Below are 563,706 nucleotides of genomic sequence, written 5' to 3' on the forward strand. Positions count from 1 at the left end.
TGTACACTCAAAATTGTATGAAATCAAATAGACATAGTAGAGAAAGAAAGCTCATCATGAATACTGTGTGTGTGTGTGTGTATGTGTGTGTGTGTGTGCGTGTTTCTGAACAGTTTTCCTATGGGTTTCCAGTTGATTCTCATCCATTCACATCGACAGAACAATATAGACAGTAATACAGGTCATAAAATGGCCACTAACTAGCCAGAAGTACATATAATTATTTTTTTATAAATAGTTATATGGATGATCACACAAGCATGTGTTGTTTGTTGTAGGTGTTGTAGGTGTTTCTACAATCTACAATCTCATTTCTCTGAAAGAATATCTGATGAAGGCTTTCATTTCAGATAGATAGCACACACACACAACTGCTGATAACACTTTGAGACAGAGAGTACGTGAACACTTTCTTATCAGTTGTTTGTTATTTATTGTTTGTCTATAGTATATGGCTTTGGCTGTGTGGAGTAGTCATTATGTAATCTGTTGTTGTTTCTTGTTGTTGTCCGTATAGTCATACTCAGTAACAATTACCTCTTGGTGACAAATCAAATGTGTTGAATTGTTTTTCATTTTCAGGAGGCTGTTGCATACTGCTCACCATTGCAAAAATGTGTTATTAATGTGTAATAGTCAGATGTAGACAGAATTTGCAACTGGATCATTTCTAGAGTCCCATGAAATTACTGAACACATCAAACACAATACTGCTGCAGAACACGAACAGCTAGAATTACATTGATTACTGTAAAGCAATGCTGTGTAGGTGAGAAAGCCTATGCAGATTCTGTCTGCCCAAAACAATCTTTCAATATGTTTTGTAGATGCTTAAATCAAAACTATAAGATAGCGGCAAATGAAGAACTCACATTTTTCGGTCAATCTTAAAAAGTTGGACTGCATTGCTATTTTCCAATCTGTTTGAGGAGCTCCTCCAGTGTATTGAGTGTTCCACTAGAGGGCGAAGTGGAGAGAGGAGAGAGTAACTGTGGTAACAATAGCACAGAAAGATGATACAGTAACTCTGTAAGGACACTTTGATGTTAAATATGACAGGCAGGCAGCCCATTGACAATCACACAGCTTTTCTTTATGTTGTTCTACCACATATAGTAATTTCATGTGTGCAGCATATCCAGAATGGTCACGTAATTGCCTCACATAAATTACATCGTTCTATAGTGTTTACAGAAATTAATCTAGAATGTCATCTAGAGCATGGAGCGATACTGTAATAACACTTCAGTGGTTATCCATTCACAGAGAAGTGTGTGTGTGTGTGTGTGTGTGTGTGTGTGTGTGTGTGTGTGTGTGTGTGTGTGTGTGTGTGTGTGTGTGTGTGTGTGTGTGTGTGTGTGTGTGTGTGTGTGTGTGTGTGTGTGTGTGTGTGTGTGTGTGTGTGTTTGGGTGTGTACTGTATGTACTGTGTATGTGCCTGTGTGAGATAAGATCCCATCTCTGTAACAGGACAACACACATGTTCCCATCCAGGACTGGATCCTCTCTGAAAGTCACAGCATGTCGAGTCCATAGGGGCCTCCTTAGGAAAATATGTTTTCATTTCTACAACGTAACACACAGCAACCTGACACAAATGCCCTACAATTCCTTACAAATGTAACACATGCTTGCTTTGATCATTGAATACATACCACACATTAGTGCATATTTACAGCATGTAAGATTGAAAACATGCAGTTCTTTGCAAATGTAGAATATTTTTTGTTAACACACAAAACTTTTTTCCATTCTCTTTTTCCTATTTTATTCACTACAGAAAATAACAACCACAAATATTGTTATGTGCAAATGCCTAATAAATATGACCCTAGGTACAGCTGTTGCAACTAACTACTGACATCTGTGCCCTTTGTCAATGGGATCATACTATATGGTGCATAGCCCAACTGTCTCAATAGGCCATTTAAAATAGATTCTTTATTCAAAATCATGAATTAACATATATCAGCATCTAGTAACTTTGTGCTATCCAGTACTGCGGGTTTTAAATAAATAATTCCACACTCTCCAGGTTTTGCAAACACCCCTAGTGGAGTACTACATTTGATTGAAAGTCGGACTATCCAATCCATGGGGGCAAAGCGTCAGGTTTATGTTTGCTCCAGTTCATCTACCAATGAGGTTAGTTCTTTTACAATCACGACGACATATGGCACTTGGAAAAGGCCATCTTGGTGAGGTAAGTATCTCCTTTTATTTCAATGGCGCACTCATGCATAAACGGAATCACTATGCAGCACTTTTACATTTGTTTTCTGACAATGTGCAATCTTTTTTTCTTTTTTTCTATATCTTTATAGTCCTTGACTCCTTGGTGTAGTAGGCTATAGGTTAAACTCATTATGACCTCATTTTTTTCTTTGTGCCAAATGTCTGCACAGTGTGCATAAAGTATGTGCATAAAGTAGCATATTAATTAATTTCCTGACTGGTTGCTATTTCTAAACAACGGATCCTCCAACAAATATGCTCTAAACATCTTTCTGAAGTAAATCTTGGTGGCGTCGACCTTCACTCACACAAAAACACAATAATGTCTGCGCCGGGAAAGGGAAGCTTTTACCCGCGGAAAAGGGCGCATTTCGGTTTCCAGAGCGCGCGCGCGAGAGAGAGAGAGAGAAATAGAGAGAAGAGAGAGGGAGGGGCGTAGATAGAGAAGGGGAGGGGTGCGGAGAGAGAGAGAGAGAGGGGGGGGGGAGAAGAGAGAGGGAGGGGCGTAGATAGAGAAGAGGAGGGGTGCGGAGAGAGAGAGAGAGGGGGGGGGGGAGAGAGAGAGAGAAGAGAGAGGGAGGGGCGTAGATAGAGAAGGGGAGGGGTGCGGAGAGAGAGAGAGGGGGGGGGGGGGAGAGAAGAGAGAGGGAGGGGCGTAGATAGAGAAGAGGAGGGGTGCGGAGAGAGAGAGAGAGAGATTTCTTCATTACATTATTTAGGCTACATTTATTCATATACAGAATATAAAGATATGTATTTTAGCAAACTAGACGTCTATATCAGTCAAATGAAAGTGCAAGCAGGGTCAACCAGCAACACCTCATATAATAAACATTACATAACCTTTTTAAGTAATGATTGATGTGTTATTACATATAACAACTGCGGATGTGTGTGTTACATGTTGCCCAATGCAGTAGTTTAGAACTGCATCCATCTGTCCACTATTGGACATATCCTATGTGGGAGTTGCAATTGAATATTGGCATATATTACATACTGACCTGAGAATCGTTCACTTTGACAAATGCCTGTTCACACCGCTACCATCCAGATGGCGAGGTGCATCAAAGCTGGGACCGAGAGACTGAAAAACAGCTTCTATCTCAAGGCCATCAGACTGCTAAACAGCAATCACTAACTCAGAGAAGCTGCTGCCTACATTGAGACCCAATCACTGGCCACTTTAATAAATGGATCACTAGTCACTTTAAACAATGCCACTTTAAATAATGCAACTTTAATCATGTTTACATATCTTACATTACTCATATAAAATGTATTAACTGTATTTTATACCATCTATTGCACCTTGCCTATGCCGCTCCGCCATCCCTCATCCACATATTTACATGTACGTATTCTCATTCACCCTTTTAGATTTGTGTGTATTAGGTCGTTGTTGGGAAATTGTTAGATTACTTGTTAGATATTACTGCACTGTCAGAACTAGAAGCACAAGCATTTCGCTACACTCGCATTAACATCTGCTAACCATGTGTATTTGACCAATAAAATGTGATTTGATGTAATCTTGTGTTGACAGAGAGTAGCTTATGCTATGGGGGTCATCGATCCCAGCGCGGTGGGGCGGACAACTACTCGTGAAAGCAATGATTCGGAGAGACTGGTTAGGGGGCGTGAGCGCCTCTCTGAAAATACTGTCCATTGTTCCCCTCGGACCAATCCGGGCTAGAAATGTTCCTAATTATGGACCAATCATAACGCACTGGCCGTCCCCCGACTCCACCCAGAACTGTATATTAAAGGTTCCCCTATCGAGCCATATGCCACTGGCACTATCTTTTTTTCTTTTACAGTGGTCGGACTGAGTGGATTGTATCATTATTTATAAATATTTTTTATGATCTCAACATTTGTTACATTAGGCTAAGACAGAAACATGGCTGACGCAAAAGTCGAAACTAGTACGGAGATCTCTGCCAAGGTAAGTGGACGGCAATTTGTGACCTGAGTGATGAATAAATGACAACTTCTACACTTTCTTTCATTTAAATCTATTCCGGACTAAAGATTTTGAATGGAGAACAACTATCGGAAGCTGGAACAAGTGTTCAGCCGAGCTTCATTAAACCTAACTGGCTTTGGATGTGTCTTCTGTTGCGGATATTGGAATAGAAACCGTTTTATTGGAGATCTCTGTTATATTAGATAAAATGTAGGCAAACAATATTTATCGGAAGTTGCACTCACTCACTAGTCTATTGAAACATACACGCCAAGCGATGCCTTTTTTTGCCCGGAGTATAACAGTCTGCGCGCGGTTCTTTGTTTATGCTAACGTGTCCGTTCTCTCGAACACCGATTTTCTGCTCTTTTGAATAACTCAATCACACACGCACGTCTGGTTTACCATTTTGATTAATTACCTTTGTTTACATCTAATATCATAGCAGTTACCGGACGCAATCGCGGCTGCTACAGTGACTATTGATCCGTTCTCCGATTTTGTTCCACGCACCGGTCTGTCATAACTTGCTACTTGAATATATACCATTGTTTTTGGATGTGGTTTCATGGAGTATATGATATTGATATAGAAGTTTATGGGGAATGGCTCGGGCATAAAAGCATCGCGCCTTTTAGAATACAGAATGAGGTGAAATGGATTTAAACAGCGCGTAAATGTTTAACAACGTAACCAACATAAAACAATTATACCCGACCTAAGTACGAGATGATATAGAGAGGGAGGTTTAAGGTTTAAGACCGTAATTATTTTTGCATAACTGCAAACGGAGTAATGATAGCTGCTCCTGTATTAAAGCTCAGTGTTAATGTTGAGTGATTTACGGCTGTATTGACATGGATAAGCCACCCGATGTGTTCATTCCACCAGGCTTGTCTGCGCGCAATGTGACAGTGCCTCGATCGGAGCTCCGGAGCCTTCCGGTTTAAGAGCATCAGTTGAGTGTATATGTGGGCTTTGGTGGCGCCAATAACGATAGGAATAACCAGTGTCTGACGTGAGTGCGAGCGAAAAGTTGAACTGTGTCCATTACCTCTTTCTCTCGCTCTCTCTCTCTCTCTCTCTCTCTCTCTCTCTCTCTCTCTCTCTCACTCACACACACCAGCTCCTTTACAGCGTAACCCTATTTAGAGAGAGAGAGAGAGAGAGAGAGAGAGCGAGAGAGAGTGAGTGAGAGAGCGAGAGAGAGAGAGAGAGGGGGCGGGGGGCGTTCACGACAAAACCAACACTGCCTCTTGAAGGCATAGTATCTACCTGCTGAACCAATAGCGCGCTACTTCTTACATTTAACAATTTTAGTAATTTAGCAGACACTCTTATCCAGAACGAATAACAGTAGTGAGGTTTCGTACTTTCTTCCCGTACTGGTCCCCCGTAGGAATCGAACCCAAAACCATGGTCTACCAACTGAGTCACAAGGGACCATATGCTGCTCAAACGATCCCCGGTGATGATAAAACAAAGCTAGTATGTTGATGTCTCTCTGTTAGCCTATAGGATGAAAAGTATGCTTAGTTTCCTTCGCTGTTGGAGCGGCGGCGCCGCTGTGCGTAGTTGCCTATAGGTAGGCTACAATACAATATTGGCATGTAAATGTATTGTTGAAGGTGGAGGGTACAGGGAGATGTAGCTGCTTACCGGCGTATGGGCTCAGCATTACTCAGACGAAAGAATAAATGTCCTTATTGGAAGATGTTAAAACTAATGACCGTAAGAAAATCTTTATTTTATTTTGGGCACTAAAAAGGGCTATTGGAAAAAGTGCTTTTGTCCTTCAAGTGAAAGGCCTAAACATAGCCTGCAACACCCGATCAGATTGGTTTTTGATTGATTACAAACATAATTGTCTTCATTTGTAGAATGGAAAGTCCATCAAACGCATATCCCTTCTATGCGCTATTGTCTCACTTCCCTGGAGTTAATTTAGTCAGCCTCCTTCTGGTAGTGTTCGTTTGCACGCTCTTATTGGCTGTGTTAAAATAACCTACCAGGGTTCAACGGGAATTGTAGTCTTTTTCCGGGCGTGTCTTCATAGCGTCCCATTAGATGGGTCCTTGACTGAACTACAGTTATCGTTGAACTCAATTCCATCATGCTGTCAGGATGCAACACTTCTATTAGATCTCCAAAAGTTGTCGGGGAGTAGAGCAGAAAAGCAACCAATAGGTTTAGGATCAAAGTGTTGCATTTCAAATGAAAAACGAAAGCATTCACAGGTTTAGATGAGGTTGGAGGGAGAGAGGGGGTGTGTATGTGTGTGTGTGTGTGCGTGTGCATGTGACAACCTTCTCAACCTTCCGCTCATTTAGGTAGAAGTCATCAAAACCACAATCAACTCTAGAAATAAATCTGAAGGCGTGAAACCTTGATTGAACCTGTGATAGATATTTTATCCAACATGTGACAAACAACACGACTTAAACATAGTCTCTCATGTTCACTTTTCCCCAGGACCTAAAAGAGAAGAAGCTTGTTGAAGAGGCAGAAAATGGAAAAGAGACCCCAGCCAATGGAAAAGCTGTAAGACTTCACCTTTAAGACTTTACCTTTAATAGACCCTTTTCCACATTTTACTTTTAAGATGGAACTATCAGCTTCTTTACACCTGTTCTCACCTGTCTTCTTCATTATCCTTATGAAAAGGTATTTGTAGAAGTAAATCTGAGGCAACTCATGTTTTCTTTTGTTTTTATTACTAACAAGATATCATCTGGTTATTACTTTCACTTCGAAATAATAGTGTCATCCAACATTTATTCTTCCCTGGAGACAAACATATCGGATGCATTGTATTGTTGTTCCACAGGAGGCTGAGGAGAATGGTGATCAAGACAATGATCTAGAGGAGGATGATGATGATGTGGGAGAGGAGGAGGATGAGGAAGATGATGCTGAGGGTAAGTGATCTGGTCTTTCACAACGCTAGGAAGACAGAGTATCCATTACATGTTGACATATGCACCTAGTGGCAGTGATGTGTATTTGCCTGTACTAGTCTGAAGCAGTCTGCCTGAGAAATTGTTTTGTTGGAGCGCCCTCTATGTGTCATAAACTGTAACTGCAAGAATCTAAACCTGCCTTCCTCTCTGAAGTTGATGAAGAAGATGAGGACGATGAGGTCGAGGGTCGTGCAGGCAAGAGGGTGGCAGAAGATGACGATGATGACGAGGTAATGCAACAACTTGAATCTATCTATTGCATTTACATGTAGAAACTGAAATGACTGATCACATATTGACTTGTTCTTTGCAGGATGATGTTGGAACAAAGAAGCAGAAAACCGCCGATGATTAAGAGTTGTGTGTTCAACTCCCTGGAAGCTGCTGCAACCTCTCTCCTTAAGCGCCGAACGTTTTGGAGGGAAACTGTGGTCATCATCAAGTAGAGTTCAACGTCCGTGTACACACACACAAAACTGCAATTTTTTTTTAGAAAACCCAAGACTTCAAAGTTCTACCTTCTTAACAAGATACAGTACTTTAAAATGAGAATTTGTTTGTATTTTTATTTACATTTTATATTTTTGTACATATTGTTAGGAGGTCAGCCATTTTTCGACAGTGATCTCTGGTTACCAAACGGTGCTTTGAAGTTGATGCTTCTCTATGAAATAGACTTTATTTGTGGTTTGACCATGCCATGCTATCTCAACACAAACTTGTACACATTTCAGAAAATAATTATATTCAAAGCATTCCAGTAACTTTGTAATTGTACTTTAGTTGTACCATACAAAGTTGGTTTGTATGAGATGGCAAGGCCAAAGAAAATAGGTTTATTTTCTGTCTGTTAAATGGCTGTCTGTTATGGTCTGTGTAATGTATGTGTGAATTTCTTGTATGACAATAAACCTGAATTTTATTTTGTGAGTTCTTATTTTCTTCTGATTCGGTTTATTTTTTTTGTTTTGTATTTTTGACCCATCATAGATGGGGTTTCATAATGTTACAGTCAGCCACTTCAACTAGGAAAATCATCATGCAGCTTTTGGCTCTATAATCAATAATCTATAATCTATAAAAGTATCGTTTTCAGACATTCATCTGTTTTATTGGCCTGTTAGAACTGTATATCAATGTAAATGACTCATGCCTTGGCTTAAAGACTTCAAGATCTGGTCAATTATATTGCATTTAATAAATTTACCTGAGTGAATCCTTTTCCTTCCGATACACATTTCTTTGAACACCAAATATCACACATCAATACAAAAATACAGGAAGTGCTAATTGTCCAGTTCCACATGTATGCTCTTATGGGTTAATTTTGAGGAAATAACCAGGGAAATATTTTATGACCATTATTAGCCCAATGGACTGTATCTTTTCATTTGACATTAGAAGAGTAGATGTTGAAATCAAAAATAATCCTAACAGTATTAATCTGCTCAATGTATAAACTTCCATGTTATTACATCAATCAATTACCGTACTATGACATGATAATAACCAGACAAACACAAATATAATACAACTTCATTGTCCTCCCTCACAAGTTACATAATCACACACACATTATGTTAAAAGCTGTACTACAGCTCATTCCTTTGCCTGCCACGTGTCTAGAGTCACTGTGGTTGTGCTTTATGTGGTAACATGGTTTCAGGTGGGATATAAACAGACATAAAACCGCTTCCTGTCACATTGTGCAGTAGTCAGGTGTTTCTGAGAGCTGTGGAGAGTCAGAGTGGAAATTGCCAATGCAGCTGTTGGTTCTGTGATTTTCCTGTGGGGCTATTAAGAACTTAAGCACAGACACAAACTAACAACCTCACTCCTTGACGAAAGCCATGCCGAAACGAGTCAGAGTTTTAAAAGTTGTTCCACTGAACATGCCATAGCAATAAAGGAACTTTGAAGAGCGCTATGAAGAGTGCCTTGGTTCTCCTTTTTTTCTATTGCAGAGCGAGAGAAGCAGCTATGCAATGCTAATAATAAGAAGCCGTCAACCAGAGAGCAGAAAGAAACTGTTGCGGTTCCTCCTCCAATGCTGCTACTGCCTCAACAAGTGGAAAAACGAGATGTTTTCTATTTCAGGAAAACATCTCGCTAATGTTTTCTGTTTCCCTCTAGACGGCTGTGTTGACATAACTCATCTTTGATAAATAGCCTTGGAGGTTGTGGATTAATGAAGTATCTATCTATTCAGAATATCAACATAGGCCGAGATATCAAAATTGTAAGGTGTAAAGCAGACGGGAACAGTCTTTATAATGTATTGTGGAATGCATGCAATATTATTCAATGGGGGGTACTGCTACGGAAAATTGTTGTTCAAATTAGGCTACTACACATTCTGATCTAAATTATTTTAAATCAGAAACAGATTGCCGTGGATTAAACACTCATCTAACGAAGCATCATATACATATATATATATATATATATATATATATACCCTTTACCTTGATGACAGCTTTGCACACTATTGGCATTCTCTCAACCAGCTTCACCTGGAATGCTTTCCCAACAGTCTTGAAGGAGTTGCCACCAGTGTCATCAGACCAAAGGACTAATGTCCATTGCTCGTGTTACTTGGCCCAAGCAAGTCTCTTCTTCTTGTTGGTGTCCTTTAGTAGAGGTTTCTTTGCAGCAATTCGACCATGACGGGCCTGATTTACTCAGTCTCCTCTGAACAGTTGATGTTGAGATGTGTCTGTTACTTGAAGTCTGTGAAGCATTTATTTGGGCTGCAATTTCTGAGGCTGGTAACTTGAATGAACTCATCCTCTGCAGCAGAGGTAACTCTGGGTCTTCCTTCCCTGTGGTGGTCCTCATGAGAGCCAGTTTCATCATAATGCATCATGCTTTTTACGACTGCACTTTAAGAAACTTTCAAATTCTTGAAATCTTCCTGAATGACTGACCTTCATGTCTTAAAGTTATTTATTTTTTTATTTTTATATTTTTACCTTTATTTAACTAGGCAAGTCAGTTAAGAACAAATTCTTATTTTCAATGACGGCCTAGGAACAGTGGGTTAACTGCCTGTTCAGGGGCAGAAGGACAGATTTGTTCCTTGTCAGCTTGGGGATTTGAACTTGGAACCTTCCGGTTACTAGTCCAACGCCCTAACCACTAGGCTACCCTGCCACCCCAATGATGGACTATCGTTTCTCTTTGCTTATTTGAGCTGTTCTTGCCATAATATGGATTTTTACCAAATAGGGCTATCTTCTGTATACCAACCCTCCCTTGTCACAACACAACTGACTGGCTCAAACGCATTAAGAAGGAAAGAAACTCCACAAATGAAATTTGTGTTAGTCCAGTTAGTTACACATATGTGTGCGTGTGTGTATGCATATGTTTGTATGTTTGTGTGTCAGCTAGAGAGTGCTAAAAAAAGCAGTCAACTAGTCAGTGTGAGGCTGAAGGTTAGTGGCTCACTGGTTCACAGATTAACACTGCATTTCCTCATGCATGCCAAGACACTGTACCACACACACACACACACACACACACACACACACACACACACACACACACACACACACACACACACACACACACACACACACACACACACACACACACACACACACAAAATGCAATGCTATCCTGTTCTACATGTTTTGCTATGTCACAGTGATATTGTACCTAGAGTGAGTTTTTGTACTGATGAGTGCAAACATATTTCAATCCTGATCCCTCATTGCTTTCTCAATAAAAAAGACAATGAAAAGCAAATTACACTGCTACCCTCACCAAAATATGATTTGAAACACATCAATGTAGCTACACCAACATTTAGCTAACTCAAATTGCACACTCTAATAGTTCTCTAGCTCCATAACCCCAAATTACACACATAGTAGAATGTGCTCCATTTACCGTAATTCACCCAAATTACACAGACCATTTCAGTTACTCACAAATCAACAAGTTCTTCCCAGAGCTGTTTGTCCGGCTGGGTGGAAAAGCTGCACAGGGAAGAGAGTTGAATGCAGCCACTAAGTCACCAGTATTTTTGCTGCTGTGTTTAAGTATTGTTTCGAACCGGGCATCAGGCATGCACCAGGATCCAGAGCAGTGAACAAGTCCAAAAGGTTTGTTTGGCTCCTATGTTCTGTAACCATCTCTTCCTTTCAGTCTAGCGAACCCTACTGTGTCCTCTGATTGAACATAATGTTTGTGCTGCACATCCAAATGGAATGCCTTGATTCTAGAAATCTCTCAATATCTCACCTCTCTCTCTCTCTCTCTCTTCTGTCTGTCTGCCAGGGAACTAAAGCCTGGGTTCAGAACACACACACATTATACTGCTCCCTCTGCATACACAGAGAGAGCAGTATAATGTGTGTGTGTTCTGAACCCAGTATAATGTGTGTGTGTTCTGAACCCAGGCTTTAGTTCCCTGGCAGACAGACAGAAGAGAGAGAGAGAGAGAGAGAGAGAGAGAGAGAGAGAGAGAGAGAGAGAGAGAGAGAGAGAGAGAGAGAGAGAGAGGCAGAGAGAGAGAGAGAGAGAGAGAGAGGCAGAGAGAGAGAGAGAGAGAGAGAGAGAGAGAGAGAGAGAGAGAGAGAGAGAGAGAGAGAGAGAGAGAAACACTCTCCACAGCACCTCCCAGAGAGCCACAATGCATGGTACTGTATCTCATACCCCTCTACTGCCACCTGGTGCTAACTGGTACTGCTGCTCCATTTGACATTGCAGCCACCTTGGTAGAGCTGTCTTCTGTAGACTGCCTTATGAATAATAATCAACCAGCGCATCACCATAGCAAAAAATATATAAGATGCAATAGAAAATGGTAAGATTAGAGTATAAATGACTTTTTATTGCCTAAAGCCTTCCTCAAACCTTCTTTATCCCTCACTATGTTTGCCTTTTCTTATCTTATTGACAGCCAACGAGCCTACTGTTAGCCAGGTAGGAGAGAGTGGGTTATGTTGAGCCATTTTTTACTTTCAGAATCACTACATGAAGGGAAATATAGTATTATTTCTAACAAAGATATCTACATATCATTCAAGATGTTGTGAATCCCTGGAAATAATTAGAATTCACGTAAAAAACAAGTTTTGAAAAAATTGCTTGTCCAAAAAAAGGGGGTCTATTGGTACGACCTACCCCGGATATGAGGTAAGTTAAGCATAGGGACAAGGTAAGTTGATCAGCTTTGGGGTAAGTGGGTGGTGGTGTCCTGTGACAGTGGATGATGGTGCTGGTAGGTCAAAGTTTAATTCATGGAATGTGGGTGTGGTATATTGCATATCTTAAATGTATGTCTACATTCAGACATAGATCTGTCTGTTCAATATCACTTACCCATTTCTTGACCAGTTGTCTGGGACAGGGATGTTGTTTTGATGTGTCAATTCGTAGGAAAGTTCTCTGCATTTGAAGCTACTAAAGCCCATTAAACTGGTCCGCAAGAATCTTGATATGTTTAGCAAGCTCAGACTCCGTGTCATCAGATAAAACCTTGTGAGCCTCTGCTACTCTGTCATAGCCTCTCTTTCACACAGGTACATGTTTTTTTTGGCATATATTCAAATGGACTTCTTCCCTTCTCTCACTTCCTTGACTGCTCTCTCAAGAATCTCAGGGGGGTATAGACGCCTGCTTGTTTTATGTTTGTATACACGGGGCATGATGTCAACTTTCCCTGCTATGTGGACGACACAGCTGTACATTTCAATGAAACATGGTAAAGCCCCACAATTTACAATGATGGCCTACCCCGGTCAAACCCTAACAACGCTGGGCCAAATGTGCGATGCCCTATGGGACTCCCAATCACGGCCATTCCTGATACAGCCTGGAATCGATCCAGGGTCTGTAGTGACACCTCAAGCACTGAGATGCAGTGCCTTAGACCACTGCGCCACTCGGGAGCCCAAAAGTGGATTGCGGAAGTGGAAGTTGATAGAGTCAAATGTACTTATAAACTTGGACAAAACATAGATAATAGTTCTACGTCCCAAGAAACAAAGAGATCTGCTAGACCCTGATCTCTCTTTTGATGAACATATCAACAATATTAGAGGGCAACCTTTTTCCATCTTCATAACACTGCAAAAATGCAGAAAAGTGAATCCATGCTTTGGTCACTTCTAGATTAGACTAATGCAATGCTCTACTCTCCGGCTACCCGGATAAAACACACACAAAAATTAAGTTAGTGCTAAATACAGCTGCTAGAATCTTGACTAGAGCCCCAAAATTGTATCATATTACTCCAGTGCTAGCCTCACTTCACTGTACTGTCGTGGCCAAAGTTTTTGAGAACTTTATTCATTTCCAATAAGTTTGTTGCTTCAGTGTCTTTGGATATTTTTGTCAGATGTTACTATGGAATTCTGAAGTATAATTACAAGCATTTCATAACTGTCAAAGGCTTTTATTGACAATTACATGAAGTTGATGCAAATAATCAATATTTGCAGTGTTGACCCTTCTTTTCCAAGACCTCTAGCAATCCGCCCTGGCATGCTGTCAATTAACTTCTTGGCCACATCCTGACTGATGGCAGCCCATTCTTGCATAATCAATGCTTGGAGTTTGTCAGAATTTGTGGGTTTTTGTTTGTCCACCCGCCTCTTGAGGATTGACCACAAGTTCTCAATGGGATTAAGGTCTGGGGAGTTTCCTGGCCATGGACCCAAAATATCGATGTTTTGTTCCCCGAGCCACTTAGTTATTACTTTTGCCTTATAGCAACATGCTCCATCATGCTGGAAAAGGCATTGTTCGTCACCAAACTGTTCCTGGATAGTTGGGTTAAGTTGCTCTCGGGGATGTGTTGGTACCATTCTTTATTCAGGGCTGTGTTCTTGGGCAAAATTGTGAGTGAGCCCACTCCCTTGGCTGAGAAGCAACCTCACACATGAATGGTCTCAGGATGCTTTACTGTTGGCATGACACAGGACTGATGGTAGCGCTCACCTTGTCTTCTCCGGACAGGCTTTTTTCCGGATGCCCCAAAAAGGGGATTCATCAGAGAAAATGACTTTACACCAGTCCTCAGCACTCCCTGTACCCTTTGCAGAATATCAGTCTGTCCCTGATGTTTTTCCTAGAGAGAAGTGGCTTCTTTGCTGCACTTCTTGACACCAGGCCATCCTCCAAAAGTCTTTGCCTCACTGTGCGTGCAGATGCACTCACACCTGCCTGCTGCCATTCCTGAGCAAGCTCTGTACTGGTGGTGCCCTGATCCCACAGCTGAATCAACTTTAGGAGACAATTGACCAGCACTTGCTGGACTTTCTTGGGTGCCTTGTTCTTCACAACAATTGAACCACTCTCCTTGAGGTTCTTGATGATCCAATAAATGGTTGATTCAGGTGCAATCTTACTGGCAGCAATATCCCTGCCTGTGAAGCCCATTTTGTGCAAAGCAATGATGACGGCACGTGTTTCCTTGTAGGTAACCATGGTTGACAGAGGAAGAACAATGATACCAAGCACCACCCTCATTTTGAAGCTTCCAGTCTGTTATTCGAACTCAATCAGCATGACAGAGTGATCTCCAGCCTTGTCCTCGTCAACACTCACACCTGTGAGAGTGTGAGAGAATCACTGACATGATGTCACCTGGTCCTTTTGTGGCAGGGCTGAAATGCAGTGGAAATGTTTTTTGGGGATTCAGTTTTTTGGGGATTCAGATGTTTTTTGCAAATTCAGTTCATTTGCATGACAAAGAGCGACTTTGCAATTAATTGCAATTCATCTGATCACTCTTCATAACATCTGGAGTATATGCAAATTGCTATCATAGAAACTAAGGCAGCAGACTTTGTGAAAACTGTATATATAAAATGCTTTTTATTTGTATATTTGTTTACCTCTTGGGCCACCTACGGGCTTTGGCCCAGCCCCTGACTCACACAATTGACCAGTCACATTTATTTATTATGCAGTTTATTGAAAAATATCTATCTATCAGTTAACCAATCAAGGCAGGGCCCTCTAGTTACCCTTTGCCCAGTAAGATGTTGTTGTTATGATAATGTTATCTGGCTTAGGGCTGGCTAATGCTACCACTCTTTTTTCCCCCTTTTTTCTATTTTACTGATGATTTTGAACCCCTGCACAGATGAAACCTCTCTCTTGGATGAAACAATTCATCAGTCATCTCCCCCATCCTCACCTACAGGTCCTCCTGGCTGGCTGAGTTAGTACTGTATAGCTTATTTGAGCCAATGCAAACACAACACTATTTGGGATATCTAGTTTATTCTGTATACTCACTCGCCTTTGAAAGTGGTCCCACAAAGGATTCTGTTTATAGTATCTGTAGGCTATCCAGTCAGTGCCTAAAAACAACATCTAGACATATCTACTAGACATACACAAAATTGTATTTATTTCACTTCCATGCTATGCAAAGATAAGTAGTAGCATACATGTTTCTAAACTATTGCACCTGTTACTGAAATGGTTGTTCCAGTATAGATGTTAGGTAGTCTCATTTATTCATCTTTCTAACCCTGGCAGTCATTCTGTGGGTTTGCATCTATTTCAAGTTACAAAACATCCCCAGTCAAGCTGGATTCCAAACAGACATCACTTTGCAAGCCAGCATAATGTGACTTGATGCTGGTTTTGCGGGTGACCAGCATATAATGGTGACCAGCTTATGTGTCCAAAACACAACGAAGGCGTGTCTCCAGCAAAAACACAACAAAGGCTGGTCTTCAACGAAAACACAATGAAGGCGTGTCTCCAGCGAAAACACAATGAAGGCGTGTCTCCAGCGAAAACACAACAAAGGCTGGTCTCCAGCGAAAACACAACAAAGGCTGGTCTTCAACGAAAACACAACAAAGGCTGGTCTTCAACGAAAACACAACAAAGGCTGGTCTCCAGCGAAAACACAATGAAGGCAGGTCTCCAGCGAAAACACAATGAAGGCAGGTCTCCAGCGAAAACACAACAAAGGCTGGTCTTCAACGAAAACACAACAAAGGCTGGTCTCCAGCGAAAACACAATGAAGGCAGGTCTCCAGCGAAAACACAACAAAGGCTGGTCTTCAACGAAAACACAACAAAGGCTGGTCTTCAACGAAAACACAACAAAGGCTGGTCTTCAACGAAAACACAACAAAGGCTGGTCTTCAACGAAAACACAACAAAGGCTGGTCTCCAGCGAAAACACAACGAAGGCAGGTCTCCAGCGAAAACACAAGGCAGGTCTCCAGTGAAAACACAACAAAGGCTGGTCTTCAACGAAAACACAACAAAGGCTGGTCTCCAGCGAAAACACAATGAAGGCAGGTCTTCAGCGAAAACACAATGAAGGCTGGTCTCCAGCGAAAACACAATGAAGGCTGGTCTCCAGCGAAAACACAATGAAGGCAGGTCTTCAGCGAAAACACAATGAAGGCAGGTCTTCAGCGAAAACACAACGATGACTGGTCTCCAGACCATGCTGCTCTATGCTGTTTCTTTTCTGCAGGGACCCCTGACCTAGACACTAAGTCTACTGACATGACAACAATAGGTAGTCAACAACAGTGACATGACAGCCTGACAATCATAAAAGAGACATTAATATTGGAAATATGATCCTTTCCTTATGCAGTATGTTCTCGTGGGAAGAAGGGAGGATGTAATGGTTGCTTTTGTGGAAGAAAGGTAATATTAAAAAAATCGTCCTGTGTAGAAGTATTTTGCCCCAGAATCTGTGGTTTTTGGTGGTGTTTTGGATAACATTTGTAAAGAAGGCCCTCTATGGTAGGCATCCATCCATCCATTGTTGGATTGTCATGTCCTTCCTGAGAAGTATTAAGGGCCTGAAGTATTAAGGGCCTTGTGTAGACTTTGTAACAACAGCATAAAAACAAGAGATCCTAGATGACGCATCCCTTCCAGTGAGTGTATAATGTGTGAGAGCTGGAGGTGGAAGTGGTGCCGATATGATACACATGCAGCAACAGTAGTAGGCCTTTTAACCGTCACGCTGTGTAGGCCTAGGCTTTCTTCTCTGCACCATCTGACACGGGGAGGGAAACATGTCACAAAACCGCCCACGCAGCACAGCCCTTCACTTCCTGTTTGTCATCAGGGTTATTCTGAGATCAGTTAGCTCCTTTTGAAGAAAAAAGGTCCGTTTTGTTCTGTTAGCGGTGAGTGACACAGAAATGAACACATTGGCGTTTGGATACCATCCTCATAAAAACATGAAATAAAGTGACAGGGGTATGTATTTAAATAAAAATATGAGGATAGTGGACCCTACAGTCTTGTCAGGGGGGTGCGAAGCATCAGGAGTCAGGTGCAAAATTATGGTCTTTATTTACAGGTGCAGAAGGTGAATAAAGCTGGATCCAAAATATGTTGATGAACAACACTGAAATAGACTTTCAAAATAGTAACCAAATAAACTAAATGTCCAATTATGGCAAAGCAACTTTAAAATAGGCAGAGCACCTAGCCTATAACTTTTTACAGTGTCAATCATTCCTCATGCAGATGAGTCTAGGAGAGCACGAGGACAATATGTCACTCCTGCCTAAGTAAGCTCTCCTGAACATCCGCATAGACTAGAGCAGGGCTGTTCAATTCCGGTCCCGGAGGGCCGAAACGCTTCTGTTCTTTTTCTTCAAGCTGGTAGTTAATTGCACTCACTTGATGTCCCAGGTCAGAATTAGTACCTTATTAGAAGGAGAGGATGAAAACCAGAAATGTTTTGGCCCTCCAGGACCGACATTGAACAGCCCTGGACTAGAGCAACCTGAACTAAAAAAAGCCCAACCCCTAAAACTGTGATAATCCAAAATCCACTTAAACAGGTATTTCATCATAATATTCCACTCAATAATCAATCAATTTACTCATTTAAATATCAATGGCCAATACATAATACACTACATGGCCACAAGTATGTAAACACCTGCTCATCAAAAAAATCTCATTCCAAAATCAAATATGTAGTTGGTCCCCCGTTTGCTGCTTTAACATCCTCCACTCTTCCGGGAAGGCTTTCCACTAGATGTTGGAACATTGCTGTAGGGACTTGTTTCCATTCAGCCACAAGAGCATTAGTGAGGTCGGGCACTGATGTTGGGCGATTAGGCCTGGCTCGCAGTCGGCGTTCCAATTCATTCTAAAGGTGTTCGATGGGGTTGAGGTCAGGGCTCTATGCAGGCCAGTCAAGTTCTTCCACACCGATCACAACAAACCATTTCTGTATGGAACTTGCTTTGTGCAATGGGTTATTGTCATGCTGAAACAGGTAAGGGCCTTCCCCAAACTGTTGCCACAAAGTTGGAAGCACAGAATTGTCTATAATGTCATTGCATGCTGTAGCGTTCAGATTTACCTTCACTGGAGCTAAGGGGCCTTGCCCAAACCATGAAAAACAGCCACAGACCTCATCCACCAAACTTTACAGTTGGCACTATGCATTCGGGCAGGTAACATTCTCCTGGCATCCGCCAAACCCAGATTTATCCGTCGGACTGCCAGATGGTGAAGCGTGATTCAGAGAGCACGTTTACACTGCTCCAGAGTACAATTGCGACAAGCTTTACACCACTCCAGCCGACGCTTGGCATTGCGCGTGGTGATCTTAGGCATGTGTGCGGCTGCTCGGCCATGGAAACCCATTTCATGAAGCTCCTGACAAACAGTTATTGTGCTGATGGTGCTTCCAGAGGCAGTTTGGAACTCGGCAGTGAGTGTTGCAACCGAGGACAGATGCTTTTTACACGCTATGCGCTTCAACACTCGGCATACCCATTCAGGAAACATAAAGATATTAAGAAAACACAAATACCCCTCTTCAACATAGAAGATTTTCATTACTATGCTTACTAACCTGCTGGATGTCTATGGACATGACCGGCGCTCCCTTATCAGTCCACAAGCAATCCACTGCGGTGAGTACAGGTCGGCGACACAAAGTAACTTTCAACTATACACAATGTTACAATTTTGTATCGCCTGTGATCTTTTATGCAACAACTGTAATGCATGTTAAGGCTCTAACAACAGGATTATGCTTATACACACTAGCAAATGACTCACAGAAATGTTAGCAAACATTTTCAATATGTGTTTGGCACCAATGAGGGGTTAGCAAATGGAGTGAAATGTCCCACGTGACAAGCACTCTTCAGTCAAGTCTGACTGTTACAGTAATCATCATTAGGCCTGGGATTAAATACACCCACTCTCACTGATCAGAAGACTTTGATAGAGATGTTTTGTTGTTTCTTACTTAGAGTATGTCCATGTGTTCACTGCACACATGGAATGACCTGTCCTAGTGTAGAACATTTAAAAAAATACTATTGTAATGCTCATAACTGTTATTCAGATCCAGTCCTCTTTAGCAGTGTCATATAGCCCTGGTCCAATTGGCACATTCACTATGAGGAACACAAAATAAATGCTTGACATGAGAAAGGTGTGTGTGTGTGCACAACTGCATCTATGTGTTTGAGAGTGCGTGTTTGTGTGTCACATGGAAGGACATGAGAAAGGTAGAAAGGAGTGAATCATAATTGGACAGGTCCTTTGTGACTAGAGACTTGGCCTCTAGGTTGAAAAGAGAAAAGAGGAGGGTCGTCTAAGCTTTCCATTCAAAGACAGAGGCTGACATATGACTGGACTGAATAGTCTTGAGATTTCTGTATGCCTCTTAAGCGGTTGCAAAGGTATACAATACTGTGTCACATTGACTGGCAGCTCTCTCTCTGAAAGGTGTTGCGTGATGTGTTTCTGTCACCATGTGCAAACAACATGTAAACATGTTTTCAATATGGATCAGATGATGGGGATTGGAAGTGTTCACTATGCTTATATAGGTGGGTTTGTTGTGTTCTGTGGTGTTATGACTATGCTGTCATGGGTTATATTATGTCATGCATTTATATCAATGTTTGTGTGATGGCCTGCCCTGGATCCCTGCCAAGGGATATAGTGTTTAATTAACTCTAATAACTGAGCTCTGCATAGCTAAACTCAGGCTAGTTGTCTGGGAAAACCTTGGCTCTGTCCACAGTCTTGGCTCTGTCATATTGTTGGTTTTACTGGCATTTGTCTCCCTCTTGTGGTCAATAGTATGTTTCAGTGAAACTTATGATCAGTCACAGTCCATAAACTGTCTATTCAATCAGCTAATATACAGCTCTGACAGACATATGTATCTCACCAGGCATGCTACGCCTCTTCCCTTACTGACCTAAATAACTTGTAGATGTTGTGTATGTGTGTAGCTGGTGGGGACTGCTGGGTGTGAATGTGGTGTAGGGGAATGAAAATGGAAATCTAAGACAAGTTGATGAGGTAGAACCATTAAGTTTCAACCATTAAGTTGAAACTTTAGCGGGAGGAAACTCGACACGATTCAAGGTTGCTGCGTTCACGTTAGGGAATATAACGGGAGTGATAGACCTACTTCGGTGCAGCTCCATATGATTCAAGGCAAGGGTGAATTTGTGGTGTAGATATTGGGGGGGACGAACAGTAGACAGGGTAAATTTTGGGGGGACATTTTAAAATGCATTTCCTGCAATTCTACACAGTTTGACATGACTTATTATTCCTCTCTTAAGGGGTATTTTAAGGGGTACAGTTGAAGTCGGAAGTTTACATATTCTAAGGTAGGAGTCATTAAAACTTGTTTTTCAACCACTCTTGTTAACAAACTATAGTTTTGGCAAGTCAGTTAGGACATCTACTTCACAGACCAGCATCACTGACATGTTTTAGAAACCATTTCAACTGACTCTAGTTTGTGGATTTCTTAACCATTCGTGACATCCGGCTTACCGTGGCTCTCTTTGGCATGAAACGTACATTTTGTCATGAGTGGTTTTATACACTTTTGGGAGAAGAGGCGGTTCATGACGCTGAGGTAATGTCTGTGCTCACGTGGGCGTGGCCACTGATTTAGTTAAGGCTTCATATGAACACAATTTTCTCATTTAGAAGGTTAACATCACATTACATCTTTTCACAAATAGTTTCATATTTAATCATATACGTTTCACAAAATGTAGATGTAAGCACCATAATTGAGAAGTGTACACAACGAAAGACACAGTGATGCGTGTTTCCTGTCCTTCATGAGATCACCAAATGAAACAAACTCGACATGACTTAAATGTCCAAGGACCATTTCAACTGCTTGGTATACAGAAATATGTTCAATTATTCAACCTTTTAATGTCCAAGTGTCTCTCTGTGTTCCACAGTTACATTCTAATCTCAAACACTACAGAGCAAAGAGGCAGTGTATTTTATGACCACAATAAAGTGGCCCCCTCCCCCTCTCCCTCTGTGGGAGAGAGAGAGGGCGCTGTGGAGTGGACCCACTGCAACCCGATCCTTCCGATCTTCACAGGAGAGTTATGACAGTAGGGGTGCGGGTACAGCGGAGGTAAGCCCAGGCACTGAGTGATGATAAGAGAGGTTGTATCTCTGGATAAGCTGGTTATAATGGGTGAGGTCACAGCATGTGTGGGAGGTATCAGAGGTATAATGAGTGGAACTAGGGGCTCCATTGTAAACTTAAACAATGATAACTAACCTAAACAACAGTATACAAGGCATATTGACATATGAGAGAGACATACAGCGAGGCATAAAGTAATCCCAGGTGTTAATTTGGAGAGCTAGCTAAAACAACAATGGGTGAGACAACAAAACCTAATCAGCTAAAACAACAACAGGTAAAATGGAGATGAATGGGCAGAGAGGGTCGGTTAACTACACACAGGGTCTGAGTTTGTGGCTTGGGCCAACAGATAAACCGTGATTAATGGACAGTCCAGCAGGCATCAGCTATGTAGCCAAGTGATCATAGGGTAAAGGGGGCAGCAATAGATGGAACAGGGAAGCCGCGGAGTAGTCGCTACTATGATAGCACGCGGGCGACATGGCGTTTAAAGTTAGTAGCCCGGGGCTAGTAGAAGCGGATGCTCCGACAGAGGCCGGTTGAAGGCACAGCGGATGGAATATACAGATGTCTCTTACTATATGCTTCACATTCTCACCCTGGTCCTCGGGGACACCGTAAAGCCGTAGCCCCCACCTTCTCTGGTATCGCTCTGCTTCCAGATCACCCGCTAGCGGAACCCCAGTCCTAGACAGGTATTAAGCATTTTGAAGTTTGGTCATTTTTTTGTTGATACTATTAGAACTCTGTTAAAATGGTGGCACTAGCTGTATCAAACTCTGTCATGATTTGGAAAACGATTTAGAGTCATTAATGCGTATACAAAACAAAATGGCAAAAAATGTATTCCCTACATGTCTGTATTTGAATTGAAATAATATGGATTCAGGTTTTTTGGGGGGGGTGGGGGGGTTCTCCTCTTATTTCTTTGTGGAATCCCTCTGGCTGTCCTGTTTAATGTTTTGCATGTTATTGCTTCAGAAAAAATAAAAACAAATAATAACATCTGCTTGGCACCAAGCCTGCCCTATCTGCCACAAAGCTGTCCACTGTTGCTTTGGAAGTGTTAAAGGATGACATAAAGGAAGCAGTACAATTTTATTTTCCAGATGAGACTTGTTCAGATGGCAAACACACTTTACTGCAATGGTACCAACTCCTCGGTTGGAAAGATCCTAACTTACGTATCCACTGGAGGTCTACCAGACAGTGTTGAAATACTTCTAATGATTGTTGTTCATGGTGAATTTGCTTTTACTTCCAAGTGTCAGAATGCTTGGTATAATGAGCACCTTACAGGGTTTGAGCTGTAATCCACACAGAAGCTTAACTTCATTGAGCGAAAGGAATTGGCAGACATCTACCCACTAACAGCATACGCTGTAGGCCAAAAGCACATGGTAACCCTGACGCATCATATTTGCCTGCAATATTAGTTTTTTTTTTTTTTTTATCAAATCGTTTTAAATGTGGTGATGCTCCAAATACTCAACTAGTCTGAAGAAGGCCAGTTGTATTGCTTCTTTATTTAGCTCAACAGTTTTCAGCTGTGCTAACATAATTGCAAAAGGGTTTTCTAATGATCAATTAGCCTTTAAAACAGTTGTGCACTGGGGCCTTCCACTCATCTTCCTATTCTGGTTAGAGCCTGTTTGCGCTGTTCTGTGAAGGGAGTAGAACACAGCGTTGTACGAGATCTTCAGTTTCTTGGCAATTTCTCGCATGGAATAGCCTTCATTTCTCAGAACAAGAATAGACTCACAAGTTTCAGAAGAAGGTCCTTTGTTTCTGGCCATTTTGAGCCTGTAATTGAACCCACAAATGCTGATGCTCCAGATACTCAACTAGTCTAAAGAACGGCAGTTTTAATTTTTCTTTAAACAGCACAACAGTTTTCAGCTGTGCTAACATAATTGCAAAAGGGTTTTCTAATGATCAATTAGTCTTTTAAAACGATGAACTTGGATTAGCTAACACAACGTGCCATTGGAACACAGGAGTGATGGTTGCTGATAATGTGCCTCTATACGCCTATGTATATTTAAAAAAACTGCAGTTTCCAGCTACAAAAGTAATTTACAACATTAACAATGTCTACACTGTATTTGTGATCAATTGTCAATTCCTGTTTAAAAAACAGCTTTGTTTAAAATTTTACTCCATATACATTACTGGATATCTGAGGTTATTTGTCAGATGCAAGCTATCTGGATGTCACTTTACCTAAAGAGGCAAGGTGGAGTTATACCCAGAATGTTTATACCTGTCAAAATAATATGTCCATACGGGCTTCACTAGTGCATATGGAGTCAGGTTTAAGGGACAATTTGGCATATATTTTACAACAATATGTGCAATATATGTTTTGAAAATGTTTTTATTATTTTAAAACAGTTTGAATGAGGTTATATTTTGCAAGACAGTCTACAGAGGTGAGAGCTCTGGGTGTGTAGTGCCTGGAAAACAACCTCTCACTAAACGTCAACAAAACAAAGTAGATGATCGTGGACTTCAGGAAACAGCAAAAGGTGCACCCCCTATCTACATCGACGGAGTACAGTGGAGAAGGTGGAAAGCTTCAAGTTCCTTGGCGTACACATCACTGACAAACTGAAATGGACCACCCACACAGACAGTGTGGTGAAGAAGGTGCAACAGAGCCTGAAGAAGGCGCAACAGAGCCTCTTCAACCTCAGGAGGCTAAAGAAATGTGGCTTGTCACCTAAAACCCTCACAAACATTTACAGAGGCACAATTGAAAGCATCCTGTTGGGCTGTATCACCAACTGGTACGTTCAACTGCACCGCCCGCAACGGCAACTGCACCGCCCGCAACCGCAAGGCCCTCCAGAGGGTGGTGCGGTCTTCCCAACACATTACCGGGGGCAAGCTACCCGCCCTCCAGGACACCTACAGCACCCGATGTCACAGGAAGGCCAAAAAGATCATCAAGGACATCAACCAGCCGAGTCACTGCCTGTTCACCCCGCTATCATCCAGAAGGCGAGGTCAGTACAGGTGCATCAAAGCAGGGACCGAGAGACTGAAAAACAGCTTCTATCTCAAGGCCATCAGACTGTTAAACAGCCATCACTAGCACATTAGAGGCTGCTGCCTATAGGCATAGACTATAAATCACTCGCCACTTTAAGGAATGGAACACTAATCACTTTAATAATGTTTACATATCTTGCATTACTCATCTCATATGTACATACTGTATTCTATACTATTCTACGATATCTTAGTCCCTTAATGTTTACATATCTTGCATTACTCATCTGATATGTATATACTGTTTCCTATACTATTCCACTGTATCTTAGTCCGTTCCGCTCTGACATCGCTCGTCCATATGTATATAGTCTTAATTCATTCCTACTTAGATTTGTGTGTATTGGGTATATCTTGTATAACTTGTTAGAAATTACTTGTTATTACTGCACTGTCGGAGCTAGAAGCACAAGCATTCGCTACATCCGCAATAACATCTGCTTATCACGTGTATGTGATAGTTATAGTTAGTTTGTAGTTATACCCAGAATGCTTACAGACTACAAAATAATGAGCTCTCCACAAATGCATAAGGAGTAGGGTTTAAGGGGCAATTTTAGATTGAAGTTTGAAAAAATGATAAAATGCTAACATTTATTTTATTCAATATAAAGGTGTTGAAGTTTGAAGTTGAACACTGTTGTTTCTTTTTGTATATTCCCTTGTATAGAAACAATACTTTTTAGTAAAGTATCCCAAGTATATTGAGGTGACTATTTGCATCAGCTTTTTAAGTATAGTTGTGCGTATATATTTGAGTAGTAGGAACCCAATTTAAATACATTTTACTCACCTGAGTACCATAAGTAACCGAGCAAAAAACATTTGTAGATAAAACATAGAATATCAATTATGATACTGAGTAAATTCAGCAAATTAAACTTACAATATTAGTTCTGTAACTGATTACATTAAGTATATCAAACATATAACATTAGTTCTGGGACTTGAAGGACTTAAGCAGGTAAAAAGAAAAAGAAACTGTTCTGAACCTGATAAAATTAAGTTGAATGAAAGGAATTTTTGAGATCCAGTTAATTGTTTGCACTTATTATATTTGAGTTTGTAATGCACTCAAAGTTAAGTAAATTATACTTAAAAGATCCTCCTTGTTGGATTTACTTTGCTGATGCAAAAAGTTACCAAAATGCTTTTAAGTAGAAGGGGCACAATATTGTTGTGTGTGGTCTTGTACTGTACTTGTCTATTAATGTTATTTATTAAGTCATATTTGTGTGGACCCCAGGAAGAGTAGCTGCTGCTTTAGCAGTAGCTAATGGGGATCCTAATAAAAATACTAAGTACTAAATGAAGGCCTTAGTGTCTGTTGGTTCTCTTTTCTCTTCACGCAGGGCCGTTAGTGTCTTTTCATTTGCTGTAAATTATTCCATTAAGGTACAGGGTGTCACTAAGACCTGATAAGTGAGGGTGGGGGGAGGTAGTAGCTTGATCTGGAGTGAATCTCTTTGGATGGATTACATAAGGAAGTTGACGAGTGTTAATATTATGTCCCAAATTGCCTGACAATATCAGAATCTTATTCCCGGGGTACTTACCCTAGACCAGAATGCTACCACGCATTAGGTAGATGGGATAGCTCGCTGCCTTGTCCGCTTTCACTGGAAGTCTGCAAAGCCGCCCTCCTTCATGCAGTGTGTTAAGTAGGTGATGTCATTTCCACCTCTGGAGGAGGTTAGGTACACTGTGCATGGGTCCCGACAAAAGTTAGACTTAACCTTGTCCCCATTAATACAATACGTGGAGAGCCGGTCTTTTACTTAGTGTAACTTGCATGGTTTGGTAAGCAGTCATGTCTGTTCTAGTGGCCATTTCATCTAATAAGAATTTTTATTGAATTTTTATTTCCTTTGTTTTTGTTTCTATTACTGTTTGTTTCTGTTTTTCATTCCTATTTAACTTACTTTTATAGATTCTTTGGAGGTGGGTGGTTTGGGGGGAGGGAGGGAGGGGATGGACAGATGGATGGGAGAATGAGGGTTGGGGTTGTTCTGTTTTTGTTGTTATATCTGAAAATCTATAAGGTGAAAAAAATAAAAAATAATCATCTTTATCCCAAATACAGATAACTGCTAAAATAAAGGAAACACCATCATAAAGTGTCTTAATAGGGCGTTGGGCCACCACAAGCCGCCAGAACAACTTCAATGCACCCTGGCATAGATTCTACATTCAAATGTCTGGAACTCTATTGGAGGGATACGACACCACTCTACCACATGAAATTCCATAATTTGGTGTTTTGTTAATGATGGTGGAAAACGCTGTCCCAGACGCCGCCCCAGAATCTCTCATAAGTGTTGAATTGGGTTGAGATCTGGTGACTGACACACACACACACCCTTTAAACACCTTATGCTCTTATTACACCGGCCAAACCCTAACCCGGGTGACGCTGGGCCAATTGTGCGCCACCCTATGGGACTCCAAATCACGGCCGATTGTCATACAGCCTGGAAACAAACCAGGGTCTGTAGTTATCCCTCTGCATTGAGATGCAGTGCCAATCAAGTGTGTATTTGGGCATTTACCTGTAGATTGTGATTTGACTGTTTCACTACACTGCTTTCTGTAATGTGTACTATCTTCCAGTAGATGTCAGCACATTATTACTGTTAGCCAGTACACACAGCAAATGACAACTCAAGTTTGTGTGCATGTGTTCTACTCAGGGCCGGCTCTAACCTTATGGGGGTCCTAAGTGCGATTTGTTTGGTTGGGGGTGGGGGGGGGGGGGCTTTCCAAGAGGTGTTGAGTGTTCCAGAATGGTCCAATCTCCATCCTGATTTAAATCTGCAAAACAAAATCAAATGTTATCGCTTTTTAGATGTAATTTTAAGGAAGCAAAATGTGTAGACATTGTGTGTAGACATTCAATAGCACCTGTGTGTAGGTTACAGTATAATGTGTTGTGGGCTGTTGGGTCAGGAAGCTTACAGTGGCTGCTGATCTTAGATTCCCCCAAAGCACACTTCACTGTAAAGTAGCTCAGTGTCAAAGAGCACTGCCTGAGAGAGACCACTTTATCTGACATTCTATAGTGACACACATGTGTGTGTGCGCACGCACACACAAACACACACTAAAGGCTTTGGATTAGGTTACTTTATACAACTGTCTCATTGTAAATGCATGGGGAAGTTTGGAACTGTAGGATCATAGGTTAATCCTTTATTGTCTGTTCCCCAATACTATCACCTCTTGCTCTCTGCCATCTGATTACTCTAATAGCTCTATAATAAGCTCTAAATAAAGCTTTGTGATGGTGAATAATAGTGGTCTAATTCCCTTCACTATATGTATTTTCACTTCACCACATGGCTTTGTGTTTGTGCTTCTCTCAGAGGAAGCGGAGGTGTTGTAGTTGGCTGGTTCTCCTCTCTGCTCTGCTCTCTCAGTGGTTATAAGGCTGTGTTGTAAAGGCTGATATTGTTCTGACTAGAGGTCGACCGATTATGATTTTTCAAAGCCGATACCGATGCCGATTATTGGAGGGCCAGAAAAGCCGATACCGATTAACTTCTTAAGGTATAGGGGGCAGCATTTTCACTTTTGGATAAATAGCGTGTCCAATTTCAACTTCCTGCTACTCATGCCATCAATATAAGATATGCATATTATTAATAGATGTGGATAGAAAACACTCTGACGTTTCTAAAACTGTTTGAATCATGTCTGTGAGAATAACAGAACTTATGTAGCAGGCAAAACCCCGATGACTAACCGTTCAGAATTTGTATTTTTTTAGGTCTTTGTCTGTTCAATGAGGAGGTCTCATTGGGAAACGATATTTCTTAGGCACTTGTTTTCAGTTCCTACCGCTTGCACTGGATGTCACCAGTCTTTGGAATTTGGTTGAGGTTATTCCTCTGTGCAATGAAGAAGTACGGCCATCTTGGAAAAAGATAACGCTGTTGAGAGCAGGTCATTCACTAGGTCCCCCCGTGTGGTTCTGGGATTTTTGGAGTGGAGGACAGAGAAGCCTCTTAAAGAAGAAGTTACAGGTCTGTGAGAGCCAGAACTCTTGCTTGTTTGTAGGTGACCAAATACTTATTTTCCACCATAATTTGCAAATAAATTCATTAAAAATCCTATAATGTGATTTTCTGGATTTTTTTCCTCATTTTGTCTGTCATAGTTGAAGTGTACCTATGATGAAAATTACAGGCCTCTCTCATCTTTTTAAGTGGGAGAACTTGCACAATTGGTGGCTGACTAAATACTTTTTTGCCCCACTGTATATGGACGGAATTAATCGAACAAAAGGACCAATTGTGATGTTTATGGGACATATTGGAGTGCCAACAAAAGAAGCTCGTCAAAGGTAAGGCATGTTTTATTTCTGCGTATGGGGAACGCCTGATGGGTTGAAATATACTACTCTCTTTGTTTACTGTTGTGCTATCATCAGATAATAGCTTCTTATGGTTTCGCCAAAAATACTTTAAAAAAATCTGACATGTTGGCTGGATTCACAACCAGTGTAGCTTTAATTTAGTACATGTGTGATTTAATGAAAGTTAGATTTTAATATCATTTTATTTGAATTTGCCGCGCTGTATTTTCCCTGGCTTTTGGCCAAGTGGGACGCAAGCTTCCCCTATACCATAAGAAGTTAATCGGACGATTTAATTTTTTAAAATTTGTAATTGTAATGATTGCCATTGGGAGAAGGAGAAGAAGACCAAAGAGCAGCGTTGTACGTATTCATGATGATTTTAATAAAGATGAATACTGGAACAAAAACAACAAACTGACAAACAAACAGTTCTGCAAGGTGCAACAAAAACACTAAACAGAAAATAACTACCCACAAATCATAGTGGGAAAACAGGCTGCCTATGTATGGTTCTCAATCAGAGACAATGATAAACAGCTGCTTCTGATTGGGAACCATTCCAGGCCAAACACAGAAATACAAAAACATAGAACAGCACATAGATTGCCCACCCCAACTCACACCCTGAGACATAAAAAAGGAACTAAGGTCAGGACGTGACAGTAATAATGACAATTACAACAATACTGAATGAACACTTTTTTAAAGTTAATATAATACATAAATAAAATCAATTTAGCCTCAAATAAATAATGAAACATGTTCAATTTGGTTTAAATAATGCAAAAACAAAGTGTTGGAGAAGAAAGTAAAAGTGCAATATGTGCCATGTAAGAAAGCTAACGTTTAAGTTCCTTGCTCAGAACATGAGAACATATGAAAGCTGGTGGTTCCTTTTAACATGAGTCTTCAATATTCCCAGGTAAGAAGTTTTAGGTTGTAGTTATAGGAATTATAGGACTATTTCTCTCTATACGATTGTATATCATATACCTTTGACTATTGGATGTTCTTATAGGCACTTTAGTATTGCCAGTGTAATAGTATAGTTTCCATCCCCCTCCTCGCTCCTACCTGGGCTCGAACCAGGAACACATCGACAACAGCCACCCTCGAAGCAGCGGTACCCATGCAGAGCAAGGGGAACAACTACTCCAGAGCGAGTGACGTTTGAAACGTTATTAGCGCGCACCCGCTAACTAGCTAGCCATTTCACATCGGTTACACCAGCCTAATCTCGGGAGTTGATACTGTAAGCTTGAAGTCATAAACAGCACAATGCTTGAAGCATTGTAAAGAGCTGCTGGCAAAACGCACGAAAGTGCTGTTTCAAGCTGTTTTCAGATTTCAAAAAAGCTTTTCGGTGAAAGCATACCAAGCGTTTATGTAAGGACATCTCTCTCAGCAGACAAAACATTACAAACAGCTAGCAGCCAAGTAGATTGGTCACGAAAGTCAGAAAAGCAATAAAATGAATCGCTTACCTTTGAAGATCTTCGGATGTTTGCACTCACGAGACTCCCAGTTACACAATACATGTTCCTTTTGTTCCACAAAGATTATTTTTATATCCAAAATACCTCCATTTGGTTGGCGTGTTATGTTCAGAAATCCATAGGCTCGAGCGGTCACGACCGTGCAGACGAAAATTCCAAATAGTATCCGTAAAGTTCGTAGAAACACGTCAAACGTTTTTTTTTTTATAATCAATCCTCAGGTTGTTTTTAGAATATATAATCGATAATATTTCAACGGGACGATAGCTTCTTCAATAGGAGAGAGAGAAAATGTCTGCTCCACTCTGTTGGCGCATGCAAAACGCTGCTGGCACCCAGCCATCCAATGACGCAATGTGATCTTTCTCGCTCATTTTTCGAAATAAAAGCCTGAAACTATGTCTAAAGACTGTTCACAACATATGGAAGCCATAGGAAAAGGAATCTGGTTGATATCCCTTTAAATAGAGCGAAGGCAGGCAATGGAACAGAGAGCTTTCAGGAAAAACAGCATTCTGGGCCTGAGAAATAGGCAGTATCATTTGGGTACGTTTTTCATCCAAACATCAAAATACTGCCCCCTACACTCAACAGGTTAATATTGCCTGCCAACCTGAATTTCTTTTAGCTAAATATGCAAGTTTAAAAATATATACTTAAAAAAAAAATATTGTTTTATTTTTTAAGTTTACACCCTTTTTTCTCCCCAATTTCGTGGTATCCAATTGTTAGTAGTTACAATCTTGTCTCATCGCTACAACTCCCGTACCGGCTCGGGAGAGACGAAGGTCGAAAGCCATGCATCCTCCGAAACACAACCCAACCAAGCCGCACTGCTTCTTAACACAGTGCGCATCCAACCCTCCCTAACCTGGACGACGCTAGGCCGATTGTGCATCGCCCCATGGACCTCCCGGTCGCGGGCGGCTGGAACAGAACCTGGGCTCGAACCCAGAGTCTCTGGTGGCACAGCTAGCACTGCGATGCTGCGCCACCCGGGAGGCCCCCCCCAAAATAATATATACTTCTGTGTATTGATTTTAAGAAAGGCATTGATGTTTATGGTTAGGTACACTTTGGAGCAACGACAGTCCTTTTTCGCGAATGCGCACCGCATCGATTATATGCAGTGCAGGACACACTAGATAAACTAGTAATATCATCAACCATATGTAGTTATAACTTGTGATTATGATTGATTGATTGTTTTTTATAAGATAAGTTTAATGCTAGCTAGAAACTTACCTTGGCTTCTTACTGCATTCGCGTAACAGGCAGGCTCCTCGTGAGGCAGGTGGTTAGAGCATTGGACTAGTTAACCGTAAGGTTGCAAGATTGAATCCCTGAGCTGACAAGGTAAAAATCTGTCGTTCTGCCCCTGAACAAGGCAGTTAACCCACCGTTCCTAGGCCGTCATTGAAAATAAGAATGTGTTCTTAATTGACTTGCCAAGTTAAATATTTTTTGAAATCGGCGTCCAAAAATACTGATTTCTGATTGTTTTGAAAACTTGAAATCAGCCCTAATTGGCCATTCCGATTAATCGGTCGACCTCTAGTTCTGACTGTCAAGTAGCACCCACCAGCAACACTACTGTGCGTTTTAGACCCTGACTACAGTGTTAGTGTGTGTGTGCGCATGCATGCATGTGTGTGTGTGTGCTTGGAAATGAGTGTGTTCTTCCCCACCCTCTTGTAAGTCCAGCACTGTGGCCATAGAGTCCTCGGAGGGATTGAGTGCTGTGTTGTGTTGGTGTCTGTTGATTGGAGCCTTCTAGACTGTGCATTAGGGTGGGATGGGAACAAAAGACACAAGAGCAGATCAGAACAAGGTGGAGCCATTCACCAGGCTATTACCACATCATAAATTATTCATTTACATCATCATGTAAGTCAGTGATTCTCAACTGGGGGGTTGTGACGCCCATGGGGGTCTCGGGAGGATTTTATGGGGTCGCTGGACTTATTTTGAAAGGATACAGCTGCACTGCTTATTGTTGCTGACTTTACATGTGCAGTGCGTCCGCATTGGTGAAATTTCAGACTCCAAGGCTTTTCGCGCTTCACTCACTCACTGACCAATACAATATTCCCCCTTCACTGCCCATCATAGAATATCACAGGGTGGTAATGAGAGCAGGATTATATTTTAGAAAGCAGCGGAAGGTCTATAGTTCCTGAGAGGCTTGAATTTTGCTGTGGTCTCTGGGAGGTTAGAGAACCGTTGAAGATCCCATGATCCAGCTGGGAGTATGTTTGGAGAGCTGCTTCGTAGCTGTGAAGTCCTTGAAAAAACAAATGGAATGGTTGTCGTTAGTACCTAAGGATTTCTTATGTTTTGTATGGATTCTGTGAAGATATGAAAATATGATGAATTGTATGTGTGTATAATCAATTACTAGAGATTTGATAAAGTAATATTGGGAATATAATTACATACAATTTAAACCACCCATACGTAGCCATACGTAGGTTTTGAGTTGGTATCTTTAATGGAAAATTTTTATAAAGGTGAGGTTTAAGCAACCCTTCACTCATGCTGCCAAACATACCCTCGTAAAACTGACTATCCTAACGATTCTTGACTTCGGCGATGTCATTTATAAAATAGCCTCCAACACTCTACTTAGCAAATTGGATGTAGTCTATCACAGTGACATCCGTTTTGTCACCAGAGCCCCATATACTACCCACCATTGCGACCTGTATGCTCTCGTTGGCTGGCCTTCGCACATATTCGTCGCCAAACCCACTGGCTCCAGGTCATCTATAAGTCTTTGCTAGGTAAAGCGCCGCCTTATCTCAGCTCACTGATCCCCATAGCAACACCCACCCGTAGCACACACTCCAGCAGGTATATTTCACTGGTCATCCCCAAAGCCAACACCTCTTTTGCCGCCTTTCCTACCAGTTCTCAGCTGCCAATGACTGGAACGAATTGCAAAAATCGCTGAAGTTGGAGACATTCTTAACCTTGTTTGAAGTCAGTAGGTCACATGACCAAGGAGCTATTGACATTTTTAAGTTTGAAAAATTCATGTAAAAACGTGTGAGATGAAAATGGACAAACTAAAGGGTGTGCAATATAGATGGGTATTCAGTGGACATTCTGAACCTTGTTTGAAGTCAGTAGGTCACATGACCAATGAGCTATTGAAATGTTTAATTTTGAAAAATTAATGTAAAATTCAGTGAGATTAAAATGGACTAACTAAAGGATGTGCAATGTCTAGGCCCACTGAGTGGACATTCTGAAACGTGTTTGAAGTCAGTAGGTCACATGACCAATGAGCTATTGAAATGTTTAATTTTGAAAAATTTATGTAAAATTCAGTGACATTAAAATGGACTAACTAAAGGATGTGCAATGTCTAGGCCCACTGAGTGGACATTCTGAAACGTGTTTGAAGTCAGTAGGTCATATGACCAAAGAGCTTTCAAATTAAAAAATGTTAATAAATAGTTTAAAATAGTGTGAGATGTAAATCAACAAAAATAAATGTGTGCAATATGTGTCTATGCCATCGGGTTAGCCTCAACCAGTTTTGAAAGTTTTAGGAGTAATTGTTAAAGAGCAGGACAAGCCGAGCAGGACAACTTCCTGTGAAACTGGAGAGCGCGCAATTCAAATAAACAATCATAAAAATTATGGATATTAAACATTTAGGTACAAATACAGTATATCACAAAAGTGAGTACATCCCTCACATTTTTGTAAATATTTGAGTATATCTTTTCATGTGACAACACTGAAGAAAGGACACTTTGCTACAATATAAAGTAGTGAGTGTACAGCTTGTATAACAGTGTAAATTTGCTGTCCCCTCAATAACTCAACATACAGCCATTAATGTCTAAACCGCTGGCATTTACAGTAGCTATTAAAATGAAAACATGCCATGCGATTGTTTGAGGACGGCGCCCTGCATTATAATATTTTTCCACCAGCACAGGTTTTATAAATTCACAAATAGTGATTAAATATTACATTATTTCTTGCAAATCTAAAACTGATATTTCTTAATCATTTTGTTAGTTGCATGCCTGAAACCTTGAAAATAGACTGCTGACACCCTGTGGAAGCCATAGGAATTGCATGCTGGGAGCTAATTTTCAGTATGCCCTCATACTTGCCTTTGTAAGAGCATGGTCTCTCCAACAAAAAAAATCTGGTTGGTTTTTCTTTGGATTTTCTCCTACCATATCTATTGTGTTATATTCTCCTACATTTTAATTGTTTTCTTTCCAATGGCCAATGGTACCAATTACAGTGGGGCAAAAAAGTATTTAGTCAGCCACCAATTGTGCAAGTTCTCCCACTTAAAAAGATGAGAGAGGCCTGTAATTTTCATCATAGGTACACTTCAACTATGACAGACAAAATGAGAAAATAACCCAGAAAATCACATTGTAGGATTTTTTATGAATTTAACCCTTAGGAGCACGAGCCTCCTAAGCTTTGTATTGAAGTCAATGTAGTCAGAGGATGGGAAAATAGCTGTCCTCCCGCTATACCGTGGTGATACCCTAGAGGTGCTGTTGAGACTACTGTAGAACATTGCAAAACAGTGTGTTTTAATCAGGTTTTTGGTGATGTGAATATATTTTGTATAGTTTTATCTAAAAAGAATAACTTTTTAAATGTTTTTTTTTCTTCTTTTTTTTCTGAAATTCATTGAGTAGGATGGTCCTCCACTTCCTTCTCTGAGGCTTCCACTGACCAACCACACACAGACACCACACTCACTCACAGCAGTACATGGATAGGGGAGTGATCTAGAATGACTTCTCATTCACTCAGTCACTCGCCCACAGAGGGAGGGGAGATAAGAGGGAAAGGAAGTGGCAGGAGAGAAGAGAAGAAAAGGAGAGAAGAAAAGAGAGGGAATGAGAGGTCTTTGTTACACCCATTTCTCTTCCACTGGGTAATTCATAATTCAATGCTATGTAGGATAATACTGCATACTTTAAAATAATTATATATATTCAAGTCTTCACAATACAGCCATAGAAAGGCAATGATCAAAGTTCTGCTTGATGAACTTACATGCTAAATGTATGGAACTCTTGACTAATGTGTGGCTTTTTCACTAAACCATTTAGTACTCAACATTTTATAGATTTGTCAAAGTGAAGCATGTCCTCGATTATATGGAATTTTACAGCCAGGCATTACGCAACCTTGACAAACTTTCTGTCCATCCTATGCTTTCCTTCTGCATGTGGAAATAGACAAACTTCACAAGGGACACTTCTGCCGAGTAAGAAGATTATAAACCCTGTGAGGTACAGGAGAGGAAGTTGTGCTGAGATGGACTGAACTAACTCCTTCCTATTTTTCTGAGATGGTGGAAGATTTCTCTGAGATGTATCTCTTTGAGATGTTATTTCTCCTTCTCTCTCTCTAATTTTATATATCTTTCTCTCTATTTCTCTCTCTCTCTCCCTGGCTGTGTATCTGTGGTGGCATCAATGTGGCTCAGCACTCTGTGATCTAGATAGAAGCTGATTGGTTGACAGGCCCAGAGCAGTGATTGAGATCTCCCCATACCTGCTTCCTATCTTCTAGCACTGTCATCAGAAAGAGGAGGACTGTATACTGTGTATGTCTGTAATTTTTTTAAAGTGCTGAATACACACACACACACACACACACACACACACACACACACACACACACACACACACACACACACACACACACACACACACACACACACACACACACACACACACACACCTCTGAAGCTTTGCCTTGTAACTTTCATTTTCCCCTCACTCAATATCCAAACTTATACATACAAACAACAACTTACAGGATGCACACAAACAATGACTACAATGCATCTGCCTAGACCCGCATGCTCACACCCCCATCCCTAGTGCCAGCATTGTTGTTTTCCACTTTTTGCCCATGCTATTTCAGTAAGAAATCATTAGATTGTTCCATTGTGTTAATGATGCCTGATTCATTGATTTCCACGTTTTTAGTTTATGTTTTGTCATGACGTGGCCCTTTTTGGGTATAGCTAGTGGCTTCCCCCTCCCCCTCTCTCTCTCCTACACCCAGGTTCTGTTATCTCAGGTCATACATTCCTGGAGGAGACTCTCTCCCCCTGGCCATGCAGAAAGAGACACATAGAGAGAACAAAGGATTTCTAATTTGAACTCCAATATCACCAAAATAATTATTTGATACTCTATGTCCACTCATGAGAAGGTGGGAATGGTCTGTGGACACTTAAGGGACAGGGTATGATGAGTGTGTTTCCTTTGGTGACCTCAAAGGAAACAGGACAGGAAACACACATGACTATATCGCTGAATATGTACATTTCTCAATTAGGGGTTTGCATCTACATGTATAAAATGAATGAGTAAAGATAAAACTATTTGTGAAATGATGTTACATCATGGAAATGATCTGGCATCATGGAACAGCCCTTTTCTACTGTTACATATAAAAAACCCTCCTGAAGAAATCCTCTTCAGAACATGCTTACTTCGGTCAGCTAAGGGGGCAAAGGTTTGAGTAGAGACCAAAAAAACCTCAGTGTCTGCTAAGGTTACCATCGTTGTTGAATTCCTAACCATACCATGTGGAGCATTGGCTACACAGGTGGAAATGGTTAAACTCTGAGACTATCATTCCCGACAGAATAAGAGAAAATCTTTGATACTTATTACTAGTTTGCAGCTAGAAATTATGTCAACCTGGGATGTGAAGACCAACAACCACCGAAACAACTATTTTATGAGAACATTTCTGAATGATACTCTGGAGGATACATTCTAACCACCCAAGACTTCAGGGAAGCAGCGAGAGACACGCTCTGATGAACGGACTCTTCGCAGACTGCCGATTCCAACAGAGATCACGACGACACACTGGGCGTAAATATATATTGATTGTAGTTATTCCCGAATGAGTGAGCGTTCATGTGCAAAGGATTAGCATTTCAATGAATATAATGATCAACTGTGTAGTGACTCCTTTTGTCTTTCCCGCCCTTTTCAGTCCACACCCACTTCTCTTTTGTCCGCCAAGCCGTCATATTGGTTTAGCCCACTAGGTAACCTCCCCTATCATTTCCTTGTAATCATATCTACTGTGTTGTTTGTTTATGCATTTCTGTGATTATTTAGTTAGTTAGTAAATAAATGATTAAGACAAATGGTGTATGGATGATTCATAGTAAAGGCTGAGTTCGTGCAGTTAACCAACAATTTACGACGTTTGGAATAAGACTAACGTGAGGTAAAGAATAATTCATTCATTAGAAGACTAATTTATCAAATATTAAAATATCTGATGAGTTATATTAGGAAAATTATAACTTTGTAATCTGAAGATTTTCCTTGGTGCCCCGACTTCCTAGTTAATTACATTTACATGATTAGTTTAATCACATAATAATAATTACAGAGAATTTATTTGATAAAATAACAGTCTTCACTTTACTGATGCCAAAGACAGGACAGTTTTTTTCAAGATGAGTGATGAGAAGAGAATTGTCCAGCCCATTCGATATCACCCCCATATGGCTTGAAATATGCATTGAGATGGATTAAAAGTAAGTTTACATTATAATACTTCTAACAGCCAACGCTCTAGCTCCGCACACAACTTCTGGAGTTTATAGCATTCCCAGAAAGCGTGGATTATTGAGTCATTATTCGTTTTACAATAAAGACAAGACATACTGTTGTATTGTATGATTTGTGGATTTTTTTCTCTTGTATAATATATTCTATACATTAGTTTATCCTGGACTAAACATACATTTTTTTTACTGTAATTTCGTTAGTTATGCTCCAACTTTTCCTCCATCTTGTGCCAACCTTAGTCATTTTTAAGTATTTGTTCTAATAGTTAATATTTGTTTCTAAGAGATTGTGAGTTGGATATGCTCTCAACAAGGTTTTGTACAGTTGAAGTCGGAAGTTTACATACACTTAAGGTTGGAGTCATTAAAACTCGTTTTTCAACCACTCCACAAATTTCTTGTCAACAAACTATAGTTTTGGCAAGTCGGTTAGGACATCTACTTTGTGCATGACACAAGTCATTTTTCCAACAATTGTTTACAGACAGATTATTTCACTTACAATTCACTGTATCACAATTCCAGTGGGTCAGAAGTTTACATACACTAAGTTGACTGTGCCTTAAAACAGCTTGGAAAATTCCAGAAAATGAGGTCATGGCTTTAGAAACATCATGCTTTGGGGCTGTTTTTCTGCAAAGGGACCAGGACGACTGATCCATGTAAAGGAAAGTATGAATGGGGCCATGTATCGTGAGATTTTGAGTGAAAACCTCCTTCCATCAGCAAGGGCATTGAAGATGAAACGTGGCTGAGTCTTTCAGCATGACAATGATCCCAAACACACCGCCCGGGCAACGAAGGAGTGGCTTCGTAAGAAGCATTTCAAGGTGCTGGAGTGGCCTTGCCAGTCTCCAGATCTCAACCCCATACAAAATCTTTGGAGGGAGTTGAAAGTCGGTGTTGCCCAGCAACAGCCCCAAAACATCACTGCTCTGGAGGAGATCTGCATGGAGGAATGGGCCAAAATACCAGCAACAGTGTGTGGAAACCTTGTGAAGACTTACAGAAAACGTTTGACCTCTGTCATTGCCAACAAAGGGTATATAACAAAGTTTTGAGATAAACTTTTGTTATTGACCAAATACTTATTTTCCACCATAATTTGCAAATAAATTCATTAAAAAATCATTTTCTGGATTTTTTTTCTCATTTTGTCTGTCATAGTTGAAGTGTACCTATGATGAAAATTACAGGCCTCTCTCATCTTTTTGAGTGGGAGAACTTGCACAATTGGTGGCTGACTAAATACTTTTTTGCCCCACTGTACATGAAGCTAATCATTATACTAGATTTTGCACATGCTGACATTACATGTTTGGGTGCAAATCCCACCCTTGTAATCTAGGGGGTGAAATGTCTGAAAGCGGGAGATGGGATCCTAAGCTTAAACTTCTTTGGGACTTGGCGGCAGTATTGAGTAGCTTGGATGAATAAGGTGCCCAGGGTAAACTGCCTGCTACTCAGGCCCAGTTGCTAATATATGCATATTATAGATTTAGATAGAAAACACTCTGAAGTTTCTAAAACTGTTTGAATGATGTCTGTGAGTATAACAGAACTCATATGGCAGGCAAAAACCTGAGAAAAAAATCCAACCAGGAATTGGGAAATCTGAGGTTTGTAGTTTTCAAATCATTGCCTATCGAATATACAGTGTCTATGGGGTCATATTGCACTTCCTAAGGCTTCCACCAGATGTCAACAGTATTTAGAACGTTGTTTGAGGCTTCTACTGTGAAGTGGGGGCTAATGAGAGCTGAATGAGTCAGAGGTCTGGCAGAGTGGCATGAGGTGATCATGCGCGCTCACGTGAGAGTTAGCTGCATTCCATCCCATTTCTACAGACAAAGGAATTCTCCGGTTGAAACATTATTGAAGATTTATAATAAAAACATCCCAAAGATTGATTCTATACCTCATTTGACATGTTTCTATATACTGTAATATGACTTTTTGTCTGAACTTTCGCCTGGACTTGCCCACACGTTGTGAGTTTGGATTGTGTACTAAACACGCAAACAAAAAGGAGGTATTTGGACATAAATTATGGACTTTATCGAACAAATCCAACATTTATTTTCGAACTGGGATTCCTTGGAGTGCATTCTGATGAAGATCATCAAAGGTAAGTTAATATTTACAATGCTATTTCTGACCTCTGTTGACTCCACAACTTGGCGGGTATCTGTATGGCTTGTTTTTGTGTCCGAGCGCTGTACTCGGATTATTGTATGGTGTGCTTTTTCCGTAAAGTTTAAAAGAAAATCTGACACAGCGGTTGCAGGAGAAGTGGATCTAAAATTCCATGCATAACAGTTGTGTCTTTTATCAATGTTTATTTTGAGCATTTCTGTAAATTGATGTGGCTCTCTGCAAAATCACCGGATGTTTTGGATCTACTGAACATAACGGGCCAATGTAAACTTAGATTTTTGGATATAAATATGAACTTTATCGAACAAAACATACATGTATTGTGTAACATGAAGTCCTATGAGTGCCATCTGATGAAGATCCTCAAAGGTTAGTGATTCATTTTAACTCTATTTCTGCTTTTTATGACCCCTCTCTTTGGCTGGAAAAATGGCTGTGTTTTTCTGTGACAAGGTACTGACCTAACATAATCATATGGTGTGCTTTCGTCGTAAAACCTTTTTGAAATCGGACTGGAATTACAACAAGTTTATCTTTAAAATGGTGTAAAATACTTGTATGTTTGAGGAATTTTAATTATGGGATTTCTGTTGTTTTGAATTTGGCGCCCTGCAATATCCCAGAGAGATTAAAACATACTATTGCCAAGTTCAATGCCAGAAACCTTTCTCCAAGAGGGTCTGAGTGGCACTTGGAGGTGCCAATGTGAAAATGAAGAAGGTTTGCCTAAGACTGCCACAACAATTACATTGCCTATGCTAATTGTGTTTAAAATAGTTGGGCTATAAGAAATACGTTTTATTCAAATAGGGCTAGAGAAAGCAGAATGACAATATACTTCTCATTTCACCCATACAACAATATAGCTTATTTTTCAAGTACAGTATGTTTACAATATCGTAAACAATAGTCTTTACACGTTCCGAATGACATTTTATATATTCATACGGTTTAAGGGGGCACTTTTGTCATGATGACAAGGTGAAGATGCTCTACACAAATGGCATAACAGAATCGTTCAGATTGACCGAAGCACAGCATATAGCAACCATCTCATATAATTGAGGGATGGTCTCCATTCATATCTGGAAAAGGACAAAGTAGTAAAGGAGAAATGGATGCTGCTGCACCATTGCTTCTCTTCATAGTGGGAATCCAGTTGACATGAGTGTCTTGATAAGAGGTCAGCTGGTGAACCTACAGTAGTTCATAAACAAATGAAAAGCAAACCTGATGTTAGAATATCACTTCTTCAGGTCACCTATACCATCAGGGCTCTTAATTATTTGGTTCTGTTTAGTTCATTCAGGTGTCATATAAAGATTACATCTATTGCTGGTGTTGAACAACCAACACAGCAGGTTGTCATATGCCATCGAGACCTTTTTCCTATGCTGTAATGTCCATACATACATTTTCCCTGCTCTTATGAATAAAGTTATCATTTGGTTATCAATGATAATTAGTGTTTCCTGAAATGCACAAAACCTTATGAATATATGATAACCACTGGAGTTTTTGGGGAAAATACCTGGACATCACATTGTACCATTTGCGTCTCCCCTGCGTCTCCCCTTTCATGGTCATGGCTAGAAGCGATCCAGCTTTTGTCAAGTTAATGTCATATTTGACATTTCGTAGCAGATTAGGAGAATTTAGGCAGCAGGTTAGGATAATTAGGTTATGGTTAGGAAAATGGTTAGGGTTAGCTAAAATGCACAAAAATGACTTTTGACAATTTGACAAACGCTGGATACCTTTTAGCCAGGAATCCTTTTTCAAGGTCATTTTTATTGATCTGTTGTCAGTGTGAGTAGAGTAGGCCAAGGCTACCATCTTATTAAAAAGGATTCTGCTAATTTCTCCGGTCATATAAAGTGTAGGTAGAATTGCATGAAATGTTTATCTCACGCCACATTTTTCCAGTGCAAAGGAGACGTCCCTGATATAGCCTATAAACCTATGCCACCAAGCACTTACTAATAGCCTAAATTATCACTATCCAATCTACTCATAACATTAGGAATAGTATGATTACATTTGTCTGCAATTGTGATAGTAGAGGTGTGCAATCCTTTGTTATAAAGACTCATTTTGATGGTGAAATCATAGCTTCCCCAAAACTTTAAACTCACGCGACACATGCTAATTGCTAGACTACAAGCTATCTAGATAGGTAATTTTGGCTAACGTAGTGTTGTTATTAACACCTGGTTAACTTAAGAGCTAAACTAAACTCGAAATCGATCAGACTTGACTTACCAGTGATGAAATGATTGTCAAAATGATCACAAGAACAGTGAGCAAAAATCCCAGAACCGCACGGGGGGACCTAGTGAATGACCTGCAGAGAGCTGGGAACAAAGTAACAAAGCCTACCATCAGTAACACACTACGCCACACGGGACTCAAACCCTGCAGTGCCAGACCTGTCCCCCTTGTCACGACTCCGACCGAAGGACACTCCCCTTCCCGTTCGGGTGGCGCTCGGCGGTCGTCGACGCCGGCCTACTAGCTGCTACTGATTATTTCCTCCCCCTCCTTATGTGTTGATTGTGTGCACCTGTTTTGAGTTAGGTAGTAGATTGCTAGACTACAAGCTATCTAGATAGGTAATTTTGGCTAACGTAGTGTTGTTATTAACACCTGGTTAACTTAAGAGCTAAACTAAACTCGAAATCGATCAGACTTGACTTACCAGTGATGAAATGATCGTAGCAGACCCGTTACTGACAGCTGTCAGGGTTCAGGACTTGACAGGCAAAAAGGTTTATTCGCTTTTCTGACAGTTCTTATCTTGATGTCACCAATGATGTTTCATGATTGAGGGTAATCTGTACACATCTTGTTTTTCTGTTGTCTTTCCTGCCTTGTTAAAGCAGCCAAATACTCTACAGAAAATGACCGTGGTGATGAATCAACTAGTTTTAGGCACTGTTGTCATGCAGTTTGGGGTAGCCACTTGGTTGCTGTTGTCAGAAGAATTAATGTGGTGGTCTTCCAACATGGCCGCCAGGACACGTTGTACATCAACTGCAAGCCCTCGATTCCTCTTTGATTTAGAAGATACTGTTGCACAAACAACGTGAAGATTTAAGTCTACACCATCACTGGTATTACCAGGCTGTTAACCAGGTAACTAGCAATTAGCATTAGTGGCTAACCTAAATTTAGGCCAAACTTTCTAAGAAAAGAGAAACTAGCTGTTTGCAGGTGTAAGAGAAACACAAACGAATGGTGTAATTATAGAACACTAGGGGATTTATATTAAGAAGCAAAGTGAAAACAGCATCATTGTTATCAACATTGTTGCATGTGCTGCATTGACCATGGAGACTGGACTCAAGTGTCTCGTGGTTGAGGGACAACAATACCAGTATATCGTCAATACCAGTATATCGTAAAATACGGTATATCGCCCAGCCCCATGTAGAAATAAAAATGTTCAGCCTCTTAGGAGGCTCCTTAAGTCTTGTAACTTTCTGCAGGGTTTAACTCCAAGGTGCTCTGCTGGCATGTACTTGCACATTTCCGTAACTTGAGTTACTCTGGCTAAGGCTAGGTCTAGGTTTAGCTCCCTAGGGGTAGCTGAACATGTTTAACTACACCAAGGTTGTGTGCACAATTTGTTTGGGTCTACTATGTCTTTGCAGTCCTCTCCCTCTCCCTCTCCATCCTTCTCTTTCTCCTTTCTACTCTTCGGGCTTCCAGTGTGTGCTATAGGGAGAGGTTCATTTCACTATGAGTGTGCTGCTTTGATATGCTCTTGGGCAGCAGCGGGTTGTAGAGTGGATAGGTTTCCCTTGACTGCTGAGATCACATCTCCCTTTCCTGGGTAACTTTCTCCTCTCCTCTCTTGTTCAGTTTGTTTGTTTGGTCAGTCCTGTCCACTGGTCTGTGTAATGAGCCCCTTCCGCTCATCTACCCTCTCTCCTCTCCTCTCTGTTCCTCTCCTCTGTTGTTCAGTGTGTTTGTTTGGTCAGTCCTGTCCACTGGGCTGTGCAATAAGCCCCTCCCCCTCATATACAGTCTCTCTCTCTCTCTTTGCTTGCTGCCCATGTTTGTGTTTTTGTGTGTGTGTGTGTGTGTGTGTGTGTTTGTGTGTGTGTGTGTGTGTGAGTGCACAAGTCATGGCAGAGCCTCCACTGCAGCAGGTGGAGAGGTAGTGATGGAATGAGTGGAAACGCAGGATGAGCGAGAACACACACGGTCCCCCCCCACCTCCTTCCACATCCACCCTCCTGGCCCAGGGCTCTCTTTCGCTCTCCCTCTCTCCGCCACCATGGTTCTTCCCTCTCTCTCTCTCTCTGAGCTCATTGATCTGACTGCCTCAACGCAAAGCGCGAGTCAGCCGAGCAGAGAGCGAGGGAACGAGAGAGAAGTAGAGTGAGAGGCACAGACACAGCCTTTGATAGCTGAGCTGTGAGCTGGGCTCACAGAGAGAGAACTGGGACTGCTGTGCTGTGTACTAAGTAAGGAGAGAGACGGGGGAGACGGAAGGACAGAGACTGACGGAGGGAGGGAGAGGACGAGAGACTGCCTCTACCTTTGACTGCCTACAAGGATTATGAGGATGGTGGTTGTGATGAAGAAGAGACAGGGGGAGCAGGCTGGAGGCAGGAAGAGCCAGGACTGACAGACCAAAAGAGTGACAGACTGACAGTTGTACAGAGGGTTCCTGGCTCGGGGGTGGGGAGGGTGGGGGGTGGGGGTGTGCAGAGAGAGAGAGAGAGAGAGAGAGAGAGAAACCATGATGGAGGTGCCCAGGCACTGACAACACTATGACACCCAGCATCAAGCACTCGGATTGTTTTACACCAATGTTGTGCCACTGTAAAGTAGCATGCACCAACAGCACCATCTCGCTTATGTTCGGATGCAAGGTAGGAGACAAGCACACGCACACGCACACACACACACACACACACACACACACACACACACACACACACACACACACACACACACACACACACACACACACACACACACACACACACACACACGCACACTGTCTGAATACTCTCAGTAATGTAGGGAAGCATGGATGAATGGTGGTCAGTATTTGTTTAAATGTGTGTGTGAGTAAGAGGGAGTCTCTGTGTAATATACTGTAATAGTCAGCCAGATGGGATCTGTGTGTAATATTTGCCATGTGTGTAAAAGAGAAGAGAGAAAGAGATAATTGGAACGAGAGAAAGGGAAAGAGAGAGAGGGAGAAAAAGATGGTGTGACAGAGGGAGAAAGAGAAATGGAGGAAGAGTTGACCCAAACAGAGCTGTGTTAACCCAAACAGAGCTGACGCACATGCTCCAACAACTCTCGTTAGGCTGCTCAGTCTGTGAGCAGAAGGAATCACCGTGTGTGTGTGTGTGTCTGTGTGTGCATGTATGTGTGTGTGTGTTAAGACCCTCATAGCTTTTAAGATCACATCAAGCATAAATAATGTTTGTATTTCCTCTCTGTGCCTTCACACACGCACACACTAGTGATGTGCTCACTTTAAGAAGCTCAAATTGTTAATCTGGTTGGAGTTTAGTCATGTTTTTCTGGCCACGCTAGACTGAAGCTGAATCCTGACACACTGACATATGACAGCCTCTGTGTGTGTGTGTGTGTGTGTGTGTGTGATTAGCTGTTTTTGAGTCTGCTGCATCAAGTCAAGCAGACACAGAGAATGTATCACTCCCAATGTCCTCGCCAAACCAAGTACGCATGTACTGTAGGATGCTTGCTGCATCATAATTAACATGTCATAATATTGATGCACATAAAGCATGCTACCATGCCGTCAGTAGCGCCTCTTAAAATCATCCAAAACAATTATTCTCCATCTTATATGTTTTGCTGCCTTCCTATCGTTCTGTCTGTCTCCTATTTCTGTACATGTTTGTGGTTTTGTGTGTGTGTCCTCCCTGTGTTGTCATCCGCTTTAGAAAACTCACACAGTAAACCAAACAGCTACTTCAGCTGATTACGCAACAACCTCTCGCTCTGTTCCTCTCCTCTGGGGGGTTCCCTGCCTCCCCCATCCCTCCTCCTCACCCCTCTCACTGTCTTATGTCATAACACTCCAGCTAAAGCACTCTGGCTAAAGGCATCAGCATGGTTCAGTTCGGCTGGCGCCTAGTCGAACTTGGCTAGGCGAACCAAACGAGTGTGCTCACATACTCCCTTAAAAGACCTTTGCTTGAGAAATGAGAAAAAGCAGCAGTGGTACTGTTTGTCCATTTTGAGAAGCTGTTGCCTGTATACACTTCCTTAAAATAGTAGAAATAAGCAAAGATAACTCAAGAAATCGGTCATTAACCTGTTGAGTGTAGGGGGCAGTATTTTGATGTTTGGATGAAACACATACCCAAATGAAACTGCCTATTTCTCAGGCCCAGAATCTAGAATATGCATATAATTGTCAGATTAGGATAGAAAACACTCTAAAGTTTCCCAAACTGTCAAAATATTGTCTGTGAGTATAACAGAACTGATATTGCAGGCAAAAACCTGAGGAAAATCCAACCAGGAAGTGTCAAAGAGAAATGAATCTCCCTGTTCCATTGCATGCCTTCCCTCTATTTAAAGGGATATCAACCAGATTCCTTTCCCTATGGCTTCCACATGGTGTGAACAGTCTTTAGACATAGTTTCAGGCTTTTATTCTGAAAAATTTGCGAGAATGATCACATCGCGTCAGTGGATGGTTGGGTGCCAGCAGAGTTTTGCATGCGCAAAAGCTTGGAGCAGACATTTTCTCTCTCTCTCCTATTGAAAAAGCTACAGTCTGGTTGAAATATTATCAACCTGAGGATTGATTATTAAAAACGTTTGACATGTTTCTACGAACTTTACGGATACTATTTGGAATTTCCGTCTGCCCCGTCGTGACCGCTCGAGCATGTGGATTTCTGAACATAACGCGCCAACCAAATGGAGGTATTTTGGATATAAAAATAATCTTTATGGAACAAAAGGAACATTTATTGTGTAACTGAGAGTCTCGTGAGTGCAAACATCCGAAGATCATCATAGGTATTCGATTCATTTTATTGCTTTTCTGACTTTCGTGACCAATCTACTTTGCTGCTAGCTGTTTGTAATGTTTTGTCTACATAAACGCTTGGTATGCTTTTGCCGAAAAGCTTTTTTGAAATCTGACATGCCAGGTGGATTAACAACAAGCTAAACTGTGTTTTGCTATATTGCATTTGTGATTTCATGAAAACATTTTTTTTTTGTAATTTAATTTGAATTTGGCGCTCTGCAATTCAGCAGATGTTGACTAAAATGATCCCGCTAAAGGGATGGGTGTGCCAAGATGTTAATTTGGACTTTTTTGCCAAGGAGATCTTAGTTGCATAATTTTACATCCAACTAAGATTGTTGGTGCAGTATTTGTCATTGAAAAAAATTTCATGAAAACGAGTTGTCTCTCGTTGAACGACAACAAAGACTTTATTGACGAATCCCTACTATTGACCAATCACAGACGAAGAGGCACAGACCTTTGCTACTGACTTCAGCTTGTCTCAAATAAATGTGCCCGAACTATCGAAAAAACTCTTACTGAAGTCCAAAACAAACAAAAAACATCACAATGTGGTCATAATATATGCACAAACTCTTCTGAACTGTTTCTGCTGGGAAGCATGCGGATGCCTTAATTAACACACTCGCCTCGCTCTACACTGGAGAAAATGATCTCTCATAAGTATTAGTAGGAAGGCAGGCCAGTACAGTGGACTGGTGGTTTTATTTATGTGAGTCTAACTCTTTGTTTCCCAACTGTTTCAGTGAAGAAATGACCTCCCATAGCAGAGTGATTACCAGAGCTGTGTGGGTAGGATCAATTCAGTGTTAGGCTTGGTCTCTGAAATCTAACTGGTAGGGTAGAGCTGAGCAAGGCAGTGTAGTGCAGACCAGAGTACATGTTCATGTAATGCTCTGTACGTAATTGGCTGCTGGGTTGGCGTATGTATATGGGAAGGCTCAGGCTGGGTTGGTGTATAAGGGAAGGCTCAGGATGGGAGTTTGGCTTTTAGAGGAAACGTCAGCCATGGGAGAGGGAGAGACTGTTAGCGGCTGAGGTTCACCTGAATATGGAATTGCTGAAGACAAGTAACTTAATTAATAGATGAGCCGAGAGACTAAACTCTTCTGTCTGGGTGTCCTCTGTCTGCTGCTGGAGGTTTCTAAATAAATCACAATTATTCAGTGACTGCAGGTTTACTCTTCCCTCTTCCTCCTCCTCCCGTCTCATTGCTGTCAGTGTGTAGAGAGATTGGGAGGGGAGCTACTGCTCAGAGCGAACAGAGCTGGAGATGAAGAACAGCGCAGAGAGAAGAGACAGTTCGATCCATTGCCCATTTCTTCCGTTCCACCAACTCCTCCATGGCTTCAACTGTACAGCTCTACAGGAAACAAACTGAGGCCATTCACTGAAACCAACTTACTGAACTGGGGTGTATGCAGAAAAAAGCTGTGTGTGCCTGTGTCGGTGAAATGTGTGTGCGTACACATGTATCTACAGAACATGCATATGCATGTACAGTCGAAGTCTACATACACCTTAGCCAAATACACTTAAACTCAGTATTTCACAATTCCTGACATTTAATCCTAGTAAAAATGCACTGTCTTAGCGCTAGTTGGGATCACCACTTTATTTTAAGAATGTGAAATGTCAGAATAATAGTATAGAGAATTATTTATTTCAGCTTTTATTTCATCACATTCCCAGTGGGTCAGAATTTGACATACACTCAATTAGTATGTGGTAGCATTGCCTTTAAATTGTTTAATTTGGGTCAAACGTTTCGGTTAGCCTTCCACAAGCTTCCCACAATAAGTTGGTTGAATATTGGCCCATTCCTCCTGACAGAGCTGGTGTAACTGAGTCAGGTTTGTAGGCCTCCTTGCTCGCACATGCTTTTCCAGTTCTGCCCACACATTTTCTATAGGATTGAGGTCAGGGCCACTTAAGGATCGAACCCTTTTTTTCAATTTTCGCCTAAAATGACATACCCACATCTAACTGCCTGTAGCTCAGGACCTGAAGCAAGGATATGTATATTCTTGATACCATTTGAAAGGAAACACTTTGAAGTTTGTGGAAATGTGAAATTATTGTAGGAGAATATAATACATTATATCTGGTAAGAGATAATACAAAGAAAAAAACAACTGTTGCTTTTTTTGTTCCATCATCTTTGAAATGCAAGAGATAGGCAATTATCTGATTTAGGACTAGGCACAATTTAGATGTTGGCCACTAGGTGACAGCAGTGTATGGGCAAAGTTTTAGACTGATCCAATGAACCATTGTATTTCTGATCAAAATGTTGTATCAAGTCTTTTTTTCACCTTTATTTAACTAGGCAAGTCAGTTAAGAACAAATTCTTGTTTTCAATGACAGCCTAGGAACAGTGGGTTAACTGCCTGTTCAGGGGCAGAACGCGTTGTACCTTGTCAGCTTGGGGATGTGAACTTGCAACCTTTCATTTACTAGTCCAACGCTCTAACCACTAGGCTACCCTGCCACCCCAGTCTGCCCAAATATGCCTAATTAGTCAATATATACATGTTTCAAGTACATAAATGTGCACTCTCCTCAAACAATAGCATGGCATGTTTTCACTGTAATAGCTATTGTAAATTGGAGAGTGCAGTTAGATTAACAAAAATGTAAGCTTTCTGCCCATATAAGATATGTCTATGTCCTAGGAAATTTTCTTCTTACTTACAACGTCATGCTAATCATATTAGCACACATTAGCTCAATTGTCCTGAAGGTGGGACACCGATCAGTAGAGATCTTTAAGAGCTTGAGGCCATTCTACTGCCAATGTTTGTCTATGAAGATTGCATGGCTGTATGCTCGATTTTATACACCTGTCAGCAACGGGTGTGGCTGAAATAGCCGAATTTGAAGGAGTGTATAGTGTAGCTGCCATCTGATGGGCCTACCTACCGTACTGTACAGATCCCCCAGCATGCGTGTGCAATGGCAGAGTGGTACAACCTGCCATGTGGCATCCTGTCAAACAGCTAACCACCCACTCAGATGCTCTCAGGTTGTAGCTATAGCAAATCATGATACAAACTGAGCAGGCTACAAACAGACGTACCACTTCTATTCTGTCCTTTGTGAGTCTAGCTGGGCTTGTTATGCCAGCCTATGTGACTGTGTGTGAGAGGCAGGGGCAGAAATAGGCAGGGTTTGCACGTGTGTGTGTGTGTGTATATGAGAGAGAGAGAGAGATCTGAGGGGGGCGTCCCATAGCCAGAAGGGTACTGAAGGCCTCTCTCTCCTCTCCCTCAATCTCCAGTCACGCAGCCCAAACCAGCCCTGGCACAATGACTCAAAACCTCACACATCATGTCTGCTCCAGTCCTTACACTCTACTGCATGACACTAATTTACATAAGAGCCTGAGCCTCCCACTCAAACATAGGTATATATATATGGCTTGTTTCCCCGGTCCTCGAGGTACAGCACACATTACAAGTGAGTGAGTGAGGCAAATCCGGAGAGAGGAGTGAGAGGAGAGGAGGAAAAGTGAAAATGGATAGAGAAGGAGAAGATAAGAGAATGAGATGATTAGCAGCATCTGATGTGAGGCTCATTACGGAAGCCAAGAGACAAGGGTTTTTGCTTGCCTGAGATAGAGTATCTCATGATAAGCTGTAGATCACACTATTTACCAAGAGTTTTCATCTTTATTTTTCGTAACTGTCGACTTATATTACCACAAATGGATGCTGGCACTAAGACCGCACTCAATGAGCTTCATATGGCCATAAGCAAACAGGAAAATGCTCATGCAGAGTTTGGCGCTCCTAGTTGTCAGGGACTTTAATGCAGGGAAAATCAAATCTGTTTTACACATTTCTACCAGCATGTTAAATGTGCAATCAGAAGGAAAAACAACTCTAGACCACTTTTACTCCACACACAGAGACATGTACAAAGCTCTCCCTCGCCCTCCATTTGGCATATCTGACCATACAGTAGTTCTATATTCCTGATTCCTGCTTACAAAGAAAAACGAAAGCATGAAGCACCAGTGACTCGGTCAATAAGAAAGTGGTCAGATGAAGCAGATGCTAAGCTACAGGACTCTTTTGCTAGCACAGACTGGAATATGTTCTGGGAATTATTCGATGACATTGAGGAGTACATCGCATCACTCACTGGCTTCATCAATAATTGCATTGATGATGTCATCCCCACAGTCACTGTACGTACCCCAACCAGAAGCCATGGATTACAGACAACATCTGTCCTGAGCTAAAGGGTAGAGCTGTCGCTTTCAAGGATGTTGGACTCTAACCAAGTAGCTTATAAGAAATTCTGCTATGCCCTCTGACGAACCATTAAACAGGAAAAGGGTCAATACAGGACTAAGATCGAATAGTACTACACCGACTCCGAACGCTCATCGGATGTAGCAGGGCTTGCAAACTATTACAGACTACAAAGGGAGGCACAGCCGCGAGCTGCTCAGTGACACGAGCCTACCAGACGAGATAAACTACTTCTATGCTCGCTTCGAGGCATTTAAATCTGAAGCATGCATGAGAGCATCAGCAGTTATGGACGACTGTGTGATCACGCTCTCTGTAGACGATGTGAGTAAGAACTTTAAACAGGTCAACATTCACAAGGCTGCAGGGCCAGACGGATTACCAGGACGTGTACTCTGAGCAAGCGCTGACCAACCGGCATGTGTCTTCACTGATATTTTCAAACTGTCCCTAACTGAGTCTGTAATACCAACATGTTTCAAACAGACCACCATAGTCACAGTTGCCGATGACACAACAGCCTGATCACCAACAATGATGAGACAGACTATAGCAGGGGTGTGCAACTCCAGTCCTCGGGGGCCTGATTTTTTTCAAATTGCATTCTAAACTGAAGATAATGATTAGGTGATTATTGGAGTCAGGTGTGTGTTAGCTGGGGTTGGGGTAAAACTGTGAAACCAATCGGGCCCCAGAGGACTGGAATTGCCCACCCCTGGCCTATAAGGAGGAGGTCAGAGACCTGGCTGTGAGGTGCCAGGACAACAACCTCTCCCTCAACATGATCAAGACAAAGGAGATGATTGTGCAAAAGGAGATGATACAGGAAAAGGAGGACCGAGCGTCGACGGGGCAGCAGTGAAGCAGGTTGAGAACTTCAAGTTCCTTGGTGTCCACATCACCAACAAACTATCATGTCATGAAGAGTCGTGAAGAGGGCACGACAAAGCCTATTCCCCCCCCAGGAGACTTGGGGGAATTTGGCATGGGTCCTCAGATCCGCAAAAGGTTCTACAGCTGCACCATCGAGAGCATCCTGATGGGTTGTGTCACTGCCTGGTATGGCAACTGCTCGGCCTCCAACCACGAGGCACTACAGAGGGTAGTGCATATGGCCCAGTACATCACTGGGGACAAGCTTCCCGCCATCCAGGACCTCTATTCCAGGCAGTGTCAGAGGAAGGCCCTAAAAATTGTCAAAGACCCCAGCCGCCCTAGTCATAGACTGTTCTCTCTGCTATCGTACGGCAAGCGGTACCGGAGTGCCAAGTCTAGGCTTCTTAACAGCTTCCACCCCATACGACTCTTGAACTGCTAATCAAAAGGCTACCCAGACCACTCTTATATGCTGTTGCTACTCTCTGTTTATTATCTATGCATGGTCACTTTAACTCTACCTACATGTACATATTACCTCAATTACCTCGACTAACTGGTGCCCTCGCACATTGACTCTGTACTGGTACCCCCAATATCTAGCCTCTTATTTTGTTTTAACTTATCAATTTTTTACTTAACACGTTTTTCTTCTTAACTTCTTAGCATTGTTGGTTAAGGGCTTGTAAATAAGCATTTCACTGTATGGTGTTGTATGTGACAAATAACATTTGATTTGACAAATGACATTCTAGACGATTCTGTGCTCCCAACTTTGTGGCAATAGTTTGGGTATGGTCCTTTCCTGTTTCAGCATGACAATCGCCCCATGCAGAAAGCGAGGTCCATACCTAAATGGTTTGTCGAGATCGGTGACCTCACCCCAACGAACACCTTTGGGATGAATTGGAACGCCTACTGCGAGCCAGGTCTAATAGCCCAACATCAGTGCCCAAACGCACTAATGCTCTTATGGCTGAATGGAAGTCCCCACAGCAATGTTCCTACATCTAGTGGAAAGGTACAACACCAAACTGCAGTCAGGTCAAGACCCTGGTGAGGACAACGAGCATGCAGATGAGCTTCCCTGAGACGGTTTCTGACAGTTTGTGCAAAAGTTATTTGGTTGTGCAAACCCAGTTTCATCAACTGTCCAGGTGGCTGGTCTCAGACAATCCCCCAGGTGAAGAAGCCGGATGTGGAGGTCCTGGGCTGGCGTGGATACAAGTGGTCTGAGGTTTTGAAACTGAGTGGATTTCCCTAAATTCTCTAAAATGATGTTGGAGGAGACTTATGGAAGAGAAATTAACATTCAATTGTCTGGCAACAGCTCTGGTCGACATTCCTGCAGTCAGCATGCCAATTGCATGCTCCCTCATCTTGAGACATCTGTGGCATTGTGTTGTGTGACAAAACTGCACAATTCTGAGTGTCCTTTTATTGTCCCCAGCACAAGTTGCACCTTTTTAATGATCATTATTGTTTAATCAGCTTCTTGATATGCAACACCTGTCAGGTGGATGGATTATCTTTGCAAATGATAAATGCTCATTTAACATCTTGACGCACCTATCCCGACAAGCGGGATCATTTTCATCAACATCCGCTGAATTGCAGAGCTCCAAATTCAAATTGAATTACTAAAAATATTTAATTGTCATGAAATCACAAGTGCAATATAGCAAAACACAGCTTAGTCTGTTGTTAATCCACCGGGCGTGTCAGGTTTCAAAATAGCTTTTCGGCAAAAGCATACCAAGCGTTTATGTAAGGACATCTCTCTCAGCAGACAAAACATTGCAAACAGCTAGCAGCAAAGTAGATTGGTCACGAAATTCAGAAAAGCAATCAAATGAATTGCTTACCTTTGATGATCTTCAGATGTTTGCACTCACGAGACTCCCAGTTACACAATAAATGTTCCTTTTGTTCCATAAAGATTATTTTATATCCAATTGGTCCATTTGGTTGGCGCGTTATGTTCAGAAATCTACAGCTCGAGCGGTCACGACGGGGCAGACAAAAACTCCAAATAGTATCCGGAAAATTCGTAGAAACATGTCAAATGTTTTTTATAATCAATCCCCAGGTTGTTTTTACAATATATAATCGATAATATTTCAACCAGACTGTAGCTTCTTCAATAGGAGAGAGAGAGAAAATGTCTGCTCCACTCTGTTGGTGCATGCAAAACGCTGCTGGCACCCAGCCATCCAATGACGCAATGTGATTTTTCATTTTTCAGAATAAAAGCCTGAAACTATGTCTAAAGACTTCACACCATGAGGAAGCCATAGGTAAAGGAATCTGGTTGATATCCCTTTAAATGGAGGGAAAGCATGCAATGGAACAGAGAGCTTTCAGGAAAAATAGCACTTCCTGGTTGGATTTTCCTCAGGTTTTTGCCTGCAATATCAGTTCTGTTATACTCACAGACAATATTTTGACAGTTTTGGAAACATTAGAGTGTTTTCTATCCTAATCTGACAATTATATGCATATTCTAGATTATGGCCTGAGAAATAGGCAGTTTCATTTGGGTACGATTTTCATCAAAACATCAAAATACTGCCCCCTACACTCAACAAATAAACAAGGATTCAAGCAAATTTGCGCACAACATTTGAGATAAATAAGCTTTTGATGCATATGGAACATTTCTAGGATCTTTTATTTCAGCTCATGAAACATGGGACCAACACTTTACATGCTAAGTTTATAATTTGGTTCAGTATGTATATATATTTCTGAACGACTCTTCAGGTTTGTTTGAGTGCCTTGTCAATGAAGTCTCTCTTTTCTCTCTTGTTCTTCGAGCACATATTCATTAGGCCTAGTTGATAAGTGAGCATAGTTTGCGACCAATGTTTTATATTAATACACTAGATGACTAACAGGGGGTGCTGTTTTTAAACACCCATGCCTCCATCTTGGGACTCTCCCACCATTGTAAAGAATTATTTTGTAAGCTGTAGAAATGTATTTATTAAAGGAATACTTTGGGATTTTGGCAATTAAGCCCTTTATCTAATTCCATAGAGTCAATGAACTCATGGATACCATTTTTATGTCTGCATCCAGTATGAAGGATGATATAGGTAGTTTCGCAAGCCAATGCTAATTAGCATTCGCGCAATGACTGGAAGTCTATGGTATCTGCTAGCATGCTAGCAGTTACCATAGACTTCCAATCTTTGCACTAATGCTATATATGTATATAGAAAAACATTTTCTTTAAAGTATAATTTTTTTAAAGTTCTAACGTTACTGTCCCCACTACAACAACAAAATGTTTAAATACATGTCATTTTTATTTAATTGAAGTACTGTATAATTCCATTAAATCCTATGGAGGACTGCTCCTTCTGAGGAGTGCCAATACGTCCGACCAGTGGCTTCAAAGCCTCTCATTGGCAAATACATAGCATCAGCAAGCCAGGGTTCGTGTACATCATTGTTTGCAACTCATCAATTCATTCATTCATTCAGTCATGAGAATGCATGTTTAGGCCTATGCCAGGCAGTGTGATAGCTTTATAAATCAACTCCAGCACCCCTGATGAATAGAAGCGTGAGAACTTCCCATTCCATTCTCTCTCATCTAATCCTTAAGGCATTCGCATGCTTCCCATCTTCCCATCGGTCTTCGGCAGAGGGTTTTTCCGGCTGTTCGTGCACATCTTTTTTTCTTGAAGCAAGTCAAAGTTCGGTAGCTGGAGTCTTTGCCCATTTGTCGGTGATTGGTCAACTGTAGGAATTCTTCAATTAAGTGTTTATTGTCATTCAACGAGAGATCGTTTTCATGCACATTTTTCACTTGAGTAATACTGATGTAAAATTGCGCGACTAAGATCTCCTCTGCAAAAAAATCCAAAATTTATGACAGATTTCTTAAGTTATCTTTGACTAATTTGGACTATTTTGAGGAAGTGTATACCAGCTACGACGTCTGATGATGGACAAACAGCACTATTTTGTCTCATTTTTCAAAGTGAAGATATTTTAAGGAAGTATGTGAGCACACTTGATCGGTTCGGGCTAGGTGCCAGCCAAACTGAAGCATGCGGAAGGCTTTAGTCTGGGTAACACGTAATGCTCAGCTTCTGGCTCAGCTCCTGACTTCAGTCTGCAATGAGTCGGCACAATGCATCGATAATGAAGGGGGCTGTGCTTTTACTGTTTGGCTCTCCGATGTGATTCTCACTCAAACACGCACAGCAACATACAGCCCCTGAGCCCCACCCCTTTACATTACAACAAATCTAAAAATTACATTTTTTTTCAGCTAGGTTATGCACACACTCTTTCACACACAGATGTACAGTCTAACACAGTGGTATTTCCACTTTTTCAGCGGGGACACACCACCCCATATCTCTTCCACACAACCACACATTTCTACATCAACAAATAACCTTAAATTAATTACATTTTCATCTCTCTATTCAAAATGAAGAGAACCAATGAATACATTTACTCAATAGCATTTTATTTTTCAATGTTTTTTGATATTATACTTTTTTATGTGCAGAACCCACTGCAATTGCCAGCGACTCCAACTTTGAATGCAGCTGCTCTAACAATGGAATGAACATTATCTCACAAAGCTACAGTATCAGGAGCACCAGTCTGCTTGTGATAATGATGAAGCAGAATGTAAACAGCTCAACTGAGCATACACATTCACATTCAAACATTAAGTAATTTAGCAGTAGTACACATCCCAGACCTGATGTACTGTATCTTTGTGGGGTGTGTGAATATACCAGGGCATAGTACTGCTGTTTGGGCCCTCTGCTCTAAACCGGATTAGTACTGTGAGCTCACTGAGTCTTATTTTTAGGTGATTGACAGGGCTGGGAGGAGGGGAGAAGAGGAAACTGGAATGGGGTTGACCCAGGAAGCAAATACAATACATCTACTTACATCCTCTACCATTTGTATATGCTTTTCCTTAATGGCATGCTACATAAGTATATTTTTAAATGTTTTGGAATGGCCATGTTCCCGTTGCATTTTGAATGGTCTCACAATCAAATGGGAGCCAGCCAAAATGGTTCTGATTGGGTTGTTTCTTATTAGCTGGCACAGCTAATCTGCATAGTAAATTGCATGTCTCTTGTCCATCTAAGCACAAATGGTGTAGTCTTTGGTTAGAGTGCCTTCTATTGACCCCATGAAGCCAGAGTAGTCTTCTGAGGGGTCAGTTAGAGGTCAGACAGAGTGGATAAATTGCAGTATGGCTAGAGGAGAGGGATGGGATGGCACATACTCCCTGAGGCAGGCAGCTGAGTTGACACCGCAGCTGTAAACGGACTGCATTAAGAGTGTGTTTGAGTGTGTATGTTAGGGCATTTTAAATCATTTCACTATTTTAAATCATTTCCTAAGATGTTTTGGGATATCCGGATAGTTGATAGTGTTTTTTTTGTAACTTTGTTTATACTTGGACACTTGTTTGATGCGCAGCCTGCGCAACTCGAGAGAGACGGTGTGTGCTCCAGAATGGTGGGGGATGGGCAGGGGGCAGTGGTGTGTGTGACACTGGAGGGAGAGAGAGAAGAAGTAGCCACTGACTTCTGCTACAAACTTGTAAATGCAACAGGTTATCTCCACTACATGACCAAAAGTTTGTGTACACCTGCTTATCGAACATCTCATTCAAAAATCATGGGCATTCATTTCGAGTTGGTCCCCCGTTTTTTGCTATAACAGGCTCCACTCTTCTGGGAAGATTTTCCACTAGATGTTGGAACATTGCTGTGTGGGCTTGCTTTCATTCAGCCACCAGAGCACTGGTGAGGATGGGAACTGATGTTGGGCGATTAGGCCTGGATTGCAGTCGGCATTCCAATTCATCCCAAAGGTGTTCAACGGGGTTGAGGTCAGGGCTCTGTTCAAGCCATTCAAGTTATTCCACACTGATCTCGACAAACCATTTGTCTATGGACCTCACTTTGTGCCCACTGGTATTGTCAACCTGAAACAGGAACGGGCCTTCCCCAAACTGTTACTACAAGTTGGAAGCAGAGAATCGTCTAGAATGTCATTGTATGTTGTAGCATTAAGATTTCCCTTCACTGGAACTAAGGGGCCTACCACGAACCACGAAAAACAGCCCAAAACCATTATTCCTCCTTCACCAAACTTTACAGTTGGCACTGTTCATTAGGGCAGGTAGCGTTCTCCTAGCATCCAGCAAACCCAGATTAGTCTGTCGGACTGTCAGATGGGGAAGCGTGATTCATCACTCCAGAGACTGCGTTTCCACTGCTCCAGAGTCCAATGGCGGTGAGCTTTACACCACTCCAGCCGACACTTGGCATTTAGCATGGTGATTTTAGGCTTGTGTGTGGCTGATCGGCCATGGAAACCCATTTCATGAAGCTCCCAACGAACAGTTCTTGTGGTGACGTTGATTCCAGAGTCAGTTTGGAACTCGGTAGTGAGTGTTGCAAATTAAGAAAATACAATTTTGACGCTCTATGCACTTCAGCACTCAGCAGTCTCGTTCTGTGTGACGAACTGACTTGTTGGAAATTCTACTTGTTGCCATTCTATGACAGTGCCATGTTGAAAGATACTGAGCTCTTCTACTGACAATATTTGTCTATAGAGATTGTATGGCTTTAGGCTCAATTTTATACAAATAGCCAAATCCACTAATTTGAAGGAGGGTTAACATACAATACTTTTGTGTATATATAGTATATCCCACACACACACACACACACACACACACACACACACACACACACACACACACACACACACACACACACACACACACACACACACACACACACACACACACACACACACACACACACACACACACACCTCACACAGCGTGTATGCTCAGCGTGATGGAACAAAGTCTGTTTGATCTTCATACAGTTCTAGCTGAGTGACATTAAGCCCATTTAGAAGTGCTTAGTCCTCTTCCACTGTGACCTGAAAACTAACAGAAACCTGTCCCTCTCCCCTCTTTCCCCTTCACTTCTCTATTTTATCGTTGCCTCTCACTCCCTTTTTATCTCTTCCTTTCCTCTCACTATCCCATCTCTTGCCCTCTTCTCTCTGTCGCCCCCCTCTCTCTCCCCCCTTCATCTACCGCTCTGCAGAAGTACAGGATTCAGGATGAAGATAGTTCAACCCCCCATCAGGACCAAGGTCAGTCCCAGGCCTGTCCTCAGCACCCCTACCCTGGCTTGGAGGGCAGAGAGAGGGAGCTGCCGGGTAGCCACCACGGGACCCTTCGCAGCCACCATGGAACCCTGGACAGGCACCACCACAACAGGGGGGAGAGAGAAGGCACGGAGGGCAGGGGAGAGGGACTGCCAGAGCTGGCCCAGGTAGCAGAGAAGAAACTGTCCCGAATAGAGAACGTTAACGGAAACGTCTCCCATGCACACATCTCTCCTACGAAGGTAGGACACAGCTATGTACTGTACATGTGTGAATTGTTAACACAGAGAAACATGCAATACATTATTGCATGCAACATGAAAGTGAAACGTAGCATTTGTTGATGTACTGTATGACCCTGCTCCCCCTCCGTCCTCTTCTTCTTTCTCTTTATCTGGTCTTCACTTCCCTATTTACACACACTGTACCTTATCCCACACTCTTAGCACACACTCATACACAATATCATAATGGAATCCCCCTGCAGTGCTTGCATCAACACACAAAGCATAAGAGGAATGAGAAATTCTTCCATGACTGTTTAAACACATCTCAATGTTTGCATAGACTCCCCCCAGCAAACTGGGAACATTCCCAGAACATTAGCTAAGATTATAGTTAAGGTTTTATCAGATAATGGTTTTGACAAAAATATATATTTTTATGTTTTGATTTAAATATTCTCTTTTTTAGTTGTTGAATTTTACACCTTTTTCTCCCCAATTTCGTGGTATCCAATTGTTTTAGTAGCTACTATCTTGTCTCATCGCTACAACTTCCGTACAGGCTCGGGAGAGACAAAGGTTGAAAGTCATGTGTCCTCTGATACACAACCCAACCAAGCCGCACTGCTTCTTAACACAGCGTGCATCCAACCCGGAAGCCAGCCGCACCAATGTGTTGGAGGAAACACCGTGCACCTGGCAACCTTGGTTAGCACGCACGGCACCCGGCCCACCACAGGAGTCGCTGGTGCGCGATGAGACAAGGACATCCCTACCAGCCAAGCCCTCCCTAACCCGGACGACGCTAGGCCAATTGTGCATCGCCCCACGGACTTCCCGGTCGCGGCCGGTTATGACAGAGCCTGGGCGCGAACCCAGAGTCTCTGATGGCACAGCTGGCGCTGCAGTACCCTTAACCCTTAACCACTGCCCCACCCGGGAGGCCCCCTAATTTAAATATTCTCTATAACAACCACCACAGAATATTCAAAAAAAAAGTTAAATAGGTTTCCAGGTAATGTAATAGGTAATAGCACAATGTACCAGTAATGTTTTCCCAGCAAACCAAAATTGGTTCTGTGAAAGCTCCCACATTTTTGTCATATCACAAAACTGTCCAGTTGTGAAGAACAGCCTTTCAGAGTTCTTTAAATGTTCCCAGAACATGAATTAGGTTGTGGGAATAGTATGAGAGAGTGGTTCCCAAAACACAAAATATGCTCAGTTACATTCATACAATGTTTAAGTTAGCTTGCACAGGACATTCCATTAATGTTGCAATAATATTATTGGGATATTGAGACAGGTTGCACAAAACATTCCCACAATGTTGCATACTGTTCCACAATTTCCAAATAAGTACGTTTTTATGACATTCATATCATTTTTGTTTTAGGTTTAACATAATATTCCATTGATGTTCACGCTATATACATTTTACTTGTCGTGGAGGTCCTCCAAACATTTCTAGAACATTTAGAAAATGTTTTACCTAACATTCTTAGCATGCAAATGTGTAGCTCCTTTTAAAGCAGATTGGAATACATCCCCATTATGTTTCTCTCCAGATTGAATGGCAATTCACATTTGAGGACTGTATTGAAGTCCCACTAGAAGGTGTGAAAGATACACATGGCATTTTAATTTCATTCATATGATACTGAAAAGCATTTAATCATACAAACACAAGTTTTACCATTAATTTGTTGACAAACTGCACATTATTTCATTCATAGAACCTTTAATCATACACACACAACTGTGTTTTTTACACGTTATATGTTGACAATATGCACATGTTGGGTTTGAACCTGCACTGTTTGGTTCCCAAGACAGGTCTTTTGTCCTTTGCGCCACCTGGGAAGCTCTCTTATATTTACATTTTTCGGAATATGGCCATAGCAGTATGGACAATCAGGAACTCCATGCTTCTGTTTTAGTCTTCTTAGACATAATTAACCCATGGACATACTGGTAACTGGGTTATTCATCATCGCTTCACCCATCCTCTCTATACAGTATTCTACAGTGCCTTGCGAAAGTATTCGGAACTTGAACTTTGCGACCTTTTGCCACATTTCAGGCTTCAAACATAAAGATATAAAACTGTATTTTTTTGTGAAGAATCAACAACAAGTGGGACACAATCATGAAGTGGAACGACATTTATTGGATATTTCAATATTTTTTAACAAATCAAAAACTGAAAAATTGGCCGTGCTAAATTATTCAGCCCCTTTACTTTCAGTGCAGCAAACTCTCTCCAGAAGTTCAGTGAGGATCTCTGAATGATCCAATGTTGACCTAAATGACTAATGATGATAAATACAATCCACCTGTGTGTAATCAAGTATAAATGCACCTGCACTGTGATAGTCTCAGAGGTCCGTTAAAAGCGCAGAGAGCATCATGAAGAACAAGGAACACACCAGGCAGGTCCGAGATACTGTTGTGAAGAAGTTTAAAGGCGGATTTGGATACAAAAAGATTTCCCAAGCTTTAAACATCCCAAGGAGCACTGTGCAAGCAATAATATTGAAATGGAAGGAGTATCAGACCACTGCAAATCTACCAAGACTTGGCCGTCCCTCTAAACTTTCAGCTCATACAAGGAGAAGACTGATCAGAGATGCAGCCAAGAGGCCCATGATCACTCTGGATGAACTGCAGAGATCTACAGCTGAGGTGGGAGACTCTGTCCATAGGACAACAATCAGTCGTGTATTGCACAAATCTGGCCTTTATGGAAGAGTAGCAAGAAGAAAGGCATTTCTTAAAGATATCCATAAAAAGTGTCGTTTAAAGTTTGCCAGAAGCCACCTGGGAGACACACCAAACATGTGGAAGAAGGTGCTCTGGTCAGATGAAACCAAAATTGAACTTTTTGGCAACAATGCAAAACGTTATGTTTGGCGTAAAAGCAACACAGCTCATCATCCTGAACACACCATCCCCACTGTCAAACATGGTGGTGGCAGCATCATGGTTTGGGCCTGCTTTTCTTCAGCAGGGACAGGGAAGATGGTTAAAATTGATGGGAAGATGGATGGAGCCAAATACAGGACCATTCTGGAAGAAAACCTGATGGAGTCTGCAAAAGACCTGAGACTGGGACGGAGATTTGTCTTCCAACAAGACAATGATCCAAAACATAAAGCAAAATCTACAATGGAATGGTTCAAAAATAAACATATCCAGGTGTTAGAATGGCCAAGTCAAAGTCCAGAACTGAATCCAACCGAGAATCTGTGGAAAGAACTGAAAACCGCTGTTCACAAATGCTCTACATCCAACCTCACTGAGCTCGAGCTGTTTTGCGAGGAGGAATGGGAAAAAATGTCAGTCTCTCGGTGTGCAAAACTGATAGAGACATACCCCAAGTGACTTACAGCTGTAATCGCAGCAAAAGGTGGCGCTACAAAGTATTAACTTAAGGGGGCTGAATAATTTTGCACGCCCAATTTTTCAGTTTTTGATTTGTTAAAAAATATTGAAATATCCAATAAATGTCGTTCCACTTCATGATTGTGTCCCACTTGTTGTTGATTCTTCACGAAAAAATACAGTTTTATATCTTTATGTTTGAAGCCTGAAATGTGGCAAAAGGTCGCAAAGTTCAAGGGGGCCGAATACTTTCGCAAGGCACTGTACATATTTCTGGGCCCATATTTCCAAGGTATCTTGACTGAGTGCTGATCTAGGATAAGTTTTGCTTCTCAGATCGTGAAAAATAAAAGGCTTAGGAGCCAAACATTGCAGGCTAAAACCCACATGTGCAGATTCTCAAAATATGAAGGGTAAAAAATATGGTTGTGTCTGTATGATTAAAATGCTGTTCAAATGTCCTATGAATCAGTGACGTGTGGTGAAATCTGAGGTCAGAGGTCAGACGTGATGATGTGAAATAAATTGGTGCCAAAAAGTGAAAAACGTGACACCAGGGGAAATGTTAGTCTGGAGCCCTGCTACAAGGGGAATGTTTTAATACTGTAGTGGACAAAGATGAGAAGAATGTTTGTGTGGCCAAATGCAGGCTAATGTGCATTTCGCTATTCAGGTAGGAGGCAATTTTGGAACATTCATTTATAAATGTTTTCGTATTCATAATTTGTTTTATCATTATTATTATACTGTATATCATTGTTATTATTGTAGGCAAATTTATTAAAACGTAACTACCAAAAGGCGACAAATTACGTGTGATGTCCATAGGCAGGAGCGAGCTCTGCCTATCGTCCTGCCTATCTGATTACTTTTTTCACGCCAATACATATGCACATTTATTATTTGAGTGCAAGGTCAGCATCCCAGAGTCGCCTCTTCACTGTTGATGTTGATACTGGTGTTTTGAAGGTACTATTTAATGCAGCTGCCAGTTGAGGACTTGTGAGGCATCTGTTTCTCAAACTTGACACTCTGATGTACTTGTCCTCTTGCTCAGTTGTGCACCGGGCCTCCCACTCCTCTTTCTATTCTGGTTAGTGCCAGTTGGCGCTGTTCTGTGACGGGAGTAGTACACAGCTTTGTATGATATCTTCAGTTTCTTGGCAATTTCTCACATGGAATAGCCTTTATTTCTCTGAACAAGAATAGAGTGTCGAGTTTCAGAAGAAAGGTCTTTGTTTCTGGACATTTTGAGCCTGTAATCTGATGCTCCAGATACTCAACTATTCCAAAGAAGGACAGTTTTTTGCTTCTTTAATCTGCACAACCGTTTTCAGCTGTGCTAACATAATTGCAAAAAGGTTTTCTAATGATCAATTAGCCTTTTAAAATTATAAACTTGGAATAGCTAACACAACGTGCCATTGGAATACAGGAGTGATGGTTGCTGATAATGGGCCTCTGTACGCCTATATAGACATTCCAGAAAAAATCTGACATTTCCAGGTACAATAGTAATTTACAACATTAACAATGTCTACACTGTATTTCTGATCAATTTGATGTTATTTTAATGGAAAAATAAATAGCTTTTCTTTCAAAAACAAGGACATTTCTAAGTGACCCCAAACTTTTGAATGGTAGTGTACACAGCAAGGCTACCTTTCCCCTGGCCTCTTTGCAAATTTTTACCAGAAATTGGGGAGTAGTAGTTCACAAATCGATTTTATCATGCAGAAAAAACATGAAGATGACAAAATTAAAATTTAAAAAATGTGCAGATTGTCAACATATGTGTAAAAAATATGGTTGTGCTTGTGTGATAAAATGCTGTTCAAATGTCCTATGAATGCGAATTGCCATTAAATTTGGAGAGAAACATAATAGGGATGTATTCCAACCTGCTTTGCTATGCTTTTAAGGAGCTACAAATTTGCATGCTGAGAATGTTGTCGTAATATTTGGTAAAACGTATGTTCTTGCAATGTTCTGAGGACCTCCATGTCACGCCCTGGTCTTAGTATTTTGTGTTGTCTTTACTATTTTGGTCAGGCCAGGGTGTGACATGGGTATTTATGTGGTGTGTTTTGTCTAGGGGTTTTTTGTAGGTTATGAGATTGTGGTGTAGTATAGTAGTCTAGGAAAGTCTATGGTTGCCTGGAGTGGTTCTCAATCAGAGGCAGGTGTTTATCGTTGTCTCTGATTGGGAACCATATTTAGGCAGCCATATTCTTTGAGTGTGTCGTGGCTGATTGTTCCTGTCTCTGTGTTTGTTTGCACCAGATAGGGCTGTTTCGGTTTTTCACGTTACGTTTATTGTTTTTGTATTGTTCGTCATTATCTTTATTAAAGATGTATGAAGATAACCACGCTGCATTTTGGTCCTCCGATCCTTCTCACCTCTCCTCTTCAGATGAAGAGGAGGAAAACCCGAACACAAAGTAAAATGTATATTGCATGAACATCAATCAAATATGCTATGAACATCATAAAAACTGACTTATTTGGAAATTGTGCAACATTGTGGGAATGTTCTGTGCAATGATGTGAATGTCACAATAATATTCTTGCAACATCCCAGACAACTCCCATAACTTAATTAACCTTAACCTTTAAAGAACCTAGACCAGGTGTTATGTCAACATTCTTACAGCATTATAGGAATGTCCTGAGCAACATAACTTAAATTTTTTATGAACGTCATCACAACTGAGCATATTTTGTGTTTCGTGAACATATCTCTTGTAATATACCCACACTGTTCCCACAACCAAATTACATGATATGGGAACATTAAAAAAATTCAGTAAGGCTGTTCTGTCAACATTCTTGCAACATCAAAGGAATGTTTTGTGCAACCTGATACAAACATTATCTGAATGTCAGCACAACTGGACAGTTTTAGTGTTGTGGGAACCTATCTCTTGTCATATCCCAACAATGTTGACATATCCTAAAGAAACGTTCTGGGACCTGTTAAAGAACCGCCAAAATGTGTTCTGGGAATGTAACATCAGGTGAATGTTTTTTTACACCCTAAACGAAACATTGTAGAATCATCCGCACAACTGAAATGTTTTGTATTGGTATTTGTATTTATTAAAGATCCCCATTAGCTGCTGCCAAGGCAGTTATTTAAACAACTTATTATGGCTGCAATCCCGTTAACGGGATCGATATGACAACAGCCAGTGAAAGTGCAGGGCGTCTCATAATTAGAAATCTCATAATTAAAATTCCTCAAACATACATGTATTTTATACCGTTTTAAAGGTAATCTTGTTGTTAATCCCACCACAGTGTCCGATTTCAAATAGGCTTTACAGCGAAAGCACCACAAACGATTATGTTAGGTCACCACCAACTCACAGAAAAACACAGCCATTTTTCCAGCCAAAGAGAGGAGTCACAAAAAACACAAATAGAGAGAAAATGAATCACTAACCTTTAATGATCTTCATCAGATGACACTCATAGGACTTCATGTTACACAATACATGTATGTTTTGTTTGATAAAGTTCATATTTATATATTTTTTAATCTGAGTATACATTGGCGCTAATTCCAAAAACATCCAGTGATTTTGCATAGCCACATCAATTCAACAGAAATACTCATCATTAATGTTGACACACAAGTTTTACACATGGAATTTATGGAAAAAGCAAACCATGCAATAATCTGAGACTGCACTCTGAATTTTTTAAATTTTATTCGCCATGTTGGAGTCAACAGAAATCAGAAATAACATTATAAATATTCCCATACCTTTGATGATCTTCATCAGAATGCACTCCCAAGAATCCTAGCTCCAAAATAAATGCTTGATTTGTTCGATAATGTCCATTATTTATGTCCAAGTAGCTACTTTTGTCCGGACTTAGGTATACAAATCCAAACGCTCGTGCAGGTCGAGCATAATGTCGGACAAAAACTTTAAAAAGTTTTTGGGGGCTGGGTTGAAAGGGGCTGGGGCTGGGTTGAAAATCGACCAACCTCAGATTTCTCACTTCTTGTTTGAATTTCTTCTCAGGTTTTTGCCTGCTATATGAGTTCTGTTATACTCACAGACATCATTCAAACAGTTTTAGAAACTTCCGAGTGTTTTCTATCCAATACGAATAATAGTATAATAATATGCATATATTAGCAACTGGGACTGAGGAGCAGGCCGTTTACTCTGGGCACCTCTGGGCACCTTTCATCCAAGCTACTCAATACTGGCCCTGCAGCCATAAGAAGTAACATTTAAGGCAGTTATATACACTTAAAAATATTACATGACATTACATTTCATAACACTTTTCACAACACATAAAATGTGTTCACTACCACATATCTACAATGCAAAATCCATTTGTAAGTGTGTGTAGAGTGCATGTTTTATCATGTGTATGTGTACGCGTGTGTCTGTGCCTGTGTGTGTCTCTTTACAGTCCCCGCTTATCCATAAAGTGTATTTTTATCTGTTTAAAAAAAAATCTGATTCAACTGCTTGCATCAGTTATGAAGAGACCTCTAGTGGCATGTCTTGTGGGGTATACATGGGTGTCAGAGCCGTGTGCTAGTTGTTTAAACAGATACCTCGTGCATTCAGCATGTCAACATTTCTTATAAAAACAAGTTGTGTTGAAGTCAATCACTCCTCCACTTTGAGCCATGAGCGATTTGCAGGCATATGCACATTTAAGGGCCAGCCGTGCTGCCCTGTTCTGAGCCAATTTTACGAGGTCCCTCTTTGTGACTGAACAGTAGTCCAGGTGCAAGAAAACTAGGGCCTGTAGGACCTGCCTTGTTGATAGTGTTGTTATAAAGGCAGTGCAGCGCTTTATTCTAGACAGACTTCTCCCTATCTTAGCTACTATTGTATCTACATGTTTTGACCATGACAGTTTACAATCCAGGGCTACTCCAAGCAGTGTAATCACCTCAACTTGCTCAATTTCCACATTATTTATTACAATATTTAGTTGGGGTTTAGTGAATGATTTGTCACAAATAAAATGGTTTTAGTTCTGGAAACTAACTTATTACTTGTCACCCATTCTGAAACTAACTGCAGCTCTTTGTTAAGTGTTGCAGTGATTCCAGTTGCTGTAGTAGCTGATGTGTATAGTGTTGAATCATCTGCATACATAGACACACTGGCTTTACTCAAAGCCATTGGCATATCATTAGTGTTGATTGAAAAGAGTAAGGGGCCTAGACAGGTGCCCTGGGGAATTCCTGATTATACCTGTATTATGTTTGAGAGGCTTCCATTAAAGAACACCCTCTGTGTTCTGTTAGACAGGTAACTGTTTGTCCACAATATAGCCAGGGGTATAAAGCCATAACACATACTTTTTTTCCAGTAGCAGACTATGATCGATAATGTCAAAATCCACACTGAAGTCTAACAAAACAGCTCCCACAATCTTTTCATCATAAATTTCTCTGTCAATCATCAGTCATTTGTGTAAGTGCCGTGCTTTTTGAATGTCCAAATGTTCAAATCCAGGCTGTATCACAACCAGCTGTGATTGGGAGTCCCATAGGGCGGCCCACAATTGTCCCAGGTTTGGCCGGTGTAGGCTGTCATTGTAATATATATATATATATATAAGCATGCTGGAAGTCTGTTCTCAATTTATTTACTGTAAAATACCATTGTATCTGGTCACCAATGGTTTACTAAGGGTTGGTAACAGGCTGATTGGTCGGCTATTTGAGCCAATAAAGGGGCCTTTAAGCTGTCATTGTAAATAAGAATTTGTTCTTAAATGACTTGCCTAGTTAAATAAAGGTTCAATCAAAAAATACATGTTGATGATTTCATTCCTGTGCTGTAAGTACCCTGGTAGGATGACTGATAACCTGAACCAGGTTGCAGGCACAGTTTAAAGTTTTTTCATAAGTGGGCAGCTTGATTAAAGCCAGTCAATATTTAAAATCACCCAGAAAATAAACCTCTATGTTGATATCACATACATTATCAAGCATTTCACACGTTATCCAGATACGGACTGTTAGCACTTGGTGGTCTATAGCAGCTTCCCACAAGAACGGGCTTTAGGTGAGGCAGATGAACATGTAGCCATGTTACAACAGTATTTAACATTTTGTGATGTACCCACAATGTTCCCAACAGACCGTTCCCACAACCTAATGAAATATTCTGGGAACCTTTGAAAAACACATTAAATAATTTTCTAGGAACGTTCTTGCAACATCAGGTGAATGTTTTATACAAATATTATATAATCACAGCATGACTAGACAGTTTTTGTGTAAAGAGAACATTTGCCTTGACCTAACGAATGTTATGGGAACTATCAAAAATACAGTTTTGGTAAGCTGGGCAGGTATTACACATCGTAGAAAGCCATGATAAGAACCAAAGATAGAAACAAGCATTAGCGTATATGTATTCACTTGTTTGTGTGTTTACCATAGACTGTATTGTGTTTACATACTCTGTTGACTATGGTCTCTCTGGAAACATTTAGTCTTCAAGCCAAACCTTTTAGATTCCAGGTAGAACCCTTTCGGTTTCCATGTAGCTGGAACCAAAAAGGGTTCTTCAAAGGGTTCTCCTATGGGGACGGCCAGAGAACCTATTTAGGTTCTAGATAGCATCTTTCTTTCTAAGAGTGTAGTGTTGTGTGAGGTTCATTGTCAATAATGGATGCCTTCTCCCACCTAGTGGATCATTCCCATCACTGCAGCTGTGTGGACAATACTTAAATGCAAGTGAAATACTTTGCTCAATCCCATATCGACCACTAGCACCTTGGCACATGTAGTAGCTCAGTCAAGGTTGGATAGGTAAAAGAAATATAATCATAGCTGCACCTGGCCTTTGGAATTCTGGTTATATTTATTAAACTATTGACACAGACACTAAACATTGAAGTTCTGTACTAGATTTTAGCCATAAAGCTAATTTAGTAAACATACTGTCAGTGTTTTTATCAAGTAAGCTATTCAATGATGCCTTTGACTCTTTTTAAAGATTCATTGTGACTAGTGTTTTGTTCAGTCTGTGGTCTGTGTGTCTCTCTGTTGGGTTATTTTGGTGGGGCCGCAGCTGGTGTGTTTGTGTTTGTGTATCACAATATCATCACAGTGGTCTGCTTGGCTCTGTAGGCCCTAACAGATGGAGCAGCCATCTTGTTTCTCTCCAGGACTCTGGTACTGCAGGGCTCATGTACTGGCCAACACAACACACACACAGAGAAGCATAGGAACAACTCTGTCATTTGGGACACACATGTGAGTTCCAAATACACTACCATTCAAAAGTTTGGGGTCACTTAGAAATGTCCTTGCTTTTGAAAGAAAATAACGTTATTTGTCCTTTAATATATCATTAATAACATGGAATTGTTTGGTTAGATTACTCGTTGGTTATTACTGCATTGTCGGAACTAGAAGCACAAGCATTTCACTACACTCGCATTAACATCTGCTAACCATGTGTATGTGACAAATAACATTTGATTTGATAATAATACGTGTTATTTCTTACATTAGTACCCCAGGTCATCTTAGGTTTCATTACATACAGTCGAGAAGAACTACTGAATATAAGATCAGCATCAACTCACCATCAGTACGACCAAGAATATGATTTTCGCGAAGCGGATCCTGTGTTCTGCCTTTCAACCAGGACAACGGAATGGATCCCAGCCAGCGACCCAAAAAAACGACTCCGTAAAAGAGGTCAGACTCCGGAGACGGGCACATCGTGCACCACTCCCTAGCATTCTTCTCGCCAATGTCCAGTCTCTTGACAACAAGGTTGATGAAATCCGAGCAAGGGTAGCATTCTAGAGGGACATCAGAGACAGTAACGTTCTTTGCTTCACGGAAACATGGCTCACTGGAGAGACGCTATCGGGTTTCTCCATGCATCGCGCCGACAGAAACAAACATCTTTCTGGTAAGAAGAGGGGCAGGGGCGTATGCCTTATGGCTAACGAGACGTGGTGGGATCTCAGAAACATACAGGAACTCAAATCCTTCTGTTCACCTGATTTAGAATTCCTCACAATCAAATGTCGACCGCATTATCTACCAAGAGAATTCTCTTCGATTATAATCACAGCCGTATATATTCCCCCCCAAGCAGACACATCGATGGCTCTGAACGAACTTTATTTGACTCTTTGCAAACTGGAATCCATACATCCTGAGGCTGCATTCATTGTAGCTGGGGATTTTAACAAGGCTAATCTGAAAACAAGACTCCCTAAATTGTATCAGCATATCGATTGCGCAACCAGGGCGGGAAAAACCTTGGATCATTGTTATTCTAACTTCCGCGACGCATATAAGGCCCTGCTCCGCCCTCCTTTCGGAAAAGCTGACCACGACTCCATTTTGTTGATCCCTGCCTACAGACAGAAACTAAAACAAGAAGCTCCCACGCTGAGGTCTGTCCAACGCTGGTCCGACCATGCTGATTCCACACTCCAAGACTGCTTCCATCACGTGGACTGGGATATGTTTCGTATTGCGTCAGATAATAACATTGACGAATACGCTGATTCGGTGTGCGAGTTCATTAGAACGTGCGTTGAAGATGTCGTTCCCATAGCAACGATTAAAACATTCCCTAACCAGAAACCAGGATTGATGGCAGCATTCGCGTGAAACTGAAAGCGCGAACCACTGCTTTTAATCAGGGCAAGATGACTGGTAACATGACCGAATACAAACAGTGCAGCTATTCCCTCCGCAAGGCTATCAAACAAGCTAAGCGTCAGTATAGAGACAAAGTAGAATCTCAATTCAACGGCTCAGACACAAGAGGTCTGTGGCAGGGTCTACAGTCAATCACGGACTACAGGAAGAAAACTAGCCCAGTCACGGACCAGGATGTCTTGCTCCCAGGCAGACTAAATAACTTTTTTGCCCGCTTTGAGGACAATACAGTGCCACTGACACGGCCTGCAACGAAAACATGCGGACTCTCCTTCACTGCAGCCGAGGTGAGTAAAACATTTAAACGTGTTAACCCTCGCATGGCTGCAGGCCCAGACGGCATCCCCAGCCGCACCCTCAGAGCATGCGCAGACCAGCTGGCCGGTGTGTTTACGGACATATTCAATCAATCCCTATACCAGTCTGCTGTTCCCACATGCTTCAAGAGGGCCACCATTGTTCCTGTTCCCAAGAAAGCTAAGGTAACTGAGCTAAACGACTACCGCCCCGTAGCACTCACTTCCGTCATCATGAAGTGCTTTGAGAGACTAGTCAAAGACCATATCACCTCCACCCTACCTGACACCCTAGACCCACTCCAATTTGCTTACCGCCCAAATAGGTCCACAGACGATGCAATCTCAACCACACTGCACACTGCCCTAACCCATCTGGACAAGAGGAATACCTATGTGAGAATGCTGTTCATCGACTACAGCTCGGCATTCAACACCATAGTACCCTCCAAGCTCGTCATCAAGCTCCAGACCCTGGGTCTCGACCCCGCCCTGTGCAACTGGGTACTGGACTTCCTGACGGGCCACCCCCAGGTGGTGAGGGTAGGCAACAACATCTCCACCCCGCTGATCCTCAACACTGGGGCCCCACAAGGGTGTGTTCTGAGCCCTCTCATGTACACCCTGTTCACCCACGACTGCGTGGCCACGCACGCCTCCAACTCAATCATCAAGTTTGCGGACGACACAACAGTGGTAGGCTTGATTACCAACAACGACGAGACAGCCTACAGGGAGGAGGTGAGGGCCCTTGGAGTGTGGTGTCAGGAAAATAACCTCACACTCAACATCAACAAAACTAAGGAGATGATTGTGGACTTCAGGAAACAGCAGAGGGAACACCCCCCTATCCACATCGATGGAACAGTAGTGGAGAGGGTAGCAAGTTTTAAGTTCCTCGGCATACACATCACAGACAAACTGAATTGGTCCACTCACACAGACAGCATCGTGAAGAAGGCGCAGCAGCGCCTCTTCAACCTCAGGAGGCTGAAGAAATTCGGCTTGTCACCAAAAGCACTCACAAACTTCTACAGATGCACAATCGAGAGCATCCTGGCGGGCTGTATCACCGCCTGGTACGGCAACTGCTCCGCCCACAACTGTAAGGCTCTCCAGAGGGTAGTGAGGTCTGCACAACGCATCACCGGGGGCAAACTACCTGCCCTCCAGGACACCTACGCCACCCGATGTTACAGGAAGGCCATAAAGATCATCAAGGACAATAACCACCCGAGCCACTGCCTGTTCACCCCGCTGTCATCCAGAAGGCGAGGTCAGTACAGGTGCATCAAAGCTGGGACCGAGAGACTGAAAAACAGCTTCAATCTCAAGGCCATCAGACTGTTAAACAGCCACCACTAACATTGAGTGGCTGCTGCCAACACACTGACTCAACTCCAGCCACTTTAATAATGGGAATTGATGGGAAATGATGTAAAATATATCACTAGCCACTTTAAACAATGCTACCTAATATAATGTTTACATACCCTACATTATTCATCTCATATGTATACGTATATACTGTACTCTATATCATCTACTGCATCCTTATGTAATACATGTATCACTAGCCACTTTAACTATGCCACTTTGTTTACATACTCATCTCATATGTATATACTGTACTCGATACCATCTACTGTATCTTGCCTATGCTGCTCTGTACCATCACTCATTCATATATCTTTAAGTACATATTCTTTATCCCCTTACACTGTGTATAAGACAGTAGTTTTGGAATTGTTAGTTAGATTACTTGTTGGTTATTACTGCATTGTCGGAACTAGAAGCACAAGCATTTCGCTACACTCGCATTAACATCTGCTAACCATGTGTATGTGACAAATAACATTTGATTTGATTTGATTTATATTTGAGGCATGCTATGCTAATGTAAGGCGAGGATTAGCTAGATGAGCCAGACAAATGTCTCTCTTCGATGAGAGCCCAAGGTCAAGTAAGCAGACATTTGCGCATCTCCAGTCAGAACAGAACCTGGCCGAAGATTTTCCCTCTGGCATATTTTCCAGGTGGTGCCCACATTGCCTTCATTGTTGTTTTCCTTACTAATAATTACTTTAGACTTGTGTGCGTCCTATCAAAGTAAGCGCCTTATTACATTATAATATTAGTTTCTGTGTTGTCGTTTCTACTGTAGCACACGGTATGTATCTATTTATGGAGCACGATGTATTGTACACTCCTTTACAGTTTTACTGAAGGAACAAACAGCAAGAAAAGACATGCCTATATGTGGTTGTCTATTTTTATTGAATTAGTAATAGTGGTTGAGCAACAAAAACACGTTTTACTAGAGAATAGAAAACAGCAAGAAAAGACTGACAACTTATAAATAAACATAACCCATATTTCAATATGTAATGATTAAACAACAAAAACTAAATTCCCACCCCTTAAGGCATTTGCATCATGTCAGGTCAACTGTCAAGTCTGTCAGTCAGTAATTGCTGCAGATGTGCTCAATAGTGCTTAAGCATTTGGTACTCCCCAAAGCATGGTGAAACACACAAGGGTGTGTGTCATAAGCTAAACACCTGTACTTTGTCAACCTCCTCTGCTTCCTGGTGCTGGACAGGCAGACTTTGCAGTGCCTCCGTGTGTGATTGCTTTGAGCAGCAGTTTGAGGGACTTCTGAGGGAAAATGCTGTGCATTGAGATGTAGGGGATTGTCCGCAGCAGGACTGCCGCCAGTGGATGAACGCCGAGGGGTGTGGTGCTCCTCCAGCAGCTCTCTCATGAGCTTCTCTCTGTACTTTTGGTAAGTAATCACCTCACCTATGGGGGAGAGGGGAGGATGAGGGGGTGGTAAGGATGATGAGGGAGTGGTTTAGGTGGGTAAGATATTGTCAAAATAAATGCATAATGGTACTGTATGTGAACTGTATGTCCAATAAAAAAAATATATTGTTCAGTAATCATTTCACCTATTAGCTGGCAGTGGTGAACTATGTGGCCATTGAGGACAGCAGTGTCGATCACATGGGGAAAAAAATCTTATTCCAGTTGTGTGGGCGCATTCCACAAAACTGTTTATCATGTCCACCTTATTCACTGCCCCCATTTGGAGTTTATAGTCAAGCACAAAGTCCGGTTTGATCTTTCTCTCTCTTGTCAGGTGGTTCACCTTCCATGTGACCAACATGGTTGCTGTATGGACAGTGGAGAGGATATGGACATCTAGTTTGCCATGCCACTTTACTGCCAGCTGTTGACCGTTCTCCTTGAACTCCACATCCCCTCTCTGTATCTTCTTGCTTCCAAATTCTAGCATCCCATTCCTTTTTCGGCTAGACTGTGCCACAGGCCCCTATGCTGTTGGAGAGCAGATGCTGGAAAAGTGTGGGACTGCTGTACAAATTGTCCACATACAAAGTGTGTCCCTTCGCGAGATGAGGAGCTAGTAAGCTCATCACCAAGCCCCTCATAATGTTGGATGTCAGTGGTGGACCCTGTGTAGACTAGACTATAATGACCTGGACAGATCCTGTTTTCACAAGACACATACCAAATAACTAACAAACCTGTGCCTTTTGGAGGGAATGTCAAATCAAATCAAATCAAATCAAATGTATTTGTCACATACACATGGTTAGCAGATGTTAATGCGAGTGTAGCGAAATGCTTGTGCTTCTAGTTCCGACAATGCAGTAATAACGAACAAGTAATCTAACTAACAATTCCCCCCCCAAAAATACTGTCTTATACACAGTGTAAGGGGATAAAGAATATGTACATAAGGATATATGAATGAGTGATGGTACAGAGCAGCATAGGCAAGATACAGTAGATGATATCGAGTACAGTATATACATATGAGATGAGTATGTAAACCAAGTGGCATAGTTAAAGTGGCTAGTGATACATGTATTACATAAGGATGCAGTCGATGATATAGAGTACAGTATCTACGTATGCATATGAGATGAATAATGTAGGGTAAGTAACATTATATAAGGTAGCATTGTTTAAAGTGGCTAGTGATATATTTACATCATTTCCCATCAATTCCCATGATTAAAGTGGCTGGAGTAGAGTCAGTGTCATTGACAGTATGTTGGCAGTAGCCACTCAATGTTAGTGGTGGCTGTTTAACAGTCTGATGGCCTTGAGATAGAAGCTGTTTTTCAGTCTCACGGTCCCAGCTTTGATGCACCTGTACTGACCTCGCCTTCTGGATGACAGCGGGGTGAACAGGCAGTGGCTCGGGTGGTTGATGTCCTTGATGATCTTTATGGCCTTCCTGTAGCATCGGGTGGTGTAGGTGTCCTGGAGGGCAGGTAGTTTGCCCCCGGTGATGCGTTGTGCAGACCTCACTACCCTCTGGAGAGCCTTACGGTTGAGGGCGGTGCAGTTGCCATACCAGGCGGTGATACAGCCCGCCAGGATGCTCTCGATTGTGCACCTGTAGAAGTTTGTGAGTGCTTTTGGTGACAAGCCGAATTTCTTCAGCCTCCTGAGGTTGAGGAGGCGCTGCTGCGCCTTCCTCACGATGCTGTCTGTGTGAGTGGACCAATTCAGTTTGTCTGTGATGTGTATGCCGAGGAACTTAAAACTTGCTACCCTCTCCACTACTGTTCCATCGATGTGGATGGGGGGGTGTTCCCTCTGCTGTTTCCTGAAGAATGTATAGATGGAACTCCAGCAAACCCTTCCATAACACGAGGGACTTGTCAATGAATAGGTCCTTGCATACATAAAACAACAACACTCGCGTAACCTCTGACACTCACTCGGAGCCATTCAGTGTTGTTGTTCTATGTATGTAGCTAATGGGCTAAGCTGTATCATTGACTGCCGGCTAACGTGCTAATTGTATCAATAAATGATCAGAAATGGTTTGTGTGGTAATCATTTATTTATTTACTGTTTTATTCACATGTTTTCAAGTACTTGTGTTGACAAATAATGCATTCTGATTCTTGCACAGATTGTAATGGACACATACTGTATGATGTGTGTAAAACTTTTTTTTTAAGGTTGTACTGATTATGATGAGTTAATGCTAAGATAATTGCCAACTATGTGTGGAGCCATGTTTGTTGAGATTCTACAGATGTTGTAGCAAAACGAGGTGAAGGGAAGGTTCACTCGTCTTTTGAGTAAGAAGTGAATGATTCCACAAGTGAATGATTGTACACGACACACCCCCTTTAACATGCATACTGCAAACAGACCCAACTAATTTTGTCGCCTCTTCTTTGGTTGAAGCGAAAAAAAATAACAAGGCGGATTGCACAAACTCTGGGATTACTTTAGACTTTTATTATCTATAATAAAAGTCTATATTAATTATTTCGTTCACTGGTGAGCTCACCCGTAATGTGATGAATTGTAAATAGTAATTGCTATTAGCGAATTCATATTATGGTTTCTGTCAGTAGAGAGTTAGCTAACAATGACCGCTTGTGTTATCGCACTCTTTCCTCAGTTAGCACTTGGACTAATGTAGCCTGCATTTTCCGATTTGGATGAGAATTGTGTTAAGCTGGTCCAACTTCTGTGAATGTCTGAACATTGTATCCCAAAATAAACTGATCACATTGAGGACATAAAGTTGTAAGGACTGTGTTTGTGCAAATTGTTTCTGTGAAAATAAAGTGTGGCCAGCTCGAACGCTGACCGTTGCGTCAATCGTATTGAGTAAATTGTTCTAATCACACCGGTTTGAGCATATGGCGCAGTGACCACCTTAGAATGCTCAAACCCTGTGCTCATATCTGCCAAAGGGTTAAACAACCACTTTGTACTCTCTCTGCTACTGTATGATTAATTTCCTAGTATTTTTCTCACTTCCCCCATATCAGGTTGTTACTACTACTGCTGCTCTACATACCGTATGGTTTAAAACTTATACTATTTTCAACTTATAATACAGTTATTATACTGTAATAATAACTAGCAACATACACAGTGAAAAACAGTTGTGCGGGCCACAAAAAAAATCTGATCTGGGTACAGTACCCACATCCATAGGGCGTAGAGAAAATGTTGCAGTTATAAATCAAGTTTGCTGCAATTTCTACACATTTTGCCATGTGGTGGAGAGACACATGTGCAGTTTTACAGCTAATTTCCTGCAATTCTACACATTTTGCTATGGGTTGGAGTAAAATGTTTAATATGATATCTGAGTGAGAGTGACTAACAAAATCAATGGACCTGTTACGGCTTTCTTCCGTCGAAGGAGAGTCGGACCAAAATGCAGCGTGGTTAGTTCGATACATGTTTAATGAAAGATGAAAACGAACAATACAAAAACAACAAACGGAAATGTGAAAACCTATACAGCCTGTCTGGTGAAATACAAACACACTGAGACAGGAACAATCACCCACAAACACACAGTGAAACCCAGGCTACCTAAATATGGTTCCCAATCAGAGACAACGAGAATCACCTGACTCTGATTGAGAACCTCAGGCAGCCATAGACTATGCTAGACACCCCTACTCAGCCACAATCCCAATACCTACTAAAACCCCCAATACCACAACACAACACAAAATAACCCCATGTCACACCCTGGCCTGACCAAATAAATATATAAACACAAAATACTAAGACCAGGGCGTGACAGAACCCCCCCCCCCCCCCCCCAAGGTGCGGACTCCCGGCCGCACACTAAAACCCATAGGGGAGGGTCCGGGTGGGCGTCTGTCCATGGTGGCGGCTCCGGCTCGGGACGTGGACCCCACTCCAACCAAGTCTTAGTCCCCCTGTAACGCGTCCTTTGATTGGCGACCCTCGCCGCCGACCTAGGCCTAATAACCCTCACCAAGGACCCCACTGGATTGAGGGGCAGCTCGGGACTGAGGTAGAAGCTCGGGACTGAGGGGAAGCTCGGGACTGAGGGGAAGCTCGGGACTGAGGGGAAGCTCGGGACTGAGGGGAAGTTCGGGACTGAGGGGTAGCTCGGGACTGAGGGGCAGCTCGGGACTGAGGGGAAGCTCAGCACTGAGGGGCAGCTCGGGACTGAGGGGAAGCTCAGCACTGAGGGGAAGCCCAGCACTGAGGGAAAGCCCAGCACTGAGGGAAAGCCCAGCACTGAGGGAAAGCCCAGCACTGAGGGAAAGCCCAGCACTGAGGGAAAGCCCAGCACTGAGAGGAAGCTCAACACTGAGAGGAAGCTCAGCACTGAGAGGAAGCTCAGGCAGGTAGTTTGCTCCGGCAGATCCTGGCTGGCTGGCGGATCTGGAAGAGTCTGGTTGACTGGCAGATCTGGAAGAGTCTGGTTGACTGGCAGATCTGGAAGAGTCTGGTTGACTGGCAGATCTGGAAGAGTCTGGTTGACTGGCAGATCTGGAAGAGTCTGGTTGACTGGCAGATCTGGAAGAGTCTGACTGAGGGGAAGCTTGGGACTGGGGTAGCTCGGGACTGAGGGGCAGCTCGGGACTGAGGGGCAGCTCGGGACTGAAGGGAAGCTCAGCACTGAGGGGCAGCTCGGGACTGAGGGGAAGCTCAGCACTGAGGGGAAGCCCAGCACTGAGAGGAAGCTCAACACTGAGAGGAAGCTCAGCACTGAGAGGAAGCTCAGCACTGAGAGGAAGCTCAGGCAGGTAGTTTGCTCCGGCAGATCCTGGCTGGCTGGCGGATCTGGAAGAGTCTGGTTGACTGGCAGATCTGGAAGAGTCTGGTTGACTGGCAGATCTGGAAGAGTCTGGTTGACTGGCAGATCTGGAAGAGTCTGGTTGACTGGCAGATCTGGAAGAGTCTGGTTGACTGGCAGATCTGGAAGAGTCTGGTTGACTTGCAGATCTGGAAGAGTCTGGTTGACTGGCAGATCTGGAAGAGTCTGGCTGACTGGCAGATCTGGCTGCTCCATGCAGACTGGCGGCTCTGGCTGCTCCATGCAGACTGGCGGCTCTGGCTGCTCCATGCAGACTGGCGGCTCTGGCTGCTCCATGCAGACTGGCGGCTCTGGCTGCTCCATGCAGACTGGCGGCTCTGGCTGCTGCATGCAGACTGGCGGCTCTGGCTGCTCCATGCAGACTGGCGGCTCTGGCTGCTCCATGCAGACTGGTACTCTCTGGCTGCTCCATGCAGACTGGAGGCTCTGGCTGCTCCATGTAGACTGGCAGCTCTGGCTGCTCCATGCAGACTGGTAGCTCTGGCTGCTCCATGCAGACTGACAGCTCTGGCTGCTCCATGCAGACTGACAGCTCTGGCTGCTCCATGCAGACTGACATATCTGGCTGCTCCATGCAGACTGACAGCTCTGGCTGCTCCATGCAGACTGACAGCTCTGGCTGCTCCATGCAGACTGGCAGCTCTGGCTGCTCCATGCAGATTGGCAGCTCTGGCTGCGCTGAACAGGCAGGAGACTCCAGCAGCGCTGTAGAGGAGGAAGGCTCTGGCAGCGCTGAACATGCGGGAGACTCCGGCAGCGCAGGAGAGGAGGAAGGCTCTGGCTGCGCTAAACAGGCGGGAGACTCCAGCAGCGCTGTAGAGGAGGAAGGCTCTGGCAGCGCTGAACAGGCGGGAGGCTCAAGCAGCGCTAAACAGGTGGGAGACTCCGACAGCACTGGAGAGGAGGAAGGCTCTGATAGCGCTAAACAGGCGAGGCGCACTGAAGGCCTGGTGCGTGGTGCTGGAACTGAACCGAGGACACGCACAGGAAGCCTGGTGCGGGGAGCTGCTACCGGAGGACTGGTGTGTGAAGGTGGCACAGGATGGACCGGACCGTGAAGGTGTACTGGAGAGCCTGAGAGCAGGGCTGGCACAGGACGTGCAAGGTTAGGTAGGTACACAGGAGGCCTAGTGCGTGAGGCTGGCACAATTTTCACCAGCCGATTAACACGCACCTCAGGACGAGTATGGAGCGCTGACCCAGGTGCCATCAAATCCCCGACTCGCTCCGTCAGACGAATATCGTACCTAAAGCACCAAACTAGCAACTCCCTCATTACTCTCTCCTCCAATTTCCCCATTAACTCCTTCACAGTCTCTGCTTCGCTCACCTCTAACACCGGCTCTGGTTCTGGTCTCCTCCTTGGCTCCTCACTATAAACAGGGAGAGTTGGCTCAGGTCTGACTCCTGACTCTGCCACTCTCTCCCTGAGCCCCCCCCCCCAATACATTTTTGGGGCTGACTTTCGGGTTTCCCTCTGCGCCGCCGTGCTTTTCTCTTCAACTCCATTCTCCTATAGCCTGCTTCGCACTGCTCCAGCGAATCCCAGGCGGGCTCCGGCACTTTCTCTGGGTCGACAGCCCACCTGTCTATTTCCTCCCAAGTAGTGTAGTCCCGACATTGTTGCTCCTGCTGCCGCTGTTGCTTCTCCTCATACCAGCGCCTCTCGGCTCTCGCCGCCTCCAGTTCTTCTTTGGGGCGGCGATATTCTCCAGGCTGATCCCAGGGTCCTTCTCCGAACAATTCATCCTCCCATGTCCATTCCTCTTTTTTTGCTGTCACTGCCTGTCACCACGCTGCTTGGTCCAGTTTCGGTGGGTGATTCTGTTACGGCTTTCTTCCGTCGAATTTGTGCGGGCCACAAAAAAAATCTGATCTGGGTACAGTACCCACATCCATAGGGCGTAGAGAAAATGTTGCAGTTATAAATCAAGTTTGCTGCAATTTCTACACATTTTGCCATGTGGTGGAGAGACACATGTGCAGTTTTACAGCTAATTTCCTGCAATTCTACACATTTTGCTATGGGTTGGAGTAAAATGTTTAATATGATATCTGAGTGAGAGTGACTAACAAAATCAATGGACCTGTTACGGCTTTCTTCCGTCGAAGGAGAGTCGGACCAAAATGCAGCGTGGTTAGTTCGATACATGTTTAATGAAAGATGAAAACGAACAATACAAAAACAACAAACGGAAATGTGAAAACCTATACAGCCTGTCTGGTGAAATACAAACACACTGAGACAGGAACAATCACCCACAAACACACAGTGAAACCCAGGCTTACCTAAATATGGTTCCCAATCAGAGACAACGAGAATCACCTGACTCTGATTGAGAACCCCAGGCAGCCATAGACTATGCTAGACACCCCTACTCAGCCACAATCCCAATACCTACTAAAACCCCCAATACCACAACACAACACTAAATAATTATTATTATAATAATTTCTTTTCACCTTCATTTAACCAGGTAGGCTAGTTGAGAACAAGTTCTCATTTGCAACTGCAACCTGGCCAAGATAAAGCATAGCAGTGTGAGCAGACAACAAAGAGTTACACATGGAGTAAACAATTAACAAGTCAATAACACAGTAGAAAACAAAGGGGGAGTCTATATACAATGTGTGCAAAAGGCATGAGGAGGTAGGCAAATAATTAAAATTTTGCAGATTAACACTGGAGTGATGAATGATCAGATGGTCATGTACAGGTAGAGATATTGGTGTGCAAAAGAGCAGAAAAGTAAATAAATAAAAACAGTATGGGGATGAGGTAGGTGAAAAAGGGTGGGCTATTTACCAATAGACTATGTACAGCTGCAGCGATCGGTTAGCTGCTCAGATAGCTGATGTTTGAAGTTGGTGAGGGAGATAAAAGTCTCCAACTACAGCGATTTTTGCAATTCGTTCCAGTCACAGGCAGCAGAGTACTGGAACGAAAGGCGGCCAAATGAGGTGTTGGCTTTAGGGATGATCAGTGAGATACACCTGCTGGAGCGCGTGCTACGGATCGGTGTTGCCATCGTGACCAGTGAGCTGAGATAAGGCGGAGCTTTACCTAGCATGGACTTGTAGATGACCTGGAGCCAGTGGGTCTGGCGACGAATATGTAGCGAGGGCCAGCCGACTAGAGCATACAAGTCGCAGTGGTGGGTGGTATAAGGTGCTTTAGTGACAAAACGGATGGCACTGTGATAGACTGCATCCAGTTTGCTGAGTAGAGTGTTGGAAGCCATTTTGTAGATGACATCGCCGAAGTCGAGGATCGGTAGGATAGTCAGTTTTACTAGGGTAAGCTTGGCGGCGTGAGTGAAGGAGGCTTTGTTGCGGAATAGAAAGCCGACTCTTGATTTGATTTTCGATTGGAGATGTTTGATATGAGTCTGGAAGGAGAGTTTGCAGTCTAGCCAGAAACCTAGGTACTTATAGACGTCCACATATTCTAGGTCGGAACCATCCAGGGTGGTGATGCTAGTCGGGCATGCGGGTGCATGCAGCGACCGGTTGAAAAGCATGCATTTGGTTTTACTAGCGTTTAAGAGCAGTTGGAGGCCACGGAAGGAGTGTTGTATGGCATTGAAGCTTGTTTGGAGGTTAGATAGCACAGTGTCCAAAATAACCCCATGTCACACCCTGGCCTGACCAAATAAATATATAAACACCAAATACTAAGACCAGGGAGTGACAGGACCCCACCTCCCCCAAGAAATGTTATTTGAGAGTATTGAAGTCTATCTGCTAATTTCATAGCTGATATGTCTCTTAAAAAATATCTAAAATAAAATTCTAACATATTTGCAGGAAGTGGTTGTGTAAATTGTAAAGGCTGTGTGGATACTTTGAGTGCATTTCCATTGGGATGCATCGTGCACATACATATCACACATTCATATTCCTGGTGGCCCAATGCACATTTCTCATTCAACAAACGTTTCAGTTGGTTTAAAGCTCTCTCCATCTCAGGACTTGCACTCACTTTCATACCTGTTTGAGTGGCTACATGCTTTCGCTTTCATACCTATGGCCTGGAAATGCTTCTTCCATTCACCATCACATTGTCTCTGTTCATCTTGCACACTCGATTCAATCTAAGTGTGTGTTTTTTCATGGAGATCAGTCTGTGTGTGTGTGTGTGTGTGTGTGGAGTTCATATGGTCTCTTTGAGCTTGGTGTTCTACACAAGGGAGAAAATCTGGCTTCTCTCAGTGCTGTGTTCATAGTATTGTCTTCAGCAGGCCTGGGCAACGGCCGGCCCGGGGGCCGTAAGCGTCCCGTGACCTTATTCGATACGGGCCCGCGGAATCATGCTCCGATCACAAAGAATTTGCGATAGTAAAGTTTTGAAAAACATATTTGTCATTCAAATGAAAAGCCCAATGAATACCTGCCTTTGTGTAATGATTCAACACCCACTGCTTGTGGAACATTTATTTTGAATTCACGTATAAATAACAACTGCACAAGGACAGACAGTGACTGACAGGCTGACACACACATCACAGGTACAAATAGTAGCTAGCTAGAAATGGGCAAAAATCCGTTTTTCAAAGATTTCAAAGAAAAGGAAAGTAGACAATGAATGTAAGGTGTTCCAGCAAGAGTGGACATCCAAATATTTCTTTATTGAGGTATCAGGGAAAGCTGTGTGCTTAGTGTGCAAAGAGAGCATCGCTGTCTTGAAAGACTACAACTTGTCCTGACACTTCTAGACGAAGCATGCAAAGAAACATAGTAATATGTCTTCTGAGCAGAGGGCAAGTGCATTGAAAGAGTTGCTTTCTCAGTTGCAAAAGCAGCAAGGACTTTTCACAAAACTTCATTCAGCAAACGACAGAATTGCAGCAGCTAGCTATGCACTGTCCCACAAAATTGCTAAACATAGCAAGTCATTCGCTGAGGGTGAATCAGCAAACGACAGAATTGCAGCAGCTAGCTATGCACTGTCCCACAAAATTGCTAAACATAGCAAGTCATTCGCTGAGGGTGAATTCATTGAATTGTTTAATTGACTCTGTAGCAAAACTTTGCCCCGACAAGAAAGATCTGTTTGAAAACGTTTCCCTGTCAAGACGAACAGTGACACAGGGTGTTGAGGACATCGCAAAGAATATGGAACAACAGGATTTCACCTATTTCTCCTTGGCCCTGGATGAGAGCAGTGATGCACATGACACGGCGCAGTTGGTGATATTCTTATGAGGCATAACCCCAGACTTTGAAATTACAGAGGAGCTTGCATCAGTGCAGTCAGTGAAGAGCACAACCACAGGGAAATATTTATTGAAGGAGGTTAATAAGTGTGTGGCAAAGCTGGGACTGAGTTTTGAAAAGTTATCCAGTGTGACCACTGAAGAGTGCCCAAACGTGAAAGGAAAAAACATTGGTCTTTTAAAATGGATACAAGATCAAGTAGCTGAGTTGAACCCAGACATTTTTTTTCCTGCATTACATTATTCATCAGGAGGTGCTCTGTAAATGTGTTTTTGAAATGAGCCATGTTGTGGGTACGGTCACTAAAGTGGTAAACTTCATTAGAGCAGAATCGTTAACTTTTGGAAGAGTCGGGCTATGCATATCTCCTCTACCACACAAACGTGAGATGGCTGAATTTGGGGAAGGTGCTTAAAAGGGTGTGGGACCTCAAGTCGGAGATTGCAGAGTTTTTGCAAGTGAAAGGAAAATATGTGGATTACCCTCAACTGCAAGATAAACCATGGTTGGCTGATTTTGCCTTCACCGCGGACATCATCGCACTCCATGAATGAACTGAATTCCAAACTACAAAGGAAGGGCCTTTTTGCACATCAGATGTACAGCCTTGTCAAAGCCGTTAAGGGAAAATTACTCCTCCTGACCCGCCAAGTAGAAGCCAACAATCTCACCCACCTTCCGACACTACTAGTCTGTTCCCTATCAGATGACCAGCGGGAGAAGTATACATCGCTGCTGTGTGCTTTGAACGGTGAGTTCTCTCGTCATTTTGAGGATTTCAAAGTGTTGGAAAATGACATGCTGTTGGTTTCCTCTCCTTTCACCTTCAATGTGGATAACGCTCCCACTGACCTGTAACTTGAGCTTATCGATCTTCAGTCGGATGCAGTGATTGGAGAACTATTCAAAACAATGTCACTGATGAGGTTCTATGTATCTCTCGATGAACAAAACTGAGTCATGATCAGAAAATGTTTGTACTGTTTGGGTCAACCTATGTAAACTCAGAAAAAAAAGAAACGTCCTCTCACTTAAAACATGTGTAAGTATTTGTATAAACATAACAAGATTCAACAACTGAGACATAACTGAACAGGTTCCACAGACATGTGACTAACAGAAATTGAATAATATGTCCCTGAACAAAGGGGGAGGGTCAAAATCTAAAGTAACAGTCAATGCAGCTGGTGGCCACACCAGATACTAAGTACTGGCACCAGATTTGCCAGTTCTTGCTGTGAGATGTTACTCCACTCTTCCACCAAGGCACAGGCAAGTTCCTGGACATTTCTGGGGGGAATGGCCCTAGCCTTCACGCTCCGATCCAACAGGTCCCAGACGTGCTCAATAGGATTGAGATCTGGACTCTTCGCTGGCCATGGCAGAACACTGGACATTCCTGCCTTGCAGGAAATCATGCACAGAATGAGCAGAATGGCTCGTGGCATTGTCATGCAGGAGGGTCATGTCAGGATGAGCCTGCAGGAAGGGTACCACATGAGGGAGGAGGACGTCTTCCCTGTAACGCACAGCGTTGAGATTGGCTGCAATGACAACAAGCTCAGTCCGATGATGCTGTGACACACCGCCCCAGACCATGATGGACCATCCACTTCCAAATCGATCCCGCTCCAGAGTACAGGCCTCGGTGTAATGCTCATTACTTCGACGATAAACACGAATCCAACCATCACCCTTAGTGAGACAAAACCGCGACTCGTCGGTGAAGAGCACTTTTTGCCAGTCCTGTCTGGTCCAGCGACGGTGGGTTTGTGCCCATAGGCGACATTGTGCCGGTGATGTTGGGTGAGAACCTGCCTTACAACAGGCCTACAAGCCCTCAGTCCAGCCTCTCTCAGCCTATTGCGGACAGTCTGAGCACTGATGGAGGGATTGTGCATTCCTGGTGTAACTGAGGTAGTTGTTGTTGCCATCCTGTACCTGTCCACAGGTGTGATGTTCGGATGTACCGATGCTGTGCAGGTGTTGTTACAAGTGGTCTGCCACTGCGAGGATGATCAGCTGTCCATCCTGTCTCCCTGTAGTGTTGGCTGAGGCGTCTCACAGTGCGGACATTACAATTTATTGCCCTGGCCACATCTGCAGTCCTCATGCCTCCTTGCAGCATGCCTAAGGCACGTTCATGCAGATGCGCAGGGACCCTGGGCATCTTTCTTTCGGTGTTTTTCAGAGTCAGTAGAAAAGCCTCTTTAGTGTCCTAAGTTTTCATAACTGTGACCTTAATTGCCTACCGTATGTAAGCTGTTAGTGTCTTAATGAACATGCACCTGTGGAACGGTTATTAATTGTTTATGGTTCATTGAACAAGCGTGGGAAACAGTGTTTAAACGCTTTACAATGAAGATCTGTGAAATTATTTGGATTTTTCTTTTTTTGCTGATATTATGTGAACAGACATTTTCAGTGATGAAATATAACATGTCAAGGCACAGATCAAATCTTACTGACTCTCACCTCTCAGCAATCCTGCGCATAGCAACGTCAGGAACTATACCTGACTTCTCCGCTCTAGTCAATGCCCATCAGAGACTTCACTCCTCACACTGATTGAGTAGTTTTAAATGTAATATTGAACTCTCTCTTTCTTGTGTTTTTGTGCATACCTGTTAACAAGAGTTCTGTCCGTGGTGCTGAATGCACAGTGAACTTTTCCCTCCGTGTAGTTCATTGCATGTTTAATAATGAAAATACCTACCAAAAGGAGAACATGGATGTGGTTTATTTCTGTGCATGTTAAATAAGTAGCATATCTGGACGTGATTTGCAGTAGATATATCTGTCAACATAGTCATACACATGATGTATAATCCTGTAATATGATTCTGCCCCTTAATGGCAAAAATATACTCTTTAGTGGCCCTCAGTCCCTGTCCTCTGTACTGTAGGTAGTGTCGTTGGAGTGTGTCTTCTACGCTGGGTCACCTGTAGGCTATGAGGTGGTCCCTTTTCCTGACTTCTCTACACTACCAACCACGCCCTTCTACAGGTAACACCCACCGACCAACCACACTGTTAGTTCGCCCCGGAATGATAGCATCACTGTCAATTCTGCTTCTCCATTTTGCTTTGTTTTTCTATTCAGTTTGTTCTTTCATTCGTTAATGATGACATTTCTACTGTAGCTCTTCTATTCTCAGTATTCCTGAAAAATGTTGCTGTACCATTTTGAAAGCTCTAGGTGGCACGGTTGCCATAGAGAGTTTGCCAGCTTTCAGATAGATAGAGCAATGTTATTTCTGTTTACATGGATGTTCTGGCTTTGGATTGCTCATTTGTGTGGCTTTGTCATCATGTAGCTGGCTGTGCTGTCAGCTACATCCCGCCACAAGGAGTCACTAGAGCGCGATGAGCAAGTAAAGCCCCTCCCCCCCCGGCCAAACCTTCCGCTAACCCAGACGACGCTGGGCCAATGGTGTGCCGCCCTATGGTACTCCCAGTCAAGGCCAGTTGTGACACAGCCTGGGATCAAAACTCTGGCCTGTATTGATGCAGTGCTTTAGACTGCTGCCCCACTTGGGAGGCCTTCAACTTCATTTTCATCCAGGAAGTAGCCTAAGCTTTGTGTCATGAAAAATGTCCTCCTTGGAAATAGACCGATAAACTGTTTGGCTGATGGTTTCAGCGAACCGGTCATTTTTTGTACGATTTGTATTGCGTGTTCCCTTCCCCTACCCATCAGTAGCCATCTCCTGTCCAGTGAGCCTAGTATATGTAATAGTAGAGGAGTCAGAGCTGTGATAATAGGACGGATGGCTCGTTCAGGTCAATAAGTACATTAATTCTCTTCAACTGCTCCATGTAATGCAGACTGGTGGAGGACACATTTCAGCAGCGCACCACCCTGAATTCCAACTAATTGCTATTCAACAGCCCTCTCTCTCTCTTTTTGCCCTCTCTCTCTCTCTCTCTCTCTCTATCTCTCTCATTCTATGTTGTATTTTGCTGTGCTCTGGGTCTGAGCCTATTAGAAGATGGTCCTGATGGGCTGGGTGCTATGCAGAGTACAGAGAGAGCACTTAGTGATCCCAGCACCTCTCTCTGTGTCATTAAGCTAAGCTATTAGGAACGCCAAAAAGATGGGCCGGGGCCTAATCAAGACCATAAGGAGAACCAAGGGACTGCAGCGGACCGTACTGGTAGGTAGAGTGGGGATGTATCTGCTGTATTATTGGTAGGTCTGTGTCGTAGTGAGACTAACAGCTTGTCATTGACTGACACTCTTAGCTGATGAACTGTCCAGTGTTCACTGCCCACTTACTCTATATGCATGCAGTGAACACGTGGTTTCCAGGCCAGACCTCTTTGTTTTGTTTTTTTACCACTGTGAATGAGCAAACCACAGTGGTGTTTGTAGCTGGGTTTGTTGACTGCTGTATGGAGGTTTGTTGAGTGTTTATGTGCTAGAACTGCTTTTAAAAGTCTGTTTTCTGCTCTAAAAGACTACTTCTATGAAGCAGGCATGTTTGGTTTTGGAAACCACATTGTTATATTCTTATAGGAATGGTCATGCTTTTGCTAAATGTAAAGCAGATTTGTTTAGGCGTCATGACGATGCATTGGTTTAGCTCCCTGTCCTGCTCTCACAACATGAGAACGCTCTCTCTGCTTTTCTAACAACACACACCCACACTATACGCCAGGAGTACCACACACACACAAACACATCCCAATCCTTCCACAGTAACACAATGCTCCCATAGCACACAGACCTCAGCCCACTACCGTGGGTGTGATGCTGCTGCTGGACAGACCGAGACAGATAGACAGAGCTGTGCTGCAATGCTACGTGAGCTGAGCTGCAGTAAGTAAGTAGCCCTCTGAATGAATTCTAGAGAGCTAAATAAACCCAGTTCAGTGTGCCTATCTGTCTCTGAGGTATGCATGTTGATGGTGAAGAACCAGTAATAGCAGCAGGAAGTGAGGCTTGACTGGGTGATGGATACTGTTCCCGTGCTTCAGTGGCAATGACGTGATGCTTCAGCTAGTGATTGATTAGAAGCGAGAGAGAGAGAGAGAGAGATATAGATGTTATAGAGCCACTATTTTTTTACATGCTCAATTTACACTGAGTGTACAAAACTTTAGGAATACCTGCTCTTTCCATGACGTAGCGCAGGGGAATCCAGGTCAAAGCTATGTTCCCTTATTAATGTCACTTGTTAAATCCACTTCAATCTGTGTAGAAGAAAGGGAGGAGACAGGTTAAAGAAGGATTTTTTTAGAAGGATCTTGAGACATGGAATGTGTATGTGTGCCATTCAGATGGTGAATGGGCAAGACAAAAGATGTGTGCCTTTGAACGGGGTATGGTAGTAGGTGCCATGTGCACAGGTTTGTGTGTTAAGAGATGCAACGCTGCTGGGTTTTTCACACTCAATAGTTGTTTCCCGTGTGCATAAAGAATGGTCCACCACCCAAAGTATATTTACGGTATTATTGTTTTCACTCATCGAATTCCAACATTTTATTCACACTCCAAGTATTTGTATTCATTAAAATGTACTTGCTTCATTAAAATGAGAGCTTTGTCTTGAAGCGAAACCATTTCAGCTCCCTGCAATATTATCAGTGAATAAGTGCATGGTGCTACCCATAAAGTGCATAAATAAGTGCAACCCATAAATCCTTCCATGAACCCATAAATCATTATTAACACGGTAATCCCACCACCATAGCATGGACCCAATGCTTTTCCCAAGTCATCTAACTGAGCATCCACCTTTGATTTATATTCATGTTTGTGAGGTGAGAGACAAATGATTGGTGTGAACAAGAGCTCTGATGTTGACTGACATTAGCTAATAAGGTGACAACGATGTACGCTGGGTGTAGCGGAGTAGCGGTTATGATAAGGTTAGGCTTGGAAAGGTTTTTTCACCTGGTCAGACAGCTGTCGTGTACTGAAGTCCACAAGCGAAGGGAAAAGATGACGGGAGGAGACTGCGTAGATGCGAGAAGGAATTATACAACTAACAAAGTGATGATGCTGTTATGTGGCTGCTATGAAAGTGAACTGTGTGTGCGGGTGATCAGAGGTGTATTTATTCTGCTGATTCTTTTTCTTAAACATTTCTTAAATGATAGCAAACAGGGCTAAACCTACCTGAATCTGTTTAATAGAAATTCTTGTTACACGCTAGATGAGCTAGTTGTAAGTAAGAGTGTTCAAGGCAGTGTTGAATGTGTCACTGTCTGCCACCTTGATTACTCCAATTTGTCTCTCGACCTGAGCACCTACTTCATAAACTAGAATTCATAGACTAGGTTGTAGCAACCTCATGATGAGTAAAGGGAAAATGTTAGTATCATGTAGTATCCTAAACCTATCAATGTTACATTGAGCTGGGTGAATGGAATATAAGAGACAGTCACCCAATATGCTGTAAAAGAAACGAGGCCATGCTCATAAAAAAATAATTGTCCTCCCTAATCTTAAACAACCCCGACTGCCACTGCTCTCGAGGAAGGCTCACCTCCGGAGGTCGCGGTCGAGACGTAAGCAATGTGGACGTTTACATTACAGTGATGTCACTCGTGAATATCTTGTGAATCTCCTTAACACTCGTCAGTGTGAAAAGAGCCTAAGGCTGTAGACTGTTGAGCAGACCGTTCACCAGGCAGGCTGTATTGCGGTGTTGGGCTGGGTTACATGGAACAGGAGATTGGAAGGTTCAACCTTACTGTTGTACTGTACCGGAGTACACGTTTCTCTGTTGGGATCACCTTGGAAATCTGACCAATTCGTATGCTAAAGCAATGGGTTACAGTCAAAACATGTTCATTCAATTATGTTGCACCTCCTTGGTTGCACAGATACAATGTAGTTACACAGTTTACGTGGGGTACTTACACCGTGAACAAAATTTGTCCAGCTTCCTTATTATTGTGCTGTATCTGCAACATGGATCAACTCAAAAAACATTCTGGAAAATGTGCATGATGTAAGATCTAAATTTAAACCAGTTTGTTATGGTGGGGAAAAAAATCCTGCAGTACCAGGAAATATGAATTATTTGTGGATATTTTTGTAGCGGTTGATACAAAGTGGAAATTCCAAAAATCAGAAGCCTTTTTAACATGTACTAACACACAGGCGTGATCTTTCTACAGTAGCCCCTGCACCGTACGCTCAAACCGGTGTGAATAGAACGCTTATTTAGAACGTCCAGTTTCGATTGACGCAACATCCTTTCTCTTGCATCTCAAACATGGTACAAAAAAATACAAAAGAACGCTTTTTCTTTTTATATTATCTTTTACCAGTTCTAGTGTGTATATTCTACTAGATTCCTTTCACATGGTACCAAGAATATGCATATCCTTGCTTCAGTGCCTGAGCTACAGGCAGTTCGATTTGGATATGTCATTTTAGGCAAGAATTGAAAAAAGGGGCTAATCCTTAAGATGTTTTAATGTGAGCTTAGCTAAATGCCTGTGCTTCTAGTTCCTGACAGTGCAGTAATATCTAACAATTCCCCAACAACTACCTAATACACAAAAATCTATAGGGATGGAATAAGAATATGTACATAAATATATGGATGAGCGGAATAGGCAAGGTGCAATAGATGTATTAAGATATGAGATGAGAAAATGTAAGAGATGTTAACATTATTAAAGTGGCATTATGTAAAGTGACCATTTATTAAAAAGTGGCCAGTTATTTGAGTTTCTGTAGACAGAAGCTTCTCTGAGTTAGTGATTTGTGTTTAGCAGTCTGATGGCCTTGAGATAGCTGTTTTTCAGTCTCTCTGCCCCAGCTTTGATGCACCTCGCCTTCTGGATGGTGGAGGGGTGAAAAGGAAGTGGCTCGGGGGTTTGTTGTCCTTCATGATCTTACTCAAAAGATGAGTGAATCATCCCTCACCTCATTTTGTTATAACATCTTTGGTCTGACAGACATTTTCACTCAGAATGCATTGTATAATGTCAACCAACATGGCGCCACACATAGCTGGCAAATAGTTCAGCATTAGCTCATCATAATAAGTACATACAACCTTCCAAAAAGTATTTTACACAGATAATGTGTGTCCATTCCAATCAATGCAAGAATCAGAATGCATAATTTGTCGTGAATAAAACAATAAAATAAAAAAATACTGCATACATACGGTATGCTACAGGCACTTACTTTTGATTGGAACACACACACACACACACATGTCCAAAGTTGCCAGGGGGAAAATGTTTGTGCTAGACTGCGCAAATATCTGCATACTTGATCTGGGAAAACACTGGGGAGGTGCTTAGGCTCTCATCGAAGAGAGACGTTTGTATGGTTTAGTAAAGCCTCTAACATAAATTGTTTGCAACAGTGAAATGGGCTACTTCTATGTGAATTAATGAGGAGGCGCAATACACCTCAATTCAAACTGTTGTTAGAAAATAAAACTTCTTAGAAAATAATTTCAAAACGACAAGTTGAAATATAGCATAGATAATTAGCAGGGAGCGTTTTGGATTGAGGGCAGCATGGGTTAACTGTCCTGTTGAGTAACAATCACATTTTGGAACAATCACATTCTGTAACAGGGAGATACAATTTTACTTTGCATAGACACTGAGTATACCAAACAATAGGAACTCCTTCCTAATATTGAGTTGTAAATACCCCCATTTTGCCACAAGAACAACCTCAATTTGTCGTGACATGGACTCTACAAGGTGCCGAAAGCATTCGTCAGGGATGCTGGCCCATGTTGACTCCAATGCTTTCCACAGTTGTCAAGTTGGCTGGATGTCCTTTGGGTGATGGACCATTCTTGATACACACGGGAAACTGCTGAGCTTGAAAAACCCAGCAGCGTTGCAGTTCTTGACAGAAACCGGTGCGCCTGGCACCTACTACCATACTCCGTTCAAAGGCACTTACATTTTTTTGTCTTGCCCATTCACACTCTGAATGGCACACATACACAATCCATGTCTCAAGGCTTAACAATCATTCTTTAACCCGTCTCCTCCCCTTCATCTACACCTGATTGAAGTGGATTTAACAAGTGACATCAATAAGGGATCATAGCTTTCACCTGGTCAGTCTATGTCTTAATGTTTTGTATACTCAGTGTACAGTATATCTCTGTCAGTGCTTACAGTGGAGAGCTGAGCTGAGATAAATACTTTTTACTCAGTCGGAAACACTCAGCGGTCTACAGCATCACTCTCATCAAATAAACATGCCCTGTGTACTTATTTAATTGGCAACGCATTATTTAACGGCTCCAATGTTTATAAGGTCAAGTAAGGAGGATGCAGAGACAGACTGTGTGTCAGGGTTTTGACAGCTGCGATGTCTGCCTGAGTACAGTATGTAACTGATCATTTAGGTACAGGAAAGTGTAACGGCTTGTATGCCTGTGTGTCATTCACATGTATTGTGTACTGGGCACGGATGGTCATGCATACTGTGTGTAAAAGGTCTCAAGAAAAGCCTCCTGTATCATAGCGGGAAGGACTGGGAGGTAGACTCCAATGACACAACCTGTAGCTGTGGTTATCAATGTGCTAGTAACATTCTTCGAGAACACATTAATGTAGCAACATTTTACCTCATATCCATGTACTGTAGCAGTGTATGGGCCCAATCAGTGGCGATTTTAGCATGTCAATATGGATGGGGCAACCCCCCCCCCCCCCAAAAAAAAAGATGTGATGTACTAAACAATGCATTTGTAAAAGAAATACAAATACAAATACAAAAATAAAAATGTCAAACTGTTAGGGCCTACATAAACCTGTCCCAACACCTTACCACTGCTACACCTGGCCATCAGCTGAGCCTTGTCTGACAGCGAAACAGTTATTTCAGCATCATTTGCTGCCTTTGAAAAAATCATAGCTGATATGGCTGACTTGCTTAAACAAATGTGGTTTCTACTGACAATTGGGATGTACAAACTATGGCATAAGGGGAAGACGAGCTTTTGATTAAGACATTAATGAGCAAATTAGGACGGACGTAGTCAATATATCTATTTCATCAGCACATTTGAAATGTACAGCGACAGAATTCAGAGCATGGGTCATTCTCATGGTATTTTCCCTGTACACCCAAGTCAGAACCATAGTATAAAATAAAGCGGACATATACAGTGCATTCGGAAAGTATTCAAACCCCTGGACTTTTCCACATTTTGTTATGTTACAGTCTTGTTCTAATATGGATGAAATTATTATTTTTCCTCATCAATCTACACACAATACCCCATAATGACAAAGTTAAAAAATCATTTTTGCAAATGTATAATTATTATAATTTTTTTTAAATATAATGGATATATTGGAATTAGTGGAACAAGCTTAAATATCCTGACCAAGTGAGATATATACAGTGGGGCAAAAAGGTATTTCGTCAGCCACCAATTGTGCAAGTTCTCCCACTTAAAAAGGAGAGAGAGGCCTGTAATTTTCATCATAGGTACACTTCAACTATGACAGAAAAAAATGAGAAAAAAATCCGGAAAATCACATTGTAGAATTTTTAATGAATTTATTTGCAAATTATGGTCAACTTGCCCAGAATGACCAGTTAGCTGTGCAAACTGGTCAGGCCCCAGAACTACAACCAACAGTCTCCTCACCCTGTTAAGATACACTAATTTCCCGGTCACCTCAAATACTTATAATCAATATTGCACACTTAGTTTTAGTGTGAAGAAGAGGGCTGTACATACAGTATACACTCCTAGAGAAGCAGACTGTTGTATTACGGTTGCTTTCCTATAACTTGGTTACGCTACTGTGTGCTTGTGTTGTAAGAGGCCTGTTATTATATTTTGTGGAATTGCCCGTTGTTGATAAGTGTGTGAATGAGATTAAAACAACACACATTGAAAAGCTAGTTGGCTTAGGCAATTCAAACACAACAGAGGCATGGCAGTGCAACATCCTAGATATACCAAGAACCTTATGAAACCCTTTTAAATACAGAATAACACAATACAAAATGAACATGGGCTACTTATATGCAGGCAAAGGTGTTTGAGTGTAATCATGTTGGCCATATTGGATTCAGAATACAATTGATTTACGCTAAAAGTCTTTATAGGCATGAGTGTTTTACACAATTCATTTTTACAAGTGATTTAACCTCCATCAAATGTTATTATGGTAGCCGTATTGGATTTGAGACCGTATTGGATTTTAGGCTAAATATAAAGATAATTGGCCCCCTGACTTAATTGCAAGACTAGGGTCTAAATATACAAAATCATTTAAAGAACCTTGGACCACTAACATTTGTATTTCGATGCTGGAGCCCACTTTTTCTTAGAGTGTATTACAATAGCCACAACATTAAAAAACATGTAATTGTATGCATTTTTGTCAGGCAAAATGCATCAACAGCACTGAATGAGAGTTGTCTATTGAACAGTAACTCAAAACAAAAGTTAACATTCATTATAAATATTCATAGTTGATATTTAAGTCAATTGTATGTGTTTTACAAGTCTATATATTACAAAAAATGCAATATTAGATTTTAGCAATTCCAGAGCTTGCAATATTGGCTTCTATGAGTTTATGAAGGCTCTTACAATATTCAATGATTACATTTCTCTAACACAGGTTACAGGCTACAGTACATGCCTGCATCACCAAGGCAAAATTAAGAGTTGAAAATAGACCAAATTATTGAACACCGTTTGGGTCTTTGCGCGTCAAAAAAGATGCACGTCATATAACACTATTTGACGCGTTAAATAAGCTTTTAATTTGACATGTCAAAAACACAATTCTATTCTAGAATGTTGTGTGTTCTGAATTTGCACGTGCAAGCCAAGCACCAACGCTACTATCAGTAGCACTGTCTTGTGAAGGTGGCGTGGTGGTCCTTTGTGGGAAAATTTCGTCATCAAAGTCTGGCATTCTCTGGATTTATGGTGGGGACAAAAAAAACACACAGCCACTCCATTGAATAGCAGGCTAACGTTAGTGGTTGCTTTGCAATGATTTCAGTTAGCCACTGATTCCTTCCAAACGACTCATTTTTGAATTTGTTGTGTAATATTTATGTCAAATGGCCGATGAGCACCGATAAGTTTTATCTATAATTTATCTTTATTATTTATCTTCATATGGAAAGGATTAAAAAGGATTTACCAGTAGATTGTCGACTTGATTCATGATGACAGCTAGCTAGGACTTTGAAGTAAAATGTTGACATGATCAGTCCAATCAAAGCTACTGTACATATATCGTGTTTCTTGGCCCAAGCAAGTCTCTTCTTCTTATTGATGTACTTTAGTAGTCGTTTCTTTGCAGCAATTCGACCATGAAGGCCTGATTCACACAGTCTCTTCTGAACAGTTGATGTTGAGATGTGTCTGTTACTTGAACTCTGTGAAGCATTTATTTGGGCTGCAATTTCTGAGGCTTGTAACTCTAATGAACTTGTCCTCTGCAGCAGAGGTAACTCTGGGTCTACCATTCCTGTGGCAGTCCTCATGAGAGCCAGTTTCATTATAGCGCTTGATGTTTTTTGTGACTGCACTTGAAGAAACTTTAAAAGTTCTTGAAATGTTCCATATTGACTGACCTTCATGTCTTAAACTAATGATGGACTGTCATTTCTCTTTTCTTATTTTAGCTGTTCTTGAATCTCAAATAAAATATAAAATATATTTTGATTTGATTAACACTTTTTTGGTTAACCTGATTCCACATGTGTTATTTCACGATTTCACTACTGCATATGTGTTATGTCTTCACTATTATTCTACAATGTAGAAAATCGTAAAAATAAACAAAAACCCTTGAATGAGTAGGTGTTCTAAAACTTTTGACCGGTAGTGTATATATTTCAGTGTTCTGTAACTCATGGGGACAGTATGTACACGCCAAGTTTAAGTCCTTAGTAAGGGTAGAAATTCAAAATGTCAGCCCTTTGGCTTATGCTATAGAGTTATATTATAAGTGCCCTTCCAAGAAGGCTCAATAAATAAATAGATAAAATGACGTCAAATCACATTATACTGTAGCTTTGATTGGACTGATCATTATCCTTTTTGGGGGGGGCTAAAACTGTGGGGCTCAAAACAGGTGGGTCTCTGCCCCACCTGCCCTGAATGACGGGTCGCCACTGTGCTTTCTTCTACCTCGGGTAGGGGTATCTCAAAAGTTTGGGAGACTATCATAGAGACTACCACTATCATAAAGTAATTCCCATGCTGTCAAGATCTCCCCTGGAAATGTGATATTTTAGCCTTACAAATAGATAAACATGTCTTAGTTAGCTAGCTACATTGATAGGAAATGGCCCATTAAAGGCATTTGATCCCTGGTTAATTGAATGAGGGAAATATTTTAGAAAGACATAAGTATTTGGTTATTATTGTAATATTGCAGGGTGCCAACCTTCCTCTAGGAGAGCTACTTGGTGTACAGGCTTTTGCTCCATAGTATTTTTACTTTGGGGGGGGTTAAGTGCCTTGCTCAATGCCACAATGGCAGGAGATATAATACATGGGATCAGCAGCAGGTTTCCATTGTCAATACCAGTGATAATAATGCATTTTATTTTGAAGTGTTTCCTTGCAACACCATTTTCAGTAACTTTTTTGACTTATGGTGTTACAGACCATTGTTCATTTTTGGACAAGTGACTTGAGCTATGTCCTAAGTGGCTAAAAAAGTTAATGTCAAGCCCTGAGATGCATTTATTTCTCCTAGTTACAGTACAGCTACAGCGAGGCTGATCTGATAATCCAGACCTGACTGTAGGTGTCTGTACATGTGAATACAGACAGCACAGTGATATGTGGAAGAGGAGTCCTATTTATACTCTCTCCCCCTCTTTGCTGTGCTCTGGATAATATATTTAGAGCAGGAGGAGCAGGAAAGGAGGCAGGGAGGAGGCAGGAGCTTTGTTGGTGAGGTTGCGGCTCTATTTGATGTGAAAGCTGATTTGCCATGGAGCTGGTCCCCAGGGAGTAGGAGCACAAGCTGTGACAATAGCTCTTACCACATTTGACACCTGTGGCGCAGGCTCCGGCTCTGAATGGAGAAGCAGAAGGATGCTTCTACTAATTCAGTATGAGAAGAGTAAGAGGAGAAGAAGATAGGGAATCAACAGGCTTTCGCATAGACATGGATCGTGAGTGTGTCTCTCCTTTTTCTATCTCATATTGGCACAGACTGTTGTTTTTCCATTCTGGATCGACGGCAGCAGTGTGTGTGTGTGGGAGACCAGGGAGCCGCAGTGTCTGAAAACACCTAGACTCACCATCACGCAGGACCAAAAGTCAACGTTTACCACACTGGACTGGCTAACGGCTTATACTTCCTTCCTGAATGAAACACACTCACCTGGAACGTGTCTGCGGCATCTCACTGACTCTCTTCTTCTTATCTTCTCCATCTGTCTCCCCCTTCTGGACCTGCTAGCATGTTTAGAAAGAGGTGTTGGGTTTCAGCGTTATGCAATTGGTATGCTGGCAGGGGCGTCAACAGCTTCCGTAATCATGTCTGGTGAAGCGAGGCTTGGGTTCTACGCCTGGACAATGGACCTGGAGTGGGCCCAATCAATGACTGCTCTCTGTGAAAGCTTTCCTGTGGCCACAAAGGTTTCTGATGAGTTGCAATAGAGTTAAACTCTTCTGGGACTAAGTTAGGGGAAGGAGGGTGGTGAGTAGAGGAGGAAGAGGAGAGGAGTAGAAAACCCAGCCTTCAGATCAGAGCTCGGGATGGACCTCTCTGTCTCTCTCTCTCTTCCCTCCCTCTATCTATATTTAATGTAAGTGTGTAGGTTTAGAGGGGGGAGTTTCAGAGATGTTCTTCTGCTCCTAAGGAGGTGCTGTGATTGAGTCCTGGTCATTTGACTGCACTTTACTGGAGGTCCACTTACAACCATGAAGCAAGGGAGAGGGAAGGAAATAGAGTGAGAGGAAGAAATACAGAGAGAGCTACCTACTCTGTCTCCAAGACTTGTCAGGTAATCAAGCCTATTTCCTGACTTTTCGACCGGCCCACTCTCTTGTGCTGTCATTCTTGAAAGGGAAGAAGACTCTATTTCTGGGGAGTTTTTGGGGGGTGCGATCTGTCTTTTTCGGTCCAAACTGCCTTCCCAGCTATTGACAATGTACCGTCTGGTGTGTCCCCCTGTTTAGGGAAGGAAAGATGCCAACGGGGCTGTTTGTCTGTCTGTAGGTTGCAAACTAATGGATTACCCTTTGGACTTTTACTCTCTCTTATTGCTCAATAGGATGCAGTGAGTAATCTTATCCTTGCCTTCACAGCCCCCCACCTCCTCCTCCTCTTGTTCTTTCTCTCCTCTCCTCTGTGGCTGCCGGTTCAATCGCTCCATAGGCCAGCTGTTCTCTTGTTCCTGGCCCTGAGGGAAGAGAAGAAAAGAGGGGATTGTTATTCCTCTTCTTCCTTCCCTCCTCTGCTCGCTCACTCCAAAGATGAATTTCATCTTCGGTAACAACACGCAGTTCCCGCGGGGTGGGCGAAGCAGTGGGGGCGGGGGCCAGGGAGGGCCCAAGAAACAGAAGCAGGGGCCCAAGAGATGCTCCTCAGAAGAACTGCACTCAGGACACAATACGGGCTCACCTTCCTCCTCCTCCTTTTCCTCATCTCGCTGGCAGCAGCTCATCACCTTCATCTCAAAGGGAAACGCCTTCAGTGAATGCATCACGGCTGGAGGCACACAGGTAATACCAGCTCACATACCTGTACATGTACACCTGTAGTACCAACAGTGATACTGTAAATGTGATCGCAATGTGGAATCCCTGCTTTTATTGACTGGTAATACTCAGTGTTGTGGACAAGGCAAGGAACGATTCTGGTGTGTTCAATTGTTTGGGCTTGATATTTGCTGTGTAGACTGTGGTCTTTGCTACTTGTGTGGCAAACAATGTGTCTATTTCTATTCCTCAAAGTTACTATGGTAGCTACTGATGCTCTAAGAACTCTCAAAGCATGTAGACCAAAAATGCAGAACTTTTCCGAAAGCTGTAAACTGTAAGCTGTAAGCTGAAAGTGTAAAATAAGATATCTGTTTCCTCAGTCTTCGAGAGAGGGATGTAGTAGAGCTGTCAGTGCTGGGAGCAGTGGCGAGAGCCCCACCCTTGATTGTCCACAAGGGTTCCAACAAGTCTTCTACTGTTGTTCTCCTCTGCCATTGTTCGGTATCCGGTGACTTGTCATGCAGTCCTGAACAGAACTACAGAGTTGATTTTCCTTTCATTCATTCTGGAAGATGCCTCTTTGAAGATAGGCTAGCCAACCGTGTCGATGGTTCCCAGTTGTGTGATGAGAATAGCATAATACGATGGTTTGAGTAGAGTAGTAGAACGGCTAATCAGCCATACCAGTGATTGTCCGGGAGGTGAGTTTGTCTCTACCTCATGTTGAGAGTCAGAGGTCAGACCACTTTAAATGTATTTTCCGGTCTTATATGCTCATTGTTAACCCATCATTTGATACAGTTTGTTGAAAAGGGCGGTTCCGTCAGGCTAACACGCTCTCTTACCTCACTCAGGGGCGTGACTTGTCAGTGTGCAACGTTAATGTAAAACAATGATCTTTTATGGCTTTTAAAATCATGTCCCTCTATTAACAAAAACACTTGAATCATTTTTCATACTTCATGCACAACGCATGGGATGGACACTTCATACATGTCATTATACTTTCCAAGTTACAGTTGTCATGTCTCCAGTATAATTAAATTAGATGGCATTCTATTTTATCAAATTGATTACCTAACGTTTAATTGATTACACGATTGAATTAAACCATGCAACAACTAAACCATTAATAACCTGGGGCACCACAGAAGCATTAGTTTATATAGAGCAGCTATGTCCTGAATCCACTTTTAAAGATCTGAAGGTCTTTTATATCAATAGCAGTCAATCATGAATTATTATTTACCTTCTATCAGTCTCATCTCAATTTCATAAATTCTTGGTTATCTGCACGAAGCCTAGCATAAATTATGAATCAGCAATATAACAATTGGCTTAATTATTTATTTACTAACTAATCAAATCACAGAAATACATAACAAACAGTCGATATTATTACTAACAATGGTACAGTGCCCTGCAAAAGTATTCATCCCCCTTGGTATTTTTCCTATTTTGTTGCATTACAACCTGTAATTTAAATGGATTTTTAATTGGATTTCATGTAATGGACATTCACAAAAAAGTCAAAATTGGTGAAGTGAAAAAAAAAAAAAAATTGGTATGTGCATATGTATTCACCCCCTTTGCTATGAAGCCCCTAAATGATATCTGGTGCAACCAATTACCTTCAGAAGTCACAGAATTAGTTAAATAAAGTCCACCTGTGTGCAATCTAATTGTCACATGATCTGTCACATGATCTCAGTAAATATACACCTGTTCTGAAAGGCCCCAGAGTCTGCAACACCACAAAGCAAGGGGCACCATGAAGACCAAAGAGACCAAAGTACAGATCAGGGTGGGGTTATAAAAAAATATCCAAAACTTTGAACATCCCACAGAGCACCATTAAATCCATTATTAAAAAATGGAAAGAAGTTGGCATCACAACATACCTGCCCACCAAGAGAGGGCCGCCCACCAAAACTCATGGATCAGGCAAGGAGGGCATTAATCAGAGAGCCAACAAAGAGACCAAAGATAACCCCGAAGGAGCTGCAAAGCTCCACAGCAGAGATTGGAGAATCTGTCCATAATACCACTTTAAGCCATACACTCCACACAGCTGGGCTTTAAAGAAGAGTGACCAGAAAAAAAAGCCATTGCTTAAAGTAAAAAATAAGCAAACACATTTGGTGTTTGCCAAAAGGCATGTGGGAGACTCCCCAAACATATGGAAGAAGGTACTCTGGTCAGCTGAGATTAAAATGGACCTTTTTGGCCATCAAGGAAAATGCTATGTCTGGCGCAAACCCAACATCTCCCATCACCCAGAGAACACTGTCCCCACAGTGAAGCATGGTGGTGGCAGCATCATGCTGTGGGAATGTTTTTCATCGGCAGGGTGTGTGAAAAGGGACAGAATTGAAGGAATGATGGCGCTAAATACAGGGAAATTCTCAAGGCAGACCTGTTTCAGTCTTCCAGAGATTTGAGACTGGGACGGAGGTTCACCTTCCAGCAGGACAATGACCTTAAGCATACTGCTAAAGTAACACTTGAGTGGTTTAAGGGGAACATTTAAATGTGTTGGAATGGCTTAGTCTAAGCCCAGACCTCAATCCAATTGAGAATCTGTGGTGTGACTTAAAGAGTGCTGTACACCAGCTGAATCCATCCAACTTGAAGGAGCTGGAGCAGTTTTGCCTTGAAGAATGGGCAAAAATCCCAGTGGCTAGATGTGCCAAGCTTACAGAGACATTCCCCAAGAGACTTGTAGCTGTAATTGCTGCAAAAGGTGGCTCTACAAAGTATTGACTTTGTGGGGGTGAATAGTTATGAACGCTCAAGTTCAGTTTTTTTGTCTTGTTTCTTGTTTGTTTCACAATAAAACATATTTTTATCTTCAAAGTGGCATGTTGTGTAAATCAAATTAAACAACCCCCCCCAAAATCCATTTTAATTCCAAGGTTGTAAGGCAACAAAATAGGATAAATGCCAAGGGGGGTGAATACTTTCGCAAGCCACTGTATGTTAGAAATATTATTACAGTATTCGCTTTAGAATGTGTTCGAGTTTCTACAGGAAAAGCCTGTTGAAACAAGACATTCCTCTGGTGAGCATTGGAGAGGGAGAGCTGGATGTCAGTGCTTTCTGTGGTGGTGGTGGTGTAGGGGTTGGTAACGTTCTCTAGTTGCGCCATGATTGGCTCAGTGTTCTGTCACTCATGGGGACATTACATCACCGCAAAATCTACGGGGAGCGCTGATTGGACTGATCATGTCAACATCATACTTTCAAAATCTTTGCTAACAAGCTAGCAGTCAGCATCATGAATCAAGTCGACAATCTACTGGCAAATTCTTTTCAATCCTTGTCATATGAAGAGACATTTTTAAGAGAAATTATAGATCATACGTATCAGTTCTCATCAGCCATTGTTGGACATAAACATTACACAAGTTGGAAATCGCTAATTTAACAATTAGTTTGCACACCAGCAAAGCCACTACACAACACTAAACAATACATTAATTGAACTATAACGGCAACAAGCGGGGCCCACAAACTGTTTGGGCCAACATAAAGCTGTCCCAACAGCAGAGCTTTATTTCCAGCACAATGGAGTAAATCCTTACCACCGCTACACATAGCTATCAGCGGAGCATTGTCTTGCAGCCAAACCTTGTTTACTGCAAATTTTGCCATCAAATAAAAAGGTTTACAATTCCGAGTTGGATGATAATTTAAAACTTATTCTCCCAGTCTGACATCCCAGTTACAATGCATGCGGTTAGCCACTGCCACCAATTCCTTCCAAACAACTCATTGTTGAATTTGCGATTTCCAAATTGTTGTGTAATGTTCATGTCCAATGGCCGATGAGCACCGATACATTTTATCTATATTTTCTCTTCATTATTTCTCTTCATATGACAACGATTAAAAATGATTTGCTAGTAGATTTGATTCATGAATCATGATGATGACTGCTAGCTAAGATTGTGAAAGTAAGATTTTGACATGATCAGTCCAATCAAAGTTACTGTGCATATAACGTGATTTGTCATTTCTGTGGCCAATGAACTTGAGCCTTCTTGGAAGGGCACTTCTAATCTAAGTCTATGGCAGGACACAGGAGGCCTCCCATTCTTGATCTCTACCTTTACTAAAGGCGGGCGACATAGTCTCCCATGAGTGACAGAACACTGAGCCAAATCATGGTGCAATGCTTCTAATTACTGCTGGCCTGTCCCAAAACCACATAAAGCACTGAGCTAGGCTGAAACAAGTGCATTTTGGAGCTGCCTGTTGGTATGCAGCTTTATTAACTCAATGATATATATATATTTTTTTTACATTGTTTGCAAACTGATATGTGACACATATTAATGCCAAAATATGCAAGCCCCCCCTCGGAAGTTTACATGCACCTTAGCCGAAAGCATTTAAACTCAGTATTTCACAATTCCTGACATTTAATCATAGTAAAAATTCCCTGTCTTAGGTCAGTTAGGATCACCACTTTATTTTAAGAATGTGAAATGTCAGAATAATAGTTGAGAGAATGATTTATTTCAGCTTTCATTTCTTTCATCACATTCCCAGTGGGTCAGAAGTTTACATACACTCAATTAGTATTTGGTAGCATTGCCTTTAAATTGTTTAACTTGTGTCAAATGTTTCAGGTAACCTTCCACAAGCTTCCCACAATAAGTTGGGTGAATTTTGGCCCATTCCTACTGACAGAGCTGGTGTAATTCAGTCAGGATTGTAGGCCTCCTTGCTCGCAAACGCTTTTTCAGTTCTGCCCACACATTTTCTATGGGATTGAGGTCAGTGCTTTGTGATGGCCACTCCAATACCTTGACTTTATTGTCCTTAAGCCATTTTGCCACAACATTGCTTGGGGTCATTGTCCATTTGGAAGACCCATTTTCGACCAAGCTTTAACTTCCTGAGTGATGTCTTGAGATGTTGCTTCAATATATCCACATCATTTTCCAACCTCATGATGTCGTCTAATTTGTGAAGTGCTCCAGTCCCTCCTGCAGCAAAGCATCCCCACAACATGATGCTGCCACCCTGGTGCTTCATGGTTGGGATGATGTTCTTCGGCTTGCAAGTCTCCCCTTTTTTCCTCCAAACATAACGATTGCCATTATGGCCAAACAGTTCTATTTTTGTTTCATCAGACCAGATGGCTTTTTTATGGTGGTTTTGGAGCAGTCGCTTCTTCCTTACTGAGTGGCCTTTCAAGTTATGTCGATATAGGACTCATTTTACTGTGGATATAAATACTTTTGTACCCGTTTCCTCCAGCATCTTCACAAGGTCCTTTGCTGTTGTTCTGGGATTGATTTGCACTTTTCGCACCAAAGTACGTTCATCTCTAGGAGACAGAACGCGTCTCCTTCCTGAGCGGTATGACAGCTGTTTGGTCCCATGGTGTTTATGCTTGCATACTATTGTTTGTACAGATGAACGTGGTACCTTCAGGCATTTGGAAATTGCTCCCAAGGATGAACCAGACTTGTGGAGGTCTATCATTTTTTTCTGAGGGCTTGGCTGATTTCTTTTGAATTTCCCATGATGTCAAGCAAAAAGGCACTGTGTTTGAAGGTAGGCCTTGAAATTCATCCACAGGTGCACCTCCAATTGACTCAAATGATGTCAATTAGCCTATCAGAAGCTTCTGAAGCCATTTTCTGGAATTTTCTGCTGTTTAAAGGCACAGTCAATTTAGTGTATGTAAACTTCTGACCCATTGAATTGTGATACAGTGAATTATAAGTGAAATAATCTGTCTGTAATTGTTGGAAAAATTCCTTGTGTCATGCACAAAGTAGATGTCCTAACCGACTTGCCAAAACTATAGTTTGATAACAAGAAATTTGTGTAGTGTTTGAAAAACGATTTTTAATGACTCCAACTGTCACATCCTGACCTTAGTATTCTTTGTTGTCTTTATTATTTTGGTTAGGTCAGGGTGTGACATGGGTGATGTATGTGTTTTTGATCTTGTCTAGGGGTTTTGTTTGTCTATGGTTAGTTGCCTGTGTCAGCACTATTATTATATTCACGTTCGTTTTGTTGTTTTGTAAGTTTGTTAAGTTTCTTCGTTTCATTAAAGAAGATGTATTCACATCACGCTGTGCCTTGGTTTCATCCATTCAACGAACGTGACACCAACCTAGGTATAGGTAAACTTCAGACTTCAAATGTAAGTATGAAGATGTTAATCTCTTAAAATATCCCTTAAAAATAGGCATGTAAAAATATGCTGGGGATGAGCACGCACATCTTTAAGTTGTGCCCATATTGGATTTAACTATGTGTTGCAAATAAAAGTAGTGAGTTGATACAATTCCAAGCCTGAAAGGTAAAAACCACCCTCAGACTTAGGAAGATGTAAAACAATCCTTTTTATTCTATACATTTTATTTGCCCATATAAGTTCTGTTATGACCGAGTATACTTTTTTAAAGAATGTATTTGGTGGGGTAATTGGTTATACCAAAAATAAATACAAAACTTTGGTATGCATGAAGTATGTTTTTCCATTTGATTAGATCTGCTTTCATATTGCTGTGTAATGGACAAAAGTTGTTTTTATGTATTTGTTGTTTGTCACTTATTAAGCATTTAATGATTTAGTATTTTTTGTGGTCCACTGAAAGGTTTGCTGTAGATTGTGAGTTATTATTTTTTGTTTAATTATTGCTATCATAACTCAAGGCGAGACCCAAGTGCAGACACAGGAGGCAGATTGAGTCTTAGATATTTAATCATCCAAAAAGGAGTAGGCAAGAGAATGGTCGTGGACAGGCAAAAGGTCAAAACCAGATCAGAGTCCAGGAGGTTGTTGAAAGAATTCTAAATTCCTCTGTATTATTTCCCAATCAGAATTCATTACTCTGTCAATGCATTCGAAGGGCTTGTAAGACCCTATATTTTTATAAGAATGGACAGAGCCCCGGTCTTAAAAGTCAGGTAACAGCGTTTAATTCAAGAGAGTACTGGTGCATACACATTTTTCCACAGGTTATAAACTGAAAATGACGTCAGCGTTTTCTAAATGTTCTATCTCTTCATGACACTAGTAGAGAGGCCCTATAGTTCTCGAGCCTTCCCTCCTTGCCTGAAGCCAAGGTCAGTCATTGTAAATCAGCATTCTAGACAGTCTGGAGATAGTTCATTCATTTGTACAAAGGAACAGACTGTCATTGTTACTAAACTCCTGACTATATTATATACAATTGGGACTGGGAGCAAGAGAGAAAATTCATATATGTACAGTACATAATAGCATTTGGACTAGTCAGTCCTGATTGAAATGTATACATAATTAGTCATCATTGATATAAATTCCCTTAACAGAGGTACAGAGTGTCAGGCAGGCTCGAGGTCAAGGCAGGCAGAATGGTCAGGCAGGCGGGTACAGAGTCCAGAAACAGGCAAGGGTCAAAACCAAGAGGACTAGAAAATGAGAAATAGCAAAAGCAGGAGAACGAGGAAAAACACTGGTTGACTTGGACATACAAGATGAACTGGCACAGAGAGGCAGGAAACACAGGGATAAATACACTGGGGAAAACAAGAAACACCTGGAGGGGATGGAGACAATAACAAGGACAGGTGAAACAGATCAGTGTGTGACAATTGCCATTATTTTGGTTTTGATTTTATATCATGAGATTGTATAGTACTCTGAATTTTTTTTAGCCAAGGGGAGCATTGAGTTTTCAATATTGGTCAGGTATATCAGGAGATCTCAAATCAAATCAAATCAAATTTATTTATATAGCCCTTCGTACATCAGCTGATATCTCAAAGTGCTGTACAGAAACCCAGCCTAAAACCCCAAACAGCAAGCAATGCAGGTGTAGAAGCACGGTGGCTAGGAAAAACTCCCTAGAAAGGCCAATACCTAGGAAGAAACCTAGAGAGGAACCAGGCTATGTGGGGTGGCCAGTCCTCTTCTGGCTGTGCCGGGTGGAGATTATAACAGAACATGGCCAAGATGTTCAAATGTTCATAAATGACCAGCATGGTCGAATAATAATAAGGCAGAACAGTTGAAACTGGAGCAGCAGTTCTGCAAATAAGTTCAGTTTATATTCATGTTTACCATACATTTGGGTCCTGTCTACTTCTTTCTGCAAGCGGTTCAATTGCCAGTGCAAACAGGAGGGGAGAGAGTGGACACCCCTGTCTTGTGTCGCTGTCTAAAGCAATTTCATATTTCGATTACATTTATTATTTAGCTGGAAAGTTGAAAGCTTACATTTTTGAATAGAAAAAGCTATTCAAGACATTCATAAGGCTTTTCGGCATCAACAGCTATTATTGATAAATCTATATCTTGTTTTTTGTGTATTGTATTATACTGAAACATGTTCTTGTATTTATTTGTAAGCATCTTTTTTCATAAACCCAGTCTGGCAAGACTTTTTCTATTTCTTATAATTAAATTTGTCACATTTTATTAAACTTATGATTGGGTTTCTAATCAGCTGGGGACTCCAGATTTTTCTGGTTTTATTATAACTGAAATAATAGTTTGATACATGGAACTAGGAAGTACTGAATTGAGTGACGTGTGTTGTCATTTATGTAAATAGGGGGGCTACTTTGTCATGAAATAAAATATCCTAGAAATGTGTGACCCAATTCATGAAACTAGGCGTATGTCGCAGCAGAGCCGTTTGAATGTAAAACATTTGTTTTTATCAAAATGTGTTTTTTTTGCCTTCTCGAAAACGTGCACTTTCATGTGCTTTAATAACAAACTTGTATGCTATCTGTAAATAAAAATAAAGTTGTTAAATTACGAGTCCTGTTGGTTAAGCCACAGAAAAAGCGGGGAACCTTCCCACTAGCCATGATTGGCTGAGATAATGAGTGGGCTGGACATGCCGAGAGATGAGTTCGGATTGGTCTGCCATATAGAATTCAACTGGTTCAACATTATACATGTCAGCATAGCTAACCCATGACTGCAACCCTAAACAAAGAGCGGATGTCAGTTTTGGAATGGGTGGCTAGTGATAAACCAATCTTGAGCATATCTAAAACTAAAAGCATTGTATTTGGTACAAATCATTCTCTAAATTCTAGACCTCAGCTGAATCTGTTAAGGAATCATGTGGCTGTTGAGAAAGTTGAGGAGAATAAACTTCTTGGTGTCAACTTAGACTGTAAATTGACATGGTCAAGGCATATTGATTCAATTGTTGTAAAGATGGGGAGAGGTAAAAAGATGCTCAGAGCATTTTAAACATCACATTCGACCAAACAAATCCTGCAGGCTCTAGTTTTATTTCAAACTTGACTATTGCCCGGTGACATGGTCAAGTGCTGCAAAGAAGGTCCTAGAAAAGCTACGGCAGGCCCAGAACAGAGCAGCACATCTTGCCCTACAATGCAAATAGAGGGTTAATGTCAACAGTATGGATGTCATTCTCTTTGTGCAATGCAGAGTAGAAATTGACTGCATCAATTCTAGTTTTTGTGAAAAATATTATTCTAGAGGAAATTCGAAAATTGGCTGTACAATCAGCTTACATATAGGTCTGATGGACATATCCCACCAGACATGCCATCAGGGGTCTCTTTACAGTCCCAAAGTCTATAATGAATTCAAGGCAATATAAATAATTATATAGAACCATGATCACATGGAACTCCCATCTCAAATTAATCAAGTGAACAGCAACATTTGATTAAAAAAACAAGAAAACAACACAACGCCTCGTCCCTATATGGCCTAGTCAACCTAGTTAAGGCATATGTATACATACGTATGTATTAGGATCTTAATTTGAGCCAATTTGATACAGCAGGGAAATAATCCTGCAGCAACAGAAAATGTGATATGTGGATTACCGGGTTAAGGGCTACCGACGTTAAGGCTAATCTGAAGATGGTGCTGGCTAAAGCTAAAACTGGCGAGTGTAGAGAGTATAGAGATATTGTTATCCACGTTGGCACCAACGATGTTAGGATGAAACAGTCAGAGATCACCAAGCGCAACATAGCTTCTGCGTGTAAATGAGCTAGAAAGATGTGTCGGCATCGAGTAATTGTCTCTGGCCCCCTCCCAGTTAGGGGGAGTGATGAGCTCTACAGCAGAGTCTCACAACTCAATCGCTGGTTGAAAACTGTTTTCTGCCCCTCCCAAAAGATAGAATTTGTAGATAATTGGCCCTCTTTCTGGGACTCACCCACAAACAGGACCAAGCCTGACCTGCTGAGGAGTGACGGACTCCATCCTAGCTGGAGGGGTGCTCTCATCTTATCTACCAACATAGACAGGGCTCTAACTCCTCTAGCTCCACAATGAAATAGGGTGCAGGCCAGGCAGCAGGCTGTTAGCCAGCCTGCCAGCATAGCGGAGTCTGCCACTAGCATAGTCAGTGTAGTCAGCTCAGCTATCACCATTGAGACCGTGTCTGTGCCTCGACCTAGGTTGGGCAAAACTAAACATGGCGGTGTTCGCCTTAGCAATCTCACTAGGATAAAGACCACCTCCATTCCTGTCAGTATTGAAAGAGATCATGATACCTCACATCTCAAAATAGGGCTACTTAATGTTAGATCCCTTACTTCAAAGGCAATTATAGTCAATGAACTAATCACTGATCATAATCTTGATGTGATTGGCCTGACTGAAACATGGCTTAAGCCTGATGAATTTACTGTGTTAAATGAGGCCTCACCTCCTGGCTACACTAGTGACCATATCCCCCGTGCATCCCGCAAAGGCGGAGGTGTTGCTAACATTTACGATAGCAAATTTAAATTTACAAAAAAAAATGGCGTTTCCGTCTTTTGAGCTTCTAGTCATGAAATCTATGCAGCCTACTCAATCACTTTTTATAGCTACTGTTTACAGGCCTCCTGGGCCATATACAGCGTTCCTCACTGAATTCCCTGAATTCCTATCGGACCTTGTAGTCATAGCAGATAATATTCTAATCTTTGGTGACGTTAATATTCACATGGAAAAGTCCACAGACCCACTCCAAAAGGCTTTCGGAGCCATCATCGACTCAGTGGGTTTTGTCCAACATGTCTCTGGACCTACTCACTGTCACAGTCATACGCTGGACCTAGTTTTGTCCCATGGAATAAATGTTGTGGATCTTAATGTTTTTCCTCATAATCCTGGACTATCGGACCACCATTTTATTATGTTTGCAATTGCAACAAATAATCTGCTCAGACCCCAACCAAGGAACATCAAAGTCGTGCTATAAATTCACAGACAACACAAAGATTCCTTGATGTCCTTCCAGATTCCCTCTGTCTACCCAAGGACGCCAGAGGACAAAAATCAGTTAACCACCTAACTGAGGAACTCAATTTAACCTTGCGCAATACTCTAGATGCAGTTGCACCCCTAAAAACTAAAAACATTTCTCATAAGAAACTAGCTCCCTGGTACACAGAAAATACCCGAGCTCTGAAGCAAGCTTCCAGAAAATTGGAACGGAAATGGCGCCACACCAAACTGGAAGTCTTCCGACTAGCTTGGAAAGACAGTACCGTGCAGTACCGAAGAGCCCTTACTGCTGCTCGATCATCCTATTTTTCAAACTTAATTGAGGAAAATAAGAACATGAACTTCTTTGAGGAAAAGATTATGATTATTAGAAAGCAAATTACGGACTCCTCTTTAAATCTGCGTATTCCTTCAAAGCTCAGTTGTCCTGAGTCTGCACAACTCTCCCAGGACCTAGGATCAAGAGAGACACTCAAGTGTTTTAGTAATATATCTCTTGACACAATGATGAAAATAATCATGGCCTCTAAACCTTCAAGTTGCATACTGGACCCTATTCCAACTAAACTACTGAAAGAGCTGCTTCCTGTGCTTGGCCCTCCTATGTTGAACCTAATAAACGGCTCTCTATCCACCGGATGTGTACCAAACTCACTAAAAGTGGCAGTAAAAAAGCCAAACCTTGATCCAGAAAATATAAAAAACTATCGGCCTATATCGAATCTTCCATTCCTCTCAAAAATTTTAGAAAAGGCTGGTTTTAGAACCCATCATAGCACTGAGACGGCACTTGTGAAGGTGGTAAATGAAATTTTAATGGCATCAGACCGAGGCTCTGCATCTGTCCTCGTGCTCCTAGACATTAGTGCTGCTTTTGATACCATCGATCACCACATTCTTTTGGAGAGATTGGAAACCCAAATTGGTCTACACGGACAAGTTCTGGCCTGGTTTAGATCTTATCTGTCGGAAAGATATCAGTTTGTCTCTGTGAATGGTTTGTCCTCTGACAAATCAACTGTAAATTTCGGTGTTCCTCAAGGTTCCGTTTTAGGACCACTATTGTTTTCACTATATATTTTACCTCTTGGGGATGTTATTCGAAAACATAATGTTAACTTTCACTGCTATGTGGATGACACACAGCTGTACATTTCAATGAAACATGGTGAAGCCCCAAAATTGCCCTTGCTAGAAGCATGTGTTTCAGACATAAGGAAGTGGATGGCTGCAAACTTTCTACTTTTAAACTCGGACAAAACAGAGATGCTTGTTCTAGGTCCCAAGAAACAAAGAGATCTTCTGTTGAATCTGACAATTAATCTTAATGGTTGTACAGTCGTCTCAAATAAAACTGTGAAGGACCTCGGCATTACTCTGGACCCTGATCTCTCTTTTGAAGGACATATCAAGACCATTTCAAGGACAGCTTTTTTCCATCTACGTAACATTGCAAAAATCTGAAACTTTCTGTCCAAAAATGATGCAGAAAAATGTATCCATGCTTTTGTCACTTCTAGGTTAGACTACTGCAATGCTCTACTTTCCGGCTACCCGGATAAAGCACTAAATAAACTTCAGTTGGTGCTAAATACGGCTGCTAGAATCCTGACTAGAACCAAAAAATTTGATCATATTACTCCAGTGCTAGCCTCTCTACACTGGCTTCCTGTCAAAGCAAGGGCTGATTTCAAGGTTTTACTGCTAACCTACAAAGCATTACATGGGCTTGCTCCTACCTATCTCTCTGATTTGGTCCTGCCGTACATACCTACACGTACGCTGCGGTCACAAGACGCAGGCCTCCTAATTGTCCCTAGAATTTCTAAGCAAACAGCTGGAGGCAGGGCTTTCTCCTATAGGGCTCCATTTTTATGGAATGGTCTGCCTACCCATGTCAGAGACGCAAACTCGGTCTCAACCTTTAAGTCTTTCCTGAAGACTCATCTCTTCAGTGGGTCATATGATTGAGTGTAGTCTGGCCCAGGAGTGGGAAGGTGAACGGAAAGGCTCTGGAGAAACGAACCGCCCTTGCTGTCTCTGCCTGGCCGGTTCCCCTCTTTCCACTGGGATTCTCTGCCTCTAAACCTATTACAGGGGCTGAGTCACTGGCTTACTGGGGCCCTCTCATGCCGTCCCTGGAAGGGGTGCGTCACCTGAGTGGGTTGATTCACTGATGTGGTCATCCTGTCTGGGTTGGCGCCCCCCCCCTTGGGTTGTGCCATGGCGGAGATCTTTGTGGGCTATACTCGGCCCTGTCTCAGGATGGTAAGTTGGTGGTTGAAGATATCCCTCTAGTGGTGTGGGGGCTGTGCTTTGGCAAAGTGGGTGGGGTTATATCCTTCCTGTTTGGCCCTGTCCGGGGGTGTCCTCGGATGGGTCCACAGTGTCTCCTGACCCCTCCTGTCTCAGCCTCCAGTATTTATGCTGCAGTAGTTTATGTGTCAGGGGGCTAGGGTCAGTTTGTTATATCTGGAGTACTTCTCCTGTCCTATTCGGTGTCCTATGTGAATCTAAGTGTGCGTTCTCTAATTCTCTCCTTCTCTCTCTCGGAGGACCTGAGCCCTAGGACCATGCCCCAGGACTACCTGACATGATGACTCCTTGCTGTCCCCAGTCCATCTGACTGTGCTGCTGCTCCAGTTTCAACTGTTCTGCCTTATTATTATACGACCATGCTGGTAATTTATGAACATTTGAACATCTTGGCCATGTTCTGTTATAATCTCCACCCGGCACAGCCAGAAGAGGACTGGCCACCCCACATAGCCTGGTTCCTCTCTAGGTTTCTTCCTAGGTTTTGGCCTTTCTAGGGAGTTTTTCCTAGCCACCGTGCTTCTACACCTGCATTGCTTGCTGTTTGGGGTTTTAGGCTGGGTTTCTGTACAGCACTTTGAGATATCAGCTGATGTACGAAGGGCTATATAAATAAATTAGATTTGATTTGATTATAATTAATGGCATTTTTTGTATGGGTTGTATACATTTTTTGTTAGGGAAAATCAAGTCTGACATTTAGAAGCCTTTTTAAACCTTGAATATTTTTTAACATTAATAGACAAGAACAACTCAAGGACAGAATTACATATATATATTTTTAAAGGCACACGTAGCCTAAATGTCAATGCATACACACAAACTATCTAGGTCAAATAGGGGAGAAGCGTTGTGCCATGATGTGCTGCTTTATCTGGGGTTTTTTAAACCAGGTTTACTGTTTGTTTGAGCAATATGAGATGTATGGAGTTCCATGCAATAATGGCTCTATGTAAAACTGTAAATTTTCTTGAATTTGTTCTGGATTTGGGGACTGTGAAAATACCCCTGGTGTGGGGGGAAGCTTGTACTTCCCGCTGTGCAGGAAAATTCTCAGCAACAAAATTGTGATCAAATTAATATCCGACATCTGTATGTAGTAAGGTATGTATGTGTCTAAGTCTGTAATGTTTAGGGTAGTGTTTGTAAAATGTATGCAAAGTATTTTTGTCAGTAATGTATTTTTCATTATATGTTGGAGCCCAGAAGACTAGCTTTCGCCATTGCCGTCGCCTAACGGGGATCCCAATAAAATCTAAATTTTCTTCCATTACACACTGATGGACAGAGATTCTCTTCACACAGATAGCAGATGAATTGACTGAATGTTTGCGATGACTTTTCACCTGGACAGGACAAGACCAGGAGTAACTACAAGCTTGATTTGTCTTTTAATGTTTCGGCAAACACATTGTCATCAAGATCTGTTGAGCAAAATGTTGGTGTAAAGATGCTTGAGGGTGTTCAAGAATAGGCCTACTAGTGAGCTGAAGGGGCTGCTGCCTGTGTGCTGATGTACTGATACACAGGGCCTGCTGTCTGTATGCTGATTTCCTGATGCCATGGCCTGCTGTCTGTGCGTGTGGTAGTCAGTGCTAGCAGCACTCAGTGCTCTTTTATCCTCTGAGAAAAGCTGTAATCTTAATGGACTGGGCCTGGTGCTTCATCCCAAGGTGTTATACAGGGCACTTAGCATAAACATAAATTCATCCTCACAGTCTTTTACTGAGGGAGGAAAGATGGAGAGGGATGGATGGAGACTTTTGCGAGAGGGAAGGATGGAGAAGGGTACAGGGAAGAAGAGTTTACTGTAGTGCTCACGTGTGTGTGTGTGTGTGTGTGTGTGTGTGTGTGTGTGTGTGTGTGTGTGTGTGTGTGTGTGTGTGTGTGTGTGTGTGTGTGTGTGTGTGTGGAGGTTGGTGCATGCAGTGTGTGAGTGTGTGTGTGTCTGCATGGAGCATGCTCTATACTTCTAGATCTCCTGTAAATCAATTATTTGTACAGGACTACATAATGTACAGAGCTGTATGGTCATGCAGTATTGAATGATATGTCCATTGTGTAGAAAACTTGAAACTATAGTACTTTTTAATGTAATATTTAGTGCATCTCTTCTAGTGTGGTCGGGTGTTCGAAAGCTTTCTCAGTTAACGTGGACTGGTGTGTTGGAGCTTTATGTCTCTCTATAAGTGATGGACTGGAGTGGACTAATGGTAAATAGCAGAGAGGTAAATGGCTCTCTGTATCATGGTTGGGCACTGTAATAATGCGTGAGGGCATGAACATCTCTGGGGAGGAAACTACAGAGTGTTTCTTAACAGACTATCGTTTAAAACGGAGGGAAAACACAGGCGAATTGCTTTGGTGGATCCTTCCCCAAACATGGAAGCGTCTTGAATATTAGGGATATAGGGATCCTTTCATATGAACCTGGTGGAGAGAAAGTAGTTTATTCTAGTGAAAATCTCCTCTCTCTCTATCCGAGAAGGAATCCCCTTTACGCTCCTGTATCTGTCTCAGCCGATGGGTCTAGTGTGTAGCCTACCTGAGGGAATATATTACCTTCTGTGTGCACGTGTGCGCACGTGGGTGTGTTGGTGTTTGTGTATAAGCATTTGCATCCATAGCTACTTTTCATGACCATATCTCTCCACTGTCAGGGCTAGTGTATTTCCAGAGGCCCTGTGAATGGTGGCAGCTAATTTATAAGTCATTTGTAGTTTTAAAAGAGCAAAGGCTTAGCCTTTGTGAGCTCCTTTCAGCAACATGTCCATTATGTTCCAATGCATGCTCTAGTTACAACAGCTCTTTATCACTCTCTCACTCAGGTTCATATTCAAGGATCCAGTGGTTGGAACCGCTTCAGGGAACAGAAATGGAACCTGGAACGAAAGCAATCCATACTGTTCCGGAACAGAACCGTTATTTTAAAAGTATGGGAACTGCGTAATAACATTATTTTACGTTCCAGGCATTTTTCTAGTCCCACAAAAAAATGCAACAAAGCTCCTTTGCAAAGCCCTGACTCAGTCAAGTTAGCTAGAGAAAAATGGTTAAGCTTGTTCGCTATCTAGCTCAAAGGACATTAAATGTTTCTCCATAGAAGCCGCTCCTCCGAGGTATAATTCTGTGGATCTAATTCAGATATGCATGTCATAAAAAGATGCCCAGTGCTTTAAGCCTCCTCAACCCTCTCTATCTCTCTCCCCACTCGCAAAATGTCAGTCGCATCTTGCGCCATAGGCTACACTTGTCTGTCCATCACGCATGTAAAAACTAGCTTCCCTGCTCTATCTGCACTAATTTGTGAAGTAATTGAATGAGCAAAATGTGACTGTTGATTTCACAGGTTACAAAATGAACAGAAAGGAACCATATAAACCTGGAAATAATTGTGGTTCTGTTCAGAATTTTGGTTCTGTTCAGAATTTTGGTTCCAACCCATGTCCCTCACATACCTTCTTTCTCTCTCTTTCTTCCTCCTCTCTCAATTGGCCAATTTGTCTGTGTAATCAAATCAAATCAAATATATATAGCCCTTCGTACATCAGCTGATATCTCAAAGTGCTGTACAGAAACCCAGCCTAAAACCCCAAACAGCAAGCAATGCAGGTGTAGAAGCACGGTGGCTAGGAAAAACTCCATAGAAAGGCCAAAACCTAGGAAGAAACCTAGAGAGGAACGAGGATATGTGGGGTGGCCAGTCCTCTTCTGGCTGTGCCGGGTGGAGATTATAACAGAACATGGCCAAGATGTTCAAATGTTCATAAGTGACGAGCATGGTCAAATAATAATAATCACAGGCAGAACAGTTGAAACTGGAGCAGCAGCACGGCCAGGTGGACTGGGGACAGCAAAGAGTCATCATGCCAGGTAGTCCTGAGGCATGGTCCTAGGGCTCAGGTCCTCCGAGAGAAAGAAAGAGAGAATTAGAGAATTAGAGAGAGCCTACTTAAATTCACACAGGACACCGGATAGGACAGGAGAAGTACTCCAGATATAACAAACTGACCCTAGCCCCCCGACACATAAACTACTGCAGCATAAATATTGGAGGCTGAGACAGGAGGGGTCAGGAGACACTGTGGCCCCATCCGATGACACCCCCAGACAGGGCCAAACAGGAAGGATATCACCCCACCCACTTTGCCAAAGCACAGCCCCCACACCACTAGAGGGATATCTTCAACCACCAACTTACCATCCTGAGACAAGGCCGAGTACAGCTCACAAAGATCTCCGCCAAGGCACAACCCAAGGGGTGGCGCCAACCCAGACAGGAAGATCACATCAGTGACTCAACCCACTCAAGTGACGCACCCCTCCTAGGGACGGTATGAAAGAGCCCTAGTAAGCCAGTGACTCAGCCCCTGTAATAGGGTTAGAGGCAGAGAATCCCAGTGGAAAGAGGGGAACCGGCCAGGCAGAGACAGCAAGGGCGGTTCGTTGCTCCAGAGCCTTTCCATTCACCTTCACACTCCTGGGCCAGACTACACTCAATCATATGACCCACTGAAGAGATGAGTCTTCAGTAAAGACTTAAAGGTTGAGACCGAGTTTGCGTCTCTGACATGGGTAGGCAGACCATTCCATAAAAATGGAGCTCTATAGGAGAAAGCCCTGCCTCCAGCTGTTTGCTTAGAAATTCTAGGGACAATTAGGAAGCCTGCGTCTTGTGACCGTAGCGTACGTGTAGGTATGTACGGCATGACCAAATCAGAGAGATAGGTAGGAGCAAGCCAATGTAATGCTTTGTAGGTTAGCAGTAAAACCTTGAAATCAGCCCTTGCCTTGACAGCATGCCAGTGTAGGGAGGTTAGCACTGGAGTAATATGATCAAATGTTTTGGTTCTAGTCAGGATTCTAGCAGCCGTATTTAGCACTAACTGAAGTTTATTTAGTGCTTTATCCGGGTAGCCGGAAAGTAGAGCATTGCAGTAGTCTAACCTAGAAGTGACAAAAGCATGGATACATTTTTCTGCATAATTTTTGGACAGAACGTTTCTGATTTCAAATCAAAATCAAATCAAATCAAATGTTATTTGTCACATACACATGGTTAGCAGATGTTAATGCGAGTGTAGCGAAATGCTTGTGCTTCTAGTTCCGACAATGCAGTAATAACCAACAAGTAATCTAACTAACAATTCCAAAACTACTGTCTTATACACACAAGTGTAAGGGGATAAAGAATATGTACATAAAGATATATGAATGAGTGATGGTACAGAGCGGCATAGGCAAGATACAGTAGATGGTATCGAGTACAGTATATACATATGAGATGAGTATGTAAACAAAGTGGCATAGTTAAAGTGGCTAGTGATACATGTATTACATAAAGATGCAGTAGATGATATAGAGTACAGTATATGCGTATACATATGAGATGAATAATGTAGGGTATGTAAACATTATATTAGGTAGCATTGTTTAAAGTGGCTAGTGATATATTTTACATCATTTCCCATCAATTCCCATTATTAAAGTGGCTGGAGTTGAGTCAGTGTGTTGGCAGCAGCCACTCAATGTTAGTGGTGGCTGTTTAACAGTCTGAAGCTGTTTTTCAGTCGCTCTGTCCCAGCTTTGATGCACCTGTACTGACCTCGCCTTCTGGATGATAGCAGGGTGAACAGGCAGTGGCTCGGGTGGTTGTTGTCCTTGATGATCTTTATGGCCTTCCTGTAACATCGGGTGGTGTAGGTGTCCTGGAGGGCAGGTAGTTTGCCCCCGGTGATGCGTTGTGCAGACCTCACTACCCTCTGGAGAGCCTTACGGTTGTGGGCGGAGCAGTTGCCGTACCAGGCGGTGATACAGCCCGCCAGGATGCTCTCGATTGTGCATCTGTAGAAGTTTGTGAGTGCTTTTGGTGACAAGCCAAATTTCTTCAGCCTCCTGAGGTTGAAGAGGCGCTGCTGCGTCTTCTTCACGATGCTGTCTGTGTGGGTGGACCAATTCAGTTTGTCTGTGATGTGTATGCCGAGGAACTTAAAACTTGCTACCCTCTCCACTACTGTTCCATCGATGTGGATAGGGGGGTGTTCCCTCTGCTGTTTCCTGAAGTTCACAATCATCTCCTTAGATTTGTTGACGTTGAGTGTGAGGTTATTTTCCTGACACCACACTCCGAGGGCCTTCACCTCCTCCCTGTAGGCCGTCTCGTCGTTGTTGGTAATCAAGCCTACCACTGTTGTGTCGTCCGCAAACTTGATGATTGAGTTGGAGGCGTGCGTGGCCATGCAGTCGTGGGTGAACAGGGAGTACAGGAGAGGGCTCAGAACGCACCCTTGTGGGGCCCCAGTGTTGAGGATCAGCGGGGTGGAGATGTTGTTGCCTACCCTCACCACCTGGGGGCGGCCCGTCAGGAAGTCCAGTACCCAGTTGCACAGGGCGGGGTCGAGACCCAGGGTCTGGAGCTTGATGACGAGCTTGGAGGGTACTATGGTGTTAAATGCCAAGCTGTAGTCGATGAACAGCATTCTCACATAGGTATTCCTCTTGTCCAGATGGGTTAGGGCAGTGTGCAGTGTGGTTGAGATTGCATCGTCTGTGGACCTATTTGGGCGGTAAGCAAATTGGAGTGGGTCTAGGGTGTCAGGTAGGGTGGAGGTGATATGGTCCTTGACTAGTCTCTCAAAGCACTTCATGATGAAGGAAGTGAGTGCTACGGGGCGGTTTAGCTCAGTTACCTTAGCTTTCTTGGGAACAGGAACAATGGTGGCCCTCTTGAAGCATGTGGGAACAGCAGACTGGGATAGGGATTGATTGAATATGTCCGTAAACACACCAGCCAGCTGGTCTGCGCATGCTCTGAGGACGCGGCTGGGGATGCCGTCTGGGCCTGCAACCTTGCGAGGGTTAACACGTTTAAATGTTTTACTCACCTCGGCTGCAGTGAAGGAGAGGCCGCATGTTTTGGTTGCAGGCCGTGTCAGTGGCACTGTATTGTCCTCAAAGCGGGCAAAAACGTTATTTAGTCTGCCTGGGAGCAAGACATCCTGGTCCGTGACGGTGCTGGTTTTGTTTTTGTAATCCGTGATTGACTGATACCTCTTGTGTCTGAGCCGTTGAATTGAGATTCTACTTTGTCTCTACACTGACGCTTAGCTTGTTTGATTGCCTTGCGGAGGGAATAGCTACACTGTTTGTATTCGGTCATGTTACCGGTCACCTTGCCCTGATTAAAAGCAGTGGTTCGGGCTTTCAGTTTCACGCGAATGCTGCCATCAATCCACGGTTTCTGGTTTGGGAATGTTTTAATCGTTGCTATGGGAACGACATCTTCAACGCACGTTCTAATGAACTCGCACACCGAATCAGAGTATTCGTCAATGTTGTTGTCTGACGCAATACGAAACATATCCCAGTCCACGTGATGGAAGCAGTCTGGAGTGTGGAATCAGATTGGTCGGACCAGCTTTGAACAGACCTCAGCGTGGGAGCTTCTTGTTTTAGTTTCTGTCTGTAGGCAGGGATCAACAAAATGGAGTCGTGGTCAGCTTTTCCGAAAGGAGGGCGGTGCAGGGCCTTATATGCGTTGCGGAAGTTAGAATAGTAGTGATCCAAGGTTTTGCCAGCCCTGGTTGCGCAATCGATATGCTGATACAATTTAGGGAGTCTTGTTTTCAGATTAGCCTTGTTAAAATCCCCAGCTACAATGAATGCAGCCTCAGGATGTATGGATTCCAGTTTGCAAAGAGTCAAATAAATTTCGTTCAGAGCCATCGATGTGTCTGCTTGGGGGGAAATATATATGGCTGTGATTATAATCGAAGAGAATTCCCTTGGTAGATAATGCGGTCGACATTTGATTGTGAGGAATTCTAAATCAGGTGAACAGAAGGACTTGAGTTCTTGTATGCTTTTGTGACCACACCACGTCTCGTTAGCCATAAGGCATACGCCCCCGCCCCTCTTCTTACCAGAAAGATGTTTGTTTCTGTCGGCGCGATGCGTGGAGAAACCAGCTGGCTGCACCGACTCCGATAGCGTCTGAGCCATGTTTCCGTGAAGCAAAGAAAGTTACAGTCTCTGATGTCCCTCTGGAATGCTACCCTTGCGCGGATTTCATCAACCTTGTTGTCAAGAGACTGGACATTGGCGAGAAGTATACTGGGGAGTGGTGCACAATGTTGCGTAGATGGAAAAAAGCTGTCCTTGAAACAGTCTTGATATGTTCTTCAAAAGAGAGATCGGGGTCCAGAGTAACGCCAAGGCCCTTCACAGTTTTATTTGAGACGACTGTACAACCATTAAGATTAACTGTCAGATTCAACAGAAGATCTCTTTGTTTCTTGGGACCTAGAACAAGCATCTCTGTTTTGTCCGAGTTTAAAAGTAGAAAGTTTGCAGCCATCCACTTCCTTATGTCTGAAACACATGCTGAAACACTTATGTCTGAAACACATGCTTCTAGCAAGGGCAATTTTGGGGCTTCACCATGTTTCATTGAAATGTACAGCTGTGTGTCATCCACATAGCAGTGAAAGTTTTAGTTTGAGTTTGAGTTTATTTTTATTTTTACAGGGACAGTGCACATTAATCAACATTTCAGTAAAAGTGCCGGTTTTAGCCAACCGGCTAATTTTCAACCGCAGTCCCTGGGCAGGTTATTAAAAACAATTACAATATAGACAATAGCAACATAGAACAAGCAAGACATAGCATACAGACAGAGCAACATAGGACAAGCAAGACGTAGCATACAGACAGAGCAGCATAAAACAAAAAGCAGCAAGACAAAATTCATAAAAGCAACAAAGTGTCTCCACACCTCACAAGCTACAGACAACAGACAACATGGAGTGGCAACACACAGCTAGGGACCATGTTCACAAATCTGATTGACCTTTAGCCATGTCTTCAAGCATTTTGTGAAAGTGTGATATGTGGTGCAGTTATGTGTGTCTGATGGCAGTGTATTCCAGACATGGGAAGCTCTCACAGAGAATGCAGATTTACTAAAGGTGCTTTTCCTTAGGGGAACTATACAGTCACCTCTCATGGCAGACCTTGTGGATCTGCTGCCATATGTCTGGGTTTTCTGTTTAACAAAAACATTGAGTGGAGGGGGAGCCAGGCCATTGAGGATCTTGAATACAAGACATGCGTCGGTGTATTGCACAAGATTTTCCCAACTCAAGAGCTCATTCTAAGGATGTGACAATGATGATGGCTATTGGGCTTCCTATCAAGCACTTTGAGAGCCTGTTTGTAGACAGACTGAATAGGTTTTAATGTTGTACAGCAAGCTTGGGCCCAACTAGTCAAGCAGTATGTTAAGTGGGGGAGTTAACATTATGTTTTCGAATGACATTCCCAAGAGGTAAAATATATAGTGAAAACAATAGTGGTCCTAAAACGGAACATTGAGGAACAACAAAATTTACAGTTGATTTGTCAGAGGACAAACCATTCACAGAGACAAACTGATATCTTTCCGATAGATAAGATCTAAACCAGGCCAGAACTTGTCCGTGTAGACCAATTTGGGTTTCCAATCTCTCCAAATGAATGTGGTGATCGATGGTATCAAAAGCAGCACTAATGTCTAGGAGCACGAGGGCAGATGCAGAGCCTCGGTCTGATGCCATTTACCACCTTCACAAGTGCAGTCTCAGTGATATGATGGGGTCTAAAACCAGACTGAAGCATTTCGTATAAATTGTTTGTCTTCAGGAAGGCAGTGAGTTGCTGCGCAACAGCCTTTTCTAAAAATGTTGAGAGGAATGGAAGATTCAAGGTTTAGCTTTTTCAAGAGAGGCTTTATTACTGCCACTTTTAGTGAGTTTGGTACACATCCGGTGGATAGAGAGCCGTTTATTATGTGTCAACATAGGAGGGCCAAGCACAGGAAGCAGCTCTTTCAGTGGTTTAGTTGGAATAGGGTCCGGTATGCAGCTTGAAGGTTTAGAGGCCATGATTATTTTCGTCATTGTGTCAAGAGATATAGTACTAAAACACTTGAGTGTCTCTCTTGATCCTGGGTCCTGGCAGAGTTGTGCAGACTCAGGACAACTGAGCTTTGAAGGAATACGCAGATTTAAAGAGGAGTCCGTAATTTGCTTTCTAATAATCATAATATTTTCCTCAAAGAAGTTCATGAATTTATTACTGCTGAAGTGAAAGCCATCCTCTCTTGGGGAATGCTGCTTTTTAGTTAGCTTTGCGACAAAAAGGAATTTCGGATTGTTCTTATTTTCCTCAATTAAGTTGGAAAAATAGGATGATCGAGCAGCAGTAAGGGCTCTTCGATACTGCACGGTACTGTCTTTCCAAGCTAGTCGGAAGACTTCCAGTTTGGTGTGGCGCCATTTCCGTTCCAATTTTCAGGAAGCTTGCTTCAGAGCTCGGGTATTTTCTGTATACCAGGGAGCTAGTTTTTAGTTTTTAAGGGTGCAACTGCATCTAGGGTATTGCGCAAGGTTAAATTGAGTTCCTCAGTTAGGTGATTAACTGATTTTTGTCCTCTGGCATCCTTGGGTAGACAGAGGGAGTCTGGAAGGACATCAAGGAATCTTTGTGTTGTTTGTGAATTTAATAGCACGACTTTTGATGCTCCTTGGTTGGGGTCTGAGCAGATTATTTGTTGCGATTGCAAACAGAAGAAAATGGTGGTCTGATAGTCCAGGATTATGAGGAAAAACATTAAGATCCACAACATTTATTCCATGGGACAAAACTAGGTCCAGAGTATGACTGTGACAGTGAGTAGGTCCAGAGACATGTGGGACAAAACCTACTGAGTCGATGATGGAATATTTAAGTCACCAAAGATTAGAATATTATCTGCTATGACTACAAGGTCCGATAGGAATACAGGGAAATCAATGAGGAACTCTGTATATGGCCCAGGAGGCCTGTAAACAGTAGCTATAAAAAGTGATTGAGTAGGCTGCATAGATTTCATGACTAGAAGCTCAAAAGACGAAACGTCTTTTTTTTTGTGTAAATTGAAATGTGCTATCGTAAATGTTAGCAACACCTCCGCCTTTGTGGGATGCACGGGGGATATGGTCACTAGTGTAGCCAGGAAGCGAGGCCTAATTTAACACAGTAAATTCATCAGGCTTAAGCCATGTTTCAGTTTCAATCACATCAAGATTATGAGCAGTGATTAGTTCATTGACTATAATTGCCTTTGAAGTAAGGGATCTAACATTAATAAGTAGCCCTATTTTGAGATGTGAGGTATCATGATCTCTTTCAATAATGACAGGAATGGAGGAGGTCTTTATCCTAGTGAGATTGCTAAGGCGAACACCGCCATGTTTAGTTTTGCCCAACCTAGGTCGAGGCACAGACACGGTCTCAATGGGGATAGCTGAAATGACTACACTGACTGTGCTAGTGGAAGACTCCACTGTGCTGGCAGGCTGGCTAACAGCCTGCTGCCTGGCCTGCACCCTATTTCATTGTGGAGCTAGAGGAGTTAGAGCCCTGTCTATGTTGGTAGATAAGATGAGAGCACCCCTCCAGCTAGGATGTAGTCCGTCACTCCTCAGCAGGTCAGGTTTTCAACCAGCGATTGAGTTGTGAGACTCTGCTGTAGAGCTCATCACTCCCCCTAACTGGGAGGGAGCCAGAGACAATTACTCGATGCCGACATCTTTCTAGCTGATTTACACGCTGAAGCTATGTTGCACTTGGTGATCTCTGACTGTTTCATCTTAACATCGTTGGTGCAGACGTGGATAACAATGTCTCTACACTCGCCAGTTTTAGCTTTAGCCAGCACCATCTTCAGATTAGCCTTAACGTCGGTAGCCCTGCCCCCTGGTAAACAGTGTATGATCGCTGGATGATTCGTTTTAAGTCTAATACTGTGGGTAATGGAAAATATCAACAACAACTAAAAAGGGAGGAAGGGTCAGTGCAGAACGGACAGTTTGTGGTTGTATCACTGTGTCACTCTCACTGTGTGGGACGGAGACTCACTCTACCTCGCACATCAACTCTCTCACACGCACCACATACACATGCTCTCTCTCTTTCCCATATAATGTCCTTGAATTCTCAGTACCAAGTTATTTCCACCAAGGCATTGCCATACTCTCAGAGAACTACCTCATGCCCAAAGGAGAGTACCTTTGCCCTTACCTAGGCAGGCCTAGATACCGTTGCCTCCAGTTTACTGTACATTGGATATATTACATTTACTGTGCCAGCGCAATCCTACTCTGTGCAAACCTAGAACCCTGAGCAGAATTGAGTTACAGTTGGCTCTCGATAAAGTTACAATATCACTTCTCCCAGTCAATCAGGGCAATGGAACTGGAGTAAGTGATGTATATGAAAGCTCTTCAGATTATGTGGAGATTCTCCTGGATCTATCAAAGGCGGATAACGAAAGTCATCAGGTAGCAGAAGTGGCCTAGCCCTAGTTGATCGTCTTGACTCAGATGGTAATGTACCTGTAATGTAATATTGTAGTAATCTCATTCATTTCCATATACACTGAAACAGGCAGGGGGGAGAAAGAGGGGGGTGGCAGGTAGCCTAGTGGTTAGAGAGTTAGCCTGGTAACCGAAAGGTTGCTAGATTGAATCCCCAAGCTGACAAAGTAAAACATCTGTCGTTCTGCCCCTGAACAAGGCAGTTAACCCACTGTTCCTAGGCTGTCATTGTAAATAAGAATTTGTTCTTAACTGACCTTGTGGTTACTAGCCCACTGTTCAACCTTTTGGTTACTAGCCCAACGCTCTAACCACTAGGCTACCTGCCGCACGCACTGGGTAGAAGTTGCCTATAGGCATAGATCTCGGATTAGTTGAGCCTTTCTGAATCTTAATCTTAACCATTCGGCAAGGGAAGCACAAAACTGATCTTAGATCAGTGTCTCTGAGAAGCTTCATCCATATAGGCTAGTGTGAGTGCAGGTCCTTGTGGGACTGAAGAGCCCCCTGGTGTTTAGTCTTGGTATGCTTTCTCCAGTGACTGCTAATGGGAGAGCCATTACTACAGTGGTTCGTTCCCAAAGAGAGAGTCCCAGCACATTTATTTGTATTTTTTTAATTTCACCTTTATTTATCCGGGTAGGCTAGTTGAGAACAAGTTCTCATTTACAACTGCGAACTGGCCAAGATAAAGCATAGCAGTGTGAACAGACAACACAGAGTTACACATGGAGTAAACAATTAACATACAGCGTAATGCTACATTGTGGGCAGTAATATTTGATTGGTCACAAGACAATCTGAAAGGCCTCAGATGGTTCCCAGTGCATGGAAGTTTGAAACCCCTAAGCCATACAACCCCCTGTACATGACGTCACATAAAGTGCTACAGAAACCATCCAGCGAGGGTGGTTGGGTTGGGTTATCCCAATATTTTACAAGGTGCTTTGAGACCTTGGGTGAAAATGCTGTGTAAATGCAGTCCATGATTTGTTATTACCCATTCCTGTAGTAAAAGTATCTCTCCCTCGCTTGCCGTGCCTTTGTGTTAGGTTAATATTTACACATTTTACACAGATTCACATGAAGATGTTCTTTTCAGTCATTGTATTTGAAGGGTTCCTGTATAGTACTTCCAGTATATCTGATATCTGTCCATTTCTTTCTCTTACCCCCCCTCCCTTTCTTTTTAATGCAATTACTGGTCTTTCAGGGCTGTCCTTTGTCAGAGTGGTGTTTTTAGCGGTGAGATGCTAAGCTATTCTTCATAGCCACTTTAACTGGCAGAATAAAATAGCCTATAGGGTTAGTGCTTCACATACAGTAGAGACCTCTTGCTCTTCCCCTTCTCTCTCTCTCTTACCCTGATTTGCAGTCCTCCCCTTTGTCTCTCTGTTTCACTCACTCTCATCTCTCTTTCTCACTCAGTCTTATTCTTTCTTACTCTGGGTTACAGTCCTCATGTCTTTCTCAGTGCCCTCAGCACTAGTGTTAGCTCTTTATAAAGACTCATGTACTAGCCTGTCTATGTGTCTCTCTGTGCATTACAATGGAACAAGTGAACAGTTCAAATTGATCTGGTGAGGGCTAGCCATGATATACATTAATGCCACTTGCCTTGGAGTCCTATAGTGGCTTGCGAAAGTATTCACCCCATTGGAATTTTGTTGCCTTTACAACCTGGAAATAAAATAGATTTTTTTGGAGGGGTTGTATCATTTTACTTACACAACATGCCTACCACTTTGAAGATGCAAAATAGTTTTTATTGTGAAACAAACAAGACAAACAACCCTACCCCCCCCCCCAAAGTCAATACCTTGTAGAGACACCTTTTGCAGCAATTACAGCTACATGTCTCTTGGGGAATGTCTCCATAAGCTTGGCACATGTAGCCACTGGGATTTTTGCCCATTCTTCAAGGCAAAGCTGCTCCAACTCCTTCAAGTTGGATGGGTTCCGCTGGTGTACAGCAATCTTTTAAATGTTTCCCCTTAAACCACTCGAGTGTTGCTTTAGCAGTATGCTTAGGGTCATTGTCCTGCTGGAAGGTGAACCTCCATCCCAGTCTCAAATCTCTGGAAGACTGTGAAACAGGTTTCCCTCAAGAATTTTCCTGTATTTAGCACCATCCATCATTCCTTCAATTCTGACCAGTTTCCCACTCCCTGTCAATGAAAAACATCCCCACAGCATGATGCTGCCACCACCACGATGCTGCCACCACCATACTTCACTGTGGGGATGGTGTTCTATGGTTTGTGCCAGACATAGCGTTTTCCTTGATGGCCAAAAAAGTCAATTTTAGTCTCATCTGACCAGAGTACCTTCTTCCATATGCTTGGGAACTCTCCCACATTTGTCGAACAACAAACGTGTTTGCTTATTTTGTTCTTTAAGCAATGTCTTTTTTATGAACACTCTTCCATAAATCCCAGCTCTGTGGAGTGCACTGCTTAAAGTGGTCCTATGGACAGATACACAACTCTCCGCTGTGGAGCTTTGCAGCTCCTTCAGGGTCATCTTTGGTCTCTTTGATGCCTCTCTGATTAATGCCCTCCTTGCCTCGTCCGTGAGTTTTGGTGGGTGGCATTCTCTTGGCAGGTTTGTTGTGGTGCCATATTCTTTCAATTTTTTAATAATGGATTTATTAATGGTGCTAAGTGGTTTGTTCAAAGTTTCGGATGTTTTTTTATAACCCAGCCCTGATCTGTACTTCTCCATAACTTTGTCTCTGACCTGTTTGGAGAGCTGGGTGGTGTTGCAGACTCTGGGGCCTTTCAGAAAAGGTGTATATGTACTGAGATCATGTGACACTTAAATAAAGTCCACCTGTGTGCAATCTAACTAATTTTGTGACTTCTGATGGTAATTGGTTGCACCAGATCTTATGTAGGGGCTTCATAGCAAAGGGGTGAATATGCATGCATAACCTTTCAGTGTTTTATTTCTTTGGATTTTTTTTTAACACTTTTTTTTTCATTTCACTTCAACAATGTGGAATATTTTTGTGCATGTCCATTACATGAACTCCAAAGAAATAAAAAAATTACAGGTTGTAATGCAACAACAGAGGGGGATGAATACTTTTGCAAGGCACTGTAGAGTTTTAGTATAAGACTGCTAGAAGGGCACAGTGCTATATATCATTTTAATAAACATGAATACCAAGTCTTTGCTTTGGTCATATGACCCGAGGTATTGTTTGTCCCATAGATGCTTGGGATTTACAAATATTAAACGCACATTGAGGAAATGCACCACATCGTGTATCTAATGTTTCTCTATATCGAATGGTGTAACCTTTAGAGATATGTGACCCAATATATGCAGAATTAGGACAGAGTGTAGGTCAGGAATAACTTATGTACGGTACCACATCCATGATGACACACTTCTGTGCTCTTAGCGCCCACTGTAGCGTGTTGTCTCTGTGTCGTCATACAGGGTAGACCCACAGCTGGTCATGACTGGTCACCTGTTGCCTTCCCATCCTGTTAAACACTATTATATCTAGCTAAAAGCAAAATGCGCACACAAACACACACTGTTAAACTTCCCGTACTTAATAAGCGTTCACTGGTCCGCATTTTCTATTTTATTATATTTTGCATCGGGGGGGGGGGGGGGGGGGGGGGGGGGGGGAAATAGCGCAGTCTCCACTGCTTCAAAATGAATATAGGGGAAACACTGCTAATGGTTTCATGAAAAGATAAACAAAAGCCTGTGAATGTAGATGTGAGTTTGACAGGTAACTATCACACTCCTCCTCCCATTGTAGGGAGCATGGAGGGTCAGCCACTGTCCACCGACGAGTCCTGATCCCCATATCACAGTCCCGGCTCCACATTGATTATTCATGCCTGTGTGCTGTCATGTGCAGTGCCCACTGGATCTCATTAATTGGTGAGAGAGGGAGAGGGAAAGAGGGGTGAGAGGCAGGGAGATAGAGCAAGAGAGATGGAGAGGCAGAGATGCTGAGCGATCTGAGAGGGAAGCAGTGCAGAAGAGAAAGAGAGAGTGAGTGAGAGAGAGAGAGAGAGTGGAGAGAGGGGGCTGTAGCCAGAAGATAAGACTGTAGACTGGATATAGCTGTGCTGTAGCCAGAGGATAAGACTGGAGACTGGATATCTCTGCTGTGCTGCTGTGCTGTGGTCTCTCTCACCGGTAGCACGCTATACACCGCTAGCTAGCCTGCTACGTAAGACCGAAGAGGAAGATCAGGCTTTCACCTGTACCTACTCCTCATCTCCATCTCCAACTCTACCATTGCTACATCTTTTCTTGGACCTATCTTGGACCTTCGCCTATACCCCAGCCATGACCACCTACTATCATAATCACGAGTACTGCTGCGGAAGCCCTGAGGGTTGCAGTCCCAGCCCAGGAAAGGTGGTCTCTGGGCGGGGTAGGTCGCCTGGGAACCAGGCCCTGGGGAACCAGAACCAGCCCCGGGTCCAACACACCCAACAGAGGCTCCAGCAGACCCAGAGCCAGCTGGGTCTAATCCACAGACAGCAACAACACCTCCAACAACAGCAGATCCTGCTCCAACAGCAGCTCCAACAACCACAGATGCAGATTCAACACCTCCAACAGCTACAGCACCAACAACAGCCACAGATTCATCACCACCAGCAGCTCAAACAGCAGGCACTACAACACGACCAAAAACAACAACAGATGCACCACCATCAACTACAACAACAACAGCAGCAGCTACAGCATCAGCAGCATCATTATCAACACTACCACCATCATCCTCACCAGATGGAGCAGACGCCCAACAGCCCTCCGTTGAACCTCCACCCGCTGCTCTTGCAACCGCTCCCCCTACAGAGCCCCCAGAGAAACTATAGCTCCTGCACGCTGCCCGCCTCCATGTCTAAGAGCCGGGGCAAGTTCACCAACCTGAGGGACAGCGTAAGGAAGAGTACTACCAAGAGCACGGCCAAGGTCCGGGCCACACACAGGCAGAGTGGCTGGTGGTCCGATGACACCCCATGGGCCACACTGTCACTGGAGAAACCACCCCAGGTATGTGTGTGTGCACAGGGGACCAACGTGGGAGAAGCCCTGTAGGTACACTTACCGTTCAGAAGTTTGGGGTTACTTAGAAATGTCCTTGTTTTTAAAAGAAAAGCACATTTTTTGTCCATTATAATAACATCAAATTGGTCAGAAATACAGTGCAAATATTGTTAATGTTGAAAATGACTATCGTAGCTGGAAATGGCAGATTTTTTTATGGAATATCTACATAGGCGTACAGAGGCCCATTATCAGCAACCATCACTCCTGTATTCTAATGAAACGCTGTGTTAGCTAATCCAAGTTTATCACTTTAAAAGGCTAATTGATCATTGGAAAACCCTTTTGTCCTTCTTTAGACTAGTTGAGTATCTGGAGCATCAGCATTTGTGGGTTCGATTACAGGCTCAAAATGGCCAGAAACAAAGAACTTTCTTCTGCAGTCTATTCTTGTTCAGAGAAATTAAGGCTATTCTATGCGAGAAATTGCCAAGAAATGGAAGATCTCGTACAACGCTGTGTACTACTCCCTTCACAGAACAGCGCAAACGGGCTCTAACCAGAATAGGAAGAGGAGAGGGAGGTCCCGGTGCACAACTGAGCAAGATGACAAGTACATTAGTGTCTAGTTTGAGAAACAGAAGCCTCACAACTGGCAGCTTCATTAAATAGTACCTGCAAAACACCAGTGAAGAGGCGACTCCGGGATGCTGGCCTTCTAGGCAGAGTTGCAAAGAAATTGCCATATCTCAGACTGGCCAATAAAAATAAAATATTAAGATGGGCAAAATAACACAGACACTGGGCAGAGGAACGCTCCTCAGATCAGCCTCCATTTGCCGGGGCAAGGACTCCACAGGGATGATGGCCCACGTTGACTCCAATGCTTTCCACAATTGCATTCGTTGGTTGTCCTTTGGGTGGTGAACCATTCTTGATACACATGGGAAACTGTTGAGGGTGAAAAACCCAGCAGCGTTGCAGTTCTTGACACAAACCGGTGCGCATGGCACCTACTACTATACCCCGTTCATAGGCACTTATATTTTTTGTCTTGCCCATTCACCCTCTGAATGGCACACATACACAATCCATGTCTCAATTGTCTCAAGGCTTAAAAACCTTCTATAACCTGTCTCCTCCCCTTCATCTACACTGATGGAAATGGATTTACCAAGTGACATCAATAAGGGATCATAGCTTTCACCTAGAGTCACCTGGTTAGTCTATGTCAAATGTTTTGTATACTCAGCATTTGTGCTAGAAGTTTCCTTCAATTACAGATCTAGGGTGGGTGGAGGGCGGGGGGATATCCTACTGTGTCAGTATCATGGGCAACCTCTGTCTATCCCAGTTTAAGCATTACTGAAGGCCTTCCAGTCTGTAAACTAGATCTTGAATGGAAGTTAATAATGGAGATTAATCAAACATCAGCTAGGTTTGTGTTCTCGTCCAAGGCACTTAAATGTGAAGTTCAGTTCAACTTGTTTGGGATGTTGAGACAGTAGTAACTATTTCTGGACTGGGCTCCCTGATCAAAGATAACGATCCATGCTCATTTTTGTGCTGTCATTCCGGCTAGGCAATGTTGTAACAATACAGCTCCATAACTAAAGTGTTATGTAGCGACCTCACCGTGAGGCGTGTGTCAGGGGGCGTGTCAGGGGGGATCTAGGAGGGCTGACACAGTGGCCTCCAGCCACAGGAAGTTAAGTGTGGCCTCAACCTGGCTCAGCCCAGTCCAGCTCAACTTAGCTCAGCACAGCGTGTGTGTTTAAAGTGCCTCCACCCCTTTCTCTCAGGGGGCCCTGGGCTCTCAGCATTAGGAATCTGCTGAGCAATAGTAAAAGAATAATGCTGTGTGTGCACGTATGTGACGTGTGTGTGTGTACTGTACTGTATGTGTTTGTGTGTGTGTCTGTCTACAAATCAAATCAAATTTCATGTCACAACCACATAGTTAGCAGATGTTAATGCGAGTGTAGCGAAATGCTTGTGCTTCTAGTCCCGACCTTGCAGTAATATCTAACAAGTAATCTTACCATTTCACAACATCTACCTTATACACACAAGTGTAAAGGAATTAATACGAATATGTACATAAAAATAGATGGCTCAGCGATAGCCGAACGGCATAGGCAAGATGCAGTAGATGGTATAGAGTACAGTATATACATATGAGATGAGTAATGTAGGGTATGTAAACATTATATAAAGTGGCATTGTTTAAAGTGGCTGGTGATATATTTATTACAGCCAATTTTTAATTATTAAAGTGGCAAGAGATTTGAGTCAGTATGTTGGCAGCAGTCACTCAATGTTAGTGATGGCTGTTTAATTCTCCCGGATCCGGGAGAATTGTCATCAACTACACTAATTAGCATAGCGCAACAGTCAAAAAATATTACTAGAAAATATTCATATTCATGAAATCACAAGTGAAATATAGTGAAACACAGTTTAGCCTTTTGTTAATCACCCTGTCATCTCAGATTTTGAAATTATGCTTTACACTCAAGCGTTTGTGCAAGTCAAGCGTTTGTGCAAGTTTATCGATAGCCTAGCATAGCATTATGTCCAACTAGCAGCAGGTAACTTGGTCACGAAAATCCAAAAAGCAATCAAATGAATCGTTTACCTTTGATGATCTTCGGGTGTTTTCACTCACGAGACTCCCAGTTAGACAGCAAATGTTCCTTTTGTTCCATAAAGATGATTTCCATCAAAATTATATACATAATATCGACAGAAACATGGCAAAGTTTTTTATAATCAAGCCTCAAGGTGTTTTTCAAATATCTATTCAATAATATATCAACCGGGACAATTGGCTTTTCAGTAGGAGTGAGAGTAAAAATGACTACCTCTGTCTTCAACGCAAGAATCACTCTGAGAGCCCTCAGCTGGCCAATTCCGCAATGTAGTCGTTTACGCTCATTCTTCAACAGAAAGACGTGAAACTATGTCAAAATGCACTAGACACCTTAGGGAATATGTAGAAAAGGGAATCTGGTTGATATCCCTTTCAATGGCCAATAGGGGTGCATAGGAACACAACGGTTTCAAAATAAGAGGCACTTCCTGATTGGATTTACCTCAGGGTTTCGCCTGCAATATCAGTTCTGTTATACTCACAGACAATATTTTGACAGTTTTGGAAACTTTAGAGTGTTTTCTATCCAATACAAATAATAATATGCCTATATTAGCAACTGAGACTGAGGAGCTGGCCGTTTAGAATGGGTACCTTTTCATCCAAGCTACTCAATACTGCCCCTGCAGCCATAAGAAGTTAAGGATCTGACCTTTTTTAAATGTTTTGCCTAAAATGACATACCCAAATCTAACTGCCTGTAGCTCAGGACCTGAAGCAAGGATATGCATATGCTTGATACCAGACACAACAGGGGTTCAAACTGTATAACCCAGTTCTTCCATTTCAATATAAAAATGGATTTTATCAAACAAAACCATGCTACATTTTATCTCTGGGACCCTCAGGATGACAAATCAGAGCAAGATTACTGAATGTAAGTACATTATTTACCTTGCCATGAAAATTGTTTTGCTGTTGTACACTCTCCTCAAACATTAGCATTGTATTTTTTCACAGTAATAGCTATTGTAAATTGGACAGTTAGATTAACAATAATTTAAGTTTTCTGCCCATATAAGAAATGTCTCTGTCTTGTAAATGTTCTTGTTAGTTACAATGTCATGCTAATCACATTAGTGCATGTTAGCTCAACCGTCCTGATTTAAGATTTAAGATTTAAGTCCTGATCTGGAGATTCCAAATGGCTGTGGTCTAAACTAGCTAATTTAACAGACAATATTTGCTTAGAATTCCGTGGCATTATTTTATAGTATGAAGAATACAATTTAACAAACCTGAATAAAATAGTAACAATATTTTCTCCAAACGATTTGCGGCTATTCTGTGATAAGCGGTTAACAAAATAAATAGGCATTCCTATATGCTTAATTTAGAGTTATTAATGTAACTTCAGTTGTTCTACAAACGTTGGACTGTATGTTATATTTTCAATACATGGTAAGGATACATGATGTGACTCTGCTGATTTGAAAAACATTAGCTTGAAAGGCATGAACTCTGCTTAGTTTTTTGCGCAGGCTGTACATACTTTATTATTCTCTAATGCCTTGATAATGCCTTCAACTTCACAGCAGCATCCCCTTTTAGTGGCCGTAATGCACCCTAAAAAAATCCATGCCTTTTGTGGCCAGTGGCCATTGAGCCCTTGGCCCGGAGAGTTGCGTTGTGCCCTTCTCCCTGAGTGCACCACATGGCTCTCCATCACGTCTTTCTCACAGGCTACAAGTGAAGACTGAGACATGTCTGGTTAGACTGTAAACTCTTCTTCCAGACTCACATTAAGCATCTCCAATCCAAAATTAAATCTAGAATCGGCTTCCTATTTTCAAAGCCTCCTTCACTCATGCTGCCAAACATAACCTCATAAAAACAGACTGTCCTACCGATCCTTGACTTCGGCGATGTCATTTACAAAATAGCCCCCAACACTCTACTCAGCAAACTGGATGTAGTCTATCACAGTGCCATCCGTTTTGTCACAAAAGCCCCATACACTACCCACCACTGCAACCTGTATGCTCTCGTTGGCTGGCCCTTACTACATATCCGTCGCCAAACCCACTGGCTCCAGGTCATCTATAAGTCTTTGCTAGGTAAAGCCCCACCTTATCTCAGCTCACTGGTCACCATAGCAACACCCACCCATAGCACGCGCTCCAGCCGGTATATTGCATTGGTCATCCCCAAAGCCAACACTTCCTTTGGCCGCATTTCCTTCCAGTTCTCTGCTGCCAATGACTGGAACAAATTGCAAAAATCTCTGAAGCTGGAGACACATATCTCCCTCACTAACTTTAAGCATCAGCTGTCAGAGCAGCTTACCAATCACTGTACCTGTACAAAGACAATCTGTAAATAGCACACCCAACTACCTCATCGCCATATTATTACTTACCCTCTTGCTCTTTTGCACCCCAGTATCTCTACTTGCACATCATCATCTGCACAACTGTCACTCCAGTATTAATGCTGAATTGTAAATATTTCACCTCTATGGCATCTTTATTGCCTACCTCCCTACTCTTCTACATTTGCACACACTGTACATAGATTTTTCTATTTTTCTTTTCTATTGTGTTATTGACTGTATGTTTGTTTATGTAACTCTGTGTAGTTTTTGTTGTTTTTGTCGCACTGCTTAGCTTTATCTTGGCCAGGTCGTAGTGGTAAATGAGAACTTGTTTTCAACTGGCCTACCTGGTTAAATAAAGGTTAAATATTTTTTTTAAAGGCTATAAGCACAAATGTTCCATTAGCGGGAAAACACCATTATCAAAAGTGACTGCAAATGTGATTATGCATATAATGCTTAACTATAGAGGTGCATTTATATGGTGAAAATTAGTGGTGTAGAGCCTAACTTTGGATTAATGTGCTTAATTTTAAGAAGTTATTTCGCCACTTTAGTTGTGATACAAACCTTATCAAAACATATAGGCCTATCAGCTAGGCTACATGAGGTGTGCAACTATGATTTTTTTAAATTGCAAAAAGAAGGCATTGTTTCTTGCCTAATGCTGGGCATCATTCACAAGTGATAATATATCATTCAAGTGATAGGCTAATATCATCACCCATCAGACTATTCTTGATTTAATTTTGTCTTTATAAATACTAAATATTATATGTGTGACATTTATTTTGATTTAGAATGGAAAATGATCATGAACCTGTCTTAAAACAGGGGCAGCGGGAACAAATATATGTCATCTATGCACTTAAATAGCGAATGGATGAGTGCTGAGTACCAGGCAGTTAGCAAGTTTGGTAGGCTACCAATTACCATCAGCTGCATCAGAGCTTGCAGAAGCCTAATTACCTTGACTAAATGGTCACATAGAATTTGACTGCCTTCCTGACTTGTGACCACCGGTGTGGAGGTTTATATGGTCTATGCAACAGCTCTAGTCACGCCAAGGTTCTTTGCACTCTGGAAAAGGGGACACTGTGGAGTTTTCAACCGTTATGGAGAGGTCTTTGAGTGGGCAGGTCTTCCCAGGGATGAAAAGCAGCTCCGTTTTGTGGGAGTTGAGCTTGAGGTGGTGGGCCGACATCAAAGCTGAGATGTCTGACAGGCATGCAGAGATGAGTGTCGCCTCCTGACTTTCAGAAGGGAGGAAGGTGAAGAGTAATTAAGTGACATCCACATAGCAATGATAGAAGAGACCATGTGAGTATATGACGGAGTCGAGTGACTAGGTGTATAGAGAGAAGAGGTGAGAGACTGGTACTGAGCCCTGAGGGACACCAGTAGTGAGAGCATGTGGAGCAAACACAGAGCCTCCCAGATAGGATGCAATCCAAGAGTGTGCAGAGCTCAGACACCCAGCTCTGAGAGGGTGGGGGCAGGACCGGATGTTTCACGATGTCAAAGGCAGTGGATAGAACTAGGATTATGAGAACAGAGGAGAGAGAGTCAGCTTTGGTAGTGTGGAGAGCCTCCATGACACAGAGAAGAGCAGTCTCGGTTGGGGTCAAGAAAATCATTCTGAGAGAGATAACGAGAGAGTTTGTCAGAGACAGCATGATTGAGTGTTTCGGAAATACAATAAAGAAGGGATGCTGGTCTGTAGTTTTTGACATTAGAGTGGTCGAGTGTTAATCTGAAGAGAGGGGAGAAAGAGTTCAAGGCATAGGGTAGTTCTGTGTGAGTGGGACTAGTGGACCCAATAGGCATGAGGAGCGTCAATAGTGAATGAGGAGCGGATGTAGTTAGCCTTCTTCTCAAATTGGTTGACAAAGTTGTCCGCAGAGAGGGAGGGGGAGGGGTGGAGGAATAAGGCGGGAGGATCTTACTAGGGAAATGGAAATTAGTTTCCTAGGGTTACAGGCAGAAGCTTGAAATTTAGAGTGACACAAAGTGGCTTTTGCACTGGATACAGAGGAAGAGAAGGTAAGCTGCCCGCAGAGCCCTGTTCTGTAAGCTCGCAGAGAGTCATTCAGCCATGGAGCATGAGGGGAGGGTCGACCCGGCCGGGAGGAAAGGGGCGAGTGCGAGTCATGGGATACGGAAAGGGAGGAAAGTCATGTTGAAGACGCAGAATCAGGAGACAGGAGGGGGAATGATTCAGCAGAAGGGAGACATGATAGGATAGAAGAGGAGAGAGTAGTGGGGGAGAGAGAACAAAGATTGTGACAGCGCACATAACCATCTGGGTAGGGGCTGATTGGCTAGGGTTGGAGGAGAGGGAGACAGAAAAGGAAACAAAGTAGTGATCAGAGACCTGGAAGGGGGTTGCAGTGAGATTAGTAGGAGAACAGCCTCCAGCAAAGATGAGGTCAATTGTATTTCCTGCCTTGTGAGTGGGAGGAGACTGGGAAACGGTGAGGTCAGAAGAGGCAAGGATGTTCACATCGTTCTTAGTACTCGGTCAGTAACACAGTAGTAAATACTGACTGCATCCTCAGTCGCACAGAACAACATACCAAATCCCCAAACTCTTATCAATGGATGCCCTTTGACATCCTCTCTGATGCTAGGTGGTTCAGCCCATTCTTCTCTCTCCATTTTCTCCTCTCATCCCCCTCTCCATAATCCACGCACACATTTGAGCCCTCAGCAGCTGCCACTAGACAATCCAGACAATCCTCCCTCACTACCACATTATCATCACTCAGAACATTATCATATTTTCTCTCTTTCAACTTCTCTCACCTGTTTTCTCTCTCTCTCTCTCTCTCTCTCTCTCTCTCTCTCTCTCTCTCTCTCTCACAAACACCCTCTCTCTCTCTTCCTCCCTCCCTTCTTGTCCTTCATCATGTGATGTGTTGTGTGTAGTTGTGCATTGTGTGTATTCTGCCTGTGTGTCTATGTGTTGTACCCTGACACTCAACCTCCATTGCCATTGTTTAGTAGCCAGATGTGGTGGTCCCGCCCCCTGCCCCCCGTACCCATAATCCCTGTGATCCTTATACCAGCTGAGACCATTCCTGCCATCGCTCCACCCTTCTATCCACCCACACCCTGGTCACCCATGTCACAGGTCATACTCTCTTCTTTTTTGTTACAGTTTTTTTTTTACACCCCTCCCATTTGGATTCTGGTTTGGTGGGGGTGGTGGAGTTTGAAGGATGAGTGTTTCTGGAGAGATATTCAGCTTCGGGTGGTTGTTGTTACCTCCAGACCTGTAGGAGAGATCAGCCCAGTGAAGCGCCAGAAGGAGTTGTCTGTTATTAAGGCTGTAGTTGGGGGTGTTTGGGTCGACGCCATAGCTGTAGGCTTCAAGCTTCAGGAGTTCGGCACAACAGAACACCATGTCATGTCGCATATGGACCCATTCTGCCATGATAATCTCTAGCCGATGCTTTCAAAATGTTCTACCAAAACATGCGGAGAGTAAGTGATTATTTTGTCTCACAAATGTATTTATTTTTTGTTGTTGTGTGAAGCTTTTACAACATACTACCAGGGTAATCGCGAGGTGAAAGTATTTTCTCACTAAATATTTTGAAAACCAAAACTTAGATAATTTTGTTTTTCTGTTGCAGGCAAACCCACCTCCAGTGGTGGTGAACACAGACAGTTTGGACACCCCCCCATACGTAAGTCTACATTTCTTTACACATGCACAGAAAAACACTGAACTGAAATTAGCCACAAATAAATGTATGTAGTTCTATCCTTGAGCTGTTCTTGTCTATTGATGTTCTGTATTATGTCATTCTCTATTATGTTTTGTGTGGACCCCAGGAAGAGTAGCTGCTGCTTTTGCAACAGCTAATGGGGATCCTAATAAAATGCAAAACCAAATGGTTATTAGATAACTGTTATTCAATTACCATGTTACCATGTAATGTCGACGATGTAGGCTATGTACAAGGAAATAATGGACTACAAATAGAGTGTAACCATCCTGTCCTTTGTTTATGAACCACAAAGTAGTTGCTGTTAACCTCTAGCGACGAGCAATCCCGTTTCCGGGAGCGTAATCATAGCCTCAAGCGCATTACCATAACGCAACTTTTCCTATTCATGAAAATCGCAAATGAAATGAAATAAATATATTCAAACACAAGCTTAGCCTTTTGTTAACAACACTGTCATCTCAGATTTTCAAAATATGCGTTACAGCCAACGCTAGACAAGCATTTGTGTAAGTTTATCATGGCATAATGCTATGCTAGGCTCTGCTGGCAGCAGGCAACATTTTCACAAAAATAAGAAAAGCAACCAAATTAAATAATTTACCTTTGAAGAACTTCAGATGCTTTCACTCAGAAGACTCCCAGTTAGATAGCAAATGTTCCTTTTTTCCAAAAATAATATTTTTGTAGGCGAAAAACGTCCCGTTTGTTCATCGTGCTTGGCTGAGAAATCGACCGAAAAATACTATAACGCCAAACTTTTTTCAAAATTTGCTCCATAATATCGACAGAAACACGGCAAACGTTGTTTAGGATCCATCCTCAAGGTGTTTTTAACATATGTTTTCGATAATATATCCGTCGAGGCATATATCCGTTGTTGGTTTCCCATAGACGTCACAATGCTGTAGACACCTTGGGGAAAACGTGGAAAACGTAAGCTGACTCCTAGCTCCTTCACAGCCATATAAGGAGTCATTGGCATTAGGCGGTTTCAAAAAATGCGGCACTTCCTGATTGGATTTTTATCTGAGTTTCGCCTGTAACATCAGTTCTGTGGCACTCACAGACAATATCTTTGCAGTTTTGGAAACGTCAGAGTGTTTTCTTTCCAAAGCTGTCAATTATATGCATAGTCGAGCATCTTTTCGTGACAAAATATATCTTGTTTAAAACGGGAACGTTTTTCATCCAAAAATTAAAATAGCGCCTCCTATATCCAATTAAAGCGAAATACCATGTCAAAGTTATAGTCTATAATTGTTCCCAGCCAGAGCTAGAAATCAAAGATGCAAGCTACAAACGTAGACTATTATGTCTGGTTTATCTACTGGGTGATTTGAACCTCTCTTTGTACAGTATGCAGCAACAACATTGTACTGTACATTTTACATTATAATTACTTTCTGTTACATTTCAATTGCCAGGCAAACTGAGCCTCCCGAATGTTTAGAATAGTGTATTTATCTGGGCTGGGGAAATGCCTTCCATTGAGATTGTTTATTGAGATTACAAGCCAAATAAGGATGTGTGGTCTAGTCTCTGTGCATAATTCTACTGAGGGGAATATAGAATGTATACTCATCCCCTGTAAATCCGCTGCTAAATCTAATGGTCAATGAATAGCACGTATATTACAGTAACTGCAGTTCCCAATGGAAATTGCTGGTGATGTGACGATTGCATAAGAACAGGTCCTCGCCATAGCAGCATTATGAGTGTTGCATACTGAATATTAAAGAGAGGCCGTACTTTTGAGGGATACGGTTGAGGTGTGAATTACAATAACCAGGGTGCCAGTTTTACACAGAGAAGATCAATAAAGGTGTGTGTGTCTGTGCGTGCATGCGTGTGTGTGCGCGTGCATGTGTGCATTTCTGCCATATGACAAGATGCTTCTAAGACACCAGGGGAGTTACGGTAGCTATTGTTCTCTTCTGAGCAGGTATTAGAGAGAGAGAGAAGGCAACTTCACTCTACTGTAGTTCAGCCATCAAACTGGCCACTGGCTACTGATCGTTTTTCTAACCAAATGTTGAGTTTGCTGCCACCTCCTCACAGGGAAACAGTGGAGAGTGCAGACCAGCCTATGATAATAGATGTAAAACCCTTGGGTGTGTTGGATGCAATACATTGCATGTCGAACTGATTCTCTCTGGTGTTACTCCTACCTGCTGGAGAATAGTTCTTTGCTCTGAGGGTCTTACTATAGTCCTGTGCCCAGAGATTCCATTCTGTCTCAGTGCTTGGGTATATCCAGTGTTGAATGCTTGACTTCGTCTCAGCAGCCTAGAGAGTGACTGTTTGAGTTCAGTAGTGTTGCTTGCACTGACTGCCTTGTGCATCTGTTTCCCTAGGACTCTGATGACAGCATCAGAGGCCTCATTTAAAAACGTTGAGTACGTACAAAATATACCCCAAAACATGCCAGTGTTCATGCAAAAGTTGGCATTTATAAAAACTGAACTTGAACAGAGAATTTGCTGAGCTTCCCACAAACTTCAGACCATGCATACGCACGGTTTCTAGTGGTTCAAGTATTGCATTGCAAGCAGGTAAGTAGCCTAGTATTTTGTGCAAATAGACAGGAATGCATTTGGTATTTAAAGGCCTTAAAGTCACATCAGTGAGCTTAAAGCCTGGGTTACAGGATCATACCCAAACAGCCCAAATCATGGACAGAGCCTTGTGTAACACTGGCATGCTGGGGTTGGTTGGGAGATTAATTGTTGGGTGTTTATTTATTTTCCTTTTGCAACTTTAATTTAGGAACTCTAAACCTCTAATCCCTCCCCTGCACCGTCTGTGTGTATTATTTTATTCCTAACATTGTTATTCAACCAAACTGATTGAAAGAAAAAGTGGAAAAGGAAGTTTCTACTACACCAAATGTCTTTAATTGGTCCTAATTTGGAGCCTATATGGCTACCCTGGCAGAGAGAGAGGGAGCAAGAGAGTGAGAGAGAAAAACAGAGCGATGTTTCTGAGATTTACCCTAATTTGGGGCCTGTATGGCTACCCTGGGAGAGAGCGAGCGAGAGAGGAAGGCCTTAGAGAAGGGGGGATTGTAAAAGGGAAGGGGGTATCTAATCAGTTGTCCAACTGAATGTATTCAACTGAGATGTGTCTTCTGCTTTTAACCCAACCCCTCTGAATCAGCTGCCTTAATCGACATGCACATCTTCAGTGCCCTGGGACAGTGGTTTAACTGCCTTGCTCAGGGGAAGAACGACAGATTTTTACTTTGTCAGCTTGGGAGTTCGATCCAGCAACCTTCCGGTTCGTGGCCCAAAGCTCGAAAGACACTAAACATAAAGGTGCATCTGGGTCTATAAGGGCACAGGGCGAGACCCAGATGCAGACACGGGAGGCAGATGGTTCGAGTCTCTGATATTTATTATAATCCAAGGGGCAGGCAAGAGAATGGTCGTGGACAGGAAAGATCATAACAAGGTCAGAGTCCAGGAGGTACAGAGTGGCAGGCAGGCTCGAGGTCAGGGCAGGCAAGGGTCAAAACCGGGAGGACTAGCAAAAGAGAGATAAGAAAAAGCAGGCGCATGGAAAAGCACGCTGGTTGACAAGACAAGACGAACTGGCAACAAACAAACAGGGTTTCACCGGAATAAATACCCAGGGACTAATGGGGAAAACGGGTTATACCTGGAGGTGGGTGGAGACAATCACAAAGACAGGTGAAACAGATCAGGGCGTGACAGGATCATTCTCAAAAATTCTCAAGTGTAGTTTTTAATAAATTTCCTTTTGGATCACTGAGATTAGGATCTGTACTTATCTATTTCTAAATTATTTATGTTTTTTGATGAGATATTATGCATGTTAACACAATTTCTTCAACTACCCACTCAAAAATGATCGTTGCCGCATCAATTTTCAACAACATAATGAACAAATAAATGGTTGACATTGCACCCCTAATGAAGAGGCCTGAGTAAAAAATTTAAAAAAATTAAAATGTAAAATATTTATTTCAGAATTTATCTCATTACCATAACGCAACCTTTGTCACATTCACTTGTGTATACATCTTATCTATTTGATTTATCTATACATAAAGAACAAAGGTCACACTACCAGATTAAGCCCAAATGCGTTTTCTTTTAATATTTCTTAAATATTGGTGCATTACGGTAATGATAAACAGGTTTCGGAGATTAGACTGCATGTTTCGGTAATGAGTGTTGCATAGTTTGCCATTGAAAAACTGTACTGATCTCAGAGATTCAGTATCCCAACAAATCATCAAAGTGTGCAATTAATTCATCCCAAATGATTTGTGGCTTGAAGTAAGTTAAATGGGGTTTATAGACCCCATATTTCACTGTTTTACAAAAAATCTATACAATAGGTTTAAGAAATGTTCTTAGTAATTAAATAAAGTTACCAGCACAGCACACCCATTGACTATATATTAGAATTATCGTATTATCCTTGCCAAAATGAACGCTCTCATTACCGAAATTGACCCAAAAAGAACATAGTAATGAGAAATGTGTGTTTCAGTAATGAGAGGCCATTAGCTCAATCTGCAGACAGCCATTATACTCTAGGTGACCGCTTTAATACTCATCATTGCATCCTGTATCAAAAGGTTGGCTGGTCCTCATTAAAGCTTCCGACTTACCTAAGTTCATTGTTGAAGCCTAAAAACATAACTTACCAAACCCGTTCACAGGGTTGGTTATCTCTTGAGGTTCCTCGGGTCTCCACCGAATTATCTAAATCTGTTTTTAGTTTTAATGAGCCTCACTGCTGGAACAATTTGCAGAACTCATCACAATTAGATGTTGTGGTGCCGCTTAGGCAGTTTAGGGTGTTAATTAAGGACCTATAGTAGTAGCAGAGGACTATAACTGTTTTTTTAATGTTGTATTTTGTGTTGATTGCTGTTTAACATTGTGTTGGTTGTTGTATTGTTGTGATCAGGGCACCCTTGAGAATGGAACCATGGTATTAATGGGGTTTCCCCTGAAAAAATAAATAATAATATGAGTCAGCAAACAATTGACCACATCACTAAAGCCCATTCATGCCTCCATGTTATTGTTCTCTGACTTTTTTCCAAATTGAGCTTTTTAGACATTTTGTCTTTTTAGCCATTTTAGCCCTCAACACAAGGAGGTGTTGAGAATAAGAACCTCATTCTGAAGGCATATAAGCGAATACATTAACTGGTGGTCATCTAAGAACTACTATTCTAGATGATGCATTGCATGATGGGTGAATAAAACTCAATTTAATTACTGATTTTTAAGTAATACATGTAATACTTTAATGTAAACTTCAACTAGAATTAAAAAAAATATATGATTTATGGACAAACTGCAACAACATATTTATATATGTTTATATAAATATTTATATAAAATACAACATATATGTGTTTTTTACAAACAGGTTTTTCTAATTTATTAAAGTAAAATTGTATAACTTGACCAGAGAATTTAATCCGGACGCATTTCGGTAATGAGAATTTGGGGTAAAAATGTACAAGAATACTATTTCGCACATCAGATGGGAGCCCCCACCACCGAGAGGTCTAAAGTTTCCACGGTTATTTCTCTGCTGACTGGGCGGGCATTGGAATGGGAGAGGAGAGGAGGAGCTCGAGTCTTATGAGGGGTTCATGGATCTGTTTAAATGTATTTTCGATCATCCCGCGAAGGGAAGAGAGGGAGGTGAGCATCTGCTTCAGCTCTAGCACAGGAATCAGACACCTGCTGAGTATGTGCATACCTTCCGCACAGTAGCAGCTTCCAGTGGATGGAATGAGCCGGCGCTAAGCACGTTATTTAGAAGAGGTCTGGGCAAGGAGGGCCATCCATCTGGAAAACCTCCTCGGGGAGCGTCGGCATCTTCATCGCTTTTCTCCCTCCTTCGGCGAGTGTTCGGGATCAGAGGCTGAACCCATGGAGGTAGGGGTGACATAACTCCCCGCGGCGGAATGACGCAGACGGATACAGCTGGGTCTCTGTCTGTACTGTGGCCAGGGAAGGCACAAGCGCCAGCGGTGTCGCAGAGGGACGATCACGGGATGTTAGATCCCCTGGACCAGGAGTGAGTATTCCATCTACTGCTCTTCCTGTTAGACTCTTTGTAGTACCCATCACTTTGGCTGACTGTCCCTCATGCCCTGTGTCTAGGGCTCTAGTGGATTCAAGGTCTCTACTGTCGGCCTTTAGGATCTGGAACCAACACACACATCACCCAACCACTCACCCTCACGGTGGAGCCCAATCACCAGGAAAACATCCCCTTCTTCATCACCAGTGCACCAGTTCACAAGATCATCCTCGGAGTACCTTAGTTTCAGCGCCATAACCCTACCATCTCATGGTCGAGGATGAGAATCACCGACTGGTCACCTGAATACCGGAGGACCTGCCTCAGAATGGTTCCACGTCGGTGAGAGTCCTGTGGTTGCCCTCCAGCCCAACAATCCCAGAGGAATAGGAGAATCTAAGGGTGGTATTCTCAAGACCCGTGCTACCTGTTTCCCTCTTCATCGCCTCTGTGACTGTGCATTGACCTGTTTTTCATGCAGACGTATCTACCCTCTGTCGGTGGCTGTGACCCAGACGATGGAGAAGTACAGTTTAAGTATGAAGTTTACATACACCTTAGCCAAATACATTTAAACTCAGTTTTTCACAATTCCTGACTTTCAATCCTAGTAAAAATTCCCTGTGTTAGGTCAGTTAGGATCACCACTTTATTTTAAGAATGTGAAATGTCAGAAAAATAGTAGAGAGAATGATTTGTTTCAGCTTTTATTTCTTTCATCACATTCCCAGTGGATCAGTTTACATACACTCAATTAGCATTTGGTAGCATTGCCTTTAAATTGTTTAACTTGGGTCAAACGTTTAGGGTAGCCTTCCACAAGCTTCCCACAATAAGTTGGGTGAATTTTGCCCCATTCCTCCTGACAGAGCTGGTGTAACTGAGTCAGGTTTGTAGGCCTCCTTGCTTGTACACACTTTTTCAGTTCTGCCCACAAATGTTCTATAGGATTGAGGTCAGGGCTTTGTGATGGCCACTCCAACACCTTGACTTTGTTGTCCTTTTGCCATTTTGCCACAACTTTGGAAGTATGCTTGAGGTCCATTTGGAAGACCCATGTGCGACCAAGCTTTAACTGATGTCTTGAGATGTCTTCAATATATCCACCTAATTTTTGTTCCTCATGATGTCCTCTATTTTGTGAAGTGCACCAGTCCCTCCTGCAGCAAAGTTCCCCCCCACAACATGATGCTGCCAACCCCATGCTTCACGGTTGGGGTGGTGTTCTTCGGCTTGCAAGCCTCCCCCTTTTTCCTCCAAACATAACGATGGTCATTATGGCCAAACAGTTCTATTTTTGTTTCTTCTGGCCATTTTAGACATTTCTCCAAAAAGTATCGATCATTGTTCCCATGTGCAGTTGCAAACCGTAGTCTGGCTTTTTTATGGGAGTTATGGAGCAGTGGCTTCTTCCTTGCTGAGCGGCCTTTCAGGTTATGTCAATATAGGACCTGTTTTACTGTGGATATAGATACTTTTACTTGTGTCATGCACAAAGTAGATGTCTTTACCGACTTGCTGAAACTATAACTTGTTGACAAGAAATTTGTGGAGTGGTTGAAAAACAAGTTTTAATGACTACAACCTTAGTGTATGTAAACTTCCGACAACTTCAACAGGGTTTCATCCGCAGGTCCCCGTCCTCTGCGTTGGCTGGTTTCTTCTTCGTTGCCAAGGATTACGCCCTTGTATCGATTACCGTAGACTCAATGACATCACCACGAAGTAGCGGTACCCTCTCCCGCTGGTGCCGTCAGCCATTGAGCAGCTCCGCGGGGCCTGGTTGTTCACCAAATTGGACCTGTGGAATGCCTACAATCACATTCACTTCCGGGAGGGGGATGAGTGGAAGACGCCTTTTGACCTAGCAAATGTTCCGTCAGTGTTCCAGTCATTCGTCAACGAGGTGTTCAGGGACATGCTCGGACGTCAGGTGATTGTGTACATCGATGACATCCTGATCTTCCCGACCAACCTGGAAGATCACATCACTCACGTTTGAGCAGTCCACGAACGCCTCTTGGCTAACCACCTGATCGTCAAGGTGGAGAAGTGCCAATTCCACCAGAGGGCTGTCTCCTTCTTGGGCTACCAAATCAGCCCGCAGGGAGTGAGGATGGAGGACAAGAAGGTAGATGCGGTAAGGTCATGGCCAGTCCCAATCGCCATCAAGGTGTTACAATGGTTTTTGGGGTTTGCCAACTTTTACCGCCGCTTCATCAGGAACTTCAGTGCCCTCGCTGCCCCTCTCACCTCCCTCCTCAAGAGTGGGCCTCGTAGGTTGGTTTGGTCTCCAGCAGCCAATGAGGCCTTTTGTGAGAATTGTCCTTTCACGTGCATCTACATTCCCTCAGGGATAAGGGATTGGCTGCTGACCCGGGCACACACAGCTGTCGCTGGACATCGAGGTATTTCTCGCACCATCCATTCCCTCACTGAGAAATACTGGTGGCCCACCTTGGTGCAGGAAGTTACGCGGTATGTCAACTCTTGTTCCGTGTGTGCTCAAACTTAAGTCCCCCTGGAATGCTCAGCAGGGAAGCTCCTGCCGCTTCCCGTGCCTCAGCGACCTTGGTCCCATCTATCCATTGACTTTGTTACTGATCTTCCTCCTTCTGATGGTTTCACCACCATTCTGGTGGTAGTGATAGATTTTCCAAGTCATGTCGATTCATCCATTTTCCTGGTCTTCCCATTGATCTCCAGGTCGCTGAGGCACTCTTCCAGCAGGTCTTCCGGCATTATGGCCAGAATGTGTTCCATTCTGGGGATCATTGTCTCGGACAATGGCCCCCAATACACATATGACGGGCCTTCTTGGAGAAGCTTGGGGTCATGGTTAGTCTCACACCCAGGTATCGGCCTCAGTCTAACGGGCAGGAGGAGAGGATGAATCAGGAGCTAGGGAGGTACCTGAGGAGTCACTGTCAGGACCTGCAGGGTGAGTGGGCATGTTTCCTTCCTTGGGCCGAGTACATCCAGAATTCTCTACGTAACTCCTCCACTGGGTTGAACCCCTTCCAGTGTGTTTTGGGTTTACAGACGGCCCTGGCCCCATGGACACCAGGCCAGACCATGGCTCCTGTGGTAGATGAGTGGTGCCGGCGCGTGGAGGAGGTGTGGAACAATGTGCATGTGAGACTCCAGAGTGCCGTCAATCATCAGAAGGAACAGGCAGACCGTCACAGCAGTGAGACCCCTGTGTTCCATTCTGGGGATCATGTTTGGCTCCCACTCCGCCTGCCCTGCAAGAAACTGAGCCCCTGGTTTGTGGGGCCATTCAAGGTTTTCCGGAGGGTCAATGAGGTGACATACATACCCTCTTTTCATGTTTATTTTTATTTTACCTTATTTAACCAGGCAGGCCAGTTGAGAGCAAGTTCTCATTTACAACTGCGACCTGGCCAAGATAGAGCAAAGCAGTGCGACACAAACAACACAGTTACACATGGGATAAACAAACGTACAGTCAATAAAACAATAGAAAATACTATATACACAGTGTGGAAATGTAGTAAGATTAGGGAGGTATGGCAATAAATAGGCCATAGTTGTGAAATAATTATAATTTAGCATTAACACTGGAAGTGATAGATGTGCAGAAGATGAATGTGCAAGTAGAGACACAGGGGTGCACAGGAGCAAAAAAACAAATAACAATATGGGATGAGGTAGTTGGGTGGATTATTTACAGATGGGCTATGTACAGGTGCAATGATCTGTAAGCTGCTCTGACAGCTGATGCTTAAAGTTGGTGAGGGTGATATACATTTCCAGCTTCAGTTATTTTTGCAATTCGTTCCAGTCATTGGCAGCAGAGAACTGAAAGGAAAGGCGACCAAAGTAGGAGTTGGCTTTGGGGGTGACTAGTGCAATATACCTGCTTGAGCACGTGCTACGTGTGAGTGACCAGTGAGCTGAGATAATGCGGGGCTTTACCTAGCAAGGACTTATAGATGACCTGGAGTCAGTGGATTTGGCGACAAATATGAAGCGAGGGCCAGCCAACGAGAGCATACAGGTCACAGTGGTGGGTAGTATATGGGGCTTTGGTGACAAAACGGATGGGACTGTGATAGACTACATCCAATTTGCTGAGTAGAGTGTTGGAGGTTATTTTGTAAATGACATCGCCGAAGTCTAGGATCGGTAGGATGGTCAGCTTTACGAGGGTATGTTTGGCAGCATGAGTGAAGGATGCTTTGTTGCGAATAGGAAGCCGATTCTAGATTTAATTTTGGATTGCAGATGTGTAATGTGAGCATTGAAGAAGAGTTTACAGTCCAACCAGACACCTAGGTATTTGTAGTTGTCCACATATTCTAAGTCAGAACTGTCCAGAGTAGTGATGCTAGATGGGTGAGCAGGTGCGGGCAGCGATCGGTTGAAGAGCATGCATTTAGTTTGCTTGCATTTAAGAGTAGTTGGAGGCCACGAAAGGAGTGTTGTACGGCATTGAAGCTCATCTGGAGGGTTGTGTCCAGAGAAGGGCCAGAAGTATACCGAATGGTGTCGTCTGCGTAGAGGTGGATCAGAGAATCACCAATACAGAGAATCACCAATACGGCTACACAGTATTGTCTTTTATCAATGACGGTTATGATATCGTGTAGGCTTTTGAGCGTGGCTGAGGTGCACCCATGACCAGCTCGGGAAACCAGATTGCATAGCGGAGAAGGTACGGTGGGATTCGAAATTGTCTGTGATCTGTTTGTTAAAACCTCTTGTAACTACCCATCCAGGATTCAGGAGAATTGTCATCAACTGACACTAAGTAGCATAACGCAAAGTACAAAAAATCTTATTAGAAAATATTCATATTCATGAAATCACAAGTGAAATATATTCAAACACAGCTTAGCCTTTTGTTAATCACCCTGTCATTTCAGATTTTGAAAATATGCTTTACAGCCAAAGCAAGACAAGTATTTGTGTAAGTTTATCGATAGCCTAGCATAGCATTATGCCTAGCTAGCAGCAGTCTGGTCACGAAAATCAGAAAAGCAATGTTGTCGCTCAGGCTCATTTTTCAAAGTATGTCTTGTGATACTAGACACATTAAGGAAGCCATAGAAAAAGGAATTTCGTTGATATCCCATTCACTGCTCAATAGGGAAGCATAGGAAGGGACTCTTATTTAGAAACCGCTGTGTTCCTGATTTTTCTCATTCTTTTGCCTGCAATATCAGTTCTGTTATACTCACAAACAATATCTTTACAGTTTTAGAAACTTTTGAGTGTTTTCTATCCTAAGCTGTCAATTATATGCATATTCTATTTTCTGGTCCTGAAAAATAGCCTGTTTACGTTGGGAACGTTATCGTGGAAAGCATGGACAGCTGTAGAAAAATGCTTATTGAAATTCTTGATTATCGTAGATTTATTGGTGGTGACAGTGCAGTGGGCAGCTGGGAGGAGGTGCTCTTATTCTCCATGGACTATACAGTGTCCCAGACATTTTTGGAGTTTGTGCTACAGGATGCAAATTTCTGTTTGAAAATGCTAGCCTTTGTTTTCCTAACTGCATGTGTATATTTGTTCCTTTCTTCCCTGAAGAGTTGCATATTGCGGGGACTATTCGATGCTAATGCAGTACGCCACAGGATGTTTTTGTGCTGGTCAAGGGCAGTCAGGTCTGGAGTGAACCAAGGGCAATATATGTTCTTAGTTCATTTCTTTTTTTGAATGGGGCATGCTTATTTAATATGGTGAGGAAAGAACTTTGAAAGAATAACAAGGCATCCTCTACTGATGGAATGAGGTCAATATCCTTCCAGGATACCCGGGCCAGATTGAGAAAGGTCTGATCGCTGAAGTGTTTTAGGGAGTGTTTGGCAGTGATGAGGGGTGGTCGTTTGACCACGGACCCATTACAGATGCAGGCAATGAGGCAGTGATGGCTGAGATCCTGGTTGAAGACAGCAGAGGTGTATTTAGAGGGCAGGTTGGTCAGGATGATATCTATGAGGGTGCCCATGTTAACAGATTTAGGGTTGTACGTGGTAGGTTCCATGATAATTTGTGTGAAGATTGAGGGCATCTAGCTTAGATTGTAGGACGGCCGGGGTGTCCCAGTTTAGATCACCTAACAGTACAACCTCTGAAGATAAATGGGGGGCAATTAATTCACATATGGTGTCCAGGGCACAGCTGGGGGCTGAGGGGGGTACTATAACAAGCAGCAACAGTGAGAGACTTGTTTCTGGAAAGGTGGATTTTATAAAGTAGAAGCTTGAATTGTTTGGGCACAGACCTGGATAGCATGACAGAACTCTGCAAGCTATCTCTGCAGGAGATTGCAACTCCTCCCTCTTTGGCAGTTCTGTCTTGGCGGAAAATGTTGTAGTTGGGGATGGAAATTTCAGAATTGTTGGTGGCCTTCCTAAGCCAGGATTCAGACCCGGCTAGGACATCAGGGTTTGCGGAGTGTGCTAAAGCAGGGAATAAAACAAACTTAGGGAGGAGGCTTCTAATGTTAACATGCATGAAACCACAGCTTTTACGGTTAGAAGTCAGCAAATGATAGCTCCTGGGGAATAGAAGTGGAACTTGGGGCTACAGGGCCTGGGTTAACCTCTACATCCCTAGAGGAAGAGAGGAGGAGAAGGATGAGGGTACGGCTAAAGGCTATAAGAACTGGTAGTCTAGCGCGTTGGGGGGCAGTGAATAAAAGGAGCAGAATTTTGGGCGTGGTAGAAAAGATTCCAGGCTTAATGTACAGACAATGGTATGGTAGGATGTGAGTACAGTGGAGGTAAACCTAGGCGTTGAGTGACGATGAGAGAGGTTTCATCTCTGTAGGGACAAGTTAAGCCAGGTGATGTTTCTGCATTTCTGTGGGGTGGGACCAAAGAGCTATCTAAGGCATTTTGAGTGAGACAGTGAAATAAAACAGTAAAAACTAGCCAAGACAGCAGTAGACAAGCAATCACAGGTGTTGATCAGGAGAGCAAAGACAATAACGGGTAAATGGTGATGAATGGGCAGAGCGGGTCAGTTGGGTACATACAGGTAAACAGAATGAGGCACCGTGTTATTCAAACAGTCCAGTTATCCCCCCCCCCCCCTCCAGGGGGGCCGGGCGTATGCTGTCAGATCTCTATTGGATTCCCAACGTCGTGGGGTCAGTATCTGGTGGATTGGGAGGGGTATGGCCCAGAGGAGCGGTGTTGGGTTATGGTGGAGTACATTCTGGACCCCAACATCATCTGTGATTTCCACCATCGCCACCCGGACCGACTGGCTCCTCATCCTCAGGGTCGGCTGGAGCCACACGTCAGAGGGGGGGTACTGTCAGGTCTGCTCCTGCTCCTCCTCTCCGGCGTACGACGTCGCCAGAGTACTAACCACTGTAGTGGGATTCATCATTACGCACACCTGTTAATCACGATTCACACCTAGACTCCATTACCTACATAATCTCCTCCCCTTTATATGTCACTCTCCCATGTTCACTCACCAGTTGGTATTGTTCTTGTGTATCGGTGTCCTGCCTTATGTTAGTGGCATGTTTTATTAAAACATTGCACCTGCTTCCGACTCAACGCCCCATCATTACACATAAGGACAAATCCGACTCCGACTCCTCCTTGCAGGGGCGGTTCCTCCTGCAGGCAGAGGAGGGTCGTTAGTGATTGGAGTCACCTGGGATCAGAGTATTTAAACTGTCACTAATCACCTCCCTCTCTCTCTCCGCTCTCTGTTTTGCATAGTTTTCACTCAGTCATTCACACACACAGATTCACGCATCCATGCACTTTACATACACCTTACATTTATGATGCTTCCACACCTCATTCATTTTTCTTAGTTTAAAGTTAATAGTTTTGCTTACAATAAATAACATTTTTTAATTGGCCTCTACCTGTTGTTCCCGTCCCCTCATTTTTGCCACAGGCTATGAGCCGGCCTGTGACAGTATGCTATTCTTTTTTCTGAAATAGACTATATTTTTCCTATCATGCTTCTTTAGACCTGTCTAAAATAAATAATGGATTTATTGTGAAGCTGTAGGCTATATTACATGGATTTATTTTACGTTTTTGTGTTGAAGCCAGGAGATGATAAATGTTTTATGTTAATTAACGGTCAATTATCGTGAGACCTACAGTTAGTTGTTTGACAATCCCCGGCTGAAATGTCGTGACCGCAACAGCCCTAGTGGTGTATAGTTGGGTTAGGGCAAGGACAGAGGCAGAGCAGTCGTAGTGATGATGGTACTGTTAGGCAGAGACAAAGCAGCCCTTCTGTGATCCTCTCTTTCCCAAACATGGCTATCACCTCTAATCCCATGGAGATTACCCCCCCGTGCCACACAGGAAGACAGCATTAGTGCTGTGCACTGCTCAGAAAGCCCTGCCGCCTCCCTGCCTGCCTGCTACAGAACGCTGCAGTATTCCCCACTGAGCAGAAGGGATATCACATGGATAGCCAGCCGGCGCTGCCCTTTATTAAACTGCTACTGAAGGGTCAGCTCTGCTCTGCTCTTCTCTCACCCACCCGTTGTTTGTTATAGCTAAAGTACTGCTACATACAGTACCAGTCAAAAGTTTGGACATACTTACTCATTCATGTTTTTTTTGTTCAAATGTTTCTATTTTATTTTTTACTATTTTCTACATTGTAGAATAATAGTGAAGACATCAAAACTATGAAATAACACATATGGAATAATGTAGTAATCAAAAGACATTTTAGATTCTTCAAAGTAGCCACCCTTTGCCTTGATGACAGCTTTGCACACTCTTGGCAATCTCTCAACCAGCTTCATGAGGTAGTCACCTGGAGTGCATTTCAATTAACAGGTGTGCCTTGTTAAAAGTTAATTTGTGTTATTTATTGCCATCCAAATGAGTTTCAGCCAATTAGTTGTGTTGTGACAAGGTAGGGTTGGTATAGAGAAGATGGTCTTTTAACAAATAAAGCTAAGTCCATATTATGGCTAGAACAGCTCAAATAAGCAAAGCGAAACAACAGTCCATCAACACTTTAAGACATGGTCAGTCAATACCGAAAATTTCAAGTACTTTGAAAGTTTCATCAAGTGCAGCAGCAAAAAACTGGTTCTCATGAGGACCGCCACAGGTAAGGAAGACTCAGAGTTACAACTGCTGCAGAGGATAAGTTCATTAGAGTTACCAGCCTTAGAAATCGGCAATTAACCTCTCTGGGACAGGCGGGACGCAAATGTCCCTCTTGGCCAATTGGCAGGTAAAATGCCAAATTAAAATAAAATACTATCAAATTCAAACCTTCATTGAATCACACATGTAAGATACCAAATTAAAGCTACACTTGTTGTGAATCCAGCCAACATGTCAGATCTCAAAAAGGCTTTTCGGTGAAAGCATAAGAAGCTATTATCTGATGATAGGACAACAGTAAACAAAGAGAGAATAGCATATTTCAACCATGCAGGCACCACACAAAACGCAGAAATAAAATATAAATCATGCCTTACCTTTGACGAGCTTCTTTTGTTGGCACTCCAATATGTCCCATAAACATCACAAATGGTCCTTTTGTTCAATGCCAAAACATTTCAACCTACTTTTGTAATACAACTTTAGGTATTTTTAAACATTAATAATCAATCAAATTGAAGACGGGTCTATCTCTTTTCAATACAGGAGGATCACAAACTAATGCTACTTTTTTAGTCTTGCGCAACTCTCAAACAGTACACATAACGTTACCCTGATCCAAGATCGCAATACTTCTTCATTACACAAAGGAATAACCCCAACCATTTTCCAAAGACTGGTGACATCCAGTGGAAGCGGTAGGAACTGCAAACAAGTGCCTTAGAAATCTCGTTTCCCAATGAAAACTCATTCAATAGACAGTGACCTAAAACAAAACAAAATCTGTATGGTTAGTCCTTACTGCCTGCTACATACGTTCTGTTATACTCACAGACATGATTCAAACAGTTTTAGAATCTTCAGAGTATTTTCTATCCAAATCTACTAATAATATGCATATCTTATATTCTTGGAATAGTAGCGGGAAGTTGAAATTGGATACGCTATTTATCCAAAAGTGAAAATGCTCCCCCCTATCCCCCTATCCACCTCAGAGTGCAGCCCAAATAAATGATACACTGAATTCAAGCAACAGACACATCTCAACATCAACTGTTCAGAGGAGACTGCATGAATCAGGCCTTGTTGCAAAGAAACCACTACTAAAGGACACCACTAAGAAGAAGAGACTTGCTTGTGCCAAGAAACACGAACAAAGGACATTATATCGGTGACAATCTGTCCTTTGGTCTGATGAATCCAAATTTGAGATTTTTGGAGGAGGAGGTGTGATGGTGTGGGGCTGCTTTGCTGGTGACAGTCTGCTACTTTGAAGAAACAAACATCTTTCTGGTAAGAAGAGGGGCGGGGGCGTATGCCTTATGGCTAACGAGACATGGTGTGATGAAAGAAACATACAGGAACTCAAATCCTTCTGTTCACCTGATTTAGAATTCCTCACAATCAAATGTAGACCGCATTATCTACCAAGAGAATTGTCTTCGATTATAATCACAGCCGTATATACCCCCCCCCCCCCCCCCAAGCAGACACATCGATGGCTCTGAACAAACTTTATTTGACTCTTTGCAAACTGGAATCCATTTATCCGGAGGTTGCATTCATTGTAGCTGGGGATTTTAAAAAGGCTAATCTGAAAACAAGACTCCCTAAATTTTATCAGCATATCGATTGCGTAACCAGGGGTGGAAAAGCCTTGGATCATTGTTACTCTACCTTCCGCGACGCATATAAGGCCCTGCCCCGCCCCCCTTTCGGAAAAGCTGACCACGACTCCATTTTGTTGATCCCTGCCTACAGACAGAAACTAAAACAAGAGGCTCCCACGCTGAGGTCTGTCCAACGCTGCTCCGACCAAGCTGACTCCACACTCCAAGACTGCTTCCATCATGTGGACTGGGATATGTTTCGTTTTGCATCAGATAACAATATTGACGAATACGTTCGGTGTGCGAGTTCATTAGAACGTGCGTTGAAGATGTCGTTCCCATAGCAACGATTAAAACATTCCCTAACCAGAAACCGTGGATTGATGGCAGCATTCGGGTGAAACTGAAAGCGCGAACCACTGCTTTTAATCAGGGCAAGGTGACTGGTAACATGACCGAATACAAACAGTGCAGCTATTCCCTCCGCAAGGCTATCAAACAAGCTAAGCGTCAGTACAGAGACAAAGTAGAATCTCAATTCAATGGCTCAGACACAAGAGGCATGTGGCAGGGTCTACAGTCAATCACGGACTACAAGAAGAAATCCAGCCCAGTCACGGACCAGGATGTCTTGCTCCCAGGCAGACTAAATAACTTTTTTGCCCGCTTTGAGGACAATACAGTGCCACTGACACGGCCTGCAACGAAAACATGCGGACTCTCCTTCACTGCAGCCGAGGTGAGTAAGACATTTAAACGTGTTAACCCTCGCAAGGCTGCAGGCCCAGACGGCATCCCCAGCCGCGCCCTCAGAGCATGCGCAGACCAGCTGGCCGGTGTGTTTACGGACATATTCAATCAATCCCTATACCAGTCTCCTGTTCCCACATGCTTCAAGAGGGCCACCATTGTTCCTGTTCCCAAGAAAGCTAAGGTAACTGAGCTAAACGACTACCGCCCCGTAGCATTCACTTCCGTCATCATAAAGTGCTTTGAGAGACTAGTCAAGGACCATATCACCTCCACCCTACCTGACACCCTAGACCCACTCCAATTTGCTTACCGCCCAAATAGGTCCACAGACGATGCAATCTCAACCACACTGCACACTGCCCTAACCCATCTGGACAAGAGGAATACCTATGTGAGAATGCTGTTCATCGACTACAGCTCGGCATTCAACACCATAGTACCCTCCAAGCTCGTCATCAAGCTCGAGACCCTGGGTCTTGACCCCGCCCTGTGCAACTAGGTACTGGACTTCCTGACGGGCCGCCCCCAGGTGGCGAGGGTAGGCAACAACATCTCCTCCCCGCTGATCCTCAACACTGAGGCCCCACAAGGGTGCGTTCTGAGCCCTCTCCTGTACTCCCTGTTCACCCACGACTGCGTGGCCACGCACGCCTCCAACTCAATCATCAAGTTTGCGGACAACACAACAGTGGTAGGCTTGATTACCAACAACGACGAGACGGCCTACAGGGAGGAGGTGAGGGCCCTCGGAGTGTGGTGTCAGGAAAATAACCTCACACTCAACGTCAACAAAACTAAGGAGATGATTGTGGACTTCAGGAAACAGCAGAGGGAACACCCCCCTATCCACATCGATGGAACAGTAGTGGAGAGGGTAGCAAGTTTTAAGTTCCTCGGCATACACATCACAGACAAACTGAATTGGTCCACTCACACAGACAGCATCGTGAAGAAGGCGCAGCAGCGCCTCTTCAACCTCAGGAGGCTGAAGAAATTTGGCTTGTCACCAAAAGCACTCACAAACTTCTACAGATGCACAATCGAGAGCATCCTGGCGGGCTGTATCACCACCTGGTACGGCAACTGCTCCGCCCTCAACCGTAAGGCTCTCCAGAAGGTAGTGAGGTCTCCACAACGCATCACCGGGGGCAAACTACCTGCCCTCCAGGACACCTACACCACCCGATGTTACAGGAAGGCCATAAAGATCATCAAGGACATCAACCACCTGAGCCACTGCCTGTTCACCCCGCTATCATCCAGAAGGCGAGGTCAGTACAGGTGCATCAAAGCTGGGACCGAGAGACTGAAAAACAGCTTCTATCTCAGACTGTTAAACAGCCACCACTAACATTGAGTGGCTGCTGCCAACACACTGACTCAACTCCAGCCACTTTAATAATGGGAATTGATGGGAAATGATGTAAATATATCACCAGCCACTTTAAACAATGCTACCTTATATAATGTTACTTACCCTACATTATTCATCTCATATGCATACGTATATACTGTACTCTATATCATCGACTGCATCCTTATGTAATACATGTATCACTAGCCACTTTAACTATGCCACTTTGTTTACATACTCATCTCATATGTATATACTGTACTCAATACCATCTACTGTATCTTGCCTATGCTGCTCTGTACCATCACTCATTCATATATCCTTATGTACATATTCTTTATCCCCTTACACTGTGTATAAGACAGTAGTTTTGGAATTGTTAGTTAGATTACTTGTTGGTTATTACTGCATTGTCGGAACTAGAAGCACAAGCATTTCGCTACCCTCGCATTAACATCTGCTAACCATGTGTGTGTGACAAATAAAATTTGATTTGATTTATTTAGAATTCAACGCACACTTAACCAGCATGGCTACCACAGCATTCTGCAGCAATACGTCATCCCATCTGGTTTGCACTGTCCTGTTGAAAAACAAATGATAGTGAGACTATGACACAAAACACACCTCCAGGCTGTGTAAGGGCTATTTGACCTAGAAGGAGAGTGATGGAGCGCTGCATCAGATGACCTGGCCTCCACAATCACCGGACATCAACCCAATTGAGATGGTTTGGGATGAGTTGGACTGCAGAGTGAAGGAAAAGCAGCCAACAAGTGCTCAGTAATTGTGGGAACTCCTTCAAGACTGTTGGACAAGCATTCCAGGAGACTACCTCATGAAGCTGGTTGAGAGAATGCCAAGAGTGTGCAAAGCTGCCATCAAGGCAAAGGGTGGCTACTCCAGAATCTAAAATATATTTTGATTTGTTTAACACATTTTGGGTTACTACATGATTCCGTATGTGTTATTTCATTGTGTTGATGTCTTCACTATTATTCTACAATGTAGAAAATATTGAAAATTATAGGTAGGTAGTTGTGTCCAAACTTTTGACTGGTACTGTATATACAGCTGAAGTTGGAAGTTTACATACACGTAGGTTGCAGTTATTGAAACCTGTTTTTCAACCACTCCAAAACTATAGTTTTGGCAAGTCGGCTAGGACATCTACTTTGTGCATGACACAAGTAATTTTCACAACAATTGTTTACAGACTGATTATTTAACTTATATTTCAATGTATCTCAATTCCAGTAGGTCAGAAGTTTACATACACTAAGTTGACTTTGCCTTTAATAAACAGCTTGGAAAATTCCAGAAAATGATGTCATGGCTTTAGAAGCCTCTGATAGGCTAATTGACATAATTTGAGTCAATTGGAGGTGAACCTGTGGATGTATTTCAAGGCCTACCTTCAAACTCATTGCCTCTTTGCTCGACATCATGAGAAAATCAAAAGAAATCAGCCAAGACCCCAGAAATAAAATTGTAGACCTCCACAAGTCTGGTTCATTCTTGGGAGCAATTTCCAAATGCCTTAATTAAGGTACCACGTTCATCTGTACAAACAATAGTACGCAAGTATAAACACCATGGGACCACGCAGGAGACGCGTTCTGTCTCCTAGAGATTAATGTAGTTTGGTGCAAAAAGCACAAATCAATCCCAGAACAACAGCAAAGGACCTTGTGAAGATGCTGGAGGAAACAGATGCAAAAGATTCTATATCCACAGTAAAACGAGTCCTATATCGATGTAACCTAAAAAGCCGCTCAGCACGGAAGAAGCCACTGCTCCAAAACCTCCATAAAAAAAAAACAGACTACGGTTTGCAACTGCACATGGGGACAAAGATCGTACTTGTTGGAGAAATGTCGTCTGGTCTGATGAAACAAAAATAGAACTGTTTGGCCATAAAGGTCATCGTTATGTTTGGAGGAAAAAGGGAGAGGCTTGCAAGCCAAAGAACACCATCCCAACCGTGAAGCACGGGGGTGGCAGCATCATGTTGTGGGGGTGCTTTGCTGCAGGAGGGACTGGTTCTCTTCACAAAATACATGGCATCATGAGGAATGAAAATTATGTGGATATATTGAAGCAACATCTCAAGACATCAGTCAGGAAGTTAAAGCTTGGTCGCAATTTCTTCCAAATGGACAATGACCCTAAGCATACTTCCAAAGTTGTGGCAAAATGGCTTAAGGACAACAAAGTCAAGGTATTGGAGTGGCCATCACAAAGCCCTGACCTGAATCCCATAGAAAATTGGTGGGCAGAACTGAAAAAGCATGTGCGAGCAAGGAGGCCTACAAACTTTACTCAGTTACACCAGCTCTGTCAGGAGGAATGGGCCAACTTATTGTGGGAAGCTTGTGAAAGGCTACCCAAAACGTTTGACCCAAGTTAAACAATTTAAAGGCAATGCTACCAAATACTAATTGAGTGTATGTAAACTTCTGACCCACTGGGAATGTGATGAAAAAAATTAAAGCTGAAATAAATCATTCTCTCTACTATTATTCTGACATTTCACATTCTTAAAATAAAGTGGTGATCCTAACTGACCTAACACAGGGAATTGTTACTTAGTTTACATGTATTTGACTAAGGTGTATGTAACTTCTACCTAGTCCCTCACACCTCTTTCTTTAACACCTCCAGTTGGGGTTTTGAGGAATAGTGTGCCATCAAAATGAGACGTGCAGTGGGAAAGACGTTTGATCTTTCCATAGGCACCCTCTCCTGGGCCAATGGAGACAGCTCTCTTATGATCCCCACGATACTGATTGGCTGATGTCTTGTCTTTCAGGTGAATGGAACAGAAGCAGATTATGAGTATGAGGAGATCACCCTGGAACGGGTAAGTAGGAGGAACATCACATCGTAGTTGTTACTTTAAACTCATCATCCATGGCTAACGTTTTCATAAAATAGATGTCTCTTAAATTAAAGAGCCAATCAACAGTTGAAACAATAACAAAGTGAATTCCCTGCCACTGTTTTGGTAAAAAGCTGAGGGATGTGGCTGGAGAAATGTAGTCACTCTCAACTTCAAAGACAGAGCTAGGGATGACCATTCATGATATCACAATTATAGGTTTAACCATGTTTTAAGGCTATACATTGTATGTTTACATTTAATTTGTTTCCAAAGAAATCGAAATTGGCGTAAAACAAGCTTATGTTTTGGGTTCTGATGGGATATGACAAAGCTCATGAGGCATTTGTAAGTTATATTCTTTAAGAATCAATGTGTACATATCATTAATTTGTCCAAAAATGTCCAAAAATGGATGTAGCAACTGCTGATTGTCCCTTTAAGGTTTTAATGTAAATTAAAGGTTTAAAATAAATTGAGGGTCTATATTTAAATGTAAAGGTTTAAATTTGAATGAAAATTAATTTAAAAGGTAAGATATGCAATATATGTCATTTATATTTTCATAGTTTCCAGGGCTCTCAGTCTTAATATATCATGAAAATGCTGTGTGTCAGGGAGCAGGGAGAGGAGAGAGAGAGAAGGGAGAGGGGGGAGAGGAGCAGGGAGCTGTTTCTGTGTCTGCCTGTAAGGCTTCATGGCTCTCTTTTCTTTCTGCTGTGACCTGATTCAGTCACGATCTGCGCTTGCATCATTAACTCTACATCAACTTCACTGTTAAAGACGGTGAGACACACATCAGAGACGCGCACACCACTCCTAACCACAACCACACACTAAGCCTTAGTGTAGGCAATAGAGTCAGGCCCTATACTACTGCTCTTAAATGTCACCGACCTCCTTGATTCAGTCTTATGTAGAAACATTAGATTTTTTTAAAATTTTTACATTGGATAAAAGCAGAGACACAGAGCTATAAAATGGTATATCATATACTGCATTTGAGGAACAATTGGAAAGTAATTCTGCTTTGAAAGTTAATAAACTTGTAATTTCACTTTTGAGAAAATGGCCTTTGAATGTTTTGGTACCAACTGGAGAGCTCTTCTTCGTCTACACCCATTCAACATTGTTCACACCCTCTTAAGCTTTAGCCCCACCCATCTCAAGGGTTGATCTGAGCCTTCTGTACAAACAATAGCAGTCAAGCTCATAAGCTAACTGGCCAACTTTCTAGCTACTTCCAGACACATGAGAGAACAGCTCACTGAACATTACTCACCCTAGCAGAGCTGGTTAGGCTGTTTTTATGTTATACAGAGTGCTTGCTACTGCAACTGTGCTGTCAGATTGTCCGTCGTAAATTCAGAGCATTTCGCTTTCGGAACGTTCAGAGCTCTGGAAGAGGAGTAGGGTTGATCCGCGCATTCTGACCTCACAATGGCAGTCAAGCACCCAAGCAAACTGGGTAATATTGGCTAGCTCGCTAGCTACTTCTAGACACAAATGAGAGAACACCCCCCTCTGACCATTTTACTCACCCTAGCAGAGCTGGTTAGGCTTTTTTCATGTTATCCAGAGCGTTGGTGACTGTAACTGGGCTGCTGGCAACAATTTAATTATACTTTTCTGACACCGGCCATATTCAACGGGGGTTGAGCGTTCGTAAATTCATCAGTTATTCTCTGGCACACTCAAACGAGAGTGCTCTGAAATCGAAGTAGAGGGCCAGACTGAATTTACAATCACAATCAAAAAGGTTACTTGCATAGTGGAGTCTTTTGTTAAAACATGTAGCTAGCTAGGTAAACAATTAACTATAATCCCAACTCATGACATTACTACCCTGCATGAATCTGCAGGTAGCTAACCAACCAGGATCGATGTTAGCTAGCTAACATTAGGCTATAACTAGCCAAGCAAATGGCTCTGAGATATGAATAATAAGATCATCCATGTAACGTTAGCTAGCGGGCCAGCCAGCTAACGTTAGCTAGCTAGCTAAAATTACACTAACTTGGAATGAAAACAATTTTCTGTCAACATTAGAAATGTGTAATATCTGAAAATGTAGCTAGCTAGACTATCTTACCCTTATACATCATGGTTGGACGCTTCTCCCTGTCACGGATGCCATGCATGGTTGCCCTTAGTTTGAAGATGTAATCCGGAGACAGGTGTTTTCGCCATCTCCTTAGCTATCATACTCTAATTCCACTGATTTCAAAACTCTGTCCTCCAGAAAGTGGGAAGCAAGACTTATGGCGTTCCACTAAGCAATGAAAAAAAATGTAAAGCCACTTTAGACAGGATTACATATACATACTGACCAGCTCTAATAGACAGAAGCGTGCTATATGGCAGACCAATCTGAACTCATCTCTCGGCATGTCCAGCCCACTCATTATCTCAGCCAATCATGGCTAGCGGGAAGGTTGCCTGGCTTTTTCTGTTGCTAAACCAACTAGGCTCAGAATTTAACAATTTTATTTGTATTATAATGAAACAGCAGAGACCAGGTCTCGAACCCTCGACCTTCGAGCCCGAGGTCCGGCGCGCTATCGACTGTGCCGCAAAAGCATGCTCATGCGACAGAGTCGATTTCCGCGCTTATAAACCCAGGGTCGTTACGCTACTACCTCCTTTCAAAGAGCGCTTCCTCGCGCTAGCTTGCGACTTTACGTCTTACAGGAACGCGCTCACCAGCCAAGCACACGCACTGTTGTGGATGCTGTCATTTCTGACACCAATGTAATGAAACAGGCAGGGAGCAGGTCTCGAACCCTCGACCTTCTAGCCTGAGGTCTGGCGCGCTATCGGCTGTGCCGCAAAAGCATGCTTGTGCGGCAGGGTCGATTTCCACGCTTATAAACCCAGGGTCGTTACAGTATTTACAGATGGCATACAAGTTTGTTATAAAAGCACATGAAAGTTCAAATGTTCCAGAAGGCATTTCTGCCCAAAAAATGCATTTTGATAAAAACAAAAAAGCTGCTCTTGCTCTTGTGTGAAGTAGTGACCTTCGACATAGGCCTAGTTTCCTGAAACGTTCACAAATACACACTATACTACACTGCCACTTTGAAATCCACCCCACCATGCCCAATTATTCATTGTTGAGGAGGGTCCATCACATGTACTAATGGACAAAAAGATCTTTCTTGAATTTAATCGATATAATAAATTATCCGACTGATGGTTTCACCAACAAAATGTTTTTTGCCACTACATAAGTCAGGATGATATTTTTGTGTATTGATGACAATAAATCAAATGAATTTGATAAATAAATTATATTAATAGTTTCAATATCATGTTAAGATAATGAAATGCATTCTGGGATTCATTGTGCAAATACTCTCCAAAGAGTTGTTGTTTCTGTCATGTTTTAAGCGACAGTTGAGCTAGCTGTCAAGAGACAATGGCCGAGAAAAACAAAAAAAGAGAGAAAGTCGAGAATAGAAAATCACAGATTTAAAAAGCAACAATGTATCAACACAAAAGTGGAGGCCAAAAGAGGAAGGCCAAAAATTAGAAAGCTAAGGAGGTGTCAAAATGTGTTAAATTAGATTCATTTTTCAAACGCAGTTCAAGTGCAGCCATTGCTAGCACAAGCAATGTAGCGGGACCAGAATAGGATGTAGGTTTATCATCGCCAGCATCAGCTTTTAGCGGGTCAAGAGAGCCAAGGCCAAGCTGTTCCATCATGCCAGAAGAAGCAACTTTAATACAGGTTGTCAGGTATCAGAGGATATGACCCTGAGCACAAGCCAGGCCGGACAAGCTATCCCTGGGCCGGACCGGGAGGAAGAGGTGCGGGGCAAGGCTAGAATCGTGGCGTTTGAGGAAACAGTTGTAAGTGGGACAGACAGCCTTTTTACCTATCCAACTGACAGGGGGCATTATGCAACAAATATGGATGCAAAAGTTAAATGGCACATTATTGCATTAGGCTCATGTAAGCCTACTGGCCGATTCCCAAGAGATGACGAAAGGCGATGTTTTTCAGAGTTGTATTGCACCATTACAACCAAGGCTGGAATCAAATTACAATGTACTATGTTATTCGAACAAGCTAAATTGCGAGTAGTGTGAGCCTTGCTGGCTGTTCGGAGATAGGAGTGCCCCTTGTCTGATGCGTGGGTGAATGGGGTGAGAGATTGGCGCCATCTAACATCCAAAATAGCATGTCACGAGACATCCCAGATTCACATGGGTGTCTGTTTGGTATATGACCAATGGAAGCCCAATGGCACTATTGACGCACAGATGGAGAGAGGCGTGCGTACGCAGCAAATTTCTGGCGACAGGTGTTGGAGCGCATAGTTAACTCACACTTGCATCATGTAATTTGGCTTTCAGAGGGCACCGTGAAAGCTGGGGCAGTCCAACAGTGGGAATTTCCTCAGTGTAATTGACCTGCTGTCATTTTACGACACAGTTCTGATATAACTTTTAGAACACCCGCACGATCCTTTAACTATCTCAGTCCTCAAATCCAAAATGAGCTGATTGATATTTAAGCCGAGCGAGTGAAGTGTGACATTCAGGGAGAGATGCAGGAAGCCCCATTTTTAAATATGATTATGGACACCACATCAAATGTGTCCAAAGTAGACCAGTTAAGAACTCAAGTTTATCGCTATGTGAGAGTGATAAGGGATGCAAATAATGTCGCCACAGATCTGACCATCACAGAGTCGTTTTTGGGATTTCTGGAGACTGCTGACACATCAGCAGCTGAGCTTCAACATAAAATCCAGGGCAGCATAAAGGAAATTGGGCTGAATTTTTCAAAGTGCCGAGAGCAGGGGTATGATGGAGCTACTAACATGAGCAGGGTCTATTCGGGTGTGCAGGCCAGAATATCAGAACAAGAGCCGCTTGCTGTTTATGTGCATTGCGCAGCGCACAATCTTAACCTGGCTCTCAACGACACTGTCGAAAATGTGCCAGATATTAAACCGCTTTATGATACTTTTGAACTGTTACACACCTTCTTCTGGTATAGCATGAAGAGATGGTCAATGTTGAGTGGTACATTTTTATTTTGCATCAGAAAAAGAAAGTGTAACTCTAAAACGACTGTCCCACCCGCTGGTCATCTAGATATGATGACCGCCCTGAGATACAGATATGTGGACGTAACGAAGGCCCTCACCAAGATTGTGCTTTGACGTGACGAGAAGGACGAGAGGGATGATACAGCAGCACTGAAAAAGAAAAGGTTTTTAGACTTAATGTTTTAGAAAATGTGAACGTCGTCTCAGCCTACTCAAGGACATGATGGAGGTCCTGTCCGGATTCCGACAGGATTTCGAGAAGGCCAAAGTCACTGCAAAGACCCTAGCCGATAAAATGGGGAGCTCAGAACGCATTTGAAGACACACTGAGAAGGAAGGCGAGGCATCATTTTGATGAGCTATGCGAGGACGAGCGACTGTCTGATGGGAGAGAAGTTTTAGAGTCAACGTCTTTAATGCAAACCTTGACAGCGTTATCCACCAGCTGTCAAACAGATGTAAATGTCTGCGGGCAACATCAAGTCTGTTTGACTCCATGCACCCCACTACCCTGGCCAACGCAGATCATGATGAGCTCTGCGAGACAGCCAGTCGGCTGGCAGAACATTACAGCAAATATATAAAAATAGCAAAGCATACTACAGTGAGAGACCTGGCCAAGATGATCATTGTGGATTACAATTCAGTCCCTGCTACATTTGGGGAAGTAGTTACAGCGATGCTCCATTTTATGACTGCATGTAACGGTAGCCAGTGCCGAGCGCCCCTTTTCTAAACTGAAAATAATTCAATCATACCTGAGGAGCAGCATGGGACAGGAGAGACTGAGTGGGTTGGCCATTCTGTCCATTGAAAACACCAGGGCCAGGACCATGGATTTGAATGCCATAGTCAACGACTTTGCAGAGAGCAAGATCTGTCGAATGCCAATCAAATGAGTGAGTAAGCTTATATTTTTACAGGGCAGGCTACCCAGACAGTCTATATAAATCAATCTTTATTGAGATTAGTTTACATTACTTGTCAATCTACGACTATGCACGATCTGTCTTTGGAAACCATGTTCTGGTGCACGGCCGCTGAGCCATTTCAATGTCATCAAAGCCTATACGTTTAACTGGGCTATAAGAATAATAGTAAGCACATACGCATCACATACTGTTAAAATACATGCTGCCATTTAAGCAATCTGTTTGAATGCTCCACTTGATTGATTTGCTGGTATTTTTGCTATAGGCCTCTGTGGGAGGAAGACCATTTGAAATACAGTCAGTTTTGTCCGTTTTGCCGCCATGCATGACTTCAGCGAGCATGTACTGGGTCATTAGCTGTGTTTCCGTGTTTCTGTCAAGAGATTGATCTACATATGTATGTTTTATAATATAGGCTATTGCCTATTATTTGCAGATAAAATAGGATGTTTTTTGACCACTTTGTGCTCTCCGTGGTGCTGATCGATTTATACAGGTTTATTTCCATGGTGTGTTTGAGTTTGAGTTTATTTTTATTTTTACAGGGACAGTGCACATTAAAGTGCCGGTTTTAGCCAACCGGCAAATTTTCAACCGCAGTCCCTGGGCAGGTTATTAAAAACAATTACAATATAGACAATAGCAACATAGAACAAGCAAGACATAGCAACAAAGGACAAGCAAGACACAGCATACAGACAGAGCAACATAGGACAAGCAAGACGTAGCATACAGACAGAGCAGCATAAAACAAAAAGCAGCAAGACAAAATTCATAAAAGCAACAAAGTGTTTCCACACCTCACAAGCTACAGACAACAGACAACATGGAGTGGCAACACACAGCTAGGGACCATGTTCACAAATCTGATTGACCTTTAGACATGTCTTCAAGCATTTTGTGAAAGTGTGATATGTGGTGCAGTTATGTGTGTCTGATGGCAGTGTATTCCAGACATGGGAAGCTCTCACAGAGAATGCAGATTTACTAAAGGTGCTTTTCCTTAGGGGAACTATACAGTCACCTCTCATGGCAGACCTTGTGGATCTGCTGCCATATGTCTGGGTTTTCTGTTTAACAAAAATATTGAGTGGAGGGGGAGCCAGGCCATTGAGGATCTTGAATACAAGACATGCGTCGGTGTATTGCACAAGATTTTCCCAACTCAAGAGCTCATGCTTTCTAAGGATGTGACAATGATGATGGCTATTGGGCTTCCTATCAAGCACTTTGAGAGCCTGTTTGTAGACAGACTGAATAGGTTTTAATGTTGTACAGCAAGCTTGGGCCCAACTAGTCAAGCAGTATGTTAAGTGGGGGAGTATCATAGATTTGAAGTACAGTTTTGCTACCTCTGTAGTCAAACAATTTCGTATAAATCGGAAATTAGCTAGGTTGAATTTGGTTATTTGAATTACCTTTTTCACATGCTTTTTAAAAGAGAGGTTGGAATCAAGTATGATGCCAAGGTACTTAAAATCGGATACCACCTGGAGCTTCTCCCCTGACACATAGACATCTGGCTCAGTAGCATCTGTTGCCCTCTTTGTGAAGAACATGCAAACAGTTTTTTTCACATTGAGATGCAAACACGAGTCACTGAGCCACTTTGTAACCTGGACCATTACAGTAGTGAGTTCTTGTGCAGCTTGTTGTTTGCTCTTTGCATGCACATATATCACTGTATCATCTGCATACATTTGAACTTCAGACCCAGTACAGACAGAAGGCAGATCATTAATGTACAGGCTGAACAGGAGGGGCCCCAGTATTGACCCTTGGGGCACGCCCACATCATAGCTACGAGTGGGCGACAGCTCATTGCTCACTCTGACACACTGAGTTCTGCCTTCAAGGTATGATTTCATCCATCTCAAGGCATCAGGGGAAAAGTTGAACTTGGACAATTTTGTGATGAGAATCTCATGGCTAACAGTATCAAAAGCCTTCCTTAGGTCCAGAAACACAGCCCCAACAGCACCCCCTTTGTCCATCTTGGACTTCACATTTTCCAGAAGAAAGCCGTTGGCCGTTTCTGTGGAGTGTTTCGCTCTGAAGCCAAACTGCATGGAGTGTAATGTGAAGGGGCTGTTGTTGAGGTGGGCAATCAGTTGTTCTGCTACACACTTTTCAACAACCTTTGACACCACAGGTAATATACTAATGGGCCTGTAGTTACTCACGTTAGCAGGGTCTCCTGATTTAAAGATGGCCGTTATTATGGCCGACTTCCATACCCTTGGAAACACACCGAGACCAACAGATGTGTTGGTGACCTTAGTAATGGGGCCAATGAGTGACTCTTTGTAGTTTTTAAGAAAGGTAGAGTCCATCCCAAACACATCTTTGTGCTGAATGTATTGGCTATATTGCGGCCTCTCTGGTAACGGCTTCAAATGTGCCCTTAGATTAGGTTCTGCTCTGCTGTTACAATGCTTAGTAATATTAACAGACAGACTTACCAACACAATTATTTACATTTTAAGGGAAATATGGGGGGTGATAGGGGCCCGTATTTTTTTGGGGAACCTCTGGCCCATCATGATATTAAGCTACGCTACTGGTCCTAGCTATGGAGTTTAATATAATACCGTATAAGTAATATAGCCTGTATTTTTCCTTATTTGAAGTAGACGTGGATATACATGTATATACTTACAGTATATACAGTGCCTTGCGAAAGTATTCGGCCCCCTTGAACTTTGCGACCTTTTGCCACATTTCAGGCTTCAAACATAAAGATATAAAACTGTATTTTTTTGTGAAGAATCAACAACAAGTGGGACACAATCATGAAGTGGAACGACATTTATTGGATATTTCAAACTTTTTTAACAAATCAAAAACTGAAAAATTGGGCGTGCAAAATTATTCAGCCCCTTTACTTTCAGTGCAGCAAACTCTCTCCAGAAGTTCCATGAGGATCTCTGAATGATCCAATGTTGACCTAAATGACTAATGATGATAAATACAATCCACCTGTGTGTAATCAAGTGTCCGTATAAATGCACCTGCACTGTGATAGTCTCAGAGGTCCGTTAAAAGCGCAGAGAGCATCATGAAGAACAGGGAACACACCAGGCAGATACTGTTGTGAAGAAGTTTAAAGCCGGATTTGGATACAAAAAGATTTCCCAAGCTTTAAACATCCCAAGGAGCACTGTGCAAGCGATAATGTTGAAATGGAAGGAGTATCAGACCCTGCAAATCTACCAAGACCTGGCCGTCCCTCTAAACTTTCAGCTCATACAAGGAGAAGACTGATCAGAGATGCAGCCAAGAGGACAATGATCACTCTGGATGAACTGCAGAGATCTACAGCTGAGGTGGGAGACTCTGTCCATAGGATAACAATCAGTCGTATATTGCACAAATCTGGCCTTTATGGAAGAGTGGCAAGAAGAAAGCCATTTCTTAAAGATATCCATAAAAAGTGTCGTTTAAAGTTTGCCACAAGCCACCTGGGAGACACACCAAACATGTGGAAGAAGGTGCTCTGGTCAGATGAAACCAAAATTGAACTTTTTGGCAACAATGCAAAACATTATGTTTGGCGTAAAAGCAACACAGCTCATCACCCTGAACACACCATCCCCACTGTCAAACATGGTGGTGGCAGCATCATGGTTTGGGCCTGCTTTTCTTCAGCAGGGACAGGGAAGATGGTTAAAATTGATGGGAAGATGGATGGAGCCAAATACAGGACCATTCTGGAAGAAAACCTGATGGAGTCTGCAAAAGACCTGAGACTGGGACGGAGATTTGTCTTCCAACAAGACAATGATCCAAAACATAAAGCAAAATCTACAATGGAATGGTTCAAAAATAAACATATCCAGGTGTTAGAATGGCCAAGTCAAAGTCCAGACCTGAATCCAATCGAGAATCTGTGGAAAGAACTGAAAACTGCTGTTCACAAATGCTCTCCATCCAACCTCACTGAGCTCGAGCTGTTTTGCAAGGAGGAATGGGAAAAAATGTCAGTCTCTCGATGTGCAAAACTGATAGAGACATACCCAAGCAACTTACAGCTGTAATCGCAGCAAAAGGTGGCGCTACAAAGTATTAACTTAAGGGGGCTGAAAAATACAGTTTTATATCTTTGTTTGAAGCCTGAAATGTGGGAAAAGGTCGCAAAGTTCAAGGGGGCCGAATACTTTCGCAAGGCACTGAACCTCAGGTCAAATTATGAAATACAAATGATGGAATAGAAATGTTTTATAATTGTATTTTAAATTAACAGAACAGAATACTCAATGTTGTACTTGAATGACTTCATTATAACATTGCAGTGTTTGGGGTCACTTAGAAATGTCCATGTTTTTGAAAGAAGAAAAAAAAATGGTCCATTAAAATAACATCCAATTGATCAGAAATACAGTGTTGTAATTGACTATGGTAGCTAGAAACGGCTGACTACATAGACGTACAGATGCCCATTATCAGCAACCATCACTACTTTGTTCCAGTGGCACGTTGTGTTAGCTAATCCAAGTTTATAATTTTAAAAGGCTAATTGATCATTAGAAAACCCCTTTGCAATTGTTAGCACAGCTGAAAACTGTTGTCCTGATTAAAGAAGCAATAAAACTGGCCTTCTTTAGAGTAGTTGAGTATCTGGAGTATCAGCATTTGTGGGTTCGATTACAGGCTCAAAATGTCCAGAATTACAGGCTCAAAATGGCCAGAAACAAAGACTCTTCTTCTGAAACTCGTCAGTCTATTCTTGTTCTGAGAAGTCTATTCCATGCAAGTAAATGTTAAGAAACTGAAGATGTCGTACAACGTGTACTACTCCCTTCAGAGAACAGCGCAAACTGGCTCTAACCAGAATAGAAAGAGGAGTGGGAGGCCCCGGTGCACAACTGAGCAAGAGGACAAGTACATTAGAGTGTCTAGTTTGAGAAACAGATGCCTCACAAATCCTCAACTGGCAGCTTCATTAAATAGTACCCGCAAAACACCAGTCTCAACGTCAACAGTGAAGAGGCGACTCCGGAATGCTGGCCTTCTGGGCAGAGTTGCAAAGAAAAAGCCATATGCCAGACTGGCCAATTAAAAGAAAATATAAAAATTGGAAAAAGAACACAGACACTGGACAGAGGAACTCTGCCTATGACATGTAACAGTTGATTTGAACCCATTTCGCTCTTCTGCCCCTCTATGTAGGGTAACTCGGGGTTGGGCTTCAGTATTGCGGGGGGGACAGATAACCCCCACATTGGAGAAGACCCCAGTATCTTCATCACCAAGATCATCCCTGGAGGAGCTGCAGCTCAGGACGGATGCCTCAGGTTGGTAACACCACAGTATATGGTTACATGATCCCAATCGCATTTCAGCCTATGAACTGAATCACATTGCAGCTTATGGGTCCATGGTGTGAATCACATTAACTGACTCCTGTTGATTCTCCCTGTGGAGTAAATGACTAATATATTTGATTCTCCTGGGTAAAGAATGAATGACTGATGTATTTGACTAACCTGGCTGCAGAGTGAAAGATTTATTTATTTGACTCTTCCTGCAGAGTTAATGACTGATGTATCTGACCAAGGGTGAATGTAGAATTCATGTATTCCTTGTATGCGACCTCCTATGTGTGCATGCGGATGCACCCCAAAAATTTACTGGCATAACAGGCCCTGCCCTGGATGTTCTGCCGTCCATGCGAGACAAAACATTGCCACCCCCCTCCTATCCACTCTGAACTAGAAAAGTGTACAGAGGCAATTTAAAAAAAAATTCTAATAGTCGGAAGAATAGAACATAATAGCAGCCCAATTCATATTCCTATGCTACAAATTAAAACATTTTTAACACATCTGGTTAGTCAGCTATATAATCAGTTCAATGTCCGTAACATATTTTCACTGATTGCACTGATTAAATCACAAATGTCTCTATTAAATTAGTTTTTTATATTTCTTTGTGCGCTGAAGGTGGAAAAACTGCTTGCAATCAAGAGAAAAAGGCTCTCAGAAAAGTTTCACTAGAAAGGTGGATAATGAAAATAGAATTTTCAGGGAAGAATGGACTGAGAAATAGTCATACCAGAGTGTGTTGTTTGCAACAAAACGGTTGTTGTTTGCAAATAATTAAATATTATGAATTTAAACATGGCAACTTCAAAGGTTACCTTTTCACCCAATTGTAAGCTTCAACGGCTGGCTACTCGTCCGTTGCTTAACCCAACAACGGAAGTGCCCATTAACCTGCCCATTAACATTGACGGGGCTGCGGTGGAGTGAGTCGAGAGTTTCAAGTTCCTTGGTGTCCACATTACCAACAAACTATCATGGTCTAAAACACACAAAGATAGTCGAGAAGAGGGCACGGCAACCCCTTTTCCCCCTCAGGAGACTAAAACGATTTGGCATGGGTCCCCAGATCCTCAAAAAGTTCTACAGCGGCACCATCGAGCGCATTTTGACCAGTTGTTTCACCACCCGGCATGGAAACTACTCGGCATCCGACCGTAAGGCACTACAGAGGGTAGTGCTTACGGCCCAGTAAATAACTGGGGCCAAGCATCCTGCCATCCCGGACCTATAAACTAGGCGGTGTCAGAGAAAGGCCCAAAAAATTGTCAAAGACTCCAGTTACCCAAGTCAGACTGTTCTCTCTTCTACCGCACCACTGCGACCTGTATACTCTCGTTGGCTGGACCTCACTACATATTTGTTGCCAAACTCACTAGCTCCAGGTCATCTAAGTCTTTGCTAGGTAAAGCTCCGCCTTATCTCAGCTCACTGATCACCATAGCAACACCCACCCGAGCACACGCTCCAGCAGGTATATTTCACTGGTCATCCCCAAAGCCAACACCTACTTTGGCCCACTTTCCTTCCAGTTCTCTGCTGCCAATGACTGGAACAAATTGCAAAAATCTCTGAAGTTGGAGACTTACAGTATATCTCCCTCACTCACTTTAAGAGTCAGAGCAACTTACCAATCGCTGCAGCTGTACATAGCCCATCTGTAAATAGCCCATCCAACCAACTACCTACCTCATCCCCATATTTGTTTGAGTTTTTCTGTTCTTTTGCACACCAGTATTTCTACTTGCACATCCTCATCTGCACATATATCACTCCAGTGTATTTGCTGAATTGTAATTACTTTGCCACTTTTGGCCTATTTATTGCCTTACCTCCTTACTTCATTTTGCACACACTTTATACAGATTTTTCTATTGTGTTATTGATGTATGTTTGTTTATCCCATCTGTAACTCTGTGTTGTTTTTGTCGCACTGCTTTGCTTTATCTTGGCCAGGTCGCAGTTGTAAATGAGAACTTGTTCTCAACTGGCCTACCTGGTAAAATTAAGGTGAAAAAAAAAGTACAAATAAATAATAATAAAGTATTTTCTTGACTCTATTTGAACTGCATTGTTGGTTAAGGGCTTGTAAGTAAGCATTTCACGGTAATGTCTACACACCTGTTGTAGTTGGCGCATGTGACAAATACAATTTGATTTGATTTTGATTTGAATTGAATGCTTTATCCAGATACTTTTTATGTATTTCTAAATATAAAGCTAGCAATAAGTATCCTTTTTGCCCTTTTCTTTAACAAAAGGTATGGCATACCTTCACTCAATTTGAGCCCTGTTTTTAAACGAACACACCAAGTTCTTCCCAGACATGGAGGTATTTAAGGAGTGCATGGCGAAGGTATTGGAGGATTTGGCTATACCGACAAAATCTATGCATTGCATAATTGCGTCCATCAAACAGGTAAACCAACCTCTTATTTTTATAGGAAAGAGTAGGCTTCAACAAAGGCATCTTGTTGCTAGTGAAGTCGAATTAAAATAAAGACAGTTGTTGAAATGAATTACTTTCAGCACCATTTGCTGTCCACGTCTGTTTGATTATGCCTCAGCCACTCAAAAGCGGATGTCTTCTCCTGCACACTCTCTCCTCAATAATAAGTTAATGATTGAAAAAGTGTCTCATGAAATTGTAATACATTTGGTCTCCAGTCTATGGGCTTCAGAAAAACCACATAGGCTACTACTCTTTCTACCGTAGGCTATATCATTTTGTTAAATTAATTTGATGGAGCGTGGTGGAGCGCCTCAGCGCTGAGTCTCTCCAATGGCACGCTGGGCATGGATAAGCTAAATATTTTGCACCCCTGCCTTTGGCAAAGTGGGCTCTGCTTATAATAGGGCGGCATCAACACTCACCTACTGTAAATAGTCCTCATGCCACTGAGTGAGAGAAGTTATCATTGTTTTTGGGCAGAATAACACGCGGTGTTATGTGTTGTTGGAGGTCTTGGTCAGTTTAGCTCGGAAAATGCCTCCTTGGACTGCCTAATCCTGCCCAATGGGCAGGCAGCCCGTGGGGCCTAATCATGTAATTATATTTAGAATCCATATTAATTCAATAGCATTTCTGTGGGCCTAGTCATAAAGATGTGTCAACTTGTATTGTGGCATAAACACAATCAGTCATGACTGTCAAACAATCACTTTAAATGGCTCCTTTACTAGGCTACCCGCATACATTCATGGAAAGAGACATCTGTTACCCAAAACACCAAAAAGTGAAATGACATTTGGTGATTGTCATTAGGCCAGAATGAATGCCTCCACTGCTGTCCACATGCATTTCTGCCTTGGTAAATTTCAGTGTTCTCGTCTAACCACATCGCATTTTGGAGCATAGGATATACTCTAGGCCGACCACCTGTTTTCAAGTCCATTCACTCATATTAATGCTTCTGCCATATGGTAATAATAAATCATGTTGTAATAGCCTACAGTTTTCTTAACATTTTGTTTTCATTATTGTGATATGCTTTACCGGTACAGCATAACCCCACTATTTATTTTACCGTGATGCTGTACAGGACCATACCGCCTTACTTTCACCCCTGTATCTGACTCTTCTGGCTGCAAAGTTAATGACTGGTGTGTTTGACACTTCCCTCAGATTGAATGACTGCATCTTGAGAGTAAACGAGGCAGACGTGAGGGATGTGACCCACAGTAAGGCCGTGGAGGCCCTAAAAGTGGCCGGCTGCATCGTCAGGCTCTACGTCCGCAGGAGAAAAGTCCTCTCAGAGAAGATCATGGAGCTCAAACTAGTCAAAGGTCCTAAAGGTAAGAAAACCACGGAGCTCAAACTTGTCAAAGGTCCTGAAGGTAAGAAAACCATGGAGCTCAAACTTGCCAAAGGTCCTAAAGGTAAGAAAACCACGGAGCTCAAACTTGTCAAAGGTCCTGAAGGTAAGAAAACCATGGAGCTCAAACTAGTCAAAGGTCCTGAAGGTAAGAAAACCACGGAGCTCAAACTTGTCAAAGGTCCTGAAGGTAAGAAAACCATGGAGCTCAAACTTGCCAAAGGTCCTAAAGGTAAGAAAACCACAGAGCTCAAACTTGTCAAAGGTCCTGAAGGTAAGAAAACCATGGAGCTCAAACTTGCCAAAGGTCCTGAAGGTAAGAAAACCATGGAGCTCAAACTAGTCAAAGGTCCTAAAATTTAGAATACCATAGTGCTCAAATTAAAAGGACCAAAAGTTTAGAAAACCATAGTAATTAAAAGGTCCTAAAGGTAAGGGAGATTAAAGCTAGACACAGTGATATGATATCATCATACATCGCAGGGTGACTTCCTATACATAAGTCTACCTTAAAATGTATTGAACTGATGGATACCTTTATGATGCTTGTTGTTGACTCTCTGACTCTCTGTGCTCATAGTGATACCCTCTGAATGACACCCTGAGAGGATTAATATAGTTCCAATACGGTTTTATTGTTGTAATACACTCCCCTCCCTCCCCTTCTCTCTCTCCCCTTCTCTTTTCCCTTTCTCTCTCTTACTCTTTTCCTCCCTCCCCTTCTGTTTCCAGGGCTAGGGTTCAGTATTGCGGGGGGAGTATGGAACCAGCACATTCCAGGCGACAACAGCATCTATGTCACCAAGATCATTGAGGGAGGGGCTGCACACAAAGACGGGAGGTTGCAAATAGGAGACAAACTATTGGCTGTAAGGCCCTGTAACTTCATCTTCTCCTTACTGAAAGACAGTACCCACTGGGCACAGACGTCAGTTCAAAGTCTAGTTTTTCAGGGGAACTGCTTGGACTCTGACTGGCCGTAGAACTATCACCGGCTCTAACCTCTGCTACCCGGAATGGTACCGTAGTGTCGAACAACATACCAAAACCAACATACCATAACCCAAGATCCTCTTTCTTTACATGTTTAATGGTATTTCGTACCTTTATGCAATACAGCCCTTGCTCCGGATTACAGTCAAGAACCCTCACCTTTACTATACTCCATCTGTTTCCATATTGGGAGTGTGGATTTACATAGCCTTCTCTCTCTGGGAGCTATGACCTGATTCCATGAATTACACGGGGACCTGCACAGATATCTTCCATAAAGGCCCATAGTTCTAGACTGCCAAGGGGTCAGACACCCCATTTGGTCTACATAGAACTCAACTGAGACATCCTTCCCTAGCTCTACTCTCACTTCCTTTCCCAGACAAAAGTGACCTTTTGTACTTTGGTAATACAAAATCCTCATCTTCTACACTATGGGTCAAGTTACCACCTTCTGCCTTCTCAGGTGGATCATGGTGTATTAGGAATATGGCTCCCACAATCAGACAGCTCAGACCAACCAGCACTCCTGTAAAGCCCCACCCCTTTCCGGAGAACATATCACTGGCTAGAGGCCAAACCATACTTCCACTTCTATTGAACGCACACAGTGAGGATCGGGCGGGTTAGGGAATCTTCGTTAGAGAGGTGACCCCAAACCCTATTGGTATTCGGTTCTTCTCCTAACTCTGTGTTTGTTCGACAGTGTCAGTGTGTCTTACCCTCCCGCAGTGTGTAATATGGACACAGGTGGCTCTTTCCGCTATTTGTACTGCAAAGGCTGTCACCAGTAGCACCTGGTATGGTCCTTTCCACCGTGGCTGTTTCGTCTTTTTTCTTGAGGGATTGGACCCAGACCCAGTCTCCTGGTTGGATTGAGTGAATCACCTTCTCCTGTAATTCACCTGTTGGGCACGAAATCTTGGCCATACGGGTTTGGTTAACAAACAGTCTTCTCATGTGTGCTGCTAGTATATCTTAAACTTCTATGTCTACCTGTTCTGGTCTCTCTAACTCTGGCATTTCTTTATGGTCTACCTGATTAGCTGAAATGTAATCCATTGTTTAAAGAAATAGATCCTAGTAAACCAACTCTAGGGATAATATCTTGACCTAATTTGTTAGCTACCATAATCGTGTCCGCCAAGGAAGTTGGGAACGCTGCTACTCATTTACTATATTTATCTATTATTTTTTTTAAATTAAGTAGTTCGTTATCTCATAGGCCACAACGTCTTTCCTAACCTGCAGTGTTTCCTAACCTGCTCTACCATCCTTGCTCCCTGTTGACACTTGGCTCCGCCCATGTGTCAATATTGCCGCATATCTAAACAGTGACTTAGGTAGGCTGATACTGATCAATAGTAGCCAATTTGAAGTGCATATCTCTTCACCTCTCCTAGCTCTGCTAGCGCCCACCCTACCAGGTTCTGTTTGATGGTACGGCTTATCCTGGGACGCAACACAGGGGCCCCTCAGGTGTGTGTGTTTAGACCCTTCCTGTACTTCCTGTTCACCCACGACTGCGTGGCCCACGCACAACTCCAACACAGTGGCGGTAGGCTTGATCACCAATGGTGATGAGACAGCATAAAGGGAGGAGGTCAGATGTCAGTAAGACCAAGGGCTGTAGTGGAGCGGGTCAATAGCTTCAAGTTCCTTGGGGTCCACATCACTAAGGACTTAATATGGTCCACACACAACCACACAGTTGTGAAGAGGTCACAATAGGTCCTCTTCCACCCCAGGAGGCTGAAGAGACTTGGCATGGGCCCTCGGATCCACAAAAAGTTATACAACTGCACCATCGAGAACATGTTGACCTTCTGCACCACCGCTTGATATGGCAAATGCACTGCCCTCGATCGAAAACCGCTACAGAGAGTGGTCTGGACAGCCCAGTACATCACCTCTATATCAGCAGAAAGGCCCAAATAAGTTACCCTTCTGCTACCGTCCGGCAAACGGTATCGGAGCATCGGCTCTAGGACCGACAGGCTTCAAGACAACTTCTACCCCCAAGCCATAAGACTGATAAATAGTTAATTAAATGGTTACACAGACTATCTGCATTGACCCTAACCCTAACCTTATCTCAAATCAAATCACATTTTATTTGTCACATGCAGATGGTTAGCAGATGTTAATGTGAGTGTAGCGAAATGCTTGTGCTTCTAGTTCCGACAATGCAGTAATAACCAACGAGTAATCTAACCTAACAATTTCACAACAGCTACAAGTGTAAAGGGATGAAGAATATGTACATAAAGATATATGAATGAGTGATGGTACAGAACGGCATAGGCAAGATGCAGTAGGTGGTATAGAGTACAGTACATACATATGACATGAGTAATGTAGGGTATGTAAACATTATATTAAGTGGCATTGTTTAAAGTGGCTAGTGATACATTTTTTACATGTATGGCAGCAGCCACTCAGTGTTAGTGGTGGCTGTTTAACAGTCTGATGGCCTTGAGGTAGAAGCTGTTTTTCAGTCTCTCGGTCCCTGCTTTGATACACCTGTACTGACCTCGCCTTCTGGATGATAGCAGAGTGAACAAGCAATTTGTTTGTTGTCCTTGATGATCTTTATGGCCTTCCTGTGACATCGGGTGGTGTAGGTGTCCTGTGTGTGTGTGCCATTCAAAGGGTGAATAGGCAAGACAAAAGATTTAAGTGCCTTTGAAATGGATATGTTTCAGGTGCACCGGCTTGAGTCTGTGAAGCACTGCAACACTGCTTGGTTTTTCATGTTCAACAGTTTACCGTGTATGAAGAATGGTCCACCACCCACCACATCCATCCAACTATGAGTAGCTTTGGAGTCAACATGGGCCAGCATCCCTGTGGAACGATTTTGACATCTTGTAGAGTCCATGGCCCAATGAATTGAGGCTGGTCTGAGTGGAAAAAAGTGGTGCAACTCAATATTTGAAGGTGTTCCTAATGTTTTCTACACTCAGTGTATATACAGTTGAAAATGTATTGAAAATTAAATACAGAAATATCTAATTTATCACACCCCTGAGTAAATACAGTTGAAGTCAGAAGTTTACATACACCTTAGCCAAATACATTTAATCTACATTTTTCAAAATTCCTGACATTTTAATCCTAGTAAAAATTCCTTGTCTTAGGTCAGTTAGGATCACCACTTTATTTTAAGAATGTGAAATGTCAGAATAATAGTAGAGAGAATGATTTATTTCATTTTTTTTTTATTTCATCACATTCCCAGTGGGTCAGAAGTTTACATACACTCAATTAGTATTTGGTAGCATTGCCATTAAATTGTTTAACTTGGGTCAAACGTTTCGGGTAGCCTCCCACAAGCTTCTCACAATAAGTTGAGTGAATTTTGTCCCATTCCTCCTGACAGAGCTGGTCAGGTTTGTAGGCCTCCTTGCTCGCACACACTTTTTCAGTTCTGCACACACATTTTCTATAGGATTGAGGTCAGGGCTTTGTGATGGCCACTCCAATACCTTGACTTTGTTGTCCTTAAGCCATTTTGACACAACTTTGGAAGTATGCTTGGGGTCATTGTCCATTTGGATGACCCATTTGTGACCAAGCTTTAACTGATGTCTTGAGATGTTGCTTCAATATTTCCACATACTTTTCCTTCCTCATGACGCTGTCTATTTTGTGTAGTGCACCAGTCCCTCCTGCAGCAAAGCACCCCCACAACATGATGCTGCCACCACCGTGCTTCACGGTTGGGATGGTGTTCTTCGGCTTGCCAGCCTCCCCCTTTTTCCTCCAAACATAACGATGGTCATTACAGTTATATTTTTGTTTTGAACATGGCCAAGATGTTAAAATGTTCATAAATTACCAGCATGGTCAAATAATAATAATCACAGTAGTTGTCGAGGGTGCAGCAAGTCAGCACCTCAGGAGTAAATGTCAGTTGGCTTTTCATAGCCGATCATTAAGAGTATCTCAACCGCTCCTGCTGTCTCTAGAGAGTTGAAAACAGCAGGTCTGGGACAGGTAGCACGTCCGGTGAACAGGTCAGGGTTCCATAGCCGCAGGCAGAACAGTTGAAACTGGAGCAGCAGCACGGCCAGGTGGACTGGGGACAGTAAGGAGTCATCATGCCAGGTAGTCCTGAGGCATGGTCCTAGGGCTCAGGTCCTCCGAGAGAAAGAAAGAGAGAATTATTAGAGAGCATACTTAAATTCACACAGGACACCGGATAAGACAGGAGAAGTACTCCAGATATAACAAACTGACCCTTGCCCCCTGACACAAACTACTGCAGCATAAATACTGGAGGCTGAGACAGGAGGGGTCAGGAGACACTGTGGCCCCATCCGATGATACCCCACGGACAGGGCCAAACAGGAAGGATATAAGCAAGCATTTCCCTGTGAAGTCGATACCTGTTGTATTCGGTGCATGTGACAAATACAACTTGATTTGATTCTTTAAGGGACTTAGATTAAGTTTTGTTGTGGCTTGTTAAAAATGCCAGCCTATTTGCCTGCTATGTCAGCTACTGTATGTAACTACATGCTAAATCAACTGAAAAGCCAAATGACCACCTCTCTCTCCTTCCAGGTAAATAGCGCTTGTCTTGAGGAGGTGAGTCACGAGGTTGCCGTGGAGGCCTTGAAAAACACCCCCGATGTGGTTTACTTGAAAGTGGCGAAACCCACCAGTGTCTTCATGAACGACAGCTTCGCTCCGCCCGACATCACCAACTGTGAGTGCACACACATACATATATGCATACACACACACGCACACATGGTGATCACAATCCTTCCACTCATCTCAGGGCAGCTGTGACAGACAGCAGGTTATTTGAAAGGAGCCATGTGGTGTGGACCAAACCACATGGCTGGCTGCTGTTGCTCATAGCTACAGTAGTAATCCAGTAGTCACAGTGAGGGAATAGGCCTATATCTTGCTTGACCAATTACTGATCATCAGAATTGGGCTTACAGTGGTCGGTATAATGTGAGCCAATTTAATTATCGCAGAATATACTCCCATGGATGTCCCCCGGTCTGCACTGCACACTAAGAACTAAAATCAATCAATGACCAGTTGTGGTTTGATAGTAGCCTACATAGCAATATCAACCAACAAGGATGGCAGAGCAGAGCGTTGGTATTATTCACTTAAAACAATGCCTCCTGTCTCACAGTACTGGACTGATGAGGTTGTAGTTTGACTTTGACCAAACATAATGGGAAATATGACATTGGTGGAAAACATTGGTTTAATCACTGTTCAGGTCACATTCAAATAGGCTCTTTAAAACCTATAAACCTATAAACACCTTTATCATAGATATTGGTCACTTTTCTCACTTCAAGAAACTACAAGCATTGCTTTTAGTTAATATACCTATGCTTATATTAAAAGATCCTTTATTTTTTAGTAGCTCACTTCAGTTTTGCATTGTTGCCTAAGGCAACTCCCATATTGTAACTCCCATATTTTACCTGGACAACATTATTGAGAGTTCTGTTCTGGTGCTTATGCCATTATTGAAGATTGTGTTCATTTAAGGAGATTACCTACCCTTGCCAGCCATGTGTTTTATAGTTTCCTGATCTACCTCTCTGTCTACACCAGGGAAGGCTCAAGTAGAAAGTGAGTTATTAGCCTAGTGTAGCCTAGCTCCTCCCTCACTAAGCAGCATTTTATTACAGTTTATCATAGCATTAGCCGTTAATGCTAACTTGCTATCTACACACTGAGGCCTGTTGTGTGTGTATTTTTTCTTTAGCATATTCCCCTCACAAGGACAACCATATCAGCCCGTCCAACTACCATAGCCAGCCCCATACACCCGACACACCCGGACGCTACTCACCCATCCCCAAGAGCATATTGGGAGATGACGAGATCACAAGGTAAGCTGTGTGATAATGAACACACGCCATTTGACCACTTTTACAAAGGGTTTCAAATCAAATACTGTATGTACATGAAGGTAGAGTTATTAAAGTGACTATGGATAGATGATAACAACAGAGAGTAGCAGCAGTGTAAAAGGGGGGGGGGGGGGGGGCAATGCAAATAGTCTGGATAACCTTTTGATTAGGTGTTCAGGAGTCTTATGGCTTGGGGGGGTAGGAGCTGTTTAGAAGCCTCTTGCACCTAGACTTGGTGCTCTGGTACGAACAGTCTATGACTAGGGTGGCTAGAGTCTGACAATTTTAAGGGCCTTCCTCTGACCGCTTGGTATACAGGTCCTGGATGGCAGAAAGCTTGGCCCCAGTGATGTACTGGGCCGGTCGCACTACCCTCTGTAGTGCCTTGCGGTTGGAGACCGAGCAGTTGCCTTGATGGTGCAGCTGTAGAACCTTTTGAGGATCTGAGGACCCATGCCAAATATTTTCAGTCTCACGGCTTAGTTTTTGCTCTACAATGCACTGTCAACTGTGGGACCTTACATAGACAGGCGTGTGCCTTTCCAAATCATGTCCAATCAATTGAATTTACCACAGGTGGACTCCAAATAAGTTGTAAAAACATCTCAAGGATGATCAATGGAAACAAGATGCACCTGAGCTCAATTGCGAGTCTCATAGCAAAGGGTCTGAATACTTACGTAAATAAGGTACCTGTTTTTTTATATTTAATACATTTGCAAAAATGTGCAAAAATCTTGCTTTGATTATGGGGTATTGTGTGTAGATTGATGAGGGGAAACAAATAATTTAATACATTTTAGAAAAAGGGTGTAACGTAACAAAATGGGGAAAAAAGGAAGGGGTCTGAATACTTTCCAAATGCACTGTACATAGGGCAGCAGCCTCTAAGGTGCAGGGTTGAGTAACTGGGTGGTAGCCAGCTAATGACGGTGACTGAGTTCAGGTCAGGGTACTGGGTAGAGGCCGGCTAGTGATGGCTATTTAACAGTCTGATGGCCTTGAGATAGAAGCTGTTTTTCAGTCTTACGGTCCCAGCTTTGATGCAGCTGTACTGACCTCGCCTTCTGAATGATAGCGGGCCGTGGCTCAGGTGGTTGATGAGCTTTTTGACCATTCTGTGACATTGGGTACTGTAAATGTCCTTGAGTGCATTCAGGGTACCCTCTCGAGAGCCGTGCAGTTGCGGGCAGTGCAATGCCATACCAGGCGTTGATACAGCCCGACAGAATGCTCTCAATTTTGCATTTGTAAAAGTTTTTGAGGGTCTTAGGAGCCAAGCCAAATTTATTCATCCCTCTGAGGTTGAGGAGGCGCTGTTGCACCTTCTTCACCACACTGTCTGTGTGGAGTGGACCATTTCAGATTGTCAGTGATGTGAATGCGCTCTGGAATATTTTCGGGTCCCGCAGCCTTGCGGGTGTTGACCTGATTAAAGACCTTTTTCACGTCGGCCTCGGAGAGCAAGATCACCCAATCCTCTGGGTCGGTAACCGCCCTCACACCCCGCACAATGTTGTCAAAGCTTGCATAAAATGAATTGAGTTTGTCTGGTAGAGAGGCATTGTTGGGCAGATCACGGTTGGGTATGCTTGCTTGTGGGTAGAATAACAGTGGTCTAAGACTTTATCGCCCCTGGACTGGTGCACTTCACAAAGTAGATGGCATCATGAGGAACGCAAATTATGTGGATATATTGAAGCAACATCTCAAGACGTCAGTCAGGAAGTTAAAGCTTGGTTGCAAATGGGTCTTCCAAATGGACAATGACCTCAAGCATACTTCCAAAGTTGTGGCAAAATGGCTTAAGGACAACAAAGTTAAGGTATTGGAGTGGCCATCACAAAGCCCTGACCTCAATCCTACAGAACATTTGTGGGCTGAACTGAAAAAGCGTGTACGAGCATGGAGGCCTACAAACCTGACTCAGTTACACCAGCTCTGTGAAGAGGAATGGCCCAACATTCACCCAACTTATTGTGGGAAGCTAGTGGAAGGCTACTCGAAACATTTGACCCAAGTTAAACAATGCTACCAAATACTAATTGAGTGTATGTAAACTTCTGACCCACTGGGAATGTGATGAAAGAAATGAAAGCTGAAATAAATCATTCTCTCTACTATTATTCTGACATTTCACATTGTTAAAATAAAGTGGTGATCCTAACTGACTTAAGACAGGGAATTTTTACTAGGATTAAATGCCAGGAATTGTGAAAAACTGAGTAAATGTATTTGGCTAAGGTGTATGTAAACTTCTGACTTCAACTGTATTTACTCAGGGGTGTGGTAAATTAGATATTTCTGTATTTCATTTTCAATAAATTAGAAAAAATGTTTCAAAACATGTTTCACAATTGTCGCTATGGGATTGTGTGTGTAGTTGGGTGAAAAAAAATATTTCATCCATTTTGAATTCAGGCTGTAACAACAAAATGTAACATCAATCAAGGGGTATGAATACTTTCTGAAGGCACTGTATCTCCTCATCTTTTGATTACTCCTCCTCCAGCCATCCCTTTCTCTGTCAGTCTCCAGCTATCTACCCCTTCTTTCCCTCACTCTCACACTGTTGTTCTCTCTCTCTCTCTGTCTCTGCTAACTCTCTCCCTCTCTATGCCCCCTCTCTCCCTGTCTCTATCTCTGCCCTCTCCCTCTCTCCCCTATCTGTCTGTATCTCTCTGCCCTCTCTCTCTTGCTCTGTCTGCTGCTGGAATTGGCAGATAAAGTTATGAAAGATGAATGGCGTTGAAGCTAGTGGGAGGCCAGCTGTGTAACTCCTAGGGTGATACGTCTGGAGGGCAGGGAGGTGAGCCAGACAAGCTCTGGTCACCTTGGGCGGCTTTCTCCTGCCACAGCAGAGAGAGCAAGAGAGAGAGACATACAGTGCTGTCATAAGTAGGAACAGATTGCCAGGCCACAGCAGGGACCACAGCAGTCCATTTCTCAGTCTCTCAGCCTCAAACACATCCACTGGACCTTACAGACAGAGGCAGACACTAAATATGATTTATATATAGTCTACACACACACACACACACACACACACACACACACACATACAAAAACAGGCAGACAAACACACACACACTGAAGTGTGCTGCCAATTGTCTTGTCACTCTGCTTAGCTCCCTCTCCATGCTCGCTGTTGCCGTGAGCAATGAAATGAGAAAGAAAAAAAAGAGTGAGAGTGAGAGTGAGAGAGGCAGAATGTTTGCCCAAGTGAGAAAGAAAACAGAGAAAGAGTGGCAGAGAGAGAGGGAGAGAGAGCGTTAAGATCATAATGGTAGAGGTCATGTAAAAAAGCTTGTTCAGTAAAATTTTACAAATTTCTCCTTGTAATAATGCCTGGTTTTGCCCTATGAGTCCTAACATCTCTAATACAAACAATAGGCCAGTGATCACTAATATCCAGGGAGAAAACACCACTAGCCACACATTTCTCTGGAGTATTTGTAAACATAAGGTAAATTCTTGTTGATTTAGTATAATCCCTCAGATTTGGATGTGTGGGTTTAGTAATCAACTGAGTGAAGTTTAGGTTATTACAAAAAGCCTTTAAACAGTCTGTCTTGGGTTCCCCAGGACAGGTTAAAGTCACCTACGACCACCTCCCACCTATCCTAACCCATCTCAGAAGTAGAAAAGGAAGCTATTAAATCAGTTAACAAACATTTCTTAGTGGAGGAATGGCAGTAGACTTCCAGAACAGTTACTTTAGAATTATAACCTAGTTGAAGACTTAAAGCTATAAATTCAAATTGTTTAGGACTGGACAAAGCCTTTAAAAGAGACACAGAAAGGTTACTTTTTGTATAGATAGAATGGTGTGTTGTTGAAATCAGCCCTGAAAACCACCAATAGTAAACTCAGAATCCACAATTTTCTAAGATAACCATGTTTCTGATCAAAATTAAAATATCTGGATCTGCCTGAGAAGCCCAGATCTTGATGTAGTCCATTTTTGTCCAAAGGCTGCGAACATTTAGGTGCATGAATTTCAAACCTTGTCAGGCTTCAAAATGACCTGGTGTCAATAAAAGCCGGATCATTACCTACCAACCTATTATTGATACCAAAGGCTGCTTAGCAAGGGAAATTAAATTGTCAAAATTTACCCCAATCTGCCCTACATATTGTTTATCTATCACTGTTTTCTGGGGGAGTTGAGATTTAATAATAGTAGGGATTACCTGAGACAGTAGCGGCTTCACTTTACAATACAAATGAGTACAAATGCTAATGGGGTACCCCCCTTTCTAGCCATAGCAGGGCTAGTAAAAGAGCATAAGAGTCCATTTCTCAGAACTAACCTGGTAGTGATTAGATAGTGTCCACGCGCCAAAGTGATTTGGGTGAATTCCATCATCCCTGAAAAGTGTTTTCTGTTTACAAATTGTATCAAAATTGTTGATAAAAGTAATGCCTGCAGATCGACAGACTTTCAGCCAGTCATGGAGCGCTAGCGGTCTACTGAATCTACTACTGAATCTACTTTCATCTTGTGAACAAGGTCTATCAAATATTTTTAAGCTGCTCCGATCTGGCCAACTTAATGTCATCCAACCCCACATTAACTATGACGCACAGCTTCGTGAAGCAACCTGGTGATATATATATAAAGGTATCCATCGGACCTTTCCCCGTGACAACTACGAACATGTCGCAGATTACATTAGTTTTCATTGCTGAATGCCGACAGTCCAAGGAAACAAACATTTCCTGTTTCCGCCATCGTGAATCAATGAATGGGATGACGCTATAGCACAAAATATTTGTTGAAATATTTCAGTTTTGTTGAAATATATGACTTCTATCTCATTACTTCAGTGATGTGAGAAACTTTGTTGATTGACGAGGAGGTGTCCACATACAAAGGTATGCTTGTCAGCAAGGGAGGTTTTTAAAAATTAAATTTAACTGAATAGGCACAGGCAAAATCCTAGAGGAAATCCTGGTTCAGTCTGCTTTCCAATAGACACTGGGAGACAAATTCACCTTTCAGCAGGACAATAGCCTAAAACACAAGGCCAAATATACACTGGAGTTGCGTACTAAGACGACATTGAGTGTTCGTAATGTCAAATGGACTCGGGATAGTGAAGTAATGATGGTGAATATAAAGACGCAGCATAGCAGTGTCCTCTGCTGTCTTTGTCTATGCTGCCTTTCTGAGGAAATAATGGACCAGGGGTACTCATTTGAGAAGGTCCAGTCATACAACTTTCCTAGGTGGCAATGTACCGGATGTATATTGTCATGTATCGGTGTTGTTAGAAAATCCCAACCTCGCAACCCATGTGACCCCAGACTGAAATTGTTCACACACCTCTTGTTGGTAGTTGTAAAGATCATTTCCTGCAATTGTATACATTATGCCATGGAGCGAAAGGAAAATTTAGCCCGTTTTAAAACGAATTTCCTGAAATTCGACACATTTTCCATGTCTTGTGTGTGTTCATATGATACCAGGAGTCTAATTTCGACCAAAAAAGTGGGACCCGCAGTCCGTATTGACCACGTTCTGGGTCCGGATATTGGTCCGCCTTTTGAGAATGGCTGTTAACAGACCAGACATACATGTAATGTTCGCAATCACCACTAGAGGGAATGCTACATCCAAAAATAGGACTGGAGTAACTAAACTTCACCTTTTGGGTCTGGGCTTTGACTTTGTGTGTGTATCAGTTTGTACCATATGTGTGTACCATATGTAACATAGGTGTACCATATGTAACATAGGTGTGTGTGTTCTGATTTAATGGGTTGTACTACACTGTGGCTGTGTAGTACCAACCTCTAACAATGTGTGTGTAATGCTGTGTATACGGCAGGTAGCCTAGTGGTTAGAGCTTTGGGCCAGTAACTGAAAGGTTGCTTGATTAAATCCTAGAGCTGACAATGTAAAAATCTGTCATTCTGCCCCTGAGCAAGGCAGTTAACCCACTGTTCCTCGGGCGCCGTGGATGTTGATTATGGCAGCCCACTGTGACCCTCTCTGCTTCAGAGGGGTTGGGTTAAATGCAGAAGAAACATTTCAGTTGAAGGCATTCAGTTGTACAACTGACTAGGTATCCCCCTTTCCCTTATATTTGTGTGTGTGTTTCAGGGAGCGCAGGAAGGTGGTGTTACACCGTGGCTCTACAGGCCTGGGTTTTAACATAGTAGGAGGAGAGGATGGAGAGGGAATCTTTATTTCCTTTATCCTGGCTGGTGGACCTGCTGACCTCTGTGGAGAGCTCCGGAAAGGAGACCGCATCATCTCAGTAAGAACACACACACACGCGGAAATGTGATAGTCTCTTATTGATTTCTTGTGATGTATGAGTATTATTGACGAGGTTAAATTGACTGTAGATCTCCATTGACATGCCTTGTTCATTTTCTGTTCATTGATCAAACCGTGTGTGTGCAGGTAAACGGGGTTGAGCTCCACAGTGCAACCCATGAGCAGGCAGCTGCTGCTCTGAAGAACGCTGGACAGACGGTCAACATCGTAGCCCAGTACAGGCCAGAGGGTGAGAAATACTAATACTCCTACAGCACATTTTTTGCCTGAGATCAAACAAAGACAGAAATTGACAAGAGGAGATATTTGCAGATTGATTAAGAGAGAGATCGAATGACAAAATATAAGCGAAAGAGTGAGAGCCCACTCATGGAGCCTGATGTGAGTGTGATCTGTGATGTGCGTTTGCTGTCCCCCGTGGTAACTGCAGAGTAAAAAAGGTCACAGCTCTGGTAAACAGGTTACACACACTGATTGGGTTATCTACTCTGATGTCATGGCAACAGGACCCTCATGGCAACAGGACCCTGTTGGGGAAATGGGTGAGAGTGGGCCTCCCTGGCAGAAGTGAAAGCCATAACACACACACTCACCTCACTCAGTGTCATGAGGGTGTGTAATTCCAGGGTTTTTCTTTATTTTTACTATTTTCTACATTGTAGAATAATAGTGAAGACGTCAAAACTATGAAATAACACATGGAATCATGTAGTAGCCAAAATAGTATTAACTATTTAAAATATATTTTATATTTGAGATTGTTTAAAGTAGCCACCATTTGCCTTAATGACAGCTTTGCACACTCTTGGCATTCTCTCAACCAGCTTCATGGGGTAGTCACCTGGAATGCATTTCAATTAACAGGTGTGCCTTGTTAAAAGTTCATTTGTGGAATTTCTTTCCTTCTTAATGAGTTTGAGCAAATCAGTTGTGTTGTGACAAGGTAGGGGAGGTATACAGAAGATTGCCTTATTTGGTAAAAGACAAAGTCCAAGAACAGCTCAAATAAGCAAAGAGAAATGACAGTCCATCATTACTTTAAGACATGAAGATCAGTCAATATGGAAAATGTCAAGAACTTTGAACATTTCTTCGTGCAGTCGCAAAAACCATCAAGTGCTATAATGAAACTGGCTCTCATGAGGACCGCAACGAGAAAGGAAGACCCAGAGTTACCTCTGCTGCAGAGGATAAGTTTATTAGAGTTAATTAGAGCCTCAGAAATAGCAGCCTATATAAATGCTTCAGAGTTCACGTAACAGACACATCTCAACATCAATTGTTCAGAGGAGACTGCGTGAATCAGACCTTCATGGTCAAATTACTGCAAAGAAACCATTACTAAAGGACACCAATAAGAAGAGACTTGCTTGGGCCAAGAAACACGAGCAATGGACATCAGTCCAAATGTGAGATTTTTGGTTCCAACCTGCATGTCTTTGTGACATGCAGAGTAGGTGAACGGATGATCTCTGTGTAGTTCCCTACGTGACAAATGGAGGAGGGGGTGTGGGGGTGCTTTGCTGGTGACACTGTATGATTCATTTAGAATTCAAGGCACACTTAACCAGCATAGCTACCACAGCATTCTGCAGCAATACGCCATCACATCTGGTTTGCGCTTAGTGGGACTACCATTTGTTTTTCAACAGGACAATGATCCAACACACCTCCAGGCTGTGTAAGGGCTATTTGACCAAGAAGGAGAGTGATGGAGTGCTGCATCAGATGATCTGGCCTCAATCCTATTGAGCTGGTTTGGGATGAGTTGGACCACAGAGTGAAGGGAAAAAAAATATTAAAAAATCAGCCAACAAGTGCTTAGAATCTGTAGGAAAAACATTCCAGGTGAAGCTGCTTGATATTTTCTTTTTAAACTAGGCAAGTCAGGTAAGAACACATTATTTACAATGATAGCCTAGGAACAGCCTTGTTCATGGGCAGAATTACAGATTTTTTTTGTCAGCTCGGGGATTCGATATAGCAACCTTTCAGCTGCTAGCCCAATGCTCTAACCACTAGGCTACCTGCCACCCCATTGATACAATGCAAAGGGTTGCTAATTTGGACAATCTAAAATATATTTTGATTTGTTTAACACTTTTTTGCTTGGTACATGATTTCATGTGTGTTTTTTCAGGGGGGGGGGGGGGTTTCTCCAAAAAAAACTTGAATGAGTAGGTGTGTTCAAACTTTTGAGTGATACTGTACCTGAAAGTAAAGGCGTTTATCTCAGTCCAACTACAGGACTATCACATTTCAGGAGAAGACCCAGATGCAGATGGTGTCGAAGTCACAAAAGCGTTGGAGTAACAAAACAAAACGGCAGGCCGTCTCGGGGTCAGGGCAGGCAGAGATCAATAATCCAGAGTGGTGTGACAAGGTACAGAACGGCAGGCCGTCTCGGGGTCAGGGCAGGCAGAGATCAATAATCCAGAGTGGTGTGACAAGGTACAGAATGGCAGGCCGTCTCGGGGTCAGGGCAGGCAGAGATCAATCATCCAGAGTGGTGTGACAAGGTACAGAACGGCAGGCCGTCTCGGGGTCAGGGCAGGCAGAGATCAATAATCCAGAGTGGTGTGACAAGGTACAGAACGGCAGGCCGTCTCGGGGTCAGGGCAGGCAGAGATCAATAATCCAGAGTGGTGTGACAAGGTACAGAACGGCAGGCCGTCTCGGGGTCAGGGCAGGCAGAGATCAATAATCCAGAGTGGTGTGACAAGGTACAGAACGGCAGGCAGGCTCAGGGCCGGCAGAATGGTCAAAACCAGGAAAACAGAAACTAGAAAGCGACAGGCGCAAGGGGAAAATCCATTGGTAGGCTTGACAAACAAAACAAACTGGCAACAAACGAACAGAGAACACAGGTATAAATACACTGTGGAAGATGGGCGACCCCTGGAGGGGGGTGGAGACGAGCACAAAGACAGGTGAAACAGATCAGTGTGCGACAAGGACAACACTCCCCCTAACCAGGGCTTCTGTGCTACCTGCCACTGACATGAAAGTTCTTTCTCACTTCACTATGATTGGGTTACAGATTGGACACTGCAAGGCATGCTGATATTCCACTTGTCTACGGTACCTCAGCTCAGGTCATGTCTCTCACCTCTGTGGCTGTTCTGTTTGCTCTACATATCATTACCCTTTACTGTTTTTGGTCTGTCCACACTTGTTTCGGGCCCTTCAAAGGTAGAGGGGTTTTAGAGGGGTTCAGTGATTGTCAGATCTGGCCCTGACCAGAGGTTCAACCTTGACCAGGCCTCATTAAATCACAATTACCACTATTACCCTATTTACCACTACTCACTCTCTCTCTCTCTCTCTCTCTCTCTCTCTCTCTCTCTCTCTCTCTCTCTCTCTCTCTCTCTCTCTCTCTCTCTCTCTCTCTCTCTCTCTCTCTCTCTCTCTCTCTCAGTATGGCCCTTATCCTCATCGTGCACTGTTGAGGGGCTGTAGAGTATCCTGCTGGCTGCGTGGCTAGCTGTAGCCCCCCTTGCTGTAGGTTAAGGGTACTGAGGTGTAGTTAGTTAGTAAGTAGATAAGAGTAGATAAGAGGCTTTCAACTAAATACTTCAACAGTAAAGAGTGGAGGGAGCTTGGCATTATAATGTGTCAAAGTGTCTGGGACTGAATGGGGAGTTGTAAGTACAGCTTGATCCCGTTTCAGTTTCTAACGCCCATTTCTCGACAGCTGAAAACCACGAAGGCAGAAAAGCCACACGGTGAGTGAGAAAACCAACCAGACAACAGAGCAGAGCAGGGAGTGTGTTAGCAGTGATGTGATCTATGATGAATGGTGGAGATTGTTTGTTTGATCATGGCAAACCTAGACACAAATGTATGCATTTTGTGCATGGTGAGCTGCCATTTTGGAACTACACAGGAGTTAGGGGATTGTGTGTGTGTGTGTGTGTGTGTGTGTGTGTGTGTGTGTGTGTGTGTGTGTGTGTGTGTGTGTGTGTGTGGGTGTGTGTGTGTGTGTGTGTGTGTGTGTGTGTGTGTGTGTGGGTGTGTGTGTGTGGGTGTGTGTGTGTGTGTGTGTGTGTGTGTGTGTGTGTGTGTGTGTGTGTGTGTGTGTGTGTGTGTGTGTGTGTGTGTGTGTGTGTGTGTGTGGGTGTGTGTGTGGGTGTGTGTGTGTGTGTGTGTGTGTGTGTGTGTGTGTGTGTGTGTGTGTGTGTGTGTGTGTGTGTGTGTGTGTGTGTGTGTGTGTGTGTGTGTGAGACTAGGGTAAGAGATTGAGATCAGTAGAGTTCAGTAAAAAACTACTTTACATTACTATTTATATTTTTGACAACTTTTACTTTTACTTCTCTAAATTCTTAACGAAAATATTGTACTTTTAACTTCAAACATTTTCCCCGAATGCTTAGCAGGACAAGCACATATGAAGAGAACACATGGTCATCCCTACTGCCTCTGGCCTGGTGGACTCACTAAACACAAATGCATCTTTTGTAAATAATGAGTGTGGGAGTGTGCCCCTGGCTGTTCATACATTTAAAAAAACAAGAACATGGTACTGTCTGCTTTGCTTAATATAAGGAATGTTCAATTACATTTACTTTTGATACTTAAGTATATTTCATACCAAATACTGTACTTCTAGACTTTTATTCAAGTAGTATTTTACTGGCTTACTTTCAATTTTACTTGAGTAACTTTCTATTAAGTATGACTTTTGTGTACTTTTTCCACATCTGAGATCAGGACACGTGTGGGTTTATTTATGTTATATATTGTTTTATTTGGACCCCCAATAGATTTAGCAGAAGCAGCAGCTACTCTTCTTGGGTCCACAAAAAAACACAAAACATGACAATGAATTAAACATTGATCCACTGATAGACAAGGACAGTCACACAAAAATTTTAAAAACACAACGACATACAACAATTCCAAGAAATGATACGAACAGAAAAAAACAAAAAGATTGTGTTTTAGACTTGTCTGTGTGTTCATGTGTTTGTCCCCTCACAGTCCCTGCCATTCCATGAGTTGCTAGGTCCGTTTTTGAAAGGTAGTTTTGCTGTTTGCTTGAGTACTTGGAGATGGACAGGAGTTCATGCGGTTATGGCTCTGTGTAAAACTGTGTTGCTGTGAATTTGTTTTAGACTTGGGGACTGTGAAGAGGCCACTGGTGGTATGTCTTGTGGGGAATGTATGGGTGTCTGAGCTGAATGTTATTTTATTATGCAGACCATATGGATTTTTCATCACAGTAATATTTCTCATAAAAACTAGAAAGGAAGCAGTTAATCTCTCATCAACCCTCAACCAGGAAAGTCCGGCTTGCTTGTTAGTTCTGTAAGTGCAGTTAAGGGCAAGGCGTGCTGCTCTTTTGTAAGGCATCTGCAGCTTTACTAGGTTTTTCTTTGCTGCACTTGACCATATTACCCAAGATGGGACAAGACCAGAGCCTGAACAACTAGTACAGTTGATTTCTGTATCAAAAACAAAGAACATATTTTTTTTATAACAGATGCAACATCTTCACAACAACTTTGTCAATATGACTTACCCATGATAGTTTTACCATCCAATGTTATACCTGGGAGTTTAAGCTTCCTGAACTTGCTCAATGGTCACACCCTTTATGCACAACTCCAGTTGAGGTTTAGGTCTTGAAGAATATTTTGAACCAAAGACAATGCTTTTAGTTTTAGATGTATTTAAGACCCATTTGTTATTAATCACCTATTCTGATTCTGATTGTAACTCCTTATTCAGAATTTCAGTGAGCTCACCGCACTGTACATATCTGATGTTAGAGAAGAAGCGCTCATTGAAAACACTCTCTGGGTTCTATTGGATAAATAACTCTCCAACCATGTGATGGCAGGTGATGTAAAGCCATAGCAAGTGTGTTATTTCAATAACAATTTATGATCAATAGCCAGGGTTGGGTAGGTTACTTTGTAAATGTAATCCGTTACAGTTATGAGTTACCTGGCCAAAATTGTAATCAGTAACATAACTTTTGGATTACCCAAAACTCGGTAAAGTAATCTGATTACAAATGTAAGTTACCAACTGAATGACATATATTGCAGGATAAATCAATGTTAAAGTTTACACAGCTGGCCATATATGGATGTTACATTTTACTTTATGGGTTGGTTATGTAGATTTCTTCTAACCCATCGCTTTCTACTAAATATAATAATACAATTAAATTATATCTTTACCTTGAAAACCAAAGTCTAGCAGAATTCCAGTCATTCCAATAAATGTTACACCCCTTGATCATCAAGAATAGGACTTGGAAATATGAAAGTATTGTTTTACCTGAGCATGACCAAATTGTTTTACCTGAGCATGACCCCAAAACTAAGGACTTATTAGCCAGCCCTACTCTGTTGTTTATGGTTTTGTTGTCATGGAGGACTGATTATGCACATTGGTTCGAGTAGAAAAATAAATGCTGCGCTCATGGAATGGCATGCTTTGCCAAGAGTTTGCAGAGCTTTCATCAAGGCAAAGAGTGGCTACTTTGAAGGATCTAAAATATGTTTTGATTTGTTTAAACTTTTTTGTTACTCCATGATTCCTTATGTGTTATTTCATAGTTTTAATGTCATCACTATTATTCTACAATGTAGAAAATAGTACACATAAAGTAGGTGTGTCCAACATTTTGACTGGCACTGTATATATCATTTATAAATCCAAAAATAGATGTAGAAACTACAGATTACCCCTTTAAGTCTATCAAAAGTGTGCGAGTTTGAGCATGTGTCCATTAGGCCTATGGATTTATTTATTTGATCAGAATGAATTAGATTGAGCAATGAAAGCCCCACTTTTATTCCATAGGCTTGGATCCATTTGCAGCTGTTGCAAGAGCGCATTTTTCACTGGCTGTCCACTGCTTTTCAAAAACAATGATTGATAGGCAACTTAAAAACTTATTGAATTCAACCATTATTGGGTTCAAATACACATTTAAATTTGTGAACAGCCATCCACAACAACCAAAATCCGTAAGGTACAAACAACTAAATGAGAGAGCAGCAGTGTGATTCACATCAATGTAGATGTCAATAATAAGTTATATCCGTAGTATTGCCGTAGACTACACCACTACTGTCATCCTTTCCTCCAAGCGTTTATTCAAGTTGGATCATTTTGGATGCCGACAACAGTCACACCATTAGAAGACATAGCTTGGACTGTAGCCTACAAAAGCCTATTCCTGCTCTTTTCCCGCGATCCGTCAAACACATTTGGTGTGTCATCATAGTGGTCTCAGACTTGTGGTCAGACTCGCTCAGGTGGAACAAACTTAAACTTGCGCCTTTTTTCAATGCTGATTTGAATGTCATTGAGAAAACCGAGAAGTGTCAAAGATTTAAAGTGATCCTGGAAGTAATCATCTAGTTTTTCTGATTACAATATTTTAGCTGGTAGCGTAACCAATTACAGTTACCGTTTAAAAAACTAAATCCCTTACATGTAACAGATTACATGTAATCAATCTGTTACTCCCCAACTCTGTCAATAACATCAAAGGCTGCACTGAAATCTAACAATACAGCTCCAGCTATCATCTTATTATCCATTTATTTTAACCAATCGTCAGTCACCTGAGTCAGTGCAGTACAAGTTGAGTAAACATCAATCGATCATGTAATTTCAGATATGTGAGTTTAGCCCATCCATTTGGCTCAGTAATCCAGATAGGTGGGGCAAAGGTACAAGACGACAGGCAGGGTCAGGGTAGGTAGAAGTCAGTCATCCAGATAGGTGGGGTAAAGGTACAAGATGACAGGCAGGGTCAGGGTAGGTAGAAGTCAATAATCCAGATAGGTGGGGCAAAGGTACAGGACGACAGGCAGGGTCAGGGTAGGTAGAAGTCAGTAATCCAGATAGGTGGGGCAAAGGTACAGGACGACAGGCAGGATCTGGGTAGGTAGAGGTCAGTAATCCAGATAGGTGGGGCAAAGGTACAGGACGACAGGCAGGCTCAGGGTCAGGGTAGGCAGAGGTCAGTATTCCATATAGGTGGGGCAAAGGTACAGGACGACAGGCAGGGTCAGGGTAGGCAGAGGTCAGTATTCCAGATAGGTGGGGCAAAGGTACAGGATGACAGGCAGGTTCAGGGTCAGGGCAGGCAGAAAAGGTCAAAACCAGGAACAATCGAGAGACAGGAACAGAGGGAAAAACACTGGTAGGCTTAACCATACAAAACAAACTGGAAACAGGAGATAAAGGACTGTGAGACATGGGTTTAACTCTGCACACATGAAAGGTGGGGTGTATACGAAGGGTACAGGGCAACAGAAGACGAACAGCAGAGGGGCCAATAATTTTAGAAATGGGACGATAAACCTGGGGGGGAGTTCGCGAGATTCCACCCGGAGGGGGAGCATTCAGGACCTCAGACTGGGGTGAAGGTTCACCTTCCAACAGGAAAGCAACCCTAAGCACACTCCAAGAAGACTAGATGCTGTAATCACTGCCTAAGGTGCTTCAACCAAGTACTGAATAAAGGGTCTGAATACCTATGTAAATGTGATATTTCCGTTTTTTTATACATTTGCAAAAATGTTTGTTTTGCTTTGTTATTATGGGGTATTATGTATAGATTGAGGTCATAAAAAAAAAAAAGTATTTTAGAATAAGGCTGTAATGGGCTATTCTTAACCTTTTCCTTGGTAGTTTATAAGAAATATAATATGGAATATGATGCTTTAATTATACAACCACTTTCCTCACTGTGACGTAGAAGTCCGTCACTGGCCGCGGGCAGCATTTGGTTCTTTAACGCACACACATATTCATCACTCCTCCCTGCGCCATTATACCATAAGTTAACAATGTGGGTCGACACACAATTTAACTTCTGTCTTGGTGCATGCATTTCATACTTATCAATGCTGTGGATGGGGCAGCATTGTTGTTAAGCTGTCCCATAAGGTAGACGTTGATGGCAGTACTGTTGTTTTCTGTTCCGGAATCACTTGTAAATAAACACCTTTGCACAGAAGAACTTTTGCGGTTCCGCCATCTTTTTATTTTTATAGAGGTTAGGATATCCAGTTTAGCCATCTGGCCTACTCTACGTGACATATGGTGGCAGTGGTGGGATGGCGTACCGCAAATCAGTGAATTCCAACAAGAGAGGTAAAGGAATGCGTACAGGATTGCGTTCTCAGCAACAGCATCAACTGTCAGAAAAGGTACCTGAAGTTGAACCGGGGTGGAATACCATGGAATCGTCTGGTGAAGAAGAGGTCAAGTATGAGAAACTAGGAGCCCGACCGCGGGGCCAAAGACAACCAGAACTGGGTGAGCTGCTGACTGAAGGAGCAGTTGGGGGACCAGAACCACACCCAACCATGGTAACCCTTTTTCAGCAACTTTTCACCTGCCTTGAGAGGAGGGACGAAGACCTCAAGCAGGAGTTACGTGGCCTACGCCAATCTATCCTCACAGCTCCCCACCAGGCGGAACTCGTCAGTGAGAGCCCAAGATTGGGTCTTCCAACACCAGGACGACAAAGGCTCGATGCAGCAGGGACTTCAACTCCACAGCAGGCACCCCAAGCAGTAATGAGGCCAGCACCAGGAGACCAGTCCAGCACTGTTAACGTCCATCTTCCAGCATTCCTGAGGAAGGAGCCAAAGATGCCCTCATACCAGCAGGGGGAGGACATTGAAAACTACCTGCTGAGGTTTGAGCGCATGGCTAAGACGTGGCAGTGGCCTGAGGTAGAGTGGGCCTGCAGGCTTGTCCCATTGCTCACGGGCAAGGCCTTAGAGGCTTACACAGCAATGGATGAGGGGCTGGCCAATGTCTACAAGGGCTTGAAGGAAGCGCTGCTGGTGAAGTTTGACATCTCACCGGAAACCTACCGTCAACGCTTCAGAGCTGCATCAACGCCATCGGGTGAGTCGCCGACAGAGACGTACCACCGCCTCAAGGGTCTCTACCGACGATGGGTTCGACCGGGGGAGAAGACACAGGACGAAATCGGGGAGGTCATCATCCTCGAGCAACTTCTACAAGTTCTACCACACGACATTCGAACCTGGGTCCGAGAGCACGAGCCCAAGGACGGGCTTATGGCGGCCAAGCTTGCACTGCAGTATCTTAATGCACGTAAAGGGGGCCCACCACAACCTGCAGCACCCGCTCCAAGGAGTCTCAGAGACACAAGGGACATCAGAAACGCCAGAGATGGTGGAGGTAACTCTGGGGGTTATGTGTCTGGGAGGGAGGTAAGGGATCATGCAGTTCGCTCTGATGGGAGGGGTCTGACCTGTTTTTACTGCCGGCAGCAGGGGCACAAAGCTTCAATGTGTCCGCTACGTAAATCCAAGCTCTCAGGTTACTGTTATGTACCCAGAGAGGGGGATGGTGTTCAGAATAGACAGACTCGGGAAGGGTCATGCTTGGTACCTGTAAAAGTGAATGGTAAAAGTCTTACTGCAATGATTGACACCGGCAGTTCCCTGTCATTGATCAGAAAAGGTAATGTACCTGTTAATGACATTGATTATGGTCATCAGACACTGATCCAATGTGTCCATGGTGACCAGTCACAGCAGCCCACAGCTGAGCTCACAGTTGAGATTCAGGGTCAGAAATACCTCCTCAAAGTTGGGGTAATGGAGAAGCTACCTTTTGAGATGATTTTGGGGAGGGATGTGCCTGTACTCTCTGATCTGTTGGGAAGTGTGGGGGGTCAGCTATATGAGCAGTCAGTTTGCCAGTCTGATGTTCAGATGGCATGTTCAGTTGTCACTCGTGCCCAGGCCAAAGCTGGTTTACAACCTCTGCCTGACTTGTGTGATAGTCTGTGCGAGGGGGGAACCAAAGGGCCCAGAAAGTCACGCCGCCAGCGGCGTCTTGAGAAGTATGTGGGAACCCCTGTACCTGTTGCTGATGTGTCTGGGTTAGAGGTGCAATGGGATGTTCCACAAAATTTTGCTACACTGCAGAAGTCTGATGCAACCTTGAAATGTTTGTTTGACAAGGCCTTAGCTGGGGACAGTCAATCTTTATGTGGGGGGATTTACACAGTAGACAACCACATACTCTACCTTGGGTCAGAGGCAGATAGCAGGAAGTTGGTGGTGCCAACTACCTGTAGACCACTTGTTCTCAACCTTGCACATACAGTTCCATGGGCAGGCCATCTAGGGCAACATAAGACCTATCTTAGGCTAGGCTCCCGTTTCTTTTGGCCCTCCATGTATACTGATGTACAAAAATACTGCAAATCATGCCCCACGTGCCAGAAAACCAGTGCTGTCCGTAGGTCTGAACGGGCTCCTCTATGTTCACTGCCAGTTATCTCTACCCCATTCAAGAGAATTGCAATGGACATTGTTGGACCCTTGGAGAAGAGTAGTGCAGGTTACAAGTATATATTGGCCGATGGACAAGGTCCTCCAGGACTGTGACAATTACTGTGCTGCTTACTTGGACGACGTGGTGATCTACAGCCACTCCTGGGAGGAGCACATACAGCATCTTAGCAGCGTCCTGGGGAAGATCCATGAAGCAGGCCTCACGCTTAACCTCCTGAAGTGTGAGTGGGCGAAACAGGAGACAAAGTACCTGGGTTACCAGCTGGGTAAGGGTGAAGTTCGGCCTCAGGTGGAGAAAGTGGAGTCCATCAGGAATAGCCCTCAACCCAGAACCAAGACACAGGTGAAGTCCTTCCTAGGTCTGGCAGGGTGGTACCGGAGATTCATTCCACAGTTTTCGACCATCGCTGTCCCTCTGACCAACCTCACTTCGAAGGGGGCCAGCAACCCTGTGAAGTGGACTGAGGAGTGTGAGGAAGCCTTCATGACACTAAAAAAACGACTGTGCTCATTCCCTGTTCTCCAGACCCCTGATTTTAAGAAGAGATTTCTCGTGCAGGTGGACGCTTCGGCTGTAGGAATTGGAGCTGTACTGGCCCAAGGGGAGCCAAGAGAAGAGCTTCCTGTGCTGTACCTGAGTCGGAAGCTGTTGCCCAGGGAAACCAGGTATTCTACAATCGAAAAGGAGTGCCTGGCTATAAAGTGGGCCTTAGATAGCCTCCGTTACTACCTTCTTGGGAGGGAATTTGACCTGCACACGGACCACAGAGCACTGACCTGGATCCAGACCATGAAGGACCGGAATTCTCGTGTGACCAGGTGGTATCTGGAGCTCCAGCCCTTCAGGTTCTGTGTCCGTCACAAGGCAGGAAAAGAGAACGTTACTGCGGACTACCTATCAAGGCTCCCGAACATGGTCGCTTCAGGAGAGGAGGAAGGTAATGTGACGTAGAAGTCCGTCACTGGCCGCGGGCAGCATTTGGTTCTTTAACGCACACACATATTCATCACTCCTCCCTGCGCCATTATACCATAAGTTAACAATGTGGGTCGACACACAATTTAACTTCTGTCTTGGTGCATGCATTTCATACTTATCAATGCTGTGGATGGGGCAGCATTGTTGTTAAGCTGTCCCATAAGGTAGACGTTGATGGCAGTACTGTTGTTTTCTGTTCCGGAATCACTTGTAAATAAACACCTTTGCACAGAAGAACTTTTGCGGTTCCGCCATCTTTTTATTTTTATAGAGGTTAGGATATCCAGTTTAGCCATCTGGCCTACTCTACGTGACACTCACTTTCTTAGTCTACTTCTAGCATGTTTTCATCTGTCTGTTTTTCATCTTGCACTCCTCTTTTCGTTTATTCTGCATGCACAAGCAGGCCCACGTCATGTGGGACTGGAGATGCATCCCCAAGGCCTCATTTGGTTCAATTTTCACTCTGACACAAAATGTCACAGACACAAACCGTAGCTGGTAGTACAGATCTCCCACACAGCTCACAGGCAGCTCATTAAGGTAGTGTTTCCCAACTCCAGTCCTCGAGAAGCCCCAACAGCACACATTTTTGTTGTAGCCCCGAAAAGCATACCTGATTCAACTTGTCTACTAATCATCAAGCCCTAAATGAGTTGAATCGCCTGTGTGAGTCTTTTTTGCTCATTTTTATGAAGTGTGCCAATAATTTTTTACCTGACTGTACACATACCATAGTAGCACTATATAAGGGGACTAAGAAAGAGAGAGAGAGAACTTTGTTTTTAAACTGGGCCCCAGTCCCCAGGCCTCTGGGTGTTACTCACTGGTCTAACTGACATGGATGCTAAATTGCACAGTCCTCAATGAAAATGCAAATTAAAGATTTAATTCATTAACGAGCTGCAGACTGTTTTCCTGGGCAATTAAATGACATGCCGTCGGTGCAGCATTGCCATCACAGCCGATATAGAGCCATTTAACTGTAGTGAGTTATGTATGAACAGTTGTATGTGTATGATTGGTCTGCTGTTTGTCCTTATCATTAATGTGGCAATCAGCAGTTGAAACAATAACAATGCTTCTCCCTGCCCCTGTTCAGTAAAAAGCTGAGGGATGGAGCTGGCAAAATGTTCAAATTCATAGACAGAGCTATGGCTGCAAGGACTGACCACCCATGATATCAACATTATAGTTTAAACTATGTTTTGAGGCTATATGGCATTTGTTTACATTTGCATTATTTACAAACATTTAAATAAAACAAGCTTATATTCGGGGTTCTGATGGGGTAAGACAGTTCAACTAAGCTCAAGAGGCATATAAATTATATTCTTCAAGAATCAATGGGTGCATATCATTAATACAAATACAAAAAAATGTATGCCTTAACTGCATATTTTCCCCCTTTAACTACAGTGCATTCGGAAAGTATTCAGACCCCTTCCCTTTTTCTACATTTTGTAACATTAGTCTTATTCTAAAATGGATTCAATGAATTTTACACACAATACTCCATAACGACAAAGCGAAAACCGGTGTAGGGATATTTTAGCAAATGCATAAAATAAAAAAAATAGAACAGAAATACCTTATTTACCAAGAACCCAATGGTCACTCTGACAGAGCTCCAAAGGAGGAGAACCTTCGTGAAGGAAAACCATCTCTGCAAGCACTCCACCAATCAGGCCTTTACGGTAGAGTGGCCAGACGGAAGACACTCTTCAGTAAAAGGCACATGACAGCCCACTTGGAGTTTGCCAAAAGGCACCTAAAGGACTCTGACCATTAGAAACCAGATTATCTGGTCTGATAAAACCACGATTGAACTCTTTGGCCTGAATGCCAAGCGCCACGTCTGGAGGAAACCTGGCACCATCCCTACGGTGAAGCATGGTTGTGGCAGCATCATGCAGTAGGGATGTTTGTCAGTGGCAGGGCCTGGGAGACTAGTCAGGATCAAGGGAAAGATGAACTGAGCAAAGTACAGAGAGAACCTTGATGAAAACCTGCTCCAGAGTGCTCAGACTGGGGCGAAGGTTCACCTTCCAACAGGACAACGACCCTAAGCACCCAGCCAAGACAACACAGGAGTGGCTTCGGGACAAGTCTCTGAATGTCCTTGAGTGGCCCAGCCAGAGCCCAGACTTGAACCCGATCTAACATCTCTGGAGAGTCCTGAAAATAGCTGTGCAGTGACGCTCCCCATGCAACCTGACAGAGCTTGAGAGGATCTGCAGAGAAGAATGGGAGAAACTCCCCAAATACAGGTGTGCCAAACTTGTAGCGTCATACCCAAGAAGGCTTGAGGCTGTAATCTCTGCCAAAGGTGCTTCAACAAAGATCTGAGTAAAGAGTCTGAATACTTGTGTAAATGTCATATTTCAGTTTTTTTGTTTCAAAACATTTTGGGGTATTGTGTGTAGCTTGATTGAGGAAAAAAAAATATTTAATCCATTTTAGAATAAGGCCAAACAAAATGTTGAAAAATTCGGAATACTTTCCGAATGAACTGTATGTCTGCTGTTTACTTTTTTCCTCTCACCTCGACACCATCACTTTGAAAGTACAAGGACGTGTCCAAATCCATATCAAGAACCGACATAGATACAGCCTCTTTCACAGTGTAAAGTCATGGCCACTTCGGCTCCGTCATTTTAAGGGGATTAAGTGATTTTTTTTATTTTAAAAGTCAAATGACAGCATTCCCTGTTTCCGGTTTCTGGTTGATGACAACAGCTACACAAATACGACAACAGGTTGAGTTAATTTTACGATGTTGACATAGATATTATTTTGAGAAAAACAAGGCCGTTTGAGGCCGCTATAGTAATTAGAAAAAAGGCCATTGACGGCCGCTATTGGTTCTAAAGGGTTAAACCAGAATACACCATTTCCACATCCCCTATTATGTTTCAAGGCTGTGCCAGCCCAAATGATACAGGCTGGGATGGCTTGGGAATGGTAATGCGTTAGCAGACTAGAGAGTTCTCCAGCCCCACACCCGTCACTAGTCATACCCAGCCAAGTGATTTGGAAGTAAAATACCAGGCAGCCTGTGCATATGCTGTGGCTGTAATGCCTAATTCCCTGCATTTATTAGCAGTCAGATGTGAGGGAATAATGGGGACTTAATGCTGGGCTGTGTTTGGCTGAGGCGGTTGTACTCACTCTCTCCTTCCCTGGCGCTTAGCTAAAGGGCCCTACCTTTTGTCTGGGAGGGCTGTTGTGTGTGTTAAAGTGTGCGTGCTTGCGTACATGTGTAGGTTGAGGGTGTTTATAGATCATGCTGGTGTTTGGTCAGAGAGAGTGTCTCTTCATCTAGTTGACCAGAGGACCAGTGGGTTCCCAGTCCTGGTACAGTCTTGCTATAGTTACTTAGTCTGGTACACAGAGAACAGCACCGCACATGCCATGCCTGATGATCCACAGAGACTTGTTCTGTGGCCCAGCTGAAACAGCAGATGTGCTTAATGACTGTGTATGCAGGGGTGGGCAATTCCAGTGCTGAAGGGCCTGATTGGTGTCACAGTTTTGCCCCAGCCCCAGCTAACACACATGACTCCAATAATCACCTAATCATGATCTTCAGTTTAGAATGCAATTGGATTAAATCAGCTGTGTTTGCTAGGGACGGAGAAAAAGTGTGACACCAATCAGGCCCTCGAGGGCTGGAGTTGTCCACCCCTGGGTAATGGGTTACTGGGTTGGCTGCAATGTGTGTCTCTGACTGAGACTGCCGTGCTCAGTCAGGGGAACCAGGTATAGACTTCCTACACAGAGGCTGTGTCCCAATCCAAAGGCATCTGCCTTGTCGATTACCTCTCATTCTACCTTCCCTTCAGCCAAATTGAAATGAGATGAATCGACACAATGTTGGATAGTACTGTTTTGCTAAGTGCTCTTTCTAATTAAAGGACAACGATTTGACCTACAACTGGATCGTATTGTTGGAAGTTGGTTGTGTCAGTCAGACAGACAGTTAAATCACTGTGCCACTTACAGTTCCTGTTGATCCACTCCAAAACAGCACACTTTGATCAGCACGACTTAAGTGAGCTCAGGGATCTGTGCCTAATGGTTGGAGAGGTGTGTGTGTGTGTGTGTGTGTGTGTGTGTGTGTGTGTGTGTGTGTGTGTGTGTGTGTGTGTGTGTGTGTGTGTGTAAACACCCTAATGGGATGGCTGCGGTATTAGTCAGTGTTATGTACACTGCACTGGAAGAGCTTAAAAGCAGACAGACATACACAAAGACAGGCTGAGTGTTAGTCTTTCAGGAGCTGGGCTTAGGTGTTGCTGTAAGAGATTAAACATGAGATCTGCCTGCCTGCTCATGGTACAATAATCGCTAAACTCTTAGTTGATTTTGTCGCAAATCTGAGAGTGTTGATACTATACTCTCCTATATGGGGTTGCTTTCTCTCTCTCCTAGGCCGTTTGAACACAATGCTGCCTTTATTCTCTATTGTCCGATTTCTTTTCTCCCTAGAACATTACATGAAATGTAATTTCATTCAATTGTTATACTATACATCATTAAGCGGCAGCACTAATGGAGTCAATGGTCTGGATGTGAAACTGTATGATGATTGATGGTAAAAGAGGAAACTGGAGTCCTGAGAAACAATCAATGTTCCACAGATCCTTTTGCCCTCTATTGATGAGCACAGAAGGAGCACAGACAGTACTTAAAGGGATACAGCCAGGCTAGTATAAGCATTGATAACCCTAAAGCAATGGCACTCACCAATGTCACCAATGTCACTCACTTCACGCTGTCTAAATTGTAGGCCAAAATCATTAACTCATAATAACTTTGCCCATCGCTTTCGCTAAATATAAGACAGTGTTGTAAAAATACTTGAAAGTACTACTTCAGTACTTTACTATTTATATTTTTGGACAACTTTTACTTTTACTTCACTACATTCCTAAAGACAATAATTAACTAATTAACATTTTCCCTGAAAAGTACTCATTACATTTTGAATGCTTAGCAGGACAGGAAAATTGTTTAATTCACCCACTTATCAAGTGAACATCCCTGGTCATCCCTACTGCCTCTGATCTGGCGGACTTACTTAACAGGGTGAGTGTTGGAGCGTGCTCCTGCCTATCCATAAATAAAGTAAAATAGTGCCTTCTGGTTTGCTTTAATATAAGGAATTTGAAATGATTTATACTTTTACTATTACTTTTGATTATTAAGTATATTTTAGCAATTTTACTGGGTGATTTTCACTTTTACTTCTATTAAGGTACTTTTATTCAATTATGACAATTGGGTACTTTTTCCACCACTGGACTTTGATATTCTGTGTATCAGAAACCCATACTAAGCAGCGGGGGGAGAAATGCAGTGAAGACACTCTGAGATAGAACGTTTCAGCCATGTTAGGAACCAGGCCGTCTACCCATCAGAAGGCTTCAGCCGCAGCTGGCCCAGAATAGCTCAGTAGAGAATGGGTGTAAGACAACCAGAAGTGTTTATTAGCAATTACAGTTGATATCATCATTGTACCATGCTTGAGTTGGCATCAGTGTCGCTGCTGAGACATTTTAAGACAACCAGTTTGTGGCGTAAAAGCTTTCCCCCAGAGAGTAATATTGTTACTGCACGATCTTGTTTAAGACTGAGCTGCCCATTTATCCAAATGGGTGACACTTCCTTCACAAAAACAACAACATTGAACTGTGCAAAAAATACCATAAAACTCGGTATGCACTGCAGCATGATTTATGCAGTAGATTTTCTGTAACAATGTCCATGAGAGGGAGATTTTAGATTGTCTGTCAGTTTGTGGTGTTTGTAGACAAGGAGGGATTGGAACCAGATCATAGTATCTATAAAACCATTGATCCAAACTATTGTCAGCCTAACCTGGAAGACATTAAGTATGAGTTGTTTTGTCAGGATAGCCTTCCATCTTCCCTGTTAATGTGTGGTGGGGAAGGACTTTAAACACATACTATAGTACTATTCATTAGCTTCAACCTTCTATTCCTTCTCTCCTCTTCTCTCTTTCTCTCACTCACTTTGACTGTAATCTGAGTAAGATTAGATCTTCCTATCCCAACCTACTACAGAACAAAAACACACACACACACACACATTCAAGGTTGTAATTTAAAAAATCTTGAAGTATCACTTTAATGAAAATATATATTTTATTTTGTTTATTATACTACTGTCATCAACATTTTTATTAATTTTAACACTTTAAAATTGACATCAATAATTGCAAAACTCAAAATTCTTAGAATGGAAATTCTTCATACACCCATGACTTGTATTACTATTCTGAACCATGTTATGTGATAGTGATGACTGTAAATTGCAGCATTGGCATGTCAGTGTCAGATTGGAGAGAGAGAGAGCACCATCTGTGTATGTGAGATGGAGGCTGCCAGTGTGGGGCCAGTGTGCCAAGGCAGGGACCCAGACCCAAACTGGGGCAGGAGCACAGGGGGGCAGAGCTGGGCTCCGGAACAACCAATACCCTTCTACATAATTAACGGTGTGTGTGTGTCAAATCAAATTGTATTGGTCACATCCATGTGTTTAGCAGATGTTATCGCGGTTGTAGCAAAAATGCTTGTGCTTCTAGCTCTGACAGTGCAGTAATATCTAACAAGTAATATTTAACATTTTCACAACATATACCCAAAATGCACATAAATCTAAGTAAGAAATGGATTAAGAATATATATACATATATGTCAGAGCGGCATTGGACTAAAATACCGTAGAATAGTATAGAGTACAGTTTACACACATGAGATGAGTAATGCAAGATACGGAGACATTATTAAAGTGGCTAGTGTTTCATTTCCTTAAAGTGGCCAGTGATTCCTAATCTATAGGCAGCAGCCTCTGATGTGCTGGAGATGGCTGTTTTACAGTCAGTAGTGTAGTATAGAGTACAATACAGTATATAGTACATATGAAATGGGTGATGCAATATGTAAACACAATTTAAAAGTGACTAAGATACCTTAGATTGTGTGGAGTGCAGTTTATACATATGAGATGAGTAATGCAAGATACGGAGACATTATTCAAATGGCTAGTAGTCCATTTAAAAAAAATGGCCAGTGATTCCTAATCTAGGTCTATAGGCAGCCGCCTCTGATGTGTTAGTGATGGCTGTTCAGTAGTCTGATGGCCTTGAGATAGAAGCTGTTTTTCAGTCTTTCGATTCCAGCTTTGATGCACCTGTACTGACCTCGCCTTCTGGATGATAGCGAGGTGAACAGGCAGTGGCTCGGGTGGTTGATGTCCTTGACGATTTTTTGGGCCTTCCTATGGCATCGGGTGCTGTAGGTGTCCAGGAGGGCGGGATGTTTGCCCCCGGTAATGCGTTGGGCACACCGCTCCACCCTCTGGAGAGCTTTGCGGTTTTGGGTGGTGCATTTGCCATACCAGGCGGTGATAAGGCCTGACAGGATGCTCTCAATTGTTCATCTGTAAAAGTTTATGAGGGTTTTAGGTGTTAAGCCAAATTTCTTTAGCCTCTGGAGGTTGATGAATCGCTGTTGCGCCTTCTTCACCACACTGTCTGTGTGGGTGGACCATTTCAGTTTGTCTGTGATGTGTATGCCGAGGAACTTGAAGCTTTCCACCTTCTCCACTGCGGTCCCATCAATGAAGATAGGTGGGTGGTCCCTCTGCTGTTTCCTGAATTCCACGATCATATCCTTAGTTTTGCTGACGTTGTGAGAGGTTATTATCCTGGCACAATACTCCCAGAGCCCTCACCTCCTCCCTGTAGGCTGTCTCATCGTTGTTGGTAATCAAACCTACTACTGTTGTGTCGTCTGCAGACTTGATGATTGAGTTGGAGGCGTGCTTGGCCATGCAGTCATGGGTGAACAGGGAGTACAGGAGGGGGCTGAGCACGCACCCTTGTGGGGCCCCAGTGTTGAAGATCAGCGGAGGGGAGGTGTTGTTTCCTTACCTTCACCACCTGGGGGCGACCCGTCAGGAAGTCCAGGACCCAGTTGCACAGGGCGGGGTTCAGACCCAGGGCCTCAAGCTTGATGATGAGCTTGGAGGGTACTATGGTGTTGAATGCTGAGCTATAATCAGCATTCTTACATATAGGTAAGCCACTTGTCCAGATGGGACAGGGCAGTGTGCAGTGTGGTGGCGATTGCATCATCTGTGGATCTATTGGGGTGGTAAGCAAATTGAAATGGGTCTAGGGTGGCAGGTAAGGTGGAAGTGATATGATCCGTTTCTCTTTGTGTGTGTGCGCACGCAAGCATGTGTGTGTGCGCCAGTGTTAATTTGGTCAACAATAACTATGACAAAAAATGAATGATGATATCAAGACGAGACGCACCTCCCAAAAAATAAATAATTAAATATACTAAATAAATATATATATTATATATATACGCAGTACCAGTCAAAACTTTGGACACAGCTACTCATTCAAGGGGTTTTCTTTATAAAAAATTTCTACATTGTAGAATAATAGTGAAGACATCAAAACTATGACATAACACATATGGAGTCATGTAGTAAGCAAAAAAGTGTTAAAACAAATCAAAATCTATTTTAGATTCTTCAAAGTACCCACCCTGTACCTTGACGACAGCTTTGCACAATCTTGACATTCTCTCATCCAGCTTCACCTGGAATGCTTTTCCAACAGTCTTGAATGAGTTCCCACATGCTGAGCACTTGTTGACTGCTTTTCCTTCACTCTGTGGTCCAACTCATCCCAAACCATCTCAATTGGGTTGAGGTTGGATGATTGTGGAGGCCAGGTCATCTGATGCAGCACTCCATCACTCTCCTTCTTGGTCAAATAGCCCTTACACAGCCTGGAGGTGTGTTGGATCATTGTCCTGTTGAAAAACAAATGGTAGTCCCACTGAGCGCAAACCAGATGGGATGGCGTATTGCTGCAGAACGCTTTGGCAGCCATGCTGGTTAAGTGTGCCTTGAATTCTTAATAATTCAGACAGTGTCACCAACAAAGCACCATCACACCTCCTCCTCCATGCTTCACGGTGGGAAGCAAACATGCAGAGATCAACCGTTCACCTACTCTGCATCTCAGAAAGACACGGAGGTTGGAACCAAAAATCTCAAATTTGGACTCATCAGACCAAAGGACAGATTTCCAACGGTCTGTAATATCCATTGCTCATGTTTCTTGGCCCAAGCAAGTAATTTCTTCTTATTGGTAGTCGTTTATTTGCAGCAGATCGACCATGAAGCCCTGATTCACGCAGTCTCCTCTGAACAGTTGATGTTGAGATGTGTCTGTTACTTGAACTCTGAAGCTTTTATTTGGGATGCAATTTCTGAGGCTGGAACTCTAATGAACTTATCCTCTGCAGCAGAGGTAACTCTGGGTCTTCCTTTCCTGTGACAGTCCGTTGTGCTCTGGACAGCTAGCATTCAGGGGACGTTAGCTGCGAAGGTCGGAAGGTGAGAAGGTTCAGAGCTTGCGATAGGAATCCGGGGATATGGAGAGAAAAATAGGTCCGGTATGCTCTGGTTGAATCGTGTTGTACAAACTGGCGAGAGCTTTCCGAGCTAGAGGTCAGCTGGCAAGTTAGCTGGCTAGTTTATGTTGGAGAGATTCCAGTAAGAGGCAAAGAAAAATACGTTAGAGAAAAAGCAGGTCCACACCACATTGGGTGAGGCGTGTTGCAGGAGAGTATTTTGAAGTAAGGGTTTAGAAAAATATAAAAAGATATGCGAATAAAAATATATATACACATGGGACACGACAAGACAAAGGACAAATACGTCTGACTGCTACGCCATCTTGGATAGTGAAGAAGATGCTAAGCTCCAGGACTGTTTTGCTAGCACAGACTGGAATATGTTCCGGAATTCTTCTGCTGTCATTGAGGAGTATAACACATCAGTCACTGGCTACATCAATAAGTGCATTGATGACTTCGTCCCCACAGTGACTGTACGTACATACCCCAACCAGAAGCCATGAATTACAGGCAACATCCGCACTGCGCTAAAGGGAAAAAGCTGCTGCTTTTAAGGAGCCGGGACTATAACCCCCGAGCTTACAAGAAATCCCGCTATGCCCTCCAGCGAACTATCAAACAGGCTAAGCATCAATACAGGACTAAGGTCGAATCGTGCCACAGCGGCTCCAACTCTTTGGATGTGGCAGGGCTTGCAAACTATTACAGACTACAAAGGGAAGTACAGCCAAGAGCTGCCAAGTGACACAAGCCTACCAGACGAGCTAAATTACTTCTATGCTCGCTTCGAGGCAAGAAACACTGAAACATGCATGCGAGCATCAGCTGTTCTGGACGACTGTGTGATCACACTCTCCGTAGCCGATGTGAGTAAGAAATTTAAACGGGTCAACATTCACAAGGCTGCAGGACCAGACGGATAACCAGGACGTGTACTCAGAGCATGCACTGACCAACTGGCAAGTGTCTTCACTGACATTTTCAACCTCTCCCTGTCTGAGTCTGTAATACCAACATGTTTCAAGAACACTAACATAACCTGCCTAAATGACTACTGACCCGTAGCACTCAAGTCTGTAGCCATCAAATGCTTTGAAAGGCTGGTCATGGCTCACATCAATAACATTATCACAGAAACCCTAGACTCACTCCAATTTGCATATCACCCCAACAGATCCACAGATGATGTAATCTCTATTGCACTCCACACTGCCCATTCTCACCTGGACAAAAGGAACACCTAAAGTTGAAGTCAGAATTTTACATACACTTAGGTTGGGGTCCTTTGAACTTGTTTTTCAACCACTCCATACATTTCTAGTTAACAAACTATAGTTTTGGCATGTCCGTTATGACATCTACTTTGTAGATGACACAAGTAGTTTTTCCAACAATTGGACACTTATAATTCACTGTATCACAATTCCAGTGGGTCAGACGTTTACCTAAACTAAGTTGACTTTGCCTTTAAACAGCTTGGAAAGTTACAGAAAATGATGTCATAGCTTTAGAAGCATCTGATAGGCTAATTGACATCATTTGAATCAATTGGAGGTGTACCTATGGATATATTTCAAGGCCTACCTTCAAACTCAGTGCCTCTTTGCTTGACATCATGGGAAAATCAAAAGAAATCAGCCAAGACCTCAGAAAAAATTGTAGACCTCCGCAAGTCTGGTTCATCTTTGGGAGCAATTTCCAAATGCCTGAAGGTAACACATTCATCTGTACTAATAATAGTACGCAAGTATAAACACCATTGGACCACGCAGCCGTCATTCCACTCAGGAAGGAGACGCGTTCTGTCTCCAAGAGATGGACATACTTTGGTGCGAAAGTGCATATAAATCCCAGAACAACAGCCAATGACCTTGTGAAAATGCTGGAGGAAACAGATACAAACGCATCTATATCCACAGTAAAACGAGTCCAATATTGACGTAACCTGAAAGGCCGCTCAGCAAGGTAGAAGCCACTGCTCCAAAACCACCATAAAAAAGCCACACTACGGGTTGCAACTGCACATGGGGACAAAGATCGTACTTTTTGGAGAAATGTCCTCTGGTCTGATGAAACAAAAATAGAACTGTTCGGCCATAATGACCATCGTTATGTTTGGAGGAAAAAGGGGGATGCTTGCAAGCCGAAGAGCACCATCCCAACTGTGAAGCACGGGGGTGGCAACATCATGTTGTGAGGGTGCTTTGCTGCAGGAGGGACTGGTGCACTTCACAAAATAGATGGCGTCATGAGAAGGGACAATTATGTGGATATATTGAAGCAACATCTCAAGACATCAGTCAGGAAGATAAAGCTTGGTCGCAAATGGGTCTTCCAAATGGACAATGACCCCAAACATACTTTCAAAGTTGTGGCAAAATGGCTTAAGGACAACAAAGTCAAGGTATTGGAGTGGCCATCACAAAGCCCTGACCTCAGTCCTATAGAAAATGTGTGGGCAGAACTGGAAAGCATGTGCGAGCAAGGAGGCCTACAAACCTGACCAGCTCTGTGAGGAGGAATGGGCCAAAATTCCCCCAATTTATTGTGGGAAGCTTGTGGAAGCCTACCTGAAACATTTGACCCAAGTTAAACAATTTAAAGGCAATGCTACCAAATTATAATTGAGCGTGTAAACTTCTGACCCACTGGGAATGTGATGAAAGAAATAAAATATGAAATCATTCTCTCTACTATTATTCAGACATTTCACATTCTTAAAATAAAGTGGTGATTCTAACTGACCTAAGACAGGGAGTTTTTACGAGGATTAAATGTCAGGAATTTTGAACAACTGAGTTTAAATGTATTTGGCTAAGGTGTATGTAATCTTCCGACTTCAACTGTATGTGAGAATGCTATTCATTGACTACAGCTCTGTGTTCAACACCATAGTGCCGTCAAAGCTCATCACTAAGCTAAAACCCTGTGACTAAACACCTCCCTCTGAAACTGGATCCTGGACTTCCTGACAGGCTGCCCCCAGGTGGTAAGGGTAAGTAACAACACATCCACCATGCTGATCTTAAACACAGGGACCCCTCAGGCGTGCATGCTCAGTCCTCTCCTGAACTCCCTGTTCACTCATGACTGCATGGACAGGCATGACTTCAACACTGTCATTAAGTTTGCAGAAGACACAACAGTGTCAATGGCCTGATCACCGACAAGACATTCTGTAGGGAGGAGGTCAGAAACCTGGCCGTGTGGTGCCAGGAAAACAACCTCTTCCTCAACGTGATAAGGACAAAGGAGATGATTGTGGACTAGAGGAAAAGGAGGACCGAGCACGCCCCCGTTCTCATCGACAGGTTGAGAGTTTCAAGTTCCTTGGTGTCCACATCACCAACAAACTAACATGGTCCAATCACACCAAGACAGTTGTGAAGATGGCACGACAAAACCTATTCCCCCTCAGGAGACTGAAAAGATTTGGCATGGGTCCTCAGATCCTCAAAAGGTTCTACAGCTGCACCGTCGACTGGTTGCGTCACTGCCATGGCAACTTCTCGTCTTCCGTCCGCAAGGCACTGCAAAGGGTAGTGCGTACGTTCCAGTACATCACTGGGGCCAAGCTTCCTGCCATCCAGGACCTCTATACCAGGCGGTGTCAGAGGAAGGCCCTAAAAATTGTCAAAGACTCCAGCCACCCTAGGCATAGACTGTTCTCTCTGCTAACGCATGGCAAGCGGTACCGGAGCACCAAGTCTAGGTCCAAGAGGCTTCTAAACAGCTTCTACCCCCAAGCCATAAGACTCCTGAACATCTAATCAAATGGCTACCCAGACTATTTGCTTCCCCCCCCCCCTTTTACACTGCTGCTACTCTACTAACCGGTGTCCCCGCACATTGACTCTGTAACGGTACCCCCTGTACATAGCCTTTGCTATTGTTATTTTACTGCTGCTCTTTAATTATTTTTCTTAAATCTGCATTGTTGGTTAAGGGCTTGTAAGTAAGCATTTCACTGTAAGGTCTAGCTGTTGTATTCGGCGCATGTGACAAATACATTTTGATTTGGTTTGATATATATATATATATATATATATATATATCAAGTTTTTTATACATTTGCAAAACATTTCTAAAAACCTATTTTCGTTTTGTCATTATGGGTTATTGTGTGTAAATTGATGAGGAAAATAAACAATTTAATACATTTTAGAATAAGGCTGGAACGTAACAAAATGTGGAAACAGGGAAGGGGTCTGAATACTTTCCGAATGCACAGGGCAGAGGGCTGCTATGACTATGTCAGCCCTGAAGCAAGTTGCCTTGCACAAGGGGGAGGGGTGAGCGCAGGAGTGATAGGGGGATGGAGAGAGGGAGAAATGCAGTGGGAGAAAAAGAGGAGGTGGGAGAGTGTGTTAGCATCTGTTGGTTTTTAGTCCTGGCTGACAAAAGCTGGAAGACAGACAGAGCGTAGTATCTCTACACAGACACACACATGCACGGGAGCCAACGTGGAGCAGACGCAGAGAGAGCTCGTCTTCACTACCACACACTCACACGCCGGCACTGGAACACACACTCAGAGAGTAGCGACCAGGCGCTAATCCAGAGAGAAAAACAGTATTTTCACTCTTTCGCTCTCACCGGTGAGAAGCTATTCCTCAGCATGTAAGTACAGCCTTGTCTTTCAGAGATAAAACAATAGACATAGTACATTGGACAGCTTGATTCCTTCTGTGTGTGTGTGTGTGTGTGTGTGTGTGTGTGTGTGTGTGTGTGTGTGTGTGTGTGTGTGTGTGTGTGTGTGTGTGTGTGTGTGTGTGTGTGTGTGTGTGTGTGTGTGTGTGTGTGGAGCCCCAGTACGATTGGATTACTCAGCCTTAATTAGATTCTGTGTACAGTAATGGCTTGGGGATGGGTAGTACGATACGGTACACGGCTACGCACAGACAGCAAAGTGCTCTGCTCAGCTCCTTTCTGCTGCCTGCCGCTATGTCTGAGAAGAGAGAGGAGACAAACACACATGCTTTAGCACGCAACACAGCAGTTTTCTGTTTCGAAAAAGGCATTTTTAAGACTTGTTAGGAATTCACCAGAATTCTCCCTCTTCTGGTGTTTCTATGTGACTGTTGTTTCAAACTGGATTTGCCCCATAGGGTTTTAGGGGGGGTTGTGCTCGCCTTAGTTTCACCTTTTAACACAACTGCCTGTGTGTGTGTGTGTGTGTGTGTGTGTGTGTGTGTGTGTGTGTGTGTGTGTGTGTGTGTGTGTGTGTGTGTGTGTGTGTGTGTGTGTGTGTGTGTGTGTGTGTGTGTGTGTGTGTGTGTGAACCTTTTATATAATCTAGGAAGGATTTTTAGAGTAAGTGTTTTTCTGCCTCCTATGTTTTAATGTTTGTTGCTGTAATAATCCAGGGCGTTTCTCTTGACAGCTGTTTAAAATATTACTGCACTGAAGACGGCTAGGAAACAAGCCACGGTAATAGATTTGTAACCTTGGAAATTACGTCTGTGGGATTTCTAGGTCAGTGAGATGTGTTTCACACATATGTGGCCACAAAGAGGGCCGGACTGGGCAGAGCGATGCACCCTATGACAACTTCCAGTTTTTTTTTGGGGGGGGGGGGCTTAAAATAAATGGATATATTCCTGTTTTGTGGCATTTTGCAAAGCCTCTATGTTATACCGATCACACTATACCTTTTTGTTGTGTGTAGACGTGGTTGTTCTTGTTTGATAGAGTCATTGGACGTCTTTCAGCGATTTTCCTATCGGCAGATTCATTGCTAAATACAATGTGACACACTTTTTCCAGTTTCAGAAAGACTAAGATGGGCTTTTTTTGAAAGGGATGCAGACAAAACACACATTCCTCTGGTCAAAACTGAAAGAACTGACCAGACCACAATGGCTTCAAATGATTCCTCTCATCACCACAAGTTCGGTATACAGTGCCTTAGGAAAGTATTCAGACCCCTTGACTTTTTCCACATTTTGTTACTTTACAGTCTTATTCTAAAATGTATTTAAAAAAATATTTTCCTCCTATTTTCCTTCCATCAATCTACACACAATACCCCATAATGACAAAGCGAAAACCATTGTTTTTACATTTTTGCAAATGTATTACAAATGAAAAAACTAGTATTCAGACACTTTACTCAGTACTTTGTTGAAGCACCTTTGGCAGCGATTACAGCATCGAGTCTTCTTGGGTATGGCGCTACAAGCTTGGCACACCTGTATTTGTGCTTGGGGTCGTTGTCCTTTTGGAAGGTGAACCTTCACCCCAGTCTGAGGTTCTGAGCGCTCTTGAGTAGATTTTCATCAATGATCTCTTTGTACTTTGCTCCGTTCATCTTTGTCTGGATCATGACTAGTCTTCCAGTCCCTGTAGCTGGAAAAACAACCCCACAGCATGATGCTGCCACCACCATGCTTTGCTGTAGTGATGGTGCAAAGTTTCCTCCAGACGTGACACTTGGCATTCAGGTCAAAGGGTTCAATTTCAATTTCATCAGACCAGAGAATCTTGTTTCTCATGGTCTGAGAGTCTTGAGGTGCCTTTTGGCAAACTCCAACCGGGCTGTCATGTGCCTTTTACAGAGGAGTGGCCCGATTGGTGAAGTGCTGCAGAGATAGTTTTCCTTCTGGAAGTTTCCCCCATCTCCACAGAGGAACACTGGAACTCTGTCAGAGTGACCATCGGTTTCTTGGTCACTTCCCTGACCAAGCCCTTCTTCCCCGATTGCTCAGTTTGGCTGGGTGACCAACTCTTGGAAGAGCCTTGGTGTTTCCAAATTTCTTCAATTTAAGAATGATGGAGGCCACTGTGTTCTTAGGGACCTTCAGTGCTGTAAAAATGTTTTGGTACCCTTCCCCAGATCTGTGTCTCGACCCAATCCTATCTCGGAGCTCTACAGACAATTCCTTCAACCTCATGGCTTGGGTTTTGCTCTGACATGCACTGTCAACTGTGGGACCTTGTATAGACAGGTGTGTGCCTTTCCAAATCATGTTCAATCAATTGCATTTACCACAGGTTAACTCCAATCAAATTGTAGAAACTTGTTGATGATCAATGGAAACAGGACACACCTGTCTCATAGAAAAGGATCCTAATACTTACGTAAATAAATTATTTCGGTTTTTAATATTTATATATTTGCTAAAATGTAAAACAAACTGTTTTGCCTTGTCATTATAGGGTATTGTATGTAGATTGCTGAGTTTTTTATTTTATTTGATACATTTTAGAATTAGGGTGTAACGGAACAAAATGTAGTAAAAGTCAAGGGTCTGAATACTTTCCTTGGGCACTGTAAAGCCAAGAGGATTCAAATCAGCATTGGATTTAAAAAGAAGCTCATCTACAGCAAATGCCAGCACGAAGATGCAGGCAAATACAGTAGCTTGGTGAGTTATTTTTCATGCAAGCCACCTAGCTGGCTAGCTTTTAGTTTATCTACTGAAACCGATATTGTGGGGGGAAATATATACATTTTTATGTTTGCTACCTCAGGTAGCTAGCAAAAATGATTGGAGTCCTATCTTGCATGATGCCTAACAGTTGTGAATAACAATTATTGGCTATTCAGAAAACTAGCTTGCTAAGTTTACTAACAGTGAGGACAAACAATACAACAATTTACAGTTTTTACATTTCTAAAACTGATAAACTGGCTTTACTAGAAACATTTCTGGCTGTAGCTAGGTACTATCTGCCTACCTAGGTATATTTGTAGGGTTTGGTCATTGCAACGGTTGAGGGTTATGCCATATTTCGTTCTATTAAGCTATATGTTGTCCCAAATGTAATCTCTACCTGTGCACATGTAGTCACATTGTATAGTGATTGGAGACAGGCGCAGGAATACGTAATAGTTTTTTAAAATGTTCAACACCCAAACAAAAGAGCAACGTGTAAAACCTCTAAATAATACACGGGACGAAACACGTAAAACAAGTGCACAATAACACGTAGCATGAAAGCCGATACAATAGCACAGGTACTCACACGACCAACGGACATGATAACAATAACAATAACCGACAAGGAGAATGGGGAACAGAGGGCACTTACATATATTCATACTAATCAGGCGGAATGGGAAGCGTGCGTAATGAGACAAGACAGTCTGGGGTTGGTGGTAATGAATCCAGTTCGATGATGTAGACCTCCGGAGCTGGTTAACGGAATAGGAAGCAATACCTTGGGGATCCGTGACAGTACCTCCCCCCCGACGCGCTGCACCACCAGCGGGACACCTCGGGGACAAAGCTGAAAATCCCTGGTCAGCGAAGCGTCCAGGATGTTAACCGCAGAAACCCAGCACTGCTCCTCTGGGCTGTACCCCTCCCAGTCGATAAGGTACTGGAGACAACCCCGCTCGACACCTCAAATCCTGGACTTCATGGACCGAGTACGCTGGACCTCCCTTGATGTCCAGAGGAGGAGGCAGGGCAACACTGGGTCCAGCCTCAGCGAGGGGACCAGGCACCACTGGCCTGAGGAGAGACGCATGAAAAGTCGGGTTAATGCGGTAATCAGCAGAGAGTTGCAAATGGTACGTTATCTCATTAACTCTCCTCAGGACTTTAAACAACCCATAATAACCGCGGGCTCAGCGTCCGGCAGGGCAGGTGGAGGGTTAGGTTCCGGGTGAAGAGCCGACGCATGGCCCACTGGAGATGAGTGTGCACAGCATTCTAGGTCTCCTCTGTGCCGACGAAACCACTCGTCTACCGCAGGGGCCTCATCCGCCTCGGATGCCAAGGTGCCAGGGCACGAGGAAGGAGGCGACAAGCTTTGGAAAACTGGTCCACAACTACGAGAACGGTGGTGTTACCCTTGGAGGGAGGAAGGTCAGTGACAAAGTCCACCAAGTGGTGAGACCAGGGTCATTATGAAACCGGCAGGGGAAGGAGCTTTCCATAAGGGAGGTGTATGGGTGTTTTAGACTGGGCAAAGATGGAGCAGGAAGAGATGTAAACACGGATGTCCCTCGCCAAGTTTGGTCACCAGTACTTCTCTGTCAGGCAGGCGATGGTACGGCCTATCCCAGGATGACTCGACACAGGCGCCCAGGTGAGGAGGCGGTCCCGCACACCCATGGGCACGTAGGCGTGGTTCTCCGGACACTGTGCAGGTGCGGGTTCCATATGCAAAGCTTGCATGATGTCGGGGTCCACTTCCCACACCACTGGCGCGATGATACAGGACGTCATGGAGGTGAGACAGGGTGTCCGCCCTTGGCGAACCCCAGGAGTCGCTGGACTGCTTTCACAGAGTTGGGGATGGGCCATGACCTGACTGCACTGAAGCGTTGCTCCTCCATCTCCACTCCCTCCGTGGATATGAGGTAGCCCAAAAAGGACACGGACCGCTGGAAAAACAAACACTTCTCTTGTTTGACATACAGATCATGCTCCAACAGTCTTCCCAGCACAGACCTGACAAAGAAGACATGCTGGGCACAGTCAGCAGAATAGAGCAAAATGTTGTCTATATAAAACACTACGCCCCGTCCCAGCATGTCCCGAAACACTTCGTTAAAGGCCTGGAAGTCTGATGGCGCATTAGAAGGCCATTTTCAATTTGTCACCTGCACAGATGCGAACCAGATTGTAGGCGCTCCTCAAGTCCAGTTTCGTGAAGTACTGCGCCCGTGCATTTATTTGATAACTGTTGGGATGAGGGGTGAAGGATAGCTGAAATTAACGGTGGCTTTATTCAGAGTTCGATAATCAATAACAAAAAAGAAGCTTGAGGAGGCTGGTGACAAAAAGGGGAAGATAAAACCCTGTTGAAGGCTCTCCTGTGCGTAAGTCTCCATGGCCTCGATCTCCACATAGGAGAGGGGATAGACGTGTCCTCTTGGGAGGGCTGCGTCAGACCGCAGGTCAATGGCACAGTCCCAGGGGCGATGAGGAGTCAGGCGTGTAGCCTGGGTCTTAGAGAAAACCCAGTGCAGATCCTGGTATTTCTCCGGTAACTCCACTTGAGGGTGTTGACAGACACCACGAGACACCACCCCTGACACTCCTTCGACAACCCAGCTATCTCCCCTTTGACCAGGAAATAACAGGGTTGTGCCAACTCAACCAGGGGAGACCTAAAACAACAGGGTGCGTGGGGGTGTCTATAATCAAAAGGTGATCTATTCTAAATGAGTGTCATGGGTCAGCAGAGAAACAGGAACAGTGATGTGATGTACGAGCTCTGTCCCTATTGGATGATTATCCAGGACTCGTACCGGAATGGGTGACTGTAGGGGAACCAAAGGAATGTGTAATGCAGTGAACAGTGCGCTATCTAAAAGATTCCCGGCAGCTCCGGAATCAGAGCTAACGGAAGTGAGGGGCTAGGGTATTTAAATGGGAAAACACACTGGTTGAGTTGACAGAAAAAGGAGGGAAAATCTTGCATCCTACCTGGGTTGGAGCAGGATAATTCCCTGGCTTGTCACCTCCTCGCCTATTAGTGGATAGAGGGCAGGTCAAGGAGAAATGACCCCTTTCTCCACAATAGGAGCAGAGGCCCAGATTCCTCCTTTTCCTATGCTCTGCCTCAGGCAAACGTGCAGAGCCCACCTCCATCAGCTCTGGCCATGGAGCAGGTGTAGCCATGGGCTCCGGATTCCGCACAGGTCTTCGTCGGGACCGCATGAGGTTGTCCAAACGAATCGACATGCTGATGAGCTGGTCAAGTGACAGGTTGTCATCACGGCAGGCTAACTCCAGCTGTGCCTCTTCCCGCAGTCCGCTGCAGAACATGGTGGCCAGGGCCACCTCGTTCCATCCTGTGGAGACCACGATGGTCCGGAACTCCAGAGCGAACTCCAAGTCCTAGCTCTCTGGCGTAGTCGGAGTAGGCGCGCGGTCAGTCCTCTTGATGCTGGACTGTCTCTGCAATGTTTGACAGCTCAGTCTTTCCTGCTGTCTGCATTTAGTGGGTCCGGTATTCTGTCACATTGTATAATGATTGGAGACAGGCACAGGAATACGTAATAGGAGGTTTTATGTTCTCCACCCAAACAAAAGAGCGAGATGTAAACTTCTAAATAATACATGGGACGAGACCCGTAAAACAAGTGCACAATAAAAGTAATTTTTCCAACAATTGTTTACAGATAGATTATTCACTTAAAATTCAGTATATCACAATTCTAGTGGGTCAGAAGTTTACATAAACTAAGTTGACTGTGACTTTAAACAGCTTAGAAAATTCCAGAAAAAGTCATGGCTTTAGAAGCGTCTGATAGGCTAATTGACATCATTTGAGTTAATTGGAGGTGAACCTGCGGATGTATTTCAAAGCCTACCTTCCAGCTCTTTGCCTCTTTGCTTGACATCATGGGAAAATCAAAAGAAATCGCCCAAGACCTCAGATAATACAATTGTAGACCTCCGCAAGTCTGGTTCGTCCTTGGGAGCAATTTCCAAACGCCTGAAGGTACCAGGTTCATCTGTACTAACAATAGTACGCAAGTATAAACACCATGGGATCGCTCATCCGTCATACTGCTCAGGAAGGAGACGCGTTCTGTCTCCAAGAGACGCACGTACTTTGGTGCGAAAAGTGCAAATCAATCCCAGAACAACAGCAAAGGACCTTGTGAAGATGCTGGAGGAAACAGGTACAAGAGTTTTACTGTGGATATAAATACAAGTCCTATTATCGACAAAACCTGAAAGGCAGCTCAGCAAGGAAGAAGCCACTGCTCCAAAATCATCATAAAAAAAGCCAGACTATGGTTAACAACTGCACATGGGGACAAATATCGTACTTTTTGGAGAAATGTCTTCTAGTCTGATGAAACAAAAATATAACCGTTTGACCATAATGACGATCGTTATGTTTGGAGGAAAAAGAGGGATGCTTGCAAGCCGAAGAACACCATCCCAACTGTGAAGCACGGGGGCGGCGGCATCATGTTGTGGGGGTGCTTTGCTGCAGGATGGACTGGTGCACTTCACAAAGTAGATGGCATCATGAGGGAGGAGAAATTATGTGGATATATTGAAGAAACATCTCAAGACACCAGTCAGGAAGTTAAAGCTTGGTCGCAAATGGGTCTTGCAAATGGACAATGACCCCAAGCATACTTCCAAAGTTGTGGGAAAAGGGCTTAAGGACAATAAAGTCAAGGTATTGGAGTGGCCATCACAAAGCCCTGACCTCAATCCTATAGAAAATTTGTGGGCAGAACTGAAAAACGTGTGCAAGCAAGGAGGCCTACAAACCTGACTCAGTTACACCAGCTCTCTCAGTAAGAATGGGCCAAAATTCACCCAACTTTTTGTGGGAAGCTTGTGGAAGCCTACCTGAAACATTTGACCCAAGTTAAACAACTTAAAGGCAATGTTACCAAATACTAATTGAGTGTGTCAACTTTTGACCCACTGGGAATGTGATGAAAGAAAAGAATGCTAAAATAATTAATTTTCTACTATTATTCAGACATTTCACATTCTTAAAATAAAGTGGTGATCCTAACTGACCTAAAAGGGAATTTTTACGAGGATTAAATGTCAGGAATTGTGAAAATCCGAGTTTAAATGTATTTGGTGCATGTAAGTGTAGGTGCATGTAAACCTCCGACTTCAATTGTATATACACAACCATTTAAACGTTTGGGGTCACTTAGAAATGTCCTTGTTTTTGTCAATTAAAATTACATAAATTTAATCAGAAATAAAGTGTAGACATTGTTAATGTTGTAAATTACTATTGTAGCTGGAAGCAGCTGCTTTTTAATGTAATATGAACATAGGCGTACAGGTGCCCATTATCAGCAACCATCTCTCCTGTGTTCCAATGGCACGTTGTGCACGTTGTAATCCAAGTTTATCATTTTAAAAGGCTAATTGATCATTAGAAAACACTTTTGCAATAATGTTTGCACAGCTAAAAACTGTTGTCCACCTTAAAGAGGCAATAAAACTGGCCTTCTTTAGACTAGTTGGCTATCTGGAGCATCAGCATTTGTCGCTTCAATTACAGGCTTGAAATGGCCAGAAGCCAAGTCTATTCTTGTTCTGAGAAATGAAGGCTATTCCATGCGAGAAATTGCCAAGAAACTGAAGTTCTCGTACAACGCTGTGTACTACTCCCTTCACAGAACAGCGCAAACTGGCCCTAACCAGAATATAACGAGGTTTGGGAGACCCCGGTGCACAACTGGCAGTTTCATTAAATAGTACCCGCAAAACACGAGTCTCAACGTCAACAGTGAAAATACGACTCCGGGATGCCGTCCTTCTAGTCAGAGTTCCTCTGTCCAGTGTCTGTGTTATTTTGCCCATCTTAATATTTTAAGCGATATGGCTTTCTCTTTGCAACTCTGCCTTGGTTATAGACACAGCTGTGACTATAACCAAGGGAATTCTCTTTGGAGGTAATATGGTCGGATTTTTATTGTGAGGTATTCTTGGTCGGGTGAACAAAAGGACTTGGGTTTCTGTATGTTATCACAATCACACCATGAGTAGTCAATCATGAAACATATACCCCTGCCTTTGTTCTTCCCGGAGAGTTATTTATTCTTGTCTGCGCAATGTACTGAGAACCCAGCTGGCTGTATGGACGGGGACAGTATATCACAAGAGATCCATGTTTCCGTGAAACAGACCATGTTACAATCCCTGATTTCTCTCTGGAAGGAGATTCTCGCTCAGAGCTCATCTACTTTATTATCCAGAAACTGAACATTAGTGAGTATTATACTCGGAAGAGGTGGATGGTGTGCACGCCTCCTGAGTCGGACTAGAAGTCCACTCCGAATACCTCTTCTCCACCGGCGTTGTTTTGGAGCAGCCTCTGGAATAAGTTCAATTGCCCCGAACAAAGGATCCAAATCGGGAATGTCATATTCCTGGTCGTAATGCTGGTGAGTTACCGCCGATCTGATATCTTAAAGTTATTTCCGGCTGTGTGTAATAACACACAAAAAAATTGGGCTAATAATGTAAGAAATAACACACAAACAAAATACTGCAAAATTGCTTCGGAGCTAGAAGCCGAGCTTATGATGCTCTTAATTAACTATTATAGATGTGTTTTGATTTTGCTCAAGGCATTACAGAACTTCTACCAAGCCCTAAATTAGTTTATAACTCTCTCACCTAGACATGTCTGCATGGGATAACTGATTTCAGTCTGTTGGGGTAGGGGGCAGCATTGTCACTTTTTGATGAATTGCTTGCCCAAACTGAACTGCCTCCTACTCTGTCCCAGATGCTAATATATGCATATTATTATTAATTTCGGATAGAAAACACTAAAGTTTCTAAAACTGTTTGAATGATGTCTGTGAGTATAACAGAACTCATATGGCAAGCAAAAACCTGAGAAGAAATCCAAACAGGAAGTGAGAAGTCGAATTTCAAAACACTTGCCTATTCAAATCCCTGATAGTTATGGATATGCATGCACTTCCCAGGGCTTCCACTAGATGTCACCGTCTTTAGATCCTAGTTTTAAGATTATACTATAAAGGAGGGGCTCATGAGACCTATTTTAGTGAGTGGTCTAACAGAGTGCCTCGGTCTCATGAAGCACGCTCCCGAGAGAGTTAGCTCCCGTTCCAAAGCTTTTATTCAGACAATTAAGTTCTCCAGGTGGACCCTTATTGATGATATATGTTTAAAAACATCCTAAAGATTGATTGCAGCCATGTTTTGACTTGTTTCTACGACCTGTAACTGAACTTTTTGAGTTTTTGTCATGGAGGAAATGGTCGCTCCTCCATGAAGATGGATTACTGGGCTGGACACGCTAACAACAAATGGGTAAATGATGGGCTTTATGGAACAAATCAGTGATTTGTGGTCGAACTGGGATTCCTGGGACTGCCTTCTGATGAAGATCATCAAAGGTAAGTGAATATTTATAGTGTTTTTCTAACTAATGTTGACTCCAAGATGGCGGAATTGTCTAATTGTTTATAAGCAGGTACTGAGCGCCGTTCTCAGATTATGCTTTTTCCGTAAAGTGAAAAAAAAATAATCTGGCACAGCGGTTACATAGAGGATAACTCCATCTTTAATTCTGTGAATAACACTTGCATCTTTTATCAATGTTTTATCAATGTTTATTATGAGTATTTCTGGCATTAGACAGGCCAAAAGGCATTACAAGTTACCCGTAATGGCCCGTGGTTGTGGAAAAGGCCATTTTCAATTTGTCACCTGCACAGATGCGAACCAGATTGTAGGCGCTCCTCAAGTCCAGTTTCGTGAAGTACTGCGCCCGTGCATTTATTTGATAACTGTTGGGATGAGGGGTGAAGGATAGCTGAAATTAACGGTGGCTTTATTCAGAGTTCGATAATCAATAACAAAAAAGAAGCTTGAGGAGGCTGGTGACAAAAAGGGGAAGATAAAACCCTGTTGAAGGCTCTCCTGTGCGTAAGTCTCCATGGCCTCGATCTCCACATAGGAGAGGGGATAGACGTGTCCTCTTGGGAGGGCTGCGTCAGACCGCAGGTCAATGGCACAGTCCCAGGGGCGATGAGGAGTCAGGCGTGTAGCCTGGGTCTTAGAGAAAACCCAGTGCAGATCCTGGTATTTCTCCGGTAACTCCACTTGAGGGTGTTGACAGACACCACGAGACACCACCCCTGACACTCCTTCGACAACCCAGCTATCTCCCCTTTGACCAGGAAATAACAGGGTTGTGCCAACTCAACCAGGGGAGACCTAAAACAACAGGGTGCGTGGGGGTGTCTATAATCAAAAGGTGATCTATTCTAAATGAGTGTCATGGGTCAGCAGAGAAACAGGAACAGTGATGTGATGTACGAGCTCTGTCCCTATTGGATGATTATCCAGGACTCGTACCGGAATGGGTGACTGTAGGGGAACCAAAGGAATGTGTAATGCAGTGAACAGTGCGCTATCTAAAAGATTCCCGGCAGCTCCGGAATCAGAGCTAACGGAAGTGAGGGGCTAGGGTATTTAAATGGGAAAACACACTGGTTGAGTTGACAGAAAAAGGAGGGAAAATCTTGCATCCTACCTGGGTTGGAGCAGGATAATTCCCTGGCTTGTCACCTCCTCGCCTATTAGTGGATAGAGGGCAGGTCAAGGAGAAATGACCCCTTTCTCCACAATAGGAGCAGAGGCCCAGATTCCTCCTTTTCCTATGCTCTGCCTCAGGCAAACGTGCAGAGCCCACCTCCATCAGCTCTGGCCATGGAGCAGGTGTAGCCATGGGCTCCGGATTCCGCACAGGTCTTCGTCGGGACCGCATGAGGTTGTCCAAACGAATCGACATGCTGATGAGCTGGTCAAGTGACAGGTTGTCATCACGGCAGGCTAACTCCAGCTGTGCCTCTTCCCGCAGTCCGCTGCAGAACATGGTGGCCAGGGCCACCTTGTTCCATCCTGTGGAGACCACGATGGTCCGGAACTCCAGAGCGAACTCCAAGTCCTAGCTCTCTGGCGTAGTCGGAGTAGGCGCGCGGTCAGTCCTCTTGATGCTGGACTGTCTCTGCAATGTTTGACAGCTCAGTCTTTCCTGCTGGGGACAAATATCGTACTTTTTGGAGAAATGTCTTCTAGTCTGATGAAACAAAAATATAACCGTTTGACCATAATGACGATCGTTATGTTTGGAGGAAAAAGAGGGATGCTTGCAAGCCGAAGAACACCATCCCAACTGTGAAGCACGGGGGCGGCGGCATCATGTTGTGGGGGTGCTTTGCTGCAGGATGGACTGGTGCACTTCACAAAGTAGATGGCATCATGAGGGAGGAGAAATTATGTGGATATATTGAAGAAACATCTCAAGACACCAGTCAGGAAGTTAAAGCTTGGTCGCAAATGGGTCTTGCAAATGGACAATGACCCCAAGCATACTTCCAAAGTTGTGGGAAAAGGGCTTAAGGACAATAAAGTCAAGGTATTGGAGTGGCCATCACAAAGCCCTGACCTCAATCCTATAGAAAATTTGTGGGCAGAACTGAAAAACGTGTGCAAGCAAGGAGGCCTACAAACCTGACTCAGTTACACCAGCTCTCTCAGTAAGAATGGGCCAAAATTCACCCAACTTTTTGTGGGAAGCTTGTGGAAGCCTACCTGAAACATTTGACCCAAGTTAAACAACTTAAAGGCAATGTTACCAAATACTAATTGAGTGTGTCAACTTTTGACCCACTGGGAATGTGATGAAAGAAAAGAATGCTAAAATAATTAATTTTCTACTATTATTCAGACATTTCACATTCTTAAAATAAAGTGGTGATCCTAACTGACCTAAAAGGGAATTTTTACGAGGATTAAATGTCAGGAATTGTGAAAATCCGAGTTTAAATGTATTTGGTGCATGTAAGTGTAGGTGCATGTAAACCTCTGACTTCAATTGTATATACACAACCATTTAAACGTTTGGGGTCACTTAGAAATGTCCTTGTTTTTGTCAATTAAAATTACATAAATTTAATCAGAAATAAAGTGTAGACATTGTTAATGTTGTAAATTACTATTGTAGCTGGAAGCAGCTGCTTTTTAATGTAATATGAACATAGGCGTACAGGTGCCCATTATCAGCAACCATCTCTCCTGTGTTCCAATGGCACGTTGTGCACGTTGTAATCCAAGTTTATCATTTTAAAAGGCTAATTGATCATTAGAAAACACTTTTGCAATAATGTTTGCACAGCTAAAAACTGTTGTCCACCTTAAAGAGGCAATAAAACTGGCCTTCTTTAGACTAGTTGGCTATCTGGAGCATCAGCATTTGTCGCTTCAATTACAGGCTTGAAATGGCCAGAAGCCAAGTCTATTCTTGTTCTGAGAAATGAAGGCTATTCCATGCGAGAAATTGCCAAGAAACTGAAGTTCTCGTACAACGCTGTGTACTACTCCCTTCACAGAACAGCGCAAACTGGCCCTAACCAGAATATAACGAGGTTTGGGAGACCCCGGTGCACAACTGGCAGTTTCATTAAATAGTACCCGCAAAACACGAGTCTCAACGTCAACAGTGAAAATACGACTCCGGGATGCCGTCCTTCTAGTCAGAGTTCCTCTGTCCAGTGTCTGTGTTATTTTGCCCATCTTAATATTTTAAGCGATATGGCTTTCTCTTTGCAACTCTGCCTTGGTTATAGACACAGCTGTGACTATAACCAAGGGAATTCTCTTTGGAGGTAATATGGTCGGATTTTTATTGTGAGGTATTCTTGGTCGGGTGAACAAAAGGACTTGGGTTTCTGTATGTTATCACAATCACACCATGAGTAGTCAATCATGAAACATATACCCCTGCCTTTGTTCTTCCCGGAGAGTTATTTATTCTTGTCTGCGCAATGTACTGAGAACCCAGCTGGCTGTATGGACGGGGACAGTATATCACAAGAGATCCATGTTTCCGTGAAACAGACCATGTTACAATCCCTGATTTCTCTCTGGAAGGAGATTCTCGCTCAGAGCTCATCTACTTTATTATCCAGAAACTGAACATTAGTGAGTATTATACTCGGAAGAGGTGGATGGTGTGCACGCCTCCTGAGTCGGACTAGAAGTCCACTCCGAATACCTCTTCTCCACCGGCGTTGTTTTGGAGCAGCCTCTGGAATAAGTTCAATTGCCCCGAACAAAGGATCCAAATCGGGAATGTCATATTCCTGGTCGTAATGCTGGTGAGTTACCGCCGATCTGATATCTTAAAGTTATTTCCGGCTGTGTGTAATAACACACAAAAAAATTGGGCTAATAATGTAAGAAATAACACACAAACAAAATACTGCAAAATTGCTTCGGAGCTAGAAGCCGAGCTTATGATGCTCTTAATTAACTATTATAGATGTGTTTTGATTTTGCTCAAGGCATTACAGAACTTCTACCAAGCCCTAAATTAGTTTATAACTCTCTCACCTAGACATGTCTGCATGGGATAACTGATTTCAGTCTGTTGGGGTAGGGGGCAGCATTGTCACTTTTTGATGAATTGCTTGCCCAAACTGAACTGCCTCCTACTCTGTCCCAGATGCTAATATATGCATATTATTATTAATTTCGGATAGAAAACACTAAAGTTTCTAAAACTGTTTGAATGATGTCTGTGAGTATAACAGAACTCATATGGCAAGCAAAAACCTGAGAAGAAATCCAAACAGGAAGTGAGAAGTCGAATTTCAAAACACTTGCCTATTCAAATCCCTGATAGTTATGGATATGCATGCACTTCCCAGGGCTTCCACTAGATGTCACCGTCTTTAGATCCTAGTTTTAAGATTATACTATAAAGGAGGGGCTCATGAGACCTATTTTAGTGAGTGGTCTAACAGAGTGCCTCGGTCTCATGAAGCACGCTCCCGAGAGAGTTAGCTCCCGTTCCAAAGCTTTTATTCAGACAATTAAGTTCTCCAGGTGGACCCTTATTGATGATATATGTTTAAAAACATCCTAAAGATTGATTGCAGCCATGTTTTGACTTGTTTCTACGACCTGTAACTGAACTTTTTGAGTTTTTGTCATGGAGGAAATGGTCGCTCCTCCATGAAGATGGATTACTGGGCTGGACACGCTAACAACAAATGGGTAAATGATGGGCTTTATGGAACAAATCAGTGATTTGTGGTCGAACTGGGATTCCTGGGACTGCCTTCTGATGAAGATCATCAAAGGTAAGTGAATATTTATAGTGTTTTTCTAACTAATGTTGACTCCAAGATGGCGGAATTGTCTAATTGTTTATAAGCAGGTACTGAGCGCCGTTCTCAGATTATGCTTTTTCCGTAAAGTAAAAAAAAAAAATCTGGCACAGCGGTTACATAGAGGATAACTCCATCTTTAATTCTGTGAATAACACTTGCATCTTTTATCAATGTTTATTATGAGTATTTCTGGGAAATTCACAGGATGTTTCGGAATCAAAACATTACTGCACGTAACGCGCCAATGTAAACTGAGATTTTTGGATATAAATATGCACATTATCGAACAAAACATACATGTATTGTGTAACATGATGTCCTATGAGTGTCATCTTTTGAAGATCATCAAAGGTTAGTGATTCATTTTATCTATATTTCTGCTTTTTGTGACTGATATCTTTTACAGGGAAAATGGCTGTATGTTGTGCTTTCGCTGTAAATCATTTTTGAAATCAGACACCATTTACAAGATGTTTATCTTTCATTTGCTGTATTGGACTTGTTAATGTGTGAAAGTTACATATTTCAAAAAAATATTTCGCGGCTGCCTTTTCAGCGGAATGTTGAGGTGGAACGCCCGTCCTAGACAGGTTTTAACCAGAGTAAAAGCTACTGGTAGTCCTCTCCTATTCTCCTCTCCTGGTAGTCCTCTCCTATTCTCAGAATTCCTCTTATCTTCTCAGAAAAGATGAGAGATTTGGTCAGACGTTGCAGCCAGAGAGACATAACCCGTGGCCTTTCTCTCTCTCTCTCTCTCTCTCTCTCTCTCTCTCTCTCTCTCTCTCTCTCTCTCTCTTAGCCAGTCTCTCTGGAACACAGACTCAGCCACAGAACAGCAACTACACTAAAACCCTTTATATCTACTCTGCACAGCAGGCATGTTGACGCAAGGACGCTCTCTTGCTCTCTTCTGCATTCTCTCATATTTACAGTGGAATAGATCAACTAACGTGAAATAAACAAATCAGAAATTAACAGTAAACATTATACTCACAAAAATGTAATTTCTCTCTTCATCCCACTGTCTCTCTCTCCCTTTAACTCAGAGTACAGTAGTTACATCTCTCTGCCGTAATGCATTCATCACGAGAAAAGAATAAGATCTGCTGTATACCCAAAACAGTCATACACTATATATATATATATATATATATATATACACACAAAAGTATGTGAACAACCCTTTCAAATGAGTGGATTTGACTATTTCAGCCACACCCGTTTCTGACAGGTGTATAAAATTGATCTCACAGCCATGCAATCTCCATAGACAAACATTGGCAGTAAAATGGCCTTACTGAAGAGCTCAGTGACTTTCAATATGGCACCATCATAGGATACCTCCTTTCTAACAAGTCAGTTCATTACATTTCTGCCCTGCTAGAACTGCTCGGTTAACTGTAAGTGCTGTTATAAGTGGACAAGTCTAGTAGCAACAACAGCTGAGCCATGAGGTGATAGGCCACATAAGCTCACAGAACCGAGTGTTGAAGCGCATAGCGCGTAAAAATCGTCTTTCCGCGGACTACCGGGTTCCAAACTACCTCTGGAAGCTACGGCAGCACAAGAACTGTTCGTCGGGAGCTTCATGAAATGAAAGCTTAAGATAACCAAGTGCAATGCCAAGCGTCGACTGGAGTGAGTAGTGTAAAGTTCGTCGCCATTGGACTCAGGAGCAGTGGAAACACGTTTTCTGGAGTGATGAATGACTCTGCACCATCTGGCAATCCGACGGACGAATCTGGGTTTTGGCGGATACCAGGAGAACGCTACCTGCCCCAATGCATAGTGCCAACTGTAAGGTTTGGTGGATGAGGATTAATGGGCTGTGGCTATTTTTCATGGTTCAGGCTAGGCTCCTTAGTTCCAGTGAAGGGAAATCTTAATGCTACCCCATACAATGACATTCTAGACGATTCTGTGCTACCAACTTTGTGGCAAAAGTTTGGGGAAGGCCCTTCCGTGTTTCAACGGGCAAAGTCCATGTATAAATGGTTTGTCAAGATTTGTATGGGAGAACTTGACTGGCCTGAACAGAGCCATGACCTCAACCCCACCAAACACCTTTGGGATGAATTGGAGCGTCAACTGCGAGCCAGGCCAAATCGCCCAACATCAGTGCCCGACCTCACTAATGCTCTTGTAGCTGAATGGAAGCAAGTCCCCTCAGCAATGTTCCAATATCTAGTGGAAAGCCTTCCCAGAGGAGAGGAGGCTGTTATAGCAGCAAAGGAGGGACCAACTCCATATTCATGCCCATGATTTTGGAATGAGATGTTTGATGAGCAGGGGTCCAAATACCATTGGTTATTCATTGTAACTTTCCTCTGCAGAACAGAGTGGAATCAGTCTTCTTTCTGTACAACAGATTCACTTATTTTCCAGACTATTGCCAGTTTTCAAATGTTCATGTTGTTATTAATTTCCTCTTTTTCCCTGTTTTACAGAATACAGTCAGTTTGAAGCCAAAATTCATGATCTTCGGGAGCAGATGATGAACAGTAGAATCAGCTCAGGCTCTGGCTCTCTACGGCCCAGCCAGAAAAGAACGCTCTACGTCAGGTAATTACTACTCTATAAAACCTTTATAATTTCTTTGTCAGGTACAACTACTTGATAAACCCTTATGATCACATCTATGACTTCATCTGTTAATGTCCTTCTCTTCATCTGCACTGATCCAACAAGATGACGCTGCAGTGGAGAGCAGCGGTTTTACGGGCTCCTGACCAATTCTTCTTTTTTGCGTGTTTTTTTTATGCTGATCTTAACTTTTTTTGTACAAAATGTCTCCGCTATCATTTCCTATGACCGAAAGCCGCTTCTGGAAATCAGAACAGCCTCGATCACTAACCTCAATTTGGATGACAAGTTCTCCTTCAACGAGTCCGCAGCTCTGGACGTTCTGCATATTCCAGACCAGGCCCTAATCCCCAGGATTCGAAAGAGGAAGCGACGGCACAAAAGAGGCAGACGAGCCGGCATCCTGACGAGACTACGTTGGCGAGCAAATAAGCCGCCTCTTCCCTCCATTCTGTTAGTGAAAAAAAAAACTGGACGAGTTCCGTTCAACACTATCCTATCAGCAGGACCAAAGAACTGTAATATTCTCTGTTTAACGGCTGAACAAGGACATCGATAATATACATCTCACTGGCTTTTCGGCAGCTTGAGGGGGGAGGGGTGTGTCTCTTTGTTAACAACAGCTGGTGTGCGATTTCTAATGTTAATCTAATGTTAAGTAAGTCTCAAGTTTTTGCTTGCCTAAATTAGAATACCTCATGATAAGTTAAGGATCATACTATTTACAAAGAGTTTTTGTAAAAAAAAAATCATAGCTGTCTATTTACCACCTCAAACCGATGGTGGTACTAAGACTGCACAGGGCCAATTGTAAAATGACACCCCCAGAAGTGGCACTTTCGTGGCTGGTGATTTTAATGCAGTGAAACTGAAATCCGTTTTACAAACATTTTACCAGCATGTTACCTGCACAACTAGAGGCGACAAAATTGTAGATCACCTTTACTCCACACACAGAAACGCATGCAAGGCTCTCCCTTGCCCTCCCTTTGGAAAATCTGACCATAACTATATCCTCCTGATTCCTGCTTACAAGCAAAAACGAAGTAAGGAAGTGGTCCAACACAAGTTTGTTCATTTGCACAATTTCTCTCGTTCACTTTTGCTGGGGAAATGTCCACACTCACTGAAAATGACATTCGGTAGCTACTAGCTATGCTTGGATAACTTTATGAGCTGAATTTGCCTGTATTTGCAATTAGTTTGTTTTCGCTCATTAGCATTTAGCTAATAGTGTCTATGGGATAACCCTATTAGGTTGTGCTAATTATGTTAGCATTCTGGTCATAGAGGCCTAAGGGGGATTTTTGGTGCCCCCTTGTGTGCTATGCCGGTAATCCCGTACATCCCCAGATGAGAGAAGGATGGTACGATACTGCCCAAGCCTAATTAGAAGGCAATATCCTCACTGAGCTAAAGGCTTGAGCTGCTGCTTTCAAGGACCAGGACACTATTCTGGACACTTTAAAATTCCCCTACGACCTCCGCCAGCCATAAAACAGGCAAAGCATCAATACAGGACTAAAATCGAATCCTACTGCGCCGGCTCTGACACTCATCGCATGTGGCAAGGTTTGCAAACTATCACAGATTACAAAGGGAAACTCAGCCGTGAACTGCCCGAGCCTACCAGACAAGCTAAATTACTTTTATGCTCGCTTCAAGGTAAGCAACACTGAACCATGCAAGAGAGCACCAGCTGTTCCATATGACTGTGTGATCTCATTCTCCATAGGCGATGTGAGTAAGACCTTAAAACAGGTTAACATTCACAAGGCCGCGGTGCCAGAGGAATTACCAGACACGTACCCAGAGCATGCGCTGACCAGCTAGCAAGTGTCTTCACTGACATTTTTACCTCTCCCTGATCCAGTCTGTAATGTGTTTCAAGTAGACTGCCATAGTCCCTGTGCCCAAGAACGCCAAGGTAACCTGTCTAAATGACTATAACCCTGTAGCCCTTACATCTGTAGTCATGAAATGCTTTGAAAGGCTGGTCATGACTCAACACCATCATCCCACCACACTGGACCCACTCCAATTTGCATACCACCCCAACAGATCCACAGAAGACATAGTGCCCTCCAAGTTCATCACTAAGTAGGACCCTGGGACTAAACACCTCCCTCTGCAACTGGATCCTGGACTTCCAGACAAGCCGCCCCCAGGTGGTAGGCAACAACACATCCGCCATGCTGACACAACACGGGGGCTCGTCAGGGCTGCGAGCTTAGTCCCCCCCTGTATTCTCTGTTCACCCATGACTGCGCACAACTCCAAAACCATCATTAAGTTTGCTGATGACACGACGGTGGTAGGCCTGATCACCGACATAGATGAGACAGCCTATAAGGAGGAGGTCAGTAACGTGCCAAGACAACAACCTCTCCATCAACATCAGTAAGACAAAGGACCTGATCGTGGACTACAGGAAATTGAGGGCAGAGCACGCCTCCATCCACATTGACAGGGCAGTAGTGGAGCGGGTCGAGAGGTTCAAGTTCCTTTTTGTCTGCATCACTAAGGAATTAACACGGTCCACACACACACACAGTCGTGAAGAAGGCAGGACAATGCCTCTTCCCCCTCATGAGGCTGAAAAGATTTTGCATGGGCCCTCAGATCTTCAAAAAGTTATACAGCTGCACCATTGAGAGCATCTTGACTGGCTGCATCACCTCTTGGTATGGCAACTGCTTGGCATCCGACCGCAAGGCGCTACAGAGTGTAGTGTGAATGGCCCAGTACATCACTGGGGCCTAGCTCCCTGCCATCCAGGACCTATGTACCAGGCGGTGTCAGAGGAAGGCCCAAATGATTATCAAAGACTCCCGTCACCCAAATCATGGACTGTTCTCTCTACTACCACACAGCAAAAAATACCGATGCACTAAGCCTGGAACCAACAGGACCCTGAACAGCTTTTACCCCCAAGCCAAAAGACTGCTAAATGGCTAATAACTAAATAGCTGCCGGACTATCTGCATTGCCCCTTTTTGCACTCTTGACTCATCACATACGCTGCTGCTTATGTTTGTTATCTATCCTGTTGCCTAGTCACTTTACCCCTACCTGTATGTACATACTGTATCTACCTAAATGACATCGTACCCCTACACATCAACTTGGTACTGGTACCTTCATGTTGTTCATGGTGCAGTGCAATGTTTTAGTTGGTGATGTTGGTGATGTGGACACCAAGGAACTTGAAACTCTCGACCCGCTCCACTACAGCCTACCACTGTTGTGTCGACAGCAAACTTAATGGTGTTAGAGTCGTGTTTGGCCACACAGTCGTAGGTGAACAGGGAGTACAGGAGGGGACTAAGTATACACCCGAGGGTACCCAGTGTTGAGGATCAGCGTGCCAGACTATAACCCTTACTACCTGGGGGTGGCCCGTCAGGACTCCAGGATCCAGTTGCAGAGGGAGGTGTTTAGTCGCAGGGTCCTTAGCTTAGTGATGAGCTTCGTGGGCACTATGGTGTTGAACGCTGAGCTGTAGTCAATGAACAGAATTCTCACATAGGTATTCCTTTTGTCCAGGTGGAAAAGGGCAGTGTGGAGTGCGATTGAGATTGCGTCATCTGTGGATCAGCACTACAGCACCACACCTCTGCCCATGTATAAAGCTAAGTTATCGTTAGTCATTGTGTATTTATTTATCTTGTTATAATTGTTTCTATTATTTTTCTGTTTTTCTCTCTGCATTGTTGGGAAGGGCCCGTAAAGTAAGCATTTCACTGTTAGACTACACCTGTTGTTTACGAAGCATGTGACAAATAGCATTTGTTTTGATATGAAGGAACTTGACAGGTGAAAAAGCAGACCCCTGATAGACATGCACCATACTGCTTCCATCTGTCTCGTCAGATCAGCAAAGAGGAAGTTACAGAGATGAGCAACTTTAGATTATATGTGCTATATAGAATATATAAAATTGTCTGGAGGCTGTCGTCTATACTCTTTGGGTACTTCGACCACCTCATTTACCTGCATGACGCTATCAATGCACTTTACCACCACTGTGGCTTTCAGTCCGAGAAGGATAGAAAAAGGAAACATTTATTGTCCACAAAATGACATAGTCAATATTCAACCCATGTGGATGGAGCACAGGAGCACTGACCCTGAGATTGATTGAGTCTTCTCTGCAACTCTGTCTGTGTTGACGCAGGCACACGGACAACAATACACACGCACACACTCAGGCCTTTTCACCACCATCTGAAATGATCTGATCTGCTGCACTGTTGATTAATGGCAGAGAACCCATTGTCCTTTAAGTTGACTGGAACCCCGATATGGCTGGTCTTCCTCCATTATTATGCAGATAGCATGATAATACAGACTAGGTGTATCATGGCTAGTTTGACTGGGCCATTCAGGCCTTATCTGCATCTGCCCAGCCTGTCTCCTGTACACAGCAGGCCCAGGAGAAGGGAGAATGTCACTGTTACATGCCCTACCCTGGTCCACAGGGAGAACAGTGGTGTATAAGGACCAGAGATAGAGAATGACACCCAGATCTTTAACCTTGTGTCACAATAAGACATTAAATCAGCTGTCACAAGACCTTTATCGCACAGACTCAGGCAAAGCCGTGTGTCTCCAAACACTCATTTTATATGAGTAGTAATTTTGGACATGGAGTTAAAATATCATTGTGGAGTAAGCAGATCCAATCTGTTGTAACATTGTGTATTTCCGGTGTTATACAGTACATAATGCACAAAATTGTTTACTGCAAGAAGCCACACTGAATTTCTTCAACAGTATGTACACAGCATACCACATTTTGTACCCTACCCTGTCTTTGCCAGTGGGCTCTGATGCAGTCTTAAGTTATCTCTTGTGTGTTCAACAGTGCACACTTGAACAGTTTCATCCTCCCCTGGGTGCTAGCCAGTGCACACTGATGCACTCCTCCCGCACTCTTGACCTCTCTGGAGCACATGTGCAGTCTTATTATTGGCCCTGAGAGGGCTGGAGGTTGACTCATTGACCCAGACCGTACTGTAGTGAAGACTTCACAGTTTTCTCCCAACCTGAGGAGCTCCTGTCAATCAGACCCACATGACCTGCTCTACTGGAGGAGAGTTTAGGGGTTAGAGGTCAGGGACAATGAAGCGTCCTGGGACTACAGTATATACTGGTTAAAACAAACTGGCTCCAGACTAGAGAAACTCTGATGTGACAGCAGTCGTTATACCTGCAGTACAAACATACACTCTGGAAATGCATTTGATTTGATTATATACAGTTGAATTCACCAGATACAGTAATCATTATTCCTATTTGCCAAAGCGAATGCACATCTATGAATCAGAATGTTGACGGTGTATTGTCGAGAATCTTGGTTTGGCCGAGGTTTGTTTGAAAACAGAGCAGTGGTACCAAACAGGAGATCAGCAGACTGGGTGTGACATATTGGGGCTTAGTGAGGCCCCTGGGCAGTAGGCAGCAGGCTGAGAAGAACTGTGGAGAGGACAGATGAAGAGACTGGCCATGACATCAGCGCTGTGTTAGGCCACTATAACCTTTACAAAGAGGAAATGTCTTGTGCTTGCTGGAGCAGGGCATTGGAAGGGCAGTGTGTTGAGTGTTCAGTGTGTGTGAGTGTTGGGCTGCCCTTTGGGTTCAGAGCTGGCAGCACTTGATTTGAAGGTCTGCTTACAAAGACGATTGTGACATGGCTTTTCAGTGGTGTCAGTTTCACTCAATGCGATGGTTTTGGTACGCATGCACTCCATAAAAGGCCTCGCTCACAGTATGCCGGAGAAGGATATATAGAGGGATACGTGGAGAAGGATGTAGTCCCAGTGGTTTTGATTCCCAGTTTCCCGAACAGGATTAGTCTCTGCTGGTGGATCTTTAGGAGATTGAAACCGGAACCAGTCCCTAAAACCCTCCTCCTTACTTTTGTATTGATATATACTTCCAGAAACAGAATATCTACTGCATTATGGAAATCCAAGCTTTGCAGAATTATCTCCTTTACAGCCGTCTAGAACTGCATGCAGGAAGTCATAACACAGACGGACAACAGATGACATGCAGAGAATGGCTAGCATTCCACTGCTCAAACATCTACCCTGAGTTCTAAGTTATTGTGGGTTTTATTAACAACACCTCCCACTCCACATTAGAATAGCTCAATCAGTGATCCGTTTAGCTAGAACTATAGCTATAGTATCCCCTAGGGGCAGCCCTAAATTATACTCAAGGGGCTGTGGTTCCCACAGGGCTCTACAAAGGTCAGGATTAGCAAAAAATGACCGCAGGATGATTTTGGCCAATTTGCCATCAGGCAGCCCTGTGGATCTGGTGTATTGTAGCTTTTAGCATCCTCTCGAATTTGTGCTGCCTTCCATCTCATTACAGCAGAGGAGAATCCATTCTCTCTACTATTATCCGGACATTTCACATTCTTAAAATAAAGTGGTGATCCTAACTGACCTAAGACAGGGAATTTTTACTAGGATTAAATGTCAGGAATTGTGAAAAACTGAGTTTAAATGTATTTGGCTAAGGTGTATGTAAACTTCCGACTTCAACTTTACCTGTCTCAAGACATTTATTTTGCACAGAGTGCAAGTGTTTGCGCTCAGTACAAAGGAGTGACACACTTGAGAAATTCTTATTATCAGACTAAAACTTCTTCAGGCTAGGGTCTATTTTTCTCCACTTCCTGTCTGACTGACGTGCCCAAAGTAAACTGCCTGTTACTCGGGCCCAGAAGCCAGGATATGCATATAATTGGTACCATTGGATGGAAAACACTTGTTTTTAGAAAGTTTGTAGAAATATTAAAATAATGTATGAGACTATAACACAATAGATATGTTAGGAGAAAACCAGATTTTTTATTTTTTTTGAGAGCCCATGCTCTTACCAGAGTTTTTTTGAGAGAGAGAGCCCATGCTCTTACAATGGAAAGTATATAGGGGCATTCTAGCTCTCAGGATGCAATTCCTATGGCTTCCACTAGATGTCAACCGTCTTTGTTCAACGTTTCAGGCTTGTTTCTTCCCAAATGAGGAAGAATTTTGAGTTTTAGTACTGGGATACAGACTTGGAAATCAGTCTGTGCGTGCACAACGAAGAGGATGCACACCTGCTAATATTGTTTTCCTATTGAACATACTTCTTTCCGTATGAAATAATATAGTTTAATTACATTTTTTGGTACCTGAGGATTAGATAGAAACGTATTTTGACTTGCTTTAACAAAGTTTAGCGGTAGCTTTTTGGATTCCTTTCTCTGCATGTTGAATGAGTGAATTACTCAAATCGATGGCATCAACTAAAATGACTTTTTGGGATATAAAGTAGGATGTTATCTAACAAAACGACACAACATATTTTAGCTGGGACCCTTTGGATTGCAAATCAGAGAGATTTTCAAAAAGTGAATATTTAAATCTCTATTTGTGATTTTATGAAGCCTGTGCCGGTGGAAAAATATGTTGATGTGGAGCGCTGTCCTGAAACAATCGCATGGCATGCTATCGCTGTAAAGCCTATTATAAATCAGACAATGCAGTTAGATGAAGAAGAATTTAAGCTTTAAACCGATTTAAGACACTTGTATGTACCTAAATGTTTAATATCCATAATTTTTATGTTTATTTATTTGAATTGCGCGCCCTCCAATTTCACCGGAAGTTGTCGTCTAGCCCTAAGAAGTACATTAAAATTATGTAACATTGGCAGGCACATTACTGGTTATTGCTGCTCGTTGTTCTCAGTGCTCGATTATTTAATTTGTTTTTAACCTGCCATGCATATCTTTAATAAATACAAATATTATACCATAATTTAATTACGGCTGTTACTATAGGATTATTACACTAGAAAAACACTGTACATTACAGTAAGTGTGATTGCTTCTGTTTTTCCTACAGTACCTAGACTATGTGGACCTGTAGTAGACAACCTGTTTTTCCTCTTTTAGTATCCTAGTATTCCCATTTCTCAGTGCTGGAGTACAGCCCTGTTTTATTGATGGAGGAAAGGCATGGGGATGATGCAGCCTGGACACTAGGGGATGGCTGTTACTTCAGCTCCAGTTCCTAAGCAGGCAGGCAGACACACACACACACACACACACACACACACACACACACACACACACACACACGTTCGTGCCCTACTCAACATCCTGGATCTCTGTGGGCTGATTTGTCTCAGGAAAGCCACGGTTGCTTAGTCAGAACACACACAATGTAAAGGTTATGCGGTTGGAAAATCTCTCCTGAGCTGTCTATAGTGTGCTGCATATGTTTATTATTGCATCTATTCAGATATGGATCACATATTCCATGCACACCTGCTCAGTGCTCAGTCATTGATCTGTATCTGTATCTCTTTCCATCCATATTTATCATACTTCTTCCGTCTCTCGTAGACAAAAAATAGTAGCTACAGACTCTCTGACCAGGGCTTTTTGGACCTGTAAAACAATCACATTTTTGCTAACTTTAACAGCCGACTAATTAGCTTGCTGCCAGTTCTTAGCAAACTTATGGAAGTTATTGTGTTTGACCAGATACAATGCTATTTCTTTGTGAATAATTTAAGAACTGACTTTCAATCATGCTTATAGGGAAGGACACTCAGCATGTACTGCACTGACACAAATTACATAATTGGCTGAAAGAAATTGACAAGATTGTGGAAGCTGTATTGTTAAATTTAATTTAGTTACATTTAATTTAGTTACATTTCAGTGCAGCCTTTGATATTATTGACCATATTTGTTATTGAAAAAAAAAGTGTTGTGGCTTTATGTGGGAACTCCTTCAAGACTGTTGGTAAAGTGTGCAAAGCTGTCAAGGCAATTGGTGACTACTTTGACTACTTTGAAGAATCTCAAATATAACTTATTTTGATTTGTTTAGCACTTTTTTGGTTACTACATGATTCCATATGTGTTATTTCATAGTTTGGATGTCTTTGCTATTATTCTGCTGTGTAGAAAATAGTAAAAAATAAAGAAAACCCTGGAATGAGTAGGTGTGTCCAAACGTTTGACTGGTACTGTATATATACATGTATTTTACATTTAAGTTCAATAGAAATTCAAATGAAATTGTATTTCATCTTTTCAATAATTTGAATGATCTTCTGTTTTTATTTCTTCAGTTTTTGTACTGAAGAGAAAAAATATCCAATCATGATTTTTCTTTGGCGGTCTCTGGGTCTAAAAAAAAATGTAGTGAGCTCAGTCAACCATTGGCTAGGCCTTCAGAAGGTAGACAGGAGGCCTCTGCCATTCAACTGTATTAAAGTAGAATTTTGGAGTGACCAATCACATTTTTACTTGGAATAGGTGGAACCTAGCCTGGGTACCAGTCACTTTAGCTAATTTGTACTCCATGTCATATTCAAATATGAACATTATATCATTAATGAGCAAGGAGAACAGAGGATTTTATCCTGATTCGATCACCCTCACAGCTATCACAACAATTATGCAAATATTGGACTATCACTTTTTTTCTCCATAGAAGAGGTGTTTTATGTTTGTCCAGATGAAACCAGTCTTTCAAAAGTTGCGAGCTCATGTCTAAATTCTCAAACTAAATATATACTGCAATTCCAACCATAAAATGTCTAAGTCTCAAAATGTCTTAGCCTAAAAATACAACAACTTGCCTAGCTAAATAGTAATTCTATTTTCGAGGCTCCACGTGTTGTCGTGGAAAATATTAAGTTATTTCCAACAACCAATGAACAACTCCGCCCTAAATCCAGTGCATATTGAATGTTGAGATTGCCGAAAGTCCAGTCTCTCTGGCAATGACAAGGAGTGGCAAGGAGTGGAATATTAGCTAAAGAGACTGGTACTCAGAATAAGGCAGGGACCATAGCTTAGTGTGTGGCACCGTTCTTCTGGAAGGTCTAGATATGTCACAGACAAGCCTAGTTTTCCCATGCTTTTGTTGTAGTGTAGGGTTCCCCAACAATATTACCCCCCCCCCCCCAAGCCCCTCAAATTAATTAGGAATAATATTATAATATTATAATAAAAAATCAAGGACCCGAGATGCAAAAACTCACAAATGCAATGTCTCAAGAAGGATGTTACACTACCTAAATAACTTCATGAGGAGAGAGAATGCAGGAGACAGTCAACTAATAAAGCAAGTAGCGGACCATTTTGTGGTGCTGAAATGTAAAGCTGTAACTGCAGTGCAATCAATAGGAGGGGAACAGCGCCTGGTGCTGAAAATATAGCTAACTTGTTATGCAAGTCTTCCACAGCAACAGATGGAGAAAACCTACACCAGAGTAATTCATTTTAACAATAATCTTCATTTTAATTTGACTTTACAAAACAACAAGAGGGCTTAATTGGAGTCTATTTCTTCTGATCCTAGGCCTATATAAAATAACTTAACTGGCTGAGGTAGGCTGAGGCTTTACAGCATATTTCACAATAACAAAATATATGGCCTAATAGAAGTCAGATTTTTTTTATTAGGCCTGCTTACAGTTGCAACTGGCCAAAAATGTAGCATCCTACATAAAACAATCATTTAAAGAAAAAAAAGGTGATGTCTGTATCGGGATCGCCTGCTTCTTTAATGACAGAACAGAACAGCTTGAGACCTAAATATCCATAGATAAGCACTCACAATAATGTTAGTATTTACTAAATACAGTCACATAGGCCACTAAGTGACTTACTCAATGGGAAAAGTTTATTTTCTCCTCGGACACGATCTTGTGGATGTCGCATGAGATGGGTGTGATTTTGATGCGCAGGCTGTCCTCGATTGAAAGCCGGTTCCTGTCTTGAGTCTATTGTGTTCATAGAGGAAAATGAGTACTTACAGGTGTAAGTCGATCCTAACATTGTTAGCACATACTGTATAATGCAAGTTCCTTTATTGTGCTGTAGTCTTCTGAGAATTACACCCAAAACGCACACAAGGATTCGGCACTCCTGAGCTCATCCTTGATTTGGCTCGATGTCTGGAATTCAATCAGCTGAGATTGAATTGCAGTCTCATCCAGCGAGGGTATCATTTTCTTAGCAAGGGAGGAGAATTCTCCACCTGGGTGGACTGTGAGAGGTTCACGTACAAAAGCAATGATATCCTTGGGCATGTAGTAGTCTTCAGATCTGGTGGAGAAGTTGTGCCTCAGCTGCTTGATGAAATCTTCCATCAGCTCTGTGACAATGCTGCGGCCTGGTCCCTCTGCCTGTCATTTCTTCAGTTTGCTGAAGTGCAGTAGCCTTCCAGATGGCAAGTCCAAATCAAACAACTCAGGCTTCCTCGTAATGGCCTCAAATTTTTCCACCATGTCCACGACTGTTTTCACTCTTCCTTGTAACTGGAGATTTAACCCGTTTAAGTGACCGAATATGTCAGCCAAAAAAAGCAGTGTTTGTAGCTTGCAGTTAACTCTTCAATGATTTCTGCGTCGAGCCTGTCTGGGGCGGGAAGGCCACTTTGAAAGTTCCATGGTTAGATTTATAATGACGTCTGAGATTGAATCCCTTGCAAACGGCGACATTTTCATTGCAAATAAGACACACTGGCTTGGCATTGGGAATTGATGGTAAGATGAACGCATATTTCTCTGTACATTCTTCCCTGAAACATTAGAGTGTCTAGTTTGAGAAACAGACGCCTCACAAGTCTTCAACTGGCAGCTTCATTAAATAGTATGCGCAACACGCCAGTCTCAACGTCAACAGTGAAGAGGGGACTTCGGGATGCTGGCCTCCCAGCATACCCCAGTGTCCCGAGAACCCCGCAGGGAGACGGGAAAACATGCTGGTAAGACAAGACAAAATGGCAACAGACAGAGTACACAGGTTTAAATTCACTGGGGATAATGAGGAAGATGGGTGACACCTGGAGGGGGTGGAGACAAGCACAAAGACATGTGGAACAGATCAAGGTGTGACACTTTTTTAACATCACATGCAACCAAACAAGTCCTGCAAGCTCTGTTTTTGCCACATCTTGAGTATTGCCTAGTTGTATGGCCAGGTGTGGAAATAAAGACAGAGAAAAGCTGCAGCTGGCCCAGAACAGAGCAGCATGTCTGGGCCTCAAATGTACACAGTGGGACAATGTCAATAACATGCATGTCAGTCTCTACTGGTTCGGAATGGAGGAGAGATTGACAGCATCACTGCTGGTCTTTGTAAGAAGTATTAATGTGCTGAATTGTCTGTTCAACCAGTTAACCTTTTACTGCAGTGGGCTAAATTAGGGTCACACAGTGTGTGTTTCTTGGTAGTCTTAAACAAATCTACTTTGAAACAAAAGTGTACACCTCACTCACTGTTATGGGCTTAAAAAAGAAGACACATGTACCATGTCAGATATAGAGTTGAAATGTATTCAATGGAGTTTGCATTCCAATATACCCATCACAGAGACTGAAATCTAGCAAAACCGTTTGACATGGAAAAACCGGATTTTCAGCAGTTTTTTCGTAATGTTGATTAATTATTCAATTATGGAAAATATAACATTCCACCCATGAGGCTACTAGAAGGTGATTTGGTCATTTGACTGTAGGAAAGGGGTATCACACAGCTGAAAAGCCCATACATACCCCACAAGACAAACAATCAGGGGTCTTTTCACAGTCCCAAGTCCAGAAAAGAGGCTGGGAGACGCACAGAACTGTATAGAGCAATGACTACATGGAATTCTCTTCTACCTCAGATAATTCAGGTAAGCAATACATCAGTTTTAAAAACAGATAAAACACCACCTCAAAGAGCAACACGGACTGTGAAGACACACACACACACATTACTCTGAGTATTTTTCATTTGTTATTTTTCTTTATTTTAAATAGTCGTATTGTTCTTTAGTCGTAGTGTTCTTAGTTTACATTTGTGTTGCTGTTTCCTGTCCATTAGTGTTCTGTATTTCGTCATGTTCAATGTTTTGTTTGGATCCCAGGAAGAATAGCTGCTACTTCTTCAACAGCTAATGGGGACCCGAATAAAAATCATAAAATCATCACTCAACGTCGGGTGTAAAATCATGCTCACTCACTTTGACTTCCCTTCCCTGTGTGTTGTATATATATTTAAATATAAAAAATACCTACACTCACCTGATGCAGACAGTTTCTTATGAAGCTTCATGCAATCCTTGTCTTAAACACAAGGCTCCTCCTTGACTAATACAGTGCCTTGCAAAAGTATTCACCCCCTTGGTGTTTTTCGTATTTTGTTGTATTACAACCTGTAATTTAAACTTATTTTTATTTGGATTTTATGTAATGGACATACACAAAATAGTCCAAATTGGTGAAGTGAAATGAAAATGAAAAGTGCAAAGAAATATTTTACTGAAAAGTGGTGCGTGTATATGTATTCACCCCCTTTGCTATGAAGTCCCTAAATAAGATCTGGTGCAACCAATTACTTTCAGAATTCACATAATTGGTTAAATAAAGTCCACCTGTCTGCAATCTAATTGTCACATGATCTGTCACATGATCTCATCATATATACACCTGTTCTGAAAGGCCCTAGAGTATGTAACATCACTAAGCAAGGGGCACCACCAAGCAAGCGACACTATGAAGACCAAGGAGCTCGCCAAACAGGTCAGGGACAAAGTTATGGATAAGTACAGATCAGGGTTGGGTTATAAAAAAAATATCCAAAACTTTGAACATCCCAAGGAGCACCATTACATCCATTATTAAAAAATTGAAAGAATATGGCACCACAACAAACCTACCAAGAGTGGGCCGCCCACCAAAACTCACAGACCAGGCAAGGAGGGCATTAGTCAGAGAGGCAACAAAGCGACCAAAGATAACCCTGAAGGAACTGCAAAGCTCCACAGCAGAGAGGGAAGTATCTGTCCATAGAACCACTTTAAGCCATACACTCCACAGAGCACAGAAGTGTGGTCAGAAAAAAGCCATTGCTTAAAGAAAAAAATAAGCAAACACGTTTGTCATTCGCCAAAAGGCATGTGGTTGACTCCCAAAACATATGGAAGAAGGTATTCTGGTCAGGTGAGACTAAAATTGAGTTTAGCCATCAAGGAAAATGCTATGTCTGGCACAAACCCAACTCCTCTCATCACCCCGAGAACAACATCCCCAAAGTGAAGCATGGTGGTGGCAGCATCATTCTGTGGGGATGTATTTCATTGGCAGGGAGTGGGAAACTGGTCAGAATTGAAGGAATGATGGATGGTGCTAAATACAGGGAAGTTCTTGAGGGAAACCTGTTTCAGTCTTCCAGAGATTTGAGAGGGGATGGAGGTTCACCTCCCAGCAGGACAATGACCCTAAGCATACTGCTAAAGCATCACTTGAGTGGTTTAAGGGGACACATTTAAATGTCTTGGAATGGCCTAGTCAAAGCCCAGATCTTAATCCAATTGAGAATCTGTGGTATGACTTAGATTGCTGTACACCAGCGGAACCCATCCAACTTGAAGGAGCTGGAGCAGTTTTGCCTTGAAGAATGGGCAAAAATCCCAGTGGCCAGATGTGCCAAGCTTATGGAGAGATACCCCAAGAGACTTGCAGTTGTAATTGCTGCAAAATGTGGCATTGGCATTGGGGGGATGAATAGTTATGCACGCTCAAGTTCAGATTTTTTTTTGTCTTATTTCTTGTTTGTTTCACACAAAATATTTTGCATCTACAAAGTGGTAGGCATGATGTGTAAATGAAATGATACAAACCCCCCAAAAAATCTATTTTTATTCCAGCTTGTAAGGCAACAAAATAGGACAAATGCCAAAGGGGGTGAATACTTTCGCAAGCCACTGTAGCTCCCTAATAATGTGAAAAATGTATTTTATACAGTACTGTGATTTTTCTCTCTCTGCAGGGTCGATTTGACTATGCCAAGACAAACGAGACAGTTCCACCCTCATCTATTGTAGTTGTTTGTCTGCAGGGCGTTGTTTGATGTAATGTTGGTTCTCCTCCAGGGCCCTGTTTGACTATAACAGGACAAAGGACTCTGGGCTGCCCAGCCAGGGGCTTAACTTCCACTTTGGAGACATCCTTCACGTGGTGAACGCCTCCGATGACGAGTGGTGGCAGGCGAGGCACATGACCCACGAAGAAGAGGTAGATGAGGTCGGAGTCATCCCCAGCAGGAGGAGGTGAGGGGTCAGGGTTGCTCAGGTTAGAAGCTGCCGACAGGCACAGATCTAGGGATGGGTAACATGCCGGTCCCTGATCAACACTAGACTTCTCAAACTTAAATCTTATTTTAGTTTGAATTAGTAGGCATCTTGTCAGTTAGCATGGCATTACTTTAAATAAGCCCTCTTACTCACCAGACTCAGCCGTTTGGGGAATTCAGTTTTAAAACCCTATTGCATGTCCTGTGCTTGCTCAAAGTGCTCAGTGTATGCGTGTGCGTGTCAGCACAGCCCAGTGCTGGTCTTATCCCTGGACACAGCATGGTGCCACTGCAACTGGCAATGCACCGTAAAGCCATTATGGGGGCAGAGAGTATGTTAACATACAACCACTATTTTTTTTGTTTAGCCAAGAATTGTACTGGGGGGTTTTACAAGTCTTTCAATTAAAAATAAAAAAAAGGTCCAGAAACAAACACACCTATTAGCCTTACACTTCCTATGTTAAATCAGATGTTTCATTATAGACTTGAGTCTCTCTTTGTATTTCTCTCTTACTCTGTCACGCTTCACCTCTATTTCCTCCCTCTGTCGCTCTCACCTGGAAGTGAGGAGTGATGGACAGATAATTGACTTGTCACCTGACTCTGTTTCATCTGTCTCCTTGGAAGCTGGATATGATGAGATGGCAGCAGTTGCAGGGTGTTTTGTAGAAAGTTGAATATCATGAGAGTGGGAGTCTATGTCAAAGCATGAGTCATTGTGAGGATAGGCCAACAGGATTGTAGATTCATACGATACGGTTGCAGTGTGAGCCTATTTACCTTGAGCATGGCAATGTAAAACTGTTTCCGATACTTGCTATTGTAAAGGAAATTAAGATGAATATAACCTGTAAAAAAAAATATATATATAAAAGAAAAGAGAGCCCTAGCAGACATTGAACATCCGTGCTTTGGAGAGTAGCGTGTGGCAGCTGTTAACCCACGTGAAGGCTTAAAGGAAAGCTGTGCTACACTAGCTGTTGAGGGCAGAGCAGAAGACAGTTAGCTTTTCTTATCTAGAGCTCTGAGTTCTTTTACTCTTCTCCCTCCTGCTCTCCAAGGCGTTGACACATTCTCCGGTGATATCCTCGTTTAATAAAGGGAACTAGGAAGTAGGAGGGAAATTATTTACATTCTAAACTTAAGCTTTATAGAGCTCTGTAGAATTGCCTTGTAGGATGAAATAAACAAAGAAAAGGCCATGCAAAGAGTCTCATTGTTTTCTAAACGTCTTTAAGAACGATTTTGGATTCTGGAAATATTTCCTTCGGGTGTCTCATTTAAGTGAAATGAAAATGTAGCAGGGACTTAATTACTGGTGGATAAAGTCTCTTCGGGTGCTGTGTTGTAATGTTGCGTCCAAGGCTCACTTAGCGGGAAATAAAAAAGGTTGCCCTCATGGCAACTCTTTTTATTCTTCTGATTACTGAATCACCCCTTTCCTCTCTACTCATCAATCTCAGCAGGGTACTGTGAAAGTTACTATAGAGATGGAACCCGGGATTTGAGTCTTCACACACAAGCAATATCCCGTTTCAAGGCACGATTATGTTAAATGTTTCATCAGTGACCCCATGGGTGTAGCCCTCACTCCCTCGCTTCTCAGCCCCTCTCTCTCTCTTCTCTCCTGCAGGGTAGACAGAGCGCGGTTAAAGACTGTCAAATTCAATGCCAGGTCTCAAGACAAAGGGGTGAGTTGATCTCTGTTGCATTATCAGTGTTGTTATTGAAATATTGTTTACAATGTAGCAGACGGGGGGCCGGGCTGGCCCACAAGTGACGAAAGTGTGAAGTAGCACAAGCTTAGACCAAGATGGACCTTTCTCCAAGGAAACAACCCAGGACTTTTATTCAGGAAATGAAACAGAATGCTCCACAGAGCTGGGTAACAATAAAACCAAACCAAAAACCTAGCTCCTCTTTGAGCCAGGTTAAACAGCCACCTCCCAACCTCCAAGCTAATGATATTCAGGTGTGTGTAATTAAGCTCTTACCCTTCAGGGCCATCCTCTATTCTGGCAAGCAGATGTAGCCAACGAGCAGGAATATACCGGCCATCACACACCCGCACTCTCACTCCATCATAACAATAACATACTCTTCAAGATAGTTAGGTTTGGAAACATTTTTAAGTTAGTATAAGGTTTGTTAAAATCCATAAACACTTCAGTAAATATGGTCCTAAAACTAAATCTCACATCATTACAAACTTCATCCCATCTAATATTATCCCAGGTGTTGTTCAGAGCAGCATAATGATATCTCCATTCCTTCCCTATATAGATCTAATTAATATGTTACCTGCTCAGAAACCATAGTCTAGTCACAGTTCGGGGGAAAATCACTATCATCAGAAAGAACACTGCCCTCTCAAAACTGAACATGCAAGTATTCTTCTGACTTAATTTTGTATGTTTTTAATATGGGCAGAGTACTAAACTTGAGATACACACAGATTTCAAGTCAGCGTTCTATCCATCATTTTTGTATAATTTACATTTTATTTCACCTTTATTTAACCAGGTAGGCTAGTTGAGAACAAGTTCTCATTTGCAACTGCGACCTGGCCAAGATAAAGCATAGCAGTGTGAACAGACAACAACACAGAGTTACACATGGAGTAAACAATAAACAATAAACAAGTCAATAACATAGTAGAAAAAAAAGAATCTATATATATTGTGTGCAAAAGGCATGAGGAGGTAGGCAATAAATAGGCCATAGGAGTGAATAATTACAATTTAGCAGATTAACACTGGAGTGATAAATGATCAGATGAACATGTGCAGGTAGAGATACTGGTGTGCAAAAGAGCAGAAAAGTAAATCAAATTAAAACAGTATAGGGATGAGGTAGGTAAATTGGGTGGGCTATATACCGATGGACTATGTACAGCTGCAGCGATCGGTTAGCTGCTCAGATAGCAGATGTTTAAAGTTGGTGAGGGAGATAAAAGTCTCCAACTTCAGTGATTTTTGCCATTCGTTCCAGTTGCAGGCACCAGAGAACTGGAAGGAAAGGCGGCCAAATTAGGTTTTGGCTTTAGGGATGATCAGTGAGATACACCTGCTGGAGCGCGAGCTACGGGTGGGTGTTGCCATCGTGACCAGTGAACTGAGATAAGGCGGAGCATTACCTAACATAGACTTGTAGATGATCTGGAGCCAGTGGGTCTGGCGACGAACATGTAGCGAGGGCCAGCCGACTAGAGCATACAGGTCGCAGTGGTGGGTGGTATAAGGTGCTTTAGTAACAAAACGGATGGCGTGAGTGAAAGAGGCTTTGTTGCGAAATAGAAAGCCGACTCTAGATTTGATTTTGGAATGGATATGTTTGAAATGAGTCTGGAAGGAGAGTTTGCAGTCTAGCCAGACACCTAGGTACTTATAGATGTCCATATATTCTAGGTCGGAACCATCCAGGGTGGTGATGCTAGTCGGGCGTGCGGGTGCAGGCAGCGAACGGTTGAAAAGCATGCATTTGGTTTTACTAGTGTTTAAGAGCAGTTGGAGGCCACGGAAGGAGTGTTGTATGGCATTGAAGCTCGTTTGGAGGTTAGATAGCACAGTGTCCAAGGAAGGGCCAGAAGTATACAGAATGGTGTCGTCTGCGTAGAGGTGGATCAGGGAATCGCCCGCAGCAAGAGCAACATAATTGTTATATACACAGAAAAGAGTCGGCCCGAGAATTGAACCCTGTGGTACCCCCATAGAGACTGCCAGAGGAAGCTATTATTTTCTATCCATATAACCTAAATGAATGTACTAATATCTGACTGTCTGAGGCTGTCTGTGTAAGAGTCTGAGGCTGCATGTCTACCGTGATCACTGTTCAGTTCTCCTAGCCACAACACTTTTGTTATATTTCCCACCTGACTCAGTGAATCTCCCAGAGGAAAACTGTGCTGCATTGAAACAGTGGTGGGTTCCAGCACAAATTCTGTACAGCTCTAATCAGTGCCCAAATTCACAAAGCGTCTCAGAGTAGAATTGCTCATGAAGGATCAGATGTTTTTTCCTATTCATCGTGATCTAAAAAGCAAAACTGATCATAGATCAGCACTCCTACTCTGATTGCTCTAAATTCAGGTGGTGCAAGTGTCAATCGCAGGTAAATTGCACTTTCGCCATATAAAAACTTGGGCACTGGCATTTTCCACCCATTAGGCCAGGTTCGGCAATTTGCCTGTCTAATATCAGCTCGCTTCGCTCTGAGGTGGGAGGGGAGGAAATGTTTGCCCATACATAACCTCACCTCCACCATGGGGCTATCTGTTCACAACATTGACATCAGCAACTGCTCGCCCACACGACGCCATACATCTGCCATCTGCCCGGTACAGTTGAAAATGGGATTCATCCGTGAAAAGCACACTTCTCCAGCATGCCGGTGGTCATCGAAGGTGAGCATTTGCCCACTGAAGTCGGTTCCGATGTCGAACTGCAGTCAGGTCAAGACCCTGGTGAGGTCAACGAGCATGCAGATTTGCTTACCTGAGACGGTTTCTGACAGTTTGTGCAGAAATTCTTCGGTTGTGCAAACTCAGTTTCATCAGTTGTCCGGTGGCTGGTCTCAGACGATTCTGCAGGTGAAGAAGCCGTATGTGGAGGTCCTGGGCTGGCATGGTTATACTTGGTCTGCGGGTGTGAGGCCGGTTGGACGTACTGCCAAATTCTCTAAAATGACGGAGGCGGCTTATGGTAGAGAAATTAACATTCAGTTCTCTGGCAACAGCTCTGGTTGACATTCCTGCAGTCAGCATGCCAGTTGTATGCTCCCTCAACTTGAGACATTTGTGGCATTGTGTTGTGTGACAAAACTGCACATTTTACTGGCCTTTTATTGTCCCCATCACAAGGTGCACCTGTGTAATGATCATGTCGTTTAATTAGCTTCTTGATATGCCACACCTGTTAGATGGATGGATTATCTTGGAAAAGTAGAAATGATCACTAACAGGGATACTAAATTTGTTCTCCAAATTTGAGAGAAATACGCTTTGTGTGTATGGAACATTTCTGGGATCTTTTATTTCAGTTAATGAAACTTTACTTTTACATGTTGCGTTTTATATTTTTGTTCAGTGTACATCACCAATGTTTTATTAAAATATCACCAGCTGATAAACCGTCAACAGACATTCCCCTTTGTTTATATTGGACATTATTTTTATCCAGCTTCTGTGACCGGTTTGGACACATTATGTGCAATGCCCGTTGCATGAAAGGTGTAATTGACTGTAGGAAGCCTGTTTAGCAACATTAACTTTGTCTAGCAACATCATTTTGTCAAATACATCTTCCACTTCACTCTGTTGGACCCAACTGTCAAAATCGTGAGAATTCCGATATCTGTCTGTGGTGCTGAACAATGTTACTTCTAAGCTGATGGTGCCGCAGTAGCCCTGAGACTGTCCCGGGACAGCCGCACAGAACAAATATTAGCCAATTTCCCTTTTAACACTGTCAACATTTCCCTTTACTGTGGCAATTGTGATTGAATCAACGTAATATTAGCCGCTTTAAATGCAACATACCGAAACAAAACCAACTATGCAAGACTCAGTATGCCAAACTATGCAATAGTTTCTGCAACAAAATCGGAGTAGGATTCAAGACTCAGTAGGACTCAGCCCTTACTCTACACAGACCTGTGCAGCAAAACTAATCCGAGCTGCAGTAGGCCTATGTGCAACTAGACTATTGCTATATATGGATCTGTGCCCTTTTACTTTGAACTGGACTGTTAACAGCATGAGCGTTCGTGAGTAGATGTGCGTGATTCAGAGGGGTTGGGTTAAATGCAGAGTACACATTTCAGCCCTTCTGTTTTGAGATCTAAGGGGAGCTGCATGTAGCCACGTGCAAAGTGTGTTCTTATCCTTTGCTAGTTAGTGAGTTATTAGCCCAGTTATAGATTATTTGTAGTCAGCAATAGGGGAGTGATTGCTTCCTACAAGAGCACAATACGCCTACATTTCTAGGCAGCTTTGAAAAGCGAGTCAGGTAAAGAGCTTTCCTTTTGTCTTAAAGGGGCAGATTAGTGTTTTGAGACAGGCTTGAATAAGCTAAGTAGGCAGAGAGTAGCATCATTTGGCTGATTTACTGTAATAATGGTATGGGAATAAAAATGCAGTTTATTTTGTAAAGTGGGGTTTCAAACACAACATTTTCAGTCACTTCCTTGTCTAAAGGACATGTCAAGCATGTTTTTTTTTTAAGTACTATGGAATGTAGGCCTACATTGAACACCACATTGACTGCTACTGCAGGCTGAAAGATAAAACAGCTATTTCCATGTTAAAATGTTATGATGCATTTTCTCTTTTTTGTTGTTGATGGTAGGCCTACATTATGATCAAATAGCCACAGTAGCCTATTTGGACTTAGTTTTAAATAACTTAAAGCTGGTACAGGCTTAGTGTTCACAGTAAATGGAAGTTGCATAGAATTTAATTTGCGCTCAGCAGACCTGAAATTGGAGCGACTACTGTCTAAATCTAAACTAAATTATTTCATACTAAAAGATTTTGTTTACCAAGTAATATTTTTCTTTTCTCAGGTTGGGGGTCAAAATGATTGATACCCCTAAAAATGATCTACATTAATGTGGATGCTACCATGTGGATGATACAAATGATTACGGATAATCCTGAATGATTTGTGGAAGTTACGGAGGTCAAAGATCATACCCCCAAGACATGCTAACCTCCCCTGTTATTGGTAAGAGGTTAGCATGCCTTGGGGGTATGATCTTTGATCTTTGTAGCTAGCTAGGTAAACAATGAATCCCAACACATGATGTAACGTTAGTTAGCGAGTCAGCCAGCTAGCATTAACTAGCTAACAGTACACTTGAACTTGAAATGAAAATACTTTGTCAAAATTAGACGAGTCTTCTGTAAGACATGTAGCTAGCTAAACAATGGACCATAATCACAACTCATGACGTTACTACCCTGCATGAATCTGCAGGTAGCTAACCAACCAGGTTCTATGGCTATAACTAGTCAAGTAAATGTGTGATACGAAGAATAAGATCATACACATAACATTAGCTAGGGACCCAGCCAGCTAATGTTAGCTAGCTAACAGTACACTTGAAATGAAACCACTTTCTGTCAAACTGAAAGTAGCTAGCTAGACTATCTTACCAGTATACATCATAGTTGGATGCGTCTCCTGTCTGATGCCATGCATGGTTGCCCTTAGTTTGACGATGTACTTCAGACTGGTGTTTTCTCCATCTCCTTAGCTATTGTTAGGTTCTTATTTTTCAAATGACTCACAGACACTAGAGAAGCTTTAACCAAGTTTAAACATCCCCAAAGGTTCTGTACAGCTGTGATCAGACAACAAAAGATTTCAGACTTCACAGTTTATACGCATCCCACTTAAGACACTCCCCTTTCTCGCCAATCCTTACATTTTATGATTCTAGAGAAAGCTAATAAAGAGGGTAACAGGATTCCAAACATTTATTACTCTTAAGAGAATCTGTCCTCACCTCCTGACCTCAACCCCTCTTTCATCAAATACACAGATGTCCATCGATCTCCCCTGTATCAACACATCGCTCTCCTCTCCTCCATCAAACACATTCCAAAGCCTTCTTCTTTCTTCTGAGAACCATTAACTTCTAACATAACCCAGTCTCTTTCATTTCATATCATTCCTTTAATATCTCAATGTTCAAAGTTTAGCCGATTCCAACACTATCATACTCGAATTCCACAGATTTTTCAAAACTCGGTCCTCCAGAAATCGGAGAGCATACACAAAAGCTAGCTAACAGTACACTTTAACTTGACATTAGGTTTAAGCAGTTTTACTACGCAGTACATTTTCTTAAAAGCCGCATTCAACACGATTACCTAGACATACTGACCAGCTCAATAGACAGACCAATTCAAACTCATCTATCGGCATGTCCAGCCCAATCATTATCTCAGCCCATCATGGCTAGCGGGATGGTTGTTCACTTTTTCTGTGGCTTAACCAACAAGGCTCGTAATTTAACAATTGTATTTGTATTTACAGATGGCATACAAGTTTGATATAAAGCCACATGAAAGTTCACATGTTCAAGAAGGCATTTCTGCCCCCCCCCAATTTTTTGTAAACATTTTTAAAAATTTGAGTTCAAACGGCTCTCCTATGAAGTGTCATAGGCCTAGTTTCCCGAATCGGGTTACAAATGCATCCAACAAGTTTGTAGAGTCACAAGCTTGTTGCAGTCATTGCATGCTAGAAATATGGGACCAAATACTAAACTTTCGACTACTTTATTTATAAGAATCTTTAGGGCTGTCAAATCACCCCACTCCTCAGCACCCCACTCCTCTGCACACTCCACTCCTCAGCACCCCACTCCTCTGCACCCCACTCCTCTGCACACTCCACTGGCTTCCAGTCGAAGCTCGTATCAAGACCCTGGTGCTTGCCTACGGAGCAGCAAGGGAAACTACAACTTCTTACCTTCAAGCTTTGCTCAAAGCCTACATCCCAACCCGAGCACTCCGTTCTGTCACCTCTGGTCTCTTGGCCCTACCACCCCTACGGGAGGTCTGTGGACTGAGCCTGCGTCTCCAGTAGCTTTGCTCATTGGTTTATCAGTTAGTCAGTTTGACCATTTGGCTTCAGTGCAGCACTGCGGTTGTGCATGACGGTTGAACAGCATGATGTGTTCCAGTAATGAATATCTCTCTTGTGGTTGTGTCTCCTGTTGCTTTGCTCTCTGACGACTACTTCACAGGTCCCTGACAACAAAGCACTGAGTAAGTCACAAGGATTTCACTGTCACACAACCATCTGAAGCTTGTAATAAATTGTATAAATTGTCATTTAAGCCTTAGCTATGACATCCAATGCATTGTCATCAAAATCTCTCTCTGGCACCCAGCCTCTATTTTGACCATCGGCTTAGTTTGATTACATAAAAACATTTATACAAAACAGTGTGCTTTATTTCTATTCCGTTCAAAGCCCAAACAGTACCTCTAAACATACATTGCATCCACGTAACACGACCCAACACTCATATTTCTAACAGATCATCTTGACATCGACCACTGTACACTGATCAGCAATTACACTGTGGTTAGCAATACATTATGACCAGCACACTGAGTCAGTGTGATGTCACTAAATCAATGGTGACTCGTCGGTGGGTATTGTACTGCAGATCATGTATGCTGCTTTAGCATTGTTACAGCAGGCTCCTCAACACTATTGGTATTTGTTTCCCCTTACTCAGCATAGATAGGCCAGTTTAGAGACACATAGTCTGTCGAATAATGTACTGTAGGGGACATAATCGACAGTCCTAACTCCTGTGTAGTCCAGAAGTCTTAACTCTGATGATCCAAAGTTTTAATCTCAAAACTAATATATATATATTTTTTAAGAATATAATATCACAAAACTACAATAATGTGTGTTTGTTACAGAGGTGTCAGAATCACCTTTTTGTTGGGGATCTTTTCTGTTGAAAATATCCCTATTCTACCCCCTTGGCATTGTTAAGACCCTTCAGTATGGTTTCAACCGTAACTTAAAACACGTATTTTTAGTTCACCTTTATTTCTTCACGGTATAATCTTTTACAAGAGACCTGTTCCGAGATAGCCACAGTGTTGGAAGGAAAAACACACATTAGCATGGTGTATGAAGCTCTATGACCTTGACATGGCCATGACATGCACCTTGACGTGATTTGATAGGATGACCTGCTCTGATCAAATTTTAGGATGAAAGAGGAAGGTCTCACAGATTATACCGTCACGCTGCCCTTCACAAAACCTAACTTGAGAGGGTATCGTTTTTAGAAAGTACAATATTCACACCTCCATCTTCAAAACGTTCCTAGCACTGCCCTCTCCTGGAGATCCTGTGTGTCTTCATGTTGTGACCTTGTATTACATGAACTCAATAGACATCAGTGGGAGCCGGCATCTGTATCTACATGTTTCTGTGATGCTGACATTCCCTTTGTTATACTTTCAGAGCATGCAACCTCTAATGCCAGCGATAGTGAAAGTAATTACCATATGTCCTGGTGTCCCTCTCCTTCCCTCCCTCAATCCCTACCTCTGCCGACGGGCTGCCTGTATTCTTTCATTTGTTTTGCATGTCTCCATCGTCTGTTTTATGATCTCTTCTCTTTGTTTGGTCTGAGCAGCATACTCCGAGGATCACACATGTTAGAGTCCCCAAGCTACTTCAGGGATGCATTAGCAGTCGTATTAGGACAGTGGTTCTCAATAAGACTCATGAGACCATAGGCTTACTGGTAAAATTCCCATGCAGGGTTCTTCAGGGTACTCTGGACAGAGCTACTGTAAATGTATTTGGTGGTACAGCAACCAAAAAAGGTTGAGAACCACTGTATTAGGACAGTTACTGGATTGATATGAAAACAATGTAGAGCTTTACCCGTGTATTTGTGTGAGAGGAACAGAGTCTGCTGTTGTGACTATACAGCTCGTGTTCTGCTTTCTCTACTGCAATTAAATACTTTTAAGAAAAGCAAATCTGCTCATGCATATTCACAAGCTTTGTGGCATGCATGCACATTAGCTACTCTTTTAATGTTCTGTACAGATGGAGCGAATGGGGTCATTATGTTAACTCCATTTTGATAGGCACACAATGAGAATACTGACCCACACACACACACACACACACACAGCTTGCCAACAGCTGGTCTGACTCCTAACCATAATCACAGTATCTACTGCATCGCCACTATCTGTCTAAACATGGCCACCTGTTCTGTCCGTCCTATCAGGTGGCCAGGAGGAGTACGTCCTGTCCTACGAGCCGGTCACACAGCAGGAAGGTAAGACGCAGCTTACATTATCATCTCTGTCACACATCTGACAGCAGAAGTATCACAGGATAGCTCAGCTCTCACTGCCCCATTAGAGTTAGTTATCTCACTTGGTTATGGTATCTTAGTTGGTTTGTTATCATAGTTAGTTATCTTAGAATTAGTTACAGTGGCTTGCGAAAGTATTCACCCCCTTGGCATTTGTCCTATTTTGTTGCCTTACAAGCTGGAATTAAAATAGATTTTTGGGGGGTTTGTATCATTTCATTTACACAACATGCCTACCACATTGAAGATGCAAAATATTTTTGGGGTGAAACAAACAACAAATAAGACAAAAAATCAGAACTTGAGCGTGCATAACTAATTCATCCCCCCCAATGCCAATACTTTGTGGAGCCACTTTTTGCAGCAATTACAGCTGCAAGTCTCTTGGGGTATGTCTCTATGAGCTTGGCACATCTAGCCACTGGGATTTTTGCCCATTCTACAAGGCAAAACTGCTCCAGCTCCTTCAAGTTGGATGAGTTCCGCGGGTGTACAGCAATCTTTAAGTCATACCACAGATTCTCAGTTGGATTGAGGTCTGAGCTTTGACTAGGCCTTTCCAAAATATTTAAATGTTTCCCCTTAAACCACTCAAGTTTTGCTTTAGTAGTATGCTTAGGGTCATTGTCCTGCTGGAAGGTGAACCTCCAGAGATTTGAGACTGGGATGGAGGACTGAAACAGGTTTCCCTCAAGAATTTCCCTGTATTTAGCACCATCCATCATCCCTTCAATTCTGACCAGTATCCCACTCCCTGTCGATGGTTTTCTCAGGTTTGTGCCAGACATAGTGTTTTCCTTGATGGCCAAAAAGCAACATTTTTGTAATCTGACCAGAGTACCTTCCATATGTTTGGGGACTCTACTACATGCCTTTTGGCGAACACCAAACATGTTTGCTTTTTTTCTTTAAGCAATGGCTTTTTTCTGACCACTCTTCACCAAAGCCCAGCTGTGGAGTGTAAAGGCTTAATGTGGTCCTATGGACAGATACTCCAATCTCCGCTGTGGAGCTTTGCAGCTACTTCAGGGTTATCTTTGGTTGCTTTTTTGCCTCTGACTAACCCCCAATGTTGTGGGGGTGCTCTGCTGCATGAGGGACTGGTGCACTTTACAAAATAGATGGCATCATGAGGAGGGACAATTATGTGGATATATTGAAGCAACATCTCAAGACATCAGTTAAAGCTTAGTCGCAAATGGGTCTTCCAAATGGACAATGACCCCAAGCAAACTTCCAAAGTTGTGGCAAAATGGCTTAAGGACAACAAAGTCAAGGTATTGGAAAAGCCCTGACCTCAATCCTGTTGTGGGCAGATCTGAAAAAGCATGTGCGAGCATGGAGGCCTACAAACCTGACTCAGTTACACCAGCTCTGTCAGGAGGAATGGGCCAAAATTCCCCCAACTTATTGTGGGAAGCTTGTGGAAGGTTACCCAAAACGTTTGACCCAAGTTGAACAATTTAAAGGCAATACACTCGATTAGTATTTGGTAGCATGTAAACTTCTGACCCACTGGGAATGTGATGAAAGAAATAAAATCTGAAATAAATTATTCTCTACTATTATTCTGACATTTCACATTCTTAAATAAAGTGGTGATCCTAACTGACCTAAGACAGGGAATTTTTACTAGGGTTAAATGTCAGGAATTGTGAAACTGAATTTAAATATATTTGACTACGGTGTATGTAAACTTCCGACTTGTGTACTGAGACAATTAGATTGCACACAGATGTGGACTTTATGTAACTTCTTAAGGTAACTGGTTGCACCAGATCTTATTTAGGGGATTCATAGGAAATGGGGTGAATGCATATGCACCTACTACTTTTCAGTAAAAAAAAAATTGCACATTTGAAACAAGTTCTTTTTTTCACTTCACCAATTTGGACTATTTTGTATATGTCCGTTACATGAAATCCAAATAAAAATCAAATTAAATTACAGATTGTAATGCAAGGGGGTGAATACTTTTGCTTATTCAAGGGCAGTATTGATACAGTAGATCCGTCTTGTCTGTCAAGTGAACTACACACGACCCGTCATCATCCTGGGGCCAATGAAGGACCGTATCAACGATGACCTCATCTCAGAGTTCCCTGACAAATTTGGATCCTGTGTCCCACGTGAGAACCAACATTTTTGTTACATACACAATTGTATGTTTTTATTTACATTTTAGTCATTTATCAGACACTCGTATCCAGAGCAGGTTACAGGAGCAATTAAGGTTAAATACCTTGCTCAAGGGCATATTGACAGATTTTTCACCTCGTCGGCTCAGAGTTATGAACCAGCAACCTTTTGATTACTGGCCCAACGTTCTTAACCACTAGGCTACCTGACATCCTATGTTAACCCTTGTCTTGTACCTAGAGGTGTGATAACGAGTTTGCAAGAGTTGTCGATAATTAAATGTATCAAACAAAGATGACTACATTTCCATGAAACAATCTGTTGTGTTTTCCAGACACGACCAGACTAAAACGGGATTACGAGGTGGATGCCAGAGACTACCATTTTGTGGTGTCCAGGGAGCAGATGGAGAAAGACATCCAGGATCACAAGTTCATCGAGGCAGGCCAGTACAACAACCACCTGTATGGAACCAGCATCCAGTCTGTACGGGAGGTCGCTGAGAAGGTGAGGAGAGGAGGATGTGTCAGCATATGGCTGTTGTGATGTGATGAGTTGTCTTATCTATTGCTCTTTATGTCCAGGGGAAGCATTGCATCCTGGATGTTTCAGGCAACGCCATCAAACGACTACAGTCGACCATGCTCTACCCCATCGCTATTTTCGTCAAGCCCAAGTCTGTGGAGAATATCCTGTAAGTTGTTTTGATTCAACATGTCATTTTAATATTAAGAGGCCAAAGCAATGGCAATTAAGAGTTCAGACTCAGTGTTTTTTTATTCAGTCACCTATTAGCTGTACATAGGGCAATGTCTTAGTCATTCTTTCTCGCGCTCTCTCTCCTCCCTATAGAGAGATAAATAAGAGGCTAACAGAGGACCAGGGGAGGAAGATGTTTGACAGAGCCATAAAACTGGAGCAGGAGTTCACTGAGCACTTCACTGGTGAGTCCAGCCCCCCACACCAGTCCATTCTCAACCTGCTTCATACACTACATCTATTTCTGCACTTAGCATGATGACACGTGTCTGTAGCAGATCCCTGAATTAAATAATGGGCAAAATACGGGAAAGCCTGTCCTTCCTATAATATATACTGAGTATACAAAACATTAAGATCACCTCTTTCCATGACAGACTGATTCGATGAAGCTGTGATCCCTTATTGATGTCACTTGTTAAATCCACTTCAATCAGTGTAAATGAAGGAGGCAGGTTAAAGAAGGATTTTTAAGCATTGAGACATAGACATGGATTGTGTATTTGTGCCATTGAGATGGTGAATGGACACGACAAAAGTGCCTTTGAGCGGGATATGGTAGTAGGTGCCATGCGCACCGGTTTGTGTCAAGAACTGCAACACTGCTGGTTTTTTTTACGCTCCGCTGTTTCCTGTGTGTATCAAAGGTCTGTCACCCAAAGGGCATCCAGACAACTTGACACAACTGTGGGAAGCATTGGAGTCAACAACGGACAGCATTCCTGTGGAACGCTATCAACACTGTGTAGAGTCCATGCCCCGTGAATTGAATTTGTTCTTAGGGCATGATGGGGTGGTGCAACTCAATGTTAGGAAGTTGTTCCTAATGTTTTGTGTACTCAGTGTATGCATTTAGTATCTTTGAGATGTAGTAAGTAGCCTTGTTCGAGCCTTGGTTTGTGCGAGACGGAACGGCTCATACGATCAGGAGCCTATATCCTGTTTCTGTAGCATGAGGCAGCTTAATCCTAAATTCCTAGACCGAACGTTAGTCTATCACTGCGATGTAGTGATGTGTTTAATGTATATCCCCTCTGTGTCGCTGCAGCTATAGTCCAGGGGGACTCTCTGGAGGAGATCTACAACACGGTGAAAATCATCATCGAGGAGCAGTCAGGACCCTTCATCTGGGTGCCTGCCAAGGAGAAGTTGTGAAAGGAGTGAAAGGAGGACAGAAGAGAGTACCCTTATTTTCTTTAAGTGGTCTTCATGTCTTCTCTGATTTTACGTCTTTTTATTTTTACCAACCTGGCCTGTTGTGACCGCTGGCCCTCTTGCCCGGAGCTTAGCACCCCCTCCCCCCCTACACATACATGCATGCATACATATATACACACACGTCTCCATCTTTCTCTCACACACAAACACCACCCTGCTCCCCTCTGTCACACTGGCTAGAGAGCTGATCACGCGTTGGAGTTTGATGATCTATCTTTCTCTCTCTCTCACACACACGCACAAAATGATTTAATGCTGTCTTTCTCTCACACACAAACATACACTCTCTGGGGTTTTCTTGGGCTGTCTCTGACTGGTGTCTGGACCTTGTCTCTGTATGTTTTTCATGCTTATGGGGGGATTTGTTTTTGGTACAATTCCTTAATGTTTAAGGAACATGATTTTAGATGCAATATTAATTATATATTTTTTCCTTTTTTTCATGTATAGGTTCGTCAAAGGAAATGACATGAGGCAAAACTTTGCACGTTATAGCTTTAAAGAGCATGTTTCGGACATGTTTTCTTGTCACGTTTTTGTTCTTTATTTCTCATTTGGACTTGTATCTGAACTGCATTACTCATCGCCATTATTTTTCACATGTTGTATATCCATGCACATCAATGTACGTCTCTGCTCATCTGAAGCAGCCATGCATACCTGTTTTAGTCTTTTCGAACTGCGTCGAGGTAACTAGGTGAGTAGTTTCTATCATTAGCCGCCTTCGTTCACTACGATCCATGATGGTTTTAATCTATTCATGTCACTAAGCTTTTGGGGGGGTCTACTTCCCGACCAGAAATAGAGTGAATGAATGAATGGCTGTTTTTGAACTGACTCCAGGTGTCCATGTATTAATATTAGGAGCAAAACACTGATGCAAAATAATGAGTTGTACACTGAGATTTTAACTGATATTTAAACCTTCAGTCTGCTGCCTATTTTGTTATAATGAAATGTCTATATTGAGCTTTACTTAAACTCTTACAGATATGGGGAATTATTTTCTTTGTTGTTGAAGGTACTGTTTATGAATATTAATATATAACAGTACCAGTCAAAAGTTTGGACACCTACTCAATCCATGGTTTGTTTTATTTTTTATATTTTCTACATTGTAGAATAATAGTGAAGGCATCAAAACTATGAAATAACACATTGAATCATGCAGTAACATAAAGTGTTAAACAAATCTATATATATTTGAGATTCTTCAAAGTAGCCACCCTTTGCCGTGATGACAGCTTTGCACACTCTTGACATTCTCTCAACCAGCTTCATGAGGTAGTTACCTGGAATGCATTTCAATTAACAGGAGTGCCCAGTTAAAAGTTAATTTGTGGAATTTCTTTCCTCAATGCGTTTAAGTCAATCAGTTGTGTTGTAACAAGGTAGGGGTGGTATACAGAGGATAGTCTTTTACCAAATAAGGCTAAGTCCATATTATGGCAAGAACAGCTCAAATAAGCAAAGAGAAACAACAGTCCATTACTTTAAGGCATGAAGGTCAGTCAATCTGGAAAATTTCAAGAACTTTGAACATTTCTTCAAGCGCAGTCACAAAAACCATCACGTGCTATGATGAAATTGGCTCTCATGAGGACCGTCACAGGAATGGAAGACCCAGAGTTACCTCTGCTGCAGAGAATAAATTCATTAGAGTTACCAGCCTCAGATTACAGCCCAAATAAATGCTTCAGAGTTCAAGTAACCGACACATCTCAACATCAACTGTTCAGAAACGATTGTGTGAATCAGGCCTTCATGTTCAAATTGCTGCAAAGAAACCACTACTAAAGGACACCAATAATAAGAAGAGACTTGCTTGGGCCAAGAAACACAAGCAATGGACATTATTAGACCGGTGGAAATCTCTCCTTTGGTCTGATGAGTCCAAATTTGACATTTTTGGTTCCAACCGCTGTGTCTGTGAGACGCAGAGTAGGTGAACGGATGATCTCTGCATATGTGGTTCCCACCGTGAAGCATGGAGGAGGTGTGATGGTGTGGGGGTGCTTTGCTGGTGACACTGCCAATGATTTATTTAGAATTCAATGCACACCTAACCAGCATGGCTACCACAGCATTCTGCAGCAATACACCATCCCATCTGGATTCTGCTTAGTCCCACACCTCCAGGCAGTGTAAGTCCCATCTGACCAAGAAGTAGAGTGATGGAGTGCTACGTCAGATGACCTTGCCTCCACAATCACCCGACCTCAACCCAATTGAGATGGTTTGGGATGAATTGGACCGCAGAGTGAAGGAAAAGCAGCCAACACAAGTTCTCAGCATATGTGGGAACTCCTTCAAGACTGTTGGGAAAGCATTCCAGGTGAAGCTGGTTGAGAGAATGCCAAGCGTGTGCAAAGTTGTCATCAAGGCAAAGGGTGGCTACTTTGAAGAATCTCACTTTTGAAGAATCTCAAATATAAAATATAGGATAGGAATATGGGTTAAGTTTGGTAACCAGACACACAAACCCTGACTCTGAACTCCAGTGACTGGCTGAGGTGTAAACTGTGTGTTGGTGAAGCAGTGTAAACTAACCAATGTTGTGGCAGCTGGTTCTTTCCCCCTGTCCATTCCACTTCCCCGTTAGTTTTCTTTTTCATGTGATGTGCATGGTTTTTAAAAGCAATGGTCTTTATTAAATAAAAAGACAAGGGGGAAAAAAAACACAAAAAAAGGAGCCTGTTCACCAAGGATTGTGACAAGGTCATATCTTCAAGCTCTGCGTGGGGATCATCCAGACAAACACAGCAGAATTGTGTACACACACAGCAGTAGACAGTCCTCAAGTGTGTTCGTATCTGAATAGAAAAGAGCTGACAGCGCTCTCCAAAGCGCAATGCCTTTACATGTCCTCCGGATGGCGCCGTGCTGGAATCTTCCCTCCTGCTTCCACAAAGATGATTGTTTTCTATACAACTTCTTCTTCTTCATCAGATCACCACAGCTTTCTATGTCACTTTTGGATTCGAGTCTGTAAATAATCCCCTTCCTGATTCATTCCATTTGTTATGAAAAGAACTGCCAATAAACCCTTTCTCCTCATTTGCAGTGTTGTGTGACTACATTGCGGTGTGATGTGTCTCTCTCTGCCTCTACTGATACTCTTAAGCTAATGGTGTCCTGTTTTTTAATTGAGTTAACTCTACTCAGACAGAAACAATATTGTCAGTGTGATTCAGAGGTTCCAGGATACACAAAAGCATTAGCATACACCAAAAGTGACAAATTAAAAGCGATAATACTTTTTCCCAATACTTTGGGTCCTTTGTGGAGATAAAAATACTTGCTATCGTATGTGCTTAATATATTCTTGGAATTCATTCATCGCAGGCATTTTATCCACCGTTTCATAATCTCCTAGGGAAAATGTATAACGTGTAATCTATTTTTATTTTGTGGGTGTGTGACATGAACATGCCTGGTGTGTGTCTGCTGTTTTAAGAAATGTCTCAGTCTGCTAGTGTGATTGGCTACAAAATATAATCAATGAGAACTTGGCACACAGACTCTCTCAGGATGTTAACGGGTTCATGTCCTAACTGTAGGGTAAGCAACATTTATTTCCTGTTATGAACAGCTGAAGTTTGATGGGGCAATAAAGTACAGGAATCTGTAAGAGGTCAAAGCTTGTGCAAGGCTACTTACTTATCTGTAAGTGGATGTAGATGGATGGAAATAAGTCAGGTAGTTGATATGTAGTACCACCGGACAGGAGACATCTGATTATTTCATGATGTAGTCTGTTGTTGTCACGTTCTGACCTTTATTTCCTTTGTTTTGTCTTTATGGTCAGGGCGTGAGTTGGGGTGGGCAGTCTATTTGTGTTTCTATGTTTTTTCTATTTCTGTGTTTGGCCTGATATGGTTCTCAATCAGAGGCAGCTGTTTATCGTTGTCCCTGATTGAGAAGCATATTTAGGTAGCCTGGGTTTCACTGTTGGTTTGTGGGTGTTTGTTTCCTGTGTCAGTGTTTGTGCCATACGGGACTGTTTCGGTTCGTTTATATTCACTTTATTTTTTTTGTATTTCATAGTGTTCCGTCTTTTCTATTAAAACATGGACACTTACCACACTGCGTATTGGTCCGATCCTTGCTACACCTCTTCAGACGAAGAGGAAATCTGCCGTTACAGTTGAGTATACCATGTTCAGTCCCAACATTCAGACCAAGAGGATTATTGAACAAGACAAATAATAAAAAATAAAGTGTCATTTTAAAAGGTTCAGTAACTTTTTGTTCAGCTCACTGTGCAGAACATCTGGTGTTTCTCCTTGTTCCCTGAAGGGACTGCCGATCCCACTTTTGGAACACCAGCTCTGAACTGATCTATATGTCCCCAAAATACTGTGCCTTGCAAAAGTATTCAGACCCCTTGGATTTCTTCACATTTTATTGTGTTACAAGGTGGGATTAACATTTATTTAATTGTCAGTTTTGTCAACAATTTACACAATACTCAAAGTGAAATTATTTTTTATATATATTTTTTAGATTAATACAAATAAAATAGTAATTGCAAAATTATTCAGCTCCTTGAGTCCATATATGTTACAAACACCTTTGGCAGTAATAATAAGCTGTGAGTCTTCTTGGGTATGTCTCTAAGGATTGTGCAATATTTTCCTATTATTATTCTCAAAACTCTTCAAGCTCTGTCAAGATGTTAAGAATCATGGCTACTGTATTTTCAAGTCTTGCCATAGTATTTCAACGCTGTAACTTGTTATCTTGGTAAGCAACTCCAGTGTAGTGCAGTGCCTTGTGTTGTACAGTTGAAGTCCGAAGTTTACATAAACTTAGGTTGGAGTCATTAAAACTCATTTTTCAACCGCTCCTCAAATTTCTTGTTAACAAACTATAGTTTTGGCAAGTCGGTTAGGACATCTACTTTGTACATGACACACGTAATTTTTCCAACAATTGTTTACAGACAGATTATTTCACTTCGTTCACTGTATCACAATTCTAGTGGGTCAGAAGTTTACAATACACTAAGTTTACTGTGCCTTTAAACAGCTTGGAAAATTCAAGAAAATGATGTCATGGCTTTAGAAGCTTCTGATAGGCTAATTGTCATCATTTGAGTCAATTGGAGGTGTACCTGTGGATGTATTTCAAGGCCGACCTTCAAACTCAGTGTCTCTGCTTGACATCATGGGAAAATCTAAAGAAATCAGCCAAGACCTCAGAAATAAAATTGTAGACCTCCACAAGTCTGGTTCATCTTTGGGAGCAATTCCCAAACACCTGAAGGTACCACGTTCATCTGAACAAACAATCATACGCAAGTATAAACACCATGGGACCACGCAGCCGTCATACCGCTCAGGAAGGAGACGCGTTCTGTCTCCTAGAGATTAACGTAATTTAGTGCAAAAAGTGCAACTCAATCCCAGAACAACAGCAAAGGACCTTGTGAAGATGCTTGAGGAAACAGGTACAAAAGTATCTATATCCACAATAAAAAACGAGTCATATATCGACATAACCTGAAAGGCAGCTCAGCAAGGAAGAAGCCACTACTCCAAAACTGTCATAAAAAAGCCAGACTACTGTTTGCAATTGCACATGGGGACAAAGATCGTACTTTTTGGAGAAGTGTCCTCTGGTCTGATGAAACACAAATAGAACTGTTTGGCCATAATGACCATTGTTATGTTTGGAGGAAAAAGGGGGAGGCTTGCAAGCCGAAGAACACCATTCCAACCGTGAAGCACGGGGGTGGCAGCATCATGTTGTGTGGGTGCTTTGCTGCAGCAGAGACTGGTGCACTTTACAAAATAGATGGCATCATGAGGGAGAGAAATTATGTGGATATATTGAAGCAACATCTCAAGACATCAGTCAGCAAGTTAAAGCTTGGTTGCAAATGGATCTTCCAAATGGACAATGACCACAAGCATACTTGCAAAATGGCTTAAGGACAACAAAGTCAAGGTATTGGAGTGGCCATCACAAAGTCCTGACCTCAATCCTATAGAAAATCCATGGGCAGGACTGAAAAAGTGTGTGTGCGAGCGAGGAGGCCTACAAACCTGACTCAGTTAGGAGGAATGGTCCAAAATTCACCCAACTTATTGTGGGAAGCTTGTGGAAGGCTACCTAAAACGTTTGACCCTAGTTAAACAATTTAAAGGCAATGCTACCAAATACTAATTGAGTGTATGTAAACTTCTGACACTCTGGGAATGTGATGAGAGAAATAAAAGCTAAAATAAATAATTTTCTCTACTATTATTCTGACATTTCACATTCTTAAAATAAAGTGGTGATCCTAACTGAGCTAAAACAGGGATTTTTACTAGGATTAAATTACAGGAATTGTGAAAAACTGAGTTTAAATGTATTTGGCTAAGGTGTATGTAAACGTCCAACTTCAACTGTAGGTTACAGTCCTGTTGAAAGATGAATTCCTCTCCCAGTGTCCGGTGTAAAGCAGACTGAAGCAGGTTTTGCACTAGGATTTGCCTGTGTTTAGCTCTATACATTAATTTGTATCCTAAAAAACTCCCCAGTATTTTCTGATGCCAAGCATACCCATAACATGATGCAGCCACCACCATGCAAAAATAATGAGGCAGTTACTCAGTGGATTTCCCCCAACATGGGGCTTTGCATTTAGGCCAAATGGTGTATTCCTTTGTCATGTTTTTTCGCAGTTTTACTTTAGTGCCTTGCTGCATATAAGATGCATGTATTTCGTTAATTTGTGTTACCTTTTCACTTTGCCATTTAGGTCATTATTGTGGAGTCACTACAATATTATTGATCCATCCTCAGTTCTCTCCCATCACAGCCATTACACTGTGTAGCTGTTAATAAATCCTCCAACAGTTTGATTCCTGTCCTGCAGCTAATTCAGAAGGACGACTGTACCATTCAGGTGTCTGGGTGGTTTAATACATAATGATGTCTTCACTATTATTCTACAATGTAGAAAATAGTAAAAAATAAATGAGTAGGTGTATTGAAACTTTTGACTGGTACTGTGAAAATCTATCTCTTCTCTAGGTTACTCAGGTGAGTTGTGGGAAATTGACCTACAGTCTAAAGACTTCCAGCTCCTATGCCCCCAGAGCTCCAGGGTGGAGGTGACCCAGTATGGCCACTGTAACCTGGCCCGGGTCCCCTCCCACGTCGTCATGGTACGGCCGACACCAACATCTACACACTCTAGGGCCTGCTAGACAAAGCACATGTAAGACAGACTGGGCCATTGTTTGGTTGACTGACTGTACACATGTAGCTAAACATATAGAATGAAATAAATACCCCAACGCAGCTTTCCCCGTTTCTGGTGAATAAAATAATCAACTAAATCAGTGCTAAGAGGCTAGCAAGCACCTCATACAACACTGTTGCAAGGGGCATTCGCACCGGCATGTCATTATTATTTTTTTATTTTTTATTTAACCTTTATTTAACGGTGACGGCCTAGGAACAGTGGGTTGCCATGTTCGGGGGCAGAACGACAGATTTTTACCTTGTCAGCTCGTGGATTATGTTCGCTAATTGCCATGTCAGGGTGACATCCAGATGGTAACCAATACTACAAGTTACTTATCCTCGCCCATTGGAATAAACATTGTCGTGGGAATATTGGTTAAATAATATCTCTCAGGTACTGGAGCCTGTGAATTCAAATAGACTATATTACAAAGTAACAAGCCAAGTTGGTCCATGGAGCAACTCGGCTTGTTACTTTGTAATAAAGTCTATTTGAATTCACAGGCTCCGGAGCCAAATCAGAGCAAAATCAGAATATCACTGCACAATGCAGTATGACCCCAACCAAGACCATTTATTAGAACAACTTTGGATAATAAATGCCAATGGAAAATCAGTACCAATTGTCTCAGTACATAATTATAGGGAAACAGGGGGCACCAATGGGTGTAATGGACAGGGATGGTTCAGACTTTGGTGGACAGATTTGATAATATTTCTGATTCCGTTCCACACATTATTACATTGCTAGTAAATAAGGGAGCTATATCAAAGGATTTACATCCCATGATGAAACAAGCAAAAAAATAAGCAAGTGGAACAAAACAGACAATCTGTTATCACTCTAAAGATAAGGCTTTTATTCAAATACTGGCCACAACAGTAATGAATGGGGACCCAAATGAGGTAGAAGTTACAGCTAACCAGCAAGTACAATTAGGAGAAGGGATAGCACCAGACAACCAGCAAAGGCAGGAAATGGAAGAAAGTGTACCGAATGAGGCATGGTCACAACATGATACTGATGTTGAATTGGTCAAATCAGCAAGTCATGTCTGCATTAAAGTAAAACCAGACGCTAAACCCCCTGGAAAGCCCAATTCTATATGAAACCAGAAGAAGGTATAAGCATGACTATTGAAGGGCTAATAGAAGCAAGGGTATTAATAGAAACACAGAGCTGCTGTGATACACCTCTATTGCCAGTCCTTAAAGCAGATGGAAAGAAATGGAGACTGGTACATGACTTTAGAGCTGTAAATGACATAGCACAGGACTGGCTTGCGGAAGTTCCAACCCTCACACGCTGCTGACCAATGTTCCCCCAGGTGCCAAGTACCTTACAGTGATTGATTTATGTGGAACATTTTTTAGTGTGCCCCTGGCGGAGGAGTGCATATCTCTGTTTGCATTTACGTACTAAGGAACAGTAAACATATATACTGACTCAGAAAAGTGATGGAACACACAAATTGTAAAAATTAATGATGGCATTGATATATCCTAAAAGGTTAGTGATAATAAAATGCCAAGCACATAAAACATTTAATGACTTCATTGTTAAAGGAGATAACGCAGCAGATGAGGCAGCAAAAGCCCCAATGGTTATCATTGAATTTATACCTCAGCCAGATGACATAATTAGAATACAGGAACAATCTGGGCTCTGTGAGCAATCCATGTGGCACCAAAGGGGGAAAACCAAAGATGGCAAGGGACTATGGAGATCCCATGAAGGAATCAAAATAGCACCCACTATTTTGCTTAATTTGCTTATTACTGATGCACATGGTTTTGACCATTGCGCAAGGGGGGAAGTGATAGAAGAGATAAGAAAAAGAAAAAAAACAAGGATACTGGTCACCATATCTACAGGCAATGGTAGATGATGCACTAATGAGATGTGAAGTATGTGTGCAAAACAATGCACGAAAAGGGATAACAACACCCCTAGACACATACCGGGACCCAGAAGGACCATTCCGACATAGTCTATTACTCTATGTTGATATGATAAAGAAGGTAAATGGTAAAAGATACACGTTGGTTATAATAGATAGATTTCAGAAGATGGGTAGAAGTACCATCAGCAGATCAGGAACAGTGATACCATTTTTTACCAGAGAAGTAATACCCAGAATAAATGGAACCCTCAAGGCTAAACTGAATAAAAATCTGTGCTAGCGCAAAGCTTAATTGTGGATGCACTAACACTTGCTCTAATGAGTTACCGCACGCAAACTAACAGAAATACGCATCTAACCCAGCATGAAATGCTTACGGGTCGACCCATACCAGTGCCAGTTCTAAGAGGGCCCTATAAAGGTCCCTCATTAGAGTGATTAGAAATGGAGTTGAAAGCATATGTGAAACAACTTCTATACATGAAGTTATTTAGGAGGTTCCCGGTCCGATGATCCCAGGAGATCGGGTCTACAGCCGAGTGTTCCGGAGGAAGTGTAACGAGCCAAGGCGAGAGGGTCCCTACAAGGTGGTCCTAGCGACACCAACAGCCATCCAGGTGGAAGGAAGCACTACGTGGTACCATCTAAACCACTGCACCAGAATTCTGGAGGGAATCGGCAAACCAGCGAGCCATGAGGAAGCTAAGGATATTGATACACCAGGCAGAAGCCAGGAAGAATCAGAGGGAGAAGAGGACAGAGAGTCAACAGGCACACTTTCCTGAACACCCAGGGAATCAGAGGAGGGGGGAGAGTGACATGTGCACTGTTATTGATGGGACATCTACTCTGGCAGACTCCCCAAACACAGGCGATGATGGAGGAGAAGGAAAAACAACAGGAAATGGGTGGGATTTCCCCACCATCGACTTCTCTGCCCTCTCACGGTCCTCCTAACAGGGATCTGGTAAAAGAACAAATATGGAGGGAAGTAGAAGAAAACGACTGGTATGAATGGGCTCAATATACAGCATCTAAATTAAGACAGACAAATTGCTTACTGTGTGCGCCTTCTCCACTGAAAGAATAAGCGGTCGTACCTAATCCTTATTATTATAGGGACTGTGTTGACCTTAATCAAAACCTTTGCTATTTGAGAAGATCATAAAGGCGTCATTGTCCAGTTGAATGTGTGTCATATTTGGGTAATCCACACTATCAGAGATACGACAACCAAACAGGCTAGGGAAAATGTCAAGAATTGGATGTACAGGTGGAAGCACAGAAGTTAGAGACCCCACATGAATATTGAAAAGATTATAAACAACCTTATGAATGTTTTAACAGCACAGAAGGACAGCATGAGATGGGGAAGTTTAGAGGCACGTGGCACTTGACTAAATAACACCAATTGGAATGCAAACACAACAAAAAGGGCTACGTATCAAGCAGCCGGAAGTTGGGTGGGAAGAGTAATTACTCACGATAATTGTCAAAATCATACTCTAGCACGACCATTAATTGCACCATATGAAGAACAGACTGTGGTAGTGGCAAGATTTCTTCTGGGTATGCGGAGGGAAAATATGAAGGGCAACATTACCGAAGGGATGAACAGGCCTTTGTGCAAGGGTTAGGTTGATTCAACAGATAACTGTCACCGAATGGAATTCTAGTGATACTAAGCAACGAACTACAAAACAGAGTAAGGAGAGAATATAAGTCTAACCACAAGGTCTATTTAGATGCAATAGGACAACCTAGAAGAATCCCCAAGGAATACAAAGCAAGAAATGATTTTAAGTCAGGATTTGAATCAATATTTCTCTGGATAGCATCAAAGAAAATCTAGAATGGAATAATTATATTTACTATAACCAACAAAGATTCATTAATTATACCGACTCTGCATTGACAGCTTTGGGAGAACAAGTACAGGCCACAAGCAGAATGACATGGCAGAACAGGCAGGCAGGCCTTGAATTGGCTTTTAGCAGACAAAGGTGGAGTTTGTGTTATGTTTGGAGATGAATGCTGCAACTTCACCCCCAATAACACTGCCCCAGATGGTTAATTTACTAAGGCAATGACCAAGCTGAAAGGACTACGACAGGAAGTAAAGGACAATGATGGACATGATTCCTATGTTTGCGACTGGTTGGACTCAATCCTGGGAAAATGGGGAGCAATGTTTGCAAAAATGGCAATCATGATTGCCATAGTGGTAATGGAGAGTGGTATTCTGTTGTGTTTGACCTTTTCTGAAATCTCTCCTGATCCGAACCACAGTAAAACAGATGACTGTACAGACAGTCGTTACCAACCCACCTGTGGAGGTGTGGCCTGTCGCTGGAGCTCCAGGACAATACACCAACAAAAAGGGAAAACCATGTAATGCTAAAGGAGGACCATTGGACTGTCCATTTGGAAGTCCTGAATGCATATGGTGAGTAGCTCCAGGTGGAGGATGGGCTTGTCGTGTCTATCCGGAACAACAACAGTTGCTGGAAACTGACAGAGATGGTGATCTTCTGGACACGTACCTAGTACCCGAACTATATCAAAGATGATGAGGACCCTAACCCTGATTACAGGTTCTGACCAAATGTAGGAGTACATCTAGAGCATAAACCATGGCCAAAAAGAGGGTATTGTAAGTGGTGCTCAAAGGGATGCAAAGAAAGAGATTGACATCCTCATCCTCTTGAACCATTGGATTGTGCAATGTGTCAAAGGGGTGATTTCCCCATTGTGTTGTGATGAAGAGTGTGTTTAGTGAATATACATCTATTCAGTATATCAATTGTTGAATGATACTATAAATGATGTTAGACCTTCTGAGTATTTGCTTTGTCTAAACATGTATGTAAGATAGGCTTTTTCCGGCTACAAGAGTCCACGGACCATGCCCTTAATCCTCCGACAGGTTTAACACTTATGCTAAAATGGTTGTTGGAGAGAGGTTCGTGAGGGAGGGCCACATGTTTAGGTGTCATATTGAGAATGATATTATAAGGATTTGCGAGGTTGAGATGATTGTTTTTATTGTATTCTACATAAATGAGAAAACCTCTGGCAAAGCAATGCATGCACATGCTTATACACTGTATGATAAAGGACAATTGTCTGGAGGATGGATCTTTTACTTCTTTCTAGCTATATGTGAAAGGAGAGATTTGGTCCTGATTCCCCAGTATGGATGAGGAAGAGGAGCAACGGTTGATAAGGAGAAAGGGAGGCAGATTGTCTCCATAGCAATACATACAGAAGGTGCTTCTCCTTCTCACTTGTACTGGATCAACTTTAAAGGTTTTACTTAGTACGTCCCAAAGGGGAGGAACATATGGGTGTTTTCTGTTAAGAGAATGTGTTTCTTGTTAAAAGGCTGAACAGCAAAAAAGGGAGTAATCAAAGGCACTATGTGTAATCTGGGATTAGGTGTTTTATTGGTATAATTCTATAATGGCCTATAGTTATCTGTACTTAATCCTATAATGGGCCGAAGTAATATTATAGTCCGATAATGGCATGTAACAATCTTAGAATTGCCTATAGTAATCCGTACTTATTATTTGTTGGAAATAATGTATAGGCGCACCACCAATATAATTGATCCAAGGAACTGGAGGGGAGGGGAAACCCCGCCAAGAGAAACTTAGATTTGGAAACAATGGTGGAGTAAAGACGAGGGGAAATGGTTATTAGCATAAAGTGGAGGGACTATGAAACTTGAATAAAACATGAATCTGTATAAAAGGAGTGGACTGAGTCCGGCAGTTGCTCCATGGACCAACTCGACTTGTTACTTCGTAATAAAGTCGATTTGATTTCACAGGCTCCAGTATCGGAGAGATATTATTGTACCAATATTTCCACAACATCATCACTTTCTTTTACAAGTTAACTAGTGCAATGCTGATGTTGTTGCCAGCTAGTCACCATAAACTAGAGTGCCTTGCAAAAGCATTCATCCCCCTTGGCGTTGCATTACAACCTGTAATTTAAATGGTTTAGTTCAGTTCATTTCTAAACATGTCAAAGAGAGTAACAAAACATTAGGTAGATGTTTTTTTGTTTTTTTTATTGGCTCAAACTCCCCATCACACTGTCAACTTCATCACAGTGTCAAGGGATCAGGAAGTTAGACCTCTAACCCATCGGGAGAAATCCCAGTAATCCAGCAGACCCAATCTGGTGAGATTTCTAACGAAACAGAACAAAACAAGCAACACAACAGTACACTCCTACATGTATCACTCGATACACTCCTTCATATCACTATTCCCCCATTTTAGACACAAAACTCACAATGTGAGTAATGTGTTAAAATAACAAAACACCACTACTGGATAAAAATAAAACACTTTCAAATAACAAAATCGAATTAGAATCACTACCCATAATAACTCCATAAAGAAAATAAATGTGTACCCATACAGTCATAGAAAAATAGACTTAAGACAGCCTACCCTTATTCAAAGGCAATGCCCTCTCCTTCTTCCTGTTGATCTGAATCACAGATAGTTTATGGTTCATAGCCCTTCATCACAATTATTAGTATTACTAATGACCTTCGAATCAGTATTACAAATTACCTTAAAATTCATCGTCCTAATGGCTTTCCAGACAAACATTTCATACATTTTGTATCCCATGTTCACATTTATTTATTATAAAAATGTAAATGTGTTCAATTAAAACTCTGAAAATAAAAATCATCAAAACCACCAATAACTAATAACATATGTCCATTCAAATTATTAAAAGCCAATGTCTTCATTTCAGTCTACCCAAACACTATTACTCTATATTATTTATAACAATTTCTTTCACACTTATTAAACATCCATGACTTTGAAATTAACATGTAATGCCCAATTAAAATCCATCCGTCAATTCATAAAGGGAAAAAAAGACATCTAATAGTTCACAATGATAGAGCCTCCTTCTGTCCACAACATCAATCCATTGCTGTTGTAGCCTTGTTATCATGCAATAATTAATACCCATACTTAGTTATCAACTATGATCATTGTCACAGATCCATAGCAATTTCCCATTTGCTATTATTAAAATTAATTATATTTAGTAACTGTCCCTTCTGATTTGGCTACAGGTAATAAAACAAACACTTGTTAACAAACATATATTCAATGCATATCTATCATTATTATTTGATTCAGTGATTTAAATTACGACATCATTCCTCGGAGCCTATTATGTCAGGCGATTAAAGAGTCATTCAAAATCGAACTAAGCAAGCTGTAAAATTGTCCAGTTTATATCTTAAAACAAAACACTGGCTGCTATAACTTTCTAAAGAAAAAACACATCCATTAACTCAAAACCAGATCTTGCGCCTTCTAACAAAACCAAATGATATTTTCTCATTGCAACATATTTAAATAAATTTACTGCGTCACATTAGCTCTGCAAAGATAATTAGCTTAATGGAAATGACACGGTCTTCCTCCTCTTCATCTGAAGAGGCGAGAAGGATCGGAGGACCAAAATGCGGCGTGGTATATGTTCATGGTGAATATTTAATTAAAGAAAGTACTGAACACTGAATACAAAAACAATAAACCAATAACGACCGTGAAGCTATAAATGAGACCTGTGCTGACACAAGCAACTAGCATAGACAATCACCCACAAACAGTGCAACCCAGGCTACCTAAGTATGAGTCTCAATCAGAGACAACTAATGACACCTGCCTCTGATTGAGAACCATACTAGGCCGAAACATACAATTCCCCAAATCATAGAAAAACAAACATAGAATGCCCACCCCAACTCACGCCCTGACCATACTAAATACATACAAAACAAAGGAAATAAAGGTCAGAACGTGACAGGAAACCCTAATTTGGCGTTGTATGACCTATAAGTTACGTCAAGATTCCATCTTAATTCATGTAGCTGTAAGGGAAAAGCATCTATTCAATAAATATAGCAACTCATCTCTTACTGCAAAAAAATACATTTTCAGGCCTTAAGGGCAGTTGTCTCTAGTTGTATTATCCGGAAACAGTCATATAATGCTTTCATAAACTTATCTCTTATCAATCCATAAAGGGGACCAACCCAGAAAAAAGGTGTATTTACTATTTTCGCACCCGATGTACGTCTACATCTGGGGGAGCAAGTTAGTATATTATTCATAATGTTGTTCCATCATTCTTCATCAAATCTCTAGTAATCGATTATACACAAATATTTTTTTCAATATTTTTTTCTCGTATCTCCACAGAATCAATATATAACGTAGAAATCTTAGGTACTCACATTAATGAACCACTCCATGTGCATTTCCAATGACTCTCCATCCATACTACTCCCAGCAGAACCCAAAATGTTAGTTTCCCGGGACGCTGCCCTGCGGATCATAGGAATACTGCTCCACCTGTATCCTCAACGTTTCTCTAGACTTCCAGAAATTACAGACTTGTCGCTACTGTCTAAAATAACATGGCACGCTCAATACCACCCTGTGATATTCTATGATGGGCAGTAATGGACGGAACCACAAGATAACGGCATAAATCAAAACTTATTATTCACATTTAAATCAGTTTATTATACAAATTCCAATCTCTTAAAACGCAATTTTATATATGTTATTATCCAAACTTCAGATCAACATTTATTTCTACACTCACAAAACTCTCATATCACATTCACAACTCTCATATCACAAATCTGACGTGTTTCCACTAGTCACAAGGGATCGCACAGCCACAAATATAGTAAAAATTTATGAAAACAAAAATGTGCTTTTTGGTGTTAATTTAAGGTTATGGTTAGGCAGTGGTGTAAAAAGTACTCAATTGTCATACTTGAGTAAAAGTAAAGATACCTCAAGTAAAAGTGAAAGTTACCCAGTAAAATATTACTTGAGTAAAAATAATTTGGTTTTAAATATACTTAAGTATCCAAAGTAAATGGAATTGCTTAAATGTACTTAATTAATCTTGATACTACCTATCCCGGGTCTGGGAGCGTAATCATCAACTGCCACTAATTAGCATAACGCAAATATTCCTATTCATGAAATCAAAAGTGAAATATATTGAAACAAAGCTTAGCCTTTTGTTAATCACCCTGTCATCTCAGATTTTGAATATGCTTTACAGCCAAAGCAAGACAAGCATTTGTGTAAGTTTATCGATAGCCTAGCATAGCATTATGACTAGCTAGCAGCAGAAAACCTGGTCACGAAAATCAGAAAAGCAATGAAATTAAATTGTTTACCTTTGATGAGCTTCGGATGTTTTCACTCACGAGACTCCCAGTTAGATAGCAAATGTTCCTTTTTTCCAAAAATATTATTTTTTTAGGCAAAATAGCTCAGTTTGTTCTTCGTGTTTGGCTGAGAAATCGACCGGAAATTGCGGTCACTACAACTCCGAAAAAAATATTCCAAATTAGCTCTATAATATCGACAGAAACATGGAAAACGTTGTTTATAATCAATCCTCAAGGTGTTTTTCAAATATCTATTCGATAATATATCAACCGGGACTGGTGGCTTCTTAGTAGGATAGAGAGAAACAATGGCCGCATTTGTCCTTTACGCACAAAACACTCTGAGAGACTTCAGCTGACCACTGACGCAATGTTGACGTTCAGGCTCGTTTTTCAAAATAAAAGCCTGAAACTATGTATTGTGACACTAGACACATTAGGGAAGCCATAGAAAAAGGAATCTGGTTGATATCTCATTCACTGCTCAATAGGGATGCATAGGAATGCAGAGCTTTCTAAATAAGAGTCCCTTATACTTATACTCACAGACAATATTTTTGCAGTTTTGGAAACTTTAGAGTGTTTTCTATCCTAAACTGTCAATTATATGCATATTCTAGCATCTTGTCCTGACAAAATAGCCGTTTACTTTGGGGACGTTATTTTTCCAAAAATGAAAATAGTGCCCCCTAGATCAAAAGTAAAAGTACAAACCATTTCAAATTCCTTATATTAAGGAAGAATTTTATATTTTTATGTTTAATTGACAGATAGCCAGGGGGACACTCCAACACTCAGACATAATTTACAAACTAAGCATTTGTGTTTAGTGAGTCCACCAGATCAGAGGCAGTAGGGATGACCAGGGATGCTCTCTTGATGTGTGTGTGAACTGTCCAATTTTCCTGTCAAAATGTAGCAAATACTTTGGCAGTCAAGGAAAATGTATAGAGTAAAAAGTACATTATTTTCTTTCGGAATGTAGTGAAGTAAAAGTAAAAGTTGGCAAAAATATAAATAGTAAAGTACAGATACCACAAAAAACTATTTAAGTAGTACTTTAATGTATTTTTACTGAAGTACTTTACACCACTGTGGTTAGTAGGCATAAAGTTAGCAGTGTGGTTAAGGTTAGGTTTAAAATAAAATTTTAAGAAGAGAAATTGTAGAATTCAGTGGAGGCTTCTGAGGGGAATACGGCTCATAATAATGGCTGGAATGGAGTCAATGGAATGGTATCAACCACATGGAAATCACATGTTTGATACCATTCCAATGACTCTATTTGAGCCGTTATTATGAGCCGTCCTCCCCTGAGCGGCCACCACCGGTATAAATATGCAGGGTTAATTACTTTGTGGATGTGGTAACTAGTGACGATCCACTCCCCACTAAATTGGCAACACTGGCTGGCAGTAATGCACCATAACGTTGGATCTGGTTCTACCAAATATATTTATAAATAACCCAAGATTGTTCATCTGTGTGGTTTACAGTGGGAGAAAATGAAGCATAGTGGGCAGAAAAAGCTAAGAAGTGGGCAAAGCCAAGCACACACTAGCGAGATCTTATTGGCACGTTGTAGCATTCCTTGCATATTTCCGCTAGGGAACGCCTCTACTGTGAAGTCTGGGTGTGCACAAACTCAATTCGACGTTGCACTCCTACACAACGCACTTAAAAAAAACAAATACTTTGGCAAAGCATCAAGTCTATAAAACTTAGTGCACTGTGTTCGTCAATTTTTTAGTTTTGGGAATAGAAAAATGTATTACGATCAGATGTTTACTCGATGACAAAATTAGCAGAATGTCGGCCAAATTTCAACTAGTTCCATCTTCTCCCACTGGACTGGACTTCCTCTCACTAGCATATTTGGTGGTGAGAAAATGGATACTTCATCTTTATAGCCCTAGTGACGTGTCTGGGTTACCCCTTCTCTCTGTGGTTTTAATGTTGTTAGCATTGGAGCCATCATTGTTAGCAAGAACAGTTTACATTTCTCCATTTCATCTTTGAAACACGATGTCTATTAAATTAAATGCGTTAATCAGTGATGTAAGTCGCTACGTTGATGTAAGTCAATATAGACCAGCATTATAAGGTAAGAATGGTGAAATCAAGAATCGACTGTATACTTTTGCCAGTTAACTATCGTTTGTTAACTAGCTAACGTTAGCCCATGATCATGACTCTTAGTTCCATTACATTACACATAAAGTCATTGGACGAAGGCGTCTTCTGTACGTGGGTGTTTTGTTAGGGCTAGGCCCCTTTTTTCTCCACTTCCTGCCTGAATGACGTGCCCAAAGTAAACTGCCTGTAGCTCAGACCATAAAGCCAGGATATGCATAGAATTGGTTACATTGGAAAGAAAACACTTTGAAGGTTGTAGAAATGTTAAAATAATGTCGGAGAATATAACACAAGATATGGTAGGATAAAATCCAAAGAAAAACCAACCAGAATTTATTTGAAAGACCATCCTGTTAGAAAGGCAAGAGAAAGGTCATATTGAAAATTAGCTCCCCGGATGCAATTCCTATGCCTTCCACAGGGTGTCAGCAGTCTATGTTCAAGGTTTCAGGCTTGTAACTTCAAAAACGAATAAAAAATAAGTTTTAGAAGAGGGACACCGTCTTGACATTACGCACCTGCTAAAATCGGTTTCCTTATTGAACATGCTTCTTTCCTAAATAAATATTATAGTTTGATTACATTTTAGGTTATCTATCTATCCTCTGATCGTCAAGGCGAGAATGGAGTTGCCTGCGCGTGCAATTACAAACAAGGAATTGTGGTCCAACCCCAAACCAAATAAAATTTGATTTTATTTGATTTACTGGCGTTTACCTCAGCTCATTGGCTATCTACCCAGCTAGATTTCAAGAAGATCAGTGGTCATTGGGCAGAAATATAGTCAATCAATGAAGCTTCGCTATAATTATTGGTGTGTAAGGTAGTAATTTATCGTTGTCTTCAAATCAGCTCACTTCGGTCAATACTCCCTGCAAAAAAAACAATCACGTTTGGCTGTGTTGCAAACATCCAGAGGAACGCACTGAAACCCACCATGACTAGATAAATGATTGTTTACAGGGGCGAATCACGCCGAATGCTCCGTAAAAAAATTGATGGAGATGGAATTCACGGCACAAACCGTTTACAAAATGTTTAGATTTAGGCTATAAAAATTGATTTTATCAAATAAAACAGCACTTCATTTGATCAATGGGACACAGGGAGAGAAATAAGAGCAAGATATCAGAATGTAAGTCATAATTTTACCTTCAGATGTGAATGTGTAAAAACTCATGGCGGAAAATGTTTCTGTTCTTGATTGCTCTTCTCAAACAAAAGCATGGGATTTGTTCTCTGTAATAGCGTTTTTAAATTGGAAAACGTAGTTTGATTACCAATTTTCTAATCTTTTGAAGGGTGTAAGACACTTGCATTTTCAAGAATGTTTAATGTTACGAAGTTTTATTTTTAGTTGTCACTCTGAAATTTCCCCTGATGTTGGTCCCTGTACAGGGATCGCAGCCATAACAGGTTCTGTATTGACGCTTTGCTTGTTTGATGGTTGGTCTGAGGGCATAGCAGGATTTCTTATAAGCGTCTGGATTAGTCTCCCGCTCCTTGAATGCGGCAGTTCTAGCTTTTAGCTCCATGCGGATGTTGTCTGTAATCCATGGCTTCTGGTTGGGATATGTACATACGGTCACTGTGGGAATGACGTCGTTGATGCACTTATTGATGAAGCTGATGACTGAGGTGGTGTACTCCTCAACGCCATTGGATGAATCCCGAACATATTCCAGTCTGTGCTAGAAAAACAGTCATGTAGTCTAGCATCTGCGTCATCTGACCACTTCCTTATTGACCAAGTCACTGGTACTTCCTGCTTTAGTTTTTGCTTGTAAGCAGTAATCAGGAGGATATAATTATGGTCCAATTTGTCAAATGGAGGGCGGTGGAGAGCTTTGTATGCATCTCTGTGTGTGGAGTAAAGGTGGTCTAGGATTTGTTCTTCCTCTGGTTGTACATGTGACATGCTGGTAGAAATTAGGTAAAACTGATTGAAATTTTCCTGCATTAAAGTCCCCAGCCACTAAAGAGTGCCGCTTATGGCCTTATAGAGTTGGTTGAGAGCGAGTGCAAGCTTTGTTCTGTGGTGGTAAATAGACGGCTACAAATAATATAGATGAGAAGTCTCCTGGTAGATAGTGTGGTCTACAGCTTATCATAAGGTACTCTACATCAGGTGAGCAATACCTCGAGACTTCTTTAATATTAGACAACATGCTAGAAACATGATGTCATGTTGCTAGCTAAACGGTTAGCATAACAGGCTAATTAATTCCTACCTTGCTTGCCATGGCTTTAGCTAACCAAGCAAAACAGACGACAGGTTTGGTATGATGTAGCTAGCTAGCTAGCTTTCAATATGACCTGACCAGCTAAAATTCCTGCTAGCTATCTAGTTTAAACTCTGCTTAGCATTCGAGGGCTGACTGTTCTCATACAGGTTTGTGTAGTGCAAAAATGAATGAAGGATCCAACTATGGTGGTATGTAATTAATGTCATGTCTGACTACTGCAGTACTGCTTGTCCATGTGCTAGCTAATAGCAACAAACCCAGGCGGGCTGTCTAAATGTTGTGTCAACATCCAACAGAGATCAGCTTGGTGGTTGCATAGTAACGGCATCTCCAGCCATAATTCTAATCGAGCTGGCACCAGTTGTGAAACTGGGCTGCTCTGTCCCGGGTTTCCCTTGACCTAGCTCAAATTTGAGAATTCCATTTGAGCCAGCTTTAATTTGGGTCTAATTTTAAGTGCCAGTGGAAACTGAGCTTTATTGTCCCCAGCACAACGTACACCTGTGAAATGATCATGCTGTTTAATCAGCTTCTTGATATACCACACCTGTCAGGTGGATGGATTATCTTGGCAAAGGAGAAATGCTCACCAACAGGGATGTAAACAGATGTGAACAAAATCTGAAATATGCTTTTTGTGCATATGGAACATTTCGGGGATATTTTATTTCAGTTCCTGAAACATGGGACCAACACTTTACATGTTGTTTATTTTTGTTCAGTGTAATTAGCATAGGTGTCACATTCTGACCTTTATTTCCTTTGTTTTGTCATTATTTAGTATGGTCAGGGCGTGAGTTGGGGTGGGCAGTCTGTTTGTTTTTCTATGATTTTGGGATTTCTATGTTTCGGCCTAGTATGGTTCTCAATCAGAGGCAGGTGTCATTAGTTGTCTCTGGTTGAGAATCATACTTAGGTAGCCTGGGTTTCACTGTTTGTTTGTGGGTGATTGTCTATGTTAGTTGCTTGTGTCAGCACCGTTCTCATTATAGCATCACGGTCGTTATTCGTTTATTGTTTTGTATAGTTTGTATTCAGTGTTCAGTGCTTTCTTTAATTAAAAACTTCATCATGAACACATACCACTCTGCATTTTGGTCCGTTCCTTACGACGATCGTGACAGAATCACCCACCAACCAACTCCCCCTGTTTACCGTAAGGAGCCATGGATGTTATCGGAGTCTGAGAGGGTCGAGGAGTTATTGGACAGAATGGAGGAGAGTGAACGGATGGGAGATGAGGAGACACTCGAGGAGGTGTTAATAGAATTGGGGGAGTGTGAAGAGAGAGAGCAGTTGATTTGGCATAGTATGCAAGGCATTCACCCTGAGGTGCGTGTCCCCAGCCCGGTACCACCAGTGCCGGCACCCCGCACCAGGCTGTCTCTCCGTCCCATCAATACAGGTGCTCCCGCCTGTCCGGCGCTACCAGAGCTTCCGCCCCTCAGTCCAGAGGCGCCAGAGCCCCTCAGTCCAGAGGCGCCAGAGCTTCTCTGTCCAGCGCTGCCAGAGCCTTCCTCCTCTCCAGCGCAGCCGGAGTCTCCCGCCTGTCCGGCGCTGCCAGAACTTCCGTCCCTCAGTCCAGAGGCGCCAGAGCTTCTCTGTCCAGCGCTGCCAGAGCCTTCCTCCTCTCCGGCGCAGCCGGAGTCTCCCGCCTGTCCGGCACTGCCAGAGCTTCTGCACCTCAGTCCGAGGCGCCAGAGCCCCTCAGTCCGGCGCTGCCGGAGCCTGTCCGGCGGGATGGCAATTTAAATGCACAGAGATACCGTGGTGAGATCCTGAGGCCCATTGTCGTGCCATTCATCCGCCGTCATCACCTCATGTTTCAGCATGATAATGCACGGCCCCATGTCGCAAGGATCTGTACACAATTTCTGGAAGCTGAACATTTCTGCTTACTCACCAGACATGTCACCCATTGAGCATGGATGGGATTGCTGACAGGTGTATACAATCAAGCACACAGCCATACAATCTCCATAGACAAACATTGGCCTTTTCTGAAGAGCTCAGTGACTTTCAACATGGTACCGTAATAGGATAACACCTTTCCAACAAGTCAGTTTGTCAAATGTCTGTCCTGCTAGAGCTGCCCCGGTCAACAGTAAGTGCTGTTATTATGAAGTGGAAACTTGTAGGAGCAACAACGGCTCGAAGTGGTAGGGCACATAAGCTCACAGAATGGGGCAGCCGAGTGCTGAAGCGCGTAGCGCATTAAAATCCTTGGTCTTTGGTTGCAACATTCACTACAGTTCCAAACTGCCTCTGGAAGCAATGTCAGCACAAGAACTGTTCGTCTGGAGCTTCATGAAATAGGTTTTGTTGATGAATAGGTATATGAGAAACGAGACCAAGTCGAGACGCTGGACAAGGCGGATACGGTATAGTAAAGGCCGTTTATTCAAGAGTAATGATATCTGGCAATTACGTGCACGGCTCCGTTTCGTCAAGTTCTCAAGCGAACCATCGGTCACAATCGTACAGTTCATTTTATACATTGAAATGACGTAGGTAGATTCTGGTAGTCCTGGCTCCTGGTAGGTTGTTCGTAGATGATAGACAGTCTCCTCCAGCCTGGTGTCAGTATCCCATTGGTTCTCGACAGAGTTCTTTGTCTTTGGAGCCCATCCAGAAGGGGAGGGGCTGTGTGTGTGTAAGTGTGTGCGTTCCTGTCTTGGCAAGTCTGTGTGTCTTTTCAGTGAGTGTGTGTGTGAGAGATCTTCTGTCTGGGCCCTACCATGTTTTACTGTGAAAATACGTTGCTATGTGTTGTCTCAGTTATAGCAATGCAATAGCAGTAAGCTGGTCATTTGCATAGGAAATAGCACTTCATTACAGTTTCCATGGCTGAGCATCTGCACACAATCCTAAGATCACCAATGCCAAGTGCAATGCCAAGTGTCGGCTGGAGTGGTGTAAAGCTCACCACCATTGGACTCTGGAGCAGTGGAAATGCGTTTTCTGGAGTGATGAGACTTCACCACCTGTCAGTCTGACGGACGAATCTGGGTTCACCGGACGCCAGGAGAACGCTACCTGCCCGCCCCAATGCATAGTGACAACTGTCAAGTTTGGTGGAGGAGGAATAATGGTCTGGGGCTGTTATTCATGGTTCGGGCTAGGCCCCTTAGTTCCAATGAAGGGAAATCTTAATGCTACAGCAAACAATGACATTCTAGAGAATTCTGTGCTTACAACTTTGTAGTAACAGTTTGGGGGAAGGCCCTTTCCTCTTTCAGCATAACAATGCACCTGTTAGCAGTTGATGTTATTCTTTAATAACACAAAGCCCAAAGCAAATCAGGGGGAGGAAAATAGGTTTATTCAAAGAGGATAAATCATAGATGTTATGCTGAGAGGTAGATGGTCTTTCCTTCCCTGTCCTCAGTGATTCTCTCCACAGAACAAAGAACAGGATGTCCTTTATAACCCAGCCCTAGCCTGTGGTTGACCAATTACAATTCCTTGCAATAAAACTGGGCCAACGGCCTAAATAACAAGTATCTTGCCTGGTTAAATAAAGGTAAAAAAATAATAATAATAATAATTTTTGATTGGAGATGCCTAATGTGAGTTTGGAAGGAGAGTTTACAGTCTATCCAGACACCTAGGTATTTGTAGTTATCCATGTATTTTAAGTCAGAGCCGTCCAGAGTAGTGATGCTGGATGGGCGGGCAGGTGCGGGCAATGATCGGTTGAATAGCATGCATTTAGTTTTATTTGCGTTTAAGAGCAGTTGGAGGCCACGGAAGGAGAGTTGTATGGCATTGAAGCTCGTCTGAACGTTAGTTAACACAGTGTTCAAAGAAGGGCCAGAAGTATACAGAATGGTGTCATCTGCGTAGAGGTGGATCAGAGAATCACCAGCAGCAAGAGCGACATCATTGATGTCGAGAAGAGAGTCGGCCCGAGAATTGAACCCTGTGGCACCCCCATAGAGACTGCCAGAGGTCCGGACAACATGCCCTCTAATTTGACACACTGAGCTCTATCAGAGAAGTAGCTGGTGAACCAGGTGAGGCAATCATTTGAGAAACCAAGGCTGTTGAGTCTGCCAATAAGAATGTGGTGATTGACAGAGTCGAAAGCCTTGGCCAGGTCGATGAATAGAGCTGCACAATAATGTCTCTTATCGATGGCGGTTATGATATCGTTAAGGACCTTGAGCATGGCTGAGGTGCACCCATGACCAGCTCGGAAACCAGATTGCGTAGCAGAGAAGGTACGATGTGATTCAAAATGGTCAGTAATCTGTTTTTTAACTTGGCTTTCGAAGACCTTAAAGATGCAGGGTAGGATAGATACAGGTCTGTAGCAGTTTGGGTCTAGAGTGTCTCCCCCTTTGAAGAGGGGGATGACCGCAGCAGCTTTCCAATCTTTGGGAATCTCAGACGATACAAAAGAGAGGATGAACAGGCTAGTAATAGGGGTTGCAACAATTTTGGCAGATCATTTTAGAAAGAGAGGGAAAGCCCGGCTGATTTGTAGGGGTCCAGATTTTGCAGCTCTTTCAGAACATCAGCTATCTGGATATGGGTGAAGGAGAAATGGTGGGGGCTTGGGCGGTTTGCTGTGGAGTGTGCCGGGCAGTTGACCGGGGTAGGGGTAGCCAGGTGGAAAGCATGGCCAGCCGTAGAGAAATGCTTTTTGAAATTCTCAATTATAGTGGATTTGTCGGTTGTAACAGTGTTTCCTAAGTCAGAGCCGTCCAGAGCATCAGAGCAGTGGGTAGCTGGGAGGAGGTGCTCTTATTCTCCATGGATTTTACAGTGTCCCAGAACTTTGAGTTTGTACTGCAGGATGCACATTTCTGTTTAAAAAAGCTAGCCTTAGCTTTCCTAACTGCCTCATACTCTGCGTTGAGTATTAATCTTCAAAATATTCTTACCAGATTAAAAATAAATACATTAAGTATATTTTTAGAAAACAATAGAAAACATGAAAAAATAGACAGTATAAAAAACATTAGCAGTAAGCATAAAATCATTTACATTAAACACCTTGCATTTCTATAAAACACAAAGGGCATATTGTACTTCCTGTTACAATAAGAAATTGATTTTTAAAAACGTTAGAGAAAATAAATATTAACAGGTGTGATGATGATGTCCCTTACAATTCCTACCAAATCATGTATTAGGAGGAAACTCACAAAAAAATCTTTGTCTACTAGACAATAATATTCAATCATCCTATTGGCAAGGTCATCATTCACCAAGTCCTTTAAATGTGACCAGCTCTTCCACACTGTTATCAGTCCCACATAGATAACTATTAGAAATTATGTTCTGACAGTCTGCCGGTAGTGAGGAATTCTTCTTCTATTCTTGGGTCAAGGGATATTGCTTCAGCTTCAGACTGTAGATTCTCATAACCTGCAACAAAGAAAACAAAAAAGTGAAAGTAACATGGATGGAGAAATGGATATTTCACAAATATTTCCCTAAGTAAGCATGTCCAGATTTTCAGGAAAACTGACATTTCACCTAGATATCCCTAATATGATGACTGTGGTGTACAACATAGAAGCTTATCAGGTTCTGACCATCTTACTATGCTTCTTCACCCGAGACTGGCCTAATCAATCAGTTCTTTATTCTCCAGGCTCCGCTTTGTCATCAAAATGGACAACCTTGCAATGAGTGACATGTATCCATTATGATTTTCCCTGGACCTTTATTGCCGACCTCATTATGAGCAAAACTTTATAAGGACCTTCCCATTTTGGCCCGAATGTCTCTGTTAAAATATTTTTACCATCACCCACTGTCCTGGTACTACATCATGTCCCCCCTCGGGACTTATTCCCCACGCCTCTTTTACTGGTCTGTCTGCTTCCCCTACTGCATTAGAGAGTTGTATGCAATAGTTAAGCATTATGTCACTCATAAAGTGAATGTCTGCTTTTCTCAAATGTAACGTGTCTGTCACTATCACATTGTCCATTTTGCAGTAACTGCCCATTCCTGTTGCTCTCATCTTCTTGCCCGTGTACTGAGGGCAGATATGTTTTGCATAAGATATGGGCAATACAGTGACTTCAGCACCCATATTTCCAAAATAATAGTTGTTAACCATCATGTTCACATATATTCCATCCAATTTCATATGTACACCAGCTGAGATGGGACGTAAAGAGGAGTTCTATTACTTTCCCGCCACAGCATCCAGCAAACTCTGCTGCTGAGCCGGAGAGAACATTCTGCATCAGCATTGTATCGTTGGGGCTGGTCTCCTGTTTAAATTTTCCCTTAGACAGACCCTGCTTCTCCTGGCCATTCCTCATACGAACACGTTTTCTTATCCAACATTCTCATTGCCATTGACCAGAAATCCCGCAATAATGACATTCACCAGGTTTCTCTTGTGCTGAACGAACAATGTTGTGTTTCACTCGGAACCTGCGCAACTCTGATTACAGCCGGTTAATTATGTTGATTGATGTCTCTGTCCGGTCGTGACAACCTGTTGATGATGTCGCAGTAGTTTTGTCTCTCCCAGTCATTACTGGTGGAAACAAACGTTTTTCGCAAATGTAATGGATTGCATCAGCTGATGAGTGATTGCCACATTTTTGGAGGAATTGAGTGCATCTTCATCTTCCATGTCAGGTAACCCACCTCTGCTCTAAACCTTTCTTCAAATTCAACAAACAGTTATTTTGGTTTTTGAACACATTTGGTTCTCTCTCCCAGTTGGTGGTTGCATTGGTCAAACCCTTAAGGAAAACATGTATGGCTCTCCATTCATCAGCCACATCTTGCTGATGTGGCACATCTCAAGGAATTAGACCACCCACAAAGCTCTATAAACCTTTTCTTCAAGTACACCATGGTCACGGTTGTTCAAAACAAAGGCTATTAACTTTAACCCATCATAAGGATGAAGATTGTAGAGTTTCTTATAATGCTTCAAATGGTCCCATGTTATCATACTCACTTTTCGCGGATGTTTCACTGTTTTTGACTATTCATCCAACTGTTTTGGAGATGCCGATTTGTGCGTGATTACTGTCAGAAGAGGTTTGTCTTTACTACCTTTTACAGCCTGTGTTCTGGTTGGCCTAAGACATCGTTCGTCACCGCATTCAGTATCTGTTGACTCAAAGTCAGGCAATGCTGACCAGATGCTTGAAACCTGATCTGCCTTGCGCAACTCAGTGTGATGATAGATTGTTCCCTCAAAGGGTCTACTTGTTGGAGCCAAGTCTGTTTTTATGACCCTTGCCTGTAATTGTTGAATTTCTTCTTTCAAGGTTTTAATCTGTTCACCAAGAGCTTTCAAACTATCATTATCTCTCTGCAATGTCCTGTCATGATTCTTCAGAAATCATTTCTCATCTTACTTCAGATAAAACAGTTAAAGATCATTGTGTCTTTGTCAAGGAATTAGACATTCTGTATTTTTCTCCAAGCTTTTTGTACAGTAAAGGAATAACGTATTTGATCCCCTGCTGATTTTGTACGTTTTCCCACTGACAAAGAAATTATCAGTCTGTAATTTTAATGGTAGGATTATTTGAACAGTGAGCGACAGAATAACAACAAAAATATCCAGAAAAATGCATGTCAAAAATGTTATAAATTCATTTTCATTTTAAAGAGGGAAATAAGTATTTGACCCCCTGTCAATCAGAAAGATTTCTGGCTCCCAGGTGTCTTTTATACAGGTAACGAGCTGAGATTAAGAGCAGACTCTTAAGGGGAGTGCTCCTAATCTCAGTTTGTTACCTGTATAAACAACACCTGTCCACAGAAGCAATCAATCAGATTTCAAACTCTCCACCATGGCCAAGACCGAAGAGCTTTCCAAGGATGTCAGGGACAAGATTGTAGACCTACACAAGGCTGGAATGGGCTACAAGACCATCACCAAGCAGCTTGGTGAGAAGGTGACAACAGTTGGTGCGATTATTCGCAAATGGAAGAAACACAAAAGAACTGTCAAACTCCCTCGGCCTGGGGCTCCATGCAAGATCTCACCTCGTGGAGTTGCAATGATCATGAGAACGGTGAGGAATCAGCCCAGAACTACCCGGGAGGATCTTGTCAATGATCAAGGCAAACTGGGACCATAGTCACCAAGAAAACAATTGGTAACACACTACGCCGTGAAGGACTGAAATCCTGCAGCACCCGCAAGGTCCCCCTGCTCAAAAACGCACATATGCATGCCCGTCTGAAGTTTGCCAATGAACATATGAATGATTCAGAGGACAACTGGGTGAAAGTGTTGTGGTCAGATGAGACCAAAATGGAGCTCTTTGGCCTCAACTCGCTGTGTTTGGAGGAGGAGGAATGCTGCCTATGACCTCAAGAACACCATCCCCACCGTCAAACATGGAGGTGGAAACATTATGCTTTGGGCGTGTTTCTCTGCTAAGGGGACAGGACAACTTCACCACATCAAAGGGACGATGGACGGGGCCATGTACCGTCAAATCTTGGGTGAGAACCTCCTTCCCTCAGACAGGGCATTGAAAATGGGTCGTGGGTGGGTATTCCAGCATGACAATGACCCAAAACACAAGGCAAAGGCAACAAATGAGTGGCTCAAGAAGGAGCACATTAAGGTCCTGGAGTGGCCTAGCCAGTCTCCAGACCTTAATCCCATAGAAAATCTGTGGAGGGAGCTGAAGGTTCGAGTTGCCAAACGTCACCCTCGAAACCTTAATGACTTGGAGAAGATCTACAAAGAGGAGTGGGACAAAATTCCTCCTGAGATGTGTGCAAACCTGGTGGCCAACTACAAGAAACGTCTGACCTCTGTGATTGCCAACAAGGGTTTTGCCACCAAGTACTAAGTCATGTTTTGCAGAGGGGTCAAATACTTATTTCCCTCATTAAAATGCAAATTAAACATTTTTGGACATATGTTTTTCTGGATTTTTTTGTTGTTATTCTGTCTCTCACTGTTCGAATAAACCTACCATTAACATTATAGACGGATCATTGCTTTGTCAGTGGGCAAACGTACAAAATCAGCAGGGGATCAAATACTTTCCCCCCTCACTGTATATCCGACAGATTCCATCTTTGTCAACAATGACGGAATATTTCTTCATCTCTTGCCTACACTTCTCTACTTAGAAATGGTTCCTCATTTCACTAGACAATGAATTTAAAACCACCCTTTTCCAGAGTGGTTTTCTCACTTAAAAGTTGTATAATAGCTCTGTTTATATACTTATTTAACCACAAAATATATCCCCCTTTGAGGACTCAAACCTCTTCTAGAACACAAATCATTTCTGTAGAGCCTGGCTACCCATAAAACATGTTGAAGGCTGACATTAACCAAACGTGTAAAAATTGCTACTCACTTAGCATCTCACTTCTTTGCAACAAGATGGTTTCACAAAAAGAAAAACAGAGGCCTTAAAACCTTTTAATAGAGGTCTTGAACCCCTATAATAGAGATTTAACAAACCTGTAACAGAGGACTCAAACCTCTAACCGAGCAAACAAAGGACTAAACTCGGTAACAGAACAAAGGACTTGAACCCTTATACATAGCAGATACGTATCACTCATTGCATGCACTAATCTTAACCTGATCTGGTCTTTTAAAATGATATTGGTCTAGACTCACCCAGCAATTATGCCATCAGTCAGGAGATTAAGAGTTGACTCTCCCAAAGTGGGTTGCTCTCAGCCTTCTCTCTTTCTTCTGGATCAACACACAGTTGATAAGTTTTTCTTGTTGTTCAGACCAATTCATCCGGGTCACAGCACCAAATTTTAGCAGTTGATGTTATTCTTTAATAACACAGACCCCAAAACAAATCAGGGGGAGAAAAATAGGTTAATTCAAAGAGGATAAACCGGGGAGGTAGATGGTAATCTATACAGAAATGGTTTGTGGAGATCGGTGTGGAAGAACTTGGCCTGCACAGAGCCTTGACCTCAACCCCATCGAACACCTGTGGGAAGAATTGGATAGCCGACTGCGAGCCAGGCCTAATTGCCCAACATCAGTGCCCGACCTCACTAACGCTCATGGCTGAATGGAAGCAAGACCTCACAGCAATGTTCCAACATCTAGCGAAAAGCCTTCCCAGAAGAGTGTTGGCTGTTATAGCAGCAAAGAGGGGACCAACTCCATATTAATGCCCATGATTTTGGAATGAGGTGTCCACATACAGCCTGGATGACCAAAAGTATCACATCCGGCCGTGATTGGGAGTCCCATTGGGCAGCGCACAATTGGCCCAGCGTAGTCCGGATTTGGCCAGGGTAGGCAGTCATTGTAAATAAGAATTTTTCTTAACCGACTTGCCTAGTTAAAAAAAAGTTTTAATAAGAAATGTTGTGTATGTGACCAACAGATGCATATTGGTATTCCCAGTCATGTGAAATCCATAGATTAGGGCCTAATGAATGTATTTCAATTGACTGAAATTGTTGCATGTTGCCTTTATATATTTTTTGTTCAGTGTAGCTATCTCAGTCTCCGAACACCTTCGTGTAACGGAAGAAGGCCGCCACAAACGTGTTGTCACTGAAAAATACTGTCAGCTGCAACGGTTAAACAGTTTTAAACAGCGTATAGTAAGTGTGTATTTTGCATTTGCAAAATTATTTTGATGTGACATGAAAAAAGGGATTTATTTCTAGAACTGTACCGCAATTGAGAGTCGATTCATGTTTAGATGGAGTATTTGGCTTCCAGAGTCAATTCGACTTTTAAACATAACATGTTAGGTCATTGGATGATAGGTTCCTTAAGTCCAATATTGGGCCAGGTCTTTCTCCACACACTCTTTCACCTTGTCCAACCAAGATGGTGGTATTAAAGTTATAACTCTTACATCGGAATTATACCACCATCTTGTGGCCAGTTGGGTTATCTTTCACCCATTCATAGGAGGTAAAAATCCTTGAAATGCAATATTCTTGATTTGCAAGAAACAGGTTTACGTTTGACTGGGAAAAAGACAGCTTTTGCTTCATGCTAACGTTTGCTTAGGCCAAGATGTACTCTAAAAGGAGCCTAGCGTTACTCTTTATTTGTATAAACAGACTGCTATCATGTTGTAACCATGTTAACAGTCTGAAAGAAGTCTCTGTAAAAAAGACAAATAGTCTCTAGAAGCCAAAATGTTGAATACAGTGATATTTAAACATACTTTATCGGTTATCCATGCTGTTGGTCCTTTTGGCGGTAGGAAGTGGAGATAGGTTCACTGTCGAAAGTGTTGTTTACCTGACTTTTTGCAGAGCCTGTAGGTTCTGTTGCTTGTATTTTCCATCTCCTGACGCATTTCACGTGATGCACAAACAAAAGCCAAATGTAACATGACGTTGTCAACCAAAGCGCGTTCCCTCGCAATCAGCTGGAAGTACTTGTAAAATATGCCAGCTGATTGTGTGGGACAGCGTTTGATCTGAGCTTAAACTCAGACATTGTTGGCATATTTTGCATACAGAAGTCTTGAATTCTGTCAGTGTTGAAAATACAAACCAACATACAGACCAGCGTACTGAAATTCAGGTTAATTGCACTACTCTGTGGATATTTTGTCACAGATTACCTCCTACATAAGGACAACATCAGCAGACAGCAGGTAAAGTATGTTCAAATTAAGTTAAGTTTATTCAACAATCTTACTTGTGATGGGACTGTTCACAAAAAGTGACCCTACATGTTAGAGACGAGGAGTCATCCACACTCGTAGTGGCTAGGTTTGTAGAGGCTAGGATCTTGTTATTTTCAGAGGTAGAATGGCTCTGACAGCCAACAGCCAAATACTCCTTCAAGACGTGAATTCATTCTCAATTTGCAATACGGTTCTAGAAATATAAGCCCTTTACTTTCATGCCACATACATTTGTGAATTATTTTTAAGACAACACACAGTACATTTGTTTTAAAACTGCTTTACCACAGTTTCAGCCAACAGTATTTTTCAGTGACAACACATGACAGCCGTCTTCCTTTTCAAATGAAATAAATCAACACTGCAGAGCCTTCTCTGCATTTCTCCCTGTCCTCTGCCGTGCCTTGATTGTATTACTGTCGATGATATCTGGAAATGTGCATGTACACCCTGGCCCATCTACTTGTTGCTAGCCCCAATTCTGACTTGTGCTCCGATATCCGTTTCACTGATTTCTACTCTCGTAAAAGCCTGGGTTTTCTGCACATTAACACTAGAAGCTTATTACCTAAAATGGATCAATTGAAAGTGTGGGTTCACAGCTCCAATGCAGATGTGTTGGTCATTACTGAGACGTGGTTAAGAAAGAGTATTTTGAATACTGTTTTGAATACCTTTCTGGTTATAACCTTTTTCTTTAGGGAAAGACAGATCTTCCAAAAGCGGGGGAGTGGCAAACTGAGTCTGTCCCCCCCAAATTTGATTTGCTGGTTTTAAACTTTCAAATTGCTCTTCGTTGGGGGTACAGCACTAGCATGTACCCTACCTGCCCTAAGCTCTCCTGGCCCCTTACACTAAGTCTGAATTCGTCCTACAAGGTGACCTAAACTGGGACATGCTTGAACCACCTGACCAAGTTCTAAAGCAATGGGACTCCCTAAATCTCTCAGATTATTACCAATCCCACAAGATGACTCCAAACACAGAAAAGGCTACTCTCCTCGACATTTCTCACAAATAATCCTGATAGGTCATTACAGAAAACACGACTGATACCTTCGTGATCACTGTTTTACAGCCTGTGTTCCTAATGCCTGCTCAGTGAAACGACCGGTCCTGATTTGTCATAGACGCTTGCTAAAAGAAAACTTAATGAGCAAGCCTTCCTTCATGACCTGACCTCTTTAAATTGGTATAGAAACAGCTTGACCGCTCTGTCGAAGACGCTTGGTCCCTATTTTTTATTTTTCTCTTGCAGATACTCCACCTCAAGAATGGCATTTGGCGAAAGGCTCGACCCTCGCATACTCAGGCTGACTGGCTCTCGTTCAGGCAAATGAGAAATAAGTGCACTCGGGCTATCCGGAAGGCCAAAGTTTGTTACTTTAAGGAGCAGTTCTTAAAAGTTGTGGTTATTACTGACAAGAAGCACATGGCTGAGCTTTTCAATTAAGCCAGGATTTGTATTTCACTCAGTCAATCCTCCTTGCCTGTCCAACATATCCTCATCTCCCACTCCTTTTAATGCGACTAGCACCAATGCTCCTCCCTCTTTTTTCTCTGCCCCGCCCTGCAGGCGGTCACTGAGTCCGAAGTGCTAAAGGAGTTCCTTAAACTTGACCCTCAAAAAACATCTGGGTCAGATGGTTTAGACAATTTCTTCTTTAATGTTGCTGTCCCTATAAATGTCGTCAAGCCTCTCTCTGACCTTTTTAAATCGGTCTCTCCTCTCTGGGGAGGTTCCCATTGCTTGGAAAGCAGCCACAGTTCTTTGTTTATTTAAAAAGGGGGAGATCAAGCTGATCCTAACTGTTATAGGCCTATTTCTATTTTGCCCTGTTTATCAAAAGTGTTGGAAAAACTTGTCAATAATCAACTGACTGGCTTTCTTGACAATAGTATTCTCTCTGGTATGCAATCTGGTTTCCGCTCAGGTTATGGATGTGTCCCTTTCAACCTTAAAGGGCCTCAATGATGTCACCATTGCCCTTGATTGTAAGCAATGTTGTGCTGCTATTTTTATTGACTTGGCCAAAGCTTTTGATACAGTAGCCCATTCCATTCTTGTGGGCCGGCTAAGGAGTATTGGTGTCTCTGAGGGGTCTTTGCTCTGGTTTTCTAACTACCCCTCTCAAAGAGTGCAGTGTATAAAGTCAGAACATCTGCTGTCTCAGCCACTGCCGGTCACCAAGGGTGTACCCCAAGGCTTGATCCTAGGCCCCACACTCTCCTCAGCTTTCCATTACATATCAGGCTTTATCTGTACTACGACGGTGGATATTGCTCATCAGCCTGCCGCTAACTCTAGCAGACTTGTAACTGTGTGTGCAGGTCGCACATGACTAGTCGAACACCGAACTCTTCATTGAGACAATTCTGAAACATCAATCCATGGGCAAGTCAGTGAGTCAAGTGATCCTTGACTAGTCTCTCAAAGCACTTCATGATGACAAAAGTGAGTGCTAAGGGGCGATAGTCATTCCGTTCAGTTACCTTTGCCTTCTTGGGAACAGGAACAATGGTGGCCATCTTGAAGCATGTGGGGATAGGGAGAGGTTGAATATGTCTGTAAACACACCAGTCAGCTGATCTACGCATGCTCTGAGGACGTGGCTAGGGATGCCGTCTGGGCCGGCAACACATTTAAATGTATTATTCATGTTGACCACGGAGAAGGAGAGGGAGGGCCCGCTGCATTGGTGGCACCGTTTAATCCTCTAAGCGGGCAAAGGTGTCATTTAGTTTGTCTGGAAGCAAGATGTCGGTGTCTGTGACGTGACTGATTTTTGTCTGCAGAGCCCGTCACAATACAGTGGCTTGCAAAAGTATTCACCCCCTTGGCATTTGTCCTATTTTTTTTGCCTTACAACCTGGAATTAAAATAGATTTTGGGGGGGTTTGTATCATTTGATTTACACAACATGCCTCCCACTTTAAAGATGCAAAATATTGTGAAACAAAGAAATAAGGAAAAAAATACAGAAAGCTTGAATAACTATTCACACACCCCCCCCCCCAAAGTCAATACTTTGTTGAGCCACCTTTTGCAGCAATTACAGCTGCAAGTCTCTTGGGGTATGTCTCTATAAGCTTGGCATATCTATCCACTATTCAAGGCAAAACTGCCCCAGCTCCTTCAAGGTGAATGGGTTCCACTGGTGTACAGCAATCTTTAAGTCATACCACAGATTCTCAATTGGATTGAGGTCTGGGCTTTGACTAGGCCAATCCAAAATATTTAAATGTTCCCCTTAAACCACTGAAGTGTTGCTTTAGCAGTATGCTTAGGCTCATTGTCCTGTTGGAAGGTCCTGTCCATTGTCCTGTTGGAAGGTGAACCTCCGTCCCAGTCTCAAATCTCTGGAAGACAAAACAGGTTTCCCTCAAGAAATTCCCTGTATTTAGCAGCATCCATAATTCCTTCACTTCTGACCAGTTTCCCAGTCCCTGCCGATGAAAACATCCCCACATGGGGATGGTGTTCTCGGGGTGACGTGAGGTGTTGGATTTGTGCCAGACATAGTATTTTCCTTGACGGTCAAAAGCTCAATTTTAGTCTCATCTGACCAGAGTACCTTCTTCCATATGTTTGGGGAGTCTTCCGCATGCCTTTTGGCGAACACCAAACGTGTTTGGCCAGAAAAAAGCAATTAAAGTAAAAAATAAGCACTCTTCTGTAAAGCCCAGCTCGGTGGAGTGTACAGCTTAAAGTGGTCCTATGGACAGATATTCCAATCTCAGCTGTGGAGCTTTGCAGCTCCTTCAGTGCTATCTGTTTAATGCCCTCCTTGCCTGGTCCGTAAGTTTTGGTGGACGGCCCTCTCTTGGCAGGTTTGTTGCGGTACCATATTTTTCCATTTTTTAAATAATGGATTTAATGGTGCTCTGTGGGATGTTCAAAGACTGATACTAACTAACTGCACCACAGTTATTTTGTATAATTTTCTTAGTCATTTTTTAAATTTCACTTCACCAATTTGGACTATTTTGTGTATGTCCATTACATGAAATCCAAATAAAAATCCATTTAAATTACATGTTGTAATATGACAAAATAGGCAAAACAGCAAGGCACTGTACATCTCGTGTCTGAGCCATTGAATTGCGACTCCACTTTGTCCCTATACCCGCACCCCACCATACCCCTGTCTGCGCATTATGCCCTGAATATATTCTACCATGCCCAGAAATCTGCTCCTTTTATTCTCTGTCCCCAATGCTCTAGGCGACCAGTTGATAGCCTTTAGCCGCACCCTCATTCTACTCCTCCTCTGTTCCGCGGGTGATGTGGAGGTAAACCCAGGCCCTGCATGTCCCCAGGCACCCTCATTTGTTGACTTCTGTGATCGAAAAAGCCTTGGTTTCTTGCATGTCAACATCAGAAGCCTCCTCCCTAAGTTTGTTTTACTCATTGCTTTAGCACACTCTGCTAACCCTGATGTCCTTGCCGTGTCCGAATCCTGGCTCAGGAAGGCCACCAAAAATGTCCATACCCAACTATAACATTTTCTGTCAAAATAGAACTGCCAAAAGGGGGAGGAGTTGCAGTTTACTGCAGAGAGAGCCTGCAAAGTAATGTCATACTTTCCAGGTCCATACCCAAACAGTTCGAACTACTAATTTTGAAAATTACTCTCTCCAGAAATAAGTCTCTCACTGTTGCCGCCTGCTACCGACCCCCCTCAGCTCCCAGCTGTGCCCTGGACACCATTTGTGAATTGATCGCCCCCCATCTAGCTTCAGAGTTTGTTCTGTTAGGTGACCTAAACTGGGATATGCTTAACACCTCGGCAGTCCTACAATCTAAGCTAGATGCCCTCAATCTCACACAAATCATCAAGGAACCCACCAGGTACAACCTTAAATCTGTAAACAAGGGCACCCTCATAGACGTCATTCTGACCAACTGGCCCTCCAAATACACCTCCGCTGTCTTCAAACAGGATCTCAGCGATCACTGCCTCATTGCCTGTATCCGCTACGGAGCCGCAGTCAAACGACCACCCCTCATCACTGTCAAACGCTCCCTAAAACACTTCTGTGAGCAGGCCTTTCTAAATCGACCTGGCCCGGGTATCCTGGAAGGACATTGACCTCATCCCGTCAGTTGAGGATGCCTGGTCATTCTTTAAAAGTAACTTCCTCACCATTTTAGATAAGCATGCTCCGTTCAAAAAAATGCAGAACTAAGAACAGATATAGCCCTTGGTTCACTCCAGACCTGACTGCCCTCGACCAGCACAAAAATATCCTGTGGCGGACTGCAATAGCATCGAATAGTCCCCGCGATATGCAACTGTTCAGGGAAGTCAGGAACCAATACACGCAGGAAAGCTAAGGCCAGCTTCTTCAGGCAGAAGTTTGCATCCTGTACCTCCAACTCCAAAAAGTTCTGGGACACTGAAGTCCATGGAGAACAAGAGCACCTCCTCCCAGCTGCCCACTGCACTGAGGCTAGGTAACACGGTCACCACCGATAAATCCATGATTATCGAAAACTTCAACAAGCTTTTCTCAACAGCTGGCCATGCCTTCCGCCTGGCTACTCCAACCTCGGCCAACAACTCCGCCCCACCCCCCCGCAGCTACTCGCACAAGCCTCTCCAGGTTCTCCTTTACCCAAATCCAGATAGCAGATGTTCTGAAAGAGCTGCAAAACCTGGACCCGTACAAATCAGCTGGGCTTGACAATCTGGACCCTCTATTTCTGAAACTATCCGCCGCCATTGTCGCAACCCCTATTACCAGTCTGTTCAACCTCTCTTTCATATCGTCTGAGATCCCCAAGGATTGGAAAGCTGCCGCAGTCATCCCCCTCTTCAAAGGGGGAGACACCCTGGACCCAAACTTTTACAGACCTATATCCATCCTGCCCTGCCTATCTAAGGTCTTCGAAAGCCAAGTCAACAAACAGGTCACTGACCATCTCGAATCCCACCGTACCTTCTCCGCTGTGCAATCTGGTTTCCGAGCCGGTCACGGGTGCACCTCAGCCACGCTCAAGGTACTAAACGATATCATAACCACCATTGATAATAGACAGTACTGTGCAGCCGTCTTCATCGACCTTGCCAAGGCTTTCGACTCTGTCAATCACCATATTCTTATCGGCAGACTCAGTAGCCTCGGTTTTTCGGATGACTGCCTTGCCTGGTTCACCAATTACTTTGCAGACAGAGTTCAGTGTGTCAAATCGGAGGGCATGCTGTCCGGTCCTCTGGCAGTCTCTATGGGGGTGCCACAGGGTTCAATCCTCGGGCCGACTCTTTTCTCTGTATATATCAATGAGATTGCTCTTGCTGCGGGCGATTCCCTGATCCACCTCTATGCAGACGACACCATTCTATATACTTCCGGCCCGTCCTTGGACACTGTGCTATCTAACCTCCAAACGAGCTTCAATGCCATACAACACTCCTTCCGTGGCCTCCAACTGCTTTTAAACACTAGTAAAACCAAATGCATGCTTTTCAACCGTTCTCTGCCTGCACCCGCACGCCTGACCAGCATCACCACCCTGGATGGTTCCGACCTTGAATATGTGGACATCTATAAGTACCTAGGTGTCTGGCTAGACTGTAAACTCTCCTTCCAGACTCATATCAAACATCTCCAATCAAAAATCAAATCAAGAGTCGGCTTTCTATTCCGCAACAAAGCATCCTTCACTCACGCCGCCAAACTTACCCTAGAACTGACTATTCTACCGATCCTCGACTTCGGCGATGTCATCTACAAAATTGTTTCCAACACTCTACTCAGCAAACTGGATGCAGTTTATCACAGTGCCATCCGCTTTGTCACTAAAGCACCTTATACCACCCACCACTGCGACTTGTATGCTCTAGTCGGCTGGCCCTCGCTACATATTCGTCGCCAGACCCACTGGCTCCAGGTCATCTACAAGTCCATGCTAGGTAAAGCTCCGCCTTATCTCAGTTCACTGGTCATGATGGCAACACCCATCCGTAGCACGCGCTCCAGCAGGTGTATCTCACTGATTATCCCTAAAGCCAACACCTCATTTGGCCGCCTTTCGTTCCAGTTCTCTGCTGCCTGTGACTGGAACGAATTGCAAAAATCGCTGAAGTTGGAGACTTTCATCTCCCTCACCAACTTCAAACATCTGCTATCGGAGCAGCTAACCGATCGCTGCAGCTGTACATAGTCTATCGGTAAATAGCCCACCCATTTTTACCTACCTCATCCCCACTGTTTTTATTTATTTACTTTTCTGCTCTTTTTCATACCAATATCTCTACCTGTACATGACCATCTGATCATTTATCACTCCAGTGTTAATCTGCAAAATTGTAATTATTCGCCTACCTCCTCATGCCTTTTGCACACAATGTATATAGACTCCCCTTGTTTTCCTACTGTGTTATTGACTTGTTAATTGTTTACTCCATGTGTAACTCTGTGTTGTTGTCTGTTCACAATGCTATGCTTTATCTTGGCCAGGTCGCAGTTGCAAATGAGAACTTGTTCTCAACTAGCCTACCTGGTTAAATAAAGGTGAAATAAAAAATACGGACATTTCATTTGTTTGATTCCCTTGCGGAGGGAATAACTTCACTGCTTGTATTCCGCCATATGCCCGGTAATCTTTCCATGGTTAAATGCAGTGTCTTGTGCTTTGTTTTACATGAATTCCACCATCTATCCACGGTTTCTGGTTAGGGTAGGTTTTAATAGTCACAGTGGGTACAACATCTCCTATGCACTTCCTTATAAACTCACACACAGAATCAGCATATAAATCAATATTATTCTCTGAGGCATGCCAGTCAGCGTGATCAAAACTATTTTTAGAAGCGTGGATTCCGATTGGTCAGACACGCAATGAACGGTCTGGTCCTTGTCATGGGTACTTCCTGTTTAAGTTTCTGCCTATAGGAAAGGGGAAGAAAAATGAAGTCGTGGTCAGATTTGCCGATCATAGGGCGGGGGAGGGCCTTGTATGCGTCCCAGAAGTTAGAGTAGCATTGATCCAGTGTTTTGCCAGCCCGGTTCCTACAATCAATATGCTTGTAGAATTTAGGTAGCTCAAATTGTTCTCAAATTTCCTTTGTTAAAATCCCCAGCTACAATAAATGCAGCCTCAGGATGTATGGTTTCCAGTTTGCATATAGTCCAGTGAAGTTCCTTGATGGCCATCTCGGTGGCTGCTTGAGGGGGAATGTACACAGCTGTGATTATAACTGGTGAGAATTTTCTTGGTAGGTAAAATGGCCAGCATTTGATTGTAAGGAATTCTAAGTCGGGTGAGCAGGACGACTTGAGTTCCTGTATGTTATGATTACACCATGAGTCGTTAATCATGAAGCATAACCCCGCCCTTCCTCTTCCCAGATAGGTGTTTCTCTCTGTCGGCGCAATGCATGGTGAAGCCCAATGGCTGAACTGATTCCGACAACATATCCCGAGAGAGCCATGTTTCCGTGAAACAGAGTATGTTACAATCTCCGATGTCTCTCGAAGGCAACCCTTGCTCAAATGTAATCTACCATGTCAAGAGAATGAACATTTGCTAGTAGAATACTCGGAAGCGGTGGGCAACGTGCAGGTCTAGGGAGCCTGACCGGGCGGCCGCGTCTGCCCCTTCTGCTGGGGTAACACTAAGAAATAATACATAAAACAACTAAATACTGCATAGTTTCCTAAGAACTCGAAGTGAGGCGATCATCTCTGTCAGCGCCATCTTAAGGTGGGGACACTGGGGAGCCAGGCCTATGCCCGTGCCAAGATCCAGTGGCACATTGTCGTAAAATGTATCCGCCTCCATCACCTCATATCAGCATGTTAATGCACGGCCCCATATTGCAAGGATCTGTACACAATTCCTGAATTCTGGAAATGTCCCAGTTCTTCCATGGCCTGCATACTCAGACATGTCACCCATTGGGCCTGTTTGTAATGCTCTGGCTTGACATGTACAGCAGCGTGTTCTAGTTCCCAACAATATCCAGCAACTTCGCACAGCCATTGAAAGAGGAGTGGGGCAACATTCCACAACCCACAATCAACTATACAAAGGAGATGTGTCATACTGCATGAGGCAAATGGGGGGGGGGGGGGGGGGGGGGGGTCACACCATATACTGGCTGGTTATCTTTTTTTTTTTTTTTAAAGGTATCTGTGACCAACAGCAGCACCATTAAGGGCTTCCACCATTTTAAAGTAGTCAACTGGGTAGAAATTCATATGGGTTGTAGCCTTAATGTTGCTGCCCATACTGTCACAGAAGCTATAATGGCACAGAGAGATAGGACTCATCTTTATATGGCCACACCCCCTCTTGAAATGCCAAGCCAATTGGCCACATGGTGGCGCTACATAACACGATTGAAGATGCACATTTTGAAAAGGTCACATCCCCGTGTGACCAAGTCATGAAATTTGGTACATAGGTCCTTTTCACATGGAACACATTTGCCTCAAGGAGCCATAAGGTCCACGATGATGGATATTTTTTGTGAAACACTTAAAACACTAGTCCTCTGGCACCAAATGACCAATCTGCACAAACCTGATATGGCATCTATGGACAAAGGTCTGTAAACACACTATATTCCAGGCTAGTACAGCAAACAATACGGTGACCAATAAGCATTCATGTGGGCGTGGTCTATCACAAATGCATATAAAAATCAGTCAAGGATATTTGTTTTGTAACCAAATTTGGTACCCATGTTGCAAACAGTCATCACTCAACATATGCAAGCAGTTTCATGTCGACCACACGGTGGCGCTAAAGTATGGTTGAGTTTGGCCACATTGTGCAAGCTCAGAGGCCATATTGTTTCAGCTTGTCTTGGAAAATATTGCATTTAAAGATGTGTGTATATAGATGATATATATCAAATTTGGTGCTGATCGGTCCAGCAGTTCTGGGGAAGACGTTTTAAAGTATTCAAGATCAGTGTATTGATCCAATATACATCAAAAGCATATTTTATAGCACAATCAGTTTGATTTCAGTTCTGATATTTGGCAAGCGTGGTAAACAGTACAGAAGTAATTTTCCCAGATGGTGGCACAGTGGGCCCATAGCTGAACCACAGCATTGCGGCTTGCAGCTATATTTGTATATGAATTGCTACAATTAATAGATGGTTTGAGGTTAAGTAATTGAAATTTAGAGCTAGTGGAATTTTTACATATTGCCCCATTTACATTTTGTAATTTGCTAATGGTCCCTATAGCACCATAGGGATATCCAAAGTGAACCCAAATTTACCACAGGCATTACGATTGGGTCACGTGCAGCGGCACTCCAAATTAATGATTACTTGTGTCTGGCCAGCAGTGGGCAGGATTGAAAAAAAACCAACCTTCATTTAGGTGGTGACACAGTCACAACCACAAGTATCAGACTTGTGAACAAGTCTGACTTAGACCAAAATGATCCTATTTACACTGTAGTCAACGTTAAACAGTAGAATCAAAATGTTTGACTCGTATCAATGCCACACAGGCTGTTCTCTAAATGATAAGTTGTTTTTGGGGGGATAGTCGCTTTTAAAAAAGACCATGCCTAACATGCGATCAGATTGAATAACAGCCTGAGTATCATGGAATCGCCACCCATAGGCTCATCTGTCAGAGAAACAAGTTTTGTTACACTTCAAGTAACTTTACAAACCACCCCATCATCATAAGTTGATCATTAAACATCCTCACATGGGACACTGTTCGCTAAAGCAGTTAATGTTAACAGAGATATTCATCCAGTCACCGATCAGCTGAGTTGACAAAGGTCACAGTGCCAAGGTCACAATAGTAGTACTACTTTCTTTACAGAATAAAACACAAAAGAATAAGGCCTTCGCTCCAGACGGCTATCCTACAAATCAGGTTTGAGGAGTTAGAGGTAACTTGTCAACTCCTGATAACTAGTTTCAGTCAGGTACATTTCTATGGCAACAAATCCTTCAAAACTAACTTGCTCCAGGGCAGGCAAACTCCATTTCTTCTGAATGAAGTGTCTGAGCAGCGAGTTGAGGACCAGTGAAATCAAATTCCCTCCCACGCGCAAAGATTGCATCATCATCATCATCATCATCATCCCCTTCATTTGCGAAAGACTGATTAAATATTTTATTAATCCATTTTGGTTGTTAAAAATAGTAACATGTTAAAATACCCATCAAATTATTTTGTATTTACAGAATGCATTTGAAACTATACACAGTAAAAGTTTAGTATGATAAATAAAATTGATACAATTATTTTAGCAATAGGAGTGGGAAGGAAAAAGGTGCTTATGCATTGATAAGCACACCAAAGACATCATTAACAATACAATTAAGCCGGCACTTATAAAAGCCTTTTTCACACAATTGGGATTGAGGCTGTAGCTTGCCGAATTTGCAAGAATACATTTTGGCACAAATGAAAATGTGGCACGGACTGAAACATGAATTGATGTTTCAGTGTCTCAATGAAGAGTTCAGCATTCGACTAGCCCGCAGTTAGAAGCCTGCTAGAGTTAGTGGCAGGCGGACAAGCAATATCCACCGTCCTAATACAGAAAACGCCAGACCTGGAATGTGAAGCTAACACAAGCTGGTTAGCTTTAGAAAACCCTGAGTAGATCTAGCTTGTGTCATAGGATACCCCTATGTTCGGTGTGGCTGGGCCTCTGGGTCGTTGCATCCTCCTGATGCAACAACTGAGTAATCTCTCAAACATGAATTAAAACCAATGTAGAGAAAATTAATGCCTGAGTCATACAAGCTACATCATGGTGTTTGTATGAATGTATTCAGGAGTCAACTTAGAAAGGAAACTGTGCCACCGTTTAGGATGAGACGCATACATTGGGAACTTCCATTAACATGAAATTTTGAGGACAGTTTTCACATCTAGAGAATCCCAATTTAACCCCCCTGGGTATCTAAGTATAACCCTGTATTACATCAATAAATTGCAATACAATATTTTAGGTTCTACCACAGCAGCTTAAATCAAGAACAATATCAAATAAAACACAGAAAGTCTCTCTCAACGAAGATTAAACAGATTTAACCCTAGTACAGAGAATGCTGTGAACATGATCTCTAATGGTACCTAGTGTTCTGGAATGAAATGGATGACAGTATAGATGGATTCCTTCAGCATGTTCGACAGCAGCGTTTCCCCAACTACACCCAGTCTGTGGACCAGCTCCCTCAGATGGGTAACTGACACCAACTGAGTCAGCTCAAGTGCTTGGTGGTCCTCCAATGAGAACCATAGCTTGCCAGCCCCTCATACAAAAAAAAAAGGCATTACTTCTTCCTCAGTACACTATGTCAAGATATGCGGTTCAAAAACAATAAGATGTACAGTATTTGACAGAAGTAGAAAGAGCAGTGTTTATGAAGCCATTTTCAGTGGAGTAGCATGGCCAATTGTAACTAAATATCTCCCACTTAACTCCTGAAAGATCAATGTAATGGCGCAATGTAAATGTAATTTCTGATTGAGCCGACACGTGTAATATTTACCGAATGCAGAAACATTGAAATGTCTCCCTATAGTTCGGATCTTCCACATTGAATCTAAGCTTAACTGTCTCAACTGCTGTTTGATGCGAAGGAGTTTCACAAGAACTAAGAGATGAATTCAATCCCTAGCGGGAAAGATCCACGTTATAGCTCGATTTACATTTCAAGACAATGTTCCCGCGTTCGCAGAGACTGCATTCACGTAAATGCTGCATGTCAGCGCAATTGGAAATTACCTTTAATTTGTAAAACTGTGGATCGTCCGTGATACAGATGGAATCTAGCCCAAGAGAGCGGTAGTAACAAAACAGTACATTCAATTAAAAGCTAGCCTTTGATGAGTCTTCTTGTTCTTTACCGCACTAGTCAGGCAGAGATTACATGATATAAAACAAGAACCTTCAAATTTCACCCAATGTCCCATATAATCTGCCATTTACATTTCAAGAACTGAAGTTAGGAAACGCTATCAGCACATATAGGTCCGTCACTGGCATCTGAAACCTTATAGCAGCAGCTTTAGCTCCAGACCCAGGTCAGTCAGTCAACAATGGAAACTTTGTGGACCTCAACTCCCAAAGGAATTCAAAGTCTCAGGTCCCTCCCTCCCGTTAAAGATTATTTTTTAAAAACGGGGCATTTAAAAATAAATACAATTATTGCAGAATATGCACCGCTGGCCCTCCTCTGAAGGAGAGAAAATACTGTCACCAGTCAAATGTCGTGTCTCTACGGCATTTCCTTCAGTTTCTCCTTGGCTCTAGTAGTTAAAAAAAAAAAAAAAGTGTTAAATGGCCCTTGTGCAATAACAGTTGTTAACCCACGGTTCACTGGAGAGGCAGGTGTACTTTCTCAGCTGTGGTCAGTCAGTCACTCAGTTTACAGTCACAGAGCTCTTTGTAAATCCTCTTGCGGACTTTGGGCATGTCATCCTGTGTGAACTGCAGCGGTTCTTTTAAAGCCAGGCACTTGCAGTACTGTGAGAAGCAGAGAAAAAAATATTTAAAAAAAAATCAATAAAGGCTCACCATAGCAGTGTGCGTGTGGGGAATTTGCAGTATGGGGGAAATTCCTCACTCACCTCCAATACAAAGACTCCACAGTCACTGTCGTTCTTCTGTTGAGGAATACCCTGAGGGTGAGAACCAGAGACAGTAGTCAAAAGAGCCAATTGGAAAATGTGAGAGAACAGTCACATGGTGCCATCTGAAACAATACCTTGTTTATAATCATCTTCCAGCCATTCTGATAGGTAGCTTGTTTCTTCTCCTTCGCCTCGGCCAGGATGTATCTCATGATGTTCTGTCGGGCCGATAACAAGAGGAAAACAAAGGTTGAGTTACACACGGACTCCTTCGAGGTTCCCAAAATGTGGATTAGGTAGACCAGGGATGAGCAACTGATGGGGGCCACAAAAAAAGGGAACTCATGAGGCCGCAGTGGCTGATGGGTCTGTACCCACAGCAATACAGCCCCCCACCACGACCTTCTGAGCAAAACATTTTAGCAGCCAAGAGAAAAATAAATATGTTTAGTTAATTTCCTACAATTTTACACATTTTGCCATGGGGCAGAGAGAAAATGTGTAGTTTTACAGCAAATATTATGCAATTCTACACAAAATGTATGCCATTTTTTATGAACTCAGCAAAAAAAAGTCCTCACTCTCAACTGCATTTATTTTCAGCCAACTTAACGTGTAAATATTTGTATGAACAAAAGATTCAACAGACAAACTGAACAAGTTCCACAGACATGTGACTAACAAAATCAAACATAAGTCAGTATCTAGTGTGGCCACCAGCTGATTAAGTACTGCAGTGCATCTCCTCATGGACTGCACCAGATTTGTCAGTTCTTGCCGTGAGACGTTACCCCACTCTTCCACTGAGGTACCTGCAAGTTCCTGGACATTTCTGGGGGAGAATTCCCTAGCAATCTGATCCAACAGGTCCCAGGCGTGCTCAATGGGATTGAGATCCGGGCTCGTCGCTGGCCATGGCAACACTGACTGTCTTGCAGGGAATCATGCACAGAACGAGCAGTATGGCTGGTGGCATTGCCATGCTGGAGGGTCATGTCAGGATGAGCCTGCAGGAAGGGTACCACATGAGGGAGGAGGATGTCTTCCCTGTAACGCACAGCGTTGAGATTGTCTGCAATGACAACAAGCTCAGTCCGATGATGCTGTGACACACGATGATGATGGACCCTCCACCTCCAAATAAACACAAATCCGACCATCAACCCTGGTGAGACAGAACTGCGACTCCTCAGTGAAGAGCACTTTTAGCCAGTCCTGTCTGGTCCAGCGACAGTGGGTTAGTGCCCATAGGCAATGTTGTTGCCAGTGACGTCTGATGAGGACCTGCCTTACAACAGGCCTACAAGCCCTCAGTCCAGCCACTCTCAGGCTATTGCGGACAGTCTGAGCACTGGAGGGAGGGATTGTGCGTTCCTGGTGTAACTCGGGCAGTGGTTGTTGTCATCCTGTACCCGTCCCGCAGATGTGATGTTTGGATGTCTGCCACTGCGAGGACAATCAGCTGTCCATCCTGTCTTAGGCGTCTCACGGTATGGACATTGCAATTTATTGCCCTGGCCACATCTGCACTCCTCATGCCTCCTTGCAGCATGCCTAAGGCACAATCACGCAGATGAGCAGGGACCTTGGGCATCTTTCTTTTGGCGTCAGTAGAAAGGCCTCTTTAGTGTCCTAAGTTTCCATAACTGTGACCTTAATTGCCTACTGTCTGTAAGTGGTTAGTGTCTTAACGACCGTTCCACAGGTCATTACTTGTTTGTTTCATTGAACAAGCATGAGAAACAGTGTTTAAACCCTTTACAAAGAAGATCTGTGAAGTAAATTGGATTTTTACAAATTCTTTGAAAGACAGGGTCCTGAAAAAGGGACAATTTTTTTGCTGAGTTTGTGTTAACTGATGATCAATTGTAATTCAACCATGCTTACCACAAGTTTATATCACTGGCCACTAGACTAACTTACCAATCCCCCCAAACAAATTGGCTGTCATGGGCTAATTGATTGACATTTATGCACAACCAAATGTCTAAATTGTACTCAACAGTATGTCTAACTGAGCCCCCCCCCCCCCCCCCAAAAATGCAATCAGCGGTCCTATGTTAATATTTTCCATGCTTATCAAATCAATGTTCCTCATGTCCAGGATGAAATTCAGAGAAGCAAGAGTTTCATTGAGCAGCAGAGGACTGTAAAGTGTGTGTGATCGTACCTCTATGGTGTATTTGAAGACAATGCCCTGTGAGTCATAGTAGTGGATGTGGTGGTTGGCCATGTCTACTGTGATCAGGGACCAGTGGATCTCCAGGTGGATAGGAATCAGCAGCAGACTCTTGGAAAACAGATCCACCTGCCAAACAGAGAGAGACCCGAGTGGTATACTACGAAGCAAGCAAGATCTACGCAGGTTTTCTAAAAGCTAGCCAGTTTCAGTCAGCGTCACATTCTAGTTCAGGCTTTGTCCATACTGGATGGATACCATGGATATTGCTCCTCTGCCTGCTGCCAATTCTAGCAGGCTTGTAACTGTGCGTGCATGTCGCGTGTGGCTAGTCAAACTCTTCATTGCAACAATGCTGAAACAAATTAAATGGGTAGTCAGTGCCACATTTTCATTTGTGATGAAAACAAAATTAAAGAAAAGTTATTGCTAATTCAGCATACTCATGTGAAATAGGCTTTTAGAAGTGCCATCTTCATTTTATTTGTCGCCATTTCAGTCTTTGGTGTGCTTATCTGATTCAGAGGGGTTGGGTTAAATGCAGAAGACATTTCAGTTGTACTGCTGACAACGCACAAGCACCTATCGATAAAATAAGTGTACAGTAGCGACCCTGGTTTATAGATTTTTTTTTTACCCCCTTTTCCCCACAATTTTGTGGTATCCAATTGTTAGTAATTACCATCTTGTCTCATCGCTACAACTCCCGTACGGGAGAGACGAAGGTCGAAAGCCATGCGTCCTCCGAAACACAACCCAATTAAGCCGCAACCCAGAAGCCAGCTACACCAATGTGTCGGAGGAAACACCGAGACCTTGGTTAGCGTGCACTGCGCCCGGCCTGCCACAGGAGTCGCTAGTCCGATGAGACAAGGATATCCCTACCGGCCAAACCCTCCCTAACCCGGATGACGCTAGGCCAATTGTGCGTAGCCCCACGGACCTCCCGGTCGCGGCAGAGCCTGGGCCCGAACCCAGAGTCTCTGGTGGCACAGCTAGCGCTGCGATGCAGTGTCCAAGACCACTGTGCCACCAGGGAGCCCCTACGACCCTGGTTTATAAACTTTAGGGCTCAGATCAAAACACAATCACTTGTCTAACTTTATTCAGAGCTTTAATGCTTTTTGAAGTCAGTTCAGCTTCAGATTGATGTTTTTAATCACGGTTTTCAGTTTCGATAATTATTTAAAAATGAAATGCATTATGAAATAATTACATAAAAATAAATGAGCTTTTTAATGGAAATTCCAAAGCCAAAAATAGTAAACATTCAATTGCCCAAACATTGAAAATATTCTATAGTCTCCGTTAGGTATCAATAAAAACATGGGAAATTACTTAAGCAATAATACGAGAGGCCATGCATTTTGACATTTTTTTATCATGGCTTTTGACAGCCATTCCAGAAAGCACTTCAATACAAACCAACTGGGCAGTGATGTAGCTAGGGTTCTTCATTTCACTCCTTTTCTTTGTCCTCAATAGCAGCGCTAACATTACCGATTTCTGCATGTCTAACGTTAATGCTAGGCTCAGGTTGCTGGTCCACTTGCTCTTCTTGTTGGCACCATTCATTAAACTTTAGTGGATAAAACAAATCAAAAAGTAACTTTAAAAGTCATCCATGACGAGTTACAGGTGTTAAGACTAGTGGTTGTAAAAGTAGTAGTGCGTTGCTAGGTAAAAACAAACAATGCCACTTTATATGAACGTGGCCATGTGTGTTGTCTCTATCATGGACAGGAGAGGCTCTAACAATGGGAATTCCAAACCACCCGTTGTATAATATGAAATACAATATTTCAGTTGTGTATATCCGTTTTTATTTGAGTAAATGATTTCTCATTCCGTAAAGTCATCATCTCTGCCCAGGCAGTAGCAGCCAGCCAATCCAACGTTCTGTGCTCCCCATACTGTACTGACTTTAGTCATTCTATTCAGCTAGTCTAGCCTGCCCAAGTATGCTGCAGAGCAGTCTTCTTCGAATGCATACACTCCTCACACAGTCTGTATCTAACCTAACGCAGCAAGTGCAAAAAAAAAAGTGCATCTCTCCAGAGAGGAAGCGAAAAGTTTTACTCGCGGCAAAATCTGTCCAAAATAAGCCCAATGCGTTTCTATGGGCTTATTTTGGACCTAAGCTGGTCGCCTGCCTTCCCACCTTGGGGGCAATGGCTCCCATTGTTAGGGTGGAGACATGAGCATTGCTTCATTGCATAGACGGGTTGGTTGTTTAGCAACAAAACTGGAGCGTGTGCAACTATGGGGCAAAACAGACTGGGTTGGCTTAGATGGTTGACAACATGTAAACTAGATTTAGTCGCCAATTTGATTGAAAGCAAACATTTGCACACTTGTCTCAAATAATCCGTAACAGATGTTGGTTAGCAAGCGAGCAAAGTGTCAAAATAGAAAACAAGACATGGTATCAAGAACAAGATAAAACTGAAACGAGCCAACTATGATTCCTCACATGGCAGCTTCTTGTCATTGTTGCTAGACATCTGGCCATCCAGAATCACAACACAGAAGCATGTGCACCGTTTGTGACATTGTCAGTTAATTACTCTACAGTATACCGATTTCTGTCAGAGCTAGAAACAGGCACCACGGATTATGGTCATTGTACAGTTGTGGCCAAATTCTTGAGAATGACACAAATATTAATTTTCAAAGTTTGCTGCCTCAGTTTGTATGATGGCAATTTGCATATACTCCAGAATGTTATGAAGAGTGATCAGATAATTGCAATTAACTGCAAAGTTCCTCTTTGCCATGCAAATGAACGGAAACCCCCAAAAACATTTCCACTGCATTTCAGTCCTGCCACAAAAGGACCAGCTGACATCATGTCAGTGATTCTCTCGTTAACACAGGTGCGAGTGTTGACGAGGCTGGAGATCACTCTGTCATGCTGATTGAGTTCGAATAACATACTGGAAGCTTCAAAAGGATGGTGGTGCTTGGAATCATTGTTCTTCCTCTGTCAACCATGGTTACCTATAAGGAAACATGTGCAGTCATCATTGTTTTGCACAAAAAGGCAAGGATATTGCAGGCAAGGATATTGCTGGCAAGGATATTGCTGGCAAGGATATTGCTGCCAGTAAGCTTGCACCTGAATCAACCATTTATCGGATCATCAAGAACTTCAAGGAGAGTGGTTCAATTGTTGTGAAGGCGGCTTCAGGGCGTCCAAGAAAGTCCAGCAAGCGCCAGGACTGTCTCCTAAAGTTGATTCAGCTGCAGGATCAGGGCACCACCAGTACAGAGCTTGCTCAGGAATGGCAGCAGGCAGGTGTGAGTGCATCTGCACGCACAGTGAGGCAAAGACTTTTGGAGGATGGCCTGGTGTCAAGAAGTGCAGCAAAGAAGCCACTTCTCTCTAGGAAAAACATCAGGGACAGACTGATATTCTGCAAAGGGTACAGGGAGTGCTGAGGACTGGTGTAAAGTTATTTTCTCTGATGAATCCCCTTTTTGGGGCATCCGGAAAAAAGCCTGTCCGGAGAAGACAAGGTGAGCGCTACCATCAGTCCTGTGTCATGCCAACAGTAAAGCATCCTGAGACCATTCATGTGTGAGGTTGCTTCTCAGCCAAGGGAGTGGGCTCACTCACAATTTTGCCCAAGAACACAGCCCTGAATAAAGAATGGTACCAACACATCCCCCGAGAGCAACTTAACCCAACTATCCAGGAACAGTTTGGTGACGAACAATGCCTTTTCCAGCATGATGGAGCATGTTGCCATAAGGCAAAAGTAATAACTAAGTGGCTCGGGGAACAAAACATCGATATTTTGGGTCCATGGCCAGGAAACTCCCCAGACCTTAATCCCATTGAGAACTTGTGGTCAATCCTCAAGAGGCGGGTGGACAAACAAAAACCCACAAATTCTGACAAACTCCAAGCATTGATTATGCAAGAATGGGCTGCAATCAGTGGTCCAGAAGTTAATTGACAGCATGCCAGGGCCGGATTGCAGAGGTCTTGAAAAGAAGGGTCAACACTGCAAATATTGACTCTGCATCAACTTCATGTGATTGTCAATAAAAGCCTTTGACACTTATGAAATGCTTGTAATTATACTTCAATATTCCATAGTAACATCTGACAAAAATATCTAAATACACTGAAGCAGCAACCTTTGTGGAAATTAATATGTCACTCAACTTTTGGCCACGACAGTACACTGAACAAAAATGAACACAACATGCAAAGTGTTTGTCCCATCATGAGCTGAAATAAAAGATACCAGAAATGCTCCAAACGCACAAAAAGCTTATTTCTCTCCAATTATGCACAAATTTGTTTACATACATGTTAGAGAACATTTCTCCTTTGTCAAGATAATCCATCCACATGACAGGTGTGGCATATAAATAACCCGATTAAAACAGCATGATCATTACACAGGTGCACTTTGTGCTGGCCAAAAGGCCACTAACATGTGGAGGTGTCACAATGCCACATATGTCATAAGTTTTGTAGGGAGCATTGTGAACGGAGTGCCCCATGGTGGCGTTGGGGTTATGGTATGGGCAGGCATAAGCTACAAACACAATTGCATTTTATCAATGGCTATTTGAATGCACAAAAATACTGTGACAAGATCCTGAGGCACATTTTTTTTAATTTTTTTTTAAGGCATCCGTGACCAACAGATGCATATCTGTATTCCCAGTCACGTGAAATCCATAGATGAGTTTTTCAATTGACAGATTTTCTGTAACGCAGTAAAATATTTATATTTTTGTTAATTGCCACCTTTCTGCAATGATCTAGGTTGAATATTTGCTTAATAAAACTAAAACTTACTTCAGCCCAGAGTCCATCAGTTCTTGACTTCTCTCGTTAATAATTTAATTTCTAGAGAAATTGAGTATTGGGCTCACAACTAGAAACTAAATGATCTGACATCAGTCAATTAGTTGTTTAATAACCACAAAAATAAAACATAATTTTGGTTAATCACTCAGCACTACAGAGCTTATGATCTGATCTACCATCAGCTTACCTTTTTGGTCCATCTCTTAACCCCTTCATAGCCTTTGGCCACCAGCTGCCTGTGAAAGAAGCTGTTAAAGAAATGAACCTGCAGGAGAAAAACAGAAGAAAATTCAGTAACCTTGGAAATGCAACATAAGACGGCCATCTTAACAACTCCAATTTACCAATAACCCTTTGTTGAACATTCTGATCAAGGATCCAAAATGAATGCAGTTAGGAATGTACTCCCACCTTGTGCTCTGTAGCCTCCATGATCAATTCGCCATACATGTTTATCACCTAGACACACAAGACAAAGAAATAGGAAAACGTTTACTTAATCCTCTTCATTCTTGGTGGAACATAGGGCCTCTGCACTAAAGTTTTTGAATTTCAGGTTAGATAAAACAGTGAATCAGGTTTATAAGCAGCAAGCACCATTTTCTATGGGCCATAGCTACCTGGTCGTTGACCCAGTTTTGATCGTCCAGTGTGGACAGGTCCTCCAGGGTCAGAGTGTGCTTGTTGTAGTCCACTTTAAAGCAGTTCATAGGGATGGAGGCTAGACCCGCTTTGTACTTCAAAACTTCTAAATGGATGTTTAGCTTCCTGGTACAGAGAGATGAGACAGGTCAAACCAAGGGTCAAATGGAATTCCAAGTAGACAAAAGATGCAACAGATGCAATCAGCATAACAATGGAAATCAGTGGTGAAAGTTAAACTGGTTTGTGGGGTGTCTCATGATTCATACTTGTCAATGAAGTCCGTGTTACACTTGTTCTTCAGGTGCTCCAAGACATCAGTCTCACTGAGGGGGATGAAACTCCCGTACGTCACATAGAAGAGCTCCAGAAACTCTGTGGGAGAGACAGACACCTTAACTAAAAAGGTCATATCCATATGAAATCATAGTTACAATAAAAGTCTAGTACCATGGATGAGGTCTCTGATTCCTTCATGGATGCCCTCTTCTGGTTTGGGTTGTTGTGGTGATGGCTGAGACTGCTGTGCTAGGTCTGTGGCACTTCCCTGCTCAAGTCTTTGAGCCCACACACCTATCTTGCAGTAATCTCGGTGGTCCCACAGAGCAAATGTGTGTAGGGTGCTGCACAGAATAATGCCTGGGGAAACACAGGCTATGGCTGATGGTTCCACCTCCATAGGGGCGCTACAGTCTGTTGGTTCCTCTTTGGGGACAGCTGATGTACCGTTGGAAAGGAAGACAGCTGGGTCACCAGCCTGGGGCGGGGGCTGCTTTATGACCTCCATCTTAGGGTCTATAACCGGCTGTTTGACTGAACCAGGGGCCTTTTCCCCCTCACACACAGCCCCTTCACAGGCTCTCTCCTGCTCTATTATTGAATCAGCAAAATGCTCAACCACTGATGTCGTTACCGGTTGAACCACAGACTTATTCACCAGTTTAACCATAGTGTACGTTAACTTCTGACCCATAGAGTTCAATAAGGTTTGACCAACAGAGTTGGTTACAGGTGAGGGCAAAGGGCTTGTTACCTGCTCCACAGCAGAGTCTTTCTCCAGCTCCTCTCGGATGGCTGTTACCTGCTCCTCTGTCATCAGGGTCTTCTTATAAGATGGGCGACCACCCTTTCTCTTAGGGATCTCCCCCAGTGCCTGGCCCTTGCCCTTCCCCGGCTGGGCCCTGCGTTGTCGGGACTTGCCACCCGGATTCTTCCCATGTGGGGCCTTCCCATCATGGAGCTTAGAGTTGGGCCCACAGCAGTCACATGCCTTCGGTGTCCTCTTCCTCTCAGAAGAGCGGCCATTGGTGCCCACTTGTGCTGGCGGCGTGTGGGGGGCTGAGCCGTTATGAACCATGGCTCTGTCCTCAGCCCCTACCCCATCTCGCCACGGCTGCCTCTGGCCCTCAGTGCTGGTCCCAGCCCTTCAGGGGTCCTGTACCATGGAGCTCCCCAGTGGATGGACTCTCTAGATGAGTCACACCAGTCTCTCAGATGGTGGAGAATGTAGGTTCTCAGGGACTAGGCCTTGCTGCTCCTCCTATGCAGGACTCCGGAATGGCGGGTTTGTGAACATACACCGTACCAACAAGCGTTCAGTTCCGTGGGTCGTCTTCTCACAACCTGCTCCAACAACTCTTCTTAGGAGCCAAGGAAGAAGCTGCATTCAAGTAAAGAGCCGTGTTAGGCTAAATGTGTAAAATTAACAATTAGTGTGTGAAATGAACATACTACTCTGTGCAATTTGATGACAACAGTACTGTGTAGATAGCTAGGCATATTAGAAGAAAGCGGTATGACCTGTGTTGCTCCATCACAGATATCTAATAATTTCCTAGCACAAGAATGTACTCTTAAGGAGTGTAGGAGAGCCTACAGTTACTTCTTAAGGTCCAAGGATATAGGTTATTTTCAGAGGTAGACTGGCTCTGGCAGCCAAAAACTCCATCTAAACATGAATCGATTCTCAATTGAAAAACAGTTGGAAGCATAAAGCCCTTTACTTTCATATCACGTCAAAATTATTTCACAAATGGAAAATACACTTTCTGTACACGGTTTTAACCGGCTTCTTCTTCTTAACCGGCCTTCTTCCGCTACACAAGTGTTGAGCATACTACGTAGCTAGTTAGCACAGGTGCCGCCTCAGTCTTCCGTAAACACCCGCTGTAACGTGGAGATATGGCCGTGTGGGAACAGTAACACTAAAAAGGTGTAGCAATTTAAAAAGATGCACTATGCAGAAATCACTCCACCATTTCTTGGTTGCTAAAAATCTAATAGATTGTGTAATTTTAGTTTGTGACCAAACAAGCAAGTTTAGTGTTCAAATATTCTCTACCATGTGAAATCTTTTCCATAACCAAAAATATTGTCTTTTCAGCTGGTTTTCAAAACCTAAAGTAAGATGCAAAAAAATAAACTTAAATGGGAAGCATAGAACAGATCTACCGCTTCTTAGGACTTGCTTTCAATGACAGATCTACACACACACAGTTCAATTTGGTCGGGTCACCCAAAAGTCACATATTACAGCTTTAACATTATGTTCTGAAAATTATTTATTGCTAATATGAAAAGGAACCAGTGTTTCTAAAACCGTACCCGCAAGTGATGCGTGTTCACGTTCAGAATGAGCATCGGGGAAATTCTAAACAAAAGTTCCCCAGGAAAAAAGATTCTTCAATAGGCACTAGTTACATGCTGACCACACCGGACGCATTGCGTGAGCTGCAAAATAAATGTACACATACATGTTATTCAATCGTTTCAAGCGAGCATCTATATCCAGCAACTGAAATATAACTTGGGCTGTATTTTGGTCTATTTTAGACACTTGACGCGCTGCAAGCCGTGCCTCACTATCTCATCATTGGTTTTTAGGAGAATATACCCATGTGGATAATTGAAAGGTGAGAGGTTCAGACTCCAGTCAGTTGCAGTAATGCACCTTAAAGTTGGTTGCCAACCAGTAGTGGAGGCTGGTGGGAAGAGCTATAGGAGGACAGGCTCATTGGAACGGCTGGAATGGAATATCTTTAACTAGACAAGTCAGTTAAGAACATATTCTTATTTACAATGACAACCTACCAAAAAGGCCTCCACATCACGACAAGAGACAACATAAAGAGAGACCTAAGACAACATAGCATGGTAGCAGCACAACACATGGTACAAACAGCACAAGTGGCAAGCTGCAGAGAAGTGAAAAGATGAGTGACCCAGGGATGTCTGTGCTTTGGGGACATTTAACAGAATGTGACTGGCAGAACAGGTGTTGGATGAGGATGAGGGCTGCAGTAGATATGAGGCCTAAGACGGTTTTATAAATAATCAACCAGTGGCTCTTGCGACAGGTGTACAGAGATGACCAGAAGAGTATAGGAGTGCAGTGATGTGTCCTAGAAGGAGCATTGGTGCAAAATATGATGGCCGAATGGTAAAGAACATCTAGCCGCTACAGAGCACCCTTACCTGCCGATCTATAAATTACGTCCCTGTAATCTAGCATGGGTAAGATGGTCATCTGAATCAGAGTTAGTTTGGCAGGTGGGGTGAAAGAGGAATGATTACGATAGAAGAAACCAAGTCTAGATTTAACTTTAGCCTGCAGCTTTGGCATGTGCTGAGAGAAGGACAGTGTACCGGCTAGCCATACTCTCAAGTACTTGTATGAGGTGACACAAGAGGTAGTAATCACACCTGTGGGGAGAGGGGCATTCTTCTTAACAAACCACATGACCTTTGTTTTGGAGGTGTTGAGAACAAGGTTAAGGGGAGAGAAATCTTGTTGGACACTAAGAAATGTTGTAGAGCGTTTAACACAAAATCCTGGGAGGGGCCAGCTTAGTATAAGACTATCATCTGCAAATAAATGGATGAGAGAGCTTCCTACTGCCGGAGCTATGTTGTTGATGTAAATTGAGAAGAGCGTGGGGCCTAGGATCAACCCTTGGAGTACACCCTTGGTGACAGGCAGTGGCTGAGACAGCAGATGTTCTCTCTTTATACACTGCACTCAGAGGTAGTTAGAAAAACAGAGCAAAGACCCCTCAGAGATACCAATACTCCTTAGCCGGCCCACAAGAATGGAATGGTCTACCGTATCAAAAGCTTTGGCCAAGTCAATAAAAATAGCAGCACGACATTGCTTAGAATCAAGGGAAATGGTGACATCATTGAGGCCCTTGAAAGGTTGAAAGGGACATCCATAACCTGAGCCGAACCAGAGAGAATAATATAGACATCAAGAAAGCCAGTCGATTATTGACAGGTTTTTCCAACACTTTTGATAAACAGGGAAAAATAGAAATAGGCCTATAACAGTTAGTATCCATTTTCCAATAACTTTTTGGAGTTAGACCCACAGCGTGAACCGCTCCTTAAAGTAACTTTGGCCTTCCGGATAGCCTAAGTGCACTTATTTCTCATTTACCTGAACAAGAGCCAATCAGCTTGGGTATGCGTGTGCAGAGCCTTTTGCCAAATGCAATTGAGGTGGAGTAACTCTGCAAGATAACGGTCGAACCAAGGGCTTAAACTGTTTTAAATGCTAATTTCTCTTTATGGGCCATGTTTGTTAACAATATCACTAAAATTATCAAAAAATAAAAGGACTAAGCATCTTCAGAAGGGATCGAGCTAATTCTATACCAATTTTTAAAAAGGCCAGGTCATGAAGGTTTGCTCATTAACATTTTTTAGCAAGTGTCTATGACAAATCAGGACACGTCGTTTCACTGAGCAGCCATTAGGAACACAGGCTGTAAAACAGTGATCACTAACGTCATTACAGAAAACACCAGACTGATACCTATTGGGATTATTTGTGAGGATAACATCAAGGAGAGTAGCCTTTTCTGAGTGTTTGGAGTCATACCTTGTGGGATTGGTAATAATCTGAGAAAGGTTTAGGGAGAGACATGGTGGAAACTGAGCACTGAAGATGATTCTTGGTAAAGATTGCCACTCCAACTTTGGAAGATCTGTCTTGCCAAAAAAGGTTATAACCAGAAAGGGTTAACATCAGTATTCAAAACACTTTCTTAAACACGTCTCAGTAATGATCAACACCTGGATTGGAGCTGTGAACCCAAACTTTCAATTGATCGATTTTAGGTAATAAACTTCTAGTGTTAATGTGCAGAATACCCAGGCTTTTACAAGACTAGAAATCAGTGAAACAGATATCAGAGCACAAGAATTGGGGCTATCAACATTAGATAGGGTGTACATGCACATTTCCAGATATCATCAACAGTAATAAAATCAAGGCACAGTAGAGGACAGGGAGAGCTCTGCAGTGTTGATTTATTACATTTGAATGTGCATCAGATGGCAACAAGATCATTTTACACAGCAATTTCATCCGGTAACATGAATACAAAGCCGGCGAGAGGTGGTTAGAATAGGATGGGAGGCCAAGAGTCCGTGTAACCAATAGAGAGTCAGAGTCCCAAGTCCCAAACAGTCTGTCCCACAGTTGGGTAAACAAGAAAGTTCAGTGAACAAAGCATGCAGGAATCATGAGACAAATAGCAAAAATGCACACGACTTGGGACTAGCCATTATAAGGTCAGAGTCACTTTCCCCAACTACGCCTGTGAGCTGGAGGCGTAGTTGGGGAAAGGTGTCACACCCACTTGGAAGAAGCTTTTTTCTGGAGGCAGATCTATTGTAGAAAATGCCAGTAGATGGTCTCTGAACAGCAGGAGGGGGCTTCAAGGCCTCTGGATTTGGGTGGGGTAGCCTGCCATTTGTTGGGCTCAAAGGCTTTGACACCTCACACGTCAGTGCTAATTGAAGTTTCATATGGTCTGTCTCAGTTCCAGGATGGATAGTAGCATTAATCCTTCCAGGTCCTTTAGTCCAAAATTAGGTTGTAGGTTTGGATTTTTGATCTGGAGTGAAGGTTATGCTGTGGAGGGTAGCATCCTGTATATGTCTCGAATTTCCTGTCTGCAGGGGCAAAAAAAAAATACAAAACCGAAGCATGGAGGACGAGAAAAATTTAAATTGACTCCATGTTTCTCATTCTTGATCCATGACACACATGCGGTAGTTAACAATCTATGGTTTTGTTTTATGAAAGGAGAGACGGAATCAGGGAGAGAGATGGAGGTTGGAAGGTAGGGTGAGGATGCAGGGCGAGTCAGGCAGCTACATTGTTCTCAGCTCCAGCAGTGAAATACATGGAACAGAATCAAAAATGTTGTTTCCATGTGTGTGATATCGTTCCATTAATTCCATTCCAACGAGCCTGTCCTGTAGCCCCCCCACAAGACTGAACTAGGAGAGATTACTAGAAACTATATAGGTTACCCCTTTATCTGTGGACTCCTTGTCAGAGTAGAGAGAACACAATTTTATGTGACTAAAAATTGGTCGATATTCTACAAAGATCCATCAAAAAAAGAGACCTTGTACATTTCAAGTAAAATAACAAACCAATGTTTATATCCCAGGATAAGTTGCTAGCCACAGCAAGCTGGCTAGATAAATGTTTCAAGCTGTCCCCAAATGAATATAGTTGGTTCAGAGTTCGTTTTGATATTTCAACCTATTTCATCATGTCTGGTGGGATAGACAAACTCAACCTGCACACGCACGGAGCCATTTTGGTCGTCATGTTAGGTCTGAGATAATCTTTTCTTTGCTTCCACCACAACTAGGATACTGATGTGACATTTATATTTATGATTCTGACATTTACTGTCTATCATTATGTAAATAAAGACAATATCCAAATGTAAATTATTAATATTATTGGCATACTATTTATAGGGCTAATGCGTTTCTAAAATAACATGTATTACAGCTAATAATGGTTATGTCTAACAAATAAAACATCTCCCTGACAAGTTCAGTTGCTGTTGGACTAGTTACCAACCATGTGAAATTAGCCACAATAAGGATTAGCCACAACTGAAATTTGCTGGTGGCTTTCAAATATAAAGCCCCACCATTTAAAAGTGATGTAAACAGCTACAAATAGTGGAATCATGCCATATTTGGACAAAGTAATGCTAAACAAGGTTGGAGAGTTGAATATAAATTCAACAAAAGACAAAAGTTAATTTGACAAAAATATATAAAAATATATATATATTGAAATCGCACTGTGGGTGTACTACACTTCAGACTTGGATTGGGGGCATACTTATATGCACTGTCCAGCCTTACCTTGGGTCCGGGACATGGGGTATATAGAGAGCAATAATAATGGAGTCTTTTTGTAGGCACTAATTCCGTCATGGTTCGTTGGACAAAGCTTTCCATGGACAATATCGTTTTGATCTAAGAGATCATCAATCAGCTAACGTCACTTTGAATTGTTAAGCATTTATGTAATAAAAAAGTACATAAAGCACATATGGCTTAATAATTCACGATTATGTTAACTGACTTCTCAGAACAAAAACGTATACGTTCTCCTAAACCTGTGTTAACTTAAACCTCAGACCTTATTTTCGGCGTTCATCCCAAAACCGTATTATTTCCCCATTTGAATGACAACCAGAAGTACCTAATTTCCGGTTTTTAGGACGACAAACTGGCAAACTATTTTGTAGACGGTCTTATCCAGAGCGACTACATGAGCAACTGGGGTTAAGTGACTTGCTTAAGGAAAGATTAGGCACATAGTCGGCTTGGGAATTCGAACTAGCGACCTTTCGGTTACCCAACGTTCTTAACCGCTAGGCTACCTGCCGCCCAGTTACCTAGCTAATATGTGACGGGAAAGAGGGGGGATATCTAGTCAGCTGTACAACTGGATGCATTCAACTGAAATGTGTATTTCGTATTTAACCGAGAGGTGCCATAATCTACATCCACGTATTCGGCGCTCAGCCATGTATACAATATAACTTGGAACCACTTTTGCGTGTTGCAATAGCTGGTTGGATAAGGCAAGGCTATTTCTCTGTTTGCTGTCATGTGTGCGAATGTTATATCAAAACACAGAAGAGCCACGATAACGTAGGAGGGGTGAACAAGCTTGCTAGCATAGCAAGCTGACTAGCTACCAACACAAATGGTTATTCCTGTTATTTCCATGTCTGGAAAAAAAGCGATCGGTCTGCACAGAAACTAGTTTTTTCCAGTAACGATAACTCGCCAATAGAAACACATAAAAGCACATACATTACCACATTTCTGCAATAGTGAAACAAGTTGCACCGCTACTACAATGATATCAAACAAATCACTTGTCAAACAATCGGTCTCATTAGTTTGATGTCGCTTACTGATTGCGTCACATTTAAGCGCAAACACTATACCATAGAGAAATATAGAGGGCTGGAGTGGCCAAAAGGTCGTCTTAGCGTGGGAAGCACAATTGAGAGCGTCCACCATTCTAATGTAGTCAACTGGGTGGACTTCCAACTTCATTGGCTGATCCCTCCTGGTGACCCGGTTGGAGTCATGTACAACTGGGTCATCAGGAGGGATCAACCAATCGTGAAAAAGAAATATGACCTCTTAAAGATGGAGATAGCCTCAATGGCGCTGCCTCTACACTGTCACAGTTGTTATAGTGGCACAGATAGAAAGTTGTTGCCTGGCTACCCAAACTCCTTGCTCTGGCCAAACGCTATACACTACGCCCACAGACATTATTTTCTTCTCCACAATGAGTATGGATCTGAGTACTTCCCAACAATTTCTAGAATAGAAATCCATTCAATCAATATGAGTCTGGCATCAATATGAGTCTGAAACATTTACTCTAGTGTCAAAAGTGACTACAAAGTGTAAATAGAATCATTTTTGTCTGTCTCGTTTAAAACAGTTTGGAACTTCAGTGCTTCACAACAAGTGAAGGTTTGGTTTGCATTACAATTTAATTCTACAGATGAAGAACCATATATGTGACAATTTTTCCATTTGAAGATAATCAGTTATTTGTATATTATTAATTGTGTGTACCACATTAGGTGTTTTATGGTTGACAAATAATTCACCATACCCATATCTTCCAACAACTATTGATATTTTTTTTGTTATTTCAAAAAATACTTTTTTATTGCCGTTTTCATTTTTAGAATGTGGAAGAACAGTATATCTCCAGTGATGATTTCAGTTTGTGGAAGAAGAGTATATGTGACATTTTGCATGACTGTTGTAAGATGTCCTTTTTTAACACCTGATATGATGTTTTAAGTACTTTCAAGTACAGATGCCCTTCATGTAAATAACTAGAACGCAATATGTAGTTAATTAATTTGTATGGAGGTTCATTTAAAGGTGGTCTATCAACTTTAGCACTGATGACTTTTCTTAAAAGTTGAGTCATGAAATATTAGTCTCATTTAAAATTAAGCCCTCAATGTGAAAATACCATAGAATAACTACAAAAATAGAATACAATTAAATTCATTCAATCAAAACCAGCACAACTTGTACATATCAAATATGGATCAATGTGATGTGCCAATATGCATGTCCATTATGCAGGTCCCTAAGGTCAATATTACAAAACATTCAGAAAACCATTCTCTTTGCGTTTAACACTATGATCAGCAATTCAGTTTTGAATTGCGTTAAACCCATGCTAAAGGCAAGAAATGTCCTTCTGTACTGAGGTGACAGCGATAAACAAGTATTAACTGCTTAGAGTTAATGCTAAATGTGGTGACAGAGAGACGTACTGTATATTGTAATGAATAAAAAAAAAGGGAATCAAGATCAAATGAATACTCACATACTGTATGTGATGACTTATTTGTTTTTAATTAATTCAGATAAAAAAAAGTTCAAATGATCACACACAAAATAATTCTCAACAGAACACATTGTACATAACATTTTCTACACTAGGAACATCTTAAAATTAAATTAATTCATTATATTGTGCTGGTTCAAATCATACACAAATTGATTCACATAGAAAACACCTACTATACATTTAATTTCCTAATAGGGGTGACATGTCTTCTGAAATGTATTCAGATTCAACATACTATACAGGTTCAGGGGATCATAAACTCACAGCAAAAAGCAGTTAATTATGTAGACTGGTTTAACAACAAATTATTCACTCTGCAGTGATTTATAAAAAGAGCGTGCAGCAGCTGGCAAGTAGTTGAGCATGGTCATCAGATCTTGGTACTTGTTTTTTTTTATGGGCAGAGGACTCTCATATGTTCTAGGGTAGTGGCTTGCAAAATAGGGAGGTTGAGGTGTAGCTCCTTGTTGTGGTTTGGAGATCAGCCACGATTTCCATCCCTCAAATAGACTGTGGCTCTGTCTGGCGTACAGATTCCAAGGATCCTCAACTGAAATTAGAACAGAAACATTTTAAGTTCCTGACATCAATAAACAACTTTCACAGTCAAACATTAGGATATTTTATTGTTGGAACAACATGTTGCATGTTGATGGGATGTTAGTAAACTATTCTCTGTGCAATACCTGTGACTTTTTAACCACTTCACTGAGGTGATCTGTAGTCCAGCTGGTCGCTTGAGGACAGGATCTGGGAGGTGCCTGAAGTCTTCACATTGCATCCTCATCACCTTGAATGGTTTTGCTGGTTGTGCTTCAAGTATCATCTTTGAAACATCATCAGGTGTATGAAGGACTGACAACTTGTGCCTCTTCTCGATGGTGGCAAAAGATCAATCACAATGAAGAAAAGAATGACCAGAGACCATGAACTTCTGCTCAACTTGGGTAAAGTAACCCATAGAGACGAGCATCGACATCAGATTGAGCATCAGACAGTTGTTATTCTGCCCACAGCATCTGTCACTGAATATGATCAACTTGCGCACCTCTGGTTTGGTGAGTGGCGTGAATTTTGCCTTCACCCACTTCAATATGCAGGGCCCTCGGTGTGCAATCCCTGCAGGATCCCTGCAGGATACAGTGTAACGTTACCTATAACTAGCTAGCTACTGTAGCCATGTCGAATCATCCGGTGGATGGAGAAAAAGTAGCTAGCTATGTTTCTTCTCTAATCTAGCAATAACATTTGTAACGATAATGTACAAGTTAGTAGCCAACAAACCTTAGTTAATAAGTTCTCTATAGTTACAAATTAGACAACCCAGAACATACATGTTAGTTACTGTACTCTATAGCTAGCTAGCTTGATTGTTTGATATACGGTTCTTCCACATACCTATTTTGGACAGCTTTTCCCAGTTTTTTCTTAACCCTTACGATTTGTATAGGGTTTTCCAGCATCCCGTAAGATCTTCCTTCGCCTGTCTTTCCATTCTATTAGTTTTGTTTTACGTTTCTTTCCCACATTTCGGCGATTTTCATCAGCAACAGAAAAGTTGTTTGCTTGTCCGTCCATTCTGAGTGGTGCACATAAACGGTTATTCCACGAGAGCCTATCTTTAAATTTAAAATGATTGTTAAATAGCGCGTGGAAAGCTTGTGAAACCGGTTCACTATAGAAAAAGGGTGTCCAATAATGATTTTTCATGTATATCAATTTTTTTATGTCACATATATGGTTCTTCATCTGTAGGATTCAATTATGTAAACAAATCTAATTTTGCCTAGCTCCACGTGAAAATTGACCAACCTCCTACTTCGCTTCCCTTCATAGAGGGGACTCGATTAATCTGGCATTCGTTTTGGAACCCCTCCTGCCTCCGGGGCGTAAACCAGGTGCCCTGTTCATAGTCGGCAGGGTAGCCTAGTGGTTAGAACGTTGGACTAGTAACCGGAAGGTTGCAAGTTCAAACCCCCGAGCTGACAAGGTACAAATCTGTCGTTCTGCCCCTGAACAGGCAGTTAACCCACTGTTCCTAGGCCGTCATTGTAAATAAGAATTTGTTCTTAACTGGCTTGCCTATTTAAATAAAAATCAAATAAATTGTCAATGGCGAAATCGGTTAAAAAAAAGTGACCTAATTAGAACTTGGAGTAATGAGCAGGATTCTGTGTTTCCTATGGAACACCGTTTGGGTCCTAAAGCACGTGGTCAAAACGCAATATTTAAGCAGGTGCAAGCGCTAAATTAAAATCTTCACTCGCTAAATTAACGCCTACACGCATCAAAAAAGCGCATGCAAATGTGCTAAATAAATGGCTGCAAGCGGTGCTGCACACGTCAAATTAACGCCTAATAGCTGCCTAATAAACACCTACACACGCTAACTTAACGTGTTCTTTAATATGCTAATTTTACCTGCCAATTTCCCTAGCTCCTCCTTCATTAAATCAGTTTGATGTAACAACACCACAATTGAAGATGGGGAGAAGGAACTTCCATATCTGCTGCAAACAGACCCTAAATAGCTGCACTTGGCTTCTTCTCTCCGATAATCCTGGACCACGTTAACAAGGTTGATTCTTTTTAAATACTATTATTACTTAATCATAAAGTCGATCTGCTAGCTAACACAGAGGATGGATCTGTGTATGGCTATGCAGTTATGTTGGAGACTGCAGAGACTGAGACAGCAGTGCAAGTAACTTAGGCCTATGTGTCACTAATATTGTAAGTCTGATTAGACCAAGGGAGTATTTTATATTTAGCTAGTATATGTAGAATATATATACACTGCTCAAAAAAATTAAGGGAACACTTAAACAACACAATGTAACTCCAAGTCAATCACACTTCTGTGAAATCAAACTGTCCACTTCGGAAGCAACACTGATTGACAATACATTTCACATGCTGTTGTGCAAATGGAATAGACAACAGGTGGAAATTATAGGCAATTAGCAAGACACCCCCAATAAAGGAGTGGTTCTTGCAGGTGATAACCACAGACCACTTCTCAGTCCCTATGCTTCCTGGCTGATGTTTTGGTCACTTTTGAATGCTGGCGGTGCTTTCACTCTAGTGGTAGCATGAGATGGAGTCTACAACCCACACAAGTGGCTCAGGTAGTGCAGCTCATCCAGGATGGAACATCAATGCGAGCTGTGGCAAGAAGGTTTGCTGTGTCTGTCAGCGTAGTGTCCAGAGCATGGAGGCGCTACCAGGAGACAGGCCAGTACATCAGGAGACGTGGAGGAGGCCGTAGGAGGGCAACAACCCAGCAGCAGGAACGCTACCTCCACCTTTGTTCAAGGAGGAGCAGGAGGAGCACTGCCAGAGCCCTGCAAAATGACCTCCAGCAGGCCACAAATGTGCATGTGTCTGCTCAAACGGTCAGAAACAGACTCCATGAGGGTGGTATGAGGGCCCGACGTCCACAGGTGGGGGTTGTGCTTACTACAGCCCAACACCGTGCAGGACGTTTGGCATTTGCCAGAGAACACCAAGATTGGAAAATTCGCCTCTGGCGCCCTGTGCTCTTCACAGATGAAAGCAGGTTAACACTGAGCACATGTGACAGACGTGACAGTCTGGAGACGCCGTGGAGAACGTTCTGCTGCCTGCAACATCCTCCAGCATGACCGGTTTGGCAGTGGGTCAGTCATGGTGTGGGGTGGCATTTCTTTGGGGGGCCGCACAGCCCCCCATGTGCTCACCAGAGGTAGCCTGACTGCCATTAGGTACCGAGATGAGATCCTCAGACCCCTTGTGAGACCATATGCTGGTGCGGTTGGCCCTGGGTTCCTCCTAATGCAAGACAATGCTAGACCTCATGTGGCTGGAGTGTGTCAGCAGTTCCTGCAAGAGGAAGGCATTGATGCTATGGACTGGCCCACCCGTTCCCCAGACCTGAATCCAATTGAGCACATCTGGGACATCATGTCTTTCTCCATCCACCAACACCATGTTGCACCACAGACTGTCCAGGAGTTGGCGGATGCTTTAGTCCAGGTCTGGGAGGAGATCCCTCAGAAGACCATCCGCCACCTCATCAGGAGCATGCCCAGGCGTTGTAGGGAGGTCATACAGGCACGTGGAGGCCACACACACTACTGAGCCTCATTTTGACTTGTTTTAAGGACATTACATCAAAGTTGGATCAGCCTGTAGTGTGGTTTTCCACTTCAATTTTGAGTGTGACTCCAAATCCAGACCTCCATGGGTTGATAAATTTGATTTCCATTGATCATTTTTGTGTGATTTTGTTGTCAGCACATTCAACTATATAAAGAAAAAAGTATTTAATAAGAATATTTCATTCATTCAGACCTAGGATGTGTTATTTTAGTGTTCCCTTTATTTTTTTGAGCAGTGTATTTTGTTGTAATGAATGCTGGTATTTAAATGGCTGGATTGCTAAATTAGTTACTAGTTAGCTTGATAACGTTCCTTAGCCGCACACCCCGGCCATAGTCACAGTGAACGGCGCCGTCTTGTAATATTTTTACAGCCCTGCTAGTTACATAAAGGTGATTTATCAAGGAGTACTGACGTCAAACCTGTTTTTGTATTTTTAGGCAAAACAACAACTGAAGGTATAAAGCTTCAGGCAGGCTGGCTGGCTAGCTATAATTTCAATGCTACCTAGTCCTAGCAGCGCTAGCTCGCGATTAGCATGAAAACATTTACAAAGCTCACAAAGCTCATTTGACCGAGGACAACCCTGTAAAAATGTTGCTAATATCTACAACATATCAGCTTTCCAACAGCACAGATATTACTTTTGAATACCCTTTGAAATATGAATATTTCATCTCAGCCTACGATGTAGGAAGTAACAACTTCAGACATAAACCAGGGACGTTAACGTTAGTACTATGGCACTGTTTGAACAGGAATCGGAGTCCCATCTATGGTCTCTATTCTCTTGCAGAATGGAAACCATGCAGAGGAGCCTTGAGTGGGCTAGGGGTGGGGGGGAGGCTGATAAATGTTGGGTGTGGTTGTGTTTACTGTTGTTTTTTTGTGTTTTTTTCACTCTTCGTTCTCCTGCTGCCCATTCTATCCGTTCTTGGTCAACATTTCTATTTATTTATTGGCTTTAATATTCCAATATTATAAAAACATTACTTGGCCACAATTTGTGACAGTTACTATAATTTAAGTGTTTTTGGAATGGGGGGGGTGGGCTGTCACAATACAGCCCACCCAATAGCCTAAACACAGTGTATTATTGTTACAGCCAGTTCCAGTTACCGGGCTCCTCGGACTTGGAGAGGAGCACCTTGTTATGCCATCACTCAAGAGCAACTGAGGTGTCTGATGTCCTGTGCTTTCAGTGTGTCTCAGATGGCAGATCTTCTACATGTGTCTCGATTGACAGTCAAACGTCGTCTAAAGTCAGTTGTTCTTGGGAGTAATGCTATAAACTACAGACTTTAGATGCATGGTTTCCAGTTTCTTACCAATCAAACAATTTAGAAGGACTACAATCAAGACAGCACTTTAAAATGACTATGATGACATGCATTACCTCATCCCTGCCCATTGTTACTCTTTTTTCCAGACACTTCAATCTGTCACATGCACCGTTATATTCTGACATGTCAGACTTGGCTCTGAATGAAAAGATTAAGGACTTGGTGGCTGGGAACGACAAACGTGGACCGGAGGCTGTTCAATCACAATTAAGGGCTCTGGGTGCAGAGACGCAGAGTGAGGGACAGCATGCTTCGTGTTAACCCGAGGGAGGCTGCCCTCAGAGGCTGCATAGAAGGTCATACTGTGTTGCTGGACCAAACTCGTTAGGGCACCTTGATGGAAACCACAAACTGATAAGGTAGATGTATCTTTGTGATAGACACAATGATCTGTATCACTGGTGAGAAGTTGTACATTGTAACATCTCAAATTGTTCATCAACAACTTGTTCTTCAACAACTAACAGTTCAGTAAGCAATGGCCCTTGATACCATATGTCACTTATGTGGATAATAATTGTTGGTTTTCATTGCTTTGTATTTGTTTTTGTTTCAATACAAATTTAACTAGATTGGGTCTGCTGTATGGTCGGGGTTTCTCCCTAAGGGTTAGCCCTCCATCTACCTGACCCCATAACTCTGAGTTGTGGTCACCAGTATGATAAGGGAGTATAAGCCAATTTGGAAATGGTGTCAACAGTGTGTTGGTATGCTCTTTGACATTTGTCTGAGGAATTTTGTAAAAATAAAATTGGGAAGATAATATTTTGTCGTACGGTAAATAGTTGTTTGGATTTTCTGAGTCAGAAATGCCTTAAACTGTTGTTTTGGTCTGTCCTTTCTAAGTTATGGCGATAGTGACTACCAATGGTATCTATATATATGCATGGAAAGAATAATATGACATGAATAGTGTGAGCTTCACCCCCCTAACCAACTGAAGTAATGGTGTTCACTACAGCCCTGTCCTGCACCACTTCTACTGAGGCCTGAGTCCGAGCCAGCAACCTGTGTACGAGCAGCAGGAGTGTTGCATGAGTCCTGACACCATGCATTTGGAGTGAGCATGGTGAGAGATCACGTCAAAACTTCTCCCATGCTGCTGGTGCACTGGCGGAAAAATGGACCAGACAGAATGGTGGTGGCGGTTCAGGTGAGAGATTCGTGTGCTTGGGAAAATTGGATTATTCCCCAGATATTCAAATCAGGACATTATCAAGGGCCATCAACTGTGACAGGCATGCGTTACATAAAATCAGCAAAAAAAAAAAAGAAATGTCCCCTTTTCAGGACCCTGTCTTTCAAAGATAATTCGTGAAAATCCAAATAACTCCATTGGAAAGGGTTTAAACACCGTTTCCCATGCTTTTTTAATGAACCATAAATGATTAACAGCTTACAGACGGTAGGCAATTAAAGTCACAGTTATGAAAACTTAGTAGAAAGGCCTCTTTGGTGTCCTGACTCTGAATTACACCAAAAGAAAGATGCCCAGGGTCCTTGCTCATCAGCATGAACATGCCTTAGGCATGCTGCAAGGAGGCATGAGGACTGCAGATGTGGCCAGGGCAATAAATTGCAATGTCCGTACTGTGAGATGCCTAAGACAGCGCTACAGGGAGACAGGATGGACAGCTGATCGTCCACGCAGTGGCAGACCACGTGTAACAACACCGGCACAGGATTGGTACATCTGAACATCACACCTGCGGGACATGTGCAGGATGGCAACAACAACTGCCCAAGTTAAACCAGGAACGCACAATCCCTCCATCAGTGCTCAGACTGTCTACAATAGGCTGAGAGAGGTTGGACTGAGGGTTTGTAGGACTGTTGTAAGGAAGGTCCTCACCAGACATCACCGGCAACAATGTCGCCTATGGGCACAAACCCACCATCGCTGGACCAGGCAGGACTGGCAAAAAGTGCTCTTCGCTGACGTGTCTGGGTTTTGGTCTCAACAGGGGTGATGGTCGGATTTGCGTTTATCGTCGAAGGAATGAGTGTTACACCAAGGCCTGTACTCTGGAGCAGGATCGAGGTGGAGGGTCCGTCATGATGTGGGGCGGTGTGTCACAGCATCATCGGACAGAGCTTTTTGTCATTGCAGACAATCTCAACGCTGTGCGTTACAGGGAAGACACCCTCCTCCCTCATGTGGTACCCTTCCTGCAGGCTCATCCAGCATGACAATGCCACCAGCCATACTGCTCGTTCTGTGCATGATTGTCTGCAAGACAGGAATGTCAGTGTTCTGCCATGGCCAGCGAAGAGCCCGGATCTCAATCCCATTGAGCACGTCTGGGAACTGTTGGATCGGAGGGTGAGGGCTAGGGCCATTCCTCCCAGAAATGTCTGGGAACTTGCACGTGCCTTGGTGGAAGAGTGGGGTAACATCTCACAGCAAGAACTGGCAAATCTGGTGCAGTCCATGAAGAGGAGATGCACTGCAGTACTTAATGCAGCTGGTGGTCACACCAGATACTGACTGTTACTTTTGATTTTGACCCCCCCTCTGTTCAGGGACACATTTCTTTTAGTCACGTCTGTGGAACTTCCTTTTATGTCTCAGTTGTTGAATCTCATGTTCATACAAATATTTACACATGTTAAGTTTGCTGAAAATAAACGCAGTTGACAGGGAGAGGACGTTTCTTTTTTTTGCTGAGTTTAAGTGCCGTTTGGAAGATGAACTATAATGCTATCTGAAGAAGAAAATTAAGATACGCCAGAAGATGAGTGCCACGAAGGAGGGGGGTGGTCAGCTGTGCTCGCAAATTGATTTCGGGTTGCCCTAAACTGTTTATTTGGGGTATAAGGGGATTTTGGAGATCTACACACTGGGAAGTTTACAGTAATTTGGGGTAATAATGCATTGAGATACCGATCTGTCATTAACATGCCACTCAAGATAGTGTAAGACAGGGATAAACGGGGGTCGTAATGAGAAAAGTTAATACCTGTAATATAAGTCTGGGTTTTGGTCTCAACAGGGGTGATGCATAGACATACTGTCTATTTATGGTTCCCTGTTTGTAAATGTACATTCTAACAGTGTCAGTGTATGCTAAGTGGAGTGTCTCTAATCTTCAAGTGAGACTCAATTTGAAGCACTAAGGACTGTCATTCTAAATTTGGGATGGATAATTTATCAATTGTTTTAATTGTCAATCGGAAAGGAGAGAAAGAGAGAGAGAGAGAGAGAGAGCGCTGGCCCTAAGCTGTGAGGAGAGCAGAAAGTGAGGGGAGGGTGCATTGCTCAAATCTATTGATTCTAGGGAGGGTTACCTCCCAGGAAACCTTTATCTTTTCGTGTCCTCCAGGAGAGAGGTTATTAGAGAACCCACTAGATGGTAGCTTGGGCTAACCATGATGGGGTACTTGGTTTACCATGTCATCAGAATCCTAATGTTAAAGCGCATCAATACATATGGCTTGCTGAATGATACAGTGCAATTAATTATATACGAGGCCCATAGTCTGTGTCTTGCTTTGACACCTGAGGATTAAGGAGACTGGCATGGAGACTAGCATCCCATTGGCATAGAACAGAACTGATGGACAGTTCTTGCCCCAATTTAGTTGTACGACGAGAGATGGAAATAAGAGTGTGAATAGTGTGATATTATCAGAGGCCTCATAGGTGTAAATAGACAAGTAATTGTTCCTGCCTAGCAACAGATGTATTGGCTGTCTAGATGTGCAAGGAGTTGACTACGCCCAGTGGAGGATATAAATATATGTACTTGTGGAAACATGCCATTGTCTTTGCAGTTGTTTGACCCAGTGGGTGAATCAACTTGGTTTGAGCTTTGACTAGTTGTCTGTTAGAGTAAAACTATTTATTTAGAACCTAACAATAGGCTATTACATTATGCTACAACTGATGTAATATCACCTTGATATGAAACCGTTACACAGCGGAATTACGCTTCACATTTGGTAGAGATGCTCTTTGGGATCTATTAATTGATATTAGAATGGGTGCCCAACAATTGGCTCCCCTATTATTTGTAACATTTAATCCAATATGGCTGCCAATACTGAATCAGATTTTGGAAAGGTGATATTACTGAATTTTGTTGCCATTTATAATAAGAAAGCTTGTGTATTTGTGATTAGTGGACCAGTCTTCAACAATATGCCATTGTATTTAAGTAATCTGCCCAAAGTGGCAGAAATGGCCTGGAAACACTAGAAATATACTTGTAAACCACTCAAATTTTGTTGAAGTACTACATGAATCACCTTAACAAATGTCTTTAAAAATATATTGTTACGGGATTCTTCCTGGGAAGGAGAGGCTGACCAAAACGCAGCGTGGTTACTTTTATACGTCTTTAATAAAGATGATAAATTAACAATATGCAAAAACAATAAACGTGAAAAAACCGAAACAGCCCTATCTGGTGCAACAAAAACAAAGACAGGAACAATCACCCACAAAACCCAACACCAAACAGGCTACCTAAATATGGTTCCCAATCAGAGACAATGACTAACACCTGCCTCTGATTGAGAACCATATCAGGCCAAACACAGAAACAGACAAACAAGACATCCAACATAGAATGCCCACTCAGATCACACCCTGACCAAACAAAACATAGAACATACAAAGCAAACTATGGTCAGGGTGTGACATATATACAGTGCCTTCAGATAGTATTCACACCCCTTGACTTTTTCCACATTTTCTTTTTCCATTTTTTTCCACATTTGTCACAGCGTGAATTTAAAATGTATAAAATGTAGATTTGTTTTGGGTCACTGGCCTACACAATACCCCCATAATGTCAAAGTGGAATTATGTTTTTTTCCCCACAAATGTATTAAAAATGAAAAGCTGAAATATTTTTAGTCAATGCCTAAAGTTCAGGAGTAAAAATGTGCTTAACAAGTCTCATAATAAGTTGCATGGATTCACTCTGTGTGCAATAATAATAATAATCGTGTTAAACATAATTTTTGAATGACTACCTCATCTTTGTACCCCACACAATTATCTGTAAGATCCCTCAGTCGACCAGTGAATTTCAAACACAGATTCAACCACAAAGACCAGGGAAGATTTCCAAGGCCTTGCAAAGAAGGGCACCTATTGGTAGATGGGTAAAAATAAAATAAAAGCAGACATTGAATATCCCTTTGAGCATGGTGAAGTTATTAATGACACTTTTAATGGTGTATCAATACACCCAGTCACTACAAAGATACAGGTGTCCTTCCTTATTTAGTTGCCGGAAAGGAAGGAAAATGCTCAGGGATTTCACCATGAGGCCAATGATGACTTTAAAACAGTTAGAGTGTTATGAGAAAACTGAGGATGGATCAACAACATTGTAGTTACTCCACAATACTAACCTAATTGACAGAGGGAAAAGAAAGAAGCCTGCAGAATAAAACTATTCCAAAGCATGCATTCTTTTTGCAACAAGGCACTAAAGTAATAATGTAAAGCAATTTACTTTTTATCCTGAATACAAACTGTTATGTTTGGGTACAATCCAATATAATACATTACTGAGTTTCACTCTCCATATTTACAAGCATAGTGGTGGCTGCATCATGTTATGGATATGCTTGTAATCATTAAGGATTAGTGTGTTTTCAGGATAAAAAATAAACTGAATGGAGCTAAGCACGGGCAAAATACTAGAGGAAAAATTGGAACAGTCTGCTTTCCACCAGACACTCGGAGATGAATTCACCTTTCAGCAGGACAATAACCTAAAACACAAGGCCACATCTACACTGGAGTTGCTTACCAAGAAGACAGTGAATGTTCCCTGAGTGGCCGAGTTACAGTTTTGACTCAAATCTACTTCAAAATCTATGACAAGACCTGAATATGGTTGTCTAGCAATGATCAACAACCAATTGAATAGAGCTTGAAGAATTCTGAAAAAAATAATGACCAAATGCTGCACAATCCAGGTGTGGAAAGCTCTTCAAGACTTACCCAGAAAGACTCACAGTTGTAATCGCTGCCAGAAGTGCTTCTACAAAGTCATGACTCAGGGGTGTGAATACTTATGCAAATGAGATATTTATGTATTTAATTTTCAATAAATTAGCAAAAATGTCTAAAAATATGTTTTCACTTTGTCATTATGTGGTATTATTTTTTTGTAGATGGGTGAGAAACAAATATTTTAATCAATTTTGAATTCAGGCTGTAACACAACAAAATGTTGAATAAGTCAAGGGGTATGAATACTTTCTGAAGGCACTGTAGGATAGTACTGCTTTTATAGCCTAGAATAAGGCAACGCATTATCATGGCTACAGTATCTCGAATTGGGTTGGGGTGGTGCAAGCGTGTGCAGGTTGACTCATTATTTTTTTTTTTAAACCATGACCAAGATACAAAGTTCAAGATACACAGTACTTTTCTGACAATGCTGGGTAAATGCTGCATCAGCTACTGCATGTGTATCTCCATAGACGCTATACTATAGGCCACCGTTTCCCAAACTCGGTCCTCGGGACTCTAAGGGCTGCACATTTTGGTTTTTGCCCTAACACAGCACAGCTGATTTCAAATTATCAAAGCTTGATGATTAATTTATTATTTGAATCAGCTATGTAGTTCTAGGGCAAATATCTAAATGGTGCAGCCTTTTGTCCAGATGGGATAGGGCAGTGTGCAGTGTGATGGCGATTGCGTCATTTGTGGACCTGTTGGGGCATATGCAAACTGAAGTGGGTCTAGGGGGGAGGTGATATGATCCTTGACTAGTCTCTCAAAGCACTTCATGATGACAGAAGTGAGTGCTACGGGCAGTAGTCATTTAGTGCAGTTATCTTTGCCACCTTGGGTACAGAAACAATGGTGGGGATGCATGTGGGGACAACAGACTGGGATAGGGAGCGATTGAATATATCCGTAAACACACCAGGAAGCTGGTATGCGCATGCTCTGAGTAATTGACTCTGTCAGCCAGCAGACAGGGGTGAGGCTAATCAACTACTGTACTGAACTGTTCTTTTCTTCCTGTTTCAAGGTTGTTGTTTTTTTTCTAGTAATTTGGGTTCTTCGCTGATTGAGTGTAAGGATCAATACAGGAGTTTTTATTTTCCTTTCTTTTGAGCACAAACTACAGAACAGATAGAGGAGAGTAAAGGTACAGTGAGTAGTTACATTTATGTTTTTACAAAGCACAACAGAATATCCTTTACTCTATCAGTAAAGGATTCTCTTGTGGAAATTCCCTTTCGTGCCCAAGAGAGGTAAGTTTTGAAGTGTTGAGAAATCCTCCTCTACCAGCCTACAGTAAATACGGACATTAGTCAATTATGAGAGTAAAGTCTTTCTCATTTAAGTCAAGTGAACAGGCAAAGCTGTCAAATTGCTATTGCATGCATATTTGGCTTTCTACCCATTTACTGGACTAACTCCCTCCCTACCTCCACCTCTTGCCCCAGGAAGGAGAGGTGATATTTAACCATAGATGTGCTGGAGACAAAATGTCAAGTGATCAGCAGGAAGCCATGGAAGAAATGTGAAGTGAAGGATGTAGCTGACAAACCAGTAAGAAGTATAGCATGTAGGGGTCTCATAGAGACGTAATATAGCAAACAAAAATCCGGGACACTCAAATTAGTATCACAAATGTTATCTGTCACACACAAATACAACAGGTGTCGTAGACTTTAGGTGTAGACAATAACAAGGCTTTATACAAGGGGTACCGTTACCGAGTCAATGTGTGGGGTTTACAGGTTAGTCAAGGTAATTGTGAGAATATGTACGAGACCAGTCAAAAGTTTGGACACACTTACTCATTCGAGGGTTTTTCTTTATCTTTACTATTGTCTACATTGTAGAATAATAGTGAAGACATCAAAACTATGAAATAACACATATGGAATCATGTAGTAACCAAAAAGGTATTAATCAAATCAACATTTATTTTATATTTTAGATCCTTCAAAGTAGCCACCCTTTGCCAGCTTTTCACACTCTTGGCATTCTCTCAACCAGCTTCACCTGGAATGATTTTCCAACTGTTTGAAGGAGTTCCCACATATGCTTGGCTGCTTTTTCTTCACTCTGTGATCCAACTCATCCCAAACCATCTCAATTGGTTGAGGTTGGGTGATTGTGGAGGCCAGATCATCTGATGCAGCACTCCATCACTCTCCTTCTCGGTCAAATAGCCCTTACACAGCCTGGAGGTGTGGAATAAATCACAGACAGTGTCACCAGCAAAGAACCCCCACACCATCAGACCTCCTCCTCCATGCTTCACGGTGGGAACCACACATGCAGAGATAATCTGTTCACCTACTCCGCATCTCGAACCAAAAATCTCAGATTTTGACAGATTTCCACCAGTCTAATGTCCGTTGCTCATGTCTCTTGGCCCAAGCACGTCTCTTCTTCTTATTGGTGACCTTTAGTAGTGGTTTCTTTGCAGCAATTCAACCATGAAGGGCTGATTTATGCAGTCTCCTCTGAACACTTGATGTTGAGATGTGTCTGTTACTTGAACTCTGTGAAGCATTTATTTGGGGCTGCAATCTGATGTGCAGTTAACTTTAATGAAGTTATCCTCTGCAGCAGTGGTAACTCTGGGTCTTCCTTTCCTGTGGCGTTCTGAATGAGAGCCAGTTTCATCATAGCACTTGATGGTCTTTGCAACTGCACTTGAAGAAACTTTCAAAGTTCTTGACATTTTCCAGATTGACTGACCTTCAGGTCTTAAAGCAATGATGGACTGTCATTTCTCTTTGCTTATTTGAGCTGTTCTTGCCATAATATTGAATTGGTCATTTACCAAATAGGGCTATCTTCTGTATACCACTCCTACCTTGCCCAAACACAACTGATTGGCTCAAACACATTAAGAAGGAAAGAAATTCCTCCAATTAACTTTTAACAAGGCACACCTGTTAATTGAAATGCATTCCAGGTGACTACCTCATGAAGCTGGTTGAGAGATTGCCAAGAGTGTGAAAAGCTGTAATCAAGACAAAGGGTGGCTACTTGAAGAATCTCAAATATAAAATACATTTTGATTTGTTTAACACTTTTTTTGGTTATTACATGATTCCATATGTGTCTTCACTATTATTCTACAATGTAGAAAATAGTAAAAATAAAGAAAAACCTTGAGTAGGTGTGTCCAAACTTTTGACTGGTACTGTACATCTAGGGGTAAAGTGACTATGCATAGATAATAAACAGCGAGTAGCAGCAGCGTAAAAAATAGTCCGGGTAGCCATTTGATTAGTTGTTGAGCAGTCTTATGGCTTGGGGGTAGAAGCTGTTAAGAAGCCTTTTGGATCTAGACTTGTAGAACTTTTTGAGGATATTTTCAGTCTCCTGAGGGGGAATAGGTGTTGTTGTGCCCTCTTCACGGCTGTATTGGTGTGTTTGGACCATGATAGTATGTTGGTGATGTGGACACCAAGGAACTTGAAGCTCTCAACCTGCTCCACTACAGCCCCGTTGATGAGAATGGGGGCATGCTCACCCTCCTTTTCCTATAGCCCACGGTCATCTCCTTTGTCTTGATCATGTTGATGGAGAAGTTGTTGTCCTGACAGAATGGTGGTGGCGGTTCAGGTGAGAGATTCGTGTGCTTGGGAAAATTGGATTATTCCCCAGATATTCAAATCAGGACATTATCAAGGGCCATCAACTGTGACAGGCATGCGTTACATAAAATCAGCAACAAAAAAAAAAAAATGTCCCCTTTTCAGGACCCTGTCTTTCAAAGATAATTCGTGAAAATCCAAATAACTCCATTGGAAAGGGTTTAAACACCGTTTCCCATGCTTTTTTAATGAACCATAAATGATTAACAGCTTACAGACGGTAGGCAATTAAAGTCACAGTTATGAAAACTTAGTAGAAAGGCCTCTTTGGTGTCCTGACTCTGAATTACACCAAAAGAAAGATGCCCAGGGTCCTTGCTCATCTGCATGAACATGCCTTAGGCATGCTGCAAGGAGGCATGAGGACTGCAGATGTGGCCAGGGCAATAAATTGCAATGTCCGTACTGTGAGATGCCTAAGACAGCGCTACAGGGAGACAGGATGGACAGCTGATCGTCCACGCAGTGGCAGACCACGTGTAACAACACCGGCACAGGATTGGTACATCTGAACATCACACCTGCGGGACATGTGCAGGATGGCAACAACAACTGCCCAAGTTAAACCAGGAACGCACAATCCCTCCATCAGTGCTCAGACTGTCTACAATAGGCTGAGAGAGGTTGGACTGAGGGTTTGTAGGACTGTTGTAAGGAAGGTCCTCACCAGACATCACCGGCAACAATGTCGCCTATGGGCACAAACCCACCATCGCTGGACCAGGCAGGACTGGCAAAAAGTGCTCTTCGCTGACGTGTCTGGGTTTTGGTCTCAACAGGGGTGATGGTCGGATTTGCGTTTATCGTCGAAGGAATGAGTGTTACACCAAGGCCTGTACTCTGGAGCAGGATCGAGGTGGAGGGTCCGTCATGATGTGGGGCGGTGTGTCACAGCATCATCGGACAGAGCTTTTTGTCATTGCAGACAATCTCAACGCTGTGCGTTACAGGGAAGACACCCTCCTCCCTCATGTGGTACCCTTCCTGCAGGCTCATCCAGCATGACAATGCCACCAGCCATACTGCTCGTTCTGTGCATGATTGTCTGCAAGACAGGAATGTCAGTGTTCTGCCATGGCCAGCGAAGAGCCCGGATCTCAATCCCATTGAGCACGTCTGGGAACTGTTGGATCGGAGGGTGAGGGCTAGGGCCATTCCTCCCAGAAATGTCTGGGAACTTGCACGTGCCTTGGTGGAAGAGTGGGGTAACATCTCACAGCAAGAACTGGCAAATCTGGTGCAGTCCATGAAGAGGAGATGCACTGCAGTACTTAATGCAGCTGGTGGTCACACCAGATACTGACTGTTACTTTTGATTTTGACCCCCCCTCTGTTCAGGGACACATTTCTTTTAGTCACGTCTGTGGAACTTCCTTTTATGTCTCAGTTGTTGAATCTCATGTTCATACAAATATTTACACATGTTAAGTTTGCTGAAAATAAACGCAGTTGACAGGGAGAGGACGTTTCTTTTTTTTGCTGAGTTTAAGTGCCGTTTGGAAGATGAACTATAATGCTATCTGAAGAAGAAAATTAAGATACGCCAGAAGATGAGTGCCACGAAGGAGGGGGGTGGTCAGCTGTGCTCGCAAATTGATTTCGGGTTGCCCTAAACTGTTTATTTGGGGTATAAGGGGATTTTGGAGATCTACACACTGGGAAGTTTACAGTAATTTGGGGTAATAATGCATTGAGATACCGATCTGTCATTAACATGCCACTCAAGATAGTGTAAGACAGGGATAAACGGGGGTCGTAATGAGAAAAGTTAATACCTGTAATATAAGTCTGGGTTTTGGTCTCAACAGGGGTGATGCATAGACATACTGTCTATTTATGGTTCCCTGTTTGTAAATGTACATTCTAACAGTGTCAGTGTATGCTAAGTGGAGTGTCTCTAATCTTCAAGTGAGACTCAATTTGAAGCACTAAGGACTGTCATTCTAAATTTGGGTTGGATAATTTATCAATTGTTTTAATTGTCAATCGGAAAGGAGAGAAAGAGAGAGAGAGAGAGAGAGAGCGCTGGTCCTAAGCTGTGAGGAGAGCAGAAAGTGAGGGGAGGGTGCATTGCTCAAATCTATTGATTCTAGGGAGGGTTACCTCCCAGGAAACCTTTATCTTTTCGTGTCCTCCAGGAGAGAGGTTATTAGAGAACCCACTAGATGGTAGCTTGGGCTAACCATGATGGGGTACTTGGTTTACCATGTCATCAGAATCCTAATGTTAAAGCGCATCAATACATATGGCTTGCTGAATGATACAGTGCAATTAATTATATACGAGGCCCATAGTCTGTGTCTTGCTTTGACACCTGAGGATTAAGGAGACTGGCATGGAGACTAGCATCCCATTGGCATAGAACAGAACTGATGGACAGTTCTTGCCCCAATTTAGTTGTACGACGAGAGATGGAAATAAGAGTGTGAATAGTGTGATATTATCAGAGGCCTCATAGGTGTAAATAGACAAGTAATTGTTCCTGCCTAGCAACAGATGTATTGGCTGTCTAGATGTGCAAGGAGTTGACTACGCCCAGTGGAGGATATAAATATATGTACTTGTGGAAACATGCCATTGTCTTTGCAGTTGTTTGACCCAGTGGGTGAATCAACTTGGTTTGAGCTTTGACTAGTTGTCTGTTAGAGTAAAACTATTTATTTAGAACCTAACAATAGGCTATTACATTATGCTACAACTGATGTAATATCACCTTGATATGAAACCGTTACACAGCGGAATTACGCTTCACATTTGGTAGAGATGCTCTTTGGGATCTATTAATTGATATTAGAATGGGTGCCCAACAATTGGCTCCCCTATTATTTGTAACATTTAATCCAATATGGCTGCCAATACTGAATCAGATTTTGGAAAGGTGATATTACTGAATTTTGTTGCCATTTATAATAAGAAAGCTTGTGTATTTGTGATTAGTGGACCAGTCTTCAACAATATGCCATTGTATTTAAGTAATCTGCCCAAAGTGGCAGAAATGGCCTGGAAACACTAGAAATATACTTGTAAACCACTCAAATTTTGTTGAAGTACTACATGAATCACCTTAACAAATGGCTTTAAAAATATATTGTTACGGGATTCTTCCTGGGAAGGAGAGGCTGACCAAAACGCAGCGTGGTTACTTTTATACGTCTTTAATAAAGATGATAAATTAACAATATGCAAAAACAATAAACGTGAAAAAACCGAAACAGCCCTATCTGGTGCAACAAAAACAAAGACAGGAACAATCACCCACAAAACCCAACACCAAACAGGCTACCTAAATATGGTTCCCAATCAGAGACAATGACTAACACCTGCCTCTGATTGAGAACCATATCAGGCCAAACACAGAAACAGACAAACAAGACATCCAACATAGAATGCCCACTCAGATCACACCCTGACCAAACAAAACATAGAACATACAAAGCAAACTATGGTCAGGGTGTGACATATATACAGTGCCTTCAGATAGTATTCACACCCCTTGACTTTTTCCACATTTTCTTTTTCCATTTTTTTCCACATTTGTCACAGCGTGAATTTAAAATGTATAAAATGTAGATTTGTTTTGGGTCACTGGCCTACACAATACCCCCATAATGTCAAAGTGGAATTATGTTTTTTTCCCCACAAATGTATTAAAAATGAAAAGCTGAAATATTTTTAGTCAATGCCTAAAGTTCAGGAGTAAAAATGTGCTTAACAAGTCTCATAATAAGTTGCATGGATTCACTCTGTGTGCAATAATAATAATAATCGTGTTAAACATAATTTTTGAATGACTACCTCATCTTTGTACCCCACACAATTATCTGTAAGGTCCCTCAGTCGACCAGTGAATTTCAAACACAGATTCAACCACAAAGACCAGGGAAGATTTCCAAGGCCTTGCAAAGAAGGGCACCTATTGGTAGATGGGTAAAAAATAAAATAAAAGCAGACATTGAATATCCCTTTGAGCATGGTGAAGTTATTAATGACACTTTTAATGGTGTATCAATACACCCAGTCACTACAAAGATACAGGTGTCCTTCCTTATTTAGTTGCCGGAAAGGAAGGAAAATGCTCAGGGATTTCACCATGAGGCCAATGATGACTTTAAAACAGTTAGAGTGTTAGGAGAAAACTGAGGATGGATCAACAACATTGTAGTTACTCCACAATACTAACCTAATTGACAGAGGGAAAAGAAAGAAGCCTGCAGAATAAAACTATTCCAAAGCATGCATTCTTTTTGCAACAAGGCACTAAAGTAATAATGTAAAGCAATTTACTTTTTATCCTGAATACAAACTGTTATGTTTGGGTACAATCCAATATAATACATTACTGAGTTTCACTCTCCATATTTACAAGCATAGTGGTGGCTGCATCATGTTATGGATATGCTTGTAATCATTAAGGATTAGTGTGTTTTCAGGATAAAAAATAAACTGAATGGAGCTAAGCACGGGCAAAATACTAGAGGAAAAATTGGAACAGTCTGCTTTCCACCAGACACTCGGAGATTAATTCACCTTTCAGCAGGACAATAACCTAAAACACAAGGCCACATCTACACTGGAGTTGCTTACCAAGAAGACAGTGAATGTTCCCTGAGTGGCCGAGTTACAGTTTTGACTCAAATCTACTTCAAAATCTATGACAAGACCTGAATATGGTTGTCTAGCAATGATCAACAACCAATTGAATAGAGCTTGAAGAATTCTGAAAAAAATAATGACCAAATGCTGCACAATCCAGGTGTGGAAAGCTCTTCAAGACTTACCCAGAAAGACTCACAGTTGTAATCGCTGCCAGAAGTGCTTCTACAAAGTCATGACTCAGGGGTGTGAATACTTATGCAAATGAGATATTTATGTATTTAATTTTCAATAAATTAGCAAAAATGTCTAAAAATATGTTTTCACTTTGTCATTATGTGGTATTATTTTTTTGTAGATGGGTGAGAAACAAATATTTTAATCAATTTTGAATTCAGGCTGTAACACAACAAAATGTTGAATAAGTCAAGGGGTATGAATACTTTCTGAAGGCACTGTAGGATAGTACTGCTTTTATAGCCTAGAATAAGGCAACGCATTATCATGGCTACAGTATCTCGAATTGGGTTGGGGTGGTGCAAGCGTGTGCAGGTTGACTCATTATTTATTTTTTTAAACCATGACCAAGATACAAAGTTCAAGATACACAGTACTTTTCTGACAATGCTGGGTAAATGCTGCATCAGCTACTGCATGTGTATCTCCATAGACGCTATACTATAGGCCACCGTTTCCCAAACTCGGTCCTCGGGACTCTAAGGGCTGCACATTTTGGTTTTTGCCCTAACACAGCACAGCTGATTTCAAATTATCAAAGCTTGATGATTAATTTATTATTTGAATCAGCTATGTAGTTCTAGGGCAAATATCTAAATGGTGCAGCCTTTTGTCCAGATGGGATAGGGCAGTGTGCAGTGTGATGGCGATTGCGTCATTTGTGGACCTGTTGGGGCATATGCAAACTGAAGTGGGTCTAGGGGGGAGGTGATATGATCCTTGACTAGTCTCTCAAAGCACTTCATGATGACAGAAGTGAGTGCTACGGGCAGTAGTCATTTAGTGCAGTTATCTTTGCCACCTTGGGTACAGAAACAATGGTGGGGATGCATGTGGGGACAACAGACTGGGATAGGGAGCGATTGAATACATCCGTAAACACACCAGGAAGCTGGTATGCGCATGCTCTGAGTAATTGACTCTGTCAGCCAGCAGACAGGGGTGAGGCTAATCAACTACTGTACTGAACTGTTCTTTTCTTCCTGTTTCAAGGTTGTTGTTTTTTTTCTAGTAATTTGGGTTCTTCGCTGATTGAGTGTAAGGATCAATACAGGAGTTTTTATTTTCCTTTCTTTTGAGCACAAACTACAGAACAGATAGAGGAGAGTAAAGGTACAGTGAGTAGTTACATTTATGTTTTTACAAAGCACAACAGAATATCCTTTACTCTATCAGTAAAGGATTCTCTTGTGGAAATTCCCTTTCGTGCCCAAGAGAGGTAAGTTTTGAAGTGTTGAGAAATCCTCCTCTACCAGCCTACAGTAAATACGGACATTAGTCAATTATGAGAGTAAAGTCTTTCTCATTTAAGTCAAGTGAACAGGCAAAGCTGTCAAATTGCTATTGCATGCATATTTGGCTTTCTACCCATTTACTGGACTAACTCCCTCCCTACCTCCACCTCTTGCCCCAGGAAGGAGAGGTGATATTTAACCATAGATGTGCTGGAGACAAAATGTCAAGTGATCAGCAGGAAGCCATGGAAGAAATGTGAAGTGAAGGATGTAGCTGACAAACCAGTAAGAAGTATAGCATGTAGGGGTCTCATAGAGACGTAATATAGCAAACAAAAATCCGGGACACTCAAATTAGTATCACAAATGTTATCTGTCACACACAAATACAACAGGTGTCGTAGACTTTAGGTGTAGACAATAACAAGGCTTTATACAAGGGGTACCGTTACCGAGTCAATGTGTGGGGTTTACAGGTTAGTCAAGGTAATTGTGGGAATATGTACGAGACCAGTCAAAAGTTTGGACACACTTACTCATTCGAGGGTTTTTCTTTATCTTTACTATTGTCTACATTGTAGAATAATAGTGAAGACATCAAAACTATGAAATAACACATATGGAATCATGTAGTAACCAAAAAGGTATTAATGCCACAGCAAATGTAATTCGTAACCTGTCATACAAAATGGATGATGGACATTCGCAAATTAAGAAATACCATACCAAATGTAACATATTTGAGTGTCCCGGATTTTTCATTTACTATGTTACGTCTACCCCGGAGTCCAGGTTGGCTTACAGGGTGTGGGGAGTATGATTTTTTAAATGAAAATCTCTTACCACTAAACAGGTGTATGGGCATTGTATGGCATCTATCTACTGTACGTTGGGAAAAGTGTGGAACTCCGCAGCAATAAAATGTACCATCCAACAAGGTAGAGTCTGGCTAGTAGGGTTTTGTTCTTCCTGGTCAGGTCAATAGGTCAGGAAAAATATACCGTATGTACTGTAACCACAAAACCCCTTCAGCTGAATGACCTACTGGTGTATTGTTGCTTTAGTTTGACTAACCTGTAGTAATGACCTATAGTAGTGAGCCCATACCTTGTGTCCAGTGCCTGCCACGGTCATCGTCGACACATGTCCAGACTGTCCAACAGTAGAGTGCCTGGATGACCCCATCACGGCCAATCTGTCCCTCCAGACATACAACAGAAAGAGTTGCCTTACCAACTACTACACTCTCCTCAACCTAACAGGAGCTAGCATGCAGGTCGGTGAGTTCATTCTATGTTGTATGGCAAATATGACAATTTTGCTATTGAAATAAAATGTTACTTTGCTATTGTCTTGGAGAGGATTTAGGAGGCACTTAACCAGCATGAGATGAGGTGCAACCAAAAATCATAAAAGCATTTTAAGGAAATAGATGTGACTCTTGCTCACAAAACTTGATGTTGTGACAACAATTTCAAGTTAAAATCACTTTGCTGTCATCTTCACAGTGGGTTGAGTGTCCGTCCTACTTTGTGGAGTTCACTGTTCAAGAGACGGTCTCTGCTAAGGACAATCCTGATGTTGATCTGATCCAATGTAAAATGATGGACTGTGAATTTTCAATGGAGTACTACACTACAGCTACACACTGTCTATCACATTCTGAAATAGGTAAAAAGGGAAAACCAACTGATCAAAATGATGATTTGTATGTGACAAGCTGGCAACTATTCAGTGGAGGAAGGTAGCCTACTGTAGACCCACATCAGCATCACACCATTCTCAGTGATTTCACTATGTCATCATATCCTGTTTTTCTGTTTGACCAATAATATGCTGTGTTCTGTTCCCTAGCACAAGGGTTTGGCACAGGCTCTCACACCACTCTGGATGACGGCATGTTTGAGATCAAACTTCCCATCGAGTTCAAGTGTGAAATCTTTGAACCAGAGGTTGGGAATTTCCACAACAGTGCCATCACTGCCATACCATGATGAAACTTCAGTAACATAGAGACAGCACAGCAGTAACCTCAGAAATTGGGCAGATGAGACCCCCACAATGCAGGAGTTTGTTCCAGTCCATATCTGACTAAATTGTGATGTAAATTCAGGACCAAGACTAGGTCTAGGGGTAGGGGAAAGGAAGGGGTTGATCTCAGAGTGGGCATAATGTTCTGATTGTCCCATTTCATAAGCACTTAAAGTTATTATCATTTTTATGTCCATCTCTCAGGCTAGAGAAGAAGTGATGATGAGAACCATAAACATGCACACACACACTGCTTGCTGTGGGGTCGTGGTGGTCCTATCCCCCACCTCAAAGAGCCTCACCAGCAGCAAGCAACTGTCCAGGCAAGAGAAAAACTAACTTGGGACTGGACAGGTTTCAAATCGTATTGATAAACATCTTATGTTACTGCAATAACAGCTTATTAACCATTTTTTTATGAGATACAAAGCTATTTGGTAACGAGGGCACTATGACTCCAATACTTCCCCTCTTTTGCCCTGGCTGGATGTTTCTTTTGCTATTTTGGATCACATATGTAAAGAATTCCACAACATTGTACTGTATGATAATATGAACTATGATGTGTGTGTATCAGAGCAATAAATTAATGGTTTACAATGAATATATTTTCAATGGTCATCATTTATTGTTCAACTGTATCCAATTCATATGGAGCCCTGGAGGTGACATTGACAAATGTTTTATACAATTAAACATGTTCTCATCTGACGTGAAGGGCAAAAGTGTGCGTTTCAAAACCATGATTAATGTCAAACAAATGACTCACAAATATGTCGCAATCTGGCACTGTGGTTTTACAGTAGATGGAGTTGTGGTGCACAATAGCAAATGAAAGTCACAGCGCCTTAAATGACAGGGAAATCAACCAATCATCGCTGGAGATGGAGTTGTTGTTTCTGGTTTTCACTTTCACAATTAGCACTGCATGAATTCTTCAAACTGTGTTCCCTTTCAGATATAGTTAGCGTATACTTAGGATTTTTGTGTAGAAAAGAGCAAGTGGAGTAAACTTAACAGGGACTAGGTAAAAAAAAAAAAATCAAGATAAACGAATTCTGCCTGCTCATCACAAGACGGTGGGGGCATGTGATATGATCAAGTTATCTAGCTAGCTAGCCTCTGGGTGTAGCTGGCTAACCTCGACATAGACAGTGAAAACAAAGCCCCGTATTATCCGGACAGAAGCGATGTATCTACCTTGATGTACACATCGTGTTTCTCGACGTAAATTACGGGGAAAACCGTGAAGATGGTTCACGTATACAACTGCCATCCCTTCGCTTCCCAGCAAATCGTGCAAGCCGAACAGGAGCCTGGGTTAGTGTGTTGTGGCGGGGGTGTCTTGTTTGTGGAGTCCGCGGGAGGATGCAAGATCGAGGCATTTCAACTGGAAGCGGAGGGGTGTCCTCTTATCTGCCGCTACGCCACCATGGGGACTGTGCAGAGCATCCTGCACAGCGAGATAGGTGTGTCACTTTCTTAATTCCACTTATCCTTTCTGTCTTTGCGCTGTTGTTTACTCACGTTGTTTATAAACCCAGAGGCGCAGCAAACAGGCCGGGGTTAGGGGTGTGAGAAGTCAATGAGTGAAACATTCTTCTTTTGTTGTTAGTTTTCTCGAAATCTAAAGGCACGACCTCGATTCGAGCCAATGTCTTAAGTAGTTGAACATGTTATTACGCCACATCCCCCTCATTTTCGTCAAAAACAGCTTTTATATCGAAGGAGTGCCTTTGATTTGATGGCCTGCCCATGCGAAAAAAGATTGCAGCAGGGGCACAACTTTGGTTTTAGAAGTGGGGGGGACATTATTAATATTTATTGTTTTTATCCAGTTGGATAAATACTCAAAACAGCCTACCCGGCTGCTCATAAGCGTCCGCGTGGTCCTAAAGCACAACGCAGCATCATTTATTATAAAACTGGTGGGGACAAAAATGCAATTTCAGAATGTGGGGAGGGCATGGCCTCCCTGTCCCCAGTGAAAGTTGCGCCCCTCGAATGCAGTATAACTGCAGTACACTGTAATATAACTTTAGTTAGGGTGCAGTATAACTGCAGTATGCTGCAATTACTGCGTCCAAAATACCACAGTACGATGCAATTACTGCATTTTACTGCAGTTTCAAAACGGCAATCTTTTTTTTGTATGGGTGCAGATGCACTGTTCGGATCGAGACGACCGTTAGATCGAGACGACCGTTAGAACCGATGACGTGTTTCTACGCATGAGCTTTGCTAGCCAACGTTGCCATGACATCACCTGAAAGTTTGTTCAGGGATTTCTATTGGAGAAGCAGTTTAAGCCTATTTTCATACAGTACTTTGGTAAACTCCTGAGGGAGTGTGGTGCATCAGCATGTGTGTATAGCTAGAGTTTGTAAATTCAGTCAAAGAAAAAAATTCATCCAGGCTAATTTCACACAGAATATACACAGAATATAAATGAATGAATTTGGAATATAATAATTAAATAACTCTCCACTCATGATGATGTCCTCATTCGTGTTCTCAATCCTCTCTCCTCTGTCCTCCCTTGTCTTGCCCTCCCATCCCAGGGGACTACCTGGTGACCATCGAGGAGAAGAACAATGTCACCTACCTCCGCACCTACACCAACTGGCGCTACCAGGTGGCCGAGAAGACACGTGTGGGTGTGCGTCTGCTGGGCCACTTCCTGCGTGGCTCATCCATGCGTGGGGCTCCCAAGGAGCAGATGGAGATCATTGAGATTCCGCTGTTTGAGCGCCCACTGTGTGTAGCGTGCTGTGGGGTGACAGGGGACCTGCTGGTGGGCTGTCCTAAGAGCCTGGTGCTGTTCAGTCTCAAGAGACAGGCCCTCAACGATAAGCTCTCCATCCTGGACTTTGAGCGTTGTCTGATCCTCCACCTCCCAGGACTGTCGCCCCAACAGGTAGGGGTTGGGTTTTCGGTAATCTCATCTACCAGCCAGTTCTTTCTGTGGAGCCTGTTATATTTGGTAGCATTTAGCCTGGTGAGGACGAGGTTAGGGTTTGGGAAGTTAATTCTGTAATGCAAACTTTGCATACAAAATATTCTTTAATAGAGTATTTATTAACGTTGCCATCCCTGCCTGCAGGTGGCGATCTGTGCGGGGTACATTGCCCTGCAGGCAGAGCTCGAAGTGCTGGTGGTCAAGCTGGAGAGACTTCCTGGCTCCGCCCCTACCCAGATGTCAGCTGACAAGAAGTCCCAGGACCACTGTCTAGTCCCCAAGGATATGATCACTGGAGCAGAACACAACAATGAGATAGGTAACATGACTAGCTCTACACAGTGTGTTTCATGATTAACTACTCATGGTGTGATGTGGTAATGTACAGGAACTCAAGTCCTTTTGTTCACCCAACCTAGAATACCTCACAATCAAATGCCGACGGCATTACCTCCTGAGAGAATTCTCTTCGGTTATCGTCACAGCCGTGTATATTCCCCATCAAGTCGATACTGACGGCTCTCAAGGAACTACACTGGACTTTGTGTAAATTGGAAACCGCATATCCTGAGGCTGCATTTATTGTAGCTGGGGACTTTAATAAGGCAACTCTAAAGAAAACATGACCAATGTTTTATCGACACATTTCCTGCACCACTTGTGCTTAAAAAACTCTCAACCATTACTAATCTCCCTTCCGGGACGGCTACAAGGCCCTCCCCCGCCCTCCCTTCAGCATGCCTCCATCCTGTCCTCCCTTCTGAAAGGCAGAAACTCAAACAGGAAGTACACGTGGTAAGGGCCGTTCAACACTGGTCTGACCAATTGGAATCCATGCTTCAAGATTGTTTTGATCACGCTGACTGGGATATGATGGGTTGCCTCTGAGAATAACATTGACGTACGTATACACTAGAGGTTGACCGATTTATGATTTTTCATAATCATAATACCAATTATTGGAGGACTAAAAAAGCCGATACCGATTAATCGTCAGATTCATTCATTCATTTATTATATATATTTGTAATATAGACAATTACAACAAAACAGAATGAACAATGAACACGTATTTTAACTTAATATAATACATAAATAAAATCTATTTAGTCTCAAATAAGTAATGAAACATGCTCAATTTAGTTAAAATGCAAAAACAGTGTTGGAGAAGAAAGTAAAAGTGCAATATGTGCCATCTAAAAAAGCTAACTTTTAAGTTCCTTTCTCAGAACATATGAAAGCTGGTGGTTCAATATTCCAAGTTCTTCAATATTCACAGTTAAGAAGTTTTAGGTTGTAGTTATTATAGGAAATATGACTTGTCAACTATTTCTCTCTATACCATTTGTATTTCATATACCTTTGACTATTGGATGTTCTAATAGGCACTTTAGTGTTGCCAGCCTAATGTCAGGAGTTGATACCCTGATGAAGACAGCTTGGCTGTCGAAACGTTGGTAATTACATTTTTGCTTCTGAGCTCCTAGAGTGTGCGGCTCTCTTTTATTTTCAAGGCTTCAAGTCATAAACAGTGCTGTGGTTCAAGCATTGCTAAGAGCTGCTAGCAAACGCAGTAAAGTTTGAATGAATGCTTACGAGCCAGCTGCTGCCTACCATCGCTCAGTCAGACTGCTCTATCAAATCATAGACTTAATCATAATATAATTAACACAGAAATACGAGCCTTTGGTCATTAATATGGTCAAATCCGGAAACTATCATTTTGAAAACAAAACGTTTATTCTTTCTGGGAAATACGGAACCGTTCCGTATTTTATCGAACGGGTGGCAACCCTAAGTCTAAATATTGCCGCTACATTGCACAACCTTCAATGTTATGTCATAATTATGTAAAATTCTGGCAAATTAGTTCGCAACGAGCCAGGCGGCCCAAACTGTTGCATATACCCTGACTCTGCGTGCAATGAAAGCAAGAGAGGTGACACAATTTCCTGAGTTAATGTTGCCTGCTAACATGAATTTCTTTCTTTTAACTAAATATGCAGTTTAAAAAATATATACTTCTGTGTATTGATTTTAAGAAAGGCATTGACGTTTATGGTTTGGTACATTCGTGCAACGATTGTGCTTTTTTCGCGAATACCTTATTTACATAAGTATTCAGACCCTTTGCTATGAGATTCAAAATTGAGCTCAGGTGCATCCTGTTTCCATTGATCATCCTTGGAATGTTTCTACAACTTGATTGGAGTCGACTTGTGGTAAATTCTATTGATTGGACATGATTTGGAAAGGCACACACCTATCTATATAAGGTCCCACAGTTGACAGTGAATGTCAGAGCAAAAACCAAGCCATGAAGTCGAAGGAATTGTCCAGAGAGGTCAGAGACAGGATTGTGTCGAGGCACAGATCTGTGAAGGGTACCAAAACATTTCTGCATTATTGAAGGTCCACAAGAACACATTGGCCTCCATTATTCTTACATTTTAAGATGTTTGGAACCACCAAGACTCTTCCTAGAGCTGACCGCCCTGCCAAACTAAGCAATCGGGGGAGAAGGGCCTTGGTCAGAGAGGTGACCAAGAACCTGATGGTCACTCTGACAGAGCTCTAGAGTTCCTCTGTGGAGATGGTTGTCTTTCTGGAAGGTTCTCCCATCTCTGCATCACTCCACCAATCAGGCCTTTATGGTACAGTGGCCAGACGGAAGCCACTCCTCAGTAAAAGGCACATGATAGACTGCTTGGAGTTTGCCAAAAGGCACCTAAAGACTCTCAGACCATGAGAAACAAGATTTTCTGGTCTAATGAAACCAAGATTGAACTCTTTGGCCTGAATGCCAAGCATCACATCTGGAAGAAACCTGGCACCATCCCTACAGTGGTAGAATAAGGCTGTAACGTATCAAAATGTGGGGTCTGAATACACTGTACTACAAACTGCACCGTAAATGGTGTGGTTGTGTATTCTGTCTGATTGGGTTGTGTTTATCTTGTCTTTGTATTCCCCAGAGGTGAGGAAAGAGGGTCTTGCTGGTCACCTTGATCAGGATGACTTCTTCATATTCCCTAAGCACCAGGAGCTGCTGGGGGACAGGGCTAAGGACTGTGGGGTCAAGGTCTCTCTGGAGTGGACAGGCATGGAGAGTGAGGCCAGGGGTATCCTCGCTATCACCTATATCTTATACAGGTGTGTATGTGTGGGAGCTGTTGTCGTGTTTAAAAAAAAAGAAGTTTTTATTTAACTAGGCAAGTCCGTTAAGAACAAATTCTTATTTACAATGACTGCCTACCCCGACCAAACCCTGACGATGCTGGACCAATTGAGCACCGCCCTATGGGACTTTTAATCACAGCCGGATGTGATTCAGCCTGGATTCAAACCAGGGACTGAAATGACGCCTCTTGCTATGAGATGCAGTGCCTTAGACCGTTGCGCCACTGGGAGCCCTTGTCTGTCTGTCGCTGTCTGTCTCTGTCTGTCTGCGTACGTACGTACTAGGGGTTGGTCTCATCCTATTGGGTCTCCCCTCCAGACGTTTTGCTCCAGACTTCTTCCAAGGCTGTACTGTGGAGGATACCCGCCTGCACTCCCTGCAGTTCCACCCTGTATTCACCAGTAAGTCATACCTTCCTTACGCTGTCCCTGCCTATGGAACTAACATGTACTGTAAATCCATAGGTAGGTAGGAGGCACACATATTTTAAAGTAGGACCTATTTCTACATTCCCTCCTTCACTCCTCATCCCTTTCTTTTCTATTGGTCTTCTCTCCCTGACAACCAGGTAACCAGGAAGTGTGTGCTGAGGGGGGGAGAGGGGTGGAGCCGACGTGTGTGTTCTGTTTCTTCTCGCTGCCCAACACGGGCTACATGTACAGCGTGAGGGGTGGAGTGGAGATGGTCTCAGTCTATCAGTATCCAGAGAAAGCCCAGCAGGCCGTCCTCACTGACCTCTTCCTCCACATCATCACCAAGTAAGGACAGGAGAAAGAATACGAAGTTCAGGAGACTGATATTACTGATTGATTGATTATTTGAGACTGGTCTCATCTACCTCTTCTAAACGTAATAGTACCTGTGTGTTTGGCAGGAATGCTCTCCAGTGTTTCTCAGTGAGGTGTTCTGCAGTGGCAGCCAGAGCTGAGGACCCTTACATCGATACCACCATGAAGGTGAGGATCACTCCACTGCCCTTAGCTAATGGAAGACAGATCAATCCCACTTACGCCTACTGCTTACACCTACCTCTATGCATTAGACCTCCTCATTATTGATCTGAAGGACGCTTTGACTGTGTCTTCCCTTCTTGTGTGTGATTGGCTGTGCCTCGGTTGGCTGTGCTCTGATTGGCCCTGCTACACAATGAGACAGGAAGCCATTAAAGTGGATAAGAGCTTCTACAGAACTACAGATGGATGGCTGCTTGGCTCAAGATCAGTGTGTTAGATTCACAAAGATGGAGGAGCTGGAAAGGGATCAAAATGACAACCACTTACACAGTTGCAGTTTGTGTTTATACATGTGTGCGTGCCAAACAGTTACACAGTGGAATCAGAGCAGCACACTCGCATATGCGCCTAAGAAATTGATGTGTGTGAACTGAAAAAGTAAAGTGTGAGTGCATGTGCGAGTGTGAGCACATGTGCAAAGAATTGCTGCTGCAGCCATTTTCAAAGTATTTCTGACGTTTTGTATCATAGCTGGTTGTGAATCACACAAAGAACTGCGAAGAGTCCCATATATTCTACAGTTTCGCGCAGCAACTGTGCCTGGGGTGCTGTGCCCGCCGTGAGTGAAGTGCTGAAAGATTCATTGTTGGAAGCGCACAGGCATAGAAGTTGATCGAATTTACCCGAAAGGCTACTAAAGTGTGACTTTGTGTTTCTTGACTATTTACCCTGCCCTGTGACCCATATTCAAACAAAACCATTTAAGCCACCTTCGGTTTCCAGTGTAAGACCATAACATCTGCAAGAAACGGTTGGCATGTAGCAACATTAATGTGATTATTTTAATAAATCCCAAAGATGCAAAAGTGGTAATTGCAATTTCACCGACTAAACGTAAACAACCACCAGGTAATAAGTCGCTTAAGTGTAACTGGCTGTTGTGTTGTGCAGGCCTGTCCTCCCATCACCATGGAGGTGTGTGCTTTGCGGATCCAGCTGTTCATTGGTCTAAAGGCTCTGTGTCACGATCGCCACCACATCGTCCTGCTAACCGCTGCAGACGTGGAGACCAGGGAGGACACAGAGAGGGCAGCTCGCAGGAACCTGTAGGTCACACACACACACAGTCAGAGACTGTTGTCATAGCTAGAGCTGCACTTGATTAGAAATGAAATATACCTGTGCAATTGACTCAAACCAAACTAAATACTGCTTCAAAATCTGACCAATTCTGAGAATGTTATAGATCTATGGTAAGACATCTGATCTAGGGCTGGCCGATATCATATTTTAAGGTAAACCGGCATACATTTTTTCAATACCATCTAAACTCAGCAAAAAAAGTAACGTCCTCTACCTGTCAACTGCGTTTATTTTCAGCAAGCTTAATATGTGTAAATATTTGTATGAACATAACAAGGTAACTGAGACATAAACTGAACAAGTTCCACAGACATGCGACTAACAGAAATGGAATAATGTTTCCCTGAATAAAGGGGGGGTTCAAAAGTAACAGTCAGTATCTGGTGTGGCCACCAGCTGCTTTAAGTACTGCAGTGCATCTCCTCATGGACTGCACCAGATTTGTCAGTTCTTGCTGTGAGATGTTTCCCCAGTCTTCCACAAAGGCACCTGCAAGTTCCCGGACATTTCTAGGGGAATGGCCCTAGCCCTCACCCACCGATCCAACAGGTCCCAGACGTGCTCAATGGGATTGAGATCCGGGCTCTTCGCTGGCCATGGCAGAACACTGACATTCCTGTCTTGCAGGAAATCACGCACAGAACGAGCAGTATGGCTGGTGGCATTGTCATGCTGGAGGGTCATGTCAGGATGAGACTGCAGGAAGGGTACCACATGAGAGAGGAGGATGTCTTTCCTGTAATGCACAGCGTTGAGATTGCCTGCAATGACAACAAGCTCAGTCCGATGATGCTGTGACACACCGCCCCAGACCATGACGATCGATCCCGCTCCAGAGTACAGGCCTTGGTGTAACGCCCATTCCCTCGACGATAAACATGAATCCGACCATCACCACTGGTGAGACAAAAGCGCGACTCGTCAGTGAAGAGCACTTTTTGCCAGTCCTGTCTGGTTCAGCGACGGTGGGTTGGTGCCCATAGGCAACGTTGTTGCCAGTGATGTCTGGTGAGAACCTGCCTTACAACAGGCCTACAAGCCCTCAGTCCAGCCTCTCTCAGCCTATTGCGGTCAGTCTGAGCACTGATGGAGGGATTGTGCATTCCTGGTGTAACTCTGGTAGTTGTTGTTGCCATCCTGTACCTGTCCCGCAGGTGTGATGTTCGGATATACCGATCCTGTGCAGGTGTTGTTACACGTGGTCTGCCACTGCGAGGTCAATCAGCTGTCCATCCTGTCTCCCTGTAGCTGTCTTAGGGGTCTCACAGACATTGCAATTTCATGCCTCCTTGCAGCATGCCTAAGGCACGTTCACGCAGATGAGCAGGGACCCTGGGCATCTTTCTTTTGGTGTTTTTCAGATTCAGTAGAAAGGCCTCTTTAGTGTCCAAAGTTTTCATAACTGTGACTTTAATTGCCTACCGTCTATAAGTTGTTAGTGTCTTAACGACCGTTCCACAGGTGCATGTTCATTAATTGTTTATTGAACAGGGTCCTGAAAAGGGGACATTTTCTTTTTTTGCTGAGTTTATAATGGTATTTTGATACAGATAAATGAATTTAAAGTTACTTCACTGTCAGTTTTGACCTAGTTTGGTTGAGTATAAAACAATCCGTATGTAGAAAGCCCGTTAAAACCACTTAGAATTAATTTGTTGCCTTCCTAGGTGTCGTGCACTTTTCATAGAACAAATTTAGAGCTTATATTATTCAGAAACATAAAATACTGTCAAAAATGTAAAAATATTGTGATATATTTTGGCCAAATCACCCAGACAAAATCTGATCATACCCATATAACATCTTTCTGTGTTGTACAATTACAGAAACATTCTCACTACTCACATCCATCATTTATGAAGCACTGAAACTACACTCTATTTCCTCACATTGGTATTCAAAAGAATGCATTGTAAGGATATACAGAACCAGTCAAAAGTTTGGACACACCTACTCATCCCAGGGTTTTTCTTTATTTTTACTAGTTTCTACATTGTAGAATAATAGTGAAGACATCAAAAATAATGAAATAACACATATGGCATCATGTCGTAACCCAAAAATATATTTGAGATTCAAAGTAGCCACCGTTTGCATAGATGACAGCTTTGCACACTCTTGGCATTCTCTCAACCAGCTTCATTAGGTAGTCACCTGGAATGCATTTCAGTTAACAGGTGTGCCTTGTTAAAAGTTGAATTTCTTTCCTTAATGCATTTAAGCCAGTCAGTTGTTACATGGTAGGGGTGATAGGGGTCTTTAAGCCAGTCAGTTGTTACATGGTAGGGGTGGTATACAGAAGATAGCCCTGTTTGGTAAAAGGCCACGTCCATATTATGGCAAGAACAGCTCAAATAAGCAAAGAGAAATGACAGTCCATCATTACTTTAAGGCAAAAAGGTCAGTCAATGTCTAGCGGGACACCTGTCGACAACTTCCGGTGAAATTGGAGGTAGCACAATTAAAATAAATAATCATAAAAATTACGGCTATTAAACATTTAGGTACATACAAGTGTCTCATATCGGTTAAAAGCTTCAATTCTTGTTCATCTAACTGCATTGTCAGATTTACAATATGCTTTACAGCGATAGCATGCCCTGCAATTGTTTGAGGACGGCGCCCCATATCAGCATTTTTCCACCGGCACAGGCTTCATAAAATCACATAGTGAAATGCAGAAATGTTTTGGTACCCTTCCCCAGATCTGTGCCTCGACACAATTCTGTCTCAGAGCTTTACGGCCAATTCATTCTACCTCATGGCTTGGTTTTTGCACATGCACTGTGGGACCTTCTACAGACAGGGGTGTCCCTTTTCATGTCCAATCAATAGAATTTACCACAGCTGGACTCCAATCAAGTTGTAGAAACATCAAGGATGATCAATGGAAACAGGATGCACCTGAGCTCAATTCCGAGTCTCATAGCAAAGGTTCTGAAAACCGATGTAAATAAGTTAGTTCAATTATTATTTATTTTATATACATTTGCAAACATTTCTAAAAACCCGTTTTGCTTTGTCATTATGGGGTATTGTGTGTAGATTGGTGAGTATTTTTTTTCATCAATTTTAGAGTAAGACTAACAATTCAAAATATTTTCTGAATGCACTGTATGCATAAGCTCTAATATGCATGTGGGTGTTTGATTTAATAATCCCCTTAGAAGGTGCTGTACATTTAGTTGTTAGGCTTTGAAACAACATCAACAATGACCGTGTTTTCCACTCAGTTTCAACCTGTTGATCAATCTGTAGAAAGAAGTTCAACATCACAGTAAGATGAGCACAATACTATTTTGATGGTAAATGTTTCAAGTGATTTTCGATTGCATTGATGTCAGAGTGGTTAGAGGGACAATAGAGCGCCTGAGTACCAGGCCATTGGCGACCTGATGGTTGTTAGTGAGTTGGGTACTGTCAACGCATGTCCAGAGTGCGTAAGAGTAGATTACCGTGACTCAACGGTCACATGGAATTTTACTGCAGTCCTGACTCATGACCTCCGGAGTGGTGGTAATAGGGTCTCCTCAACAGCCCTAATCATACCCATAACATGATGCAGCAAATTAATAACTTCACAATGCTCAAAGGGATATTCAATGTCAGATTTTTTTTTATTATTACCCATTTACCAATTGGTGACTTTTTCGAGGCATTGGAAAACCTCTCTGGTCTTTGTGGTTGAATCTGTGTTTGAAATTCACTGCTCGACTGAGGAACCTTACAGATAATTGTGTGCAGGGGTGCAACTTTGGTTTTAGAAGTGGGGGGGATATAATATAATTGGGTATTTTATATATATTAGTACAAGTCAAAAGTTTGGACACACCTACTCATTCAAAGTTTTTTCTTTATTTTTACTATTTGTACATTGTAGAATAATAGTGAAGACATCAAAACTATGAAATAACACATATGGAATCATGTAGTAAACAAAAAAAAGTTTTCAACAAACAAAAAATAAAGAAAAACCCTGAGTAGGTGTTCTAAAACTTTTGATCTGTATATTTTCAAATAGCTGCCCTTTTTCTATCCGCAAATTGGGCAAACAAATCGGTCTAAAAGAAATCTGTGCGGCCCTCTGTTGAATTTTGAAATCCTGATGTGGCCCTCCAGGCCAAAACTTTGCCCACCCCTGCTCTAGAGTCAGGCGCAGTAGGACTATTAAACGTTAATGTTCACTGTACATGATGTACATGATGTTCCATGTACAGTGCCTTCAGAAAGTATTTCCAACCCTTTACTTTTTCACATTTTGTTGTGTTACAGCCTGAATTAAAAATGGATAAAATGTTGATTTTTGTGTCACTGGCCTACAAACAATAACCCATAATGTCAAAGTAGAATTCTGTTTTTAGACATTTTTACTAATTCATAAAAAAATGAAAAGCTGAAATGTCTTGAGTCAATAAGTATTCAACCCATTTGTTATGGCAACCCTAAATAAGTTCAGGAGGAAAAATGTGCTTAACACGTCACATAATAAATTGCAAGGACTCACTCACTGTGTGCAGTAATAGTGTTTAACATAGTCATTCAAAAATTATCTCATATCTGTACCCCACACATACAATCAGGGGCAAATTTCATTTTTATCCCGTACCAGTCAAAAGTTTGGATACACCTACTCATTCAAGGCTTTTTCTTTATTTTTACTATTTTCTACATTGTAGAATAATGATGAAGACATCAAAACTATGTTCTAAAACTTTTGACCTGTAGTGTAGGTCCATTATAATTTCTACATACTTTCTATCTAGTTCTAAAAGTTCAAGTTTGCCCTGGAATGTCCCGCACGCTGTGGTTTGTCCACCCCTGCTCTAGAGAGCATGAAGGATCCAGAGGTCGGAAGAAACAACTATATCTGATATTTTCATGAGAACTTATTTCTCAACTTTATTTATGTGATCAAGTCATGTGCAACAGGCACCACATGACGACTAGAATTAAGGAGTGAGGCCAGGCATTCACAGAAGCGAAGTAAGGCAACAGTAAGGAAATTCCTATCCTCCACCAAGCGAAGTAAGGCAACAGTAAGGAAATTCCTATCCTCCACCAAGCTGACCCTTACTCCAAATCACACACAAATCACACACAGGGGGCCTTCATATCATATGAGAGTGCTTGGCACTGTAGCCGTAAGCTACTTAGGAAGGAGAAGTCGAGGGAGTGTTTAACTGGCTAATAGTGTCTGGTCCGTCATTAGCTGTAGCTGCTAGAGGCTATACAGGACATATAGCAGATAGAACACACACACACACAATGGGTTCAGCACATGGTCTGTAGGCCTTGTGCGTTAACTTGTGGAGTCATGAAGAAAAACATGCAACATGTTTGATTCACAACTCCAGAAACACTGCCCTCAATAACTTCCACTGGTGATTGTTTTGGATTTGTAGGTAGTCATGCTCGCTTGTTCCTTAAACGAACCTCTCAGTCAAACTGGAACTGAAACTAAATGTTTGGTGGTCTTTTACCAAATAGGTTTGTGCCATTCATGTGATCTCAAATTGAGCTAGAGTTAGCGTTCTGCATGGTCCACACCAGGAGTTTACTGTAACTTCTTGTGTTTAATGTTATTGGAGCTGAGCTGTAGTTTCTGACCTAGAAGCTGTAATATCAGCCATCTGTGGCCCAGAATGACCGGTATTACAGAAGTGACTGGCGTTATGGAGATGAGCTGACTGTACTTCTTGCTTCCCTGACCTCTGATCCCAGGAACAGGAAGTCATCCTCCACCAAGCACCGGGATCCCATTGAGATGAGTCGCGGCTGGAATCTATACGTGGTCAACACCGTCCCCCCACTCCAACTCTACAATGAGATGGTACAGTACCTCAACACCAGAACAACATGTCAACCAAAGCCTTAATGTTTACGATATATTACTCATTTTTACCATTCATTTTTCTTTGGCTCTGTTGTGCTGAATGATGCGTTTATGCTGTTTAACCTTGCATTCAACAATTAACCTTTTCTCTGGGCTAGGTGGAGTATAGTAAGAAGTATGAGGAGACCAACCCTCTGTCTCAGAGCTGTCTGCACCTGCTCAGTGAGGCCCACCTCCTCCTGAGAGCCACGCTCCTGGACCCCTGGGTGGGAAATCCAGTGGAGCAGCCTCAGAGCAGTGACCAGAACCTAGCCCAGTCTCTGGGATATACAGCAACAAACAACATAGGCAGCACCACTGACAGAACCACAGACAGACAGGAGCTACAGAAGGCCTTCCAGGAGAGCTGTGCCCATTTAGGAGACTGCTTCAGTAGGTCAGTTGGTTCAGGGTCACATTAAAATCAAGGTTGATTGATATGTTATTTATTTATACAGTATGTTAGTTGATTAATATGCTAGTTTACTGATTTATATGTTAGCTAATTGATTGATTGATTTTGTTGATTTGTTTTTGGACTGGTTTGCCCATTTCTCAATAACTATTTTTCAAATGTGTTACTGGACACTTAATGTGAAGTGTGACTGTCTCTTCCACATACAGTGGGGCAAAAATGTATTTAGTCAGCCACCAATTGTGCAAGTTCTCCCACTTAAAAGGATGAGAGAGGCCTGTAATTTTCATCATAGGTACACTATGACAGACAAAATTAGAAGAAAAAAAATCAGAATCACATTGTACGATTTTTTATTAATTTATTTGCAAATTATGGTGGAAAATACGTATTTGGTCAATAACAAAAGTTAATCGCAATACTTTGTTATATGCCCTTTGTTGGCAATGACAGAGGTCAAACTTTTTCTGTAAGTCTTCACAAGGTTTTCACACACTTGCTGGTATTTTGGCCCATTCCTCCATGCAGATCTCCTCTAGAGCAGTGATGTTTTGGGGCTGTTGCTGGGCAACACGGACTATCAACTAAACATTTTCTATGGGGTTGAGATCTGGAGACTGGCTAGGCCACTCCAGTACCTTGAAATGCTTCTTACGAAGCCACTCCTTCGTTGCCCGGGCGGTGTGTTTGGGATCATTGTCATGCTGAAAGACCCAGACACGTTTCATCTTCAATGCCCTTGCTGATGGAAGGAGGTTTTCACTCAAAATCTCACGATACATGGCCCCATTCATTCTTTCCTTTACACGGATCAGTCGTCCTGGTCCCTTTGCAGAAAAACAGCCCCAAAGCATGATGTTTCCACCCCCATGCTTCACAGTAGGTATGGTGTTCTTTGGATGCAACTCAGCATTCTTTGTCCTCCAAACACAACGAGTTGAGTTTTTACCAAAAAGTTATATTTTGGTTTTATCTGACCATATGACATTCTCCCAATTTTCTTCTGGATCATCCAAATGCTCTCTATGCTCTCTAGCAAACTCCTGCACTGCAGGATTTGTGTCCCTGGCGGCGTAGTGTGTTACTGATGGTAGGCTTTGTTACTTTGGTCCCAGCTCTCTGCAGGTCATTCACTAGGTCCCCCCTGTGTGGTTCTGGGATTTTTTCTCACCGTTCTTGTGATCATTTTGACCCCACGGGGTGAGATCTTGCGTGGAGCCACAGATTGAGGGAGATTATCAGTGGTCTTGTATGTCTTCCATTTCCTAATAATTGTTCCCACAGTTGATTTCTTCAAACCAAGCTGCTTACCTATTGCAGATTCAGTCTTCCCAGCCTGGTGCAGGTCTACAATTTTGTTTCTGGTGTCCTTTGACAGCTCTTTGGTCTTGGCCATAGTGGAGTTTGGAGTGTGACTGTTTGAGGTTGTGGACAGGTGTCTTTTATACTGATAACAAGTTCAAACAGGTGCCATTAATACAGGTAACGAGTGGAGGACAGAGGAGCCTCTTAAAGAAGAAGTTACAGGTCTGTGAGAGACAAATCTTGCTTGTTTGTAGGTGACCAAATACTTATTTTCCATAATTTGCAAATAAATTCATTACAAATCCTACAATGTGATTCTGATTTTTTTTCTTCTCATTTTGTCTCTCATAGTTGAAGTGTACCTATGATGAAAATTACAGGCCTCTCATCTTTTTAAGTGGGAGAACTTACACAATTGGTGGCTGACTAAATACTTTTTTGCCCCACTGTATGTGTAGGTTTGATAAGCGTGACTGCCACCTGGCCCTGCCCTACTATAAGATGTCTGGCCTGTCTGTGACAGAGGTGATCTCCAGGAACAGGTGTCTGTCCAGCAGCCCCTGTGGCTATGGGAAGGGGTTCCTCTTCTTCCTCAAACACTCACTCTATGAGGAGACCATGGAGGAGCTCACTGAGGTAGCTACACCAGTCCTTGGTGACCTCTAGCCATTCTACATTTTTGTTAAATTCCAACACAAGTGCGTCTGATTCAATAGTGTTGAATGTTGATAGCCAAGGGTTCTTGCCTGTGTGTAATGTAGGAGACAGCCAACGAGGTGCTGGATATCTTCGGTGTGGCCGAGCCGTCCCAGCTCCCCCATGTTATAGCCAGCCCCTCCATGGTCAGAGCCAGCCCTGACAGTGGCCTGGCCCACCTAGAGCGCCTGGAGTCCATCGGAGCCCCCTCTGTACCCCTCACTCTCTCCAAGGCTGCCCTGGCCCTCCGCATGGGAGACCTGCAGCTCTACAGACAACACATGGACAGACACACAGAGGTTTGTGTGTATTGACTGCGTGTGTGTATTGAAATGTAGATTATATTGTACTGTGATGTTTCACTGTGGATCCAAATAAAGTGGTTTAGTATGTAGATGTGGTATACGTACTACTGCGTATTTCCATGATGTGTGTAATTTAAAGGCGCAATAGGCAGAAATCGCTCCGCCATTTCCTGGTTGCTGAAATTCTAATAGTTGAAATAAAATGTTATTTGTCACATGCGCCGAATACAACAGGTATAGAACATATAGTAGACCTTACAGTGAAATGCTTACTTACAAGCCATTAACCAACAATGCAGTTTAAAGAAAACAGGAAAAATAAAAGATAAGAATAACAAATATTGAAAGAGCAGCAGTACATAACAATAGTGGGGCTAGATACAGGGGGTACCAGTACAGAGTCAATGTCAATGTTATATGTACATGTAGGTAGAGTTATTAAAGTGTCTATGCATAGGTAATAACAGAGTGGCAACAGTGGAGAAGAGGGGGGGATCAATGCAAATAATGTGGGTAGCCATTTGATTAGCTGTTCAGGAGTCTTATGGCTTGGGGGTAGAAACTAGCTAGGAGCCTCTTGCCGTGCGGTAGCAGAGAGAACAGTCTATGACTAGGGTGGCTGGAGTCTTTGACTATTTTTAGGGCCTTCCTCTCACACTGGTATAGATGTCCTGGATGGCAGGAAGCTTGGCCCTGGTGATGTACTGGGACGTATGCACTACCCTCTGTAGTGCCTTGTGGTCGGAGGCAGAGCAGTTTCCTTAGATATCGTGCACCAGCTGTTGTTCACATATATGCATAGGCCCCTGCCCCTTGTCTTACCAGAGGCTGCTGTTCTGTCCTGCCAATGGAGTGGATAACCCGACAGCTGTATGTTCTTAATGTCGTCGTTCAGCCACAACTCAGATATACATGCTTTCCGATCGTCCCATTTATTTTCCAGCAATTGAACATTAGCTAGCAGGACGGAAGGCAAGGGCAGATTAGCCACTCGTCGCCTGATTCTCAGGCACCCTGATCTTTTTCCACAAAATATAAGTTTCCTTCTCCAGTGAATCACTGGGATCTGGGCATGGTCGGGTGTCTGTAGTAGTATATCCCTCCCGTCCGACTCATTGAAGGGCTCTTCATCCAGTTTGAGGTGAGCAATCGCAGTTCTGATGTCTAGAAGCTCTTTTCGGTCATAAGACACAGTAGCAGCAACATTATGTACAAAACAAGTTACGAACAATGTGAGGAAAAAAACTAAAAATAGCATGGTTGGTTAAGAGCCGATAAGACAGCAGCCCTCCCCTCCGGCGACATCGTAAGTTCGCCTAATTCCATTTATGTGACAAAACAAGCAGTCACTATGTAGAGAATCATTGTACCATCTAAACCACTGAAATATCTTTTCCATAATCAAAAAAAAGATACAAAAAAAATAACTTAAGAACGGGAAGCATAGAAATAGCACACACAAAACAGATCTACCACTTCTTAAACTTGCTTTCAATGAGAAGGACAGATCTATAACTCACATTTCTATGTAAATTTGGTCGGGTTGCCTAAAAAGTTACATATTGTAGCTTTAACTGTCTATGTACTATATACCTATCCAGATGCTGCAGGTATATGGGTTCATCGAGGAGCACAAACTGCTGCTGCATGGCAGAGGGCACACGGTGGTGCCCACCCCCCTGGCACACCACCTCAGGGACAGCCAGGAAGGTCTGCTGGTAGCAGCCATGGTTGCGCTACACGAGAATAACAAGGTCAAACTGGACGAGGCTGACCTCTTCTTCCAGGTTAGGGTTACAGTGTTTGTGTGTAAGTCATTCCTATAGGATATCTGTAGGATTTCCTGATCCTAAGTATGATCTTTAAAATGTGTCATTGTGAATGTATTGAAATGTGTATGTGTGTGTCCTGTAGAAGCTTTGTGGGAACCTGTCAGGGCCCCAGGGAGGCCCTCAGCTGCTGGTGGACTTCTGGGAGGCCCTGCTGATGGCCTCATCACAGGAAGCTGTCATCCAGGAGCTGCTGTTCCGCCTCACCTCTGTCTACATTGACCGCGTCACGCGCCGAGACAGCCAAGGCATGAAACCACTCAAGACCGCAGACGACCTGGTTTGTTTCTGTCTCTGTAGTTTGTTGTGTTCTTGTCACTATGGCATGATGTTCCCCAGGGTTATAGCCTAGCTAGGAGGTAGTCCTACAGTAAGACTGTCTATATATCGGTTGTGTATCTGTTGTGTAGATCAGGGGTTTTCAAACCTCTCCTCAGGACACCCCCAGATGTTTTAACTATTTCGCAGCCAGTATACCTGATTCAAGTTGTCCACTAGCCATCAAGCCATTTTATAGGTGCATCAGGTGGGCTAGTTCAGGACCACAACAACATTGTTTCTGTGTTGTAGATCAACTCATGTTCTCACTATGGTGTGCCGTATCCCTGGGTCAGCATCCTGACTCCAGATCACTTCAGTATCATTCAAGATCACCAGGAGGACCTCCAGAAACTACAGGTCAATCTCTCTACATTGTCTTTCAATTAACCAACCAATCAACATGTAAAATAAAGCTTTGTTAAGCCTTACTTGTAAATTCACCAATATGGTGAACAAACAATAAACCCTCAATGTTCACTCCTTCCCAGTCCCTGCTGTGCGGTCCCACCCTGGATGTGTCATCCATCCTGCCCCTGTTGGAGCAGCTGCCAGACGGGGACAACGCGGGGCTAAGTGTGCACTTGCTCTGTGCCACCAAGCTGGACCGCCACGAGAGCTCCATCGAGAGGCTTCTAGACCGATGTCCTCAGGCAATCATCCCCTACGCTAACCACGAGCTGCAGAATAACAAAATGGTGGGTACTGCTATGCACTGTAACTCTCACCCTACTGTGAAACGAACTGCACCAACTCCGGAACTCATAGTATTTGCCCAACCTTAAATCCTCATAACCCCTTACCTTAATCCTAAAGTCTGAACTCTAACATTTGTATTATATTCATGTGATTTTGTTCAGACTCTGTGGTGGCAGAAACTGTTTCCTGAGCTGTGTGAGAGAACCAGAGCAGCAGGGGGAGAGAACACCATCTTACTGTCTGCACTCAAAGGTACACTTAGACTAGCCTGTGATTCAAGCATAGGGTTTAACTCCATAATGTCACCTCTTTTGCTGTAGTTAAAATGGGAAATCTGCAGTTTTGGTAAACAGCTGAGGGATGGGGCTGGAGAAATGTAACCAGTCCTACATTAATAGACAGTGTTATGGATGCAAGGATTGACCATCCATGATATCAAAATTATAGTTTTAACTATGTTTTGAGGCTATAGAGTTTTTGTTTACAATTCCATTGTTTACACACAGTGGACTAAAACAAGCGTATATTTTTGGTTTCTGATGGGGTACGACAGTTGAACTAAGATCATGAGGCATGTATAAGTTATATTCCTCAAGAATCAAATCGGTATATCATTAATAAAAAATATGTATGCAGAACTCGCTGATTGCCCCTTTAATATTCAGAGAGTTTGGGCCGCAACATCTGTATTTTCCCCGACAACAGAAACGCTGGTGGTGGTTGCCATGGAGCTGAATCCACTGGAGTTTCTGGACCTGTTGCCTGATGACGGGACGGCACACTTCTTCCTGCCTCACCTGCTGGAGTGCAGCCAGAGAAATCTCATGACGTAAGGACCGTGTGGAACAGATATACAGTAGCTCTAGAAATAAATAAAAACATTCCATGGTCCACCTAATTTCTAGGACAGCTTTTGAATAAGTAGAACACAAGTGTCCATTAAAGCAAACATTCCAAATGGTATGCTGGTTTGAATGGGAATTTCCCTAACGATTCTAATGCAATAGAGGGTCCTAAACCTGGACCGTACAGGACAATCAACCACTTAGTCTGGAGTGAGCCTCTCAAACACTACCTACTACTGTAGAGCCTAATGAAAAACGGCCCACATACCAAAAACAACCATGTTTGTAGTCATTAGTTAAATGAGGTGCAGAGACACTGATTTCACGACCTCACTTTGTCTTTCTGTTCGCAAGTATTGATGCCGTGTTCCTAGTCATACCCTGCAGTGGTACTAGTCCTCTATGTAGACTCCCCTGATACACTGCGAGACCTTTTCTTTACGACAGAGTATTATGAACTTGATGTTAAGTTACACACTGGACTGTTCTGGCTTTTCTTCTGTTTATTGGGTGAAGAGAAAAAGGTGGTTCAATAACATGGAATGAAGAAAGCTATGACCTCACTGTATAATCGTGATGTTTTGCTTGCGGCATTAATAAATGCTCCAAAAAAATATTTAATTTGCATTCTTCTCCTTTCACCATGTGTATATATGCCAATGTTGGACAAACAAAAGGATGTTATATTTTCAAAACTGATTTCAGAGCATTGACATTAGACAAGCATCAACATTTGAGTAATTTAGCAGACGTTGTTATCCAGAGCGACTTAATGCATTCATCTTCTAGGTGGGACAAAAATCTCACAGGCATAGTAAAGACACTTTTCCTCAAAGTATCCATCAGCAAAGTCAGAGCTAGGGGGATGCTTTAAAGACACTCTTTTTAGGATACGGTTTCAGGTGTTTTTGGAAGTGGGGGGGGGTGGAGTGCTTGGGTTGGGGTGTAGTGGACGCAAGCTTTGACGGTCATCTAGGGTCACGCCAAGATTCTTTGCACTCCAGGAGGGCGATATTGGAGTTGTCAACAGTGATGGAGACACACCAAAAGTGAGTGTATGTGGTGCACACGTCACCTGTTAGGAGTGGCCTGCCAGGTAGGACACAATCCAAGAGTTTGCGGAGCCTGAGACACCCAGCCCTGAGGGTGGAGAGGATCTGATAGTTCACTGTGTTGAAGGGAGCGGCTAGATCTAGAAGGATGAGAACAGAGGACAGAGAGTGAGATTTGGCAGTGCGAAGAGTCTCTGTGACACGAGTAGTCTCAGTTGAGTGACCCGTCTTGAAGGTTAAGGTCAAGAGATGGTTCTGAGAGAGAGTTGAGCAGAGACCGCACGCTAAAGTGTTTTGGAAATAAAAGGGATACAGGTCTATAGGTGACATCAGATGAGTGTTGGTTTCTTGAGGGGAGTGATTCAGGCCATTTTGAAGTCAGAGGGGACACAGCCAGTGGTCAGGGATGAGGGAAGTGAGGAATGGGAGAAGCTCTCCAGAGATGATCTGGAGGGGATGGGGGTCGAGCGGACAGGTTGTCGGCGGCCAGACCTCCCTAGTCGCAGGATTTCATCTGGAGAGCGAGGGGAGAAAGAGGTCAGGGCGTAAGGTAATTCTGCGTGAGTGGGACTAGTGACTCAGTAGGCTGAGTGATTGAGGAGCGGATGTCGTCAACCTTTTCAAAGTGCTTGACAATGTCGTCCGCAGATGGGGGGGGGAGGATTAAGGGGGGAGGAGAAGGTGGAAAAAGAGTTCCCCAAGCAGAAGCTTGAAGTGTAGATTGATAGAAAGTGGCTTTAGCAGCGTATACAGAGGAAGAGAAGGTGGAGGGCGTGAAAGGATGACAGGTCCTCCGGCAGTTTAGTTTTTCTCCGTTTGGCTCAGCTGCCTGCAGCCCCGTTCTGCAAGCTCGCAATGAGTCACTCAGCCATGGAGCAGGAGGTTAAGTCCATGCCGGGCCAGGATGAAAGGGGACAGTGTGAATCATAGGATGCAGAAAGGGAGGAGTGTAGGGTCAAATCAGTAAACAAAGTAGCGATCAGAGACCCGGAGGGGGTTTGCAGTGAGATTAGTAGGCAAACAGCCTCTAGTAAAGAGGAGTTCAAGCGTATTCCCTGCTTTGTGAGTTGGAGGGGATTGGAAAAGGTTGCGGTCAAAAAGAGGGGAGGGGAAAGAAATTATTTGAAGGCAGACATCGGGAGGTAGAAGTAACCAAGTACAGAGAACGGTGAGCCATCGTCAGGAAATGAACCTATCAAGGTGTCCAAGCTCATGGAAGAAAACTCCAAAGTCACCAGGTGGGCGATAGATGACAATGTTAAACTTGAGTGGACAAGTGACAGCATGGAATTCAAATAAGGAGATGGACAGGTGAGGGAGAAAATCTCCAGTCAGAGAAATTAGTGTGCTGCCACCGAGACGAACAGAAGCTCTTGGACTTTGAGAGAAAATGTAGTCAGATGAGAGAACAGCAAGAGTAGCAGTGTTCTCTGGGTTGATCCACAGCTCTGTCAGGGCCAAAAAGTCAAGGGACTGAAGGGCAGCATAGGCTGAGACGAACTCTGCGTTCTCTGCAGCAGATTGTCAGTTCCAAACGCTGCCAGAGACCCAGAATTCGACATGGGTTGTATGCGCAGGGTACATTCAATTAGAAGGGTTGCAGCCAATTTATGTGCAGTCAGCAGTTCACACATCAAGTAGGGTGCAGGGTAGACAGGCAGCACTTAAGTTTAACTGACAGCAGTTTTGCACTGTTTCGATATGACTTTAGTTATCAATCTAGCAAGAGGGCAATATATTATCAATATATTATTTTATATTATTTTGTTTTTGTATGTATTATTTCTTACACTGCTACCCCAGGAAATCTTAAGTCTTATTATATACAGCCGGGAAGAACTATTGGATATAAGAGCAACGTCAACTTACCAACATTATGACCAGGAATATGACTTTCTCGAAGCGGATCCTCTGTTTGGTCCCCCACCCAGGACAATTGATTGATCCCAGTAGGCGACCCAAAACAACGGCGCGGCAGACGGAGCGGTCTTCTGGTCAGGCTCCGTAGACGGGCACATCGCTCACTGCTCCCGAATATACTACTCGCCAATGTCCAGTCTCTTGACAACAAGGTAGACGAAATTCGAGCAAGGGTTGCCTTCCAGAGAGACATCAGAGATTGTAACATCCTCTGTTTCATGGAGAAATGACTCACTCGGGATAAATTATCAGAGTCGGTATAGCCACCGGGTTTCTTCACGCATCGCGCCAACAGAAACAAACATCTCTCTGGTAAGAAGAAGGGTGGGGGTGTATGCCTTATGATTAACTCATTGGGGTGTGATCATAACAACATACAGGAACTCAAGTCCTTTTGTTCACCTGACCTAGAATTTCCCCCCCCCCCCAAGCAGACACCTCGACGGCCCTGAAAGAACTTCTTTGGACTCTATGGAAACTGGAAACCACATATCCTGAGGCTGCATTTATTGTAGCTGGGGATTTTAACAAGGCTAATCTGAAAACAAGGCTCCCTAAATTTTATCAGCGTATCGAATGTGTGACCCGGGCAGGCAAATTTCTGGATCATTGCTACTCTAACTTCCACGACGCATAGAAAAGCCCTCCTTTCGGCAAATCTGACCACGACTCCATTTTGTTGCTCCCAGCCTATAGACAGAAACTAAAACAGGAAACGCCAGTGCTCATGTCTGTTCAACGCTGGTCCGACCAATCGGATTCCACGCTTCAAGATTGCTTCGATCACGTGGACTGGGACATGTTCCGTAAAGCCTCAGACAACAACATTGATGTATATGCTGATTCAGTGAGCGAGTTTATTAGCAAGTGCATCAGTGATTTTGTACCCACGGTGATTTAAAACCCTCTCCAACCAGAAACCGTGGATCGATGGTAGCATTCACGCACACCACTGCTTTTAATCATGGCAAGGCGACCAGAAACATGACCGAATACAAACAGTGTAGCTATTCCCTCCGCAAGGCAATCAAACAAGCTAAGTGTCAGTATAGAGACAAAGTAGCATCACAATTCAACGGCTCAGACACGAGACGTATGTGGCAGGGTCTACAGTCAATCACGGATTACATAAAGAAAAACAGCCTCGTTGCTGACACTGATGTCTTGCTCCAAGACAAACTAAACAACTTCTCTGCTCGCTTTGAGGACAATACAGTGCCACTGACACGGCCCTCTACCAAAACCTGCGGGCTCTCCTTCACCACAGCGTGAGTAAAACATTTAAACATGTTAACCCTCGCAAGGCTGCCGGCCCAGACAGCATCCCTAGCCGCGTCCTCAGAGCATGCGCAGACCAGCAGGCTGGTGTTTACAGACATATTCAATCAATCCCTATCCCAGTCTGCTGTTCCCACATGCTTCAAGGGGGCCACCATTGTTCCTGTTCCCAAAAAAGCTAAGGTAACTGAGCTAAATGACTATCGCCCCGTAGCACTCACTTCCGTCATCATGAAGTGCTTTGAGAGACTAGTCAAAGATCATATCACCTCCACCCTACCTGACACCCTAGACCCACTCCAATATGCATACCGCCCCAATAGGTCCACAGACGACGCAATCATACTGCACACTGCCCTAACCCATCTGGACAAGAGGAATACCTATGTAAGAATGCTGTTCATCAATTACAGCTCAGCATTTAACACCATAGTACCCTCCAAACTCGTCATCGACCCCTCCAAACTCAGGGTCTCGACCCCGCCCTGTGCAACTGGGTCCTGGACTTTCTGATGGGCCGCCCCCTGTTGGTGAGGGTAGGAAACAACATCTCCACCCCGCTGATCCTCAACACTGGGACCCCACAAGGGTGCATTCTCAGCCCTTTCCTGTACTCCATGTTCACCCATGACTGTGTGGCCATGCATTTCTCCAACTCAATCATCAAGTTTGCAGACGACACTACAGTGGTAGGCTTGATTACCAACAACGACGAGACGGCCTACAGGTGAGGGCCCTCGGGAGTGTGGTGTCAGGAAAATAACCTCACACTCAACATCAGTAAAACAAAGGAGATAATCGTGGACTTCAGGAAACAGCAGAGGGAGCATTCCCCTATCCACATCAATGGGACAGTAGTGGAGAAGGTGGAAAGTCCTAAGTTTCTCGGTGTACACATCACGGACAAACTGAAATGGTCCACCCATACAGACAGCGTGATGAAGAAGGCGCAATAGCACCTTAGGAGGCTGAAGAAATTTGGCTTGTCACCAAAGACATTCACAAATGTGAATGACAAATGTACAGATGCACAATTGAGAGCATCCTGTCGTGCTGTATCACCCAGCCTGGTACGGAAACTGCTCCGCCCACAACCGTAAGGCTCTCCAGAGGGTTGTGAGGTCTGCACAATGCATCACCGGTGGCAAACTACCAGGACACCTACACCACCCGATGTCACAGGCCAAAATGATCATCAAAGACAACAGCCACCCTAGCCACTGCCTGTTCACCCCGCTATCATCCAGAAGGCGAGGTCAGTACAGGTGCATCAAAGCTGGGACCGAGAGACTGAAAAACAGCTTCTATCTCAAGGCCATCAGACTGATATTGAGTGGCTGCTGCGAATATACTGACTCAAATCTCGAGCCACTTTAATAATAAAAAATTTGATGTAATAAAAAATTTGATGTAATAAATGTATCACTAGTCACTTTAAACTATGCCACTTTATATAATGTTTACATACCCTACATTACTAATCTAATTTGTATATACTGTACTCTATACCATCTACTGCATCTTGCCTATGCCGTTCGGCCATCGCTCATCCATATATTTCTATGTACATATTCTTATACATTCCTTTACACTTGTGTGTGTGTATATAAGTTAGTTGTTTAATTGTTAGATTACTAGTTAGATATTACTGCACGGTCGGAACTAGAAGCACAAGCATCTCGCTACACTCGCATTAACATCTGCTAACCATGTGTATGTGACCAATAAAATTTGATTTGAATTTGAGGTTGCAGTGTTGTGATATAAATTGATATGATATAAAGCCAACCACCAGAGGGAGGCAAATACAAGCTTATTCTACATGAGATTCTTTACATGGTGCTAAAACAGTTTGGATGGATGGCTGTCTTATAAAATGGTGTGAAATAAATAAAATAAGTAAAGTAAACATACACTTAAAACAAAAAAAGTTATTCTACTGCTTGATTTATCAGGGACTTTCAGCTTAAGAGGTTTAAAGTAGATGGCCCTAGCTATTAAAAAGACTACTAGACAACAGATAATGACAAAAAATTATACTTATCACTCCTGTATTAAATCCGTTTAGTGCATTAATGTGTTCAGTTTGTGGTCAGTAGTCACTGTGCTCCTTGTGTGGAATACGAGGTCATTATGTAATTACTGAAAAGCGTTCATCCAAAAAATAAACTTTATACTGAAGACACAAAAAAACACAGAGAGGTTAGTTGTATGAGCATTCACAAGTAGGAGTAACAGCAAAATGATTAAATAAACAGACACACACACACGCTAAGGTAACACCGCTCTTCACATAGTGAACTCACACACACTCCTCACCTTTCTCAATGGTGGTGTAGATGGTCTCCATTCCAGCCATGATGTGGTCTGTGACGTGGCAGTGCAGCAACCAGGAGCCAGGGTACTGAGGCTTCATCTTCACCGTCTGGAAGGTGGCTGAGGATAGGTGAAACATCCACTAAGCTGGGGAACACCGGACGAGAGAAAGTCAGATTCAGATGTGTTATTCCTGGGCTAGAATAAAAGTCTGCACACCCTGTGGGTCCTAATGACTAATGACTAAAAGGTCTCAATGAACAAAAGGTAAGGTCCTATATGTGACCCTAAGTTTTTTTTATTTTATATATTTAAAAAAAAACAGGTAAGTAACCAGCTTGAAGAAAACGTATATAAGACATATCATGCATATTTCAGGAAAGGTTTACCTCACCTAATGATTTTTTAAAACTTATTGTCACATATAGGACCTTATCTTTTATTCATTGAGACCGTATAGAAATCAGAAGGCAGGTGGGAGAAACTGTGACTGCAGAGATTGAACCCTTGAACCCTGGTCTCCCTGGTCTCCAGTGGGGAGATTTGTAAGTGCCGGGAGTGTTACCACTTAATTACTGCCCTGCACAGGACTCACAAACTTCTACAGATGCACAATCGAGAGCATCCTGGCGGGCTGTATCACCGCCTGGTACGGGAACTGCACCGCCCTCAACCGTAAGGCTCTCCAGAGGGTAGTGAGGTCTGCACAACGCATCACCGGGGGCAAACTACCTGCCCTCCAGGACACCTACACCACCCGATGCTACAGGAAGGCCATAAAGATCATCAAGGACATCAACCACCCGAGCCACTGCCTGTTCACCCCGCTGTCATCCAGAAGGCGAGGTCAGTACAGGTGCATCAAAGCTGGGACCGAGAGACTGAAAAACAGCTTCTATCTCAAGGCCATCAGACTGTTAAACAGCCACCACTAACATTGAGTGGCTGCTGCCAACACACTGTCAATGACACTGACTCAACTCCAGCCACTTTAATAATGGGAATTGATGGGAAATGATGTAAATATATCACTAGCCACTTTAAACAATGCTACCTTATATAATGTTACTTACCCTACATTATTCATCTCATATGCATACGTATATACTGTACTCTATATCATCGACTGCATCCTTATGTAATACATGTATCACTAGCCACTTTAACTATGCCACTTTGTTTACATACTCATCTCATATGTATATACTGTACTCGATATCATCTACTGTATCTTGCCTATGCTGCTCTGTACCATCACTCATTCATATATCCTTATGTACATATTCTTTATCCCCTTACACTGTGTATAAGACAGTAGTTTTTTGGAATTGTTAGTTAGATTACTTGTTCGTTATTACTGCATTGTCGGAACTAGAAGCACAAGCATTTCGCTACACTCGCATTAACATCTGCTAACCATGTGTATGTGACAAATAAAATTTGATTTGATTTGATTTGACTTTACCTTATGGTCAATGCGTCCATGGAAGTAGGCAGTGTGGATGTCCACCTCATTGCCCATCCCCTTCAGGTACCAGTACACCCTGTCCCCCACCACCATGTTCAGAACCTGCAGGTTCCCAAACAGCTGTCCGCTGACGCCTGCAGCAGAGACTTTATCTGATCCCACAGCTCCCGAGATCAGGATCGTCATACAAGGCTATAATGAAGCCTTCATAAACACTTTATAAGGCCTCAGGGGTGTAAAGTTCTTAAGTACTTTAAAGTATTTTTACTTAAGTCGTTTTTTTGGATATCTGTACATTACTATTTATATTTTTGACAACTTACTTTTGCTATACTACATTCCGAATGAAAATAATGTACTTTTTACTCCATTAATTTTTCCCAACACCAAAAAGTTCTCGTTACATTTTAAATGCTTAGCAGGACAGGAAAATGGTTGAATTTGCGCACTTATCAAGAGAACATCCCTGGTCATCCCTACTGCCTCTGATCTGGTGGGCTCGCTAGTGTCCCTCGCTACCCGTAAATGAAATAAAACCAAGAAAATGGCCCAATATAAGGAATTTTAAATGTATACATTTACTTTTGATACTTAAGTAAATTTAAAAGCAATCACTTTTAGACTTTTACTCAATTACTATTTTACTGGGTGACTTTCACTTTTAGTTAAATCATTTTCTATTGAGGTATCTTTACTTTTACGCAAGTATGACAATTGGATACTTTTTCAACCACTTTAAGGCCTATATAAACTCATCAAAAAATAAACGTCCCTTTTCAGGACCCTGTCTTTCAAAGATAATTTACAGATCTTCATGCTAAAGGGTTTAAACACTGTTTCCCATGCTTGTTCAATGAACCATAAACAATTAATGAACATGCACCTGTGGAACGGTCGTTAAGATACTAACAGCTCTCAGACGGTAGGCAATTAAGGTCACAGTTAAGGAAACTTAGGAAACTAAAGAGGCCTTTCTACTGAGTCTGAAAAACACAAGGAAAGATGCCCAAGGTCCCTGCTCATCTTCGTGAACGTGCCTTAGGCATACTGCAAGGAGGCATGAGGACTGCAGATGTGGCCAGGGCAATGAATTGCAATGTCCGTTACTGTGAGACGCCTAAGACAGCGCTACAGGGAGACAGGCCAGACAGCTGATCGTCCTCGCAGTGGCAGACCACGTGTAACAACACCTGCACAGGATCGGTACATCTGAACATCACACCTGCGGGACAGGTACAGGATGTCCGCAATAGGCTGAGAGAGGCTGGACTGAGGGCTTGTAGGCCTGTTGGAAGGCAGGTCCTCACCAGACATCACCGGCAACAACGTTGCCTATGGGCACAAACCCACCGTTGCTGGACCAGACAGGACTGGCACAAAGTGCTCTTCACTGACGAGTTGCGTTTTTGTCTCACCAGGGGTGATGGTTGGATTTGCATTTATCGTCGAAGGAATGAGCGTTACACTGAGGCCTGTACTCTGGAGCGGATCAATTTGGAGGTGAAGGTTCCGTCATGGTCTGGGGCGGTGTGTCACAGCATCATCGGACTGAGCTTGTTGTCATTGCAGGGAAGACATCCTCCTCCCTCATGCGGTACACTTCCTGCAGGCTCATCCTGACATGACCCTCCAGCATGACAATGCCACCAGCCATACTGCACGTTCTGTGCATGATTTCCTGCAAGACAGGAATGTCAGTGTTCTGCCATGGCCAGCGAAGAGCCCAGATCTCAATCCCATTGAGCACGTCTGGGACCTGTTGGATCGGAGGGTGAGGGCCAGGGACATTCCCCCCCAGAAATGTCCAGAAAAAATGTCAGGGAACTTGCAGGTGCCTTGGTGGAAGAGTGGCCAATCTGGTGCAGTCCATGAGGAGGAGATTCACTGCAGTACTTAATGCAGATGGTGGCCACACCAGAAACTGACTGTTACTTTTGATTTTGCCCCCCCTCCCCTTGTTCAGGGACACATTATTCTATTTCTGTTAGTCACATGTCTGTGGAACTTGTTCAGTTTATGTCTCAGTTGTAGAATCTTGTTCTGTAAATATTTGTATGAACATATGTTAAATAAATGCAGTTGACAGTGAGAGAACGTTTATTTTTTTGCTGAGTTTAGATACTTAAACATGTACAGTACCAGTCAAAAGTTTGGATGCACCACTCATTCAATGTTTTTTCTTTATTTTTACTAATTGCTTCATTGTAGAATAATAGTGAAGACATCAGCACTATGAAATAACACATATGGAGTCATGTAGTAACCAAAAAAGTGTTAAACAAATCAAAATATATTTTACATTTGAGATTCCACACTTTGCAGCCATACATTGCCTTGATGACAGCTTTGCACACTCTTGACATTCTCTCAACCAGCTTCATGACTACCATGCAATAATCTGAGACGGCGCTCAGAAGTACATAACATTTCTCCGCCATGTTGGAGTCAACAGAAATACGAAATTACATCATAAATATTCCCTTACCTTTGATGATCTTTCATCAGAATGCAGTGCCAGGAATCCTAGTTCCGTAATAAATCGTTGTTTTGTTCGATAATGTCCAATTAGCTACTTTTGCTAGCACGTTTAGCTCACATGTCCAAAAGCTGGCGCCGGTCCAGGCGAACTCGGACGAAAACTTAAAAAAGTTATATTCCAGGTCAAATAAACTGGTCAAATTAAGTAGAGAATCAATCTTCAGGATGTTGTTATCATATATATCCAATAACGTTCCAACCGGAGCATTCGTTTTTGTCTACAGAGTAATGGAATGCATGGCGATATCATGAGGAATGCGCCTGACCATGAACTGGCATTCTGCATGACCACTGACTCAAATAGCTGCCATCCGGCCCCACATCACACTCAAGGCTTCATTCCACGTTCTACTGACTGTTGACATCTAGTGGAAGGCGTAGGAAGTGCGAACAGATCCATATCTTACTGGGATGTGAATAGGCGATGAGTTGAAAATCAACCAGCCCCAGAATTTCCACTTCCTGTTTGGAAGTTTGCCTGCCATATGAGTTCTGTTATACTCACAGACATAATTCAAACAGTTTTAGAAACTTCAGAGTGTTTTCTATCCAATAGAAACACACTCTATCCAAACTGAAAATGCTGCCCCCTATCCCTAAAAAGTTTTAAGGAACCAGGGCAGGTTCAGTGGAATGGCATGTTTCCTTGAACCTGAGCCAGAACAGCTACTACCCTCCCTGTCATCCCGGGCTGCCCCGGACACTGTTAAAAAACAAGGGCACCTGAGACATGCAGACATCCTCACTGGCATGGCGCTGTTGGTCGATCAGCAGGAGGCTATACTGCAGGCAACAGTTGGACAGCGCACCAACCCCAACTGGCACACCATGTCGCCGAGACGTGGCCATGAGCAAAGAGTAAAATTCTCACCTAGAAGCGGCGTTCCTAGTGGCCGGGGACTTTAATGCAGGCAAACTTAAATCAGTTTTACCAAATTTTTACCAGCATGGGACATGTGTGACCAGGGAAAAGAATTCCTAGACCACCTTTACTCCACACACAGAGATGCATACAAAGCTCTCCACCACCCTATTTCTATCCTCCTGATTCCTGCTTACAAGCAAAGATTAAAGCAGGAAGTACCAGTGACTCGCTCAATACGGAAGTGGTCAGATGACATGGATGCTACACTACAGAACTGTTTTGCTAGCACAGACTGGAATGTGTTCCAGGATTCATGCAATGGCATTGAGGAAGCCCCCTCCTGTATTCTCTGTTCACCCACGACTGCGTGGCCAAACACGACTCGAACACCATCATTAAGTTTGCTGACGACACAAAGGCCTATAGGGAGAAGGTCAGAGAACTGGCAGTATGGTGCCAGGACAACAACCTCTCCCTCAATGTGAGCAAAACAAAGGAGCTGATTGTGGACTACAGGCCCCCATTAACATTGACGTGGCTGTAGTGGAGCGGGTCGAGAGTTTCCACATCACCAACAAACTATCATGGTCCAAACATGCCAAGACAGTCGTGAAGAGGGCACGACAAAACCTTTTCCCCCTCAGGAGACTGAAAAGATTTGGCATGGGTCCCCAGAACCTCAAAAGGTTCTACAGATGCACCATCGAGAGCATCCTGACCGGTTGCATCACCGCCTGGTATGACAACTGCTCGACATCTCACCATAAGGCGCTACAGAGGGTAGTGCGAACAGCCCAATACATCACTGGGGCCAAGCTTCCTGCCATCCAGGACCTATATAATAGGCGGTGTCAGAGGAAAGCCCATAAAATTGTCAGAGACTCCAGTCCAGTCACCCAAGACTGTTTTCTCTGCTACCGCACGGCAAGCGGTACCGGAGCGCCAAGTCTAGGACCAAAAGGCTCCTCAACAGCTTCTACCCACAAGCCAATTCATAAAAATCGCCACCGGACAATTTACATTGACACTCCCCCACTCTTTTGTACACTGCTGCTACTCACTGTTTAGTTTTTTACCTATGCGTAGTCACTTCGCCCCTACCTACATGTACTGATTACCTCAACTAGCCTGTATCCTCGCACACTGACTCGGTACCGGTGCCCCCTGTATATAGCCTCATTATTCTTATTGTGTTACTTTTTATTATTGCTTTTTATTTTAGCCTACTTGGTAAGTATTTTCTTCTTCTTGAACTGCACTGTTGGTTAAGGGCTTGTAATTAAGCATTTCACGGTGAAGTCTACACTTGTTGTATTCGGCGCATGTGTCAAATAAAGTTTGATTTGATTTTGATTTGATGAGGAGAGGGAGGTTGATGGCTCGCAATTATGGAGCTCCGTCATTGCTAAAGATGGTCCTCAAATCACAGTCGTTGGAACGGGTGTTGTCTGTAAAGTGGGGCACATAACTAAGCAGAGGGCATCAAGGCATTCAAATGGCTACATGGATAGATGTGCAGGAGTCAGGGATCCTGGGTGACATACTGGATGGTCTGGGGTGCACTACAGCAGTGGTGGAGGTCAAGTTTCCCTATGGTGCAAGGGATCTTACCATTGAAGAGGCAGTGAAGTCGAAGGATTTCTATATCAAGGAGGGAGGGTCTTACAGCCTCCGTGAAGACCATCCTCACACACAAACAATAGGCTCCTAGAATAGATTCTATTCCATTCAAGTTTTGCTCAAAGCAGCCAACTAAAGTAAAGTAGTTAAACGTAAGTTCAATCACAAAAGCTGGTCTGAGTGCATCTCCTCAGTTTCATTAACACAATTCACATTGCATTTTATCATGGGCACAGTGGGAATTTATATCTGTAATGTTTAAATTATGTCTTACCCCGTTCAGCTGAAACGGTGGCGCAGGGAATGCAAAAATATTCTTTGAAATATTTAACCTCCACACATTAACAAGTCCAATACCTCAAATGAAAGATATACACCTTGTTCATCTACCCAGCGTGTCAGATTTTTTAAATGTTTTACGGCGAAAACACAACATATATTTATGTTAGACCACCACCAAACCAAAGAAAAAAACGTAGCCATTTTGTCCAGCAAAAGATAAAATGACAAAAGAAGGATTTTTTTTTTAAATCAATCACTAATGCAACCGCTGTGTCACATTTTTTTTAAACGTTACGGAAAAAGCCTAACATTGCAATAATCTGAGACGGCGCTCAGACGTAGCAATATTTCTCTGCCATGTTGGAATCAACAGAAATACAAAATTACAACATAAATATTCCCTTACCTTTGATGATCTTTTATCAGAATGTAGTGCAAGGAGTCCTAGTTCAACAATAAATTGTTTTGTTTTATAATGTTCAATTCTAGTGTCCAAGTAGCAGCATTTGCTACCACTTTCAGCTCAAATGTCCAAAAAATTACTTCTGGTCCAGGATAACTTTGCATCAAAACTTCCAAATTACATATTACAGGTCGACGAAACTGGTCAAACTAAGTGCAGAATCAATCTTCAGGATGTTATAATCATATAGATCCAATAGCATTCCAACCGGATCATTCGTTTTCATCTGGGGCTGATTGGAACAGCCGAAGCACTCAAACGCAAACGCGCCTCAACAAAATGGAAATCTTTTACGACACCTACTACTTTCCTTCCCATTAGGTGAAAGTTCACAGCAAATGCTCCATTACACTTTCTACTGAATGAGGACATCTAGTGGAAGACATAGGAAGTGTTTCCAGATCCATAACTTGTTGGGAAGGGGCGATGACGTCAAAGTTGCCCCAACTTTCAGGATTCCAAAACGTGTTTGGAAGATTGCCTGCCCTGTGAGTTCTGTTATACTCACAGACATAATTCAAATGGTTTTAGAAACTGCAGAGTGTTTTCTATCCAATAATAATAATAATATGCATATATTAGCAATTTAGGACAGATTTTGATGCAGTTCACTATGGGCACGCAATTCATCCAAAGGGGAAATACTGCCCCCTATCTCTAACAGGTTTTAAGTCATGAGAACCATACGCAAACACGACGAACATAATGCGCAGATAAATCTACAAATTCATTGCTGTATCACATTTCAAAAGTTACTGACTTGTCCATCCACAGGGTCCCGTCCCCCACCACCCGCCAACCCCTCTTTTACGCTACCACTACTCTCTGTTCATCATATCTGCATAGTCACTTTAACCATATCTACATGTACATACTACCTCAATCAGACCAACTAACCGGTGTCTGCATGTAGCCTCGCTACTGTTATTTTTCACTGTCTTTTTACTGTTGTTTTTATTTCTTTACTTATTGTTCACCTAATACTTTTTTTGCACTTTTGGTTAGAGCCTGTAAGTAAGCATTTCACCGTAAGGTCTACTACACCTGTTATATTCGGTGCACGTGCAAATAAACTTTGATTTGATTTGGTGGGCTAACGCTAACTAGCATGTCACCACATGAAAAAGTAGCTGACTAGCTCACTGAACTTGTCAATAAAAAGGTCACAACAGTCATTATGCTAGCCTATGCTGTTTTTCTTTTTACTTGTAAGGAAGGTAACGTGTGTTGTATACTTAACTACAGTTGGTGGTTATCTAACAAATGTTCATAAGCACCTAGCTAACCACAGACCTTTGACCTAATCAAAATGGCCTCTGTAAGCCTCTCGGAAAACAATCAAATGCATAGCACAGAACCTTCCCTGCTTCTGATCCACGGAGAGACCTGAGGTTAGCTAATTCGCTACAATGGTCAAGGGGTAATAAAAAAATGCTAGGACATTTGAAAAATGCTAAACAAGAATACACACGAGAAATACACAATATCAATTATTTACACAAACTAAAAAGGCTAAAACATCTACTTGCTATGTTACTTGCTACTTGTCGATGAGTTTGCATGTAGAAATGTGCCTTGAGGGATGACGTATAAGCTTGTGACAAGATGTGTAGTTCTGTATAATAGCCACATGAATGACTAATTAAAATGTCATTTTTGGAGGGTGATTGCAGGCGAATATGGTTATCAAAATGTCACGCCAGGGTAAGCCTACACTGATTATAGTTCTAAAATCCCTGACGCAAAAATGAATAGTGAAAAAACTATTGAAACCATTTCTGTGTTTTACCGTTAGATTTGATGGGTATTATGACTCATAATGTTGCACTCAGTTGTTGTCAATATTATCTGTGGGGTTTAGTTAATGGGTAGATAACAAAACAAATCATTTTGATATTGTTTGTAATTATTTTACCCTATTTTCTTCTAACATGAAATCCAAATCTGGTTGACTGACATACTTCCCAGCCTCCAATAGTTAAAATGTTCCTAGTAGCTAGTGTTAGCGTTCTAAGTTTGATAATTTTTAGAATTATTTATCTATCTGCTGGACTACCCGGGCAATACTGTGTTCAGCTAATTCCTTACACATTCATGTTATAAATTCCCAATACATGACAGGTAAATTAGAGCTGTACTTAATTACTCACTCATCTTCCTTCAGCGTTTTGATGAGGATTGTTTTCCCCAGCTGGACCATAATCCCACTGGATCTCCTTAATTCCAATGAAATATTCCTGTGTGATACAGGACACAGTAGTGGCACACCAGAGTAGAAGGAACAGGATCGCTGGAGAGCTCCCTTTTTGGCACAGTCAGTCAGGAAACTTTTGGACAGACACACAGCCTATAGATACTGGGGTGATGGGTTCACACAGCCAATCACAGACGGGAAGTGTGACCTCATTGCCTTTCATGCAAACACAAAGTGAGACCCCCACACACAGACCTCTGACATGGGGATAAAGCAACACACGCACATACACATAGACACACACACACACGCCACCGTGTACATCATTCTACCCTTTGTTACTTTGTCTAACCATATCCACAAAGGAAGCTTTATTTCTGACACCAATGGCCAATGTTATCCCACTCCTCTTCAATGGCTGTGCGAAGTTGCTGGATATTGGCAGGAACTGGCAGGAACTGGAACATGTGTCGTACACATCGATCCAGAGCATGCTAAACATGCTCAATGGGTAACATGTCTGAGTATGCAGGCCATGGAAGAACTGGGACATTTTCATCTTCCAGGAATTGTGTACAGATCCTTGCGACATACAGTTATCATGCTGAAACATGAGGCGATGGCAGTGGATGAATGGCATGATAATGGGCCTCAGGATCTCGTCACGGTATCTCTGTGCATTCAAATTTCCATTGATAAAATACAATTGTGTTCATTGTCAATGTTATGACTGCCCATACCATAACCCCACCGTCACCATGAGGCACACTGTTCAAAACGTTATTAGAAAACCACTTTGGCAAACGCCAAACACGCAGTTTGCCAACTGCCCAGTACAGTTGAAACCAGGATTCATCTGTGAAGAGCAATTCTCAAACGTGCCAGTGGCCATCGAAGGTGAGCATTTGCCCACTGAAGTTGGTTACAACACCGAACTGCAGTCAGGTCAAGACCCTGGAGAGGACGACGAGCAAGCAGAAGAGCTTCCCTGAGACGTTTCTGACAGTTTGTGCAGAATCTTTTGGGTTGTGCAAACCCACAGTTTCATCAGCTGTCTGGGTGGCTGGTCTTAGCCAATCCTGCAGGTGAAGAAGCCGGATGTGGAGGTCCTGGGCTGGCCTCGTTACACCTGGACTGCGATTGTGAGGCCAGTTGGACTTACTGTCAAATTCTCTAAAACGATGTTGAATTAACATTCAGTTCTCTGGCAACAGCTCTGGTGGACATTTCTGCAGTCAGTATGCCAATTGCACTCTCCCTAAAACATTGAGACATCTCTGGCATTGTGTTGTGTAACAAAACTGCACAATTTAGAGTGGCATTTTATTGTCCCAAGCACAAGGTGCACCTGTGTAATGATCGGGCTGTTTAATTATCTTCTTGATGTGCCACACGTGTCCGGTGGATGGATTGTCTTGGGAAAGGAGAAATGCTGATTAACATGGATGAAAACAAATTTGTGCACAAAATCTGAGATAAATAAGCTTTTTGTGCATATGGAACATTTCTGGGATCTTTTATTTCAGCTCATGAAACATGGGACCAACACTTTACATGTTGCGTTTTTATTTTTGTTCAGTATATTTAGATTTTCAATAAACATTAGAGACATAATATAATTTACATGTTTTCAACAATCTAAGCCAACCCTGTTTGTTTTGCCCCGTAGTTGCGCACGTGTCAGTTTTGTTGCTCACCAACCAACCTGTCTATCCTTACTCAAATAAGTATCAAAGTATACAGCGTTGACAAATGTATCATGTTTACAAAAAATTATAATCAGAACAATTCAAATGGAAAATACGTATTTATTTAAGGCAGCACAAACACTCAAATATATGACAAATGCACTAAATATATAAAATGGCCTTAACAATTTAGCATCTGTGAGACAATTTTCAGAAAATGAAAACAGTAATACAAAAGACAAAACTTTCATACAAAAAAATATATACTTTTGTGCTTTAGTAAAATGTAGACTTAAGACATCAAACATTTAAAAAAAATACTACAGTTCTGGTCTGTATTATATACACATTCATTCAGTGTATTTCTAATACAGTGCTTTGAAATTAATACTATAAATTAACTGAACATTCAGACAGGTATCTCTCCCTCATACAGGGATGAGACAGCATTCGCTTATTAATCACACTTTCTGATTAGAAACTGGCCCAGGGACTATGTAAGATACGAGGAGAGGAAGTTGGACTATTGAGATGCACCCCCAGGAGTGTTTGGAAAGCAATGTTAAACAGATGACATTGTACACGCTCCTGGCGTGTATCGTATGTGTGTGCATGTGTCATATCATGTGTATGCACATCAATCTTATATTATATGCATGCGTGTGTATGTATAATTTACATGTGTGTGTGTCAAATTTTGTGTGTGTGTGCAGGTGTCTGTGTGTGTGTGTGTGTGTCTCATCTATGTGTGTGTTTAGGCATTGAGGGTGTAGTCCTGCTTGTAGCAGCAGGGTCTGCAGACAGCTGTCACCAGCCCATTGATGACCTGCAGGACACATATGATGAACTCCAGCCCACTGAGGCCCAGCAGGATGGACATCAGGGTCACGTTCCACTCTACAATGCTGACAGGCTGCAGGCACTTAGACCACGTGTCCTTCTCCATTAGGTACCTGTGGACAGACACAGAAATTAAAGTTGTGTATCTTACAGTCTGTATTGCAGTTTGATATTAATTAGAGTTAAGAAGTTGTGACTCACTCGACAGGATGTCATTTCATAACACACACAATAGGAAGTGGACACAACAGAAAATTAACTCCAAATCAAAAACAGAACAACACAGACACACACACTCACAGAGGATTTGTTTCCAATGCATTTTGGCACCTAAAAGAAACCTACATAGCTAGAATATTTCCAGAATAATTCACATTTCCTGTGTGAAGAGGGTAAAACTAACCTTCCTCCCTCATTGGCGAAGGGATAAGACCATCCCAGAGCAGTGAAGCACTGAGGTCCCTCCAAGATGGCCATGGCTGAGATGATGAAACAGTATCCCGAGCCGCCCAGACCCACTAGAGCTGCCATTACTGACCCACACATCTATATAATACACAAACTGTACATTAGTATATAAATATATATACACACACACACACATGGTTCAAGCCTACCTGTTAATCCCAGATCAACTGCATAACAATCCCCTTGGGAGTAGTGTGTGGTTGTGTGAGGAGAAATGTTGGCTTATCACTGTTACAAACCAGTTTATACACAGATAAGGTTCAGCTCCTCTCCCTGGCCCAGACGCTTTGTACTCCCTGATGGTGAAGCCTCCTTCACATATCCTTCACATAGTGTACCCCCTAATAGTGTTACAATGGCCCCTTTGTATAATTAGCTAGGCATAGCTTACCTTTAGTGAGCCTAATAGCATTAGCTTAGCATAGTCCCTCACAGTGTTAGAATAGTCCTTTGTACCATCTGTACTTTTATTAATAGGATCAAAGCCTTGTGTAACAAACCAAATAACATCCACGAACCTACTTTGACGGTTTACAAAAAAACAACAAAAACCTGAGCTGAAGAACGCATCAAGGCTGACCTGTCACCTTTGCTTTTTGCACAGTAATAGAATCACTGGCTGAAATCACAATAAGTAACCAAAGCATCAGTCCTCACCATGAAGCTTTCATTCCAACAGCAGCCTGTACACTTCCCCAGGCTGATGAACACTCCAGCAGGCAAAAACATCTACAGAGACACACAATTCAGGAGACCTCAGGGTCTGTCACAGTATGATATTTCAGTGTATACCCTCTATATAAAACAATATCCTCAAGACGACTATGTGTTGATTTGAATTACATTGAGTGCATCTAAAGAGTCGGTCTTGCCCAGTATCTCACTGCGAAATGTGGACCACAATGTAAATAAGCCTACAGGCTTTATCGTGTTTTTATCTTCAATCATTGTTTGTGTATGCGATGTTGTCTCCGGCTGGAGCAGCCTGCAACATCTAATTATCTAATAAATTCAATCAATCAAGAGCTCTGTGGTTGTAGCACTGTACTGTACAACCATCCCTAATCACAAACATATGGTCTATAGAGCAGTTTTATAAAATGGTGGCTAATTCCTAGAATGGGTTTCTGGACAAATCCTCCAAATAAGAAAATACAACTCCTGGGGTAGCTTGTCGGAGGAAGAGCTGACAACCGTTTTCCTTTGTCTCCTGTAGTATCTCCACAGTAAGGAAAACAGCCATGAGGCAAGTCCCCATTGTCAGAAAGGTAAACACACACATACAGGATACAGATTAGCCACACACTCAAACTGCCCTCTTACAACAACAGCACAAGATAATTGTGTCAGATTACCACCTGATATTATCGGAAAGGAAATACAAGACCAAAATAATATACAGTGGGGCAAAAAAGTATTTAGTCAGCCACCAATTGTGCAAGTTCTCCCACTTAAAAAGATGAGAGAGGCCTGTCATTTTCATCATAGGTACACTTCAACTATGACAGACAAAATGAGGAAAAACAAATCCAGAAAATCACATTGTAGGATTTTTTATGAATTTATTTGCAAATTATGGTGGAAAATAAGTATTTGGTCACAAGCACGATTTCTGGCTCTCACAGACCTGAAACTTCTTCTTTAAGAGGCTCCTCTGTCCTCCACTCGTTACCTGTATTAATGGCACCTGTTTGAACTTGATATCAGTATAAAAGACACCTATCCACAACCTCAAACAGTCACACTCCAAACTCCACTATGGCCAAGACCAAAGAGCTGAGAGGTAAGCAGCTTGGTTTGAAGAAATCAACTGTGGGAGCAATTATTGGGAAATGGAAGACATACAAGACCACTGATAATCTCCCTCAATCTGGAGCTCCACGCAAGATCTCACCCCGTGGGGTCAAAATGATCACAAGAACATTGAGCAAAAATCCCAGAACCACACGGGGGGACCTAGTGAATGACCTGCAGAGAGCTGGGACCAAAGTAACAAAGCCTACCATCAGTAACACACTACGCCGCCAGGGACTCAAATCCTGCAGTGCCAGACGTGTCCCCCTGCTTAAGCCAGTACATGTCCAGGCCCGTCTGAAGTTTGCTAGAGAGCATATGGATGATCCAGAAGAAGATTGGGAGAATGTCTTATGGTCAGATGAAACCAAAATAGAACTTCTTGGTAAAAACTCAACTCGTCGTGTTTGGAAGACAAAGAATGCCGAGTTGCATCCAAAGAACACCATACCTACTGTGAAGCATGGGGGTGGAAAGGGACCAGGACGACTGATCCGTGTAAAGGAAAGAATGAATGGGGCCATGTATCGTGAGATTTTGAGTGATAACCTCCTTCCATCAGCAAGGGCATTGAAGATGAAACGTGGCTGGGTCTTTCAGCATGACAATGATCCCAAACACACCGCCCGGGCAACGAAGGAGTGGCTTTGTAAGAAGCATTTCAAGGTCCTGGAGTGGCCTAGCCAGTCTCCAGATCTCAACCCCATAGAAAATCTTTGGAGGGAGTTGAAAGTCCGTGTTGCCCAGCAACAGCCCCAAAACATCACTGCTCTAGAGGAGATCTGCATGGAGGAATGGGCCAACCTTGTGAAGACTTACAGAAAACGTTTGACCTCTGTCATTGCCAACAAAGGATATATAACAAAGTATTGAGTTAAACTTTTGTTATTGAAGCAAAAACTTATTTTCCACCATAATTTGCAAATAAATTCATTAAAAATCCTACAATGTGACTTTATGGATTTTTTTTTCTCATTTTGTCTGTCATAGTTGAAGTGTACCTATGATGAAAATTACAGGCCTCTCATCTTTTTAAGTGAGAGAACTTGCACAATTGGTGGCTGACTAAATACTTTTTTGTCCCACTGTATATACACAAGACTAACTGTTACAAAACCAACTGTTTTGACCGTGAAAATTCTCTTTATATTTATATTTGAATCTACCATTAATTCCCTGAACAGCCTGTAAATCTGACCCATAAACCATCAACTCAATAATACTACTGTAGCCTGTGTAGTAACAATAGAGTAACACTCACCAACACACCTCCCCCTCCGATTCCCATCATGAACCAGATCAGCCTGGACAGTCGCTCCTGTTGGACATATTGGATCTCTCCTCCAGGGAAGAACAGCAGGATGTTGGCCATGATACAGCACACAGCCAGGGGCAGAAGGGCAAAGCCCAGGGACCGCGCAAAACCCATGGAGCACATCTGCCCTACCACCCAGGATAAGGAGGAATGGAGAGAGAGAAGTAGAGGTGTGGAGCACCAGAGAGGAGTGGAGTGGTATCACCAGGGAGAGAGGAATGGAGAGAGAGAGAGAGATATGAAGGTCTAGGGTCTGTTCACAGCTGTAATCAAGGAAGGAAACTGAATGGTTTCCCTAGTGTGTAGGGTTTTAGCTGAACTCTCCACCTCCTGCCAGTCACACTGAGGCTGATCACGCAACCAGTTCCGTTTTACGGCGAGGGGCTGAGTGGAGGGGTTACCACAGGAAGAGTGCGAGGTGAGTGTCTTGAGCCCTAACCAATCCCTCAGGGCATGCAAGTGATTCAGCCAGAAAAACGGTGACAAATCCCTCAGGAACTGGGAGGGGAGGGGTGATGAGAGAGAGAGAGAGAGAGAGAGAGAGGGAGGGGGGGGGGAGAGAGGGGGGGGGACCGAAAGAGAGGGGGCGAGTAAGAAAGACAGACACATACACATAGTGATAGAGAGTATGTGTGTCTATTTTCCACACCCACCCCAATCTGAGAGGCAGAGGTAGTTGGGCTGGGTAGCTGGGCCCCAGACTGCATTCAAAACCTGCTACTTCAGAGACAAAAGAGTCTCTCCATGTTTTGTGAAAAATCCGCACAAAAATGTTCTGGATTACGCTGCTCTCAACATCCACCCTTCCTTATGAGCCTACTCTCCTATGGCAGGGACAGCAAACAACCTGGCAACGTTAACCAACAAGTCAACTGACCATCACAAAGAATGTACAGTGCATTTGGAAAGTATTCAGACCCCTTTACCACATTTTGTTACGTTACAGCCTTATTCTAAAATGGCTCAAATAAAATAAAAATCACTGGAATTGTGATACAGTGAATTATAAGTGAAATAATCCGTCTGTAAACAATTGTTGGAAAAATTACTTGTGTCATGCACAAAGTAGATGTCCTAACTGACTTGCCAAAACTATAGTTTGTTTAACAAGAAATTTATGGAGTGGTTGAAAAACAAGTTTTAATGACTCCAACCTAAGTGTATGTAAACTTCCGACTTCAACTGTACGTGAGGATGCTACTAATTGACTACAGCTCAGCGTTCAACACCATAGTGCCCTCAAAGCTCACCACTAAGCTAAGGACCCTGGAACTAAACACCTCCCTCCACAACTGGACCCTGGACTTCCTGACGGGCCGTCCCCAGGTGGTAAGGGTAGGTAACAACATATTGGCAACGCTGATCCTCAACACAGTGGCCCCTCAGGGGTGCGTGCTCAGTCCCCTCCTGTACTCCCTGTTCACCAATGACTGCATGGCCAGGCACGACTCCAACACCATCATTAAGTTTGCAGACAACACAACAGTGGAAGGCCTGATCACAGACAACGACGAGACAGCCTATAGGGAGAAAGTCAGAGACCTAGCCGGATGGTGCCAGAACAACAACATATCCCTCAACGTGATCAAGACAAAGGGGATGATTGTGGACTACAGGAAAAGGACGACCGAGCACGCCCCCATTCTCATCGACAGGCCTGTAGTGGAGCAGGTTGAGAGCTTCAAGTTCCTTTGAGTCCACATCACCAACAAACTATCATGGTCCAAACACACCAAGAGAGTCGTGAAGAGGGCTCGACAAAGCCTTTTCCCCCTCAGGAGACTGAAAAGATTTGGCATGGGTCCCCAGATCCGTAAAAAGTTCTACAGCTGCACCATCGAGAGCATCCAGAAGGTTGTATCATTGCCTGGTATGGCAACTGCTTGACCTCCGACCGCAAGGCAGTACAGAGATTAGTGCGTACGGCCCAGTACACCACTGGGTCCAAGCTTCCTGCCATCCAGGACCCCTATACCAGGCGGTGTCAGAGGAAAGCCCTAAACATTGTCAAAGACTCCAGCCACCCTATTCATAGACTGTTCTCTCTGCTACCGCAAGTCAAGCGGTACCGGAGCACCAAGTCTAGGTCCAAAAGGCTTCTTAACAGCTTCTACCCCTAAGCCATACAACTCCTGAACAGCTAATTAAAAGGCTGCCCAGACTACTTGCATTGTCTCCCCCCACCCCCTCTTTTACACTGCTGCTAAGTTCTGTTTATTATCTATGCATGGTCAATTTAACTCTACCTACACATATATATATATATACATATTACATAGTACCCCCTGTATATAGCCTCGCTACTGTTATGTTACTGCTGCTCTTTAATTGTGTTTTATTTTTAGGTCTACACCTTGTGTAAAATTTGATTTGATAATAACCCAAACCCAATTTAAAGTTCACTGGGTCTTAAGAGTAACCATGTTATGTGTTTACTAGCTAGGGACTGTACAATAGGCCTTCTACACACATGTTGTAATGAGCGAGGCAGGAATGCGTTAGAATGGAAAGAACATGAAAAAGTGTTATGTAGTCTAGTGATCCTGGATTAACCCCAACCAGCCCTAATCTGACATAACAAATATTAGCTGGACTCGCTAACGAGCCACAAATGTAATTAGTGAAAACAGTGTTTGGTTTGCATGCTTTTCTCCCACAGGAATACAGTGTTTCATTCTTTAATTAGCTGACTAACATATTATAGGGGATTTGTACCAGGGAAAGTCTGTTGTAAGACGATAAAACAGAGGACAAAATCCAATCCACTGACTGAGGGCCACAGGCTTGAGATTTTGGGCTGTTGTTGATGTGGTGAAAACCAAATGATAATCAATTAAACTAGTCTTGTACTGTCTCTACACAATAATAACATAGTGTGTTTGCGTGTGTGTGTTTAATAAACCACAGAGAGTTAAACAGAGGTAGCATTTCACACATAAACTTGGCATTTGTTCCTATTTTCTGTGGTTTGGGTAATATTGAGGTGTGTACCAATCTCTAAAAATAGACAGAGATAAAACACACAGGGTTGTTCCGCGCCCACCCTACTGTACTTCTGTATAGTCTGCCTGCTGAATGAGTTTGTTACTCTATCTTGTTATGATACTTTCCTCACAGAATTATTGGGTCACTGACATTTCTATTAAATCAATTCAGGAAAGGAAAAGAAATTCTAACTCAAGTATGAGAAAAAAATCATTTTGATTTGAAATGGAAATGGAATTGGCCCCCAACCCTGGGCTATAATAACAGCCCAAGCCTGAGCCTTCAGTAGCGAGTGCAAGGAGTATGGAGCCCCTTATGGTTTTGACTGTGGGGAATCGTACAATAATCCCAATCAAACAATCATACAATAATAGAAATACCTGTGATGTTGTCCTTGTTAATGCAGACAGAGAAGAGCTCCAACTTCTTAATCATAGCCTCAACTTTGTCCCGCACATTGAATATAGTTGCAGAGAGTCCCTGTAATCCCAGATTCAGATCTTTCAGGCAAGAAAAAACATCCCCAAGATAGGTCAGTCTCCCTGTCATGGCTTTTGCGCCATCAGTAAAGATACCAACATGAGCAGCAGCTACGTTTGGCTACATATGGACCACTAGTGGAACTCCCACGAGAGAGTAACGGTTCATGTGAATGGATGTTAATTATTTGACAAGGCTACCTGTATTTGACATTGTGGTGTTATTTTGCTGAACACTATATGGTTAAATGTAAAAAAAACTCACCCAAATGTAGTTTTGGAAAAATGTAAAATATAAGTGGACTATTTGAAAATGTGAAGAATTATTATTATTTATTTTTTAATATACAGAGTGTCTAGTTTGAGTGGCAGCTTCATTAAATAGTACCCACAAAACACCAGTCTCAATGTCAACAGTGAAGAGGCGACTCCGGGACACTGGTCTTCTAGGCAGAGTTGCAAAGATAAAGCAATATCTCAGACTGGCCAATAAAAATAAAAGATTAAGATGGGCAAAAGAACACGGAAACTGGACAGAGGAAATGTTTTGTGGGTACTATTTAATGAAGCTGCCAGTTGAGGACTTGTGAGGCATCTGTTTCTCAGGCTAGACACTCTAATGTACTTGTCCTCTTGCTCAGTTGTGCACCGGGGCCTCCAACTCCTCTTTTTATTCTGGTTAGCGCCAGTTTGCGCTGTTCTGTGAAGGGAGTAGTGTACAGCGTTGTAAGAGATCTTCAGTTTCTTTTGAATATCTCGCATGGAATAGCCATCATTTCCCAGAACAAGAAGAGACTGACGAGTTTCAGAAAAAAGGACTTTGTTTCTGGACATTTTGCGCCTGTAATCGAACCCACAAATGCTGATGCTCCAGATACTCAACTAGTATAAAGGCCAGTTTTATTGCTTCTTTAATCAGAACAACAGTTTTCAGCTGTGCTAACATAAATGCAAAAGGGTTTTCTAATGATCAATTAGCCTTGTAAAATACTAAACTTGGATTAGCTAACACAACATGCCATTGGAACACAGGAGTGATGGTTGCTGATAATGGGCCTCTGTAAGCCTATGTAGACATTCTATTTAAAAAAATCTGCTGTTTCCAGCTACAATAGTAATTTCAAATCAAATCAAATTTTATTTGTCACATACACATGGTTAGCAGATGTTAATGCGAGTGTAGAGAAATGCTTGTGCTTCTAGTTCCGACCGTGCAGTAATATCTAACAAGTAATCTAACAATTTCACAACAACTACCTTATACACACACAAGTGTAAAGGAATGAATAAGAATATGTACATAAAAATATATATGGATGAGCGATGGCAGAATGGCATAGGCAAGATGGTATAGAGTACAGTATATACATATGAGATGAGTAGTGTAGGGTATGTAAACATTATATAAAGTGGCATAGTTTAAAGTGACTAGTGATACATTTATTACATCCAATTTTTACTTATTAAAGTGGCTAGAGTGAAATTGGGTGGTGTAGTTGTCCTGGAGAGCAGGTAGTTTGCCCCCGGTGATGCGTTGTGCAGACCTCACTACCCTCTGGAGAGCCTTACGGTTGTGGGAAGAGCAGTTACCGTACCAGGCGGTGATACAGCCCGACAGGATGCTCTCGATTGTGCATCTGTAAAAGTTTGTGAGTGTTTTCGGTGACAAGCCAAATATCTTCAGCCTCCTGAGGTTGAAAAGGCGCTAATTGTGCCTTCTTCACCACGCTGTCTGTGTGGGTGGACCATTTAGGCCGTCTTGTCGTTGTTGGTAATCAAGCCTACTACTGTAGTGTCGTCTGCAAACTTGATGATTGAGTTGGAGGCGTGCATGGCCATGCTGTCATGGGTGAACAGGGAGTACAGGAAAGGGCTGAGAACGCACCCATTAACAATGTCTGCACTGTATTTCTGATCAATTTGATGATATTTTAACGGACAAAAAAATTGCTTTCAAAAACAAGGAAACCTCAATCAGAAGTTAGTCAGAACGGTAGTGTATATGAACTCAGCAAAAAAACAGAAATGTCCTCTCACTGTCAACTGCGTTTATTTTCAGCAAACTTAACATGTGAAAATATTTGTATGAACATAAGATTCAACAACTGAGACATAAACTGAACAAGTTCCACAGACAAACAGTCAGTATCTAGTGTGGCCACCAGCTGCATTAAGTACTGCAGTGCATCTCCTCCTCATGGACTGCAACAGATTTGCCTGTTCTTGCTGTAGGATGTTACCCCACTCCTCCACCAAGGCACCTGCAAGTTCCCAGATGTGCTCAATGGGATTGAGATCCGGGCTCTTTGCTGGCCATGGCAGAACACTGACATTCCTGTCTTGCAAGAAATCACATACAGAACGAGCAGTATGGCTGGTGCCATTGTCATGCTGAATGTCAGGATGAGCCTACAGGGAAGGGTATCACATAAGGGAGGAGGATGTCTTCCCTGTAATGCACATCATTGAGATTGCCTGCAATGACAACAAGCTCAGTCCGATGATGCTGTGACACACCGCCCCAGACCATGATGAACCCTCCACCTCCAAATCGATCCCGCTCCAGAGTATAGGCCTCAGTGTAACGCTCATTCCTTCGACGATAAACGTGAATCCTACCATCACCCCTGGTGAGACAAAACCGCAACTCTTCAGTGAAGAGCACTTTTTGCCAGTCCTGTCGGGTCCAGCGACGGTGGGTTTGTGCCCAGTGATGTCTGGTGAGGACCTACCTTACAACAGGGTTACAAGCCCTCAGTTCAGCCTCTCTCGGCCTATTGCGGACAGTCTGAGCACTGATGGAGGGATTGTGCGTTCCTGGCGTAACTCGGGCAGTTTTTGCTGCCATCCTGTATCTACCGGTGTGATGTTCGGATGTACCGATCCTGTGCAGGTGTTGTTACACATGGTCTGGCAATACGAGGACGATCAGCTGTCCGTCCTGTCTCCCTGTAGCACTGTCTTAGGCGTCTCACAGTACGTACATTGCAATTTATTGCCCTGGCGATATCTGCAGTCCTCATGCCTCCTTGCAGCATGCCTAAGGCACATTCACGCAGACGTGCAAGGACCGTGGGCATCTTTCTTTTGGTGTTTTACAGAGTCAGTAGAAAGGTCTCTTTAGTGTCCTAAGTTTTCATAAGTTTGACCTTAATTGCCTACCGTCTGTAAGCTGTTAGTGTCTTAACAACCGTTCCACACGTGCATGTTCATTAATTTATGTTTCATTGAACAAGCATGGGAAACAGTGTTTAAACCCTATACAATGAAGATCTGTTTTTACGAATTATCTTTGAAAGACAGGGTCCTGAAAAAGGAAAAAAAGAGTTTTTCTATATATATATATATTTTTTTTAAAATGTGAATCACATTTTTGGGGGGGCGTACACCCGACCGCATTGCACTACCCAGTTTGGGAATACCTGGTCTAAGCTGTTTATCCCACTGAAAAGAGTTGCCAAATAAAACAATACTATAAGCACACATTTACCGGTAGAAATAACATTTTTTTTATTTGTCTTTTCATTTACATAAGCAAATTCATACTTTCTCATATTTTGGTTGCTAAAGATGCAACCCAGTCATTCGTTCAATTAGTTCGATATTTTTGGACACCACCTTGTCGTTCGTTCATTATGTTCTGTTGGTATGCTCGCTGGCAAAATTAATTTCCCTTGCTTTCTAACTAGCCAGCAAGCTACGGCTTAAAACAGTCACGACATCTGGGCCAGAATAACAGCAACGTAGCTGTTTTCTATTGACATTAATTCAGATACATCCATAACAATGAGCTGATGATGCATGAATTTGCCTGGCATAGCTAGAAAAATTTGCCATCTCATCAGGTCACTCGACACTGTCCATTACGAGGAGACCGCACTGCATATCAAAAACTAGGCTAGATGCTATCTAAATGTTTTTGTCTCCCAGCAAACCTGCCAATATGACAACTGTAGAGAAATGCTATTTCTTATGTAGGTGACCAAACTATTGTTAAGGGGGGGCTACAACTCAGAGTTGAGCCTGTGGGGTCCCCTACAGGATAGCTCCCGCATTACACTAATGGCCAAAACCAGCGCACACACACATGATCTCCGTTGTAGCTGAACGTTGAATGCCCGAAGAGGATTCTACGATGACGGACAGACAACTGAGCCAATGGCGGAAGACTACAGACTACACCCCAGCTGAACCAATACAAAGATCCGATCTTCCAGAATCAACCTACTTTCTGTTCTATATATAAGTGGTGTACTGATTGTATCGGCCTCTTCTTCGTCTGCGTTTCCGTACGAACCAGCGGGAGAGCCGTAATTACGCTGTTCTAGATATCTTCACTCTGAATAAACTGTAGCTTGTCATACAATTTACCACCTTGTCTGAATCGATCCTTGACCGACTCGCCCGTCTACATATCCAATTTCTAACAGAAATGGTAGCAGAGTATAGTTTACTAACGATCCAGTCGAAGTGAGTTGATTTGGGTGTGGGGGAGGCGAGTTGGTGAAAGGACGATTCATAAAAAATAAAAATAAAAGACGGGTGAAGACTTTCGGGGGAGGGCAACAATTCTGCTCAACTCGGAAAACTGATTTCAAGGTGCACCATAAAAAAAATAAGGTAAGCAAAAGCCTGTTAAATCAAACTTTGCATATTGTCGTAAAGTCTGTCCAAATTTTTATCAGTTTTTCCGAGTAAGTATGAATTCTTGTGTAAATGTATAATTTGCTGACGAGTCGAAATAACAGTGTATGTGAACATATGTAGTAACGAACCGGCGACGGCCGGTGTGATTTAAATCATTGATGAGATATCAGTAAGGGGATAGCTAATTACTATTCATTAACTCTGGCGCCGAGGGGACAAATTGTAATTTTGGGACCCGTGACCCGGTCAGCACAGTCTGCTAGCTTTCAATGATGAGTGATCACTGTTTTGTCTTTGATAGTTCCGATAGGGGTCGGGAATAGAGATCAGTAGGGGATAGCTAATTACTATTCTTCAAATCTGGCGCCGAGGGGATAAATTGTAATTTTATCCCGTGACCCGGTACGGCTCAGTCTGATAGAGATTCACCGATAGGGGTCGGACATGTGTAATAATTCTGATAGGGGTCAGCTCGATAGGGATCAGGAATAGAGATCAGTAGGGGATAGCTAATTACTATTCTTCAAATCTGGCGCCGAGGGGATAAATTGTAATTTTATCCCGTGGCCCGGTACGGCTCAGTCTGATAGAAATTCACTGATAAGGATCGGCTTTCAGGGGTCAGAGATATAACGTGTTGTTTTGTCTTGTTTTGTCTATTTGTAACTGTTTATGTTATGTTAAAATGCAATGTGGTTGTAATTGTTTCCATTAAGATTGTTGGTGGTTAGATAGAGGGAGAGAGATAGAATTATAATAAGGGATATTGGTTAAATCCGAAACTTCTATATTGTATGTACCTATGTTAATAGGTACATGTATAAATGTATAATCAGGAACGAAATGACTGATGTATAATTGAAATAATAACTGAATATAATATTTAAATATTGAGACTAAATAGTCGAATAGATCCCTTGGTTGTGCGCTCCACAAATGCTATACCAGCCCATGCGTTTTTTCTCAACCTGAATATACGAAGGGGAAGCTCTGAGATAAGGCAGAGTACGAGCAATAGTGTCTCTTCGAATACATCGTGGGTATTAATCAACGTCGGGCGAAGTATATGCTAACTATATTCAGATAGAAGGAGAGAATTTCGATTAAAACTACGATTAAATTCCGATTGAATTAAATTAAATTACGTTTAAAGCAAATTCACAATGGCGACTCCCAATACTCCAAAGCTGAGGTTTAATGAGTTCCTAGAACAAAAAATTGAATATAGATCAGGGGGAAAGGAACGATGGACGCCTATAAAGAAAGTTTGGGAGGGATTGAAGTTAAGATGGACACAAGCAGGTTATCTAGGGGGGTGGCCGCCAACAGGGACCCAGCTGCAAACAATGGAATGTGAGTTGAGAGGGACGTAGCAGGAGGCCAGAGACAAGGAAGTTGAAAGAAATAAAAACCATGTATTTAAGAACCAAGGGACCAAACAGAGAATGAATAGAAGGCGGGGCCATTGCGTCTCCCACTGGTCTGCTTACTGGCGTAAATGAAGATTTGTAAGAATCAAATCCTGTGCATGAAACACGCTTGATATTCAGTCGGGGACTAATATCGATATGAATGAGGTCGGGGACAAAGCGAGTGTGGTACATTAGGTATTTCAGTTGGAGCTGGAACCGGTGAGAATGTTGAAAAAGTCGCAGGCTTGCTGATGAGAGTTATACCATAGAATATTGAGGGGGGTGCATGACTGTTGGAAAGAGTGTTAAACTCTATTAACGCAAATTTCTTTTTGCGGATTTATATTATGAGGTTTGAACTATACTAATGTTGTAGAATTACATAATCAACATCTGAACATACTTACGTTAAACATTAATTGAGCCACTGAGTAATAGATAAGCTGTACACTAGGTACGGGGCGAAGGGTGTGGTCGATGTAAGACGGGAGTGGTGTTCTAACCAAATTATTTAGTTATTTTAATTCATTTACACAAGTACTTCCCGGGTATTGATTTTGGTTTGATTGTTCAGATGATAACATCATTGAAATTAAACAGGAGGTCAAGGTATACTAACATTAGAATCTGTTTTCATTATGGAGAACAATGAAAGGCCCGCAGAGTGGATTGCAGGCTGAGGTTTTTATGTTAAAGGGACAGTGCACATTTATCTCAGTTGTGTGTGTCTGTCTAATGGCTGGGTATTTAAGAAGTATTTTGGGGAGACAATTTGGAGAAACACGAATAAGACATGAAACATCGAGACAAATTATTTGAGTTTGAGGGGATTATCATAATTATTAGGTTTTGTTTTTGTAGTAAATGTTTGGGTTAAGGGGATTTCCATGTTCCCAGAGACATGATATTTTAAAGAGGCACGCTCACATATGGAACCTTTATGAGTTTTTTATTTTATGAGTTTTAATTACACAAGTGATTTTTATTTTATTTTAAGGATAAAGGGTTCTTTAATATGTCTAATATGGTATGGAACACGAATGTGGGGGGATGGTGTAACCCGTGACCGGATTTCATGGCTCTCTCGGGTGGTCTGATCAGCCACAAGGGGGTGCCATTTGAATAATACATTTGTGGTCATGGGTAATACTGTTTAAAAAAAAAAAAAAGTTTTGGGGAAATTTAATTTGTTTTTTAAGGTAACTTAATTATAGTGGAGTTTACTTAACCTATATAAAGACTTTAGTAATTGCCTCCATAGACATGTTTTTCTAAAAATAAAAATCCATGAGTTTAGATAAAGCCAAACAGTGAGACATTTAGTTAAAATGTGGAAACATGGGAAAAGGCAGACAGATGAGCCCTCCCCCGCACTGCAGAGACCATGACGGTTGGAGAAGCAGAGAGGAGAAGTTTTAGAAGGGAGCCAGGACGAGCAGAGATAACGGAGTGTGTAGATAACAGTCACTGAGTGGAGACAAAAGGGAGAATTGGACATGTGGAAAATTAAAGGGGCGCTCCTACATGATAATGTCAGAACAGAAGGATAATATACTAATCTTACCTAAGTCATTATTTAGAGTAGGTAAGGTTGTTACCTGGGCAAAGCCAGGTATCAAAAGGGGGATAGGTAAATTGTGGTCTAGGATAGGATGGGGCCTATTGGATAAGAAACTAATATTTTTAAAAATGTAGCTAACAAATGGGCATAGAAGTTAAAGATAGAATCAGATAAAACATGAGAAACTGTTTGTTAACCAAGCCTGTATGTCCAGCATTTTATGCATTATAGGTGAACTACAGGTGAAGTCACTCAATCCAGTCCCAGAGGCTTGTTGGGGGGACCATACCAAGGTCTCCTGGTGACAGCTAGCTGAAAGAGCTACCCCGATTCATATCGCACGGTGGGAGGGTAAGACACACTGACACTATCGAACAATAAACAGTGTTCGAGAGGAGAACTGGAATTAACAGAATTCCGGGGGCCATCTCTCGAATGAAGAAAATCCTCCCTGTCCTGTCACCCCTGTTTTTGTTCATAGAAGTGAAGATGTGTCTGGCTCTTGCTAAGTGATGTGTTCTCGGGGAAAGGGTGGGGCTTCACATGGAAGCTGTTTGTCTGAGCTGTCTTATCGTGGGTGACATCCCAAATAACACAGCTCCGGATGAATCAGTACCCGAAGCCTCAGCTGGTTTGACCACCCTGGCTCACGGGTTGACAGAAAACACTGGGGTGGATACTTCTCTGATTAATTGGGTTTGATAGTATGTTTAGAAAATGGGGAAAATATTATGATCACTGTATTATGGGCTACATTCACCTGTGTGACTGTTTTAGTTTTATGAGGCTGTTGTCTAACTCCCTGTGTATGAGGCCTTATTTCCAGGACTCTGGAGAAATCGATGGAAATCGATGGTGATGTACCAGCGGATTCCAGGTTCTGACCCGTGGAATGCTGAATGTATGTCTACAGAACAAGTGGACGAAAATTATAAATGAAATTATATTAAATTGGGAGGGTGTCCGTATGGGGATTACAGGATAACCGACTTGGGACAGTTCTGGGATTGGAAGAGAGGGTATCCTTAAAGCAGAGGGGATCCCACAAAGGTGGATAGGTTTTCCATGATATGGGAAAACCTGGGAGCACTGTTGAACTTTGTAAAGGTGATGAAATCTTGCTAACCATCAAAACGATTAAGCTCTCTGATGCAGGCACTTACACCCTCGGACTACAAAGGACCGGGACAGACACGATGGGTGTGTTTTCTATTAAGGTGCTGCCAAAACCAGAGGTCCCAGATGAACCAGGGCCAGACACACTCTTCTACCACCCCTGGACCGAACCTGCCACCACTGTTAAAAAATCCCATTCAGGTAATTAATGTTAGAGACTATTCAGCTATTGATCAATTAGGCACTGAGACTGGTGTTATTGGTAGGGACAATTTGTGGCTTTCTTATATGAGGTATACAGTTAAGACCCTGAAAAGAAAGGACTGCATGAGTTACATGAAACATTGGTCATGATAGACCTGTTTACACCCATTTGGCTACACACCCATTTGCTATAGGAGAAGGAGAGGGGTGGTTGTGTATTCTGAGAGGTTTATACCTGGTTGAGGCCAATTCAACTCTCTGTTCCTCTTTGAGCCTTGTGTTTCCTACAGTACCTCCTCATCGGGCCCCTTGGGGTGTTGAGGCATATGGGGGCAATTACAGTTGCATCACGGGTACAGGTAATGGCATTGATTATGGGAGATTGCCTGAAGCTGATTGCAGTAGTAACATAACCATTAATTCCACTTGGCCAGTTACAGGCCTAAACCAAACTAGTGGTCTGGCTGATGTGTGGTGGATCTGTGGACCCAAAAGAGTGCTGAGACTCATTCTTAGAGGAGACTGGCAAGGTACGTGTGCTCTGACCAGTTTGATAATTCCACTGACCATTGTTGATGTTACTGCTGAACAGTTGTTGGGTTCTGTATCCAGGGGACCTGAAAACATTCCATCCCATGGGAGACATAGAAGTAGTGCTCCATGGACAGAGGATGTAGTTGACATACACACTAACCTGTTAGGAGTGCCGATGGGGGTTCCTCATGAGCTTCAGGCCTTGGGCAGGAATGATGGATTATAGGTCTAGCCATGGTGGATGCAAGACAGACTGCATGGATTCATTACATCTACTATGATCAACAGCGTTTTGTTAATTACCCCCGTGATGCACTCACTGGTATGTCTGAACAGTTTGAGGCCACATCTAGGGTTGCCAGACAGAATAGACTTGCTTTGGATATGCTTCTTGCCAGTCAGGGGGGCGTATGCAAGATGTTCGGTGAACAATGTTGCACGTATATTCCTAATAACACCAGTCCAGATGGTAGTATATCTAAGGCCCTTAGTGGGCTTGATGCACTATCTGCTGAGATGAGGACCATGGCGGGGGTGGAGGAGTCTGGCCTGTTCTCTTGAGTGGGAGCCTGATTTTGGTAAGTACACTAGAATGGTGGTTACTGGATTTCTGACCCTTATTTTTGTTATTTGACGTGTTGTGCTGCTTGCATCATACCGTGTTTCAAGAAGTCTGTTACAGATGTGGTGAAGGCTTCAGGCATGATGATGCCTTTGCTTGATGCTCCAGTTGGAGATGCTGATACTGAAGCATGCTTTCAGGGGAGGATGAGACTGACTGAGGATGACCCATGGTATGCTGTGGGCGAGGTAGTAGAATAAATCTTACACCACCACAGTTCCTTGTTATACATCTTTATGATGGGTTTTCTTTCCAGTATGTTTGTTCTCCCTGTTGTGAAGGTTTCGAGTCCCTGGGTGGCATGAAGCCCAACTGGTGCAGGATAGGAGTAGCTGAGAGGACCAGATGGTTTATAATAATGCTTTGCTTTGCTTTACTCTGTTTTCCATGACCAAAGTTTTATCCGGTATCTTACATGTCAATAAACAATAAAGTGTTATCCTGTTTTTGCTAAGTGACACCCTTGTGGGTGTCAAAAGGGGGACTTAAATTTCACACCATTTTTTTTTTGTTCTGTTTTTGAATGAGCTGTTCTCTTTTGACATGAAGGTATTTTAAACTCTGTGACTGTTATATGATTCATTGCTGAATTTTTGTTCACACCCTGGGGGGTGTGAAAAAGAGGGATTATTGGTTCCTGTGTTTTACATTATAGCCATTACCATATATATGATTGAATATTATCTGCTGTTGGCTTGTGTTGATGTATGCAAGTGTTATGCAACATAGCTGACTTGAAACATTGTTAAAAGTGTCAGGGCCAGGGGACTTTCTCATGCTGAAAATAAAATATATATACAGAAGGGAGGGCACATTCAGAGCGTGGGGTTGCGAGAACAAGCGGTCTTTTGTTAGATAACAGGAGCCAGGTGCGTGATAACGGTATGGAGCATGAGAGCCTGGCTGCAACTTCTCTTATGACATTCCAGAATCGCATTGCAGTAGATATGCTACTGGCGGAGAAAGGTGGAGCTTGTACTATGTTTGGTGAACAGTGTTGCACTTTCATCCCTAGTAACACAGCCTCCGATGGTAGCTTGACCATGGCCCTAGAAGGTTTGAGGACGCTTAATGGTAAAATGAAATCTCATTCTGGGATGGATACCTCGATGTGGGACTCCTGGATGAGTGCGTTTGGTAAATATAAAACCCTGGTGTCCTCCATTTTGGTATCCATTTCGGTGTTCGCTGCCATTTTAGTTCTCTGTGGATGCTGTTGCATTCCATGCATCCGTTCCCTTGCCACTAGGGTTATCTCTAGAGCCATTGACCCTTCCTCCCCTTCCCAGATGTTTCCTCTGCTGGATAAAGACCTACTTGAATTCAAGGATGAGGAGGAGAGTGCCTATTTAGGTTTACATTATATCTGCTGTTGCCTTATGGGGATGTATGTATGTGTTATGCAAGTGGATCATTCCGCCTGACTTGCCTAGTTTAAGTCACATCTCTTTGGAGATGTGAAGAGAGGGAATCACAACTTTTTCCTGCGGGAAAAAAGTTGGCTTATGTAGACAAGCATTTTACTTTTATTTTGAGCTGTTGTTCTCCGCTCTGTTAAATGAGGGTTGTAATGTTCCTAGGTGGCTGGTAGCCAACTTAGTACATAGTGGGATTGAATGGAGAACATGATGTAATACATATATATCTATTTCTGTTTAAAACCGTGCCTTATTTCATAGTCCCCTTGGGAGAAGTTTCTCTTTGTGTCTGGATCCAGTTAGGTTGTGTCACGTCTCTGGTGAGACGTGAAGAGAGGGTTTTGTAGAGAAATGCTATTTCTTATGTAGGTGACCAAACTATTGTCAAGGGGGGGCTACAACTCAGAGTTGAGCCTGTGGGGTCCCCTACAGGATAGCTCCCGCATTACACTAATGGCCAAAACCAGCGCACACACACATGATCTCCGTTGTAGCTGAACGTTGAATGCCCGAAGAGGATTCTACGATGACGGACAGACAACTGAGCCAATGGCGGAAGACTACAGACTACACCCCAGCTGAACCAATACAAAGATCCGATCTTCCAGAATCAACCTACTTTCTGTTCTATATATAAGTGGTGTACTGATTGTATCGGCCTCTTCTTCGTCTGCGTTTCCGTACGAACCAGCGGGAGAGCCGTAATTACGCTGTTCTAGATATCTTCACTCTGAATAAACTGTAGCTTGTCATACAATTTACCACCTTGTCTGAATCGATCCTTGACCGACTCGCCCGTCTACATATCCAATTTCTAACACAACCAAATTAAAAAATATTAGTTGCTGAAAATAGCTAGTCAAACTAGACACATTGGAGGATTTGACAACATAGTGTCACTTGTGGCATGACTGCAACTGTAGGGACCAGAGAAATTCATGTTCACCACTCACCACGGTAGGTCATCAGACGCTCCAAAAAAATAAGTCTGCAAAAACAAATCAATGCGAGCTTGCTAGTTAAGTTTTTCCTCGTTGGACCTGTGTTTACAATGTATCCAATTTCGTTTTGTGTGGTTGTTGGTTTAGCTTTCTGTAACTTTGTAGCAAGTACGGTCTGCATATGTATATTAGAAATGAGGTCTGCAGTTGTAAATGAGAACTTGTTCTCAACTGGCCTACCTTGTTAAATAAAGGTGAAATAAAAACATGTAGGCGCTTATTGCGTCATGATTGCAAGGTGTCCCAATATCTTTTCCAACTGTCTCGATATCTTTTTCAACTGTGCCTTTATCTGGTTTTAATGTCCATCCTAGAATGCCCTTCTAGCCAATCAGAATTGAGTATTCAACAACGCTGTGGTATAATATAACATTAACTCCTGCAGAATTATGCATTTCTTGAAGTGAAATTACACAACAAATGTTAATTTTGTCTCAGGAACAGGAGTTGAGAAACATGATTTCTTTCTTTCAGCATCTCTTTAGAAATGTGAATGCATTCTATCGATTTAAAATATTATTCTGGTGAGCACTACTGTATTTAGTCTTCTGGGGCAACAAATAATGACGGAAGAGAAGCTTGCATGTATCAAACTATAGGTGATAAACATATAGCCTACCAAATGTTGGAAATTATAATAAGGCCAATCAAATGTCAGAAATTATAAGCAAAAACAGGCATCTTATCCAGGTTTCTCATAATGTTTATATGATGTTTACATGCATCAACTCAAAAACAGAATACTTGAGTATCCTGAATAATAATGGGATATTGCTGTGCATGTAAACATGGTCAGTGAGTGGACAAGTGTAGTGCACTGTCATACTGTAAATATTCTGTAAGCTCTCTATCTCCCCCTAGGGAGGGGAGAGGGTCACTAGTACTCTCAGAAAAAAAGGTTATATCTAGAACCTAAAAGGGTCTCCTGCTGTCCCCATTGGAGAACACGTTGAATGATGGTTCAAAGTAGAACCCTTTTGGATCCAAGTAGAACCCTTTCCACAGAGGGTTCTACATGGAACACAAAATGGTTCTACCTGGAACCAAAAATGGTTTTACCTGGAACCAAAAAGGGTTCTCCTATGGGGACAGTCGAAGAACCCTTTTGGAATCGTTTTTTCAAAGAATGTAGAGCTGTACGATTATTCAAATTCATATCAAAATCGCAATATCGACATGTGCAATATCCATATTGCAAGAGATTCATATTGGGTGCAATATTTTGAACCGGCACTAAGCTGCGTGTAACATCTGTTTTTATTATTATTATTATCTGTTTCTTAATATAAATCATTCTATTTCACTGATTCCAAAAGTTCACCCAAATGTTTTGATCTATATCGCAAGCCAAAATCGCAATTGCAATATAATCGCAATTATATTTTTTTGCCGATATTGTGCAGCCCTAGTCACTAGTACCCCTGGGCACAACCATCAGCTCTGGGGTCTGATCCTGCCCACAACACCCTAACATTGGGCTCTGCATCCTGGGTAGACAGGTTCCACCAATCCCCTACTGAGATGACCTGGCCTCGCCCAAACTGACTCCGGTCATGGCCAGTGATAGGCCAGCAAACCACATGGCTACGCTTTTCCAGGTCTTCAGCAACACCCTCGTCGACACCCACCTCCAAATTGATACGCCACTGCTGGGCTGTGAGAGGAGAGGATACAGATAAAGCAGGATTTCCGGTAGGACATGTGGAGTTTTTATTATGACAAATAAATATAGCAATTTCACACACTTTCCTATCTCTATGCATTACTAACAACATGTGTGTGCACGTTTCTTAGACTAAATTATGATAGTATGTTTTCCTGATGCAGGCAAAATATTATAGTGTAGTTTACTAAACATGTAAACATGTCTGGGCATCGAGGAGGGGGGTTAGGGTTACTCTACCTGATCTACAGTACAGTAAGCAGATTTCTACTGTGGAGCGAGGAGGGTCATGTGGCCTGGCCTCTAGCCTGGTTCACAGAGAGCTTACCATCCTTGTCATGCTGCACATACATGCGAGGGGCATCTAGCGCCTCTTGGGGGTTCATCCCAAACTCCAGCATGTTCAGCAACACCTGGATGGAGAGGAGAGAGAGAACACAGGCCACTAAACTAAAGCACCAGGAAAGAAAGAAAGTGAGTGAGTGAGTGAGTGAGTGAGTGAGTGAGTGAGTGAGTGAGCGTGTACCTGTATGTGGCCCTGCGGCTGCATAAAGGCTCCCATGACCCCGAGGGAGCAGAGTAGGCGTCCAGAGGCGGGGTCGGTCAGCAGGGCCGGGATGATGGTGTGGTACGGTCTCTTCCCCGGCCCTACACAGTTACTATGGCTAGGCTCCAGAGAGAAGTGAGCACCTCGGTTCTGATGGGCCACAGAGTTCAGATGGAACCAGGAGGAAACAATGAAAGCAATTCAACAGATATATTTCAGTTCCAAACTGTATACCTACGATAAATATTTTGGGCGACCTGATCAAATTCACAGAAATGTGATTTATTTCTATGCTTCCCATTAAGTTTTATTTTTGCGTATTTTACTTTCAGCTTTGTACACCAGCTTCAAACAGCTAAAACAACAATATTTTTGGTTATGTAAAATATACTTCACAGCGGTTTAGATGGTACAATGATTCTCTACACTATACTAACTTATTTTGTCACATAAACTGAAATTAAGCTAACTTTTCAGTTTTAGAAAACAGGAAATGGCGGAGCGATTTCTGCATAGTGCAAATTTAACTGTTTGTGGCAGGACTAGAATAAACTTGAAGCCTAAATATTGACAATAAAAAGTTTCCTTTCTATTCCCATAGTTTTAAAACTTGGGCCAAGACTCAATCTGTATCGCAGAAGATCCGCCCTATAGCGTGATAGAAATTCAAAGGCAATGTTCCTGAGTAAGCAGAGACTGCATTCACGGGAAAAGCTGCATATTTCGGTTCAATTGGAAATAACCTTTACATTTCAATCGAGGTACGGATTGAATTTAGCCCTTGGTTCCTCAACGACCGAGACAGGCTGCCACTCACTTGCAGGGAGAAGCCACAGCTCTGAGGCACCAGACCAGTTCCGAAGCCCATGTAGTTACTGTTGATGAATGAGCAGGCGTTGCCCTGGCCGTCCACCACCGTGAAATACACCGTGTCACTTCCTGTGGGCACATCACGCTTCGCCATGACGCTGGCCCTGAGGAATGGGAGAGAGAGAAAGTGAGGGGGGAGAAAGAGAGAGAGAGAGAGAAATAAACAGGAATTAGACTTTCTCATACACATATAATACAAATCGAAGTGAGGGGGATGGAAATGCTTTTGGCGGTTGATCTGCTTCTGTTCTGTGGGTGGCACTGTGTGCTCTTTTCAAAGGATGGGTCCCGGTCTCTCCTGGGCTATGGGATCCGGGGAGGCGGGTGCGGTCTGCTGGTCATTGGGATGACAACCCAACTCGAGATGAGGAGGGGTTTTAGCGGGTGCAATAGTGGGGACAAATTGGAGATTTACGTAGTAGCAATGCAAATATCATGGTAAAGCTATATAGACACTCAATCATCATGTTACTTTTTAATGATACGTTTACAAACATATATTATGATAAATTAAATTAAAATTTGTGTCTCATTATGGTAACTGGTGAAATAAGTATAGCCAGTTATAATTGTAATGGCTTAGCAGATAATCAGTATTTACCTGGCTAAAAGAGAAGGAATATAATATCTATTGTTCACAGGAAACTCATTCAACAATTTTTGATGAAGTTTTGTGGAAAAAGAACTGGGGGGAGAAATATATTTCTACCACGGGCAAAGAAATTCAAAAGGGGTGGTGATATTAATTAACAGTCATTTAAAAATATATATTATTAACCTATACAGTCCAAATAATTATGATCCATGCTTCTTTGAAAATATAAAAATGTATCAAGCAACACCAAAACTCTATTATTATGGTGGGAGATTATAATACGTTTTTAAATACCTCTATGGACCGTAAAGGAAATCACACTACAAACTATCACCCTCAGGCAATTAAGGAAATCATGAATGGAATTAGTCGATATTTGGAGGCTTAAACACCCTGACCTAGTGAGATATACATGGCGGAGGCTTAATCAAGCCAGTCGTCTTGATTACTTTCTTATGTCATTCTCTCTGGCACCATAAGTTTAAGTGTTGATAGGGGACAGAATGCGGTCGGACCATCACATAATTGGCATATATATTACTCTTACAGAATTTCCACGTGGGCAAGGATATTGGAAATTGAATCAAAGCCTACTGGATGATAATTTGTTTTTAACTAGGACAGGATCATTTATAACTGACTTTTTCCGACATAACATAGGTACAGCAGATCCCCTTATTGTATGTGACACTCTTAAATGTGCCTTTAGAGGCTGTGCAATTCCGTACTAATCTTTAAAACAAAATCAATTTAGGTCAAAAGAGGAAATTGAAGGACTAACAGTACAGATAGATAGCAACAAAAACTGTACCATAGAGGCTTAGAGTAAGTTAGAGGAAAAATTGACGGCCTAGGAACAGTGGGTTAACTGCCTGTTCAGGGGTAGAACAACAGATCTTTACCTTGTCAGCTCGGGGATTTGAACTTGCAACCTTTCGGTTACTAGTCCAACGCTCTAACCACTAGGCTACCCTGCTACCCCGACATAATTTGAGTCAATTGGAGGTGTACCTGTGGATGTATTTCAAGGCCTACCTTCAAACTCAGTGACTCCTTGCTTGACATCATGGGAAATGAAAAGAAGTCCGTCAAGACCTCAGAAAAGAAATTGTAGACCTCCACAAATCTCATCCTTGGGAGCCAATTCCAAACGCCTGAATGTACCACGTTCATCTGTACACACAATAGTACGCAAGTATAAACACCATGGGACCACGCAGCCGTCATACAGCTCAGGAAGGAGACGCGTTCTGTCTCCTAGAGATGAACGTACTTTGGAAAAAGGGGGAGGCTTGCAAGCCGAAGAATATCATCCCAACCGTGAAGCACGGGGGTGGCAGCATCATGTTGTGGGGGTGTTTTGCTGCAGGAGGGACTGGTGCACTTCACAAAATAGATGGTGTCATGAGGAAGGAAAATTATGTGGATATATTGAAGCAACATCAAGACATCAGTCAGGAAGTTAAAGCTTGGTCGCAAATGGGTCTTCCAAATGGACAATGACCCCAAGCATACTTCCAAAGTTGTGGCAAAATGGCCTAAGGACAACCAAGTCAAGGTATTGGAGTGACCATCACAAATACCTGACCTGAATCCTATGTGCAGAACTGAAAGAGTGTGCAAGCAAGGAGGCCTACAAACCTGACTCGGTTACACCAGCTCTGTCAGGAGGAATGAGCCAAAATTCACCCAACTTATTGTGGGAAGCGTGTGGAATGCTACCTGAAACGTTTGACCCAAGTTAAACAATTTAAAGGCAATGCTACCAAATACTAATTGAGTGTATGTAAACTTCTGACCCATGTGATGTAAGAAATCAAATATTAAATAAATAATTCTCTCTACTGTTATTCTGGCATTTCACATTCTTAGGATCACCGCTTTATTTTAACTGACCTAAGTCAGGGAATTTTTACAAGCATTAAATGTCAGGAATGTGAAAAACTGAGTTTAAATGTATTTGGCTAAGGTGTATGTAAACTTCCGACTTCAACAGTATATACACCTGTTCTGAAAGGCCTCGGAGTCTGCAACACGACTAAGCAAGGGGCACCACCAAGCCAGCAGCACCATGAAGACCAAGGATCACTCCCAACAGGTCAGGGACAAAGTTGTGGAGAAGTACAGATCAGGTTTGAGTTCTAAAAATATATCAGAAACTTTGAACATCCCACGGGGCACCATTAAATCCATTATTCAAAAAGGGAAAGAATATGGCACCACAACAAACCTGCCAAGAGAGGGCCGCCCACCAAAATTCACAGACCAGGCATGAAGGGCATTAATCAGAGAGGCATCAAAGAGACCAAAGATAATCCTGAAGGAGCTGCAAAGCTCCACAGCTGAGAATGGAGTATCTGTTCATAGGAACACTTTAAGCCGTGCACTCCACAGAGCTGGGCTTTACGGGAGACTGGCCAGAAAAAAAGCCATTGCTTATTAAAGAAGAAAATAAGCAAACACGTTTGGTGTTCGCCAAAAGGCATGTGGGAGACTCCCCAAACATATGGAAGAAGGTACTCTGGTCAGATGAGACTAAAATGTAGCTATTTGGCCATTAAGGAAAATGCTATGTCTGGCGCAAATCCAACACCTCTCATCACCAGAGAATACCATCCCCACAGTGAAGCATGGTGGTGGCAGCATCATGCTGTAGAGGCTGTTTTTCATTGGCAGGGACTGGAAAGATGGTCAGAATTTAAGAAATGATGGATGGCGCTAAATACAGGGAAATTCTTGAGGGAAACCTGTTTGTCTTCCAGAGATTTGAGACTGGAACGGAGGTTCACCTTACAGCAGGACAATGACCCTAAGCATACTGCTAAAGCAATGCTTGAGTGGTTCAATGAGAAACATTTAAATGTCTTGGAATAGCCAAAGCCCAGACCTTAATCCAAATAAGAATATATGGTATGACTTAAAGATTGCTGTACACCAGCGGAACCCATCCACCTTGAGCAGTTTTGGCTTGAAGAATGGGCAAAAATCCCAGTGGTTAGATGTGAGAGACATACCCCAAGAGGCTTGCAGCTGTAATTGCTGCAAAAGGTGTCTCTACAAAGTATTGACTTTGGGGGGGTGAATAGTTATGCAAGCTCAAGTTTACTGTTCTTTTGTCTTATTTCTTGTTTGTTTCACAATAAAAAATATTTTTTGTTTTAGGCACGATGTGTAAATCAAATGAAACAAACCCTCCCCAAAAATCGATTTTAATTCCAGGTTGTAAGGCAACAAAATAGGAAAATTAACAAATGATTGTCTTTTGTTGATTTTATATAACAACATTCCAACCTCGTTTAGCATGATCTATTCAATTATGCCATAATTTAGCTATTTGTATTAATTTGCATCAGTGACAATGACATACTTTTATTTTGAAGGCTAACCGCAAAGTCCACTATTGTGGCTAATCCTTATTGTGGCTAGTGTCACATAGATGGGTCCGACCACCATTAATCAAATAAGAGCTTTCTCATAAATGATGGTTATTTTAGATGATGACACCTAGCTATATAGTTAGCTAGCTAACTATTGCTATTGAAACAGATTATGTCGTTTTGCTATGTATTTCGGGAAGAACATTGTTTGCTTCCATGAGCTAGGTAGCTTTTTTTATGACCAGCAGTGTAGATGCACGAGACAACATTACCAGCATCATAGCACACGTATCGATGAATCGTTGTGACATATGAAATACGAGTGATAGTTTAATAAATGTGTAAAAAGTTTGCATAAAATGTATGAACTGTCATATCGGTGCATCACTAGTAAAGACCCATCTCAACATCACGTGTTGTGGATAATACTTAATATATGAATACAATAACATGTGTGACATGGAATGTCAATGGAATTATGCAGCCAACCAAAATAAGGTATTTTCTTACTTGAAAAATAATAACGGCAACGTATGTTTTTTTACAAGAAACTCACCTATCCGGAATTGAACATGAAAGGTTTGGGCGAGCTTGGGAAGGGTTGGCATTCCTTCCACCTACTTCTCAAGATCCAGATAACTTGTGTTATTGACCAAATACTTATTTTCCACCATAATTTGCAAATAAGTTCATTACAAATCCTACAATGTGATTTTCTGGATTTTTCTTTCTCATTTTGTCTGTCATAGTTGAAGTGTACCTATGATGAAAATTACAGGCCTCTCTCATCTTTTTAAGGGGGAGAACTTGCACAATTAGTGGCTCACTAAATACTTTTTTGCCCTTATGTCTTTGGAAATAAATGTAGATAGTGAAGTATGCCCAACTGTTGTCTGGGAAGCTCTTAAAGTATATATGAGAGGTTGTATCATGTCTTACTCTTCAAATAAGAAAAACAAGACCCATTAAGAATTTGAAATATTACAACAGAAAATCCACAGCTTAGAAAGAAAACGCAGTTTAGAAAGAAATGCTTCAAAAGTTCAACACTTTTAAGCTTGAATATAACGCAATAAACACCCAATCTTCAGAGATTGCTGCCATGATATCCAAGCAACAATGTGTTGAGCAAGGTGAAAGTACTGGGAAAATGCTTGCGGGGAAAAGGAACATACCACCCATAGCATTCAAACCCCTAATGGATCCTTCTGAAATAGACCCAGTCTTTAAAACATTTTAACACAAACTGTATGAATCTGAAAACAAAAAATCTAAAGAGAATATAGACAATTTCCTTAAGGCCATTTTACCAATTATAAGTGAACCACAGAAAATGAATATGAATATATATGAAGGTGAATTGTTGGAGGCCATCAGTAATCGACAAAATGGGAAATCTCCTGGTAATTTTATGGACACTTTCATAATTAATTAATTAATAGGCAGACACTAACTTTAACTACAGAATATCTCACCATAGTGCATTTCCATCTCCTCCTCTCTCCTTCATTCCTTTCTCAAGCACACAGAGAGAGGCTGTCAACAGTTAATTGAAATATGTTTTGTTGTGAAACATATTACTATCGATGTTCCCCTGCCCCTGCCGTTCTCATTCTAAATCAAAACTAATTTTTGTCAGGAGAATTTTATACTCCTGTTCATTTACCAATTAAATTAAATGACCTGTTAGTCTGTTATATCAGGATTTGTAAGATACTGATAGAAAAGGAAACAGACAGAGGCCCAGTCTACCAAAGTTAAATGTTTATTCACGGGAACGTTCTGAAGTCAAGAATACAAATCAATTCATTTTATACTGACTTCTCACGCCCACACATACACACAAACATACGCACACACATGTCCTGCTACGCACACTGTCTGTCTCACTTCCCAGTGACCTTGTCCTTGAGACGTACTCCCCGTTCTCTCCCAAATCTCTAGTCAGGTCGGCACCAAGCTCAGACAGTCTGTGTTTAGAATACCATAAAGACATATTGTTTCACCCTAATTCTGACTAGGACTACACATTTATTGATTATGATTTCATACATTATAATCAATTCCATACAATTATATGTTTCATGGCGGAATATTCTAATCGTTCAATTAACAGACAATTCTCATCTATCAATTTTACATATTAGTAAAGACAAGACTAAATAGAGAATAGTCTAATGGGTGAAAATATGATCCCTTGATGAGAGAACAGCATGTGCAGCCTGAGAAGGACCTTTCTCAAATCATCAGTAGCCTATAGCTGCATCATGCAGCCCATATACATTTTGATTTCTAAGACATTCTAAGGTTTGTATCATTCACAACTAAAGTTGCCAAATAACTTTAAATCTAGCGTAGGCTATAGGGCCTGTTTCAAATGATCACTTTTACACTCAACATAGCCACTTGCTCCAAAATTAGAAAAATATCCTTTAAGTTCAATTATATTCTTCTTACTAAAAAAAATAATATATACTGAACAAAAGTATAAAGATTTTACAGGATTGCAGTTAATATAAGGAACTCAGTCAATTTAAATAAATAAATGAGGCCCTAATCTATGGATTGCACATGACTGGGCAGGGGCGCAGCAACGGGTGGGCCTGTGAGGGTATCGGCCCACCCACCGGGGAGCCAAGCCCAGCAAATCATAATGAGTTTATACCCCAGGAAATGGCTTTATTACAGACAGAAATACTCCTCAGTTTCATCAGCTGTCTGGGTGACTGGTCTCAGACGATACTGCAGGTGAAGAAGCCAGATGTGGAGATCCTGGGCTGGCGTGGTTACACGGTAGTGCGTACAGCCCAGTACTTTACTGGGGCAAAGCTGCCTGCCATCCAGGACCTCTACACCAGGCGGTGTCAGAGGAAGGCCCTAAAAATTGTCAAAGACCCCAGCCACCGCAGTCATAGACTGTTCTCTCTACTACCGCATGGCAAGCGGTACCGGAGTGCCAAGTGTAGGACAAAAAGGCTTCTCAACCGTTTTTACTCCCAAGTCACTTTAACTATACATTCATGCAGATACTACCGGTGTCTGTATGTAGCCTCTCTACTTTTATAGCCTCGCTACTGTATCGAGCCTGTCTTTTTATTTCCTACCTATTGTTCACCTAATACCTTTTTTGCACTATTGGTTAGAGCCTGTGAGTAAGCATTTCACTGTAAAGTCTACACCTGTTGTATTCAGCACACGTGACAAATAAACTTTGATTTGATTTGACGATCACATTCCTCAGTAACGTGTGAGTCAACCAAACTTCTCCAAGGAAACAAGATCCTGGAGTTTCAAGTTGGTCTGGAGAGAATTCCAAGAACATGGAGCTGAGTAACTAAAACACTATAAAAATATATTGTATAGATCAATAATCTATTAAAATACCTATTGTTTTTACTAGTATAATGTCTGTCCCTCAGTTTTATGTCATTGTTGTTACATACAATTATTAGCTAATCACACCCTTTTAGTATGTCATAATTTTGAGGATTCCATTAATAATTTGGTGTCAGTCCAGTGTCACTTGGTGTTACTCAATTTAAATGAAGGGAAATAACATTGTGAGCAAAATTAATAATCGTATCACTGCAGTAAATTCTTTTTAAAGGGTTAATGACCTTAGATTTGAGCATCTGTGGCCTCCATTTAAGAAAATCTTCAATAACTTAAAATGTCTCATTAGTGTTACCATCATTGGTGTTACTACTCCTACTGGTGCACAATGTTATCCTAGTGGTAAAAAGTCTTTAAAGTCATTAAGCTGCCATATTAGTTGATTTAGAATGGGATGATGTACCCAAATATATTTAAATAAATAAAAATAGAGTACATTTTTTTCCTAAATGCCGCCGCAATTCAAAAACGACCCAGCAAAGTGAGAACATTTCTCTCTGGTCCTTGAAAACAAAAAAGGTGGCATTCACTCAAAGCCCTAATCCTGTCATGGGTCGAGACATTCTCTCTCTCTCTCTTGCACTTACTAACTCTCTCCCTCTAATTCTTTTTCTCTCACTTGCTCACTCATAACAAACACACACACACACCTTTGTGGTCTTACCTGTCCATTTGTATGATGTGTGAGAGCTGCAGGCTGTAGTCTTTAGACAGTAGATTCTCCAGAGGGACTTTAACGTGATCTGGGTCAGCACAGTAATGGACTGTATCAGCCAAGCTCAGCTTCAGGGCCTCAGCCAACACATGGAGGTAACTTGCACTGTTATGACCCATCTCTGCAGAGCACAGATACACACAAAGTGAATCAGTCAGTGGGTTGCATTGAACAGCCTAGTGTTTGTCAACTCTGATTTTGGAGCAGACCCAGGGTTGGAGGGTCTTCGTGGAAAGTCAAGGCGGCGGGTCAACAAAATATCCTCACTGTGAATAACAGGTGGCTAAGCCTTATATGATCATTTCCTTTTGATTCATATCAAAGCAACAATTGAAAAATGTTGCAGTAAGTTATAATTAAACACACAAAGTACAGTTACATGCGCAAATCAAATACACAGCTGGAACTCCGATTGAGTTGTTAGTCAGAATAATAGAATAGTTTGATTAAAACGTTTCCATGCTTTGCAAGAATAACGATTTCCCCAATAATCCTGTTTACATGGACATATCTGAAATCAGGTGACCTGATAGGACTCTGATAAATGCAGAAAATTGCCAATCAAAATAAACTTTCTACCATGTCAATTTTGGGAAGCCTATTTTATTCGGACATATAAAGTTTGTATGTGAAAACTACTTCTAGGATGCATACTCTCAGTTGTTCTGAACTCACTTCACTCGCGCTAAAAACAGGGAGGCTCGCACGGCTGGTGCTAACACATGCGCAGATCAAATACACTGCTGGAACGACGATTTAAGGTGTTTACATGTCCTAATAATTTGAAAGATTGCTCAGAAAACAAGGGGTTTTAATTGGCGTATAGTTACTTCAACGAAGATAAGCAGAGTAAGGTGTTTATATGACTAATGCCATACTCTTGCCTGCTACCATAATCTGTTTAACATCGAATTATTAGTGTTCATGTAAATGTACTCACTGTCTCAGTGGAGTTTATATAGCTATGCTCTTTCCCACAATTAATACATAGCTGTCCTTCGTTGGGGAGACTGAGGTTAAGATGTAGCTACCTTTGATGGGGAAGTTCTCCAGTATATTGAGGGCCATGAGTGCTGCCATGCCTTGACCGTTAGGAGGGACTTCCCATAGCCTCACACCCTGAGAGAGACAGAGGGAGAGAAAGAGAGACACAGAGAGAGAGAGAAAGAGAGAGACCACAGTAAGGGATTGATAGTAACATGAACATTGTGTCACTGTGATCCACCCTACAGTAGCAAATCCCTGTTTAGTTGGTTGTGGTGTGTTGTGTGTCCTTGAACCTACCCTGTAGTCAGTGTGGATGGGTTTGATCTCCTCGCTGTCATGGTTACGTAAATCATCCAGACTCATCACTCCTCCGTTCCGAATGATGACATCAACAATCAACTTCGCCACTCTGCCTTCATAGAACCCTACTTTACCATGCTGGCCCAGCTCCTGATCGGAGATGTCAGTCAGTCAGTCAATCAATCAATTAATCAATCAATGACTGGGAAATATTTACATGGATATTTGGGAGTGACACTATAACAAAACTACTCATCTGATATTCCAGTGAGCGCAATATGAGTCAGAAAGGAGTTTCTGTGTACACGTGACATGTCAGCCCACTTGGGCTAGGGGCTCCTTTGTGTACAGGATTGATAACAGATGCCATCCCTAATAGGTGGTGTGTTGCCACGCCAACAGGGAATGTGTCACCACAAACAGTTTGATATTGAACACACGCCATTCTTGTGGAAGGAGTTGTGGGTCAGATGATATGAACTGAAAAGAATCAATGAACTGAAAAGAATAATCAACTGAATGTGATTATGAATGGATGATGTCCTGATGGTATCCATGTTATCCATGGCATCACTCAGTAATAAATACTAATAATAATGTATTCAACTTCTATAGCGCTTTTTCAAGTGCTTCAAAAGCAAAAAACAAACAAGGCAATACATCATCATGAGTAGACTAGCTATTGGTTTTATCAAAGATGTACTATATAGAAAAGATGGTTTACTGGTCGCTCTAACAATAGAAATGCATGTTCACAGGCGAAATCTGTTGGGAACATTCTAGCCAATGAGAGGGCAGATACGCCTGTGAACAACAGGCACAACTCCGATATAAAATCGTTTGTCTTAACGTTGCCGGAATGTCAAGTGCATTACACTTATATCAGTACATTCGTAACAACTTAAGTCCTAAGCATTATGAAACTTGTATTAGATCAAATAAGCCTCGATACTCTTTCATTGCCCCCCATACAAAAACTCCTCACTTGGTTTGCTTAACGCTTATTTTCGCGTATACAGATTTTGGGGCGGAGTCTACCCTCTTACTCAAGTAAAACCAGACTAGTGACTCAGGGACTCACAGGTGAAAGGAACAAACCTGTCAGGCATGACATCAGAGATCGATACTATACACAGTAGGGTTGAGCCTGCCCCGGTAGTGAGAAATGCACACACAGACACTCCTCTCTGAGTAATGTTGAGCATCACTGATTCTCCTCAGTCAAGGACAGGGTTACCTGGAAAGTTTGGGCCAGATGAGGGTTGGAGAACACCTGTCCATGTTTGGGCGCATCGTTCTTAATCAGGAAGTCTCTTCCCAGCTCCCTCCCAGCAGCCCTCATGGTACGGACCCACTTGGCCCAGTGGTGCGCGGTCACCTGGGCAACAGGGAATCCACACAGGGCGAGGTCAGAGGCGGGCCTCAGGACATCCTGTAGAGAGAGCTTGTAGACACATAGGAACAGGAAACACACAGTTAAGGAGTTAGGGTTTCCACTAGTTACCACAGCCACAACGTATAAATGGTCTATATTGTAGAAATTCATGATAATTGTTTTTGCTTTTTGGTCGTAATTTAAGGTTAGGGTTAGGCATAAGGTTAGCACTGTGGTTGAGGCTAGGGTTAGGTTTTTTTAAAACCTAAGGTCGATGTTCACACCCCACGGGAATCTAATTAGCATAATAAAAACATCACCATAAAAATGTCAGTTTGAAATCAAATCAAAGTTTATTTGTCACGTGCGCCGAATACAACAGGTGTAGACCTTACTTACAGTGAAATGCTTACTTAGAGGCTCTGACCAATGGTGCGAAAAATAAAAATGAAGTATGTGTGGGTAAGTAAAGAAATAAAACAACAATTAAAAGACATTTGAAAAAGAGTAGCAAGGCTATATACAGACACCTGTTAGTCAGGCTTATTGAGGTAGTATGTCCATGTAGGTATTGTTAAAGTGACTATGAATATATGATGAACAGAGAGTAGCAGAAGCGTAAAAAGAGGGGTTGGCGGGTGGTGGGACACAATGCAGATATCCCGGTTAGCCAATGTGCGGGAGCACTGGTTGGTCGGGCCATTTAGGTAATATGTATGTATTTTTGTCCTCGACCTGGCACTCCGGTACCGCTTGCCATGCGGTAGTAGAGAGAACAGTCTATGACTGGAGTGGCTGGGGTCTTTGACAATTTTTAGGTCCTTCCTCTGACACCGCCTGGTGTAGAGGTCATGGATGGCAGCTTTGCCCCAGTGATGTACTGGGCCGTACGCACTACCCTCTGAAGTGCCTTGCGGTCGGAGGCCGAGCAATTGCCATACCAGGCAGTGACGCAACCGGTCAGGATGCTCTCGATGTTGCAGCTGTAGAACCTTTTGAGGATCTCAGGACCCATGCCAAATCTTTTTAGTTTCCTGAGGGGGAATAGGCTTTGTCGTGCCCTCTTCACAACTGTCTTGGTGTGTTTGGACCATTCTAGTTTGTTAATGTGGACACCAAGGAATTTGAAGCTCTCAACCTGCTCCACTACAGCCCAGTCGTTGAGAATGGGGACGTGCTCGGTGCTCCTTTTCCTATAGTCCACAATCATCTCCTTAGTCTTGGTTACATTGAGGGATAGGTTGTTATTCTGGCACCACCCGGCCAGGTCTCTGATCTCCTCCCTATAGGTTGTCTCGTCGTTGTCAGTAATCAGGCCTACCACTGGTGTGTCGTCAGCAAACTGAATGATGGTGTTGGAGTCGTGCCTGGCCATGCAGTTGTGGGTGAACAGGGAGTACAGGAGAGAACTGAGCACGCACCCCTGGGGAGCTCCAGTGTTGAGGATCAGCGTGGCAGATGTGTTGCTACCTACCCTCACCACCGGGGGCGGCCTGTCAGGAAGTCCAGGATCCAGTTGCAGAGGGAGGTGTTTAGTCCCAGGATCCTTAGCTTGGTGATGAGCTTTCAGGGTACTATGGTGTTGAACGCTGAGCTGTAGTCAATGAACAGCATTCTCACATAGGTGTTCCTTTTGTCCAGGTGGGAAAGGGCCGTGTGGAGTGCAATAGAGATTGCATCATCTGTGGATCTGTTTGGGTGGTATGCAAATTGTAGTGGGTCTAGGGTTTCTGAGATAATGATGTTGATGTGAGCCATTACCAGCCTTTCAAAGCACTTCATGCCTATGGACGTGAGTGATACGGGTCTGTAGTCATTTAGGCAGGTTGCCTTTGTTCTTGGGCACAGGCACTATGGTGGTCTGCTTGAAACATGTTGGTATTAGACTCAATCAGCGACATGTTGAAAATGTCAGTGAAGACACCTGCCAGTTGGTCAGCACATGCCCGGAGCACACGTCCTGGTAATCCGTCTGGCCCCGGAGCCTTGTGTATGTTGACCTGTTTAAAGGTCTTACTCACGTCGGCTACGGAGAGCGTGATCACACAGTCGCCCGGAACAGCTGATGCTCTCATGCATGCCTCAGTGTTGCTAAGATAGATATATCAGCTTTTTTGCAGTCTCAATCCAATGCATCCGCCTATGTAAGACTTCCACATCTGCTGTGAAAGGTGACAGAGCTAAAGGGGTGTTTGTCAGACCATGAGACATCCCAAAATCGTCTGTAGCGTCCGGTTTGGCCTACAAACTATTATGACCCATCTATGGAAAGATGAGACTTTCACGAACACGATGGTGTTCTCCGTTTTACTCTACGATCCCCACCAGCGTCTTGGGACTCAGATGAGTTCGGTACAGCCGATCTGCCAACTTCTTTCTGTAGCATCTGAACAGTTTGGGCTACACACTATGACCCCTATGTGGAAAGGTGAGAATCTCAAGAACACATACAAGTAGGTTGTTTTTCCTCTAGGACGCCCACATGCCTCACAAGACTTGTCTGAAGGTCCGCTGGTAAATTTATAGTGAAAACTAAACTTAGATTAGAAGAAGGATTTAATTTAGCTAGGGTTAATTTAAAACTAGGTTTAAAATTTGGTGCCCCAAGATTAATAGATTAACCTTTATTTAACCCAGTTTAAGAGTTAATCCATGTTGGTGCAACCCACCCTATGTGTACAAAACATTAAAGACACCTGCTCATTCCATGACATAGACTGACCAGGTTGAATGAAGGTGAAAGCTATGATCCCTTATGGATGTCACTTATTAAATCCACTTCAATTAGTGTGGACGAAGGGGAGGAGGAGGGTTAAAGAAGGATTTTTAAGCTTTGACACAATTGAGACATGGATTATGTATGTGTGCCATTAAGAGGGTGAATGTGCAAGACAAAATATGAAAGTGCCTTTGAACGGATATGGTAGTAGGTGCCTGGCACACTGGTTTATGTCAAGAAGTGTCCACCACCCAAAGGACACCCAGCCAACTTGACACAACTGTGAAAAGCATCGGAGTCCACATGGGCCAGCATCCCAGTGGAAAGCTTTTGACACCTTGTAGAATCCATGCCCAGACGAATTGCGGCAAATTTGTTCATCAATGTTTACATATCATTATGTTTGTAACTACAGCTATAAATACAGCTGCCCTAACAGCCAGCAGCAGGTTACCATGGAGAGAAAGTATGAAGTATGAGTATGACGTCTCAATTTAACACAATGTACTATACAGATCAACAAAGTAACAAGAGGACAGACAGTGTGTGGGACTGGGGGGCATGTTTTTAATGCTTATTGAAGGACGGACGCACTCAGAGTGCAGAGTCGTTCAGTTGTTGCCATGGATAAGCTACAAACAAAAAAACAAGTGGACAGAAAGGAGCCGTTTGTTGATGTTTTAGATCTAATGTATTTTTTAAAGATGGGATGTACACTATGGATGCACTGCTTCACAACATGAGCGGTCTCACTGCATTAGAAACAGAATAGAGTAGAAATTCTATAAAATACTAAAGAAAAAAACATTATTCTCCATCTGGAGCTATAATAAAATAACCATACATCATACTTTACCTTCTGACTGCCAAACAGGCGGACGGTGTCACACCAGCAGGCCGCGGCCCCCGGCACGGTGGCGTTCAGGGCGTGGAAGGATGGGATCGGGTTAGATTCACTGTAGCCATACCTCTCCAGGAGATCCACTGTCTGTGCCCTGGGAGCCCGGCCACTGGAACAAGACACACGCACACAGTCAAACGGGGATCAACAGAAGCTATATGTGTTGGTCTAGTAAGTAACACACAAATAATTTAGTATGACTGAGCCTGAAAATGTCTAAGGCAGGCAAGCCACACTGGCTACCAACACACCCAAATGGGCCAGTGATTAGCTCAAGGTCACTGATCCAGAACTGGATGGTCAAATAAGTTGCCACCCAATCAGTAAGAAACCAGTCCAGTATATTCAGTCAGTGCAACACACTAGGGTTCAATAGAAAGTATAACACAATAGTGGCTAGAAAAAACACAACGCCAAGATGAATAACACTGGTTATTCCAGAGTCAACTGGAACTGCACACACACACACACACACACACACACACACACACACACACACACACACACACACACACACACACACACACACACACACACACACACACACACACTACAACCAAAGACACATTACTTGGTAATAACACACTCATAAAGAAGCAGAGGGAAAGGCATTATTCACTGAGTAACTGATTGTTGGAGTATTTTTGATGTATGTTTACTAAACCAACGCAGGGGGGGGGGGGGTGTAAATCAGGGGAGGTTAGTCATAACACATAAAACATGCAAAGAAATGTATCTACTGCTTTTAAAGGTCAGAAGGTCAGAATGGGTCTCCATTTATGCTGCACAGTATTCATAATACCGATTTCATGAAACTGCCATTGTGACCATGAGTCTCACTGTACGACACTGGCTCACTGGCTATTTTCAAACAAAAACATTGAGAATATATTAGATAATATTACCAGCCTAACCATTCATGATACAATAACCCGTTGCTGAAGATGCTGACTGTTAGTCTACCACATGTTTTTATCTGGCTGTAAAGTGTGTGGTTAAAAACGACAATGAAATATAACAAAACATGAGCTACTGGGTCTTGGCAGTGCAGTGCCACTCCCTCACCTGCCGTTCAGGCCGCGCACCTGGCCTGTGCTTGCGTCATAGAACAGACAGAAGCTGTCCCCACCGATCCCACAGCTGCAGGGTTCTGTCACGGCCAGGGCGGCAGCCACAGCCACAGCAGCATCAGCAGCATTCCCTCCTCTCTTCAAGATGTCTGTGAGGGGAGCAAGTCAAGATGGTATCTGAATATATCAGGTCCAGCCAGGGTCTGGACTCGGATTGGAGAGTCATTTAAAGCATAAAGTGATAGAAAGTGATATCGCCTACAAACATGAAACAACGTGCAAATTAAGATACTATTTTTCACATAGGCCTTAATCAAAGGCGCACTAAAGCATTGGACCAGAGCCACTCACCCAGACCAATGTTTGATGCCAAGGGTTGACTTGATGCCACACAGCCATGTAAACAAACAACAGCTGACCGGCGCGAGGTGAAGGGGAGATCGGGCTGCATAGCCTAGGCTACTTCTCCTTTATCACACACAAAAAACTATTTCCTTCAATACTTCCTCACGTGAAACGCACTGTGCACAGTTCAGTCATTTCTGTTAAGAGGCACTCTATTTGGACGGCGAAAATAACTAGCTCAATAACGTTTCCCTGTGACATTCACTCGACAATTATTATATTCTAAATGTCATATGAATAATCTGATATTGTTCCACACTATTTTGCTACGTTGTGTCACTTTGCTTCCTGGTCGATTAATCGGGGGTCGATTGATCCAGGAATGGTGGATGGATTACAGATCACATCCATGAACAATGCATTAAAATTACGTTTTTATTTGTATTGTGTGATGTCAAGTGGCAGTACATTGTAGTAGACTAGGCCTACACAACACAATATTCATGTTAGTTTATCAACAAAACAAAGAAGACCCGCGTGAATGTCTACTCACCAACATACTGTAATGAAACAGGCAGGGAGCAGGTCTCGACCTTCTAGTCCGAGGTCCGGCGCGCTACCCAGGGTCGTTACAATACTGTATACGACCAATGTTCCCTCTAAACTGCGTGCATGTGCGTCCGTAGCCTAGGCTACCGCTCTTTTATCACGCAAAAATTTTCCCCCTACGTTTCCTCACATGAAACGCACTGTGCAAAGTTCATGCATTTCTGTTGAGAGGCGCTGTATTTGGACGGCAAAAATAACTTGCTCAATAACGTTTCCCTGTGGCATACCGTCACTCGACAATTATTCAAATCTAAATGTCAAATGAATAATCTGATATTACTACACAATTTTGTGTCACTTTGCTTTCTGCTCGATTAATCGAGGGTCGATTGAACCAGGAATGGTGGAGAGATTACATACCACATTCTTTTCATTATGTGATGTCAAGTGGCAGTACGTTGTAGTAAACTTAACCTACACAAGATTAATGTTAGTTTATCAACAAAACAAATAAGACCAAAGTGAATGTCTACTCACCAACATACTCCATATGACAAATGTTCCAAACTGTGTGCATGTGCTGGTGCACAGCTCCCCCAGGACTGCTGTGCAGAAAAATATCAGCCTGTGCAGAGAAGCACTAGATTGAACTTCACTCAACTTTCTACAGTTTTCCCCCTTATTAGTTAACACGATCAACCTTTCCCTTTACTGTAGGAATTTTAATCGAATCAACGCAATATTAGCCACTTTCAACATATGGAAACAAAAGGAACTATGCAAGACTTAAAGACAATGTATGCTTGATCTGAATATGTGTTCGGAGGGGCCATATGGATGGTGTGAAGCAATTGCGGAGCCTCCAGAGGCATGCAGAGGCCAAATTGAGCTCTGTACAGCATCGCCTTGCCTACCCAAATTTTGTAACAATGAAGAGGGCTCCGTATAGCTCCTCATTGACATGATGGGTTGAAGGTAGGTGGTTGCGGGAGGTCCAGTATAAACACTAATTCACTTCCTTGACAACTTTCTGCACAACAGCTCTGCTCTGCTCTGCTCAGGCAAGCGCAATACCAGATTAACCATGCAGGGCCTTTTAGTACGCAAAACTAACTATGCAAGACGTTTTGTTGTAGGCAGAATGCATCAGAGTAAGACTGGCCCATACTCTACACAGACCAGTGAGGCATAATCAATCAGAGCTGCAGTAGGCCTATATGCAAATAGACCATTGCCATACATGGATCTGTGCCATTCACTTTGAACTGGACTGTGTTTACAGCATTAGCGGTCATGAGTAGATGTGCTTGTTTTGAGATCTAAGCATGTAGCCACGCATGCACATTTTGTTCATATCCTTTGCTAGTTAGTGAATTATTAGCCCAGTTATAGATCATTTCTTGTCAGCAATGGGGGAGTTATTGCTTCCTACAAGAGCACAACACATTTCAAGACATCTTTGAAAAGCTAGTCAGGTAAAAAATAATTGTTTTGTCTTAAAGGGGCAGTGTTGTATTTTGAGATAGGCTTGAATAAGCTAAGTAGTCAATATGCAGAGGGTAGCATAATTTGTCTGATTATCTGCAATAATGGCATGGGAATAATCATGTATATTATTATTATATTTATTTATTAAGTGGTTTCTTGCATCAAACAACACAACATTTTCAGTCACCTCCTTGTCTGAAGGACAAGTGGATACACAGGTTAATGTCAAGCCCTGCATCTTTTTTTCAAAAGTATCATGGAATGAAGGCCTATGTTGAACACCACACATTGGCTGCTACTGGAGGCTGAATGACAGAACAGCTATTTCCATGTTAAAATGTTTTGGGATACATTTTATGCATTGTTTTTTATAGTAGGACACTGGTAGGCCTACATTATGATCAAACAGCCACGGTAGCCTACCTGACCACTGTCTGAAACTGAAACTTAATGCGCGTACAGCCTCAGTGTTCACAGTAAATGCAGTGTTCACAGTAAACTTTCATGTTTGCGCTCAGCAGACCTGAAATTTGCTCAGGGCCTAAAAAAAGAGGGAACATTGTATATGACCCTGGTAAATACGGTGCATTCGGCCTCCCGAGTGACGCAATGGTCTAAAGCGCTGCGTCGCAGTGCTAGCTGTGCCACTAGAGATTCTGGGTTCAGACTCTGTCACAGCCGGCCGCTACCGGGAGACCCATGGGGCGGCACACGATTGGCCCAGCGTCGTCCGGGTTAGGGGAGGGTTTGGCCGGCAGGGATGTCCTTGTCCCATTGTGCACTAGCAACTCCTGTGGCGGGCCGGGCGCAGTGCAATCTGACACTGTCACCAGGTGTACAGTGTTTCCCCTGACACATTGGTGCAGCTGGCTTCCAGGTTAAGTGGGCATTGTATCGAGAAGCAGTACGGCTTGTTTGAGTTGTGTTTTGGAGGACGCACGGCTCTTGACCTTCGCTTCTCCCGAGTCCGTACGGGAGTTGCAGCGATGAGACAAAACTGCATCTACCAATTGGATACCACGTAACTTGGGAGAAAAAGGGGTAAAAAAAATAACTAATGAAAAGAAACGGTGTATTCGCAAAGTATTCAGACCCCTTGACTTTTCCCACATTTTCTTACGTTACAACCTTATTCTAAAAATTAATTAAATATTGTCTAATGTATTATTAATGAAAAACTGAAATATGTCATTCAGACCCCTCAGATTCCTCAGTACTTTGTTGAAGCACCTTTGACAGCAATTACATCTGAGTCTACTTGGGTATGACTCTAGAAGCTTGGCACACCTGTATTTGGAGAGTTTCTCACATTCTTCTCTGCAGATCATCTCAAGCTCTGTCAGGTTGGATGGGGAGCATTGCTGCACAGTTATTTACAGGTCTCTCCAGAGATGTTCTATCGGGTTCAAGTCCGGGCCACTCAAGCACATTCGTAGACTTTTCCTGAAGCCAGTCCTACGTTGTCTTGGCTGTGTGCTTAGGGTCGATGTCCCACTGGAAGGTGAATCTTCGCCCCAGTCTGAGGTCCTGAGTGCTCTGAAGCAGGTTTTCATCAAGGTTCTCTCTGTACTTTGCTCTTTTCATCTTTCCCTCTATCCTGACTAGTCTCCCAGTCCCTGCCACTGAAAAAAATCCCCACAGCATGATGCTGCCACCACCATGCTTCACCGTAGGGATGGTGCAAGGTTTCCTCCAGACTTAACTCTTGTCATTCAGGCCAAAGAGTTCAATCTTGGTTTCATCAGACCAGAGAATCTTGTTTATCATGGTCTGAGAGTCTTTATTTACCTTTGGCAAACTCCACGCGGGCTGCCTTTTACTGAAGAGTGGCTTCCGTCTGCCTACTCTACCATAAAGGCCTGATTGGGGGAGTGCTGCAGAGATGGTTGTCCTTCTGGAAAGTTCTCCCATCTCCACAGAGGAACTCTGGTGCTCTGCCAGAGTGACCATTGTGTTCCTGGTCACCTCCCTAACCAAGGCACTTCTCCCCCGATTGCTCAGTTTTGGTGTCTTGGTGGTTTCAAACTTCTTCCATTTAAGAATGATGGAGGCCAATGTGTTGCTGAGGACCTTCGATGCTGCAGACAGTTTTTGGTACCTTTCTCCAGATCTGTGCTTCAACAAAATCCTGTCTCGGAGCTCTACGGACAATTCCTTCGACCTCATGGCTTGGTTTTTGCTCTGACATGCACTGTCAACTGGGGGACCTTATATAGACAGGTGTAGCCTTTCCAAATAATGTACAATCAATTTAATTTACCACAGCTGGACTCCAATCATGTTGTATAAACATCTCAAGGATGATCAGAGGAAAAAGCATGCACCTGAGCTCAACTTCGAGTCTCATAGCAAAGGATCTGAATACTTACAGTGAAGTCGGAAGTGTACATACACCGTAGCCAAATACATTTAAACTCAGTTTAAATTTTCAGCATTTTCAGTTCTGCCCACACATTTTCTATAGGATTGAGGTCAGGGCTTTGTGATGGCCAATCCAATTGTTGTCCTTAAGCCATTTTGCCACAACTTTGGAAGTTTGTTTGGGGTCTTTGCCCAATTGGAAGACCCATTTGCGACCAAGCTTTAACTTCCTGACTGATGTCTTGAGATGCTGCATCAATATATCCACATCATTTTCATTCCTCATGACGCCATCTATTTTGTGAAGTGCACCAGTCCCTCCTGCAGCAAAGCACCCACACAACATGATGTTGCCACCCCCGTGCTTCACGGTTGGGATGATGTTCTACGGCTTGCAAGCCTCCCCCTTTTTCCTCCAAACATAATGATTGCCAACCAGTTCTATTTTTGTTTCATCAAACCAATTCTCCAAAAAGTATGATATTTGTCCCCATGTGCAGTTGCAAACCGTGGTCTGGCTTTTTTATGGCGGTTTTGGAGCAGTGGCTTCTTCCTTGCTGAGCGGCCTTTCAGGTTATGTCGATATAAGACTCATTTTACTGTGGATATAGATACTTTTGTACCTGTTTCCTCCAGCATCTTCACAAGATCCTTTGCCGTTTTTCCGAGATTGATTAGCACTTTTCGCACCAAAGAATGTTAATCTTCCTGAGCGGTATGACGGCTGCATGGTCCCATGGTGTTTATACGTGCGTACTATTGTTTGTACAGATGAACGTGGTACCTTGAAACAGACTTGTGGAGGTCTATAATATTTTTCTGAGGTCTTGGCTGATTTCTTCTGATTTTCCCATGATGTCAAGCAAAGAGGCACTGAGTTTGACGGTAGGCCTTGAAATACAGTGGGGAGAACAAGTATTTGATACACTGCCGATTTGGCAGGTTTTCCTACTTACAAAGCATTTAGAGGTCTGTAATTTTTATCACAGGTACACTTCAACTGTGAGAGACGGAATCTAAAACAAAAATCCAGAAAATCACATTGTATGATTTTTAAGTAAATAAATTGCATTTTATTGCATGACACAAGTATTTGATACATCAGAAAAGCAGAACTTAATATTTGGTACAGAAACCTTTGTTTGCAATTACAGAGATCATACATTTCCTGTAGTTCTTGACCAGGTTTGCACACACTGCAGCAGGGATTTTGGCCGACTCCTCCATACAGACTTTCTCCAGATCCTTCAGGTTTTGGGGCTGTCACTGGGCAATATGGACTTTCAGCTCCCTCCAAAGATTTTCTATTGGGTTCAGGTCTGGAGACTGGCTAGGTCACTCCAGGACCTTGAGATGCTTCTTTACGGAGCCACTCCTTAGTTGCCCTGGCTGTGTGTTTCGGGTCGTTGTCATGCTGGAAGACCCAGCCACGACCCATCTTCAATGCTCTTACTGAGGGAAGGAGGTTGTTGGCCAAGATATCGCGATACATGGCCCCATCCATCCTCCCCTTAATACGGTGCAGTCGTCCTGTCCCCTTTGCAGAAAAGCATCCCCAAAGAATGATGTTTCCACCTCCATGCTTCACGGATGGGATGGTGTTCTTGGGGTTGTACTCAAACACGGCGAGTGGAGTTTAGACCAAAAAGCTCTATTTTTGCCTCATCAGACCACATGACCTTCTCCCATTCCTCCTCTGGATCATCCAGATGGTCATTGGCAAACTTCAGACGGGCCTGGACATGCGCTGGCTTGAGTAGGGGGACCTTGTGCAGGTTTAACCAACCTTGTGCAGGTTTACAATTTTATCCCTGATGTCCTTACACAGCTCTCTGGTCTTGGCCATTGTGGAGAGGTTGGAGTCTGTTTGATTGAGTGTGTCGACAGGTGTCTTTTATACAGGTAACGAGTTCAAACACGTGCAGTTAATACAGGTAATGAGTGGAGAACAGGACGGCTTCTTAAAGAAAAACTAACAGGTCTGTGAGAGCCGGAATTCTTATTGGTTGGTAGGGGATCATGCAATAAAATGCAAATTAATTACTTAAAAATCATATAATGTGATTTTCTGGATTTTAGTTTTAGATTCCATCTCTCACAGTTGAAGTATACCTATGATAAAAATTACAGACCTCTACATTTATTGTAATAGGAAAACCTGCAAAATCGGCAGTGTATCAAATATTTGTTCTCCCCACTGTACATCCACAGGTACACGTCCAAGTGACTCAAATTATGTCAATTGGCCTAATCAGAACCTTCTTCAGCCATGACATTATTTTCAGGAATTTTCCAAGCTGTTTGAAGGCACAGTCAACTTAGTGTGTGTAAACTTCTGACCCACTGGAATTGTGATACAGTGAAATAATCAGTCTGTAAACAATTGTTGGAAAAATGACTTGTGTCATGCACAAAGTAGATGTCTTAACTGACTTGCCAAAACTATAGTTTGCTAACAAGAAATTTGTGGTGTTTGAAAAAAACGAGTTTTAAGGACTAAGCGTATGTAAACTTCTAACTTCAACTGTATGTAAATGAAGTATTTCAGTTTTTATTTGTAATACATTTCTAAACATTTCTAAAAACCTGTTTTCACTTTGTCATTATTGTAACGGCCGTTGTTGGTGGAAGAAGGTGAGGACCAAAGCGCAGCGTGGTATGTGTTCATGATGTTAATATTTAATGAATCAACCTGAACACTGAAATTAAAAACAACAAAGTGAACGAACGAAACCGAAACAGTTCTGTCTGGTGCAGAATACAAACACTCAACAGAAAATAATCACCCACAACTCAAGGGTGAAAACAGGCTACCTTAGTACGGTTCTCAATCAGGGGCAACGATTGACAGCTGCCTCTGATTGAGAACCATACCAGGCCAAACACAGAAATCCCAAATCATAGAAAAAAGAACATAGACTGCCCACCCCAACCCACGACCTGTCCATACTAAAACAAAGACAAAACGAAGGAACTAAGGTCAGAATGTGACAATTATGGGGGTAGTGTGTGTAGATTGCTGAGTTTTTTTACATTTAATCCATTTTAAAATAAGGCTGTAACATAACAAAATGTGGAAAAACTCTAGGGGTCTGAATACTTTCCGAAGGCAATCAGAGAGCTAGGGGGGGGGGGGTTATTGAACACACTGTCAGCCTATTGGAGTATATGGGGTATTGGCCCTATATTGATTGTCTAGTTGTGTTATATTCTACACTGAGTGCACAAAACATTAGGAACAACTGCTCTTTCCATGACATAGGCTGACCAAGTGAATCCAGGTGAAAGCTATGATCCCTTATTGATGTCACCTGTTAAATTCACTTCAATCAATGTTGATGAAGGGGAGGAGACAGTTTAAAGAAGGATTTTTATCCTTGAGACAATTGAGACATGGATATGTGTGTGTGCCATTCAGAGGGTGAATGGCCAAGACAAAATATTTAAGTGCCTTTGAATGGGGTATGGTAGTAGGTGCCAGGCACACCGGTTTGAGTGCGTCAAGAACTGCAAAGCTGCTGGCTTTTTCATGCTCAACAGTTACCCGTATGTAGGACATCCAGCGAACTTGATGTCAATATGGACCAGCATCCCTGTGGAATGCTTTCGACACCTTGTAGAGTCCATGTCCCGACGAATTAAGGATGTTCTGAGGGAAAAAGGGGGTGCAAATCAATATTAGCAAGGTGTTCCTAATGTTTGTACACTCAGTGTACATTTACCTTGTAGCCTATACGTCATAAATCTAATAGTGCACAATATGCTGGTGGCATTGTTGTTTTCAGACTAAATATTATGCATTAATATAAGCCTAAATGTGGATAAAACTATGTAAAGGAAAAAGGTTATTCTTGAATGATAATCAGATTGTATTGGAATGCTTGGAATGTGTGATGCATTATTTAAATCATGTAATGTAAAATTATGAGGCTTCATGGGTGTTTCACTATAACATTGGCCGAGTAAAATGCCATATAGTATCAGGAAAAAGTATAGCCTGAAACATACTCCCATTCATAACCATGTATGGACCCCAATAGGCTGACAGTGTGTTCAATAACCCCCCCTCTATCTCTCTGTCAGGGCTGGGGCCAGGCAGGCAAATGCTATAGTACAACATTAACCGGACCAGATGGTTGCCATAGCACAACCACTGTAAATTCAATTTAAGGTAGTTACATCATGACATCATCCAACCAGCAGTCTATATATACACCCCTCCCCAATCTGAGGGATTGAGAACGTTTGGTGGGTCTGGACAGGTACAATCCTAGATAGGAACCTTTTACGGAGGACGTACAGTTTAGGTGTGTACGAGTTTGTGTGGGAGCCCTTTGGACTTTAGAGAACCCCTTTTGGCCCTGTGTGACTGTTTTGGCTGATAAGGTGAACCATGTGCTCAGGTAGCTTTGCCAAGTCCCTGGCATCACCTTGATCCCCCTGGCCATCTTGTGTGTGCTCAGTAACATCCTGCTCTTCTTCCCTGGGGGGCTGGTCGTTGACAACAATGACCATATCACTAAAGAGGTGTGGTACTTTGGGGGCATCATGGGATCTGGGGTTCTGGTAAGTCAACTGTTATGGAAGGGATGGAAAAGGGCTTTAGACGTGGGGCTTTTAATAACTTCTAATAACTCTCTAATGTACACAATTCTAATTTTAATGGTTTTACTTGAATATCTCTATTCAACATGTGGAGAAACATAGAAATGTACCAATATTGTCTTGAGCCTTTCAGAAAACAGTTGAACAGTCAGACAGACATATACAGTTGTGGCTATAGCCTATGTGGTGTGTTTAGGAGCCCGTCTCTGCCTACAAGACAGCTTTAGTGAGATGAACGGTCCCCTTTGAAAAGCTTTGTTTCCTACTGCGAAATGGACTGTGGATTTTGGTTGAGAGGCTGGGAGTGGGTCAGATGTAAATCATTTATAATGTATTATAACTGCATAATAGTATATGAGGTACAATTTGAAACGATCAAAATGAAAGACTGAGGTGGGCTTGAGCAACATGCTTGTGTTATTCCAGCATTGTTAGAATGTGATGAAATGTTCCCAGTGTTCAAAAGACAGTGCCACGCTGTTTTTGCTTCTTTAAGCCAACCTGCCGTTGTCCTTCTTGTTGCCGATGACAGACACCGTAGCCTCCATACTATTCGGATACAAGCCAATATGATTGTCTGTGCTATAGTGAGAATTTACAAAATGGAGAGCAGTCTTCCTGGTCTTATCTAAATGGTTGTATGATGTCTTTCTGTCCAGATCTTAATCAATAGTTGTGTATCTGAATGGTTGTGCGTATATTGTTGCGGTCTGATCCTAATGATTGTGTGCTGTATATCTTTCTGAACAGATGACCCTCCCAGCACTGGTCTTCCTAGGACTCAAAAACAATGACTGCTGCGGTTGCTGTGGCAACGAGAGTTGTGGAAAGAGATTTGCGGTGAGTGACTTTACATGGAGAGAAAAAAAACATGCAACTTAATAACATGTTTATTTAGTTAAAGCATGGGGCATCCAAAGCAGTACACTGGCAATTCACAGGACTCCTATAGACAAAGCCCTCATTATACTGGTGGCCAGCAGATAAGAGAAGCGTACAGTTATGACTATAATTACTGTTCCCTGAAGAAGGCAATGGGGAGTTTGCACACTACCGCCCTCTACTGAAGAGCATTAGATCACGGCTGACAAGGCCAATCAACACCGTGCCTCACCGTAAGCCCGGTCTTCCACAGGTGATAAATCAGATGATTCCTTCTTTCAATTGTGTTCTTGTACCTCATTTCCCTCCTTCATGGAACAGTAGCTATAGTCATAACTGTACATTCCCTTTCAGTAGGTCAACTCAGTGCAAAACAGCTATGGGGATAGAAAATCACACCCTAAGCAGACCCCAGCGGACACCAAATGAAAAGGGCGAAGGCAGACCACACCGAGTTCCAACCCGACAGAAAACCTGCCTTTGTGATACATGAGATTGGCTTACAAGTTATGTTCAAATAAATCCTTTCAGGTAATATACCATATCGCCCAGTCATCATCATCACAATATCCTCACCAGGACCCCTTCAAAATGGTGCACAGTCCAGCTTATTGTCCACTGTATGCTCACATATTGAAAAGATCTCTAAACAAATTGTTTAAGTCAATCTAATCTGATTATGTATCATGAAATAGAAGCACACTTCAATCAATAAATCACATTTCTTTCGTAAAGCTCTTTTTATATCAGCAATTGTCTGTGTTTTACAGATATCCAGCCTAAACCCTATAATGAATAGAGGGTGCAAACACTTGGTCAGGTGGCTTTTCATGCTTTAGGAAGTCAGGGTATGTGGGTGTGATGGTAAGAGACATGGCAGTTAGGGATCAGTTCAGGTCACACCAGCTAGTCAGCAGCACGGGAGAGGCAGCCCAACCAGGTGGATTGGGGACAGGCACAGCCAGGAATCGTCAGGCAAGGGTGTCCTCAGGCGTAGAGTGAGATAAATGGGATAATTAGTGGGGGCATTCAGATCTAATGTTTTATTGATATTCATTCTTTATTGACTATTACACTTCATATTGCACACATTTATGAACATATCCTTTAATAAATCTCAATAACATAATTTCATAAATGTTACATTTTTCTTATTAAAAGTTGTGAAAGGTTTTCTAAACAAGTTCATGCCAAGAACTGCTTGTTCAGTAAGCACAACTTTTATTTTGAAACTATCAGACCAGCTGTGGAAAAAAAAGACTGCTGCAACCTGATTGGCTGAATGCGATGAGCAACATCCGGGACTAGCATTAGGCACTCAAGTATGGTGGTGGAAAATTGACTCCTTTGCAGCCTGAATGGAGAATGTTTTATGTATGAACTTGTGCACTGTGGATAAGAGTGTACAGTCGGCTGCATACATTCACTTTGGACGGTAAAATTATGACTCAATATCGCCATCTGTCGACCTTTGGCTAGATGCCGCCAGACCCCTGGTGGATTGGGCACGTACACAGTTAGGTATTTCCTGCCTTTCGCTGGAGAAACAGCTTCCACAATCCCCTGGGAGAGACACTGTTTAGAAAGCGCTCTACCACGAGCCGGATTAGAAAATTAGAATTTTAAAAAATTGGTCACACAAACTGGTCCGCTCAAGTCTGCTTAATGCTTATAGTATGCTTAATGCTCTTACCGGACACAGGGCATGTACCGCTCTGCTCTTTAGAAGAGAACAGATGGAAAAAGCTCAAAAGCTAGAGACCTGTAGGACATAGTCATGACCTTGGAGGCGAAGGTCACAACGTGACTTTAGAGTTGCCAAAGGAGCACATTATACAGGAGGGATGAACAGATAACGGGTGGAGATCTCCACCACCTGTAGCTGAGGCCAAAGCCACGAGTAGAGTGGACTTGTAGGAGAGGATCTTCAGATCCACCGATTCAAATGGGGCATCAAACAGCACATAGGTTTAGAAACCGGCCTGAGACAGTGCACACCTTTTAAAACCGCACTGCCAGGGGAAGAGCGCTCCAGGAGTGGCATCATCAATTCTCACATGAAACGCTGAATTAGCTGCCATATACACCTTCCAAGGAATTCATCTGCGTTTTGTGGTTTATCGCTTGTGGAAGGCGTGGCTTCCGGTGAGGCACGGTGTTCATTGGCCTTGTCAGGCGTGATTCTAATGTTCTTCATTAGAGGGAGTTACCGCGCGAACACCCAATGTACGGAATTCACCGACTGAAGGGAAACAAAGAGCAGGCAGTTAGCTACAGCGCTCTCTTACCACCCGACCAATAGTATTATTGATCTCATACTGGTACCATACTGCAGCATTGTTTAGGACGGTGCCATTGCTTTCAACAGATTTTGGGGCAAAAGGATCAATTGATTGATTGTCCATTGTTGCATTGGTTGGCTCAAGGAAATAATTATTTCAAACTGTTGCTGATATATCAAGCTGATATGCTCACAGAATAAGTAAGACCTAAAGTTCATTCTGACCTAGGATCAGGAGCCCAGACCTGTCCATATAATCTTATCAATTATGGTCTGAAAGCCAAACGGATCCTTACTCAGACGCTGTATGGACACGGGCCCTGAACACTAGTGTTAGTCCACTGAGTTAAAAGTAGGAGGGGCTAACGAAGTCTATTTGAGTCACTTGGATGGCCTGTGTTCAATACCCAGATTGATTGAATTGAACCTCGACCTGTGATCTTTATTTTCCTCAGATGTTCACCTCGATCATCTTTGCTGCGGTAGGGGTTCTGGGGGCTGGCTACTCCATCATTGTGTCTGCTGTTGCCATTCATAATGGACCAATGTGCCTCTATACCAATGGTACAACAGAGTTATGGACCAACCCCTTTGTTGACGGGTAAGAACGGTTTTACCACTCAAACACATTGTAACCTCTTGAAGCTAGGGGGCACTATTTTTATGTTTGGAAAAATAACATTCCCAAAGTAAACGGCCTATTTCTCAGGACCAGATGCTAGAATATGCATATAATTAACAGATTAGGATAGAAAACACTCTAAAGTTTCCAAAACGGTCAAAATTTGGTCTGTGAGTTAAACAGAACTGATATTGCAGGCTACAACCTGAGGAAAATCCAATCAGGAAGTGCCCCTGTTTTTGAAACCTCTCTGTTCTTATGCATCCCTATTGCCCATTTAAAGGGATATAAACCAGATTCCTTTTTCTATGGCTTCTCTAAGGGGTCAACAGCCTTTAGATGTAGTTTCAGGCTTTTATTTTGAAGAATGAGCGTGAACAACCACATTGCGTAAGTGGATAGGTGGGGGCTCTCAGAGTGAGTTGTGCGCAAAAGAGAAAGGCGGCCATTGTTACTCCCGGTCCTAGTGAAAAGCCAACTGTCCCGGTTGATATATTATCGAATAGATATTTGAAAAACACCCTGAGGATTAATTATAAAAAAAACATTTGACATGTTTCTTTGGACATTATGGATATAATTTGGAATTTTTGTCTGCGTTGTCGTGACCGCTATTTCCGGTGGATTCCTGGGCATAACACACCAAACTAACGGAGTTATTTGGATATAAAAAATATCTTTATGGAACAAAAGGAACATTTGTTTTCTAACTGGGAGTCTCGTGAGTGAAAACATCCGAAGATCAAAGGTAAACGATTAATTTGATTGCTTTTCTGATTTTCGTGACCAAGTTACCTGATGCTAAGTGTACTTATTGTTTTGTCGAGCGATCGCTAAACTTACACACGCTTGTATTGCTTTCGCTGTAAAGCATAATTTCCAAATCTGAGATGACAGGTGGATTAACAAAAAACTAAGCTGTGTTTTGCAATATTGCACTTGTGATTTCATGAATATTAATATTTTCTAGTAATATTATTTGACTGTGGCGCTATGCTATTTCCCTCATTAAAATACAAATGAATTTAAAATTTTTGGACATACGTTTTTCTGGATTTTTTTGTTGTTATTCTGTCTCACTGTTCAAATAAACCTACCATTAAAATTATAGACAGATCATTTCTTTGTCAGTGGGCAAACATACAAAATCAGCAGGGGATCAAATAGTTTTTCCCCCTCATTGTACCTCAAATCAAATCAAATTTATTTATATAGCACTTCGTACATCAGCTGATATCTCAAAGTGCTGTACAGAAACCCAGCCTAAAACCCCAAACAGCAAGCAATGCAGGTGTAGAAGCACGGTGGCTAGGAAAAACTCCCTAGAAAGGCCAATACCTAGGAAGAAACCTAGAGAGGAACCAGGCTATGTGGGGTGGCCAGTCCTCTTCTGGCTGTGCCGGGTGGAGATTATAACAGAACATGGCCAAGATGTTCAAATGTTCATAAATGACCAGCATGGTCGAATAATAATAAGGCAGAACAGTTGAAACTAGAGCAGCAGCACAGTCAGGTGGAAGTTGAAACTGGAGCAGCAGCATGGCCAGGTAGACTGGGGACAGCAAGGAGTCATCATGTCAGGTAGTCCTGGGGCATGGTCCTAGGGCTCAGGTCAGTTGAAACTGGAACAGCAGCATGGCCAGGTGGACTGGGGACAGCAAGGAGTCATCATGTCAGGTAGTCCTGGGGCATGGTCCTAGGGCTCAGGTCCTCCGAGAGAGAGAAAGAAAGAGAGAAGGAGAGAATTAGAGAACGCACACTTAGATTCACACAGGACACCGAATAGGACAGGAGAAGTACTCCAGATATAACAAACTGACCCCAGCCCCCCGACACAAACTACTGCAGCATAAATACTGGAGGCTGAGACAGGAGGGGTCAGGAGACACTGTGGCCCCATCCGAGGACACCCCCGGACAGGGCCAAACAGGAAGGATATAACCCCACCCACTTTGCCAAAGCACAGCCCCCACACCACTAGAGGGATATCTTCAACCACCACCTCGGTCACTCAGATAAGATTCAGCACACTGCAATGTATTTTACTTTTTGCTGAACTTCACCATTTTCACCAGTGACTACCTGAATAACCACACCCTGTGGAAGGACTGTACAGCACCTGAGGGCATTGTGACCTGGCACCTGACCCTGTTTTCCATGCTGCTGGTGATGGGCCTGCTGCAGGCTGTACTCTGTGCCATCCAGGTCATCAACGGACTCATCGGTGCCATCTGTGGAGACTGCTGTGGCCGCTGTGGGGTAGGAGGACCAACCCTCGTCTTGAAGCACCACAATCTTAAATAAACATCTAGCCCATATGCCAAATTGGGGTCACAAATACTTTTGCTCTAGTGGAACATACCTTTTAACTAATTGTATTCTAAAGCCCAGAGCTGGACTGGACCTGCCCACATCTAACACTCAATAAGGCTAGCCCCCTATTGACATTTTCACCCACCTGTGTCACTGACCTCTCGTGCCATGTGTTGTCTGACCATGAACTCCAGTGAGCTTTGCAACAATTAGCTCATCCATGATTGTCACACTAATACTCAAATACAAACATATTTATACAGTGTAAGAGTTGATTTGAAAGTTTTGTCCTGTGTTTGTCTTTCAGAGTACTGATGGTGCAGTCTAAGGATGTTTGAGCCTCTCAGAAGACTTGTTATAACTGGCTTTCTATGAGGTGTATTTAATTTTAGTTAAATATATATATATATATTTTTAAATTCAACAATTTCCTACCTACCTTGATGGCCTTTTGCTATATAGAAAATATTAGATTTATTTAAATGAAGATAATACTTTTGAATAATACATTTGATTACGTTAATATGTTTAAAACATGATAGCACTTTTTACAAGTTATATTATAATTTAATATTATGCACCGTAAAAGACATGTCCAACAGAACACTTGGCATCAATTAAATCTATCAAATATGTATCTTATTTCATTGAAAAACATTTTAGCTATTTAAAAACACGAAGAAAAAAAAACCTTTAAAAAAAGTTTGACAGAGTGAGTGGACCACACCTGCGTTGGCCTTATTTTAGTAGGCCTGTGGGTTAAGTTAAGAATTTGTTCTTAACCGACTTGCCTAATTCAATAAAGGTTCAATAAGATACATTTAAAAAGTCGTCTTATAACTTTATTCTGGCTACGTCTTAATGGAGGGACATGGCTAGCTTCCCGCCGCTGTGTCACGGCATGGGGTTACTGAGGAGTCTTTGTCGTGTTGGGTTGGGTTATCCATGACATTATAAGGATGTTGATTCCACTATATTATACAAACACACAACAATGCAGGTATCTCCAACCCAGATCCGATTTGCATTAAACATGTTTGAATGGTAGATGCAAAGCCATGTATTTAAATACTTGTACTTTATAAATATATGGCTCTGGATAGACCTAGTTGGCTAGGGTGTGTAATATGATGGTAGTGGATATTTTGTGTGTGTATATACCTGTTGAAGTCGGCAGTTCACATACACCTTGGCAAAATACATTTAAACTCAGTTTCACAATTCCTGACATTTAATCCTAGTAAAAATTCCCTGTCGTAGGTCAGTTAGGATCAACACTTTATTTTAAGAATGTGAAATGTCTGAATAATAGTTGAGAGAATTATTTATTTATTTCATCACATTCCCAGTGGGACAGAAGTTTACATACACTCAGTATTTGGTTGCATTGCCTTTAAATTGTTTAACTTGGGTCAAATGTTTTGGGTAGCCTTCCACAATCGGTTGGGTGAATTTTGGCCCATTCCTCCTGGCAGAGCTGGTGTAACTGAGTCAGGTTTGTATAGGCCTCCTTGATTACATGCGCTTTTTCAGTTCTGCCCACAACTTTTCTATAGGATTGAGGTCAGGGCTTTCTGATGGCCACTCCAATACCTTGACTTTGTTGTCCTTAAGCCATTTTGCCACAACTTTGGAAGTATGCTTGGGGTCATTGTCCATTTGGAAGACCCATTTGCGACCAAGCTTTAACTTCCTGACTGATGTCTTGAGATGTTACATCAATATATCCAGATAATTTTCCTGCCTCATGATGCCATCTATTTTGTGAAGTGCACCAATCCCTCCTGCAGCAAACCACCTCCATAACATGATGCTGCCACCCCCAGCTTCACAGTTGGGATGGTGTTCTTCGGCTTGCAAGCCTCACCCTTTTTCCTCCAAACATAACGATGGTCATTATGGCCAAACAGTTCTATTTGTGTTTCATCAGACTAGAGGACATTTCTTCAAAAAGTATGATTCTTGTCCCCATGTGCAGTTGCAAACCGTAGTCTGGAATTTTTTATGGCGGTTTTGGAGCAGTGGCTTCTTCCTTGCTGAGCAGCCTTTCAGGTCGATGTCGATATATGTCGATATAGGACTCGTTTTACTGTGGATATTGATACTTTTGTACCCGTTTCCTCCAGCATCTTCACAAGGTCCTTTGCTGTTGTTCAGGGATCGATTTGCACCGAAGTATGTTCATCTCAAGGAGACGGAACGCGTCTCCTTCCTGAGCGGTATGACGGCTGCGCGGTCCCATGGCGTTTATACTTGAGTACTATTGTTTGTACAGATGGACGTGGTAACTTCAGGCATTTTGAAATTGCTCCCAAGGATGAACCAGACTTGGAGGTATATACTTTCTTTCCTGAGGTCTTGGCGGATTTCCTTTGATTTCCCCATGATGTCAAGCAAAGAGGCACTGAATTTGAAGGTAGGCCTTGAAATACGTCCACAGGTACAACTCCAATTGACTAAGATTCTGTTAATTAGTATATCAGAAACTTCTAAAGCCCTTACATAATGTTCTGGAATTTTCCAAGCTGTTTAAAGGCACAGTCAACTTGGTGTATGTAAACTTCTGTCCCACTAGAATTGTGATACAGTGAATTATAAGTGAAATAATCTGTCTGTAAACAATTGTTGGAAAAATTACTTGTGTCATGCAAAGTAGATGTCCTAACCGACTTGCCAAAACTATAGTTCGTTAACAAGAAATTTGTGGAGCGGTTGAAAAATGAGTTAATGACTCCAACCTAAGTGTACGTACACTTCCGACTTCAACTGTATATGTGTGTCTGTTTATGTATACACTCACTCACAAATTATTTTAAGTATTTTCTACATTGTAGAATAATAGTGAACACATCAAAACTATTAAATAACCCATATGGAATCATGTAACCAAAAATGTGTTAAATCAAAATAGATTTTACATGAGATTCTTCAAAGTAGCCCCCATTTGCATAGTCTTGGCAGTCTCTCAACCATCTTCACCTGGAATGCTTTTCCAACAGTCTTGAAGGGGTTCCCACATATGCTGAGCACTTATTGGCTGCTTTTCCTTCACTCTGCGGTCCAACTCATCCCAAACCATCTCAGTTGGGTTGAGGTTGGGTGATTGTGGAGGCCAAGTCATCTGATGTAGCACTCCATCACTCTCCTTCTCGGTCAAATAGCCTGTTCACAACCTGGGGGTGTGTTGGGTCATTGTCCTGTTGAAAAACAAAATGATAGTCCCACTAAGCATAAACCAGATGGGGTGATGTATCGCTGCAGAATGCTGTGGTAGCCATGCTAGTTAAGTGTGCCTTGAATTCTAAATGAATCACTGACAGTGTCACCAACAAAGCACCATCACACCGCCTCCTTCATGCTTCACGGTGGGAACCACACATGTGGAGATCAAGTGTTCACCTAACTCTGAGTCTCACACAGACACAGCGGTTGGAACCAAAAATCTTGCATTTTAACTCAGACCAAAGGACAGATTTCCACCGGTCTAATATCCATCGCTCGTGTTTCTTGGCCCAAGTAAGTCTCTTTTTCTTATTGGTGTCCTTTAGTAGTGGTTTCTTTGCAGAAATTTTACCATGAAGGCCTGCTGTTTTGGGGGAACTATTTAATGAAGCTGCCAGTTGAGGACTTGTGAGGTGTCGGTTTCTCAAACTAGACAATAATATACTCGTCCTCTTGCTCAGTTGTGCAACGGGGCGTCCCACTCTTTATATTCTGTTTAGAGCCAGTTTGCGCAGTTCTGTGAAGGGAGTAGTATACAGCTTTGTATAGTTTCTTGGCAATTTCTCTCAAGGAATAGCCTTCATTTCTCCGAACAACTATAGACTGACGAGTTTCAGAAGAAAGTGCTTTGTTTCTGGCCATTTTGAGCCTGTAATCGAACCCACAAATGTTGTTGCTCCAGATAGGAAACTAGTCAAGGCGGCCAGGTTTCTTGCTTCTTTACCAATTGCAAAAGGGTTTTCTAATGATCAATTAGCCTTTTAAAATGATAAACTTGGATTAGCTAACACAACGTGCCATTGGAACACAGGAGTGACGGTTGCTGATAATGGGCCTCTGTGAGCCTACAGTACAGCAGCCCATTATCAGCAACCATCCCTCCTATGTAGATATTACATTAAAAACAAAAGTCATTTACAATATTAACAATGTCTACACTGTATTTCTGATCAATTTTAAAAATGGACAAAAAGTGCTTTTCTTTCAAAAACAAGGACAAGTGACCCCAAACTTTTGAACGGTAGTGTATGTATGTATGTATGTATGTATGTATGTATGTATGTATGTATGTATGTATGTATGCATGCATGTATGCATATAAAATATATAAATATGAGACGTTAGCCAATGTTACCTACAGTGGTTCCTCCTTTAAAAGTTGCGATCTTACACCGCAGAACTTAGAGGTCACGGCTTCATTGCTCCAGACTGCCGCAAGGGGGAGTTAGAGCACTCATTATGCATTTGGGTCCCAAGGTTTTTCTATGACCAATCATATCAAGTGGTTCCAATGACGAATATGACAAGAGCCACCCGTCGCTGGTGACTTTCTTCAGCAAAGATGGCTAACAAAACATTATGATGGAAGCAAATATAAGTAATTATAACGCCATTACGAGTCAAGCAAAAACTGTACATTTGGAGAGGAATATGTTATTTAATATGGAGTGCATATTTGTTTGTCAGCAAGTTCATTTACGAAAATCGCAACGTGGGTTGTGCTATTAGTGATCAAAAGTGAACTTCTGTATTAAATGACATCAACAAATAAGATCCACGGTTCTGACACCATTTTATTCATTTTTTTACATGTTATACAACTTTAAAATGATCAAAGACTCCTTGCCCAGGTTACATTATGTAAAATTGCCTCCACACTGCCAGCATACAGTATACGGCCATTTTGTTGGTGTGTGATTTCCACAACCAATGAGCATTCCAAGAACACTGTACCTACTGACAACATACTGTCTCATCCAACCATGCAGCTGTAGCCTAGCCACTGCGCTATATATTGCTACAGAGTTATCCTTTCCAATCCACGTCATGCCACTCACTATGCACAGCTGTAGTCAAACGTGCTCCACACCAAACCATTTCCTCAAACTCTTTATTCTGTAACACCACCGCGGTGTTCATCCCCTATCTATGGTCTCAAAAGGATCCCTCTCTTTATCAGGTCTTGTTAACCCCCAAAGTATAGACTTACAAAAAGACAATCTGATATAAATGTGATTATCCATTTTCTTGAACTTTTAACTTGTGCCCTTCATACTGGTGCAACCTTGAACTTTGTTCCCCCAAACTGGTGCACCCTTGAATTGTGTCCAGTAACAACGCACAAACATCCCTGCCCAGTGTCCCCCCTCAGTGCCCCTCTGGCTTGTGTTATTAGAGCTTGAACAGCAGGCCATTCAACAGAAAACAGACAGGAAACCTCCCTGATGCACACCAGGAGAGGAAGCTGTGCGATTGGACAGTGTTAAGCATCATCCAATCCCCTTGTCTGATTCTCAAAGGACCTCATCACCTCTCACTGGAGCGGTTTTCATCAGCTAGGCCTGGGCATAAGTTAGCATGTTGCTAGCCCATGCTTGGGTCATAGAGAGGCCTCCAATCTTTGGCACTAATCCACACCATTTCCCCCAATCCACACCTCTCCAATGAGACGTGGTAACTGTGTGCCCCTCTCACCCCCCTCTAGGCCTCTCTTCACCTTGACGTTAGGACGTCATGAGCGCGGTGTTGGCCGCTGTGTTGAAAAGCAGCGGGTTTTGACGTGCATTGAACGCCCGCCCCCTCCCTCCCTAAACTCAACCCTCCTCCCCCTCGATTCATTGCCCCTTCCCAGGATCCATCACTTTCTCGCCTTGTCAGTCCTAACGTTCTACACAGTAACCAGACTCCGTATAGTCACAATATAAGGTCGGGCTATAGAAAACCTAACGCTAAGAATGACAAATATGTCATTCAACATGCTAATACAAAAACTGAGGCAAATGTAGAAAAAAAGATTAGAGCAGATTGTGCTGAGGGGCTGGCATGTTAAAACAAAATCATAATGCAAACCCCATGTCAATCCAATCTGACAATCCAGTAAAAATCCTTTAAAAACACATTAAAGGCCATATAAAATACTATTGTTGCATATTTCCCCGTAGAACAGATATTAGAAAAGTTGTCCTTTGGGTTTCCAAACAGGCCCAACTGAGGACCAAAGACAGAGTTTGCTTATGAAGGATTATCAAGCCTCAACGCACATTGAACCAAAACGTCTAGTGGGAGCTTCTGGTGATCATCTAACTTCAACATTCACTTCATGATCAGATATCTTTGAATCCCTTGCTGATTTGCAGTGCTTGAAATCTCAATTGCATTAACAAAAAAAACAAAAAAAAAATTCTAAATGTAAGAGACATCGCTCATGATAAATACTAAAAATGCTAACTTTATATTATAGGTCCTACAATGGCACCAGATGCAAAGAACCCATCTGGGCTATTTTACAGTAAAAGAAAAAATAATACTTGTAGCATGATATAAAAAGTACATGGTATAAAACACAATTCTACGCATGCACGTCATCGCATAACTGAGGCATGAGCTTTTAGTGTTATAATAACTATATTGGAATCAGCTTGAGTACAATTAATAAAATGAAAAAAAAAACATGTTTTAAAATTTTTGAAAAATCAAACAATACAATTTTAAAGTTTTAAAGCTTTTGTAGTGACATTGTAGCGAACCACAGGAAACATTATTTGGTGTACAACACACTTTGCTCTCATGGCCGCTAACGCTGATATATAAGTGAATCCAAGATGGTTGTCTTTGAGCAGAAGCAACAGTAACAAAGCCAAATCGGGTTTTTTAATTCTAAACCAAACTGACAGTTAGGATACTGTTGGTGATATAGAAGAAGGTTTACAGTGCTGTTGCCAAACGAGGTTCACTTTATACAAAGAACCTACAGACTGGACAACCTTGTAGCCAGTAAAGATCCATTTCATAACTGCAGTACGTTAAGCAATAGCTCCACCTAGTGGTGAAAAGGACTCCCTGCATACATTTTGACAGTCACGTCAAAGCAATACCATTGGAAGCCAAATGTATTGATTTTCACCAAGTACTTGTTCCACATAGAAAGTCACCCCAAGAAAGAAAGGAAAGCTGTGGAATTGCTTTAATCAATTGTGATTCCAAAACCAGAGTGGGTTATCGGAGGAAGTCTTATAGAACATACAAAACCAAAAGTACTAACGTTGTTAGTTTACCATACAGTAACTTCAATAGTGAAGTATACTTTAATACGTGTCATGTTTTGATTTGCTTTTGTTCTCTCAAGGCTTTGATTAATACTCGATCTTTGATCCACAACTGAACTCAGATTGACGATATGTGGTCTGGCAGACAGAGGTTAGACAGAGCATAATATTACTGTACACATGGAGAAGTGGGAAGAAGAGATAATGCTGATTTGAAAAAGTAGCAAAAGGTAGTCTTTAGATATGTGGAGTGAGTCTTTCATCCTGTTTGTATGGCTGTGAATATGTGTGTGTATAGAAGTGTGTGTGTGTGTGTGTGTGTGTGTGTGTGTTTACAGCCAAGTGAGGAAGGGCTCGCTCTTGTTGAGGACTGACTCCACGTCGTTGAGGATGGGGATGAGGTCTGCTCCCTCCAAGGTTCCCAGGTCCACGTTAGTGCCTGGCAGCGAGTCCAAGAAGTCCGGGAAGCGGCTGTGCTGGGGCACGTTCATATTGCCCGCCAGGGCCATGCTCTCACCTGGAGGGGGAGATGAAGATCAGTCGAGGGGGGAGCGGGGGGGAGAGAGAGTGAGAGAGATAGTCACATATAATCAGGTAGCGAGAGAGAAAGGGGCGAGAGAAAATGTTTGCTTTGGCAATGTATGTGGTAACACTTTCCATGTCAATAAAGCCACGTGGGAGAGAAGGCGAGAGAATAAAGGTGAGAGAGAGGGCGAGAGAGAGTCCTACCTGTGTCCATCTCCTCCATGTTATTAAGGAAGTCCTCTGGGGTGGTGGGGATGCTGTAACAGCCCAGCCCCAGGCCACTGTCTGTGCTCTGCTCCCGTGAGTGCTGGAAGTGACCACTGTGGATCACATACATGACACACACATTAATACACTGATCCCTTCTGTCCACAAACTGGATCACACTCTACAGTTTGAAAGCTGAAAGCAGAAGACAGGCGGAGAGGAGAAGGAGAAGAGAATAGCCAGGGGATAAGAGGGGGTGTTGAGAAAGAAGGGAGAGGAGAGAGAGCAAGGAAGGGACGGGACTGAGACAAAACAGAAGCAAAAGAGGAGGGATAGGTAATATATGGGAGTCAGGAGTGCACTTGCCTGTTGAGGAAGGGGTCGGATCCATTGGTGGGCATGTTGCCCTGTGTCATGGGCTGGGCAGGGTTGCCACCGGGGGTGGGCACTGGTGCCATGCTCTCCGAGTCCATGGGTAGCTGTCTACACAGTGCCACCTCCTAGGGGGAAGCAATAGGCAGCAGGGGAAGGGGGAGGAGAAGAGAAGGAGAGTGGGAGGAGAGATTTAAGATTACTGAAACTATGTTCATTATTGTTCAAGAACATGTGCTACAGCACAACGAGGAGAAACATTTGCTGACTCCAGAACAGGGACAGAATCTGCTTCTTACAACTATTACAGAACAATTAACCAAGTAGTGTTTTTCCAGGCCACAGGCATCAGAATAGCATAATATATTAGTGAGTGTTTGAACTTCACAGCAATTATCTGATGTGAAAACACACACACTTAACAGTCTTAAAGAAAGTGGGCCACTGGTTAAGTAATAGGTGTGTGCTTTCTGATGTACAGATAACCCTACCCAAACACACACACAGGATGAGTGTCGAAGACAGACCTACACTGGTGGGACTTGGAGGAAGGGAGAGAGGGAGCTAACCTTTACCGGTCCCACTGCCCTGACACTGTTTCTGGGGTTGGATCAGTGCCAGCCTCCATGCCTCAGGCACTACTAACTCCCAGTGCACAGTCACCGGAGAAACACCAGCTTGCCATTCCAATTCACTTTGAATGGCTTACCCATTCATCTGATGGGCTGTGTGTGTAACAAAATGGCTGAATATCTAAAGGCAAGGGGCTTTCCAGCCTGCTGAATACAGCTTGATAACAGTTGATAGGTGTGAGTGTGACATTTGAGCTGGATGGACTGAACACCACACTGTATGGTAGTGAACAGAACGGTTAGAGGAGGAATACACCAGTCTGTATGGATCTATTTGCAGTCAGTCAGACCAAAGCAAAGTCTAGGGGACGACAGTGGAAAATAGAGACGCTACTGCTAAGGATGGGCCTTACTGACACACCACACACACCTCCCCTCTCCCAACCCTTGGCCAACCCCAGGCCATTCAGTGCTGCTCAGTGCTCAGGGTGGGCCAAATGTGTGCCAAAGAGTTCTGGGTAAGATAAACACTTCATTGGATGAGGTCACTGGCTGGATGTTGAAGGCAGCCATTTTGTAAACAGACTGGTGTGCACATCTGACACACTAAAGGCTTCAGCATGCTTCAGTTCGGCTAGCGCCGAACAAGCGTGCTCGCGTACTCCCTTAAAAGACCTTTGCTTCTGAAACAATAGTACTGTTTGTGCATTTTGAGATGCCGTAGCCAGTATACATTTCCTCAAAATAGTCAAGAAAGGAGATCTTAGTCGTAATTTTAGGTGCAGTATTTCTCAATGAAAAAATGTGCATGAAAAGGAGTCTCTCGTTGAATGACAAGGATTTTATTGAAGAATCCCTACTGTTGACCAATCACTGACAATTGGCTACAGACTTCCGCTTACCTCAATAAAACATTTTGGTGTGCCCGAAAAGACGAAAATCTGTCGAAGTCCAAAACGTCACAAAATGTTGTCGAACTCCTCTGAATTGTTTCTGCTAGGAAGCATACGGACACCTTAAGAGTTCAGTGTGCTCTCGCTCTTTCACTCTCAATGTAAACACGGCTCTTAAACACTACCCTGCCTTCGTGCAAGTGTAGGAGCAGATGGCTTAGAACAGAGAGTAGCTAGTAGCTAACCCTTTTCAGCCACCAGGTGATGCTAATGTTTAACCCACAACCCCCCCCCTGCCACACGCCATAAAAAGGCCCAAAGCATGCGCTCAAAAGAAACTACTGTCGAGGTAAGCGGTCAATTTCCTGTCTTTCTGAGAGTCTTCGGGGAAACCCCCGAAGACGTGATGCGTTGGCTTGTTGCCAGTGTGTATGTGTATGCGTCCATGCTAATGTGTGTTTGGCTTGAATAAATTGGGTCGAAGTGTCTTTATGAGGAAAAGAGGAGATGATGAGTGATTAGTGATATTGTGAGCAATAAACAAAAGAGTGAGACTTGAAGAGGAAGACTGAGAACAGAGCAGTCTGTCTGTGACCAAGGCCATAGGGGCTGACCAGACTGGGAGGATGAGGGAAGGGGGGAGGTGTAATACATTTGTGTGTTATATGGCTTACTAGAAATAGAGGGATGTTGCTTATACTGTACTAGGCCATATCTACTTAACCATGGCCTTTCTCTCATGATTAGAGCTTAGAGGACTCATACGGGCTCATACTTTAGCAGCTGGGGGTTATTGTTGAGGTCTAGATTGCCTCACCTGTCTCATGAGCTCCTCCTGTCGTCTCTGGATCCTCTCCCTCTCCAGCTGGATGCGCTGCAGCCTCATCTTCTGCTGGTGCTGGGAACTGACCCCCACGCCCAGGGGACTGGACAGGCTCATCATCCCAGCCTGGGAGCTCTGCTGCTGGGGGAGTGAGCCAGGTGAGCCTAAGGCTTGGGCCTGTTGGGGCTGCTGCTGCTGGGCGTGTTGCAGTTGCTGCTGGTGATGGTGTTGGGACATCACTGTGGAGGAAGAGACAGAGGAGGGCAATAGGAGGGAGAGGGGGGGGTTGTTATTAAGGCTAGAAACAACAAAACACAGTGGAGGACAGAGAAAAAGGGGCGAGAGGGTTATCTTGAGGCTTACAGTACTGTGATAAGAACGACTGCGCTAGTATGTACACAGTACCACTACAGACACTTCTATCAGGTCTATTCAATCAGGTGAACAAGCAGCTGATTCGGAACACTTTGAGCTCAGCTCCCTTCACTAGTTCCACATCACCTCTTTTCACACCACTGCTCTGAGGAAGGAGACAAGGTCCAGATAGTAAGTTAGGCTGGAAATTGATCACTCGCGCATAGGCTACATGTATTCATTTGATTTAACTAGGCAAGTCAGTTGAGAACAAGTTCTTGTTTTACAATGACGTCCTTTTGTACGTGTACAAAAGCACAGTGTGCGCGCACCCACACCACACGGGTGTAGACTGTCGGCATAAACACTGCACATGTGATAGAGCTTGGTCCAGTCGTTTCTCACTGTCAACAGAGCCTAGGCCACATACTTTAAAGCACACCTGCAATATGGATAGAATACGGCTCCTGCGCTTAAGGGAAACCAGATGGCCAGGACAGACTAGACCTCCAGCAATAGCATCTAGACTTGGCTATTCCAGACAACAGCCAAAAGGGGTCGGTAAGGTTGGTTTTAGAAAAACAAAAAAAACAAAAAAAATCAGAGAACATTGTTTTTGGGACTTGTCTACTGTCTCTAGTCAGTTAATCATCAGCTCATTCTTTCAAAGACTGTATCATCATTATCAAGCAGTGATGAGCTGTTTTTCTTTGTTACCAGTGGGCGTTAATAATTAGCTAGCCCCTATGTCCGACTCTGTGATCCCAGCCAGCTCAGTCACACAGAGTGAGAGAAGTGTAGCTTAATGAAGGCCAGTACAGTGATGCAGTGTTCCGTCTTCTGTCTCAGGACAGGACAGACACACGGTCACCCTACTCTCACAGGAACAACTAAACTGACAGAAAAAGAGAGAGAAATGGGTGGAGGTGGGGGAGGGGGGGGGATGTGTGATCCAAGCACAACAAGCATACAGTATTTAGTTACTGTACAGGACAGAGCCTGCCTTGGGTCTGGACAGGACAGGGAGAAATGTGATCATGATTTGGTCAGTTCATTCACTTGGTCAACATTATTCACACCTCAATGGAGGTCTTTAACTGCAGCTTCACCAGTATTTTTTCAGCAGTATCGAATAAAACCTTGCTCAAACTTTTAATGGATTCTCCAGAGCACAAAGTCTGTGTGTGTGTGTGTGTGTGTGTGTGTGTGTGTGTGTGTGTGACGTAAACTAATCACACATGGCATAAATGTAGCAGTAAAGGCCCGATTTGGAGCCGAAAAGGCACATGGCACAAAAAGCAGACAGTCTGGTGGTTTCGGTGTGGACAGACAGAGTCTGCTCTCTCTCCTTCACCCCATCTCTTTCCTTCTATCTCTCTCGGCACATCTGTTTCTCTTTCCCTCCATCTCTCTCCATCTCCTCCTCCTCTCTCCCCCTTGGCAGTTCAGTATTACCCCCCCCCCATCTGTCAGCTGGACCTGTAGTTTACGTGAAGTCTGGATGAAGAGCAAAGAAGGAACATAGTTTACCCAACCTCCTTTCCCAAATCACAACCAAATGGGTTCAACACAGACTCAGTGTGTGGGGAAAGTTTGACTCACGTAAGAACAAAATGGTTTTGGCCTATCTGTCATACAATGTATGATTTCATCTTTCTATCTATAAAAGCAACACATTTGTAGAGCATAAGGTGTTCCTCAGAGCCCCCTTAACGTACTTCACAATTCGGCAAAAATAACCATCCATAATCGTCCTATTACACTCAATGACGTAATTCCCAGAGGCTCGATGCACGGCCATTTTGGTTCCAAAGCTATTCATTGCAACAGTCTTCATGTTTGGTGAAGGGGCCAGACAGGAAACCGTCCATTAGACATTCAAACATATCAAATAGATTATGCTGACAGCTATTAAGAGGCCTGGGCTAAAGTACATGACAATAATGGGAACATTTATTTATTATACCCTTGTTTTGTTAGAACCAAATAGCTTGAGCGGAGGCCCTAAGTTTGGATTTGGGCCAAACAAGACAGAGACACACATGCATACACATGGCATGCATGCAATTGCACACAGAAACACTCAAAGCAGCATGTTTAGGTTTGGGTCTGGGACAAGCTTTACAGGGCAGGACACACCCTGTCAGAGTGTGCATATTGGGGCTGCAGAAAACAGACTGCAGGCTTTGCACAGCTCCACACAGCCTCAGTCACAACTAAAATAACACTCCTCTACTCCCTCCTGTTTTACCCTCTTCTCCCAGGATCTCCCTCGCACTTCCCCACCTCTCTCCCCTCACCTCCCCCTCTCTAACCTCTCCGATAGACTGGAGCAACAAGACGACGAGCCAGCACACTACAACCCCTCACAACTCTGTCACAACATCAGGAGAGAAATGGAGACAGAGAGAGAAAGGAGTAGCAGGGAAGTTGGGGTCAAAGTAAAAAGGGAGGAGGTAAGGGCGTTGAGAGAAAAACAGAAAGGAAGAGAGGCTGAGAAACAGGGGGAGACGGTAGGTACCGAGTGGCGCTGCTCTGCTAACAAAGACCTTGTTTCGTTTACTTCCCAGAAACAGCGTCAGCTAACACGTGGAAAAACAGACTCTCATTTAAATCTCCACCATCTCCTGTGTGTGTGTTCGTGGGTGTGTTACATTTGATAAGAGACAGCAGAGTGGTTTAATATCATATAAAAGGATATGTGGAAGTGATACTTGTAAGGATCGAGTTTTGTGTGTGTGTTTGCGTGTGTTTGTATGTGCATGCTTGCACGCGAGTGTCTGTGGTCGGGGATCAGGCAGGCCGGCCGGCAGCACTCACACACAGCCAGTCTTTGAGGACAGCCTCTTGTGCAACAGGACCCGTTTGGGCAGCTGCCTGGGGAATGAAAGACTAAAACTCTAAAGCAAATGCATTATTTTAAGGTCAGTGCCAACTAAAGATAAAGCGGACTATAAGTTAATGTTTTCCATATTCAAAGGAATTTTTAACAGAGCAATTTAGTGTTGATATGTTCCTCTCCTGGATATGTTCCTAAACCAGTCCATACTCCAGGCAGAAAACAATTCCCATTTTAAAATCCGACACCAATTAACTCTCCTCTGTCAAAGAAAGCTTTGTTTTGCCTCGTTGGTCTTACCTCATCCATCTAGGGACCCGACAACATCCATCTAGGGACCCGACAACATCCATCTAGGGACTTGAAAACATCCATCTAGGGACCTGAAAACATCCATCTAGGGACCTGAAAACATCCATCTAGGGACCTGAAAACATCCACCTGATGGTGCGGAGGCTATCCAGCGCACAGAGCTCCTGGGTACTCTCCTGTTGCTCCCCCAGACACACACCTCACACGCCAAATCATATACACACCTCGTCCACGCATAAACACACCTCAGATACGTCATCTCCCACTATTTCACTCGCATCACTAACTAAAACACTGAGAAACTAAACAGACTGTAGTTGAAATACAAGCACCCAAATGTGTAAGTCAAATACACACACAAAATCGATCAATCATCATGCAGGGATAGGAGAGCACTGTCAGGACAGGAAGTGACACAATCACATGTAGAAATCAGGAGAACCATTGGTCACTGGTGGGAGGGAGAGGCAATCATTTTTATTGGCTTGGCACTGTCATTGGCTATTGGAATCAGACTTGGTATCCAGATAAACATGTGATTGGGTTTCTCAGGAAGATTTAGCTAAGCATTCCTCTAGCTTCTCACAGGCAAAGCTCAGTCCCAGGAGGCAACAGGGGGCAACAGGGGGCAAGGGGTCAATGGCCAGGTATGAGAGATCAAGGGGCATGGTTTGATTAGTTTAATGCTAGTAATTTTGGGGATGAAGGGGGTTGATTGGTTGGTTGGAGGTTTGAGCAAGTTGAAAAGATAGCGATTTGGGGGATTTGCGGTCCACTTGCTGTCCAGAGGGTACTTACTGAGGTGAGCATCCACACGCGGGTCGAGCCAAGACGTTCTGTGTGTTTTGTGGTCAATGAAGTAGGTTTCTCCACTAGGGTTTTCAGCCTGCTCCCAGCCATCAGGTAGCTCTCCTGTTCACAAGCAGCAGCAACACCACATCAGCCAGAGTACTTCACCTTTACCAAGCCTGACTGATGCAAGTTTCTTGTGACCAAATTTCATACCTTACAGTATATGTTCATTTGATTGGACAATAACACTTTTGGGGGTATTTGAATTCTTTGGAGCAGAAACATACTGGTGAACAGTAATCTAACTAATTACGGTTTGACACATTTTCAATGTTTCTCCCCCAGTCACTCACCTTTTGTTTCATCAGGTGATTTGACTAAGAATACAGTCAAGGGGTTGAAGTGGAATGGAGAGGAGCAGAGCGCTTTCTCACAAGTTTCATGATGAGTCAACATGGCTAACAGGGGAGATGAGCCTAGTCATGACTAGAGCTAAATCTGAAACTCACTGCGTTGCCATGGGAGATAGTGTCAAGGGATGAGTGGGAGGTGAAATTCCACCGAATCTATTCTAGAACTACAGAGACAGTGGTCATGATCACCAACGTAGTAGTGGAGAGATGCCAGATAGCTAACAGTATATTTCTAGTCGTTTCTTAGAATCAGGTGTTTTAGTGCTGGTCTGAAACAAAACCCTGCACACCATCACCTCTCCAGAACCGGCGATGATCACTCTAGATACCCGTACAAGAATCAAGCACTTCTCAGGGAGTAGACAGAATCTACAGTACGGGATCAAGACCTCTAACTGGCAACCATAGACCTGTGTGTTGTCTGTTAAAACCCCAAAGCAGAGTGCGCTAACATGTCCATCTGAGAGGAGAGAAGAAAACAAAAAAGGGGTAGAACACAGCCATCAGGACAACAAAGATAATTCCCCTTCAACAAAGACTGGAGAGTCCACAAGCATTGTTCCAGCAAGAAAACTTTCCATGGAAGATTTGCACAGAAGTTTGAATTAGGCCCACAGGCTCCAGGATTAGTCCTGATGCACTTTAGGAACAGCCATCAGAGTTATTTTATAGTCATAGGTTTTAGAGAGTTTGTGTGTGTGTGTGTGTGTGTGTGTGTGTGTGTGTGTGTGTGTGTGTGTGTGTGTCATCACTCCAATAGAGCAGTGGTAAAAACATCCCAGTGACGTTTGAACAAGTCGAGCAGGGCGGTGTATATACAACTACTCAGGTTGAGCGACTCCATTCATACACTCGCACACTAGGCCACACGCACGATCCCGCTTCATTTCTGTCCGTCCTAAATTTCCTAGGTCTCTTTTGAAATTTTCCACTTGTTTGGCTCTCACCCTTTGAGTTTACCCCTCCACTGCACACTCAGCCCATCCCTCTCCAACTGCAGACACCTTTTTTCCCATGTCATCGACTCAAATGGCATAAAGCGCGCACACACACTGTACTGAACGAGGCAGTGGTGATGTTCTGCAGGCTGAGCCAGGTGGCTGTGATATGGGTTAGCTAGGTCTATTATTAGGTGCGACCTAGGCTAATGCCAACGTGAATGAGATTAACCAGTCAATGCCAATCTGTGTTATGAAGGAGCAGTCAGGCTCTGTCAGACTAAGTGGAGCATAAGAGGGTGGGGAGGGCTTCCTTATCTCACCTTCAACACAATAACATGCCTCTCTCAGGCAACACCGATCCTGGCTTTTGGTTGGTTCACACACATTCCTTTGGTGTTATTGTGGAAAGGGACTGCGCATGTTATTGTGGTAATTCCCCAGGGTGAAAGACGTCATTGGTCAGTGATAATGGGCAGTGCCTTGTGGCAGATATGTCAGCATATAGGCGTCAGGAGAAGTGGGATATCAGTGTGTTTTGGTAAGCTACTAACTCACGGTGGTTGGACCAGTTGAGTGTGTCAGGGTCTTCAGAGCGTGAATCGGGTTGCCGAGATTCACAGAGATATCCTGCCCAAAGCCACTACCGTTTGCCGGGATAAATAACTGAGAAACCAGTAAATGATTATAAATGAACTATATGAACAGCATGATGTGAAATAGAACTGTTAAATGATATGCGACGTCTAAAAATCGGTCTTATCTGTTCTGCTATGTGCACGATCAAGGCAACGTTCAGGGTGGGGACAGACAGCGCAGTTCACAGTGCATGTATCACCTCATCAGCCGGTAACTTTTGTCGTCTTCTTGTGACTGGTACATTTGCTGCAGCATAGCCTACTGTATGCTACAGTAATATTATAAGCAATATATCTGAATGCGCGTCTAATTTATTCTCCATCTGGCTTTCGGGGGTCATACGCACTATACACACCAGTACACATGGATTTTGTGTTGTAGATATGTGGTAGTGGAGTATGTGCCTGAGGGCACACACTTACTGTGAATTCTGTAATGAATGTATTGTAATGTTTTTAAATCGTGTAACTGCCTTAATTCTGGCGGACCTTGGAGCAGCTAATGGGATCCATAATATATACAAATTAAATACCTTATTGTTTTTTTTTTGGGGGGGGGGGTGACTTCATTAAAATTGCAGCTGCACTCGAACAGTGTTGCTTTAAGTTAGTGCGTACGCGAGCATGGTCTTTCTCTCGCCGTCAATTCCATTCAAATTGTATCCAAAAAAGATCATCCTGTTGACGATACAGTATTGATATAGATATACTGTAGATAGATGTCCTAGCCTAGGATATAAATTCAATGCAGCATTAGCCCTTATATTTAGCTAATTCATTATGGGGGTGGGTTCTACTAAGTTAACATATGGAATTGTTTTAAGGTGTTCGTACCATGGATCATTTAGGTATTTCATTTCGGAAGGTATAAAAAATAAATTATTTTATAAAATTACTACTATAGCCCATAGAAACACATTGAATAACACATTCATAAATGGAAACAGACAGTCAAAAAAAAATATAATAAGAAATACGTTTTTTATATAGGAGATAAGAAAGCTCAGGAAATATATTTTTGGGGACAAATATTTAAACACTTTTTTTGTTGGCACAAAATTACTTCTATACTTCCATTCCTTTTTTAAACCGATACTAGGTTACCTTCAGACCAAGGTAAGAGGGATGCAAGCTTGCTCTTGTTTGCTGAAAGGTAAATACCACAGCCAAAAGAACCCACAAGGAAAGGAGAAGATGCGCTATAGCACAGGGGTACTCAATTATTTGAGAAGGTCCAGTGACACAAATTTCCTAGGTGGCAAAGTTCCGGAGGGATATCGTCGTTTATCGGCGCTATGGTACAGCGTAGTAGCAAACAGTCGTCTACGACTTAGGAAACATGTTATATAAAATGTACATTAAATACATTGAGACTAAGAACTTTGATTACTTTAATAACTCCTTTAGCATGTAAACGTGGAACATTGCCAAAGAACAAATGTGGTTGCATAATTGTCAATAAACAAAGTGCACTCTGAACCATTGTACATGGGCCTTGAATGATCTTTTTACAATTATTATGAAATAAAGTGCATGTTTTCTGGAGAACAAAGGAGAGTTGAACAAAAATAATAATCTGAATGCACAGAATGTCACTGTGGGCCATGCAATATTCATGTATAAGTCACTCTGGGCCTTGCCGTCGCATCAATGAGAGAAATTTAACTTGGTCTCCCGCCAATGCTTTGAACTTTGGCACTGAGAGCAACTCTGAGACACTGGTGCAGGTGTTCATTGGTGAGCCTGGTGCAGTATTTGTTTTTAATTAAGTTGATTGTGGAGAAGGCTGATTCACAGCTGTATGTGGAGCCAAACATTGTCAGGATGTATAATGCCAGTCTCATGAGAACAGGAAAAATCAGTTGCAGGCACCATCTTTCCCCAGAAAGTGACAGCATCACAATCACCAGCCTGCTCCTTCAAAGACACATTTTCTTGCAGCTCAAAAATCAACATTTCAGTAATGTAACATCTACCCATCTGAAGATCTGGTTAGCTTCTTCTGACAACTTAGTTGCAGTGTTATCTGATGAATCATCCACAGCTAATGAAATATTGGGATTTGTGTTGGTTAATCTTGTTTGTTATCACCTCCGTGTTCAGGGGATACATCTAATCAAATGTACTATGCCTGGTGTCATAATGGCGCTTAACATTGGCACTTTTCAGGAGAGTTATGGACTCGCTGCATATCAGGCACATTAGTTTTGTGCTAGTTGCGGGGAGAATGAATAAATACATTTCCGTCCATTCGTCTTTGAATATAAGGTTTTCAGAGTAAAATTTTTTTTTTTTTAACAAGCCATATTAACAAAGATACTGGTAACTAAGCTTCTTCTATGTGTGATATTAACAGTTGAACCGCAATTTATTTCTGCCTGCTTGTCCCAAGGTTCCGCAGAAGATATTTGGATTGATGTGATTGGGTAAGCGGCCTCTTGTATTTGCATATAACCACACGATTGTATTAGACGGGGCACTAATAGGTGGGCATTGCTTCGAGAGAGCGCGAGAAAGAGGATGCTGAGAGGCCACTGAGCCCGGTAATTATTATTTATTTTTTTAAAGCTGTCTAAATATAAATTGATTGACATTTTATATAACAAAATGCGATGTTGTCCGGTCCGGATTGACTCTTCTCTGGGTTCGGACCCAGACCACGGTCCGCCAGTTAAGTTTGGCTGCTATAGCAGTTATTTATTCAGACCCATAAACATAAAAAAGCCATCTGCATCTTATTTTAGTCCTGTATTATTCTAGCATGTCATTACAATGAAGGTAAGGACAACAAAACTAATTTAAAATGTATCTGTTGAGCGCGAGGAAGGAATGAAGGTAATACACATGTCGCACAACATGAGGGGAAATATTGTGAAAGGTGGGCTAATGCATCAGCCTACTAATTATCACGTTTTGAAATAGGCCTATTATAATTCAGAATTAAACTAATTCACTAGCCTAGAACTGTAACTTTGTAGGCCGCATGTCCTGCACCAGCATTGCATGTTCTCTCCCAGCTTCATGGTTTGAATGAGGTGCGTAAATCCAGTCCATATAATATAGAATAATAAAATCCACATCCAAAAAGATTACAGGAGGCCGTTTGATTTATTTAACTAAGAGAGCATACAATCGATGAGCTTTCATGTTATTCTGTTGTGCGTAATGTGCGGTGGCCTATAGCCTGTCAGAAGTACGCCTAATGAATAACGGCACAATCATTGGAGCTTTATGTAATTTCTGGCTTTAGGTGGCATCGGCCTTGAATTTTCATGCCGATCAAAGCTCTGATCAAAGCCCTAATCAAATCCAGACATTTGCATATGTTTTAGAATTAAACTTCCAGTTTTTGTGGGAAATACCAGGTTACCCGGGAGAAAAGTGACTTATTCTCAGAGTGGAACATGTGTAAAATACCAGGAAAGTATTCAACCCTAGGGTGTGTGTGTGCGCGACACTAACCGAGGTTGGGCTGGGACAGGGCCATGTTGCGTTGCTGTGGGGTGGCGGAGGGTGGGGGAGCGTGGAGGCTCATCTGATTCATGGCGGCCGTCATGGTCTTACGAGGGTCATGCCAAGTAGTGATCTTCTCCACGTGACTACAGAGAGACAAAGAGAAGAGAACATCAGGTTAGACAGGAGAAAAAAAAACATGTCAGAGATGGTTTCCAGGGTAACAGTCTTCAATTCCTGCCTTTACTCGTCTCCCTTTCAGATTCCCTGTCCCACATCCACATAGTGATTGGGTGGGGAAAAACAAATAGACACAGAATATAGCAATATCATATCGATTCTACGACTCCAAGTATGGTTTCTCAAAATAAAACAAAAAACATTAGCTGGTTCTAGTCAGTTGTACCTGCACCAAACCTCGTATTTCTCCAACTCTAGTTTGTTATCAATCTTCTTTTTAAATGGTGAACCTACATGGTTTTCAGCACTTTTAATTCCATGACTGATCAAATTAATTTTCTCGCAGCACTCTTGTCCCTCTGCAGCAGGGCAATATGTTCGGAACACCGAATTGCAATGCATATAGGATCGTGAGAATCTCAATGCATATTGTATCTGCACCGTGATAATATTGTATTGTGAGCTCACTGGCATTTCCCAGCCCTACACCCATAGCTAGCCTGACGGTAGATAAGCTACTGTACACGATATTCCAGCCCCGCTGCATTCTTCCATAGGACCACATAAGCAGCAGCAGGCCTAACAGGTGGTTAGTTACCGCAGCTCAGTGGCTCATTATAACTATCACTCTGATCATTATATCATCAGGGATTACACAAGTTTCTGTTGTTATGACAGCCTTTAAAATCAGTTCCTACAGACCTGCCCTAATGCAAGTGTAATACACTACATGATCTAAAGTATGTGGACACCTGCTCATCGAACATATGGAGTTGGTCTCTCTTTTGCTGCTATAACAGCCTCCACTCGTCTGGGAATGCTTTCCATCAGATGTTGGAATATTGGCAGCAAGTTCCCGCAGAATTCAGCCACAAGAGCATTAGTGAAGTCGGGCACTGATGTTTGGCGATTAGGCCTGGCTCGCAGTTTGCGTTCCAATTCATCCCAAAGTGGTTCGAAGGGGTTGAGGTCAGGTCTCTGTGCAAACCAGTCAAGTTCTTCCACACAGGTCTCGACAAACCATTTCTGTATGGACCTCGCTTTGTGCATGGGGACATTGTCATGCTGAAACAGGTAAGGGCCTTCCTCAAACTGTTGCCAAAAAGTTGGAGGCACAGAATTGTCTAGAATGTCGTCGTATGCTGTAGCGTTCAGTTATTTTTGTATATTATAGTGTACTGTACGTTGATAAGAACATGTTTCTGGTGTAATGTTTTTGTATCATTGCTAGGCTTTTGTCTTAAAAAGGAGAACAGTTTTCAGCTGTGCTAACAATTGCAAAAGGGTTTTCTAATGATCAATTAGCCTTTTAAAATGATAAACTTGGATTAGCTAACACAACGTGCCATTGGAAAACAGGAGTGATGGTTGCTGATAATGGGCCTCCATACGCCTATTTAATTATTCCCATAAAAAAAAAATCTGCCATTTTTGTCAATATAGCCATGCAGCACACAGAACATACCCTGTGCAGTTTCATGCTTGGGAATTGTGAGATATTGCTATATGTCCTCGTGAAGAACATCAGACATGTAACGAGCAAGAGTCAATGCATGGGCATCTCGGCCCTCGCAGCTAACGTTCATTTGGAGAACATAAGGTGGTGAGTTTTAGAGTTTCCTCTTGATTGCTAAAAATAGCATCATTTTTTTGTTTCACGGTGTTATCTGACAAAAGGTATTGATGTGAGTTTCTGTGCCTCAGCCTCCCCACACATTGTTTTCACATTATCAATTGCGGGCTGGTAAAACCAAAGTCTCTGCAATCGGTGTGGTTTCATGGCGTAGCGGGCTGCAAAGGTCAGGTGAGGCCTTTCCCATGATCTATGGGTGTACTCTGGTTGAATTTTAACTTTTAGATTTGAATAATTTAAAATTGAGAGGTTAACCACATTTCAATGATTTGAGAGACAAAGACGATATTATAATATACATTTTCGTAGGTTTTTTTAACCAGGATTTTGGAAATTCTCCTATCAGGCGACCCCTAGCTTGGAAACCACTACACTACACTAATTTCAGTTTGTGACAAAACAAGCAAACTATTAGAATTTTACCAACCAGGAAATGGAAGAGCGATTTCTGCATATTGCACCTTGAAGACATTCATTACCTGTAGCTAGTTACATTGTCACTCACGAGATCAGCCAGGCTGGAACAAGAAAGTACACGCAGGCACGCCAATATGCACACACAGGAAATTGTCGAGTTCCACAAAATGGAAGATAACGTTGCGGATAAAGTTCGGAGCATCTAAAAGACCTGCATCACAATGCTGAGACCTTTGGGTGTTTTTGGACACCCTGGAACTCCAGAATGACGCTCAGGATGTCAATCGCTGCAGAGGTAAGTTTGTCAAAACTAAAAAATATATATATCTACACCATTCTATAACATGCCATTTACATCAAAAATACAGATTAAGTTCCAACATTTTTTAATTCTCCTTCAAAATGTTCAAGACTAACCATTTCCCTTAAAGGGCAATAAAGTTAAATATATGTATCCATCTATTATACTGCCCTCTCAGTGCGAGGGATGTCAAACTGGTTTGTTTAAAATACAAGGGCCAGGAAGGAGTCTTGACGGCACTGTCGCATCACTGCATGGGACAAGAGACCTGTTCATAGTCTCGCTCATTCCACATTTATATACACCCATAAATGCAGCACAAATGAATTTTTGCATGATGTGAAAAAGAACTGGCGTGTACTTACAGTACCAGTCAAACATTTGGACACAAGGGTTTTTATTTCTACCCTGTGGATTAATAGTGAAGACATGAAAATGATGAAATGACACATATGGAACCATGTAGTAACCAAAAAAAGTGTTAAACAAATCAAAATGTATTTTATATTTAAGGTTCTTCAAATAGCCACCCTTTGCCTTGACAGATTTGCACACTCTTGGCATTCTCACAACGAGCATTATGAGGTAGTCACCTGAAATGCATTTAAATTAACAGGTGTGCCTTGTTAAAAGTTAATTTGTGGAATGTCTTACCTTAATGCATTTGAGCCAATCAGTTGTATACAGAAGATAGCCCTATTTAGTAAAAAGACCAAGTACATAATTATGGCAAGAACAGCTCAAATAAGCAAAGAGAAATGACAGTCCATCATTACTTTAAGACCTGAAGGTCAGTCAATTCGGAAACATTAAGAACTTTGAAATTTTAAGTGCAGTCGTAAAACCCATCAAGCGCTATGATAAAACTGGCTCTCATTAGGACCACCACAGGAAATAAGACCCAGAGTTACCTCTGCTGCAGAGGATTGCTACACAGTTCAAGTAACAGACATCTCAACATCAACTGCTCAGATGAGACTGTGAATCAGGCCGTCATGGTCGAAATGATGCTAAGAAACCACTACTAAAGGAAACTAATAAGAGACGTATTGGGCCAAGAAACACAAGCAATGGACATTAGACAGGTGGAAATCTGTCCTTTAGTCTGATGAGTCCAAATTTTAGATTTTTGGTTCCAACTGCTGTGTCTTTGAGACGCAGAATAGGTGAACGGATGATCTCCGCATGTGTGGTTCCCACCGTGAAACATGGAGGAGGTGTGATGGTGCTTTGCTGGTGACACTGATTTATTTAGAATTCAAGGCACACTTAACCAGCATGGCTAACACTGCATTCTTCAGCGATACGCTATCCCATCTGGTTTGTGCTTCGTGGGACTATCATTTGTTTTTCAACAGGACAATGACCCAACACACCTCCAGGCTGTGTAAAGGCTATTTGACCAAGGAGAGTGATGGAGTGCTGCATCAGATGACCTGGCCTCCACAATCACCCAACCTCAACCCAACTGAGATGGTTTGGGATGAGTTGGACCACAGAGTGATGGAAAAGCAGCCAACAAGTGCTCAGCGTATGTGGGAACTTTTGGAAAAGCATTCCAGGTGAAGCTGGTTGAGAGAATGCCAAGAGTGTGCAAAGCTGTAATCAAGGGAGGCTACTTTGAAGAATCTGAAATATAAAATATTTGGATTTGTTTAACACTTTTGTTGATTACTACATGATTCCATCTATTATTTCATAATGTTGATGTCTTCACTATTATTCTACAATGTAGAAAATTGTAAAAAATAAAGAAAAACCCTAGAATGTGTAGGTGTGTCTTTTGGCAGGTACTGTAGATACATACAATCAAGAGAATAACACTAAAAAGCTAGGTTTAATAAACTGTTTACAATGGACACTAAATAGTCAGTCAGAGTGGTGCGGTGTGAGGGCATAAAGGGCTTCCCAACCCATGTTGTGACTCACAGAGGCACACTGGGAAGGTAAAAGCCACTTCCTGTTACTCTAACCCAGTCAGGAAGAATCCACTGTGGGGTTAGTCACCAGAAGCAACAGGGCCCCAAAAAAACAACACCGAGCTGAGATGTAGATTACCGGACATGTGTGTCTGTGATTTACTGCAACAGTGAGAAACATTTTGTTGAGTCAGTATAACTATGTTTACTCTGAAAAAACTGTGCTCAAAAGCCTTTGCTAATGTAGAGAGAATACCAACAGACATGCTTCCAAAAAGTGAAAGTATATTTCAATATCAAACCTCAGCTGCAGACACTCCAGATGCTCCATCATAACACAGAGACGGAGGCTAAACACCAAACATGGTAATAGGCCCTAATCTGGGTCAGGCTCTAAATTATTATTGTGGCCTGCAGCTCTAAGTAACCACAAGACTCCAGTAAGACAACCAGCTGCGGTGCCGAGTGTGTGTGTGTGTGTGTGTGTGTGTGTGTGTGTGTGTGTGTGTGTGTGTGTGTGTGTGTGTGTGTGTGTGAGTGTGAGAGAGAGAGAGAGAGAGAGAGAGAGAGAGAGAGAGAGAGAGAGAGTGAGAGACATCAGAGGAAAGGCTGATTAACGTTAAGACGCGGGGCGGCAGAGCGTCGCTCTTCAGGGCAGATTTATGAAAGGTCTGTGGGAGAGTTGGATGAAGTTGCCTCTAGACACTGATCAAAGGTCAGTTTGTGTTTCCCCTAAATAGATAAGGGTAGAACTTGGAGAGGGTCAGCTTATCCTAGATCTGTGCCTGGGGTGGGAGTTGCCTGGTGGACGTCAGATCACCGCAGGGCCTCCGGCTGTGTGGAGGGGATGGGATTGACCCCTGAATTAAGGCCCATGCCCAAGCCTTTTAACTAGGTCTCACTCTGGAGGAGTTATCGTCATCTACTCATTGGTTTCCACATGGGTGATTGAAAGCTCTACGAGGAGAAATTAAAGTAAACAAACTAGGTTTTTCCTCTGTGGAAGAATTGTCAGAGTAGAGAACACACAATTTTGTACGACTCAAAAATCTACAAAGATCAAGCAAAAAAAGGACCATATGCATTTCAGGTAAAATAAGAACCCAATGTTTATCTCCCAGGACAAATTAACTAGCAACATCAAGCTAGATAAATGTCCATGAATGCTTCATGTGTTTTGACCTGTCCCCAAATGAATATAGTTGGTTCACAGTTGTTTTTTGTATTTTAACCTGCGTGTCATGAACGAGTCTGGGTGGGAATAGACAAAATCAACATGCGCACGATGGCGCACTCGCAGTGCCGGTTTCGTTAAGGTGTTAGTGGGAATATCTCACCAGGGGAGGACCATCATCCTCAGTGAATTTTATAAAAATAGTGAAACAGTTAGTTATCCTTTATGGGATAAAACTATACTAAAAATTATATATTCAGGCCACCAAATAAATTGATTAAAACACACTGTTTTGCAATGAAGGTCTACAGTAACCTCAACAGCACTCTGTAGGGTAGCACTATGGTGTAACCGGAGGATAGCTAGTTTCCATCCTCCTCTGGGTACCTTTACATCAATACAAGAACCTGGAGGCTTGTGGTACTCGCCCCCTTCCATAGACTTACACAGTAATTATTAGAACATCCGGAGGACCTCTAACACAGAGCTCTTAGGGGATAGACATTGTCCACCCAATCAAAGGATCAGAGAATTAATCTTGTACTGAAAGCACAAGCTACTTCTAGCTAGCACTAGAGTGCATAATATGTGGTGAGTAGTTGATTCAAAAGAGAGAGAAAAGACAATAGTATAACAAATTCATTCATAAAAAAAAAATGGAGGAGCGACCGAGAAAGAGCTATCTATATTTCATAATTTTGAAAAACTTTTCACATGCAGCTAGCTAGTTTAGCCTACTCAAACACCCGGCTCAAATAGAGAGGGATGCTATGTTGGATAGCCATAACCAGCTAGCTAACATTGGAACTGTTCTAAGTCAAGGAAAACGTTTGGTTTTATTAAACCGCGGCACAACTGTGTAACTGCTCAACTGCTTGCTGACTATACACTGTACTGCATGTTTGTAGCGCGTTTACTCCATGTTAGTTCTAGTAGCTATGTTGACTATGACGTTAGCTAATATGTAGGCTGTGTGTAGCGGTTATGATATGAAGGTTTGGCTTGGAAAGTTTTTTTCACCTGGTCACAGACAGCTGATGTGTTGTGCACTGAAGTCCACAAGTGAATAGAAAAGGTGAAAGTAGGAGAGCTCTAGCAAAGGAATCATGCTGTTTGTATGTGGCTGCTATGAAAGCAGTGTTTGTGTATGATCAGGATTGTATTCATTCTGACGATTCTGTTGAAAAACATTTCTTAAAAAGGAAGCAAACAGAACGAAAGCCTGAATTTGTCTAATAGAAACTCTCGTTTGCAACTGTTGGACCAATGATTACACCCTAGATCAGCTAGATGCAGGCAAGAAGGTATTGAATGTGTCAATGTGTGTAAACTTTCATTTAAAGGCTAGGATGTAGCAACCTCATGATGGGTACAGGGAACATTTGAATATGAAATCAAATATGAATGGCAGTCATCCAATATGCTCATTAAAAAAAAACATTGTCCTCTCATCTTAAACAGCACCAACCACCACTGCTCCTCACCTCTGAACAGCAGTGGATCAGCTCTCTTTTCCCTTTTCTTTCAAAGAAGAAAGCAGGTGATCCTGTCCTCTTGCCAAGTTGAACCTGAAGATCCGCCATTAAAGAAATCACCATTATGGCACAGTGTCAGAATCAGGAAAACACATATACAGGGGCTTGCATAAGCCTGCAGGGGGTTGGGATGTTGGGTAGGCCTGGGGGCTTCGTGTGGCGGTGTTTGGGAAAGAGAAGCACATTGTTTATAGAGGAAATGGGAACAATGGCTGGAGCAACGGTAAGGGACGGCCTTGCAGGCTGAAACAACAGTCCCCATCTGTTGCACGCCACCACACACAACGTCTCTGCACTGTCTCTAGCACACCTCATAACTCACAGGACTTCAGCATAAACAGTCTCTCCGTCCTCTTCTCCCCCTAGCCTCCCTGTTTACGCCAGCGCTCCACAGACCAGCAGGGCCTTGTGTGTACATAACCTACTGAGGGGCTGGATCTACACGTAACAGCAACACACTATGGTACTCATCTTACCCATTCATTTGAAATTGATGCCTGCAAAGCATTTGAATCTCTGCCTGCATAACAATGTATGAGAATGTGAGGAAAGCCAGAGTGGTTAAGGGCTAAATCACAGCAGAAAAATGGCGGAGCTCACTATTTACTTTGGGAAAGTGGGGCGGGGGGGGGGGGGGGATCCTAGCTCCTCTTCTGAGTACTGCTGTTGTTGTTGCTGAGTGTTGTCCTTTTGTGTTTCATATTTACGGTATGGGAGGGAGGAGGGAATGAGGGACTTGAGGTGCTGGGTTGTCCCGTCCGGCTGCCCCTGACATGATGGAGAGCCAGCAGTGTCTCTATAAATACACTGCCTACGCGGCTGGCAAGCGGGCAGCTGCTGCTCACACACAGACTTATTGTGCATTCATGGTACACACACATTAGGCCATACAAGGCATGTAAGTGATTAAGTGGTTAATGTGATGGCTCTATGATTGCCACCATGTAGTGTTATGGGAGGTGGGAGTACATATTGTAGGTGGTCTAACTGCTACATGGCTCAACATCAGACACAGTTCAGACACTGTTAACAACTCAACCTGAGCTCATGGAATTTGTCCGACTTGGAGCCATGGAGACGTCAATAGACACCAGACATTGTTTGGTTCCCTCCACGACATTGCCAGACAGGCACTGTAACTACAGTGATACACACTGGGCAATATGGAGAGCCTTTAGATGTACACAGTTAGGCAAACTATCCTCCATACTGGTGCCAAATGCTTAATCAATCAGCACAATACCATTCTGATTCACATTCTCACTAGAATGTAACCAGTCTTAGAACGTTTAATGTCAACATGGAACCTGAAACCCCAAAACATGGTTTACCATCGTTTCCTTGTGTAGGCGTGATCTAGGTCTCGTCTGGTGTTATGTTATGTGTACATGTTAATCCATCCTTTGCCTCTTACATGGACATGAACAAACCCACTGGTTCATCAGGTTAAGCCTAAAAGATAGCTTTTCTCTCAGTATACAACCAGAACCTGCTCTGGTTGTTAGACAAGAAATTAGCAGAAGGCAGACCAGAGAGCTTACGGGCCTTCTCCATATCACATTCAACTTCAATTAAGCCAAAACAATAAAGTTTCTCTATGGCTGCATGAACACAATAGCAGACTGAGTGCAGGGGTTATGATAAGAGACCTCTATGGGGCCTTGTTGAAGACCATGATAATGCAATGTAAAGGTCAAATGGTGGAGAAATGGTTACAGTAGAAGTATATGTAAATATGGAGATCGGGTGGCAGCCTACATTATAGACCTATAGCTGAATTCTAAGGGTTGTTTTGTGTGAAACTAGACTGGATTGTGTCTGATTGTGATGTTGTACGCTGATAAACCCAGAGGCACAGATTGTGCTGCTTTCTGAGATTCAGTGATAAGAGAAATACTGAGATGGACATACAAAATGGTACAATAACTGCCCTGCCATAGAGACTGCACAACATCCTACACCCTCTCTATTATATAAGAACAGACATGGGACGACGGTTTAACACAAAATCAGATTTGGAGTTTAGGAAGGCGAATGGTTACAATAACACACACACACACACGCATTATGGTAAAACAATGTCCTATATGTAATTAAAGGTTGTCTGAATCACTGAACCACACCAGAAAGTGACCGGGCCTTGTTGGAATGAACAGCATTCCCGTTCCCTCCCTGTAACCTTAATCAGAGGCCGGGAAAAAAGGAGAGGATTGCTTTCCCATTCTGCCCAGGCTCTAGATCTCTGGTTACAAGGAGAATCCCCCAGTTCATCCACACAATGGAAACCCAACACTGACTGTAGAGGACTGGGTCTCTATGGGAATAGGAGTCTCGCTGTCTATCTATGGCTAAACACTGTATTTCAGGGGCTGAAGACTTGTCCAAACTATTAGGAAACCATAGAATTCTAACAAGAATAGCATTAGCTATTAGATCTATGGCAGTGTTTCCCAAACTCAATCCTGTGGACCCCAAGGTGTGCATGTTTGGGTTTTTGCCCAAGCACTATAGCAGATTAAAATTACAAAAGTTTGATGAGTTGATTATTTGAGTCAGCTGTGTAGTGCTTGGCCAAAAACCAAAATGTGCATTCCTTGGTGTCCCCTAGGCCAAAGGAATCAGATCTTACGGTCGCTTTAATTCTCTGTTAGGTCTGAACGGCAGGCTGCCATGATCAGGACACCGCGGAGCCGCTGGGAGATATGGCTTGGAAAACATACCTCAATCCAGATGGGAGAGGGTACTCTTAATTATCCCATTATCCAAAATGATACATTGAGAAGATTGAAATATTGCGTTTTTAATTAAACTGCAGTTTTTGTCAGCATGCTAGGCTAGCTAATGCTAAATCAACCCATTGGATTCGACAACACTTCCAGCAGCAACTCACCCCAATGCAAGACGTTGCATTTTCATGGAATCCAAAGGGCTGCTGTAGCATTAGATGACAAAAACGGCATTTTAATTTGAAACCAGCAGTACTCCAATCTTCGAGTCACCATTCTGGGATAATTAGGAGTACAGAGACACATTCCATCCCTGGATATTCCCAGCCATATACCGCGCCGGACTCTGGTTGTCCACATTGTGGCATAGCACCGTTTCGACTAGAGAGAAGAAGAAACTAACAAAGGTTGCATTCTGGCTAGCGGTCCCCAGAACCAAGTTTGGGAAAAGCTGATCTCTGGGTTTCTAAGGGAAAACATCCTCCGATAGATAGCCTTAATGGCCTTCCATCAATTGGAGGGTTTCTTGAATTCCAACAACCCAAATATGACAATGTCAGAAGGGCTCGGATTCAGAGTTCTCTGGGTTTGTTGTGGAATGTTACTGGACAGCAGCTGGAAATCATATTCAATTAAATTAGCACAAAGAGGAGAGGAGTGGCAAGGGAGGAAGTGGAATGTGACTTGCTAATAATAGGTCTTCCCATTCGCCAGGCCTGCCTGCCAGCAGGGAAGAGCACTAGCGCTAGCTGGCTTGACACAGGAAGAGATCAGACTGCCATTTTCCCTGAGACATGTTAGGGCTAGCAGTGACTGACCAGTCAGAGATTCACAGTAGGTTAGCACAAAAACCCTCTATGACGCACTAGAGAATGACCAATATGGATTTTGTTTTAGGGCTGATGCCAAAACCTATTTTTTTAACTCAATTTAGAGTTAGTAACTTTAGTTGTTCTATACGTTTAGATTTGTAATACATTGTAAGGCTGCATCATGCGACTAGTGATGATTTGAAAAAAGTTGCTTGAAGGCATGAGCTCTGCTTTGTTTTTTGTTTTTTTCTTGTGCGGGCTGTACACACTTGATTAGTCTCTCATTCACAATTTGACAAACACTTGATCATTTTTATTTAGCCTTTAGACAGTTAAGAACAAATTCTTATTTTACAATGACGGCCTACCCCAGCCAAATCTTCCCCTAACCCGAATGACGCTGGGCCAATTGTGTGCCGCCCTATGGGACATGGCCGTTTGTGAAACAGCACGGGATCGAACCAGGGTCTGTAGTAACGCCTCTACCACTGAGATGTAGTGCCAAGTGCCACTCGGGAGCCCCCAATAATTCCTTGTCTTTACATATATTAAATAATATACACTATTGTTCAAAAGTTTAGGGTCACTTAGAAATGTGCTCGTTTTTGTCCATTAAAATAATATCAAATTGATCAGAAATACAGTGTAGACCTTGTTAATGTTGTAAATTACTATTGTAGCTGGAAATGGCAGAGTTTTTAATGGAATCTGGCACGTTGTGTTAGCTAATGCATATTTATCATTTTAAAAAGGCTAATTGATCATTAGAAAACCCGAGGCGCGTTCTGTCTGAATGACTCCAATCTGCCCATAGTTTGAGACGTGAGAACACACACGAGCGCTGATCTACAGATTTTTGGTACATACAGATGCTGGAAGATTCTTTAGGTAGCTAACCCTATTGCCAACCTTTATTTAAGCATTTTAAAACACTTCCATCTTTCCCTATTATGACAACCATCTAATCTGACTATCAACTGTCGATTTACGGATACGATTGCGGCTGGTCAGATCAGCACACTAGTAAATAGCTAGCATTACACCGCAAGTCAGATGGCTTTGTTGCCAAAAACGGTGCATGTTCAAAATGATAACTATCGAAGGGTAGCTAGCTATGTTAGCTATTAGATCCTATCTGATAGCTTAGCACCATGTTTACCAAGACAGCTAGCTAGCATAGTAGCTAATATAGCTAGCTAACACAACATAAAATGGTTAGTTATGGTAATCTTTGCTAACCGGTCACATAGCTAAGCAGAGAGCTATCTTGTTAGTGAATTAACTAAACAAATATTTGCAACAGGAGGAGTTTCAATTTGGTCAGTGTCAATTCATCCATTTCTCAATAATGCACCTTTCTGTTGGAGAATGAGCTAGCTTGCTGCTGCTGCTGCTGATTTTCTCACCTAGACATTCCTCAATGTGCAGTCCTCGTAGCTCAGGCGGTGAGTGAAAGCTGTCATAGTAGCAGCTTAACTATGTACATGGACTATGGGCAAAGCCGATAGAGAAGGGCCGATAGCCAAGAATACAAAAGGCCAATATATCGGACAATTACAGTCGTTCTCTAGTTAGCACCAAATGTGATGAAAGAATGGTAATTTAGGGTTACTTGGGGCAGTTCTCTTATTGGAGCTTTGGTGCCAACATGGCGCCCGAGAGAATTCTACATCTCAAACAAAGTCTGCCAATGTTTGAAACAACAAATGAATGGGAGGAAAAGCCTTAAGTTGGGCAGCAACAGTCATTTGTGTATCAAGGTCAATATTATGGTGATATTAGTTGGAAATTATATCCATAAATATCATTGGTCGAGTGGAAAGTTTAACCAGTTCCCCCTCAGATCTACCTCATCTGTGGCAAAGCACTATGGGTGGCTCCTCTTGTTACTGCTGGGGACAACTGGTGGTTTGGGAGAGGTGAGAGGGGAAAGAGGGGTTGAGTGTGGAGGGGTAGGGGGCGAGTGGGCGCAATATAAATGGCAGCTGTTGATGGGCCGTCTAACTATAGACCTGTAGCTGGCTAGGCTTGGTAGTGCATGGGCGCAAGACACACACTCTCTCACACAAACACACCCCATGGAGGAAGGGGGACCAGACCTACCTTCACCTGAAAATAACAGTATTCAACTGTCCACCTACACACCCCTACCCTGTATAAACCCTCATATATCATCATAACCTAAGAGAGCACAGTTGTGACTTCAAGGCTGTTGAGTCAGGGCTCTAAAACACAGACAGGCAGACAGAGCGATCAAGAGCGAGAGAGGACCTTTGCTGGATGACAGATGGATGTCCTCAGAGAAGGCCAATTTGGTCTTTCAAACCTAATAATATAAATTACAGTGTTTTGTTTTCCACTAGGGCAGAGGACATCCAGACATGACAAGTTCTTCTGGTGCTACAATCTCGCTGGTCAAAATCTGAATAAAGTACAAGCAAAAAAGTTCAGCTAAAATTATTATATGATTTAAAATGTATGTTAATGACTCAATTTTGTTTAAAAGATATGTCACATGGCAGATTTTTGTTTACGAAAATGTCTGTCGCTTCCAATGTCCAAAATCACCACATCCCAAACCGCTACATCAACCCTTCCGCTCATTCTCGCCTTGACCAATCACAACAAAGATCAGAGCAGCATGGGTCTCTATGTTCCCTGGCTGTGGTTGATGTGATCCTGATTTATCCTGTACTGAACAGCAGGAGACAAACATTCAGACTGGTCTGGGACAGGCTTCATTAGGCCTTCATGTGCCAGGCCTGGCCCACATCCCAGTATGTTAAACCAGTAACCAGAACCCACACTGGAGTCCAACAACAGACAGACTGTGATGGAGGGCAGCGATACTGGATGTAAGAGTCTCTCTCTCTCCTACGCCTGTAGCACGCACGCACGCACACACACGCACAGCTTCCTCAAAGAACTCCATTAGAGGAGAGAACTCATGCATATCAAGAACGCTGCACTCGGACGAAGGCCTGGGCCTACACAATTACCTCTATGTGTTAGTGTGAATGTTTTATACGTTAACACGTTTAAACGAAAATGAGTCATTAACATTTCATTTTAAAATCACAGTGCAGTTATCAAAACGATCACTGATCATCATCATAAAAGGGAGAAGAAAAAAAATAAACAAATAGGCCTACCTAGTTGGTAAGAGGGGATTTACATCTTTCAAATGATTTGCCACAGATATAAAGCGCTCTGCACCTCATTGTCATCAACAGTTGAAGAATTTTGTTTTTAAAGTGCTGGTTACAGAAATTTCAGTTGATAGGCAGCCATTATCAACAGTCTACTTTAGTTGAGGTAATTTGCTAAATGAAAGACAAAGCGCCATTTGAGCCGTGACTCGCGCTACTGAAACAGGTGCATCTTTCATCCATATCACTGTTCACCTTTTACAACCCGTTTCAAGAGTTATTTATTTATTATTTCTTTATTAATGGGAGTTGAGACACTTAGTATTAGAAAGCAAAAATGATTCCTTTTTTAAACAGTATATACCCGCATTTGACATGTTTTCTTTAGCCTTGTTTTTTATTTGTGAGTTTATACTAGGTGGGCAGGCTTTTATTAAACATAAAACAAATAGTCCCCTACACTAGGGCCCTATGATTTCCGCAATGCGGAAAACGGACGGAATCGCAGAATTTGGTAATAAAAATGGAATCAACTGTAAAACGTGGAATATTGCAGAATATTCCATAATTCCCAAAACTTTTTTTTTTTTATCATCAAAAGTAGGCCTAATTATCGTAGTAACCTAAATTATTTAATGATTGTAAAACTACAGACGAGTAGGCCTAGAGAAATAATTCCGTTTTTGATTGGGGTGTTTTGAGAGGGGGCGGGGGGTCATTCGTTCGTGGGACCATTACGTCACTTTGAGAAACATGTCGAAGAGTTGTCAATTATTATTTTTTAAAGACCCCTAAATTCAGAGCAGAGCAATATCCAAAAGGACTTACGAGTCAGGCGATAAACTGTTTTGCAAATTCTTTAGCAAATTCTGTCAACATTGATTGGACCGTAAAAATACTTGTGATGACCACTTAAAGTCTAAATCCCATGTGAAGAACAAGGAAAAGCACCGTGTTAACCAGAGCATGCCTCTTCAAAACGGCCATTACTAGTGCAAGCGCATCAGCAGATTCAAGACGAGAATTTATTCAGGACTTGTGGCTGTGTGCGCCGAGTCTGGGATCCCCTTAGAAAAGCTAAGAAAGCTACGGTCGTTTCTAGTGAAGCTTTGCAAACAGGGAGGAGTGTTGGCCAAAAATGAGAGCAGCCTTCAAACTCACCTGACCCATGTGTTCGACCAACATATGACTGCCGTTCTACAAAAGATCCATGGGAAGAAGTTTGCGGTGGTTGTTGACAAGACAACAGATCCAAGGGATTGCAGCGTTCTAAATATTGTCATTGGAGAGTTAACAGCCTATTAATATACCGTTGCAATAGCCTACATTCTGCAATGTGAATTGTCCACATGCAAATTGTGATATTCCAAACGACGAGCTATCGTGGTGAAATATAGCGATGCATAATGTCAGCAGTTTTCTGCCTCTCCATCTAGCTAACTCTCGCTGTATCGATATTGTTAACACTTCAAAAATAAAAAGTGACAAAATAAGTGTTAAGGAAAAACTTAAATGATGTTTTAACCTGACTTTCATTGTAGGTATTGAAAACCAGTACATTCTGGTGGTTGTCATTTTCATGGACAGAGTTCAAAGTTTTCCCAAGCTATACTAGCCTCCCTCCACAGCAAATATCTGAACCTGAATGATGCCTGGGCAGTCATAGATAATGCCTCCTACTGCCTGAAGGCATACAAGGAGATTCTGAAAGGAGTGATGCCCAACAGTGTCCATGTAACCCGTCTCTGCCATGTTATCAATCTGGTGGGTGAGACCTGGCAACACTACAAACACCTCTCTGAAGTTGCAACACTTGTGAAATGGATGAGATCGGTCTCCTTCAAGAAGCCTGCCAGAAAGAGAAGATGGGTGAGCTGCCTTAATATGAAGGAGTGTGTGCAGGCCAAGGCTCCTCCTGAAGCAGTGAGCTCCAGAGGGAATAGCTGGTTTGAGGCAGTGAAATACCATGCTGAGCATGTTCATCTGTACAGAGAGTTTTGGTTGGCAGAAAAGTCATCATCCCAGGCAGTCACAAACATTCTCAGCCAGCTGGAAACAGAGGTGGTGCAGGCCCTCACTGTTACACTAACCTTCATCTCGGAGGGCTGGTCTAAACTGATGACAGCTCTGTCAATCCTTGAAGGAACCCACCGTCCCACAACAGTGTCTGCATACAATGTCATGGAGGATCTGGGCTCTTACCAAATGAATGGAACGGCAAAAACATGTGGGAGTGGTGCCAAGACAGATGAGCTATTGGGAAAGATTGGGATTGGAGAGAGAAGGGAGGTGCTTGACCATCTCCATGATGCATTCTATTTAGCCTTCAAAGTTCTCAAAGCACTGGGACACCCATCCAGCCAGAGGTCTACAGGCTGGCTAGGGTGTTTGATCCTAGGCAGGCTCCAGCCATGGAAAAGCAGAATAAATGCAACGTTTAGTTGTTGTTGTTTTTTACATAAGTATAACTCTAGGTTTTGCCTATTGCTTGCTGCATTGTTGCCTAGATTCTTGCATTACTTTTTTTCCATTTATAATCAAACACTTAGTAGAACTCCATATTGAAGCACTTGTAACCTACTCTAAATGGCACACTATAGCAGTTCGCAAATAAAAACCTAAAAGATGCAGGCCATGGTTGGAACACATACTGTATTTCCCTACTTTAATTCAACCAGTCCATTTTGAATGTGTGATAAAGCCGTCATGATTTGGCAAGGAATATAGCTTGTCTACGTTTTTTTGTGTATCCTATCAGTTAGATACGTTTTAATAGGCAGTCATTTCTGTAGGCCTAATGGGACCTTGGTTGCGTAGCACGTGTGTGTAGAGGGAGCTGTCAGATTCTAAATGTAGTGAGAGACACGTAGGGAAAAGAGAATGTTGAGAAAATAACTTATCACTTGGCTAGGTTTCTTTGTTGTGAGTCGCTAATGCACATAAGATATGGAAGGAACACTAGAGTCAACGTGAATTAACAGTTGCCTTTGGGACAACATTTCACCTGCACAAAGCAGATTCCAGATGCCTAAAGCCTATTGCACGCTTTCCAGCTGAAACAGTTTGTGCATATATTGTGAAGACATTTTGTGACGTTTTTGTTCGTTTTAGTGTTTGGCAGGTTTTTTTTTTTCTTCAGCTGTTCGAACCCAAAAAAGGATTGAGGCAAGTCCAAGTTTGGTAGCCGAAGTCTACACCTTTCGTCAGTGATTGGTCAATAGTACTACTAACACCTTCCTAATTGTGTCTTACAGATCCTTCTTTAACCCGCCTCCTCCCCTTCATCTACACTGACTGAAGTGGATTTAATAACAAGTGACATTAATAAGGGATCATACCTTTCACCTGGATACACCTGGCCAGAAGCGGGCAACTGAACAGTGTCCTGTCTATACTCGGTTTGTTGTTTTTATGAAATAGTTTAATTAAATCCTTTTTAAAAATCATAGCTAAAGTTAGTATTGCTACGGATTCCGCAATGTGGTCAGCCTTTACAGCTGGGACCACAACTTTGTGTCCCGGATTCCTGTTAAGTACCAGTTAGCTGCTAGCTCACTGGTGTTTTTACCCACGGCTGGGCACAAATGCGTCAGGTGCGAGATGTTTTAGAGACTGACAAGGTCTGGTAGTGCTCCAATTCTCTTGTCAGAATAAGCAACAGAGGACATAGAAAGCATATCAACTCCTGTAGAAATGGCACAATGGTTATTGTGAGTAACCTAATTTCTGTTCCTTTAACTCAGTCTGAGTTTATACAAACTGTAGATTAGAGACGGTCAGAAAACATTGTTGTAATGTTAATAATTTGGATGTTATTTCCATTGGTTACCTTGAGGCAGAATGGCCCACACTCATGGAATATGGCGATTTTAAATGTTAGAGCAATCACTAGTAAAACCTCTCTCTTGAATTACATCATTGCATGTTTCTCACGGAAACATGGCTGTCATTAGATTGTAGTACCACTCTACAGCTTTTCATACTCAATCAGAAAAGGGCTTCTTTCTTTTACTAATGCTGTAAGGACATTTCGTTTGGCAACTTTTAGTATTCTTATCATCATGCTATATACTGTTTAAAATGTCAGCCACCAGTGCAGGCAATAACCCTGATTTACCTGAACTATTGTCGATTGTCCTTGAGAACTATGATAAAAATCCTTGCGTTGGGCGATTTTAATATTCATGTTGACAAAGAGAATGAATTTAAGGCCATTGAATTTATGAATCTTTTGACTTTATCCAACATGTTACTGGGCCCACCCATAACCGCAGCCATACTCTGGACCAGGTTATCACCAAGGGGCTTTCTATCATTTCCTCTATTGTTGATGTTGCTTTATCTGATCACCACTGAATATTTGTACTACCTTGTTACCCATAGTATAGGATAATACGTAACGCAGTATTAAACACTATCTTACCTCTGAAGTTGCTTCAGATTGAGTGTATGACTTTTTCCACATTTTGTAACATTTACAGCCTTATTCTAAAAATAGACACACAAAAAAAATACATCCTCAAATCTACACACAATACCCCATAATGACAAAAGTGTATCTAAAAATAAAAAATTGAAATATCACATAAGTATTCAGACCCTTTACTCAGTACTTTGTTGAAGCACCTTTGGCAGCGATTACAGCCTCAGGTCTTCTTGGGTATGATGCTACAAGCTTGCAGGCCTGTATTTGGGGAGTTTGTCCCATTCTTCTCTGAAAGTCCTCTCAAGCTCCGTCAGGTTGGATGGGGAGCGTAGCTGCACAGTTATTTCCAGGTCTCTCCAGAGATGTTCGATCGAGTTCAAGTCCGGGCTCTGGCTGGGCCACTCAAGGACATTAGGAGACTTGTCCCGAAGCCACTCCTACGTTGTCTAGGCTGTGTGCTTAGGGTCACTGTCCTGTTGGAAGGTGAACCTTTGCCCCAGTCTGAGGTCCTGAGCAGGTTTTCAACAAGGATCTCTGTACTTTGCCCCGTTCATCTTTCTATCGATCTGGGTTAGTTTCCCAGTCCCTGCCGCTGAAAAACATCACCACAGTATGATGCTGCCACCACCATGCTTCACCGTAGGGATGACGCTTGGCATTCAGGCCAAAGACTTCAATCTTGGTTTCATCAGACCAAAGAATGTTGTTTCTCATGGTCTGAGAGTCTTTAGGTGCCGTTTGGCAAACACCAAGCAGGTTGTATTGTGCCTTTTACTGAGGAGTGGCTTCTGTCTAGCCACCCTACCATAAAGGCCTAATTGGTGGAGTGCTGCAGAGATGGGTTTCCAGAAAGACAACCATCTCCACAGAGAACTCTGGAGCGGTGTCAGAGTGACCATCAGGTTCTTGGTCACCTCCCTGACCAAGACCCTTCTCCCCCAATTGGATGGGCAGCCAGCTCTAGGAAGAGTGTTGGTGGTTGCAAACGTATTCCATTTAAGAATGATGGAAGCCACTGTGTTCTTGGGGACCTTCAATGCTGCAGACATTTTTTGGTATCCTTCCCCAGATCTGTGCCTCGACACAATCATGTCTCAGAGCCCTACAGACAATTCCTTAGACCTCATGGTTTGGTTTTTGCTCTGACATGCACTGTCAACTGTGGGACCTTATATAGACAGGTGTGTACCTTTCAAAATCAAATCCAATCACTTGAATTTACCACCGGTGGACTCCAATAAAGTTGTAGAAACATCTCAACGATGATCAATGGAAACAGGATGCACCTTAGCTCAATTTCAAGTAGTTCATTATTATTTTTAACTTGTAATAAATTTGCAAACATTTCTTAACCTGTTTTCGGTTTGTCATTATGGGGTATGCATGTGTCTGTAGATTGATGAGGGAAAACAAAACGTAATAATGTTAGAATAAGGCTGTAACATAAAAGGTAGAGAAAGGGAAGGGGTTTGAATACTTCCCGAATGCACTGTACTCAATATACAGCACCAACTACATAAATATCTTTTAGGGTCCTTATCTGCTACCTGGACATTAACTGAAGTATGTAGCACAATAGTGGACAGTGATTTAACTGTCCCTGACAGCTGGGTGCACGTCTAGGGTTTGGGGGTGAACGAGAGACAGAGATACAGTAAGAGACCCACACAGACAGAGCGTAGGCTGGAAAAGCACTCTGCCTGCCATGGAAAACAGGAAAGAGAGAAAGAGAGAAAGAGAGAAAGAGAGAAAGAGAGAAAGAGAGAAAGAGAGAAAGAGAGAAAGAGAGAAAGAGAGAGAGAGGGCTGAAAGGGCTTGAGTAGGAGAGAGAGAAGAGGCTGTAGAGGGAGAGCGAGATGGTAGGCAAGGAGGGAGATGGCTGGCACAGTGGCCCACGCAGGCTCTCCTCTGCCTGGATAAAGAGCCCAGTGTCTGGTGGATGACCCTGGAGCAGAGAACAAAGACTAGGACCAGAAAACCAGGGGTGACTTAATACAAAACCTTGAAGTGTAGTACTTTTTGGCCAAAATGATCAGTATGGAAGCTAGATATACTGTAACGGTTATGTAATCCAGTGAAGCAGCAACACCTTGCTGTTGATAGGAAGTCTCCTCCAGTTCAGTAGCAGTCCAACATGGGCTGAGGCCGGAGGTCACGCCTTCGCAGAGTTCTGTGCGTTGCCAACTCACTTAAGACGACCTCTTCACCGTGCTTCAAGCTATACATCACAGCAACACTGAAGTGTCAAAGAAACATTTCACCCCTCTCGCTGGCCCAATAATAGACTGGTGGTAGGACAAACAAACCTCTTTCTCTGTGTCTGTCCAGTGAAAAAAAGAAATCAGTGGACAGATATTAGCCTAATGCCCTACTGTACAAAGCAGCCATTGTTATTAATCCTAAAGCAGACGTCAGAATGAACTCTGGCTCCACCATACTAGCCTCACTATCCTCCACTCCCCACGCCTCACTCCCTCTACAGGCACTTTACAAGTGATATTTTGGCATGCGGAAGGAGGGGAGGGTGTATATACATGTGTGTGTGTGGGGGGGGTTACACCCAACTATCACCCCTTTATATATTATCTTTATCTTGATAGCCCTCTGTGGAACAGACTGTCCTGTGCTTGGCCTGTCAGTGTTTACCGCACAAGGAACAAAAACAAATCTATTTTCTCTCCCCTCATCCCTCTGCTCGCTACAACAGCCCCTTGACAACAGCTTGCTTTTGGATGGTTATGGAACTCATAATAATATCAGTAAAAATAATGAATGGTTGCTGTCAAACCTGCACTCCGCCACCGCCTACACGTGACAGGGAGCGGTCAAACTTCACCACAGGAAGAACAAGCTGGAGACTAACACGGGGGGGGGGGGGGGGGGGGGGGGCAGCTGAATGGGAAAACATTCCTTCAACATTGTGGCAACGAACACTGTTTTGGCAGGAGAGATTGTTTAAGAATGTTGAATTCCTCAGCTGGGGATCGAGAGAGCCGTCTCCTCAAGCTGGCCTTGGGGAGAGGAGGACCAAGGAAAAGAGAGGGGAAGTTGTAACTGCAGAGGTGGTGGTTAAGAGAGAGAAGAAAGAACAGAGGATGAAAGAATGGCACTGCAATGGATAGCTGCCGTTTTACGGGCTTTGACCCTAAAACGAACGTTTCTGCCATTGTTTCTTATGACCAAAAAGAGCTTCTAGACATCTGAACAGCTCATCTAGATTTAGATGAAGATTTCTACTTCAACGAGTTGGTAGCGCAGGACATACTGCTCACCCCGGACCAGGCCCTAATCCTGAGACTTGGAAAAGGAAGAGAAGGCCGACGTGCGGGCAACCCGATGAAATGACATTGGCGGGTAAATAAACCGCCTCTACCATCCGTTCATTGGTGAACATACAATCACTGGAGTACAAACTGGACGAGACTATTCTATCAATGGGACCTGAACAACTAATATCCTATATGTTTCTTGGAGTAGTGGCTGAACAAGGACAATATACATCTCACTGGTTTTTATATTCATTGACAGGACAGAACCTCAGCTCGGGTAAGCTCAAGGATGGAGGTGTGTCTGTTGACAACAGCTGGTGTACAATCTCTAATATTAAGGAAGTCTCAAGGTTCTGCTCGCCTTCGTTAGAATACCTAATGAAAAGCTGTAGACCATACTATTTACCAAGAGAGTTTATCTATATTTTAAGTAGCTGTCCATTTACCACCACAAACCAATACCGACACTAGGACCGCATTCAACAAGTTTTAGAGGGCCATAAGGAAACAATAAAACGCTTATCCAAAATGCAGCGCTGCTAGTGGCCGCTGATTTTAATGCAGGGAAACTGAAATCCATGTGTCACCTGTGCAACTAGAGGTGAGAGACAAAACTTGAGATCACATTTACACCACATACAGAAATGCATTAAAAGCGCTCGCTCGTCCTCCAATGTGGCAAATCTGACCATAACACTATCCTCCTGATTCATGCATACAAGCAAAAAGCACCAGTTACGCGCTCAATACGGAAGTGGTCCGATTAAGTGGATGCTAAGCTACAGGACTGGTTCACTAGCACAGACTGGAATATGATTAAGAATGAATTCGATGGCATTGAGGAATTTTCCACATCGGTCACCACTAAATGAATTGACAACGTCTCCCCCCTACAGAGACCATATATATAAATATACCAACCGGAAGCCATTGATTACAGGCTAAATCTGCTCTTGGCTAAGGGCTACAGCTACCACCTTCAATGAACCATCAAACAGGCAAAGTGTCAATACAGGACTAAGATTTAATCCTACTACGCTGGCTCTGACACTCGTCGGATGCAAACTATTACCGATTGCATATGGAAACCCAACTGCGAGCGGCCCAGTGACGTGAGCCTAACAGATGGGCTAAATGCCTTCTATGCTCGTTCAAGGCAAGCAACACTGAACCATGCATGAGAGCACCAGCTGTTCCAGACGACTGTGTGATCACGCTGTTCGTAGCCGATGCGAGTTAGACCCTTAAACAGGTTAAGATTCACAAGGCCACAGGGCCAGACGGATTACCAGGACACATACTCAGAGCATGTGCTCATCAGCTGGCAAGTGTCTTCACTGACATTTTCAAAATCTCATATTTGAAGCAGATCACCATAGTTCGTTTGGCCAAGAACCCCAAGGTAACCTGTCTAAATTACTATCGCCGAAGCACTTAGAAAGGCTGGTCATTGCTCACATCAATACCATCGTCACAGACAGCCTGGACCCACTCCAATTCGTATAGAGACCCAACAAATGACACAATCTATATTGCACTCCACACTGCCACCTCCCACCTTGACAAGAGGAACACTTACAGTGCTTTCATAAAGCATTTATACCCCTTGACTTATTCCACATTTTGTTGCGTTACAGTCTGAATTCAAAATTGATTAAATAGAATAAACAAATTCTCACCCATTCATACACAATACCTCATAATGACAAAGCAAAACATGTTTTAGAAAAGTTACTGAAAATTAAATAGAGAAATGTCATTTACATGGGGGGGGGGGGGTTTACTTGACTCATCGCGCTCTAGCGACTCCTCGTGGTGGGCCGTTTGCCCACAGGCTGACTTTGGTTGTCAGTTGAACAGTGTTTCTTCTGACACATTGGTACAGCTGGCCTAATCTGGTGGATGTTAAGGAGCGCGGTTTGGCGGGTCATGTTTCGGAGAACGCATGACTCGAACTTCACCTCTGCCGAACCCGTTGGGGAGTTGCAGCGATGAGACAAAATGGTAAATGAAATTGGGAGAAAAAGGATAAATACGAAAAATAAATATGGAGATTGGGGCAAATAAATACAACAATGAGTAGCAAACAGAACACTGTGTATTGAGGACAAAAAGTGAATTGGTTTGCAGTATTACTGTAGTACCTTGATGCAAACAGGATGCATGTTTTGGAATATTTTTATTCTGTACAGGCTTCCTTCTTTGCTGGTAACACTGATTTATTTAGAATTCAAGGCACACTTAACCAGCATAGCTACCACAGCATTCTGCAGTGATACGCCATCCATCTGGTTTGTGTTTAGTGGAACTATCATTTGTTTTTCAACAGGACAATGACCCAACACACCTCCAGGCTGGGGGCGGCAGCGTAGCCTAGTGGTTAGAGCGTTGGACTAGTAACCGGAAGGTTGCAAGTTCAAAACCCCGAGCTGACAAGGTACAAAATCTGTCGTTCTGCCCCTGAACAGGCAGTTAACCCACTGTTCCTAGGCCGTCATTGAATATAAGAATGTTCGTAACTGACTTGCCTAGTTAAATAAAAAGGTACAAAATACATTTTAAAAAAGGGCAATTTGACCAAGAAGAAGAGTGCTGCTTCAGATGACCTGGCTTCCAATCACCCGACCTTAACCCAATTGAGATGGTTTGGGATGAGTTGGACAGCAGAGTAAGGGAAGAGCAGCTAACAAGTACTCAGCATGTGGGAACTCCTTCAAGACCGTTGGAAAAGCATTCCAGGTGAAGGTGGTTGAGAGAATGCCAAGAGTGTGCAAAGCAGTCATCAAGGCAAAGAGTGGCTACTTTGAAGAACCTAAAAATAAATATTTGTATAACATTTTGGGTTACTACATGATACCATGTGTATTATTTTATACATTTGATGTTCACACTATTATTGTACAGTGTAGAACATTTTAAAAAATAAAGAAAAACCCTTAAATGAGTAGGTGTGTCCAAAGATGACTGGTACTGTAAGTATTCAGACCCATGCTATGAGACTTGAAATTGAGCTCAAGTGCATCCTGTTTCCATTGATCATCCTTGAGATGTTTCAACAACTTGGTTAGAGTCCACCGGAGGACAATTCAATTGATTGGACATGATTTGGAAAGGCACCCACCTGTCTATATAAGGTCCCACAGTTGACAGTACATGTCAGAGCAAAAACCAAGCCATGAGGTCTAAGGAATTGTCCGTAGAGCTCCGAGACAGGATTGTGTCGAGGCACAGATCTGGGGAAGGGTGCCAAAAAATGTCTGCAGCATTGAAGGTCCCCAAGAACACAGTGGCCTCCATTCTTAAATGGAAGAAGTTTGGAACCACCAAGACTCTTCCTAGAGCTGGCCGTCCGGACAAACTGAGCAATCGAAGGAGAAAGCCTTGGTCAGGGAGTTGACCAAGAATACGATGGTCACTCTGACAGAGCTCTAGAGTTCCTCTGTGGAGATGGGAGAAACTTCCAGAATGACAACCATCTCTGCAGCACTCCACCAATCAGGTCTTTATCCACTAAATCAGGCCTTTATGGTAGAGTGGCCAGACGGAGGCACTCCTCAGTAAAATGCACATTACAGCCCACTTGGAGTTAGCCTAAAGGCACCTGAAGTCTCTCAGACCATGAGACAAGATTCTCTAGTCTGATGAAACCAAGATTGAACTCTTTGGCCTGAATGCCAAGTCTGGAGGAAATCTGGCACCATCCCTACGGAAAAGCATGGTGGTGGCAACATCATGCTGTGGGGATGTTTTTCAGCGGCAGGGACTGGGAGACTAGTCAGGATCGAGGGAAAGATGAACAGTGCAAAGTACAGAGATATCCTTGACGACAACCTGCTCCAAAGCACTCAGTACCGCAATTAACTCTTACCCCTGCACATCAACTCAGTACTGGTACCCCATGTATATAGCAGAGTTACTCATTGTCTATTTATTGTTATTACTTTTCTATTATTTCTTAATTTCTCTTTCTCTGAATTGTTGGGAAGAGACAATAAGTAAGCATTTCAGTTAGTCTACACCTGTTGTTTACAAAGCATGTGACAAATAAAATTTGGATTGATGAGAAAGACGAGTTATTGGTAAAGGCGATGGGTGCAATCAGTGTCTGGGATCAGTGTGGTAAGGAGGAAGGGTGGATGGAAGGCCTAACCTGCAGGCTAGCTGCTATGTGATCATACCGGTTCTTACTTCACACCCAGGCAGGTAGCAGTAGGCCTCCGTCATTATGGATGTGAAGGACATTGATCGCATCAGAAGGCTACAGGTACTTCCAGCATTACATCATGAGGTTTTAAAGGTGCAGCAAAACAATTCTAATTCATCAATGTCCATTGATTGACTTAATGCATTCATTCACTGTAGCTATACTGTCACTATACCTCTCACAAACTATATTGATAAAGCAGCAGCGACGGACCGGAATAGAACATCTGTCTAGTACAGGTATTCCCAATATGGGGCAATGCCTTCGGGGGTACGCCAAATAAAAACGTGATTCACTTTAAAAAATATATATTTTTTTTTTATACATTTGGATTAGGTTTTTTCCCCCTCACCCGAGTAGCCTCGTTTCACTGCCAAAATTGTGCGAACACCACAACGTCAAATACAGGTAGCCTAGTCAAATAATTCACATCCAATCACATTAAACATTAGTCTCTCGCGGGAATTCCACGTATGTAGCCAAACGTAGCTGCTGCTCATTCCACTTGATACATGTTTTTTTTTTTTTAAAGGCCATGTTACACTGGCAATACTAAAGTGCCTATAAGAACATCCAATAGTCCAAGGTTAATGAAATACAAATGGTATAGAGGGAAATAGTCCCATAATTCCTATAATAACTACAACCTAAAACTTCTTACCTGGGAATATTGAAGACTCATGTTAAAAGGAACCACCAGCTTTCATATGTTCTCATGTTCTGATCAAGGAACTTAAACATTAGCTTTTTTACATGGCACATATTGCACTTTTACTTTCTTCGCCAACACTGTTTTTGCATTATTTAAACCCAATTGAACATGTTTCATTATTTACCTGAGGCTAAATTGATTTTATTTATGTATTATATTAAGTTAAAATAAATAAAAAAGTGTTCATTGTTAATTCGGTATTGTTGTAATTGTCATTATTACACACATCACAATTTATTTAAAATAATAAATAATGTATTTTTTATATATTTTTGGGTCCTCCAATAACTGGTATCGGTGTTGAAAAATCATAATTGGTCAACCTCTAATTGGGAGTAGTGCCTTTCCTCAGCCACAGTGCGTTGTGTGCAAAAGTACCATCTCACAACTCGATGAAACCTTCACTCTTGCGCAGACATTGAGAAACAAAAACATTAAGACGACTTTCGAGTAGTAAGACATGTATAAAAGAAACAGATACCATTAATGATAAGGGGCTAGAAGCGTCTTATATGGTGAGCTACCGAGTGGCTAGGACAGGTAAGCCCCATACTATTGTGGAGGACTTAATTCTTCCTGCTGCCACGGATATGGCTGGGACAATGCTGGGGGAATGTGATGTTTTTTCTCACCTTATGATCTGAATCTAGGATTACAGGAACTCTCCGCAACTATATTCAATGTGCGGGATAAAATTGAAGCTATGATTAAGAAGTTGGAGCTCTTCTCTTTCTGCATTAACAAGGACAACACACAGGTCTTTCCATCATTGTATGATTTGTGTGCAAATTAACAAGCTTACAGACAATGTCAAATGTGATATAGCGAAGCACCCGAGTGAGTTGGGTGCGCAATTACGCAGGTACTTTCCCGAAACGGATGACGCAAACAACTGGATTCATTAACCCTTTCATGCTCTGCCTCCAGTCCACTTACCGATATCTGAACAAGAGAGCCTCATTGAAATTGCAACAGGTGGTTCTGTGAAAATGTAACTGCCAGATTTCTGGATTGGGCTGCATTTATAGTATCCTAAGACACTGACGCCCTTTGCAACTATGTACCTATGTGAGAGTGGATTCTCGGCCCTCACTAGCATGAAAACAAAATACAGGCACAGACGATGTGGGAAATGATTATTGACCGAGACTCTCTCCAATACAACACAATGTTGCAGAGTTATGTGCATCCTTTCAAGCACACCCTTCTCATTAACCTATGGTGAGTTATTCACAATTTTCGATGAACAAATAAGGTTTTATATGTAAGATGGTTAAATAACAGCAAAATTATTGATAATTATTTGTGCCCTGGCCCTATAAGAGCTCTTTGTCACTTCCCACGAGCCGGGGTTGTGACAAAAACTCACACTCATTCATATGTTTAATAAATGTATCGTATGGTGTGTGTGGAGCAGGCTTACAATGATGGCAACAACAAAAAAACATTTGAGAGTGCGCTGACCCTGGTGCTAGAGGGGGTACGCAGTTAGAGGTTGAATGTTTGAAGTGGTACAGAACTATAAAAAGTTTGAGAACCACTGGTCAACCACCAGGACCACCACAATTGGCATCAGAATGGGCAGCCTTGGTTCTGATATATTAAATAATATGTGGTGTGAAAATCCACAAGATCCAACACAAGGCTTATCCTTAGCTGGCATTTCAGATGGGCAGAGAGAGATGCGTGTGAAATTCCATTAACGTTCCCTCCCTCATTCCCGCTCTCTGGGGCAGTGGTCAAATAGTGGGGTGGGGGTGGGGTCAGCCACCCTCTATTTGGGCCGCCACCACCACTCCCAAGTGAGTGACCAGCGCCATTCATAACTCCAGCCTGTCACAGAGTGGAATGCGGTGGAATTCATTCTGCTTGACTGAGATCAGACATGCAGCAAATTCCTCTCCAGAAGCCACTGTGTCTGAGGGACAAAGGGGCCAAGCAAATCCCCAATCAAGTGGCCCAAAGATTACGCAATGCATCAAGATGATGCCATACTGTATGGCTGCTGTCTTGAAAGTTTCTACTCAACTTTGCCATTTTGGCGTTCATCTTTACGAAATGCATCCGCTATAAATTCCTAATAAATCTGCAAAAAATAGGAACATCAGATCGGCAGTTACTAACCTCAATTACGTCTTCAACTTCGACCGATTAATCCGCTCTGGGCTCTTTATTTACCTCTGATCCAATCTTCCAAGAGGAATCACTGGCAAAAAAAAGACGCTATCAACGAGACTCTCGTAACTGCAATATCCGTTTTTCTGAAACATGGTGAGTATCTTGTCTGAAATCCATGGCTACTCAACGATACTCCATTCTCCAAGCAGACAGTTGATTGGATTCAGGGAAATCCAGGGGGGTGGTATGTCTCTTCATCAACAACAGATGATGTGCAGTGGAAGTCGACCTATTGTTCACCCTTTTTGGAATACCTGATGGTCAAATGATGACATTTCTATATAGGCATTTATTTATGTTGGCCTAACAGAGCACACGTGTAGAGGGACCCAAGTGAGTGAGACACGGAGGGGAAAGGGAATTTAGGGAAAAGAACTGTGTGTTGCTTGGTTTCTTTTTTGTTGTGTACTGCAAATGCACATGTACAAATTTAACACGAGAGTCAACACACATATGCCTAGTTTCCTGAAACAAGTAATATGTTGCGCATCACTACTTCACATGGTGAGCCATTTGAATGTAAATCTTTTTTTAAATATATAAATATATATATAAATATCAATGTATGGTTGGTTAACCTGGTTGGTTAGTTACCTGCAAATTCATACAGGATAGTAACGCTATGAGTTGGTATTATGGTAAATTGTTTAGCTAGCTATACTGTCTAAACTAAAAGACTCCACTAGTAACCATTTCAATAGAATGTTCATATCACTGCAACAACTGTCGAGACGTAGCTGGTAAATTCTGCCAGAGCGCAGAATAACTGACTACTTTACGAACGCTTAACACCCGTTGAATAAGGCCGGTGTCAGTAAATGTTGGGAAAAAAGCGTAATTAAATTGTTGCCAGCACCTATACTCTGGATAACATAAAAACAGCCTAACCAGCTCTGATAGGGCAAATAGAATGGTCAGAGTGAGCTGTTCTCGCATGTGTCTGGAAGTAGCTAGCAAGCAAGCCCACATTAGCCAGTTAGCTTGGGTGCTTTACTGCTGTTAGGTCAAAACGCTTGGATTAACCCTACTCCTCATCCAGAACGTCCATTGTGCGGTCTGAACACTCAGAGTGAAACACTGAATTTACGAACGGACAATGTGACAACGCTCTGAGTTTACGTACGCCCAGAGCACACTCTGGCACTCCAGATGAAACGTACAAACACACCCCTAGTATAAACCAGCCTTTAGTCTTGAAATATTTGGTTGTTTAGTACATGGCCTCACATGTCAACTCTTAAAGAGATGGGTGAGGCTAAAGGTTAAGAGGGTGTGAACGATGCTGAATGGGTGTAAAAGTGCTCTCCAGTAGTAGTACCAAAACATTCAAAGGCCATTTTCTTAAAAGTGAGTTTACAAGTTAATCAACTTTCAAAGCATTTCCCATTGCAGTGTATGATACACCATTTTGTAGCTCTGAGTCTCTACTTCTATCCAATGTAAAAAAGCACCTTTTCAAAGTTCTTCATAAGACCAAATCAAGCCGGTCGGTCACATATGTCATGACTGCTCTGTGAGGATCCCAATGGGTTAGATCAGCTTTGCAAAGATTAACTTGAACCAGACCTTCTCTCACCCATAGAGGGGGGGGGGGGGGTTGACAGCCCACACCCTATTGTAAATCAAGGAGAGAACATCCCACTCCAAATTCACAAAGGAATGTGCCTTTGTTTCAGACATTTTCTAGCTGAAACTAACACACTATAAAGCAAATACTGGAACAATATTTCTAACAGAGCGTGGGGAATCGTCAGAGGCGACCTAAAAGAACAATGTCATGTGGGTTGTTATTTCAAGAGGGATGTGATCTTAGAACCTTTAAGAGGATATTGCTTGCTTCTAGAACCTTGTACAAGTAAGTAGTCACCGCCCCCTTGAGTGAGGTCAGAGAGAGTCAGCCTCACGAACCACCCCTTTTGAACAAACTGTATAAAACAATGGGTAAGAATTAACATATCAGACCAGAAAGGTGTCAAGCTGCAACTCACATCTAAAGTGGTTTGAACTCTTAAATCTCAACACAAGGTAGAGACAATAGTCACGTAAAGTATGTAGAAAAGCTAATATATGTGGGAACATTCTACTATTCTCAAATCACCATAGTACTCTACTCTCATGATCCCACTGAGAACCATCTTCAAATAATCAGCTACAGGAGCGAATGGAAGGGAAATCAACTCTGTAGTTCTGTTAAGTCACCGGATACCAGACGACAGCATAGGAGAATAGAATACGAGTGGGGACCCCTTTTGGACAATCAGAGCCTTACAAGCGTGCCGCAGAAAGGCCCAACCAACACCCTTTCCAAGAAGGACTGGTTACGACAGAAATACACAAAGAACCAAGACATTAACATGTAAATACATTCATGATTTTACTCCAAAACGAGCAGTGGTTAGTGTGCTAAGTACAGTGCCTTGCGAAAGTATTCGGCCCCCTTGAACTTTGCGACCTTTTGCCACATTTCAGGCTTCAAACAAAGATATAAGACTATTTTTTTTGTGAAGAATCAACAACAAGTGGGACACAATCATGAAGTGGAACGACATTGATTGGATATTTCAAACTTTAACAAATCAAAAACTGAAAAATTGGGCGTGCTAAATTATTCAGCCCCTTTACTTTCAGTGCAGCAAACTCTCTCCAGAAGTTTAGTGAGGATCTCTGAATGATCCAATGTTGACCTAAATGACTAATGATGATAAATACAATCCACCTGTGTGTAATCAAGTCTACGTATAAATGCACCTGCACTGTGATAGTCTCAGAGGTCCGTTAAAAGCGCAGAGAGCATCATGAAGAACAAGGAACACACCAGGCAGGTCCGAGATACTGTTGTGAAGAAGTTTAAAGCCGGATTTGGATACAAAAAGATTTCCCAAGCTTTAAACATCCCAAGGAGCACTGTGCAAGCAATAATATTGAAATGGAAGGAGTATCAGACCACTGCAAATCTACCAAGACCTGGCCGTCCCTCTAAACTTTCAGCTCATACAAGGAGAAGACTGATCAGAGATGCAGCCAAGAGGCCCATGATCACTCTGGATGAACTGCAGAGATCTACAGCTGAGGTGGGAGACTCTGTCCATAGGACAACAATCAGTCGTATATTGCACAAATCTGGCCTTTATGGAAGAGTGGCAAGAAGAAAGCCATTTCTTAAAGATATCCATAAAAAGTATTGTTTAAAGTTTGCCACAAGCCACCTGGGAGACACACCAAACATGTGGAAGAAGGCGCTCTGGTCAGTTGAAACCAAAATTGAACTTTTTGGCAACAATGCAAAACGTTATGTTTGGCGTAAAAGCAACACAGCCCATCACCCTGAACACACCATCCCCACTGTCAAACATGGTGGTGGCAGCATCATGGTTTGGGCCTGCTTTTCTTCAGCAGGGACAGGGAACAAGATGGGACAGGGACAAGATGGTTCAAATTGATGGGAAGATGGATGGAGCCAAATACAGGGCCATTCTGGAAGAAAACCTGATGGAGTCTGCAAAAGACCTGAGACTGGGACGGAGATTTGTCTTCCAACAAGACAATGATCCAAAACATAAAGCAAAATCTACAATGGAATGGTTCAAAAATAAACATATCCAGGTGTTAGAATGGCCAAGTCAAAGTCTAGACCTGAATCCAATCGAGAATCTGTGGAAAGAACTGAAAACTGCTGTTCAAATGCTCTCCATCCAACCTCACTGAGCTCGAGCTGTTTTGCAAGGAGGAATGGGAAAAAATTTCAGTCTCTCGATGTGCAAAACCGATAGAGACATAACCCAAGCGACTTACAGCTGTAATCGCAGCAAAAGGTGGCGCTACAAAATATTAATTTAAGGGGGCTGAATAATTTTGCATGCCCAATTTTTCAGTTTTTGATTTGTTAAAAAAGTTTGAAATATCCAATAAATGTCATTCCACTTCATGATTGTGTCCCACTTGTTGATTCTTCACAAAAAAAATACAGTTTTATATCTTTATGTTTGAAGCCTGAAATGTGGCAAAAGGTCGCAAAGTTCAAGGGGGCCGAATACTTTCGCAAGGCACTGTATATGGTTACTGTGAGAGTAGTTTCTAAATGTACCAAAGTATCTCTTCGCTGCCATATTGTGTCAGTCTGCTAGGGACCTGTTTAAAATGTATTACCATTTAGTTAGCTAGTAAACAAATAATTAAACCAATTTGTGCAGTACTGAATCATAAGTAAGGCTGGGGGTTTTGCAGATGCAGGAGGTTACGACTGTTCAGAATGATGATATTATACGAGGTTATGATTAATGACTGTTTATGGATGTGATAGGTAAAGACCTTGAGTTTAATTCGGGAGATGGTAACTCTTTAAACAACTGCTCTCATGGTGCCCCAATTCCTAATGAGTTAATTGTTACATGATTATACTAACCTCTTCCTCCTGGAAGAGCTGGGGCTGATATCCCAGGGAGCACCCAAAAGGCAAGAGACCAGTGGCTGAGCAAGGGAAGGTGTTGCGGGCGTACTCTACCCACACGAGCTGCTGGCTCCAGGTGGTGGGATTAGCAGAGACCAGGCAGCGAAGAGTTGTGTCCAGGTCCTGATAGGCTCACTCTGACTGGCCGTTAGACTGGGGGTTGTTGGGGAGTTGTTGGAGGTGGCAAGCTGGAGTCTATTATTCACATCCTAGTTCTTATGTGGTTTCTATTATTAGTATTACTGCATTGTTGGGAATGAGCTATCAAGGTAAGAATGTCACCGTACTGTTTTACACCTGTTGTATGCTGCGCACGTGGCAAATAAACTTTGTAACTTGAAACACGTGACACCCCAATGAAGTAGGGCAACCCCCTCGTGCCAATACAAACTCTCCATCCTCACCACTGCACCAGTCCAATGAGCTGCTAGCACAATGCTGTGGCACAAAGTAGCAGTGTAGTAGTCTGGGCATGGTAACTGGTGAATGAAATGCCAGTGGTATGGGATAGAGGCGCAGAGAGGGCTGTTAAAGCCTCTGCTCTGCCTGGGGAACAATACACCAACATAGCTACTGCTCACATTCCTGGGGCCATAAACAGACTGCAGTGGAGAGAGAGAAAGTGTGGGGGGGGGGGGGATAGGCTAGAGGGGGGAGGGGTCCTGAGGAACTGAGGGAGTCGGGTGGGTGGGTTAGAGAGAAAGAGTTGATTTGTTGCTTATCTACTATTGTAGTTCACTTACTTTGGAAATGTTAACATGTGTTTCACATGCCAATAAAGCCCATACATTTTGAGAGCGAGAGAGCGAGCGAGCGAGAGAGAGAGGGAGAGAGGAGCACGAGGGAGAGCGAGAGCGCATGTGTAGACTAACTTGTCCAAGCTAAACCCAGATACAGACACTCATTCTGAGAGACTGCAGTCAGTGACACTACAGCTCTCACACTCTTTCTTACACAGAAAACAGTGTTTCTTTAGTGAAAGACCCTACATCACTATCCTTTAAAAATACTTTTTTTTTCATTTTTATTTTTTTACAGAATACAGCAAAAGTACTACGACAAAAAGTTAATTCAACCCCCAAATAATTTTATTTTGGCTTTGAGCATTTGGACATTGTTCCATTAGCCATGAGTACACTATACATCTATGGGTCATTGTCATCATGAAGTAGTTGTTGATAGATTTGGTAAAGTCATATCTCCAAGAGTGCTTCTGAGAATTTTTCTGTAAATAAACAAAGAAATGATTGGATAACTGATATTTCTCTTTGTTGCTCAAATGACATACAGTTGAAGTCGGAATTTTACATACACCTTAACCAAATACATTTAAACTCAGTTTTCCACAATTCCTGACATTTACTCCTAGTAAAAATTCCCTGTCGTAGGTCAGTTAGGATCAACACTTTATTTTAAGAATGTGAAATGTCTGAATAATAGTTGAGAGAATTATTGATTTATTTCATCACATTCCCAGTGGGTCAGAAGTTCACATACACTCAATTAGTATTTGACAGCATTGCCGTTAAATTGTTTAACTGGGATAAGCATTTTGGGTAGCCTTCCACAAGCTTCCCACAATAAGTTGGGTGACATTTGGCCCATTCCTCCTCACAGAGCTGGTGTAACTGAGTCAGGTTTGTAAGGCCTCCTTGCTCACACGCTTTTTCAGTTCTGCCCACACATTTTCTATAGGATCGAGGTCGGGGCTTTGTGATGGCCACTCCAATACATTGACTTAGTTGTATTTAAGCCATTTTGCCACAACTTTGGAAGTATGCTTGTGGTCATTGTCCTTTTGGAAGACCCATTTGCGACCAAGCTTAACTTCCTGACTGATGTCTTGAGATGTTGCTTCAATATATCCACATAATTTGCATTCCTCATGATGCCATCCATTTTGTGAAGTGCACCAGTCCCTCCTGCAGCAAAGCAACCCCACAACACGATGCTGCACCCCCGTGCTTCACGGTTGAGATGGTGTTCTTCAGTTTGCAAGCCTCCCCCTTTTTCCTTCAAACATAACAATGGTCATTATGGCTAAACAAGTCTATTTTTCTTTCATCAGACCAGAGGACAGTTCTCCAAAAAGTACGATCTTTGCCGTCACAGTAAAAACCGAGTCCTATATCGTCATAACCTGAAAGGCCGCTCAGCAAGGAAGAAGCCACTGCTCCAAAACCACCATAAAAAAGTCAGGCTACGGGTTTGCAACTGCACATGGGGACAAAGATAGTACTTTTTGGAGAAATGTCTTCTGGTTTGATGATTTTATTGACTCCAACCTAAGTGTATGTAAACTTCTGACATCAACTGCAAATAAATTCACTAAAAATCCTACAATGTGATTTTCTGGATTTTTTTCTCATTTTGTCTGTCATAGTTGAAGTGTACCTATGATGAATATTACAGGCCTCTCTCATCTTTTTAAGTGGGAGAACTTGCACAATTGGTGGCTGACTAAATACTTTTTTGCCCCACTGTATGTATGTATGTATGTATGTATGTATGTATGTATGTATGTATGTATGTATGTATGTATGTATGTATGTATATTTGTTAAATGTATAACTGTTATAATAGCCGTGGAAAAGGAGTCCTGTGGGTTCTGAGTCACAGCAGTTGAATTTAGAACATCCATCAAGAGAAAAATAAGCAAATCCTTAAACTCCTTATAAAACTCTAGGGGGAAAGCCATCGTCCCCTGGTGATTTGCTGGATTGTAGAGAGGAAATTGCCTTTTCGATTTCTGTTTCTGTAAAGGGGCGATCTAGTTCATTTTGGTCTTCCTGTGTGAGGTGCGGTAGCTCAATAGTAGACAGAAATGTGTCCATCATTGCTGGTTCTGTTCCATCAGAAGTGTATCACTTAGAATAGTATTGTTTAAATGAATCATTCATCTCTTCCAGGTTGTGAGATACTTGACCGTTTTGTGTTTCAATAGAGTTGATGGTTCGCCTCAGCTTTTATCTGCCAGGCTAAGACTGTTTTCTCCCCCAATTCATAATATATATATATCTTTGCCTAGTTCTAAGAATAGCCTTTTCAATGAGGTTGCTTTAGTTAAGGATCTATCCAGATACGGATCCAGACAAAAATTAAAGTCGCCCCCAACTAAGAGTGTTCCCTGAAATTCCACTACCTTGAGGAATATATACTGAATAAAAATATGCTCATCTTAGTTAGGTGCATTATATTAAGGTTCAAGATTCAGAATACATTCTGCCATGGACCAACTACATAACTTCCCAGTGGATCAATAACTGTTTTCGTTACACAGAAGGGTAAATTATTATTAATCAACAGTTACTCCCCATGTCTTTGTGTTATATGAAGAAGCAAAGACCTGTCCTACCCATTATGTTCTGCCCCTGTTTGATGTGTTTCTTGTATAAAACGCAACATCATTCTTTAGTTTTATCAAGTACATAAGGACTCGCTTTCATTTAAAAAGGACCATTCAGTCCATTAACGTTTAATGATGTACGATTTACTATCTTAGTCATATTGTTCACTCAATATATTAATGCAAATGTCAAAAGTATGTTCAATAAGGGTGTCTACCTATTTTCAGTGAGCCTGTAGTCAAACTCATACTATAAAGCGAAAGTCGCTCACAAAACAGTACTGTAATATAAAGTAAAGCAAACAAACAATTCCCCTCCTCCCCCCAGCAAAGTTCTTGAACGCACCCAGCACAAATCCCACCTGTATCTCTATTCCTAAATTCTGTTTCTAACATGGAGGCAAACATGAACCTGGAGCTCGAGCCCAGTAAAAATGAACAAAAATAGAGAATTCTTCACCCATCATTGTGTGATGCAAGTCAAAAACAAAACCAATAACAGGGAGCAAAATAAATATAAGACGTCATGGCTTAGCCATATAAAATGGTCCAACAAATCATATTGATGCCTCCGAGGACCATGCTTAACTTAAAAACCAATGTCACTCTGGTAAAAACAAATCCGTTTGGCATCTTACCTCATTGATCTGCCAGTAAACTAGAGTATAATCCAGCAAAGCAGTCCTACCGGTTATGCAAGCAATAAGGCAGGCTAGTGGAACACAGCCCAGCAAGCAGTGAAATTAACCCGATGTGCTATCCAATCAACAATGTCCTGAGCTGGTAGCCTGCAGTCCGCGGAGAAAAACTTCTTTGGGCGTTTTGAAGGATCTTCTCTATCTGCCATGTTTGAGTCTCATCGTTGCAGGTTGAAGCATTGCAAAGGGAATGTTCTTGGAGCGAAGTTATTTTTTTCACCTGGTCGAATTCCTTCTTGCGTTTGACCATCCCGGGAAATAATTTAAATCGCCTCCCCTCCAATGTAAGATCACTCCTATCTCCTTGAAATATTTGGCCACGGTTCTGAGAAATTTCTCTGTTCTGGTACCTCAGAAACCGAACGAGGAAGGGTCATGGGTTCTGATCAAGGGATGGGCGAGTGACCTGTGTGCCCGTTTGATAGCCAGGGGTTCAGGTAAAATGTTTTTTTTTGCCCAGTAGGGAGGGGATAACGGCAGCAGAGAAATCAATGGGGTCCGTCCCCTCACAGCCGTCGCGGAGGTCGAAAATTCTAACGTTGCTTCGCCTACTGTAGTCTTCCAAATGGTCGACATTATTCGTCAGGTATTCTTTGTTTTTGCACAGATTCTGTAGTTCTGTCCCCATTCCCTCTAGCTTAACCTCAGCGGGTGCTAATGCGCTCTTCAGCTTCTTCCATTCATGATCCAAGCGTGTTGGTAGTCGTTGTCAAACCTGAGATGGCGTTTTGGATTTCAGCCTACTGAGATGGAGTAGCTGAAATCAGACGTTTTCAACTTAAAATGTGTTGAGGGAGTCATTGCCTTCGTTGATCATTTTGAGGATCTGAGCAAGCCTTGGGTTTCCGAGGAGGCCATGGTCAGAGATTCTTTCTCCATCGTCTCTTGGTCAGTTTCAGTGCTACCCTTGCCTTTTTTTCTCTTGTAGTCATATCATCACTCTTGGCTACAGTGTAGTAATAAGTATGGGTGAAGTTTAAGGATAGCACTGCTATCGGGAGCTCTCGTCACACTTCTTCTTAGCTTCGCTGCATCATGTGCCCCCACATCACTGTCCTTAAGTAGCCTTAGAGGGGGACATTTATAGGGCAGACATTTTGACAAGGAACACCGTGCTATCGGGTTGTTAGTGTCAATGTCCTAGGTTAGTAATTTTGAACTCCTGAGGAATGCAGATTTTTCTTCTGGATAATTAGGCTGATTTAGTATGTCAGAGCTGCCAAAGCTCCTTCCATAACTAGCTATTCTCTGGCTTGTCACACTCTTTGGCTTAGAAAAGAAGACAGGCACAGAGTATACAATGTGAATTGTCTCACAAACCGTGTATACCAAATTAAGCAAGATAAAACAGACAAAATAAGTCAAATCAATTTAACCAAACCAATCTCCCCCATCCATCTTAACTAAAATGTTGTCATCATATTGGGGGAAAATGGATTCCTGATGACTCATCATGAATTTAATTCCATCTGCTGTATTGATTGCTCAATACCTTAAAATCTCATTGTATGTCACATGCGCCTAATACAACAGGTGAAGAGCTTACAATGAAATGCTTAATTACAAGTCCTTAACACAGTTAAGAAAATACCCCAAAAATGATATACAGGGGGTACCGGTACAGAGTCAATGTGCGGCTGCACCGGTGGAGGTAATATGTACATGTAGATAGAGTTATTAAAGTGACTATGTATAGATAATAACAGAGAGTAACAGCAGCATAGAAGAGGGGGAGGGGGGCAATGCAAAAAGTCTGGGTGGCCATTTGATTAGCTGTTTGGGATTATTATGGCTTGGGGGTAGAAGCTGTTTAGAAGTCTCTTGGACCTAGACTTGGCGCTCCGGTACCGCTTGCCGTGCGGTAGCAGAGAGAACAGTCTATGACTAGGGTGGCCGCCTGGTATAGAGGTCCTGGATGGCAGGAAGCTTGGCCCCGGTGATGTACTGGGCCGTACGCACTACCCTCTGTAGTGCCTTGCGGTCGGAGGCCGAACAGTTGCCATACCAGGCAGTGATGCAACCCGTCAGGATGCTGTCGATGGTGCAGCTGTAAAACCTTTTGAGGATCTGTCGACCCATGCAACAGCTTTTCAGTCTCCTGAGGGAGAATAGGTTTTGTCGTGCCCTCTTCACGACTGTCTTGGTGTGCTTGGACCATGTTAGTTTGTTGGTGATGTGGACGCCAAGGAACTTGAAGCTCTCAACCTGCTCCACTACAGCCCCATCGATGAGAATGGTGGCGTGCTTGGTCCTCCTTTTCCTGTAGTCCACAATCATCTCCACAGTCAGGTCTCTGACATCCTCCCTATATATAGACGGTCGCATCGATCTCTGTGATCAGGACTACCACTGTTGTGTCATCAGCATACTTAATGATGGTGTTGGAGTCGTGCCTGGCCGTGCAGTCATGAGTGAACAGGGAGTACAGGAGGGGACTGAGCACGCAGCCCTGTGTTGAGCATCAACGTGGCAGATGGGTTGTTACCTACCCTTACCACCTGGGGGCAGCCTGTCAGAAAGTCCAGGATTCAGTTGCAGAAGGAGGTGTTAAGTCCAAGGATCCTTAGCTTAGTAATGAGCTTTGAGGGCACTATGGTGTTGAACGCGGAGCTGTAGTCAATGAAAAGCATTCTCACATAGGTGTTCCTTTTGTCCAGGTGGGAAAGGGCAGTGTGGAGTGCAATAGAGATTGCATCATCTGTGGATCTGTTGGTGCAGTATACAAATTGGAGTGGGACTAGGGTTTCTGGGATAATGGTGTTGATGTGAGCCATGACCAGCCTTTCAAAGCATTTCATGGCTACAGACGCGAGTGCTATGGTTCGATAATAACCGAGGCAGGTTACCGTCGTGTTCTTGGGCACAGGGACTATGGTGGTCTGCTTGAAACATGTTGGCATTACAGACTAAGTCAGGGAGAGGTTCGAAATGTTAGTGAAGACACTTGCCAGTTGGTCAGCGCATGCATGGAGTACACATCCTGGTAATCCGTCTGAAGAACTGCTAGTGGGCGTGGCGTTAGACCAAATCGATGTGGATGGCTCGTCAGGCTAGTAAAATGGTTGTTCAGTTTTAAGACACTGCGACTGCACTGCAACCCCTTTTTCACGCTACTGCTACTCTCTGTTCATCATATATGCATAGTCACTTAAACATATCTACATGTACATACTTCCTCACTCAATGTTTGTATGTAGCTTTGCTACTTTTATAGCCTCGCTACTGTATATAGCCTGCCTTTTTACTGTTGTTTTATTTCTTTACCTACCTATTGTTCACCTAATACCTTTTTTTGCACAGTTGGTTAGAGCCTGTAAGTAAGCATTTCACTGTAAGGTCTACACCTGTTGTATTCGGCACACGTGACAAATAAACCTTGATTTGATTTGCCATTCCAGCTCGACAGCCATCTGCCCAGTCAGACAGGAAGTAATGTGGAAGAGGCAAACATTTCATTTTTTATGAGTTAAGTGTGTCAGGGAGTTCTTGTCCATTTCTTCCCCTGCTGTATGTGCCTTTGAAGTGAGTGAGTCATGTTCATTGTTTTACTTTGTCAGAGCCCAGAGAGAGAGCCTTATGAGTCCCCTGTAGCCATTCTCTCTCCCTCCAAAACAATAGGAAATTACCAGCTCTATATCCTGTGGACCTCACCATCTCTTTCAACTGCTTATTGGAGGGGGTGTGAGGTAGTCTATGGAAAATACCACTTTTCCATTAAAAACAGCCCATCTCCATCGTCATGTGGAAAACCCTGGCACCTAGCTCTTTATTTCCTTTCATCACTGTAAAAAGGAGACATACATCAACAAGAACAAATAAGGCTTGTTATGCAACAGAAACAGGCCAAAGACAACATACTGTACATGTTGGAATGGAAAGGGAGCGAGAGAAGCAGAAAGAGAGCGAACGAGGGGAAAAAGTAAAAACCCATGAACAACTACATGGAGGACATGGTGTCTTTGAAGACCACCCGTTGGAATTGAAGGGGGGAAGGGGGTCAATAACACATATGTACGCATGCTCTGACAATGACCTGCTTCTTTATTTAAACACCATTTTAAAAAATGCATACACTGCTGCACTCAGAACTCCCAGCCAGGACAGCACAACACACATATCTCACACACAAACACTAGTCTAGAACTTTCCTGAACTCTCAGCATCAGAAATATTATATTTCAGACTAGAGAATTTTTGTTTGCCAACAAACAGATGCGTTTTTATTTTCTTAGTGTACAGTAAATTTAAATCACTGCTGAATATCAGCACATATAAATACACCTTGTGATGTGCAAAAACAGATCTATTTTAAGTTATGATCAACTCAACGCCACAACTCAAAAGGAGCATTGTTTAAGGGTAGTAGACTGATACATCCAGGGACAATACATCCAGGGTAAACAAGGAGGGTGTCTGCCCCTCCGTCGCCCCACATACACCATGACGCCTGGCTCCCAGAGGATGTGTCCTTTAGGGAGACCAGGGAAGGTCAGGTATCTCGCAAACACACACACACACAGACACACGGTCTCTGGCTCTTGGCCCATAAATATCAGGGCTGTTTCCATGGATTAAATAGCAGACTCTAAAGTAACGACTTCAAGTAGCGAGTGCATAAAATGTTCATACTTTTTTCTTACTGTGTGTTAGGGAATGGGGCTGGAGGCTGGGTGAGGGCACCACAGGAGAGAGAGCTGTGCCCTCAGCTGTTGTGTGGAGGAGACCGGAAGGGAACTACAACAAGACTGTAGTAGACCTTAGTGAGATTATCATACATTCTCACATACAAAAACTTTGTGCTGGCAGACCCCATTCGCCTCAACACCTCCCTTTCAAATGTTTTCTCTTTTCCTCTGTTGTGGCTAAGTTCCTTACTATCATCCAAAGACCACTGTCTCTGTAGCGCTCCTCCTCTCCCTCCACTGACACACATTATAATGTATGTATTTACAATCCAATGGGTAAAAAAGTACATGTGAAAGTAATATTCTCGTGAATAGTTTTAGGGAACATCTTGAGCGCCTTACTCTTGGCTAACACTTCAAACCAACAGTTAAACTGCAGTAACGAAACATATGTTCACTTAAGTCTGTATGCCTCCCCTTTAGAGGACTCAATAGAGGACAAACTAAAGTACTGCCTTATTCTCCACTCTGCTCTGTGTTATTGGGCTGCTTCAAAGCGGCCATTTTGTTGTCCCTTTAAAACCGAGAGCCCTGGAGCTGTGGAGGATTTTCCTCTAGCCCCAAGCTCAGACCACTCCAACTCACTAACCTCTGCCGCCAGCCCTGCTCCTATTCAAGGCCAGAGAGAAAAACAGACTCGGACCACAAACTCCATAGGTTTTAAATTCAGCTCACATGACATTTCCTTCAACTTGAATTGCTTTCATACCATTTAAATCTGCGATGCACGCAAGGACCTGGAGCTGTGCAACTCTTGCTGTACAAAGCCCCTCTTGTCCTGTTTAGCCCCCCATCAGTAGGAGAGGAGAGCGGCCCAGACGGCCAAACAAGCATGTCTTCATGCTCTTCCAACTAACATATCAGGACAGAAAGTGGATCCGGCGTGGCCGCAGTGCCCAGGCCCCAGCCAGGAAAATACAGAGCTAGCCTCAGTCTGCCTGTCTAGAAAGGAGAGGCAGAGGTATCCAGCATGTCTGCCTGCTTGCTTGGCTAGCTGCTTCACTGCCTGGCAGACTGATTGGCTGCCAGTCTTGACAAACATCTGTTCTTGCTGTTCCAGATAGGCCCAGAGGCTTCAGATCTGTCTGTGTTGCAGACAGGGCTATTTCTTTGCAGCAGTACAGGCTATTGTTTTTATCATGCCCCTTGTGGGTTTCGAATTTCCACTCCCTCACTTTCCCTGTGTACAACTCCCTAACCATTACCCCCCTGCCCCCTCCTTCCTTTGGCCTAGAGCACTGTATGAGGCAGCAGATCAAGAAAGGGAGGGGAGCCTCATGTCCCCTGATTTTGGGCCTTTACTTCTAGCCTAGTCTGAGAGGAAGAGGAGGAGCAAGGAGGCTTTTCAATTATAAAAAAAAAAAAAAAAACTGTATGGCCCTATATATTCAGTTTTATATATCTGATTCCATTTAGTTTTTTACCAAATACTGTTGTGTTTTTTCCTTGTTCCGTCAGGTTTTCACTCTTAAAAAAAAGATGAAAAAGCACACTAATAATTTTTCTTTTTACAAAAACCACATCAGGAGACCACTCATGATATTCTGCCAGGCATAGGCTACTTTGTAGTTAGCATTTAATTGAGAAGGTTTAGGGAAAGCCTTTCCATCTCTACCAGAAGAAGCTTATTTTTTAGCATCATCGTTAACCACAACACAAAGGGCATGCTCACACACACACACACACACTGGCATTCCTGTTTCTTTTCAGAAAGTTGCAGGAAAATACAAAATCACTGATGCATTTTCTTCATGTCTTATGATTAAATTGGGCAAATGAAAGCAAGTTCAATACATTTAGTTGATCTCGTACTAAGTTCAATACATGTTTTTTATGTTGTTGAATTCCACTTCAATGTCTGGATTCTGTGATTTTATATGTCCCTACAACTGCTCAAGCAGTGACCAGAGAGAGAACATGTGCCTTTGCCCGGCAGATGTAACATGTCACAGCTAGGTGGCTCACAGCTTATAGAGACCCAGTGAAACACTGACCTCCAGGGTAGTAAACTAAAATGTTACTGACCAACCAAAACACTGGTGGTTGGGATTGGCCAACGGGCAGAAAATAAAAACACTCAAATCAAATGTACCTGGCTGCCTACTGTAAGTTTGGGTCCTTTTAGTACCAACTGTTGCCACACTAATCATTCATTCTTCTTCTGCCATTGGTCAAAAGTGCTCTGGCCCAAGCCATAGAACGTCTGGCACCAAGCATTCCAGAACAATGACACTCTCTAGGAAGAATCCAAATTAGAACGTTGTTGGCATGGAACACATTGTGCCAACATCGAGGACAGTTCTCTGAGAATATCTGCCTCTGCTCTGACCTGGTCTTGCCCTTAAGATGAAGCTGTGACCTTAATCAAAACATTCACCAGTCACTTAGACTTAACCAAATTTTTATTGGTGGTCTGGTGCTATTTTCAGCCACTTCCCCACCCTACCTTCCTGGTAGAGTCCCACCACCACAATCCACCTGGCGCTTAGCCACCAGTCCATCTTACAGGTGCAGAACAGAACAAAAATCCCACCTTCCTATTTAGACCTATAAATCCACCCAGGACAGCCCTGGGAGAGCCCTAACCCAGCTTGACCGACCGACCATTAGGCCTACCCCTACTCTCAGCCAGAGCATGTGAGTGAAATGGAGCTGTTAGTGCGCCCAATTTGACTGGAGCGAGTTTCCCCCAAAGGCTGGAGCATCGGCCTTCTCGCCCGCTCCAGTAGAGCTCACTGCCCGGCCCATAGATAATAGAACGAAAATGACTCACATTGTAGCAAAGTATTTACAAACAAATATCTGAAATCTTAAAAGTTTTGTTAAATTATCTACACATCTCTAGCAAGGAAAAACCTTCAGGACTACCTATATAAAAAAAATATAAAAAACAACTCTGCATCCCTGTCTAGCCTGGCAAAAGTGGCCCGAAAAGCATCCCCAGTGGCTCTGCAAACACAGAGGATAATCTCAGCTGCTGGCCTGCTCTCCAGACACCATCGCATGAGCCTGAAGCCACAGACTCTGACCAAACCAGTGTTTCTAAAAGTGAATTCAAAAAGGCACTGTAGACAGAGCCTAATAAGAAATTTTTCGTAAAATGTTTATTTAATTCTAAGTCAGTCACAGCCTAAGCGCAATTTCCAGAATATAATAACTTAATACAATGAAACGTAGTTTAAATGCTTCGGTGCTAAATGTTCCTACCAGCCTAGTGTCACACTCGCAAATACTTCACAATTTATTTATTTGTAGGCTACAGCCTTGAAATAACAATAATATAGCCTAAATAATTCATTTTCGTTCCTCTTAGGCCACCCGTCTGGCTCCTGACCTATTTAGAGTGTTTATATGCCGTTTAATACAACATGTAGCCTATTTTAAATGATGAGCGCTTCTTTACCATCCCCTTTTCATGTCGTTTCTTAAAATACTTTTTATTCAAATCATATGGTTAAGTTTCAATAATTCAAAAGTAAATGGTATGTCCAGGTACACACAAAAATAGATGGGTGTTGGTTAAATGGTGACTTCTAAATGAATGAGTGAATTTTGAGCAGGAGTTTATATTTGTCTGGAGCTTAAAATAATATTTTTTTTTTTACGCGTATTATTTATTTTTTACCTGTTTTTCTCCCCAATTTCATGAGATCCAATTTGTAGTTAGTCTTGTCCCATCGCTGCAACTCCTGTACGAACTCGGGAGAGGTGAAGGTCATAAGCCATGTGTCCTCTGAAACAACCCTGCCAAGCCGCACTGCTTCTTGACACACTGCTTGCTTAACCCGGAAGCCAAGCCACCCCAATATGTCGGAGGAAACACCATACAACTGGCGAGCGAAGTCAGCGGGCCTGCCCGGCCCACCACAAGGAGTCGCAACAGGACAAGGACATCCCGGCCAGCCAAACCCTCCCTTAACCCGGACGACACTGGGCCAATTGTGCGCCGCTTCATGGGTCTCCTGGTCGTGGCCGGCTGCAATACAGCCTGGGATTGAACCCGGGTCTGTAGTAACGCCTCTAGCACCGTGATGCGGTGCCTTAAACCGCTGCACCACTCGGGAGGCCGAAAGGAGCGTTTTTTTAGCAGAGAAGTTGGAAAGGACTTGAGCTGGAGCAGTGTGCAACCATACATACTCTGCTCTCAGCAGACTGACCATTAGGCCTACCCTACTCTCAGCATAAACACCCAGGGGACTAGCCAGGCCATGATTACACACCCACCCCCTGGGATCTAGGACCGCTATAACAGAAGGCAAGGTTCATGCTCAAGTGACTATCAGATCACTCCCCTCTCTCACATTCCCCTACTGGTTTGATATCAAAGAGGGCTTCAAACAGATTGTTTTATCCAAGCCTGCCGTGGTAGTGCTGTAGTAAGTGGTAATCACATCCCTTTGTGCGGTGAGGACCCAGAGATTAAAATCAGCCTTTTCTCCCAACTGAGCCACTCACATTAAATGATTCAAATGCACTGGACGCTTTCAAGTTGGCAATACACTGTTCAAGGGCCATCCAGGCATGTTTGTGGTTTGCACCTGGTAATCACTGGGCAAATCGCTTGCCTTTTCAAAGACCCTGTGGATCAAACAAGCTGTTCATAAACATTCATCAAACACCTTAATCTTAAAGTAGCTACTATAACAGTGGGTAAAAGTAAATCTTTCAATGTGCTGGTCCCGCTTTACCAAAAGCATCTTAAGGCAAAGTTTATCGTTAGAACATTCATAGGAGCGTCGTTAAATCTGAGCTGTTTCCCAAAACCATTGTTATTGTCACACTTGAAAACGTTCATAACGCCAGCCTCAGACCACTCGTACAACAGCTAAGTGTGTTGGATTTTTTGATCAACGCTACACATAGAAAATCATGGTTTATTTGTCTATACATGTGACCGCCGACAATGTTAGGACGTTTTACAAAAAATGTAAGTTGCCAATGTCTTTGCAACAAACAAGCGATGTTTAAAAATATGCTTCAAATGAAAACCAAGACGACTGCATGAAAATATAAATAGTAGGACCAAAAATCAAATCAAATTGTATTGGTCGCATACACATGGTTAGCAGATGTTAATGTGAGTAGTGAAATGCTTGTGCTTCTAGTTCCAACAGTGCAGTAATATCTAACAAGTAATCTAACCATTCCCAACAACTACCTAACACACACAAACCTAAAGGGGTGAATGAGAATATGTACAAAAGTGTGTGGATGAGCGATGGCCGAGCGGCATAGGCAAGGTGCAGTAGATGGTATAAAATACAGTATATACATATGATGAGTAATGTAAGATATGTAAATATTTTTTAAGTGGCATTATTTAAAGTGACTCGTGATCCATTTATTAAAGTGTCCAGCGATTATGTCTCAATGTAGGCAGCAGCCTCTCGGAGTTAGTGATTGCTGTTTAGCAGTCTGATGGCTTTGAGAGAGAAGATGTTTTTCAGTCTTTCGGTCCCAGCTTTGATGCACCTGTACTGACCTCACCTTCTGGATGATAGCGGTGTGAACAAGCAGTGGTTCGGGTGGTTGTTGTCCTTGATGATCTTTTTGGCCTTCCTGTGATATCGGGTGCTGTAGGTGTCCAGAAGAGCAGGTAGTTTGCCCCTGGTAATGCGTTGTGCAGACCGCACCACCCTCTGGAGAGTCTTGCAGTTGAGGTCGGTACAGTTGCCGTGCCAGGCTGTGATACAGCCCAACAGGATGCTCTCGATTGTGCATCTGTAAACGTTTATCAGGGTTTTGGTGACAAGCCAAATTTCTTCAGCCTCCTGAGGTTGAAGAGGCGATGTTGCGCCTTCTTCACCACACTGTCTGTGTGAGTGGACCATTTCAGTTTGTCTGTGATGTGTATGCCAAGGAATTTAAAACTTTCCACCTTCTCCACTGTTGTCCTTTTGATGTGGATACGGGAGTTCTCCCTCTGCTGTTTCCAGAAGTCCACGTTCATCTCCTTTGGTCTTGTTGATGTTGAGTGAGAGGTTGTTGTGTACACAGCTGTGACTATAACTGACGAGAATTCTCGTGGTAAGTAGAATAGCCGACATTTTATTTTAAGGAATTCTAGGTCGGGTGAGCAGACGGAATAGAGATCCTTTGTGTTATGATCACACCATGAGATGTTAATCATAAAGCATAGACGCTGCCCTTCCTCTTCCCAGAGGTGTTTATCTCTGTCGGCGCCATGCATGGAGAAGCCCGGGGGCTGGACCGATTCCGACAACATATCCTGAGAGAGCCATGTTTCCATGAAACAGAGAATGTTACAATGTCTGATGTCTCTCTGGAAGGCAACCTTTGCTCGAATTTCATCTACCTTGTTGTCAAAAGACAGGACATTGGCGAGTAGTATGCTCGGGAGTGGTGAGCAATGTGCCCATTCACGAAGCCTGACCAGAAGATCTTTCCGCCTGCCCCTTCTGCGTCGCCGTTGTTTTCAGTCAGCTGCGGGATTAGATCCATTGTCCTGGGTGGTGGTCCGAAGAGAGGATCTGCTTCGGGAACGTCGTATTCCTGGTCGTAATGTTGGTAAATTGACGTTGCTCTTATATCCAATAGTTCTTCCCAGCTGTATGTAATAAGACTTAAGATTTTCTGGGGTAACAATGTAAGAAATAATACATAAAAAAAACTAAATACTGCATAGTTTACGAAGAACGCGAAGCGACCATCTCCGTCAGCGCCGACAGAGATGGCCTATTTCAATCATACTGAAATACATTTCATGTTCAATAAATTGAGTTCCATTTTGCTACTTGTAGGCTACAGTGTTTCGATCCCATCAGTAGACACATGACGCCCTTAGCGACTTTTCTCTCTGCGTGGAGTTCTGGAAAATGCATAATACATCTCTACATCTGATGTGGAAAAGATGCATAGTTAAAAAACACTCATAAGCCTAAGTTCCATTTTTACTGGGAAACCAGGCCATGGTTAGTCTAACTCCTGTGTGTCTGTGCTCGTTTGAGTGTTTATTATAAACAAGCGTCTGGCAACAACTTCTCAGTCGGAACCTTGATAAGACCAGGACACAAACACAGGCAGCACTACAGATACGGCTGGTCTGTGATAGGTCAGATTCCACAAACGGAAACAATCACACCTAATATGCTGTTATACAATCTGCCATGGAATTTCAGCTACACAGAATTCAACTTACAACATATTTAGGTCTGATTCATGGGGTCTGTATGAAGCACTTTGAAGATACAGACTGCCATCTAACATCAAACTCATGCTTAATTACAGACTACCCTTATTCATAGATTTTTGTACAAAAAAACATCCATACATTGAGGAATTTTGGGCTTTCCAAGTAAAGCAGACACCCTGGTATGCCGTGTGTGAGACAGCCTTGTGTGTGACACACACATACAGCTTGGAGTCTGCAGCCCAGATGAAAGCACTACGCTAGGCATAAACTAGATAGAAGACATGTAAGGGTTTATGAAGGGCTCCAAGCAGAAAATGAAGTTTTGTTTATCTCCTCCATTCTCTCCGGTGTCATGACTTTCACCTCCGCCTCAATGTATCAGGACAGACTGTCCAGATCTCAGTCCCAACTCAAACCCCTGTACTAACTCAACCCAGCCAAAGAACAGGACATTGGTTAGCTAAACACTGATTGACCTCTCTGCTCCTCTGCCTCAGCATTAATCACCTACCTCCTCCAGTCCTGAATCCAGGGATGTCAAAGCCACCCACGCAGATCTCCCTCTCTCCATTATCACTCTTTCTATCCCTCTCACCATTATTCCCATCACACAGACCAGTAACACTTTACAGTAAGTTATACTGTGCACTGTACCTCCCACACACCTTTATCAGGCCTACTGAAGCGAGCTAGGCAGCTACTATTCAGTCCAGCTTGGGAACGCAGGGTTAAGCTCTCCGCTCACTTTACTCTGTTATTATTCTGGTGCTGTGCGCTTTGGGGGAGTCCGATTTTTTGGAGCAACGTGCACCTTTTGGTAACATATTATTTTACTTGCCAGTATAACCTACAAAAGGTATTCCAGTTTGAGGTGGTGTTGTAATGTAATAGCTCCAGTCTCCGCTAAAAATAGAATGTCATACTTTTTTTATTAATTTTTTTCTTGACAAAAAAGTATCACAAGGCAAGCAGCGGTCTAAATAAAATACATTTTCGGGGGATTCTAATAATTTAATAAGGCTACAATGTTGTTTGGTTTAGTCACTGAGATTATATTTAGCAATGCAAAATAGTGTACATAGCCTAAAGATCGATCATTTGTTCGTTTGACATAGTGGGATCTTTTTGTGTCTAAAATTAACTAAGTGAGAAATGGTGGTGGAAACGCCTTTCTGCACAAATATTGATATAATAACCATCATATCAAAGTACTCTTGGAGTCATGTGATATGGTGTGTGGTCCACTACGATTCGGGAAGCCATGCAGTTTATTAGGCTACCGATTAACTTCACACACAGGGTGGTGAAAGTGCACAGTGATCTTGTTGCTCCTGTTCAATAAATATTGATGGTCTTATTCTGGTGACAGGATGATTGATGCTTGACTTCCATTTGACAAATACAGTGGGGCAAAAAATAACAATACTTATTTTCACCATAATTTGCAAATAAATAAATAAATGTTTTTAATGTGATTTTCTCGATTTTTTTTTTCTCATTTTGTCTGTCCTAGTTGAAGTGTACCTATGATGAAAATTACAGGCCTCATCTTTTTAAGTGGGAGAACTTGCACAATTTGTGGCTGACTAAATACTTTTTTGCCCCACTGTAAAAATCATTCTTATCATGTAGACTAGCCTACCTGCACAGCTTACGCCCAACTGTTTCTGTGAGCTGTTGGCTAGAGCGCACGTGCAAAGACCAGAGCAGATACATTTGCTATTTTGTTGAAAATGCAAATAGAAACACATTGAACTTTTGATTTTTTTTAGTCGGTACATGACCCGAAAAAGTACATTGGGTGCACTACGTCCTCATGCACTGACTTTTATCCGCAGCAAGTCCGTTTGGTGGAAACACTGTCCTCTTTGTAACTAGAACAGTAGTTGCTTTGAAAACTGTATTTTTCCCGCAATTGCATTTTGAGCAACGGTCATGTGAGAACCTTTACAGATAGCTGAGCATATGACGCACGTCACTACTTTACAGGAGAGGCATTTGAACCAAAAACCTTTTTTCAACCCAATACATTTTTTGGGGGGGGGGGGCAAAATGCCTCCTTGAACATGTGAGCTTTGATGTGCCTTAATAACAAACTCGTATGTAATCAGTAAATGTAAATAAAATGTGAAATCAAAGTTGTTAAGACACTGAGAAAATACAGAATCTTGCCACGCCATGATTGGCTGAGATGAGGGGGCTGCGACATTCATGAGAAAGAGAGTCCATTCTGTCACTCAAGGCTTCTCTGTCAAATGGCAGATCCTGCTCTATGCTACCGCGGATATTTGAAAGATAAATTGTATTTACTAATATTTTAAATCATGCTACAGCTTTAAATGCCAGTGGTGTCCTGAATAAAGCTGCTGGCATCGACAAAGCTATGTCTTCTGTGGCTAAAGCAGTCTGGACTGGTTGAAGCAGAGTGGGAAGGATTATTTTGAAAGTGTTTCAGTCTGCCATGAATCATTATAATCCATAGACTGGTAAGAGTCCACAGTTAAAATGCCAAGATAACTACTTTGAGACAATAACGCATGTAGCTTTCACCTTGAACATCTTCATTGAACAACATTTGAACATCTTTGCCATGTTCTGCTATAATCTCCACCTGGCACAGCCAGAAGAGGACTGGTCACCCCTCATAGCCTGGTTCCTCTCTAGGTTTCTTCCTAAGTTGTGGCCTTTCTAGGGAGTTTTTCCTAGCCACCGTGCTTCTACACCTGCATTGCTTGCTGTTTAGGGTTTTAGGCTGGGTTTCTGTACAGCACTTTGATATATCAGCTGATGTAAGAAGGGCTATATAAATAACTTTGATTTGATTGCTAGCTATTGTTAGCTATATTGCTAGCTAGATAGACAATGGCATACTGGTGCCGTTGTAGCTTGCTTCATCCCGCAATGAGCCATTGTTTACAAATGGCCACTGTGGTCCGAAATAATCAAACACCATGTTACGTTATAGGGACACATGCTAAGTTGGCTAACCACGATGAAATGATAGCTAAATAGCTATTGGATTATAGATTAAGGTAGATTTTTGCATGCTCTACTAACATAAACTCACTCCCTTTTGTACGTCGCCTTGGTCCGTACAACTGACCTTATTTTAGCGCCCCAAAAACATACTTCCAGATCAACTGTAATGTCAATATCATTGCAAAGCACAATTTCTCCCTCCCCTTTCCAACAGCATCAATTATATGACCTAAACACTGCCCATTTCTGCATGATTCAAGCATGCAATGAGCCCCGTCGGGTCTTTTTAAAAATGGCGGGTGGGGAGCGAAACTAATGCGTGATAGTGAGAAGGAGAGATGTGTGGGAAAATGGCTTTTTTTCACTCGATCTGTCCAACTTATCACCTTATCGCCTCTAAAACGTAAATAAAACACTATAAAGAGTTTATATAATGTGTCATTACATACCTATTTGAAGGTTTGTGTCGAATTTGAATCGGGTTTTTAGGGCGGTGCTAAAGTGATCTTCAGAAGTAAACAGCAAGCGGCTTTGAGAATGATCATCGCATGCAATGACGACGCAAAAAATGACTAGGTATCCCCCCTTACCCCCATCACTGTCCATTTCTTGTTTTTAAAGGATGAGAGAAGTGCTACACCTGGTGGAGAGAGATTGTAAGAGAGAAATAGTTGCTTTATGCGTGCTGTACATTACGACATGACACGTTACGATGTAACGGAGGGTCCGTTTTTTCAACTTTTCTCCAATACTATAGATCCATTACTATGTCGATCAACACTTGAATAGAAACCTAGTTCACACCCCAGATGTTGAAGTCAACACAGTCGCTACAGTCCCATTAGTTTTCTTTGTAGCCTCGTTTGAATGTTGTGGTTGCGCACATGTACGGAATGGGTTGAGTTTACTTTAGCTGGTTAGCCAGATGAATACTATTTACAAATATGAAGCTAAACGTTTGCTAAATCTAGCTAGTTATTTTGTGTCTGCATTGCCATTGTTGGGCTGGAAGCAGGCGTGTACAGGGCATTTTAGTACAGCTGTAGCAGTCAACAGGCAAGCTATAGGACTTCAATTAATGTTTTATCAAATTTTTCTGGAATTTGTCTTTCAGCATAAACCACCGGTACAAGATGATCAAGGGTGAACAAGCAACAATTCTGCAATTTTTTTCTTTGTACTTGGAGTTTATTGCTTGGACGTTATTGAATGAATGTTATTGCTGGTATGCAAGGTTAATGTCTGTCTATTTTTGTCTGCTTTCCTTCTTCACAGCTTTAATTGCCTGGAGCCTGGTGTTGTTGTGGCCTTTCACTCAGATGGAACCAGATTTCAGCTGCTGTACAATGTTGACGTCCTTCCTCCCAGAGATGCGAAAGCATTCCCCCGGACTGGAGACAACTCGGCAAACATATATTTTTAAGAAGACAAGGAGTTTTGCAATGAAAAGGCTATGGACATTCCATGTCATGCTCCAAAGGATAGGACAGAAATATGCTCTCAGGCTAGATTTCTTTGTTCATATCATAACCTGCAGTTACTTAAAAGGATCTTATGATATAGGCCTAGATATTGTTTTTATCTAAACCTTTAGCTGTGTTCCAATACTCATACTAACATACTGTATACTAAATCACTTAATGAGTATTTACTACTATTTACTACTAACACAGCTTTTGGTGTTTGTGTGTTTTACATTTTTCGTAATTATAGGCTACTACCTTTAGCACTTGAAATTAATAAAGTAATTTATTGTTGAAATATTTTCTGTTTTTTTAAGCACTACCTCACTGCTTTAGCACATGGCCACATTCGCATGTGTTCCAATGTGGATTATTTAAGAGATGGGTGGGTCTAAGGCTTTAGAGGGTGTGAACGATACTAAATGGCAGTAAACAATGAACAGCACTGTAGCTAAAATGGCGCCGGAAGAAATGGCAGCAGTTTTACAGGCGCCTAACCGATTGTGCTATTATGTTTGTTTTTTGGTGTTATTTGTAACTTATTTTGTACATAATGTTTCTGCAACCGTATCTACAGCAAAAAAAAGAGCTTCTGGATATTAGGACAGCGATCACTCACCTCGGATTAGACTAAGATTTTTTCCTAAAACAAAGACGACGCACAAGACAATCTCCAAACACACCACAGGACCGACATCCCCGTTATTTGCAAAAGGAAGCGACGCAGGTAAAGAGGACAAAGAGCTGGATGCCTGGTCAGGACCCGGAGAAGGCGACTGGGAAAGCTGCCGTTACAGTCAATACTACTCGCCAACGTGCAATCATTGGACAATAAATTAGACGAGGTACGATCACGAATATCCTACCAATGGGACATCAAAACTGTAATATCCTGTGTTTCACGGAATCGTGGCTGAATGATGACATGGATATTCAGCTAGCGGGATATACGTTGCACTGTTCATCATATATGCATAGTCTCTTTAACCATATCTACATACTTCCTCAATCAGCCCGACTAACCGGTGTCTGTATGTAGCCTCGCTACTGTATATAGCCTGTCTTTTTACTGTTTTATTTCTTTACTTACCCATTGTTCACCGAACACCTTTTTTGCACTATTGGTTAGAGCCTGTAAGTAAGCATTTCACTGTAAGGTCGACACCTGTTATATTCGGAGCACGTGACAAATAAACTTTCTTTCTTTATTTATTTATTTATTTATTTATTTAAGGTTCTTTATTATACTACAATAGGCAATTTAATACTGTAAATGGTTTGCCTAATGGGGTAACTTGGTGAGATAATGTTCAGAGAATCCATTTAGGAAATTTGGTGAAAGTATTCCTTTTCTCTGTTTCCCAAGGATTCGATTAATGTAGAGCAAGTGTGAAAATCACAGCAAAATGTTTGAATGCCTTTTGCTCCTAAATGGGATTATACATTTATGAACTTTTAGAGCAGCATTAGTTCCCCATGTTTCCTCCAACTACATATGCTTGTGCTTCTTTGAATGCATATCTCCCTCCTCCATGTGCACAGTGGGGAGAGGGAGTAAGTGGCTCGCTCCCACAACAGCTGACAGCAAAACAGGGACAGGCATTTACTTTTTTTTGTTTGTTGCAGGAATCAACATAATAATGGTTTCAGTACAATCTACAGGAATGTTTTGTCGCATAATCACAGAAAATTACAGACTTATGCAAAATGCTTTGGTGAGAGGAAGGCAATGTCGATGTCAGTAATTTTCTGTTTATTGTCCCAGCTCTACATGTCTGACCTATTACCAGGTACTACCACAGGACTCAAAAAGAAATGTCAGGCCTTAACCCTAGTATTTTTCATTTGAGTAGTACACACTGTATCCCATCCTTTTTTGGGACATTCAACTGTACAGTAAAAGTCTGCAATAGAACAAAGAAAAAGTTCTGAAAAAACAAATGCCTTAAAGGGTTTTAAAGGCAGACAGGACAGGAGACATGATGGAGCAGCAGTGGCATCCTTAACAAAGAGCTTAGAGTGAAACTAAAAAGATCCAGCAGCTTCGGGACAAGCAGGCAGACTTTGTTATCCTGCCTAGTTAATTGCAGGGTGCGGTGAGGCCGGGGCTCCCAGCTTTGTTGGTGGTGACAGAGCCAACTGTGAAAACCTCTGCATGAGCAGGCATGTTCTCACCCCCGGCCGGGAACCAGAGAAAGGAGAGGGAGAGGAGACACCTCCTTGAGCCTGGGGTTAGACTGCAGTCGTTCCCTCCCTTTCCTTTCCTCCTCTCCACAGGTGCCAACAAGAGAGCTCACAAAAAACAGCCTCAGCCGCTCCGTCTTTCCATCCCTCCCCTCAAACTCTTTCCCTGCCTCTCACTCCCACTTGTTCTCCTTCCACTCTTACCCCCTTCTATTGCTCTCGTTCTCTCCCTCCCACCTGTCCACCCCCTCTCGCTCTTTCCAATCTCTCAGTCTCTCCTCCCCTCTCGGTTTTTCTCCCATTACAAAATCGTTACATGCCAGCACAGCCAACCCCCTCTCCTTTTTCTGTGGAAAGTTATCTAGCTAATGAACAGCCAAACCTACTGATCAGTGTTCTTTCTGTTCCGTGGTTGTTCTCCTGACGTGGCTAGTTCTCCTGAGGGTCAGCATGCAGCCAGCCAGCCATAGAGCCAGGCAGTACAGACCAGCCATGTCCCTCTGCTTCTCTCATCTCACACTGTGTGTTTACATTTCAGGCTGCCTGTTTCCTGGGAAAAACACCCCCTCTGTATTGTTATTCATTATTTCACCTGGTCAACTGGCGTTTAAGCTAATGTTGAACTGATATGGATTACTCTTGGAGACAATGAGCATCGGGCTAATGTCTCGATGGGCTGTTGATACTGTTAAAATAGAGTAATCCAGGAACAGATCTAGGTAAGTGTAAAAAAATAAATAAAAAAAAGAACAAGAAATAGGTGTATGAAGTGAGTGTGTTTTAGCAGAGAGGCCTCTGCTGCGGTGAGACTTGGTGGAGACCAGGTTGTGTTCACACCTTTATAATTACTGTCCCTATAGAGGACATCCTGCTGAGCTGACCCCTACCACACAGCCCTAACCTCTGCCTAGTCAGATAGCCATGGTGACCCCTGGGGCAGGGAAGAATGGGTCTGCCTGGTCATCTTGTTCCACCGAGTCAAGAGTCACAACACTCATTTGCATTAAGACTGACTGTCTCCAGCAGGAGAGGTATGAACCAGCAGAGGAAGGCTCTTCACTGATAAGGTAATCACTTTTTATTTAGTTTGTCACTTTTCTTTTCAGAGGTAATGCCTTTCTTATCAAGGTGAACAAGAACAGGGATCACAGGTGTGGGTTGTGTGTGTGTGTTTGAAACAGGTTACAAAACAGTGATAGTTTGGATTCACATTGGTAGTCAAACACACACACATATTTCAGTTTACCTTGGGCATGTGCTAAAGTGAGAGGTGAAAGGTCACTTATTCTGAAAAGATGGCGCTGGATGGAATAGCAGCTGTTTTACGGGCTCCCGACCAATTGTGCTCATTTTTATTTTATTAACTTTTTTTGTACATAATGTTTCTGCCATGATTTCCTATGACCGAAAAGAGCTTCTGGACATCTGAACAGCGATCACTAACCTCGATGTGGATTTCTACTTAAATGACAAATTACATACTGCACATTCCGAACCAGGCACAAATCGGTCTTACCTCATTTCTACCAGCATGTCACCTGTGCAACTGGAGGCAAAAAACTAAAGCTCTAAATCACTTTTATTCCACACACAGAGACACAAACAAAGCACTCCCTCGCCCTCCATTTGACAAATCTGACCATAACTCTATCCTTCCGATTCCTGCTTAGAAGCAAAAACTCAAACAGGAATTACCAGTGATGTGATCAATAAGGAAGTGGGCCAATGAAGCGGCTACTCAGCTAAAGGACTGGTTTGCTAGCACAGACTGGAATATGTTTCAGGACTCATCTGATGGCATTGAGGAATTTACCATATCAGTTATTAATAAGTGCATCTACGATGTCGTCCCCACAGTGACCGGACGTACATATCACCACCAGAAGCAATATATTACAGGCAACATCCACACTGAGCTAAAGGCTAGAGCTGTTAATTTCAAGGAGCAGGACACTAATCCGGACATTTAAGAAATCTGGTTCCACCCTCAGATGAACCATCAAACAGGCAAAGTGTTAGGACTAAGATTGAATCCTACTACAACAGCTCTGACGCTCGTAGGATGTGGCAGGGCGTGCAAGCTATCATGGATTACAAAGGGAAACCCAGCCGCATGTTACCCAGTGACGCGAGCCTACCAGACAAACTAAATGCCTTCTATACTCGCTTCGAGGCTAGCAAAACTGAACCATGCATGAGAGCTCCAGCTATTCCGGGCGACTGTCTGATTATGCTCTCCGTAGCAAATTTGAGTATGACCTTTAAACAGGTTAACATTCACAAGGCAGCAGGGCCAGACAGATTACCATACTCAGAGCACATGCTGACCAGCTGGCAAGTGGCTTGACTGATATTTTCAACCTCTCCCTGACCCAGTCCGTAATACCTACATGTTTCAAGCAGATCCTTGTACCCAAGAACACCCAGGTAACCGGTCCTAATATTTAAATATATTTCTTAATTCATTTATTTTACTTTGAGATGTGTATTGTTAGATACTACTACACTGTTGGAGCTAGGAACACAAGCACTACTCTACAACCGCAATAACATTTGCTAAATATGTGTATGTGACCAATATAATTTGATTTGAAATGACTATCGCGCCGTAGCACTCACATCTGTAGCCATGAAATGCTGGTCATGGCTCGCATCAACGTCATCATCCCAGACCCACTCCAAGTCGCATACTGCCCAAACATATTCACATATGACGTAATCCGTGTTGCACTCCACACCTTCCTTACCCACTTGGACAAAAGGAACACCTACGTGACAATGCATTTCCTTGACTACAGCTCAGAGTTCAACACCATGTTGCCTTCTAAGCTCATCGCTAACCTAAGAACACTGGGACTAAACACCTCCCTCTAACTAGATCCTGGACTTCCTTACGGGCCGCCCCCAGGTGATGAGGGTAGGCAACTACACACGGGGGCCCTTCAGGGGTGCATGCCTAGTCCCTTCCTGTACTCCCTGTTCACCCACGAATGCTTGGTCGTGCACGGCTCAAACACCACCATTAAGTGTGGGCTCCTGAGTGGCGCAGCGTTCTAAGGCACTGCATCTCAGTGCTAGAGGCATCACTATAGACCCTGGTTCAATTCCAACCGGCCGTGATTGGGAGTCCCTTAGGGCAGCGCACAATTGGCCCAGGGTCATCCGGGTTAGTTTGTGGGTAAATAAGAATTTCTTAACTTACTTGCCTAGTTAAATAAAGGTTAAATAAATAAAAGTTTGCAGACAACACAACGGTGGTAGGCCTGATCACTGATTACGATGAAATAGCCTATAGGGAGGAGGTCAGAGACCTGGCAGTGTGGTGCCAGGCCAACAACTTCTCCCTCAGTGTCAGCAAAACAAAGGAAGGGAGGTGATCATGGACTACAAGAAACGGAGAGCGGAGCATGCCCCCATTCAGACGGCTGTAGTGGAGCGGGTCGAGAGCTTCAGGTACCTCTGTGTCCACATTACTAAGTACCTGTCATGGTCCAAACACATCAACACAGTCATGAAGAGGGCACGAAAATGCCTCTTCCCCCTCAGGAGGCTGAAAAGATTTGGCATGGGTCCCCAGATCCGCAAAAAGCTATACAGCTGAACCATTGAGAGCATCTTGACAGGCTGCATCACCTCTTGGTATGGAAACTCCTTGGTAAGGTGCTACAGGGTAGTGCATACAGCCCAGTACATCACTGTGGCTGAGCTCCCTGCCATCCAAGACCTCTATACCAGGCGGTGTCAGAGGAAGGCCCTAAAAATTGTCAAAGACTCCAGCCCCCCAAGTCATCGACTGTTCTTTCAGCTACTGCATGGCAACCGGTACCGGAGCGCCATGTATGGGACCAAATTGCTCCTGAACAGCTTTTACCCCCAAGCCATAAGACTGAACAGATAATCAAATGGCTACCCTGACTATTTGCATTGACCCATTTTTTATTTGCACCAGCTCTAAGCACACTCACTGGACTCTACCCACACACTCAAATATACTACACTGACACTCCAACACACACACACACACACACACATTGATGCCACACAAAAACACACATTCACACGGTGCTGCTACTGTGTTTATTATCTATCCTGATTGCCAAGGACTTTTACCTCTACCTACATGTACATAATACCGCGTACCCCTGCACATTGACTCGGTACCCCTTGTATATAGTGTCATTATTGCTATTTTATTGTGTTACAATTTCCTTTATTTCTACGCTTACTTTGCATTGTTGAGAAAGAAATGGTAATTAAGCATTTTACAGTAAAGTCTACACTTGTAGTATTTGACGCATGTGACAAATAAAATATGATTTATCCCAGTGCGTGGGTGAGGATTAGAAACACTACAGCCATTATGGTTTAACCGGCTGGGGCTCAGAGAACGAAACCAAAGACAACTTCACTGCTGTTGCACAATACACTAGAGGTGGTCTGTGATCACGTTGCACAAGGAGATACTTCACTAATGAATGGGGCCAGGTGCTCGTTTATATTATTATATAGGTCTAGCACAACACACTGACTAATTCTAGCAATGAGATTAACCTACCAGCCTGCATGAAGAAAAAAAATGACAGTGTTCACTGCAAGCACAGACAGGTAGGCTACGGCTCACGCAAAATATGAGGCTACACGCCGTACTGGGTTCGACTTGTGTGAACAATGCCGGATTCAAAACAATTGGGAACTCTGAAAAATACGAGGTCTAATCATGACTTCGGTGATCTTCAGGTTGGAAAGTCGAGTTTGAATTCCGAGTTGGATGATCGAGTTCCCAGTTGTTGTGAACGCACTGAAGTCGTAAGTGGGAGATTTCCGAGTTCCCAGTTGTTTTGAACGCGGCATAAGTGGTGGCATTATAGGGTCTTAGCTGACAACGCCAAACAAAGACACAAAAACAGTGTACTCAGTCAAACTGGCCGCACAGCGCTCAAAGGGGCCACTTGTTCCGCACAGTGATCCAAAACTATTGTTGTTGGGATTTACACTCAAATTACACACATTTTCCACAACCCATTTAGGCCCATCACTTGAGATGAACCAAAGTTAACTGAAGTGAGGCTTGTACTGACTGAACCTGGTGTTTTGTTTTTTTAAAGGGACTGGAGACATGTGTGTTTTCTGTATAATAAAAAATAAAAAAAACTTACTTGAGAAAGTACTTCTGTCCAGTTGACGTGTAGGCCATCTCCCATCCAGGAGGCAGGGGCAACTCTTCGGCAACATCGAAAGACTGGTGCCGGATGTGCGAGTGATGTACTGGGCTTGGAGTTGAATTGGCTCCCAATCCAAGCTGTAAGGACGCGGGCGAGGAATGTGACCGTACGTGTTGTACGGTGAGCCTGGGTGGGTGGCTGCCCGAATCAGTGCTCGACTGTCGGGAGTGAGATCCAGAATCTGGCTCCTTGAAAAAAGACTCGGGTAACATTTTTTTCCTCCATGAACTGGGTTTCGGGTTCATAACAGAATTAAAAAGCGCCTCAAGATCCGTATCAGAGTCTTGAGCGACATGGATAACTTGTTGTCCTGGCAGTGGGTTGCTCATTTTGGCTTCGTAGAAAAGTTACAACGCAATACAGAAAATATAAAACGAAAACGTTTCGAGGCGAAGAGAGATATCAAACCTTGAGCTTTAAACGGTCATAAACCCTCCTCTGTGTGGACAAAAAATAGTTATCACCTTGTTGCCGTCAAACTCGCGTTAAAACAATTCTGAAAGAGTTAGATTTGTTTTTTTAAACACTAAAATGTATCCTTACATTAGAAAGGTAATAAGAACTGTAATTTCTCTTTGCCTCGGCCAGTTCGATAGCTCTTGTTGGTGCTGCCCGAACTTCACTCCCGTCCCAAAGTTTAACTCAACTTTTTACGACGCCTGTGTCAGCAGTCGTTCATGAATTATTCATGAGCTCCGGGGCGAGAGGGGTTTAAGTACAGTTTCGTGATTACAAAACAATCTCTCAAATGACAAACTATTGATGGCGGGTGTAACAATTTTGAAAATGTAACTCAACGCCACAAAGTTGCGGAATAGAGTTGAGAGTTTGTTTTAGAAATAAATCACGGCTGCTTCGTTCTGTTACATTTGGAGATCATTTGGGGATGGTCTATAGGCCTAGAGACTATGAACTAAAACAAGTTAAGAATTAAGAATAGTTCAAGTTAGTGGAAAACTGTCCCCAGAGCCTATCTGTCGATTGGACAAGTGAAATAATTTTGAATGTAAGGTAGTGAAAAAATTACCCATCTGTTGAATAATAACTTGAAACTTGTGAGGTTCTGAGATGTTTTGTCATTGCCCATATATAGTATGAAAGATAGGCTGTGCCCATGCCTGTCAGATGTAGTCTACCCTACTTTTCCCCCTTCATAGTGCATTTTCACTCCCACTTATTCAACACAGAGGTCAATTCTGTATAGTGTGTCCAGAGGCCTACATTAGAAAAAAAATGACAAAAACACTGTGCTTGCTATCATTTCATTACTATGTCAACAATGTACTTCCAGACATTCTGAAATTCACTAAAGCATCCCATGTATGTAACTTTAGTCTTTCACTTTTCCATGATTCATGACAGTCTCAAGCTAATATATATGTTTTAATGTTCAGAGCTTTCTCTGTACACTTCTGTATCAGTTCTGCCCCACATTTTGATGTAATTAATTAAGACATTAGACTACTCATGGTGGATTCTATCCAAAGTTGTTGTTTTTTTAAATCTAAAATATCCACTAATGAGTTATTCCTCGCAAAACCCAGACAAAAATAAAGACCATGATTTTGGAAAATGTCATGAAATTTAAACTATTGAATAGTCTTTTTGGCAAAGGATTGTTGACATATATTTGAGATTTGAATCTAAAAACATGAGAAATAATTGATCAAAGTTGGCATATTCATTACATTTTGTCCTCACCCAGGCCTCCTTTAAGACTCCATAGAGTTTCATCTATAGGTGCTAAAAAGCTAATATTGGTTTCTTAAGAAGCTTTACCACTTGCTCTGTACGATGAGTAGTATTTAGTTTTTTTAAAAGTTTTACAATAATTTATGAATATAGAAAAATCTACATTTAGAAAAGGCATTTGTTTAAATATATTGTTTAATATACTATATTCTATAAGCATATCAAAGTTCAAGAGTGAGATCTCAACAGTGTGAATGTGAAAATGGAGTCACCCTCTGCTGGTTATTTGTAGGATGCTATGTTCAACTATATACAGTGCATTCGAAAATTGTTCAGACCCCTTGTTACTTTACAGCCTTATTCTAAAATGGATTAAATTGTTTTTCCCACTCATCAATCTACACAAAATACCAAATAATGACAAAGCAAAAACAGCTTTTACATTATTTTAGCAAATTTATTCAAAACAAAAAACTGAAATATCAAATTTACATAAGTATTCAGAGCCTTTCCTCAGTACTTTTCAGTACTTTGTTGAAGTACCTTTGGCAGTGACTACAGCTTTGAGTCTTCTTGGATATGACGCTACAAGCTTAGCACACCTGTATTTGGGGAGGTCTCTCATTCTCTGCGGATCAACTCAAGATCTGTCAGGTTGGATGGGGAGCGTTGCTGCACAGCTATTTCCAGGTCTCTCCAGAGATGTTCGATCGGGTTCAAGTTCAGGCTCTGGCTGTGCTACTCAAGGACATTCAGAGACTTGTCCCGAAGCCACTCCTGCGTTGTCTTGGCTGTGTGCTTAGGGTCGTTGTCCTGTTGGTAGGTGAACCTTTGCCCCAGTCTGAGGTCCTGAGTAGGTTTTCAACAAGGATCTCTCTGTACTTTGCCCCGTTCATCTTTCCCTCGATCCTGACTAGTCTCCCAGTCCCTGCCACTGAATAACATCACCACAGCATGATGCTGCCACCACCATGCTTTACCGTAGGGATGGTGCCAGGTTTCCTCCAGACGTGACGCTTGGCATTCAGGCCAAAGGGTTCAATCTTGGTTTCATCAGACCAGAGAATCTTGTTTCTCTGAGTCTCTAGGTGCCTTTTGGCAAACTCCAAGCAGGCTGTCATGAGCCTTTTACTGAGGAGTTACTTCCGTCTGGCCACTCTACCATAAAGGCCTGATTGGTGGAGTGCTGCAGAGATGGTTGTCCTATTGGAAGGTTCTCACATCTCCACAGAGGAACTCTGGAGCTCTGTCACAATCGTGACAATCGTGTTCATGGTCACCTCCCTGAGCAAGGCCCTTATCCCCCGATTGCTCAGTTTGGCTGGGCAGCCAGCTCTGGGAAGAGTCTTGGTGGTTCCAAACTTCTTCAATTTGAGCATGATGGAGGCCAATGTGTTTTTGAGGACCTTCAATGCTGCAGAACATTTGTACCCTTCCCCAGATCTGTGCCTCGACACAATCCTGTCTCGGGAGCTCTACGGACACTTCCTTCGACCTCATGACTTGATTTTTGTTATGATATGGACTGTCAACTGTGGGAACTTTATATAAATAGGTGTGTACCTTTCCAAATCATGTCCAATCAATTGAATTTACCACAGGTGGTCTCCAATCAAGTTGTAGAAACATCTCAAGGATGGTCAATGGAAACAGGATGCACCTGAGCTCAATTTTTATTCTCATAGCAAAGGGTCTGAATACTTATGTACAGTAAACACAATTTCTAAAACCTGTGTTCACTTTGTCATTATGGGGTGTGTGTAGATTAAATAAAAATGTCATCAATCTATTTTAAAATAATGCTGTAATGTAACAAAATGTAGAAAAGGTCAAAGGGTCTAAATACTTTCCAAATTCACACATATACAGTACCATTCAAATGTGTGGACACACCTACTCATTACATGATAGCATGTAGAATAATAGTGAAGACATCAAAACAATGAAATAACACATATGGAATCATGTAATAACCAAAAAAAGTGTTAAACAAATCCAAATACACTGCTCAAAAAAATAAAGGGAACACTTAAACAACACAATGTAACTCCAAGTCAATCACACTTCTGTGAAATCAAACTGTCCACTTAGTAAGCAACACTGATTGACAATACATTTCACATGCTGTTGTGCAAATGGAATAGACAACAGGTGGAAATTATAGGCAATTAGCAAGACTCCCCCAATAAAGGAGTGGTTCTGCAGGTGGTGACCACAGACCACTTCTCAGTTCCTATGCTTCCTGGCTGATGTTTTGGTCACTTTTGAATGCTGGCGGTGCTTTCACTCTAGTGGTAGCATGAGACGGAGTCTACAACCCACACAAGTGGCTCAGGTAGTGCAGCTCATCCAGGATGGCACATCAATGCGAGCTGTGGCAAGAGGGTTTGCTGTGTCTGTCAGCGTCGTGTCCAGAGCATGGAAGCGCTACCAGGAGACAAGCCAGTACATTAGGAGACGTGGAGGAGGTCGTAGGAGGGCAACAACCTCGCATCAGGACCGCTACCTCTGCATTTGTGCGAGGAGGAGCAGGAGTAGCACTGCCAGAGCCCTGCAAAATGACCTCCAGCAGGCCACAAATGTGCATGTGTCTGCTCAAACGGTCAGAAACAGACTCCATGAGGGTGGTATGAGGGCCCGACGTCCACAGGTGGGGGTTGTGCTTACAGCCCCAAGATTGGCAAATTCGCTCTTCACAGATGAAAGCAGGTTCACACTGAGCACATGTGACAGAGTCTGGAGACGCCATGGAGAACCTCCTGCTGCCTGCAACATCCTCTAGCATGGCCGGTTTGGCTGTAGGTCAGTCATGGTGTGGGGTGGCATTTCTTTGGGGGGCCGCACAGCCCTCCATGTGCTCGCCAGAGGTAGCCTGACTGCCATTAGGTACTGAGATGAGATCCTCAGACCCCTTGTAAGACCGTATGCTGGTGCGGTTGGCCCTGGGTTCCTCCTAATGCAAGACAATGCTAGACCTCATGTGGCTGGAGTGTGTCAGCAGTTCCTGCAAGAGGAAGGCATTGATGCTATGGACTGGCCCGCCGTTCCCCAGACCTGAATCCAATTGAGCACATCTGGCACATCATGTCTCGCTCCATCCACCAACGCCACGTTGCACCACAGACTGTCCAGGAGTTGGCGGATGCTTTAGTCCAGGTCTGGGAGGAGATCCCTCAGGAGACCATCCGCCACCTCATCAGGAGCATGCCCAGGCGTTGTAGGGAGGTCATAGAGGCACGTGGAGGCCACACACACTACTGAGCCTCATTTTGAGTGGCTGCTGCCAACACACTGACTCAACTCCAGCCACTAATAAGGGGAATTGATGGGAATTGATGTAAAATATTTCACTAGCCACTTTAAACAATGCTACTTAATATAATGTTTACATACCCTACATTATTTATCTCATATGTATACGTATATACTGTACTCTATATCATCTACTGCATCTTTATGTAATACATGTATCACTAGCCACTTTAAAACTATGCCACTTTGTTTACATACTCATCTCATATGTATATACTGTACCCGATACCATCTACTGCATCTTGCCTATGCCGCTCTGTACCATCACTCATTCATATACCTTTATGTACATATTCTTTATCCCTTTACACTTATGTGTAGAAGGTAGTAGTTTTGGAATTGTTAGCTAGATTACTCGTTGGTTATTACTGCATTGTCGGAACTAGAAGCACAAGCATTTCGCTACACTCGCATTAACATCTGCTAACCATGTGTATGTGACAAATAAAATGTGATTTGAATTTGATTTGATTTGGGCTTGTTTTAAGGACATTACATCAAAGTTGGATCAGCCTGTAGTGTGGTTTTCCACTTAAATTTTGAGTGTGACTCCAAATCCAGACCTCCATGGGTTGATAAATTTGATTTCCATTGATACATTTTGTGTGATTTTGTTGTCAGCACATTCAACTATGTAAAGAAAAAAAGTATTTAATAAGAATATTTCATTCCTTCAGATCTAGGATGTGTTATTTTAGTGTTCCCTTTATTTTTTCGAGTAGTGTATATTTTATATTTGACATTCTTCAAAGTAGCCAACCTTTGCATTGTTGACAGCTTTGCACACTCTTGGCAATATTTATATTATTTGGGCTGCAATACGAGATGCTGTCACGACTTCTGCCGAAGTTGGCTCCCCTGCCTGTTCGGGCGGTGCACGGCAGTCATCGTCACCGTCCTACTAGCCACCACCGATCCCTTTTTCGTGTGTCTGTTTGTTTTGTCTTATTAGTTTCACCTGTGTTCTGTTGTATCGCTTAATGAGCTTCCCTATTTTAAGCACGTGTACCCGCTCTTGTTTTGTGCGGAATTGTCTTTATGTTACGTGTGCTCGTTTTAGGTAGAGGTGGATATATTTTCAGAACTTGGCACCCTGTGTTTTTGGGTAGTCACTGTGTTGTCCACGCCCTGTGTTGTTGGGTTTATCATTTTTGGGTGCCAAATTAAAGAGCATTTTTCACAACTGGAACTCTCTGCGCCTGATTCCTTCACCCACCTAGTCCCGCGTGACAGAATCCCGCACCCTGACACATGGAATCAGCAGTAGCAATCACACCTCCTCTCCCATCGATGGAGGAAAGGGTCCTCCATCATACCAGTGTTCTCCACAGGATTGATTCAGCGATGGATCTAATGATGGAGAGGATGGATCGATGGGAGAGGAGTGGCCTTCCCACCTCATCTCCAGCACCCCCTCCTCCAGCACCTCCTGTCCCTGCTACCGCATCCGGATCCGGGGTTATTCGGCTGGCCCTCCCACGGGAGTATGATGGAACGGCGGCTGGGTGTCAGGGTTGCCTCCTACAACTAGAACTTTAAATGGTGACCGTTCATCCTACTCCCTCCGGAGAGGAGAGCGTGAGCGCCCTCGTCTCCTGTCTGACTGGACGAGCCCTAGAGTGGGCAAACGCAGTGTGGAATGGCCCAGACTCGGCGAGGGATCACTACCCAGAGTTCACCCGCCGATTCCGAGCTGCATTTGACCACCCACCAGAGGGTCGTGCGGCGGGTGAACTGCTGTTCCACCTGTGCCAGGAGACAAGGAGCACGCAGGACTTTGCCCTGGAGTTCAGGACCTTGGCCGCAGGAGCAGGGTGGAACGACAGGGCCTTGATAGACCATTTCCGATGTAGCCTCAGGGAGGACGTCCGCAGGGAGCTAGCGTGTCGGGACACCACCCTCACGCTGGATGAGCTCATCGACATGGCCATCCGTCTTGACAATCTGCTGGCTGCCCGCGGACGTTCGGAACAGGTCCCGTCGTTTCCACCTCCCAGCCCTCCTGCTCCTATCCCTATGGAGTTAGGGGGGGCGGCTTCGAGGGGGACCGGAGGAGGAGTTTCCTTCTGCACCAGTTGTGGTCGGTGGGGACACACGGCCGACCGGTGCTGGAGGAACTCGTCTGGAAGTCGGGAGGGCAGGCGGAGCACTACTCGATCACCCCAGGTGAGTCAGCACCAGACTCACCCAGAGCTTCCTGTCGGTCATATGTATGTGTTAACCTCTTTCCCTGGCTTTTCTCCCTCTCTACAGCATAAGGCGCTATTCGATTCAGGCGCAGCTGGGAATTTCATGGATCGGGGCTCACGTTAAGGCCAGGGATTCCCCTTGTGTCGTTAGACCTACCTTTCCCCGTGCACTCCCCAGATAGCCAACCATTAGGGTCAGAGTGGTCAGGGAGGCCACGGTGCCGCTGGACATGGTAACGCAGGGGAGTCATAAGGAGCAGATTGGTCTGTTCCTTATCGATTCATCTGTGTTTCCAGTGGTGTTGGGAATTCCCTGGCTAGCTCAGCACAACCCGGTGATTTCCTGGCGACAGGGGGCTCTTAAGGGGTGGTCAGAGGAGTGTTCAGGCAGGTGTATGGGAGTTGCCGTCTGTGCGACTACAGTAGAGAGTCCAGACCAGGTTTCCACCGTGCGCATTCCCTCTGAATATGCCGATTTGGCTATCGCCTTCAGTAAAAGGAAGGCGACCCAATTACCACCCCATCGTCGAGGGGACTGCGCGATAGACCTTCTGGAGAACGCTGCACTTCCTAGGAGTCACGTGTACCCATTGTCCCAGGAGGAGACAGTAGCTATGGAGACATGTGTTGCTGAAGCGCTGGGACAGGGGTACATTCGGCCCTCCGCATCACCCGTCTCCTCAAGCTTCTTTTTTTGTGAAGAAGAAGGAGGGAGGTCTGCGTCCATGCATTGATTATCGAGGCCTAAATTCCATCACAGTGGGGTTTAGTTACCCACTACCTCTCATCGCTACGGCGCGCGCTTCTTCACAAAACTGGACCTGAGGAGTGCGTATAATCTGGTGCGTATCCGGGGAGGAGATGAGTGGAAAACCGCATTTAGTACTACATCTTGCCATTATGAGTACTGCATCATGCCATATGGGTTGAAAATCATTCGTAGATGAGATTCTCCGAGCAGGGCAGGGAGTGGTAGTGTACATCGATGCCACACGCGCGGCGCATGTGTCTCTGGTGCGTAAGGTACTTGGGTGACTGCTGGAGCATGACCTGTGTTGCAAGGTGGAGAAATGTGTGTTCTTCAAACAGGCCATTTCCTTCCTGTGTTATCTTATTTCCACCTCTGGGGTGGTGATGGAGTGTGACCGAGTTACAGCCGTGCGTAATTGGCCGACTCCGACCACGGTGAAAGAGGTGCAGCGTTTTTTAGGGTTTGCCCCAGGTTTTGGTCAGGTGGCTGCTCCCATTACCTCACTGCTGATGGGAGGACCGGTGCGCTTGCGTTGCTCAGCAGAGGCGGGCAGAGCTTTCAGTCATCTGAAGGAGCTTTTAGGATGAAGGATGCAGGTAACGCTAATGAACTTATCCTCTGCAGCAGAGGTAACTCTGGGTCTTCCTTTCCTGTGGCATTCCTCATGAGAGCCAGTTTCATCACAGCGCTTGATGGTTTCTGCGACTGCACTAGAAGAAACTTTCAAAGTTCTTGAAATTTTCCGTATTGACTGACTTTCATGTATTAAAGTAATGAAGGACTTTCATTTCTCTGCTTATTTGAGCTGTTCTTGCCATAATATGGACGTGATCTTTTACAAATAGGGCTACCTTCTGTATACCACCCCTACCTTATCACAACACAACTGATTGGCTCAAACGAAAATCCATAAGTGAACTGTTAATTAACAGGTGTCGCTTGTTGAAATGCATTCCAGGTGACTACCTCATGAAGCTCGTTGAGAGAATGCCAAAAGTGTCCAAAGCTGTCATCAAGGCAGCTTTGAAGAATCTCAAATATAAAATATATTTGGATTTGTTTCATACGTTTTTGGTTACTACATGATACCATATGTGTTATTTCATAGTGTTTATGTCTTCACTATTATTCAACAATTTAGAAAGTAGTAAAAATAAAGAAAAACCCTGGAATGAGTAGGTGTGTCCAAACTTTTGACTGGTACTGTATATATACAGTGCATTTGGAAAGTATTCAGACCCCTTGACTTTTTCCACATTTTGTTATGTTTCAATGTTACAGCCTTATTCTAAAATTGATTACATAAATGTTTTCCCTCATCATTTTACACACAATAACCCATAATGACAAAGTGAAAGCAGGTTTGTTGAAATTTTTTGCAAACATATTAAAAATAAAAACCAGAATACCTTATTTACATAAGCATTCAGACCCTTTGCTATGAGACTCAAAATGTAGATCAGGTGCATCCTGTTTCCATTGATCATCCTTGAGATGTTTATACAACTTCATTGGAGTCCGCCTGTGGTAAATTCAATTGATTGGACATGATTTGGACAGGCACACACCTGTCTATATAAGGTCCCACAGTTGACAGTGCATTTCAGATCAAAAACCAAACCATGAGGTTGAAGGAATTGTCCATAGAGCTCAGAGACAGGATTGTGCCAAGACAATCTGGGGAAGGGTACCAAAACATTTCTGCAGCATTGAAAGTCCCCAAGAACACAGTGGCCTCCATCATTCTTAAATGGAAGACGTTTGGAACCACCAAGACTCTTCCTAGAGCTGACCGCCCGACCAAACGGGGAGAAGGGCCTTGGTTAGGGAGTTGACCGAGAACCCAATGGTCACTCTGACAGAGCCCTAGATTTCCTCTGTGGAGATAGGAGAACCTTCCAGAAGGACAACCATCTTTGCAGCACTTCACCAATCAGGCTTTTATGGTAGAGTGGCCAAGTGGAAGCCACTCCTCAGTATAAGGCACATGATAGCCCGCTTTGAGTTTTCCAAAAGGCACCTAAAGACTCAGACCATGAGAAACAATATTCTCTGGTCTGATGAAACCAAGATTGAACTTTTGTCCTGAATGCATGAAGCATGGAGGTGAAGCATGGTGTTGGCAGCATCATGCTGTGGGGATGTTTTTCAGAGGCAGGGACTGGGAGACTAGTCAGGGTAGAGGCAAAGATGAACGGAGCAATGTACAGAGAGATCCTTGATGAACACCTGTTCTAGCACACTTATGACCTCAGACTGGGATGAAGATTCACCTTCCAACAGAACAATGAACCGAAGCACACAGCCAAGACAATGCAGGAGTGGCTTCGGGACAAGTCTCTGAATGTCCTTAAACCCAGCCAGAGCTCAAACTTGAACCCTATCTAACATCTCTGGCGGGACCTGAAAATAGCTGTGCAACAACGCTCCCCATCCAACCTGACAGAGCTTGAGAGGATCTGCAGAGAAGGACAGGAGAAACTCCCCAAATACAGGTGTGCCAAGCTTGTAGCGTCATACCCAAGAAGACTCGAGTCTGTAATTGCTGACAAAGGTGCTTCAACAAAGTACTGAGTAAAGGGTCTCAATACTTATGTAAATGTGGTATCAGTTTTTAAATTCTAATAATTTAGCAACAAAAAAAAAAAGACCCTTTGTGTTATGGGGTGTTTTGTGTAGATTGATGAATGGGAAAAAAATGATTTAATAAATTTTATAATAAGGCTGTAACCTAACAAAGTGTGGAAGTCAAGGGGTCTGAATACTTTCCCAAAGGCACTGTATATAATATTCAACAATATATATAGAATAATTAGTCAAACATTTTATATTTCAATATTCATAATTGAATGTAAAAATATGTCATTGAAATCCAAAATACTATTTATATTACAGAGCAAGGGGTAAAGCTTCCTATGACACCAGTTTTTGCTTTGTAGTAACTACAGATTCTGTGTTCTCCATTCTGGAGTCTTAAAGGAGGCCTTGGCAAGATCAAAATGTCATAAATATGCCAACTTTGATTCATTATTTCTCAATTCAGATTTGAGACAAATGTGAAATATATGTCAACAATCCTTCCTCCAAAGGATTATTCTACGTATTAAATTTCATGGAAATTACCCAAATTATGGTATTTTTTGTCTGTGTTTTGTGAGTAATCACTAATGTTATGCACAGCGTAAATATGCCTTTGGCTCACTCAGTTGATGAAAATATCAACATTAGGCTATCGGAATGCAGCAGGTTAAATCTCTACTTAGTGGGCTCAATTATGCTCCATGTTCATGAATGGTTAAGAGATTTCTTACATTTTTTAAATAAATTAATAGAATTATGCTACCCAGGTGGTGGCTCTTCAGGGTTGTAACCACAGTGTGAAACTGTAACACAGCCCATAATAAAAGCAACCAGAAGTCCCTTGTACTCCACAGAGGGTGCAGCTGTCCTTTGTAATGTGAAATTCTGAGATGGCACCGATTAAACCAATTTCTTTGGACAATTACTCAGTCCTCAACAATGTACCAACCAAGCAGCCAATCCACTTTTCAGTCTGGATGGCCTGGCCTGTGTTCCTGTGGTGGGTCTTATATGGTCTGGTCTGTGTTCACTGGCACATGTCCAGCCTCAGACCACCAACCCCATAATGTTACAGAGGTTGCGCACCTACAACAGCCTCAGACCAACAACCCCATATTGTAGCATCTTCTCCAAGACCAAAAAGTAAACACTTTCCACTGGATTGGAAGTTTTTTGGTCAAGAGGTAGACTATGTATGGGTGCAGAACGTTGATGTACCACAAAATAAATGATATGTATATTTGTATTGCCACAGCCTGACTAGTACAGTACAGCCACAACCTACGAGTTGTCTGACATGCCAGGGAAAACCCCGATCAGATAGTGAACAGGGATCGTATTCAACCACACAACATTGACTACATCTACAGTGGAGACAGCATTTGAATTGAAGGTCAATATAGAATAAAAATGATTATGCAAGAGTCAGTTTCTCATTAAAGGATTAGGATGAATCCACTTGTTCGCATTGCTCATTCTCATTTGTAGCTGTGCCTGAGATTCTGATTCACACACACACAGCTCTAACTGTCGCCGAGGTAGGCTCTCTGGCGATGTGCACCTGTCTCTGAGAACAGCTGACTTTGGCAGAAGTTCAGCTGATGTCTGACAGAGAACCCCCTGCCCCCTCCATACACTCCGTACCCTGAGAAACCCACCTGTCACTAAAGATACCCTGACCTCTACACCAGCCCCATCGCCCTTCAATAGTCTGGGGTAGAGGCAGACCTATGGGATACAGTCAGTAAAGGTTTACTTACGCTGATATTTCAGTAGAGCAATTTTAGCGTTTTTTGGTGTTGTGTTGAAGTTGTTTGTGTCATGTCTCTAATTAGCACTACATCTTATGCTCTTTCATCATGTTCTATAACAATGATCATTACAAGTTTGTAATTGTATCATTTTAGCGTTGTAACATTGTTTTAAATACCGGTATGTAATGTTATTTTGAAAGGCTTTATGAATGACTACATTCGACTGACCTAGAAACGTTCTTATACACATCCGTTTTCTTTTAATGCGCTGATCCAATAACTTTTAGTATTCAGCCACAAATAGCCATTAAAGTGCAGATGGTTCCAGGAAGTGCAGTAAGTTGATGTACAGGAAGCACCTGTGTTATATCCTCTGCTGATCTGTAACAATGACTTCACACCAACAAGACTCCCACCTGGGTGACCTCTAACCTTATTAGAGGACTTTAAAAGTTTAGAGGTTTTCCTATAGACAAATGGTAGAATTCCTCCCCCACTACATTGTAGACGTATGCCAGATCTTACAAAGGTATTAGGTATTTAATACATCACATCAGCTATTGTTATGATATGGGGGGGGGGGACATAAACAAGCACTTCCACACCTCATCCCCAGGTGGCAGCACCAACCATTAAGGGCATTGCTCTGCTAGGAAGGCTTGATAAGCACATCAGGTGCAGGCAAATAAGGTGATCATCAGTTTGTGTCTCAGCTTGCAGAGTCGTGAGGCTTTCGTTTGGGCATGCCTGTTTGTAGTTTTCTGTTTTGTATGCTTATTTTCGTCACCATCTGAACAAAGGGACTTCCGAAAATCACGGATTATAAAGGGGAAACCAGCCACTATCCCACCTGGACAAAAATAATACCTATGGTAGAACACTGTTCATCGATTACAGCTCTGCTTTCAACACCATCATTGCTGAGGTCTAAAGCCTTGTTCACACTGCAGGCCTTAATGCTCAAATCTGTTTTGGAATACAGGCTGTCCAAACAGCATATTACAAGTGACCAAATCAGATTTGCGTGTGTTCAGACAGCAGTCATTTGCTGATAAACCTACGCTAGTCGCTGTAGTAACGACGGGTGTGTGCACAGTGGTCTAGGCTGATTGGTGGTGGTACTCGTGCTTCCTATCACTCAGAAGATCTGTAACAAGCTAAGGTGACAACAGTGCCTGAACAGTGTAAGAACTTTTAAGGCCTCAAAAGATAAGATGATCCAACTTTCAAAATGAATCCTAACTAGCTAGCTATGTATACTGTAGTTCTTTAGCTTTTTAACCCATTCACTAATTTGATTGTAAACAATTAACAAGCTAGTTAGCCAGCATGGGACCATACTTGTGAACATAAGCAACCGTTTAAATCTAAATGGGTTTTCCAGCACAAAATGCATATCAGCCAATGAAAAGCGTCTATTTACTTGCATGTGACAGAACACCAAATTGTAGCTGGTCCCATCAGATCAAATCAAATTATACTTGTCACATGCCCGGAATACAACAGGTTTAGACCTAACCGTGAAATGCTTACTTACAAGCTCTTAACCAACAATGCAGTTCAAGAAATAGAGTTTAGTTTATTCAGTAAATATTTTCTTAAGTAAAAAATAAAAAGTAACACAATAAAATAGCAATACAGAGGCTATATACAGGGGTTACCGGTACCGAGTCAAAGTGCGGGGTTACAGGTTAGTCGAGGTAATTTGTACATGTAGGTAGGGGTAAAGTGACTATGCATATAGATAATAAATAGGGAGTAGCAGCAGTGTAAAAAAAAGGTGTGTGTGAATGTAAATACTCTGGGTGGCCACATGGCACACAATTAGCCCTTTGCTAACCTCAACAGGTGGTACTGAACATCTTTATCAGCCTATGAAAGATCTTAGACTTTATATCCACCAACCAATGGCATTTCATAAAATGGGTCAACCCTGGGCACAGAGGGATATTGTAAACCTACAAAATCATTTTTTTTTGTTCTGTTGGTCTGTAACAAGACGTAGTGTGCAAATATTGCAGTGATGCATCCTTGACTAGGCTACTAGCTACTATTTACGTTAAAGACAACGTTTTTGCATATGGCAAAATCCCATGTTTCTGTTGATCTGTTTCACACACATCCATTTGCTTTTATTGGAAAAAGATAAGAGGTCCTTACATGTAAGTTTATAGCACATCATTAAAAACACTATAGGCCTTATGGGTTTGTCAAACAGTAGTCATGTAGGCCAGTGGTTCCCAACCTTTTTTGGTTACCGTACCACCTACTGAATTTTGCTCTGCCCCGGAACACCCCTGAAGTACCCCCCTCATGTGCATTTTACCAGTAGGCCTATGGTCTTGAGTTTTCTGAAGTCCTAGTACCTCTGATGTTGGCTATGATTGCCATCGCTTCACGCTGGCACACAACTGCTAAAGCTGTTGACTTGCAATCGATAGTGCACTTTAACCGTGGATTCGAGCCCCCCTCACAGCAAGCTTTTTTGTGTTGAGAGAAAAAAAAAACTGTTCGCTGCCGGTCCTTACGCTCAATTCAAAACTCATGTGATTAAGTGGATGATTATAATAATGCATAGCAGTTAGCCTGCATGTAAGTGTAGCCTACATAAGAATATACTAATGAAAGCCAACCGTCTTCCTACATTAAGACCTAGTGGCGCAGTGGTTTAAAGGCACTGCATCACAGCCCGGGCTGTGCCACAACCAGCCGTGGCCGGAGTCCCATAGGACGGTGCACAATTGGCCCTGTGTCGTTCGGGTTAGGGGAGGGTTTGGCCGGTGGAGCTTTACTTGGCTCACCGCGCTCTCGCGACTCCTTGTGGTGGGCCGGGTGCCTGCGGGTTGACCCCGGTCGCCAGTTGAACGGTGTTTCCTCCGACACATTGGTGCGGCTGGCTTCAGGGTTAAACTGGCAAGTGTTAAGGTAAGTGGGTCATGTTTCGGAGGATGCATGACTCCACCTTCGCCTCCCCTGAGCCCGTTGAGGAGTTGCAGTGATGAGACAAAATTTTGAGTCCTGCAGATTCACAATAAAGGTATTAAATTCATGACCTTCATTTTCAAGCTATTGGCTTGTAGGTGTCCCTTTTCAACACGGACAGTGCTTGAACTTGGGCAGAAGCTCACCGGAACTGAAAACTGGCACCTAAAATGTTCTACTGCTTGAGTTCCTGCATCTTTTCGAAAAATATTAGCTCAAAAGTATTGCGCAGTTCCTGCACCTAAATATAAACAGTACCAGCACCCAAAATGAGTACCGGCACCTATAGTGCTTTCAGAAAGTTGTTATATACCTCCTTGACTTATTACACATTTTGTTTTTGTAGCCCGAATTCAAAAATAATTAAACATATTTATTTTCCCCTACCCATCTACACACAATAGCCCATAATAACAGTGAAAACATTTTTTGAATTTTTTGCAAATGTATTGAAAATTAAATACAGATCTCATTTACACCGCTGTGTCAATAATTTGTAGAAGCACCTTTGGCAGCGATTAGTTTTGAGTCATCTTTGGTATGTCTGTATCAGCTTTGCACATCTGGATTTGGGTATTTTCTCCTGTTCTTCCTTGCAGATTTTCTCAAGCTTAAGCTTAAGTTAGATGCGGAGCGGCAATGAACAGCAATCTTCAAGTCTTTCCACAGATTTTCAAATGGGATTCAAGTCTGGGCTTTGGCTGGGCAACTCAAGGACTTTCACATTGTTGTTCTAATGCAATTCCATTGTTGCTTTGGCTGTATGCTTGGGGTCATTGTCCTGAAGGTAAATCTTTGCCGCACTCTAAGGTCGTTTGCACTCTGAAGCAGGTTCTCATCAAGGATTTGGCTGTATTTGGCTCCATTCATTGTTCCCTCTATCCTTACCAGTCTCTGCTGCTGCCCCATAGCATGATGCTGCCACCACCATGCTTCACGGTAGGGATGGTGTTAGATGGGTGATTAGCTGTGCCTCCAGACATAGCGCTTTACATTCAGGGCAAAGAGTACAATTTTTGCCTCATCAGACCACAGAATATCTTGCCTAATGCTCAGTCTATCACGTGCCTTTTTGCCAACTCCAGCTGTGCTGTCATGTGCCTATTTCACAGGAGTGGCTTCAGTCTCGACACTCTCCCATAAAGCCCATATTGGTGAAGTGCTATAGGGACTTGTCCATCTGGCAGGTTCTCCCATCTCAGCCAAGGAACTGTAGTTCTGTCAGAGTGGTCAATGGGTTCAAATCAAATCAAAGTGTATTTGTCACGTGCGCCAAATACAACAGGTGTAGACCTTACAGTGAAATGCTTACTTAGCCTGTAAGTAAGCATTTCACTGTAAGGTCTACACAATGGTGCGAGAAAAAAAAGGTGTGTGTGTGTGTGTAGGTAAGTAAAGAAATAAAACAATAGTAAAAAGACATTTGAAAAAAGAGTAGCAAGGCTATATACAGACACCTGTTAGTCAGGTTTATTGAGGTTGTATGTACATTTTTTTTCACCTTTATTTAACCAGGTAGGCAAGTTGAGAACAATTGCGACCTGGCCAAGATAAAGCAAAGCAGTTCGACACATACAACGACACAGAGTTACACATGGAGTAAAACAAACATACAGTCAATAATACAGTATAAACAAGTCTATATACGATGGGAGCAAATGAGGTGAGATAAGGGAGGTAAAGGCAAAAAAAGGCCATGGTGGCAAAGTAAATACAATATAGCAAGTAAAGCACTGGAATGGTAGATTTGCAGTGGAAGAATGTGCAAAGGAGAAATAAAAATAATGGGGTGCAAAGGAGCAAAATAAATCAAATAAATATAGTAGGGAAAGAGGTAGATGTTTGGGCTAAATTATAGGTGGGCTATGTACAGGTGCAGCTGCTCTGACAGTTGGTGCTTAAAGCTAGTGAGGGAGATAAGTGTTTCCAGTTTCAGAGATTTTTGTAGTTTGTTCCAGTCATTGGCAGCAGAGAACTGGAAGGAGAGGCAGCCAAAGAAAGAATTGGTTTTGGGGGTGACCAGAGAGATATACCTGCTGGAGCGCGTGCTACAGGTGGGTGATGCTATGGTGACAGCGAGCTGAGATAAGGGGGGACTTTACCTAGAAGGGTCTTGTAGATGACATGGAGCCAGTGGGTTTGGCGACGAGTATAAGCGAGGGCCAGCCAACGAGAGCGTACAGGTCGCAATGGTGGGTAGTATATGGGGCTTTGGTGACAAAACGGATTGCACTGTGATAGACTGTGAGTTTGAATTTGTTGAGTAGGGTATTGGAGGCTATTTTGTAAATGACATCGCCGAAGTCGAGGATTGGTAGGATGGTCAGTTTTACAAGGGTATGTTTGGCAGCATGAGTGAAGGATGCTTTGTTGCGAAATAGGAAGCCAATTCTAGATTTAACTTTGGATTGGAAATGTTTGATGTGGGTCTGGAAGGAGAGTTTAGAGTCTAACCAGACACCTAGGTATTTGTAGTTGTCCACGTATTCTAAGTCAGAGCCGTCCAGAGTAGTGATGTTGGACAGGCGGGCAGGTGCAGGCAGCGATCGGTTGAAGAGCATGCATTTAGTTTTACTTGTATTTAAGAGCAATTGGAGGCCACGGAAGGAGAGTTGTATGGCATTGAAGCTTGCCTGGAGGGTTGTTAACACAGTGTCCAAAGAAGGGCCAGAGGTATACAGAATGGTGTCGTCTGCGTAGAGGTGGATCAGAGACTCACCAGCAGCAAGAGCGACATCATTGATGTATACAGAGAAGAGAGTCGGTCCAAGAATTGAACCCTGTGGCACCCCCATAGAGACTGCCAGAGGTCCGGACAGCAGACCCTCCGATTTGACACACTGAACTCTATCAGAGAAGTAGTTGGTGAACCAAGCGAGGCAATCATTTGAGAAACCAAGGCTGTCGAGTCTGCCGATGAGGATGTGGTGATTGACAGAGTCGAAAGCCTTAGCCAGATCAATGAATACGGCTGCACAGTAATGTTTCTTATCGATGGCGGTTAAGATATTGTTTAGGTACCTAAAGCGTGGCTGAGGTGCACCCATGACCAGCTCTGAAACCAGATTGCATAGCAGAGAAGGTATGGTGGGATTCAAAATGGTCGGTAATCTGTTTGTTGGCTTGGCTTTCGAAGACCTCAGAAAGGCAAGGTAGGATGGATATAGGTCTGTAGCAGTTTGGGTCAAGAGTGTCCCCCCCTTTGAAGGGGATGACCGCAGCTGCTTCCTAATCTTTGGGAATCACAGACGACACGAAAGAGAGGTTGAACAGGCTAGTAATAGGGGTGGCAACAATTTCGGGCAGATAATTTTAGAAAGAAAGTTGAGCGAGTTGCTGTGGGGGGTGCAGTGCTGTTGACCGGGGTAGGAGTAGCCAGGTGGAAAGCATGGCCAGCCGTAGAAAAATGCTTATTGAAATTCTCAATTATAGTGGATTTATCAGTGGTGACAGTGTTTCCTATCTTCAGTGCAGTGGGCAGCTGGGAGGAGGTGTTCTTATTCTCCATGGACTTTACAGTGTCCCAGAACTTTCTTGAGTTAGTGTTGCAGGAAGCAAATTTCTGCTTGAAAAACTTAGCCTTTGCTTTTCTAACTGCCTGAGTATAATGGTTTCTAGCTTCCCTGAACAGCTGCATATCACGGGGGCTGTTCGATGCTAATGCAGAACGCCACAGGATGTTTTTGTGTTGGTTAAGGGCAGTCAGGTCTGGGGAGAACCAAGGGCTATATCTGTTCCTGGTTCTAAATTTCTTGAATGGGGCATGCTTATTTAAGATGGTTAGGAAGGCATTTAAAAAATAACCAGGCATCCTCTACTGACGGGATGAGATCAATATACTTCCAGGATATCCCGGCCAGGTCGATTAGAAAGGCCTGCTCGCTGAAGTGTTTCAGGGAGCGTTTGACAGTGATGAGTGGAGGTCGTTTGACCGCTGACCCATTACAGATGAGGCAATGAGGCAGTGATTGCTGAGATCTTGGTTGAAGACAGCAGAGGTGTATTTAGAGGGGAAGTTGGTTAGGATGATATCTATGAGGGTGCCCGTGTTTAACGCTTTGGGGAGGTACCTGGTAGGTTCATTGATAATTTGTGTGAGATTGAGGGCATCAAGCTTAGATTGTAGGATAGCTGGGGTGTTAAGCATGTTCCAGTTTAGGTCGCCTAGCAGCACGAGCTCTGAAGATAGATGGGGGGCAATCAGTTCACATATGGTGTCCAGAGCACAGCTGGGGGCAGAGGGTGGTCTATAGCAGGCGGCAACGGTGAGAGACTTGTTTTTAGAGAGGTGGATTTTTAAAAGTAGAAGTTCAAATTGTTTGGGTACAGAACTGGATAGTAGGACAGAACTCTGCAGGCTATCTTTGCAGTAGATTGCAACACCGCCCCCTTTGGCAGTTCTATCTTGTCTGAAAATGTTGTAGTTTGGGATGAAAATTTCAGAATTTTTGGTGGTCTTCCTAAGCCAGGATTCAGACACAGCTAGAACATCCGGGTTGGCAGAGTGTGCTAAAGCAGTGAATAAAACAAACTTAGGGAGGAGGCTTCTAATGTTAACATGCATGAAACCAAGGCTATTACGGTTACAGAAGTCATCAAAAGAGAGCGCCTGGGGAATATGAGTGGAGCTAGGTACTGCAGGGCCTGGATTCACCTCTACATCGCCAGAGGAACAGAGGAGGAGTAGGATAAGGGTACGGCTAAAAGCAATAAGAATTGGTCTTCTAGAACGTCTGGAACAGAGAGTAAAAAGAGGTTTCTGGGGGCGATAAAATAGCTTCAAGGTATAATGTACAGACAAAGGTATGGTAGGATGTGAATACAGTGGAGTTAAACCTAGGTATTGAGTGATGATGAGAGAGATATTGTCTCTAGAATGTAGGTATTGTTAAAGTGATTATGCATATATGATGAACAGAGAGTAGCAGAAGCATAAAAAGAGGGGTTGGCGGGTGGTGGGACACAATGCAGATAGCCCGGTTAGCCAATGTGCGGGAGCACTGGTTGGTCGGGCCAATTTAGGTAGTATGTACATGAATGTATAGTTAAAGTGACTATGCATATAAGATAAACAGAGAGTAGCAGCAGTGTAAAAGAGTGGTTGGGGGGGGCACACAATGCAAATAGTTCAGGTAACCATTCTTGGTCACCTTCCTGACCAAGGTCCTTCTTGCCCGGTTACTCAGTTTGGTCGGACAGTCACCTCTAGGCAGTCTGGGTAGTTCCATATTTGTTCAATTTCCCAATGATGAAGACCACTGTGCTCTTGGAAACTTTCAACACTCCAGAAATTGATTTTTGACACTTACCATAATATGCTTCATCACAATTCTATGTTGGAGACATAAAGACAGTTCATTGGACTTCATGGTATAGTTTCTGCTCTGACATGTTAGGGTTGAGAATCCTTGAGTTGGAACTAAAAGTAAAGGGAATACTTTTCTTTTGCTGGGCTAAATAATATCCATTCCTATGCAGTCAGACATTTATTATGCAGTAGATGATACAATTAAAGTCAGGATACGAGTGCGCTTTAACTTTGGTGTTGGACTAGGAATCAAGGGACTTGAAAAAGTGAATCAATCTTTCACTTGAAAAAGTGAAAGATTCTCACATTCTACTGCTCTAAGATATCCATTCTGATGGTAGTAACATCTGACCACAGTTGTGGATCGTGAAAAACTAAAGCGACAAGCATGTGGAGACCAGAGCAAGCTGCAGAGCTTCAGGGACAGAAGTGTTCGAAGTATAATGGCTCAAGTCAACATGCGTAAAAAGCTAGTGGGGGACATTCAAAAATGATCAGGTTTCAGGTATGACCCAGGTACAGACAGTGTCGAATAAACAAAATGGTATTTCTAGTACAGGGGCAGACAAACGACAGATCAAAGGCAGGCAGAGGTCAGTAATCCAGAGAGGGTGCAAAAGGTCCAGAACGGCAGGCAGTCTCAGGGTCAGGGCAGGCAGGGGTCAATAATCCATTGAGGTGGGGCAAGGTATAGAACGGCAGACAGGCTCAAGGTCAGGGCAGGCAGAATGGTCAAAACCCGGGAAGGACTTGAAAACAGGAACATGGGAACAAATGCTGGTAGGTTTCACGAAACAAACTGGCAACAGACAGAGAACATAAGTATAAATACACAGGGGATAATGGGGAAGATGGGAGACATCTGGAGGGTGTCTGGCATGACCAGATACTCATAGTGACTACTGGCCGTGTTGAAGGCAGTCTTCCACTCGTCCCCTTCCCGTATCTGCACCAGGTGGTAGGCATTCCATAGGTCCAGCTTGGAGAACACGGTGGCCCCCTGGAGCTGCTTGAAGGCCAAGGAGATGAGAGGTAGTAGGTAGCGGTTCTTCACCGTGATGTTGTTGAGACCCCGGTAGTCAATGCACGGGTGCAGGATTCTTGTCCACAAAGAAGAACCCTGCGCAGGGAGGCAGAAATACCGATGAACCCTGCAACTAGGGAGTCCTCAATGTAGGTCTCCATAACCTTGGTCTCCGGACCCGACAGAGTTCAGTCGTCCCCAGGGAAGTGTGGTGCCTGGGACAAGGTCAATCCCGCAGTCATATGGTTGGTGCGGTGGTAGCGTAGTTGCCCGTGCCTTACTGAACACCTCCCGGAGGTCCTCGTATTCCGCGGGAATGGCGAAGAGGCCCAGGGCATCTTCCGAGCCCCCAGGAAGACATCCCGGGGCAGGCTGTGCTGACTTCAGGCAATGGGCGTGGCACCATTGTCAATGAGGGGATTGTGTTGCTGGAGCCAAGAGAATCCCAATAACATGGGAACCTGGGGAGACTTAAAGAGCAGTAACTGGATCGTCTGGCACATGTAGGTTGATAGGGGTGGTATTGTGGGTGACCCGGCCTATAGAGCTCAGGTCCAGTGCTCTAACGTCCATGGGAATGGAGTGGGGCTGAGTGGGGATATCCAGCTCGGAAGCCAGGGTAGCGTCCATAAAGCTCTCATCAGCCCCAGAGTCAATGAGTACCCAGAGAGATTTCGACTGGTTCCCCCACAGCAACATGGCATGAAAAGGGATGCGAGTAAGAGGAGAGGAAAAGTTTTCCGTATGGCCCACCAGAGTTCTCGCTCCTACCAGTGAGCCTGGTCTTTTAGTGGACAGGTGGAGACGAAATTACCAGTAGTCCCGCAATACAGGCAGCTCTTAGTGTGAAGCCTGTATAGCTGTTCAGCTGGAGACAGCCTAGCTCTGCCTAGTTGCATGGGCTCGGGAAGAGGTGAATCGGTAATATTTAGAGGAACTCGGGTTCTCTCGGCAACAGAATCGTCGGGGACTTCCGGGATACCTCGGAGGAGAGGTGGAATCCTTGGACAGGCAAGTGAAATCAAATCTCCTCTCCTTTCTCTGTTCCCGTAGTCACCCCCCGATCTGAATGGTCAAGGCGATGTGCGAGTTGAGATCCGTCGGTAGTTCCCAGGCTGCAAGCTCGTCCTATACTTCCTCTGATACTCCATGTAGGAACATGTCGAACAGCACTTCCGTGTTCCAAGCACTCTCATCTGCCAATGGGCGGAAATCCACCTCGTAGTTTGCCACACTATGGGAGTATTGACGTAGCTGGAACAGCTTGCGAGCAGCCTCTTTCCCGGACAACGGAGATTCAAACACCTTCCAAACCTCCTCCACAAACTCCTCCAGACTGAGGCAGACGGTGGATTGTTGCTCCCACACCGCCGTGGCCCAGGCGAGTGCCCTCCCGGACATCAGCGTTATGACGTACACTATTCTCGAGTGGTCCAATGGGTACAAAGAAGGCTGCAGCTCGAAAATGAGGGACCACTGGGAGAGAAAAGTCTGGCAGGTTCCGGAATCTCCAGAGGAGTGGGGTTCTCGGGACACTGGGGTAGGCTGGGAGATTACTGGTGTGACCCGCTGCCCAGTGTTCTGTCAGGGTATGGAGTCCATCCATAAGACCTTGAAGTAACCCCTTGTGTCTTCCAAGGGTGGCTCCTTGCAGGGAGACAGAGTTTTCTGGGTCAGTTATGGCCAATTTGTACTATCAGGTTTCAGGTATGACCCAGATGCGTGAAACAAGGTGTTACATTTAGATAAATCCGCTTTGGAAGGGCTAGTCACCGAGCAGTGGCTTGACTGCTGAAAGGACAGAGACTGGGGAACTGGAGGAGGTCTCAGGGTGGGGATGACCAGTGACCTCAAACATGGGAATGTCCCCTCCTGGAGGTATTTACTGACCAAACTGGCACTACAAACAATGTCTAGTGACAGAGACTTATTCACACTTTATTCAGAAGATGGACAATACAGTGATGGGCAAAATACAAAATACATACTGTAGCACAGTTAATTGGGGGGCAAGTGTTTACTCTCATGTGTCATGGATGGAGTGTCATGTGAGGCACATGAGCCGCACAGAGGTCAGCATAGTGGGATTTTTTTTATAGAGAAGACACTGCCCACCATTTACATTCAACCCATTGACACATTACTTAGAGATAAAGGACACCTCAATGGGGCAGCAGAAAATGGAACCAGGGTACCCTTCAAGGGGTGGATTGAGGTGCTGGTGGATATCCAATAGTACCAAATATGGATGGTTGGCTATAGAACCCTCATACTCAACTCTGGACCTCGAAGCCAGTTCCCCTGTGTTTTTTAATTGTTCCCCTCTAATCAGGGACTGATTAAGACCTGGGACAGCAGGTGGGTAGAATTAATTATCAGGTAGAACAGAAAACCAGGACCTCGTAGGAGAAGAGTTGAATACCCCTTTTATAGAGGTTCCCATGCTAGTGAGCCAGAGATCTGTTGACTTCCCACTTGTAAGCTTTAATGTTATTAAGGAGCTCATAAAGGAAGGTGGTGAGCCACAACAAAATGGGTTTGACTTGAGTGCTCTTCACGGAGAAGCTATGAATGTGAGGAAGAACACAGCTGACAGTGGTTAACACAGTGAACTCTATGGCCACCAACTGCATAGACGAGACAGAATTTAGCTACACAGTTAAGTGGGCAAGCTAGGGATGTGAAATGGGCAAGATAGGGATGTGAAATGTAGAGTCAGAGTTCTGGAAAAAGGGGGTGCGTAATGATGTTTGACCCATATGTTATGTCTCATCAACCAGAAAGACTTGATGTCTACCCCAATATTGTAGAGTTGCCAGCAGGAGAGTCAACATTTGTGAAAATCAAAGTGCAAAATTCATCACAACATGATATCTGGCTTGCATCAAGATCATGTCAAGGCAGTACTGAGTCAGTAGTTGATCGTCCCTGTGCCCGTTTACCTTACCCCTCAGGGAGACCAGAAGGCTACACTCTTTACCATGCAGACAGACCCAGCAGCAAGTGATGGCACCAATGACAAATCCAACAGACCCCAAATGCAACGTGTGAAATGGCATCCCCCAGTGAACTTCAGTCATCTACAGTGCCTTGCGAAAGTATTCGGCCCCCTTGAACTTTGCGACCTTTTGCCACATTTCAGGCTTCAAACATAAAGAAATAAAACTGTATTTTTTGTGAAGAATCAACAACAAGTGGGACACAATCATGAAGTGGAACGACATTTATTGGATATTTCAAACTTTTTTAACAAATCAAAACTGAAAAATTGGGCGTGCAAAATTATTCAGCCCCTTTACTTTCAGTGCAGCAAACTCTCTCCAGAAGTTCAGTGAGGATCTCTGAATGATCCAATGTTGACCTAAATGACTAATGATGATAAATACAATCCACCTGTGTGTAATCAAGTCTCCGTATAAATGCACCTGCACTGTGATAGTCTCAGAGGTCCGTTAAAAGCGCAGAGAGCATCATGAAGAACAAGGAACACACCAGGCAGGTCCGAGATACTGTTGTGAAGAAGTTTAAAGCCGGATTTGGATACAAAAGATTTCCCAAGCTTTAAACATCCCAAGGAGCACTGTGCAAGCGATAATATTGAAATGGAAGGAGTATCAGACCACTGCAAATCTACCAAGACCTGGCCGTCCCTCTAAACTTTCAGCTCATACAAGGAGAAGACTGATCAGAGATGCAGCCAAGAGGCCCATGATCACTCTGGATGAACTGCAGAGATCTACAGCTGAGGTGGGAGACTATGTCCATAGGACAACAATCAGTCGTATATTGCACAAAACTGGCCTTTATGGAAATGTCAAGAAGAAAGCCATTTCTTAAAGATATCCATAAAAAGTGTTGTTTAAAGTTTGCCACAAGCCACCTGGGAGACACACCAAACCTTGTGGAAGAAGGTGCTCTGGTCAGATGAAACCAAAATTGAACTTTTTGGCAACAATGCAAAACGTTATGTTTGGCGTAAAAGCAACACAGCTCATCACCCTGAACACACCATCCCCACTGTCAAACATGGTGGTGGCAGCATCATGGTTTGGGCCTGCTTTTCTTCAGCAGGGACAGGGAAGATGGTTAAAATTGATGGGAAGATGGATGGAGCCAAATACAGGACCATTCTGGAAGAAAACCTGATGCAGTCTGCAAAACACCTGAGACTGGGACGGAGATTTGTCTTCCAACAAGACAATAATCCAAAACATAAAGCAAAATCTACAATGGAATGGTTCAAAAATAAACATTTCCAGGTGTTAGAATGGCCATGTCAAAGTCCAGACCTGAATCCAATCGAAAATCTGTGGAAAGAACTGAAAACTGCTGTTCACAAATGCCCTCGATCCAACCTCACTGAGCTCGAGCTGTTTTGCAAGGAGGAATGGGAAAAAATTTCAGTCTCTCGATGTGCAAAACTGATAGAGACATACCCCAAGCGACTTACAGCTGTAATCACAGCAAAAGGTGGCGCTACAAAGTATCAACTTAAGGGGGCTGAATAATTTTGCACGCCCAATTTTTCAGTTTTTGATTTGTTAAAAAAGTTTGAAATATCCAATAAATGTCGTTCCGCTTCATGATTGTGTCCCACTTGTTGTTGATTCTTCACAAAAAAATACAGTTTTATATCTTTATGTTTGAAGCCTGAAATGTGGCAAAAGTTCGCAAAGTTCAAGGGGGCCGAATACTTTCGCAAGGCACTGTAGATGCAAGACAGGAGGAAATAGTGAGACAAATGTTGGCGGAATCAGGTATGTTTTCTGAGAATGATGGAGATATAGGTTGTGTGCCAGAGTTAAAACTTGAAAGTGAACCTACATGATGATACACCTGTACAGAAATCATACAACTCCATTCCAAAACCATTGTACAGGGAAGTGAAGGAGTATTTGCACGCACTACTTGAAAGAGGGTGGATAAGAAAGTCGAAGTCGTCAAACTCATCACCTGTTGTGTCTCAGGATGTGCATTGATTTCAGAGGACTGAACAAGAAATCAATTCCCGACATACACCCACTGCCAAGAATTCAACACTTGCTGGATAACTTGGGAGGTTTCTCATGGTTCTTTATTTTTGACCAAGACTCTGCATATCATCAAGGACTTGTTGCAGAAGAGTCAAGACACCTCACAGCATTTAGTACACCATGGGTATGAATGGGTCAGGATCCCATTAGGCTTGATGAATACCCCAGTGACATTTCAGAGGTGCATGGAAGAGACACTTCAGGGAATTAGAGATGAATGCTGCTCACCCTATCTGGATGATGTGTTGTGTTACTTCAAATAATCTGAAGAGCATGTGGAAGACCTAAGAAAAGTCCTCAAAAAGATGCGTGAACATGGAATCAAGCTTAGGCCTGCTAAGTGTGAGCTCTTCAAAAAGGAAGTGAGACACATTGGCCGCATGGTTTCCAGTGAGGGAGTATGTATCGATCCAAAGGACCTGGAGGCAGTGCAGGTGTTTAATTAAAGAAATATCACACAGCACAGTGGGAGAGGTGTGGCCTAGGTTACTATAGGTCCTTCATATAAGATTTCTAGAGACTTGCAAAACCATTGTATGAGCTGCTCCAGACCGACATAGAAAATACAGTGGAAAGCAAAATGTCCAAAAGAACATCAAAATCCAGAGGATAGCCAAAAAATATTCAGGTCAATTGCCATCAAAGATGCCAATTAGAATGGACAGAAGCCTACCAGGCCATTGTAGACAGCGTAGTGGATGTAGTTACCCAATCCTATCCTTTCACCCTACATACAGACGCCTCCAATGAGGGTCTTGGTGCAGTACTCTACCAGAGGCAGCAGGGAATGCTATGAATTTTAATGTTGTGGAAATTCTACACAGAGACACTCAAAGTGAATCTTCATGAATCATTGTTTATTCACAGTTAACTGGAGAGGTTCCAACAAACTTGATGTACCATAGTACACCTTTATCAGGAGCTCTTCCTGGGCAGTCCCGTTAGATCTCTTATATACTGGTTACAGACACGTTACATAGGCATAGTTCATAGGTTTGGTTCCGGCATGTGTCTGGCACCGTCTCCTATCTTAACTTCTAGAACATATTCCGGGAGTTCTGCCCGATGGTCCTAAGGAGGGGGTCATGTCACCCCCCCCCCTCGTATCTTTACCAAGCACAGGCAGGATCCAAAGATTATTTATGACACTAAGACAATATTAACATTTTCAAAGCTGTCCCTTCACAAGATACAATGTTCCATAACAATAAGTTATGGGTCGAGAACCTTGTCTCTAGCTGAAAATAATGCCCAAGAGGATGATCACGGCATCAAGGAAGTGATGAACTTCAAGTTAAAGGGGCGACAGCAAACAGACACAGAGAAAAGGCAACTGTATGTGAGAGCCAAACACTTATGCATTTGTGGACAAAACTGCAGACTGAGGATGGAATCATTTACAGAAGGGTTGGTGACAGGAAGCAGTTAGTCATCCCTTTAAAAAATAAATCACTGTTTTGAAACACCTACATAATGACAATGGGGGATGTGGGTGCAGAAAAAAAGTCACTCACCTGGAGAGAGAGTGATATTACTCTCCATTTATATAACAGGAAGTTGAGGACGATGTCACAAAGAAATGTAGTTGCATCAAGCAGCAAATATCAAATGCGCCACAGAAAGCTCCAATGGGCAATCTCACAGCAAGTGCTCCCTTTGAGTTGGTCTCAGTGGACTTTTTGCACTTATAACCCCCCTACTAGGTTCTGAGTACATCTTAGTATTAGTCAATCATTTTACTAGGTTTACACAGGCCTACGCCACTCACAACAAGTCTGCAGACAGCAGAAGAGAATATCTTCATACCCATCTTCGGATATCCTCAGAGGCTCCACCACGATCAAGGCTGTAAATTTGAAATACTCTTTGGAGCCTTCAGGAGCTGGCAGGAGCTGGCACAACACCATATCATCCCAAGGGAAACTCAGTGGAATGGATTAATTGTACCCTTCCCGAAGAAAATAGATCACAATGAAAAGACCACTTGCCTCATATCGTACGTGCATGCAACTGCACTCGTCACGAAGCAACAGACTTCTCACCACACTTCCTTCTCATTGGCCAGCAACCCTGCCTGCCCATTGACCGGTTGTTTGGACTCAATCAGAGTGATGAACAGGTGTCACCCCCTGTCTAGGCTCAGAACTGGGCCACCAAAATGCAGGAAGCTTACCAAGTTGCATCTGAAAACATTAAAAAGTCCTCAGCTAAAGGCAAAAGACACTACGATCATGGTGCAAAGGCAGTGGCCCTCCAACCTAGAGACCTAAGACAAAATCACTGCCAGAACAGGCCTATGCATTTCATCCCCATATTCAGGATACAGAAAGTAATCAGGATGAGAACATGGAGCAGGAAGAACCAAACAATGTGGATGGGGACAATGCTGAAGAGAGAGGACCATGTTGAAAGGAGAAATGACGCTCCCGAAACTGAAGATGGGCGTCAATTCAGCAGTGCGTAGAGGAAGGGATGGATGTCAGAAGATCCCAACGGATCCAAAAACCAAGGGGCATGCTAACCTATGACACACTTGGGCGGCCAACCAACCAGGTGTGTAAACCTAACGTCCATGCCTCATACCAAACTCTACCACCCACTCTGCCAGTATGTATGCCTACTTGCCTACCAATGTCAGTGTCACGCCTTGGTCTTAGTATTTTGTGTTTTCTTTAATTATTTGTTCAGGCCAGGGTGTGACATGGGCTTATTGTGTTGTCGTATTGGGGTTTTTGTAGGCATTGGGATTGTGGCTGATTAGGGGTGTGTCTAGCATAGGCTTGGCTGCCTGAGGCGGTTCTCAATCAGAGTCAGGTGATTCTCGTGGTCTCTGATTGGGAACCATATTTAGGTAGCCGGGGTTTCACTGTGTATTTTGTGGGTGATTGTTCCTGTCTCTGTGTAGTTTCACCAGATAGGCTGTAATAGGTTTTCGCTTTCCGTTTGTTGTTTTGTTTATATATATAGCTATTTCATGTATCGCTATTCTTCATTAAAAGACATGAGTAACCACCACGCTGCATTTCGGTCCGACTCTCCTTCAACAGACGAACGCCATTACAGAATCACCCACCACACACGGACCGAGCGGCGTGGTAACAGGCAGCGACAGCAGGAGCAGCGAAAGGAGGAATGGACATGGGAAGACGTGTTGGATGGCAAAGGTTGTTACACTTGGGAGGAGATACTGGCTGGAAGAGATCGCCTCTCATGGGAACAGGTGGAGGCACTTAGGAGAGCAGAGGCAGCCGGAGATAAGAGCCGACGATACGAGGGAACACGGTTGGCAAGGAAGCCCGAAAAGCAGCCCCAGAAATGTATTGGGGGGGGGGGGACTCAGGGAGAGAGTGGCAGAGTCAGGAGTCAGACCTGAGCCAACTCTCCCTGTTAATCGTGAGGAGCAGCGATCAAAGGACTTCTGGAGTTGGGAGGAGATATTGGACGGAAAAGGACCCTAGGCACAGCCTGGTGAATATCGACGCCCCAAAGAAGAACTGGAGGCGGCTAAAGCGGAGAAGGCGCTGGTATGAAGAGGCAGCACGGCGATGCGGATGGAAGCCTGAGAGTCGGCCCCAAAAATGTATTGGGGGGGGGCTTACAGGGAGTATGGCTATGCCAGGTAGGAGACCTGCGCAAACTCCCTGTGCTTACCGGGGGGCTAAAGAGACCGGGCAGGCACCGTGTTATGCTAGTGAGCGCACGGTGTCTCCAGTGCGGGTGTATAGCCCGGTACGGTACATACCAGTTCTTCGTATTAGCCGGGCTAGAGTGGGCATCGAGCCAAGTAAGGTTGGGCAGGCTCGGTGCTCAAGAGCTCCAGTGCGCCTGCACGGTCCGGTCTATCCAGTGCCACCTCCACACACCAGTCCTCCGGTAGCAGCTCCCCGCACCAGGCTTCCTGTGCGTGTCCTCGGTTCAGTACCACCAGTTCCAGCACCACGCACCAGGCCTTCAGTGCGCCTCGCCTGTTCAGCGCAGCCAGCGCTTTCCTCCTCTCCTGCGCTGCTGGAGTCTCCCGCCTGTTTAGCGCAGCCAGAGCCTTTCTCCTCTCCTGCGCTGCCGGAGCCTCCCGCCTGTTTAGCGCAGCCAGAGCCTTCCCCCTCTACAGCGCTGCCGGAGCCTCCCGCCTGTTTAGCGCAGCCAGAGCCTTCCTCCTCTACAGCGCTGCCGGAGCCTCCCGCCTGTTCAGCGCAGCCAGAGCCTGTCTCCTCTCCTGCGCTGCCGGAGCCTCCTGCCTGTTCAGCGCAGCCAGAGCCGTCAGCCTGCATGGAGCAGCCAGAGCCGTCAGCCTGCATGGAGCAGCCAGAGCCGTCAGCCTGCATGGAGCAGCCAGAGCCGTCAGCCTGCATGGAGCAGCCAGAGCCGTCAGCCTGCATGGAGCAGCCAGAGCCGTCAGCCTGCATGGAGCAGCCAGAGCCGTCAGCCTGCATGGAGCAGCCAGAGCCGTCAGCCTGCATGGAGCAGCCAGAGCCGTCAGCCTGCATGGAGCAGCCTGAGCCGTCAGCCTGCATGGAACAGCCTGAGCTGTCAGTCTGCATGGAGCAGCCTGAGCTGTCAGTCTGCATGGAGCAGCCTGAGCTGTCAATCTGCATAGAGCTGCCAGACTGTATGGAGCAGCCTGAGCTGTCAGTCTGCATGGAGCAGCCTGAGCTGTCAGTTTGCATGGAGCAGCCAGAGCTGTCAGTCTGCATAGAGCTGCCAGTCTGCATGGAGCAGCCAGAGCTGCCAGTTTGCATGGAGCAGCTAGATCTTCCATTCAACCAGATTCTTCCAGATCTGCCAGTCAGCCATGATCTTCCAGATCTGCCAGTCAACCAGATTCTTCCAGATCTGCCAGTCAACCAGACTCTTCCAGATCTGCCAGCCAGCCAGGATCTGCCGGAGCCAACTACCTGCCTGAGCTTCATCTCAGTACTGGGCTTCCTCTCAGTACTGGGCTTCCTCTCAGTACTGGGTTTCCCCTCAGTCCCGGGCTTCCCCTCAGTCCCGGGCTTCCCCTCAGTCCCGGGCTTCCCCTCAGTCCCGAGCTGCCCCTCAGTCCCGAGCTGCCCCTCAGTCCCGAGCTGCCCCTCAGTCCCGAGCTTCCCCTCAGTCCCGAGCTGCCTCAGTCCCGAGCTGCCCCTCAGCCACGAGCTGCCCCTCAGTCCAGTGGGGTTCTGGGTGAGGACTATTAGGCCATGGTCGGCGGAGAGGGTGGATTATCCCAGGACGCGAAGGGGAGGAACTATGACATTAATGGAGTGGGGTCCACGTCCCGAGCCGGAGCCGCCACCATGGACAGACGCCCACCCGGACCCTCCCTATGGTTTTGAGGTGCGTCCGGGAGTCCGCACCTTGGGGGGGGGGGGGGGTTCTGTCACGCCTTGGTCTTAGTATTTTGTGTTTTCTTTAATTATTTGTTCAGGCCAGGGTGTGACATGGGCTTATTGTGTTGTCGTATTGGGGTTTTTGTAGGCATTGGGATTGTGGCTGATTAGAGGTGTGTCTAGCATAGGCTTGGCTGCCTGAGGCGGTTCTCAATCAGAGTCAGGTGATTCTCGTGGTCTCTGATTGGGAACCATATTTAGGTAGCCGGGGTTTCACTGTGTATTTTGTGGGTGATTGTTCCTGTCTCTGTGTAGTTTCACCAGATAGGCTGTAATAGGTTTTCGCGTTCCGTTTGTTGTTTTGTTTATATATATAGTTATTTCATGTATCGCTATTCTTCATTAAAAGACATGAGTAACCACCACGCTGCATTTCGGTCCGACTCTCCTTCAACAGACGAACGCCGTTACAGTCAGCAGTGTGGCCAATATCGATACCAGTACCGAAACCTATACAGAACACCAGACATACCTGCTCAGTTATAGACTTAATGAGTAATAGCAGGAGCCACTATTTAAAGAGCAGGAGAGTGTAGCAGATTGAACATTCTTGAGTTAGAACTAAAAGGGGATACTTTTTTTATTTTGCTGGACTGAGTCTATCCATTTTTATGCAGTAGTAGATGCAATTACATTCAAGACACAAGAGGGAGCTCTACGTTTGGTGTTGGACTAGGAATCAAGGGAGTTCGTTATTAAAACGAGTAACTTGGAAAAAGTTTAAACAGTCTCATGCACTTTTTCACCACATTTCAGATTACTATGCTACTGCTCTTAGATCTCCATCTGAGGATAGTAACACATGCAGTGTCAACTGTGGGAGCTTGTAAAAACAGGTGTGTTTATTTCTAAATAATGTCCAAGCAATTGAATTGGCCACAGGTAGACTCCAATCAAGTTGTAGTGACGTCTCAAGGATGATCAAAGTATGCATCTGTTGCCATAGATGTTATGTATTTCTCTCAAATAATTCTTCCTCAAAACAAAGGTTGTAAAAGTATGCTAGACATTTTTGGAATAAATCATACCTACTTAGATTTTTCTGTGACAAATGATGAATGAGTTATCGATGTATACAGTTTTAAATGCCATTTTATAGATGTTGTGTATTTATACCATGTGAAACTGGAATTTCTACACAAAACAAAGGTTGTAAAAGTATGCTAGACATTTATAGAATAAATCATATCTAGGTTGATGTTTATGTGACAAATGGTGAATTAGTTATTGATTTTTACATTTTTAAATGGCTTTTGGCGAATGTCTGTTGAATGTCCATCAATAATTGCAATGCAACGCCTACGCGTCTAGTCGGGCAGAACCTCAACCACACACTGATCTAAGTCCGTTTTGTGTTTCCCCTATGATGATCTAAGATATGCCTTACAGGCAAATTCTAGCATTTAGCCGTTATGGACCCAAGACGAAATTGTTAACCGTTTAATGTTACAGTTACTTTCCAGACATATTGTCCTAGTTCAATTTTGGCGCGTAGTTAATTGAATGGACTCGATTGGATATATAGCTACATGTATTTTATTCTGGTGACATGATGATCGATGCTTGGCTGCCATTTGACAAATAAAAATCTTGCTCTTTTGTCTATAATAATCTCATCATGTAGTAGACTACACCCGCACTGTTTCTGCAAGCTATTTGCTAGAGCACACATACTAAAACAATGGGAATAACCACAAGTTATTTTTATGTGCACTACATCATGCGCAGCCTTTAACCCGCAACAATTACATTTGATGGAAAAATCTTTGGTTGGAAAATGCACATATGGTTATGTAGATTTTAGAACATTTGACTGAAAATCTGTTGCCAATTGGAAGGAAACCTAGCTAGTGAAGTGTTTTGTTCATAGAATTCTTGGCAAAAATGTACTCACAAAAAAATGTATAGATGGCAATATCTAAAAATCCTGTAAACAATTTAACAACATTGCTTTATAAAATTCTAAGTAACATTCAGCCACTCATACTCCAACAGCAAGTTGGAAATCGTGACAGTGGCTAACTGCAAAGCATTGCAAAGCAATCACTAGCCTGATATTCAGTGGAGTGAATGTGTGGTCCCAAATCTGAGATTAAAGGGGCTTTTTTCCAAGTTTAAAATGCTAAACATTCATCATTGGCTATGCTGTCAATAAAGCATGATTTGTGCTGCGCTGAAAACAACTGCTAACTCGGAACTGCGAAAACCTGACAACTGGGAAGTCGGGAATAAACAAGCTTTGACTGGGAAAATATGTTGAACGGTGATCCAACTCGGAATTGTTAATCTGGCCTCTTTCTAGAGCTATGACCTGAAGATCAATGACGTCATCATGATTCAACCTTGTTTTTTTCCAAGTTCCCAGTTGTTTTGAAAGCACCTTCCTGTTCAAGTGAGCACAGCACAACAAGTCCAACAATGTATTGTATTGCTGCTGCATAAATGTAATATGCCAGGGAGATACAGTTGAAGTCGGAAGATTACATACACTTAGGTTGGAGTCATTAAAACTTGTTTTTCAACCACTCCCCAAATGTATTATTAACAAACTATAGTTTTGGCAAGTCAGTTAGGACATCTACTTTGTGCATGACAAGTAATTTTTTGAATACTTGTTTCCAGACAGATTATTTCACTTACAAATCCAGTGGGTCAGATGTTAACATACACTAAGTTGATGTTATGGCTTTAGAAGCTTCTGATAGGCTAATTTACATATTTGAGTCAATTGGAGGTGTACCTGTGGATGTATTTCAAGGACTACCTTCAAACTCAGTGCATCTTTGCTTGACATCATGGGAAAATCTAAAGAAATCAGTCAAGACGTAAGAAACCAATTGTAGACCTCCACAAGTCTGTTTCATCCTTGGGAGCAATTTCCAAACGCCTGAAGGTACCACGTTCATCTGTACAAACAATAGTACGCAAGTATAAACACCATCGGACCACGCAGCCATCATACCGCTCAGGAAGGAGACGCGTTCTGAGTCCAAGAGATGAACATACTTTGTTGCAAAAAGTGCAAATCAATCCAAGGACAACAGCAAAGGACATTGTGAAGATGCTGGAGGAAACAGGTACAAAAGTATCTATATCCACAGTAAAATTATTCCTATATCGACATAACCTGAAACCCCACTCAGCAAGGAAGAAGCCACTGCTCCAAAACCGCCATAAAAAAGCCAGATTGCGGTTAGCAACTGCACATGGGGACAAAGATCGTACTTTTTGGAGAATTGTCCTCTGGTCTGATGAAACAAAAATAGAACTGTTTGGCCATAATGACCTTTTTTATGTTGGAGGGAAAAGGAGAGGCTTGCAAGCCGAAGAACACCATCCCAACCGTGAAGCACGGGGGTGGCAGCATCATGTTGTGGGGGTGCTTTGCTGCAGGAGGGACTGGTGCTCTTCACAAAATACATGGTATCATGGGCAACGAAAAATATGTGGATATATTGAAGCAACATCTCAAGACATCAGTCAGGAAGTTAAAGCTTGGTCGCAAATGGGTCTTCCAAATGGTCAATGACCCCAAGCATACCTCCAAAGTTGTGGCACATTGGTATAAGGACAACAAAGTCAAGGTATTGGAGTGGCCATCACAAAGCCCTGACCTCATTCCTATAGAACATTTGTGGGCAGAACTGAAAAAGCGTGTGTGAGCAAGGAAGCTTACAAACCTGACTCAGTTACACCAGCTCTGTCGGGAGGAATGGGCCAAGTTCAACATTTTAAAAGGTGTTGGGGTTCGTTCCTTGTTCCTTGTCAATCATTGGCTCATTGGTGAAATCAGCAATTAGACTATATCTTTATGTAAATCAATCAAAACTTTTATTAATGCAATTGCAGACAGACGTTGACAACGGTAACATAGCATGCATGTTTCAGAGTAAGTTCTGCAAAATAGGAAAGGTTCCGAGTTGTTTTATTATGCTTGCAGTCAGCCCCTAGTGATGTAACTGCCCACGTCAACACCTTCTACTCATGAGACCAGGCCCATGCACACACAGCTATATAAACAATAGTTTCATTGTTATCTAAAGGCTCAGCAGTAATTGTCCACTCTCCAAGTTGATTTATAGTGGTATGTCTGACTAGTCTCTTACCTCTTTCACTCCCCTGCAGGGTTCTGTGTCTATGAATCTCTTTTAGCCTTGAGGCGCTTTCTCACAGATACCCTGTTTTGACTGCAATAACTCACACATCTCTCAGACCGTTTCTTTATAAGAGGCAGAGACTATAAAAGAATAGTAGAACCATTTTAAACCTTATAATGAATACATATTGGTAAGCTGTAGTTCATGACCCTATAAATGTAGTGGGGGAGGGGTCTTATAGCCCTTCCCCTTCTATTAATACAACATAAGCGTAATCAATTATTATAATACATCAAACATTTGGTGCAGCCCCTATCATGACCCCAAGGTTAACCCCATCAAAGGCAATGCTACCAAATACTAATTTGGTGTATGTAAACTTCTGACCCACTGGGAATGTGATGAAAGAAATAAAAGCTGAAATTAATCATTCTCTTACTATTATTCTGACATTTCACATTCTTAAAATGAAGTGGTGATCCTAACTGACCTAAGACAGGGAATTTTTCCTAGGATTAAATGTCAGGAATTGTGAAATACTGAGTTTAAATGTATTTGGCTAAGGTGTATGTAAACTTTCGACTTCAACTGTACTTCTCTGCAGCTGCCACCACAACATTTATTTTATGTGGCTTACAGTTGATAACCATTGCTATGAACGCTAAGAAGCCAACATTATTGAAACATATATCACTCATTGGGCTATCCTTCTGTTCTGGCACAGCTCGACTATTCACAGGGATCCTCTCAGAATCACTCACCCTTGATCCACACTCCTGTACTTTCTTTACTGCCTCAGCATACGACACCTTCTGCACTACACACTGACCTTGGCCACCTCAACCTGCCTCACTCGCACCGGACACCTCCAATCCCCAGCAACACATGGGCACCCCTACAGTTGGCACACACAACTTTCAACCGAAACTACACATTCCTCTGCCCCATGTCCTCCTACACAATGTGCATCTTCCTCCTACACAGTGCTGCGACATGCCCATAAACATGACACCTATAACACCACAGTGGATTTGGCAGAAAAGCTCTAACAGCATAATTCATATATCCTAACATTACTTTGTCAGGTAAAGACTAAATCAAAGCTCAAAAGAACACCTCTATTTCACCAAGCTCTCCGCCGGGTCTGCATTGCACCAAACAGTGGGCTCCACAAACACCTGGAATTTTCAACTTCAATTGCTCCACCTCCACACTTAATTCTACCCCAGAAATCACTCCCTTCAATGGTGCCCTGTACCTAAGCGTAAAGCAAGATACAGGTCTTTCCCCAAGTTGCACCTGCTCCCTCTGATCTTAAGAAACACAAACAAACATTTCAAGTCCACTTCGGGTTGCCTTCACCGACTCAACAGCACCCACCATATTCCACCCAACCTAAAACGACCCATGGATCAGCCAAAAGGCGTGGATCCACCCTCTTCAAAAATCTCTTTCCTGCTGGACCAAACATATTTCTATCATAACCTTGTCCATCGATGCAAGGCTTGGGCTCCGAGCTCATCATCATACCTTCCACCTCTTCCATTTCACCTCGAACTGGTGTCTGGCTCACTCTGTTTGAACTTGACACCAATCTTCCTCAACATACCCTCTCTCCTGTTATTGCCATCTTCAATGGATTCACATCCATCCTCTGCCTACCTCAATCTTTTTAACCTCATCTCTGTTTCTCTCTTATCCTCCTCCATTAACCAATTATTTGACTCCTGAAACTCTCTTGCTTGTTTGTAGGTGACCAAATACTTGCAAATAAATTCATTAAAAATACTACAATGTGATTTTCTGGATTTTTTTTTCTAATTTTGTCTGTCATAGTTGAAGACTTTTTTTTTGTACCAATGATGAAAATTACAGGCCTCTCATCTGTTTAAGTGGGAGAACTTGCACAATTGGTGGCTGACTAAATACTTTTTCTGCCCCACTGTAAATGGTTGTGATCATTTACTCAATTCTTTTTTTCTTTATTCAAATATAAAAGCTTTAATGAGGATATCTAGAGTGAGTGGGTCGAAAGCTTCAAGTCCCTCTGTGTCCACATCACTAAGGATCTATCATGGTCCACACACACCAACACAATCATGAAAAGGGGCACGACAATGCCTCTTCCCCCTCAGGAGGCTGAAAGGATTTGGCATGGGCCTGCAGATTCTCAAATAGTTCTAGAGCTGCACTATTGAGAGCATCTTGACTGGCTGCATCACTGCTTGGTATGGCAACTGCTTGGCATCTGACCGCAAGGTGCTATAGAGTGTACATTTGTTCTGCCTGCAGCTATGGAACCCTGACCTGTTCACTGGACGTGCTACCTTGTCCCGGACCTGCTGTTTTGGACCCTCTCTCTACAGCACCTGCTGTCTCTAACTCTGAATGATCGGCTATGAAGGCAACTGACATTTACTCCTGAGGTGCTGACCCTCTACAACCACTGTGATTGTTATTATCTGACCCTGCAGGTCATCTATGAACGTTTGAACATCTTGGCCATGTTCTGTTATAAACTCCACACGGCACAGCCAGAAGAGGACTGGCCACCCCTCAGAGCCTGGTTCCGCTCTAGGTTTCTACCTTGGTTCCTGCCTTTCTATGGGAGTGAAAGGCACTGTGCTTCTACATCTGCATTGCTTGCTGTTTGGGGTTTTAGGCTGGGTTTCTGTACAGCACTTTGTGACATCGGCTGATGTCAAAAGGGTTTTATAAATACATTTGATTGATTGATAG

At 42.8% G+C, this 563,706-nt stretch overlaps 8 protein-coding genes, 1 long non-coding RNA gene and 1 pseudogene across 25 annotated transcripts; 4 read left to right on the plus strand and 6 right to left on the minus strand.

Moving 5' to 3' along the window:
• The first annotated feature begins 4,012 nt into the window (after positions 1 to 4,012).
• Positions 4,013 to 8,380, plus strand: LOC109898178 (prothymosin alpha). 2 transcript variants are annotated; one of them, XM_020493027.2, is made up of 5 exons: positions 4,013 to 4,183; positions 6,677 to 6,745; positions 7,032 to 7,122; positions 7,318 to 7,394; positions 7,478 to 8,380. In XM_020493027.2, exons 1-5 carry the CDS (start codon positions 4,139 to 4,141, stop codon positions 7,517 to 7,519), a joined length of 324 nt encoding a protein of 107 aa, XP_020348616.1. In that variant the 5' UTR covers positions 4,013 to 4,138; the 3' UTR covers positions 7,520 to 8,380. The 2 variants fall into 2 exon arrangements, with proteins under 2 accessions (XP_020348616.1, XP_020348615.1); XM_020493026.2 differs by lacking the exon at positions 4,013 to 4,183 and adding an exon at positions 5,470 to 5,692.
• Positions 8,381 to 44,525: 36,145 nt separating this feature from the next.
• LOC109897228 (discs large homolog 1-like protein) lies at positions 44,526 to 265,720 on the plus strand. Its single transcript, XM_031833735.1, has 21 exons — positions 44,526 to 45,130; positions 59,550 to 59,855; positions 140,314 to 140,367; positions 162,103 to 162,153; positions 173,336 to 173,460; positions 177,113 to 177,282; positions 178,035 to 178,171; positions 182,865 to 183,009; positions 184,045 to 184,171; positions 190,302 to 190,458; positions 190,608 to 190,710; positions 234,308 to 234,422; positions 249,392 to 249,568; positions 251,228 to 251,285; positions 258,349 to 258,370; positions 260,383 to 260,433; positions 262,500 to 262,601; positions 262,946 to 263,118; positions 263,196 to 263,305; positions 263,464 to 263,555; positions 264,419 to 265,720. Exons 1-21 carry the CDS (start codon positions 45,029 to 45,031, stop codon positions 264,523 to 264,525), a joined length of 2,484 nt encoding a protein of 827 aa, XP_031689595.1. The 5' UTR covers positions 44,526 to 45,028; the 3' UTR covers positions 264,526 to 265,720.
• A 42,333-nt stretch (positions 265,721 to 308,053) lies between these two features.
• Positions 308,054 to 326,534, minus strand: LOC109898179 (sentrin-specific protease 5). 6 transcript variants are annotated; one of them, XM_020493031.2, is made up of 11 exons: positions 326,346 to 326,524; positions 320,800 to 320,925; positions 318,646 to 319,855; positions 318,465 to 318,570; positions 318,174 to 318,321; positions 317,965 to 318,012; positions 317,741 to 317,818; positions 312,714 to 312,851; positions 310,678 to 310,761; positions 310,541 to 310,591; positions 308,054 to 310,436 (listed from the first exon to the last, which is right to left on the minus strand). In XM_020493031.2, exons 3-11 carry the CDS (start codon positions 319,550 to 319,552, stop codon positions 310,326 to 310,328), a joined length of 1,671 nt encoding a protein of 556 aa, XP_020348620.1. In that variant the 5' UTR covers positions 319,553 to 319,855; positions 320,800 to 320,925; positions 326,346 to 326,524; the 3' UTR covers positions 308,054 to 310,325. The 6 variants fall into 6 exon arrangements, with proteins under 6 accessions (XP_020348620.1, XP_020348619.1, XP_020348617.1 ...); XM_020493030.2 differs by having other exon boundaries at positions 326,341 to 326,524; XM_020493028.2 differs by lacking the exon at positions 320,800 to 320,925.
• A 1,375-nt stretch (positions 326,535 to 327,909) lies between these two features.
• On the minus strand, positions 327,910 to 329,866 carry LOC109897542 (uncharacterized). 2 transcript variants are annotated; one of them, XR_002256220.2, is made up of 3 exons: positions 329,324 to 329,866; positions 328,612 to 329,044; positions 327,910 to 328,475 (listed from the first exon to the last, which is right to left on the minus strand). It is a non-coding gene; the product is annotated as an uncharacterized LOC109897542 (long non-coding RNA). The 2 variants fall into 2 exon arrangements; XR_002256219.2 differs by having other exon boundaries at positions 328,612 to 329,055.
• Positions 329,867 to 351,980: 22,114 nt separating this feature from the next.
• On the plus strand, positions 351,981 to 372,246 carry LOC109898181 (Hermansky-Pudlak syndrome 3 protein). The gene is made up of 18 exons (XM_020493039.2): positions 351,981 to 352,579; positions 353,672 to 354,027; positions 354,214 to 354,388; positions 357,045 to 357,222; positions 357,569 to 357,651; positions 357,819 to 358,008; positions 358,125 to 358,206; positions 359,155 to 359,309; positions 365,068 to 365,176; positions 365,338 to 365,615; positions 367,397 to 367,574; positions 367,700 to 367,933; positions 369,541 to 369,726; positions 369,854 to 370,048; positions 370,339 to 370,446; positions 370,578 to 370,784; positions 370,947 to 371,037; positions 371,491 to 372,246. The coding sequence occupies exons 1-18, from the start codon at positions 352,363 to 352,365 to the stop codon at positions 371,616 to 371,618; spliced, it is 3,150 nt and encodes a 1,049-aa protein (XP_020348628.1). The 5' UTR covers positions 351,981 to 352,362; the 3' UTR covers positions 371,619 to 372,246.
• On the minus strand, positions 372,166 to 387,741 carry LOC116375834 (hephaestin-like protein 1). Its single transcript, XM_031833739.1, has 3 exons — positions 387,583 to 387,741; positions 378,200 to 378,343; positions 372,166 to 372,822 (listed from the first exon to the last, which is right to left on the minus strand). Exons 2-3 carry the CDS (start codon positions 378,333 to 378,335, stop codon positions 372,599 to 372,601), a joined length of 360 nt encoding a protein of 119 aa, XP_031689599.1. The 5' UTR covers positions 378,336 to 378,343; positions 387,583 to 387,741; the 3' UTR covers positions 372,166 to 372,598.
• Positions 387,742 to 389,414: 1,673 nt separating this feature from the next.
• On the minus strand, positions 389,415 to 394,083 carry LOC109897543 (transmembrane 4 L6 family member 1). 2 transcript variants are annotated; one of them, XM_020492047.2, is made up of 4 exons: positions 393,678 to 394,080; positions 391,280 to 391,351; positions 390,558 to 390,700; positions 389,415 to 390,267 (listed from the first exon to the last, which is right to left on the minus strand). In XM_020492047.2, the coding sequence occupies exons 1-4, from the start codon at positions 393,852 to 393,854 to the stop codon at positions 390,069 to 390,071; spliced, it is 591 nt and encodes a 196-aa protein (XP_020347636.1). In that variant the 5' UTR covers positions 393,855 to 394,080; the 3' UTR covers positions 389,415 to 390,068. The 2 variants fall into 2 exon arrangements, with proteins under 2 accessions (XP_020347636.1, XP_020347637.1); XM_020492048.2 differs by lacking the exon at positions 391,280 to 391,351 and having other exon boundaries at positions 393,678 to 394,083.
• A 15,908-nt stretch (positions 394,084 to 409,991) lies between these two features.
• On the minus strand, positions 409,992 to 429,763 carry LOC109898182 (glutathione hydrolase-like YwrD proenzyme). 5 transcript variants are annotated; one of them, XM_020493040.2, is made up of 12 exons: positions 429,121 to 429,240; positions 428,574 to 428,690; positions 428,218 to 428,371; positions 427,108 to 427,261; positions 423,395 to 423,601; positions 422,155 to 422,307; positions 421,902 to 421,989; positions 420,820 to 420,991; positions 412,738 to 412,894; positions 411,900 to 412,070; positions 411,702 to 411,786; positions 409,992 to 411,364 (listed from the first exon to the last, which is right to left on the minus strand). In XM_020493040.2, the coding sequence occupies exons 2-12, from the start codon at positions 428,671 to 428,673 to the stop codon at positions 411,123 to 411,125; spliced, it is 1,683 nt and encodes a 560-aa protein (XP_020348629.1). In that variant the 5' UTR covers positions 428,674 to 428,690; positions 429,121 to 429,240; the 3' UTR covers positions 409,992 to 411,122. The 5 variants fall into 5 exon arrangements, with proteins under 5 accessions (XP_020348629.1, XP_020348632.1, XP_020348631.1 ...); XM_020493043.2 differs by having other exon boundaries at positions 423,395 to 423,535; positions 429,121 to 429,238; XM_020493042.2 differs by lacking the exons at positions 428,574 to 428,690; positions 429,121 to 429,240 and adding an exon at positions 429,654 to 429,763.
• Positions 429,764 to 437,358: 7,595 nt separating this feature from the next.
• On the plus strand, positions 437,359 to 443,786 carry LOC109897231 (transmembrane 4 L6 family member 4-like; annotated as a pseudogene).
• A 4,658-nt stretch (positions 443,787 to 448,444) lies between these two features.
• LOC109898184 (WW domain-containing transcription regulator protein 1-like) lies at positions 448,445 to 525,576 on the minus strand. 5 transcript variants are annotated; one of them, XM_020493046.2, is made up of 7 exons: positions 524,814 to 525,576; positions 464,077 to 464,213; positions 458,632 to 458,745; positions 454,323 to 454,567; positions 452,035 to 452,165; positions 451,666 to 451,781; positions 448,445 to 451,453 (listed from the first exon to the last, which is right to left on the minus strand). In XM_020493046.2, the coding sequence occupies exons 1-7, from the start codon at positions 525,206 to 525,208 to the stop codon at positions 451,269 to 451,271; spliced, it is 1,323 nt and encodes a 440-aa protein (XP_020348635.1). In that variant the 5' UTR covers positions 525,209 to 525,576; the 3' UTR covers positions 448,445 to 451,268. The 5 variants fall into 5 exon arrangements, with proteins under 5 accessions (XP_020348635.1, XP_020348633.1, XP_020348637.1 ...); XM_020493044.2 differs by having other exon boundaries at positions 452,035 to 452,168; XM_020493048.2 differs by lacking the exon at positions 524,814 to 525,576 and adding an exon at positions 474,117 to 474,553 and having other exon boundaries at positions 452,035 to 452,168.
• Positions 525,577 to 563,706: the final 38,130 nt, after the last annotated feature.

This window comes from Oncorhynchus kisutch, linkage group LG10 (assembly GCF_002021735.2).
Source record: "Oncorhynchus kisutch isolate 150728-3 linkage group LG10, Okis_V2, whole genome shotgun sequence".
Taxonomy (NCBI): domain Eukaryota; kingdom Metazoa; phylum Chordata; class Actinopteri; order Salmoniformes; family Salmonidae; genus Oncorhynchus; species Oncorhynchus kisutch.

Bases quoted from the DNA above. Each gene is read 5' to 3' on its own strand.
- LOC109898182 (XM_020493040.2), bottom strand. From the start codon at position 428,673: ATGCAGCCCGATCTCCCCTTCACCTCGCGCCGGTCAGCTGTTGTTTGT. The intron at 422,308-423,394 runs GTAACCCTGTCC...ATCTCCGATCAG, and splicing joins ATCTGGCCCAAACTTTCCAG to GAGCTGGGCCAGCATGGTAA. The intron at 412,895-420,819 runs GTAAGACCACAA...CCCATTCCTCAG, and splicing joins CACATCATACAAATGGACAG to GGCCAGCGTCATGGCGAAGC.
- LOC109897228 (XM_031833735.1), top strand. From the start codon at position 45,029: ATGACACCCAGCATCAAGCACTCGGATTGTTTTACACCAATGTTGTGC. The intron at 258,371-260,382 runs GTAAGTCACAAG...CCGTCCTATCAG, and splicing joins CCCTGACAACAAAGCACTGA to GTGGCCAGGAGGAGTACGTC. The intron at 263,556-264,418 runs GTGAGTCCAGCC...GTGTCGCTGCAG, and splicing joins GTTCACTGAGCACTTCACTG to CTATAGTCCAGGGGGACTCT.
- LOC109897543 (XM_020492047.2), bottom strand. From the start codon at position 393,854: ATGTGCTCCATGGGTTTTGCGCGGTCCCTGGGCTTTGCCCTTCTGCCC. The intron at 391,352-393,677 runs GTGAGTGTTACT...GTGTCTCTGTAG, and splicing joins TCGGAGGGGGAGGTGTGTTG to ATGTTTTTGCCTGCTGGAGT. The intron at 390,701-391,279 runs GTGAGGACTGAT...TGTATTATATAG, and splicing joins GTTGGAATGAAAGCTTCATG to ATGTGTGGGTCAGTAATGGC.
- LOC109898179 (XM_020493028.2), bottom strand. From the start codon at position 319,552: ATGGTTCATAACGGCTCAGCCCCCCACACGCCGCCAGCACAAGTGGGC. The intron at 318,571-318,645 runs GTACTAGACTTT...TCTCTCCCACAG, and splicing joins AATCAGAGACCTCATCCATG to AGTTTCTGGAGCTCTTCTAT. The intron at 310,592-310,677 runs GTATTGTTTCAG...TCTCACCCTCAG, and splicing joins GGAAGATGATTATAAACAAG to GGTATTCCTCAACAGAAGAA.
- LOC109898184 (XM_020493044.2), bottom strand. From the start codon at position 525,208: ATGAGCAACCCACTGCCAGGACAACAAGTTATCCATGTCGCTCAAGAC. The intron at 458,746-464,076 runs GTTAGTGTCGCG...GCTTGTGAACAG, and splicing joins CCTGTCCCAGCCCAACCTCG to GAGAGCTACCTGATGGCTGG. The intron at 451,782-452,034 runs GCAAGTGCACTC...TGTGATCCACAG, and splicing joins TCCGACCCCTTCCTCAACAG to TGGTCACTTCCAGCACTCAC.
- LOC109898178 (XM_020493026.2), top strand. From the start codon at position 5,621: ATGGTCTACCAACTGAGTCACAAGGGACCATATGCTGCTCAAACGATC. The intron at 6,746-7,031 runs GTAAGACTTCAC...GTTGTTCCACAG, and splicing joins CCCCAGCCAATGGAAAAGCT to GAGGCTGAGGAGAATGGTGA. The intron at 7,395-7,477 runs GTAATGCAACAA...TGTTCTTTGCAG, and splicing joins AAGATGACGATGATGACGAG to GATGATGTTGGAACAAAGAA.
- LOC109898181 (XM_020493039.2), top strand. From the start codon at position 352,363: ATGGTTCACGTATACAACTGCCATCCCTTCGCTTCCCAGCAAATCGTG. The intron at 352,580-353,671 runs GTGTGTCACTTT...CTCCCATCCCAG, and splicing joins CATCCTGCACAGCGAGATAG to GGGACTACCTGGTGACCATC. The intron at 367,575-367,699 runs GTAGCTACACCA...TGTGTAATGTAG, and splicing joins CCATGGAGGAGCTCACTGAG to GAGACAGCCAACGAGGTGCT.
- LOC116375834 (XM_031833739.1), bottom strand. From the start codon at position 378,335: ATGTTTCACCTATCCTCAGCCACCTTCCAGACGGTGAAGATGAAGCCT. The intron at 372,823-378,199 runs GTGAGGAGTGTG...TCATCCTTCTAG, and splicing joins CTACACCACCATTGAGAAAG to ATCTAGCCGCTCCCTTCAAC.